General features: G+C 46.2%; 1 protein-coding gene and 1 non-coding gene across 2 annotated transcripts; both read left to right on the top strand.

The window, feature by feature from the left end:
* The first annotated feature begins 29407 nt into the window (after positions 1 to 29407).
* On the top strand, positions 29408 to 364587 carry AP1B1 (adaptor related protein complex 1 subunit beta 1). The gene is made up of 21 exons (XM_069214578.1): positions 29408 to 29531; positions 34193 to 34257; positions 65459 to 65564; positions 66896 to 67277; positions 73907 to 74097; positions 76166 to 76387; positions 77902 to 78022; positions 78844 to 78939; positions 84819 to 84934; positions 113276 to 113441; positions 133284 to 133382; positions 154028 to 154287; positions 169645 to 169846; positions 196605 to 196634; positions 197050 to 197184; positions 222460 to 222605; positions 274695 to 274824; positions 294016 to 294100; positions 321529 to 321615; positions 323279 to 323433; positions 363748 to 364587. The coding sequence occupies exons 2-21, from the start codon at positions 34221 to 34223 to the stop codon at positions 363820 to 363822; spliced, it is 2841 nt and encodes a 946-aa protein (XP_069070679.1). The 5' UTR covers positions 29408 to 29531; positions 34193 to 34220; the 3' UTR covers positions 363823 to 364587.
* Positions 229714 to 229810, top strand: LOC138266781 (small nucleolar RNA SNORD125). The gene has a single exon (XR_011199701.1). It is a non-coding gene; the product is annotated as a small nucleolar RNA SNORD125 (small nucleolar RNA).
* Positions 364588 to 474680: the final 110093 nt, after the last annotated feature.

Below are 474680 nucleotides of genomic sequence, written 5' to 3'. Positions count from 1 at the left end.
TAGAAAATAGTGAGAGTTAGAAAAATAACCCTCCCCAAGACCCTGAAAAGTGAGTGCAAAGTGCACTAAAGTTCCCCTAAGGACAAAGAAGTCGTGTTAGAGGAATAATGCAGGAAAGACACAAACCAACAATGCAACAACTGTGGATTTCCAATCTAGGGTACCTGTGGAACAAGGGGACCAAGTCCAAAAGTCACAAGCAAGTCGGAGATGGGCAAATGCCCAGGAAATGCCAGCTGCGGGTGCAAAGAAGCTTCTACTGGACATAAGAAGCTGAGGTTTCTGCAGGAACGAAAAGGGCTAGAGACTTCCCCTTTGGTGGACGGATCCCTCTCGCCGTGGAGAGTCGTGCAGAAGTGTTTTCCCGCCGAAAGAACGCCAACAAGCCTTGCTAGCTGCAAATCGTGCGGTTAGCGTTTTTGGACGCTGCTGTGGCCCTGGAGGGACCAGGTGGTCGCAAATTAGACCAGGAGAGAGAGGGGACGTCGAGCAAGACAAGGAGCCCTCTCAGCAGCAGGTAGCACCCGGAGAAGTCCCCGAAACAGGCACTACGAGGATGCGTGAAACGGTGCTCACCCGAAGTCGCACAAAGGAGTCCCACGTCGCCGGAGACCAACTTAGAAAGTCGTGCAATGCAGGTTAGAGTGCCGTGGACCCAGGCTGGACTGTGCACAAAGGATTTCCGTCAGAAGTGCACAGGGGCCGGAGTAGCTGCAAAAGTCACGGTTCCCAGCAATGCAGCCCAGCGAGGTGAGGCAAGGACTTACCTCCACCAAACTTGGACTGAAGAGTCACTGGACTGTGGGGGTCACTTGGACAGAGTCGCTGGATTCGAGGGACCTCGCTCGTCGTGCTGAGAGGAGACCCAAGGGACCGGTAATGCAGCTTTTTGGTGCCTGCGGTTGCAGGGGGAAGATTCCGTCGACCCACGGGAGATTTCTTCGGAGCTTCTGGTGCAGAGGGGAGGCAGACTACCCCCACAGCATGCACAAGCAGGAAAACAGTCGAGAAGGCGGCAGAATCAGCGTTACAGAGTTGCAGTAGTCGTCTTTGCTACTATGTTGCAGGTTTGCAGGCTTCCAGCGCGGTCAGCAGTCGATTCCTTGGCAGAAGGTGAAAAGAGAGATGCAGAGGAACTCGGATGAGCTCTTGCATTCGTTATCTAAAGTTTCCCCAGAGACAGAGACCCTAAATAGCCAGAAAAGAGGGTTTGGCTACCCAGGAGAGAGGATAGGCTAGCAACACCTGAAGGAGCCTATCACAAGGAGTCTCTGACGTCACCTGGTGGCACTGGCCACTCAGAGCAGTCCAGTGTGCCAGCAGCACCTCTGTTTCCAAGATGGCAGAGGTCTGGAGCACACTGGAGGAGCTCTGGACACCTCCCAGGGGAGGTGCAGGTCAGGGGAGTGGTCACTCCCCTTTCCTTTGTCCAGTTTCGCGCCAGAGCAGGGGCTAAGGGGTCCCTGAACCGGTGTAGACTGGCTTATGCAGAATTGGGCACATCTGTGCCCAAGAAAGCATTTCCAGAGGCTGGGGGAGGCTACTCCTCCCCTGCCTTCACACCATTTTCCAAAGGGAGAGGGTGTAACACCCTCTCTCAGAGGAAGTCCTTTGTTCTGCCATCCTGGGCCAGGCCTGGCTGGACCCCAGGAGGGCAGATGCCTGTCTGAGGGGTTGGTAGCAGCAGCAGCTGCAGTGAAACCCCAGGAAGGGCAGTTTGGCAGTACCAGGGTCTGTGCTACACACCACTGGGATCATGGGATTGTGCCAACTATGCCAGGATGGCATAGAGGGGGCAATTCCCTGATCATAGACATGTTACATGGCCATATTCGGAGTTACCATTGTGAAGCTACATATAGGTAGTGACCTATATGTAGTGCACGCGTGTAATGGTGTCCCCGCACTCACAAAGTTCAGGGAATTGGCTCTGAACAATGTGGGGGCACCTTGGCTAGTGCCAGGGTGCCCTCACACTAAGTAACTTTGCACCTAACCTTTACCAGGTAAAGGTTAGACATATAGGTGACTTATAAGTTACTTAAGTGCAGTGTAAAATGGCTGTGAAATAACGTGGACGTTATTTCACTCAGGCTGCAGTGGCATGCCTGTGTAAGAATTGTCAGAGCTCCCTATGGGTGGCAAAAGAAATGCTGCAGCCCATAGGGATCTCCTGGAACCCCAATACCCTGGGTACCTCAGTACCATATACTAGGGAATTATAAGGGTGTTCCAGTAAGCCAATGTAAATTGGTAAAAATGGTCACTAGCCTGTTAGTGACAATTTGGAAAGAAATGAGAGAGCATAACCACTGAGGTTCTGATTAGCAGAGCCTCAGTGAGACAGTTAGTCACTACACAGGTAACACATTCAGGCACACTTATGAGCACTGGGGCCCTGGGTTACCAGGGTCCCAGTGACACATACAACTAAAACAACATATATACAGTGAAAAATGGGGGTAACATGCCAGGCAAGATGGTACTTTCCTACAATGTGTGGGGTGGTGTATGTGTTGATGACTGTGGTGATGTGTGGGGTGTGTTGTGTGAGGTGCGTGGAAGTTCTGTGGGTGATGGTGTTGTGTGCCTCTGTGTGGTGGGGTTGTCTATTGCTGTAGTCTCTATCTGGCATTCTTTCAGATTTTTTGGTCGTAGGGGTTTGTGGGTGATGTGGGTGTGTGTTTTATATTGTAATGGGTGTGTGGGAGTGTTGTTTGTATGTGTATCAGGTGTGTGTATTTCAAATTGTCCAATGTGGCTGTGTTTTGGAGATATACTGCGGTTGAAAGACCGCCGCGTGGATTCGTGGGTCGTGATAGCATGGGCGTGTTTCTGTTGGCGTGACGGTGGAGGAATTGTTTTCGCCAGTTTATCACTGACCTTTGGTGTGGCGGAGTTGTGTGGGTGTCTGAATTTCGGCGAATTCCGTGCTGTGGGTCATAATAGCTGTGGTGGAATTCCGCGGCCGCGGCGGTGTATTGGCGGTCTTCTGCACGGCGGTAAGCGGCTTTTACCGCCAATGTTGTAATGACCCCCCAAATCTCCAAATCACAACCAAAAATGAAACGTGCCTCATGTGCATCATCTGTATCTATAAATCAATCAAGAACTAATACCTACGTTCGGACCCTGATTTATAAAACATTCCATAATACAACGCCTATATTAAAAAACTCCCCCTCTCTCATCACATAGAAATTAGTGAGAGGGAAGAAAGAGTGTCAATATAGGTATAATAAATCACAACTTATTCATTGAAGAACTAGCCAATATGCACAAATTACAATGTAAATGGGAATCATAAACTTCCAAAAAATTATAAAACCCAATCATCACCAAACACATCCTAAGTGGGTCTACTTGTCAAAAGGGTGTTTATTCACTTAAACGTCATAACTCAACCATTGGATAAACTAGCTGTTTGTCTTGCTATCTCCTCAGATTCATTCAGACACTGAAGAACAGAATCCAAAAGATGAATCCCTTTACATTCCCGTAAATTGAGGCTATCTGATATATTGCCCCCTCATCGACTGACATTGATTTTTTCAATCACAGACCATCTCAGTGAGACCACTGAATGATTCAATGTGGTAAAGTGATCAACCAAAGGTGCACCTTGATTTTTACATCTAATCCGACTACAATGTTGCATAACCCACACCTTCACTTTTTGCTTTGTCTGCTCAACATATATTAAATCACAGGGACATTTAATCACATAGATTACATTATTACAGTTGCAATTAGTATGTTCCTTCAATGTCACCCACACATGTTTATGTTTAAAGATTTTAGTTTCCAAGCATTGTGCACAAACCTTACATGACCCACATTTGAAATGCCCAACAATCTTTGGTAAATTCAACATCATTAGCAGAGAGGGTCTCGGCGGTTCCGCCAACAAAGAACTAACCACCCAATCTTTAATGTTCTTACCCATCTTAAATGCATGCATTGGAAAATCATTAACTTCAAGTTCATCTGAAATCAAGGTCCAATGTTGGTTAATAATCTTTCTAATTTCTGTACTTCTAGTACAATATGTCGTAATACAGATCATCCTGTTGTTATCTATATCTGTAAGGACCTTAGGTTCAAGTAAGAACCCACAATGCCAAAACCAAGCTCTTTTGCAAGCTTTCCTCACAAACCCCTTTGGGTAACCTCGCATTAGCAAACGGTTCATCAACTCTTCATATTCTACAAAATAATCATGTTTCCGGGAACAGTTTGTCAGAGACAAAGGAATTGACCATACGGCAAATTATCCCTAAAATTCCGAGGATGATGACTTGTATACTGAAGAGAGAATTTCTCTCACTTTCCTTCCTATATAGAGTAGTATACAATTGATCATCTTGTACTCTTAATAGTTAAATCTAAAAAATTGATCTCAAAGGATCTATACTGTATAGTAAATTGTATATCCTATGTTCTCCTATTCAACCATTTGTGGAAATCCAACAAATCACAATGTGTGCCTGTCCAGATCATTAGCACATCATCTATATAGCATTTCCATAAGGTTATATGTGCCAAATATGGTAATGTTTGATCAAAGATAAATTGCGTCTCAAAATTATCCATATATAGAATTGCTACATCTGGTGCAAAAGTTGCACCCATCGCTACTCCTTTCGTCTGTACATAATATTGCTATCTCCAATAAATTAGCAATGAAATCAGTAGGCACTTGCATCGGCGGTACTCTTCCCTCAAATATTTCTCTAATCACCTGTAAAGTATGTCCCTGAGGGATATTAGTATACAATGAAACAATATCCATTGTTACCAAAATGTGTTTCTCACAGTCAAAATGTACATCATACATCAATCTAATAGTGTCCATTGTATCTCTCAAATAGGCCTCCATCATTGGTACTAAAGGTTTTAAAAATAAATCAACATACTTACAAACTGTTCAAGAATTGAGCCACACCCTGATATAATCGGGCGACCTGGAGGTTTCACAGGATTCTTGTGTATTTTGGGGAGTGTGTAAATAGTTGGAATACGGGGATTATTCTTATTCAAAAATTCATATTCCAAATCCGTAAGAAAACCCATCAACACACCCTCATTAGTCACTCTTTTGATCAAATCCCCCACTTCACTTGTTGGGTCCCGTTCCAATCTCCTATAGCTTCCTTGATCTGCCAATTGCATTAAGATCTCATTCTTATAATCACTAGTGTTCTGTACTACTATAGCTCCTCTCTTGTCAGCCGTTTTGATCACTATTTCCTTATTCAATCTCAAGACAGATAAAGCCTCCCTTTCGGCTTTCGTAATGCTATATTTCACATACCTTCCCTTGGAAATTGAATTCATCGTATCTCTCATCACCACCTCAAATGCCAAGATTTTATGTGACATTAAGGCCCTCATTACACCCCTGGAGGTCGGTGTTAAAGCAGCGGTAATACCGCCAACAGGCTGGCGATAACAAAAATGGAATCATGACCACGGCGGAAACCACCAACAGATACAGCCACTTTAACACTCTGACCGCCAGAGCGGTAGCAACAAACACCACGGCAGTCACCGCCAACAGCCAGACGGAAGACAATGTACCGCCCACCCTATTACAACCCGCCCATCTGCCAGCTTTTCCGGGGCGGTACCAACGCCATCAAAAGCATGGCAGAAACAGTACTTTGAAGGGAAACCACTCACCTCTCGACACTCAAGGAAAAACCAGGACGCCATGGAGCCCGAGCTGCAGGTCTTCCCCATGCTGGTGTTTCTGGTCATATACCAGGAGTACCAATGGCGGCGTCGCGACGACCACGGTGAGTACTGCATCTAGCACATAGGGGAGGGGGTAGGAAAAAGAGAGTGACACACACATGCAACACCCCCACCCTCACCCCCAACACCATACACACAAACACATGCAACAACATTACATATACACCCCGTAACCCTCAGGAATAACACAAGGACAAAAGGAATTGAGTCAAATGAGTGTTATATTAGAAATAGTTAGAAATACGTTAATAATTCAGAAACAGTATTTACAAAATATACAATATGTACAAAAGGCGGGACAATGTCCACTCAAAATGTCCGTGGCCCACTGGGCCAAAACACATAGGCCAAGCCCACACTTGACTCCTTCCTCAATACGGAGAGAACACTGCAGGGGCATCAGGTTAAAAACACGCAGGCACCTCGGGTGACGGGAAAGGGGGGGGGGCACCTCAGCCGGAAGATGGTACAACACCACTGCTCATGGAGGGGGCTCCATGCCCACAGGGATGTCCTGGGGAGTGCAAAGCCACAGTCTCTCAAGTGGGTGCTTTTCCCACTGCTTGGTCCTGGGGAGTGCAAAGCCACAGTCTCTCAAGTGGGTGCTTTGCCCACTGCTTGGTCCTGGGGAGATCAAAGCCACAGTCTCTCAAGTGGGTGCTTTGCCCACTGCTTGGCCCTGGGGAGTGCAAGGCTGCAGTCTCTCAAGTGGGTGGTTTGCCCGCTGCTTAGTCCTGGGGAGTGCAAGGCCACATTCTCTCTAGTGGGTGCCGGTTTTCCACTGGTTCGGGGGGGGGCTTGGTGCCCAGTGTGCTTCATCCTGCCAAGGATAGGGTAAGTGGATGCCTTATTCCACTGGTTCTGGAGGGGGCTTGGTGCCCAGTGTGCTTCATCCTGCCGAGGGTAGGGTGAGTGGATGCCTTCTTCCACTGGTTCTGGAGGGGGCTTGGTGCCCAGTGTGCTTCATCCTGCCAAGGGTAGGGTGAGTGGATGCCTTCTTCCACTGGTTCTGGAGGGGGCTAGGTGCCCAGTGTGCTTCATCCTGCCAAGGATAGAGTGAGTGGATGCCTTCTTCCACTGGTTCTGGAGGGGGCTTGGTGCCCAGTGATGCAGCACATGGGGTGTGCAAGGTCACAGTCACTCACCTGGGTGTCAGATCCTCACGATTTTGTGTGGGCAGGATGCATGACACACCATGGATGCATGACTACAGTCCATCCACTGACGGGCACGGCTGTACAGTGGTTGCAGTTCCGGTGCAGGTGGCGGTGCTGCCAGTGGTGGGGGGAGGCTCCAGCCCTTCCCCAGCAGCCTCGGACGGCTGGCCATTGGGGCTGCTGCTGCTGGTGGCGGTGCTGCTGTCTGCGGTGCGGGTGGCGGTGCTGGCCACGGGGCAGCTGGTGGTGGTGTCCGCGGTGCAGGTGGTGGTGGTGGCCGTGGTGCAGCTGGTGGTTCTGCCAGTGGAGGGGGAAGGCTGCTGCCCTTCCCCTGCAGCCTCGGACAGCTGCCCACTGGGGCTGCTGCTGCTGGTGGCGGTGCTGCTGTCCGCAGTGCAGGTGGCGGTGCTGCCAGTGGAGGGGGGAGGCTCCAGCCCTTCCCCTACAGCCTTGGACGGCTGAAGTGCCCTGCCTGGTGTTCTGTGCCCCTTCCTGCCCTTGGCAGATGGTGGTACCTCCTTGCTTCTGCCAGCTGGAGTCTTTGCCTTGGCCTTGCTGGCTGGTTGTGCCTCCTTCTCCTCGCTGGATGCTTTCCCCTTTTTGCCCTATCCTGGTGGTGGAACCTTCTTGTCCTTGGCAGGTGTTGGTGGCACACTGGCGGGGCTGACGGGTGCCTCCTTAGAGCCTCTCTGAGCTCCATAAACCACAGAGGATGTGGACTTGGTGGCTGAGGTGCTGGGCTGGGTTCTGGCCACCCTAGCCCAAGGTGAAGGATGTGGGGGGGAGGGGGGGAGGGTGAGGGAATAGGTCAAGGGTGGCGAGGAAAAGCTTGTTAAGGACACTGAGGCAGGAAGAGGGTGAATTTTTGGGAGTGGAGGAAGAGGGAGTGGTTGTAGGAGGTGTCAGTCTGCTGTGTTTGGGCGCAGGTGCATGGGTTGGATGCTGTTGTGAGGTGGATGGTTGTTGGGTGGGTGTGTGTTTGCGTTTGTGTACTTTGGGAGGAGGGGTTACAGACACAGTGGAAGAGGACACAGGGGACGTGTGCATGGATGTGGGGTGGTGACTGCCAGTGAGGGGCGTGTAGTGAGTGCATGCAGGTGTGAGTGGAGACGCTACTGGGAGGGAGGTGGACGAAGTGGAGGAGGGGGATACAGTGGAGGCAGCCTCCAGGCCCATGTGAGATGCAGCTCCCTCCTTCGCCGGTGCCTCTGCTCCTCCACCAGATGATGCTAATGCACACAAAGACAGGGTGACAAAACAAAAAGGGGGGGGAGACAGAGGATACACTTGGTCAATACCAGCAACACCACTACAGTTGGGGTACACAACACACAGGGAGCTGCCCTATGCACTAGGCCATGCACTTCCAGTTACACAGCTAGTCACCAGCCCTTGGGGTACAATGCCTAATGCCATGAGCTGCACACCTGAAACCCACAGGACCTTGCCCAGTAGTAGATGCCCACTAACACTATTGGGGTTGGAGTGCTTCAGAGCCTGCCCAAAAAGGGACCTACCCTGCCAGTTCGTCCTGGCCTAGGGGCACCCACAGCCCACATCCCCCACCAGGTAAAACCTTAACGCGCGCAAAGTCAAGAATATAAATCTGTACTCACCCCCTTGTGGCTGCTGTGATGCCTTCAAGCGCCCATCCAATTCTGGATAGGCCACCACCAGGATGCGTAACATCAGGGGGGTCAGGGTACGACGGGCACCCCTTCCTCGTTGGGAGGCCAGCCCCAGCTGGGCCTCCACCATCTTCCATGCCCAGCGGCACAGGTCCTCCCACCATTTGCGGCAGAGGGTGCTCCGCCCGTCGAAGACCCCCAGGGTCCGCACCTCCTTGCCGATGGCACGCCAAATACCCTTTTTCTGATGGGCGCTGACCTACAGGGAAATAAGCATAGAAAAAAGTGATTAGTAATACCGTCCGGACTGTTACACTCAAGTTGCACAATATCCCTCCCATCCCCTCACCCACAGACATTGACCACCAGACATGCAGCACTCTACCCAGGACCCCTCAGCACCCCCCCCCCACACGAGGCATACACACACAGCACTCCATACATTCATGGCCCACGCATCATGCTCACAGTGTACTCACCTGTTTGTCTAGAGGACCATAGAGTGAAGTATACTGGGGTAGGACCCCATCCACCAGTCTCTCCATCTCCTCTGAAGTGAAGGTGGGGGCCCTTTCCCCTGACACTCGCTCCATTGTCGCTTACAGACATAGGTCACAGCAGCACTTGCAATATAGGTCCTCTCCTGTTGAAGGTCAGGTAGCAAGTGATTGAACAGTTAGAAAATGGCAGTCATGTCCGTGGCGGTGCATACCGTCACTGCAGGTGTACATCACCATTGGCTCCTGGAACCCATAGGGCTCAATGATAACCAATGCCAAGTTGTGCGGCGGTCAACGACCGCCGACCGCAACGGCGCACAACGCCAGCGGAATTACCTAATTTCCACTTGTCTCTCCTCAGAGGTTTGGCAGCCCCCCCTTTCATGGGGGCACAGGACATGGTACCTAACTGTGTCACAGCAGACATTGGCACATCAACTGATTTTCAAATTCACATACTGTTTCCGTAAAGGAAGAAATGAATTTTTATTGCAACATATGTGTGAATATGACCCTCTGCTCACCGTTTTCCACCCTAGAGTTCAACCGCTGTGGATGAATAGGAGATGGAGACATCCCCCGTGTACAGACCCCTTGTGGACCTGCCGACTATGGAGGACAGGCACATAATACTTACCTACAGACTTGATCGGGCCACAATCCAAGAACTGGGTGCCCAATTGGAGCCAGACCTGATTTCAGCAGTCCGCCACCCCACAGGTATCCCCCCTCTAGTGCAGGTCCTGTCAGTGCTCCATTTCCTGGCAAGTGGTCCCTTCCAAACAACAGTAGCCTTGGCATCAGAGATGTCTCAGCCAATGTTCTCCACTGTGTTGACCAGAGTGTTGTCTGCCCTGCTGAAACACATGCGCAGCTACATCATATTCCCCCAGATGGAGGATTTGGCCACAGTGAAAGCTGACTTTTAAGCCCTGGGACATATCCCCAACATCATTGGTGCCATTGATGGTACACATGTAGCATTTGTGCCCCCCCCCCCCCCCAACGGGAGAAAAGCTATCACTCTCTGAATGTGCAGATGGTGTGTTTGGCGGACCAGTACAGCTCCAATGTGAATGCCAAGTATCCTGGCTCTGTGCATGATGCGTTTATCTTGAGGAATAACAGCATCCCATATGTGATGGCTCAACTCCAGAGGCACCGGGTGTGGCTAATAGGTGAGCCCAAGGTACCCCCCAGTATATGTTGGTGTATGGGTATGGGGTTGTCCCTAAGGGTGAGTGTGTGACTAACAGGTATCCCTCAATATTTGCAGGTGACTCTGGTTACCCCAACCTCTCATGGCTACTGACCCCAGTGAGGAATGCCAGGACAAGGGCAGAGGAACGTTACAATGAGGCACATGGGTGAACAAGGAGGATAATTGAGATACCCTTCGGCCTCCTGAAGGCCAGGTTCAGGTGCCTCCATCTGACTGGTGGATCCCTGTACTACTCACCCAAGAAGGGGTGCCAGATCATTGTTGCATGTTGCATGTTGCACAACCTGGCCTTGAGACGCCAGGTGCCTTTTCTGAAGGAGGATGAGCCTGGAGATGGTCTTGCGGCAGCGGTGGAGCCTGTGGACAGAGGATGAAGATGTGGACAACAGAAGTTCTCTCATGCAGCAGTACTTCCAATGAAACACAGGTAAGACACTGTAACTTCACTTTACATTGCAGTTTTCTGTTGGACACTGGACATGGCAGCATGATTTCCCTATGTCTATGGCCACTTACTGTACCCTTTGGCATCTCTATTTTCAGATCTCTGTGCCCCACTCTGGCTCCTGGTGTGTTTACTGCTGCCCACTACAGGTCATACCAAAGTATATATAACTGTACATATGAATTGCAATGTTTACAGATTGTTGAACTAATACATATTTCAATCAATTGACAGACTCCAGAGTTGTATTTGTTTCAAGGGTGTTTATTTAAGTGCGAAGAGGTTGAGGGTGATGTGCAATGGGCTGGGGTGATGGTGGAGTAATGTCCAGTTAGAGTCCATTCTCTTTGTATCACAGGTGCATTGTCCAATGGGGCATAGGAAGGGGAGCAATGGCTTATTTCCTGGCGGGGTCTTGGCAATGGCTTCTGCCTGGATCGCAGGGACCGTTTGCAGGGTGGTTCTTCTGCCGGGGTTGGGGTGCTGGTGGCCTGTTGTTCCGGGGCGGGGCCTCCTGTCTACTAGCGCCGGCAGAGGTGGAGGGCTGTTTATCGGTGTGGCTAGTGTCAGGGGCCCGTTGGTGTGCCACTGCCTCCCTCATGGTGTTGGCCATGTCAGCCAGCACCCCTGCAATGGTGACCAGGATGGTGTGGATGTGTTTGAGGTCCTCCCTGATCCCCAGGTACTGTCCCTCCTGCAGCCGCTGGGTCTCCTGCAACTTGGCCAGTATCTGGCCCAAGGTCTCCTGGGAATGGTGGTATGCTCCCAGGATCCCTGCAAGTGCCTTGTGGAGAGTGGGTTCCCTGGGCCTGTCCTCCCCCTGTCGCTCAGCAGTTCTCCCAGCTTCCCTGTAGTCCTGTGTCTCTGTCCCCTGAACCATGTACCCACTGCCACTGACCGCAGGTCCCTGATTGTCTTGGGTTTGTGAGGTTTCATGGGGTCCCTGTAGTGGTGGACACACTGCTCATTGACGTGTCCTGGGGACAGAGGTATGGGCCTGCTGGGTGGGTGCTGTGCTGGTGTTTCCTGAGGGGGGAGGGTCTGTGGTGGTATGGGACTGTGGCAGGGTAACCGACTGTCCAGAGGTCCCTGATGGGCCAGGGTGGTCATCGTGATCCAGGCGTACAGAGCTGCTGTCATCACTGTGGGCCTCTTCTGTGGGGGGACTGGATGTTGGTAGCACCTCCTCTCTTGTGACGTTGAGTGTGGGTCCTGTGGGGTTGTAAATGCAGTGTTATTGTATCTGCGTGTGCCATCTTGTGCACAGCTGTGTTTCCCTGTATGGTTGTGATTGCCCTGTCAGCTTTGCCTTGTGTGCGTGGGGATTTTGTGGGCTAGGTGATTCTCTCTAATGCGCTTGCTTCAGTGATGGGTGTCCATGCAGGTCTGTGATGGGTGTCCATGCATTGGTGATGCATTCAGGGCTTGGTATTGGGATGGGTGGGTTGTGATAGTGGGGTATATGTGAGGTGATGGAGTGATGGGGGTGAGGGTAGGGGTAGGAGTTTGTGATGGCATGCAGGTAGGGTGGGGGATATAGTAGTAAAGATTTGATTTACCAGAGTCCAGTCCTCCTGCTACTCCTGCGAGGCCCTCAGGATGCATGATCACTAAGTCTTGCTCCCCCCATGGTGTTAGTTGTGGGGGAGGAGGTGGGGGTCCACTGCCAGTCCTCTATACAGCTACCTGATGTCTTGCAACCACGGAACGCACCTTTCCCCGTTGGTCGTTCCACCTCGTCCTGATGTCATCCCTTGTTCTGGGGTGCTGTTCCACGGCGTTGACCCTGCCCACGGCTCTCCGCTATAGCTCCATCTTTCTTGCAATGGACGTCTGCTGCACCTGTGATCCGAATAGCTATGGCTCTACCCGGATGATTTCCTCCACCATGACCCTTAGCTCTTCCTCTGAAAACCTGGGGTGTCTTTGGGGTGCCATGGATGTGGTGTGAGTGGTATGTTTGAGGATGTGTGGGGTGATGTGTTGTGATGTGTTGTGGTGTGTGCCGTGAGGTGCATGGATAGTGTATAGGTGATGGTGGCTCAGATTGAGTGGGTGCTCCTGGCTTGTCTCTCTCTCTCTGTTAGCAATCTTTTTTTTTCATTGAAAGGGTTGTGCGTAATGTGTGTGTGTATTTTATAGTGGTGTGGGTGTGGTATGTGTATGTGTGTCAGGTGTGTGTAGTTTGAATTGTCCAATGTGGTGTAGTTTTGTAAGTGTGTGTGTATTTTGAGAGCGGCGGTGTGTACCGCCAATGGTTTACCGTGGTTGAAAGACCGCTGCGGTGATTCGTGGGTCCTGATACTGTGGGCGTATTCCTGTTGGTGTAACGGTGTGGGTTTTGGTACCGCCAGTTTATCACTGACCTTTGGGCTGGCGGACATGTGTGGGTGTCTGTATAGTGTCGGATTTCTCTGTGTGGGTCATAATACCCGTAGCGTATTACAGTGGTCACAGTATGTTAGCGGTCGTCAGCACAGCGGTAGGCAGCATTTACCGCCAATGTTGTAATGAGGGCCTAAATGTGCGGGGGGAGTAAAGACCGAAGGTGCTCTGAGGTCCGTAACTGAAAATGGTGTCCTGGACATTAAGGGGGTTATTACAACTTTGGAGGAGGTGTTAATCCGTCCCAAAAGTGACGGTAAAGTGACGGATATACCACCAGCCGTATTACGAGTCCATTATATCCTATGGAACTTGTAATACGGCTGGTGGTATATCCGTCACATTTGGGACGGATTAACACCTCCTCCAAAGTTGTAATAACCCCCTAAATGTTTAAAATAATATCCCAATCTAACTTTCCGAAAAAAGTGATGTAATTCCATTTTCAAATTAAAGGAATTAGGTAAATTGGTGGGAAGAAAGGATAAACCTTTTGATAGAACCTGTTCTTCAGATGGTGATAGTTGATAGGTTGATAAATTAATCACCAGATTAGATTGATTCACCACCTGTAAAGCTGTCTCCGTGTTTGTATTTCCACATGTTCCTCCTGTTGGAAACACACCTGTCTCCTGCCTCTGTATCTGCCTCTCCCCCATCCTCGCTCTCTGGGGAGACCCCTGTTCCATGGGTGACCCCCTCCTCTGTGCTGAGTCCATTATGTTGGTCCTAAAAAAGGACCAGATGCCAAATCTGTTGAATGAAAATAAGATTCACAGGATGCTGTACTAGTGCTCGGCTGTTCATTATCACTTTCACTTCCACTTCCACCTGAGGATTCAGAAAAGGTAGTATAATATCTAGGTCCTCCTCGACTTCTAGTGGAATATCTCCCTCTAGAGTCTTGCTTATAAAAATCATCTGTCAAATAAGGATAAATCACTCTCTTATCATATAAATTATTATCTCTGGCCAGTTTGTCAAGTTTGTAAGCGTGTGTCTTGGTATCAAACTCTTTCATAGAATAACCAACAGGCTGTTTTATAATACTTTTAAAGTGTATTTCTTGATTTGTTTAATGGGAAATCTATTGTCTTCTATTTCTTTATGAATCACAAGCACTTAATCTGATTGCACTTTGCTCTGTCCTTTTTCTTTTTTGTTTTGGTGATACGATGGGGGACTGTATAATTTGAATATATATATATATGAAGAAAGAACATATGTTGTATTTGTAATAAAGGATGTTCTCCGTAATTAATGAATGGAAATGCTGTATGGTTGGGTATGAGGGGTGAGGTGATTGTGTTTACAATCAGTTCCAAGGGGTTTCATGTTGTTTTGTTATAGGCTCAATGGGCAGCTTTAAGAGTGGCTTAGCAGATGAGGGCAGCCTGGGAAGTGGGTTATTTAAGAGTTTTTGTATTGGCCAAACCTGTGGCATGACTCATTCTCCTTTCGGGGACCTACAATTAGTTTGTAAGGCTCCATAGTATTGAAGTTTTTGTCCTTGAAAATTTATATTTTGAGTAGCCTTACCATCAGATAGAAGAATTGTGGAACTGGGAGCCTTGTTCTATAAACCATCTTTTTTTAGCCTGCTAAAAGATAGTAATATGTTAAGTCCAGATCTTGAGTTCTCACTTAAAATTCATTGGTTTGTAGGTATCAGAAATTATTTTGCTATATATGCTTCTTTCATCTTCTTCACACGATTCTTTTCTTCATCACTTATATGTTAACAGAGCAGTGTTAATCTATCTGGATTGTACTAAGCCCTTTTGAAAGTCTAGTTAGTTACTTTTGGTGGCTCAAGACAAGGTAACGAAGCATCTAAGATTACTTTGCGCGGATGGATAAGAGAAACCATTCCAATATCATATGCTTTAGCTAAAATTTCTACTCCAGAGAAGATTATTGATAAATCTAAAAGGGGTATGGTGGCTTCCTGAGTTTCAGGTTGCTTCATTGACAGAAATTTGCAACAAGGGCTTTTCCCACACTTTTGTTGACCACTACAGAATCCAGTAAATAGGAGTCGATAAAGGGAACTTTGGACAAAATGTTTTAAAGTCTATAATGTATTAGATATGACTATTTATTTCTGTATCACTATTAAGGCCCTCATTATAAACACGGCGGTTGAAACCGCTGTGTTCATGCTGGCAGTCAAACTACTGACCACCAGCGCCCCGGATCCCTGCCGGCCATATTAGGAACATTCCTCTGGGCCACCAGAGGAAACATTGTTTCCGCCTGCCGGCCCAGAGGAATGCCTGGCCGGGACATTGAAGGCGGCTCCACAAGGAACCGCCACCAATGCCTCTGTGCGGCGGGTGCAGCTGCACCCGTCGCGCAGATCACTGCCCGAAAATCGGGCAGTGACCTGCGAGATGGGGCACTGCACAGGGGGCCCCTGCCCATGCCAAGGGCATGGGCAGCGCAGGGGTCCTCAGGGGTGCCCTGGGGCACCCCCTCTGCCAGCCTTTCCCTGGCGCGTTTCCCCGCCAGGGAAAGGCTGGAGGATTATGGATCATTATCCGAGGGGCAGCACCGCTGCCCTGTCGGATAATGATTCTGACCACCGCCAGGCTGTCTGACGGAGGCAGCCTGGCGGTGAGTGAGGGCTGCCGATGGCGGCCCTCATGGTGTTGTTTATATGGCGGTGTGGCCCGCCATGCCGGCTGGCGGGTTTTCCCGCCACCGCCGGCATGGCGGGCCACAAGTTCTTAATGACCACCTAAGACTATATGATGCATTGCTAGTGATGTTTACTTGTCATAGGTTTCATGAGTGGCCAGGAGAAGTAAGGCATACCTCATAAGTAATGACTGGGAATGGATGTAAGGATTCATTATGCTTAGTTCTAATCACCCTTGTCACTACCATTAGGCCCTGCCTTCCCTCCTTTGGATTGCTGCACTTTGGTAGTTCACGAAAAATTATAGTTAAGCTATGCCTTATAGTACCCTGAGGATGGGCGCACTTAAAGGATTCTTACACCTATTTCCTATTTTTTTCATGTCTACAAGTGGCCTCCACCTAATAAGCAGTGACCATGACAAGGACGATGGATAATGAAGATTACTGTTATGTAACTAGAGCATTATATTTTATGTGCGCTCACCTAGAGGTGAAGGTTAATCTGAATACTTACAGAATATTTTATTCTTTTTAGCTACCAGCCAAGCCTTCTTATGGCTTCTGCTTGCCACCGACGCTGTAACCATATGCACCAAGAATTAAAAATAAAACAGTGACCTTTGATGTAAAACAGGAGTGGAAGTGAGAGATGTTCATCTAGTGGGTGAATTGCACAGTCTGAAACCAGATAACCTGAGCTCAATCCCGGCTTCCCTGCTTGTCCAAGTTGTGTGATACTAGGTAAATAATGTATTTTATCAAGCCTTCTCTTTCTTCATTATTACATATGAAAGCGCCTTCATATACATGAGTTCACGATGTACGCTGTCCTGTGTGACATGCCCGGGTGTTCGGTGTATGTATGACTGACAGTGTAGTGGCAAATGTGTGACGCTTCACAAGACACTTTCTTGTGAGTAAAAGCAAGCACCCAGGAAGCAGGTTAGCTAACTTATAAAATAGGAATGTTAAGCAGATATTCATTGATAATCTGATCAGTCCTGTTGCATACACTTAACAAAAGCCTTGCTCCTATATGGTTGTTCAAACTAAAATGTTGCCCTAAATATAACAATCTTATTACTTTTATACTGCAACACCACAAAATTAATTTTGTCTTGCTCATTACAGTTTCTGTTGATGCATTAATTAATGTCAGATTTAATGTGATTGCCTTAACATAAGATAAGCGTATATTATCTTGCTGCTGACCTGTGTCAACTACGTTAGTATTGAATTTGTCCTGCCTGACCTAGCCTGAGTTTCTGCATTCTGCCAGTGCTGCTCTTTTTTTTCGGCAGGACATTGACTGCTTTGTCACAGACCCAGTCACGGTAGCAGGCTAGGGCACTGACTGAGACCTGGCCTCCTCCTGACCGGATGCAGGGCAACGGTGCACTCAGCAGCAGCACTATGGGCCAGAATATGAACACAGGCAGCTTAATGAATCAATAAGTGCATGCCATCAGGAGACAGGGTAGGCTGGGCTAGAGGCAGCTAACAAGCTGATAACATAACAGTTTATAAATATTTACTTAATGACCACAGCACTCAAAATAATTTGTATGTAAACAGGTATCGTATGTTATTGGAAAATCTGATCATTGTATTTTATCTCTGAATAAATATATTATTCAACGAAGATTCTGAGAACCATCACCACTTTGACTGAATCAGCTGCAGTGCCCTGTCTTGTATAGGAGCTAGCTTGGTTATAATGTGCGACCTAGCATTTTAGCGTAGTGTTATGGACACCAATACTAATCTGCCTTATTATAACCCATGGTGCATGGTACTTGCCTGGGCTATGCTATGCTATGCCTCTTCTATTTGATTAACTAGACTATATTGTTGAGGAATTGCTCATGTATTATAAGAATGTTTGCCACATGTAGGGTACAGATGACAATTGACTTCTCTGTTAGTTCATTAATGGCACTGTTGCTTGGTGGGGGTGAGGTGGGCACCTCAGGAATGTTTATGTTTGTGGTTAAAACCATCGCCTTAACAAATATCTCTCAATTAGGTGATATATGTTATGTTGTTGGTGTTTTATAGTGTGTTAATTACCTGTGCTGTTGTCCAGGCACACTGTAGCAGGTGTGTGAGGCCAATCCTCAAGGACTTCCTTGAAAAGCCAAGTCTTCAACTTCTTCCAAAAGTCAAGATGAGAGAAGGAGGCTGTGATCTTTAAGGGAGGTCATTCCAGGCTTTAGGAGCCACCAGAGACGTTTAAAGGCATGGGCAAAGTGGGCTCTAGTCCAGTTCCCTCACTTTTCTAGGGGCCCCATCATTAAGCTTCCAGGAGAGTCCGTGATAGTAGCAAAACGCAAAAATTATGGGCCCACCTGCACAATATGAAAAGGGGCTCCCAAGTGTCCAATATCTCATAAATATTAAAAAGCTTTGCACTTAAATGTTTTATCAGCATCCATTGTGACCAGATGTAATGTGTATTCCCCTTGCTACCTATATCAAGCAGGTGATTGGCCTTTTTGGTGTTGTCACTAGTTTAGCGTTCCAAGATGAAACCTGACTTGTCGGGATTGACCAATTCCCCATCATATCTTGTAATTGGAACATAGCAATCTTAGTAAAGGTTTTTATGTCATGTTGAGAAAGATCAGTTTGTAAGAACTGCATTCATCAGATTTACTGCTTGGTTTGAGGATAAGAGATATTGTGGAGAAGTCACCCGTCCTTCTTGGATCATTTCCTGGTAGACATTGTATAGTAGGCATACCAAGTTACAATTTCTCTTGTCCTATCAAAACTGAATGATGCTAATGGTCTGTATCACGGCTCACCAAAGCTGCCACTAGAATGCTCCCACATATAAAGCCACAGGTACACATTTCCCCTGCCTTGAGGGCCCTACCTTGGCCATCAGTTACCAGAAGATGCACATCCAAGCTGCTTTGTATCATGCACAAAGCAATACATGCAAATGACAACTATTCATCAGGAAGAAATTCAACGAATACATACAAAAAAGGAACCTAAGTTCAGGAATGGCTCCCCACCTCAGTGTTCCTCCATTTCAAAGAGCAGAGCAGCCTGAGAAGATTTATGGCCCCAATAAAAAAGAGATAAGCAATGCCCTGTGTGCAATGTCCTGGGTGCTGGCAGGGAGGTGCCTTGGAGAGAGAGACTCGAGATACAATGCAAGGCTAAGAAAGTTTCACATCATTGCTTCTAGGATTAGCTACATTCTACCAGAAAGGGCATATTGTGGCTTTCGTGAGCAGTGAGCTAAACAACTGGTTGCTTTTATTGTAAAATAAACTTATTTTAGGAGCCAGAGGTAAATCAGGACAGCACTGGAATAAAGCCAAAACAAATGTCAGCAACATAGGAGGAGATGGGAGGAACGGAATGCTGCAATAAAACGCAGGCAGCTACCAACCTAAAACACCCACAGTGAAAGGGGAGCACCAACGAAATGACAAAAGTAGTCCATCACAGCAACAGATAAAGAAACCAAAGTGGAATAATACAGTAGTTGGTCACTACTCTAAAAGAGAAAAAGGAAGGAGAAAAAGGCAGAACTGACCACTGCAACCAACAAATGAAATCGCTTTAAGCCATAAGAAGTATACTAAAGGTATATACGAGGTTGAACGCTTACACTTGATCTACAAATATGGGTGGAACATCTTTCTCAGTTCAAGAAGACAAACTATGGAATTCGCTTCCCACACAAAAAAGATCCACTAACAACCATCCTAGCTTCAGAAGATTACTCAAAAGCTGTCTCTTCCCCATATGGCAACTATATCAACTATATAACAGTATACTCAGACATGACCAACTATACTTCTCATGGTATAGAGATTAAGGGGGTCATTCTGACCCCGGCGGTCTAAGACCGCCGGGGCCAGGGTCGGCGGGAGCACCGCCGACAGGCCGGCGGTGCTCCCAAGGGCATTCCGACCGCGGCGGTAAAGCCGCGGTCGGACCGGCAACACTGGCGGTCTCCCGCCAGTGTACCGCCGCCCTTTGGAATCCTCCAAGGCGGCGCAGCTAGCTGCGCCGCCGAGGGGATTCCGACCCCCCCTACCGCCATCCAGTTCCCGGCGGTCCGCCCGCCGGGAACCAGATGGCGGTAGGGGGGGTCGCGGGGCCCCTGGGGGCCCCTGCAGTGCCCATGCCACTGGCATGGGCACTGCAGGGGCCCCCGTAAGAGGGCCCCTACAAGTATTTCACTGTCTGCTTGGCAGACAGTGAAATACGCGACGGGTGCAACAGCACCCGTCGCACCTTCCCACTCCGCCGGCTCGATTACGAGCCGGCATCCTCGTGGGAAGGGAGTTTTTATCTGGGCTGGCGGGCGGTCTTTTGGCGACCGCCCGCCAGCCCAGGGAAAAACTTAGAATACCCTCCGCGGTCTACTGACCGCGGTGCGGTATTTCGGAGGGGGGAACTCTGGCGGGCGGCCTCCACCGCCCGCCAGAGTTAGAATGACCCCCTAAGTTGTTGTTATACATGTGTCATTGTACATTGAACTATGCATCCTGTTACAAAGAGATGAATTCATATAAAGAGAAAATTTATATTAAACCACAAGATACGTGTATATCAGACAATGTTATAATTGCTGCTTTTATGTACATATTAGATGCATATATAGAAGAGTTTATGCCTACTACTAAAACTTTAAAAAATATTAGGAAACAATGTGCATACTTCACCCCAGATAAATGAGCACATCAGACCATGTGAATATTACTGCTTCTGTGTACAACCAGGTACTGTTAATGATCCTCCGGAAGCCAAATCGATTTTAGACTCAGAGGGTAATCCTATGTTTGATCCGAGGCTAATTCACCATCCTAATTCCACAAAATGGTTTCCTTTACAACACGTGGGAGATTATATTTTGGCCAAATTAAGTTTTCCCCTGGATAAACAGACAAGAGCAAAATTGAAGGCCGAATGTCCAAGACCCTCCTTACCATTGCATATTACCTCTGCTCCTTCCATTGACCCTTCCATGCTGACTTTCTTTACGAAACTTAGCAAAGATCCACGGAGAGGGGTTGACAGAGCGTGGACTATGTGGCAGGATAAAATGCTGGATATAGTGGGTCCTTTGGCTCGAATTTTTGACATAGCAGAAACTGCCAGACTTGACAATCTTGCTATTGATTCAGAAGAATTGTCTTTATGGGTTCAAAGGGCCTTCTGTCTTTTGGGCAACAACAATTCAGCTATGACACATGAGAGGCGCAAAGGTTTGCTCCTCAAACTCAATCCTAAATTGGAAAATCTGGCATTGATGGACCCTGGCATCAAAGCCAATGGTTTGTTGTTTGGAGAATCCTTTATTAAGGAATTGAGAAAATATGTTACAACTTTTGCTTCCTTGGTTAAAGCCCAACAATCTTTAAAGAAAGTTTTTTCTAATCCTGTTTTTGCCTGGGCCGGTAGAGGAAGGAGTCGCTTTACCGACTGCAACCCGAGATCTCAGGGTTTCAGAGGCTCGTATAATTCATCCTCACAAGAAATTCGTCCCCAATTCTATCCCCAAAGGTCAAGAGGCTTCAGAGGTAGGAATCAAAGATTCCACAGGTCCTCACAACCAGCAAGTAAGTGTACCTTCTGGCCATCTTTCGGTGGGGGTTGTCTAAAATTTTTCCTACACAGGTGGGAGTCCATAAGTTCAGATCCATGGGTTCTAAGTATGTGTCAGGGTTATTCTATTGAGTTTCACGACACTCATTTTCAAACATGTCTTCCTCATCCAAAAACATTTTCTGCAGAAATGACTTTGCTTGTATCTCAGGACGTTCAATCCCTTCTTCAAAAACATGCGTTTCAATGCACTTCCCCTCATCCTCGAGGCTTTTTAAGTTCCATCTTTTTGGTTCACAAGAGAAACAAAAAGTTGAGACCAGTCATAAATCTCAGGGATTTCAGACAATTTGTGGTATATCGTCATTTCAAAATGGAGACCATCTTACATCTCAGAGATGCTGTCCAACAAAATGACTGGATGGTTCATTTGGACTTACAGGATGCCTACCTCACTATTCCTATTCATCCAGATGACAGGAATTTTCTTCAATTTCAGTGGCAAGGAGAAACGTATCAGTTCTCCTCCCTACCTTTCGGTCTCTCTTCAGCTCCATGATGTTTCACCAAATAAATGAAACCTGTGATGGCCCATCTCAGGACACAAGGTATCCATCTGATCATTTATTTGGACGATATTCTTTTAATGGGTCAGAATCTTCAATCTCTTCTTTCACAGATGCACCACACATGTTCTTTCCTGGCGGACCTGGGCTTCCTTATAAACAAGGAGAAATCAATTTTCATCCCATCTCAGAGATTGGAGTTTTTGGGATTTCTTATAAATTCGGTAGAATCGACTCTTCAGCTTCCCGAGACAAAGGTAAAAGCTATAAAGTCAGGGATAACTCACTCTTTACACCTTCCTTCTATCTTCTTCTTGCAAGAATTGTAGGTCTGCTTTCCTTGTCAATTCAAATTATTTTTCCTGGTCCTCTCCTTTACCGCGCTCTTCAGAGATTGAAAATTTGTCATCTTCGCAAGGGTCATGCTTATTCAGATTCTATGCCCCTAGACCACGAGTCCGGTATAGAACTTCAGTGGTGGCTAGATCATTTTGAAGCTTGGAATGGCAGGACTATCTTTGCATCAGCCTCAGATCTTGTGTTAGAATCAGATGCAAGCCTGACCGGATGGGGGCGCAAGGTGTGGTCAAATATCGACTGGAGGTACATGGTCTCCACAGTAACCTTCATTGCACATCAACTGTTTAGAGATGCTTGCAGGCTCCTTTGCGATCAAAAGCTTTGTAAAAAACAAAGTCCAATGATGTTCCATTCTGCTTCGAATGGACAACCTGTCGGCGGTCAGATATATCAATCATCTGGGAGGTACCAAGTCCAAACCTTTGGCAGAGCTAGCGAAAATCTTGTGGGAATTTTGTCTACAACAAAAGTTATCTGTCCGGGCGGAATATCTGCCAGGGAAACTCAATCGGTTAGCGGATTGGAATTCCCGATTCCTGCCCGATTCCAGCGATTGGAAACTTCATCATTCTGTTTTCAAAACCCTATTTCACAAATGGGACCCTCTACACATAGACCTCTTTGCGTCACTATTAAATGCTCAACTGCCTCAATTCTTCAGTTGGAGACCAGATCCTCTAGCATTAGCAACAGATGCTTTTCAACAAGACTGGTCTCAGTCAATCAACTGTGCATTCCCCCCTTTTCTAATGATCAACAGGGTCCTCTGAAAGTACGTTGTCAAGAGGCCAGTCTAATATTGGTGGTTCCCCTCTGGCAATCCCAGGTATGGTATCCTCCTCTTTTGGAACTGGCAATAGATTTTCCGGTCATTCTTCCTGTTTTCCCAGAGCTCCTTCTCAACTCGGACGGGATACCCACACAATCTGATTCTCAACAAGTCTCTGATCCTTTCTGCTTGGAAAGTAACAGGACTTCCCAAGCTTGTTCAGGAATTTCAAAGGAAGCTTCGGAATATATCTCCAAATCTTAGGCTCCTGGAACCACAAAAGCTTATAAATCGGCCTGGTCTTTATGGCATGGCTGGTGTGTGGGAAAATCTTGTGATCCCTTTTCAGCAGATATTTCCTTAATCGCTAATTTTTTAGCACCTCAAGCAAGTTCAGGTAAATCTAATAGAACAATCAATCTTTATCGTTCTGCGATATCCCTCAGTCATGCCCACATCAATGGAAAACCAGTTGGAGAACACCAACTTATCTGCCGTCTTTTAAAGGGAGTAAAGTTTTCCAATCCACCTACTCCTAAATATAGTGAGTTATGGGACGTTAATGTGGTTTTGCAACTGTTGCTTTCATGGGCTGAGAATTCATCTCTATCTCTCAAAATGCTTTCTGCTAAATTGCCAATGCTATTATGTTTAGTTTCCATAAAACGTTTGTCAGATGTCAAAAGCTTTAGATATCTCTGGTCGCCATTTTACTCCCACAGGTATCCAATTTAAAATTAATAGACAAACCAAAACAAATATATCCACGTTTTTTAATCCTTATTTCCCGAACCAACCAAAGCTGTGTGTAAGAAATTTTTAAAAATTTACAAGCAAAAGACAGTCCATCTCAGAACGTCCTCTGTTTCCCAACTCCTCATTTCTTTCAAGAAACCCCATAAACCGATTTCCTCTCCCTCACTAGCCCGTTGGGTTAAATGGGTAATGTCCCTGGCGGGGATTGATACTTCCAAATTTGGTGCTCACTCTTCCACGGGGGCTATGGCCTTAAAAGCTTTTTGGGCTGGCTCTCGTATAGAGGACATTCTGAGATCGGCTGACTGGTCTAATTATATCATTTTCCGTACTTTTTATTGTAAACCAGTTAATACAGCTTCTTCTGTGGTGACAGATACGCTTTGAAGAAGCATAATAGGAGCCTCCGGTCTTGACATAAAATGTAAATTCTATATCAGGACCGGAGGCGAGGATTTTGCAGTCCATTCTTCACTTTATTACAATTAGCAAATTCAAAGTTCAACCGTAACAAAAAACATTAAACTTCAAGTCCCATGATGCTAACACATAACCATGGCAACCAGTAAACCAATCCACTGTCCATAATAGAGTCTATATAAGTAGCTGATGGGTGCAGCCCTTCCTCTTTCTTCACTGCTGCCCGTCAGTTAAATCCTTGCTCCTTCTCGTTTTTACACTGGGGTTTCAGGGAATACCTTGCGGCGCGAGCGCTGGTTGCCTTTGTTGCCTGTGTTGATTTTGCTAATGTGTATTTGCTTTTCTTGTCCTCAATACGCTGGTGGCATTCTTGGCATTCTTGGCATTTAGCCTGTTGTGCACGTGGTAGGCTGTGGCCTGAGCCCGTGGCGCGGCGACGCCGGTTCACCACTAGAGGTGCTCTTGCGCTTCATTCTGCGATCTGTCAATTTAGCGCTTCGCGAGCTGCGATTGACAATTGCGTAAGGGCTTATCAGGACCCGGCCCTCTGGGTTTCTGATTTCTGTGGCCCCCAACCCTCGCCGACACCGCGCTGTGGTACGTGCAGGTTAATCCTGCTTGTTATTCTCCTTTAGGGGAACCTTCAGGGTTTTTTCTTGGGCATATCTCATATCTTATTATCAGAGCACGGCGAGGGGGCTGCCCTAGTTACCTTAGGTTGGGCGTTTATTTGTGCTCACACCCCTGTGTAATTGACACCCCTCTGGGGGTACATTTGACATCTTATTTCTGGGTTGGCCTGGGGGTCCTGCTCCACCCTACATTATCGTACTGTGGTTTTTTCTCATATATATATATATATATATATATATATATATATATATATACATATATATATACATATATATATATATATATATATATATATATATACATATATATATATATATTAATATTATTCTGGTGTTATGCCTTCGACTACAACTTCTATGGATTCTTTTGTGGATCATGCCTACGCTCCCTCATTGGGGACGGAGGAAGTCTGGCCTCCCCAACGCCATCTTCCAGAAGGCATGGATAGAATCCTTTTGCAGGTGGTGGCGAAAACTTTAGCACCCCTGCAAGATAGGGTGGATAGGTTAATGGACCAGGTGTCCATTTCTCCTGGTATGTTTGGGGACCCAGATTCATGGGCTGGTACCTCCAGGGCATCTTCTTCCTCTAGGAAGCGTGATGTGGGGCACCTGAAAGGTTTCGCTAGATTGAGCGAAACTTTTCGCAAGAGTGCGTGGACGCTTGCACCTGTACCCTGCCGGGAGGATGTTGTACCCAGTGAGCATGACAGCACTGCTGCCCTTGCCCTGGATCCCTTTGTGGGATTGCCCCGTTTTGGGGGGGGGGGTGACTCCGATGATGAGGGCGCATCAGACGAGGGTCGTGTTATGGGTAGACCTTGGCGCCCATCCACGAACACCTCAAGTGTAGAGGAAGAAGGTTGGGATGACTTTGATATGTTCGATCCGGAGGTCATTTATCATCCTCGATCGTCTGAATGGGTCCCTATTCCCAAAGTTGCGACTTACGTCGCCAAGGCCGTTTGCCACCCCTTGGAAAAGGAGGTTCGGGCCTGCCTTCGGGCCGATTGTCCTAGGCTGGCGCTTGAGGAAAAGGTGGTGGCTACGCCTCCTTTGGATCCGAAACAATGTACTTTTTTCTCAAAATATATGCGTGATCCCAAGAAAGGGATCGATCGTTCCTGGCGTGATTGTCAGGATAAGCTCTTGGATATCCTGGGACCCTTGATCAAGATTATTGAGTTGGCTGAGTCGGCCAGGGTATCAGGAGAATCTTTGCAGACGGATTTGGTTGCTGGGTGGACGCAAAGAGCGGTTTGTCTGTTGGGTAATGCCAATTGTGACATATCTACGGAGAGGCGTCGGTCCCTCTTAATCAAGATTGACCCCAAATTGGGGGAATTGGCTACCTCAGAGGCAGGCACAGTCGCTTAAGGCAATCTCTTCGGGGACCCCTTTGTGAAAGAGTTGTGGAGGTCTCTGATGGATCGCTGGGATCCATGTAGGGTGGATCTATTTGCCTCTCAGTTGAATGCTCAACTCCCAGTTTACTTTAGCTGGAGACCAGACCCGGGAACTACCGCAGTGGACGCTTTTCTGCAGGATTGGTCTAAGAACCAAATTACGCTTTCTCTCCGTTTCTGTTGATTCCCAGAGTGGTGGCACAGGTCCGACGTCAACAGGGGTCCTTGATTCTGATCACTTCGATCTGGAGAACTCAAGCGTGGTTCTCCACTGTTCTGGAGTTGTCGTGGATGGCTCCTCTCAAACTTCCATTTTCCATGGGAATCCTTCGGGATCCGTTGGGTCACCCCCATCCATTGGTGGGTCAGGGACACCTCAACCTCATGGCTTGGAGGATTTTAGGGGACGTTGGGAGAACGTCTGCCTTTCACGAGATGCTACAGCTCTTTTCAGACAGCCGTGGGCTCAAGGTACGATCACGCAATACAGATCGGCCTAGAACAGATGGGTTTGTTGGTGTCTGGAAAGGGAAGTTGATCCTGTGGGGGCCCCAATTGTGTTTGTAGTCAATTTCCTGGCAGAGCTATATACTTTGGGTTTGGCATATGGTACCATCAATTCCTTTCGTTCTGCTGTTTCTGCAGGACACGGTCTGATTAATAATGTACCGGTCAGGGAACTCTCTTGGGTAAGTAAACTGCAAAGGTGTATGTTTGTCTAGCCCTCCTGAATCAAGATACTCTGGGTTATGGGATGTTATTAAGGTTCTCAACTTTATTTCTTCCTGGCCAGAGAATCAGTTTTTGTCCAGGAAACAGATCGCCCCTAAGTGGGCGATGCTCTTATGTCTCATTGCCTGTAAGAGAGTTTCAGATGTGCGCGCTTTGGATGTTTCAGCTCAGGTTTTCACCCCCATTCGAGAAGGAATAAAATGAGTACCAGGTTGGTTTCTTAGCCTAGTTTTGAGTTTCATCCCAATCTGTGTGAGGTCAGATGTCTTAAGACCTATGAGGCAGTCACGGAGGAAGATAGACCTCTGGGTGAGAGACAACTTTTGATTACTATCAAGGAACCATTTAAGGTGGTGACTTCTCCTACTATAGTCAGGTGGGTACGGTGGCTCATGTCTGAAGCTGGAATTGATGTTAGATGGTTTGGGGCTCATTCTACCAGGGGAGCAATGGCTTCCAAGGCCATTCAGGTAGGTGGTAGATTAGAGGACATTATGAATGCAGAAGATTGGTCCTCTGAATTGGTTTTCAAGAGGTTTTATTTCAAACCTGTTCACGAAGCGACATCATTAGTGGTGAGTAAGCTTTGAACTTGCATAATCCTTTCCCCCGGTCCTGATATAGAATGAAAATTTCCTAGCTTTCATGAAGGAAAGTTTCAATTCTATTAAGGACACGGAGGCGAGGAATATCCCTCCCTCCTACTGGGACAGTATTACCCGCCCAATGATGATTTATTTTAGCTAGTGTTCTTTGGGTGGATTATTCCTCTTACAGGTCAGTAGTATTTTTTCCTCTCTGTTTGAAGTTTTTTAACTATTATGTAATGTTTGTTTGTGACTGATTTGTTCTGATCTTGGTATTGATTAGGTTATCACATTGATTTTCTTTTGCTTACAAACTGATGATGTATTCTTGTGGGATTGTTTTTTCTTGCATGAATCTGTTTTTGGTGTTTCTGATCACTTCTTTATTTCGTAGGAGGTGATTCCAAAGGGGATTGAGATCGCAAGTTCCTTAACTTCCTTCAGTGAATAAGAGGAAGGACTGCGCCCGTCAGCTACTTATATACACTCTATTATGGACAGTGGATTGGTTTACTGGTTGCCATTGTTATGTATTAGCATCATGGGACTTGAAGTTTAATGTTTTTTGTTACGGTTGAACTTTGAACTTGCTGATTGTAATAAAGTGAAGAAAGGATTGCATAATCCTCACCTCTGTGTCCTTAATAGAATTGAAACTTTCCTTCACAAAAGCTAGGAATGTTTTTAATTTTCCTAGTAATTTATGAAGGAAAGTCTAAATTTTATTAAAGATACGGAGGCGAGTATTATCCCACCGCAATATCATATTAATCATATTTCTTTCCCACCCCAACAGTTTCATTTTCCGCTGCTTCTGCAAGCAATGCATAAGGAACAGGTCCTACGAGTCGCCACCACAGGGATTCCTCAAGCCAGAATTTCTCCTCCAAAAGACTTTTCAACAAGACGGCTTCTATTCGCTGCTTCTGGATTTCGTTGGATAGACTTTTTTCCAAGACTGTTTTTCGTTGATATTGGCCATTTTGTTAATTGGTTGCATTTTTCCAGTGTTTACTTCGTATCCTTAGACTTATCACTCAAGAAAAGAGGACACTTGCGGTCTAGATGGATATATATTATCTGTGTCATGTACTGATTGGTTCATTCTGTTTATTGGGTTGTTCCCATTGGCCGAGGGCTTCCCTGGCCTCTTGGGATTGGTGATCTTTTCTCTTAGCTGTGGCTGCTGTTTAATAGAGCAAGAAAAGTAAGCATAATACTCGCCTCCGTGTCTTTCATAAAATTAAGACTTGCCTTCATAATTTAAAAGGAAAACCTACATTTCAATTACAAACCTATTGGCTTTGACAGGGCTTGTTTTATATTGAGTTTGTCGAGAAGGTTTTTGGGATGTGCCATTATTGTCGTCCTTCTTCTATGTCTCTTGGTGTTGGCATTGCACTCTTTTTTCAATGGCGGCCAACGCTTTGTCCTACGTCTATTTCTAGTTCTATGGTCAACCTGTTTTTTCCATGTTGAAAACTTCGACGCTCCACACAGAAACAGAATGAGAAGTCATATTTCAAGATGGCATTAGGCATTAATAGCGATAAGATATATAACCTACAGAATATGTATTCAAGTCCTTCGTGTATTCTTTTAATTTAGTGAAACTGATTAACAAAAGAAGTCGCCCATAATTATTACGCTTTTCGCAAATTTCTTGCAATTATAATTTTAGGCACATCAGTAATTTCAGGCAACATTCGGTTAATCACTCACGTTCAAGATGGCCGCAATTTTATCTTCCCTTTATGTCTGTCTTCCCTTTCGACAGTTCACACTCTGAACTTGGTGAGAGACCTTTTCGGTATCTGGTATCCATGGTGCTATACATCTGACATCGGAAGTCCTCTTTCCTTGCCACAGTCACTTCCGGCACACAGGTGACAGCTGTTGGTCGACATCTTGTGCAGGGAGGGGTGGAGGAACTTTTGCGGAATTCGTGATCATCCGCGTGAGGAACGAGCCTCCCACCCAAGGACAGGACAGGTGAGCCTCACAGAGATTGCAAGCACCGGGCGAACAGAAGTAGAATAAATGTAGGCGGTGTGGGGTTGACAGTAAATGAGGCTTGTCAGCGAACTAGGATTGGGGTAAATGTCACGTTGAGGGGCGGAGTACGGGGTGGTGGAGGGAGCAAATAGACTGTCAAGTAGTGTAGGTAATAGGCAGTGAAGGTAACGATTATAAGAAGGATACAGGGTGAAACGGATTTGGGAGCAGTGCTAGGGTGCGCATATTCGGGCTCTCTACTTTGTTTACTGTAATTTTCGTTTTTGCATCAGTGTGTATCAAAGAGGCACATTGGCTGCCAGGAGAACATTGAAACTTACTAGCAGCTGCGTCTTTGAGTAGCCTTTGGATATACGGAAAACATATGCACCTTTGCATGCGACTTTGTGGAAAACAGATTGTTCAGGTCGCGCTCGCCCTTCACTTGTGACTTTTAAGGGTCCACAGTGTGACTTGACTCACCAGACTAACAACGAGCTTCATAGCCCGCCGCGCTTGTTATTGGTGGTGTGGTTTGTATTATTCAATCGTTTATGTGTAATGGAATCGTAAAGGTGGGGTCGAGGGTGCTTGGTCGCTTTATATATTCGGCCAAAGGAAATTATTTATAACAAGAGGAAATTTGCATGTAATAGTATGGACCATCACTTTACCAGATACTGTCAAGAGTATCAAAAACATTGGTTCAGCGGTTGTTCAGTAGATGATTTTTCAGAGCGTGTCTCCTCGTTAGGGTGGCCAACATACAACATCATGACGGTCACAGTTTTTAACCTACAGATCGTTGCTTTCTGGTGTAGTAATCCAATTAGTTCAGTGGAATCAACCCTAGATAACAATACATAGAATGCAATAAATTGTCACCTGAAAGTTCAGTACTGCAAACCGTTTCTGTGATAACTTCGAGGCTTGGATTCATGAAACTGCATTTTGCAAGGAACCTTATCGTTTGCACATCTGTGTGGCCAGGTGTTTGAATTGCATTGGGCCAGTGAGTATCTATTCTTGAGGAAGGAGCCTTACGTACCTAAAGTGTTAACGACACATGCCGGATTCCAAAGAATTCTCCTAGTTACGATGGTGTCCCTGTTCATGTATTATCCTGAATCGCAGTGCATAAGAGTTAACCCGAAGTCTGCAACCCTTGTTTTGACTGCCTTTTTTGTAGACATGTGCTTCTGTGGCATTTCCACACTTAAGTGTTTTTAAAACGACCCAGTTTGCCGCAATTCACCCATTCCCACTGCAATGCTTGTGCCTCTTTGTTACATTTGAATTACATTGAATTAAGTATGGTGGTCCCTTCCTCCCACTCTTCGAGTCTAGACACCCGATTGCACCCTTTAAAACAAGTGAATTGTGTTTTCTGCTACGATTGATGTTTATTTCTGTTGACTGCTATTGATTTTTTTCTGTTATTGCTTTGTAATAATGAAATTAGTTTTTTTGATTCCTGCATCCTTTAATGTCCCCTTACTTGCTTGGCGCACAAGCTTTCATCTCCTGCCTGCGTTTACTCTCTACTGGTGCACCCCTGTATCGTCAGCTTTGGCTTTTTTTCAGTGACAATTTTTTGCAAACGCACTCCGTTGCTCTAGCATCTCCAGATCTACAAGGACAAAGGTGTAGACCTAGAGTTAGGAGCAATAGTGTAGTCCTATTGCTTCTAAACTCAACTTGAAGCTTTTGACTTCCAGAAGGGTTTTGGGACTGATATTGAAATTCCAACACCCCCTTTTTACAATTATATTTTGCATTGGTGGAAAGAGCGTCTTAATAGACCAACATTTAAGTCTAACTTTGTGGGGTACCAATGTGCCTTTGTTTGTTTAACAGAGGTATACTCATCGGCTGTGGCTTATGTGAGGACGTGTGACAGTAATCTTACAGTCTCTTTCCTTTCCAAAACTTCGGAAATATACGGGAGAGCAAGAATGCCTCTGCCTCTCGATGTGTGCAGCAGGAGTCCCAACAGATGGCTCCATCAGCGTTTACATACTTACGGGTCTTTTGATTAATCCCATGGTTTTTTCCAAATTAACATGGGGTGAATCACCTTCTAATCCAACTCCATTTGATCTCTGGGTCCAATAACAAATTGGATATTAAACTTGACCTTCCCTATTTTCTACGGCAATGCCTAGGCAGAGAGGCCAGTGCATAAACTTAGTGACCTGGGGTTTTGATTTGTTACAGAAACAATTGTACTATACATAATTGGGACCTCTGATTTTGATTAACGCTACAGTATCAATGCTTTAATTTCGTGCTGGTTCTCATTTTGAAGAATTATAATATTTTAGTTGGGATGGTATATGATTGTGACTGGAGCATTGCATTGGTTAGAGTAAAGTATGCAGTATTACTGCAAGACAGCTGGGTTCAGTTCTGGCACACGTGTAGGTGTACAATATGAAGTAATAGAAATGTATCTTCCAAGGGCAGTGCTCAAGAAGGAAATATGCAAACAAACACAAATGATGGACGGAATGCAGAACCAATGAAACATTCACCCCCAGTTACAGATCTGGGTTTAATCCATAAATTCTTTTGCTCACCATGCCACCCCAATGTGGACTCAGCCATATGCAAACCAGTCTTGACCCTGTTCCTCATAGGATTCAAGCTAGCCTGGCTGATGAATGGTGATACCCTGAAACCGGTCCCAGTATGCTTGTTTCTGGTCCAGGGAGGACCTGGCCTGGCAGTTCAGGCTGGACTGTTCACATGGGGGACAGGGTCAAGCCTGACTTGCATATGGTTGGGTCCAAACTGGAATGGCATGGCAGGCAAAAAAGCTGATGGCTTAAACCCAGATCTGTGACTGGGGGTGACAAGAAGGAAATATGGCCACCATAACAGCCTTGAAGAAACCAAAAATTCACACTGGATAAAGCCTCTGAGCACACAGTCCCATCAAATCAATCGGCAACAAAGCATATATGTCAAATCTTGTATCCTTTAATTTTAATGTTCATCAAATTCCTCTACCCAACTCGTGTCTTGTCATAGGGCCATTTGTGCCTTCTACTTCTTCCGGGGTCAGTAGGACAATTCCGTAACCTAATTTTTTAAAATTAAATACACCAAATACAGTCCAACTAGATGTATATCCACAAAATGTTATATGGGGGAAGTGTGCTCCATCAGACCTCACGTAGGAGAGTACTTCATTGCAAACTCGTTTTTTTTGTAGCTTTTGTTGATTGATTTGCTGGGGCTGTGTGCTCGAGGGCGTTATCGGTTGTGAAACTTTATTTTGTATAGAACACAGTAATGTTTAATCAGCAGTTGGAAGCCATCGTTCATTTGTGATGGTAGAATGGTGTTAAACCTTTTGAGTCTGGAGAAATGACAATAGATTTGAATGCTAGTCGGTTTTAGGTGTCTATCTGGCTAATTAATGGCACAACAGCCAGTGTACTTTTTTGGTGTTTTCTTGCACATGTTAAAAGTACAGCAGATAGTGTGCACATTTTATGGCGACTTCTGATTAGGGTTAATGGTGACGGAAATAAAACATTGTCTTCATGGTGAACTGTATGTAGTTCAGATAAAGGGTTCACTAGTTCACTGTTCTTATGGTGACCTGTGGTCTGGTAGACTGGTAAAAGATCCGGTGCCTTAGCTTTATTACAACCGTCTGTTAGATTAAAGCTATAGGAGCTGCAACAATATCTCCACGACACCATGTAGTTCTGTCCTATTTGTGAGACATTATGGCACTTCAGCTATTGCCTCCATTTGAGCAAAATGGAAATCCATTAGGAGATAAGCCAGTGCGCCAACCGCTGGCTGGCTTCGGATTCTACTATGTTGCCTGTCCATGACCACTATGACTGTCAGATTCAGATCATGGAGAATTCATAAATTAAAACTAGACAGCTGTAGATTACTAAACCCATGCTGACCCCCAGATACGAGTCCTTGGGCTCCATCTGCATAGGCATGCTTCTGTGTTTACCATCCAGTTCGTATGCGTGGAAGTGCGCTGGATACTAATCCCATAGTTATACACCGATTTAAGCATCATGCAAAGCACGGTATTTTTAGCAGAAAACAAACTAGCACTATAATGGTGTTGTGAATCAATTCGAATATATGTGTATGCCCCAGCACAAATCCCGTTACTGGCTATTTCCGAACCTCAGACAGAATAGTGTAGGCAATGTCCCACCACCTCGCTCATCAACGCATTTGTGCATACTATGTCCATGGGATTAGTGAATGGGTGCTGCCCTTTATCGTATACAAGCCACATCTTGCTGACTGCTTGAATCGCCCTTGTATGTTTCTTTTTTTTTGTCAGCTATAGCTCGAGTCTTCAGGACTGCTCCCGAGCCTTTGTGCACCGCCCCTTCTATCAGTAGCAGCCTGCTTTGCTGGCTATTCGAGTCAGCTTACATCTTTCCTTATCGGTAGTGGCGTGGTTCTTGCTGACTACACGGCCCGTGTGTTTCCTTCCCCTAGAAGCAGGCGCCTTTGCCTTGTTCGTCTCCTACCCTATTTTCCTGTTACAGACAAAAGGATGTTGCTTGTTTTCATCCTCCTTACCCGTTCCTGCTGCTTCAGCAAGAAAGTCTTTAACATCCTTCCATCTAAAACTCCCTCTCGTTTCTCTTCTTTTTTTTTTCTAGGGGTACAGAGTGTGAACACAGAGCAAAAATGACAGACTCCAAGTATTTCACCACCACAAAGAAAGGTAAAAGATGACCTGGAGCGGTAATGCGATTATCCCTACTTAGTGAGATAGTTGCGCTAAGGTGGGGTTGCTATTTTAAACGAGCATTGACAGTGTCAGTAGCTTTATGTTTGTGTAGTAAAGCATTTTAAGTGCTGTACGAGCAATGCCTCGGTTTTGGCCATCCAAGGCCAGAGGCATTGGCCCTTAATCTGTAAAAATGTATAGAGTTTCGTGATGATGAAAGTCTGGGACATCCCAACTGTTCCAACATTTTGTAATATAATGGATCTTAAATAAAGGTAACTTAAGAGCTATGATCAAGTACATGTCAGTAGTGCCTGGTTTCATCTGACGTAAGTCTATTATACACTGGCACAAAGGTTTGAGGGACAACACGTGTCTGTGGCCATTGATGCCTACTCACCTACCCCCCTTTCCTTTGAGTCCTAACTAGCGTCACAAACAACCCTACAAAAGCTGGGGCCTAGGCAGAGGAGACATCAAAATGCCCCTCCCCGCCCCAAACAGGTTATTAAAATTTTTGAAGAGTCAGGAAAAAGCATGGATGAGTAGAGTGGGGAGCAGGAAGAATGGAGTAAGAGAGAGAGTAACGAGAAAGACTGAGGAAACAAGTGAATTGAAAATAATGGGCTGGAGAGGGTATTGGTAATATTACAGTAACAAAAGAGGGAGGGAGCGAGGAGGAGTGGAAAGGATAGTGATGTAGAAAGGAGAGTTGGGAAGAGCACGAAAAAGTAACCATTGGCTCAGTGGGTACCACCTTACAGTGAGGCCAAAAACTGACGGGTAATTAAGTTAAAACATCTTTATCTGTACCCAGAGCAGTTTTGATGTACTCAGGAGGGATTTGTGAGCACTGTCTTGAGTGACTATTGGGAGGAGTTGACTTTGACCAGCAGGCAAATAAACTGGCAGTGGATACTGCTGTCACTGAGGAGAGTGTGGGAAGCTGTTTTTTTTTGTCTTGAAAGTTACATTCATCTATAGGGAATATTGTGAAAGCAATATGCACGAAGTCCTTCCTGTTGGGGATTGATTCAGTATTACTTCACAGGAATGTCAGAATGTATTTGTTGCTCCAGTTTATAGTAAGGGCTTGTATTGTGTTGATTAATCAATTCTATTTTTTTTTTGTGAGCAATATGTGGTGCAAAGGGACACATCACATACAAGCTATTGATAACAGGACTCCCGACTGCACGTTAAAAATAAACTATTTTTGATGTGACCACATCCTCCATGCAGGATATATATCTGCATACTTGGAAAAATACTGGTATCCCACTGTAAGGTTATCTTTGCGTGTCCCGATGAGGTCTATAATTGTGAACAGGCTGAAATGCTTCGGCGCATTTCTGGTGGAAAAGAGAGAGATAAAGTTCAAACACATTTAACGTGATAAAGAAATGTGATTGTTTCAGCACCTTGTTATAAAAAAACAAAATCCTCCGTGGCCAATTAAACCACACTGGAGAATAGGTATGTTTGATAAGTGAAAGAAAATTAGGGACTCCTGAGTTGTAAATTAAAATATTTTTTTTTAACCATGTTTGGTGTACATGTACAAATGAAATAAAAAGCATGACAATTCAGCAAATCTGTGTACAAGTAGATTCTCAAGTGTAGTCAACAAATGTCAAGATGCGGTAATAAAAAATGATACCAATGCAATACTAAAACATAATAAGATCATGTTGAAACCTGGCATTGAGGGCTAGTGTGGATACTTAGTGGTGATGGACACTGAGAAGCAGACACCGGTGCTGGCACCGTGAAGGGTTGACAATGGTGTTCATGTTAATGAGTTTCACTTGTGATCGTAACAATGAGCACATACCGGTCAGTGGAAAGAGCTCGAAGTATTGGGAAATATGCCATGTACATATCTGCAATTAACTATATGTGTATTCATCTAGAGAGGGCTCGAACAAGACAGCCAGTCAGACCGCAAGAACATTTCAATGAGACTGGCAGGAATTTGGAGGTCGTTTTTTTCAAGGAAAACATCACAAAATGTGAACAAATGTTGAACACATTCATTCTTCCTATTGAGAGGCGACTTGAGGGGGAGGGTTGAAGGGAACGCATAGAAGGGAGCAGGCCTGTCTAGATTTTATGAGAAGTAGTAAGCCACATGTAAGGATACACGTGCCCTTGGTTCAGACAACTAAAACACTTTGTCATATTCATACTTTCAGGAGGGAGGCTTGGCACAAATGAGTTTCCATATACCTTGTGAGCTGAACCTGTGTGAGGATATAGCTTTACTTGAATATATGAATGGATAGAACATTTTAACCTGTCCGCGACTCGTTATGACATATCTGTACACATACAGCATATTAGGAAAGGCTGTCGAATGCTAAGATGTTAGCCGTTGCACACTGACTAAAAAAAACTTTATAGTTTTGAAGCCTGCAATATTCAGAGTCATGAGTTGCTTCCTGCAAGACGTTGCTGTACTGTGCAGCTCACAGTACAGGTAACTGCTTTGTTGAGAGGTGCTGCTTCCCTGATGTATTCGATATTAGCAACCCCCCCCCCCCCCCCCCCACCAGCCTGCATGTCCATCATCCTGCCTAATGAGTGTGGGAAACATTTCGGGAGCATTACGAGAGTTTCTTTGGGCGTGCCCAGCTATGATATTTCTCCTCAAACTTCTTAATTGTTCTACCCTTGCAAGGGTTGCTCTGCTTTGTGCCTAGTTCACTGTCATTTGGTTCCCTGCACCTCTCAGGGTTTCTTTATTCTCTCTACCACCTCTGAATGAGTGTTAGGCTTTGCAATTTAGCACATCCACCCTTTCTGAACATGCTCATTTGGTTTGTTGTGTACATTTTCCTGGTGAAACCATTTTTGTCAGCACCACACTACTTGTAGTTGAGGTTTGTGTTGCTCATTCCCAAGACATCTGAAATGGTAACTCAGTTTGTTTACAGTGCTCTCTATGTGCACTGTTTCTGGCATTAGGTTACTTGAGCAGTTCTTTACATAGGGTCATTTTTATGTCCTGGTGTAAACATCTTTTCTCAATAGGACATGGTATAAAGTTTGCTTAAGTGAAGCCATTTCGTAGCGGAGATCAAAGTGTGGGTTTGTGGTCCTCCCTAAGAGCTAGTAGGTACTGAGGGTTCCCTATCTACATTACTATGAAATTAAACCTCCCCAGTTACTGCCTTCATTACAGGACCTTTGGATGTTACTTTATATATCAAAGTGAGGCAGAGTGGTGGAGATATGGTCTGCTTATCTATTTAAGTAGTGAAACCCACCTAGCTGTGCAGAGGCTGCCCCCCCATTTCCTCATATGGCAGAAATTGTTGACAAACTTGGCTCTTTATGACAAGCTTTCGCTCCCAGAGCAGTTCCTTAAGATACATTTTTTAAACTTATAAAATAATTGTTTAACCAAATCGTGCATTTAGTTGGCTCAGTGTTTTGTTTTACATATTAATACTACCATCAGTAAACAAACCAATTGTTTGGTAAAGTAACCTAATAGTGTGGCCTCCTGTGGTAATGTATGTAGTCACAGAAAAAAACGTGTATGAGGATATGGAGTGCATGTGTGTGTTTCCCCCCCCCCCCTTTCTTTTCTGAACAGGCTGTGTTTGAGGATGTGGGCTTCATTTTCTCTGTTGCTCCCCTCGTTTCTTATTTTCTTTCTTTCATCCACTCTTTCCTCTCCTCTCCCTTTCTCGTTTCTCTCCCATCTCTTTCTTCCGTTCACTCTGTCGCACAAACTTTATATTGGAAAGTGTAATCCAGAATTAATCTCTCTCCCTCTCCTGGACAGGCTGCGTGGAGATATATATATATATATATATATATATATATATATGTGTGTGTGTGTGTGTGTGTGTGTATGTGTATATATATATATATATATATATATATATATCAAACCTGTGATCTCAGCCATTCACCTTACTCTTTCCTGAACGAGATGTGAGAAAATGGACTTCCCCGTTCAGTTCTTTCTCTCTGTCTCAGACACACTCTTCATCTTGCTCGTTTTATCATTTTTTCTCTTTAATTCAATGACGCTTTGTTTGTATGACGTATTGGTTTACACCATTTGACAACGATTTAGATGCTTGAAATAATAATTGTACATTTCAGTTTTTAAGCCTTTGACAACATTGAGGTTGTCAGGTATAGTTATGCAGTCTTAGCTATTGATGACTGGACGAATTTTACATACCTCAATTTAATTCTTGTAAAATCGAAGTAGGTCATTGTCTTTGATAAGCTTGTGAAGGCCTAGTCTTAAAGCTGGTGACTTGTTGAGCTGAGAGAGGAGCCTTTAATAATCATGTGTATAATGATTTTTATCTTCAAAGTGAGATTCTTACATTTTTGAGACCTCATTTATGTTAAACCTACGTTAAGGTATTTTTTTTAAATCAAGAACTCACTATTGCAACTCCTAGTTTTTGGGACTTTCCCACATTCCTAGCCTCTCAAGAGCGGGGCAGGGAGACAAAAGTCTGCTCCCACCCAGCAGGAGCATTGTTAATGCTCCTGCCGAGTGGAAGCACAAATGCTTTCCCTGCCTCTGTTCATGTGAGCAGGGAAGGCATGTCTGCTCCTACTTGGCAGGCGCTTTGACAATGCACCTGTCAAGTGGGATCAGACAAATATTTCCTTACCCTTGCTCTTGGGTAAATGAGCTGGCCCCAAGGGATGGGGTCCCTGTGGCCTTTACTGGCGTGCAACCCCTTCCTCTCTGGCAGAATTCCAATAATAAAGGGGGCAGGGCCATTCCACTTTTTTAGTGGTGTTGGCCCTGGGGGCTGTGGTCTCAGAGGCTCATGGAGGGTAGTGGAGAGGGCCGCACAACCCCTCCCCGTTTTATTGGAATTCAGTTGCAGTGGGGTCTTTTGAGGCTCGGGCAGTGAGGCAAACACTTACCCCCCCGTAAATTTAACATTGGCCCCACGGATTGTGTCCCCATGGCCTATTGAGGCTTGGGGAGGGAGTGGGGAGCACACACTCTCTCATGTTTGCCTATGAGGATGGGGTCAACAGGGCCTCTTAGAGAGGCTCTGGAAGGAGTCCACCTTCCCCCTTTTTTTGTTTTTTTTTGTTGTAGCGTGGAACTCTGTGCTTTTCCTTTTTTTTTTTTTCTTTCAGCAGATTCGCAGATCCTCCAAGAATTTGCAGCAAAATAAAAAAAAAAAAAAAAAAAAGGCCCATGCAGAATCCCCTGCCACCCTGCCCCTGTTGATATTTTTATTTTTTTATTTTTTACCATCTTTGTAGGTCTCTGGACTGATTCCAGAGTCCTAAAATGGCTGCTGCCACACCCTTGTTTGTGGTGCCAGCCAATTAGATCTCAGGGCCCGCAGTGTGATAGATCAATTTTTTTAGACTTAGTTAGACAAAAACTAATGTATGGATTCACACCAAATCACAAAAAAACACCCTTTCTGGACATAGATCTGTCGTTTGTGCAGTAGCTGTGTCTAAAGTTCCTATGGAAAAATAAATGGGGAAAACGCATTTTGGAACTCCCTCTGCATTGTTTTGGCACCAGATGTTCCCTTCCAGGCAACGCTCCCTTCCTTGTTTCATTATCCATTGCCCAAGTTACACTGGAAAGTCTTTGGGTCATTAACTTGAAAGGTCTACAAATGTAAATCCCTTCAAATATCTTGCATGAGCACATAAAAACCAAGGGGACATGCGCATATGGTACTGTAGGAAAAGGATTGTTATCTGGAAAACGTCTTCTTAGTTTGTGATGTAAACAAACAGGTTTTTGGGTTGTTCGAAGAGGAGCCTTTTTTTCCTCACAAATCTGAGTATTTGCAGAGTGAGAGGAAGGCTTAACCAGTGGGGCAAAGAGCAAAATGATTAGGGCAAAGTGGTGAATGCCGGTGAAGGCACAGGGTCTCTAATAGCACTATGCTAACAATTTCACCTGCATATACTTGAATACATTTTTAACAGGCAGGCGACACATGGTGCTGTGAGTCTGCACCAATCGCAGTGCTGTGTCACTTTGTATTGTTTCTGGCAGTGATTCTTAAACTCTGGTCTGCAAGCAGTTATTGAGGAAGTTAGCAACTGTTTAGAAAATCAAATAATAGCATATTAATAAACTATACATAAAAAAAAATTTTTTTTTAAAATTTTTAAACAATGTGAAGGAATTTCAAAATTGGAAGCTGTTAATTAAGTTGGTATTCTTCTCTTGCTTGTTTTGTGGGACAGCTTGTGTGCAGCAAAAGGAATCTTTTGTAGACAATTGGTAGTCTGATAAGTGCTGACAGAAAAATATCATGCATTTGGGGCAAAAAACAAAATGATATGGTAAGGTCCAGCATGTTGCTTCGTCTTTTAGAAATAAAATAACATTTTTAAATGCTCCAACCTTCTGATTACAATTTTGGTTTTGGCTTGTGTCTCTTTATGAAGTAAATACAGTATTTCATATTTAGTGTATTTGTATGGTGTACACTTGTTTCTGTATTGTTTTGAGATTTTAATCATATAAATGGCTTAGGTGTGGGTTCCTGTCTTCCAGTAGTGATTCAGTGGGGGTCCACAGAAGACAAGAGTAAGAATCACTAGTTTTGGGCGTAGCTTATTCATAATGGAAAATTTGTAAGGTCCTACATATCACTATGACCAGAAAACACCTACTTTCTGCATCATGCCCAGGGCTATGAAAAAACGGATGGGCCAAATAAGTCTTGTTAAATAGTCTCTAATACTTGTGCTGTTATTCAAAAAGGTAAAAAAAATATCAATTCAAGGCAAATGTATTTTCATTGTAGTTAATGAAATACTTGCACTTTTGTAGTTATTGATGAGATAACTTACTAGGTTTTTTCATTTTTTAGTACTTTTATGAATAGAAAAATACAAAACAATGTCCCAACATACAGAAGGATAATACAGTAGCCTTGCACAATGTTAATTAGTAGAGAGACCGGTATACACATATACACATATGCAAAGTAATCAGTGCTACATACAATATAGGTAGAGCAGAGAGAAATATCAATAATTGGTGTATTGTGGATCCCACAGTGAGTGAGGTGATAAGATCAATGTAATCGTGAGTATTCAGCCCACCCACCACTGTCACACAAGCGGCATGGGGCCAGGCGCCTCCTCTCCAGGCTCGCATCTACCTGTAGAGTCAAGTAAGTGATAAGAGGAACCCAGATGTTTTGTGGCAGAGACCTTACAGCATCAATTCCCAGTATGCATCAAGTTACTTTCGACAGTATTCATCGTTCTACACTCAGTCTTTCATTTGAGGGGAGGGACGCCGGCCCCAATGTATGGCCACTCTTTTTGGCCAGAAGTGGCATAGGCGACTAACTGCTAACATTAGGTCGAACATCTTTTATATACCCAGTAAAGCAACCAAGGGGGATCATTGTGGACAATGATCATTGATTAGTTCAGTGGCGGGGAAGACTCTAGTCCAGAACTGGGCCACCCTGTGGCGCTCCCATGCTAAATTGATGATGGTGGCTTCCCTGGCAGTGCATCTAAGGCAATATGCATCTTCTGAGAACCCCATCCTATATAATTGAGCAGGTGTACCATATATTCTATGGAAAAACTTTATATGCCAGGAGTATCTTTCTGAAATTTGGAGAGAGCGCACCAGCCTGAGTGCAACAGGAACACCACTGTTCCACCGCCAAGAAATCAAATTGTCCAGCTAAGCAAACCATGCTTTCTGGGTGCATGCAGGTGCCTTCTCTTGCATTGATGCATATAGATGAGTGATTAGGTAATGAGAGAAGTTTGCTTTCAGTATGTCGAATGCATGAAGTGACATGTATCAATCTGAATATGGCTCTGAGCCTATGATTAAAAAACATCAGGGTGGTGTGCTCAAGGTCATCAGAGACTTGGTGAGATTTAGGGATTGCTCTACCGATTTAAAGGATGCCTAATGTCCGAAACCGTAGACATTGCAACTGAATGCAGTACCCTGATTGTTATTTGTTAGAAGCATGGGGTTTCTGGTCAAAACTATGCCAGGCAAGAGGAGGCAGTCCACCCGGGCCCATAGATTCAGCCAATCCAAGCCCAACACTGTGAAGGCCGCAGTGTCAGTGTCTGTCCGCAGCTGTTTGACAGACAAAGGGAAATATTTAGGGGGCAATGGGACACACAATCTGCCTCAACAGCAGTATGTGGCTAGAACAATAAAGGATGTAGCCAAAAGTGTGCACACTGTGCCTGGGTAAAGAAGTAGTACAGTTCCAGATCAGGTACACAAAGTCCACCCTGTGCAATGGGTAATGTAAGTGTTTTCCATGCAACTCTGGGCTGTTTACCAGCCAAAGCCAATGTTGTGAGGGTGGCCCAGAGGCCTATAAAAATTACTTGGTAAGAGGGATAAGAAGGGTAATAGGAACTTAAGGAGAACCTCCATCTTAGCAGTGGCGACCTGTCGGGGAAAGCGGCAGGTAGGGCCACACTTAGATCTGCTCCTCCAGCCACTGCATAAGCCTACTATAGTTCGCCTTCCAGAGATCGTCGATGTTCCTACTGACCCAAACTTCAAGATATTTGCTAGACCCTGTTGCCCACTGCAGGTGAAATTCTGTTTCCAAAGGATCCATAGCAAAGGTGAGAGCAAAGATGACTGATTTGGACCCAGTTAATAGCTAGTCAGGTGCCTCCGCCAAATTAGAAAAATTTGAGCATTATAGGTTTTATGTTTATTTGGAGGTCCCAAACGTACTGTGTGACATCATCACCCTACATATACACCAAAGACCAATCTGGTAGTATAGGAAAAACCTCCATGGAAATGGTGTTGCCGCAACCCAGCCGCCAGGGTTTCCATCCCGATAACAAACAGAATAGACGACAGACTGCATCTCTGTCTGGTGGCCCTGGTTTTAGAAAAAGTGGGAGGTGACAACACCATTTATGTGCAGCTGGGGTGCATGTGGAGCAATTCAATCCATTGGAGGGAGCGAGAACTGAAAACAAGACACGCTGGAATCTAACACTTTTGTGGAATCCAGGAGTATTGCAGTAGCATAGAGTTGAGGGTCTGTGGAATGGTGGAGCACAAACATAGTGCGCAGGCTATGGGCAGCGGAGCGACTTGTAATAAATTGCTCAGGTCATGCAATACCAGGCAGAAGTGGGTTCATGATCAGTTTAGTAAGAACTTTATTGTATTCTTTAATCATCAAGAGTGGTCTATACGGATCACATTGATTTGGTGGCTTTCCAGGTTTCAGTAACAATGAGTGCTTTCCCTAAGGGAGGGACCTCGGATTGCAGTTTGTGGCACCTCCTCATAGAGCACCAGCAAACGGGGTGAGAGTGTGTGAGCATATCCTTTATAGAAGTAGGTGGTAAGCCTGTCCAAGCCAGACGCTTTATCCCCAGGCATGCTCTTGATGATCTTTAAAAGAGCACATCAAGGTACTGCCTGTGCATATTCTTACAAGAGGATCTGTATTCAGTCAAAAACATTGCCTAGGGTATAGGGTCAGGATCCACAGCCGACCTGGATAAGGCAGTGTAAAAGTGGTTCATAGTATGTATGATGTCAGCAGTGCTGTGCCACTTTTTTTGATCATCCACCAATTCCATGACATAGTCACTAGCTAAGGGTTTACAGAGCATTCTAGTGAGTGTCCTGCTGGCCCTGGCCGCCTCTCCCACACTCCCCACATTTTCTGGACATGGCCTCCCTGCTCAGGTAGTAGGTCTCTCTGGCATCCGCCTCCTTGTATTTCACAAATTTACCCTTAAGACTGGTGAGTATGCTCATGACACCAGACCTGTAGTAGTTGAGTTCAGGTGTATGAATATCTTCTCTAAAGCAGTAAGCTACGCTCAGTGTTGCCCAAACATGCAAGTTCCATGAATGGTGGCTTTGACGTCTTCTACTTCTACTGTCTGGGAGACGGCTAAAGATTGCACGTACTCGAGGATGGCCGATTTGACTTTGTCTCAGAAGACAAAGTCTCTGAGTGCATTTGTAGGGAGTCTCCATAAAAAAATCTCTGCTACGGGCAGTGCGGTTGGTGGGTGTACGGGGGGATGGTGGCAGGGGGGCCTAGTGAAGACTTCTCTAGTGATAAGCCAGAAATCTGTCATTCATAAATGCTATGTGTGTATGTGATATATGGGCCCTGTGTGATCTCCGTTTCCATATGTCCAAGAGATGTCCTGCATAATGGTGTGTATCTGAGCAGCTGACTTAGTTAGGGTGCAGATGTCTAGTGTGACTGCATCTATCCGCTGTCTGATCAAGGATCACATTGAAATCCCAACCCCAGAGCTCAGTGCCAAGACCAAATCCCCAGATCTAATGCCAGACTTCTACAGAGAAGTCATGGCTGTCCACATTGGACACATATAAGGAAGCTAGGTTGACCTACTGGCCATGCAGAATGCCATGCAGGATTACAAATCTGCCCTCTTTGCCACATTTAGCCCTGCAGATAATCACTCTAACTCCCCAGTCATAGTTGGACTAGATGGCAGCATGTGTTTCTGCAATCCAACTAGTGTGCAGTCAGGATTTTGTCGTGCCTTTTTAGATGCAGCTTGTGGAGAAAGCTGATATAAATCTTTTTAGTTCAGATAGGCAAACGCCGGTCAAGCCTTGTGCTGCTCATGTAAACCATAGATATTTCACATCAAACATACAGTGGTGGTCATTTAATATCAGGTAACTTGTATTTGTCAATATTTATGAATAGAGATTTTTTGTACTGCATAAGATCTATGCAGTATTCCTGCTGAATTGCAACACATGTCCCTTGCTGTGGATGGTTAAAAATGTAGAACAACACAGAACCCTGCCCACTCCAACACTCCCACATGGTTAGAAAACAACATTCCCGCCACAACCCCAACTCAACAACCCAACATGATAGTCATGTAGTGATTCTTCCTATGGGCAACCAGAGAGCCAAGCGGTCAACCTGGCTCAGGGAGAAGTGCATGGCAGAGGGTGGTAAACTACAAATGCCCATAAGTAGGGATCAGCAAAAGGCAAATTAAGAAGGAAAACATAATGTGAAGCTTATGATAGTGCAATCTGTGGCCCCACCACCAGCTGCAGGAATATAGAGTTGCAATCTCAGTGCCAGGACCCGACAGGAAGCCATTTCCCAGCACATGGGATGAACCAACAGCCAGTGCTGTACTTGATGTATTTTAGGGCTCAGATCTTTCAATCAAATTAGTCATTGCCACTGAGCTGCCCTCCAGAGTCGCCCCAAGGTGAGTCTGGGCCCTTGGTCAGAAGACCAGCTATCTTCCAGGAAAACCTTACGGGGGCATTGGGTTTGGTAAAGTAATGGACTTTACTATTGAAATAAACACGCAGTGTGGCCGGATATATAAGCGAGTAAGAAGCACCTGAATTCAGAAGGAGACATTTGCTGGGCAGAAACTCATGATTTGTTGCCTGAACCAGAAGAGTATAGTCTGGATACTAGGCAACAGCATTGCCCTCATATTGGATTTACTTCTGTTCAGCAAACAGCTAACGATCGGACACGACGGTGCACCGGGGGGTGGCTGTGGGCCCAAACAGTGGTGCGCTGACTCCTCTGTGAACATGATCGATAGTGTGTTGCCGAATAAGGAGCGAAGCATCGTCTCGGCATAGTTCTCCATTTTATCCAGGTGGACTCTTGAATGCCTAATATGTGAATATTGTTGCTCCTTGATCTGACCTCGAGATTCTTGCTCTTGAGTTTTATCACTTCCAGGACTCTTTATACATAGCAAGTGTTCATCAGTGGTCATGTGGTTGTGTTGTACGTCAGATACGCAACTGACAAGGTGGTCAAAGCGGTCATGGAGCTTGTCAGGTTTCTCCCTTATGAGGTTGAGCCTATTAGTGAGTCTGTCAATTGGAATCAAATATACGGACGCTTTCCTTCACCTCTGTAAGCAGGCCTTCAATGTCTTGGTCTAGGGTGGTATCACCAGGCATGGTTGCTGGCTTGGGACCTCCCTGCAGGTCTGAATCTGCAGGTCTAGTGGAGCGTTGTTGTCAAATGTCATTTTGGGCTGTTTATGGTCATGCTTGCTCATGTTGAAAATGAAAGCCATGAAAGGGGGAGGGTGGGTGGCGGCCGATATCACTGATGCAGAAGCTAAGCAGTGGAATGGGCACAAAAGATGTTGGTCTTATGCACTGGGTTCCCACACACGTCAGGCCACCGGCCCGGCACACTCTACCTGCCACTTGAGCAATAGCCTTGCACTGAAGAAAAGGCCTTGCCTGGAGCTGAACCCTGGACTCCAGGGACCAGTTCACCTAGTGCATCCCCGTACTCTAATGCTGAAAGGACATTCAGGCAATCTAGCATGGAAGCAAGAATGGTGGTCCAGGCGATTTATCACAGGACGGGGCAGGTCCTTAACATCGGACAGCCACCCTGAAAAGGCCTGTAAGCCCCATGCAACCGGGGTGGCAGCAAAGCTACAGCTGAGGCTCCCCAGCAGCTCCCAGGCAGAGGAAGAACCCTGGCCTTGGCAGTCCTCGCACTGACGCAATAAACACAAGTCTTGAGGCTCCAGACCCCGAGTGTATCTTTTGGCACACAATCACAGGGTTTTACAGCCAGCCAGGCCATCCCGCTGCCCAAATCTTTATCACCTCCTTGACCCCGTTGTCTCCGGGGGGGGGCACACAGATTCATGGCTAGCTGCGCTCTCCTAGAGCTTAGCCGTACCAATCACTTGCAGTGAGCTGGTCTTTGTCTCCACACTGGAGCAGGATCCCCATCTTTTCACGAGGAGGCTGGATTTCACCGGGCTCGCACCACTAGGCTGCAGAACAGGGACGGCAGCTTTCAAGACATATCTTTGCAATCTTCCCTACTGCAGTGGAGCCAGTGTTACCTTTAGCGGGAGACGGCATCTGTAAGGGGTGGAGTGTTTATAGATAGGATTAAGCCCTGAACATGGGGATAACTGAAAGATTGTTTCGGTGTCTGAGCCTTACCAAAGAGCAGCCGTGTTGCAGCCCATCTCTCTAGTGCACCTCCAAATGTATTCTATTTCCAGTGTAGTGTTTTTTTTTTGTTTTTTTTGGTGTGTGTGGTAATTTTTTATTAGAGAATTATAACCGTACAGGAATATAGGACACACTGTACCTCCACATTTTACAAAGAAAGAAGAAATAAACATAGGCAAAGGTGATCATCATCTAATGGTCTTGAAAATAGGAAAGAAAGAAGGAGAGGGAAGCAAGACGTTTGGAGGGGTACTCCAGGGGAATGGGTGGGGTATCTGAAAAAATCAGTGATGCACTGGAGAGAGGGTGTTATGGCATATGGTAGTGGCAAGAAACTATTTGCATGTATTCTCTGCTCTCTGAGGAAGTCCTACAGTCAACGGCTGAAGGGGGGGGGGGGGGGGTGTGACGGACTGATTTGCCTCCTGTTAGGCCGAGCCTCATGATGGTCACAATGTATCCTGGGGTGGAAGAGGGTAGAATGGGCTAATGAGAGGTGGTGGTAAGTAGGTTGGGTAAAATAGAATAAGATGCAGCAGAGTAGAATATAGTCAGCATGAGAGGGAAGGGGGGGGTGATGGAGGGGATGGACCGTGGGGAAGGAATGAGCCATAACATTAACAGCAACAGTCCAGACTAGAATGGGTGCGTGGGGGCACTCTGTGGATCTCCAGGAGGAAGGGCGCCCATATCTGTGGGAACAGGATTGTCTGATCTTGTAAATGATAGATGACACGTTCATGGGCAGCAGTCTGGATCATCGCCACCATCCACTCCTCTGGGGTGGGTGGGATAGGGGATCTCCAGTGGCAGAGGATGCATATCTTGGCTGTCACAAGAGTAGTGTGCAGTAGGTGGCGTTGCGGCCGGAACAGGTCTCCCATGTCATGGAGAAGGATAAACGAGGGGGAGAGTGGTTTCCCGAGAGCCATAGAATTTCAGAGAGTAGATCCCACTGCCTCCCATCGAGGTTTAATCAAGGGACAGTCGCAGAGGATGTGGGTCAGATCACACGTGTTTCCGCGCAACGGCAGCATTTTGCATGAGGCAGGGGACCCATTCTGCACAATTTCGCTTGGGTCCAGTACCAGCCGGGAACTGTTTTAAAAAGGCAGAACTTCAAACTGTCTTCCCGGGTTTCCCTTTTCAGGGTGGTCATGATGTCTGTCCAGTCTCTTCCTCCTTTCTTTCTTTCTTTCTTTCTTTCTTTCTTTCTTTCTTTCTTTCTTTCTTTCTTTCTTTCTTTCTTTCTTTCTTTCTTTCTTTCTTTCTCCCATCATGCCCTTAAAGCGGCCTCACCTCACAAGATAAGACAGGAGGGGGAGGCTTGGAGGGCCCAGGGATGGGCTCCCATGGTGCGTCGGAGACAGTGTTAATAGTTGCAGGTACCGCAATGCCAGGCATGGCTTGAGACCATATTCCTCTTGCAGTGTCGCAAATGATTTAATTTCACCATTCTCGGTGAGCTGATCCAAGTGTTCAATACCGGCTGCACACCATTGTGCCCAGTGGAAGGTATCCCCTCCAATGCGTAGGCAGTCATTTCCCCATATAGGGCCCCTCTTGTGGGGATAGGGGTGTACGCCAAGAAGGCATTGTGCCAGGCTGCATGCGTCGCTCCATCACTGGATTATCAGGGCTGGGCTGGGGAGGGAGCTGGCTCTGTACAAGGAGCTGAGGCCGTCCCGGTTGGAGAGCAGCAGGCGCTCAGTGATGATCCATTGTGGCAGGTCCGGCGCTTCAGTTAACATGTACGCCAGTTGAGACAGATGGAGGGCTAGGGCATATTGTTCCACTGATGGAAGTCCCATACCTCAACAAGAGCGGCGGGCCATGAGCTCAGCAGGCGACAGGTGGGAGCGAGAGGAGCCCCTCACAAAAGCTTGGATTGCCATATTGCTCCATCTAAGAGTCTATAGGGGTGTTTGTATGGGTAATACTCCCAGTACAAAGGTGTAGCGCTGTAAAGTAACCATCCGTGCCGCCTGGACTCTACCCCACATGAGTCCACTTTTGATGTGGGTCATGAGTGGGGCCAAATTATCCGCCACTATCCGATCCAGTCCCCGGTTAACAAGGATCCCTAGGTTTTTATGGCAAGATGGCGTTTAACAGAATGGTGAAACCATTGATCGCTGCTCTCGTGGTGTTAGTTTAAAGGGGTAGCGCTTCGCTTTTGTCACTATTCACCCGGTATCCAGATAGGAGCACAAAGCCATCAATGATCTCTAATAAGGATGGGATGGAGCAGTCTAAGTCTGTCAGGGTGTGTAAGATATCATCTGCATATAGGTAGAGCTTGTACTCCTTCCCCTGTACGGATATTCTGGTAAAGAGAGGAGATTGACGAATGGTGGGTCCTAGCGGTTCCATTGCTAGAAGGAACAAGAGAGGCAAGAGCGGACAACCCTGCCTCGTCCCTCTGTGAATTGGTCAGATATGAGGCTGCCACAGTTAATCTGCACCGTGGGACAATCATTGAGTAAACGTACTTGGACTATAAATGTATCACTCGGGACCAATTTCTGTAGCGTCACGAAAGATAGTCCCATTCGATACTGTCAAACGCTTTTTTAGCGTCGAAGGACAAGGCTAGGGGCTCTTCTGGTAGGTTCTTGGCTTCCCATGGGGCATGTGAGAGGAAGCGGAGATGGTTCCTAGAGGTGCGTCCCGGGACAAATCCCACTTGTGTAGGATTTATTAAGGCTGAGGGGACCTTCCGTAGGCAGGACGCCAATACACTGGAGAGGATTTTGACATCGCCGTTAAGAAGGGATATGGGGCGATAGCTGCTACAAAGGAGGGGATCCCGTCCGGGTTTAGGAAGAACTGCTATTAATGCCCTATTGGAGATGGAGCCCAGTGACCCCTCACGGCTGGCCTCTCAGAAGGCTTCCTATAGAAGGTCAGCTGACTCTTTGCTGGCACATTTGTAAAATTCTGAGGGAAAGCCGTCCTCCCCTGGTGATTTGTGGTATGGGAGATTAGATATGGCATGTGCGGTTTCGATTTTACTGATCTCCCCATCTAGTAGGGCGCATCCCTCGCCGACAAGAGGGGGAATTCCAGAAAGGACTCCAGTTGGGTAGGGCTAGTTGCCGTTTCTGGTGTGTATAAGCCTTGGTAGTATTTTGCGAACTCTTGAACTATATCTTGAGGGCAAGTAAGGAGCTCACTAGGTGAGAAAGAGATCGCAGGAATGCCCTGTGCAGCTTCCCGCTATCGAAAATGAGCTGCTAAGAGTCTGGCCGTCTTTTTCCCCCTGTTCATAATGACGTCCCTGTAGGCGTTGCAGCGCATATTCGGCCTTGGAGGTATACAGTTAGATGAGGACCATCATAGCACTCTACAGATGCGGTGCACTGACAGCGAGGGTTGGGCAGTATACAACTGGGTGAGAGATGCAATGTTGCTTTTCAATTCAGTTTGGTGAGCTATCTTTTGTCTATTGGCTATCGCTGCATTGTGCATCATTTGCCCCCAAAGAGTTGCCTTTGCGGCCGCCCCTACAGTAACCTCTGGGAGTGGACTGAGCCCCGATTTATCCTGCAGGTAGGTGGAGCGAGTAGTTCCCGATCTTCAGTTTAGCGAACACATATCTCCCTTCAGGGTCAGACCACGTGCTAGCAATGGTAACGGGTAGGGTTTTACGCAGCAGGATCGCCACCCCACACTTCCTAGTTGTCCCACACCCCGCCATTGGCGGTGCCCGACAGCGGCTAAAAATCATTTTCCCATCCCAATCCCGGCGCAGTTTGGTAGATTCCACGTCATCAAGACGTGTCTCCTGTAGAAGAGCCACATCTGCCTTTTTGGATTGATGATAGGAGAGTACCTTTTTCCATTGTGGGTCATGCCATTGACATTCCAGGAGATAACATGGAATGGACGGGAGGGGGTAGTAACCCTACCTACCATATCACCAGTATGGATATGTAGCGAATGAGAGGTGGCAAAGAGGGATCCGAAAGGGAGGGGGGGTGCTGTGAGTGAGGTGGGAGGGATTCCAGGCCAGTGGGGAGGGGGATGGGGAACACCAGGACGGGGCTATTGTCTCTTTCTCACCCTCAGTCAGGGGATAGGCATCAAGGTTCGCCATCTAGTGGTTGCCGGGACAGGGGGGATGACAGTACCTCTGCTGGCCCAAGGACCCCGGCCCCCTAGTGGGGTCCCCTCCAATTTGCCCCACCACTATCCTTCCACCTCACAATTCATCATAGGTCCCAGTCCAATCTTTGATCTGTTGCGGTTGGTCCAGTGGGGGGGGGGGGTAGGGGAACAAAGGGAGCTGATGTGAGGATGATCAAGCGGCCGTCTCCTGGTGTGCTTCAATGTCTGATCCCTGCGCCACCTCCAAGAAACTGAGTCCAAGTCGACCCCAGCAAGGCACTAATGAGGACAGGTGGCTACATAGCCACAGACTTCGCGGGTGGGGGGGGGTTCTCCTGGGCGCATGTGGTACACAGTGGGTGCCCCGGTCTCCATTATTAGACAGCCAGCAGCAGTGAAGAGTAGAGAAGGGGGGGGGGGGACCCACCTCTAGGACGAAGATGAGTTCCGGCAGAGGTGTGATGAAGCGCTGTTGGTCCCAAGGGCAGTGATCTTTGAAAGTCTCCCCCAAACAAGGGGGATAGGGGGAGGTCATGCCCCTACCTCCAGGCGGGGCTGGCGGTGTTGAGTTGTACCCCGAGGGCTTCAGGTCCATGCTCCTCCTTGCCCCGTCTAGTGGGGCTCCCTAGATGTCAGGGTCCCTCTTCATCTTCTGTCTCCCCTAGAACATTGCAAAAGGAGAAAGGGGAGGCGGGACGGGGAGGGAGTGCTTGCATGATGAGGCTCCCCGGATGTCCATTGCTCTGGTGCTGGCAGGGGGGCTAGGAGGGCAACTGACTCCAGTGCGTGCCCCCGCAGTGCAGGGCCGAAGAGACACAGCAAGATGCACCGCACTAGGCCTTGTGGCTGTGACTGCTGTGCACTGCTAGGACCGGCGGCCAGTGTTCTTTCTCAGCCTGCCGGCCAGGGCACACCACCAGTGCCCTCCCCCAGGCTGATGGTAATGGCCTCTGCTGCTCCCAGGGTGCTCCCACCCCCATCCAGGGCCTGCTGATGTGCAGAGCTCCTCGCTCAGGCGGCCATCATCTTCCGTGGCCAGACCACACCCCCTCCAGTGTAGTTTGAGATATGTTTTCTTCAATCATTTGATGACTTGAGCAACGTATTGTTTTTGGTGCAGGTATATCTTAAGGGGAGAAAAATCTATTCAGATATTGTTGCTCAATGATGATGCATTTTGCTTTGGCCTGAAGTATTTCCTGAACTGATAGTCGTTGCTGATTGGTCAATTTGGAGTACTGCTATAATTCAGCATCCCATTGCTTGATTTGGTTTTCGGTGTTTATTTATTTATTTTTTTGCTCACTTTGTCGTTGGAATATTCTGGGTTTTGAAAGGCTCTAATTGTACTCCAGTGGTTGTCTAGCTTGGCTTGTCTGGTATGAGTTGTTCCTTTGGATTCTCTGTGTAGAAGTATTGTTTCCACACATTTCCACCTACAATAACTAGTTATTTTCCTCCTGCTTCGTCTTACTCTTCTTTTACTCCAGAAGATGTTTGATGAGACCATCCGCAATTTCATGTAGTTGTCATGAATCATGGTGGTTCCTGTTTTTTAAAAATCTTGTTAGTGTCTTGAATCTAACAGGTGCTCTGATATTTCCACTCTAGGGCCGGTTCCTTGGTTCTGTGGCTTTGTTTAGGCAATTTTCATGCTTCATTGTGGAGTGCTTTACATTGAAAGTCGAACCACGTTTTGTGTGGCTTCTTCAGCTTTTCGTTGTGGTTGTGTTACAGGCTGACAACCTCTTTCAAGATGTTTGTGATGTCCTTAGAGACCTGTATTCTCTTTGTAAACCAGGTGTGTGACCTCATTCTACCTTCCCTTTCCCCATCTCCCTTCCACTCTCTCCCCTCATCTCCCACTCATTCCCCTTCTCTTCCCTCGCCTCTCCACGCCCTAATGAATCTTTGTCACTTCTTCGTCTCTCGCTCACTCTTTACTCCCTTCAGTTTGCCACCCCAACGGGTTACACCTCATGTTTTGCTGAGTCTTTACAGATTTACATTTATTGTAGTACTGTGCATTGGAATTTTAGAATCCTTGATGGTGTCCTCATGAGAATTATTACGCAACCTTTTTTTGCAAACCAGTGGCTTTCACCTAATTTTGAAGCCTGATAAAGTAAATTCCTGTAATAGTTCATTGTTGTATCCATGCACCAGGGGACCATGTGAGCAAATTGTTACTAGATCGGCCTTTATTTTCATTCCTGGTATGTGATGTATGTACTGATTTATAGCCAGTGACCACTCACTCTGTAATGGGGTATAATCTGTGTTCCCCAATCTTCACTGTAAGCAACATTCAGCAAGGCATACTTCCTGTGTTGTGGCATTTAACATCATGTTTTGCATATTGTCTATATCTGGGGTTCTCGGTTGCATGTTTGCCTTCTTTCTTAGTAGTTTCAGGTAGTCTGTTTCTGTGGGAAGGCTGCAGCTTTCTACTGTGTTAGAAATTTTCTTCTGATATCTGGGGCATTTGGATGCACGTTTACTTATTTTGTAGATTTGGAAAAATGTATCACTTCGGTCATGGATTATCCAGATGTTTGCACTCTATCTTTCTAAAAGTGTAGTGTATATGTCTGTAGTTGTTGATTGGCATTGCTGAGGACATTTGTCTGGTGTTCCGGGGCATGTTTCATGTAAACAAGTTGTATTTTATTTAGACACGTTTTCTTATTAGGCCAGATAGTCATGCCAGTGATCAGAGTCATTAACCAAAAACCACAGCCCTCTTTTGTTGTTGTTGTTGTTGTTCTCAGAAATCCATATTTGAACACTTGAAAGACAGCTAAAAAGCTTATTCAGAGAGGCTGGACCCTCCTTGGCCTGACCAAACATGCATTAAACCAAGTATCTCTCTTATAACAGTGCAGAGCAGTCAAAAAATCTTAGATGCTGGTCGGGGCAAGCTACATGGTAAAACATGTAGGTAACAGCAACAAACCCTGAGGTACACTGAATTTCACCGTAAAGGTTTGTGACCGACAAGGAGGAACTTTTTAAGCAGTAGTATAGCAATTCATGTTGGTCTGGTACCAATTCAGTAGTTAAAAAGTTTAACAAGCACTTTAAGCCAGGGCAAAATCTCTGTAATGAGTGATTGAAATGTATTTAAAGGATAAATGTAATCTGGAGAATCTGGGTTAATGCAATTTAGGATCTTACTGACCATTCCTTGTGAAGTTTTTACAATTAGCAGACAAGTGAAATGAACAACTAAAAGTTTGATACGCAGCTGAAACTAACACCTTCTGGACCCAACATTCATTAGCCACAGTTTATTCAGTGTTTGGTTTGAGTCTTAGATTGTTAATAATATTTTGCATATCACCTGTGTTATATTGTGGGGCTGTGCTAGAGTACTGTTGACTTCTGAGGTGTATTTTACTAGTGGCAAATACAATCTCAGTCAATTGGGCAGTGGTGCCAAGCAAGTTTGCTGCAATATGTCAATAATATTGTTCCCTGGGTGCAGCATTGGACAAGTGTGTAACTTGAAGCCCCAGGTGCCTAGTTCCATCAAAGTATCTGAAAAAGACCTTCACCCAAAAAAGCCAGGGGTCTGTGTCCAATCAGGGAAGAATTCTTCTCAACAGTAGTTAAGGAACCAACTGGTCTTCTAGATGTGAAGGGAGAATTAGTAGTGGGTGGTCAGGCAGTATAACACCCCTCTGGGATACCCAACTTTAAGGTGTCTGTGTCATGAAAACAGAGGCTGTAGTCAATACTTTCTGGTGGTGTGTGCTCCATGAGTCTTCAGGCACTGATTTAGCAGTTCCCTTGGGGTCATGGATCAACAACTGTTGGAAAACCCATTGAAATGATGATGGATCTTTGTCTGTGTCCTCCTTGGTCTAGGCCAGCTGTGCAACTGAGATTCCATAACCACTGGACCACTGGTCCGTGTCTTTGTCTGGTGACATGATTGTGGTTTGGTCTTCCCCAATATTTGGGTCTTGGCAGCAGCCTATTGCAGACAGAATTGTATACAAATGGCAGTAACATACCATGCTTTTCTCTCCCTGAATTAGTTGTTGGTTGTATCCTCTACACCATGTTCAGTAAATAATAGTTGGTAGCTAGAAAATTAACTTTGTTCGGGTGTTTCCCTGTTGAGAGCAAGACCAAGCCATCAAGGAAAGTAATTATCTGATTCAACATGGTTGTTTTGAAGAGTAATGGAACTGGTGACATAATGCCTCCCCATAGATTCACAAGCTGCACTCAAGTTAACACACAAGCCACTTCTGTTAAAGCTTAGAAAAAATAGTTTGGTCCCTTTTAATTTAGATCTGTACTTCTCTGAGATTGCTGTCTTGAAGGGCATACCTTTTTCAACAATTGCCTTCTCTTGGAACTACCTAGTAATTATTCAGTCTTGCTTTCATTTTTCAATCCAGTAGTGTTGAGGAATTTGAATGGACGTCTTTATGGGTCTATGACAAAGGCAATGAATTCTTAATGTGGATCTGAATATTGTTTGTCAGCGTTGGCAACATTTCAGTTTAAGTCCAAGGCTTTGTGTGACCTGAAGTGTCTGATTTGTGCTCCGGCCTTCTAAGTACTCATTACCTCTGAACGCCAAACTCTGTAGTCTTCAGGAAGTGCTACCTGTTTCTGAGATGCCTCATGTCAGTCCTTTCCGAGATCTAGTTATGTTTATGCATAAATCATAAGAAACCTCTTGCCACCTTCTTTCCCTAGGCCCATTCCTTGGACATTTGGCAATCACAACTACATGGTACATCACTGCCATTTCTAAGCACTTGGTGAGACTAAAAACTAAACAGGTGTTTCAGGAATTATTTGTAGCCATTTTTTCCTTCAGTTGGTTTACAATTACCTTGAGGGTTTTTTAGAAAGTTCTTGTGACCAGTGACCTTAATGGTGGGGATGGCTAAAGTTAAAACTGCCATCTACTTATCCGTCTCACTGTCCTTGATGTATTGGAAGACAGGTTGATATGTGCCAAGACTGCATCAGTGACATATAAGAGTTATGCTCTTTTTAATAGCACAGTAGTTACTCTCAAGTTTACTGTCTTTTCCAAAGATGCTAAACTAACTACGCATTTCAAACCAGTGCGTCAAAACTAATGCTGAGCCTGTCGGAAAACATTGTTCAGATAATTGAGAATGTGTACTTATCTGTTTGTCTGACCTTTAAATCACTTCTTGGAAGAGTTCAACCAATAAATGCAGTTAACATACGGTTAAAATAAGTGGTGGACGATTTAAACAAGTACGTTCCAATAAAAATTATTTTATAAAGATATATGTAGTACCTGTAATTGAAGGAAAGATGCATAGAACGTGGGGTGGAAATCAAAACACGTAAGGCAGAACTGGAAAGAGTGAAATGTTCTCCAGGAAAATGCCTTTGTTTGGCAACCGCTGTGTCCTTCAAGTTAAGCTGGCGCTTGGGACAGAAAGTTTCTCATCATGTTTGAACTTAAAGAAAAAAAACAAAAAGCATTGTCAAAGCCAGTAGGTCATACCTTTCTACTGTGGTTGTTGAGCTGTTAGCACTGCCAATGTTTATCTATCATGTATTGTTTGGAAAAAAGCAAAAGAAAAAAATACAAATACTGGTGGAAAAGGAATCATACATCCTATGGTATCTCAAAATGTTACATTGAATTTGGTGTTTCCGTCTTTATAATTGCCATGTCTTATTTTTCAAATAAACTTGGGGAAACTGAACAGAATTTTAAAACAATAAAGAAGCATTACAATGCAAAGAGGAAAATCTTGTCAAGGCTTACTTTACTTCACGCTGGATTCAGCCATTCGGTTCTCCTGTAGAGGAAATAGTAGGATACTTCTTCTGGAGGCTCATTAATCTAAGTACACCACCTGTCTCAGACATCTGGTAAGTGAGTCAAGCAAATGGCCCTTCCCACAGCGCCATAAAAGCCTTTGTGTGCTGTAGATCGTGTTTCTTGCGGAATGTGCAGTGCAGGAGACTGAACAAAAACAATCCTTAACAATGTCATACCTCGGCAATTGTATCTCTGTTGCTGTGCTTTTACAGATGAGCTAGACGGATTGAGGAGAAACACTGAAGCAGGCATGGGGGTGAAGCAGTATATGAAGAAGAGAGCTAGAAAACTCATGCACTCTCATGGAGTGGTGGATGAAAAAGAAAAAAAAATAGTTCCCTAAATGTGAGCAGTGGAAGGTTACGAGTCACCCACTTAAAAGGATTGTTAAGAGGTAGTACACCAGGGAAGGTGCAGATACAAGAAGCCTAAGGGCCTGATTTAGATGTTGGCAGATGGATTACTCGGCCATAACAGTGACGGATGTCCCGTCCGTCGAAAATCTAAATACCATTGGAAATAATGGGATTTGCAGGGGTGTGGAATTTAATAATATATATACTTGTCCATGGGTCAGGTTGCTTCTTAATTCTACTTGTCCTGTAAAAAAAATCTACTTGTCCCTTTGGGTGCCATGTAGTGCGGCAACAAATTATGGCAGCAATCTCATTATGAAAGAGCTCTGAAAATAGCCTCTCTGATTATGCCAGGGCTAGTACCATTCTAGGGATTGAATACTAGCAATTTCAAGCCCTACTTAAGCAATTTCCGTATTTTGCCACCTTTCCGCAGAGCTACATACTGGGGCTTGTGGAAGCAGTAAGCAATAGTTCCGCTGTTGGATTGCCTTTGAGTCTGTGAAAACCTACTAACTTGCATGTTTTAAGGATTTTCACCAGCTCTTCTCTAATCTTTTCCCATACTGAGAAATGTTGGAAATTTACTCCTGAAAAGGGAAGAGGTAGAAATTCTGCCAGGGTTGGGGAAAAAAGTGGTTGGAGGGAAAGTGAACTTGTAAACGCTCAATAGATTTTCGCATGAGCAAATCTACACATATATATTTTTGCTTGTGCTAAAATACAGTTCATAAGTATTTTCTAGCAGTCCGATTTCCTGGAGTACTTCTGTAAATTCTTGTTTCATGAGAGCCACTTACTCAAAGACATATATCATGGGTGCACTTTTGTGAGTTTCTTTAAGAATTGGGCCCCTAGTTAGGTCTGGCATCAACAAAGACATTTTGTTTTTAATTAAAATTTTATTTCCCTCTCCATCTATCGGCTAGCTTTACTGTGAGTGATAGCTTTCTGCTCTTCTGCAAGGAGCATATTGGCACACAAAGTAGTTTTGTTTAGTGCCAGGAACTACTGTGGCCTTTTTGAGACCAAAAACGTTTTTTGCCAATCTTTATTACAATGGTCAGGGCCTGGCAGCTCCCATAACAATAAAATGTTACGAAAGCAATGCTAAAACAAGACCCACTTTGACAAAACCAAAGGACTGGCAACCAATGTTGGATCAGTTGGCTTTGCCAGTGCTTGTTTACTTTCATGCTTCCCATAATCGTATTGAAAATGGTTATACTGATTTTCTACTATGAATATTTTTTGGAAATGGTAGCATTCATCAACACATTTTACTGAATGATGCGCCAATGAAATAGTACCTAAAATTTCACAGTAATTTAGCAAAAGTTTTTTTCCCTACTTGCAGTTTTTTTTCTGAACATTTTATTTTGATAGCAAAGAATCCTCAATCTCGTTTACAAACTTCGGCAAACATTTGCATCTAATCAGAGAACATTCTGGGAGCATTATGCGCAGTCTCATGTTGTTAAACTTTTCAAATGTGTGTACACCTTTTTTACTGGAACCACTGTCAGTAGTGGAGTGTGATCTTACAATGTTTATTTAGAGTGCTCACCCTAATAATAAAGGTTTTGCATTAATTAACCAAAAATACAAGTTCGGACAGCATTAACATAACATGCAAATGTTACCTTGACTGCAGGCAGTTCCTCCCTATAAACTGGCAGCCAAAGGGTTTGGGCTGCACAGGGTTGGGCCTACTTGTCCCAAAGACAAAATAAACATGAAAATGTGTTGTCCTTGACCGCAAACAATATGTCCTGGGTGTCTAGCTATAGGAATTCCACACCCCTGGATTTAGATTTCAGCAGACGGGATATCTGTCACCGTGGTGACAGAGTAATCCATCCGCCAATATCTAAATCAGGCCCTAAGAAGCCATCAATTAAAAAGTAAGGAAATAAAAGTGGCAATAATTCCAACCATTTATAAGCAGTGGGTTAGCTGAAAGCACACTGTAAGATTGCAATAGGTCTTTCGCACAACACAGTTTGCACGCCTGGTAGGTTCGACCTAACAATGAAACATTACCACAAATCAGTACCTTCCCACAATGCATGAAACACTTGTAACATAAAATGAAATTACTGGGAAGGTCTTTTCTAACAAAAGTGTACCAGTTGCTTTTAAATATGTTGCTGTGGTGTAAGGCAGGTTGACAAACCTATCTCTGTGAGAAGCAGAACATGTAAACTAAAGATGATCAGCTGAAGAAAATGGTTTACAAAAACAAAAATCGCAGGCTACTAGCAAATGAAACCGATGTAGAGAAATGTAAATGTAATTTTCCAGTTGATTTAATGTGGGTACGACTGTGCCCACACCATAGTATCTGTGAACAGTACAAAAGTTAGGATAGGAAGTATCAAATAGTGCTGAGGTTGAGGAGAGCACTGCAGAACAACATATCTAACAGAAATGTCAATAGTAAGGTTAGTCTTTGTTTGACATATTATGGAGGCAGCTCATGCTACTTTAGGCTCTGCAGTATACTCTTATGATCTACAGTATCAAATTCATTGGAGAAGTCTAGTGTCAGAAATTAGATTGTCATTTGGGGTGGATGGTAGTCCTTTGCAGGTAACAATTGCACTTTTTTCTGTCTGGTCCAGTAAAGGTTTCAATAATTTAAACCTGAGCTCAACCCCTAGTTGTTATGGCCCAGAGCAGACAGACTTAATCTAAGAAAATGTGTAAAGCATTTACAAGTAACAAAACAGTTTAAAAAGTCAAAAACACAAAACAAAATTCCCACTTCATTTTATAGAAACGGAGAAAGCTATAACAAAAACAATGACCGCAAAAACAACTAAAATCCAGGAAGGCGATTTGGAGATATGTTTTTTTAAAACTTTGAAGAAGAATAGCACAAAAAAAAGCAAAAAAGCAAAAACAAAGTAAAAAAAAAAAAAAGAGTATAGCTCCAACCGCGGGCAACTAGTCACACTAGACAGAGATATGGGTAAGGTTTAAAGCCAAATGCGGTGGCACGCACATCGAATGCAGAGACCAGGCTTGTTCTGGTCTGAAGTTTTACCTTTAGACTTGGGCCCTCATTACGAGGCTGGCGATCTTAAGACTGCCAGTCTTGCAGTGACGGTCGGACTACAGCGGCATTACGAGTTTGGTGGGCAGACCAGCCTAAAAACTGCCGTCCTCGCCAGGATCAAAGATCCTGACGGGCTGATGGTGTTCCTGGTTGTAATCAGCCAGGGTGACGCGGAATTCGGCTCTGCCCTGCTGATTACAAACTTGTTCTCTGCTAGTCTTTTCATGGTGGACGCTGAATTCGGCTCTGCCCTGCTGATTACAAACTTGTTCTCTGCTAGCCTTTTCATGGTGGTTTGCCCACCATGAAAAGGCTGGTGAAGAACAAGCGTCGGGCCCCCTTCCCAGCACCATCGGCATGCGTGCTGTCTGCTTAGCAGACAGTGTGCATTATGAGGGTGCACTTCGGCCCCCTCTGGGCCTCCCTTAAAGGAGCCGAGTACTATCTCGTAGCACTGTTCTGCTGTTCAGACCGGGGGTGAACGCACTATTTCAAGGTGTCAGTCAGGTCAGGCCGGGGGAAACCTTGTAATAGGACGCCACCACAATGTCAGTGGCGTCCTCCCTGTGAGTTTGGCGGTCCCGCAGTTGGGACCATCATACTCTTAATGAGCTCCTTAGTCTCTGAAATGGAAGTAAAAAATTCCTCAGTCGTGCAAAGTAGCAGGCTGTGGGGGAGATGGGTTCCACCACACAGATAGCTGTTGGATGAAGTCCCAGAGAAGCTGTTGACTTTTGGCTGGAAAGCTCTGATCAGGGGAAGTTGAAAATGCGCTCACTAGTAAGGTACCTTGATGTCTGGATACTTTTGGCACCATTGCCAGCTGAAGATTTCTACTTTCTGATGAAGTCACTTTAATAGAGCTCAGATTCCTCCAGAGGTGCAAGGCTGCAAGCTGTGGATGAACAGGGCTTCATAAGGCTGGGTACCTTCTCCACGATGTCCCATTGAAACAGATTTGCCGCTGCGTGAAAGCTCCAAGCAGAAGTAACCTGAATCTTTGGCCCAGCGGCAACCCACCTTGATCAGATTGACTTGGCAGGTTTGTCGAGGGGTTCTTTTGGTTCTCTAGACAAAAAGCTTTTACACAGTTTATAAGTCTATGTTCTAGGCAGGATGAGTAAACTCTAACATGAGCTGAGGGCTCCAGGTCCTCAGGAAAAGCGCTTGTGGAGGGGTCAGGACTCACTCCAGCAGAAGACACTAGCATGGTCCAGGACAGGTCAAGTAGAAGCTGGTCAGCTGGGTGTTTCAGGAGAGTTGGCTTTTTGCAGCTTTTGTGTCCCAATAGCGTAACAGGAGGTCAGTCAACTGACCCATGGTGTCTACTACTTAGTCCTGGTACATGTGGGAGCAGGTCCAGTCATTTGAGTTCTTCACTCAGGTCACACAATAGTAGCTGCATTGCGTTTTCTGTCTTCCACGCTCTCAGGTGTGTTTTGAGAAGGGTGCTCATGGATGCCACATTTATGCCTGGCACTAACCTGTGGGTGGGGTTGACTCCTGCCCCATCTCTACCTGCATTTGCAGCAATACCTGTGTGTCCTACTACAAACAATCCCACAGTGCACATCTCTACCAGAAGCAATTTGGCAGTGGTGTGGCCAGAGAAATGGAAAACTAGTTGTGAGGGCAGCTTGTTTCCCTCTGGGGTTGGTGCCAGGCTTGCTAGGAGGAGAATGGAGGGAGCAGGCCCAGGTATGCGCTACATGCCTGTGACTGGGCAAGCCCCTTTAAAGAAAATTAAGTTCCTGGGCCCTGCCCAGATGGTCATCTTGTCAGAGGAATAGGCCACCTCCCCATTACAAAGTCCTTTGTCTCAGCACTTGCAGGCAATTCACACCTCATCCAGAGCAGACAGTAGGAAGCTCGTGCAAATGGGCTTCTAGGGGCTCTAGGCAAATTAACGTTGACCTTTTAAAAGAAACTTAGATCACATGTTTGTTACAAATTCAACTACACCAATGAATTAGAGTTGGATAAATATTTTAAAATGTCAAAGAATTAACTTTTTATCTGGTTCTTAGGTGGGAAAACCATTATTAACGTTCATAATGTATTCAGTGCTTTCCTATGGAAAAACTAACCCTGCTACAGTGGAAATAGCATTGACAGTTTAGGAGCATGTTTAACATTACATTTTTGTCCTACGTTTAAATATCATGCACCCTGCCCTTTGAGCATTTAAGGTTTACTTAGGGGCCTGCAGTCATATAATGCAGTGCCACTTTAATGGTGGCACAATATGTGCTGCAGGCCACTAGTGACATTTACCTTATAGGTTTTGGGTACACTTTTCTACCATATACTAGGACAGTGGTTTTTAGAACCTTGGCCCACTTTTTAGAACAACTAACTTTTGTGGCCCACCTACCTTTATTGGACCTGACTCAGGGCAATTTTTCTTTTAATGTAACTAAAGCATTGTGAGGAAGCACATTGTCATTTGCAGGCAGCACATTTTCCATTGAAACATGCACTAACTTTGCACAGCCATACAGTTTTACTGATTAAAGCTATATAGCATACAAATGGTAACTTGTAAATCAGGTTGTGAACAGTTAGCATTTGATCATCACCAAGTAAAGTTTATTGATTTGTTTTGAATTGCAAAAACATGTGCTTCATTTTTGCTTTCTTAAGTGCTGAATGCATACAATTCATTTACAGGTATTTAGATATTGTTGTGTTTAAAAAAAATAGTGACATCCTGCAACCTTTCCTTTCACTTTACATGCACTCCAGTGAGATTATCACATAATTCACTTTAAAACTCCTTTAACTTTGCAAACAGAGAGAAAAGTAAACACCAGTCCCATGTTGGTAGAACAAGCAGCAGTTTGTCAGAAGATATAGCCTGACATTCGACTTTTGTCTTTGAAGCACGGGGCAAATGTGACAAATTAAATACGGAATTTAAAGGTGTCTTTATTTATTGCTTGGACTTTCCTGACCCACCAAAAATCTGCATGCGACCGACACACAGTTTGGGAAACACTTTATTAGGGACTTGTAGTAAGTTAAATATGCCAATTAGGTGTATACCAAATCAGCATGGTTTTAGGAATCAAAGCACATGCACTGATTACTGGGCAGCAGTATCCCAGTGTGCTGAGCCGAAAAATCAGCAATACAATCTAACACAAAGTGTGATAACGCAAAAACGGGCATTTTCTTTCCTACATCTAACATCACCAGCAATTAATCACCTTCTCATTCATTGCTTGCAAGGCTTCACACCAAGCCGCTATATGGGTGGTCTCTGCCTCATGTTCCAAATTACATAGGAGAGAGATGGTGATAAGTCCAAGCAGTCTGGGAGTGGGCTTTTCTATTCTTTCCCAGTATTTGTGCCGAAATCTGTAAGCTGATGAGATGACATGGAAGCATTGTCCAAGAGAAGAGATTTTTTTAAACTCTGCCGAATTTCTTTTTTCAGGGACTTTGAAACCTTTCGGACCCTCAAAGATAAATAGTTTATGCAGAAATTCAAAATTACCCATAGGGCACTAGAAATTTAATTTTAATCTACAGAAAAGGGCCCATTCCCCCAACCTTTGGCCGATTTTAGGATGCAAACCAGGCTATATGTATTCTGCTCAAAAGTAAAATCTACAGCTCTCTTCAGGACATTTGACGACCTCCAGTCATTAAGGGCATAGTCTTTCTACCTTGCAACTCTCAATTTGTAACCATCTTCCTCTCTCAGTTTTCATCTTTTTCTTGGCTGTCTTCATGTTATCCTTGGGGTTCAGTTTCAGGCACTCGGCAGATGCCATCAGAATATTTTGGAGATTAAAACAATGAGTTCCCACAGCCTTTTTGTAGATTCTTCAACAGGTTATTTTATGATTTCTGCAGATCATTGGCCCACAAGAAAATGAACCAGTTGCATAGAGGAAACTTGAGACTCTTCCTCAATTAGTAAATAAGTGTTATGTGCAAATGTCAGTATTGTTGTGCAGTGTCCTCAAACTACATAGTCAAGGGTGAATGCCGAGAGAGATCTGAATTTGCATGAGGGTTTCTGATTCGCAGGTTGAATTTTGTTCATACTGGTGCTGAGGAGACAGGATATATTCATGTAGGTTTGCACCTTCTTTAGGATTAGCAAAATTTGTAGTCCCAATAGCTGGCTGAACCCAGGGAGAGTGCTGTCACGGATTCCTTCATCAGTGCAGGATAGGGTCAAGTTCTCTCAATACATGTATGTTTATTTTTCTTTTTAGTTTGTTCTCCTTAGCTTTCAAATTTACTCTTTTGTGTGCAGTGAAGGAATCATTGTTGATGATGTTTAAAACACTTTAGATAATAAAAATGATATACTCTGACAGGGTTAATGTCCATCGAGGGACTGAGAAAGAGACAACTCACTAGGTGTGTGCTTGATATTTTTAAGAGGATTCTCCAGGTTTCGGGATAGGATAGGCCAAATACTTGCACTCAGTCCTCATGCTTAGGAAGCAGGTGTACTCCTAGAAGGGAACATTTTATGACACTAGTTTGCCTGTCTCCTAGAAAACAAAGGGAAACGAGGTAGATGTCATTATTAGCTCCACTTTTCTGCGAAGACACGCCATGTTGGTTGCATAGCTAACTTTAATTTAGTAAAGTTGAACATTTCTCTCTTGTTTCTTGGGACAACTATATAAGGGGAAATGTTCTGCTGTTATCTTTCCTCTGTGAAAAGCTGCGTTAGAAGTTAACTGATCGTAATTCCGTCTCTCACTGGATGAACATTTGCTTGAAGCTTTTGGTAGGAATGCCAACTCTCTTGGTCTTTGTGTGCATGTGTATGAATGTGGCACATTTGTAGGCAACAATGTCACCTGCTCTTTGCCTTTTGTTTCCAGGTGAGATATTTGAGCTCAAAGCTGAGCTGAACAGTGACAAAAAGGAGAAGAAGAAGGAGGCAGTCAAGAAGGTTATTGCCTCTATGACAGTTGGGAAGGATGTCAGGTACGCATTGGGGTCACTCAGGCAGATTTGGAGAGTATGTCTGTGCTGAAAGCACTTGTCTGCTTGTACATAATGATGATATTATAGGCAAATATATAACCACTTGTGTGTATCCTCATTACCTTGAATGTATGTTTTTCCCTGCTTGTATATGAATCTACTTGAAAGGGTATGTGTGCACTTGTTTTATATCAGAGCGTACATTGTTCACACCTACTTGTAAATACTGCATTGTTTTGCACATATTTATCTACAGTAGGCATGTGTTCCTTGTTTGTCTGAGCGGACCCTGGGCTTTTTTTTAATCCAGAGATGCAAGGTGGCCTGTTCTTGTTTGTACTTTTGAGCAATGGTGTGCACCTGACTGTTTGGATCAGCCCTGATTGTGTGTCCATGGTGATATTTCTTTATCGCCTGCATGCAGAGATTCTCAGCCAGTGTGTCTATTTGCCTGCATACATGTGGGTGAGCGTGCAGCAACTTGTGTGTGGGCATGCAGCTTTTTATTTGTGTGTATGTCTGTCCACAAGGTGTTTGTTCAGGTGTGCCCCTTTTGAAAGGAGAGTATGTTTACGACTAAGAAGTGCCTTTCTTGGTGGCAAGCAAATTAATTCTGGTGTGACTGTGCATTTCTTCCATATAGTTTTAGTGGGGTATTGGTCACTTTATGGGTTGCTTTGATAATCCTGGAGCAATACCTTATGTGGCAGCTATCTGCTTCCATGTGCCCTGTTTTCGAGGTCATTTTCCATTTGACTAGAGGAGGTAGAGTGTTATTCATGAGCTCAGTCTTCAAGAGGATGAGAGAGGTTCAACTTGACCTATTTGTTGGGGGTGGTGTGGGAATAGCCTTGGTTTCTGTGTGAATATGTATGCTGTTGAGTTTCCTTCATCAGGGGTTTTTGCTTGGGAGCATACAATGACCACTTTTGCTTTAATTTGGACTATAAGTGTGCAGTTCCTAAGTGCTGTTCTTAGGGATACTGAAGTGAGATATAGTGACTGATAGGTTTACATTTTTATTTTACATTTTTTAGTATACCCTCCTTGGCATGTCTATGAATTCTAATGCATTTTACCTAGCTGGTTTCCTATGTGAGGAGCACTTCTTGGATGTTTTTCTGTTTGTAAGTGTTTCGTATTCTAGGCAATGTTTTGTCTTGGAGTGAGAGTCTCTGTTTGGCAGGATTCCATATCTCGAATGCAGCTATGCTTCTCTGGATTGATTTCTATGTTTTTGAAGAGCACTTCTTGGATGGTTTATTATTTGGAAATTATTACCTGTCACTTGAGTTGGCCCATTCTTTGTGACATTGTGCTCCTTGTTGCAGTGCTCTCTTTCCTGATGTAGTGAACTGCATGCAGACGGACAACTTGGAATTGAAGAAACTGGTGTACCTGTATTTGATGAACTATGCCAAGAGCCAGCCCGATATGGCCATCATGGCTGTCAACACTTTCGTGAAGGACTGTGAGGATCCCAACCCCCTAATTCGTGCTCTGGCAGTTCGCACAATGGGCTGTATCCGGGTAGATAAAATCACTGAATACCTTTGTGAACCACTGCGCAAATGCCTAAAGGATGAGGACCCTTATGTGCGTAAGACAGCAGCCGTGTGCGTGGCTAAGCTACACGATATCAACGCTCAGCTGGTGGAAGACCAGGGCTTCCTGGATACACTAAAGGACCTCATTTCTGACTCCAACCCCATGGTAACTAATCAATTCTTGATACAGTTTCTCTCATCCCTCTTGATTCTTCGTTGCTGTGCAAATCGTTCCTTCCTGTTCGCTCTGCAGCTTCTAATCCCAGTCAAAAACTAAGAAAAAAAGTTCCTGTGACAGAAGGTATAAAACTTGACTTTAGTCTAAAGGATAAAGATGGAAGGATCACGAAACACTTTGGAAAACTTGTTTTACCCATTTTAACATCAGTGGAAGCAGACATTTTGTCCGGTCCTCTGTTAGATGGAGCAGTTCATCAAATTAAAGTCCCACGTTGCCTTTTTAGTTTAATTTTCAGACATGTGGAACATAAGGCACCTCGCTAAAGGGTAGTAATGGGGGTTGCTTGCTCATCTTAAGATACAAATGCTTGGAATACTTTGGGTATGCAATTATTTATTCTTTCCTTCTTGGACTCTGGATAGATTTGCGTTCGTAAAGCAGAAAATTAAGCAATAAACCTCAAAAGGTTGAAGTTTCGGAGGAAGCCCGTCTTTACTAGAAAAGGTTAGAGATCAATTTGAAGATGTTCCCTAAACCTGGTTAGCAATGTACACAAATGCTGTGATTTTCAAGTAGCCTCATACTTAATTCTGGAAGAGGAGAAATTCAAAAGAGTAACAAATTTATAATACTGCACCTTTTATAAACCCGTCATAAGTGGCAGAATTGGAAACTAGAAAATATCCACTTGCAAATACCTTGCTTTAAAATTATCTACCACTTATTGTCAAGTCTCTTAGAATTATTTGGTCGTATAACAATAATGTACTGAAGCCTATAGCACCAAGGGTATGCAAACATTATTAGGAGATGTGGGATTGGCTAAAAAAACATAGGACAAATTTCGATTGATATTAAAATAATCAACTTTCTGCTAACTACTGTATTGTATGAAAAACAGTACATGGCTTGGTAATGGGCAGTACCCACATTCTACTTTTATTTTATTGAAGTAATTGCAGATATACATATGATGAAAAGACAGCCCTATAAACCGATCTTTAATAATGATAGACTTCCAAGTCTTAGTAGGATATCTAAGTTAAGGGGGTTTTCTATTGAAACATTAAAGGAAGCCCACATAAACTATAAAATATTAGCTTTATTTCTGATGCCTCCAAGGGGGTTATGTTGAATTATTATTTAGATACATCTCCCCACATAACTGTTAAAGGATCATGAGCATTAGAAATGCAGTGAATTCAAATTAGATTCTATGAACATTCACTGTAAAACCTAGTTTCTCTTCTTACAAGGTCTAATTTAGAGCATCACCAATACAAGATTTGTTTAGGATCTCCTTAACTGGGTATTCTAAAAACCTTTAAATCACTTTACAGATGTGTGCTTCATTTGGATGGTTCTCTGTAGGATTAAAGTGGCAATAGAAAACTGTTGAGAGTGTTACTTTGGGGACCAAGTCTACGTGCTGAGATTAATACCCAATTCCTGGATGAGAATTAATGTATGTCTTTAAAGTTGTTCCGCGCTGTGCTGTATCTTCTTCCACTTACATTTTGTCTTCCAGCTCTAAATATCTTGGTAACCAAAACTTTTGTTTGCAATTTTATAGGAATTTTGGCATGGAAATATGGCCGATGTCTCAAGATGATATTCATGCAGTACATACATTTGTCATGCCTCGTTGCATCTAACGTTTTTCTTGTATATTCAAGAAAAACTTGTAAGGGATTGACTAAATTGTTTTAGTAAAAAATAAGATATAATTATGCTTTAACACAATGACACAGTACAGAAATGTAAAAGGTTATATTGTGCCTCAACAATCTGGGTTCTCCTACATGTTGGCTCTAGTATTGTAAGACTGTGGGATAATGTTTGCCAAAAAGTCATAACAAGTGTTTCATTATCTTCCTTCTGGCTGTTGATATGTTGATAACCTATGATGCCTTGCTGTCCGTCTTTGTTGTTTTACTCTCTTCTGTCTATTTGTAACAACGGTTTTTCCAGACCCTTTGCATGAGTTCCTTTTTTTTTTTTTTGCACCCCCCCCAATAGCATACTCACTCTATTATTTACCCTACTGATGTATTTTCCCTTTCGCTGTCCATTACTCTTGCCCTCTTCTCTCTAGCTCACTCTTTTCCTCTATCCCTCACACATCTCTCTCTATATTTTTCTCCCTCTTCCCCTTTTCCCATTCCCCTTAATACCTCTTACTTCTGTCCATCTTTTTCTTTCATACTTCCTATCCTGTCCCTCACTGCGTTCCCCTTCATCTGTTTCCAACAAAACTAATTGTAGTTTGTCAGCTCTTCCTGCTTATCCGTTTCTCCTGATTTTACCTCTTCTTGTGGATCTATCTCTTCATTACACCTTTCACTGCTCATCTGACCTCTTCTGTATCGTTCCATCTCTGCTTTTTCCTCATTGTTTCCTCTCTTTTATGCTAATTTCAGCTCTTCTCTCTGACCAGTTTGCTAATTTCACATCTTCCATTTTTGATCCATCGCTCTTTTCATTCCTACTCTGACCCATATCTCCTTAATTCATCACTTTAGTGATCAACCTTTGTTCACTTCATCCTGCTTTGCTCATCTATTTTCCTATACTGCTGATCTTCTATTCATGAGTCATTTCTGCTTGGTGTGCATATTATCTCTTACATTCTTTGTTCATTGCACATTTTCACTATGGTCAATCTCTTGTCATGTAACATCTTCACTTTGACCCATTTCTGCTACTTTCACACTTTCTCACATCTGTGCTTTTTTTTCTCTTCCATATCTATCTCTGTTCACTTCAGATTGTCACTTTCTAACCCATCTGTGCTCATTTCACAACTACTCACTCAGATTTATCTCGGAGCACTTCACCTCTCTTCTCTCTCGTCTGTCCCTGGTCATTTCACACTTTCTTTTTGTGATCCATCCCTCCTCACTTCAACTTTCTTTTCTCTGATCTTTCCCTTATCATTTGGTTTATTCTCTTTTGAGACACCGTTACTTATTTTTCTCTTCCCTCTCTCATTTAGCCTCTCCCGTATTTGAACTATATTTAATCAGTTAATGTCTTCCCTCTCCATCTTTTCCCCCTTTCATGGATAATCTGTGTGAGTCATCCCTGCCAATTTTGCACTTTAGAATATGACAAACTAAAGACTTCACGTGACTGGTGCCCAGCTATGTGCAATGAACAAAAGTATACTAACATTATTACCTGGGAATGTTAGTTTGTGTTGTCTGATGTTTGTGAAATATGTAATACATCTTTGAGGCAATAGCCCTAAAGTATCGTAAGAGGCACTGTTTGAGCCAGCACTCGGCTATCCCTCCAGCTGCTGGGCGCGACTGAAATTTAAGTTATAAATATTGATGCCAGTGCAGTGTGGGTGGTTGTCATTGTGCCTTCATTACTTAGTCTGCAGAGTCTAAGAGTTTATTATGCCTACAGCATCACTGAAGTTTTAATGATGCTGCAGCGTGGGTGGATGAACAACACTTACTGACATTATTTCAAAGACCTTATTTCGTGTTTGGGTGGATAATCATATCCTTTGGGAGGGAGGATTCATTGAACACCCTGTCTGTGTTGTTTGTGAACTGTTTTTAGATGGTGTGGGCAAGAATCAGTCACAGAAAGTGTGAAAAAGGGATGAGGGGATATTTTCAGTTTAAGAGTTCTGTATTCTGAAAGTGTGCCTTTTAGTGCTATGCATAGCGCGCCTTGGCATCTCAGTACATCTCTGGAGTTTCACACTAGCAGATGCTTGATACTCCCAAAACATCCATTGTACCCTTAACGAGGGCTGGGCATCCCTTTTTCTTTTCACAGTATGACCGGCAGGACACCCCCAGATTCTCACTGTGGCACTCCAAAAGCTCTGAAATACTCACCCAAGCCAGGTGCCCTAGTATCTTTAACAGTCAGGACATCCTAACACCTCTCACAGTCTGAGCCTAGCTCAACATGAATAATCCAGAACCGTAGTCTTACTCTTGCACAAACTGGACTTTCCAGAACGTCATTCAGCCTGGTTTAACATGCACATCTCAGAAGCTCTCGTAGTTTCACACTAGCACAGGCTGATCATTCCAGTACCTCTAAGACTGACTGTGACACCCACTATATGCCCCAGGATGTTTTCTAGGCTTCTCCAAGCACAGACCTGACAACCCAGCACCACTTAAATTACAACTTTGTACTAGCTACAACTTTGTACCAGCCATTTCCAGCTTGAATTTAGCAGAGACTGGCTATCCAAGAACCTCTTACATTCATATCCTTGCACAGTCTGGACAGTGCAATATCACTCACAGTCTCCGTTTTGCACCAGCTAGACATTCCAGAGGCTCTTACAGGCTCACCTGAGCATATTCTCTACATCTGAGTACCCCTTACTGTCGGACCATAGCATGTAGTGGACAATCCCAGTGACAATGTGACCTTGGTCTACAAAGGCGATACTTATACCTTTCAGTGTAATCTCAGCACAAACTGGACATTCAAGATCAGTCTGAACCTAACACAGCTTAGCCAAGTGAGTACATCTCACTGATTGACCTGTGCACTTAAGTTGTATCTCGGAGCCTCTTGCAACCTTATTCTCCAGCAGATTACCCCCAGTGCCTCTCTGTGTCTTACCATATCTCTGCCTTATTCACCCTGCTCCTATATTTGTTCCTCAGCTTTCTTCTTAGCTCACCTTTCCTTCCTTGCTCTGCCATAGTCTCACTGAAAATTCTTTAGTTTCTTTCCTCCACCTCCTCCCTTACTTCTGCCGTATTCTACTTGTCCCTGTCTCTTCCTTAGCTCTTGTTTCCCTACTCTCCTTATCTGTTTTATCTCTTGCCCTGGCTGTTTCTTAACTCGCTTCCATTTGCCCTTATTTCTTGAATACTCTGCCTGTCCCATCTTTTCCTTAGCATTTTTCTTCCTCTCTTCTCTGCTAATAGCCTCCCTGCTGCTGTCCCTTAGCTCTCCTTTAACTTTCTTATCTCTAGCAGTTTGTTACAGCTGTCAACTCTTCCTTCTCCTTCCTTTGCCTTCCTTATCATAACTCTTTTGTCTCAGCCCTGAACTCTTCTTTAGTGCTTTCCTTCCCTCCCTCCTTAACTCTTTTCCTTAACTCTCCTTTCTGTTACTACGTCTGTGGTACGCTGCCTGTTCCAATCTCCTTAGCCTTTCCTACCTCATATCTGACTTACTCTCCCATACAAATCTCTTCCTTGACTTTCCTTTTACTTTTCGTTAGATCTCCTTCTTCCCTCATCTCGGCAGTATTGCCTTTCTCCCCTTTGTAAGCTCTCCTTCCTCCTTGATATCCACCATCCTTTCCCTACCACTATCCCTTCTGTAGGTGGTCTTCTTTCCCTTTCTCCCATATCTCTGCTATACTTCCCCCTGCTGTCTTCTTTAACTCTTTATCCTCTGTTGTTTTGTCCCTACTCCCAATTCTTCTGTAACACAACCTGTCCTTTCCCTTATCTATGTGGTATTCTCACTGGCTAAACCTTATCTTTCTGTTCTCACTTACCTCTCTCATACCCCTACCCCTGACAACTGTCTTTTCCTTAGCTTTCCTTGCCTCCTTTTTTATGCTATATGCCGTCCCCCATCCTGACTGTTCTTTAGCTCTCCTTTCCATGTATCTTTCGTCTTTGTTCATTTGTGCATGCCTGCTTTGGCTCCGTTCTCCTTTCTCTTCATCCGTTTTTTTTGCCAGAATTTCCTTGCCCCTGACTCTTCCTTAGTTCTCCTGTCCCTTCCTTATCTCTGCCGTTTTGTACCTGCCACTGTTTTAGCTTTTGTTTCCATACCTCCTTCACCTCTAACTTCTTCTTGCCTTGCCTTTTTTCAGCTGGTGCCATTGGGTATTCTAGGATAAGAATACACTTTATTTCATTCACTTTATACCAAGCCATGCCTAGGGAAAATCTCTGACTGACATTATTTCTAAATAAAGAATGGGTAGGTGTCCGCTTATTGTCTGTGCCATCACACATACTCCAATTCACCTCCTACTACAGGGAGGTACAAAAGTGACCGAGTAAGAATGGGTCATGAATTTAGTAACATGCTGAGCCTATTGTGCTGTGAGCTTAGCGCATGCTGTGCTGTGATTTGTGTCAGTTGCAGGAGTTCTGGGTCTGTCACAAATTAAGGGAACACTTCAGGAATGCTTGACCATGTATCAACCGTATAAAATATATTCTGTCTAGGGCATTCGCATCTCTCACACCCTGTGCATTCATGGTTGAGTTTGACAACTGCAATGAGCACAGGGGATTACAATCTCCCCAAGTGATACCTTGGGAAATGTAGATAATGTCCCTAGGTGTTGTCATGAGCAGAATCTTCCAATCCTGTTTCAAAGTCACATGTATCTAAACACTCATTGTTTCCATATAAGAGGGACTAACAGGAAAAAAGTATATACAAAGGCAGACGTGCCAGTGTCCTGCTCGAAGGAGACGAGCTGTAAGTTCTAATTTCTCTTCCATGCTATCCCTGATTGCAGCTTTCCTTCCTGCTTCCCTTTTACACTCATTCTTTGCATTTGCTACTTGCTCTGCTCTCCGTTCTTGATCTGTATCAAGATTTGCTGTCCTCTCCTCTTTTGACTATTGATTAAAGACAGTCTCTGATTGCAGGTGGTGGCGAACGCTGTTGCTGCTCTTTCAGAGATTGCAGAGTCACACCCAAGCAGTAACTTGCTCGATCTGAACCCTCAATCAATCAATAAACTGCTGACGGCCCTGAACGAGTGCACTGAATGGGGCCAGATCTTCATCCTAGATTGCCTGGCCAACTACACCCCCAAGGATGATCGTGAGGCACAGAGGTGAGGTCCCTTCTATGGAGGACAGTTGTCTGGCAGTTTTAGGGTGTTGGAGTATATCATCATCCTGATGCACCCTAAGTAGGAAAGGGCCCAGAATTACAGACTAATGTGCACTTTGGGGGGATGAAGTGTTGCATCCAGGGCTAGAAACATCTATAATAACAGGAAGCTTAGTGAGCTGTGCCAAGGCACATTTGCTGTTAGAGTTCCACCTCCAAAAATATACAAACAAGCGGAGACATGCTTATTAATAGTATCTTAACCGATTTAGAACCAATATATGAGCATGTTATTTGCATATCATGTTAGCAGATTTTCCATTTGATCCAGGAATAGTGAACAATTCTTGAAAGAAAAATGTCTCTAATACGGTCAGTTAAAGTTTTCATAAGTATTGTGGTGTTACCTCCTTGGAAAGTTCACTAGTACTGCTGAATAATTATGGAATTTTTCCAAGACTGGTCCAGTTGACGCTTTGCATAAGACAATATCATGCTTCAGTAATCATTGCTGTATTTGTAACATTTACAGACCAGTGAAATGGGATAAACCATATGTTCAGTTGTGTTGTTTATCTGCCATTGACAATTCGCTGCTGCTATTTAGTGCATAGCCTTTCTTCAGCAAGGCAGCAAGTAATCAACCAAGATAAAATGTGAGCAATCCCTCTTCAAAGAAGCAATATTTACTAAACCCCTTGGTAAGCCTGGCTCAGGTTTCATTGTGTGAAACAGTTTCAAACAGCTTATTCCCACGTACAGCACACCTATCATTCTCTCAATCCAGCTCCACTTATGAGACTCCCAAAGCTTGGTAAAGCCTTTGATTATTTAACTATTGCCTTTCCCATGCAAGAGTCTCTGTTCCTTCGTTAGTACCTGTAACATGACTCAATATGTTTGCTATCTAAACTTTGTTGAGCCTTAGTTTCTTTGGGGCAGGGTACAGCTAGTTTAGCCACAGTGCAAAATAAAACTGTAATTGCATAGGATTTAAATTAATTACCCAGCCTAATGTGATGGAGAAAAAATATAATGGTGTCCATCACAAGAGCCACCACAATCTTCCAACGATTGTCAGTAATTTGCAGTTCTTGGATCCATCATGTGGCACCATAGACCACAGTTAGTGAAATTGTGCCTACACATGCCTTAAGGATTGTGTCCAATGCGCAAATCCCATTTAAGTTGGATACTGAGTAGACACAGTGGGACCTGTGGCGGTGGTTTTGCTTAAAATGCAGTCCATATAAAAGTCAGGCAAGGCACAATTCTTTAATCAGTGAATGTGCTTTTCTCCCCAAGAATCAAGTCACTTGATTCTCTCCAAAACATTTTTTTAGGTTTCATAGATAGTTTCCTTGTCCTTGATCTGGATAAAAACTAATGTGATGTCCGTTTCTAGCACAATATATGGGAAAGGTTCCAAAGGGTGGCTGTGTTGGCTTATGTCGGTGCACTATTGTGAGTACAGTGATCCTTTTGGAGGGTTGCGAATGCTCCTTTCCTGGTCAAAGCTACACAGAAGTTTTGCCAAGTGCAACTTCAAAAGTAAAGTATCCAGTACACATCTGTGCTTCCACTTACTTGATGTTTGGAATTTTCTACATTGACTCACACCTTTGGTCAAGTCTCGCATTGGCCTGTATTTCAGAGTAAAATGTCCCATTAAGACAAAGTAAACATTTGTCAATACTCTAGCCCTTCAGGCCGTTCAGTTTGTGACACTTTTCTCAAATGACGTGTATAGCTCCAGGGATAATTATGAAGTCTGGAACCTCTCATCGTCTGTGTTAAGTCTGAATTTTTTATGTCAACTTTAGAGGGGTGTGTATTAATTTCACACCCATTTGTATAAGACCTGTGAACTTGTGTGTATGCCCTGTTCATTACTTCCCGTCGGAGTGTTGCTTGCAGAGAATTGGTAGTCAGTTGTGGGCAGAGCAATGGTAAAATTGCTGTGCTGCTGGCACTTTTCTACTGCTCCCCGAAGCATGTTTCGTGACTGAAATAACCTAGTACACTCTAGTGATCCAATTAGTTATCCCTGTGCTTCATATCATTTTCAGCATCTGTGAGCGGGTGACACCGAGACTCTCTCATGCCAATTCTGCTGTGGTGCTCTCAGCAGTGAAAGTCTTGATGAAGTTCATGGAAATGCTCCCTAAGGACCTGGATTACTATGGGACACTGCTGAAGAAACTTGCACCACCGCTGGTCACTCTTCTGTCTGCTGAGCCCGAACTGCAGTATGTGGCCCTCCGCAATATTAACCTGATTGTGCAAAAAAGGTGAGCATTTGAACATCCAAAGGCTGAGGTCCGGATTGGCTGTCTAAAAAAGGGAGGAGGCAGCAGGGTATGCCTTGACACTTTGGGGTTTGCAGTTGGTATTGGTGTGGGATTATGGCATCCATCCCATTAGCAATGCTTATCAGCTTCACTAGAATTGTTTACTCGGTCAATGACATCGCATCGCATGGTATGGTATGATAAGGAAGTGGCATGTATAAAGAGATGACTTGGCAGTCAGAAGTGAGTTCTGTTTGTAGAACTCAGCAGTAAACTTACGTATGCTTGTGTTTTTCTGTGACTTTTAAAAATAACTATAATTCATGGATTGGGGATGTCTTCTAACCATTTGAAATTCATCTACCGTCTTAATGAAGTACAAAATGTTCTCTGTGAAATATTTTTCATTTTTTTAACATTGTTCACAGAATTCGACTCAGTGGAACATTTACATGTTATCATTGAACGACAAGATGTTTGCATTACCTTTTGAGAGTTTAAAACCAATCGAATTACATTAAATGCAGTTTTGGATTTTTCTTCTGGCGCAGATATTGATATATCCTTGAATTTTTATTGTACTTTTATGGTGTCTGTCTGTTGCCTCTGGAAGAATCTGCCATTTTGCCTTTTTGTTCCTGTACAGTAAACTGTGATTCTTCCCATTTGCTTTATCTCAAAATGCTAGGATTCTAAAGATTTTTTTGTTAGTAACAAAGGTATTTACTTTTTTGTTGAGCAATTGCAGGTGAAGTTCATGCAAATAGTTTCCATTTTGTGTAGCAGGTGAATGGCCATTTCTCAGATCACATAGATAAGGACAAAAGGTCTTGCGCTTATTGGATCTAAGTATGATCATTTGCACATGTATCTGTTCCTCCAGTGATTGCCTAGATGTCTGAAATGCATCTATTAGGCACCATTCCTGGCTTAAATTTTCATTTTCCAGAGAAAAACTCTGAATAAGAGGTACATATCACACCCAGTAAATACTGGACCACATTTACGGCTCTACTAGGGAACAGGGCCTTTGAATTTGGGTGCACAGGTAGTGTTCTCTGTGCACAGCATTTCCATTTGTGTCGGCAAGGCTTAAAGAGGAGGCACAGCCAGTTGCTTGAATGTTAGTATTCAGGGGTAAGTGTGCTTGGCTACAGTTGCTGCTACAGAAGGGATGCAAGCACTTCACCACTTTTATACTTCTGAGGCAGCTGGAAAAGAGACCAATTTCTACCAAAACACTCTTACGGGTTGGCTAGTTCCAAATGGAAGAATCTGCCCATAGCCTGTATCTGCTCTGCATTATACAACGGCATAACATTTTTAGAAGGGTGACTCCAGAGATGTGGTTAGCAGGGGTTTAACCTGTGGCTGCTCTAGGCTGTCTTCCTTGATTGTGCTTACATTTTGATCTTCTGTAAGTGCACAGATGGACGGGAGCTTGTTGTACTGTGTACATTGGTTGGATGCTGTACAGGAGGTGTATTCTCATAAGTGTCCATTCTGCCCTACAGGCCTGAAATACTGAAGCATGAGATGAAGGTTTTTTTTGTCAAGTACAATGACCCGATTTATGTGAAACTGGAGAAGCTGGACATCATGATTCGCCTCGCATCGCAGGCCAACATTGCTCAGGTCTCTTATCACACTTGTTTCCTCTCTGCAACCACTGTGTATTATTTCCCTCTCTGGCATCCCAAGGTTAAATGTCATAGAAATGTTCCCTTTCCTTGATTTTAACCCCCCCCTTCCTCCCTCCCCAAGCCCCTGAAAACAGGGAACATTATGTCTTGGCTAATGTCCCAAGTTGTGACCTTATAAGGTACTTCTCTATGTCTGCCCCTCCATCTTACCCATGTTACTCGCTCACACACAGTTGATAGAAGAGTCCACCTTAGAGTCCTGTCAAAACCTTCACAGGCCACTTTGTCTGGCCTCCTACAACCCTTCTCCTCTGTATAGCTTTTGGCACCGGGACTTTACATTTGTCTTTTGCCAAAATCATGCTTAGCAGTCCTCCTCTTGTTTCCCGCTGCCTAGTAGTTCCCAATTAAGGGTCTGGGTTAGTTTATCACTGTGTTATAGTCTGATCTGGCAAATAATTGTTAGTTTTCCTTACCTTGCTTCCCAACAATACATTCCACTCTCGCCAGTCTATATATTCATTACAATTTAGCAGTGATTATCATTTGCATTTGGCAATTTTCCCTTATCTTTTCCATCACCATAATAGTGATGTTATTGTTCAGTTCATTTTATCCAACATCCTTTAATTCATACCTCTTTCACGTTTTTTAGGATGCTCAGCTGCTTGTTACTTTTGATGTCAAAAGTCAGTTGTAATCATGGATTATTCCTTTGTGTAATCCAAATTTTCACATCCTTTTCTCTTGCCCCGATTCTGTGTTTCTGTATTGTAGCATGTATCTTAACTCTCCCTCTTTGATTTCCTGCAGGTTCTTGCTGAGCTGAAAGAGTATGCCACTGAAGTTGATGTTGATTTTGTCCGGAAAGCTGTCCGAGCAATTGGTCGTTGTGCCATCAAAGTGGAGGTAGAATGCAAATTGATTTGTATCTCCAAAATGAGAAACATGAAGGAATGTTGGTTGTATGAGAGTCACATTGGAAGCAGAGAGGTCTGGTAGCCACGATGTAGGTCAGACAGGAAGTAAGCAATCTTGTAAACAGGCAGTAAATGGATGTGCAACCAGAAGGCTGGGATTGGCTGAGAACAGTTTTAGGAGCTGTAGCATGGTAGTGCTGTTGAGATCTTTTCGTATGGAAACATCCCCTGTATGTGCTGCAAAGACCCTCTACTATGAATAGACATGTCGTGATATTATAATACTCCTGTGTGGTAGCTTCTTGCCGTGGCAGCTCTGTTGGTGCAGATGTGATACTTCAACATAGAAATACCCTGGGTTCACATGTAGTGTCCAATATGCCAGTTCAGAAGGTGTAACTCAAATCCTTTCTACTGAGATGCTGTAGGCAGAATGTATTGCCCAGGCCAGAACTAGCAAGGATTTTTAATCGGATTTGTTTTCAATTCAGAAGAAATTATGATTGACAAGCTACATTATAAAAGGAAATTCACATTGGATTTCTATCTTGTTGTTTGGTTACTCCACATGAATATATGTCCCAATGGATAGTTACTCTTGCAAATTCCCAACCTTTTGAATATCCCCAGGCACCGGACTGGATTTGGAAATTTTGCAATGGTGCTTGTGCACCGGTAGATGGTGCTATACCATATTTGCTTCAGTTGCAGTGCAGATATGACTTCACTGGATCCATATAGTGGCACACTGGCTTCACTTTATTCTGTTCACTTCAACATGAATCTGTAGCTTCTTTCTGAATTAGTTTTTGTTTACAAAACATCTTGATCTTTTTGGAGTGCTTAAGAATGTAATCACCTAAAAATAATCAGTCTTTAGGTCGTGCTGCTTCTGTCATAGACCGATTTTAATTTCAGACCCCCCACGTGGTCTGTCTGTGTTGTTTAGGGCTGAGGCATTGGCTCCAACTCGGGCGACCAGTGAGGTCTAATGCACACTAAAGCATTTAAGGAAGGTTGGGGCAAAACCCTTTGTGCTGGTAATGCACAGTGAGTGCTGGGCTCGGTGCCACGTGAAATTCAAGTCAGAGTCACGCTTGTCTCCTTCCTTGAATTCTTTGATGGAGAAGAGAGAGAAAAAAACTCGAGATGTCACTCCAGCTCAAGTAGTAAGACACCTTGCCTTTCTCCGCCTCTAGGGGAGTTACCTGTTTGAGCTAGTGGATGTCAATACACTGGAAAAGCCTCTGTGAACTCGAGCCTCTGGCCCAGCACTAACTTCCGTATCCATCCCCGGCGCCATTGCTAACTCAGATGCCTGCACCCTTCCTGGCTTACTTGGAATTCCCTGTTCTGATCCTGTGCAGTTCCTTCACTCTCAGTGGCACTGTTTAGGAACTATGCTTTTCCCCTGCTGCACTGGCAGCCTCCATAGCACTGTTTGGGTCCGAATTCGAATTCCTCTGGAGGGACTTCCACTGGCACCAGTTGGCCCCAGTACCATGCACAAAGGCACCCCTCTGGCACTGGATAGAGCCGCCCAAGCACTCTGCCGTTAGCCCCTCTCCAGTGCCATTTCTGATGGCGTCACTGGCTTATGCCCCTCCTCCAGGCCCTTGTCCGCAAAGGAAAGCTATAATTGTGTGGTCCAGAAGGGAATTGCAACAGCTAGGAAAAGGCCAGGTACAGGGAAGTCACACCAATGAAAGAATACTGGCAGATGGCGGAGGACCTTTTTATATCAGATTCGGATCCATTTCAAATGCCCTGGTGATCACACATGAAGAGGGTGATTATGATAGCAGTGAAACAGCCAACGTGCTCCCTCCTGCAGACTCTGACACTGCAGAATGTTTGGCACTTTTGAATGCCAGTGTGCTTTGTACCTCACCAGAGATAGAAATGGAGTGTCCTTTGAGGCAGGCACCCCCAAAGTTGGCCTTGTTTTCGGAGTTTTTGAGGAAGGCAGCAGAGGTACTAGAGTTACCACTTCTAACATGCCCAACTCAGATATCTTGACCTGCTTCGGAGGCCTCCGGTCCACTTCTCCTGTTTAATGATGCTCTGGTAAAGCCTGTCAAAACCGGTATCGGACAATCCGACATCTGCCTGTAAGTCAGTAGTCTTAAGGCACAGCTTAATAGCCCAACACCAGGAACTCCTGCCTTTCTCTCCACCTTTCCTTTGTCAGAGAGCTTGGTAGTGTAAGCCTCGTCCTGTTCAAAGCACAATCCAGGAGCATTTTTCCCTGCACCGCTGGACCGACTTAATAAGTTTGAGGCTGTGGGCAAAAAGGTGTTTTCAGCCAGGAGTCTGATGCTGAGGTTGATGAACATCACATGCCTTTGTGCTAGATACACCCAGGTACTCTGAGAAATGGAGGGTATTGTGATGACAAGTCTGCCTGACTACCTAAAAGATGAAGATGGTCAGATTTGGTTAGGGTGCCTCCAGACAGATGCTTAAAGCAGGCCTTGATTCCCGTGGAATCTTTGACCACATCTTTGGGGTCCTCCTTTGATCTAAAAAGTCTTGCCTGGCTTCGATCCATAGGCTTCTCAGGTGATGTTCAAGCCAGCCTGATGAATATGCGCTTTGATGGCTTTAATCTATTTGGCAACCAAGTGGATTCAGACCTGGAACGGTTTAAGATTTGAAGAGTAATTTCCTTATCTTTGGACCTGCTGTCTCCACCTTATGATTTTCATAAGAAGAACAGGAAATTTCGATGGCTCTCCAAAGCATCTCCTTTCCAACATCAACAGACCTCCTGGTCCATTCAAGCCCAGAGGCAGATAGGCCCAGCAACCTTTCTCCTCTTCCTTGAGTTCCCCCGCCCCACCTGGAAAGCTGCTTTAGTTTCCCCTTATGGGAACCTATGACATCAGTTGGAAGGAGGGTCTCGTCCTGTTTGCTGGCCTGGAGGCCATTACAGTGGATTAGTGGGTCCTATTGATTATAGAATGTGTATATGCTCTTGCCTTCTTATAGGCCTTCCCCTAAATTTCCCAGTTCCGCTCCCTTTTATGCAGGCAACCACATCCAGATTCTCCAACAGGAGTTGCGGCTCTTTTGCAGAAAGGAGCAGTGGCGTTGGTTCCAGAGCAGGATAATTGGGAGGGTTGCTATCCATGTTATTTCCTGATTCCCAGGATTGATGGCAGCCTGTGTCCGATCCTGCCTCTCAGGGTCTTGAACTATTACCTGTGCAAGGAAAAGTTCCAGATGTTGTCTCTGGATTAGATGATTCAGGCACTGGAAGCAGAATACTTGGTGTCCCTCAATTTACAAGGTGCATGCTTTCTCATACCGATCCTGCAGTCGCACATGAGGTACCTTCGGTTCATGGTAGGCTCAAACCACTCCCAGTTTGGAGTCATTCTGTTTGAACTAACATCTCCACCCAGGGTCTTTACCAACGTGGTGGTGGTGATTGTGGCACATCTACACAGTTTGTGAGGGGTCTCATTTTCCCTGTACCTGCACAATGGCGTGCTTAAGATGAGCTCATTGGAGGTGATGCCAGACCGTCTAAAAGCCAGGGCATTCCTGCTGTTCAGTTTGGAATTTTCCATCTACCTTGAGCCCTCTCTCCGCCCTTTGTCATAACGGTTGGATGGAGCACAACATCTTTGTGCTTTCCTTCCTCCCCAGAGGATCTGGGATATTCAGGACATGATTTAGATATTTCGGGAGGGAGCTCGAGCTCCACTCCCAGTGGTTCTTCACCTGCTGGCTTTTTTTCTCAGGCATGCTGGCACTTGAAGGCCTTGTCTGCAGTGGGTTCAACACTGAGAGGTCTGACTGAAATCCTTATACTTCCCTTCGACCCTCTGTTGATTCTGCTCTGATAGTCAATAGAGGAAAACCTTACATAAGGAAATCTCTTGTGCCCACTGCCAGCAGTGTCCACAGTAGTGATGATTGTTTCTACCTTAGAGTGGAGTACTCATCTGGACGACCTGCATATCAGAATCCTGTGTTCTCCAGGTGAGCAAAAGTTGCAAAGGAAACTCGGCCTTGAAGGCTCCCCCCCCTCCCTATCAGGTAGTTTAGATGTTGACAGACTACACAACTGCAATGTAATACGTAAACAAGCAGGAGGCGTGAGGTCTTCCTGCTGAGTAGCACTGAGACTTTTGGCCTGGGTGAAGGTGCATCGATTCTAGCTGGTTGCCGGCCACCCGGCACACACCCTGAAGATCAGAGTTGGCAGCTTCATATTGCTGACCACTAGTAGTGTCCCCATCAAGGGCTAGGTCAGGACATCTTCTGCCTCTGGTACATGTCTCAGGTGGCCATTTTGGCCACTCACAAGAACTCACACTGCCCGTAGTTTTAGTTCTGTGCCCTCTAGTTTCTGTTGCAGGGAGCCAAGGGGGATGTGTTTTATTTGACATGGAATTGCACAATTCATCATGCATTTTCACCGTACTTTTCATTCCTCAAGTGTTGAGGAAATTGCACCAGGACTGGGCCCAAGTTATTCTGATTGTTCCATACTGGCCAATGAGGTTGTGGTATGCAGACCTCCTGATACCCTGTGACCCCTGCTACAGTTACCTCTCAGAGTGAACCTCTTTTTCCAGTCGAATAGTCTGGTTCTGCACCCCAACGTCTGAGCTTTCACCTTCATGCCTGGACATTGAGCTGGGACAACTGAGTTCCTTTCAGCTGCCACTGATGGTGGTTGATGTTATCCTGTCCATTTTGCTTCTTGGTGTGCAAGTGAGAGGATGGATCCTTTAAAAGCGCAGCTTTCTGTGTTTTACGTTCTCTTTCATTAGCCCAGCAAAGTTTATGTGGTGGGCACAGTTAAAGGTTAAATTGCAGATTTATCGGTGTTCATTTGTCTTCTAGATCAATATTCTCTGTTCAGAGCATTATTGCGTGCCCACGTTCTCCTTTTATGCTCCAATGGGACCTTAATTTGGTCCTGATACATTTATAAGGTATTATTGCTTAAATAAGTGGAAAGAGATAGGCATTTAGCTTTTTCTTAGCTGCATCAGTTTCTGGTATGACGACTTCTTCATACCCACCACCTCGGAGGTGGTATTGCTTTATTATCTGCTCAGAAGGTGAGAAATCTGCAGGTGGAAGTGTCCCTCAGAATAAAAGTTATTTACCTTCGGGATCTTTCTGGTGGATACTCTGCTTAACTCCATATTCCTCACCAACCCCACCCACCTCCCTAAACTGAAGGATGGTCATACGCATCTAATGCTTAACAAGGTGCCAATTTAATACTGGTGGACTGCATACTCGTGTTCGACCTAAGCTGTCCTCGAAAGGAAACAAAGACAAAGAATGGATATCAGGGTGCGTTATGTCACATTCACTGCCAATTATGCAGAGATTAAGCCCGTAGCTACTGCACTGGAGAGCTATTGAAAAATTCCAGACCCAGTCTGGTGCCTGGAAATGTGCAGAAGGTGACAAATCTGCCAGTAGATAGAGAACCAGAAAGATTGTTACTGAAGGTGCATACCTTTTTTGTTTGGCCTGTAACTCCATAAAGATGTCTGTTTTTTGTGTTTATTGCTTTAAGCTGGTATGCATAACTAAAATGTTTTGGTTTACTTTCCCCCCCCTGAATATTAGCCCTAGGCATAATTAGTGGTACTATATTGCTTCCTGTTCCTTGGGTTTATAATCCCAGATTGAAGTCCCGTCCTTCAACCCCTAATATTTTAATCTCATTGACTGACCCTTTTGGCTTCCTATTCCATGGCTCACACCCACTGCAAACTGAGACTTGTCTACAGATTTTCTGTAATGTATGTCCTTTCGGTTTCTTACCATATATAGATATTTTTCTCCCGAGTCTATGGAGCCTTACCTTCATTTTGTTCTGCTTCCTGACAGCAATCAGCCGAACGTTGTGTCAGCACCTTACTGGATCTCATCTCAACCAAAGTCAACTATGTGGTGCAGGAAGCCATTGTTGTGATTAAGGACATTTTCCGCAAGTATCCAAACAAGTACGTTCCCTCAAGTTGCGACATCCCTACTAGAAGCTGGTCTCTCTCCTGCCTACTGTTTGTCCTCCTAAGTCATCTCACACTTTCATTCTCTTCCCATCAAACAATCTCTCTGTCCTATCCGTATGCTCTTCTTCTGGCCCCCAATAGGTTTATCTCTTTGTGTATTCATCACATGCTTTTTGTGCCTATTGCTTAAATCGTTACCCCCATTGGATCGTTGATATTCATTGAATCTGAATGTCTCAGTCCATGTGGTGGGTCCTGAAATACTTGACAGAGAAGATTTAAATTTGTTCAGTTACGAAAGGAATGCGCTGTTAAGACAAGTGCCGGCTCGCCTATTGGGGTAGCTAGGGCGCTGACCCACTGAAACATCATGCCTCAATCGGCAACTAATTTCTCTGTAAATTACAGCTCTCACCGATCATTTGTTTACATGTAATAGCTGTAATATCACCGTGGGCAGCGGAAGAGGGCTCTACTGGCAGTATTGCACAACTGTCTAATGGTGGCCTTTACAGCCCAACTTCACACAGGCATAATACGTATCTGACATGATGCACTAACTTCAGGCAGTGCAGCATGTTATGAAATGGGTTCTTGGAGCTTCTGAGTCTTGCCCCCTTATGCCCCATCAGAAGCAAGGATAAAGAAAAAAAGGGCAGCCTCCCATCCTATCTGAGCTTCTGACTGCAAAAGCTTGTGTTCTGGTGTGTCCCTTTGGAATTGTGGGCTTCTGAGGTGCCCAACAAAGTACATGGTGCCAGTGACTACCCCAGGTAAGTTTTATTAGCAGCAAATTCCAACCTTGTGTATCAGTGAGTACCTATTTATGTGTCTGCCTTCATGCGTTCAGCGTATGTATATGTATGAGACTTGTGAGGTTGTTCAGAATTTTAAATGTTTTTAGCAGCCAGTAGAAGTAGAGAGTATCATTCATGGTTGTTGATTTAGAAATATGTAGTTGCCTATTCACTTGTGCCCCAAATACCTGTGCACCAGCTACCGATTCCAAAACCAGAATAGGCTGCCTTGGTACAGACTATAACTTGGGCGTCAATGAAGTGTAGACGTGTACCAGTCAAACAAATAGCATGCATAGTGATGTTTGTGCCAGACTTAGTACTTCTGTTTTTTGTGTAAAAGCAATCATTGAAGGTTTCAAATCAAGGACATCATTGAATGTGCAGCAAAGCAAAATATTATCTATGTGTTGCATTCATAGTTGGTGTGCTACTATCAGCAGGGGCGTAACCACTGATAGTGCAGCATGTCCATTCCTGTGATGGGTTCTTGGATCCCAGTTGTGGCTGTCTTTTTCTGCCCACATGGTTAATTACGGGCCGTTTTCCTATCTTGCATTAGGGCCTGTGGAACCCGTGCTACTCCACAGTGCAAAAACCGTGTTCTACCGCGGACTGTCTGAAAACCATATCAGGGCACTCTCTGTGCACTGCTTTGTACAGGGGTCAGCTTTTCTGTTTGAGAGAATCTGTGGCATGAGTTGGATGTTGTTGTTATGAAAGTGCATGCTGGGAAGTGAAAAATAATAGTGATTGGGTGAGGAAGGGGAAAACAGCAGTGGTGTTGATTAGCAAGTGATATTTCTATCAGCAGAGATCCTGTTTTCTTTCCTTTACACTGGGTGTGCACTTGGCTGTCTGTTCACAGAAGCCAGGGTACATCATATCCTGTAAATCAGGCTTGGCATCTTGAAAGGGATGTTCATGCCCTTTGCTGGAAGTTGCGTTCCATGTGTATGAGGGAGTGCATGTTTTTGTGTCTGCCTAACTGCGTGCATGCATAGGTCTATTTGCTTTTATGCGTAATTTTGAGTGCTGCCTGAGGGATATAGACAGATTTCTAACAGACCCCTTCTACCCCAGGAAGACTACCTATCGAAAACTTTGTTTTGCTTTAGAAGCCTATTCCTTGGCACACCTGTCAGATATCTTACCTATCTCTAGCTGGTACTCTTAGAACTTACTAAATGTGTAAAGGCTTTAAGTTTTCTTGGGACTACAAACAACATGCCATGTTTTACAAGGTAGGAGAGAGAGGGTGCTATAGTTGCTGTTCTATGGTAGCCAAGGCTAACATCTGTCAGTTGAGTTATTGATATCTATTTATTGCAAATAACAATCAAATAAATATTACTGTCAGTGTACTTTTCTTAAGCATACCACAATTAGATTATTTCCCTGAAAAAAAGTACGCTTGTCAATGGGTTTGAAGAAAAGGTGTTCGTTGGCCCACTTAATTGTGCCTGTGTATTTTAGTTGGGACAAGATTAATTAGTATTGTCCATTGTTTTCTCTGGGAGACTAGCCTTTTTGGTTCCGTTATGAAGGTTAGAGGGTCTGACCCAGAATGTATATTGGTGGGAAGGACACTACCAAGTCTAGATTCTTGACCTGATTGTGATGACAATAGATGTTTTAGTTTTGGTATGGCATTGCAATGCATTCTGGAAACATTTCATCTCCTGACTTGAAGCAGAATTCCTGTATGTGCATAGTGTATGTGACAGTGAGAGAAAGAAAGATATTTTCCCTGTGTGATTAAAATATGTAAGTGCCTAGAGGAAATCTCAAGTGGAAGTTTAGAGATAAAATCTGTTTACTAAAATGAAAATCTGGTAATTAGGAACAATTCTTTTTTCATGGAAATGATGGCAAGCGTTTGGGTGTAATAAACATATCTAAAATGAAAATGCTGCCTTTCTTCATAGTGAAATGTCTGTAATTTGAGAAGCTAATGTTGGCAACAAAAGGAATTAATTTCTGAAATATATCGAAAGCTGCTATTTTGGGTAGAATTCATGCTGCATTTGGGACACTTTTTCTGATTTTGCTTCCCCTGGACACTTACTTCCATGGTTGTTATTTCACGGCTTGCATGTGGCATTTCATCATCTATTCTATTGGATTGATAAAGCTTTTGCTGTATTGTCACTTCTGCTGACTGAACGAGGGTTTGATGTTACCTATCAACCCTCTGATCCTGTGATACCTATGTAACTTGCTGTAACATTGATCAATGATCTTCTGAGACCAACACTGTTGTCTGTGTGGTGTGACTGTGAGTATTGTGTAATTTTTTATTTTTTCACCCTACCATGTAGCTTCACAGTGATAATACATAACTGGACTTCTGTGTGGAAGGGGTAGAATCGGAAAACATAAGTGATGAAAGGAGCTGTTTACATTTTAAAATATGATGTGACCTTGCATAGCTGCTTTGGAGGGACAGATATTTAGCAAGTATAATGGATATCATTGTGAAAATAAGTTGTTTTGCCACTACATTTTCTAGTGAAGAGTAAATCCCAATCCGTTGACTGGAAGCCCACAAAAGTACTGAAATATTTAACTACATCCCCTTCAATACGTCTAGATTTTTTAATCCGTACTATATGTGAAAATTGTGATGTAAAATGCCCCATGCAGATTATCTTGGGCAAAGAAAACCCCACCCGCAAGGTGTCCAAGTAAGATGTAGCAACAATGAAATGGCTTAACAATGCGGGTTTCCATCCCAGGAGGGTTACTGCATTGAGATGGACATAGGGGCAGCAGTCTTGCCATTTAGATTGAACTTCAGATGGTTTCTGTGGTGGATGTGCATCCACATCAGAAGGCCACTCATCAGCTCTTGGAATCAAAGCTGGATCAGAGGGGTATGCAGCGTTCACCATGGAATGGCTCTGCAGATGATGTGCTGATGTTGTGGTGTCAAGATCCTTGTTCTAGCCGATTTTTCTCTTCTCTACACTACCTTGGACTGAGGTGATGTTCCTTTCTCCAGAGGTAATATACAGGTCTTGTGTATATATGCATCATGGCAGTAAAATAAATGTTCTCCATGTTGTTATTTAGACCAACTGTACTAAATAAACCTTTATTACTACAGTACATAAGCCACATTCAAATTTATTGCCACAGAACAGCAAAATTAACATGAGAAAATCGCTTTTTACTCACAATTTGCATTTAACATTTATTTTACACACTAAAACAACTTTCATAATACACTTGTTTCTCTGTGTGTTTGTACCTTGCTCATATATGACAGCAAACCAGATTTAGGTGGGAGACACCTGTATTCTGAAGCCAAAAATGGCTTTATTGTAGGTATCTCCTGCCTGAAATTGCCTCTGTTTTAATAGAATTCAATGGGGAAACAACATTCCTCTGATGTTTCTTTCACATTATCTCCCACTTTCCTATTAAAAAATGTTGGCAGGTATGCTTGCTGCACAGATGTATCCCTTTGCATCTTGGTTTTGGTGAAATTCATTATGTTAAAGTAAATACACATGAAAACGGTTCATGCCATAAACCATATGTGCAAGTGCAGAGAGTATTACGTGCCATTTATTACCATCATTGAGAGAAGCATCGTACCTCACTCGCGGTTGCGCCTCTTGTGAGTAATGGTCCCGCCCCACACTCCTCAGTGGTAATATTACTCATCTTTGCCAGATATGTAGAAAGACCGGTAAATACAAAGGCATGCTTTGTTTTTTAACTCTGTGTTGAGGTCACTGCAGCCTCCCCCCTTTCGTCTTGGAAACTGCCCAGTAGATTGCTGTTTTTCTAATGATGTGGTTAACTTCAAGTTACTTTTTTTGAATTAATTAAGTTTGACTATACATGATAAATATGGCTCATATATATTTGGTTCCATTGGGATAGGCAGTACATTATCCTTGGCACGCAGGGAATGGTCAAAGCAGCCACTTCGGTTTAATAGAGTTAACGGAAACATAGGTTCATTTTTAGGCTCATTTTATATATATATATATTTGACTATTCTGCACAAATACAGACTACATGGGGTTATTTCCTTTAGGTTGTCAGATCATTTGCCTATCCTTGATTATTTTATATTTATATTGCCTGTGTGCTGATACGTTTGACCATTGCATTTATGAATCCGTACCTGGTGGTAGTTGACTCATTTATGGAGTACCATGGGACTTGCAGGCCATGGCAGGGCTGTCTAACCAATTGCTCATTAATGTCCTCCCTTCTTTTTTTATATATTCTGTAACTTTATTTTTTAACACCGCTTTCCCTCCTCCCTCTTTCCTGTGTTTTTTGTTTTTGTTTTTTTATACATGATCAGCATTGCTTACTGACACATGGGAGGTACGTTCATGGATTAAGGATGTTTTTGGACTTGTAAAATAGTGCTAACTTGCAATGGTTTAATTTTAAATGGCCAGCGTTTCAAAATTGAAGTTAGGAATCTGCATAGTAATTTTGATAGTTGTACTCGGGGAGGCATGGAATACGTTCATGGATTAAGGATGTTTTTGGACTTGTAAAAGAGTGCTAACTTGCAATGGTTTAATTTTAAATGGCCAGCGTTTCAAAATTGAAGTTAGGAATCTGCATAGTAATTTTGATAGTTGTACTCGGGGAGGCATGGAATACGTTCATGGATTAAGGATGTTTTTGGACTTGTAAAATAGTGCTAACTTGCAATGGTTTAATTTTAAATGGCCAGCGTTTTAAAATTGAAGTTGGGAATCTGCATAGTAATTTTGATAGTTGTACTCAGGGAGGCATGGGAGTTTGTTGTCATTGTTCATGAAACTTTGTTTTTCTTTCAAGAGATGATGGAGAAATGTTATCTCAGCAAAGGCTTGGCTAAAGCTTGACGTAAGCTAGCAATAAAAAGTTGTTTCCTGATCTTAAAGGAAAAACGTCTTGCAGGAAATGTTTCAATGTGTTCCACAACCTGTTGCTGGCACCAGTACCATTAGGTGAATGAGATTGCAATAATTGTTGAAAGGGAATCTGTGATAAATATATACAAGACCTACGGTTTGTAGGAACTTTATGTCATCAAATGAAGAAACTTGCATTGTGGCTGTTTATCACATGACGGGTCCTTGCCTTCGTGTTGTTTTGATATATATTTACATCTCTCTAGCTGATAGGATTGCAAGTATTGCGGAGAATGGCATCCATTGGGCACGTTCCTTCCACTCCATGCTTTTGACAAATCTTTGAGAAACTGCTATGATTTTATGAGCACAAACATGTTTTCTGCTTTTTTACCTTGTTTTCAAGACTGCTTGCAAGACAGGCCTTATTGGATTATTTTGAGGATCACTTTTTATTCAGGTGGCTCAGTGGAGATATCCAGGAACCTCCACGCAAACAGGGTTAGGCTTCAAAGGCTGTTGGTTGTTTTCATTCCTCTACCTCAGTGTTGCAGCCTCTTTCATGCCTAAAGAGAACAGATAATGGTGTTGAGTAAATTTATGTTCGATGGCATATGTTGCTGCAGATACACATGTTTGGCACAGTCCGCTGCCTGGTGTTGGGCTCGGAGTATTACAAGTTGTTTTTCTTCGAAGAAGTCTTTTTTGGTCACGGGACCGAAGGACTCCTCCCTCTTCGGCTCCATTGCGCATGGGCGTCGACTCCATCTTAGATTGTTTTTTTCCGCTGTCGGGTTCGGACGTATTCCTTTTCGCTCCGTGTTTCGGTTCGGAAAGTTAGTCAGAATCTCGGAAGAAAGCGTCGGTATTGTTCCGTTCGGTATCGGGATAATTAGGTACATCGACACCGATCATCGGAAGACTTTGGGGTAGCTTCGATTCCCCCATCGGGGCCTGGTCGGCCCGACCGCGTGCGACATCGAAGCCGATGGAACGGACCCCGTTCCGTTTCTGCCCAAAATGTCACAGTAAGTATCCTTATACAGATCAGCACTTGGTCTGTAACTTGTGCTTGTCCCCCGAGCACAAGGAGGATACCTGTGAGGCCTGTCGAGCCTTCCGGTCCAGAAAAACACTCCGGGACCGAAGAGCCAGGCGTCTACAAATGGCGTCCACGCCGACAAAACAACGTTTCGACGACGAAGAGGAAACATTCTCGGTTCCGGACTCAGAATCCGGAGACTCCGACGTCGAACAACAGCAACAAACTGTGAGTAAGACGTCGAAAAGTAAAACCATCGACAAAACGAAAGCCCAGGGGACCACACTGCCAACAGGCCATGGCTCGACCCATAAAACAGGCGACCCGTCGAAGGTGCCGAAAAAGGGCACGCCCATAGCGAAGACACCCGACTCCGGTCGAGGGACCGCCATGGAGCAACCTCGGAGCCGAGATAGCGGCTCCGAGAGACAAAAACAAGATACCGGCACCGAAAAACATCGGCACCGAGAATCCATGCCGAAAGGAACAAAAATTCTGTCGGTGCCGAAACCGAAAAAAGATTCTCACTCGGCGCCGAAAAATACCACACCTTTATCCTACACAGAGGAACAAGGAATGAGTGACCAGATGCACAGATTTGGACAACAGCTCCAAAGTGTAGAATCAGACTACACACAAAAGAGACTGTACATCCAGCAAGACACAGGGAAGATATCAACCCTTCCCCCAATAATGAGGAAAAGAAGGATCAGTCTCCTCAAGGATGACGCACAACCACAAGCCAAAGTGGTTAAAAAAGTCACGCCTCCGCCCTCTCCACCACAACAGGCATCGCCGGCACAAACACCGCCACAAATGCACTCACCAGCGCAAACTACCATAAGTCAAGATAATCAGGATCAAGACGCTTGGGACCTATACGACACCCCAGTGCCGGACAATGATCCAGATTCATACCCCACAAAGCCGTCACCGCCAGAGGACAGTACCTCATACTCACAACTGGTGGCTAGGGCTGCAGAATTCCACAATGTCCAACTGCATTCCGATCCTATAGAGGATGATTTTTTATTTAACACCCTCTCGGCTACACATAGCCAATATCAATGTCTCCCAATGCTACCAGGGATGTTACGGCACGCAAAACAAATTTTTGAAGAGCCCGTAAAATCAAGAGCCATCACCCCAAGGGTGGATAAAAAATACAAACCACCACCCACAGATCCAGTGTTTATTACTTTGCAGTTACCACCTGACTCCGTAGTAGTAGGGGCAGCTCGCAAAAGAGCAAATTGCCATACATCTGGCGACGCCCCACCTCCGGACAAAGAAAGCAGAAAATTTGATGCGGCAGGAAAAAGAGTAGCATCACAGGCAGCCAACCAGTGGCGCATCGCAAATTCTCAAGCGCTGCTGGCCAGATATGACCGCGCTCACTGGGATGAGATGCAACTTCTCGTAGACCATCTTCCCCAAGAATACCAAAAAAGGGCGCAGCAAATAGTGGAAGAGGGACAAACAATCTCAAATAATCAAATCCGCTCTTCACTGGACGCAGCCGATACTGCAGCGAGAACAGTCAACACTGCTGTCACCATAAGGAGACACGCTTGGCTCCGCACTTCAGGCTTCAAACCTGAAATCCAGCAGGCTGTCCTTAATATGCCCTTCAACGAAAAACAACTTTTTGGCCCTGAAGTGGACACAGCCATTGAAAAACTTAAAAAGGACACAGACACGGCCAAGGCCATGGGCGCACTCTACTCCCTGCAGAGCAGAGGCTCTTTTAGAAAAACTCCATTTAGAGGGGGGTTTCGTGGCCAACCCACAGACACCACCAGCCAACAAACAAGAACCACACCATATCAGGGTTCCTTCCAAAGGGGAGGTTTCAGGGGATATAGAGGGGGTCAATTCCCAAGGAGTAGGGGAAGATTCCAGACTCCAAAAACACCTCCACCTAAACAGTGACTTTCAAGTCACGCAACCCCTTCACTCAACACCAGTGGGGGGAAGACTAAGCCAATTCTACCAATCTTGGCAACAGATTACAACAGACAATTGGGTATTAGCAATAATCCAACATGGCTATTGCATAGAATTCCACAAATTCCCACCAAACATCCCTCCCAAAACACGCAAAATGTCACCACAACATTTAGAACTTTTAGGACTAGAAGTTCAAGCACTACTGCAAAAGGATGCAATAGAGTTAGTACCAATGCAACAAAAAAACACAGGAGTTTACTCCCTGTACTTTCTAATTCCAAAAAAAGACAAAACATTAAGACCAATATTAGATCTCAGGACACTAAATACCTACATCATATCGGACCATTTTCACATGGTCACACTACAAGACATCATTCCACTGCTCAAACAGTAAGATTACATGACCACATTAGACCTAAAGGATGCGTACTTTCATATACCAATACACCCTTCTCACAGAAAGTACCTACGGTTCGTATTCAAAGGAATACATTACCAATTCAAAGTGTTGCCATTCGGAATAACAACTGCACCAAGAGTGTTCACAAAATGTCTAGCAGTAGTAGCAGCACACATCAGGAGACAACAGATACATGTGTTCCCTTACCTAGACGATTGGCTAATCAAGACCAACACAGTAAAAAAATGCGCAAACGACACCACATGTGTTATACAAACCCTTCACAAACTGGGGTTTTCCATCAACTATACAAAATCACACCTAGAACCGTGTCAGACACAACAATATCTAGGAGCAACCATCAACACATCAAAGGGAATTGCCACTCCAAGTCCACAAAGAGTGCAGGCATTCCACAAAGTAATAAGTGCTATGTTTCCAAACCAAAAGATACAAGCAAAATTTGTGCTAAAACTTCTAGGCATGATGTCATCATGCATAGCCATTGTCCCAAACGCAAGACTACACATGCAACCCTTACAACAGTGCCTAGCATCACAATGGTCACAGGCACAGGGTCAACTTCAAGATCTGGTGTTGGTAGACCGCCAAACATACCTCTCGCTTCTATGGTGGAACAGCAAAAATTTAAACAAAGGGCGGACATTTCAGGACCCAGTGCCTCAATACGTTATAACAACAGATGCTTCCATGACAGGGTGGGGAGCACACCTCAATCACCACAGCATTCAAGGACAATGGGATATACACCAAACAAAATTTCATATCAATTACCTAGAACTGTTAGCAGTATTTCTAGCGTTAAAAGCCTTTCAACCCATAATAACACACAAATACATTCTTGTCAAAACAGACAACATGACAACAATGTATTATTTAAACAAACAAGGAGGAACACACTCAACACAATTGTGCCTCCTAACACAAAAAATATGGCAGTGGGCGATTCACAACAACATTCGCCTAATAGCACAATTTATTCCAGGAATACAAAACCAACTAGCAGACAACCTTTCGCGAGACCACCAACAAGTCCACGAATGGGAAATTCACCCCCAAGTTCTGAACAAGTACTTTCAAATTTGGGGAACACCCCAGATAGATTTGTTCGCAACAAAAGAAAACTCAAAATGCCAAAACTTCGCATCCAGGTACCCACACCGCGAATCACAAGGCAATGCTCTATGGATGAGTTGGTCAGGGATATTTGCATACGCTTTTCCCCCTCTCCCTCTCCTTCCATATCTAGTAAACAAGTTGAGTCAAAACCAACTCAAACTCATACTGATAGCACCCACATGGGCAAGACAACCTTGGTATACAACTCTACTAGACCTTTCACTAGTACCGCATGTCAAACTACCCAACAGACCAGATCTGTTAACACAACACAAACAACAGATCAGGCATCCAAACCCAGCATCATTGAATCTGGCAATTTGGCTCCTGAAATCCTAGAATTCTGACACTTAGACCTCACACAAGAATGCATGGAGGTCATAAAACAAGCTAGAAAATCTTCCACTAGACACTGCTATGCATCTAAGTGGAAAAGATTTGTTTACTACTGCCATACCAATCAAATACAACCATTACATGCCTCTACAAAAGACATAGTAGGATACTTACTACATTTGCAAAAAGCAAATCTCGCTTTTTCATCTATAAAAATACACCTCGCAGCAATATCTGCTTACCTACAAACTACTCATTCATCGTCTCTATTTAGAATACCAGTTATTAAAGCATTCATGGAAGGGCTAAAAAGAATTATACCACCAAGAACACCACCAGTTCCTTCATGGAATCTTAACATCGTCTTAACAAGACTCATGGGTCCACCTTTCGAACCCATGCATTCCTGTGAAATGCAATATCTAACCTGGAAAGTCGCATTTCTCATTGCAATCACATCCCTCAGAAGAGTAAGTGAAATACAGGCATTTACCATACAAGAACCATTTATTCAAATACACAACAATAAAATAGTTCTAAGAACAAATCCAAAAGTAATCTCACCATTCCATTTAAATCAAACAGTAGAATTGCCAGTGTTCTTCCCACAACCAAATTCCGTGGCTGAAAGGGCACTACATACATTAGACATCAAAAGAGCACTAATGTACTACATTGACAGAACAAAGCTAATCAGGAAAACAAAACAACTGTTCATAGCTTTTCAAAAACCACACATAGGAAATCCAATCTCTAAACAAGGCATTGCTAGATGGATAGTCAGATGTATTCAAACTTGCTATCTTAAAGCCAAAAGAGAATTGCCTATTACACCAAAGGCACACTCAACCAGAAAGAAAGGTGCTACAATGGCCTTTCTAGGAAACATTCCTATGAGCGAAATATGTAAGGCTGCAACCTGGTCTACGCCTCATACGTTTACTAAACACTACTGTGTAGACGTACTAAATGCACAACAAGCTACAGTGGGCCAAGCTGTACTAAGAACATTATTCCAAACTACTTCAACTCCTACAGGCTAAACCACCGCTTTTAGGGGAGGTAACTGCTTTATAGTCTATGCCAAACATGTGTATCTGCAGCAACATATGCCATCGAACTGAAAATGTCACTTACCCAGTGTACATCTGTTCGTGGCATTAGTCGCTGCAGATTCACATGTACCCTCCCACCTCCCCGGTAAGCCTGTAGCCGTTTAGAAGTAGATCATAAATCTTAAACATTTGTACATTTGTAAATAATTATTATAAACTCTTAACGTACATACATATTCACTCCATTGCATGGGCACTATTTATAGCAAACAACTCCATCCTCACCCTCTGCGGGGAAAACAATCTAAGATGGAGTCGACGCCCATGCGCAATGGAGCCGAAGAGGGAGGAGTCCTTCGGTCCCGTGACCAAAAAAGACTTCTTCGAAGAAAAACAACTTGTAATACTCCGAGCCCAACACCAGGCAGCGGACTGTGCCAAACATGTGAATCTGCAGCGACTAATGCCACGAACAGATGTACACTGGGTAAGTGACATTTTCAATCTCTAGTTAGGTTGATACAGATTGTACATTTTTGGGATTTTTTTGTGGTCCCGTGTTTTAATGTTGAGCATCATTTCAAAAGGCCACATATGGGAAATTTTCCTGATTGTGGCCTCTTCGTGACACAAATCTTTGGGCTTTGCCTTCAGAACCCTTTCTGAGAAATTAGTGGTGCACTGGAAAGGTTCAACACCCTATGGTGTGTGGTTGGAAGACTACCTTTGCAGTTATGTTTTCTTGCTGATGGATTCTTCTGACCATAGATTCCAGAAGAGACTGAGTGGAACTGCTTATAAGCACCATTCCTTTGTGCCAACATTGATTCCTTTCTTCCCATGCCTTCAAGCTTGGATACGGTGCTTTGCTTCTATTTTCGCCAGCCTTCTGATGACTCCCAAACTAGGGTGCAAGGGGAGGGCTGATGCCCCTTCAAAAACTACAGGCTTCAAACTGTGCTACAGCTGCATAAAATGGACCTGCAGGAGGTGTGTCCTTGGTGTTTGGTCTCAGGCCACCGCTCAAGTGCGTCCTCGTGCACCTGAATGTGATCTGGGACCAGGAAACAAAGCTCATTGAATACAAGAAGAAGACTTGGGCTTCGTATATGTCCCACTCTAAGTCAAAGGCACAGAACCTTTGTCACTCCAGAGGACATTCCCACAAGAAGTCATCTTCATGGTTGAAGTCCTCTGATAAATCAAAGTCCAAATGAAAGCACAAGAAGGCAAAGCCGGTGGATCATCCTCAGCACAGCTTGATCCCTTGGAGGTAATCCTAATACGGGCTTTGCACTGACACAGTGTAGATTTCCACCACACTCCATGTTCTGCGTCGGTCCTTCCTTCATTGATGCTGGCACAGGAGGAAACTCTGGTACTGTCTCCGATGTCTGACCCCCAAACCTGTTTCAACACAACTCTTACCAATGTCATGACCTGAATCCACTATAGCGCAAGCGGTCAACCATATAATCAAAGTGTGATTCTGTGCTTCCCTTACTGCAGAGGCATTCTCAGAGGATTTATTGGCAGTCATTCTGACCGCGGTGGGCGGCGGTAGCCGCCCGCCATGCGGTCACCGCCATTTGGCCCTCCGCGGTCAAAAGACCGCGGAGGCCATTCTGGGTTTCCCGCTGGGCCGGCGGGCGCCCGCCAAAGGAGCGCCCGCCGGCCCAGCGTGAAAGGCCCTGCAACACAGAGGCCGGCTCCGAATGGAGCCGGCGGTGTTGCAGGGGTGCGACGGGTGCAGTTGCCAGAAACAGGATGGCGGGAAGGGGGTCGGAATCCCCATGGCGGCGCTGCTTGCAGCGCCGCCATGGAGGTTCAGCCCTGCCAGGGGTATTCCGTTGGGAAACCGCCGGATCCCCTTTTCTGACCGCGGCTTTACCGCTGCGGTCAGAATGGGCACTGAAGCACCGCCAGCCTGTTGGCGGTGCTTCCGTTGCCCGCGGCCCTGGCGGTTTAGGACCGCCAGGGTCAGAATGAGGCCCATTGTCTTTTTGGCTTCCACTCTGACCAGTGATTGCTACCACTTAGAGTTGAAGATGTTGGGGGTTGGGATGATTTATCCCCTCATTGTGATGATCACTATTTTTCCATGGACTTAAAGTAGGACAGTGGGCTTCTCCTGAAAGAGGGTAGAATTTGCCTTATGGACTCGAAATGGAAAAGAGCGCTTCCTTTCCTGTGGTAATTCAATGAGCAACTGAGGTCCTGAACCTAAAACTACCTTCTGTTGAAGTCAAGACAAATGTCCTTAAACACGTTTTACAACCTGGCCAGCCTCATTAGAGCGCTAGCTTTCGTACAATGTGAATCCCTTACTGACAACTTGATGGGTACCTTGTCAAAACCCTATTATTGCCTGTTGGTGACTAGGCAGGTGACCAAATGCCCCAGACTGACGCTTGATGATCCCAGTTTACTTTAAAAAAAAACTCCTCCAAGAGTCTGTTGGTCCAATCTTCAACAGCAAGGTGAACTCCAATTCATTCCCTACAACCCTCCACCAGACAAGGAGTCAAAGGATTGAAACATTTGGAACATGAATGTCTCTTCGGCTAGGGTGGCATCGAGGGTAGTCAATGCTGTATGTCTATTTTAGCCGATATACGCATGCTGTCTGGAACATTTCAGTGAGATTTTGCCAATGGCCCCAGAAGAACTTGGTTCCTCCTTGGTTCAAACCATTCTAGATAAGGGCAGAACCAAATACGTACTTCGTACTGGCTTTGAAACTACTACTTAAGGTCTGGGACGGGCAGTTGGCAGCAGTGTGGTGCTCCATTGCCATGTGCTCCACAGGTTTTGTCACGAGACGTACAGGCCTCCTTTATGGATCTGCCTTTTGATGGCTCACACCTATTCTGTGAGAAGGCTGATTCTTCCTTGAAATGCCTTAAGCAGAGTAGAGCCCTGGGCCTTTTGGCCCTTGCTTAAACAGTTTCCTCACCCGTTTTGGAAATTCTGAGCTTATTCCAGGTTGCTGGCATACAAGCAATGCTAGTCTTCCCAGTCCCTACTGGAGTCACTGCAGTCTTTTCGAGGCCACAGATGCGGATGTGGCAGGCAAAAAGCACAGGTCATCCTGGGCATCAGTCCTACAACCCCCACCATTTGGCTACACCCTCCAGGCCACTTTAGTATGCCATCAGCGATGAGCAATTACCCTGTGGGACACAGAACCCAGTACTTTCTTCCGGTGGTAATCCATTAAAACTGAAAAATGGGTCTTCCATATCTTTCAACATGGCTATGGCCTACCATTTATTTCTGTCCCACGCACCTTCCTTCCAAACCAGAACAGCTCTCAGAGGAGCACCTGTCAATTCTGATGTAGGTTGTGTGAGCTTTAAACTCCAAAGAAGTCATCAAGAGTGTTCCAGAAATGGGGAAGGGTTGTTACTCTATTTCCTCGTGCTGGAGATGGATTGAGGGCATCAGCCCTCTGAATGCCCTTCTATGGAAGGATACATTCAGAATGCTCACAAGGCCCCGGGTTTGATGTGCCATGTATTTCAGTGATTGGATGGTAACCTTGTGCCTCCAGTACGTGTATTTTCATATAGCCTTCCTGTAGTTCAAGGTTGGCAAAAAGCATTTTCAGTTTGCTGTGCTCCCCTTTGGCCTCACCAGTTCCCCTCAGGTGTTCACAAAAGTGATGGTGGCTGTCACTGTTCATCTCCGGAGGTTGGGGATACCAGTTTTCCCCTACCTTGACGTCTTGCTATCGAAGGTGGACTCGCCACAGTCACCAGTGGACCACCACCATACAACCGCGAGCCTCCTAATGTTGTTGAGGTTCTCAGATCAAAGAGCTGACATTGCATCTGACTCTATTGTAAAGGCCTCCTTTCATAGAAGCAATTTTGGGCATTGTGCAGCTTAGAGCCTTCCCTCCTGTTGCAACAAGTCCATGACATTTGGACTATGATCCTGATGTTTCAGACTCCATCCTGGATCTCTGTGAAAGAAATTCTGAGGCTTTTGGGCCTTTTATCTTCCTCCACCCTTCTTTCAACTATGCTAGATGGCATATATGGGCTGTCTATGGGATCTCAAGTTCCACTGGACCCAGTTCCAGTGAAATCTATCAGTTGTCATTCAGATTTTGGAGGTGATTTCACGTGATCTGCAGTGGTGGCTGATCAACCACCGTTGGACTCGCAGCAGCCCCATCTCTATTTCCCACCCAGATTAGACAGTGGTCACAGAATCATCACTGCTGGATTGTGGTGGTGGCCACCTGGAGAGAGGAGATGACTTTGGTCATTGCAGAAACCCAGCTTCATAACAATCTTTTAGGAGTTGCGGGCCAGTTGTCTGCCATGAAGGTATTTCTGCCATCTAACAAAGGGTAGTTGATGCAGGTTCTCAGTGATAACACCTCCATGTGGTACTGCTACATGCAGGGCAGAATGGGGCCCAGGGTCCTCTGCCAAAAGGCCCTGAGCCTCTGTTGTTGGCTGGAGCATCAGGGCATTTCCCTGATTATGAACCATCTGGCAAACTGTTTGAATGCTAGGGCAGATGACTTAAGCTGCCAGCTTCTGGCAAATCATGAATGGAGTATGGATCCTAAAGGGTTGCAGAAGGAGAAACCTTAGGGGATCTTTTCGTGACCATCGAATGTGCAGTCTCAGTAGCTTTGAATGTTGGAGTTTCTGCAAAGAGGCTCACTCGGAGATGCCTTCCAACTGGAATGGAACATTGGACTTTGCCTTCCAATCCCTGCCTCTTCTGCTCTCAGTTCCGAAAAAGATCAGGAACGACCTGGCTCAAGTCATCCTAGAGGCTCCAGATTGGGCCAGATGAGTGATGTACCTAGAGCTTCTGGGAATGAGCATCTGCCCTCTGATCAAGCTATCACTGTTGGAGGATCTTCTGTTGCAACAGCAGGGCAGGTACTTCATCCAAATCTATGCAATCTACACCTCCATGTGAAGAGATTGAACAGCATCAATTAACTGAGTTTGGTCTGCCATTCAAAGTGGTGTATGTTATCCTTGCTGCCATGTGTCCTTCCACAATATCCTTTACCCAGGGTGCTCAGACGAATTTGTGGCCTGGTGATTAGTCCTTAAGATAGACCCTTTACAAGCCAAAGTGACCGTTATGTTTGTTTGTCTTTGGCCAGCAATTTATTACTATGGGCACTAGTAAAGGTTGCTTGTCATCCTATTCGGACTTTTTGCCTTTACTTGGCTACTGACAGTCCATGTTTAAGTTCTTCATATTGATGCACATCTGCTTGTTGTGTCTTCTGACTCGGGAGACTGTCTTCTTCAATATGATAATTTACGCTTGTCACATTAGTGAACGCCAGACACTGTAAGTGCAACCACCCTACCCCATCTTTGTCCCAGACAAATTGGTGTGGACTCTGGCAGCATTCTTGCCAAAAGTTGTGATGCCTTTCTATGGTGATCAAGACCATAAAGTGGACGATCAGCTTTTTGTGGGGTTCTCTGGGGGCAAAGAAGGGTAAGGCTGTGCAGAAAAGCACTTTGTCATGATGGATAGTCCATTGCATTAAGGTCTGCTATGCACTGGCTATGAACCAGTCTCTAGCAGACGGAGAGCCTATTCTATCAGGGCTAAGGCTACTACCACTGTGTTGGCACATGCAGTGCCTGCATCTATGAGGCGGTGACGTTCACGGAGCCCTACTAGTGTGATAACCCAGTCCGATGGAAAGGCCATTTTGATTGCTCGGTCATGCAAGATGCTTTGGTCTAAGTCTACTCCACAGGCCCTTTGGAAGGTACTACTTTGGTATCTTTTCTAAAGGTCAGGAATCTGGGGTTAGAAGTATCCATCAAAAACAAACTTAAGGTAATTAACTTTCTGGTGGATACTTTATCTAATCCACAGATTCCTCACTAACATCCTGCCTCCCTGTTCTGTGGAGTTGCCTCTTTTTACCTTCTAAACGGTTTGAACTTGAAGACAGTTTTTAATGCTCCATATCAGATTGTCCATAAAGTGTCAAGCAAGAAATTGATGTCCTTGCTTGAGTGATCCTTAAATGCAGCACCAGTCCGTCAAATTCTGGGTAGTATGGAGTCAGTGCAGAGCCAAATGGCGCCAAGTAGTACGTTTGCTAAGAACATATCTGGATCTATTCTGGTGCCTAGGGAATATCGTAAAGTTGAGGAATCTGAGGTTAGATAGTAACTTGTTTGTCATACAATACTAGCCTCTCACAAATGAAGCAACATGTGAGAGTAATATTACCGTCCATTCTTTTAGAATGGCTCAGTTTTGAAATGTAATCTTGCTTTTTATTGTGCAGAAGAAGATCTGTGATAGGACTTCAAAACAAATGCTTCTTTATATTAAAGAAATGAATAAAGCTTGCATTTTCTTTAGCAGTATGGTACTGTGGTGGTCAGTATATTCATGTGTGTCTGTATTTGGACAAGCAGCTTGTCAAAACCCGATTTTTTTTTTCCCCCCAAAGCACCATAATCCTTAGAAAGATAGCTAACTGTTCTACAGAAGTTGTCATAGTACGAACATTGGTCTGCTAATGAGGCTTGTTAATCATTTGCTTCTTTTGCAAGCCAGATGCAAGCAAAGGACAAGGTTTCCGTGCCTGGTGTCTTTCCTTTACACAAATTCATGAGTATATACCATATGGATTAACGTAAACAAAGCTAAGGTATGTGTTTTGCATCATTTTTGCACGTGGATAGGTAGATTTATGCCCATTCACATCAGCCTGACTGCTGAAACTGTACTGTTACAAAAATATCTTCACATTTTTCAGTCGTCCTAAAGATTTATGCAAAACTAAGTCCTAGAATGACAACACCTGTGAGTGACTTATCAAGTCATTTCCTAACAGAGTGACATATTGCCCACATAAATGAATGGTATTTCCCAGATGTCTTGTTGCCTGTTCTGAAAACCTGATTGAAATGTGGGCCTAGAACCTATATCACATTTGGTTTCAAAATGAGTTCTTTTTCTTTTGTTCACGATGCTTCTGGAATGTCACAATTGATGGACCACCGCAGATGTTTGTAGCCTCAGGTGTAACTAAATTGATATGCTCAGTTACAGGGATGAAAGTTCACAGCTGTCGCTACCAGCTCTCCCAACATGCCTTATTCAGTTTTTTCTCCTGCATGTTCCCCCTGTGTGGCCTATCCAGTGTCCCAAACCCTAGCTATTGCCTCAACACTGACTCACAGGTGGAACCATCTGTTGGTGGTAGGAGAAGATTTCCATGAAACAGTTCTTACTGATTAATGTAAGCCCACCTCTACGCTGTTAGGAGGACAGTGCTGGTCGGTGGTAGTTATGTATTGATGTTTTTAGGGGGTGGTGAGTTGTGTTACCCACCCTTGTAAAACCTGGTGACACTCCCACCTCAGTAATTGGTACCATGCAGCCTTTCATGGCTTGGCTCAAATGTTTTAAACATGATTGTGCCCCCGTGGAATGGGTCAACATCAGGTGGATGTGGCTATGTCAGCACAATGAGCCTGGTTGTCTTAATCTGCTGTCGTTCTAGGTTGTGCATTTGGCCTTCTGAGAGGGACCACAAACCTTTTTTGCTAAGTGTGGTAGGAAGCCAGTGAAGGTGCCTTGTTCCTGAGATGATGGAACTCAATACAAAGGTTTGTTTTTATTTAGTTTCTAGTGTTATGCCTATGGAGTGGACCACTGAATTTGCTCTTTTCATGAACCAATGGATGCCCAAAGATTTGTACAATGTAAAGAATGTGATTGGAATTGCACTGCTGCTGAGCTGCTCTGAAAACCGAATATATACTTCACCCTTGAGCTAGTAACTTGAAAAGGTTCACTGACCTGACTGCTAGGTGCGTCTTGGGCATTGAGGCAAGCATTTTGGTGAGGCTGTGTCTAAATCTGTCAGTGGCAATACACCTCTGTCTGCTTACCTCTAGGACTGCCTTTCCAAAGTCCTGCTCTGGCAAAAGGTGACCCCCAAGATAGAATTAAAGCCCCCCACAACCATCTCTTTAGAGATAGACGAGGCAGAAATCCAAATTAGCCGACTCTTGGATGATTGAGTAAGCTTGGTGAGCATACTCCTTTCAGCACTGTTTGCCGTTTTGTCTGCTGTGACATGTTGAGAAAGAGCTTCCTCACCGACTTGAGCCTGAGTAGTGGAACAAGTGTCCATAAGTCACAATCTGGGTCATTTTCCTGGCAGATGGACTGAGGTTCAGCACTGCATGACCACTGTGCTCCATGATTGGGACAGTATGATGCACTTTGGACTTTCAACCTGTTCCTATTCTGATTGACCAATTTAACCATTTGGGGATAGAAATTCACTCCTTAACAAAATACAAATTTATATTAGATGTTTTTATTTTCTATGAAACCTTTTAAGCTCAGTTGTTAGTGTCATGTGAACTAGTTCTTACATACAAGACGTGCCACAGTGTCACCAGTAAAAGAGAAGCATCAGTCACGACACGATATGCCAAAAGTATTTGTTTTCTTAGAAAAAAAAATAAAACCCAAAACAAAAGCATAAAAAATACAAATGTGTATATATATTTTTCCAACATTCATTCAAATAGTTTTGCGCAGTAGGAATGTTTTCTTGCCGATCTAGTAATAGGCAGTTGCTTTCTTTTGTAACATACCGTCATTTGGCATGCTTTTTGCATTTTTGTGATGGGTGTATGCTCAGTGATTAACTTTCAAGACTCTGTATTCTGTAGAATATAATTTATTCTGGTTTAGTAATGTGTACAAAACAAGTAAATGTGAGTTGATTTTTTTTTTTTTTTTTTTTTTTAACTCTGTCCTGGTTAAGTTCAAAATAAAGTACCAAAGTAGCTTTGTGCACCATTAAATTAGGATGGAAGTCATTATTCATAGCTAGTGAGTTCAAGAGAAGCACAGAAACACTAAGAAGAACTCTGTTGTCAGGTGGCTTGAAAAATTCCTTGTGATAAATTAAGCCAGTTTCTTGAGAAAGGCACACTTTCAATTTCATTATGTACTGTTAGTGTGACAAATCTGGAGTTAGTTTAATACATTTAGACTTTATCTGGTTGTGCTGTAGAAAGCCATGCTACAGAATAGTTGAGTAAGTCAAACCACAATCCATATTACAAATTAATGCTAATGTCAATGGAACTAAAAAAACTGCTTTATTTAAAAAGCAGTCACAGACATGGTGGTTTGCTGACCCCAGCAGGCCACCATCCCTGTGAGTGAGGCCATTCCCAAATAGATCGCAAATTGCGACCTGCCTCATGAATATTAATGAGGCATGTCCCTTGCGACCCATTTGGGAAATTGCGTTTCCCCCAAAATCGTAAATTGATAGTCACAAAAAAATTGTCATACATCTTGCCCTAAGTTCTGGGATACAGATGCATAAAGAGCTTATGCATGAATGTTTGCTACATATAGTTTAATAATTGAGAGAAAATCTTTTTTTCCCAGACTTGAAACATTGAAATAATCAGTGCCACACTGAAATAAGCTTTGCTGATTGGTGCTGACCACAGAGAGTTCCTGATAAATTATTGATCAGTGGTACTTCAAAATACTGGTAGCTTTTAACTGCCCACTGTGGTTTATTGTTCCTTAACTATTGTCATGAAGAAAATAATCCTCAAAAGCCTAAAATAATTATTTTAGTTTTACTATTGTGTACTGCTAAGCTGTGAGTTGTCTTTAAGAGAACTATGTTTTTCCCCAAGAGGGTTTTTCTGGCATGTCACTCTTAAACTCTCCTCAGTTATCTTCTTGTGTAGGTTTCGTAAAAGGCACATAGATCTCGGGTATTTTGTGGGCCAAATCTGCCTGTGTTTTATTTTGCCTTGAAGTTGTCCTTGCTGATATAATTGTAGGGTCTCCTTGACTGTGCTTTGACATTTGGCATGAACACAAGTTTGAGTGTGTACCTGCTCTATGCTTTGGTCTTCTAACATGTAGACAGCATCCCAGGGCAGCCAGGGTTTCAGTGTGGTCCTTATTTGGGTTTTAGTTTGGTTGGTCTACTGAAGGTTTCTATTTACCTGATTTTCTGGATTATATATTATCGATTAAAGGTAGATCAACAACTGCGTTCACAAAGCTAAGGTCGTTATGTCACTGCTATGATAAATTAATTGTTCAGGTTTACTCACCAGCATAGTGCTGCAGATTGAGGTCAATGTACATCTTGTATTTCCTTGCAGGTGCATTTTTTGAAGCATACTAGTTGAAATCCTCCCCCTTCATGTCACTATTTTTGTGTACTGTTTTAAAGTCAGGTAGTATCAACTTGTAAAGGGTTGTAAATGGTCTGTCTCTGAAGCAAGGTTACACGTGACATTCATTTATAGCTATCAAATCTTGTAAATTGAGGCTATGTTTATGGGGGGAAGTGTTTTGTTGAGTTGCTTTTTAGTAAGGGATAGATTCACTTATGTTGAAATGCACCGAGGCAGAGATTTGTTTGGGGATGAATCCCTTGTGTCTGAGTGATAATGAAGAGATTACCTGGGAGCCATCAGATGGGTCTCAAATCTTGTCGGAGAGGGATCCATTAGAGGGCCCATTGCATTGGTGCCTTTGGTAGAGTTGTCATTGTGAATTGTGCTACAGCACTGATATGTCTTGAATGAGCTTTTCAGCCTTGGTTTGACAGTTACTTCTGACACACTGTCAGTAGTTTGTAGAGACCAGACAGTTGATTTGAATGTCTTTTCAGATAGCGTTTAATTTTTTTGAAATGCAGGCCTTATAGGTTCATCAATATACTATTTGTATATTGAAAAGGAGGCCTTTTTTTATAGACCATGTCTTTCTTATGATGTGAAACATCCACAAAGGGTCTCTTGCTATCTCTTCAGTGTGGCATTCTTCGATCTTTGCTTTTCAGATGGGTGTTTAGTATGGACAGGGTCAGAGGTTCATATAATTCCTATGGCAGGTTGGTAAGTGGATGACAGCCTGGTGTTCCAGAATGGAGTGTGGGAACAATGGCAGGTGTTGTCAAAGATGGATCAATAGGCTGGCCCTTTGCAGCGGTTGTTCCGTTAGGGTTGGCATTGCTGTGAGTTGTGCTTAGGCACCGATATGTTTCAGATTAGTGAGCTCTGTCACTTTGATATGTGGGTTACTCTTGCACTCTTGGGTCACAAGACATTGGGGGTGGGTGTCTTATGAGTCAGTGTTAATCCATTTTAGAATTTCAATATGGAGCAGAGCATCTGAGTTTAAGGAGGAAATTAGATGGGAGCTATGAGGAAGGACAACTTCCTCTTGCAGAACCCACCCAGCATCAGAACCTACGACGACCCAGCTCCCCAGAACCCACCCAAACCATCCACAGCTGGTCCACGCTCACCACAGAAGAGAAAGAAATCATCATAAACAGCATTCACTCCGGACCTCCAACAGACCCCTGTCCTCACCACATCTACAGCAGAGCCAGTACATTCATCACCCCCGAACGCTGCAAGACGCTAAACTGCTCCAACACAACAGACACCTTCCCCGAAGATTGGAAACACACCGAAGTCCGCCCCCTCCTGAAGAAACCCACACCTGATCCATCAGAGCTCAAGAACTTCCGACCCACCCTGCTGCTACCCTACCGAGCCATAGTCCTGGAAAAAGCCGTAAACTCGCAGCTGTGACAATTCCTTGAGGACAACAACTTTCTGGATACCTCTGTCTGAATTCCGCAGCAATCATAGCACCGAGACAGCGCTTCTTGCAGCCACCGATAACATCTGCACACTCCTAGACCGCGGACACACCACAGCACTCATACTCCTCGACTTCTCAGTAGCCTTCGACATGGTCTCCCACAGCACCTTATGCACCAGACTCCGCGACGCAGGAATCTGCAGAAAAGTGGATCCAAAATGGAGTACCAATATGATAAGATGTCAATTCAGTTCATGAGAAAGTTATAGGATAAGGATGACCGATTCCCCTATGTGGACAAATTGCCAAACCCTATGCTTAGACGTGCTTCTGAAGTTTAGAGTGGGTCTGATACACTTTCTCGTAAATAAGGCTGCTAAATTGGCAGTCATGGATGAGAAGGGGATTGGACATGCAGGTTAAAAACAAAGTGCAATAATCTTCATGTTTTTTTGAGCTGCCTAAGGTTTATTTCTTTACATAAAAAGTTTCTGAAGCCTGGTTTTGTTAAATATGGATTTTTGAATCGTGAAGCAGCACTGGATTTGCTAAATGTATGAGTTCTAAAAATGTTATAAAGTTAAATAATCAGTTTCAGAGATTGCTGCTCTTTGCTCACTCAGTGTGTCTGAATCTTTTCGTCAACAGATGAAAGACGCTCCAGCTAACCATAAAACTTTAAACTTCGAAGGCCTGCATATAAACAGGAATTGAGGGCAATGGATTTTAAGGGGATAGGAAAAACATATTTAAGAAAATGGTATTTCTGTACTTTAAACTTGGAGAATGTCCATCTGGAAGAATCAGTGTTTCTCAGCAGTCCCTCCCTTCTTTTTTGGATATGACTTGTGCAATTGGAAAGTTTGTAATTGCAGTCAAAGGCATTTTAAGAGGATATTTTTCTAGTAAATGTTCTTAGGCGTCCTGGTTTTATTCTTAAGATGTATTGAATACCTTTATGGCAAAGAAAGTCTACTATTTTATTGTATGAGAATAACTTGTGTATTGTATGTTTATGGCATGGTGTCTTTTTTTAAATCTATAGTTTCTTTGTACTTGTTTTAAAGACCAGTGATCTGAATGGGCATACATTTTTTTAATTGAATTGAATCCATTTTATATACTGAAGATCTTCTTGAGGGTCATACGTGTGTCATTAGGATGGATCAACACAGTACCATTATATTATAATACCTGGCCTAGTTTTCCAGGATGAAGAGTGATAGCTATGGGACTGAAGGGAGCACGAATGGTGGGTTGGTGATGGTGTGTTGCTGGGGAACCAAGGATATATGAAATATTGAGGTGTCAGAGTTTGCAGTGTGTGGGCAAAATTAGGGCATGTCAGGTGAGGATTCTATTGTCTGGGGATATGTGCTGAAAGGCTTTGCTGTCTAGATCGACCACATTCCTAGGTGGTTGCTTTCCAGTGAATAGATTATATCTCTGGTAAATTTGAAAAGAGTGCTTTTCCCCCTTTCTGTGACGTTAGTACTTTCAGAGTACTAGAAAACTGAGGCGCATAGTTCTTTCTCTCACTTACAGTAGCTAGGATCGAGAAGACTGCCTTTCTGACTGCTCACAAAGCTTAAGTAACAATTAATTGATTTTATCACATGGTCACTAGATTCATTGTTGATGACTTTTAGTGGCTTGAACAGTCTTCTTGCAACTCCAGAAGTTCCAGCAGTGACATCTATCTACTGTATTTTTCTTCGGGAGCCCTAGCCTTGTGGGAGTCTTCATGCGTGTAAATCCTGTTTTAAACTTTAGGGAAGCAAGATGGGGATTATGTGCTTTTCAGTATTTAGAATTGTCAGCCCATAATAATCCTCATTTGGTTGTACCAGTGTGTTGTTGTAGAGCACACATTGATTGTTTGGTCAGGTCTAGACAAGGCCTGGGGTTCTACAGAATCGAGAGATTTGTTGGGAAAAAACAGTGCTGTGTTGCAAGCTATAGACCCAGGCAAAGTTTATATATGTTATCAGAGAGTGTACTTGACATTAGTCTTTTTCCATAAATTGATGTAATGTGTGTATATGACGTAGGTGGTGGTAGATTTAGAGTGTGGGTGGCTAATTGTGTAAAGTATAAGTGGTCTGTGTCTAAAAAGGTGCAGACAGAGTTTAGGTTGTAACATTCAAACTTCTTAGTGAAGCCTAATGTTCCTTTAAAAAATGGATCCATGCACCAATATGCATAGTGAGAAGCTGTACCGCAATAGCTGCACTTATTTGCAGAGGCTTTAAATGGGACACATGTTTTACGTATGTGAATCAAACTTTGCTCCTATAATAGCAGTATATTTCGATTCCAGTAACACTTAAGTGCCAATATGCCAAAACTGTAATGAATGGACAGATAAAGTAAGCAAAAGGGAAGGGGGCAGGATTAAGAGATGTTGAAAAGAAGGGAGGGGTTGCTGGGAAACACGGATTCTTTCAGAGGGACATTTCCAATATCGCAGTACAAAACATACCATTTTATTAAATATGTTTTTCCTATCCCCTTAAAATCCATTGTCCTCCGTGCCTGTTTATAGGCAAGCCTTCAACCTTTAAAGTTTTATGGTTAGCTGGAGAGTCTGCCTCTGTCTTTCAGCTGTTGAAGAACAGATTCAGGCACACTGAGTGAGCAAAGAACAGCAGTCAAGTTTCAAGTTTATGTTACGGAACTCCTCTGGAGGTCCACATAAAATTATATATATTTATGAAACAACATAGGAAAAAATAAAATAATTAAACATTCCTAGACAATTGGTTAAATTAATACAATGTTAAAAAAACACTTAAAATAATTAAAACTCTAACACAAAACCTTTCATTTGGTGGAATGAGTAGGGCATGTAATAACTCAGAGGCAGTACTAAAGGAAAAAGTGAAACAAATAGGGCGCAGCCACCCGCGGCGATAAAGCGATAAGGCCAGACAAATTAATACAACATGGTTCAAATCTTGGACGCTGTTATGGCAGAAATTACAAATAGAAGAGGAACCAAACCATCTAGCCTGTAATATATTGATGGGCAGCATCCCTGTCGCAGCATGAGCCAGAATCTTCTCACCCCGTGGGGCATGTTCCAGATGAGGTAGGGCTGTGTAACCCTCGACCTTAAGGTATCGGATATTATGTGAAAACTCTGCCTGTGTATGCAAGCCTGGCTGTCCTGGTGGAAACTCGCCGCCCAAGTTGCGTTCCTGAGTGTGGATTTGAGCAATGCTGGAGAGAGAGTGAAAATTACAGAAGAGTCTAATTACAGAGGATCAATGGTTATAGAAAATTCCTGCAGATGGTATATTGTGCTCTATGGCCAGCTAATATTTATTTTTTTCAGCAGTGACCTCAAAGAGACATCACTGCACGCCATCAGGTTAACCATCCAGCAAATTACCGTAGCCAGACCTTGAATGAAAGAACTGCGCAAGCCCAACTCAAGTCTTAATGTTTGGGCCGAGAAGGCAGAGTTTACAGACAAGAGATTCCTCAAGACACGTCCCTCAAGTTTGAGAAAGACCCATTTGGAAATCACAATGTGCTCCATTCCGTAGAGTAGAGACGAGGGTATCTTTGCCCGATGAACCTCGAGGAGATGTTTAAAGTGTCTTCTGCCCGTTGGCCTATGTAGGGCGTTCAGACCATTAGCTTGGGATTGAGCCTTCCTTTGGTTGTGCTCGAAATGCTCTCTATCTTTAAGGTTCCCGCAGATGATTTTACCCAAAAAGACGTATAAGGTTACTCTTTCGAGGTGTTGGGCTCCCAAGGTCCAGCAGCAGTCTCTGAAACTGGTTATTTAACTTTATAATTTTTTTTTACATTCATTCTTCCATACTCATGTTGTATAGCCATTTTAGTTATAGCTCCATGCACGTTAGTTTAATACACTAGGCCGCTGTGCACCTTGACCTAGATATATTTTATTCAGCTTTGCATTGTTATATTTACAATAACCAGTTTTACGATCTTGTTTTAATTTCTTCTATCTAACTGTTTTGCTTAGCCCAGCACTGTGTTCTCAAACAACACATTCTTGATCACTCTGTGCTTCGGTCAAGGCTACAGTTTGGTACATTGCCGGTGAAAGTGGTAGAAGTTTAGTCTCCAACATTCGTAGAAAATACACATCCTTACGTAGGGACATTTTCTTAGAACATTAGCTGTGTTATTATAAACACACCTCCTAGTCCCATTACACGTTAAGAGGGAGATTCCAGCCAGGGAACAACAACTGTATGCTGAATGCTTCGCTGCAGATGCTAACGCAGACTACAGGCCTTTGCTCAGGTATGAGGGTTGATGTCTTCCCGGGGGAACCTAAAAGGCAGGATTAGAGCTTAACATGCCGTGCTCAAATTATGATTCAGATAGAAAATAGTCCATCGACTTTAGTGGCAATATGAAGCATTATTCTTATACTTCACTCTCATTGTCAACATTTTAATATTAATGTTGTGTCGTTCTGTTTATTGCAACTCACGCTATGCTATCTAAAATGCAGTTGTTTTATTAAACCAGTCTTTAAAACTTATACTGCTTTCATTGTCATTTATATATGAGACCGAATTGTGAATGATAGAACTGGATGTGACCTGAGTGACCACGACTTCCCTGAGACGTATGAGATGTCATGCGCTCGGCTGCCCAATCATCTCTACCTTTCAGGAGAGATGAGCCACTGCTAGTTAGCCGGAGCAAAACCCGAATTTGGAGCGACAGGTGTCACCCACCGTGGGTCAGACTCAGTCTCCCACAATGTGGACGATCTTGCTGCTCAAAATCCAGTAGTCTCATTAGAATAATGAGTCTATGTGACACTCATACTTCCAAATGTCAGGCCACAACTCATCGGAATCATAATTTAACGGCTGAAAAGCTTGAAAAGAAGTGTTTCCACAATCGGAGTGTGTTTATGGCACATTCTGCACCCTTGATTTGTTTCCTGTGATGGACATGCATGTTATGCCAGGCTGTTTCATATACTTCGTATACTCTGTTCGACCTTCCTACCTTCTCCCTGTGTTTGCTATTTGTGCATCGCTCATCCCTCGCCTGTCCCTACACTGTGTTCACCTCTGGTGTACTCCTTTCATAGGTATGAAAGTGTGATTGCTACACTCTGTGAGAACCTGGACTCGCTGGACGAGCCTGAAGCCCGAGCAGCCATGATATGGATTGTTGGGGAATATGCAGAGCGGATTGACAATGCAGACGAGCTCCTGGAGAGCTTCCTGGAAGGCTTCCATGATGAGAGTACACAGGTGACTTGGAGGGGTGAATGGGGCAACTGCCAAGTATAAGCTGAGAACAAAGAAGCTTTGATACAGATTTATTGACCATAGAGAATCATGCATACTTTTTCTGCTATCCATGCTGCTTCTCTCACAACTCTATGCCCTGTTTCTTTTCAAGGTTAATATATGTTCAAATCCTGCACACTGCATGAAAATCTAGTTTCTTGAGTGAGTGTGTCTTATTGCTTATCCATCTTCTTCAAGCTCCATTATTAGGAGGCCATTATCTTGAAGTTCCCCTATTGTGAATTGTTTATATTTAATGGAAATCCTTGGATTACAGTACTCCAGTGCCCCCTTAGTCTGATTCAGATGACTGGATGAGATTAAACTCTAAGAACTAGACAGTACATACCACTCATAAATGTATGATATTTCAGAGTCAATAATTTGAATTAAGCTAGAGAAAAATGTTAGGTTCCTATGGCCGTTTTGCACATCCACAGTCTCTCTGTGAACCATAATGTTTTTGGTGGATTTCTTCCATGTCTGGCTGCACATGGGCAGGGATGAGTGTGTAGGCTTAAATTTATAGAGCCCAATGCCGTCCCTATCAGTTGTGGACTGCGGTAGAAGATAGTGGCAGTTAATTTAGCATGGAAAAGGTTCAGGTGTATTGCATCAGTCGTAATTGTAGTTCTTAGTTTAGGTAGCCATTAGACATTCAAATGCGAACAGAACATTTACACTGTAGGTAACATAACCAGGACATTCTTATCAAAAGATGTACACTGTTGATCTTGTACTTCATAGATAATGTTATGTTCGATGGCATCTGTCGCTGTAGATACGCATGTTCTGCAATAGCTCGCCATCTGGTGTTGGGCCGGAGTGTTACAAGTTGTTTTTCTTCGAAGAAGTCTTTCGAGTCACGGGACCGAGTGACTCCTCCTTTTGTCTCCATTGCGCATGGGCGTCGACTCCATCTTCGATTGTTTTTTTTCCGCCATCGGGTTCGGACGTGTTCCTGTCGCTCCGAGTTTCGGAACGGAAAATTTGCTAATTTCGGAAGATTTTCGTCGGTATTGTTGCGTTCGGGATCGGCGTACTTAGATTCCACACCGCATCGAAGATCGAAGAGCTCCGGTGCCCTTTGGGGTAGTTTTTCGATCCTCCGTCGGGGCCTGGTCGGCCCGACCGCGTGCTGAAGAACGCCGATGGAACGGACCCCGTTCCGTTTCTGCCCCAAATGCCACAATAAATACCCCTACACAGACCAACACTTGGTCTGCAACCTGTGCCTGTCACCTGAGCACAGCGAAGACACCTGCGAGGCCTGTCGTGCGTTCCGGTCCCGAAAAACACTCCGAGACCGTCGAGCCAGAAGACTTCAGATGGCGTCCGCACCGACAGCCCAACGGGAGTTCGAGGAACAGGAAGAGGAAGGTACCTTCTCGATCCAAGACTCAGACTCCGAAGGATTCGACGATACACAAACCGTGAGTAAGACGTCGAAATCCACTCAGAAGAACATTTACAAGGCCCAGGGGACGCCACTGCCACCAGGCCATGGCTCGACCCATAAATTCGGTGACCGACCGTCGGCACCGAAAAAGGCCCAAACAGTGCCGAGATCGTCCGACTCCGGTCGAGACACCGGCACGCAGCCTTCTCGGGACCGAGAAAGTGCTGGAGACAAGCCTCGACACCGAGATGCCGGTGTGGACACAGCTCGACGCCGAGACAGCGGCACCGAAACAGATCGACGCCGAGAGGTTTCGGCCCCGAAAAAGAAAAAAGTCACCTCGGAGCCGAAAAAACACGCAGACAGGGTTTCGATGCCGAAACAAACTGCAAGCGACCCAGCTTCAGGCTCTTATACAGAAGAGCACTCGCTAACCTCCCAAATGCAGAAGCATAGGTTTGAGGAAGAGCTACAAGCAACTGATGTGGACCATACGCAAAAGCGTATCTTCATACAGCAGGGGACAGGAAAAATAAGCACCCTTCCCCCCATTAGGAGAAAGAGAAGGTTGGAGTTCCAGACGGAACAGACACCACAACCAAAAGTGGTGAAAAGAGTTACCCCACCACCCTCTCCTCCGCCCGTGATTAACGTCTCACCAGCACAAACTCCATCACACTCCCCAGCTCACACCACCATGAGCCAGGGTGACCAAGATCAGGACGCATGGGACCTATACGACGCCCCAGTGTCAGATAACAGTCCGGAGGCATACCCTACAAAGCCATCTCCACCAGAAGACAGCACCGCGTATTCTCAAGTGGTGGCTAGAGCAGCACAATTTCACAACGTAAGCCTCCACTCAGAACAGGTCGAGGATGATTTCTTATTCAACACACTCTCCTCCACCCACAGCTCATACCAAAGCCTGCCTATGCTCCCTGGTATGCTCCGGCACGCAAAAGACATCTTTAAGGAGCCGGTCAAAAGTAGGGCAATCACACCAAGGGTGGAAAAAAAGTATAAGGCGCCTCCTACAGACCCGGCTTTCATCACTACACAGCTGCCACCAGACTCTGTCGTTGTAGGAGCAGCTAGGAAAAGGGCCAACTCTCACACATCTGGAGATGCACCACCCCCAGATAAAGAAAGCCGCAAGTTCGATGCAGCTGGTAAAAGAGTCGCAGCACAAGCTGCAAACCAGTGGCGCATCGCGAACTCCCAGGCACTACTTGCGCGCTATGACAGAGCCCACTGGGACGAGATGCAACATCTCATTGAACATCTGCCCAAGGACTTACAAAATAGGGCAAAACAAGTGGTTGAGGAGGGACAGACCATCTCCAACAACCAGATACGCTCCTCCATGGACGCTGCAGATACAGCTGCACGGACAATTAATACATCTGTAACTATCAGAAGGCATGCATGGCTCCGAACGTCTGGATTTAAACCAGAGATTCAACAAGCAGTTCTCAATATGCCTTTTAATGAAAAAGAACTGTTCGGTCCAGAAGTGGACACAGCGATTGAGAAACTCAAAAAAGATACGGACACTGCCAAAGCCATGGGCGCACTCTACTCCCCGCAGAGCAGAGGGAATTACAGCACATTCCGTAAAACGCCCTTTCGAGGGGGGGTTTCGGGGTCAAAGCACACAAGCCAGCACCTCACAAGCCACACCGTCCAGTTACCAGGGACAGTATAGAGGAGGTTTTCGGGGACAATATAGAGGAGGGCAATTCCCTAGAAATAGAGGAAGATTTCAAAGCCCCAAAGCCCCTACTACTAAACAGTGACTCACAGGTCACTCACCCCCTCCACACAACACCAGTGGGGGGGAGAATAGGTCATTATTACAAAGCATGGGAGGAAATCACTACAGACACTTGGGTTCTAGCAATTATCCAACATGGTTATTGCATAGAATTTCTACAATTCCCTCCAAACATACCACCAAAAGCACAAAATTTAACAACACACCATTCCAATCTCCTGGAGATAGAAGTGCAGGCACTATTGCAAAAGAATGCAATCGAATTAGTGCCAAACACACAAATAAACACAGGAGTTTACTCACTGTACTTTCTGATACCAAAGAAGGACAAAACACTGAGACCAATCCTAGACCTCAGAGTAGTGAACACTTTCATCAAATCAGACCACTTCCACATGGTCACACTACAAGAAGTATTGCCATTGCTAAAACTACACGACTACATGGCAACTTTAGACCTCAAGGATGCTTATTTCCATATACCAATACACCCATCGCACAGGAAATACCTAAGGTTTGTATTCAAAGGAATACATTACCAATTCAAGGTACTGCCTTTCGGATTAACAACCGCACCAAGAGTCTTTACCAAATGTCTAGCGGTAGTCGCTGCACACATAAGAAGGCAGCAAATACATGTGTTCCCATATTTGGACGACTGGCTAATCAAGGCCCATTCGTTCATACAGTGCTCAAATCACACAAATCAGATCATACAAACCCTCTTCAAACTCGGGTTCACCGTCAACTTTACAAAATCCAACATTCTGCCGCGCAAGGTACAACAATACCTAGGAGCCATAATAGACACATCAAAAGGAGTAGCCACTCCAAGTCCACAAAGAATTCTAAATTTCAACACCATCATACAACGCATGTATCCAACACAAAAGATACAGGCAAAGATGGTATTACAACTCCTAGGCATGATGTCATCATGCATAGCCATTGTCCCAAACGCAAGACTGCACATGAGGCCCTTACAACAATGCCTAGCATCACAGTGGTCTCAAGCACAGGGTCACCTTCTAGATCTGGTGTTAATAGACCGCCAAACTTACCTCTCGCTTCTGTGGTGGAACAACATAAATTTAAACAAGGGGCGGCCTTTCCAAGACCCAGTGCCACAATACGTAATAACAACAGATGCTTCCATGACAGGGTGGGGAGCACACCTCGATCAACACAGCATACAAGGACAATGGAACGTACATCAAACAAAACTGCATATCAATCACCTAGAACTTCTAGCAGTTTTTCAAGCACTAAAAGCTTTCCAACCAATAATAGTTCACAAATACATTCTCGTCAAAACAGACAACATGACAACAATGTATTATCTAAACAAGCAGGGGGGGACGCACTCCACGCAGTTAAGCCTGCTAGCACAAAAAATTTGGCATTGGGCAATTCACAACCAAATTCGCCTAATTGCACAGTTTATACCAGGGATCCAAAATCAACTCGCAGACAATCTCTCTCGAGATCACCAACAGGTCCACGAATGGGAAATTCACCCCCAAATTCTGAACACTTATTTCAAACTCTGGGGAACACCTCAGATAGACTTGTTTGCGACAAGGGAGAACGCAAAATGCCAAAACTTCGCATCCAGATACCCACACAAACAATCCCAAGGCAATGCCCTATGGATGAACTGGTCAGGGATATTTGCTTACGCTTTTCCTCCTCTCCCTCTCCTTCCTTACCTGGTAAACAAACTCAGTCAAAGCAAACTCAAACTCATATTAATAGCACCAACTTGGGCAAGGCAACCCTGGTACACAACGCTGCTAGACCTATCAGTGGTACCCTGCATCAAATTGCCCAACAGGCCAGATCTGTTAACACAGCACAACCAAAAAATCAGACACCCAGATCCAGCATCGCTGAATCTAGCGATCTGGCTCCTGAAATCCTAGAATTCGGGCACTTACAACTTACCCAAGAATGTATGGAAGTCATAAAACAAGCCAGAAGGCCATCCACCAGGCACTGCTATGCAAGTAAATGGAAGAGGTTTGTTTGCTACTGCCATATTAATCAAATACAACCATTACACACAACTCCAGAACATGTAGTGGGTTACTTGCTTCACTTACAAAAATCTAACCTAGCTTTCTCTTCCATTAAAATTCACCTTGCAGCAATATCTGCATACCTGCAGACTACCTATTCAACTTCCCTATATAAGATACCAGTCATTAAAGCATTCATGGAGGGCCTTAGGAGAATTATACCACCAAGAACACTACCTGTTCCTTCATGGAACCTAAATGTTGTCCTAACTAGACTTATGGGTCCACCTTTTGAACCCATGCACTCCTGCGACATACAGTTCCTAACCTGGAAGGTGGCATTTCTCATCGCCATTACTTCCCTAAGAAGAGTAAGCGAGATTCAGGCGTTTACAATACAAGAACCTTTTATACAACTACACAAAAATAAAGTCGTCCTAAGGACCAATCCTAAATTTTTGCCAAAGGTTATTTCACCGTTCCATCTAAATCAAACAGTGGAACTTCCAGTGTTCTTTCCACAGCCAGATACCGTAGCTGAAAGGGCACTACATACATTAGATGTCAAAAGAGCATTGATGTATTACATTGACAGAACAAAAAACATCAGAAAGACTAAACAACTCTTTATTGCATTTCAAAAACCTCATGCAGGAAACCCAATTTCAAAACAAGGTATAGCCAGATGGATAGTTAAATGCATCCAAATCTGCTACCTTAAAGCTAAACGACAGCTGCCCATTACACCAAGGGCACACTCAACCAGAAAGAAAGGTGCTACCATGGCCTTTCTAGGAAACATCCCAATGCAAGAAATATGTAAGGCAGCCACATGGTCTACGCCTCACACATTCACCAAGCATTACTGTGTAGACGTGTTATCCGCACAACAAGCCACAGTAGGTCAAGCCGTATTAAGGACATTATTTCAGACTACTTCCACTCCTACAGGCTGATCCACCGCTTTTGGGGAAATAACTGCTTACTAGTCTATGCAGAACATGCGTATCTACAGCGACAGATGCCATCGAACTGAAAATGTCACTTACCCAGTGTACATCTGTTCGTGGCATCAGTCGCAGTAGATTCGCATGTGCCCACCCGCCTCCCCGGGAGCCTGTAGCAGTTTGGAAGTTACCTTCAATTATTTATATATGTATCATCTCAACCTTAAATAAATGCATACTTAGTCACTCCATTGCATGGGCACTATTACTACAATTCAACTCCTACCTCACCCTCTGCGGGGAAAAACAATCGAAGATGGAGTCGACGCCCATGCGCAATGGAGACAAAAGGAGGAGTCACTCGGTCCCGTGACTCGAAAGACTTCTTCGAAGAAAAACAACTTGTAACACTCCGGCCCAACACCAGATGGCGAGCTATTGCAGAACATGCGAATCTACTGCGACTGATGCCACGAACAGATGTACACTGGGTAAGTGACATTTTCATTATGCACTAGCTCTCACGTAGGTGCATTGTCACTCATGTTTCTTTATCATGACCATTTACTCTTTGCCTCATTGCTGTGAATGACCACCTGCCCAGTGGTTGGTGACCAGTGCTGCATGCTCCCAGTAGGTCCTCAGTTTAATTCGTCCTTGATAAGGAGATGACGGCACTCCTCCACACCATTGACCATTACTCTGTAGCACAGATAGGCTCTCACTTTTCCCATTTAACCACTGAGTGGACTCTACTGAAAATTATAGCTGTTTTGGTACAAACTAGATGTACAAGCCCTAGTTGAGTCTGGTTGCTTCTCAGTGACCCCTAGGTGCCATCTCTGGTTCTAGATTCAGCCGTCTGGAATAGAAGCTCCCTGTGTTATTGTGGTTGGGGCTGCTTGCAGCAGATTACAAGTCCATCGGCTCATGGCTTTTACTTGCAACAGTGGTGGGATGATGTTGACTGTCCTCCTTGCTTAAGTGTGGGTCTAGGTCATCTAACTGAGGTCCTTTGCCTTCAGTGTGTATGTATGGGGTGCACAAAATAGAGGAGTTAATTTAGGATGCTAGCTTTGTCCATGATAGACAGGCCAGCCTGCACACGCTCATTCCTGAGACCCTCCCCCCGAACAATACTCCTTGAATTATTTTCTACTTATTGAGTGGGGAGCAATGTTTCCAATCCATTTCAGTTTCAGACTAGGTTTTCCACTGATCAAGTGAAACCCACTCATCCCCACTTCTGCTGTGTGTTGCTGATCTCAGAAACAGTAGGAAGAGGTGCAGGGCTCTTTCTGACCTGGAAGACAGAAAACCTTTGTGATTAGACCTGTGTACTCACACCTGAGAAGCCTGACTTCCAAGGCCAAGAAATTGTGAACAACAACAGAAAGATGCACTTCTCCATGACAGAGGACTGCTTGAACACTTGAAAAAAGACAGAAATCTGATTTGCTCAATTTTCCTGCCCTAGCCTCCAGAAAAGCGTAAACTCCATGCTCTCCCTAGAGCCAGCATTCTGATGATCATCAAAACACTAAAGAGGTCTGCAAACTACTATTGGGCAAACATATTACCAGGAGCCTAACCTCTACCATGGTACTGATCTCCTTCCAGATGGGGGCCAAGGTTTGGGACTCCTTCTCGTCAATTTTATTTTTTCTTAAATGCCGATGTGGCTCATTGAAGTCAATGTGATACCAGGCAGTTGGAGACTGATAGGCGGCACTGACCCACTATTGCCAGATAATATATTCAGCTCAAGTAGGCTGTGAGTTACACCCATCTTTCTCCACTGTCTGACTTTACCCACAGTAATACCAGTACAGTTGCTGTGACCCAACGCTGGACATGATATTTGACATCCACTGTGCCCCCACCCTGTTCTTTCCCCTCTACCTCTTTTAAGCAGCAGGGTTCGCATGCATAAAACAGGCTGTGACTACAACCCTGCTGTATACCATCATCTGACATATGGCTCGCTGCGGACTGCAGCACAAGCCCTGACCTTGGGGCCACCACCTTTAAATTGTTGCCACTTACTGTGGGGCAGAAGCCGGCGGCTATAACCAAAGGCAGCAGTAGTTTGTAGCTAGGGTGGTAGTAATATGTGTAAATAATGGTGACAGGGAGAGGTTGTTGCTACTGGCAACTAAGAAAAAGCATTTGCAATAGAAAGGGTCTTGCATTTGCTCGAGTTAGAGCTATTAGCGCTGTAGATTCCTAACTGGAATTTATTGCCAGATAAATTGAAAATGAAAAGTAAAACCGTTGATATAAGCAAGCCGATTCAAAGCGCCATGAGCAGGAGTGCGAAGGAGAGAAAGAAAAAGTATAGTATCTGTAATCGTGCAATTATCCATGTAACGGGGGGCAGTCTGCAAGGCGGTAACAAAACCGCCCCAAGAAAGGGCAATCGTAAAGTATTTACCAAGGATGATAAAGGATGTGTGAAAGGCAAGCCCACAAACGAGTGAAAGTGATGAGCATGTGGTGGGCATGGTTAAAAGCCGACAATACTTACAACATGTCAAAGCAATTGCATGCTCGACCTAAAAGTGGCCATCCCAACAGATCTCTCCACTTCTCTCTCTGTCCAGCCAGGTCAGCTCAGGACCACAACTATACACAAAATCTCAGATTGTCCAACACAGTGCAGGACCAAGCTAAGCAGACTAAGTCATAAGAAATACCACAAAGGGACCTGCAGAGCTGTTCAAATCTACCAGCATACTGCAAACAATAAAACTGTGCATCTCTTTCTCACAATTCATCATCCAACATACTGCTATGCGCTGCGTCCCTTAGCATGAAAATTTCACCTGGGTGGTAATCACACACGAAATGGAATCACTTCACGCACTGGATCAAAATAAGACAACATTCTTCCAATCACACTTCCAATCACACACCCTGCATGGTGTAGAGAGATACTCATATAGGGCAGGGGTAGCGTGCTACTCAGGTCATCATATAGCGGTAATAATCACTATATAAATGTGGTAATACAATACAATCAACATTCCATTACATCATCCACTTGCATCAGTCCAGAAACCAGCTTACTCATGCATGAAATGGGACTACACAGGATAGTATAACCGCACGTCCTCCTCTGCCACTTCAGATGATAGAGTTAAATGGTATGCCTGGATGAGCCCCATTCAATTACTGGTAAGTCCTGGCAGAGGCAAACCAACTATAGCTGTTAAGCAGATAGACGTCGTAAAATGGAAATGTTCTTGTATGAATTTCTCACATTTTTCTTTAATTTTGTCAGCCTACAATGTCCCTCGCCACGATGCAAGTCATTAGACGAATATAATTTTCCTCCTTGGTTACGTCAAAATATTACTCTCAGAAGTACTCTCTGACATAAATATTGTGTCCTGATTATTGTAACAAAAGTATTGTCCCATTAGGAACAGATTTTCTATTATCAACTCCAACTGGATGATATTTGTAAACAATATTTTTATGTCAGGTGATATTCTAACAGCTACATTTTGGTACCAAACCCTGCGCGCCTCTGGCACAGTTTCCCACTCTTTTCTTCCCCAAAAGTTTGCTAACACAAGAAGTGCTGCCAAGACATTAGTCACCCCTGACACTTTAAGTAATTATGTATGTTAAACAACCAGCACTTTGCCTTTTGGTACTTATAGTTTTAACTTCCCTGTGTAAGTATGAAAATCCAAGCGTGTAAAGTGCTGTTATCTAAAAATGCTCCACTGCAGAGGGAGCTTATAAATGAGGCCACACAGTTACTTCATAAAGCTACATAACAATTTTAGTCATCTGCTATCGTTTTAAAATTCGTTGTTTTCCGATGAGTTCTGCTGAGCCATGAACCACGTGAAGACTCTATCTCCCAAAAATCATTGGTTTGTTAAATGAAAGCTGTCAACAGCAACATAATGTGTCAGTAGCATGAAATAATTGATAACTCTATTAAACAAGTTAATTGTTATCTTTTGACAACAGCGCCTACGAGCAAAAACAAAAGAAAACATGAGAAGAAACTGAGAAAAGATGACTTGGTGAATTTAAGTTAGCTTAAAAAAATTAAACTTTGCAGTTTTGTGCCTGCTGGGCACGTTTTTGCCAGTCACAAGCCTTCTGTTTGTGGGGCCCTCGAATTTGAAAGAAATATAGGTCTGATTTTTTTTTTTTTTTTTTTTTTTTTAAATGTATAATATTTTTTTCAATGTGTCCCTCCTCTCTGCCTCTACTGCACTTTGTATCTTAATTAGAAATGTTGAACCTTTTAATCTTTCTAGTTTACCTTGTATCGCTTTTAATCTTCCCTATTTTCAGAGGTACATTGGGGCATCCCACTCCTGCCCATAGAGGTTCAGTGCCTCCCTTCTCTGGCCCATCTCATTTCCCTCTTTACGCCCCTACCAACATCCCCTCACCCCCAATATTTTTTCCAGAGAACCCGCTGCCCTTACACCACACCATATGCTGCTCCTACTTCCACTGGAGCACCTCCAAATTTGGAGGTCTTTTTAATGCTACAAATCTCAAGATCTCTCTGTTGCTTCCTGTGCTTAATTGCATCCATATAGTGCGTATTCCATGAATGTGTCTTGCCACTGCACATTTCTTCAACTGCATCTTTTTGTTGATGTAGTACTAATTGTGTCACATTGCATATGCATATTCATTACATTGTATTGCTTTTCCCTTTTAAATGTATAATTTTGGTAGCTATATTGTTCTGTACTCAGAAACAGCCACTCCCAAACCAGGAGAAATCAATCAGTGAAATAAGCAGCACGTGTACACATTCTGCTGCTACTAGGATATTGCTGATTTCCACTTAATGCTACTGTTTGTTATTTATCATTGTCCCCATCTGAATGCTAAGAGGGTTGAAGCACATTCTCAAACATGTTTATCTGGCAAAAGACTATGGCCCTCATTCCGACCCTGGCGGTTTCAAACCGCCAGGGTGGAGGGCAGAGGAAGCACCGCCAACAGGCTGGCGGTGCTTCCCGGGCCATTCTGACCGCGGCGGTAAAGCCGCGGTCAGAAAAGGGGAACCGGCGGTTTCCCGCCGGTTTTCCCCTGGCCCAGGGAATCCTCCATGGCGGCGCTGCTTGCAGCGCCGCCATGGGGATTCCGACCCCCTTCCCGCCAGCCTGTTCCTGGCGGGAACGGGTGTCGTGGGGCCCCTGCACTGCCCATGCCACTGGCATGGGCAGTGCAGGGGCCCCCTAACAGGGCCCCGCAAAGATTTTCACTGTCTGCTTAGCAGACAGTGAAAATCGCGACGGGTGCCACTGCACCCGTCGCACCCCTGCAAATCCGCCGGCTCCATTCGGAGCCGGCTTCCTCTTTGCAGGGGCTTTCCCGCTGGGCCGGCGGGAGATCTTTTGGAGATCGCCCGCCGGCCCAGCGGGAAAGTTGAAATGACCCCCGCGGCGCGGTCTTTGGGCGGTTTCCGCCCGGCGGGCGGCGCCTGCCGGGGTCGGAATGACCCCCTATGTTCCTGGCGTTTAGATAACTTTATACCCCTGACCAAAATGACCACTTCTGATGAAGACTTCTAGCTTTAGATTCCTCACCTTTTGAATATTCTTAAGCGTCAGACTGGTTATAAAAACGTTTCAGTACCTATACATGCTGGAAAGTAGCATCTTGCGACTCCTCACTGTTGCAGTTCTGCATTGGACATGACGTGCGGGGCCTATATAGGTGCTAATCCTGCATGTTTACCACAATATTTCAGCTAAATTTCTACAGTGTGCAAGGCATGCCATCGCCTAAAATAACAGGTTTCAAGGGTCTGGAGGGACTGTCGCAAACAAATATCTGACAGATTCCTATCAGGAGTGCTTATGGTGCCTGGGGTTGAGTTATGACTACAAGGCCTGTGGAGACTGCGTGTCGAGGAATGCCGTCAGGGCACAGGAGGCAAAACTCTACATCGCCAAGCATCAGAAGGCTCTGCGATGAGACCATTCCAAGTCCATCGCTGCATCTGCAGTTCACTCAGTCCCATTGCTGGAATTGACAGAGCTGCTCCAGAGCTCCGTCTTTGTCTCACTTCAAGTCCTTACGTAACCTCCTTTGCCGCACTTGCGTTCACCTGAACAGGCATGGGGGCAGCAGCCCCCTTCTCGATCTCGCTCCTGAAGTCGGCCGACTTCGATGCAGATTCTGCAGCGGATTCCAGCACAACCTGAGTTTCCAGTGCCTACAGCTATGCTGCTTCAGATCATAGAGTTCTGCCCAGCCATGCCCTGGCTCTTTGGGTTGCTGCCGACTGCCTCTGGCGTGCCTTCATGTCCCAGGGAGCTGAGAGGCTTTCTACCTGGGTTTGCCCTTGACATCAGCTGAACCCTCCAAACTCACCTTGCCTTCAGCTCTATCCTTGGGCAACTTTTACTGAAGTGCACTAGATTCCTGCTAACCAGGTCCCCAGTGCCGGTGTTCCTTCTGATAAAACAAGACCCCTGGTCACTTGATCCCCAAGTGACCAGGCCTGTAGCACCCTTTGCAAGTCCCTAGTAAATGGTACCCCTAGTACCTAGGGCACAAGGACTGCAGATAGTCCCGGAGAGCTGCAGCACAGCTTGTGCCACTCTAAGGGTTCCAGCACCAACCTCATGCAGTCTGCCATTTCAGGCTGTGTGACAAGGTGCTCCCAAAAGTGAAAACACTACATGGCACACAGTCTGTGTGCCATGTCCCCTAAACACTGCATGTAATGTTTGCAAGTCTTACCTACAGCAGGCCTTACAGCTCTAAGGCAGGGTGCATTATATTATATGTCTTTATGCTATGTCTGCTATGTCTTTGTTGATTCTTGGACGTAGTAAGTGTCCGGGGTAGCCATTTTAAATATGTGTGCTGGACACTGGTCAATACAAGTTCCCGGCCACATAATGGCTTCACTGAAATTAGGGATGTTTGATATCAAACATCTCATATTAATAAACCCTCATTGATTCCAGTGATGGATTTATTAATACATGCCCCTTAGAGGTGCCCTCAGAAAACCTTCCAACTTCTGGTGGGCTCACTGACTAGTTCTAGCCAAACTGCTACCAACAGATGAGATTCTGACCCCCAAGGGGGAGAACCTTTGCTCTCTGGAGATCAGAAACAAAGCCTGCTAAGGCAGGGGTGTTACACACTCCTCCCAACAGGAGAACCTGCAAATCTGCATTCCAATGCAGGAGGCTTCAAAAAAGCCCACTGCCTTTGGTATGCAGATCTGGCCTGCCTAAGAGGAAGATACTGAACCTCCCTGCCCCAGGGCCCATCTCACACCTGGACAGGCGAGAAAATTAGCTATGCAGGAGGCGTGTTGCATTTCTAGGCTGGGCACACCCCTGGGGTGACCAGCCTGAAATGAACACAGCCTTAGGAATTCCGCCATCTTGTGTGTGTGGTTCAATGATGAATTCTGGGACAGGATGATGCCCGCTCCCCAAAGGAAGTAGTCATCTAGAGGGTGTAGTGGCCCCCAAGGGTAAGTAGCCCTTTGACTACTCCCCTTCACTCCCATTAACACTCCCTAAATTGAGTATTTAGGGGAACCCCTGATATTAGGAAACAAGCTGGACACAAAAGGAGTGGACAAGAAGCCTGCTGGCCAGAGAACCAAGGAGCACAACAGACTTGGCACCAACCCTGCCTGCTGCACCCGAACCTTGTGAAGCTACTGACCTGTCATGCGGCTGCAGCACCCAAGAAGCTGGGAGAGATGCCAGTGCTTCGCAAATCGCCATGAAGAACTCCCTTAGAGCAGAGGAGCTGCTTCCCTGCATCTGCAGGCACCCAAAGAAAGAACTGTGAGGACTGAAACCGCCAAAAACCCGACACTAGACAGCACCATTGCACCCAAACCGCCTAGCCCGACCTGAAATAGGCCAACTGTGCCAGCGTGGTTCCCAGGCCCTCCAGAGACTAAGGCCACCCTGAGCTTGCCCTCTGTGGACTTCTCAACGGCGTTTGTAGCCTGTTTCTGCAGACTCCCCCATTCACTGCAACCACCTCCGGTGACGAAGACCCGACAGTCCACTGCACCTTTGCACCCTGATGCCCCGGGCCAAAGAGAAACGGAGCACTGGTCTCCCTACGTCGCCAAGGCTCGTGAGACCCGAGCGCACTTGTTGGTTCAGCCGGACTGCAGCCTGTTTCTGTGGGGCCTCTCCACCGTGACCGGTGACGGTAAACCTGATGGTCCAAACCACCTATGCAACTGGATGCTCCAGACCGAGGAGAACAGGACCACTGGTGCCCCTTCGTCCCCAAGCTTCACAAGAACTGAACCCTCTTGGTGGTTCTTCTGGACTGGACTCTCAGTCCACCCTTGCAGCATCTTTGTGGCCGGACCGATCCCCATTGACTTGCATGGGGCACCAGACACTGAACTGCACCACTGCATCTGGCCCCCCAGTGCTGCCTGAGGTGACCAGTTCATGTGGCCTAGGACCCTGCCCTGTACTCACCTTAAGCCCAGAAGATTGGTCCCTGTAAGTTGCTGTGAAGTACCTGTTGGCCGTGTATGTTTTCCCTCCCATAGAGTAATATTGCAGTTCGAAAAAAATCCACTTAGTGTCGACTTTGAAAACTCTTAAAATTCCTATCTCGAAAAGTACTCACCTGATTCCAGTGATCTTGGTTTCTAAATTGATATAAAAGTATGTTATTTTTATGAATCAGTGTCTGATTTCTTTGAGTGTGTGTCTCACTTCCTATGTGTGTGCTTTACATGCTTAGCACTACCCTTTGATATGCCTAACTGCTTGACCACACTACCTCAAAAGAGAGCATATGGGTTGTCATTTGTGCCTCTGTGATACCTCTGGGGTTTGCTTGGACTCTTTGCACAGTATACCTCATTTTGGTCCACTATATAAAGAGCATGTCAACTCCAATGCTCACTTCATTGCCTGAAGAACCTGCTTTGATTGTCCTTTTTGATACTGATCTGACCAAGGCATACATTTTCTGAGCCCCTTGTCCCCTTTAACGCGGCACTAACGTGGCATTAACGCATACATTGTTTGGTGCTTGAACCAAACCTTGTTCTTGCTTCCCAGTTAATATACAATTTGCCAGGCACCTACGTCCTGCCCCGGGCAAACTAGTGTTCCTTTCACAGCACCCCTCACCAGAAAACCTAGCAGTACAGGCTTCTACCAGTCATTTTAATCCCAACACATTTCCTGTCACTCCCCCTCCCCGATAGGCAATCCAAGCGAGTGGTAACATTTGGGCAAAAACCAACTTGGCACTCGATTTGTAAATGCCTGCTGTTTGTTGGGCTGTTTCTTGAAGGGCCTTTGGAATTCAGAGGTACTAGTGCTCACCAGTATGCCCGAAGACCTTCTCCCTGAGCTTCCTAAGGCAATTCAAGATCGTTGTTCTAGGAAAGTCCCTCTTTTTGGCATGGTTACCCCTACTTTCTGCCTGTTGTCAGTGTACTTAAACTGTTTTTACAGGGATCCTGCCAACCAGAACCCCAGTGATTGTGCTCTCTCCTCTAAATTTGGTTGTCTTGGTACTTTTTGCACCCGACAATTGCCATACTGGTGTACCCCTGTAAGTCCCTAGTATTTGGTACTTAGGTACACAGGGCATTGGTACACCATGGGTACCCCACGGCCTGCAGCATGTATTATGCCACCCATGGGAGCCCAGGCAAACTGTGTTTTCAGGCCTGCGATTTGCATGCACCCTTTCAGTGCTGGTCACTACACCTGGTCACTGTAAGTCACCCTTATGGCAGGCCCTTCCAGCCCTAAAGGGGGGGAGGGATGGGGGTAGGAGGAGAGAAAGAGAGAGAGAGAGAGGGGGGGGGGGGGAGGAGGAGGAGGAGGAGGAGGAGGAGGAGGAGGAGGAGAGAGAAAGACAGAGACTTTGTAAGTTGGGTGAAGCCATTTTAGCTATGTACTGGCCATAGGTCACTACCTTTTAGTCCCGCTACATATTGGTAACTCCAAACCTAGGCATGTTTGGTATCAAACATGTTGGAATCATACCCCAATACTGATGCCAGTATTGGTAACATGATTCCATGCACTCTTGGGGCTCCCTAGAAGACACTCCAGTATTGCTCCTACCAGTCTTCCAGGGTATGCCAGCAGCCCATGCTGCTGCAACCCTCACACAGGATTCTGCCCTCCTGCTGCTTGACCACCTCAAGCCGGGGAAGGCAGAACAAAGGACCCCCCAGTCCCTGCTCTGGTGCGAAACTGCTCAAAGAAAAGTATAGTGACCACTCCCCTGTCCATCTCCTCCCAAGGGGTGGTACCCAGAGCTCCTCCAGGTGGCCACTTGATTCTGCTATCTTGAAGTCAAGATGGGCAGAGGCCTCTGGGGAGCATCTGACTGGTCAGGTTAGACAGATGATGTTAGTGGCTCCCCCTGATAGGTGGTCACTCTGCAAAGTGACCAAGCCCCTTCTTGGGCTATTGAGGGGACTCACTTGTGGGTGGGTCCCCAGATTAGTCATCCAAGATTCCACCAGGACACCTCTGCAAAGACCTCTTCTGCTCCTGGCCACGGAACCGCTGCTGTACTCCACAGGAACAGAACAAGACTGCAACCTGGAGACGACCTCTCCTTGCAACATTGTTTCTGCAGCTCTTGTCAGCAACCTGCAACATTTCCACGGCTGTGTATCCTCTGGGGTCAGAAAGACTTCAGCTGCACCAAAGAAGCAAGAAGAAAGCTCCCTTGGAGTGAATGATTCACTCCCCCACATCCGCAGGCACCTAAGGCAATGATGTCTGGCTGCTGAGATCTGCTGTCCTCTGGACCTGTGAGGATTCTCCAACACAGGTGGTGGTTTTGATCGGTCCTCTGGGACCTCTCTGCCTTCTGTCCAACTTGGGAAACGGTGAGTCCTTGCCTCTCCCTCCAGGACAGAATCCCTGTGCACCGCGGCTGTTGCAGCAGCCAAGGCTTGTTGACTCCTGCTCCTAGGGATCTTCAGGCTCCAAGTAGCTTCAGCGCTCCACCTCTGCAAGGACAGTCTCCTCTCTGCTGCTCCAGTGACGTGGGACTCATCTTCAGGTGTGCTGCCTGGGCCTCACTGCGACTTACTGTGCCTGCTGCCAGAGGGTTGCTCGTGGGGTCTTCGACTGCTTCTGCTGGCTCTCCTGTCTTCTGAGGGTCAGACTGTACTCCCTGCCAAGGGTGTGGTCCCCAGACCCTGCAGGTCCTCTTGAGCTCTGCAGATCTCCAATAGCTCCAGTTGCATTTGCTTGTGCTTGTTGGTGGTCCTCCTGACCACTGACCCATCTGCAATCCGGCGACTGGCATGGGAGAGCTCCTAGGAAACGTCGGGGACCTCCTCTGCAACTCTTGGACTTCATCCACCACTGTCGACTCGTATCTTCACCCACGGAGCGGTGGGCATTGCCTCCTGCCCCACCTGGACACTCCTGCGTGGACTGGACTCTGTCCCCCTCTTTTACAGGTCTTCTTCATCCAGAATCCACAGTTGGGTTCCACCGGCATGGTCCTGTACTTGCGTTGTTCCATTTCCAAGTCTACATGTTAGCCTATGGGTTCACCAGGTTATTTATCTCTGCTCTCCTGGTCGCTGGGGGTTTTCTACATACTTCGTGGCGTTCCATACTCTCCCAGCCCTTTGCTAACTACTCCATACCCTCTTGTGAGGGACCCATTCTCGCATTTCACAATTTTAGTATTTGGTTTGGCCCCCCTACAGGGCCCTTGCTATTTCTTGCTATTTCTAATGCTTTTATGCTAATTCCTAGTACTTATCTGTGTATATTTTGTGTACTTGTCTCCAAAAAGGGGGGATTGCCTATAGTAATCCAGTTCAGTGTTACTGTAAGAAAGTGCCTTTATTTTTGCAAAACTGTGCGCTTCCTTTCAGGTGTGTTAAGTTATTGTGTGACTACTGTGGTATTGCAAGTGCTTCACACTCCTCCTAGATAAGTCTTTGGTTGCCTGGACCTGGTATAAGGTGCCAACACCATAAGTTTCCACCACACACCAGGCCAGCCTCCTACATTGGTGGTGCAGCATTGGAATAAGACACTTGCAATTGCCTTACCACTTTGTCACCAGTGACCTTCCATAGAAAATGTCACTACTTGTCTTTAGGACATACTACACTTGGTAGTAGGGATTTCTAGACTTCTAGTTTAGATAAGTTGGGAGTCTACCATAGCCCTTTCTCTAAACTTTTATAAATTCTAGCACCCTGGAGTAGGTAGGTGCACCCACACTACTCTAGGGAACATGTCTACAGCAGGAGACACAGCTCAGGCCTCAGAATCACAGTATGAGGCTTACACCTTTCAGGAATTGAGAGAGGTGTGCTTCTAGGGATCGGAAGACAGGGAAAAATCCCAGCAAGTCTCTACTCCTGGGATTGCTCCTCAAGGCTGATAGCCAGAGCACAGCAGGTCAGGAAGAGCAGGAGGTAGAGACTGACCCTCCAGTGTTAGGGTAGACCCTATCTGGACCCCAGATCTTGACATTTGCTAGTCGGCTACATGGATGTCCCTCCATAGGTTCACAATGCATTATTGCCTGGACAGTCAGGTTTTCCAAGAGGGGCCATTTACCTGCTCGGTCTAGCAGAGCTGCCTGCTTTGAGTCCATTCACAGACCCCCTCCTAATAGGTATTGCTTTGGTATCTAGACAAAAGGTGAGGATTCTGCAGCTGAAAGTCTCTTTCAGAAGAACAAGTTACTTACCTTCAGTAACGCTTCTTCTGGTAGGGACTCTATCTAGCCGCAGGTTCCTCACCGACTGCCCCGTCCTCCCTGTTCTGCAGTTGACGCAAGCAGAATGGCTTCAGTGCAAAGCCGCAAGTGGCCACCTTCCAGTGCACAGAGGTACTCCTGAAAAGTTGCATGATCCAGTATGATGCCTGGGAAATATTCAAAAGGCGAGAAACCTGCAGCTAGATAGCCTATACCAGAAAGAGCATTACCAAAGGTAAGTAAGTTGTTCTTCTGAACGTTTTGCTAACCTCCATATAGTTGAGATTTGTGAAACAGCTTTGTTAAATATGTGCACAGTTTCCAATTAGGATTACTACAGCAATCCAAACTCTGAGTGTTTCAAAAGGGTAGATGGAAAACGCCCCCCAAAATATGCTCTAGTAAAGGTTATTTCATCAGTACACCCCGCCCCCAGTCATGGCATATCATAGTATGGACTTGAAATCGAAATTGGATCTGGTTGCAAAGGATTGTCATAAACTTGAGAAGTTAACAAAGACCAAGTTACTAAAGTCCTAATTTATGGTGGGCTAACCCTGGTAACAGAGATGGAAGACTACTAGAGTGTTGTGTGATGTAACCCACCCCAGGAGGATAGGCCTTGTTCAATGAATATCTACTTTAATAAAATGGACATACTGCAGGCATTTCTTGCTGATGAAAGGCTACACTTAGGTGTAACAATGTTTTTTCCCAGTTTGGTTAAGTTCTCTAGATTAATGTATGAGCTAACTAACCTCACATTTGGAATAAATGTCCTGTCTTGTTTCCAAAGAATGTTCAGAAATTCTGCTGTGAATTTAACTCATAGAGGTTGTGCTGGAAATCTACTGTTACAATTAAAACATGTTTATTAAATGTGTTTGTCACTGTTGAAGTGCTTAAATCGTAATTAGTAGACACGTGTATCCCACTTTTGTTCTTTAGGTCCAGTTGCAACTGTTAACAGCTATCGTGAAGCTGTTCTTGAAGAAGCCCACAGAGACCCAGGAACTGGTGCAGCAGGTACTGAGCCTTGCCACACAGGTATGTACCTTTATGTGAATTTTTTCTACTAGATGGGACCTCTCTTCTTGTACTTCATGCCCAGCAAAATTGTGGAGTCTCACCATGCCTCAGCGCATGTGCACAGGTAGACATTTGATGTACCAGCAAGGCTGATTGCAGAATGTATATACAGAGTTAGGAATGGGGTCTACAGGCAGAGTGAACGACTATTCACTTCCTCAATCAACCAGGAGGCACGCAATCTTTGAGTTACATAATGGCGGTGCTCCTTCGAAAGGTACTTTTCTGCTCCTTTCTGAAGTGATGATGTGGTGAAGAGACCCTGAATTGTGGATGGATGTTGTTCCATATTCTATATTTGTACCTGGAGTAGACTGGTCTTCTGGTCCTTTCCTTTTTCTTTATTTCAGGTCTGGCAAAGATAACTTTAGGCATTACGTTGGCTTCCCAGGATGTCTGTACATGGTTGCAAAGTATTTTGGATTGAACTGCCTTTTAAATGGGTGCATCATGTTTTAAAAGTGATGCTTGCCTTCATGGATATCCAGTGATGTTCTCTCAGGGTAGTGGTTATTAAGTTAAGGTGGCTTTTACCATCAATTCTGTGCCTGCAAAATCCCCACTTCTTTCAATCTGCCAAGACCATGGTTAACAATTTAGTTATCCTAAAGCTAGGCTTCTGTTATCAGGATTTCATTGGCCTAATCCACGTCTTTTAAAGTCAATCAAATAGTGGTACACCTCTTCACTCTCTGTATAATCAGTATGGTCAAAGTTCAGAGATAAGTCTCTCTTCACAGTCCTCAGGTAGAATAACCCACTGTGTACCACAAGTCCTTTTCATGACCTAATACACTACTGCGTTATATTGGGTGGAAAGGAATGCCTTTTTTAATTGCCCAGTCATCTCCTTCACTTACAAGGCCAAAGGTGCCTTGTTACCTCTAAATCTGCCAATGTCACTTCGAGGTTCAGAATAATTTCTATTCTGGCTCTTCCCCTCACAGAGACAACTTCCACCTTCTCAAGCACCCTCAAACTATCCCTAACCTGCGTGAACGCAGTGTCTTCATTCCCAGCCACTCTTAGGGCCATATGTACAAACACTTTTTCCCATAGACACAGAATGGGTAAAAACCTTTGCTACATCTGGCCCCTGGTTCATATTTCTTGCACATAGAGCATGAGCATGCCTCGTAATGATCTATGTTTAAATACAACTGATGCAATCATTTTGAATGTTGTTACTTACCGCATAATCTGGCATCTATTGCCTTTCTCTTACTACCCATACCTGCACTGTCTTTATGTACTGTTTTATGTAGTCTCAGTACAGTATTTCTGTACGCTTTGGCCACCTAAAAAGTTAATAGAAATAATAATGTGCATTGGCAAAGATACTAGGTCTCGCCTTTCAATGATGTTGCCCATCCTTTCGGCTTTAGCATTGTTTTTAGCAATGCATTCCACATTGGCAAAACAATTGCTTGTTTGCTGTTTCAGAATAGTATTGGCAAAAAAAAAAAATCAAAAACAATAACCACTGTAATGATGTATGCACATGCATGTGTCACTATGTTGCGTCCATTTGTTTAACTTTTAATTTACCTTACCAAGAACAGGGGGATGCCTGTACTGGAGTGGTAAATTAATATGTAGGAAAGCACACACAGACAAGCCCTCCAAAAAAAAATATATATATATATATATATTTTTGATGAAAGAAGGCTGCAGGAGGGGGTGCAAGTCAATGTTATGACCAAATACCATGGAGCAGATTAATTATAGAATAGTTTGGGACAGGTGGGTTTGAGAAAAAATATATGACTATGACCTACTAGGAGGGAAGAGTTTGGAGGATGTGAGGTGAAACCTGCACATGGAGGAGAGAACAGGAAAAGACATGCACTCTCCTGGAGTGCTGAAACAAAAGAAACAAACATTGGCAAAGCTCATGGATCTTGGCTTTTCGACTATTGACTTTGTCAATGATTTTTGCCGATGGTCTCCAGTATCTGTAAAAATAAATGTTTTCATAAGAAAACCCACAAAAGGCGAAATGATGTGAACCTGTGCATGCTGAAATATGTGCTAAGACACTGCTCCCAACTGTTCCAATATCTATGTACTTATATGTGTAATGACATGGCACACACATGTATTGCCACGCATGTGCATACGGAAATTGTGGCCTTCTTTTTATTTACCATTCCAACATGGCCGGCACCACTTGGAGCAGTAAGTAAAAAGTTAATTTTGACATATGCAAAAGCCCTTTTTGAAATCTGAGCAACCCAGAGGCAAATGGCAGCTGCTGGGCCAACAGAAAAAATTCAAACAAGTTGTGTTGGGAGGTGTAGGAAGTTGGCTCTGTATGTACTATTTCAAACTAAGAAATAGCATGCACAGAGTCCAAGGGTTCCCCTTAGAGGTAAGATAGTGGCAAAAAGAGATAATTCTAATGCTCTATTTTGTGGTAGTGTGGTCGAGCAGTAAGCTTATCAGAGGAGTAGTGTTAAGCATTTGTTGTACACACACAGGCAATAAATGAGGAACATACACTCAGAGACAATTCCAGGCCAATAGGTTTTTGTGTTGAAAAATATATTTTCTTAGTTTATTTTAAGAACCACAGGTTCAAGATTTACAAGTAATACTTCAAATGAAAGGTATTTCAGGTAGGTACTTTAGGAACTTTGAATTAGCAAAATAGCATATACAGTTTTCACATAAATGACATACAGCTATTTTAAAACTAGACACTTAGTGCAATTTTCAACAGTTCCTGGGGGAGGTAAATGTTTGTTAGTTTTTGCAGGTAAGTAAACCACCTACGGGGTTCAGGTTTGGGTCCAAGGTAGCCCACCGTTGGGGGTTCAGAGCAACCCCAAAGTTACCACACCATCAGCTCAGGGCCGGTCAGGTGCAGAGGTCAAAGTGGTGCCCAAAACGCATAGGCTTCAATGGAGAAGGGGGTGCCCCGGTTCCAGTCTGCCAGCAGGTAAGTACCCACGTCTTCGGAGGGCAGACCAGGGGGGTTTTGTAGGGCACCGGGGGGGACACAAGTTAGCACAAAAAGTACACCCTCAGCGGCACGGGGGCGGCCGGGTGCAGTGCACAAACAAGCGTCGAGTTCGCAATAGAAATCAATGGGAGACCAAGGGGTCTCTTCAGCGATGCAGGCAGGAAAGGGGGGGAGCTCCTCGGGGTAGCCACCACCTGGGCAAGGGAGAGGGCCACCTGGGGGTCGCTCCTGCACTGGAGGTCGGATCCTTCAGGTCCTGGGGGCTGCGGGTGCAGTGTCTTTACTAGGCGTCGGGTCTTTGAAGCAGGCAGTCGCGGTCCGGGGGACCCTCGGTATTCCCTCTGCAGGCGTCGCTGTGGGAGCTCAGGGGGTCAACTCTGGCTACTCACGGTCTCGTAGTCGCCGGGGAGTCCTCCCTGTGGTGTTTGTTCTCCACAAGTCGAGCCGGGGGCGTCTGGTGCAGAGTGCAAAGTCTCACGCTTCTGGCGGGAAACGTGTGTTGTTTCAAAGTTGCTTCTTGGTTGCAAAGTTGCAGTCTTTGGTGAACAGAGCCGCTGTCCTCGGGAGTTCTTGGTCCTTCTAGATGCAGGGTAGTCCTCTGAGGCTTCAGAGGTTGCTGGACCCTGGGAACACGTCGCTGGAGCAGTGTCTTTAGAAGGGGGGAGACAGGCCGGTAGAGCTGGGGCCAAAGCAGTTGGTGTCTCCGTCTTCTCTGCAGGTTTTTCAGTTCAGCAGTCCTCTTCTTCTTAGGTTGCAGGAATCTGAGTTCCTAGGTTCTGGGGAGCCCCTAAATACTGAATTTAGGGGTGTGTTTAGGTCTGGGGGTTAGTAGCCAATGGCTACTAGCCCTGAGGGTGGCTACACCCTCTTTGTGCCTCCTACCTGAGGGAAGGGGGGCACATCCCTAATCCTATTGGGGAATCCTCCATCTGCAAGATGGAGGATTTCTAAAAGTTAGTCACCTCAGCTCAGGACACCTTAGGGGCTGTCCTGACTGGCCAGCGACTCCTCCTTGTTTTTCTTATTATCTCCTCCGGCCTTGCCGCCAAAAGTGGGGCCTTGGCCGGAGGGGGCGGGCAACTCCACTAGCTGGAGTGCCCTGGGGTGCTGTAACAAAGGGGGTGAGCCTTTGAGGCTCACCGCCAGGTGTTACAGTTCCTGCAGGGGGAGGTGTGAAGCACCTCCACCCAGTACAGGCTTTGTTACTAGCCACAGAGTGACAAAGGCACTCTCCCCATGTGGCCAGCAACATGTCTGGTGTGTGGCAGGCTGCTAAAACCAGTCAGCCTACACGGGTAGTCAGTTAAGGTTTCAGGGGGCACCTCTAAGGTGCCATCTGGGGTGTATGTTACAATAAAATGTACACTGGTATCAGTGTGCATTTATTGTGCTGAGAAGTTTGATACCAAACTTCCCAGTTTTCAGTGTAGCCATTATGGTGCTGTGGAGTTCGTACATGACAGACTCCCAGACCATATACTCTTATGGCTACCCTGCACTTACAATGTCTAAGGTTTTGCTTAGACACTGTAGGGGCATAGTGCTCATGCACTTATGCCCTCACCTATGGTATAGTGCACCCTGCCTTAGGGCTGTAAGGCCTGCTAGAGGGGTGACTTATCTATACCTGTAGGCAGTGTGAGGTTGGCATGGCACCCTGAGGGGAGTGCCATGTTGACTTAGTCGTTTTGTCCTCACTAGCACACACAAGCTGGCAAGCAGTGTGTCTGTGCTGAGTGAGGGGTCCCCAGGGTGGCATAAGACATGCTGCAGCCCTTAGAGACCTTCCCTGGCATAGTGGCCCTTGGTACCAGGGGTACCAGTTACAAGGGACTTGCCTGGATGCCAGGGTGTGACAATTGTGGAAACAAAAGTACAGGTTAGGGAAAGAACACTGGTGCTGGGGCCTGGTTAGCAGGCCTCAGCACACTTTCAAATCAAAACTTAGCATCAGCAAAGGCAAAAAGTCAGGGGGTAACCATGCCAAGGAGGCATTTCCTTACACAACCCCCCCCCCCCCTGACCTCCCCCCCCCCCCAACGAAAGAGGATGAGACTAACCTTTCCCAAGAGAGTCTTCATTTTCTAAGTGGAAGAACCTGGAAAGGCCATCTGCATTGGCATGGGCAGTCCCAGGTCTGTGTTCCACTATAAAGTCCATTCCCTGTAGGGAGATGGACCACCTCAACAGTTTTGGATTTTCACCTTTCATTTGCATCAGCCATCTGAGAGGTCTGTGGTCAGTTTGAACTACAAAGTGAGTACCAAAGAGGTATGGTCTCAGCTTCTTCAGGGACCAAACCACAGCAAAGGCCTCCCTCTCAATGGCACTCCAACACTGCTCCCTGGGGAGTAACCTCCTGCTAATGAAAGCAACAGGCTGGTCAAGGCCATCATCATTTGTTTGGGACAAAACTGCCCCTATCCCAGGTTCAGAGGCATCTGTCTGCACAATGAACTGCTTGGAGTAATCTGGAGCTTTTAGAACTGGTGCTGTGCACATTGCTTGTTTCAGGGTGTCAAAGGCCTGTTGGCATTCTACAGTCCAGTTTACTTTCTTGGGCATTTTCTTGGAGGTAAGTTCTGTGAGGGCTGTCACTATGGATCCATATCCCTTCACAAACCTCCTGTAGTACCCAGTCAAGCCAAGGAATGCCCTGACTTGAGTCTGGGTTTTTGGAGCTACCCAGTCCAGAATAGTCTGGATCTTAGGCTGGAGTGGCTGAACTTGGCCTCCACCTACAAGGTGTCCCAAGTAAACCACAGTTCCCTGCCCTATCTGGCATTTGGATGCCTTGATAGAGAGGCCTGCAGATTGCAGAGCCTTCAAAACCTTCTTCAGGTGGACCAGGTGATCCTGCCAGCTGGAGCTAAAGACCGCAATATCGTCAAGATAAGCTGCACTAAAGGACTCCAAGCCAGCAAGGACTTGATTCACCAACATTTGGAAGGTGGCAGGGGCATTCTTTAAACCAAAGGGCATAACAGTAAACTGATAATGCCCATCAGGTGTGGAGAATGCTGTCTTTTCTTTTGCTCCTGGTGCCATTTTGATTTGCCAATACCCTGCTGTTAAATCAAAGGTACTTAAGAATTTGGCAGCACCTAGGTTGTCAATGAGTTCATCTGCTCTTGGAATGGGATGGGCATCTGTCTTGGTGACAGAATTAAGTCCTCTGTAGTCCACACAAAACCTCATCTCTTTCTTTCCATCTTTGGTGTGAGGTTTGGGGACTAAGACCACTGGGCTAGCCCAGGGGCTGTCAGAGTGCTCAATGACTCCCAATTCCAGCATCTTGTGGACTTCCACTTTGATGCTTTCCTTAACTTGGTCAGACTGTCTGAAAATGTTGTTTTTGACAGGCATGCTGTCTCCTGTGTCCACATCATGGGTACACAGGTGTGTCTGACCAGGGGTTAGGGAAAAGAGTTCAGCAAACTGTTGCAGGACCTTCCTACAGTCAGATTGCTTTTGGCCAGAGAGGGTGTCTGAATAGATCACTCCGTCTATTGAACCATCTTTAGGGTCTGTGGAGAGGAGATCAGGGAGAGGTTCACTCTCAGCTTCCTGGTCCTCATCTGTTACCATCAACAGATTCACATCTGCCCTGTCATGGAAGAATTTGAGGCGGTTCACATGGATCACCCTTTTGGGGGTCCTGCTAGTGCCTAGGTCTACCAGGTAGGTGACCTGACTCTTCTTTTCTAGCACTGGGTAAGGGCCACTCCATTTGTCCTGAAGTGCCCTGGGAGCCACAGGCTCCAAAACCCAGACTTTCTGCCCTGGCTGAAATTCAACCATAGCAGCCTTTTGGTCATACCAAAACTTCTGGAGCTGTTGGCTGGCCTCAAGGTTTTTGCTTGCCTTTTCCATATACTCTGCCATCCTTGAACGTAGGTCTAGTACATAGTCCACTATATCTTGCTTAGGCTCATGAAGAGGTCTCTCCCAGCCTTCTTTCACAAGAGCTAGTGGTCCCCTTACAGGATGGCCAAACAGAAGTTCAAAGGGGGAAAACCCTACTCCCTTCTGAGGTACCTCTCTGTAAGCGAAAAGCAGACATGGCAAGAGGACATCCCATCTCCTTTTGAGTTTTTCAGGGAGCCCCATGATCATGCCTTTCAATGTCTTGTTAAAACTTTCAACAAGACCATTGGTTTGTGGATGGTATGGTGTGGTGAATTTGTAAGTCACCCCACACTCATTCCACATGTGTTTCAGGTATGCGGACATAAAGTTGGTACCTCTGTCAGACACCACCTCCTTAGGAAAACCCACTCTCGTAAAAATACCAATGAGTGCTTTGGCTACTGCAGGGGCAGTAGTCGACCTAAGGGGAATTGCTTCAGGGTATCTAGTAGCATGATCCACTACTACTAGTATGTATTGGTTCCCTGAGGCTGTGGGAGGGTCAAGTGGACCCACTATGTCCACACCCACTCTTTCAAAGGGGACCCCCACCACTGGAAGTGGAATGAGGGGGGCCTTCGGATGTCCACCTGTCTTACCACTGGCTTGACAGGTGGCACAGGAGACACAAAACTCCTTGGCCTTCTGGGACATGTTGGGCCAATAGAAGTGGTTGACTAGTTTCTCCCACATCTTGGTCTGTCCCAAATGCCCAGCAAGAGGAATATCATGAGCTAAGGTCAGAATGAACTCCCTAAACTCCTGAGGCACTACCACTCTCCTAGTGGCACCAGGTTTGGGATCTCTTGCCTCAGTGTAAAGGAGTCCATCTTCCCAATAGACTCTGTGTTCCTGTTATTTTTCCATTGGACTCTTCAGCAGCTTGCTGCCTAAGGCCTTCAAGAGAGGGACAGGTTTCTTGCCCCATACACAACTGCTTCCTGAGGGTCCCCCTGGGCCTAGGAGCTCAACCTGATAAGGTTCTAACTCCAGAGGCTCAGTTCCCTCAGAGGGCAGAACTTCTTCCTGAGAAGAGAGGTTCTCTTTTTCTTGTTGTGTCGAAGCTGGTTCCCCAGTCTTCTTTCCTTTTCTGTTGGTGGGTTGGGCCCTTTTTTCCAGGCTCCAACACCACTTTTTCACCCTGAGACTTGCACCGTGCCCTTGTCTTGACACACACCAGTTCAGGGATACCCAGCATGGCTGCATGGGTTTTCAGTTCTACCTCAGCCCATGCTGAGGACTCCAGGTCATTTCCAAGCAAACAGTCTACAGGGATATTTGAGGAGACCACCATCTGTTTCAGGCAATTGACCCCTCCCCACTCTAAAGTTACCATAGCCATGGGATGTACTTTAGTCTGATTGTCAGCGTTGGTGACTGGATACGTTTGTCCAGCCAGGTATTGACCGGGGGAAACCAGTTTCTCTGTCACCATGGTGACACTGGCACCTGTATCCCTCAGGCCTTCTACACTTGTCCCATTAATTAAGAGCTGCTGCCTGTATTTTTGCATGTTAGGGGGCCAGGAAGCCAGTGTGGCTAAATCCACCCCACCCTCAGAGACTAATGTAGCTTCAGTGTGACACCTGATTTGCTCTGGGCACACTGTTGATCCCACTTGGAGACTGGCCATTCCAGTGTTAGCTGGAGTAGAGTTTGAAGTGGAACCTTTCTTGGGACAGGCCTTGTCTCCAGTTTGGTGTCCAGGCTGATTACAGCTACAACTGGCCTTTTTGGGATCAAAGTTTTTACCCTTGTACCCAAAATTGGATTGTGAAGAGGCTCTGGGCCCACCCTCCTGTGCAGGTTTTTGGGGCCCTGTAGAAGACTCTTTACTATTTTTCCCTTTGGATGTCTCAACACTCTTCCCCTGGGGAGGCTTTTGTGACCCCTTTCTTTTAGTCACCCCCTGTGGAAGTCTTGGTAACCCTAGTCTTGACCCAATAGTCCGTCTTCTTTCCTAATTCTTGGGGAGAAATTGGTCCTAGGTCTACCAGATGCTGATGCAGTTTATCATTTGAACAATTACTTAACAGGTGTTCTTTCACAAATAAATTGTACAGCCCATCATAATCATTTACACCACTGCCTTGAATCCAACCATCCAGTGTTTTTACTGAGTAGTCAACAAAATCAACCCAGGTCTGGCTCGAGGATTTTTGAGCCCCCCCGAACCTAATTCTATACTCCTCAGTGGAGAATCCAAAGCCCTCAATCAGGGTAGCCTTCATGAGGTCATAGGATTCTGCATCTTTTCCAGAGAGTGTGAGGAGTCTATCCCTACACTTTTCAATGAACATTTCCCAAAGGAGAGCACCACAGTGAGATCTGTTTACTTTTCTGGTTGCACAAGCCCTCTCAAAAGCTGTGAACCATTTGGTGATGTCATCACCCTCTTCATATTTAGTTACAATCCCTTTAGGGATTTTCAACATGTCAGGAGAATCTCTGACCCTATTTATGTTGCTGCCACCATGGATGGGACCAAAACCCATTTCTTGTCTCTCTTTTTCTATGGCTAGGAGCTGTCTCTCTAAAGCCAATCTTTTGACCATCCTGGCTAACAGTAGGTCATCTTAACTGAGGCTATCCTCAGTGATTCCAGAGGTGCTGGACCCTCCTGTGAGAGAAACAGCATCTCTGACTATCACAGTTGGAGTCAGGGCTTAAGGAGCCCTGTTCTCCCTAACTAGGACTGGAGGGGGGAATTCTCCTCCACATCACTAGCTTCCCCCTCTGGGAGGTCATCCTCAGAGGGGTTGTTTTTGGCAAACTCTGCCAAGAGCTCCTGGAGCTGTATTTTGGTATGGTTTAGACCAACCTTAATATTTTTTAATTTGCAGAGAGACCTTAACTCTCTCATCCTAAGATGGAGGTAAGGGGTGATGTTGAGTTCCATCACATTCTCTTCTGTATTAGACATTATGTTTCTAAAAGTTGGAATACTTTTTGAGAATCTAAAACTATCTCTAGAACTTAATTCAAACTTTTACAAAACTTTTAAACTCTAAAAGAAATGCTAACAGGGACTAACAGAAGGCCCTAGCAGGACTTTTAAAAATTTAGAAAAATAGCTCAAATTTCAAAAATCAGTTTCTAATGACAATTTTTGGAATTTAGTCGTGTGATCAGGTATTGGCTGAGTAGTCCAGCAAATGCAAAGTCTTGTACCCCACCGCTGATCCACCAATGTAGGAAGTTGGCTCTGTATGTACTATTTCAAAGTAAGAAATAGCATGCACAGAGTCCAAGGGTTCCCCTTAGAGGTAAGATAGTGGCAAAAAGAGATAATTCTAATGCTCTATTTTGTGGTAGTGTGGTCGAGCAGTAGGCTTATCAGAGGAGTAGTGTTAAGCATTTGTTGTACACACACAGGCAATAAATGAGGAACACACACTCGGAGACAATTCCAGGCCAATAGGTTTTTGTATAGAAAAATATATTTTCTTAGTTTATTTTAAGAACCCCAGGTTCAAGATTTACAAGTAGTACTTCAAATGAAAGGTATTTCAGGTAGGTACTTTAGGAACTTTGAATTAGCAAAATAGCATATACAGTTTTCACATGAATGACATATAGCTATTTTAAAACTAGACAGTGCAATTTTCAACAGTTCTTGGGGGAGGTAAGTGTTTGTTAGTTTTTGCAGGTAAGTAAACCACCTGCGGGGTTCAGGTTTGGGTCCAAGGTAGCCCACCGTTGGGGGTTCAGAGCAACCCCAAAGTTACCACACCAGCAGCTCAGGGCCGGTCAGGTGCAGAGGTCAAAGTGGTGCCCAAAATGCATAGGCTTCAATGGAGAAGGGGGTGCCCTGGTTCCAGTCTGCCAGCAGGTAAGTGCCCGCGTCTTCGGAGGGCAGACCAGGGGGGGTTTGTAGGGCACCGGGGGGGACACAAGTTAGCACAAAAAGTACACCCTCAGTGGCACGGGGGCGGCCGGGTGCAGTGCACAAACAAGCATCTGGTTCGCAATCGAAATCAATGGGAGACCAAGGGGTCTCTTCAGCGATGCAAGCAGGCAAGGGGGGGGGGGGGGCTCCTAGGGGTAGCCACCACCTGGGCAAGGGAGAGGGCAACCGGGGGGTCGCTCCTGCACTGGAGGTCGGATCCTTCAGGTCCTGGGGGTTGCGGGTGCAGTGTCTTTACCAGGCGTCGGGTCTTTGAAGCAGGCAGTCGCGGTCAGAGGGAGCCTTGGGATTCCCTCTGCAGGCGTCGCTGTGGGGGCTCAGGGGGGGGTCAACTCTGGCTACTCACGGTCTCGTAGTCGCCGGGGAGTCCTCCCTGTGGTGTTTGTTCTCCACAAGTCGAGCCGGGGGTGTCGGGTGCAGAGTGCAAAGTCTCACGCTTCCGGCGGGAAACATGTGTTGTTTCAAAGTTGCTTCTTTGTTGCAAAGTTGCAGTCTTTGGTGAACAGAGCCGCTGTCCTCAGGAGTTCTTGGTCGTTCTAGATGCAGGGTAGTCCTCTGAGGCTTCAGAGGTTGCTGGACCCTGGGAGCGCGTCGCTGGAGCAGTGTCTTTAGAAGGGGGGAGACAGGCCGGTAGAGCTGGGGCCAAAGCAGTTGGTGTCTCCGTCTTCTCTGCAGGTTTTTCAGTTCAGCAGTCCTCTTCTTCTTAGGTTGCAGGAATCTGAGTTCCTAGGTTCTGGGGAGCCCCTAAATACTGAATTTAGGGGTGTGTTTAGGTCTGGGGGGTTAGTAGCCAATGGCTACTAGCCCTGAGGGTGGCACATCCCTAATCCTATTGGGGGAATCCTCCATCTGCAAGATGGAGGATTTCTAAAAGTTAGTCACCTCAGCTCAGGACACCTTAGGGGCTGTCCTGACTGACCAGTGACTCCTCCTTGTTTTTCTCATTATCTCCTCCGGCCTTGCCGCCAAAAGTGGGGCCGTGGCCGGAGGGGGCGGGCAACTCCACTAGCTGGAGTGCCCTGGGGTGCTGTAACAAAGGGGGTGAGCCTTTGAGGCTCACCGCCAGGTGTTACAGTTCCTGCAGGGGGAGGTGTGAAGCACCTCCACCCAGTACAGGCTTTGTTACTAGCCACAGAGTGACAAAGGCACTCTCCCCATGTGGCCAGCAACATGTCTGGTGTGTGGCAGGCTGCTAAAACCAGTCAGCCTACACGGGTAGTCGGTTAAGGTTTCAGGGGGCACCTCTAAGGTGCCCTCTTATGTTACAATAAAATGTACACTGGTATCAGTGTGCATTTATTGTGCTGAGAAGTTTGATACCAAACTTCCCAGTTTTCAGTGTAGCCATTATGGTGCTGTGGAGTTTGTGCATGACAGACTCCCAGACCATATACTCTTATGGCTACCCTGCACTTACAATGTCTAAGGTTTTGCTTAGACACTGTAGGGGCATAGTGCTCATGCGCCTATGCCCTCACCTGTGGTATAGTGCACCCTGCCTTAGGGCTGTAAGGCCTGCTAGAGGGGTGACTTATCTATACCTGTAGGCAGTGTGAGGTTGGCATGGCACCCTGAGGGGAGTGCCATGTTGACTTACTCGTTTTGTCCTCACTAGCACACACAAGCTGGCAAGCAGTGTGTCTGTGCTGAGTGAGGGGTCCCCAGGGTGGCATAAGACATGCTGCAGCCCTTAGAGACCTTCCCTGGCATAGTGGCCCTTGGTACCAGTTACAAGGGACTTACCTGGATGCCAGGGTGTGGCAATTGTGGAAACAAAAGTACAGGTTAGGGAAAGAACACTGGTGCTGGGGCCTGGTTAGCAGGCCTCAGCACACTTTCAAATCAAAACTTAGCATCAGCAAAGGCAAAAAGTCTGGGGGTAACCATGCCAAGGAGGCATTTCCTTACACAACCCCCCAACCCCCCCCCCCCCCCCCCCCCCCCAAACGAAAGAGGATGAGACTAACCTTTCCCAAGAGAGTCTTCATTTTCTAAGTGGAAGAACCTGGAAAGGCCATCTGCATTGGCATGGGCAGTCCCAGGTCTGTGTTCCACTATAAAGTCCATTCCCTGTAGGGAGATGGACCACCTCAACAGTTTTGGATTTTCACCTTTCATTTGCATCAGCCATCTGAGAGGTCTGTGGTCAGTTTGAACTACAAAGTGAGTACCAAAGAGGTATGGTCTCGGCTTCTTCAGGGACCAAACCACAGCAAAGGCCTCCGTCTCAATGGCACTCCAACGCTACTCCCTGGGGACTAACCTCCTGCTAATGAAAGCAACAGGCTGGTCAAGGCCATCATCATTTGTTTGGGACAAAACTGCCCCTATCCCATGTTCAGAGGCATCTGTCGTTTTGTCCTCACTAGCACACACAAGCTGGCAAGCAGTGTGTCTGTGCTGAGCGAGGGGTCCCCAGGTTGGCATAAGACATGCTGCAGCACTTAGAGACCTTCCCTGGCATAGTGGCCCTTGGTACCAGGGGTTCCAGTTACAAGGGACTTACCTGGATGCCAGGGTGTGCCAATTGTGGAAACAAAAGTACAGGTTAGGGTAAGAACACTGGTGCTGGGGCCTGATTAGCAGGCCTCAGCACATTTTCAAATCAAAACATAGCATCAGCAAATACAGCCACTAGCTTTAGGTGTCAGATGAATACTCTATTGGGCTGACCAAAGGCTTAATTGACAAAAGTTGCAAGCCAATGGGTGAAGGAGTTTGGTTGAAAAAAAACAACAACAAAAAACAACTACCTCAAAAGGTAGACTCAAAACACACACTGCATGTTATAAGCAATAGGTCTATTTGATAGTTGCGCTATCCAAACCCAGACTTTATAATAAGCTAAAAAATACATCTATGCTTATTCTTGCATTTGTGCTTTACTATAAATAATCCATTCAATTGTTTTGCTTAGGAAAGTCCATATTGTGCGTCCGGCATTAACACTCTGTGGCTACAAGGCCCTTCGTGCCCCCCTTAATTTTGTTTCTGCTCCCTCTGCTGAGCTTTTGTCCACTTCAGCGCTCCTGAAATACCACCTCTCCACGGACACCTCCAGACTTGCACCACGACAGCGCTATTTCACAGTTGTCACCTGCTGCCCTTCCACCCCGAGGTTGGGTGCTTTCAGTCACTTATCTCAAGCGCCTAAAGATTTCAGCCCCACACCTTAACCACCCCACACCCCCAACCCAGTTATGACCACCGCCAAAACCAGGAAAGACGAATCTGTGCGGGAGATGTTTGCCCATTCCACTCTGACTCCCGCCAAAGGCACAACCTCTTCCTCACAGTTCCTCACGCAGCCTTACCCAGAAGGGACCTCTAAGTCCAGCCAGGCCTTGGTGACCTGGACATTCCTAGCCTCCCTTTTTGAATCACTAACAACTGATTACGACCTCAAAAATGTCTCCCAGGACATGCAAGATCTAAGGCTAGACCTGTCCTCTGTCGGAGAACGGGTCTCCACCCTTGAGGATAATGAGATCGCAAGAGGAGAGGAAGTGGAGATGCCAAGAAATCATCGCTTTCATGCCCAACACAACGATAATTGACTTAACCATATTATAGTTCTGTTCATGTTCTATGTTTGGTACTGTGTTTGTTGATTTTAATTCCTTCACTCATGACATTGAGGGGTATACCGAAATAGTCAACACATCACTAGGCTACTGTCACGCTGTATGCCTCCCTCAACCACTCCACCATGCACCACTGCCTTGATCAACCTTTCACCACAAGCGCCCTTGCACCCATTCTCCACTCGCCAGACGCTGCTATACTGGTTGGTGGTGACATGAATCTGGAGATGGACAATGATCAGCACTGGTCTGGCCAGTGCTCTGACCAGACTGGGGCCCTTTCGGACAAGGGACTTCATTGGTTAGATGATTTTGTGGGGTAAAAGATGTCTGCCACCAGTTTCACTCCCCACATGAGATTACACCTTCTGTTTTGTTGCTCGCAAAACCTATGCTCATATCAACCACTTCTTAACAACATCAGCCCTACAAACCCTTGTCTGTTACATCTTCATCACCCCCAGATCTGTCTCAGACCATGCCCCCTGACACTAGTGGCACGCGTCAACTCTGATCAGCATAGGACATCACACTGGCACCTCATGCAGCGTTTACACTAGTCCCAGCCCATGAGTTTATTCCCCACAAGGTGATTGTAGATTACCTCCACAGTAATGACAACGAAGAGACCTCTTCAGCCTCCTTCTGGGAGACATTGAAATTAGTGGTACGGGGCAACTCACAGCGATATCAATGTTTGACAATCGATGATGACAGGAGAAGCGACAGAGCCTGGATCAGAAATTCTTAGAACTGCAGGCCCCAAGGGTGTGTAGGGAATTGGAAAAATCACAAATACACCTAAAGTGCCTAGATCTGGATAGGGCTGAATGTGCAATGGACTGTCTCAAACATAAATTTTGCCTAGGGAGCAACTGCTTTGGCCATATGCTTGCACATCGCATCAGGACACAGATCCATTCAGGCTTGGTCCAAGCGATCCATTCAGTCCATCTGATGAAGCACGCACAGATGCACAAATTGTGTCAGCGTTTCAACAGCTCTATACCACTCTGTATGTCGCCTCAGACAGCATTTCCAATGAGTTCTTGGGCTATCTACAAGGTAGCTTTCTCACCCACCCCCACCATACCCCATCTGACTCTGAGGTGCTAGAGAAGCCATTCGAATAGAAGAGGTCATCTCGACCATTGCCTGCCTGAAGCCTAAGAAGTCCCCTGGTCCCTATGGCTTTTCTTCACAATTTTATAAAGTGATCTGGCTCCACTACTCTCTACAACTTCTTTGCTGACATCATCTCCCTTACTGACTCATTTAGATGCCTCTTTATGAGTTATTCTAAAGCCTGGCAAGGACCTGGCTCTTTGTGGGTCTTGTAGACCAATTTCACTCCTGAATATTGACGCTAAACTTTTTACTAGCATACTGGCTTACCGCCTCAACCCTCTAATGCCTGGCTTGATTGACTAGCACACAGCAGTATTTATTCCCACCCGACAATGCGGAGATAACACCAAATGCATTTACCACTTACAGATACACAGGTTACAGAAAGAAGCTTTCTTCCTATCTTTTGATGCCAAAAAGGTGTTTGATAATCAGTTGGCCCTATCTGTTCGTGACCCTGGGACACTTCAGCTTTGGCGACAGAGTCCGTAGATGGCTCCGTTTTGTATACAGTGCTCTATTACCCAACACAGGAAGGAGGACTGGTTGTAACCCTTCTGCTGCGTTAGTACCAGGCCATTCAACTCCACTTTTTAGTAGAATGGAGCCACCACTTTCAGAGAAACACTGGTGCTTTATGGGCCAGTCTGTGGAAGGTTCCCAAATATGGAATAAACCCTGGCTCCCCACAAACACTAGGCATGGAGACTCTACTCTTCCCCAGTAACCAGCTCAGACTTCTGAGTGTTGGACGCTGTAACAATCAAAGCTGGTTTAACCTCCTTCTTGTCCCCTGTGACCCCAATCTTATCTAACCCTGACTGCATCCCAGGGATGCAACAAGGCCAGTTACTGCACTGGCAAGAGGCTTGGTGCAAACGCGTTGGGTGTCTGTTTGATCTTCAGGGGGTTATCCTGTTTGAGCAGCTGAAATCGGACTATGGGCTGGTAAAGCAAAGTTTAGCATTAATTCTTTGGACATCAGCAAATCTTTTGAAATATATCACAGTCCAGTTTTGGTGTGCGACTCTCCTCCTCCTTCAAACTGTAATTGGTAGAGGGATGGCAATTATTTTATGGATCAGTTCTATTTATTAAAGCCTTAGCAATTCACAAACAAAATGTCTAACTTGTTCGATGGAGTGCAAAAAGAAAAAAATTGTTCTCTAAAATTAAGCAGTGGAAGGATATGAGTCAACCAATCAAAATGATTATAAAAAGGCAATGCCCAGGGAGGGCCAAACATAAGAAGGGAAGGCAAGGACTTGAATAAGAAGCAAACAAATGTGAGCCAACCATCAGTGAGCAGTAGGTGGACTGCAATCGGTCCTGTGCAACCAGACAGCTTGCATTGCCTGGCAGGATCAATACTAATGGTAAGCAGTTGGTAGACCCATAACCTACTGTAAGTACTGGTATTGTCCACAATAGGTGTTTGACTTTTGGCAAGACCTAAAAAGTGTGCAGGTGTTTGTTGGAAACTGGCTCTGTATATACTATACCAAAATGAGGTGCGCTACAGAACAATACGATGCAGTGATGCAATGGTGGCTACACAGGGGTGGAGGATGGAACAGCAGGTTGTAGACTGGCGTGCAGTAAAGGCAATAAAGGGTGGTAAGAAGGGGTAAAACCGGGCAGGACGCTGGAGCTCTATGTGCCCCTTGCGGAACCTAACCTGGGTGCAAACTGCACCAGCCACTAGTCTGCCCGCTTCCGCCCCTAGCGTTGGGACTTCTGTGCCTAATGCACTACAGGTCAGGTCTCGAAAAATCATGAAAATGTTACTAGACCTGCAGGTCTAGTAACTTGAATTCTCTAATCGCCCTGACTTTTATGTACTTGACCCATAACCTGGTCTCAAATTGTGTGATCCTAGGCAAATATTTAGTTTTATGGGGTGACCTTTTTAATGATCACATACGAGAGCACCTTCAAATATGAGAGTTCATCATTTCTGCTGCCCAATTTTTTTCATTTTTTAATCTTACTTACTAATTGTTTGATACATGTATAATAAGAATTGAGACCATATATAGGGTACCCAGGACCCCTGACTTGCCCCTTAGTTAATTTATAGCATTGTCATCAGGGCAAGAATATTTCCCAGTTCATGCATAAAAACTCACTTTTAATAAATATATTACTGAAGCATGATGTTTTAGTGCACTCTCATTTACAGACAGCACATTTTCCATTGAAATTGCCACAAACTTTCCCACTAACGTGCAGTTTTACTGATAAAACGACCCCAAAAGTGCACCACCAGCAGCACAGGGCCAGCCAGGGTGCAGAGGTCAAATAAATCCATTGAGGACTGTGGGCCCTTGCAAGAAAACACATTGCAGGTAAGTACCTGCAGTTTCAGGACACAGGCCTGGGGGGGGGGGGGGGGATATAGGTCAACACCGGGCGGCCGCAGGTCAGCACCAAACACACCCTCAGCGGCAAAGGGGAGCTGGGTGCAGGGTGCAGGCACAAAGTTGGGCACTCAGTACTTTTCAGTTGGGGAACCCTGGGGGAGCACAAAGGTGCTGCATTCTGGTTCCACGGGGTCGGTTCCAGGAAACCAAGATCAGTAGGAGAGGGAAACCAAGATCAGTAGGAGAGGCGCCTACCGGACCGTCGGTCGGATTCCCCAAGGCCAGGGGACTGAGGGTGCAGTGGTAACTTAGGGTGTTGAGAATCTTCGTCTGATCCGGTCGCGGTCAAGGGGGTCCTCTGGATTTAGGCTGCAGTTATCGTCATGTTGGCCAGAAGGGGTCAACTCAGGGCAGACTAGAGGTCGTAATCGTCTGGGTACCTTCTCTGGACCAGTGGGTCACCTGGACTCGGGTTGTGGGTGTCGGGTACATTGTGAACAGGGCTTGCCGATCCGGGGTGGTTGTGGAGTTCTTTTGGAGGGTTTCTTCTGGACAGGGTTGCTGTCCTCCGGAGTTCTTGGCCCTCAACTGGACAGGCAGTCCTCTGGGAGTTTAGAGAGATCACTAGTCTTGCAGGATGCATCCCCTTTTTGTTGTAAGAGTCTTGAAGCTGCAGACAGGCTAGTAGGCCTAGGGCCAAGTCAGTTGTCATCTGGAGTTTTCACTGCTGGGGTTCGGCTATTCAGTCCTCCTTTCTTCTTTATTGAGTTCGCCAGGAATCTGAAGAGCAAGGTTCAGGAGTATCCCTAAATACTAGATTTAGGGGCATTACAGGGGTCAGAGGGCAGTAGCCAATGGCTGCTGTCCCCGAGGGTGCCCCCCCCCCCCCCCCCCTACTGTGCGCACTCCCTCTGGGGAGGGGGGGCACATTCCTATCCCTATTGGTCCTTCACCTCCAAAAAGAGATAACGGATTCTACAAGGAGGGGGCCACTTCAACTCTGGACACCTTAGGGGTGGTCCTAGCTGCAGTGGTCACTCCTCCTTGTTTACCTCATTGTCCCGCCGGACCTGCCGCCAAAAGTGGGGCTTGGTCTAGGGAGCTTACAGGAGTGCCTTGGAGGACTGTAACAGGAGGCTTGAGCCTTTGAGGCTCACCGCCAAGTGTTGCAGTTCCTTCTGGGGGGAGGTGTGAAGCACCTTTATCCTGTGTAGGCTTGTTCCTGACCCCAGAGAGCACAAAGGCTCTCACCCCATGGGGGTCAGAAACTTGTCTGTTAGTGGCAGGCTGGCACAGACCAGGCAACCCTACACTAGAGGGTTGGGTAAAATACATGGGGCATCTCTAACATGCCCTCAGTGTGCATTTTACAATAAATCCAACACTGACATAAGTGTGGGTTTATTGTGCTGAGAAGTTTGATACCAAACCTCCCAGTCCTCAGTGAGGCCATCATGGAGCTGTGGAGTTAGTAATGACAAACTCCCAGCCCATGTATTTAATATGGTCACACTGCACTTAAAATGTCTAAGAATGGACCTAGACATTGTAGGGGCATATTGCTATTCAGCTATACCCTCACCTGTGGTATAGTGCTGTAAGGCCTGCTAGAGGGGTGACTTACCTATGCCACAGACAGTGGTTTGGGGGCACGACACCCTGGGAGGGAAGCCAAGTCAACTTTACCTTTTTCTCCACACCAGCACACACAATCTGCAATGGCAGTTGTATGTTTTTGGTGAGGGGTCCCTTAGGGTGGCACAATACATGCTGCAGCCCTTAGGGTCCCTCTCTGGTCAACAGAGCCCTTGGTACCACTGGTACTTGAAACAAGGGACTTAGCTGTGTGCAAGGGGTGTGCAGTTGTGGAAACAATGGTACAGTTTAGGGAAAGAACACTGGTGCTGGGACCTAGTTAGCAGGATCCCAGCACACACTTAGTCAAATTAACATCAATATGAGCAAAGGGTGGGTGTGTTGGGGGGGGGGGGGGAGGAGAGCTAACCATGCAAAAAGGGGTACTGTCCTACAGTGTTCATCAGAGAGGATAACGTTTTGTTCCTATTTTTGAACATTGACCGGAATAGTCTCCTACTTAAGTCTCATATGGAATTGGTGCTTACGTTAAATGAAGTAATCTGAGAACCTGTGTCTCATGACTAAGAAATACTAACGAGCCAAAGAGCCCTTGTTAAAGACACGTATTGTTTTCTTCCTTGTTTATATGTTGGTGAAAGTTTACAGGTTCTTTACTTTTCAGTAAAGGGCAGTATCTGAATCCTTCTCAATTAACATCTTGTGGCACAGCTTTACAACTTATTTTTAAAACTAAATTAATGGGTGTAATATAATAATCACTATTTCGATTCATGAGCTCCGATTATCAGTCTGAAATAGAGAACAGCAAATCTTCTTATAGTGCTTTTGTAGTTTTTATACTATTTGCTCTGATAAAATGGTTACTGGCGAGAACTTGTAAATAGCATTAACGTGCTATTTACATTATTGTTTTGAATGTCAGAAGTGTAGTATGACGTGGTATATCACACATTTCATTAGTAGTATCTTTGTTATTGATATTGTTTTAATATTATAGTTGGTTTTATTGTTATTAAGATTGTTACCCACATAATAAATGAGGATGCACTTCAGATTTTCTCCTCTTTCAATGATGACTGAGGGAAATTGGCAGCTCTGTTTGCTACAACCTGTGATCGATGTTTTATCTATTCCTGTGTATTCTCCAGGACTCTGATAATCCAGACCTGAGGGATCGTGGCTACATCTACTGGCGCTTGCTGTCCACAGATCCTGTAGCAGCCAAAGAGGTCGTGCTGGCAGAGAAACCACTTATCTCTGAGGAGACTGATCTTATAGAGCCCACTCTGCTGGAAGAGTTGATCTGTTACATTGGCACTTTAGCCTCTGTCTACCACAAGCCTCCCACTGCGTTCGTTGAAGGCAGCAGGGGTGTCCTGCATAAACGACCACCTCCTCGCTCTGGCTCGTGAGTGTATCAAATGAAGGTCTGGGAAAAAGTGGATGTGGATAGGATTAAAAGGGTTTACACAAAGTATAGCAAGACAAATATTGCTTAGTGTGTTCTCAATACAATTGCCACATGCATAGGATTTAAACATTGTCTCCTTTCCTACACCAACACTTTATTAATTGGGAGCATGGGGTAATTGGTATTTTATAATAATATGTTTGAATTGATTATTCAACACTGATACATATGTTTGTGAACAATGCCATTGGTTTCAGCATATCATTTAACACAGTTCCTACAGCAGAAGAGGGTTGGTCATCCCCAGCGTTTTTTAACTTGATGCTGTCATATAATATACCCAACCATGGTATTCCCCATTAGTTGATTTGAGTGCCTTATACCTCACCTACCCCTGCTTGTGGGGGTATCATTCTCTAATCTCCCAGTCCTCTTCTGTATTGTCTTCCTTGATGTAATGCTTGGATTTGATAATTTCAAGGTGGCATTCTACATAATTCCCCTTTCCGATGGATACTTCTGACTGCATATTCCTCACCTGTAAAATATCCCCAGGCACCAGACTGTTTCCGGATTTTTTTTTTGTTTTTTTAGTCTAATCCCTGCGAATTTATAGGTGGGCTTGTGTGGTTATGGTTGATACCACTCCTCGCTGGAATTGACAGCTGCAATCTTATTTAAGTGCCACTCAAGTTCGCTTATGCCTTTGTTTGCAGATCTGGAGCTAGCTCCTACACTTTTCTCATTGGATGTGGGGACTGGTGCAAACAAATGTCTGTGAACGAGATCCTGATGTGGTGTCTCTCTCGTGCTTGGGTTCAGGCCACAGCTCCAAGTCATGTGATGAATGTGTCCTGATACACCTGAAGGCAATCCGGGAAGGCGAAGCTAAGCTGTATGTTGACAAACACATCAGGAGCTCATGTAAGGACTCATTTGAGGACTCCAGCCCTCCGGTCCATTTCTATGACAAGTTGTCATCGCAAACCAAGTCTTCACGTAAATACAAGCCCAAAAAGGAGCACAAGAAATCCAAGCAGGCCACATCCACTTGCCACACCACTGTCATTCTGAGTAATTACAGAACGTCAACATGTCCTATGGTCTTACTCATGGTCCCTCATCATTGTGCTAATTCCTCGGCTGATCCCGATGCACCCTGAGTTTTCGAGGCTGTTGGTGATGCAACAACAGTTTGAGACATGCTTTGAATCTTTGGCCCCCTGCTGGCTTCTTCTGGTGTGCCTTCAGGCCCTTCGGACCCCTCAAAGGCATCCAGTCGGGAGATCACCAGCTGTGCCTCCTGAATCCACTTCTGACACCACAATCCATGCTGGTTCCTGCCACATCAAGGGCGACCCCCATCTGTCACCGTGCCATTTTGGTCACAGACTTCCATCTCGTTTGCCTCTGGTGCAACTCCAAGTCGTGCTCTGACTGTGAGGCCATGGTGCCGAAGGCTTTGAGGGTGCAGTCCCCAAAGCTGTTCTGGCGCTGTGCCATACTTTCCCAAGCAGTAAAAGAAGGGCAGGGTGCAGCTAAGTTCACCATTCGGTGTGGCTTAAATACAACTGATTTGTTAGGCAGATCGGTTGCATCATCAGTGGCCTTAAGGCAACTTGCCTGGCTGAGGACATGTGTGTTTTCGGAGGATGTCCAGGCAAACCTCATGGACATGCCCTTTGATGGCACTCACTTGTTTGGCGAGAAGGCAGACTTGGAGCTGGAATGCTTTAAGGAATCTCTGGCTTCGGCCAAGTCCTTGGGCCTCTCAGTGACCCCTCCTCCACTGTTTGCCCTCCGCCCCTTTCATGGCTACGAAAGGGATGTGGTACGGCACCAGCCTTATCCCATCCACTGTCCCATGCAACCAACCCAGGCTATGCGAGGACATGGGCGCTGTTCCTTCAGACTTTAACGGTCTGCAGGCCAGAAGTCATCTGCCACCCAGTTCCCAGCAGCTGCGGCCTCAAAGCTCTCCTAATTTGGATATGTAGGACCATGCTGGTCCAGTGGAGGGAAAGTACACCGTTATCTCCTCCACTGGCAGTCCATAACATCGGACTCTTGGGTACTGCAGATAATCAGGAGGTCTAAGCCCTGCATTTCCAATCCTTTCCTCCCCCTATACCGCAGTCACTTGAACAGCTGACAGAGGATCATTTGTCATTGATCTGTGAGGAAGTTACTGCTCTTTGCCAAGAGAGCCATAGCAAGGGTCCCAGTGTCAGAAGTAGGCAATGGTTGTTATTCCCACTACTTTCTGATACCCAAAATGAGCAAGGATGTTCGCCCTATTCGAGATCTACAGACCATAAATCTCTTCCTCAAGAAATTCAAGTTGCTCACGTTGGCTCAGGTTTTGTCTGCCCTAGACCTAGAAGAGTGGTTGGTAGTGCTGGACTTACTGGATGTGTATTTTAATATTCTCATCCTGCCTGCCCACAGGTGTTTCCTATGGTTCAAGGTAGGCCACAAACCCTTTCAGTTCACTGTGCTGCCATTTGGCCTTACCAGCGCCCCATGGGTGTTCACCAAGGTGATGGCGGTGGTTGCAGCTCATCTGTGCCAGTAAGGGGTTTGTCTTCCCCTACCTCGCCGACTGGCTGTTGAAGGCAGGCTACCCCCAGAATGTTGTCTCCCACCTCCAGACTGCGGCAGACCTCCTGCATTCGCTGGGGTTCACTATAAACGTGCCAAAGTCACACCTGACTCCCTCTCAGACGTTCTTTCATAGGAGCTGTTCTGGACATAGTGCAGTTTCGGGCTTATCCTCCCGAGCAACGAGTCCAGGGTATTAAGGCTATGATACCGACGTTTTGGCCTCTATCCTTGGTTTGAGGAGACTGACTATGAGGCTGCTGGGACTCATGGCCTCCTGCATCCTGTTTGGTGACACATGCCTCCTGGATATGCAGGCTCTGAAGTGAGACCTGAAGTTTCCAGTTGGCGCAGCATCAGGGAAATCTCTCCAACATGGTCCAGATATTGGAGGGAACTGCGACAGACCTGCAGTGGTGGATTACGAACCGCGATTGGGTCAGAGGCAGACTACTCTCCCTTCCCCCAACCAGACCTTACAGTAGTGACAGATGCGTCTCTTCTGGGATTGGGGGGGGGGGGCATCTGGGAGAGGTGGAGATTAGAGGACTTTGGTCTCCAGCAGAATCTATGCTCCACTCCAACATATTGGAGCTCTGGGCAATCGGACTAGCATTGAAGGAGTTTCTTTCCCCTTTCAAAGGGAAGTTGGTGCAGGTGTTCACGGACACCACCACCGCCACCATGGGGTACTGCAACAAGCAGGGCAGGATGGGGTCGTGGTCCCTTTGTAAAGAGGCCCTGCGTCTCTCGACATGGCTGGAACAGCAGGGCATAACCCTGGTGGTTCAACATGTAGCAGGTTCTCTGAACGACAGGGCAGACAAACTCCGCTGTCGATGCCTAGCAGTTCGTGAGTGGCGTCTCCATTCTGAGGGAGTGCAAGGTCTAGCCTCTAGTAGGGAGAGCCTTGTTTAGATCTATTTGCCTCCAAAGAGAACCTGCAATATCAGCAGTATTGCACTTTGGAGTTTACAGGGTGGCAATTGCTCAGCAACGCTTTTTGTTGCAAGTGAAGCTCGGGGCTCCTGTATGCCTTTCCACACATACCATTCCTGTCTAGAGTTCTCAAGAAGATCAAGAATGACCGGGCCCAAGTAAACCTTGTGGCCGGACTGGGCATGGAGAGTCTGACATTCCAAGCTTCTGAAAATGAGCATTGATCCTCCGATCAGGCTACCCCTTCTGGAGGATCTTCTGTCGCAGCAGCAGCAGGGGAGGCTCCTCCACCCAAACCTGTCAACTCTGCACCTCCATGCATGGAGACTGTGCAGCAACAGTTGACGGCTTTGGACCTTCCTCCAGAAGTCTGTAACATTATCTTGGCAACCAGGTGTCCCTCCACAAAAATGGTATACACCTGCCTTTGGCAAAGATTTGTAAAATATTGTACAGAGAAGTCTATAGATTCTCTCTCTGCTACTCTGTCTGATATTCTTCTTTTCATTTTTTCTGTTGCCCTGCAGGCTTCCGCCATGGGTACTCAGAAAGGCTGTCTCTCTGCTTTGTCCGCAATTCTGCAGCTGCATGATCAACCCTCTCAGTTTAAGTCCCCTATTGAAAATAGATTTCTAAAAGGACTCAACATATGTTTCCCCCATGCCTTTTATCATGCCTCAGTGAGATCTTAACCTAGTTCTTATGTGTGCTTCCTTCGAGCCACTGCACAATTCTCTCCTCCGGCTGCTTATCAAGACAGCCTACTTAGTGACAATAACATCTGCCCAGAGGGTGAGTGAGATACGGACCTCATCATCTAACCCCCATATCGCATGATATTTCCAGGTAAGGTAGTGTTGCGCACCCGTGCCTCTTTCCTTCCTAAGTTGGTGACCCCTGGTCAAACTGTCACCCTACCCACCTTCTTTGTTCTCCACATCGCTATAAGGAAGAGGAGTAACTCCACCAACTGGACCCAAAAAAGAGCATTGTCGTTCTGCCTTGACTGCACAAAAGAGTTCCGGATGGACGACCAACTCTTTGTGGGGTATGTGGGAGCAAAAAAGGGTTGGGCAGTACAGAAGTGGAACATTTCACCCTGGGTCGTTCTCTGTATTAAGATCTGCTACTGGCCCATTCTACCTGGGGAAAACCTGTGACAACGGCGTTAGCTTGTGAAGTCCCAGTCCTGGACATCTGCCAGGTAGCAACGTGGGCATCCCTACACACGTTTGCCAGACATTACTGCCTGGACAGTCAGGTCCGCAGGGACAGGCGGTTCGCCTGTTCAGTCCTGCAGGACTTTCTGATCTAAAACATGTGTCCACAGCCCACCGTCAGGAGGATATGGCTTGTGTATCCAGTCAAAGGTAAGGAATTTGCAGCTAGAAGTCTCTATCAGATGAACAAGTTATTTTCCTTTGGTAACACATTGTCTGGTAGAGAATCTATCTAGCTGCAGATTCATTACACCCATCCATGCCTCCCTGCTCTGTGGACTAGGGTTATGGTGATCCCTTTTTCAGGGCCCTAGTTTGGACACACACATATGCACCAGTTCCCATTTATGGCTCTGCGCTTCTGGCATTAAGAGTTGTGATTAAAGTAACTGATTCCTGTGATCCTGGGTGACACTTACATAGGTGACCGCAACTTCACTTCCGGCGCCGAAGACTCAAGCAGAGCCGAATAGAGTCACCTGACGGCACGTGCAGGGGTATTGCTCGAGCAAAAGTTTCCGGATCCAGTCTGACACCTTTGAAAGTCTCAAAGGTAAGGAATCTGCAGCTAGATAGTCTCTACCAGATAATGCGTTACCGAAGGTAAGTAACTTGTTCACTAGCAGGGTTAATCCCTGTTCTTTCCCCTACGGGCCCCACAGACAGCTAGTCGGAAAAAATTGAGGCATTTAGTAAAAGGATTTTTTCCTCAGCTAGTATCACCCCGAGGTCAGTCAATGATAGCTGTTTGCTGGATAAATACTCCCACCCATTATGGAACATTGTCACAGTGGTCTTACCAGCAGTCCGATAGGAATTCTGTGCAGACCATTTAGGATGGCTGGGATGCGGCAATGTCTGTCACACTGTGAAGCCTGAACACGAACTACTGCCTAGGCAGAGCAGTCAAGGCTATTATTGTGTTCCAGTGCCACGCATGAATGAGATCCACAGGCTTTTCGGGTGAGGACAGGCATCATTGGTCTCGCCATTTTGTCACAAAGGCTGACTCTGCTCTTGAATGCTTCAAAGAAAGTAGACCTCCCTTGATCTCTCCACACCCACACTGCATTATTTCCAACAATTACACCTCCTAGGGTTTTTCCAATAAGCAGCATCAAGGCCCACCGCTTCAACAAAAGGCACCCCAGTCGTTTTTGGGGTCAGAGTAGAGGATCCAGCAGACAATGTTCAGGCTTACAGGGACAGCAAAACTCCCAGTCCCTCTAGTAGCAACCTGCAGGCTGCTTTATTCTGCCATTAACAGCGCACACAACCACCCTGTGGTAGGCAGAATCAGTCATTTTGTCTGTGGGTGGCAGGCCATAACATCTGACAGGTGGGTCCTGCAGATAATCCAATGGGGCTCTGTCCTGCTTTTCCTTTGTATCCCACCACTTCTTCCGCCTACATTATAACGGCTTTTGGAGGACCATTGGTCCATTATGCTCCAGGAAGTCAAAGCTATTTAGGAGAAAGGATCCATAGAAAAAGTGCCAGCATCTGAGATTGGAACTGGGTGTTACTCCTGTTATTTCCTGGTTCTGAAAAAGGGCAGAGGCATTTGTCATATTTTAGATCTCGGACCACTCAATTTCATCCTGTGGAAGGACAAGTTCAAGATGCTCACTCTGGCCCAGGTTCGATTTGACCTGGATGCAGCAGACTGAATAGTAGTGTTGGACCTACAGGATGTCCATATCCATGAACTGTCCTGTGGTTGAAGGTGGACCACAAGCATTTTCAGTTTGCTATCCTGCCTTTCAGCCTCACCCCTGCCCCTTTGGCTTTTCACGAAGAGGATGGTTGTGGTCTCAGCATTCTTTTGGAGGTCAGGCGTACCTGTCTGACCCCTACCTCGACTACTAGCTGTTGACTGTGGGCTTGCCACATTCAGTCCTGGTCCACCCCCAAACAACGCCATACCTCTCTACGTCTCTGGGGTTCACGATCAATATGCTGACGTACAGGGGCTAACATTCATCGGAGTCATCCAGGCTTTGGTGCATTTTTGGTGCCCATCTCCGAATCAACAAGTCCAGGAATATTCAGAATCTAATCCTGATGTTTCAGCTTGGTCCTTGGTCTCAGCGAGGGTGACTCTGAGGCTTTTTAGCTTCTTGGTCTCCTGTATCCTGCTTTTCCACCCTGCCAGATGGGACATGCAGGCTCTCCAGTGAGAGTTTAAATCTCAGTTGCCACAGTACAAAGGGAAACTGTCTGATTCTTTCCAGGTTTTGCAGGAGACTGCAAAAGATCTCCAGTGGTGGCTGCTCAACTATAATTGAACTAGTGGCAGATCCCTCTCCTGACCCTACTCAGAGATGACAATGAAAACAAATTCATTGCTGCTGGGTTGGGGGCATCATCTGGGAGAGGTGGAGATCAGAGTACTCTGAATTCTGGCAGAGACCCGACTCCACATCAACCTGTTAGAGTTGCATGTCATTTGCTTTGCTTTGAAAGCCTTCCTGCTGTCCATCAAGGGGAGGCTGGTCCTCATTGACAACACCACCGCCATGTGGTATTGCAACAAACAGGGTGAAGGTGGCTCCCTGAATCGTCAGGGCATTTTACTGATTGTGCACTACCTGGAGGGAATCTTTAAATGCCAGAGGGAATTAACTTTGCTGGCAACGCCTAGCTGATCACAAATGACAGTTACACCCAGACATGGTGCAAGGCAACTTTCCTACAGTAAGGGAAACCCTGGCTTGATCTGTTTTCCACAGCTGAGCATGTGCAAAGTCAGCACTTTAGTTAGTTTGAGTTTCCTAGGATGGGCTATCCTGGAGAATCTTTCCTTCTAGCGTGGAACACACAACAGCCTTCCCACTGCTCCTAGTTCTGAAGAAGATCAGGAAAAACCAGGCCCAAATCATCTTAGTGGCTCCAGATTGGACTAAGAAAGTGTGGTACCTGGAACTTTGGGGCATGAGCATTTGTCCTCCGATCAGGCTTCTGGTTCGGATGTTCTTCTGCAGTAGCAGAGCAGGGTTCTGCACCTGGCCCTGCACAATCTACACCTCTGTGCGTGGGGAGTGATAAGTGGCACTTTACTACTTTGAGTTTCCCACAGTAGTGAAAATCATCCATGCAATGGTCAGGCATCCTACAAAGTCTGTTTACGCTGGATGCAGGGTCAAATTTGTGTCCTGGCATTGCACCCACAATCAAACACACTATAGGCCAAACTTTCAGATATCTTGTTTTATGCATTGTCTTAGGCCCAGCATACATATGCACTGAGCATGGTTAAATGTTATCTGTCAGCATTTCTGCCTTTTTACATTTACCAGACCAACTATCCTTGTTCAAATCATCTGTTGTGATACAATTTCTCAGAGGTTTGAGCCACCTTTTCTCCTACACTTTTGTGATGCGAAAGTGGACCTTAATTTGGCCCTCACCTTCCTTATGTGTACTCCTTTTAAGCTGTTGTACAGCTGTTCTCTGTTTCCTGACCCAGATCACAACTTTTTTCATTGCAATAACCACAGCTCATTGCACGAATGAGGTTCAGGCTTTATCAGTCCAGGTGCCTTTCACCAAATTCTTTCCAGACAAGCTGGTGCTGAGGACTAGAGCAACGTTTCTATCAAAGGTTGCGACACCCTTTCACATCAAACAGTCCAACACTTTTCTGACAATATTTGCCCCATCTCACCTTTCAAAAGCAGAGGAAAGACTCCATGAACACTAAATGAGCCCTGAGCTTATACACTGATCATACCAGCAGTTGGAAGATAAGCTCTTTTTCAAAGCAAAGAAAGGCAGGGTGAAAATGATTTTGTCTAGGTGAATAGTCATCCATATTAAGATCTGCTATGCAGTGGTGAATAAGCAACCACCAGAAAGATTGAGAGCCTTTTTCAGTAGGGCCAAGGCTGCTATCACTGCATTGGCACACGGAGAGCCTGTGCTGAACCTTTGTCCAGCTTCAATGTTGACATCAGTGCACACGTTCACAGAACACTACTGCCCTTGACAGCCATGCCTGATGGGAAGGGCATTTTGGCCGTTAGGTCCTTAGGGACATTTTACTCTTAATCCTTCCAGAGACCCACCACCAGGGAGCTGCTGCTTCTCTACAGTTCAGTCTGTGGTTAGAAGTACCCTAACTTGCCTTCCGTAATGCTCTGTTTGATGACGTGTGGCTGTAGATAAACATGCTCTGCATGCTCCTTCCATCTTGGGTTGGGTTTGGAGTGTTGCAAGCTGTTTTTCTTCAAAGCAGCATTTTGGACTCATGGGATCGAGTGACTTTTCCTTCTCTGTAATACTGCGCATGGACATTTACTCCTTTGTTGGATTGTTTTCTCTCCGCCGTTGGGTTTAGATGTGTCTCTTCGCTCTGTTTTTCCCCTCCCTCTCGGTTTCGAAACCTTCTTTTTCCGTCTTTACTCCATCGATGGTATTGCTCTCAATCTTGTTTTCTCACATTCTCACGCTTGTCTTACTTCGTCGATCCGGGAACAGACCGAACGTCCTTTGGGCCTACCTCAATGCTTGGCACAGACCCATAGGCTGGGCTGATGAAACGGATCCCGTTTCGCTTTTGTCCTCGGTGGCACTCTAAATTCCCGCACACGACACACAGCTGGTGTGCAACCTGCACCTCTCTGCCGACAATCAAGAAGCACCTGCAACGCCTGCAGATCCTTCCACTCGAAAAAGACCCTTCAAGACCAAACCACTCGTCGACTGGAGATGTCGCACAAGACTCCCGAACACACGCCTCACATCTCTGGGGAGGAGCCAGAACAGAAGGAGGCCTTTTCCATCCAGGACTGTGAAATCCAGTTGGATAATGAAAGCCACAAGATGACATTGGTACAGCCTGTGAATACCAGTGCCCCTCTGGGCCCCTCTTAGCCTATCAAAAGGCTCTTTACCTAGGTCGACCGGACCGCCACTGCCCCCAGACCATGGCTGGCTCCGAAAAACAGGCTTTGATACCCCTCTCTTCAGCTCGGCACTAAAAATTGCCAAAGCCAGGACATTGTCTTCGGCATGGACCTCTACATCTTCGATCTGAGACCTTGTGGTAATTTCCATTCGACCCCCAGCACGACCACTTTGGCACCAAGCTGACCAAGCTCCACATCCACTTTGGTACAGTTGAAAGGGCACCAACCGTGAAGTTCGGTCCCGAAAACAAGGGAATCCATTTCTTCTGAGCCAAAAGACTCTAGCCAATCTTCAGCCACAGAATCTCCTGTTGAACCTATTTTGGAGAACATGGATGCTCTTCAGCACTGACTCCACATCTAGGAGAGTACAGGGCGTATCATTGCCTCCCTCCCTTTACATTCAAGCGGAAACTATCTTTTAAGGAGGCTCTGGACTCATGATCATCTTCAAAGAAGACCAAGGACAAGGCCACCACTATTCACAAGCCTTTTCCTCTTCCTCCTCCACCACCTCCATCACCTACCGCTCCTCCACCCTCCTCCCCTCCTTATCCACCTGCCCCACCTACTGCAGGAGATTGAACACCACAGGGTTCCCCCCATTGTTTACTGGGGAGGTTTTAGGTGGGATACAGCAGGAGACAGATCCATGGGCTACATATGAGCCTGATCCCATGATCGCCACAGATCCAGACTTATACCTCGCATGACCCTCACCGCCAGAGGATGCTACATCCTACCAGCAAGTGATTGCTTGGGCAGCCGCCTTTCCCAATGTAGAGCTTCACAGGGACCCCATTGAACAGGACTTTCTTTTTGATACCCTATTGTCCACACATAGGGATATCCAGTTCCTCCCCATGCTCCCAGGCATGCTGTCATGCAGACGACATTTTTAAGGAAGCGGTCCGCTCTAGGTATATCACCCTTAGAGTTAACAAAAAATACAAAGCTGCTACCACCATACAAAAGATCACAGGTCCCCTCCGAGTCTATTGTGGCTACTACCACACGAAAACGGGCCAATAGTCAGGCCATAGGGGACTCTCTTCCCCCAGATAAGGAGAGCAAAATGATTGATGCCGCAGGTAAAGCGGATGGCTGCCCAAGCAGCTAATCACCGGTGGATCGCAAACTGACAATCCTTACTTGGTAGATATGATCAGGCTCACTGGGATGAGATGGAGGAACTCCTTCAATATCTTGAATGAGCACTGCAAAAGGGGACAACAAATTGTCACAGAAGGGCAGACCATCAGTAATAACTCCATAAGATGTGCCATGGATGCCGCGGGCATTGCTGCACGTGGTATCAATACTAGCATCCTAGTAAGGAGACATGCTTGGCTTAGATGCTTAGGATTTAGACCTGAGGTGCAACAAGCGGTACTAAACATGCCCTTCGAAAAGGAGCATCTTTTCGATCCTGAAGTGGACTCCACCCTTAACTAAAAAAAGACACCAATACAGCAAAGGTAAGGTTGCTTTACACTCCCCCTCCCAAAGAGTTGCTTTTCGTCACCCCACATTCAGAGGTGGTTACAAACCAATGACCTCATAGATCTCCACATCTCAGGTCAGACAGCCTTCCAGTTCCTTCTCACAAGGCTTCTATAGAGGTAACAACACAAGAGGTAAGAGTGCCACCACCCGTACCTCTACATCAACATCTAAACAGTGAATCCCTATTTCTTCCCACCACACACTCCACACTTGTCGGGGGACGCCGTCAAAATTTTCATACACAATGTGTGACATCACTTCAGTGGGCCCTCTCCCCCTTATCCAGCATGGTTACTGTCTGGAGCTCATTACCACTCCTACAAACATTCCCCCTCGCTCTCACAGGCCTTCTCAAGAACACTTTCTCAAACAAGAGGTATAATACCTTCTTCTCAAAGGAACACTTGCACCAGTTCTGCTACAATACCAAGGAACCAGAGTATACTTTCTATACTTCCTCATTCCCCCAAAAGATGGTACTCTCAGGCCCAATCTGGACCTAAGGCCTTTAAACCACTACATTCTTTTAGAACAATTTCACATGGTCATTCTTCAAGACGTTATCCCCCTTTTTTAACAGGGCAACTTCAAGACTGCCCTAGATCTCAAGGACACCTACTTACATATCCCCATCCACCCTGCACACCGCAAATAAATCAGATTTATGATTGCAGTAGAACACTACCAATTAGAAGTTCTTCCTTTTGGAGTCACCACAGCTCCCAGGGTATTCACAAAGTGCTTACCAGTAGTAGCATCACATCTCAGGAGACAAAACATACACCTATTACCGTACCTAGGTGACTGGCTCGTCAAAGCCAGCACATAGTCACAATGCCTACACCACACTCAGATGACAGTGGACCTCCTTCACAAGTCCGGTTTCACACTCAACTTTCTCAAATCCCACCTTTAACCTCTCCAGCTACAGCCCTATCTAGGAGCTATACTCAGTGCACAATTGGGGATTGCATACTCCAATCCGGCTCGTGTTCACAACTTTCAGTCTCTCCTCCCTCAGTTTTAAGAGAACTCATCATACACAGTCAGGACGTGATGTGCCTGTTAGGGTTGATGGCCTCCTGCATTGCCATCGTTCCCCATTCCAGACTCCACAGGCATCTCCTACAGCAGTGTTTGTCTCATCAGTGGGCCCAATCACAGGGTCACTGGGGACATCTAGTGCTGGACTGCCATACTCACCACTCTCTGCAGTATTAGAACACAACCAACCTATTGAAAGGCTGGTCTTTTCTAGACCCTCTTTCTGACAACAGACACCGCGCACACAGGCCGGGGCGCTCACCTTCAAGACCTCACATTACAGGGGCGTTGGGATCCTCTTCATCATCAATCCCTACACATAAACTTCTAGATCTTCAGACAGTATTTCTAGCCCTGAAAGCATCTGTCACAAAATTGCCCTAGTCCGCACAGACAATATGAAGTCGATGTACTACCTTCAGAAACAACGGGGGGGGACACGGTCGCTCTAATTGTCACAACTCTCAGAAAATATGGAAATGGGCTCTCCACTGTCACATTCACCTAGTGGCAGAGTATCTCCCAGGAACGGACAATGACTTTGCAGACCTCCTCAGCAGAATGCAGCAACAAGTCCATGAATAGGAACTCCACCCGCAAGTCCTTCAAAAATACTTCCGGAAGCAGGGCACACCTCAGATAGATCTTTTTGCCACAGCAGAAAATGCAAAATGCCAAAACTTCGCCTCCACGTACCCACATTCTCTATCCAAGGGCTACGCTCTATGGATGAACAGGTCAGGGATATTTGCCTATGCTTTTCCACCTCTCCCTCTCATTCCAGTTCTAGTTCGACGGATCAGACAAACATCTCTCAGCATGATCCTGTAGCTCACTTGGGCAGGCCAGCCCTGGTTCACCACAGTACTGGACCTCTCAGTAGTCCCCCACGAAAATCTTCCCAACAGTCCAGACCTTCTCATTTGAAACCAAGGTCAGGTCAGGCACCCAGACCCCAAATCTCTCAACCTTGCGATATGGCTCCTGAGGTCATAGAGTTTGGTTATTTAGACTTGCCTGCAGAATGCATGGACATCCTCAGAGAAGCTCATAAACCCACTACCAGAGCATGTTATGCTGCAAAGTGGAAATGCTTTTTTTGCTACTGTCAACCCGAACACATTAATCCCATTAGAGGTACTGTCCAAGACCTTGTCTGCTACTTGCTTTAATAACAAAAATCTAATTTAGCTTACACCTCCATTGGCTTAGATCCTGCAGCCATAGTTGCATACTAACAAAACAGACAAAATACATCTCTCATTAGGATTCATCAATCAAAGCATTCATGGAAGGCCTTAAATGGGCCATTCCACCATGAGTGCCCTCTGCACCATCATGGAACCTCAATATTGTCCTTACCAGGTTCATGGGTCCTCCTTTTGAAGTGCTTCACTCATGTCCTCTTAAGTACCTCTCATGGAAAGTGGCTTTTTAGTTGCTATCACATCTCTCAGATGTGATAGTGAGTTCCAAGCTTTAACATTGAAAGGGCTATTCTTTCAAATTAATAAGGACAAGGTGGTTCTTCGTACTAATCTGAAGTTTCTCCCTAAAGTGGTGTCTCAATTCCATATTAATCAATTCATTTAGTTACCAGCCTTCATTCCGCAACCTGACTCAGTTGCTGAAAGAGACCTTCACACTTTAGACAAGCATTAATGTTCTACATGAACAGAACTAAAGACTTTGGGAAGACTAAACAGCTCTTTGTAGCCTTTTCACTACTTCATAAAGTGAAAACAATATCCATGAATGGCATAGCTAGGTGGATAGTAAAATGTATTCAAACTTGTTATGCTAAAGCAAAAAGACAACTTCCTGTTACTCCCAGAGCACACTCTACCAGAAAGAAGGGAGCCACTATGGCTTTCTTTGAAAATATACCCATAGCTGACATTGGTAAGGCAGCTACATGGTCTACACCACATACATTTACAAAACAGTATTGTATAGATGTACTTGCATGCCAGCAAGCTAATGTAGCCCAAGCAGTACTAAGAACACTTTTCCAGTCAGCTGCAACTCCCAAAGGCTAGCCACCTCTTTCATGGAGGGACTGTTTTACTGTCTTTGTAGAGCATGTGTATCTACAGCCACACATGCCATTGAATGGAATATGTTACTTACCCATTAAACATCGGTGTGTATGTGGTGCTGTAGATTCACACGCGCCCTCCTTCCTCTCTGGGACGCTTGTGGCAGTTTCAATTACCTTATACTTATATATAGTTGTACATATATAGTTGCATTTGCATGGACATCTTTCTCCATACTTCCTCTACACTCTTTTTCTCACCCGCCTGTGGGAAAACAATCTGACAAAGTAGTCAATGCCCATGCTCAGTACCACCGAAAAGGAGGAGTCACTTGATCCCGTGACTCGAAAATGTGTCTGCGAAGAAAAACAACTTGCAACACTCCGAACCCAACACTAGATGGCAAGGGCATGTGAATCTACAGCACTGCATTCCACGGCTAGAAATCAACTGGATAAGTAACATTTTCCTTCTCCTCACACCGTCCTGCCTGCATGTGTTCTGGAAAGGACTCTTTTCCATTTAAAAAGGTCCCAAATTGGAGATCTGCACACTGGCACATACAACTGTTCTTTTGGGATCTGTGTCTGTGGGCACCGACAGTTTCTAGAAATAAGCATACCAGGGTGGAACCTATATGCAGCTCTAGCTGTCCCTTCCGTGGTGGAGCGTAGTCGATGGGAAGCTGCATGACACCACCTACTGTCTACACGATCTGAACTCTTCTCACCAACCTTCCCATCCGCTTCCTTGGGATTGAGGGTCCAGGTAGGCTGATTATACAGGTCTGTATTAGCTTCCAAACCCTCATTCCCTTCCTCTTCTTCAGAACTAAATATCATTGTCATGCAGATAGCAGTCTGAATGAGCTGCTCACTGCCATTTTCTTCCTCCAGAATGAAGCGGATGCTGATTCAAAATAAGTCCATTATTTGTTCACATTTGCTGTCCTCCATTTTCACCCTCAAGAACCAAGGTCCATCTTTGGGGATGATAGCACAGGCACTCTGTTTTCTGCTGGCCTTCCTTCTTTTTTTCTGCACTTCTTTAGGAATAAAGCCGTCAACTTTCTCTTTCATCTCATATTCTTCCTAGAAATGAAAGTGCGGAGAGTCCAGAGGCGGCTCCATCTGGAACCCAAACCACAGAACAACCTGCAGTTATCCCATCCCAGGGCGACCTATTGGGTGACCTCCTGAATCTTGACCTAGGACCACCTGTGGTAGTCCCGCCTGTGGCATCGTCCTCTTTGCAGCTTGGAGCTGTGGACCTCCTTGGAGGCGGCCTTGATAGTCTGGTATGTATAAAACAGATTAAATATTTCTTGAGCATGTGTGATTTAGATGCATGTCCCTCTTTCTCTGTGCACAACTGTTTACTTGTTCAGGTGTCTGTAATTCTTTCCCTGAATCTGTACATGGTCTTACGTGTTTATAAATGTCAGTGTGCTAATTGGTTTTATCACATTTTACCTGAGCCTGGATTTTTGTGCTAATCCTAGATCTCTCAATGTCAGTCTCCCCATCACTATTTGTTCCAGCCCTTTTCTGGTTATTCAATTATGTATTGGAAGCATGCATAGTAATGGCTCTCTCGCAGTCTTCCTATTTTGGACAAAAGCTGTCTGCCCTCCTGATTTGGCTTTATTTATTCAAAAAACAAATTTGGGGAGAGAGAAGAGCAAGTTTGTCCGTCTTCCCTACATTCATAACTTCCAAACATGTAGGACGAACATCATCTCTTAATCAAAGGAGGAACCCCAGAGTTGCTGTAAAAGAACCCTCACTCATCAACCTGGTTGTGGTGACCTTGAATAAGATTTAAAACGTGGGGGATATTTCGTAGGGACTTCTATGGCCATTTACATCCCTTTTTGTGAGGTAAACATGTTTCAGCCATCTTCCCTGTGCCCATCGTGGTCAACGTGGTTTTCGTCAGGACCATATTATGTAATGTGCATGCACCCTAAGGCGCACGCCATAAGTGTATTTTTCACCTATTTCCTTGTGTCAAAGGAGCGCCTATTGAGTCTATACCTGCTGGAGAGAAAAAGATTTGAACACACAGTAATAGAGACCGTGTTAATCATGTTGGTACCTTCTTATGGAATATTAGTGTAATACCCAAGGGGGACAATAACAGTTCTATGCATGCTGGAACTTCCAGCAAGTCTTTTTTTAGTAAGCCACCTCATTCTTTTTCCATTCAAGACTACATTAAATACCGCATTCTCCAGGGTGATGGCGATGGTATATAATTGTTGTATTATACTTGTTTCTGAATCAAGGATTTTGGTATTGCTTAACTTAAAATGAGCATAGAGGATTTCTGAGTTGAGCCTGAAAAATTTTGTGACCCACCTCCTGTGCCATCTTTTCTGTAATCATGGTGGCTCCGAGGGGGGTGAACCCTATTATCAAACACAAGCAATATAAAAATAAGTAGATAATGTCAACAGAGCAGGGTTGAGCGTAAAGAACACCATTTACTTCTCATTGGTAAGGTCAGAAATCACATCCCTTTCTGTTCCCACTTACTTCATCAAGGTGTCTCACCCTCTCGTAAACCTATGGTGTCTCCTTGGACCCAAATCTGAATGCGATTATGTGGAGTGCCGTATTAAGTACACCCTTTCCCTCTTATGGTGGCCAATCAGTGGACAGCTGGACTACGCTCTTATTAGCTTACTTCACTGAGGCCGCCTTATCTTCCTTATTACCCATTTGTCCCTCAGGATACTCAGAGCCAAGTGCTTTTGGCTGGTCCGGGGCCCTGCTATGAGCGATACTTATTGGTTATCATGTCTGTACCCGAAAGTCAAAATATTGAACATGATAAAGCATGTCACCAATCTGGTTGGTGAGTGAGGGTTCTCTTACAGCAACCCTCGGGTTCCTCCTTTGATTAAGAGACTCTAGATATTTCTAGTGTTAAGTTGGTAATGATGTTCGTCCTACATGTTTGGAATTTATTTATTTATGATCACCTCCCATTTTCTTGCATGCCGTTATATGATGCAGCAAGAGAAGCATACAGATCAGAGGTTTATTCTCCGTAACTGACACTCGCAACATTTCTGCATCCTGTTTGGGACGGCACTGGATGGGTTCTTTAAGAAATCTTTAAACTTTGTGGCTCTTTGTGACAAGTTGTTGATAACTGAAAATATATTATGCTACCTTGGAAGAGTGCACATGCCCGTGAACACTACAGAAAAAGCTTGGAACACTCTTGGTTGATCATGGTCCATGAGCCAAATCTACAGGAAGGTCCATTGTCTTTGTGTTCTGTTTCGTGCCATCTCTTCTTCACATGCAGGGTATGCACTTATGTCTTCATCTTCAAGACAGGTCAATGAAAGTACAATCTCTAGGGGGTCGAACAAAAACCTCCAGTTAGTTTGCTGTTGTCTCCACTAGTTTTTCTGAAAATTAGCCATGCAAGCAAGCTGGTTTAGAACATCTTGGCTTAACTATCACTTTTGGCTTCGCACCCTCCCCAAAAGCAGAGTAGCTGTATTTGAATAAGGAGGTTTTGGACATGTTTGTTCTTCGCTGAGCAGTACCTGTGGATTATCTATTGACTCCATTAAAAACCACACATGGTTGTTATAGGGAGTTTGCTCTGTGTGTGTCTCTATTTGATGCATTCCTGATCAAGTGGAATTTTCACTGTCATAATGCATAACTGCTAGTTTTTATTTTTTTTTAATTCCATTTAGCACGTCCTTGCCTTTGTAAGGAGGTGAAAGCACAATATACGACAAGGAGGTGAAAAAGAGAATGGACAGTGCATGGACTGAAACTTCAGTTAAGCGCACAATCAAAAACCTCTTGGTTATCAAATAATTCTTTTTGCCAATTCTCTGCCTATTTAATTAGTAGGGAAAAAGAAAATAGGTAGGGGCGTTCATATGTGTCAAGCTAGTGTCAGATTTAAAATAGCGTACTGCTACTCTCCTGTTAACTTTAGGCTTGTCTCGAGAGCTGAAAAGATACAATTACTTTTTATTTTGAGTTTCTTGATGACATTTGATCGAGGATCCTTTGCAATTAGAAAGTAAATTAAATACATTTCAAGGTGGGCACTAAATCAGGAAGAAAAGGAGAGTCTAACAAGATTTTGAGGTAAATCTTGGTTTGGCAGATTGGTAAACGGGGGTACTATAAACCATATTTCCAAGAAGGGGAAATACCAAGGCGTCTGTAGGAGCTAGTAACTGGACAGAATGGGCAAAAACCGGGATAGCCGACAGAGGAAAAAAACAGTGCACGATAATGTCTGAGCTAATCACCCATAGGGTCTCAAGGCGCTGTATGTGGTGTGCTGCTCATTCGAAGAGCCAGGTCTTGAGGTCCTTCCTGAACTGCTTCAGAGATGCAGTCTGCCTGAGCTTGAGAGGTAGAGTGTTCCATGTCCGGGCTGCTAAGTAGAAGACGGATCTTCCTTCTGCTGTACTTTCCTGGATTTTGGGGACAACTGCAAGGGCGAGCTGGGAGGAACGAAGGGGGTTGGGTATGTAGAAGGCAAGGTGGTGGTTGAGGTATGCTGGTCCCTTGTTGTGCAGTGCCTTGTAGGTGTGGACCAGGGGTTTGTATGTGATACCCTTGTTGACTGGGAGTCAGTGTAGGTCTCTGAGGTGGGAGGAGATGCGGCTGTGTTGTGGGATGTCCAGGATGAGTCTGGCTGCTTCATTCTGGATTCTTTGTGGTCTTCATTGAAGTTTCTTTGGTGATGCTAGAATAGAGTGCGTTACCGTAGTCCAGTTTGCTAGTAATGAGTGCGTGGGTAACTGTCTTCCTCGTTTCAGGGGTAATCCACTTGAAAATCTTCTGCTGGAGTCGGAGGGTGTGAAAGCATGTTGAAGAGATGGCGTTGACTTGGTGGGTGATCGATGGAGAGTAGTTCAGGATGATGCCCAGGTTGTGCACATGGTCTGTGGGGTAATTACCGGGGGCGTTACCCAGAGCGGTGGGCCACCAGGAGTCGTTCCAGGCAGAAGGGGTGGAGCCAATCGCGAGGATCTCTGTCTTGTCCCAGTTGAGCTTGAGGCTGCTGGCCTCCATCCAGGCGGCGACTGATCTCATCCCATTGTGGAAATTCCTTTTGACTTGAGCACAGTCATCAGACAGGGAGAGGATCAGTTGGGTGTCATCGGCGTAGGAGATTATGTTTAGCCCTGTTGTGTGGTGATCTTGGCAAGCGGGGCCATGTCGATGTAGAAAAGCGTTGGGCTGAGTGAAGATCCATGGGGCACTCCGCAGCACGTATCTTTAGGTTCTGACGTGAATAGCGGTAGTGTGACACTCTGTGTCCTTCCAATGAGGAAGAACCTGATCAGATCCAGGGCTTTGTCTCGGATGCCGGCGTTGTGCAGTCTGTCGCAGAGGGTGGAGTGCGTGATGGTGTCAAATGCGGCTGAGAGGTTGAGGAGGATGAGTGCGGCCGTGCCTCCATGGTCCAGTATGATGCGTATGTTGTCGGTGGCTGCTAAGAGTGTGGTTTCAGTGCTGTGGTTGCTTCTGAATCCGTACAGGGATGAGTTTAGGATACAGTGTGTCTCGAGGAATTTGGTGATTTGCTGGTTGACGGCCTTCTCCGTTAATTTGGCTGGGAAAGGGAGCAGAGAGATGGGTCTGTAGTTCTTCAGCTCCCTAGGCTCGGCGGTGGGATTCTTGAGAATCTGCTCAGAAGGTGAAAAAATATGTGTAATTGAATGAAGGGAGCATCTCTGGCAGCAGAAATCTAACTAATTTTACTGGAACGCTTCTCAAACCAGGTCATTGTGTTCTGTGGAACTATGGGTGACAGGATTTGGAGCAGAATGAGGTGGCTGAGCGTGCCTACAATGACCCACATTGCTGTTCTTCCAAGCTTTCTTCCAACCATTGACAAGCAATTTTTAACCATCTTCTTAACTTCTTTATCGGCATTTCCAGAGCGCTTTTATCCAGAATGACTTAAAAAAACATTAATGCAATGGCACAATAAAATTTCTGTAATAGTTACGAGGTAAAAACAAACACAAAGAGACAATAAATAAAAGATAAACATGATTACTATAACCATGATGTTGTATAAATAAATTTCTGAAATGACTCAAAACCAAAGTTCAGTGTCTCAGAAACGTTTGTCAAAGTGTTGTCAGATATAACACCCAGTGAAGTCACCAAGAGGCATGTAAATTGCTCTCACAAGCATGTTGGATCCAGCTTCTCATTTTTAGTGTTTCTTGCGAATTCCAGGGCCCTGGATTAAGACAGAGGATAAGACATGCTAGGCGGGGGTTGCAAACAGGGGAACACCCTGCGCTTTCCTCATCCCTCCATGTGGCTAATCTGCACCATTTTCTCACCTTTTGAGCAGTGTCTTTGCCCAGTCTGTCTCAACTACATAACTGAGGTTGCTGCAAGGTAACGGAGCAGGGCTAGTTGACTGCCTTCAGTGAAAATGGTTTCAAGTGCCTTCAGGTGCTTTGCAAACATAATACAAAAACAAAACAGTTGATAAATATTGCCCTGAAGTGAAACATCTGGCTGAAACTTGGCAAGCGGCATAAGCAGGCATGCCACAAGACCAAGAGTTATTTGAAGCAGATAGTGGTATAACAGGGTAGGACAACGGGGTTGCTGCTATAAAGAGAGTTTTATTTCATGTACCAGGTGCTTCCTGAGGTCTGCACCCACCCAAAATGTAGGTCACCATATCTCCCTAGAGGCAGGACACCACAAATCCGCAAATAGGCTGTATTAGGATCAACAGATTTTTTTTAAATACATTTCTGTTGTCATTTTCACATTTGGATACATTCTCAATCTGTTGTTGACTGTCTTACATTTTTTGTATCATGCATTGAACATATAGCAGTGTTTTGGTATAATAATCAACTATGACCTTGCCCCCATTAATCTTCTCCCACCAGGGATTCTGTCCTCCTATATATAGCAACTTAATGGGTGTCAGACGAATTAGTGCTAGTTAGCGTGGGCTCAGTATAGTTTCCCAGAGCGGAGTTGATAGTGTAGGGTTCTGACTGTCCACTGCACTTTTGTTCTGTAAAGTTTGTGTGTATCTTGCCCAATGGCTCCTATGGGGGAAGTGCCTGCGGTGGGAGGAGACCTTTACTCTTTTGCCTTTACTTTTCTTAAACTTAAACTAGGAACTGAACTACACATCTCTGGGAGTAGTATACTCAGCATTTTAATATGGCCAGGAGGAGGGCACTTATTTTTTGTTTGTGCCTGTGGAACTTGTTATTGTGACTGTGAGGGTTTATAGACTGGGCGTTGATGTGGACCCTCTCCTGTCCCTTCTCAGTGCACTGTCCTGAAGCACAGGCGAAGGGGTATGGTCATGTGCAAGGCTTCCGTCAATTGTTCCCAGTCTCTGCCCCTAGTTCATTCTGTCAGGTTGCAAAATTAAATCTCTTCCAGAGTGTACCCACCGCCCGCACCCTCATGGTCCGTTGTGGTTGGTTCACTATTACCAGTAGCTTAATTGGGGTGTCCCAGTGATTCAAGCCATAGCTCTGCCAACAGTTGTTTCTGGAGGCCTTCCGCGTCCTCCCTTTCGAGGGCTCTTTCCCAGCCCTAGTCCAGGCGTAATCGTCACTCACTGAGCCCTCGGCTGCCAGCACAGACTGGGAATTCCTACCCATTTCAATCTTGCGTTTGGCCAGAGTAAGGGCCAAATCTATGAACCTTGTGCCCACCTTGCACTTCACAGGTCTGGGAAAGCACCTCAACAGGCACGCCTCCAACGTTTGTGGTGGTGCCCTTCCAGTCGTCTCCTCAAGACATTTCGAGAATATGTCCCAGAAGCGTTGGATTGGGGGGCTATTCCAAACCATGTGTTTGAAGTCAGCGTCTGGTGTTTGGCATTTCGGTCAACATTTAGCATCAACTCCATAGATCACCTGGAGTCTATGTGGGGTGAGGTACGTCATATGTAGGTAATGGAACTGTATATATTTTAAACTTGTGTTACGGGACACCTGGGGATATGCAAGCATGTTTTCCCAATCTGCCTCTACTATTTCGTGTCCCAATAATCTCTCCCACCACTCTTTAAGTGCGTCCAAGGATAATTGTCCCATTTCAGTCAGATCTTTATATATCCAGGTCACCTGTCGTCTCACTGTGCCAAATGTAAACAGTGAATGCAATAATAAGTGCTGCAGGAGATCCTCCCTCCCCACAGGTCCCTAAAAGTTCGCACCAGTGCCTTGTGTAGCAGAAATTGGCCTCTGAGTAACTGAAATCTGTCAATGAGGTCCCTAACTCGAAGTAGTCTCCTGCTGCCTTTACTCCCACCATCGTCCAGACCCTTAGTGGAGTCTCAGTGAAGCAGCTACCATGAGGCAAGCCCACCAGCAGTAATGATGGTGTATATAACGAAGCCCTCTGTGTTCTCACCACAATTTGGCGCCACGCATATAGAGCCACCTGTAGTAGTACACTCATTTGGTGGAGTGGAGTGTCGGGGGATAATAATGCAGCAAGGAAAACACTCTGATGTGACGTCAATCCCAAACGATCCAGGACACGCCCGCTGGTATCACCCAGCCAGCTGGCCTCCCACTGCAATTGGGCAGAAATGCAAAAAAATTCAAAATAGGGCCCCCCAAGGCCGCCCCTTGTCACTGAGACATTCTGTGCCTGTCCCCATTCCAAATTAGATCCCCGAGCAGAACATCAACCTGTTTGAACCACGTTGTGGGGAGTTACACTGGGGTATTAGCAAAATAATATAACCGCTGGGGCAACATCACCATCTTTGTAAGTGCCACACGGGCCATGAAAGGGAAGCGCAGGAGTCTCCAAAAGGCAACACTAGCACATAGGGAGTGTAATACTCTAAGTTCCCCTCCGTAATATCCGCAAGTTGGTGATAGATTTGAATTCCCAGATATTTAAAGTATACTGGTACCCACTGAAGTCCCTCAGGGAGATCTGGTGGTCACGTGGTATCTTTCTTGCATGAGAACATGTACGTTTCAGATTTGTTGACCCGTAGGCCAGAAATGTCTCAGAATTCATCAAGACGTCAAACCACTGTCAATGCCCCTGTCATGCCGCATGGTAAGTATATAAGGATATCATCTGTGTAAAGGGAAATGTACTCTGGGCCATCCACTGTGATACCCTCCCCCTTCCCTGGTTGTCTAAGCAGATCTGCCAGGGGCTCTATGGCTAGGGCAATCAGGAGGAGCAACAACAGGCAGCCTTGTCTCGTGCATCCATAGATATTGTACTCATTGTGCTGCTTTACTCTTCAGAATATCAAAACTATGCACTTCAGGATATTTTAAGGCACAATGTAAAGCAATCACTCTCAAACACCTTCGTAAGTAGAATAATCAAGTTTATTTAAGGGGCAAGTTCTCAGCTAGCAAAACTAAACCACACTAATATATATATATATACATCAGGAGAATAACGTGAGAATAATGATAAAGATATAAGCACTCTGTGAATAATTGCAAGAGTAAGTGCATATAATACAAGCACACACAATATACCTCAATGCTCAATAGCATGAAAATGACTGCAAGAATAAGTGCATATTACGCGCGCACACACAATATACTTCAATGCTCAATAGCATGAAAATGACTGCAAGAATAAGTACACATTACGCGCGCACACACAATACACTTAATAAATTGAAAAGCTTCACCGAAAAGAGCGTCTGCATCCCTCCGCCGTACACAAAGCTGGGGAACCCAAATCAGCTAGCACAGGGAGCCTCTGTTCGGGACAATCAGTCCTCCTGGCGTTGCGTCCAACCCAGAAGAGAGTTCCTAAACCAGCCCATCCAGGCCCCCAACTTTTATAGTATTTACTAACGCCCAGGAGTCTTTTCTAGAAAAAGACCCCCTCCTTTACAAATTGTGCAATCGGCGGTACCTTGTTCACCCTTCGAGATGTCTCCTCAGAACGGGCCAAGTTCCCAGGAGAGGACTCCAAGGTGAAGCTTGCATTCCTCCTTGTGTACAGGCGCATCCCCCTGTTGTTCTAACTGATAGCTCGTGGAATGTAAATAGCGCCCTTCGTACCAGGCAGATGGAGCGAAGTTGAGCATAAAAACACCCCACCCTTCAGCTTGCCGAAGCTTGTGGAAAAACACAGAACAGTGCCTTACGCACCGAACCAGACTCGACAAAATGGAGTCGTGAACCAAAATGGAAGCGAAGGCCAATGAAAGCAGAGGCCAATGGTCCACACTCTGCACCACTGTTTACCTTGCACGTAGTGCTGCCGCATGCACGTAGTGTATGTAGCAATACATTTCCACCCTTGGACCATTTGGCCAACTTACAACTAAGTATATCCTATAAGCTGAAATGGCAATGCTCTTGGGCGACACTGAGATAGAAGGTTAGGCACACACTGAATACAACAACATAATGAAATTAAAATAACAGTTATGATAATGATTACACCAAAGATATAACGCAGTTGGCCTAAATTAGGCAGCCATCCAAAAGCCCAATCCCACCACCCCTTGTCAACATCCTGCTGCACCCCCTTCACCAACTTATGCAGGGCCTCTATGTGGGAGTTGATTGATATGGACTGGTCGGATAAATTGAAGCAACATAATCCTTCAAAATCACTGCAGCCATGGTTGTGTTTAAGCAGTAAATAATCAATAGCAGCGCGATTCTGCAAAGCAGCTCTTCTAATTCCCTGTACATCTAATAACAGCTCAGCTAAGGCAGCTGATGTATAGTTAATATTCTTGACTACTAAACATGCAAGTTTATTAATAACTCTGGTATTATATACTGCAAGTCCTGGCACCCCTACGATAGAACCAGCTAAACTAACATATTCTGTTTTGGACAGCAATGAAATTTCAGAATCACAGTCCGTAGGTAATTGAATAGTGTCTCTGGTATAGCGAGGGTGTAGAGCAGTATCCATAGGAAACATGAGAAAGCCTAAGCGTGACCAGGCACAAGGCCCTCCGGTTAGATTGGCTGGAATATAAGTAAAAGAAAGATTACCACAAGAAAAGAGCCAACCTTTAGGCAACTTAACATTTTGAATGTGGCTGGCAGCAGGCACCACATGTTGGCAAAACATCGAATTATTTACATTCAAACAGGTTAGGTCAGTCCGTGAGTGGCACAACGTCCGTTGTGCAGCAGTTAAGTTTTTGTCTCTTTTCTCCAATTTGAGCTGAGCACATTTACCTATTTTCATAGGATCACAGGTCAATGAATAGCACACATCCCCATTTGAGATGTTAAACGTGAGTATAGATGTCATGTTCCTCCACAACCGCCTGCCCACCTCCGGGCAATGACGGCAGTACTCATAGAGTGACAGATGGGAGCGAACGTCACTCACATCCACCATTCCATCCTGGTTTGTATTGTTAAAGATGTGTAATAATACAGCAGCAGGAGTGGGCACTGCCACTAGACAAGTGGTAATCAAATCTTGAACGCTTTGCATGTTACTCATACAGAAGTGAGATATATTCAGCACTTCCTGCGCTAGATGAATCCAAACATTGTTCGGTTGATGCAGCAGCGTTGGCATCTGCGGCTGACGGTTGAATTTTTGGGCTATGAGCCCCTCCCGCTCCCCGGTGGAGTCTACCGAACGGGCTCCATACACCACACTCATGGCACAGGCACTCCACAGGATGATCTGAAAAGAACAAAGGACAAAACACGTATTATCATTCTCGCAGATAGCATTTGTCAGCGGGAACATGTTCCCATTTGTCTTGACCAGGTCGCATAACTACCAGGACATTGTCTGGTCCAGTGGCGATGACATCAGCGGGTTGAGGAGGGTTATTTGGGGATTCAATCCACACTTTGGCCCCTGGGTTCTTGTCAGTAGATCCAAACCCTCCTTTGCCTCTCACAGTGAGAAGAGCTGGGGCGCTCCCCTTCTTAACAACACCTCCATAAACCGGCATGATGACAATTTGGGCAACGCGATCACCAGGTTGCACCACTAGGTCTGTGTCACCACTGTTCAAAAGAATGACTTTCAACTCGCCCTGGTAGTCTGCATCTATCACGCCTCCTAAAACTTGGATGCCCCTCAAGGCAAGCCCAGATCGAGGGGCGATCAGACCGTAATGCTCAGGGGGAATCTGAATTCCCACCCCAGTTTCAATCAGAGTGATGTCTCTAGGTTTCAATCGATGCATGTGTAAAGCATGTAAGTCAAGTCCTGCAGATTCTGGTGTAGCTCGATATGGGGCCAAAGCTCCTGGAGCTGTTTCCCAATACACAATGGTATTGCTCGTTGTAAACGGATTAATCTGTAAAGCAGGTGTCAGCATTCTCATGAGAGGTGTCTCGGCATTTGTTAGGGGTCGGTTGTTCAAAATTTGCAAAGCATCATACAAATTATCCCTCCACCCCTTCAGTGTTCCATCATTCAGTTTACGCAATTGTTCTTTCAGCAACCCATTCATTCTCTCAATCAGTCCCGCTGCTTGTGGGTAGTAAGGTATGTGAAAAATCCACTCAATATTGCGTTGTGCACAATAGTCCTGCACTAGTCTGCCCTTGAAGTGGCTGGCGTTATCACTTTGAATCTGGAGTGGCACTCCATAGTACAGAATCAACAGATCTAGTGTTTTCAGGGTGCTCTGCTGAGTTGCGCGCTTGCAGGGAAAGGCTATGAGATAACCAGAGTAAGTGTCTACCACAGTGCAGGCATACTGACACCCTCTGCTCACTGGCATTGGTCCAATGTAGTCAATCTGCCAAATCTGTCCTGGCAATTTACCTCTACCTAGCTGGCCTCTCACCACCTGTGGGACCGGTCTGTGCTGTGCATGCTGACAAATGGGACATTCAATGATCGCTGTTTTAATCAAATCTAGGGGAAGATGCATCCCTCTAATCTCAGCCCACCTGTGAGTAGCCTTTTCTCCAAGATGTCCGCATTTCTGGTGTGCCCATTTAGCCATTCCCACCAAATCAGAACTCTGCGCCTCCACTTCAGCCTCTTGAATCTTGGCTCGATCGTCTGCAAGACAATTGAACCATCGGTCTAATGAATCAGTTGGACAGTGAGCGTCCACATGATAGACAGTCACGGTGCTTTGAGGTAACATTTCCCAGATCTCCTGCCATAACTCCTTCCCCCATACCTCTTTGTTATGGATTTTGTACTGATGTGCATGCCACGTGGGAAGCCAAGTAGCTAACCCATTGGCGGTTGACCAGGAATCTGTATAAATGTGACATTTTCCGGGTAGCTCCTGTTTTAAAGCCTGATACACGGCATAAAGCTCTGCATACTGGCTACTTTTTCCCTGTCCTGTAGTTGTCAAAAGCTTCTTGGTAACAGGATTATAGGACACTGCCTTCCAGTGCCTTTTCGCTCCAACATATTTTGCTGAACCATCTGTGAACCACACATGTTTTTTGTCATCTGCAGACAAGTCTGCGAACGGCTGGCCCCACCCTACTGGGGATTCACACACTGAAGGTACATCATGCAACATTTCGGAATTCTCCACTGGAGCCTGCGCTACCTGCTCATGCAAAACGGCGGTCCCTTTTGGACCCGCTCGTGCCCTGTCCTGGACATACCATTTCCATTTTATAATGCTGGCTTCTTGCGCATGTCCAATTCTATGAGTTTTAGGGGAACTCATCACCCACTGCATGATGGGAATTTCAGGCCTTAAAATCACATTGTGTCCCAGTGTAATTTGCTCAGTATCAACCAGGGCCCAATAGCAGGCCAGCAGCTGCTTCTCAAAGGGAGTATACCGCTCTCCTGCCTCAGGTAACTTCTTTGTCCAAAATCCCAGGGGCACCCTCTTTCTTCCTTGTTTTTGCCATAAACTCCAATTGGCATACTGCCCCTGGACTGTCACATTCAATTCAATGTCTCCCTCTCGAATCGGCCACAAATCCAAAGCATGCTGAATGGCGTCTTTCGCCAATTCAAACGCGCGCTGCTCCTGCTCTCCCCATTCAAACGCATTTTTCTTTCGTGTAACTTTGTACAATGGGGCCAAAATCCGAGACAAATGGGGTATATGTTGTCTCCAATACCCGAATAGTCCAATAAAACTCTGGGCTTCCTTCCGATTTCGCGGTACTGCGAATTCCTTAATCTTTTGTTTCACTTTTGGCAACACTTCTCTGTGTCCCTGATTCCACTGAATGCCCAAAAATTTCACGCTCTGAGACGGTCCCTGCACTTTCTCTGGGTTAATCTCCCACCCTTGATTCTGCAAATGTTCCACCACCCTGTCTAGCTGAATTTGCACCTGTTCTTGCGTCTCTCCCTGCATCATCACGTCATCTATATAGTGAGAAATTTGCACTCCAGGAACCACTGGTACTTCATCCAAATGCTCTGCCACCAGCCGGTGGCAGATAGTGGGGCTATGTAAATACCCCATGGGTAATCTACAGAAGGTGTACTGACGCCCCGCCCACTGGAATGCCAGCTGAGGCTGGCTCTCAGTAGCTATTGGTATCGTAAAGAAGGCATTGGCAATGTCAATGGTTGCATACCAAGTCCCACTGTGTTTCTGTATGTTCTCAATCAAGGTAATGGTGTCTGGGACTGCTGCAGTCAGAGGAGGTGTATGTTTATTCAATTGGCGATAATCAATGCAAATCCTCCAACTGTTATCACTTTTACGAACAGGCCAGAGGGCATTATTCCACGCAGTGGTGATGGGAACTATTACCCCGGCCTCTAGTAAATCATGTATAGTCTGGCTAATCTCCTCATGTCCTCCCGGTATTCTGTACTGTTTCATTTGAATCACCTTAGTAGCTTGGGGAAGTGTTACCGGAAGAATCTTCAACAGCCCCACCCTTGCGGCGGCTATTGATATAAATCTTTTGGAACCAAATTGATAACATCCATCTTCCAAATGTAGGGTCATCCCTTTCAAAATGTCAATTCCAATAATGTATTCGGGAATGGGCACAATCAGGACAGTGTATTCTCTCTTTGGAAGTGCCCCTATTTTCATGGGAACCACTATCTGCACTGCCGGGGTTTCTTTTCCGCCCAATCCCGTAATGGTGAAGTACTGTCCCCTGAATTTTCTTGGATTGCCATGAATCAAAGTGGCCTCCGCTCCGGTGTCAACGAGGGCTCGAACTTTTTGAACATTTCCACGTTTCCAATAAATTTCTACTTTGACATGAGGTCTGTTATCTTTGCGAGCCCATCCCTGCACCGGAGTTTGGCCTGTTTCCTAATCTATTTTCACTCTGCGCACATCAGAGTCTGCCCAAGTCAAATCTGGATACAGTTTGCGGTAATTCTCAGGGAACTCCTCCTCCCTGTCTCTGCTTCGCAACCTCTCTGAGCTTACCAGCTCCCTCTCCCACTCTCTTCCTCGAGTTTTCCCAGAACCTGTCAGTTCCCGGTCTCTCTCCCTGCTCCGGGTTCCCTCTGCGCTTCGGTGCTCTTCCTCCCAATTTCCGTCCTCTGGGGATCTCTCTCTACTGTGGGGTTCTCTCCCTCTCTCTCCCTTTTCACCCTCACGCTCCTCCCCTCCTGCCTTTCTCTGGTCCACCACTTTGTTATCCTTCTTGTTCCCTTTCCTGCTCCCCTCCTTTTTATCCAAACCGCGTTTGCGGTACATTTCCCACATGTCCTTGGTGCTTATCCCATCAATTTCATTCCTGGTCACCCCATCTCGCAGCAAGGCCTGAAACATATCTCGCCTTGTCACCCTGTTGTTATCAGTACGATTCTCCGACCGTGAATTCCTCTCTGGCTTAGCCCATTCTCCTAAATCACTTAACTCACGCACCGCTTCTACCACCTGAGACAATGGGTTACCCGTCTGATTAATTAACAAAGTCATGATGACATGCTTATATGCAGGAGGAGCGGCCCTAATCAGCCGGTTTCGCACAGACACACTTAAAATTCCATTCATCAAATCATGGGCATTACCCATAAAGATAGCTGTTTTCATCCCTTCTTCCTTCAATCTCTGTACTGCATCTCTCAAAGTATACCAAGGTTTATCATTAGGCGGCCAGTCTGACTCTGTCGGATACTTCAGAGCACACCCTTGCGCAGCTAGCTCTAACAAATTGGTCATGGGACCATTCCCTGGATAGGTTCTAAACTCATTTTGAATAACCGGGTCTGTACTTAACATACAAAGCCTCGGGGCGTCGCCGTGATCCAATTGGACCCCCTGGCCCCCCATATCGTGCACCCGCACCAACCACGTAAGCAATGTTTCCCCAGACCTCTGTCGAAATCTGTCTATCACATCACTTAGTTCTTGCTGTGTATAATCCTCCAGAGCATCCAACATCACCCCTCCAGGATTAGCTGGGCTATGCTGTAACTTTCGCCGATATATGGGCTGCGCACGGACAACATTCCTGCGCTCTGTCTTCTCCTGTCTAACATCTTGGCAGTCATCGCCCCCGGACCCATCTGAAAAATCAGATGTATCCCAGATGTTTCCATCCCAAAATTCAGGGTCAAAGGCTAATCCTGCCTGAGAGATAGCTAAATGCACCTTCTTTTTATTAACTTTCCCTCTTCGTTTCTTGTGTTTATATTTAGCTACGCTAACGGCCGTTCTCTCTGCAACCAGTTGGTACATTTCCAACTTATCCCTTAATAATTTATTTTGACAAGCTAGCATGGTAGAGGAATTTCGGGCTTCTACTAACTCCTTCCCCAGCTGCTCGTGGTCTTTTTGTAACTGTAAACATTTTTCATACAACTTTCGGTACGCAGAAAGCAAGATCCAGCCTCGCCTCCCCAACGCACAAATTTCCCTTCCCTTGTCAATTGAAACTTTCTGTAAGCATATAAGAAGATCTTCAGGTTCCACATTCAACATACACGCATTCCAATTTTCACACAAACCAGCACAACGTGACCATTCCTGAGCTAAAAGTTTATACGGGGCAGTTTCCCACCCCGGTATTTCTATGTCTGGATTTGCTACATGAGAACCTGCTTTTGAGCTAGCTTTGATCTTATTAAGCATTTTCCCTTTTTCTTTTTTTCGAATCCTGCCGACTACGCCAATTTGTGCTGCTTTACTCTTCAGAATATCAAAACTATGCACTTCAGGATATTTTAAGGCACAATGTAAAGCAATCACTCTCAAACACCTTCGTAAGTAGAATAATCAAGTTTATTTAAGGGGCAAGTTCTCAGCTAGCAAAACTAAACCACACTAATATATATATATATACATCAGGAGAATAACGTGAGAATAATGATAAAGATATAAGCACTCTGTGAATAATTGCAAGAGTAAGTGCATATAATACAAGCACACACAATATACCTCAATGCTCAATAGCATGAAAATGACTGCAAGAATAAGTGCATATTACGCGCGCACACACAATATACTTCAATGCTCAATAGCATGAAAATGACTGCAAGAATAAGTACACATTACGCGCGCACACACAATACACTTAATAAATTGAAAAGCTTCACCGAAAAGAGCGTCTGCATCCCTCCGCCGTACACAAAGCTGGGGAACCCAAATCAGCTAGCACAGGGAGCCTCTGTTCGGGACAATCAGTCCTCCTGGCGTTGCGTCCAACCCAGAAGAGAGTTCCTAAACCAGCCCATCCAGGCCCCCAACTTTTATAGTATTTACTAACGCCCAGGAGTCTTTTCTGGAAAAAGACCCCCTCCTTTACAAATTGTGCAATCGGCGGTACCTTGTTCACCCTTCGAGACGTCTCCTCAGAACGGGCCAAGTTCCCAGGAGAGGACTCCAAGGTGAAGCTTGCATTCCTCCTTGTGTACAGGCAGCTTGCATTCCTCGTTGTGTACAGGCGCATCCCCCTGTTGTTCTAACTGATAGCTCGTGGAATGTAAATAGCGCCCTTCGTACCAGGCAGATGGAGCGAAGTTGAGCAGAAAAACACCCCACCCTTCAGCTTGCCGAAGCTTGTGGAAAAACACAGAACAGTGCCTTACGCACCGAACCAGACTCGACTAAATGGAGTCGTGAACCAAAATGGAAGCGAAGGCCAATGAAAGCAGAGGCCAATGGTCCACACTCTGCACCACTGTTTACCTTGCACGTAGTGCTGCCGCATGCACGTAGTGTATGTAGCAATACACTCATCAGACATGGTAGTTCCGGTTTTAACCCTTGCAGTTGGTTTCTCATACAATAAGGTGACCCATTTAATCCAGCCCTCCCCTAGTGCCATCTTGCACATCACCTCCATCGGGTAATCCCACTGTACAGAGTCAGATGCCTTCTCAAGGTCTACAGACATAATGTACGCTTCTGGCTGCTCCCAGGTTTCTGGATGATATAGTACCTGAGATTGACTGAGTTGTTCTGCTGTGGGATAAAACCATTTTGGTCTTTGTGAATGAGGGACTGCATGAGGGGGAGCAGTCTGGTCGCCAGGATTTTGCTTATAATTTTAAAATCTATATTGAGCATTGTTAAAGGGCAAAATGCAGCGACGGGGGCCCCCAGGTGTTACTGTTTGGCGAGGGGCCCAACAGTGGCTCTGCGGGTTGTATCAGGGATGCAGCCACATCTTAAGTATTCAGCCTAAGTGTTTCCAGTTTCGGCGCTTATAGTTATCCCATGTCAGTCCCAGTTGTCCCATGTCCGTCAGTTCTTTACATATCCAGGCCACTTGTCTTCTCGCTGTGCCAAGTGTAAACCGTGAATGCAGTACTAAGTGCTGCGGGGTTCCTCTCTCCCTGCTCCTCACAGGTCCCTAAAGTACTAAAATAACATATGTTGTATAGAACTCCACCGGGAGTCCTTCTGGGCCTAGGTTTTACCCCTTGCCATTGCCTTAATAACCTTCCTAATTTCTAGAGCCATTCTCATGCCACCCAGGTCTGTCCTCACTTTGTGTGCTAAAGTTGGAAGATGGAGTCCATCGAGAAAGTTGTGCAATGTGTGGCCCAAAGGAGTATTTGGTTTGCTGTACACGACTTCGTAATATTTCTGGAATTCTCGATTCATCTCTCCTGGTAGGTAAACCTATGTTCCCACCTCTGTCTTCAGGTGTGTGATGGGGGAACCCCAGGATTCAGGGCGAATCAGCCACACTAACAGCTTCCCTGATTTACCTTCCTCTGATCATGGCACCTGAACTTTTCCAGTAGGACCCCATATTGTTCTTTCATGTCAAGTAATCTTCGGTGGGTAGCTGCATCTGCGCTGAAGGAGGTCTCCAATGGATGAAGTGTGTTATCTAATGTACGGAGCTCTGCATTGAGTTTCCTACCAATGCCCACTGATTGTCCCATACAGTGACCCCTGACTACTATCTTGAAAGCCTCCCATTCTAATAAGGGGGAAGACGCGGTTCTCTGGTTCTTGTTAAAGTATTCAATGATGGCTGTGTGTAGTGTCTCTCTAAGTCCGGTCTTCCTGTGCTCTGGTTGAAGGCCCCATGTTGGGATTACTGTCTTATGCTCTATTAGTCAGTCCCTGGAGAATAGGGCTGTGATCAGACATTGTGTGCCCCAGGTACTCAGTAAAGGTTATGCACTGGCTCAGATGTTCAGAACAAAGGAAGCTATCCATCGTGTGTGAAATGCGTAAATAGGGGAGTAATAGGAGTAATCTCTTGTCTGGATGGTCTCTGTCTTGCTGGACCCTCCAGGTGTCCCCTAACCACCATCTTCAAAGCCAATCCCCAAAGCCTTTGGCCATCTTTATGAGCAGGTGTTCCCAGCAAGGGGGTGTGTGGAACTATCCAGAGTTACATCAGTTACACAATTATAGTCACCTCCCATTACTAAAGTATTACTCGCTAAGTACCCTAAGGGGGTGGACAGGGACTGGAAGAAGGAGAGCTGGTCATAGTTAGATGCACATAGACTACCCAGTGTTTTTTCTATGCCCATAAGCCTGCCTGATACCAGGACACATCATCCTTCTTTCTCAAGGAATGTGTGGGTACCCGCTCGTATCCATTACAACAGTCCTTCGGCATAGGTTGAATAAGTAGTGGTGAACAGCTTCCCCGCCATCTACGGCACAGATGTTCTATCTCCACACCTGCGAAGTGGGTTTCTTGTAACATGGCTATGTGTGCCCCTCTATGCTTCAGATAGCGGTGAACACTATAACGCTTGGGGATAGCCGCATTCCCCGTACGTCCCAGGATATGCATGTCAATACATTGTTTTTGGAGCCATGTAGTGTCACCCACACATCTCGCCAACCTTCCTGCCCCACATATTGCAGTGTGTGCCCTTCATGCCAATGTTCTAAGCACTGTTTCCCAAAGATAATTAAACAAAACCAAACCCAACTCATAACTCCCCTATCCCAGGACCGCCCAGCAACAGCCGGCCGCCCAAACCTACGAAGGATAGGAACCACGTTCATCAGGTCTGTTTCACTCAACTCCTATAGTGGGTTGAGCATGGGGGGGTGTTAAAGACGATGCCATGTGCCCCTCCGGCCAACCCAGGGGCTAGTGCCATTGGTGATTCTGAGACAAACGGGGCCCGATACAGTCCTCCGTTGCTTCCTAGTCTTTGCAGTGCATGAGTGTCCTGGTGATGATGTCAGGGCCCTGGCCATTCCTTATATGATAGCTCATAAATCCCTCACGTGGGGCAATATGGCTGATAGTCTTCCCTGGTGGCAGTCTATGTGTGTGTTGGACTGAGTTAGATGAAGTCTTCTACTGATTGCGGTGTCACTCCATGCAAAACCCCTCGCATCATGGTTGATCCGTCGGATTCCGAGTCCACTGAAAGTAGGATCAACAGAGATAGCCCTGAAAGCATTGAGATAGGGGCAGTAATCTTGGGTGAAGTTGGTTACAGGACCAACTAACCATTAGTTGTCTAACCGGTGGGAAATGTCTCATCTCTGGGACACCACTTGCCCTATACCTCTTACTTCTGCATGCCCAAATCAACCTCCGTTGCTCCCCCTCCATACCTCAAGTCTTCATTGCTGCTAAATTTGTCTGGCAGAGCACCTCAGACAAAGGCCTAGGCTGGGACAGGAAACACAGGTATCTAGACAAGCTCTTGATCATCCGGCTCATCACACCCTATATTGAAGCAGCCATTAAACTCCTAGCTGTCCTACATGTCAATTTATCCACTGTTACTGGGCACTGAGTTGGTGTTTACATGTGGCTCCATTGTGTTATACACACACACATCCACACCTCCCCTTCCATGACCTCGGATGCCAAAGGAGCATGGGCTTTGGAAGTCTATGTGCTGGTGTCCAACCTTTACTGGACTTCAGGAGCTGTTCTGGGCTCCAACAGTTCACCTCAGATTTAGTGAGGACACAGTACCCTGATCGTCTGGATGTCAGTGTGTAATCCAATCAGTCCTCCCTAGAAATTGCACCTTTTCCCATAGCAGGAAAATTAGTGTGTCATCCCAGCATTGACATATTGTGCCGTCAGGCTGGGCGGCTGATACTTTCCTTCAATAGCTGTGCTCTCTGTAATGAAGTTAATGTTCTTCTGCTGCAAAAGGGGAAGATTTGTTTCCAAGCAAACTTTCCCCAGTGCTATTGTTTTGCATCAATCAGTACTATGGATTCAGCCTGGGTGAGGCATAGCGATGACGACACCTGTTCTGAGAGTGATTGCAAGTATGAGCATTCTCCAAGCAACTGTTTGGGGCATCAGTACAGGAATGCTCTGATCCACCAGTTTAGTTGTAATAGTTCTCTGAGTTGCTTCACACAGCCATTAATAGCTAGTGGCAAGACATTTTGAACAGTTCAGTGATAATTCACAGATTGGTTTCAGATTCTAGATGCGGGTAATGAAACATTTTGTTTGAAGAAAAAAAAAAAGAGGTTAATGAAAAGGGAGATATTCTGAATTTAAACACTGGAAACGTTGCACCCAAAGGGATCAAATATATGGATTTTACATGCTTTCTGTAAGGCAAATTATTCAAGAGACATAAAATAATAAATGCACCATGGTCACAAACTAGAGTAAGTGACTTTAAAGTAAGAGGAAGAGATGAAATGGACATGATATACAGACTCTGTGAGAGAATTGGAATGTCAGTTGAAGATACCTATGAGAGAACTTGTGCTGGACTGATTCTGGTATGGAATAAATGTAGTTCTGATAGAGAATTCTTACTGTAGATTTCTCACCTTGTAAATACCCCCAAGCATCAGACTGGATCTGGAGAATTTTTGATAGCAATTCCCTTGTGTATCAATAGGTGGTGGGGTCTGAGTCGGACCTGTCCCACCTTGTATCTCATGTCTGGTCACTATATTTGCATTATCTCTGCACGCTGATATCCCCCCCGCCTCTGCCCCGAAGAAGGCCCGGTTCCAATCGAAGTTGAGGTCTCAGATCCCCGCTTTATACAGAGACCAGTCCCACAATCAATCATTGTTGAAATTGAGGTTGTCGGGTAAGTCAAAGAAGTCCACATAACACATAAAATTCAAACGTAGCTCTCCCTTATCCTGCCACTTTCTGTCTCCTGGCCGCAGAGTGGTTCCCCAGTATCTGAACAAGTTCCAATTCTGCTACCAATGTGCCCTGGGCCATTGGTGAAATAACAGCAGATCCCTCCTGCATGCCGATTGTGCCACTTTACATCAATTTGAGCAGGTTCCCTCTTCCATTTTGACTCCACTGACTCCATCGCAATGACCGATGCCACCTCCACTGCTGCGACTGACGCTGCCAGTCTAAGTCTTGATGCTGTCACCAATTCCAGAAGCAGAGCCAATTGTTTTATCGGACTCCAAGACTTATCCACACCCCTAGGGGAGCATACAGCACACCAGAATCCACATTTGGATCCTGAGTCATTCCTTCCATTATGATGATGATAATCCAGATGATGAGAGCCAACCATACCACAATGAGAATCTATTCCTCGATTTAGAAGATGCCAGTGGCCTGGACTAATCTCCAGACATTGGCTTTTTGTCTTCTAATCCTGCCAATGCAACTGAGGAGTATGCTTCCTTCGCCACTGTAATCGGGAGCGTAGCAGAAGTCTTGGAACTAACTCTGCCAATGATGGAGGTCAAAACTAATGTATTAGCTGAGATCCTGCACCTAGGAAAGACAAATCAAGAACTGCTCTTTCACTTCAGTGCAGCTCTTATGGATGTATTAATGGGCATCTATGCGAATCCGGGGCCTTGCCCCAAGGTCAGTAAGCAGCATAGGCCTTCCCTCCCCAAGGGATTTGAATTTCCTCCTGCAACATCAGACTCTGGAACTCTTTGTGGTACAGAAGTCTACATGCAGACTCACACCCTGCGAGACTGAGAGACAAAACACATTGAAACATTTGCCAAGCACATGTTTTCATCTGCCAGCCTTGCCTTTAGGTCACTTAATACCAACTGCATCCTTAGGAGATATTTGCATGTGTTGTGGCGCACACAGTGGCAGACATCTTGCGAGCTGTCCCAAATGACATTAGGCCAAGCCTATAACGTTTCATCCAAGATGGCCAGGACACAGTAAAATACTCCATACTGTCAGGCCTAGACACTATGACTGCCTGGGTAAGGCAGTTGGCACCAGCCCGGTGCTTTGACACCATGCGAGTATTCGCTTTACTGGTTTTTTTTGTTTTTTGTGGTGTTTAGTAATCTTTCATTTACTTGCCCTTTGATGGCTCTAGATCTTTTGGAGCAAAGGCAGACTCGACCCTCGCATGATTGAAGGAAAGCAAGGCCAGTGTACGCTCTTTGCTAGCTCCACCTGTCGGCAGCTCTCCCAACAATTTCGCCGCCTTTGAGGCTTGAGGGGGTATACCAACAGAGGCAATGATAGAGCATAACCCGGCAACAGAAGACCTCTGTTCTTTCAAAGTAGAGGCAAGGGAGCTAGATGCCAGCGTCAAGGCCACCAAGGATAACCATCTACCCACACCCTCCACTTGCAGCTGCCGCAAAACTGATTTGTCACCCCTTGCAACACAAGATCACTCAGTGGTAGACCACATCACCTTCTAATTTCTTGGGGTGGAGGAGCGTCACATCTAGCCAGTGGGTGCTTCAACTTGCATAATACGGTTACTCCCTTCCCTTCCTGTCTTAGGCCCTCCCTGCTCCCCTGGATATGCCACCCACACCAGAACACCTTCTGGAGGACCCACCAGTCCATACTCTGAGGAGAAGTTAAGGCTCTCCTGTACAAGGGAGCCCTAGAGAAGGGATTTGCATCAGAGATCAGACTGGTTTTTAATCCTATTACTTTCTGGTGCCGAAGAAGAACAGAGGCCTTACTCCCATCCTCAGTCTCCGCCCTCTGAACTTCTTCCTCTAGAAGAACATGTTCAGGATGCTCACCCAGACCCAGGTTGTGTGTGCCTTGGACCTAGGAGACTGGATGGTGGTGTTGGAATAGCAAGATGCCTATTTTTGCATCTCTGCCCTTCTGTCCCAGACACTACCTGTGGTTTCAGGTAGGCCAGGAGCACTTTCAGTTTTTCATGTTCCCCTTTGGCCATACCAGTGCATCTCCAATGTTCATGAAAGTGATGGTGGTGGTCGCAGCACATCTATAGAGGTTGAGAATACCAGTCTTGTTATACCTTTACAACTGGTTACTAAAGACAGGCTTGCCTCAAATGGTCATAAACTAACTCTAGATCTCTTGCATGCTGCTTATGGTCCACGGCAGGTGCGGGCTCTACAGTGGGATCTGATGTCTAAGTGGGCATCACCAAGAGAATCTAATTCATACAGGTGTCGGAGGAGACTGCAAAAGACCTATTGTGGTGGTTGCTTGACTGCAGTTAGACTGGTGGCAGACCTCCACCCTAGAGCTAATGGTTGTGATGGATGCATCGTTGTTGGGATTGGGAGGTAATCTGGGAGAAGTGGAGATTACAGGACTCTGGTCTTCGAAAGAGACTCGCCTTCACATACACTTGCTGGAGTTGTAAGATGTGTGGTTGTCATTGAAGGCATTCCTCATCTTTCAGAGTACAGGTTCTCACAGACAACCGCTTTTTGGTACTGGAACTAACAGTGAGGCATGAAGAAGTTGGGAGTCCTGTGCCAGGATGCTCTATGCTCTTTAAGTGGATGAACACTTGAGGAATTTACCTGATCACTCAGCACCTGAGAGGATCGTTAAACAATAGGACAGACAATCTCACCCGACGTTGCCTATGGATCACAAATGACAGTTGCACTTAAAAAATGGCACAAGGCATCTTCCAACAATGGGGAGAACCCTTTCTCGATCTATTTGCCACTTCATAGAACGAGCAGTGTCCAGACTTTTACCCACTGGAGTTTCCAAAGCAGTTTTCACTTGGAGGTGTCTTTCACCTGTATTAGGGCTCAGGACTCCTGTATGCCTTCCTGCCTCTGCAATCTTCTGCCCAGGGTGCTGGAAAAGATTAGAATAGACTGGGGCCTTGCAGTTCTAGTGGCGTCCGACTGGGCAAGGAGAATGTGGTACCCGGAACTTCTGGCCATGAGCATATGTCCTCTGATCTGGCTGCCCTTTCTGGAGGACCTCCTGTTGCAACAGCTGTGCCGGGTCTTGCATGCAAGCATTCTCAAACTACACCTCCATGTGTGGAGATTGAACTGCAACAATTAGTTCTTGGCATCCTCCTGGAAGCCAGGCTTCCATCCACAAAAACTGTATTTGCAGGACACTGGGAGAAGTTTGTTGTCTGGTGCTACTCCTGTGACATTTGACCTCTGACATCCTATTGTTTTGTCTATTATTAGCCCAGCATGGCCTTGTTGTGGTAACAGATAAGGATTATCTTTCGGGCCTTTTGACTGTTTTATGTTTCGTTGCACCCTTTCATATCACCTGTTGTGATGTATTTCTTAGAGGGACTGTTCATTATGTTTCTACCAACACCCTTTGTGATGCCAGAGTGGGACCTTAATTTGGGTCTCACCTACTTCGTGCACACCCTTTAAACAGATGCAGAGCTGCTCCCTACCTCTGTCGACAATAAAAAAACAGTGTTTCTCGTCGCCATTACCTCTGCCCGGCAAGTGAGCGAACTCCTGGTCTTGTCTGCGCAACAGCCATATACATCATTCTTTCTGGACAAGCTGGTCCTACAGGCAAAAGTGTCATTTTTGCCACAGGGTGTCGGAATTACCCTTCCACATAGGGTAATACATCACCTTGCCGGCTTTCTATGCCCCAGCTCACCCATCCAAGAAGGAGGAACAACTACATCAGCTTGACCCTAAAAGGGCACTCCATTTTTACATTGATCAGACCAGAAACCATTGATTCGATGATAAACATTTTGTGGGCTTCTCTAGAGCAAAAAGGGGAACCTGTGCAAAAAAGAAGCATCTCCTATATGTTTGTTTTTTTCATTAATATCTGATATGGGCTAGCTGAAAAGCAGTTCCCAGAAGGGTTGCTCAATATTTCCTTGAGAGTAAAGGCCGCTACTGCTGTGTTAGCGGGCGATGTGCCAGTCTCCGACATCTGCCAAGCTTCTACATGGGTGTCCTTCCACATGTTGATCAAACACTGCTGTCTGGATAGCAAGGGTCAGTGGGGTGGGCACTTCACCCAGTCTGTCCTGCAGGATTTCCTGATCTGAGCCATTCCACAGACCCACCACCTGTGGAGGTACTGCTCTAGTATCTATTCATAAGGTGAGGACTCGACTATTAGAAGTCTATCAGAAGAACAAATTACTCACCTTTCTCTGGTTAGAGTCTGTCTAATTGCAGATCCCCCACTGACCCACCCTTTTCCCCGTTCTATAGATTGGATTTATACTGTCCTTTAAAAATATCCCAATCTAGAGATCTGCACACTGGCATATTCTGATGTCTATGGGTTCCGCATCTAACAACGTGGACCGAGATCAGTAAGAAACTGATATCAGCACATGCAGGTGGCACAGATATAGTGGCCCAGACGTCCTACCTGGGTGGGATGGATCTGCAGTGGAGCCACACAATGCCACTTACAGACGCATAAGGGAATTTCTATCAAAAATTCTCCAGGTCCAGTCTGACTCCTTTGGGTATTCACAAGGTGAGCAATCTGTGGTTAGAGTCTCTGACAGAAAAGGGGATACTGAAGTAACTGGTTCTACATGGTGAGGATATAGTAACAACCACAATGTAGGTTAGGTTTAATGTTTGTGTGTTAACTGTAATTGGGTGACCTCCTGTTCAAGGGTCGAGGTCTCTGAAATGTACAGAGGACATTGCCGATAACATATGAAAAATTAAAAAGGCTTACTAGAGGATTAAAAATAATTTGTTGGAAGGTTAATAAACATGAATGATTGTAATACACACATTGAAGTGGCGGTTTCCCAGGCTTTCCTCCTAGAGTGGTTACTGCCACGAGTCTTTCAAGAGCTGGAGAGTTTGTAGAAACATATGCATTAGAATAACAAGGTACTGACTTTCAGGAAATCGCCTTTCCTCCTCACCTTTCTAAGATCGGCATCATTTTTCTGATGGCATTTCTCTGGTGTTTAGCTCTGTCTCCTAGCTTCTTTGAGTGGGAAAATTGAGTAACACTGAAACCGTTGGCATTTTATGGACTTCCAGTGCTACATTGGGTGAAGCCCTGCAGCTTTGTAATTGGGGTAGTAGCGATACCCCTTAGTGCCCTCTGCTTAAATGATTATGTTCCTGGATCCTGTCAGGTTCCTCCTATATTTCAAGAGATGATCTTTCTATGGGAAAATAAAGTATCTAACAAGTCACTTGTTTTTCAGATTAGAATGTGATGGCACATGATACTGTCAGACTTTTTTGTTCTACATATTTTACAGCCTATTCTTAACAGACAGGCAGTGTGTGGCCTGCAGGTTTCACTAGTCAGTCACTTTAATCAATTTGTTTTTGCAAGGTAAATGTTAAATGAGCGTCCTAGAGCTCAATTATCCCTAAAAGTTACATGTGTTCTCAGTTAACAATCCATGACTCTAAAAAGCTTCTCTGTATATAGATCATTGGTTAAGAGTGTGGTGACTATTCTGTTTTTGACTATGAAAACTGATATGTGGTGGGTTGGAGGGTGCAGGTGAGGTGCTTGATTGCACGTGTAGTATCTGCATGGGTGATGTCCTAATGTTTTCTAACTGTTTTGTTTAATTATGGTGCAGCTTGGAGGGGATGTAGGCGGAAGTCCTGCGGTGAGTATGATTCATTGAGCTTCAGGCTCCTCTAGTATCATATTTCCATTCCTGTCCCCACTTCTTCATATCCATTTTCTACTGTTCCCTCTTCCTCTTGTCTCATCCTTCCTTTGCTTCACCCTCTTCTCTGTTCCCCTTCTCATCCTACCCGACCACAATTGTTACCCTTTCTGCTTTGTCCTCTTCCCCTCCACTTTAACCATTTTCACCTTTCTATCATGCTCCTTTGATCTTCTACATTCTCCCCCTTCTGTTGATTTGTTCTATCACATAACCTGTTGCAGTTATTTTCCACAGTCCGTACTGCATTGGTCCCATTTTTCCTTCACTGTCATGTTTTAACTGTCATTCAGATCATCTTTTTTATAATTTTTATCTCTTCCTTCAGTAACTATATCTATTTTCTTCCTAGATGGGCACTGGTTTTGCAGCCCCTGCAGTTATGCCTGTAAATCTTGGTGCACCACTTAGCAGTGGACTGGGCGATCTTTTTGAACTGACTGGTGGTGTGGGACCTGTGTCTGGAGCCCAGGTTGCACCAAAATCGGTGAGCAATTTTCAGTCATGTTGAGGAGGTTTTTGCATTATATGGAAAGCAGTCTGATCTACATTGCTCTTACCCCCACTCTACACTTCCTTCATCTCCTAAAGTCACAGTCACACCTACTAAACCGTCCTCTGAGTGTGAAGAGGCTACTATGTGTCTTTCAACATTTTGCTCTTTCTATCATTTTGTTAATTCACCTCAGGATAGTGAAATGGGAAGTGTTCTGCTTGAATGTTCATATGTCCTTCTGTTTTCTGGTCAGAAGATGTATAATGTTCTGACATCACCTTGTTCAATCTTGTTACTACTGTCAACAAACAGAATTCTTCCATGAATTGTTTAACGTTAAGTGGAACCTGAGCAAATTAACTGTTAATTCATTTTCCTCTTGTGCCAGATGTCTGGTTTCTGATTCCTCTTTTAAGGTTTCCTTCTAGGGTACTCAATTTATGTTACAATAGAACAGATTTATTCAAGTGGTGTATTGAAACAAGCCCTTTTCAATATTTTGCTGCAAAGTAAACTCCCAAAATGCAATCCACCTTCCTCATTTGCTGTTCACTTTTTAAGCCTCCTATTTGGTAAGGCAGGTTCTTTGTAGTAGCAGGTGAACATAATTCTATTTCCATCATTCCAGGGAATTGGCCCTAGTTTGTTTTGATAAGTTCTAACACGTTGCTGTTGATGCTGACTTTTACCATTTCGTTATTAATGTACTGCTGCATTTTTGCTATATTTCCATTCTCCATTTTTTGAATCACTGCTGTCTACTGATAACGTATTTTTGACTGGGCAGTCACATTCAAGTTGATGAAGCTACGTGAATGAGTGGGTCTTATCTTTTCAACGTTATCAGTAAATGTATGGGTTTAGCTGCACACAGCAGTTTATTCAACTGAATACCCTTCTAATCTTCACATCTTGACAACTGGACTAAAGCACACATTAGGCTGGCTAGTTACTGACCCCCTGGGGACTGTCGTCTTGACTAACATTACAAGCTGCACTTTTGTAGTAACTTACACTTTGGTAGTAATTCCCTACCTCCATTATTTTGTAGGGAAGCGTGTTGCAGTAACAGTGGGTTGCCATGTGTAGTGCTGGACCTACTACAAAAGTGTACTTTCTATGAGTATCAGGCCCATAATCATAAAGAGGCCTTCCTGAGTCTTCTGTCTGCTGTCCCAAGAACCCTTCTGTGTGACAAGTCCATAAGTGGGTCAAAATGGTGGGAAATGTTTGCCTCCCTTTCAGCCCTTTGCCACTTCAGTTCCTCCTCCCTTCTTGCTGGAATATAACCATTTGGACTGGGTGAGATTGTCAGAGCACAATTATCAGTGGGTCAGGAGGCTGAACAGAACAGGACACTGGTCACTGCCAGTAGAAAAGAGGGAACAGGCAACCCAAACAGAACAGTACGGTGGAGTGTTAAGTTTCATCCTTTACAGCACTGACTAGCTGGTGATGGAATTATCAGGTCAGTCTTTTTTAAATTATGCTACAAATATGAGCAAACTGCTGTCAAAGTGTTTGTTACCAAGCTATAATAACTTGCAGCCAGTAAAGGTGAAAATGGTAAATTGCCACCTCTCTATAAAGGGCCTAAAGTGATACAGAAGATGTCTAGGCCACCTATTTGGAGTTGAAAAATCAAGAGTCTTTGAAGATGACAGTGGACCAATTGTTTGAATTTCTCTTCCCACTAGGCAGCCCTGTAACGCTGATCTTGTCACTTTTTGAAGTCAGTTCTGAAAAGGCTACTTGAATGTCTCAAAGAAAGTGGGCTGCCTCCTCAGTGTTTTGAGCATTCGCCAGCCTCTACCTGCTCTGCTATTGGATCAAATGGTTCCATTTTAGTCACACTGACAACAAGCTGACTTGCAGGCAGTGCCTTCCAAAGAATATTATTGAGGGCACCAGCACATTAGTAACAATCTCTACAGACCATTGTAAAAGATGCATCTCCCAGACTTCGGGGGTGAAGAAGGGGCATTTTTCATGTTCAAGGCACATTGTTTCAGAAAGAATAAAAAAAACATGTCAGTCTACTCAAGCTGAGGGCTGTACACGTGGCCCTAAAGTTGTTTTATACCTTAAATGATATCAAAGTTAACTGTATTTCAGACAGACCAAGCCACCACGGTGTGCTGTCTATAAACAAAAATGGGGACCAAGGTCAAGAGTCTTGTCCCTACAAGTGCAGACCATCAAGATCAAAGCTGGACACCTTCCAGATTATGAATCGGTGTTGTTTGTAAACCATACTGCTACCATACTAGGATTTTCTGGCACTAGGAGGATTGGTTGGAGTCAGTAGAAGGAGGATCTGGTGGAGCAGATATAAGAAACTTAGAAAAGTTCTAAGTATTGACAAACTTGCAGAAGGTAAAATAGCTGGATTTGCACTGCAAATTAAGATATAGTGAGTTGGATGCTTGCAGGCCAAGTTAGAAGAGAGCAGCCGCAAATGTCTACTTTTGTCACAAAAGCTACATGTGGTAGATTGGCTGTAGTAGAATGACGTGTTCTGGATGGAATGAATGGGCTAATCTGCTCTTGAATGAAGAGCAGGCCCTTCCAGTGGAAGACGCGAAGACATATGCACAGTTCTATCAAAATGGAACATTTCTCAGTTGGAAGCCAGCATGGCAATACCAGATACAGAAAATTAAAAAATCAGTTGGTAGACCATTGATGAGCGCTTTGAATCGGTTTTTGTCTCTAAATGAGGTTAGACTGTACCTTACGATAAACAGAATTGCCATAATCAAGGCAAAATGGTATGATAGCCTGGACCATGGTATTACCCCAGCTAGGAGAAAAGAGAAGGATGACTTTATAAATCACGCTCATAAAGAAAACAATTATGGAAAAAAGATAGTTGTTGTGATTAACAAATTGTAAAATAATAATAATAAAGTGAACACACTCCATCATCATCAATAATCTTTATTCGGTATGAAGTAATCAACCATACAAATGAATAAATAACACATATACAAATACATAGATAACACCCAGAAACCATCCATCAATATTTAAATACCATAAAAATTTCATTAACAGGTAATTAAAAATGTCAGAATTAAAAATTATAAAAACATAAATTGAAATACTCGAACCTATTCCGCCAGTAGATAGCACCTTTCAAAAAGGAACCCAGCCCACTCCACACCAATGCATCCGAGGCCATACTTAGCCACATAAAAGCTGGTTGATATTTCACAAATCCCTTCGACCTCAGCAGGGGGAGTAAAAACCGATGCCTAAAAGGTGCATAAAAGTCACAAAACAAGGTAAAATGAACTAGAGTCTGGGCAGACACACCATCACAGGGACAGAGGACAATAGATTTTTCATCATACTGACCCAGTGGAAAACATAAAGTTCGATGGCATATGTTGCTGCAGATACACATGTTTGGCACAGTCCGCTGTCTGGTGTTGGGCTCGGAGTATTACAAGTTGTTTTTCTTCGAAGAAGTCTTTTTGGTCACGGGACCGAAGGACTCCTCCCTCCTCGGCTCCATTGCGCATGGGCGTCGACTCCATCTTAGATTGTTTTTTTCCGCTGTCGGGTTCGGACGTATTCCTTTTCGCTCCGTGTTTCGGTTCGGAAAGTTAGTCAGAATCTCGGAAGAAAGCGTCGGTATTGTTCCGTTCGGTATCGGGATAGTTAGGTACATCGACACCGATCATCGGAAGACTTTGGGGTAGTTTCGATCCCCCATCGGGGCCTGGTCGGCCCGACCGCGTGCGACATCGAAGCCGATGGAACGGACCCCGTTTCGTTTCTGCCCAAAATGTCACAGTAAGTATCCTTATACAGATCAGCACTTGGTCTGTAACTTGTGCTTGTCCCCCGAGCACAAGGAGGATACCTGTGAAGCCTGTCGAGCCTTCCGGTCCAGAAAAACACTCCGGGACCGAAGAGCCAGGCGTCAACAAATGGCATCCACGTCGACAAAACAACGTTTCGACGAGGAAGAGGAAACATTCTCGGTTCCGGAATCAGAATCCGGAGACTCCGACGTCGAACAACAGCAACAAACTGTGAGTAAGACGTCGAAAAGTAAATCCATCGACAAACCGAAAGCCCAGGGGACGCCACTGCCAACAGGCCATGGCTCGACCCATAAAACAGGCGACCCGTCGAAGGCGCCGAAAAAGGGCACGCCCATAGCGAAAACACCCGACTCCGGTCGAGGGACCGCCATGGAGCAACCTCGGAGCCGAGAAAGCAGCTCCGAGAGACAAAAACAAGATACCGGCACCGAAAAACATCGGCACCGAGAATCCATGCCGAAAGGAACAAAAATTCTGTCGGTGCCGAAACCGAAAAAAGATTCTCTCTCGGCGCCGAAAAATACCACACCTTCATCCTACTCAGAGGAACAAGGAATAAGTGGCCAAATGCACAGATTTGGACAAGAGCTCCAAAGTGTAGAATCGGACTACACACAAAAGAGACTGTACATCCAGCACGACACAGGGAAGATATCAACCCTTCCCCCAATCATGAGGAAAAGAAGGATCGGACTTCCAAAGGATGACGCACAACCACAAGCCAAAGTGGTTAAAAAAGTCACGCCTCCGCCCTCTCCACGACAGGCATCGCCGGCACAAACACCGCCACAAATGCACTCACCAGCGCAAACTACCATAAGTCATGACGATCAGGATCACGACGCTTGGGACCTGTATGACACCCCAGTGCCGGACAATGATCCCGAGTCATACCCCACAAAGCCGTCACCGCCAGAGGACAGTACCTCATACTCGCAACTGGTGGATAGGGCAGCAGAATTCCACAATGTCCAACTGCATTCCGATCCTATAGAGGATGATTTTTTATTTAACACCCTCTCGGCTACACACAGCCAATATCAATGTCTCCCAATGCTACCAGGGATGTTACGGCACGCAAAACAAATTTTTGAAGAGCCCGTAAAATCAAGAGCCATCACCCCAAGGGTGGATAAGAAATACAAACCACCACCCACAGACCCAGTGTTTATTACTTCGCAGTTACCACCTGACTCCGTGGTAGTAGGGGCAGCTCGCAAGAGAGCAAATTCACATACATCTGGCGACGCCCCACCTCCGGACAAAGAAAGCCGAAAATTTGATGCGGCAGGGAAAAGAGTAGCATCACAGGCAGCCAACCAGTGGCGCATCGCAAATTCACAAGCGCTGCTGGCCAGATATGACCGCGCACACTGGGACGAGATGCAACTTCTCGTAGACCATCTTCCCCAGGAATACCAAAAAAGGGCGCAGCAAATAGTGGAAGAGGGACAAACGATCTCAAACAATCAAATCCGCTCTTCACTAGACGCAGCCGATACTGCAGCAAGAACAGTCAACACTGCTGTCACCATAAGGAGACACGCTTGGCTACGCACTTCAGGCTTCAAACCTGAAATCCAGCAGGCTGTCCTTAATATGCCCTTCAACGAGAAACAACTTTTTGGCTCTGAAGTGGATACAGCCATTGAAAAACTTAAAAAGGACACAGACACGGCCAAGGCCATGGGCGCACTCTACTCCCCGCAGAGCAGAGGCTCTTTCAGAAAAACTCCATTTAGAGGGGGGTTTCGTGGCCAACCCACAGACACCACCAGCCAACAAACAAGAACCACACCATATCAGGGTTCCTTCCAAAGGGGAGGTTTCAGGGGATATCGGGGGGGTCAATTCCCAAGGAGTAGGGGAAGATTCCAGACTCCAAAAACACCTCCACCTAAACAGTGACTTTCAAGTCACGCAACCCCTTCACTCAACACCAGTGGGGGGAAGACTAAGCCAATTCTACCAATCTTGGCAACAGATTACAACAGACAATTGGGTATTAGCAATAATCCAACATGGCTATTGCATAGAATTCCACAACTTCCCACCAAACATCCCCCCCAAAACACGCAAAATGTCACCACAACATTTAGAACTTTTAGGACTAGAAGTTCAAGCACTACTGCAAAAGGATGCAATAGAGTTAGTACCAGTACAACAAAAAAACACAGGAGTTTACTCCCTGTACTTTCTAATTCCAAAAAAAGACAAAACATTAAGACCAATATTAGATCTCAGGACACTAAATACCTACATCATATCGGACCATTTTCACATGGTCACACTACAAGACATCATTCCACTGCTCAAACAGCAAGATTACATGACCACATTAGACCTAAAGGATGCGTACTTTCATATACCAATACACCCTTCTCACAGAAAGTACCTACGGTTCGTATTCAAAGGAATACATTACCAATTCAAGGTGTTGCCATTCGGAATAACAACTGCACCAAGAGTGTTCACAAAATGTCTAGCAGTAGTAGCAGCACACATCAGGAGACAACAGATACATGTGTTCCCTTACCTAGACGATTGGCTAATCAAGACCAACACAGTAAAAAAATGCGCAAACGACACCACATTTGTCACACAAACCCTTCACAAACTGGGGTTTTCCATCAACTATACAAAATCACACCTAGAACCGTGTCAAACACAACAATATCTAGGAGCAACCATCAACACATCAAAAGGAATTGCCACTCCAAGTCCACAAAGAGTGCAGGCATTCCACAAGGTAATAAGTGCTATGTTTCCAAACCAAAAGATACAAGCAAAATTTGTGCTAAAACTTCTAGGCATGATGTCATCATGCATAGCCATTGTCCCAAACGCAAGACTACACATGCGACCCTTACAACAGTGTCTAGCATCACAATGGGCACAGGGTCAACTTCAAAATCTGGTGTTGGTAGACCGCCAAACATACCTCTCGCTTCTATGGTGGAACAGCAAAAATTTAAACAAAGGGCGGACATTTCAGGACCCAGTGCCTCAATACGTTATAACAACAGATGCTTCCATGACAGGGTGGGGAGCACACCTCAATCACCACAGCATTCAAGGACAATGGGATATACACGAAACAAAATTTCATATCAATTACCTAGAACTGTTAGCAGTATTTCTAGCGTTAAAAGCCTTCCAACCCATAATAACACACAAATACATTCTTGTCAAAACAGACAACATGACAACAATGTATTATTTAAACAAACAAGGAGGAACACACTCAACACAATTGTGCCTCCTAACACAAAAAATTTGGCAGTGGGCGATTCACAACAACATTCGCCTAATAGCACAATTTATTCCAGGAATACAAAACCAACTAGCAGACAACCTTTCGCGAGACCACCAACAAGTCCACGAATGGGAAATTCACCCCCAAGTTCTGAACAAGTACTTTCAAATTTGGGGAACACCCCAGATAGATTTGTTCGCAACAAAAGAAAACTCAAAATGCCAAAACTTCGCATCCAGGTACCCACACCGCGAATCACAAGGCAATGCTCTATGGATGAGTTGGTCAGGGATATTTGCGTACGCTTTTCCCCCTCTCCCTCTCCTTCCATATCTAGTAAACAAGTTGAGTCAAAACCAACTCAAACTCATACTGATAGCACCCACATGGGCAAGACAACCTTGGTATACAACTCTACTAGACCTTTCACTAGTACCGCATGTCAAACTACCCAACAGGCCAGATCTGTTAACACAACACAAACAACAGATCAGGCATCCAAACCCAGCATCATTGAATCTGGCAATTTGGCTCCTGAAATCCTAGAATTCGGACACTTAGACCTCACACAAGAATGCATGGAGGTCATAAAACAAGCTAGAAAACCTTCCACTAGACACTGCTATGCATCTAAGTGGAAAAGATGTGTTTACTACTGCCATGCCAATCAAATACAACCATTACATGCCTCTACTAAAGACATAGTAGGATACTTACTACATTTGCAAAAAGCAAATCTCGCTTTTTCATCTATAAAAATACACCTCGCAGCAATATCTGCTTACCTACAAACTACTCATTCATCGTCTCTATTTAGAATACCAGTTATTAAAGCATTCATGGAAGGGCTAAAAAGAATTATACCACCAAGAACACCACCAGTTCCTTCATGGAATCTTAACATCGTCTTAACAAGACTCATGGGTCCACCTTTCGAACCCATGCATTCCTGTGAAATGCAATATCTAACCTGGAAGGTCGCATTTCTCATTGCAATCACATCCCTCAGAAGAGTAAGTGAAATACAGGCATTTACCATACAAGAACCATTTATTCAAATACACAACAATAAAATAGTTCTAAGAACAAATCCAAAATTTCTGCCAAAAGTAATCTCACCATTCCATTTAAATCAAACAGTAGAATTGCCAGTGTTCTTCCCACAACCAAATTCTGTGGCTGAAAGGGCACTACATACATTAGACATCAAAAGAGCACTAATGTATTACATTGACAGAACAAAGCTAATCAGGAAAACAAAACAACTGTTCATAGCTTTTCAAAAACCACACATAGGAAATCCAATCTCTAAACAAGGCATTGCTAGATGGATAGTCAGATGCATTCAAACATGCTATCTTAAAGCCAAAAGAGAATTGCCTATTACACCAAAGGCACACTCAACCAGAAAGAAAGGTGCTACAATGGCCTTTCTAGGAAACATTCCTATGAGCGAAATATGTAAGGCTGCAACCTGGTCTACGCCTCATACGTTTACTAAACACTACTGTGTAGACGTACTAAATGCACAACAAGCTACAGTGGGCCAAGCTGTACTAAGAACATTATTCCAAACTACTTCAACTCCTACAGGCTAAACCACCGCTTTTAGGGGAGGTAACTGCTTTATAGTCTATGCCAAATATGTGTATCTGCAGCAACATATGCCATCGAACTGAAAATTTCACTTACCCAGTGTACATCTGTTCGTGGCATTAGTCGCTGCAGATTCACATGTACCCTCCCACCTCCCCGGGAAGCCTGTAGCCGTTTAGAAGTAGATCATAAACCTTAAACATCTGAACATTTGTAAATAATTATTAGAAACTCTTATCATACATACATATTCACTCCATTGCATGGGCACTATTTATACCAAACAACTCCATCCTCACCCTCTGCGGGGAAAACAATCTAAGATGGAGTCGACGCCCATGCGCAATGGAGCCAAAGAGGGAGGAGTCCTTCGGTCCCGTGACCAAAAAGACTTCTTCGAAGAAAAACAACTTGTAATACTCCGAGCCCAACACCAGGCAGCGGACTGTGCCAAACATGTGAATCTGCAGCGACTAATGCCACGAACAGATGTACACTGGGTAAGTGACATTTTCATTACTCCTCACAATCCCCAGACGGAATCGCGTAATCAAGTACCTTTCCCTCACGTTCCTTCTCTAACAGATAGGGCTCAGGGCCCACCCCCATCTTTATCATGACAAACTCCCTTACCAATTTTTTCCTTAGGGCTTCCTCCTCTCTTTTAGCCCCCAGAATTTTCAGAAAGTTCGCCTTGACCCAATGTTTATCACGGCTGGTCAGACCCTCAGGAGCCTCAAACATATCCGGACGCCCCAGGAGATAAGCTACCTTTCTTATGTACATCAGCCACGGGATATCCTTCACCCTATCACAGGCCAGGAAATCCCGCACAATCTCTCTGTTAAATGCAGCACATTCATTAGACCAAATAGAGATCCATAGCAGAAGTGGGGCAAGCTGAATGGAGTCTTGGATAAACTCCAAAGCTAGTTCAGTGTGTAAACAAAACCCAGAAATATTCTGTCCGAGTCCCAGTAACCTACAAAAACGATTTTCCTCAATTGCGGGGGCCCTGATGTCCACATACCCCCAGAGAGCAGCACCATACAGGAGAACTGGGAGGCACCTAAACCTATAAACTTCAAGGAGGGATTTGATGGGGTTGTATCCCACCCTTGCAGCAAAGTTAAACGTGGCACCTACGGAGGCATTAAAAAGAGCTCCTCTTCTCGAGATGCCTGGTTTCGAAGAGCCTTTATCATCAAAAACAACCCCTAAATAGGGGAAATCCAGCACCTTACTGATTACTTGTCCTTTCACCGTCAGCATCCCCACCCTGCTGAGAGGCTTCACAAGGACCATAAAATGCGATTTTTTTTTTTATTTTTTTTTTTACAGTTAATCTCTAAATCAAGTTAAGACATAAAAGAATCATAGGCTCTGACTGCATCACGTAGGCCATTCAAGGTGCAGGCCATAAGCACTGCATCATCTGCATAAATTAGGGGAGGGACACTTTTGCCATTCACTTTAGGGGCATCCCTACAATGATCCACCAAAAAGTTGAACAATCCATTAGTATACAACAGGAAAATAGTGGGGGCCAGGACACAGCCCTGGCGCACCCCCCGTTTAGCTTAAAAGTATCTGAACAGTCCCCATTGCTACCTACCCTGACATTAGCATTAGTACCTGAATGAAGGTACCGTAACAGCTCAACAATGTGGGGATCCATGCCTAACTGATTTAGCCTCTCCCAGAGCCTGGCCCGATTTACCTTGTCAAAGGCACAACTAAGGTCCATGAAGGCAAGATATAAAGTCCCTTTCCTGGCTAAGGTGTATTTTCCGATCAACATAAACAGGTTTAGGCACTGTTCCTGTGTGCCAAGCCCTGCCCTAAAACCATACTGTGCTCGGCACAAAATTTCATTTTCTGTCACCCAGGCCTCAATGCGCTTAAGGATAAAGTGGCCCAAAATGTTTGCAGAAAAGTCCAGGAGGGAGATTGGACGATAGGATTTAGGATCATTTCGGTCCCCCTTTTTAAAAACAGGAATAATACAGGCTGATCTCCAAGTGGCAGGAATTCCCACAGTGACAGCTGCATTAAGAACATTTAACAGGATAGGCACCCATAACTGGGGACAGGATTTAAAAAGGTCCATAGGGATTGGGTCTGGACCCGGAGCTTTATTACTGGCACTACCACAAAGCACCTCCTCAACCTCAGGGAGTGTAAACCTAATGGCAAGATTGGGAGGAACATCAGAATGGCCATCCCTACTATGTCTTAAGGGATTCCCCATAAAAATTGTGCAGAAATGAATCAGCCACTCATCAGAAGCTATATTACAACCTAGGCCCTCTGAAGTTTCTGTTTCCCGGAGACCCCTATTTGCCACCTTCCAGAACATACCGGGGCTCTTCAGCTCAGCTGCGCGCTCCAATTTACTCCAGGCAATTTCCTTGAGCTTTCTTACCCGCAGTACATTTTTATACTTAGCCCTCGCCTCTCTAATAACAACCATGTCTCTGGGGTGGATTTTAAGAGCCCTCCTCAGATTTTTCTTCGCGTCAAAGCAGTCTTTGGTTAACCAGCCACCAACATGCCTGCCAGGGGCTCTGCAACAGAGGATAGGCAAACCTTGATAGCTACATTTATTTTCATTATTGCATCCATTATTTCCTTTGGGCCAGCAGTCTCTACTAGGAGTGTATCCGTAAACAGGTTCAGATTTTCACCCACCACCCTATCAACAACTTGCTGGACATTTACTTGTTTCCACCCCACTCTCCTGCCCTGGTCTTTTATCTTCACCCACACGGGCCCACCCCTTTTTAGATTAGATAGGGAGTCTGTAAAATTAATGTGAACTTCAAGGGGGTTATGATCACTGAAATGGCTCTCCAGCACTTCTCCTCCTATCACCACATCTTTCAGAGAAGGAGACACGAAAATATAATCAGTAGTGGAACCAGCTCCTCTACCCACAAAGGTAGGAGGTTGCTCGGTACCCACCATATCAAGATCACAAACATTCATAAGGCCCATATTTCTTAGACCCTTGATCAAGACCATGCCCCTGGCATCCAAAACCCCCTCAGCTAGATAGTCTTCGCACTCAGGCTCAAAAGGATAGAGCACTGTGCTGACACATCCTATCTTAGCATTAAAATCTCCTGCCACCACAGCACAAAATTTCATCCCCACCTCCTCCAGTCTGCCCTTCAATATCTGGAGAACAGAGAAAAGGACCTTAATTTGGCAACCCACATCCCAAACCGCATTGTAAAAGTTAACCAAAATAACATTTGACTTGTCTGGGAATAAAACCCAGACAATCAAAATGCCCTGATGGTTACAATGTATTTTAAAAACTTTCACTATTTTGGAAAATCTAATCAGGGTAACCAATCCGCCTTTGGGGCGGCCTCCACTGGACCGGACGGCCGGGACCGCAAACCCCTGGTAGCCGTCCCAGACTGCCTGCCCATCCGACCACGTTTCTTGAAGCATAACAAAGTCATAATAAACCAGACACCTGACCCAATCCCGATCTAAAAGCCTTTGAGCTATAGCCTGCAATATTCCATGAGATGAGACAGCACTTAGTGTCTACCCTACCCTGGATCTCCCTAGTCATGCCACCATTGAAGGGAACCACAGTGCTCACTATAGGACACCTTCCGTGGCGTCAATCCACCCTTTCCAAATCAGGGGTTCTGATGGAATACAAGCTTCTAATAGCTGACTGTCGGGCACTCTGGCCTACCTGGAGATCCCAGCCCAGCCCGGATAGAGACTCTACACCCTGCCGCAAAGCCTTATAGAAGTAACATAGGGGAACCATACCAATCTTCCCCTCTCTCCAGGGGACCATACTTTGTGAGGAAAGAAGGCACTGTGCCAAGCCGGAATATCGGCAGTTAACAATAATGCAGTCCCCAGCACCCTCTTTTTCTTGAGGACCCACCCAGTCAACTCTTCTGACAAACAGAATGTCCCTGAGCCCCTTACAAGCAAAGTCACAGTTCTTAAATAACCAATGTCCAGTCTTATTTTTCAATTGGTCTGTGGTTTCACTAAGACCAGGGGCAAGAACAGGGACGTTAGTCAATTCCACCACATAAGGGGCACAAGCCGGATGAAGCTCCACACGTACCGGAGGGGAAATTTTCTTCATCGCATATTGGTTTTGGTCTTTGCTCAGTTGTTGTAAATCCCCACTGTTCTCCTCTTGATCACACACCAGTTGCCTTCCACCCCTAGGGCTATTTACCGCCCACACCTCTGTTGATGGAACAGGTAGAGGGGCCAACTCGAACTCTACACAAGAGCCCAGGCCCCCTACATTTACACTTTTAGCTAATTGGTGAGTTGTTTTCTCCAATGCCCCAAGAGCGCCTCCATGAGCATTTAACTGGTGGTTAGCTTTTAACTGCTGCTCAGATAGCCGAAGAACTGCTTTCTCGAGGGCCTGTAACTTCTCCAGAACCGGGGCCAAACTAATCTCAATCATCTCCTTGAATTGTAATAGAAGATTGCTTACTCCAGACATAACCGGGGCATTGTTTGAGTCCATGGGACTTTCAGGTAAGGGCAAAATCACTTTTGACCCAGCTTTTTTTCAGGGGTTTTCTCTTCCTAGAGGGTTGGGTACAACTCACGAGGCGCAAACTGGAGGGGAGACCAGCAAGCGCCTCTTACTTTTCCTCCGAACTCCGGGCCCTCCATCAGCTCCCAGATCACCAGGAGGGGAATTTTCAATGATGGCACTTGTCCCCCCATCGGGACCACCTCAGTTTCAAGTGCCCCCAGAGCGTCATTTACTACAGATGCTTGGCGCCAGTCATCCATCGCCAAGGAAAGTCTCCTTTCTGCCAGTCCAATCTCCTTTGTCACAACCCCCACAGCTCTGGCCAGAAAGGAATCTAGTGTGGTATTAGAACTTCCCTGGCTTCTTCCATTACTTAAGGATCCTGATTGCTGACCTCTTTTCCTACCCATCCTCACAGGGCACAGATGAGACAAGATGATTGTCACAAAGTTCACTCAAAAGGATTTAAAGATTAAAGATGAAATAGTCTCCAGGGAAAACCAAAAGGAACCCAATAGGGCTTTAAGCCAGCCCTGAGCAGTATTTCCCAGACTCATCCTCTGTGCGAAGATCAAGGGGGGTGGCCCAGCCCAGCCTCTTACAGTCGATGACGGGCGGAGGACGGGCCTGCCCGGGCGCGGCACGCACGCATCCCGCGCAGCGGTTGAATGTTCAGCACTTTGAGCGCTCGCCAGTGGGTTAGCTCCTCCCCCTTGCCTCTGCTCCTCCTGGGTCACAGAGTCCCTTCCCAAAAGCCGGTAATTAGCGCGCAATAATAAAGTGAACACACTCAAAAAACTACTAGTAGGTCTCCGCTGAAATAGTTCTGTATGCTGACTATTGCAGATGAAAATTCGCAGGTACAGATAGCAAAAATGGCCAGATTTCATCTAAACCCAGGGATGATGAGTGCAACTCTGTTTTGATTTGCTGGTCAGGGAACATCTTTCCATGCTTTTCCATATTGTCCATGTATCTAGTAAGTGTGGATCAGATGGAGACCTTCCAGTGGTGGGATGATTAATTTTGCACCAACATTGCTTGGACAGAGCTCATGGATCCCGCCCGATGTCCAAAAGACCGAACAAGAAGCTGCCGATCAGACCAAAAATACTCTTTTGCCTCCAGACCCTAATACTCTATCCCAGTCTTCCATCCTTGAGCTTGGTAGGCCGCTTCTTAAACGTAGACAGTTTGCCCATTTTAGTCTGCCACATAATTGCAGGGACATTCTGGACAAGGCAAACTTTTCTTGACCAGACCGTTCTATACCTCCAAACAGAAAAGATTTTGCACTTGGTTTGTGCAAATCCAATTACATGCCAAGCCCATATCTTCTTTACTTGGCTAAACTGGGTCTTCAATTCCCTTCCGTTAAAGTACATACTGGTGCAGTTAATGCTTACAGGAAGGTTTCTTCCTATGTTTCCTTTTCACTTTTCTAGCAGTTGGCAATTTATTTGAGATCGTAATTCATGCTTGTACTTTAACACATTTAACTTCATGTGAGCAATTAGTGCATTGTGTTCTCTATAGCTTCTGTACATATTAAAAAAAAAAAAAAAAAAAAGATTCTTTCCCTGGGAAGCCAGGGCACATTCCACAAGCAACAAAGTTGCCACAGCATCTTTTTTAAGAAACTACCACATAGCTCAAATTTTAGAGACTGCAAATTGGAGGTTCATAGTAAGTCTTGTTTCTACCTTCCCTTTTTCAGATCTCCCATTGTAAAGGTTTTTTCATTGTATAGTCTACATCCCAAAAATTTCCTACTGTAGATATTTTCATGACTAGTAGTCCTTGGTCAGAAGACTTTCTGACTAATTCATGGATGGTTTTCATCATGCAGCTTTATCATTGTAGTGGTGATTTCATAGACAGGTTTCATTCTAGCTCATTTTGCACAGATTCCCCACAATAGATACATTTCCATGGGTAGTTTCCATTATTAAAGGTTTACCATAGTAGACATTTTCATGGCTACTCTTCATCATGGGGACTTCTTAATGCAGCTGTAGTTTCATAGATGTACTTGTTTTCAGTTAATTTTGCAAATATTTTCCTCTGTAGATGCTTTGCTATGGATAGTAGTTGTCAAAATTTGCTAGTGTAAACATGTTTGTGGATAGCCTTGATTATACAGTGTAGCTGTGTTTTCGTGGTTAATGTTTGTTCCAGCTCGCATTATGCAGATTCTGCAGTGTATGTGTTATTCCATGGATAGTCATCACTGTGTGGATTTCTCAGTGTAAATTGTTTGTAATGGGTAACATTCAATATGTAGATTCTCAGTGTAGATGTGTTATCATGGCTACTCTGCACTGTGTAGGTTCTCAGTGTAGACGTATTTCTATGCATATCCTTCACTGTGTAGAATCTCAGTGAAGATGTGTTTCAATGGATAGTATTCATCATAGTAATTTCCCAGTGTGGGCAACTTTTCATGGGTAGTCCCCTTTGTACAACTATCTCAGTGTACATTATTTGCCACAGGTAGTGTTCATTGTGCAAATTTCCCAATTGAGCTGTTTTTTCATGAACATTCTTTCTTCCAGCTTAATTCATACAGATTCCCCAGGGTGAAAATGCTTACATGTATACGCTTAATTGACTCAGTTTTCCAGCTTTGACTTTGTTTCATGGACTGCCCTGATTGTGGGTGTTTCAAGATGTAAATGTGTGTTCGATGGCATATGTTGCTGCAGATACACATGTTTGGCACAGTCCGCTGCCTGGTGTTGGGCTCGGAGTATTACAAGTTGTTTTTCTTCGAAGAAGTCTTTTTGGTCACGGGACCGAAGGACTCCTCCCTCCTCGGCTCCATTGTGCATGGGCGTCGACTCCATCTTAGATTGTTTTTTTCCGCTGTCGGGTTCGGACGTATTCCTTTTCGCTCCGTGTTTCGGTTCGGAAAGTTAGTCAGAATCTCGGAAGAAAGCGTCGGTATTGTTCCGTTCGGTATCGGGATAATTAGGTACATCGACACCGATCATCGGAAGACTTTGGGGTAGTTTCGATCCCCCATCGGGGCCTGGTCGGCCCGACCGCGTGCGACATCGAAGCCGATGGAACGGACCCCGTTTCGTTTCTGCCCAAAATGTCACAGTAAGTATCCTTATACAGATCAGCACTTGGTCTGTAACTTGTGCTTGTCCCCCGAGCACAAGGAGGATACCTGTGAAGCCTGTCGAGCCTTCCGGTCCAGAAAAACACTCCGGGACCGAAGAGCCAGGCGTCAACAAATGGCGTCCACGTCGACAAAACAACGTTTCGACGAGGAAGAGGAAACATTCTCGGTTCCGGAATCAGAATCCGGAGACTCCGACGTCGAACAACAGCAACAAACTGTGAGTAAGACGTCCAAAAGTAAATCCATCGACAAACCGAAAGCCCAGGGGACGCCACTGCCAACAGGCCATGGCTCGACCCATAAAACAGGCGACCCGTCGAAGGCGCCGAAAAAGGGCACGCCCATAGCGATGACACCCGACTCCGGTCGAGGGACCGCCATGGAGCAACCTCGGAGCCGAGAAAGCGGCTCCGAGAGACAAAAACAAGATACCGGCACCGAAAAACATCGGCACCGAGAATCCATGCCGAAAGGAACAAAAATTCTGTCGGTGCCGAAACCGAAAAAAGATTCTCTCTCGGCGCCGAAAAATACCACACCTTCATCCTACACAGAGGAACAAGGAATAAGTGGCCAAATGCACAAATTTGGACAAGAGCTCCAAAGTGTAGAATCGGACTAAACACAAAAGAGACTGTACATCCAGCACGACACAGGGAAGATATCAACCCTTCCCCCAATCATGAGGAAAAGAAGGATCGGACTTCCAAAGGATGACGCACAACCACAAGCCAAAGTGGTTAAAAAAGTCACGCCTCCGCCCTCTCCACCACAGGCATCGCCGGCACAAACACCGCCACAAATGCACTCACCAGCGCAAACTACCATAAGTCATGACGATCAGGATCAAGACGCTTGGGACCTGTATGACACCCCAGTGCCGGACAATGATCCCGAGTCATACCCCACAAAGCCGTCACCGCCAGAGGACAGTACCTCATACTCGCAACTGGTGGCTAGGGCAGCAGAATTCCACAATGTCCAACTGCATTCCGATCCTATAGAGGATGATTTTTTATTTAACACCCTCTCGGCAACACACAGCCAATATCAATGTCTCCCAATGCTACCAGGGATGTTACGGCACGCAAAACAAATTTTTGAAGAGCCCGTAAAATCAAGAGCCATCACCCCAAGGGTGGATAAGAAATACAAACCACCACCCACAGACCCAGTGTTTATCACTTCGCAGTTACCACCTGACTCCGTGGTAGTAGGGGCAGCTCGCAAGAGAGCAAATTCACATACATCTGGCGACGCCCCACCTCCGGACAAAGAAAGCCGAAAATTTGATGCGGCAGGGAAAAGAGTAGCATCACAGGCAGCCAACCAGTGGCGCATCGCAAATTCACAAGCGCTGCTGGCCAGATATGACCGCGCACACTGGGACGAGATGCAACTTCTCGTAGACCATCTTCCCCAGGAATACCAAAAAAGGGCGCAGCAAATAGTGGAAGAGGGAGAAACGATCTCAAACAATCAAATCCGCTCTTCACTAGACGCAGCCGATACTGCAGCAAGAACAGTCAACACTGCTGTCACCATAAGGAGACACGCTTGGCTACGCACTTCAGGCTTCAAACCTGAAATCCAGCAGGCTGTCCTTAATATGCCCTTCAACGAGAAACAACTTTTTGGCTCTGAAGTAGATACAGCCATTGAAAAACTTAAAAAGGACACAGACACGGCCAAGGCCATGGGCGCACTCTACTCCCCGCAGAGCAGAGGCTCTTTCAGAAAAACTCCATTTAGAGGGGGGTTTCGTGGCCAACCCACAGACACCACCAGCCAACAAACAAGAACCACACCATATCAGGGTTCCTTCCAAAGGGGAGGTTTCAGGGGATATCGGGGGGGGTCAATTCCCAAGGAGTAGGGGAAGATTCCAGACTCCAAAAACACCTCCACCTAAACAGTGACTTTCAAGTCACGCAACCCCTTCACTCAACACCAGTGGGGGGAAGACTAAGCCAATTCTACCAATCTTGGCAACAGATTACAACAGACAATTGGGTATTAGCAATAATCCAACATGGCTATTGCATAGAATTCCACAACTTCCCACCAAACATCCCCCCCAAAACACGCAAAATGTCACCACAACATTTAGAACTTTTAGGACTAGAAGTTCAAGCACTACTGCAAAAGGATGCAATAGAGTTAGTACCAGTACAACAAAAAAACACAGGAGTTTACTCCCTGTACTTTCTAATTCCAAAAAAAGACAAAACATTAAGACCAATATTAGATCTCAGGACACTAAATACCTACATCATATCGGACCATTTTCACATGGTCACACTACAAGACATCATTCCACTGCTCAAACAGCAAGATTACATGACCACATTAGACCTAAAGGATGCGTACTTTCATATACCAATACACCCTTCTCACAGAAAGTACCTACGGTTCGTATTCAAAGGAATACATTACCAATTCAAGGTGTTGCCATTCGGAATAACAACTGCACCAGGAGTGTTCACAAAATGTCTAGCAGTAGTAGCAGCACACATCAGGAGACAACAGATACATGTGTTCCCTTACCTAGACGATTGGCTAATCAAGACCAACACAGTAAAAAAATGCGCAAACGACACCACGTTTGTCATACAAACCCTTCACAAACTGGGGTTTTCCATCAACTATACAAAATCACACCTAGAACTGTGTCAAACACAACAATATCTAGGAGCAACCATCAACACATCAAAAGGAATTGCCACTCCAAGTCCACAACGAGTGCAGGCATTCCACAAGGTAATAAGTGCTATGTTTCCAAACCAAAAGATACAAGCAAAATTTGTGCTAAAACTTCTAGGCATGATGTCATCATGCATAGCCATTGTCCCAAACGCAAGACTACACATGCGACCCTTACAACAGTGTCTAGCATCACAATGGTCACAAGCACAGGGTCAACTTCAAAATCTGGTGTTGGTAGACCGCCAAACATACCTCTCGCTTCTATGGTGGAACAGCAAAAATTTAAACAAAGGGCGGACATTTCAGGACCCAGTGCCTCAATACGTTATAACAACAGATGCTTCCATGACAGGGTGGGGAGCACACCTCAATCACCACAGCATTCAAGGACAATGGGATATACACGAAACAAAATTTCATATCAATTACCTAGAACTGCTAGCAGTATTTCTAGCGTTAAAAGCCTTCCAACCCATAATAACACACAAATACATTCTTGTCAAAACAGACAACATGACAACAATGTATTATTTAAACAAACAAGGAGGAACACACTCAACACAATTGTGCCTCCTAACACAAAAAATTTGGCAGTGGGCGATTCACAACAACATTCGCCTAATAGCACAATTTATTCCAGGAATACAAAACCAACTAGCAGACAACCTTTCGCGAGACCACCAACAAGTCCACGAATGGGAAATTCACCCCCAAGTTCTGAACAAGTACTTTCAAATTTGGGGAACACCCCAGATAGATTTGTTCGCAACAAAAGAAAACTCAAAATGCCAAAACTTCGCATCCAGGTACCCACACCGCGAATCACAAGGCAATGCTCTATGGATGAGTTGGTCAGGGATATTTGCGTACGCTTTTCCCCCTCTCCCTCTCCTTCCATATCTAGTAAACAAGTTGAGTCAAAACCAACTCAAACTCATACTGATAGCACCCACATGGGCAAGACAACCTTGGTATACAACTCTACTAGACCTTTCACTAGTACCGCATGTCAAACTACCCAACAGGCCAGATCTGTTAACACAACACAAACAACAGATCAGGCATCCAAAACCAGCATCATTGAATCTGGCAATTTGGCTCCTGAAATCCTAGAATTCGGACACTTAAACCTCACACAAGAATGCATGGAGGTCATAAAACAAGCTAGAAAACCTTCCACTAGACACTGCTATGCATCTAAGTGGAAAAGATTTGTTTACTACTGCCATGCCAATCAAATACAACCATTACATGCCTCTACTAAAGACATAGTAGGATACTTACTACATTTGCAAAAAGCAAATCTCGCTTTTTCATCTATAAAAATACACCTCGCAGCAATATCTGCTTACCTACAAACTACTCATTCATCGTCTCTATTTAGAATACCAGTTATTAAAGCATTCATGGAAGGGCTAAAAAGAATTATACCACCAAGAACACCACCAGTTCCTTCATGGAATCTTAACATCGTCTTAACAAGACTCATGGGTCCACCTTTCGAACCCATGCATTCCTGTGAAATGCAATATCTAACCTGGAAGGTCGCATTTCTCATTGCAATCACATCCCTCAGAAGAGTAAGTGAAATACAGGCATTTACCATACAAGAACCATTTATTCAAATACACAACAATAAAATAGTTCTAAGAACAAATCCAAAATTTCTGCCAAAAGTAATCTCACCATTCCATTTAAATCAAACAGTAGAATTGCCAGTGTTCTTCCCACAACCAAATTCTGTGGCTGAAAGGGCACTACATACATTAGACATCAAAAGGGCACTAATGTATTACATTGACAGAACAAAGCTAATCAGGAAAACAAAACAACTGTTCATAGCTTTTCAAAAACCACACATAGGAAATCCAATCTCTAAACAAGGCATTGCTAGATGGATAGTCAGATGCATTCAAACATGCTATCTTAAAGCCAAAAGAGAATTGCCTATTACACCAAAGGCACACTCAACCAGAAAAAAAGGTGCTACAATGGCCTTTCTAGGTAACATTCCTATGAGCGAAATATGTAAGGCTGCAACCTGGTCTACGCCTCATACGTTTACTAAACACTACTGTGTAGACGTACTCAATGCACAACAAGCTACAGTGGGCCAAGCTGTACTAAGAACATTATTCCAAACTACTTCAACTCCTACAGGCTAAACCACCGCTTTTAGGGGAGGTAACTGCTTTATAGTCTATGCCAAACATGTGTATCTGCAGCAACATATGCCATCGAACTGAAAATGTCACTTACCCAGTGTACATCTGTTCGTGGCATTAGTCGCTGCAGATTCACATGTACCCTCCCACCTCCCCGGGAAGCCTGTAGCCATTTAGAAGTAGATCATAAATCTTAAACATCTGAACATTTGTAAATAATTATTAGAAACTCTTATCATACATACATATTCACTCCATTGCATGGGCACTATTTATACCAAACAACTCCATCCTCACCCTCTGCGGGGAAAACAATCTAAGATGGAGTCGACGCCCATGCGCAATGGAGCCAAAGAGGGAGGAGTCCTTCGGTCCCGTGACCAAAAAGACTTCTTCGAAGAAAAACAACTTGTAATACTCCGAGCCCAACACCAGACAGCGGACTGTGCCAAACATGTGAATCTGCAGCGACTAATGCCACGAACAGATGTACACTGGGTAAGTGACATTTTCATTCTAGGGTTAGTTTTCATCGTTTATATTTCCCTGTGTCACTGTGCGCCCATAAATGATGTATACTTCTGGTGATCAGTATATATGGTTCTGAACTCCTGAAGTCATGCGGCATGCCTCTTGCTGCCCCAAATCTGTATTTGTTTTTAATAAAAGCCTTGGTCTGTGCATTGTGCTACGGACTCAGACTTGAACCACTTGATATTTAAATTAATTAGTTATTTACTTCTAATATATGGTAAAATGGTCATGTATTTAGCTATGCTTGAATATTATTTGATTACTTTATAGAGCTAATTCTGTTTGATGCTTTGGTATTTTTGGCTCTTGAAGAACTGCAATTGCCTCTAATTTGAGAGACACGTCTTTCAATTGAGGGCTTCGGTTACTCATACCAGTGACTTATCATTGTGCCTTTTGTTCTCGGACTGGTACTGTACCAGTGAGAAGCAACTCTGGTTTCTTGTTCAAATGAAACCTCATATGCTGGCAAATTAACATTCTTCTGGCAATTTTAGATCTCCATAGCAACGTCCTTTGGTATTTCTCCTGTACCTATTTTCTTCTATTTACTTCTTTTCCTAATTTGCTTTTACATCCTTTTATGCTTAGCACACTTCTCTCGTCTAAGATGCCCCGCATTCTTGCATTATTAACCCAAATTTCCAGTCAAGATTTTTATGCCCTGCTGACTGAATGATTTAGTTCAGGGGTCTCCAACATTTTCTGTAGTGACATCTACTTCTGATCAGTGAAAATCATTGTGAGCTAATGAAGGCTAAGGGACTCGTGCAGTGTTGCCAGACACCCCCATTCCCAGCTCACTGACTTTAAGCCTAATGTCCATACAGCCAAAAACTATGGTTGAACAAAATTCTTTTTCACTAGCGGTGCTACAACAGGGTTGCCATGTGTGCCAGTGCCGGAGCATGGTTTTGTGTGTGTGTATGAATGGGATATATGTGTATGGGTAAAAGAGACCCTGTGTCATATGCTCTTGTGGCACAGGGCATACCTTTCCCATATGTGTAACCGTTACATGTATAACACAGATAAAGCCATTTTTTGAAATGGCAGAAATTTGAAGGGCATAATAATGTTCTGCAAAAATATGGATAATATGGAACATTTTTCCCTACTTTAAATTCCTCCCACATAACAAAATGGTTGTATTTTTCAGTTATAAATATGAGACTGTCTTCCACCCACTGAGAGCAGGATGCCTGCTGTGTGTAAATGCAAAACTTTCAAATGGGAGACGTTGAAACTGAAGAGCTAACTTCATAGTTATATGGATTCCATAAAACTAATTTTTTACATTTAATTTAACATTTCAGGGTGTTGCATATAGAAACAGCAGGCATCTTGCACATAGTGTCCTGTAGACATTTAAATGGGAGTAATTTAGATTGAGGAAGCATGCTTCACAACATATTAAGACTAACTTGACTCTCTGTTTCATATAAATATTTTTCTTCACTTTAAATTTCTCCCATTTAAAAAATGACTATTTTTCACCTATAAATATGTCACAGTGTCTACTGGCCCCTGGGAGCAAGAGGCCTGCTGTTTGTAAATGTGACACTATTAAATGGGAGAAAATTAAAATGACCAGTTAACTTAATCATTAACACTTCATTAAAAGTTTCCCCCATGTAAAAGCATTCTAAACATCATTTTATTTTTACAATAGAAAACAAGGACTTTTATTTAAGATTTATATAACTCAGTGCTCCAGTTCTTCACCTTTGTGCTCTCTGTCATAAATCTGATTCCAGCACTGCTCATTATCAGGACCTGCTATCTGTCGCCTGAAGATAATATTGTAAAATAAACACAGCCTTTCCTTAACTTTAAAAGAAAAATTTTACCCTGTGCTTTTAAAAAAATTAACTCAAGGCTGTGAACTACTCTGAAGGTGTCTTCGGGCTACTATATCTCCCATTTTGATTACCTCCCTCACAGATGGTTTGTTTCCATCTTTTAGCAAACTGGGGAAAGTTATCTCCCTTGCCAGAAATGGCCCAGTAATCCTCTCCAATGATAGACCAGTTTCCAGCCTAAATTGCCATAGACTATTCAGAACGGCATTTACCTGTAATTTGAGAGACATGTCTTTCTGCTGAGGGCTTGAGTTACTCGTAGCAGTGACTTATTGTGCCTTTTGTTCCAGGACTGGTACTGTGCCAATGAGGGGCAACTTTGGTTTCTTGTTCAAATGAAACCTCATGTGCTGGCAAATCAACATTATTCTGCCAAAAACCATCCACTATAGTGTGAATAATCTGATTTATGCCATAGTTCCAGTTCAGAACTATATGGTTGTGCTAGGTGAACATCTTCAAGTCAGAAGCCCTTCAAATTGTTTTAGATCCAGTTGCAGCATTAGTGAAAGTGGATTACTCCACTCTGCTTCAGAGATGCAACCAGCATATCAGGATGTTGGGCAAGTACTGACTTCAACAGAATAGTTTCTTTCAGAACACGCACAGTGCATTCAAATGGGTTCGTGTAAATCAGTCACCAAGAAGATGAAGAGAATGTTCCCCCAAGACTCATTCATTTTCCCATTATCTGTAAAAGTCAAATAGCCACTGTACAATAGGTGGGGTCAAAAAACATAATGTCATTGCAATTTATCAGATTTATTTTTATCTTTTTCAAAGTTATTTTTCTGATAGTAAAAAAATGTTATACACCAATATTTGTGTGTTTCAAATAACTATAGATTCAGTGTACAATAAACTGACCACAAGGTGATCCTTAACAATTTCTTCTGTGTCAGATTTTAGCCACTATATTAATAACACAATACAGCCACAATAAAGGGATCACAAGTGTGACACTTCATAATTTTTCGTGTCCTATAAATTTATCCACTACATTGACACAATGCAGCCAACACTTGTTTTGCAACTCCCAAAATTGCAGCTTCTTCAGAGTTTAATGGTTGATGTAGAAAGAAACAGAAATTCACAATTAGAACTCAAAACAGAACAAAACAAACATTCCAAAATAAACATGTACCATGTGACCTGAAACATATGATATAGAAAAAAAAACTTCCTAAAAATTATTAAATCTTATAACAGACTGATATACATGATCACACTCGATAAGCAGGGAATATTGGGATTCAAAAGGTTACCGACATGAATACATTCCCAGAAAATCCATAGCAAAAATTAGTAGAATGAATTAAAGACGTGTATATATTACATATATTGTGAGGATGATTTGAAGAGTTCTCCGCCAATCATCTAAATTGTCTGTTCTTAATCCCGGGTTATTGCACATAAAGAGGACTTGTTATATTCTGATGCTATACACTTTGAGACAACTTGAGGATTTCCTAGTTGTTTGTTGTGCTTTTCCCTGACCCTTAGATCGGTTGCTATATTTTTCTTTTCTTCCATTAATCCTCCCTTAGCTATATTGCGAGTGGGCTGAAGCTGCAGTTGTGCTGTTTAGTGTTATACAAATGAAATAAATATTTGTGTTCTTATCTCAATGTTCATTAGGTGTGGCTGCCAGCCATGAAGGCAAAGGGGCTGGAGATCTCTGGTACATTTGCTCGCCGCATGGGAATTATACAGATGGACCTGCTGTTGACAAACAAGGCTTTGCAAGTCATGAGCGATTTTGCCATACAGTTTAATCGGAACAGGTATAGTGCTGCAGCTTGATGTGAGTGAGTGAGAGGTGTGTGAGCTAAAACCGAGCAATTGGTGAGGTGTTCACAGCATGATCTACAAGGATTGTCTTGCTACTGGAGCCTCTGTGCTCTTCTGCTGTAAATGTATGCAATTGTATTGTACTTTTTCTTTTTTTTTTTTATTCACCTTGCAAGTTTTTATTGTCTCCTCTTCCTCCAGTCAACATTCATCTTGATCACTGATACCCTTGAGCGTGCTTTTGATTTAAACAATACAACATTTTAGGTTGCTTTAATTCTATCTTTATTATAGAAGCAATGTGGATTTCAGAATTCAATTAACAAAAAGCTTAGACATAAACTATACTTATACATATTCTGTAGCTTACTGACTATCAAACCGTAAGTAACAGCTTCCTCTTATAAATAACTGATAATGAAATTACTCAGTGTTCATCTATCTCTGTTTCCATGTCTTGCTTCTATGTCCCAGGTGTACATATTCACTTCTCAAAATGCCCACATATAGCCTACATCCGAATGCCCTGTGATAATCACGATTATACTGTTTTCCTATCTGAACTGCGTTGAAATGTATTTTACATCTTTACTGTGAGCAGGTCCTCAGTTGTTTGATTATTTGTTTATTTTAGAAAGCCACACTGTGTTGCATGCAACTGATTATCTGCTTCTCAATTAATGGATGGTATTTAATATTCATAAATACAGAGTTATCTGCTCAAAAGGAAGCCTGGGGGACTTTTATATTGCATGCTGAGTTCAGCAGGGTCTGTGCTTGGGTGGAAACAGAAGAGAGAAAGTAACAGAAGATTTCAAAGGGCTTAAACAAGTTTGGAGAGGCCATATAGTAGTGGTAGCTCAGAAGCATATATGATCATTGAAGAGGCCACTCAGACTCTGGGAGAGCCTATAAGGTAGGTTATATAAATATATGTTCGATGGCATGTGTAGCTGCAGATACACATGCTGTGCACATCCCGCCATCTGGTGTTGGGCTCAGAGCGTTACAAGTTGTTTTTCTTCGAAGAAGTCTTTTCGAGTCACGAGACCGAGGGACTCCTCCCATTTCGACTCCATTGCGCATGGGCGTCGACTCCATCTTAGATTGTTTTTTTTCCGCCATCGGGTTCGGACGTGTTCCTTTTCGCTCCGTGTTTCGGGTCGGAAAGTTAGTTAAAATCTCGGAAAAAACGTCGGTATTGTTTGCGTTCGGTATCGGGTTAGTTACAATAGATCGACACCGAATTTAGAAGAGTTCCGGTGGCCCTTCGGGGTTTTTTCGATCCCCCGTCGGGCCTGGTCGGCCCGGCCACGTGTGAATTCAAGGCTGATGGAACGGACCCCATTCCGCTTCTGCCCAAAATGCCAAAACAAGTATCCGTATACGGATCAGCATCTGGTCTGTAACTTGTGCTTGTCCCCAGAGCACAAGGAAGATACTTGTGAGGCCTGTCGAGCGTTTCGGTCCAGAAAGACGTTAAGAGACCGAAGAGCCAGAAGACTGCAGATGGCGTCGACGCCGACAGAACAAGAGCGTTTCGAGGAAGAAGAGGAAGCTTTCTCTATCCACGAATCAGACTCTGAAGAGCTCGAGGCCGAAGAAACGCTGAAAACCGTGAGTAAGACGTCGAAACATAAGACTCACGAGAAGTCATCAAGAGCCCAGGGGATGCCACCGCCAACAGGCCATGGCTTAACCCAAAAAAGCGGTGACCGAGCCAAGGCACCGAAAAAGGGCACGCTGGTGTCGAAGTCATCCGACTCCGGTCGAGATACCGCCACACAGCAATCTCGGACCCAAGACATCGGCTCTGAGAAATTTCGGCACCGTGACAGCGGCACCGAACAAATTCGGCACCGAGACACCACCACGCCGAAAATTACAAAGGTTTCTTCAGAGCCTAAAAAGACCTCCGAAAAAGTTTCGGTTCCGAAACATCCAGCCTCTGAGCCGAGAACAGGTTCCTATACAGAGGAACAAGGATTAGCCTCACAAATGTAAAAACATAGATTTGGAGAGGAACTTCAAGCTGTAGAGCCAGACTATACTCAAAGGAGGCTCCACATTCATCAAGACACAGGGATGATAACCACCCTTCCTCCAATTAAAACAAAAAGAAAACTTGCCTTTCACGAAAAGGACAAGGAGCCACAGGCAAAGGTGGCAAAGAAAACAACTCCACCACCTTCTCCACCACCATCAGTGCACACATCACCAGTAGCAACTCCTCCACTGATGCACTCCCCGACTCATACTGCCATGAGTCAAGATGATCCCGATGCATGGGACCTTTACGATGCTCCAGTATCGGACAACAGCCCAGACTCGTACCCTACCAGGCCGTCCCCTCCTGAGGACAGTACATCTTACACACAGGTGATCGCAAGGGCAGCTGCTTTCCAGAACGTCACCTTGCGTTCAGAACCAATTGAGGATGACTTCTTGTTTAACACGCTAACCTCCACTCATAGCCATTACCAAAGACTACCTATGCTCCCAGGAATGCTAAAACATTCAAAACAAATCTTTCAGGATCCTGTTAAAGGCCGAGCCATAACTCCAAGGGTGGAGAAAAAGTACAAGCCACCGCCAGCAGATCCTGTTTATATTACAACGCAGTTAACTCCAGACTCAGTAGTTGTCGGGGCAGCTCGTAAGAGAGCAAACTCTCATACCTCGGGACACGCACCACCTCCAGACAAAGAGAGTCGCAAATTTGATGCTGCGGGCAAAAGGGTTGCAGCACAAGCAGCAAACCAATGGCGCATTGCCAATTCACAAGCGCTTTTGGCAAGATATGACAGAGCTCACTGGGATGAGATGCAACATTTGATAGAACACTTACCCAAGGAGTTCCAAAAAAGAGCACAACAAGTGGTGGAAGAAGGACAAAGTATCTCTAATAATCAGATACGGTCTTCAATGGATGCAGCAGATACGGCTGCAAGGACAGTAAATACTGCAATAACAATAAGAAGGCACGCATGGCTCCGCACGTCGGGTTTCAAGCCGGAAATTCAACAAGCCGTGCTAAATATGCCATTTAATGAACAGCAGTTGTTTGGGCCGGAAGTCGACACTGCTATTGAGAAACTCAAGAAAGACACTGATACGGCAAAAGCCATGGGCGCACTCTACTCTCCGCAGAGCAGAGGCACCTTTCGCAAAACACCTTTTAGGGGAGGGTTTCGAGGACAACCTACAGAAACCACAACATCACAAACAAGGCCCACTTACCAAAGCCAATATCAGCGGGGAAGTTTTCGGGGGCAATATAGAGGGGGACAATTCCAAAGAAGTAGAGGAAAATTCCAAAGCCCCAAAAGTCCTCAAAATAAGCAGTGACTCACAAGTCACACATCCCCATCACATAACACCTGTGGGGGGAAGATTAAGCCAATTTTACAAACATTGGGAGGAGATAACAACAGATACTTGGGTACTAGCAATTATCCAGCATGGTTATTGCATAGAATTTCGCGAATTCCCTCCAACAGTCCCACCGAAAACACACAGTATGTCGAAACAACATATAAATCTTCTAGGATTAGAAGTTCAAGCATTGCTCCAAAAAGAAGCAATAGAATTAGTACCAAAACAAGAACTAAACGAAGGAGTTTACTCACTGTACTTTCTGATACCCAAAAAAGACAAAACTCTAAGACCTATACTAGATCTCAGAATATTAAATACATACATCAAATCAGACCATTTTCACATGGTTACATTACAAGAAGTAATCCCACTGCTCAAACAACAAGACTACATGACAGCACTGGATCTAAAGGATGCATATTTCCATATACCAATACATCCTTCACACAGGAAGTACCTAAGGTTTGTATTCCAAGGGATACATTACCAATTCAAAGTGTTGCCATTCGGAATAACAACTGCGCCAAGAGTTTTTACAAAATGTCTAGCAGTAGTAGCTGCACATATCAGAAGGCAGCAAATACATGTGTTCCCGTACCTAGACTATTGGTTAATCAAAACCAACACGCAAAAACAGTGTTCACAACACACAAATTACGTCATAGAAACCCTACACAAACTAGGTTTCTCAATCAATTACTCAAAGTCACACCTTCTGCCATGTCAAACACAGCAATACTTAGGAGCAACAATCAACACAGTAAAAGGAATTGCCACTCCAAGTCCACAAAGAGTCCAAACATTCCAAAAGATACAGGTCAAATTAGTAATGAAACTCCTAGGCATGATGTCCTGATGCATAGCCATCGTCCCAAACGCAAGGTTGCACATGCAGCCCTTACAACAGTGCCTAGCATCACAGTGGTCACAGGCACAGGGTCAACTTCTAGATCTGGTGTTGATAGACCGCCAAACATACATCTCGCTTCAATGGTGGAACAGTATAAATTTAAACCAAGGGCAGCCTTTTCAAGACCCAGTGCCACAATACGTAATAACGACAGATGCATCCATGACAGGGTGGGGAGCACACCTCAATCAGCACAGCATCCAAGGACAATGGGACATTCAGCAAAAACAGTTTCATATAAACCACTTAGAACTGTTAGCGGTATTTCTAGCTCTGAAAGCATTTCAACCCATAATAACCCACAAATACACTCTTGTCAAAACAGACAACATGACAACAATGTATTACCTAAACAAACAGGGAGGAACACACTCGACACAGTTGTGTCTCCTAACACAAAAAATATGGCATTGGGCGATTCACAACCACATTCGCCTAATAGCACAATTTATTCCAGGGATTCAGAATCAGTTAGCAGACAATCTCTCTCGGGATCACCAACAGATCCACGAATGGGAAATTCACCCCCAAATACTGAACACTTACTTCAGAATGTGGGGAACGCCACAAATAGATCTATTTGCAACAAAAGAAAACTCAAAATGCCAAAACTTCGCATCCAGGTACCCACAACATCAGTCTCAGGGCAATGCACTATGGATGAACTGGTCAGGGATATTTGCGTACGCTTTTCCCCCTCTCCCACTTCTTCCATATCTAGTAAACAAGTTGAGTCAAAACAAACTCAAACTCATACTAATAGCACCAACATGGGCAAGGCAACCTTGGTACACAACACTACTAGACCTTTCAGTAGTACCTCATATCAAACTGCCAAACAGACCAGATCTGTTAACACAACACAAACAACAGATCAGACATCCAAATCCAGCATCGCTGAATCTAGCAATTTAGCTCCTGAAATCCTAGAATTCGGGCACTTAGACCTCACACAAGAATGTATGGAGGTCATAAAACAAGCTAGAAAACCTACCACTAGACACTGCTATGCATATAAGTGGAAAAGATTTGTTTATTACTGCCATAATAATCAAATTCAACCTTTCCACGCATCTGCAAAAGAAATAGTAGGATACTTACTACAATTGCAAAAATCGAAACTAGCTTTCTCTTCCATTAAAATACATTTTACGGCAATTTCAGCTTACCTGCAAATTACGCACTCAACTTCATTATTTAGGATACCAGTTATAAAAGCGTTTATGGAAGGCCTAAAGAGAATTATACCACCAAGAACACCACCGGTTCCTTCATGGAACCTCAACATTGTCTTAACACGACTCATGGGTCCACCTTTTGAGCCCATGCACTCTTGTGAAATGCAATACTTAACGTGGAAAGTTGCATTTTTAATTGCCATCACATCTCTAAGAAGAGTGAGTGAAATTCAAGCATTTACCATTCAAGAACCATTTATTCAAATACACAAAAATAAAGTTGTTCTACGGACCAATCCTAAATTTTTACCAAAAGTAATCTCACCGTTCCACTTGAATCAAACGGTAGAATTACCAGTGTTCTTCCCACAGCCAGATTCTGTAGCTGAAAGAGCACTACATACATTAGACATCAAAAGAACACTAATGTACTACATTGACAGAACAAAACTAATTCGAAAGACAAAACAACTATTTATCGCCTTTCAAAAACCTCATACAGGAAATCCAATTTCAAAAGAAGGCATTGCTAGATGGATAGTTAAGTGCATTCAAACATGCTATCTTAAAGCTAAAAGAGAACTGCCTGTTACACCAAAGGCACACTCAACCAGAAAGAAAGGTGCTACCATGGCCTTTCTAGGAAATATTCCAATGAACGAAATATGTAAGGCAGCAACATGGTCTACGCCTCATACATTTACCAAGCACTACTGTGTAGATGTGTTAACTGCACAACAAGCAACAGTAGGTCAAGCTGTACTAAGAACATTATTTCAAACTACTTCAACTCCTACAGGCTGAACCACCGCTTTTGGGGAGATAACTGCTTATTAGTCTATGCACAGCATGTGTATCTGCAGCTACACATGCCATAGAACGGAAAATGTCACTTACCCAGTGTACATCTGTTCGTGGCATTAGTCACTGCAGATTCACATGCGCCCACCCGCCTCCCCGGGAGCCTGTAGCCGTTCAGAAGTAGATCTTAAACATTTGTAAATATATTACTTTAAACTTCATTATGTACAGACGCATTCACTCCATTGCATGGGCACTATTACTAGCATACACAACTCCTACCTCACCCTCTGCGGGGAAAACAATCTAAGATGGAGTCGACGCCCATGCGCAATGGAGTCGAAATGGGAGGAGTCCCTCGGTCTCGTGACTCGAAAAGACTTCTTCGAAGAAAAACAACTTGTAACACTCCGAGCCCAACACCAGATGGCGGGATGTGCACAGCATGTGAATCTGCAGCGACTAATGCCACGAACAGATGTACACTGGGTAAGTGACATTTTCCATATATATATATATATATATATATATATATAAGAGCCGGGCTATGCGCCCAAGTCACTAGGAAAGTGGAAATCTACATTTTGAGTGCGAAATGGCCCAACTTGAGTGCTTGGAAGGATTCATGTGGGTCCAGAAACTTCCTAGAGAGTTACAGGCCACTAGTAAGTCTTTGGCTACAGGGCTTATTTGGGTGATTGTTGAGACCTGGAGAGGAAGCCAATGGAAGACAGAGAAGACGACACTGGAAATCAAAAGAATGTATTTAGGAAGTTGCAGTGTCAGACGGTTTTCATAGAGATTGAGATGTGGATATAATCAAACAACTTACAAAATGGAAGCAGTTTCACATGATGAGTCTTCTCCCTGAGGTACTCTTGTGATGATCAACCTGAGTCTCTAAGAAGTTGACTGATGAGACTACTTCCTGAGTTGTATGGTATTCTCCTTAAACATTAAGATTCTCAATCTGTTTCAGTTTTAAAGGTTGTTGTATGAACAAGGTTTAACCTGGGATTAACGTTTATTTCCTTTTTCAGACTTGATATTGAAGATCAAGTGGTTTGGGTGTTTCCTGGTATGAACGAAAGTTTTTTACATTTTTTAGTGCAAAAGGTATTGGTTTTTAGCTTACTGCTTCTCTGCCGCAGGCTGGTGGAAATACCTGCCCTGCATGAGGGACCAGAATTGGCTTCTCAAAAGATATGGCATGTTAACTTTTTTGCTCATTGAGCTGTTTATGCATACCTTCTCTTGTGCACTATACCCAACACCCTACCCTTGCGTTACCAACCCTCAAAGCCTATCACCTATCACTTATCAATAGTATGAAAGAAAGAGCTTTTAGCACTCCCCCTTTTTTGTCATTGACTCCTATTCTGGTGTCTCCCTTCCTTGTAGGGGCATTTTACTGTCGGTCCTTGATTCTTCACTGTCTTTTTTTTTTTTTATAAAACTACACGTCTCCTTTCACGTATGCTGCTGAAGACCAACTTCATGTAAAGTAGTCAGTGCTGTGGTTTCTTCTTAGAAGCTTGTGTATTGTGTTAATGGAATTTCCATTCAGTAAGGTCAGATCCTTTCTTTGTGGGAATCCAGTAAATATCTCCTGTTCATTTCAAAGATAGGGCCAGTGTGCAGGAGACTATAAACTTCCTCAATGTACACTGCCAGGCACATTTGAGTTATTCAAGACTGAATGCAAGCCTGGGGTACTGCTGTAAATGTGGTCATCGACCTTTCTGGGGACCCTCAATCACCCTTTCAGGTTGTAAAACCTCTAGGCACAATATTTTACGTGTACCTCTTGGGGATCAATTGCTCTGATGTACATCAGCCTTCTAGAACCGTATCCACTGAGGAGGTTGATAGCCCCTAGTCTAAAGCCCTGTGACTGGAGTATGAGCCTCATATGGGGCCCTTTAGCATCAGTGTTGTCATGGTGCTATGCAGCTGTATTGAAAGACCTGAAAAAATCCAAACTTTGTGTTGGGGCATTCAAATTGCACCATAAAATCAAACATGAAATCCGTTAAGTTTCATTAATACTGCTTGGGTGCATCACAAGAAACACAAAAACCAGATCAAAGAGAAAGGCAAAAAGAAAAGCTCGGCTCTTTGCTAATGCTGGTGTTTCTTATATTTCGCGCTCATTAGTATTGGAAGGTGAATCTCACCACCAAATTGGCTTTAGGGAGCATCAGAGGAGGTAACACAGATTCACTGCTGGAGTTTGCCTAGCACTGGGCTGAATCTGGCATTATCTCCACTAAGACTTGCTCTGATGATGGCATTCAGGCCAGAACCAGGGAACAAATCTGCTCTCTGGAATACCTTCCTTTCATGAGAAAGGGGCGCCTGAAGCCATTTTGTTCCTTGGGTTTCATCCTGGATTTGTCCTTGTAAGAATCAGCCTGCTTCAAACATTTGCTGGTCGAAGGCGAGCTGAAGTGGGAACTATTGCAGGATCTGAATCTGGATCAGCGATGGCCGCAACTTTCATCTCGGTCTCACGCAATAAGAGCTGTACCCCACCCAACTCCTCCATAACCTTAGCATGCATGAGTCTGCCCTTCTTGCTTGACCAGAAGTCATGTTTGAGGCGCAAGCATTGTGCGGGACTGAGGGCTACATAAGCCCATGACAGAATCAGCATAGTTTAAATACTGAATTTTTCATGAGGAGTATCCTGCGGAGAATATTGAAACAGCTAACATTTTTGTAGGAAATGTTTTGAGGCAAACAATTCCAGGTCTGTTTCAAACACATGGAAAGTGACCGTAATCGGTTCACAGTGTATAGTTGCCTGAATAATAGATCTTCTAAGGTCTATATAAAGAGCGGAAAGAAATTTATGCAACACTTTCAAATTGGCAAAACAAATAGCTGTAGTTTTAATGTCCTGAAGTTTTAAATTTAAACTTTGATAAAAAATAAAAAAGGAACCAATTATTATTATTTTTTTTTAACCATTTCCATTGAAATTGAGGAGGACCCATATTGTCAAGTCACAAAGAATTAGATCAGATATCGATTTTCCTCTTTCTACTAGAACATCAGTTTTACTAGCATTCAGCGATACTACTTAGGCAGGGTCTAAATTGCTTGTCACTTGTCTCAAGTTTGCCTTCCAAAAAACTATCAATTTTGCATTGTCACTGTAGCTGTACAAATCAAGCTCAAACAGATGAATATGCCTAAAGGTTGACTGTAGGCATTAAAGTAGGGCTTCAGAAGGAGCTCTGTGGGACACTGAATGTGATCTCATTGATAGAATATTCAAAAGTTCCCAGTGAAACCAATTGAGATTTGTCGAGCAGAAAGAAATGAAACCAGTCTAGAACACTGCCTTCCAATTCCACCTTCCTCAAGCTACAAAGGTGGGATGGGTAAAAGACAGTGTCAGTCTGCTGAAAGGTGAGGATGTACCAGAAAAGCTGTCTAACCTTTATCTAAGGCCATTGAGAGGTCATCCAGTCCAAATAATTACATAGTTGACTATCGATGTCTGCGATCTGAAAAGCTTGTGCTCTAAATGTCACAATCCAAAAAATGACCCTTTGCAGAGATAGGTAAGCTTGTGGCTCAGTCAGTTGTGGTCTCAGATTTTTTTTTTTTTTAAAGAAAGGTAGAGTTACAACTCCCCCTCCGTCCTCAGTTTTGGACTGGGAAGCACAGGACTGAGAAAATCAATTATATATATAAAAAAAAAAACGACTTAAATGTTTCCATTGCCCTTGGACAGATCAAGTTCTTGATGGTATTGCTTTGTGACAATTCACTAAATTGAATAACATTGATGTCTGATATTCCTCCTTCTGGAAATTACTGAGGGCTTGGTGTTCTGGAGTTCTTAAAGCATGCAGCAACTTTGAATTAATAAAGAAATGGGGACTACAGCAAGAAGTTTGCTAAGTTCAGCTTTTTTGTGCAGTAATGCCTCATTTTTGGCCTCATATCCGTTCTGACACACAGGACAAAATATTTAACCCACCCTTTCATAACAATTTTATTGTCACCTACAACTCTATGGAAAATGTAAAACATGATAGTTACAACCACGTCCCTTAGCTTGTTTACTATAGCATATCTACTTAGGTACTTAGAAACCCTTTCAAGTCATTAAAGCTTTCACAGCTGGACATATTAAAACTGAAACAGGCTTCTGATTTTAACACAGCTTCAAAAAGGCAAGACTTTGACACAAGCAAGATGTTGCAGGTCCATCCACCATCCTGCTTAGGCAGCCAGAAAAATATATCTATGAATACTTTCTGTCAATGAAGGATCATTCGTACTTAGTAGACGGTCATCCTTCCCATTCTCATAACCAGTGGGTTTCCATCTCACAGGATCAATGGGTTGAAAACTAATCCTGGATCTGTTCCCTGAACCTGCCTGCAGATCAAGTCTTCCCATTCTGCTCCTCCAAAATATAAATAGATCTTCTCCAAAGTTGAGTTGCTTACGGAGATTTACAATCTTGTTTCAGGAACATTTGCATTGATTCTACAAGGTTCTGGGCTCTGATATTAGATGTTTCTTGTCTCCAAAAATTAGAGGGCAAGACGTAGATTCTGCACATACTTGAAGCAAAGAGCGTTCCCATGGTGGACACACTCCTCAGGGAAACATTAACTTAGTACTAGAGCAATTGTGCTGGGAAAAAGGCTAGCAGTTTTAGACCTGCAGGATGCCTTTCACAAAATGGCATCAACAAGAAATCATGGTCAACCCTTGTCAGAAACTCAAGTTCATTTGTAAACTGTTTGGTCTTTTATGAAAAATGGCTTATCAATAGAAAGTTGAATTTCTACAACAAAGGTCTCTGACTTCACTAAGCTAACAGAGATGTTTAAATGATGATTTCAGAGTGGGCCTTAAGGTTGATCTTCTCTCCAGAAAATGAGCCATACAATACCATCTGGGTAGACATTGGAAGCCGCTTGGAGTAATACAGTAGAAGAAGATCATCATTTTAGAACAAAAAGCATGAGAACCCCGTTTTTGTGGTGACTTAAGGACCAGAATCTGCTAAAGGCTAAACATTTCTAGTCGGCAGTAACACCAGATAGCAATGGCAACCAACTCGCTGCAACCTCTGAACATCCATGTGCTGTTGTTAGCTCAATAACCAGATTCAAACTATCTTATCTGGAGATGAAAGCTATTTTCTTATGATAACAATCATTTTTCTTGTTCTGTGATGAAAAGTGGTCCAAGTGCTTGTCAAACGTCATAGCAGCCATATTCTCTGTGTACATACAACGCAGAACAAAACTATATTCTTTGCACTTAGAAGTGAAAAGGAACGTTTGAGAAGAGTTGACCAAGCGCCTCACAAATTGAAGTTAAATCAAGTAATTATTCAGACAGTTTTCCACAAATTGGTGTTTCCTAAGATTTGACTGTTCACATCGTGGATAATCATCAGTGTCCCCGTTTGCCTTTTATCTGGGGATCAATAAAAAATTATTGGGAGCTGGCTGCTCTTCTGCTGGATTGGTAGGAAACAGCGCATCTTATAGAGACTTCTAGTTGCAGATTCCTTACCTTAGAATTCCCCCCAGGCTTCAAACTGGATCCGGAGATTTTTGTTTGAGCAGTACTCTTGTGTGCCATCAGGTGACTTGGATCAACTCTGCGTACGTCGTTGGCATTGTGATTGCCGTGATGACATTGCGGTCATATATAGGCACCTCCCGGCGTTCTGATGTCAGTTCCTTTCTTTCTGCGCCACCTTATGCGCATATCTGGAGAAGAGCTACCGTCAGTCGCTTTTTGACTGAATTTTCGACCCTTTTGACGAAGATTTTTGACTAATTGGTGCGTTGAGATGTCTTCCAGTCAGATCGGTTTCAGGCTGTGTGACTCCTGCATGATGTCATTGTCAAATCTGCACCTCCTGTGCTTGTGGTGTCTGGAGCACGACCACGACCCAGAGTTGTACTCCGAGTTCCGGGCCATGAACCCGAAGCCTTTGAGGGAGCAGTCCCTAAAGCTCATAGTGGCCCGGCGCTCAGCCATCACCACTCGTCCTCATCCAACTCCAAGTCCTTGGAACATTCTGGTCAAAAGAAGTCGTCTTCGAAGAAGAACACGTGTTCTTTTACTTCGCCCCGTTGCTTGGACAATACGACACAGGAGGAACATTGTCCTTTTAGGCCTTAGTACTTGGAACCTGCTTCTGGGTTGGCTACGTGCCTCCCTGAGTTTCCAGGGAGTTTGAGGCCATGCACCTCATATTTGGTCAGACCCACCCTCTTGCGATGCCCTCAGTCCCAGTAGGGTCGGGGGGCCCCCTCTGGTTCCACACCAGCGGCTTTGGCCTCTACTCTAGAGGGCACCTGAGGATCTGTCACCAGGTCAGAGTCAACACCATTTGTGCAATTGCGACCTTCCCCGGTGCCAGTACAGAAGTCGACTGTAAGGAAATGCCTCCTTGGCATGGTTGCCCCCTGACTTTTTGCCTTTGCTGATGCTATGTTTACAATTGAAAGTGTGCTGAGGCCTGCTAACCAGGCCCCAGCACCAGTGTTCTTTCCCTAACCTGTACTTTTGTATCCACAATTGGCAGACCCTGGCAGCCAGATAAGTCCCTTGTAACTGGTACTTCTAGTACCAAGGGCCCTGATGCCAAGGAAGGTCTCTAAGGGCTGCAGCATGTCTTATGCCACCTTGGAGACCTCTCACTCAGCACAGACACACTGCTTGCCAGCTTGTGTGTGCTAGTGAGGACAAAAACGAGTAAGTCGACATGGCACTCCCCTCAGGGTGCCATGCCAGCCTCTCACTGCCTATGCAGTATAGGTAAGACACCCCTCTAGCAGGCCTTACAGCCCTAAGGCAGGGTGCACTATACCATAGGTGAGGGTACCAGTGCATGAGCATGGTACCCCTACAGTGTCTAAACAAAACCTTAGACATTGTAAGTGCAGGGTAGCCATAAGAGTATATGGTCTGGGAGTTTGTCAAACACGAACTCCACAGCACCATAATGGCTACACTGAAAACTGGGAAGTTTGGTATCAAACTTCTCAGCACAATAAATGCACACTGATGCCAGTGTACATTTTATTGTAAAATACACCACAGAGGGCACCTTAGAGGTGCCCCCTGAAACTTAACCAACTAGCTGTGTAGGCTGACTGGTTCCAGCAGCCTGCCACACTAGAGACATGTTGCTGGCCCCATGGGGAGAGTGCCTTTGTCACTCTGAGGCCAGTAACAAAGCCTGCACTGGGTGGAGATGCTAACACCTCCCCCAGGCAGGAGCTGTGACACCTGGCGGTGAGCCTCAAAGGCTCACCCCTTTGTCACAGCCCAGCAGGGCACTCCAGCTTAGTGGAGTTGCCCGCCCCCTCCGGCCACGGCCCCCACTTTTGGCGGCAAGGCTGGAGGGAACAAAGAAAGCAACAAGGAGGAGTCACTGGCCAGTCAGGACAGCCCCTAAGGTGTCCTGAGCTGAGGTGACTCTGACTTTTAGAAATCCTCCATCTTGCAGATGGAGGATTCCCCCAATAGGGTTAGGATTGTGACCCCCTCCCCTTGGGAGGAGGCACAAAGAGGGTGTACCCACCCTCAGGGCTAGTAGCCATTGGCTACTAACCCCCCAGACCTAAACACGCCCTTAAATTTAGTATTTAAGGGCTACCCTGAACCCTAGAAAATCAGATTCCTGCAACTACAAGAAGAAGGACTGCCCAGCTGAAAACCCCTGCAGCGGAAGACCAGAAGACGACAACTGCCTTGGCTCCAGAAACTCACCGGCCTGTCTCCTGCCTTCCAAAGATCCTGCTCCAGCGACGCCTTCCAAAGGGACCAGCGACCTCGACATCCTCTGAGGACTGCCCCTGCTTCGAAAAGACAAGAAACTCCCGAGGACAGCGGACCTGCTCCAAGAAAAGCTGCAACTTTGTTTCCAGCAGCTTTAAAGAACCCTGCAAGCTCCCCGCAAGAAGCGTGAGACTTGCAACACTGCACCCGGCGACCCCGACTCGGCTGGTGGAGATCCGACACCTCAGGAGGGACCCCAGGACTACTCTGATACTGTGAGTACCAAAACCTGTCCCCCCTGAGCCCCCAAAGCGCCGCCTGCAGAGGGAATCCCGAGGCTTCCCCTGACCGCGACTCTTTGAACCTAAAGTCCCGACGCCTGGGAGAGACCCTGCACCCGCAGCCCCCAGGACCTGAAGGACCGGACTTTCACTGGAGAAGTGACCCCCAGGAGTCCCTCTCCCTTGCCCAAGTGGAGGTTTCCCCGAGGAATCCCCCCCTTGCCTGCCTGCAGCGCTGAAGAGATCCCGAGATCTCTCATAGACTAACATTGCGAACCCGACGCCTGTTCCTACACTGCACCCGGCCGCCCCCGCGCTGCTGAGGGTGAAATTTCTGTGTGGACTTGTGTCCCCCCCGGTGCCCTACAAAGCCCCCCTGGTCTGCCCTCCGAAGACGCGGGTACTTACCTGCAAGCAGACCGGAACCGGGGCACCCCCTTCTCTCCATTCTAGCCTATGTGTTTTGGGCACCACTTTGAACTCTGCACCTGACCGGCCCTGAGCTGCTGGTGTGGTGACTTTGGGGTTGCTCTGAACCCCCAACGGTGGGCTACCTTGGACCAAGAACTGAACCCTGTAAGTGTCGTACTTACCTGGTAAAACTAACAAAAACTTACCTCCCCCAGGAACTGTGAAAATTGCACTAAGTGTCCACTTTTAAAACAGCTATTTGTCAATAACTTGTAAAGTATACATGCAATTTTTATGATTTGAAGTTCCTAAAGTACTTACCTGCAATACCTTTCGAATGAGATATTACATGTAGAATTTGAACCTGTGGTTCTTAAAATAAACTAAGAAAAGATATTTTTCTATACAAAAACCTATTGGCTGGATTTGTCTCTGAGTGTGTGTACCTCATTTATTGTCTATGTGTATGTACAACAAATGCTTAACACTACTCCTTGGATAAGCCTACTGCTCGACCACACTACCACAAAATAGAGCATTAGTATTATCTATTTTTACCACTATTTTACCTCTAAGGGGAACCCTTGGACTCTGTGCATGCTATTCCTTACTTTGAAATAGCACATACAGAGCCAACTTCCTACATTGGTGGATCAGCGGTGGGGTACAAGACTTTGCATTTGCTGGACTACTCAGCCAATACCTGATCACACGACAAATTCCAAAATTGTCATTAGAAATTGATTTTTGCAATTTGAAAAGTTTTCTAAATTCTTAAAAGACCTGCTAGGGCCTTGTGTTAGATCCTGTTTAGCATTTCTTTTAGAGTTTAAAAGTTTGTGAAAGTTTGAATTAGAACCTAGAACTAGTTGTAGATTCTTAAAAAGTATTCCAACTTTTAGAAGCAAAATGTCTAGCACAGATGTGACTGTGGTGGAACTCGACACCACACCTTACCTCCATCTTAAGATGAGGGAGCTAAGGTCACTCTGTAAAATAAAGAAAATAACAATGGGCCCCAAACCTACCAAAATACAGCTCCAGGAGCTTTTGGCAGAGTTTGAAAAGGCCAACCCCTCTGAGGGTGGCAACTCAGAGGAAGAGGATAGTGACTTGGAGGACAATTCCCCCCTACCAGTCCTATCTAGGGAGAACAGGGTCCCTCAAACCCTGACTCCAAAAATAATAGTCAGAGATGCTGGTTCCCTCACAGGAGAGACCAACACCTCTGAAATCACTGAGGATAGCCCCAGTGAAGAGGACATCCAGTTAGCCAGGATGGCCAAAAGATTGGCTTTGGAAAGACAGATCCTAGCCATAGAAAGGGAAAGACAAGAGATGGGCCTAGGACCCATCAATGGTGGCAGCAATATAAATAGGGTCAGAGATTCTCCTGACATGTTAAAAATCCCCAAAGGGATTGTGACAAAATTTGAAGATGGTGATGACATCACCAAGTGGTTCACAGCTTTTGAGAGGGCTTGTGTAACCAGAAAAGTGAACAGATCTCACTGGGGTGCTCTCCTTTGGGAAATGTTCACTGGAAAGTGTAGGGATAGACTCCTCACACTCTCTGGAAAAGATGCAGAATCTTATGACCTCATGAAGGGTACCCTGATTGAGGGCTTTGGATTCTCCACTGAGGAGTATAGGATTAGATTCAGGGGGGCTCAAAAATCCTCGAGCCAGACCTGGGTTGACTTTGTTGACTACTCAGTGAAAACACTAGATGGTTGGATTCAAGGCAGTGGTGTAAGTAATTATGATGGGCTGTACAATTTATTTGTGAAAGAACACCTGTTAAGTAATTGTTTCAATGATAAACTGCATCAGCATCTGGTAGACCTAGGACCAATTTCTCCCCAAGAATTGGGAAAGAAGGCGGACCATTGGGTCAAGACAAGGGTGTCCAAGACTTCAACAGGGGGTGACCAAAAGAAAGGGGTCACAAAGACTCCCCAGGGGAAGGGTGATGAGACAACCAAAACTAAAAATAGTAAAGAGTCTTCTACAGGCCCCCAAAAACCTGCACAGGAGGGTGGGCCCAGAGCCTCTTCACAAAACAATGGGTACAAGGGTAAAAACTTTGATCCCAAAAAGGCCTGGTGTCATAGCTGTAAACAGCATGGACACCAAACTGGAGACAAGGCCTGTCCCAAGAAAGGTTCCACTCCAAACTCCCATCCAGGTAACACTGGTATGGCTAGTCTCCAAGTGGGATCAACAGTGTGCCCAGAGCAAATCAGGGTCCACACTGAAGCTACTCTAGTTTCTGAGGGTGGGGTGGAATTAGCCACACTAGCTGTCTGGCCGCCTAACATGCAAAAATACAGACAGCAACTCTTAATTAATGGGACTAGAATAGAGGGCCTGAGGGATACAGGTGCCAGTGTCACCATGGTGACAGAGAAACTGGTTTCCCCTGGCCAATACCTGACTGGAAAAACTTACACAGTCACCAACGCTGACAATCAGAGAAAAGTACATCCCATGGCAATGGTTACTTTAGAATGGGGAGGGGTCAATGGCCTGAAACAGGTGGTGGTCTCCTCAAATATCCCAGTGGACTGTCTGCTTGGAAATGACCTGGAGTCCTCAGCATGGGCTGAGGTAGAACTAAAAACCCATGCAGCAATGCTGGGTATCCCTGAACTGGTGTGTGTGAAAACAAGAGCACAGTGCAAGGCACAGGGTGAACAAGTAGAGCTGGAGTCTGGAAGAATGGCCCAGCCTACCAAGAGGAAAGGAAAGTCAGTTGGGAAACCAACTGCAACACAGCAAAAGAAAGGGAACCTCTCTTCTCAGGAAGAAGATCTGCCCTCTGAGGGAACTGAGCCTTTGGAGCTTGAACCTTATCAGGTTGAGCTCTTAGGCCCAGGGGGACCCTCAAGGGAGGAGCTGTGTAAGGGACAAGAAACCTGTCCCTCTCTTGAAGGCCTTAGGCAGCAAGCTGCTGAAGAGTCCAAAGGCAAGAAAAATGGAACGCATAGGGTCTATTGGGAAGATGGACTCCTGTACACTGAGGCCAGAGACCCCAAACCTGGTGCCACTAGGAGAGTGGTAGTGCCTCAGCTGTTCAGGAAGTTCATCCTAACATTGGCCCATGACATTCCCCTTGCTGGACATTTGGGACAAACCAAGACGTGGGAGAGGTTAGTCAACCACTTCTACTGGCCCAATATGTCCAACATGGTTAAGGAGTTTTGCCTCTCCTGCCCCACCTGTCAAGCCAGTGGTAAGACAGGTGGGCATCCAAAGGCCCCCCTCATTCCACTTCCAGTGGTGGGGGTGCCCTTTGAAAGAGTGGGTGTGGACATAGTTGGTCCACTAGAACCTCCCACAGCCTCAGGAAATATGTATATCCTGGTAGTAGTGGATCATGCTACCAGGTATCCTGAAGCTATTCCCCTTAGGTCGACTACTGCCCCTGCAGTAGCCAAGGCCCTCATTGGTATCTTTACCAGAGTGGGTTTCCCTAAGGAGGTGGTGTCTGACAGAGGTACCAACTTCATGTCAGCATACCTAAAGCACATGTGGAATGAGTGTGGGGTGACTTATAAATTCACTACACCATACCATCCACAAACTAATGGCTTAGTTGAGAGATTCAACAAGACATTAAAGGGCATGATCATGGGGCTCCCAGAAAAACTCAAAAGGAGATGGGATGTCCTCTTGCCATGTCTGCTTTTCGCTTACAGAGAGGTGCCACAGAAGGGAGTAGGATTCTCACCCTTTGAACTTCTGTTTGGTCATCCTGTAAGGGGACCACTTGCTCTTGTTAAAGAAGGCTGGGAGAGACCTCTCCATGAGCCTAAACAAGACATAGTGGACTATGTACTTGGCCTTCGCTCTAGAATGGCAGAGTACATGGAAAAGGCAACCAAAAACCTTGAGGCCAGCCAACAGCTCCAGAAGTTTTGGTATGACCAAAAGGCTGCACTGGTTGAGTTCCAACCTGGGCAGAAAGTCTGGGTTCTGGAGCCTGTGGCTCCCAGGGCACTCCAGGACAAATGGAGTGGCCCTTACCCAGTGCTAGAAAGGAAGAGTCAGGTCACCTACCTGGTGGACCTGGGCACAAGCAGGAGCCCCAAGAGGGTGATCCATGTGAACCGCCTTAAGCTCTTCCATGACAGGGCTGATGTGAATCTGTTGATGGTAACAGATGAGGATCAGGAGGCAGAGAGTGAACCTCTCCCTGATCTTCTGTCATCAGACCCAAAAGATGGCACAGTAGATGGAGTGATCTACTCAGACACCCTCTCTGGCCAACAGCAAGCTGATTGTAGGAGAGTCCTACAACAGTTTCCTGAACTCTTCTCCTTAACCCCTGGTCAGACACACCTGTGTACCCATGATGTGGACACAGGAGACAGCATGCCTGTCAAGAACAAAATCTTTAGACAGTCTGACCATGTTAAGGAAAGCATCAAGGTGGAAGTCCACAAGATGCTGGAATTGGGAGTGATTGAGCGCTCTGACAGCCCCTGGGCTAGCCCAGTGGTCTTAGTCCCCAAACCTCACACCAAAGATGGAAAGAAAGAGATGAGGTTTTGTGTGGACTACAGAGGGCTCAATTCTGTCACCAAGACAGATGCTCATCCAATTCCAAGAGCTGATGAGCTCATAGACAAATTAGGTGCTGCCAAATTCCTAAGTACCTTTGACTTGACAGCAGGGTACTGGCAAATAAAAATGGCACCTGGAGCAAAAGAGAAAACAGCATTCTCCACACCTGATGGGCATTATCAGTTTACTGTTATGCCCTTTGGTTTAAAGAATGCCCCTGCCACCTTCCAAAGGTTGGTGAATCAAGTCCTTGCTGGCTTGGAGTCCTTTAGCACAGCTTATCTTGATGATATTGCTGTCTTTAGCTCCACCTGGCAGGATCACCTGGTCCACCTGAGGAAGGTTTTGAAGGCTCTGCAATCTGCAGGCCTCTCTATCAAGGCATCCAAATGCCAGATAGGGCAGGGAACTGTGGTTTACTTGGGACACCTTGTAGGTGGAGGCCAAGTTCAGCCACTCCAACCCAAGATCCAGACTATTCTGGACTGGGTAGCTCCAAAAACCCAGACTCAAGTCAGGGCATTCCTTGGCTTGACTGGGTATTACAGGAGGTTTGTGAAGGGATATGGATCCATTGTGACAGCCCTCACTGAACTCACCTCCAAGAAAATGCCCAAGAAAGTGAACTGGACTGTGGAATGCCAACAGGCCTTTGACACCCTGAAACAGGCAATGTGCTCAGCACCAGTTCTAAAAGCTCCAGATTATTCTAAGCAGTTCATTGTGCAGACTGATGCCTCTGAACATGGGATAGGGGCAGTTTTGTCCCAAACAAATGATGATGGCCTTGACCAGCCTGTTGCTTTCATTAGCAGGAGGTTACTCCCCAGGGAGCAGCGTTGGAGTGCCATTGAGAGGGAGGCCTTTGCTGTGGTTTGGTCCCTGAAGAAGCTGAGACCATACCTCTTTGGGACTCACTTCCTAGTTCAAACTGACCACAGACCTCTCAAATGGCTGATGCAAATGAAAGGTGAAAATCCTAAACTGTTGAGGTGGTCCATCTCCCTACAGGGAATGGACTTTATAGTGGAACACAGACCTGGGACTGCCCATGCCAATGCAGATGGCCTTTCCAGGTTCTTCCACTTAGAAAATGAAGACTCTCTTGGGAAAGGTTAGTCTCATCCTCTTTCGTTTGGGGGGGGGGTTGTGTAAGGAAATGCCTCCTTGGCATGGTTGCCCCCTGACTTTTTGCCTTTGCTGATGCTATGTTTACAATTGAAAGTGTGCTGAGGCCTGCTAACCAGGCCCCAGCACCAGTGTTCTTTCCCTAACCTGTACTTTTGTATCCACAATTGGCAGACCCTGGCAGCCAGATAAGTCCCTTGTAACTGGTACTTCTAGTACCAAGGGCCCTGATGCCAAGGAAGGTCTCTAAGGGCTGCAGCATGTCTTATGCCACCCTGGAGACCTCTCACTCAGCACAGACACACTGCTTGCCAGCTTGTGTGTGCTAGTGAGGACAAAAACGAGTAAGTCGACATGGCACTCCCCTCAGGGTGCCATGCCAGCCTCTCACTGCCTATGCAGTATAGGTAAGACACCCCTCTAGCAGGCCTTACAGCCCTAAGGCAGGGTGCACTATACCATAGGTGAGGGTACCAGTGCATGAGCATGGTACCCCTACAGTGTCTAAACAAAACCTTAGACATTGTAAGTGCAGGGTAGCCATAAGAGTATATGGTCTGGGAGTTTGTCAAACACGAACTCCACAGCACCATAATGGCTACACTGAAAACTGGGAAGTTTGGTATCAAACTTCTCAGCACAATAAATGCACACTGATGCCAGTGTACATTTTATTGTAAAATACACCACAGAGGGCACCTTAGAGGTGCCCCCTGAAACTTAACCAACTAGCTGTGTAGGCTGACTGGTTCCAGCAGCCTGCCACTCTAGAGACATGTTGCTGGCCCCATGGGGAGAGTGCCTTTGTCACTCTGAGGCCAGTAACAAAGCCTGCACTGGGTGGAGATGCTAACACCTCCCCCAGGCAGGAGCTGTGACACCTGGCGGTGAGCCTCAAAGGCTCACCCCTTTGTCACAGCCCAGCAGGGCACTCCAGCTTAGTGGAGTTGCCCGCCCCCTCCGGCCACGGCCCCCACTTTTGGCGGCAAGGCTGGAGGGAACAAAGAAAGCAACAAGGAGGAGTCACTGGCCAGTCAGGACAGCCCCTAAGGTGTCCTGAGCTGAGGTGACTCTGACTTTTAGAAATCCTCCATCTTGCAGATGGAGGATTCCCCCAATAGGGTTAGGATTGTGACCCCCTCCCCTTGGGAGGAGGCACAAAGAGGGTGTACCCACCCTCAGGGCTAGTAGCCATTGGCTACTAACCCCCCAGACCTAAACACGCCCTTAAATTTAGTATTTAAGGGCTACCCTGAACCCTAGAAAATCAGATTCCTGCAACTACAAGAAGAAGGACTGCCCAGCTGAAAACCCCTGCAGCGGAAGACCAGAAGACGACAACTGCCTTGGCTCCAGAAACTCACCGGCCTGTCTCCTGCCTTCCAAAGATCCTGCTCCAGCGACGCCTTCCAAAGGGACCAGCGACCTCGACATCCTCTGAGGACTGCCCCTGCTTCGAAAAGACAAGAAACTCCCGAGGACAGCGGACCTGCTCCAAGAAAAGCTGCAACTTTGTTTCCAGCAGCTTTAAAGAACCCTGCAAGCTCCCCGCAAGAAGCGTGAGACTTGCAACACTGCACCCGGCGACCCCGACTCGGCTGGTGGAGATCCGACACCTCAGGAGGGACCCCAGGACTACTCTGATACTGTGAGTACCAAAACCTGTCCCCCCTGAGCCCCCACAGCGCCGCCTGCAGAGGGAATCCCGAGGCTTCCCCTGACCGCGACTCTTTGAACCTAAAGTCCCGACGCCTGGGAGAGACCCTGCACCCGCAGCCCCCAGGACCTGAAGGACCGGACTTTCACTGGAGAAGTGACCCCCAGGAGTCCCTCTCCCTTGCCCAAGTGGAGGTTTCCCCGAGGAATCCCCCCCTTGCCTGCCTGCAGCGCTGAAGAGATCCCGAGATCTCTCATAGACTAACATTGCGAACCCGACGCCTGTTCCTACACTGCACCCGGCCGCCCCCGCGCTGCTGAGGGTGAAATTTCTGTGTGGACTTGTGTCCCCCCCGGTGCCCTACAAAGCCCCCCTGGTCTGCCCTCCGAAGACGCGGGTACTTACCTGCAAGCAGACCGGAACCGGGGCACCCCCTTCTCTCCATTCTAGCCTATGTGTTTTGGGCACCACTTTGAACTCTGCACCTGACCGGCCCTGAGCTGCTGGTGTGGTGACTTTGGGGTTGCTCTGAACCCCCAACGGTGGGCTACCTTGGACCAAGAACTGAACCCTGTAAGTGTCGTACTTACCTGGTAAAACTAACAAAAACTTACCTCCCCCAGGAACTGTGAAAATTGCACTAAGTGTCCACTTTTAAAACAGCTATTTGTCAATAACTTGTAAAGTATACATGCAATTTTTATGATTTGAAGTTCCTAAAGTACTTACCTGCAATACCTTTCGAATGAGATATTACATGTAGAATTTGAACCTGTGGTTCTTAAAATAAACTAAGAAAAGATATTTTTCTATACAAAAACCTATTGGCTGGATTTGTCTCTGAGTGTGTGTACCTCATTTATTGTCTATGTGTATGTACAACAAATGCTTAACACTACTCCTTGGATAAGCCTACTGCTCGACCACACTACCACAAAATAGAGCATTAGTATTATCTATTTTTACCACTATTTTACCTCTAAGGGGAACCCTTGGACTCTGTGCATGCTATTCCTTACTTTGAAATAGCACATACAGAGCCAACTTCCTACATCGACGCTCCGGACGTTGGTTCGGGCCCATAATCAACGACAACCCATACTCATTCCTGCCTCCAAACCAGAGCTGGAACAACATCGCCCAGTGCAGATTCCGACTTCAACAGGAACCTCCTTCCCCACATTGGATCCTGACCCGTATGGGTATGGTGAGAGTATGGAGGGTTCGCTGGACCGGCTGGAATACCAGCATGAAGACCCTTATATGGACTGGGCTGAGGAATTTGGTGATGCAAGTGGTTTGAACACCTCCCCTGACTCTGGCATGCTTTTACCCCCTACCGTGGCAACGTGGGAGAGAGCTTCGTTCTTGATCGGTGATGCAAAGAGCGGCTGAGGTCCTGGACCTAGAGTTGCCTTCAGTGGCGGACGGGACTAACCGCCTTACTGAGGTGCTTTAGCCCGGTGCTTCTACATCTGAACCCCTGTTGCCCTTTAATGAAGCCTTCATTGATGTCCTGCTGGGGACGTGGTCTAAACCCAGCACAGCTGCTCCTGTCAACAGGACCTAGCCAAGTTCACTATTTCATGTGGACTGGACACCACTGACTCACTGGACAGATCGATTGCGTCAACAGTGGCCCTTCAGCCCCATGCTTGGTTGTGGATGTCTGGCTTTATAGGAGATGTCCAACCATCGCTTATAGACATGCCCTTCGATGACACCTGTCTCTTCGGAGACGAAACGGACTCTGCGCTCGAGCACTTTAAGAAGTCCCAGTGTATGGCTCGGTTCCTTGGCCTCACAGCTGCTCCTCGCCCCTCAGTTTGCTTTCCCCCCCTTTCATGGCTACAGAAGGGGCACCCAACTGTGTCCAGCCACTGTACTGTGCATGCTGCCCTACCTCTGCGTGGCCAAGGTCATGGGATCCAACATCCTCGTGGATCAGGGAGCCAGTGGTCATCCCGGTCCAACCCCCGCTCAAACTCCCAGCTCCCCCCTTCTGCTGCAGCTTCCAAACCTTCCTAGTCCGGAACATTTGGAGGCAGGATTCAATATCACCTGCCCCACTGAGAATCCATCACTATGGACAGGTGGGTTTTGCAAATTGTTCGAAGGGGCTACTCCCTTCCGTTTGAGACTACCCTCCTGCCATGGCACCATCCTACCATCGGATGATAGAGGATCTATTGACAGTTCTCCGAGAGGACTGAGGTTGGCCAAGGGAGCCATAGAGGGGTTTTCTGTGCCAGAAGTAGGTTGTGGTTGTTATTCCTAATACTTTCTGGTGCCCAAAAATAACAAGGGCCATCGTCCTGTCTTAGATCTCCGGTCCTTCAATCTCTTCCTCAGGAAGGCGGAGTTCAAAATGGTCGCTCTTGCTCAGGTCCTTTCTGCCCTGGAGACTGGATGGTAGCGTTGGACTTGCAGGACACCTATTTTCATTTTCCCGTCCTGCCTGCTCAGACGTTACTTGCGGTTCGTGGTATGGTATGAGCACTTTCACTTCACCGTGCTCCCCTTCGGCCTTACCAGCGCTTCTTAGTTGATCACAAAAGTGATGGCGGTGGTTGCAGCTCATTTGCAGTTTCGACCCTAGCCTCCCGATCGGTGAGTCCAGGATATTCAGGCTATGATACCTATGTTTCAGCATCTGTCCTGGGTTTCGGTGAGAATGACTCTGAGGCTGCTGGGCCTCATGGCCTCCTGCATCCTGCTGGTCACACATGCCAGATGGCATATGCGGGCTCTACAGTGGGACCTGAAGTTCCAGTAGGCGCAGCATCAGGGGAATATCTCCAATATGGTCCAGATGTCGGAGGGAACTGCGCAAGATCTGCAGTGTTGGCTAATGAATGGAGATTGGGTCAGAGGCAGATCCCTCTCTCTCCCCCAACCAGATCAGGCAGTGGGGCAGATGTGTCACTCTTGGGATGAGGCGGCCACATGGAAGAGGCAGAGATCAGAGGCATCTGGTCTCTGGCGGAGTCTGAGCCCCACATCAACCTTCAGGAGCTCATGCGATCAGGCATGCATTGAAAGCATTCCTTCCCTCTCTACAAGGGAAAGTGGTGCAGGTGTTCAGACAACACCACCGCCATGTGGTACTGCAACAAGCAGGGCGGGGTGGGGGTCATGGACCCTTTGTCAAGAGGCCCTGCGTCTCTGGACGTTGCTGAAATGTCAGGGCATATCCTTGGTGGTTCAACATCTGGCGGGCTCTCTGAACGCCAGAGCAGACGACCTCAGCTGTCAATGCATGGTTGATCTCTAATGCCATCTCCATCCAGAGGTGATGCAAGATCTCTTCAGCAGTAGGGAGCGCCTTGGTTAGGTCTGTTCACCTCTGCAGAGAACGTGTAATATCCGCTGTTTTGCGTATTGGAGTTTCCAAGGCAGCACTCGCTTGGTGACGCTTTTCGTCTTGAGTGGAACTCAGGACTCCTGTATGCCTTTCCGGCAATACCACTTCTGCCCAGAGTTCTCAAGAATATCAAGAACGACCCCGCCCAAATGATTCTTGTGACTTTGGACTGGGCACGGAGTGTATGGTATCCTGAGCTTCTGAGCATGGCCATCGGTCCTCCACTCAAACTGCCTCTTCGGGAGGATCTTCTGTCGTAGCAGCATGGGCGGGTTCTCCACCCAAACATGTCCTGTGTCCGCCTTCTTGCGTGGAGATTCAGCGGCAGCAGTTGACCGCTAACGACCTTCCACCCGAAGTCTGTGATGTTATCTTGGCAGCCAGGCATCCTTCCACCAAAACGGTATACGCCTGTCGTCATGAATTTGTGGTTTGGTGTACCAACACAACTGTTTATGCACCTCTGTTTGAGGTTCTTTTGTTTATTCTCTCTTGCCAAGCAGGGCTGTGCGTTGGGTCCCCTTAAGGATTATCTGTCTGCCATCTCTGCCTTCCTTACTCTTCCTGATCAACCTTCCTTATGTAAATCTCCCTTTGTTGCAAGATTCCTCAAAGGTCTTACCCACATGTTTCCACCTACCCCGTTCATAATGCCCCAGTGGGATTTTAACCTGGCACTTACTTTCCTCATGTGTGCTCCTTTTGAGTCTCTTCATAATTGCCCTCTTTGGCTCCTCACCTTAAAAACAGCCTTGCTTGTGGCCATCACCTCTGCCCAGAGAGTGAGTGAGCTACAAGTTCTTTCTTCGAAGCCACCCTCCATCTCTGTCCATCCTGAGAAAGTGGTGCTCCGTACTAGGGCATCTTGCCTACCTAAAGTGGTCACACCCTTTCATGTGGTCCAATCCATCATCTTGCCTACTTTTTACGCACCCCCACATCCTTCTCATGAGTAGGAGAGACTCCACTGTCTAGATCCAAAAAGAGCGTTGATGTTATACCTCAGTCGTACCAAAGACTTCTGGGTGAACGATCAACTCTTTGTTGGTTATGTGGGTGCGAAGAAAGGATTGGTAGTATAGAAGAGAACCATCTCTAGTTGGGTAGTTCCCTGCATCAAAATATGCTATGCTTTTGCTCACTTAACCAGAGCAACAGCTGCAACCTCTGCTTTAACATGTGAAGTTCCAGTCCTGGGCGTTCCTGCACACATTCACCAAACACTACTGCCTGGACTGTCAGGTCTGCAGGGACAGTTATTTTGGCCATTTTGGCCTGCAGGACTTCCTTGGATGATCTTTGTTCGTAGACCCACCTCCAGGGATGGTATTGCTCAGGTATCTATTCTAATGTGAGAAATCTGCGACTCGAAGTCTCTATCAGATGAACAAGTTACTTACCTTTGGTAACAAATTATCTGGTAGGGTTATATACTCCGGATCCAGTCTGATACCTGGGGGAAATTCTAAGGGTAAGGAATCTGCAACTAGAATGTCTCTACCAGATAATTAGCTACCGAAGGTAAGTAACTTGTTCTTTATGCCTTCCCTCTTTCCCTTTTGAGTCACTGGACATGTTATAAAATTGAATGTACCAGCAGTCCAAAGGTGATTCTCATGATGGCAGAGGGAGATTTATTTGTCCTGGTCTGAATTTGCTCTCACAGCTTTTTCAGATCCCAGATGTGAAGTTCAGGAGAAGAGGTGATTGATCGTTAGAGTTTAGTTCCTTGACAAAAAGTTTGTGTGTGTGTTGTCTGGAAAGGACACTCTACCTGTTTTACCAGAGCAAAGGCAGGAACAGTCGCTTTTTAAAGACATGTACTTACTGCTGAGATTTCCAAAGCAATGTATTTGTTTATTCTGCACGCTTTTTTGCAAGCGCTGCTCATTGGATGCCTCATAGACTTTGGTCTTTCTGCAACCTTTCGGCTTGATGTGTTGTCAGACATACACTGTCTCTTTTGCCCCAACATATTGAGGCTGTAGAATTAAATTCTCAACCAGTTGAAAAGATCTAGAAATACAAGAAAGAATAAAATACTTAAAATGGTGATTCCAATATTCTTAGTGGAAGGTAATAATGAATGAATACAACATTTCTAAAGTGTGCAGTTGCTGTGAGTCGTTCTTGCTCTGTTAAGTTCCTAATTCCAGTTTACCTCCTTCACACCAACTGTCCTGGCATTTCCTCATTTTCCGTAAAACCTGCTATGGTCTTACAATGCAGAAAGAACATTTAAAACGGATACTCTTGCTGAACCTGTTTGTATGTCGTTAAATTTGCCCTGGTAATTCTGTTTTGTTATATCTGTTGTTACTTGCCATTTGTGTTGTGCATCAACTGTCGTTAATATAATCTGTATTAGCGGAATTTTCACTCTTGCCTCTGTGTGTGCTGTATCTTCTCTGTGTAAGCAAGGGAAGTATCCACTGTATTTTTTGAGCAAAGGGAATTTACACTGCTGCTGCTAGAGTTCTTGCATTTGTGTGTGTGTGTGTGTGTGATTCCTCCATTGATGCTAACTGTGCTTAATTTGTTCTGTGAGAGATTGTAGAGTACATTGCTGCTGGCTTTGCTATACTGGCTTTGTACGTGTGAAGCCTGCTTGTGCTGCACCAGTTTTGCACTTATACCAAGGTTTAACTTGTTTTATTTAAATCACATTCCTATTTACTGACTTTTTACAGTGAAATGGATAGCTATAATTGAGTATATTTCAGGTTGCTCATATGCTGCACCGTTAAGGTGCAGAGGTATCAAGCTAGTTTATGCCCTATATTATTACAAGAAGAAATTAAAATATGATTAATACTGTCCCTCAAATGTAAATGTCACTTTAGGCTCCGTTGTCACCTTGTTGGTTGAGAATGTAGTACATTTTCAGACATTTTGAGTGGCATTAAAAAAAAAAGATCACAAAATGAAACAATGGACCGAGTGTTGACACTTTTCAAACACTTACCCCCAGTCACAGATCTGGGTTTAATCCATCATTAATTAGCTCAAGTCCTCACCCCAGTTTGGACACACGCATATGCAACTCAGTCTTGACCCTGCCCCCTATGGGAACAGTCCAGCCCAAACTGCCAAGTCAGTGGCTTGGGAGTTGTACCTGCAGGTACTGAAGACGTTAAAATAGGACAATTCCTTTGTATTCCCCATTTTAGTTGGTGGATTATTTGTGTTTTTGATGAAGCCCTGTTCAGCCTATGGTAAAGCCTCCATGCATGTACTGTCAGACATCTGCCCCTTCATAGTATTTGTAATGCCAGAAGTCATCAATACGGAGAAGAGGTGTGTCTCAGGGTCTCAATTTCTGACATCCTTCTTGTTTTCCCCCAGTGGTCTCAAAAGTCTGCAAGTCCAATGATGATGATTTATGTTTTTATGATATCCAATCAGAGATTAAGGTTCTGCTGGCTAAGAGTTTTGAATAGATTACACTCCTCTTTGTGGTAGGTGACTACTGACCCTTAAACGTAGGCTAAGGAGAGACTGAGTTGGCCACTGATGTCCTGCTTAGGAGCACACAACCTTTTATATGTACTTCTGGAAGAGGAGTCTACTCATTCTGTATGTTTAAAATTGTTCGGTACTGTATAAATATGATAATTCCTTTGGCCTTCCCCATATGTAGTGTGTTATATGTTTGGCTTTTCATGTGTGCATGGTGATTGTGGTGGGGTTGTCTGCAAGAACATATTACATGCTTCGTTGAAAGGTGATTATCTGCAAGGTAAGGCATTTACACATCCCTGTCCTTGAACATATTGTTGTTCTTTGTCCCCAAAATCCATTAAAGGCCTAGTTTTGGGCTGCATTATGCATTTAGCCAGGGTACTGTTTGAGTCCTAACTTTGCTTAAACCAGCTTTACCACTGACTGATCTTTTTAGAAATGGCTTACCCCTGCTTGATGTGCCTTTATTTTGTGTGGCTCAGTCCATATCTTGTGGCTGTTTGTAGCATCTCCTTGTGTGCTCTGTTAAGAAATATCTCGTAATTGCAGACTCTCTGTTTAGGAAGTAAGTCTTCATTGTAGCCTGGGAATACACATTCTCTGTACCAATTGTTGCTTACCCCTCCTTTGTGAAAGACAGGAGGAAGAACAGTGTAGATGCTCTCTACTCTAGGTGACTGAGGTTATGACAAACTGGGTACCCAACTTTATTAGGCCTGGCTTGCCACCAACTCCCAACTTTAGATAAAGACTGGTACTCTTGAGCCCGTAGATCACATTAATCTGCAGAAGCCCTGAATCACCAGCAGATGGGGACATGTGACCCAGACCATGACCAAAATTCAGTAAGTTGAGGTTTTTCTCAACTGTGGGGCCATGCCTATGTCTCTTGTGGAAACTCAGTTGTTATGTCCTGCTGTTAAAAAAGAAAAAGCTGTGCTGCTCCGCAAGGTAATGTTTAAGAGGAGACGTAGCAGGGCCAGCAGACTGAAGCATGTGTTGAGGTAGTCTGAGGAAGTGAGCTGACCCTAGCTGAACAGCACTGAGGAAGTCTACCCTGTGGGAGAGTTGAGGGATGGCAGAAGACATATCAATAGAGCAATTGTTAGTGCTGACATCTCCCCTGACTCGCCCCATTTTCATCCAGGTTATTTTTCGTTATACTGTGTAGGCCATACAGTAACATTGGCTAAGGCGGTGTGTCTTGATTGTGGAACCATTAAAAAAATCTCCCTACCGCTTTTTATTTCAGAGGTATCATGATTTAAAGATAAAACTGCTTCCTACCCCTAAATCCAGTTTTCCTGTTGAGTAGAGTAAATCTAATGGATTCTCTGGGTCGTTTGGGTACCACAACTGCATGAAAGTTTCTTCCAAGGCCAGATATCCTAGATGTAAGTGCCCCTAACAATTGGTACCCTATTTTGACCAACTGTGGGTGCTAGTTCTTTTCTAGCACCAGTAATCCTTATGTTCGATGGTGTGTGTGGCTGTAGATACACATGATTTGCATACTCCTGTTGTCTACTGTTGGGCCCGATGTGTGCAAGTTGTTTTTCTTCGAAGAAGTTTCTCAAGTCACGTGGTAAAGTGACTCCTCCTCTCGATGATGATGCGCATGGGAATTAACTCCATTGTTAGATTGTTTTCTTTCCACCATAGGGTTCAGATATGTTCAGTGATCCAGTTAACAGCCTTTTTTTTGTGCTCCCTGCTTTCCATTGTCAACCTCTATGCCGGTCAGTATTGTTTTCGGTCCTCACAAGTTTGGGTCGCCATTCTGATCTCATCGGATTCTAACAACGATGCACTGCTAATGAAGCAGACTCCATTTCGGTTCTGTCCTAGCTGCCATGTGAAATACCCCCACATGGACCTCCATCAGGTTTGCAACCTGTGTCTGTCTCCCACCACAACAAGGAAAACTGTGAGGCCTGTTGAACTTTTCGGTCAAAGAAAACATTGCGGGATCGCATAGCTTGTCAGAAGAAAATGCAGCACATCAACCTCGAAGACACCCCGACATCTTCGGTCTCCACAGTGTCAAGCAGGAGGAGGAACTGCATGACAGCAGAAGAGGCCCCCTCCATCCCAGACGCCGAATCAGAGTTTGGCATGCAGATTCAAGATCTTCCATTTGGGACAGCATGCAGTGAGTACTCATGCCCCTGTCCAGCCTACTAAGAGTCAGTTGGTTCCAACTGAAATTACGGCTCCTGGGCCACCACTGCCAACAGGCCGTGATATGCACTGAACATCTGCTAACGATACCTGCACTCTGGCCCAGCACCGAAAGCCAAGCCGAAACATCCCCCTACTGACTGTACCGAGCCGACCAGTCTCGGCGCCGAGACGATCATCTACCTCATCAACTCTGAGTGCTTTGATTTCCACCCCTTGGCTCGGAAATACAGACCAACTTCGTCCCAAAACCTTTAATCTCTCGCCTGAACCAAACCTAGAGACTATGGCAGAGAGGATCAACCCGAAGCAAAAGAAAATTCACATTCAACCCTCTACTGGTCGGATTCTGGAAAAGGCTGTGAAGATGAGGCCGAAAAGGAAGAAGGACATTGCTACCAGTACTTTACAGCCACCTTTGCCTGCTTCTCCTCCACCTCTATCATCTCCTCTACCTCCCTCACAACCACCTCCTTCCCCACATGACTCACTTAGTGATATAGATGATGTTACTCCACAGGGCTCCCTGCAATCTTACACTGGGCATCGGGGAGGAGATGATGTAGATCCGCCACCCAAAGATCCATGGGACACCAAAGGTCCAGTGCGCGCCCATATTATTGCAGCATGGGTGGAAAAATATATAAAGCTGCACCCTCAGAACCTCCTTACATAAAAGGCCAAACCCCTCCAAACTGGTAGTATCTAATGCCTGTAAGAAGGCTAATTCTCAAACAACAGCAGATGCCCCTCCACCTAATAAGGAGTCTAAACTTATTGAGGCATCAGGTAAAAGGGTGGCAGTACTGGCAGCGAACCATTGGTGAATTGCCAACACTCAAGGGCTGTTGGCAAGGTACGGCAGAGCCCACTGTGATGAAATGGAGTAACTCCTTCAGCATCTCCCTGAGGAATACAGGAAAAAAGACCACCAAATTGTTCAAGGGGGTAAATTGGTCTCGAACAACTCAATCGGATGTGCTCTTGATGCAGCAGACACAGCTGCCAGGGGTATAAATACAAGGGTACTATTGCGTAGACAAACCTGGCTAGTCATATTTGGCTTTAAGCCAGAAGTGCAGCAGACACTTTTGAATGCCCTCCATTGACTAGCAACATCTATTTGGTTCCCAGGTGGATTAAACTTTAGAAAAAATAATAAAAAAGACACAGAATTTGCCAAATCCATGGGAACCCTTCAAACCCCCGCTCCTCGTGGGTCCTTTTGGCATCCCACATACAAACAGGGCACCAAACCAACATCTTCAGATGCAGCTACCACATCCAATAGGCAACAGCATCAAACCTCCTCTTCATGGGGATATTACTGAAGCTCATATAGGGGAAACAACTCAAAAGGTTGTGGAAAGGGTGCCTCCACGCACGCCGCCTCCAAACAGTGATTCTCTTCTCATTCCCTCCGACCATCTGACCCTATCGGAGTACGTCTACAGCATATCTTCCCCTCTTGGAAAACCAAAACCGACCAGTGGTGTTTGATGTTTTCCAACATGGTTATTCTCTGGACCTCATTGAAATACTTCCAAACATCCCACCTCTGCAATACAAACTCGCCATAGAACATTTAAATTTGGTAAAACAAGAAGTACAGGCTCTCCTTCACAAAGGGGCCATAAGAGTCATTCCCTCTTCATCAGCAAGGTACGGGAGTATACACCCTGTACTTTCTAATTCCCCAAAAAGAAGGATCACTTCACCCTGTTTTAGACCTCAGACCGTTAAATCGTTATATTCTATCGGAACTCTTTCATATGGTAACTCTCCAGGATGTGATCCCTCTGTTACAACAGGGCGACTTTGTCTGCACTAGACTTAAGGGATGCTTACTTTCACATACCAATTCATCTAGCTCACCGCAAATACCTCAGGGTTGTTTTACAGGGAAAACATGACTAGTTCAATGTGCTCAAATGCGGAGTCACTAATGCACCTCGCATGTTTACCATATGTTTGGAAGTAGTTGCAGCACATTTTCTCACAGAGCATTCATGTCTTCCCATATCTTGATGACTGGCTCATCAAAGCCAGTACACTTCCACTGTGCCTGCAACACACCCAGACCCCTCTACACCTTCTTCATTAACTGGGGTTTACCATCAACATACAGAAATCACACCTGCAATCTTCACACATTCAGCCATACCTAAGGGCTATCCTCATCACACAGACAGAAGTAGCATACCTCAATGCAGTCAGGACTCAAAACATCACTATCTTACTGCAACAGATTTACACCAATCGACGTATGATGTTCATAACAGTTCAGTGCCTTTTAGGCATGATGGCATCTTGCATTGCAATAGTACCACATGCAAGACTACACATGCGCCCACTGCAGGAATGTCTGGTGAGTCAGTGGTCTAAGTCACAGGGTCAACTACATAATCTAGTGTTGGTAGACAGCCACACTCGTCACTCTGTGCAGTGGTGGAACATGTAAAACCTATCAAAAGGGACCGGCCATTCCTCGACCCTATTCCCCAGATCATTCTTACAGCGGACGTGTCCCTTACAGTTTGAAGTGCTCATCTACAGCACCTCACAAAGCAGGAACTCTGTGACTCCAAGCTCCAGGTTCGACACATAAACTACCTAGAGCTTCAAGCCATTCATCTAGCACTGAAAGCATCTCTAGTTCATCTAACAGATAAAGTTGTTTTGATCCAGATGGACAACACAACAGTTATGTTTTACCCTACAGGAACGGGGTGGATCACACATTCTACAGTTATCACACCTATATCAGACAATTTGGCGTTGGGAAATACGTCACCACATTCACTGTGTACTGTTAGTGGAACACCTCCCAGGAACGGACAACAACTTTGTTGTCCTCCTCAGCAGGATACGGCATCAAGTCCATGTCCACCCTCAAGTTCTCCTCCCATAATTCCAAAGATGGGGGCCTCCACACATAGACCTGTTCGCAACCTCAGACAATGCAAAATGCCCACGCTTTGCCTCCAGGCTCCCACACCCTCTAACCAAGGGCAATGCTCTATGGATGAACTGGCCAGGGATATTTGCCTACGCTTTTCCACCTCTCCCTCTTCTTCCATTTGTGGTTCAGAAACTCAGGCAGATGTCTCACCCTCACTATAGTGGCTCCAACTTGGGCACGACAACCATGGTTCACCACACTACTCAAGCTCTCGGTAGTGCCCCACGAGAAGCTTCCCCTCAAACTGGATCTTCTCATTCAGAATCATGGAGACTTGAATCTCCCTCCAGAATGCACGGACATTCTCAAGGAGGCATGTAAGCCCACAACCAGAGCAGGTTATGCTGCTATGTCGAAGATATTTATTTTCTGCTGTAATGACAAACACATTGACCCCTTCAGTGCAACTGTTCAAAATATTATCTGCTATTTACTTAATTTGCAGACCTGTGGCCTAACGTATTCATCAATATGTCTGCATCTAGCCACAGTAGCTGCCTGCAAAACAGACATTTTTCATTGTTTGAAGTACCAGTTATTAAGGCATTCATAGAAGGCCTTAAAATAGTAATTCCACCCAGATTCCCCCTACACCTGCTTGGAATCTCAGCATTGTACTTACCAGACTTATAGGTCCACCATGTGAACCTTTGCATAACTGCCCTCTTCAATTCCTATCATGGAAGATAGCATTCTTAATAGCAGTCACTTCACGAAGACGTGTCGGTGAGCTCCAGGCACTAACCTTGAAAGAACATTTCATCCAGGTGCACAGAGACAGGGTAGTGCTTCGACCTAACCCAAAATTCATTCCAAGGGTAGTTTCTGTTTGAATCAGTCAGTTGAATTACCGGTTTTCTTTATGCAACCTGATTCAATTGCAGAGAAAGGGCCCTTCACACACTAGTTGTAAAAAGTTTTGATGTACTATAGTGACAGAACTAATGAGATTCGTAAGACCAAGCAACTTTGTTGCCTTTTCGCCCCCTCACTCAGAGAAGCCCATATCTAAATCAGGCATTTCACGATAGATAATTAAATGTATTCAAACTTGTTACGCCAAAACTAAAAGAACTCTGCCCACACCTCCTAGAGCTCACACTACCTGTAAGATAGGAGCATCTGTGGTTTTCCTGGGCAATATACCAATAGCTGAAATTTATAAAGCAGCTACATGGACAACTCCACACACTTTCACTAAACATTACTGTGTGGATCTGCTGGCAAGCCAACAAGCAAATGTAGGAGAGGCAGTGCTAAGTACCATTTTTCAAACAACTGCAACACGAATTGGTTAAGCCACTGTTTGCTGTAGGGCATTGCTTTACAGTCTATGCAGAGCATGTGTATCTTCAGTTACAAATGCCATTGAACGTATTGTGTTACTTACTGTGTAAGCATCTGTTCGTGGCATGTAGTGCTATAGATTCACATGTGCCCTCCCACCTCCCCAGACACCTGTGGCCGTTGTAGTATCTCCTTATACTTTCACATGCATGGACATCTCATTAGAACACTCACACTCCATTCTCACCCGACTGCAGGAAAACAATCTAACAATGGAGTTGATGCCCATGTGCAAAATCACGAGGAGGAGGAATCACTTTACCTCATGACTCAAGAAGTTTCTCTGAAGAAAAACAGCCTGCACACATCCGGACCCAAAACTAGAAGCAGGAGCATGCAGAACATTTGAATCTACAGCACTACATGCCACAAACAGATGCTTGCAGGGTAAATAACAATCCTTTTAATGTTTTCATGGGAAATCAGGTGGAACTTTAACTGGTCTCCTCTGCAACTGTATTAAGTGTTGTCCTCATCAGTTACTCAAATGCAGTGCACCCAATAAGTGGACGCTAGAACAGATCACTTGGCAACTTAAATATGCCATTTTGCTTTGGATTGGAATTCAAGTTCACGTTTGAGTAGGCTTTTTTTCTTCTGGGGTGTTTAAAACCTTTTTGCTCTTCGTGAAAAGTTAGTGAGTTGCCTCACTCTCTTCTCAAAGGACCTGAGAAATCAGGGCACAGACAGATTAATTAAGCATTCTTAATGCATTTGAGCAAAACGTCTGGCAGCTCTACCCTATTCATTTGGACTATAAACATGCTTTTGTTGTTTGAATTGTAGGGCCTTACTGTAGGTAGGGTCTCTAACCACAGAGCCTTGATGTGAAATGTTAACATGTGGAGTATATCCAGTGGACCCATAGACTGTCAAAATCACTGTAGAAAAAACAAGGGAATACCCAGAAGAAAAATATCAAGGGAGGAACAAATGAGTGTTCAGTCGAGTTCAGGTGTATGGGACCAAAAAGGTTAAGAAGAACAAGTGGGCTCTCAGTGCACTCCTGGACAGCAACTATTCAGATCTGAGCCAAAGTTGTAGCAGTATTGCATTATAGAAAACGGCACATTCTAAATAAGTGAATCTAGCAATTGGTATTAAGATTTAATAATTGTGAATTACCAATACGGTTGGTGAACGCTTTGTGGGTAGTTGTACAGAGTCATAAAGAGAATCAGGCTAAATAGATTTGAGCATTCCAGGTTTACGAAGCATAGGTGGTTTGTCTCTGTCTACCCTTAAATTATCCAAGATTCAGCCCTGCAATGACACATGAATGTCGGTCTACCAAAATGTTACTCGCGCATTGTAGTGTTAGGAACTTCATTTAAAACAACAGATGTAAAAGACACCCAAACTTGCTAAAACTCAGTACTTTTTCGAAATGTATTCAGGTACATTCATAAGAATAGCAACATAATTGCAAAACTCACTCTTCAAGCAAATTTTGCTAGGCCACTAATCCCAGTTCACTGGTCCAAATTGAAATACACCACTGTGCTCTCATTTTCAGTATGGCTTTTAACAAATTTAAGTTAAATTAAGTTAAGTTAAATTTAATAACTAGAAAGTATTGTATGTAAACTCCCCTGATAGGTCGGTTCCAATTCTGATGAGTATACTTCAAGAGTTCGGTAAAGTTTCAGGGCTAAAAGTCAGTCTCAGAAAGACTCTGTTGGTCCCACTAGGCATTCTTGTTGGAAGTCCACCAGATTTCCTACCCATACTTGATATCTGATGGGCATTGAGGGATTCAAATACTCAGGAATGGAGGTCACACATACGTAGGGATTGCATACACGTCTCAATGTTGACGGGGTGCTGAATGGTCTGATGGGTTTGATCCGGTTCTGGAATACACTCCCCCTATCTGTCATAGGCCGGGCAGCAGTAGCCAACATGTTTTTTCTTCCCCCCTGTCTTTATCTCCTTCAAAATACTGTGTTCCCACTGGAACCCCTTTTCCTTGTAGCCTATTGACATTGTTGATATGGGCTGGAAAGTGCAGTATGGTAGCGTTGTCAATGCTTAAGCAGGACATGGAGAGTGGGGGCCTGGCCATTCCAGATATGCGTTATTACTACGTTTCACATTGACAACACGTGGTGCGCTGGCTGACTGATCACGATAACTGGGAGAAGCGATTATACATAGATATGCTGCAGGATGTCAGTCTGGAGTTACTATGGATGATGGGACACATTGGACCGTTCCATTCCTTATTTAGTTAAGCAGACGGCAGCGATATGGGATGGAGTGGTGGGGAAGGTAGTACACAGGGCCCCCTTTGATAGAGAGCTTAAGCTCTGGACTTTGGCCCCATTTCAATTATTGGAGGGTGGGACAATGTCAGGTGGCAGAGGACCTATATGCTGGAGAAACATTTATTATATTCCAGGAAGCACAGGAAACCTTCAGAGTGGGGCCGGGCCAGTTCCTCTAGTATGGTGGATTGGAAAGGGTTGCTAAAGAGATATGAGTGGGGTTCCCTGCTGCACAGGGCCCTCTGTAGTCCTGGGGGAAGAGGAGGAGGGGGGGGGGGGCTGATCCAGTGGGGAAAGGGGAGGTGGGGGATGATCCAGTGGGTAGAGGGGAAGCACTTGATCTCCTTATTTTACAAGGTGCTGCGCGAGAATATGATAAATACGCCTCTCGTGGCACATAGGAATTGGGAAAGGGACCTGGGTGTGCCCATTGCAGATGCTGATTGGGCACTGGCCTATAAGCTGGTAAGAACAGTCTCCTGCAATCAGCGCTTTAAATTGCTTCACTTTAATTTCCTACATCATACTTATGTCACCCCTGGCCTCTTGAACAGAATTGACCCCGCCAAAGAAGCCAAATGTGCCCGTTGTGGGGAACTGGGGGCCACATTTCTGCATCTAGCCTGGGGTTGTGCGGGGATCCGTGAATATTGGAAAGGTGTGATCCCTAAGATTACACTCGCTACCAATATAGCGATATCTCTAACACCATTGGTATGCTTATGGGGGGTGATAAAACAGCCTAAAGGACAGAAACTCCCGTACAGGTTTGCCCAGCTTGCTCTCCTATTAGCTTAACAAAGGGTAGCCACTGTTTGGCTGAGTTTGAAATCACCTGTGCTGTCTGTAGGAAGCTGGTCTGGTGTGTGAGAAGCACCTATGGTGTTATTACCTTATAGCAGGCTCTAAACAAAGAAAAATACTTATATCTCTCCTATTCGATTAGAAATATCAGTCATTGTTTTTTTCAATATGTGTAGCAGTGATCATTGTTTTAATCCAAACATCATCATCTTTAACTATACAATTTTTAAATACCAAAAGATCACAGCGTCAATTCTCTACATAGTAATGCAAACAAAACAAAATATATTCAGAACTTACAAAAATACAATCATGCAACGCAATGGACAACCACTAAACTCACATACAAAAACAAAATGACATAAACCACAAAATCATACACAAACAGATATCACAAAGCAAATACTACATAAATATATGAAAACAGAACTCATGAAATATCACAAATTCTCGCAAGTATTAGCTCATAGAAAATCACACTAATCATAAATATACATTGCATATACCACTGTCAGCCTTATAAACTAAGAATTCATAGTATTACTGAAGGATCTATCGAATACAGATCAGTGAATGTCCAAAGTCAGTATCCATAGTAGGCGTTGTAAATTATTACGTGAGCCACTTAATAATCAAAGATTCGAAGTTCAGGATAAATCCACTTAGTATATTTGCGTCCAAGCTAGGTAGTTGCCTTACCTTTCACTGTTACCATCCAAAAGGAGTGCCTTAAATTAGCTCTTTTTCTTGCCACACTGAACTTCTTGCCGACAAGCGTTTTGGTGAACATGCAACATTAGTATATCACCTTGATTCCTTGCACCACCTTCATCAGGGCAGAATATCAAAACGGGTGCTCAGCCCTCTTGTTGACAAGCTAAACAACAATCCAGAGAGGAATACAATTAGGAATAACATATACGACAAGTAAGGAATCATGGAGTATGCTGTAAATAATAATAATAATACTATGGAAGTGGATGTGAATATTTATCAACCAAATCAATAAAGTGAAAAGATGTCTAGAATCAAAAAAGTGATGAAAAACCAAGAAAGCCTTCGTGCTTCCCAAGCATAGCGCTAAAGATCTCAACGTGCAATACAAGTCAGGAGACCACATAAACCTTAAAAAATAAAAACGTAAGAAAACAACTGAGGAGAGAAAACAACAGCAAGGCAGTAGGATGTACCGCCTCGTACCTGAAATAATTGAGTAATTGGAACGGCTCTCCAAAGGGATCCAGTTCGTCCAATGTTTGCAATCTAAGATATTAACAAATAAAAACTCATGTAGTTGTATAATGCATTCTGCCCAATCTCTACCTAAATCAAAAGTACTAGGCATAGCTTCATGTAACTTCATGTAAAGCACGCAGGGCACTAGAGAGGGTCATTTGTAATGCGAGCAAAACTGTCTTCCATATAGTGAACCGAACAAAAAACTGTCTAAATGCTTACTCATAAGATGATGGAATACGGTAAATCCTTCCACTCCTGCTGATCGTAATGATGAGAGATACATCCCGCCAGTGAATGCGCTGAACGTCAGCGACCTAAAAATATGCGACCAGAGCAGTGTCAATAGATACGAAGGGGAACAAAAATTTCGGCGGACATCTTGTAATGGCCTAAATCATCATGAGGAAAAAATAAAATTCCTATCAAGTGTAAAATCAACAGGGCGTAGGATTCTTGTTTATAAGCTAAAATACTTACCGTTCGCCAAAAATCATACTAGCTACCAACTACTCAACAAAGGGGGAATAACCCTGTAGATGAAAGACACATGGAAAAAATGCACAAAATTGGGTAGCCATCTTAAGATGGTGAGCACAGAACCAAACCACAAACATTCAATTTACAGCAACTATGTACTTGGGGTCCTATCATCTACAACAAGAGATTACTCCAGTGTCTTAAAATAAAGACATGTTACAAGGTATTTTGCCAAGATATTTCCTCATTTAGACCTTTGTCATATGTGTCTAAATAAAAAGAAATCCCCAAAACTTCTTTTTTCTAACTGATTCGGAGCTCAAAATGCCCTTAGGGACGATCTTCTCCAACAATGTCCATCTGATGTCTTCTTCCTTATGTTTATGTGAACTCCAATGTGTAACCAATGGGGCATTGGATTTTTGGGTTTTAACAGCAGACTTGTGTTCATAGAATCTTTCTCTGAACTCCCTGGATGCCTCTCCTACATAGCCCAGATTGCACAGACACACAATCCAATAGATCACGTTCTTAGATCTACAGTTTGTCATAGTTGACAAATTGACTGACTTGCCGTTCCATGTTAGGTTATCAGGTACTATTGCACCCGGGCGTGCCTGACAGCTCCCACATTTATAATTACTTTTGATGGGTTCCAACCCAGTAAGTGATCTTTGTGTGAGTTCTTCGGTTGTGTTGATCGCAGATTTAACTAAAATATTGCGCAGGGTAGATGCACATAAATTTTAAAATGGGGATTTTGTTTAATTCCGCCAATATTGGTTGCGTCTGGTTTATAAAAAAAAGTGGGGGTGCATCTAGATTGGAGGGTCTGTTCCCTCGACTTTGCCGAAATCTGGATCTGAAATTGCTCCTTCTTTTTCCTAAAAAATGTGGGTCAGTATAAAACTGGTCCGATTGATTGCGCTTATTTCTAAAGGTGTCGAATTCGTGAGAACTACCCACATCTTCAGAGTCTGACTTACCCGAGAAAGTAACCACTTTTTTGGACGTCCAATCCTGTTTGTCGCAAGTAAGATAGGTGGATTTTCCGATAAATATGGACATGTTTTTTCTAAAGTAAAACAAATGTCCTTTCTGAGTTTATCAGTTTTTCTCTTTATGAGGTATTGATTAAACGACTCAATTTCTGAATTTACCTCTTCAAGTTTCTTTTTAGCATCCTCTAACCTGGTGGTCTGTTTAAGTTTCTCTTCTAGTTCTTCAATGTCTTAAATAAGAAGGGAGAAAATGTCCCCTGCAGTTTCTATAATTAACAACATCTAATCTCTAGAACACTGGTTTTAAATCAAAGACCACTTCTCTAAAAAGTTGTTGATTTCAACAAAAAGACCCGGTACATTCCTGACTCTAAGACCATTGGGAATAACTCCAGCTTTCAAATATTCCAAAAGGAACTCTGCATGTGCCTCTGTTCTGCGTTTTATTTTCTTCAAGTTCATTAGTTTAAACCAATCATCTTTTAAATTGTTGGAGAAAATAGATTCAGATCTTTTTGTATTTAAAAATTGTATAATTAAAGATGTTGATGTTTGGAGTAAAACAATGATAGTTTTATTCAATATGTGTAGCAGTGATCAATGACTGATATTTCTAATTGAATAGGAGAGATATAAGTATTTTTCTATGTTTAGAGTTCAGTTCCCTGGGATTCTCTCCTTATTGTGCCAGGGCCTCTTCTTTGCTTTCTTGTATTACCTTATACCATGTCCAGGTATCCTCTATTAGTGCAGTGTAGGCAGTGTCTAGGAAGCCAGGGCTCTCTAGAGGTAGTTGTGGATGAGCAGCCAAGACTTATCCAGTATACCACTATAGTCACACAGCACTCTCACGCATAAAAAGAGCCACACATTGTTACAAAAATAAAGGTGCTTTATTATAGTAACACACATACTAGGATACTGAATAGACAATTCCCTAACTTGGAGGTAAGTAAACACACTATTATATACACATTAGCAATCAGTAAATAGCATAGAAAGCAATTGACATTGGTGAAAGTAATAGAAAATAGTGAAGACCTTAAGGGAGGGCCAAACTATGTACTAAAAAAGTGGAATGTGAAAGGCAGTTTCCCAACCAAAAAAGTGGAATCAGTAGAAGGGAGCTGGAGGAACTGAGAACCCCAAGTGATGAGTACCAGAGTGACCCCCCAGCGACCAGGAGAGCAGAGGTAAGTACCTGCTTTTCCCAAAAACCAACAGGAGAGCTTTGTAATAGGATTATGCAAGACCCAACCAAGGCTGGAAGAACCCAAAGGTTGATCCTGACAAAAGAGGACCTGCAAAGGAAGGGAACCAAGTCCAGTTCGTGATGTAGTGTTCGGTTGTGGCAGGAGCCACTAATCACCCTTCTGTGGATGCAGGACCAGGTCGACGGCGGACGAAGAACATCAGCAGTGCAGCACGGGAGATGGAGAGTACCCAGAAGTGATGCAAATGATGTCCCATGCCGGTATTTGAGATGCAGTCAGTTAGTGGTGCTGGAAAACCACCAACAAGCTGTGGCAAATGCAAGAGACGGAGAATAAGGTTTGCAAGGCTCAAGAGGACCAGCAAGGTCCAGGGACTTGGCCCAAGGAGGGGTTGTCCAGGGTGACCCTCAGCAGCTAGGAGAGTCACAAGAAGAGGAGGCAGCACCCCCAGCACTGGCAGCAGGAACAGGGGTCGCAGTGTGGCCCACTCAGCACACCTGAAGAGGAGTCCCACGTCGCTGAAGCAGCAGGGAGGAGACTGTGCTTTGCAGGAAAGAGTGCTGGAGGCCAGGGCTACACAGAGCCTAAAGGTCCCTTAGAGGAGGAACAAACAACCTTGGTAGCTGCTAGAGTCGCGGTACACAGGCGTACTGCCCTACAAGGAGAGGCAAGGGCTTTCTGTCTCCCATGTTGGACAGCTGGTAGAGAAGACCAAGGAGACCACTCCAGGCCACCACCTGTGATGCAAGATCCACGCAGCTGTGGAGGAGCGAAGATCCACGCACCCGGTTGTCATTGCAGTTGGTGCCTGCGGATGCAGGGGAGTGACTCCTTCACTCCAAGGGAGATTCCTTCTTGCTTCTTGTGCAAGCCTAAGACTCGTCGCCCTCAAAAGATGCACAGCTGGAGAAATGTTGCAGTTGCTGGAAGGAGCCGGAGAAACAATGTTGCAGGGCGGAGTCGTCGCTGGAGTTACAGATTGCAACTGGACCCTCCAGGAACCGACAGTCCCGGTGGCCAGAAGATGAAGTAAATGATGCAGAGGAGTCCAGCTGGAATTTTCCACATGAAATCCGAAGACCCACCCGGGAGGAAGACCCTAAATAGCCCTGAAGGGGAATTGGTCTCCTAGCAGGGCGACCTCTTATCAGAAAGGGGGTGTGACGTCACTTGCCTGACCTGGCCACTCAGATGCTCCCAGGGGCCTCTGCCCACCTTGAATTCAAGATGACAGAATCAAGTGGCCACCTGGAGTAGCTCTGGGCACTACCCCTCGGGTGGTGATGGACAGGGGGGTGGTCACTCCCCTTTCCGTTGTCCAGTTTTGCGCCAGAGCAGGGGCCAAGAGTCCCTGGACTGGTGCAAACCGTTTTATGCAAGGAAGGTATCAAATGTGCCCTTCAAAGCATACCAGTGGCTTGGGAAGGTCACCCCCCCCCCCCCCTCAGCCATGTGATATCTATTTCCAAGGGTAGAGGGTGTTACCTCCCTCTTCCACAGGAAATCCTTTGTTCTGCCTTCCCCTGCTTGAGCTTGTCAAGCAGCAGGAGGGCAGAAACCTGTCTGGAGAGTGGCAGCAGCGTGGGCTGCTCGCAAAAACCCTGGAAACTGATGGGAGCAATACTGGGGGGTCCTCTAAGGAGCCCCCAGAGTGCATGGAATCATACAACCAATACTGGCAATAGTACTGGAATATGATTCCAACAAGTTTGATATCAAAGATGTCCAGGTTTGGAGTGACCTGTGTCCAGTACACAAGTAAAATGGTTCCCCGCACTTCCAAAGTCCAGAGAAATGGAGCTGGAGTTCATAGGGGCACCTCTGCTCATGCAGGGGTGCCCTCACACACATGTACCTGCACCCTGCACCCAGGAGGGCCTACAATAGGGGTGACCTACAGTGACCTCGTGCAGTGACATGTAGTGAAAAAGTACATGCACTTTTTCATGCAGACTGCATTGGCAAACTTGCAGACACATTTTGCATGGGCTCCTATGGGTGGCACAATACATGCTGCAGCCCATGGGGAATCCCTGGTGCCCCAATGCGCTGGGTACCCAAGTACCATATACTAGGGACTTATATGGGGGCACTCCTCCTAGATAAGTTTTGGCTGCTCACCACAGCTACCACTAAAGAGCCCTGGCTATCTGGACATTGTGACACTATCTAATAAGGGTTGCCTGGACCCAGTATAAGGTGTAACACCATAGGTGTCCACCACACACTGGGTCAGCCTCCTACATAATTCCTTCAAAAAACGATGTCAGTACTTTCAATTCATCTTTGCAACCCTGCAACATGAACTAGAAAAACAGGTCGTCCAAAAGAATCACTTTTTCTCATTCAGTTCTTCTTATGTTAAACCGGTTGAAAAGCTTTTCTGTAGTTATGAAATATGTCCCCAGAACCATGCACTAGCAACATTAATAAATCCTCCCTTTATCAGGTAGGGTATTGTGCTCCATAACACTGTGCTTCGAATCTTTAGCAGGAAAAAGATAATCGGTCTGTCAGAGATACTTTTCAACAGATTTACCTTCTCATAGTTGAAACCTCTTGTTTGCCTTGTAATCCTTTGACTTGCTCATCGGGCCGCTGTAATCCCAGAAAGTAAAGACCTCCATTTTGTTTTATTTCACAATAATGGGTGGAAGATTTTGCATCTCTTTTAAGTTTATGTAGAAGTACATCACAGAATCCCATCCTCTGAGAGAATTTCTTAACAATTATATTTTTGACATGTCTGCTCCTTACTTAGGTGTTCTGTTTCTAAAATATACACCTGTAAAACTCAAAACATGAAGTTAGAAACCATTAATTGCTTGCATTCTCTGATTATCTTGGTAGAACCTTCTAAAACAAATCCTCCCTCCAACAAACAATCCAAAAATAAACCTAAAAGATATGAATTAACCTGGTAATTCATTTTTCCCATCTAGGTTATATTTACCAAATTGAAATAGGGATTTTTATGTTTCTAGCCATTCGGGCCAGGGCACCCTGGGAAGAAGTCTAGAAAATTACCTCTTTGGTGAATTCAGGAACATTCTTTATCCTTCTCTTTCTTTCCTGTCATGTCACATCTCCCCAGCTTTCTTCACTCCCCTGCTCTCTTGCCTGACTGACATCCTGCACAAACTCATCCAAACTGACCCTGTCTCCTGTGTTGCTACTTCAAGATCTCTACTAAATTCACACAATCTAAAGTTCCTGTGTACAGCAAATAATGTAATGGATTTAATTTTCTAAAACAGTAAGGACTTGGGTCTTACAATTCTTTAGCTGAGAAAGGGATGAATGTCATACCTCACTTTTCCTAAATACACCATTATCCCATAGGCAAGATCTCACCAGCTCAACTTTAGTTCCTGTAGGTGGGGAATCTAAACAATTTGCACTTTGTGGAAATGGGGCCAGAATTTTCTTCTGTCTCTAGTTTATTTTGTAATACTGAAATGCATCTTAAAAAGTACATTTTAGACTGGTAATGCTCTAATTCTAAATATCTGATACATACTTCTAGCTGCAGATTCCTTACCTTTAGAATTTCCAGACGTCAACTTGGAATCTGGAACTTTTGCTGAGCAGTACCCCTGCGCACGCCTTTGGGTGGCGTTGTTCGGATCGGCGTGGTGTTGTTGGAGTAGTCTGTGACATCACGGTCACCTATAAAGGCACCACCTAGGTGTGTGTACGTCCGTTCTTTTCCTACCGGGCCAGTTGAGTGCAGATCTAGAATCCTTTTTTGACAGACCTTTTTTGACCGCTTTGTTGAGTATTTTGTGTCTGTGCAAAGAAAGACTTTGAGGAAGATGGGATTTAAGCTGTGTGGCACCTTCCATTGCGCAATGTCAGTGACGGATCCCCATTAGGTATGCCTTTGGTGTCCCGAGCACGACCACAACTCGAAGTCATGCTCAGACTGCCAAACCATGGCTCCGAAAGCTTTGAGGGAGCGGTCCTTCAAGCTAATGGCGGCCTGGCAGTTGACATCGGCGGGCGTGACTCCTCAAAGGTCCCGGTCCCGGTCAAGGAGAAGGTCACGGTACCGTTCCCAGAGCCCCATGTCCTCTTCATCCCACTCGATGTCCTCCGGGCACTCTGCGAAAAGCACAAGAAGAAGTCCAAGTGAACTTCATTTTGCCCATCAGCCGACGAGGCGACTCTGGAATGTCGACGTTCCAGGCGCGATTTTGCAGAATCGTGCTAGGGCAGTCTCTCTGCTCCTTCCTCCCTTTCCAGAAGCCGGAGTGACCCCGCTCAATTAAAGGAATTTTACGAGGTCATGCGTCGTGTATGTGAGTGGGCCAGCCCTGCCGGAGTGCCTTTGGGCTCTGGGGAGTCGGTGGGAGAGGCCCTGTCAAGTTCCGTGCCGGCGGCTTCGATGGGGTCTCGTGGATCTGATACCGGATCCAGAATGGCGCCAGCTTCACACAGTTGACTTTCTCTAGCACCGCTTCCAACATCTATGCTTCCAATGCCACCGGCACACACTGGTGGTGCGAGCCCCATTCTTGTTACAGATGAGACGCATCGGCGTTGCACGATGCTGATTTTGGCACCAACGGCACCCACAGGTGCCAGATCATCGTCTGAGCATTTGTTCAATCAGCCATGCACTAGTGAGGAATGGTAGGGGTCTTTGGACCCTCTAGACACCCATATGGAACCTTTGGACTGGTATGAGGAACTAGGAGAGGCCAGTGGACTGGACACCTCTCCAGATACTGGCATGCTCTCCCCCTCCTACTGTGGCTACAGAGGAGGGTGAATCATATGCAGTGGTGGTGCTTAGGGCAGCGGAGGTCCTTGACCTCAAACTGCCCTCGGTGCAGGTCAGGACTAACTTCCTCACAGAGGTGCTCCAGCCAGGGGCTTCCACATCAGAACTGATGTTGTCCTTTAATAAAGCCCTCACTGATGTCCTGCTGGGGATGTGGTCCAAACCCAGCATAGGGGCTCCTGTAAATAGGACAATCGCCTGCCACCATCATGCAGCTCTGGGCGACCCTAGTTAGTTTCCTCACCCAACACCCCACCCCTGATAGCTTGGTAGTCCAAGCCTCCACTTCCCAAGGCACCTTCACCTTCCCTTTCACACATAGGGCTGGACCAGCTTGGGAAGAAAATGTTTTCTTCCAACAGCCTGGCATTGAGGTCGGTAAACACCTGATGTTTATTGGGCCGTTATTCCCACACTTTGTGGGATATGATGGTGCAGTGCTGCCTCAGGTCCCGGAGGATGCGCGTGCAGGCCATTCTCTCTCTAGCAGTTAAGGACAGGAGGGATGCAGCGAAGTTTACCATTATGTGGGGTTTGGACACAACTGACTCGCTGGGTAAGGCGAGTTCATCGACGGTGGCCCTTCGATGCCATGTTTGGCTTTTCTGGGGATGTCCAGGCACACCTTATGAACATGCCCTTCGATGGGTCCTGCCTATTTTGCAAAAAGCGATAGTTGGCGTTGGAGTGCTTTAAGGTCTCTCGGGCTACGGCCAAGTCCTTAGGTCTCTCAGCAGCTCATTGCTCACAGTCTGCCTTTCGTCCCCACATGGCTACGGGAGGGGCATGATGCCACAACACTCACACCTTGTGTGTGGATGTGGTCGTGATGCTTTCAGACCCCAAGTGTCTGGCCAGAAGTTGTCCTTCACCCACCCCCTGCCTCCACAGCATCCAAGCCCTCCAAGTCTGATTCTTCAAGACCATGTTGTCCAGTTGGAGGGAGGATTCAATATGATCTACCTCACTGGCGGTCCATAACATCGGATAAATGGGTCTTGCAGATCATACAGAAGGAATATTCCCCTCCCCTTCCAGTCTTTCCCTGCCTCAGTGCCTCCCTCAAAAAGAATGGCTGATGGAGAACTGCTTGGTTTTGCTCCAGAGGAAGTTGAGGTTCTCTTGGCCTAGGGAGCCATATAAAGGACCCCAGTATCAGAAGCAGGCAGAGGTTGTTACTCCCGCTACTTTCTGATACCCAAAAAGAACAAGGGCCTTCACCCTATTCTGGATTTAGGGGACGTCAATCTCTTCCTCAAAAAGGAGAAATTCAAAATGCTTACTCTAACTCAGGTCTTGTGTGCCCTAGGCCAGGGTGACTGGATGGTAGTGTTGGACTTGCAGGATGCGTATTTCCATATCCCCGTCCTGCCTGCCCACAGGCATTACCTGGGGTACAGGATAGACCACAAGCACTTTCAGTTTACTGTGCTCCCCTTTGGCCTTACCAGTGCCCCTCGGGTGTTCACCAACGTGATGGTGGTTGCAGCTCATCTGTGCAGGTCAGGGGTTTGTCTTCCCCTACCTCGACGAATGGCTGTTTAATGTGGTTCACCCCAGGCTGTGGTCTCCCACCTCCAGACTACAGTGGACCTCCTGCATTCGCTGGGGTTTACTATAAACGTGCCGAAGTCGCACCTGACTCCCTTTTAGACGCTCCATTTCGTCAGAGCTGTTCTAGACAGAGTGCAGTTTCGGGTCTATCCTCCCGCGCAGCAAGTCTAGGATATTCAGCTTATGATTCCGATATTTCGGCCTCTATCCTGGATTTCAGTGAGACAGACTTTAAGGCTGCTGGGCCTCATGGCCTCCTGACTCCTGTTAGTAAAACATGCTAGATGGCATATGAGGGCTCTGCAGTGGGACCTGAAGTTTCAGTGGGCGCAGCATCAGGGAAATCACTCTGACACCGTTCGGATCTCAGAGGGAACTGCAAAAGACCTGCAGTGGTGGTTGAAGAACCATGATTGGGTCAGAGGCAAACTACTCTCCCTTCCCTCACCAGATTTCACTGGAGTGACAGATGCAACACTTCTCAGATGGGGTGGCCACCTGGGAGAGGTGCAGATCAGAGGTTTCTGATCTCCGGCGGAATCCATATCAATTTTCTGGAGCTCCAGGCAATCCACCTGGCATTGATGGCATTTCTTCCTGTTGTCAAAGGGAAGATAGTGCAGGTGTTTCCGGACAACACCACTGCAATGTGGAACTACGGCAAGCAAGGCAGTGTGGGGTCGTGGATCCTTTGTCAAGAGACCTTGCGACTCTGGACATGGTTGGAACAGTAGGGCATAACCCTAGTGGTTCGACACCTGCCAGGTTTTCTGAACACCAGAGCGGACTAACTCAGCTGTCTATGCCTAGCGGATCACGAGTGGCATCTCCTTCCCTAGGTGGCACAAGGACTCTTTCAGCAGTGAGGAGAGCCTTGGTTAGATCTGTTCACCTCCGTAGAGAATGTGCAGTGTCAGCAGTACTGCGTGTTGGAGTTTCCAAAGCAGCACTTGCTCAGCAAAGCTTTTCATCACAAGTGGAGCTCAGGCCTCCTGTATGTCTTTCTGCCCATACCACTTCTGCCCAGAGTTCTCACAAAGATCAGGAACGACTGGGCCCAAGTCCTGGTGGGTCAGGACTGGGCACGGAGAGTCTGGTATCCAAAGCTTCTGAAAACGAGCATTGATCCTCCAATTGGGCTGCCCCTTCGGAAAGGCCGTCTATCACAGCAGCAGGGGAAGGTTCTCCACCCGCACCTATCAACTCTGTGCCTTCATGCATGGGGATTGAGTGGTGGCATTTGACAGCCTTCGACCTTCCGCCCTAAAGTTATTTTGGCAGCCAGGCGTCCCTCCAATAACACTTCATACGCCTGCTGTTGGAAGCGCTTTGTATATGATTGTACAGAAAGATCTATTGATCCTCTTTCTGCTACTGTCTCGGATTTACTTCTCTTTTTGTCCCTTGCCCAGCAGGGCTCTGCATTGGACACACTCGAGGGATATATTTCTGCCTCATTGGCTTTTCTCCAGCTACCCGATCAGCCTTCTTCATTCAAATCTCCTATTATAAATAGATTCCTTTAAGGGCTTGCACATTTGTTTCCTCCTACGCCCTTTGTCATGTCTCAGTGGGACTTAAATCTGGTTCTCCCTTTTCTCATGTGTGCTCCCTTTTAGCCTTTGCTCAATTGTCCTCTACAGCTGCTCGACATCAAGACAGCCTTCTTAGTGGCAATAACATCTGCCAGGAGGATGAGTGAAATGCAGGCTCTAGTTGAAACCTCTGTATTGCACCATGTTTTCTGACAAAGTAGTGCTTCGCACTCGTGCCTCTTTTCTCCCTTTAGTGGTGACCCCATTTCACCTGGGTCAGAACCGCACTCTGCCCACCTTCTCTGCTCCCCTGTATCCCTCCAAGGAAGAGGAGCGACTCCATTGACTGGACCCAAAAAGAGCAGTGTCATTCTACCTTGACCGCAAAAGAGTTCCAGGTGGATGACCAACTCTTTGTGGCGTACGTGGGAGCGAACAAAGGTCAGGCAGTGCAGAAAAGAAACATTTTGCGCTGGGTCGTTCCCTGCATACAAATCTGCTACACTCTGGCCAGAATGCAGCCTACTGAGGGCCTGAGAGCTCATTCCACCAGGGCCAGGGGCAAAGCTGCGTTCATTGCATTAGCAAGATGTGTACCAGTCCTGAATATCTGTCAGGCTGCAATGTGGGCGTCTCTGCACACGTTTGCTTAACACTACTGCCTGGACATTCAGGTCCGCATGGACGGGAACTTTGCCCTTTTGGCCCTGCAGGACTTTTTAGTTTGAGGTGAATTTGTCTGCAGCCCAACGCCAGGAGGTGTTATGACTTGGTTATCTATTCTAAAGATAAGCAATCTGCAGCTTACTTACCTTCAGTAATGCATTATCTGGTACAGACTCTATCTAACTGCAGATTCCTTAGACTTTCTTACACCCACCCATGCATCACCGCTCTGCGGAATCATTTACTAGGGATAAGGAGTGTCCCTTTCAGGGCCCTGTTATTTTTGGCACAGACAAAACTGTTGGTTCCTTCCATAGATCTGTGCTATGGAAAGAGCGAAGTTTGTGGAAAAGTACTGATGTACAAGTGCCTAGGTAGTGCCTTTATATGAAACTCTGATGCCGCAGATGGCTCCAACGTCACCAGGCGGATCCAAGCGAAGCCAGCTGACGATACACCTAGGGGTATTGCTCAGCAAAAGTTCTGGATTCCAAGCGGACGCCTGGAAATTTTAAAGGTAAGGAATCGGATAGTCTCTACCAGATAATGCATTACTGAAGGTAAGTAACTTGTTCATTAGTGTTATGATGTGCAGCCAAATCTTTTTCTCTACAAAACTAACTTGCCTATAGTGCACTTTCTCTGCACTTGTATAACCACAACATGATCATTGAACTTATAAAGAAAAACAGGTCAGTCACACTTCTCTTACACCTTCTAATTTAGATAAAGGTTAAACTATTGTTCATTTCAACGTCACATAAGTCATACAACCTTTAAAGCTTGTTATGTTATGGACTTGCGTCTGTGTGTTTGGCGGTGAAGTAATGTTTCTAAATGTGTCTGGCTTTTCCAAATGTTAAGGTACTAGCACTTGTGTTTAAGGCTGAAAGAAGTTATTCATGTTTATGACCGAGCTGATTACAGGTTGCCCATAAGGATTTTTCAGAAAGACAGTTATGCCATAATGTGTGCAAGAATGTTTGTATGTATGTGAGCGAGATTCTCATGGGTTCAGGTTTACTTGCCATTTAACAATCAAGTTCCTATAAGTTTCTGCTGCTGTGATTTTCATAACGCCTTTGATTTGCTGGTGCAATAATTCTCACTGTTTTCCGCTCTCTATTTTGTCAGCTTTGGATTAGCTCCTGCAGCTCCTCTTCAGATACATGCCCCCCTCTCACCTAACCAGACAGTGGAGGTGTCTTTGCCACTCAACACTGTGGGCTCTGTCATGAAGATGGAGCCACTCAACAACCTCCAGGTGAGTGGCAGATGCACTGCTAGATAACCTACTTCTCTAAGTCAGGCTCTTGCTGTTTGACTGTAATTGAGTGTCATATCAAAGTTATAGAATTGACAGAGACGATTTTGCTACAAGGACAGCCTTGGGATGCTTATAAGTTTTGACTTCCAAACAGTGCTTGGCCTCCTAGTCTGCTAGAAGAACCTGATATTTCTTTTCTACAAGTGACATTGCTGGCACAAGCAACAAAGGAGCTCTCTGGGAGTTTGAGCAGTAGTAGACTATTTTCTTTGGTGCTTGCGACAGAAAACCATATTGCTTATGAAACATGACTTGGTCGAGGGGGAAGGTGTAAGACAACCTTCTAGTGACTTGAAGCCTGGCAAACTCCACTTCCACATTTTAAGACCTCAAATGAATTGCTCAAGTGCTTTAGAATAGTTGGATTGCTGTGCTTATTGAGAGTTTAAAAAGACCAGCGCAGTTGATGTTTGCTCAGCAAATAGATAAAGGTCACAGAAACCTTCCCTTTACTTCTTCTAACACAACAGAGCCGTTCAGCTCATCAAATGATGGTTGAAGTCTTCCGTATGTAGGTGCTGGCACCAGTCAGCTCAGACATATTACAGTTGTGTGTATATATGTGCTGATAGCACTTTAATTGAGGGAAGGCCTTTGTGCTTTGTGTGAAGTGTTTGCACCTGCCTTGCAGGTGCATTGAATTTCTATCTCTGCATTCTGCTTCAAGACATCCATGGTCATCACCCAGGTAAGACCCTATTTCTCTGGTGATGTCATACCCTGTTGCCCAATTTGTCTATTTATACACTCGGACTCCTCACTACCTTCTCTTCACTTTCACCTCTGGCCGCCATCCGCTCAGCAATTACAGCTTTATACAAGTGCAATCAAACTAGATGCTTTAACCACACAAACATAGTGACAGCACAGGGTAAGATGACAGGCAACATCAAGAATAGTAAGTGGCCAAACAAACCTGCAGACAAAGCAACAAACACCAACCACGTACCGAACAATGCTATGGGCACCCGCAGCCATGGAGCTGTCTTACCAGAATCGACCCAAGACTTCTGGCGATGTTCCCCCACACTCTATTGTCCATCTTAGTGTTTGTGGATTAGTGTGAATGAACGTTCCCAATGTGTACCACGGTGCACCTAACTGAAAGACATGGTAAAATATGCTGGTGTTGAAGCGTACGAGGGTTAAAAGCTATAAGAGGTCCATGTGCGTGAAACAGATTGAAATTTAAACACCATTATTGCTAACTTTCATATATAAAACCATAAGCCACAGCATAAATGCAGCAAGAGGGCAAACCAGCACTCGAGGTGTTATTTTTATTGTGTACTTAAAGGTGGAAGAATGTTTCAGTTTACAACATGTTGTAGAACTGCTATAGTGGGGTTGAATGAGCAGTTGTAACTTTATATTAATTAGAGATATTCCCACCAGTCTTCTGATTTGGCTAGCTCCATGCACAGATGTTCCAAGAGTGAAACATTCTTAGGACCACGCACTACTGTGTAAGGAAACGCCCTAAAAAACTCTCAAGATACATCTGTTGTGACCAGTCACATACCGCCATGTCAGTACTGATACATATGCAGGTGTCTTACGAGGACGCTCTATTTTAACTTTCACCGTGCATTAGTTGTCTAGCAATAAAACATCCACTAAGCTCTTTTATTTTATTTCTTTATTCGTGGATATCTTAGTGTTTATAGATTCACATGGATCTCACAAGTGACCATGGTAGAGGGACCTTCCAAGATATAGAGGCAAGAATTAGCAAATCATGTGGCAAAAAAAGGCACAGTTTGAGTTTTTAGGCTGCATTTTTGTGGCACTTTATATTGTTCACATTCATTAGCTGTCCCAAACATGGATGTCCTTACACCCCTACTCAAACCTGTCTCATATCTTATTTATCTGATAGAGACTTCTAGTTGCAGACTCCTTAACTTAGAATTTCCACACCGGTTGTAAGGAAATGCCTCCTTGGCATGGTTACCCCCTGACTTTTTGCCTTTGCTGATGCTATGTTTTGAATTGAAAGTGTGCTGAGGCCTGCTAACCAGGCCCAGCACCAGTGTTCTTTGCCTAACCTGTACTTTTGTTTTACACACAATTGGCACACCCTGGCATCCAGGTAAGTCCCTTGTAACTGGTACCTCTGGTACCAAGGGCCCTGATGCCAGGGAAGGTCTCTAAGGGCTGCAGCATGTCTTATGCCACCCTGGAGACCCCTCACTCAGCACAGACACACTGCTTGCCAGCTTGTGTGTGCTGGTGAGAACAAAACGAGTAAGTCGACATGGCACTCCCCTCAGGGTGCCATGCCAACCTCACACTGCCTATGCAGTATAGATAAGTCACCCCTCTAGCAGGCCTTACAGCCCTAAGGCAGGGTGCACTATACCATAGGTGAGGGCACCAGTGCATGAGCACTGTGCCCCTACAGTGTCTAAGCAAAACCTTAGACATTGTAAGTGCAGGGTAGCCATAAGAGTATATGGTCTGGGAGTCTGTTTTACACGAACTCCACAGCACCATAATGGCTACACTGAAAACTGGGAAGTTTGGTATCAAACTTCTCAGCACAATAAATGCACACTGATGCCAGTGTACATTTTATTGTAAACTACACCCCAGAGGGCACCTTAGAGGTGCCCCCTGAAACCTTAACCAACTACCTGTGTAGGCTGACTGGTTCTAGCAGCCTGCCACACTCGAGACATGTTGCTGGCCCCATGGGGAGAGTGCCTTTGTCACTCTGAGGCCAGTAACAAAGCCTGCACTGGGTGGAGATGCTAACACCTCCGGCCACGGCCCCACTTTTGGCGGTAAGGCCGGGGGAAATAATGAGAATAACAAGGAGGAGTCACTGGCCAGTCAGGACAGCCCCTAAGGTGTCCTGAGCTGAAGTGACTCTAACTTTTAGAAATCCTCCATCTTGCAGATGGAGGATTCCCCCAATAGGGATAGGATTGCGACCCCCTCCCCTTGGGAGGAGGCACAAAGAGGGTGTACCCACCCTCAGGGCTAGTAGCCATTGGCTACTAACCCCCCAGACCTAAACACGCCCTTAAATTTAGTATTTAAGGGCTCCCCTGAACCTAAGAATTTAGATTCCTGAAACTACAAGAAGAAGAGGACTGCTGAGCTGAAAGACCCCTGCAGAAGAAGAAAAGAAGACACCAACTGCTTTGGCCCCAGACCTACCGGCCTGTCTCCTGCCTTCTAAAGAAACCTGCTCCAGCGACGCTTTCCCCAGGACCAGCGACCTCTGAATCCTCAGAGGACTGCCCTGCTTCAAGAAAGACAAGAAACTCCCGAGGACAGCGGCCCTGCTCCAAAAAAGACTGCAACTTTGTTACAGAGGAGCAGATTTAAAGACCCCTGCAAATCCCCGCAAGAAGCGTGAGACTTGCAACACTGCACCCGGCGACCCCGACTCGACTGGTGGAGAACCAACACCTCAGGGAGGACCCTCCGGCGACTCCGAGACTGTGAGTAACCAAAGTTGTCCCCCCTGAGCCCCCACAGCGACGCCTGCAGAGGGAATCCCGAGGCTCCCCCTGACCGCGACTGCCTGACTCTAAAATCCCGACGGCTGGAAAAGACCCTGCACCCGCAGCCCCCAGCACCTGAAGGATCGGAACTCCAGTGCAGGAGTGACCCCCAGGAGGCCCTCTCCCTTGCCCAGGTGGTGGCTACCCCGAGGAGCCCCCCCCTTGCCTCCGCTGAAGAGACCCGTTGGTCTCTCATTGAAAACCATTGAAAACCCGACACGTGTTTGCACACTGCACCCGGCCGCCCCCGCGCTGCTGAGGGTGTACTTTTTGTGCTGACTTGTGTCCCCCCGGTGCCCTACACAACCCCCCTGGTCTGCCCTCCGAAGACGCAGGTACTTAACTGCTGGCAGACCGGAACCGGGGCACCCCCTTCTCTCCATTGAAGCCTATGTGTTTTGGGCACCTCTTTGACCTCTGCACCTGACCGGCCCTGAGCTGCTGGTGTGGTAACTTTGGGGTTGCTCTGAACCCCCAACGGTGGGCTACCTTGGACCCAAAACTGAACCCTGTAGGTGGGTTACTTACCTGCAAAAACTAACAATACTTTACCTCCCCCAGGAACTGTGAAAATTGCAGTGTCCACTTTTAAAACAGCTATTTGTGTTTTATGTGAAAAATATATATGCTACTGTAATTATTCAAAGTTCCTAAAGTACTTACCTGCAATACCTTTCAAATGAGATATTACATGTAGAATTTGAACCTGTGGTTCTTAAAATAAACTAAAAAGATATTTTTCTATAACAAAACCTATTGGCTGGATTTGTCTCTGAGTGTGTGTTCCTCATTTATTGCCTGTGTGTATGTACAACAAATGCTTAACACTACTCCTTTGATAAGCCTACTGCTCGACCACACTACCACAAAATAGAGCATTAGTATTATCTCTTTTTGCCACTATCTTACCTCTAAGGGGAACCCTTGGACTCTGTGCATACTATTCCTTACTTTGAAATAGTGCATACAGAGCCAACTTCCTACACCGGTCTTCTAACTAATTTATACATTACAGAATCCCCAAAATCTGGCATAGTGCCCTAACCACAAGCAGCACAACCCCGTACCTGGTGTCTTGCCATTGACCCCATACCACAGCTTCATACCTGGCATCATGACATACACTGCCTACCACTACTGTCCAATTCCTGGCTGCCTTTCATAGTACCCCTACAACACCACACCTTTGTACCTGGTTACCCCACAATTACTGGACTCTTCAGCTGAATGTTCTGCTGAAAGACTGGTCTATGTCAAGAATGTTTTCTTTTCTTTTGCCATTTTCAGGTGTAATTTACTTTTCATACAGTGCATTTTAACAGTTCTGCCTCCTCTAAGCGCTGTAAATCTCAGATTTTTATCCACCTTTTGAGAATGGAATGCTGAGTTGACGTAATTGGTAGCTGAACTTGTGAACTTCTGGTTAGACATATTTGGGCTGCCGGAGATACATGACCTTCAGAGTGTTTGGCTAGCAAGGGCCACATAGGATAAGTCTGATGTGTTTTGGCAGAGTTGCCATCAGTCACACAGGAAGCTGATTGGGAGGAAGACTGAGGACTCCAAGCCTAATGTAACAATATATTCTGAAGGCAAATCTGTGTCACCTAGAGTCACTGGGCATAATTTAGCTTTTCAATCTAAGTTGGAGAGAAAACCCCTTGAGCACCTAATTAAGCATTTTAGAACGACCAAAGCATACGATTCTTGCACCCATTATTGACCCTCCATACACTTCATCACATGTCAAGGTTAAAGCTGGTGAAAACTTGACTTAGGGCAACTGAGCAGTAGACACTGCTTGGCAGCCACCCCCATTCCCTGCCGTGAGCACCGTTCCCCTTCCACTCCCCACCACAAAGATCCTGAGGCCACAAGGACCCTGCCTCTCTGGTATTGTGTTTTGCACTACCCTAAAGTGCACTTGCTCTCACATCAGTCATCTTACTGCCTTCCACCTGAACAAAGCCCCTGAGATGCTACCTCCCCAGTGCTCCCCCCCACACATGCACTGTTTGCTCCTATCCCCCCCACAGCCCTTTTGAAGGCATTGCATGTCACGCCATACTGCTAGCCCACCTGAGGTCCACCATACTCCTCATGCCATCCTTTGCCACATGATGCCCCCATCCCTTCATTATCCTTTGCGGGCCTCACCAGTACCTGTGGCACATCTTACTTGGGTGAAGCAGTAAGAAATACAGGCTGTGATGATTGCTTGCTCCAGGGTATCTCACCACTGGATATCTGGTAACAACAGGTCCTCATAATAAAGGTAGCTGAAGTTTCCTCTAAACTTTTAAGCTGACGCGTCAAGAATTTTCAGTTCTGTTAAGGACTTTGGAGGTGAGGATTTTCATGTATAGTCATAAGCACTGAATAGTCCTGTCCACGTGCGGGGACCCAAGAGCAGTTCTTTGATAAATCTTCTTAAATGGAGATTTTCGCTTTTCTTCGGGAAGGCCTATAAAGACACTTAAACAGATAATACAGCCTATATATCTAGGCTACAATGGCCCAGTTCTTCATTATGAAGTCAAAAAAGGACCAATACGTTAAAAATGAGTATAATTTAAGATGTTTTGCAAACAGTATAAATCTCCTTCACAAACCCCTTTTTATGATAGAAATGAGGGGAAGTAGGGCAGAGTAGCTTCATAGGCTGCCATTATATAGCTTAAATAGAGGCTGTGCCTTTGAGATCCTAAGGACTACCAGTATCCCATCATGCCCAGCTGATGACAGTTGCTTCAGTTTGTTTTGATGGCGATACAGGAAATATAAAGACTGCAATGATACCTCTGTCTATTCCACTGGGGAGTTGGGAGTGTTGCTTATGACTTATCATGGAAATTCCCCTCCAATAGAACAGGAGTTACAGGTAAAAAACTATTCCTTCTCTCCTAGGGGATTTCCATGTATAGTCATAAGCACTGAATAGAGTAGCAAGCCCATCCCCACATATTGCGGTGGAAAAGACACAGGGTCACTTAGACAGTTTAAGCAAACTCTTGGCTAAATCTGGCTTGCTATTCTCTTCCATAAAGGTTTTTCTGGTAGCCCTTACGGCCTACAGGAAATATCTGTCACAAACCTCTTTTTTTTTTTTTCCCAAATCTCTATCATAAAGGATTTCTTAGAGGTGTTTAAGAAGATTTTCCCTCCTTATTTACGTGGTGTAGCACCAAGGGGCCAGAGGACGGAAAGGAAGGGCAGCAGATTTGTACTAAGCTCCGTCCCACTAAAACTGGAGGAAATGCCTGTGGGTGTAGGGGAAATCAAGATCGTCCAGTATGCATCCTTCATATTGAGCCAGTCCATCCAATCCCTCTCCTGTAAGAGATTTCTCAGAAGAAGATGGATACCCCCCATCTTGAAGTGGTGATAAACCACCTAGGCATTCAAGTGTCTGAGTTTGAGGACTAACTGAAAACCTCCACCCTTCTTCTGCATCAGAATCATCGTGCTGACAAAACCCCTGGGATTAGGGACAGAAGGATCAATTGCCTTCCTTGCTTAAAAACGCTTGAATCTCTGACTCTATGAAAAGACTTTCTGTTAGGGGAAAATGGAGGGGGGGGGTAACATTTCTGTCTGAAGATATCAGAGAGTTCCAGTTTAGTAGCCATGAACTTTTCCAGCACCCATGCATTCTTAGTGATCCTTTTCCAGTTGTGGAGGAAATGTCTGATCCTGCCCCTCAAAATAATTTCGGAACTTGAAACAATTGTTACCTGTAAAGTTAGTCGGAGGGGTTGGATCCTCCACAATAGAAGTTCTTCTGGCAGCGACCACACCCTCCTCTGGCTCTAGAGGGGTAGAAGGTGGTTGTCCAGCATTTGCCCATGCACATCTGCCCTTGGGGAGGAAACCTTGGTTGGAGGTTTGATGGACGCCCACAGCCTGGTGCTCGACCTGCACTAGGCTGGCTTTTGCAAAAAGGTCACTTTCTGTAGAGATTTCTGGGCTTTATCCAAAGCCTCAAATGCCACTACATATTTTCCTAGGTCTTTTACGAATCTGTCTCCATACAGAAGTCCATTAGCCGGGTGGACTGCTTCATACGTGGCTGGTTCCACCAATTTGGAGTTAATACAAATTAGTAATGATTTGCTACTTTCAGTGTAAATGGTGCAATTGGCATAGTCGGGGAGGCAAACCTCAACGTCTGGGACCACTGGAATAGGGTATCTGAATCAATGGGAGCATTTGTTTCTTTGGCCTTTACCAGCAGCTCGATGATTTTGGTTATCGGGTCCGGAAGATCCAGAAGGTTCTCTTGGCAGACGCACTAAGCACGGTCAATACCTTTCTTAGGATCTCTGGAGCATTTCTTCAGGAAAGCTGTCAGGTTAGGATCTAGGTCGGGGGGTGTCTGTGACTTTACCTCCCAAGCAGTGGTTTAGGGTATGCCGAGCAAAGCTTTGAACAAATCTCTATTTAAAAAAAAATTACGCAGGTGGGATTGTACATAGTGTGCTACTCCCAGACTAGGGGTCCATTCGGTGGAGCGCGAGTGTGCAGCATTGTCTATCTCAAAATCTAGTAGCCTGTGAACCAGAGAACTCCTCCACCTTGAGGTGGGATTTCCTTTTACGTTCCAAAGCCGTATGTTGCGGCTGTTCTTGGGAGTAGTATTATGTGGAGGGGTGTGAGAGAGACTCGTCGAGGGACGGGATCGTCCCCGAGAGAGGACTCTTAAGCTCCCGGCAGCATACCGTGATCCAGTTGGGCGGAGTACATTTTTGAAGAGACTCCGCGTTGGCCAATAGGAAGTCTCAAGCTGAGAAGTGGGGAGGGATCCGCCAATTTTACCTCCAGAAAGGCAGAAACCGCTGGGGATTCAGTACCCCAGTCTTTTTTGGCATAGCGCTTCATTGGTTTAGTGGCTGGGCGCAGCGTAAGTACCAGCGCTCAGTTTACCGAGTTCTGCACCGAGTTACCCAGTGTGCCACCACTCTTTCTTCAACCTGGGTGCCCTATGGTGCATCGCCATACTAAACATAATTACCATAATCATCAGGAAGTTAGTGAGCCATTCTGCATGGCTCTAGGTCAGAACCTTAAATTAAAGGTAGTCAATGGGTGGGGTAAGCCCAAGCAGGGCAGAGTTATGTCCTAAAATGTAGGATTGGCACTTGATAGGGAGCGACCTGTTACCCTTAGGGCTAAACCTTCTGGTCGTGTTGGCAGCCCTGCCGGGCAGAGGCGCACCGGTTGTCTTCTGTGCGGCGGAGAAACTGAGCTCCTTCCCGATGTGTGCATAATCCTAAACCTCCGGTCCTGACATGGAATTGAACAACGTACTTCACAAAGGTCGAATTTTCCTGATTTCACATAACGATATCTTCACACATCCCTCACGTAAACAATGCATTCCGCGAGGCAGTGTTCTTCAGAAAAATGTGCTCAGAAGAGTTATGTCTATAATTCTGGTCATGTCCAGTCTGCCACACAAACTGGGCGGTTTGGTTTGTTCATCCTTTTGACCCACCAATTAAAAGATTGCAGTCAGGGAGATTAACCTTGTGACCAAGCCAGAGATTTTAGCAACGTGAGACCCGAGTCTGAATCTCGGCTTCCCTACTTACCCACATTTTTGATCCTGGGCAAATTCCTTTTTCTCTATTAGTGGGAGTGCCTTGATAAGATTAGTTGTGCATTGTGTGTATAAATAGAAAATTAATGCAGTGAGACAACTGCTAGCGGGGCCACAGCAACAAGAGTTGTAGCAAGATGGACACCAGAACGACGAGTTAGTGATTGTTTTGAAATAATCTTATTGCTTTACTTGTTTTCTTTTCCCCGGTATAACAGGAGTATTTTTGTTTCCATTTCATATTAGTGTAAAAAAGAGATTTTGGTATGTCACAGTTATCGTACATTTATGTTTTTTGGTCTTTGCGAGGAAGCATATTTTGTTCTTGCGTGTGACTGGCTACTGCTGTCGCTGACACTCCCTTTGTCGCGGAGTCCTGGGCCTCATTTGTTTTTACGAAACTTAAAATCTTTAGAATATGAGAGATGGAGATGCTGCTGACGGTTTTCAGCGGTCTCCAGTGCCCCTTGGCAGTAAGCCAACATGTTAAATAAAGGTTTGTTGTGTTTCTCTGGAAGCCAGGCATCCTGCTTCTCAGCTGATTTTTGTAGCCGTTTAGCAGTTATACATTGGAGACTGTACCCAGTGACCTGAACGTTGTGCTTAATTAATTCCCAACAGTTAAACATTCTGAAGGCTCTTGTGATTTAACTCTGCAGAAATCTGCGCCGTTCACTTAAACGCCAGTACTGACCTCTCTATTGGCAGGGACCTCGTAGTGCTCCTTTATAGTAACTGGTACTCAGAACTACTTTGCCACTACTGAGACATTCTGAATTCTCAGAGTGCTCCTTTTTTTTCTTTTTTACTCCCATTGCCCGTTCGTGATACATTTGCAGAATTTCCAGAGTGCGCACACATTCAAATCTGCAACATGGACAGCTGCCCCACCTCTGAAAAGTCGAGAATGTACACAAAGCACCTCCTTTCTGACCTGTACCATGCACTCGTTCCATAGCATGAGCCGGAGCTAGGGTGACCTACACGTCCCGGATTTCCCCGGACAGTCCCGGTTTTTAGAGGACTGTCCCGGTGTCCCGACGCTTTTGTTAATTTTAAATAAATATCCCGGTTTTTGGGGCAGAGGTCAGGTCAACCTGTGAACCTTTTGTTAATTTTAAATAAATATCGCAGTTTTTGGGACAAAGGTCAGGTCAACCTGCGAGTCAGAAGTGAAAGGTATAAGTAATTTATTGGTTTCTGCCCGTTTGCTGCAGCCTAGGCGCGTGCACATTTACAGGAAAGGCCAGATATAAAAGTGAGACTAAAGGCTTTTATACTACTGTTATGTCTGACCTCTCCCGGTTTTCCCTTTTCAAAATCTGGCCACTCTAGGACCAGAGCTGGACTTTTCCCTGGGCGGATGCACCAGTACTGAGGCGTTAAGAGTTTAGTGATTATTAACCGATGAACAGGCTGACGTAAAGAAACATTAGTGAACTCAACAGCTTCCGAATGTTGTCTAGAACACCCAGCATGTCCCTGTTGAATTCTTAGCTCTGACTGGACAAACATTTTTTGTACAACTGTACCATGTTGTGTAAGAGTTTCTAATCACTACTAGAGTAATCCTTGGCTGTTCGACTACATTACCCATCGCGAATCAAGTATCCAAAGCGAGTTGTCTAGTTGAGGTACTAGTACTTGTGGCCCTCTGTCCCTCGGATGCTATTGGCAGTGACTCCCAGGACCAAAACAGTGCATCACATGTGGAAGCCTATGACACTATTAGCAGTGTAAAACACTGATGATGTGTATTGACTTTTCAGGGCTGAATGAAAAGTGAAGTCTCCTTCAACCCCATGAAATAGTGCTATTTTAATTCCATCAATGACAATGTTCGGGACAAAATGAAAGAGGCCTATGCCGATGAGACATATGCTACTGCAAGTGGAAATTGTAGCAGGCACAGAAGGGTAACCATAGTGCCCATCGAGAAAGAGATCACTTTTCTCACAAGGTCACCTTCAGGTGTAATTGAGTTTTTCAGGAATTGGATTCAAGGTTTCAGAGCAGCATAATTTCTCTTGTCTAGGTTTAAGGAGCTAAATATTTTGTTTGTTTTTATGTATCTGTACCTGAATGAGTCTTTGCTTTACTCACTGCTTACAATAAAATCATTTCTAGCATTCGCTGTAAGAATTTTTCAATTCTATTAAGGACACGGAGGCGAGGATTATGCTTTTCTTTCTATGCTCCTTATTTAACAGCAGCCTATCAAAAAAGATCAAAACAAAAAACTACATTTCCCAATGTCTCGGAGGAAGTCTGTAAAGTGTTGCCTCACACCGAACAACTCCTCTTTCTTTGCCAAAAAATCGCAACAGATCTAACAGTTCCAGTCTTAAACATGAATCCTGAAAATTCCTTAGCATGGAAAACATGGAGTAACAGAAGAAGTCCCATCTATCCGAGAAACTTGAAAAACGACAGAACGACCTGAGAATTACTTCTCTTAATTTCCTAGAAAAGGGAAAAAATCAGACCATAAAAACTGAACATCATGAAATGATCCTTATACATACTACCAAAGAGGGTGGGAAAAGCACTGAAATGCAATAATCATGTCCATAACAAATCTCATATTATCATAATGCACAATAATAATAACATATTAACAGTGCTGTGGGATAATCCTCGCCTCCGTGTCCTTAATAGAATTGAAAAATTCTTAACACGAATGCTAGAATTTTTTTAATTCTATGTCAGGACTAGAGGCTCAAATTATGCTTGTTCAAAGCTGATTCACCACCCCCAATGCAATATCAACAATAGGTTTACAGTAAAATGCTTTACATGTAGATGGGGAAGACAAATCTGCCGCCCTTAGAATGTCTTCTAAACGTGAACCCAAATCAAAAGACTTCGATGCAATAGCACCTCTGGAGGAGTGAGCACCAAATTTAGATATATCAATGCCTGCTTCATTCAATAACCATCACATCCATCTAGCCAGAGTGGCTGATGAAACAGGGTGATAAGGTTCACCAAAGAAATGAGTAATTGACCTCCCATATCAGAACAAAACTCTTCTGTACCCACCCCCCCATAAGCTCTGAGACACTGCACCACACACAGTTTGGGATTGGCCACAAAACTGGGATAAGATACTGATTTCAGATTACATTCATTTCTTTGAGAAATGGAAAAAGTTACTCCTTCGGGAGAAAACACCCTCCCTGCTTAGTCCAGAGCTCTAACATCCGAGACTCTCTTACAAGAAATTAAACATAACAAAATCTTAAGTTTGGCCGAAAGTTGCTTTCTAGATAGAAATCTTTTGGACGGCCATGATTTAAAAAAACGTAGAACAATGTTCAAATCCCACAGAGAAGAGTAGCGTGGACGAGGAGGATTAGCCAATCTGATACCTTTCATCAATTTACAAACAATGGGAAGCTCCCCAGTAGGTGTGCCCTCATTAGGTAAATGCCCAGCCGATATAGCAGATCAATAATTATTAATTGATCGATAAGCTAGGCCTGACGCAGCTAGAGAAGATAAAAAATTTAGGACCAGACTGCAATCTGCTGAAGAAGGATTTGCACCCCGAGCGGGAAACATCCTTTTCAACAAAGTCTTTTTAACAAAGTTGTGGTTAACGAAAGCGCAACAACGCTTTTTTTAACCACGACTCCGTTATTTTGTGCCTTAACTACGTATGTTCTGAACTAGGAACATGCGTGGTTAAGGTACAAAGAAGGGAGTTGGCGAAGGAGGAGGACGCAGGTGACAAGGGGTCGACTAAGGTAAGTGGGGGTTTTTTGGTTTTGGGGAGGGGGTGAGGGGTCAGGGGGTTTTAGGTTTTGGGGTGGGGTTGGGGCGTTTTTGGTTTTGGGGAGGGGGTGGAGGTCAGGGGGTTTTAGGTTTTGGGGTGGGGTTGGGGGGTGGGGCGTTTTTGTTTTTGGGGAGGGGGTGGGGGGGTCAGGGGGTTTTAGGTTTTGGGGTGGGGTTGGGGGGTGGGGAGTTTTTGGTTTTGGGGAGGGGGTGGGGGGGGTCAGGGTTTTTTTTGGTTTTGGGTAGGGGGGTGGGGGGGTCAGGGGTTTTATCAGGAATGCCTTTACAACAAAAATCGTTGTTAAGGCATTCGTGGTAAAATCATTAGTAGTAGCAACGAGGTCGGTGTTCCGACCTCGTTGTTAAGGCACTAGTTGTTGGGGAAATCGGTGTTCTGTCGTACAACCCCGAGCACTACACCAAGCACTCCAGCGTTTCCAAGCAGAAGCGTATCGCTTGTGTGTACTGGAGGACCAGGAACCTGCAATGAAATTGGAAGATTCCTGCGAAAGTCCTGGGATACTCCATCTGTCCCTGATAGACGCCACGCCACCAGGGATAACTGACCTGACAGAACCAAGGGATGTGGAAGGCACAAAGGGTCCTGGAGTAGGTTCTTCCTGAAAGGAAGTAAAATTGGATGATCGCAACTCGACTCCATAGCTAGCGGAAACCAGGCCTGAGACCGCCACAGAGGAGACACCAGAACCAGATCTTCTTGTTGACGCCTGATCTGCGCCAACACTCTGGGGATCATCAAGAAGGGTGGAAAAGCATACCCCTGCTCCTGAGACCAGTTCTGAAGAAAAGCATCCGTGGCCGATGCTTCCAGGTTCAGCCTCCAACTGACAAAGTTTGATCTGCCCATTGAGGCGGGATGCAAATAAATCTATTGAAAATGGTCCCCACTGGGCAAAAAGTGCCCGGAATACCCTGGGATGAAGTATCCAATCGCTGTAATCTCTCAGATGCCTCGAATGCCAGTCCGCAACGAGGTTGCTGGTCCCTGGCAGATATTCTGCAATAACCAAGATCCTGTGTTGTAGGCAGAAGTGCCAAAATTCCTTGGCAATCTCCGCTAAAATGTGGGAACGGGTTCCCCCCCAATTTGTTGACATACCTCACCGCCGAGATATTGTCCATGCGCAGAAGGATACAACAGTTTGCCTTGAGGGGGGAGAGACTCTCGATTGCAAACAAGCCCGCTAAGAGCTCCAAACAATTGATGTGGAGATTCAGTTCCGTGCTGGACTAACGGCCTCCCGTGGAGACTGATCCGCAACGGGCTCCCAAGCCCCAGCGACTGGCATCGGACTCTATCACGACATCCGGGGAAGAGCTGAAGATACCTCTGCCGTTCCATGTCTCCATGTGCTCCAACCACCAAGTCACCTCTGAACGAGCCTCCTCTGAGAGGAGAACTTGGTCCGCATAACTGAGGCCCTTCTGAAGATGGGAGATTTTCAACCATTGAAGGGCTCTGTAATGGAGAGAGCCCATAAATATCGCTTGGATCGATGAAGAAAGCGGGCCCACCATGCAGGCAACCGCCCTCAATGATACAGTCTGTCTGGATAATAGAGATCTCAACTCCCTCTTGATTGAATGAATTTTCCCCGGGGGAAGTACTAATTGAGACCGGATGGAGTCTATCTGAAAACCCAGAAAATCCATCTGTTGAGATAGGATCAGAATAGATTTCTGGGCATTGATTATAAAACCCAAGCTCTGAAGCAGAGACACAGTCCACACCAGATGGGAATGAAGGAGGTCCTGGTTCTGGGCCATGATTAAAATGTTGTCTAGATATATTATTAGACAGACCCCCCGAGAACCCAGGGACTCTACCACTGGTCGCATCACCTTCGTGAAGCACCATGGGGCAGATGACAGGCCAAATGGAAGGACCTTGTATTCGTAATAAGTGTCTTCCCAAAGGAATTGAAGAAATCTCAGGTGAGGAGGAAAAATAGGAATGGTCAGATAAGCATGTTTCAAGTCTAAACGGACCATCCAGTCTCCCTCTTGGAGAATGTCTCTCAACAAGTGAATGCCCTCCATCTTGAAATGACGGTACATTAAGAAACCGTTGAATTCTTTTAAGTTCAGAACCAGATGTGAACTACCCCCTTTTTTGTCTACCAGAAACACTGTACTGAGAAACCCGGAAGGGTGTTTTGATACCTTGACAGTGGCGCCCTTTGTTATCAGAGCAGAAACCTCTGCGGAGATGAAACTGCGTTCTTGAAGGGAAAAATATGTTGGACGAGGAGGGCACTGTTGAAACGGGGAAGCGCAAAACTCTAGTTTTAACCCCTGCACGGTCTCCAAGACCCAAGCATCTGAAGTAATTTGACCCCATGCCTGCAGAAACTATGTGTTCTGCCCCCCAACATTACATCTGAACTTGCAATCAATCTCACCTGTGGATCCTGACTCCTGGGAGAAAGATTGGTGGCCTTTGGATCTCCCTCTGCGGAACCTGGAGCGACCCGCTCTCAGTCGTGATGGGTAGAAGGTTGAAAAGGAGGAGTCAGACTCCTGAAAGCAGCCTCTTCCTTGGTGGTAATACCCACGTTGAGGGCCTTGCTTGTTGAATTGGCCAAAGGCATGCCCTCTGTAGCGTCCGGCCCCTCAAAGGTGGATGCAGCACCCGTCTGATCGAACCTTGGGCTTTGTCCAAACTTGCATAGGTCACTACGAATTTTGAAAGTTCCTTGATAAAGGGAGAACCAAACATTAAGCCCTGAGCGACAGGGCCTGACTCTGACGTAGCCAGATCTGCCAACTTGGGGTCTAACTTCATCAAAATGGAACGACGACGCTCCGAAGATATGGCACAATTTGCATTGCCCAGGAAGCAAAGCGCTCTCTGAGCCCAACCCGCCAAAATGTCAGGGTTAGTTGCTTCTCCTGACTCCTTGGCTTGAAAAGCCAGCTCTACAATCTTTGTCAGTGGGCCAGAAACGTCTAACAGTTTGTCCTGACACCCACGCCAGGCGCAATCTATGCCTTTCTTTGGATCCTTGGCGGATATTTTAAGAAAAGTGACTAAGGTAGGATCCATTTCGGGGGTCTCTGTCACCTTGGAAGGGAAATCCGGCCTGGGGCATTCAGACCGCAGTCTGGAGCGAACCTGCTTATCAAAACTATGCCTGATGTGGGATTCCACATAATCCGCTACCTCAGGACGTGGCAACCACAGCGAAGACCGGGGATGGACAATGTCTTCCGGCTCAAAGGTCAAGACTCTAGGAGCAGGAGCTTCCTGATGATGAGTCTTCTTTTTGCGTTTACGAGGGGGGGTCATCCCCCTGTTCAGATGAATGATCAGAAGAAGAAGAAGCCGGGTCACTCGCAGCTTTCTTTTGTGTCGCTTTATTGTAATCATGCTCCCTGGCCAGATTGCTGATAAGGCTCTGAAAGTCCGCTGAATGCGGGTTATGACTCTGCTTAGTGGCTTGGGTACTAGCAGATAGCGAGAGTTCCATAATAGACTGCACGCCTGAAGGGGCCACCCAGCCCTGTTCTGCAAAACCCAGAAGGTGATGCTTAATGGGTTTGATAGCCTGTGCTAAGGCTTGGTTAACTGTATGACGCACCCAGCGTCCAGGGCATATACTGAGTCCTGTTCAAAAGAACCAGCAGGTTCATCTAAATAATATACATCATCAGCCTGGTCTTCATAACCAGCCATGCTGTAACACAGCAGAGGGACTCCATGGGAGCAGAAATAAATATATATGCAGGGCAGAACAATAATTACTTTTTAAGGTGTGGAGGGAGCTGCCCTTGAATCAGAAAGACGATATAATCACAGGCCCAGCCTGAATACCAATTTATTGCAACCCCAGTGTACAAGCACCGGGGTGTAAATGGGGAGAGAAAAAGCACCTAATCCGGCAAAAGAGACGAAATAACACAAGTCTCCACTCGTAAAAACAAAGCGCTATGATTTACGAGCGTGTTAAATTTAGAACTCCACGAGTTCAGAAGGCAGCCACACGCGATCGCAGATGGAAATCAATAAAGACGCTCGGCAACGCGAGCGCTAAAAATAGAAAACTAAACTGAAGCCAGATATGCAAAAGAGGACTGCGTGGAGACGCACGCGTCCTCACTCCCCTGCTCCCACTCCACTTAACACAGTAAGCGAGCCGATCGGTCGCCCCAGGGAGGGAAAACCACTCCGAATATGTAAAACACACACAGTGAAAAACGCTGCACAGCAAAACGATTAATCTAAATAGAATGCACTTAACTGGCTGCGAAGCAGCAAAGAAAGAGGAGTTGTTCGGTGTGAGGCAACACTTTATAGACGTCCTCCTCTATGGTTGTCACTTGATAAATAGAGACATTGAGAAATTTAGTTTTTTGTTTTGATCATTTTTGATTGGCTGCTGTTAAATAAAGAGCATAGAAAGAGAAGCATAATCTGAGCCTCCGGTCCTGACATAGAATTTGCAATACCTGCTGATGTTTCTGAACCTACTTTCCATTAGTGCTGTGAATTTAATCATACATTTTGAACTCATACACATTTTTTCATCTGTCGTCAGCGTATTCAGATACATTATTTCTGCTAAAACATTGCCACCTGTCCGCTTTTCACCGGGAAATGGAGTTCCAACATTTTACAAAAACTTTGTATACATGTTTGTACATCTTGGTCTCCAAATGTCTTATTTCAAACATGTTGCCTAGAAGTGATGAAGATGTCTAAAGTGATGGAAAAATGGCAGCATAAGGAACTTCCAAATATGATGAAAAATTATGGGTTCATGCCAAATGTGTTCAGATTTTGCTGATAAATGCATTTTCCTGATAAGTTGCTTTTCTGAAATTTCTTTTTACTTTTTTCTTGTGATGCAGTGGGTACTGCAAAATATGTTTTCTATAAGTTACATAGGATACATGTGTCACGCTTGAGCACTGACTCCTGATTCAATTTATTTTTATCCCTGTCTGATGAGTTTGGGTGTTATTCTGGATTTTATACCTGTTTGAAGTGGTCAGTCGATATGTGGTTGGTGGCCTGGTGTAGGGAAAGGAGGAACGGTCCATTCAAAAGTCCTCTCAGTGGATTCTTTCAAGAAAGTGAGAACTAATTTGACAGCTAATACAACTGATATATTTAAATAACTGTGTTTATGCGAGACGTACATAGCCACGGGGCAGAAAAGTTCTTCCCAACAAAAAATAAAGAAATGCCAATTAACAGAGTGAAAATATTCTAACAACATTGATGAGTGATAGCGTAGTAAAGTAGGAAGCAGAAGCTGTCAGCGCAGAGTTGAGTTTTCAAAACTTTTACACCTTCTGATCTCTCTTGGTATTGAAACAAGATCCATTTGCAAATCACAAGTTGTAAATAAGGTGGCTTGAATATCTAAGGCAGAGACCTTATATGTTATTTGATTCCGGGTCACCTGAGACAGCCAGCAGTGTTCTTTGAGTATTTCTATCATCTGATCGGATTGTAACGCATCAGAGACAAGCTAATCTGCAGCATTGACAGTGATCGGTATGGAACCGGATTGTATAAGGAATGGTTTGTCCAGACTTCAAGGTTTTCCAGAACCCAAATGTGCTTCTGCCAGAAGTCTTTCTTGTGAAGTTGGGCACTGAACATATACTGGTGTGTTGCAGTGTCATGTGAAGCTAGCTTGAAACCCTGATGTCTCCATATGTTGGTTGAAAATCAGGAGAGATAAAACTGTTCTCTGTAAGAGAAAATAAAATATTGGTAGGTATTTTGTTTCTTTTCATGGCATTTTAGCAGTTTGCCAAGTTTAAGGTGGTTTTATTTTGGTTGGTTGCTACCCTGCTGAATTTCCACTTTCTATGAATTCTCTTCATTTGTTAGTTTCTCCTTTTGGTTGACACTCATTTACCTGGGTACTTTACTTCTCATTACTTTATCTCTGTATTTGTCATGCTTCTTGATCACCTACATCTTTTATGTTGTTTTGCCTACTCCCATTGCTTGTTTATCCTTTCTGTTTGTGGTTGCTTGACCTTTCCCTTTACTTTTTTTTTTGGAGGTACACCGTTCTTTTTTTTTTTTTTTTTTTCCTGCCCAATGTCTTCTAAAAACGTTACGTCTCCTACCCCTTTAACTCTCCTTTTTCCTTCTCTTATCAATCGGTGTCTTTTCTTAACTTTCCATATTTCTGATTGTCTCCTTCCCACCCCAATCCTTGACTGTTTTCCCACCCACTCCCTTTCATTAAACAGGTGGCAGTGAAGAATAACATTGATGTCTTCTACTTCAGTACACCATACCCGCTTAACATCCTGTTTGTGGAAGATGGAAAGATGGGTAAGTTGTGTGATGAGCATTGTTTGCAGGATGCGTTGTCGATCACATTCTGTGTAATCGCTTCACATCTATCATTGGGTTTGAATTATTCCAAATTGTTTTTCTGTGAGATTCAAGTTTCAATTTTGTGTATGTGATACATGACACATGATCACATCTCTTGAAAACTACAATGCCCAGGACTCCACCTGAGAATTTTTTGTCCACCATCATGTTTGGATCTGTTTGTTAGCAGATCAAGGCAGAAGATTGGCAATATAGGCTTCAAAAGGAAATATTTATGGCATCAAGGAGACTGGAGAGCATATTGACGCCACATGCAAACTTTTCAACCAGTTCGATCAGGTCGTAGAGGGATGACTAGGAGTGGAGGGTCAAACATGCATATCTGATAGAGACTCCTAGTTGCAGATTCCTTATCTTAGAATGCCCCCCAGGCGTCAGACTGGATCCAGCGATTTTTCTTCGGGCAGTACCCTTACACGCCCTCAGGTGGAGTTGGCGACTTCTTGTGAGTTGTTGGAGTTGTGTTTGCCAAGATGATATCGCAGTTTTATATAGGCTCCACCCCAGCGTGCTGACATCAGTTCTTTCCTTTCTGCGCCTGCCTGTGCACAGATCAGGGTAGAGCTACCCTCAGTTGTTTTTTGGCTGACTTTGACCGCTTTGTCGAGTTCTTTGACACTTTTTGGTGGTTCGAGGATTTCATGTAAGACCGGTTTCAAGCCTTGGGACTCCTGTCACTGCATGATGTTGGTGATGGATCCACACCTTACATGTTTGTGGTGCCTGGATCGTGACCATGACCCAAAGTGGTTCTCCTAGTGCCAAGCCATGAACCTGAAAGCTTTGAGGGAGTGGGCCCTAAAGCTCATGGCGACCCGGCACTCAACTCTGCGTTGCTTCCATTGTGAATCGAGAGAAAAGTCACAAGACCACTCGCAGGGCCACCACCACTCTTCTTCGTCCCAGTCGAAGTCCTAAGAACATTCAGGTCACAAGAAGAAAAAGAAGTTGAAGAAAAACGTTCTTCGACTTCACCCTGTCTCTCAGACGATGTGACGCTGTAAGAGCATTGCCACTCTAGGCCTCCGTCTGCGGAATCTGTTTCTGGATTGACTCCGCACCTCCTGAGTTTCCGGGAGCCGGAGCAACCAGTGTCCAACCCAAAGAATTCTATTAGGCCATGCACCTCATTTTTGGGCAGACCGAACACCCTGTGAAGCTTTTGGGCTCAGTGTAGTCAGAGGGGGGGCCCCCTTGGGTTCCACGCTGGTGGCTTTGGCCCTGGCTCTGGAGGGCCACTTGGGATCCGTTGTTGGATCCATGCCGATGCCTGTTGTTCCAATGTGACTTTCCTTGGTGCTGGCAAAGACGTTGACGCTTCTGACATCTTTTGGGCCCACATCGACATCGAACCTATATTTCTACTCGACTCTGACCCAGAGGTGGACCAACGTTGCTTGACGCCAGTTCCGTCTTCAACAGGGCAGACATTCCCCAGTTTAGACCCTGCACTTATTCTTATGGGTATGGGTACAGGGAAAATGTGGACGGGTCACTGGACCCTTTGGAATTCCAGCAGGAAGAGCCTGAAATGGACGGGGCACAGGAATTGGGCAAAGCTAGTGGTCTGTAAAACTCTCCTATGATGGCATGCTTTGTCCCCCTACCGTGGCTATGGAGAAGGGAATGTCATGTTCTGTGGTGGTGAGAAGAGTGGCTGAGGTCTTCGGCCTTGAGCTACCTTCTGTGGCAGTCAGGGCTAACGTCCTGACTGAGGTGCCTCTGCCTGGGGCTTCCACCTTGGAACCACTTTTACCTTTTAATGAACCCCTGTAAGGAAATGCCTCCTTGGCATTGTTACCCCCTGACTTTTTGCCTTTGCTGATGTTAAGTTATGATTTGAAAGTGTGCTGGGACCCTGCTAACCAGGCCCCAGCACCAGTGTTCTTTCCCTAAAACTGTACTTTTGTCTCCACAATTGGCACAACCCTGGCACCCAGGTAAGTCCCTTGTAACTGGTACCCCTGGTACCAAGGGCCCTGATGCCAGGGAAGGTCTCTTAGGGCTGCAGCATGTCTTATGCCACCCTAGGGACCGCTGACTCAGCACATGCACACTGCCTCTCAGCTTGTGTGTGCTGGTGGGGAGAAAATGACTAAGTCGATATGGCACTCCCCTCAGGGTGCCATGCCAACCTCACACTGCCTGTGGCATAGGTAAGTCACCCCTCTAGCAGGCCTTACAGCCCTAAGGCAGGGTGCACTATACCACAGGTGAGGGCATATGTGCATGAGCACTATGCCCCTACAGTGTCTAAGCAAAACCTTAGACATTGTAAGTGCAGGGTAGCCATAAGAGTATATGTTCTGGGATTTTGTCAAACACGAACTCCACAGTTCCATAATGGCTACACTGAAAACTGGGAAGTTTGGTATCAAACTTCTCAGCACAATAAATGCACACTGATGCCAGTGTACAATTTATTGTAAAATACACCCAGAGGGCATCTTAGAGATGCCCCCTGAAAACATACCCGACTTCCAGTGTAGGCTGACCAGTTTCTGCCAGCCTGCCGCACACCAGACATGTTGCTGGCCACATGGGGAGAGTGCCTTTGTCACTCTGTGGCCAGGAACAAAGCTTGTACTGGGTGGAGGTGCTGCTCACCTCCCCCTGCAGGAACTGTAACACCTGGCTGTGATCCTCAAAAGCTCACCCCTTTTGTTACTGCGCCCCAGGGCATCCCAGCTAGTGGAGATGCCCACCCCTCCGGCCACTGCCCCCACTTTTGGCGGCAAGGCTGGAGGAGATAATGAGAAAAACCAGTGAGGACAGCCTCTAAGGTGTCCTGAGCTGAGGTGACCCCTGCCTTGAGAAATCCTCCATCTTGAGTTTGGAGGATTCCTCCAATAGGATTAGGGATGTGCCCCCCCCTCCCCACAGGGAGGAGGCACAAAGAGGGTGTAGCCACCCTCAAGGACAGTAGCCATTGGCTTCTGCCCTCCCAGACCTAAACACACCCCTAAATTCAGTATTTAGGGGCACCCCAGAACCTAGGAAACTAGATTCCTGCAACCTTAACAAGAAGGACTGCTGACCTGAAGCCCTGCAGAGAAGACGGAGACGACAACTGCTTTGGCCCCAGCCCTACCGGCCTGTCTCCCAACTTCAAAGAAAACTGCAACAGCGACGCATCCAACAGGGACCAGCGACCTCTGAAGCCTCAGAGGACTGACCTGCACCCAAGGACCAAGAAACTCCTGTGAACAGCGGCTCTGTTCAAAATCCTGCAACTTCTTTGCAACAAAGAAGCCACTTTAAAGACTTCACGTTTCCCGCCGGAAAGCGTGAGACTTTCCACTCTGCACCCTGATGCCCCCGGCTCAACCTGCAGAAAACAAACACCTCCGGGAGGACTCCCCGGCAACTGCGAGCCCGTGAGTAACCAGAGACAACCCCCCCTGAGCCCCCACAGCGACGCCTGCAGAGAGAATCCAGAGGCTCCCCCTGGCCGCGACTGCCTGTAACAAGGGACCCGACGCCTGGAACCAACACTGCACCTGCAGCCCCCAGGACCTGAAGGAACCGAACCCCACTGCAGGAGTGACCCCCAGGTGACCCTCTACCTAGCCCAGGTGGTGGCTACACCGAGGAGCCCCCCCTGTGACTGCCTGCATCATTGAAGTGACCCCCGGGTCCCTCTATTACTTTCTATCTAAAACCCGATGCCTGTTTGCACACTGCACCCGGCTGCCCCAGTGCCGTTGAGGGTGTACTTTCTGTGCCTTCTTGTGTTCTCCCCCCCCCCCCCCCCCCCCCCCCCCCCCTGGTCTGCCCCCTGAGGACGCGGATACTTACCTGCTGGCAGACTGGAACCGGGGCACCCCCATTCTCCATTGAAGCCTATGTGTTTTGGGCACCTCTTTGACCTCTGCACCTGACCGGCCCGGAGCTGCTGGTGTGGTAACTTTGGGGTTGCCTTGAACCCCCAACGGTGGGCTACCCTGGCCCCAACTTTGAGACTTGTAAGTGTCTTACTTACCTGCAAACCTAACCTTTACTTACCTCCCCAGGAACTGTTGATTTTTCCACTGTGTCCACTTTGAAAATAGCTTATTGCCATTTTTACAAAGACTGTATATGATATTTATTTTATTCAAAGTTCCTAAAGTATCTAAGTGAAGTACCTTACATTTAAAGTATTACTTGTAAATCTTGAACCTGTGGTTCTTAAAATAAAGTAAGAAAATATATTTTTCAGTATAAAAACCTATTGGCCTGGAGTAAGTCTGAGTGTGTGTTCCTCATTTATTGCCTGTGTGTGTACAACAAATGCTTAACACTACCCTCTGATAAGCCTACTGCTCGACCACACTACCACAAAATAGAGCATTAGAATTATCTTTTTTTGCCACTTTCTTACCTCTAAGGGGAACCCTTGGACTCTGTGCACACTATTTCTTACTTTGAAATAGTATATACAGAGCCAACTTCCTACAACCCTTCACTGATGTCCCACTGAGTACCTGGTCCAGACCCAGCTCAGGGGCTCTTGTGAACAGAATAATTGCCCGCCACCATCGGCCTGCGCCAAACGACCCTAAATTCCTAACCCAACACCCTACGCTTGAGAGTCTTGTCATCCAGGCTTCTTCTTCATCGGGCGCATGTCCATCCACACCCCTGGATAGGGAACCAAAGAGACTGGATCAACTTGGGAAGAACATATTCTCTTCCTCCATTCTGGCATTGCGGTCTGTGAACACTGCATGCTTTTTGGGCCACTATTCCCATACCATATGGGATACGGTTGGGCAGGTGCTTCTGCAGGTCCCAGAGGAGGCCCGAACTGTTCTCTCCCAAGCTGTTGCTGACTGGAGTGATGCAGCCAGGTTCGCCATACGTTGTGGGTTGGACACGACCGACGCACTGGGCAGATCGGTTGTGTCGATGGTGGCCTTACTGCACCACGCCTAGTTGAGGACGTCTGACTTTTTGGGGGAAGTCCAACAATCACTTAAGGACATACCCTTTGATGGCACCCGTCTCTTCGGAAACAAAGCGGATGCAGCACTCAAGTGCTTTAAGGATTTCCAGGCTACATCTCGGTCCCTTGGCCTTGCAGCTGCTCCTCGCCTCCCGACAGTCTGCTTTTCATCCCTTTTGTGGCTACGGAAGGGACACCCAGTCGCATCCATTCCCCTCCAATCACCGAGCCGCACATGGTTCACAGCGTCTGCGTGGCAGCGGGATCCCACGTGCTCGTGGATCAAAGGACCAGTGGTCCATCTAATCCACCACCGCCCGCGCTGCAGCCTCCAAACATTCCTAGTCCGTTGCTCCATCCTGGATCAGTTGGAGGCAGGATCCGCCATTACCTGCCCGACTGGAAAGCCATCACACCAGACAGACGGGTTTTCCAAATAGTCTAAAGGGGCTACTCCCACCCTTTTAGGACTACCCTTCCGGCCATGCCACCGTCTTACGATTGTCTACTGGAGGATCACTTGGCACTTTTCCCTGAGTAAGTTGCGGCTCTCGTGTCCAAGAGAGCCATAGAGAGGGTCCCTGTGCCAGAAGTAGCTAGTGGTTGCTGTTCCCACTACTTCCTGGTGCCCAAAAAGGACAAGGGTCTTCGCCCTATCTGACACCTCCGGGCCCTCAATCTCTTTCTCAAAAAGAAGTTCAGAATGCTCGCTCTAGCTCAGGTCCTATCTGCCTGAACCCTGTAGACGGAATGGTAGAGCTGGACTTTCAGGGCACCTATTTCTGCATTCCCGTTCTGCCTACCCACTGACGTTACTTGGGATTTGTGGTAGGTCACAAGCACTTTCTGTTTACCTTGCTCCCCTTCAGCCTTTCCAGCGCTGTAGGAATCTGGCTCTGTATATACTATACCAAAGTAAGGTATAGTGTGCACAGAGTCCAGTGGATCCCCAGATGCTAACGTAGATAATACTAATGCTCTCTTTTGTGGTAGTGTGGTCGAGCAGTTAGGCTTATCAGAGGGCAGTGCTAGGCATTTGTTGTATACGCATTGTCAAGAAATTAGGCAAACATTCAATGACTAACACTAGGCCAATGTTTAATGTGCCAAAAAATATACCTTTTTACTTTATTTCTAGAACCAAAAGGATCTTTCTTGCAGGTAAGTACAGTTTCAAGAATGTATCACTTTCAAATATCTAATTCACTTTGTTTAGAATTCACAGATAAACCAGTTTACAGGTAAGTAATACTTTTCAGTTTCAAAAGTGGACACTGCAGTTTCTCATAGAAAGCAGGGCAATCCTAAGGAAGGAAAAGTAACATCACAATTTACAGGTGAGTACTCGACTTACAATCCTAGTCTTCGGGGGTTAAGGTGTCCACAGGGAAAAGTTTAGAAAGACACAAAGGATGCACCACCAGCAACATGGGGCGGGCCGGATGCAAAGGTCAGAGTTGGTGTTGGGTGCCCAATAGAACCTATGGAGACGTGGGGCGCTCAGAAAGAAAAAGTTTGCAGGTAAATACCTGTGACTTCAGGGCACAAACCTCGGGGGTTTAGATCAGCACCGGGGGGGGTCCACAGATAAGTACCAAATACAAAACCTCAGCTGCACAGGGGTAACCGGGTGCAGTGTGCAAACACAGTATCGGGCACCCAATACTTTTCAGTGAGGGATCCTCAGGGGGTCACAAAGATGCTGCAGGCGTTGTCCAGGAAGTCAACTGAAGAAAAACAACTGCTGGAGCGGTAAGTGTGGAGCCCAGTGGACGTTGCTGGACTGTCGGTTGGGCTCCCCAAGGCCAGGAGGCTGCGGGTGCAGGGGTACCTCTCTGCGTCAGGAAATCGTCACTGGAGCTGGTCGCGGTCATGGGGGTCCTCTGGATTTCGGCTGCAGACGTTGTCGTGTTGGTCAGGAGAGGTCAACCCAGCGTGGACTCTCAGAATCGCCTCAGGCTCAGGACCTTTTCTGGACCAGTGGGCCATCTGGACACTGGCCATGGGCGTAGGGTGCAGAGTGGGCAGGACACGCGGATCCGGGGCGCTCTGAAGTCCTTCATGGTGGTTTCTTTGTGGACAGGGACGCTGTCCGCTGGAGATCTTAGTCCCTGGATAGGCAGGTAGGTCTCTGGGGATTTGCAGAGGATGCTGGTCCTGCAGGATAAGTCATCTTGTAGCAGAAGTCTTGAAGCTGCAGATAGGCTGGTTGGGCTGGGGACAAGTCAGTTGTCGTCTGAAGGCATCACTGCTGGTGCGGCTCTTCAGTCTTTCTTCTTGTTAGGTCGCCAGGAATCTGAAGAGCAAGGTGTAGGGGTGTCCCTAAATAATAGATTTAAGGGCGTTACAGGGGTCCGAGGGCAGTAGCCAATGGCGACTGCCCTTGAGAGTGGCTACACCCTTCCTGTGCCCATTCTCTTTGTGGAGGGGGGTACATTCCTAACCTTATTGGCTAATATCCTCCAAAGCAAGATGGAGGATTCAGCCAGGAGGTGTTCACCTCAGCTCGGGGCACCCTACGGGTGGTCCTAGCTGGGGTGGACACACCTTCTGGTGTTTCCTAATTTTCCCACCGGACCTGCCACCAAAAGTGGGGCTTGGTCTAGGGGGGAGGGCGAGCATCGTCCACTAGCTGGATTACCCTGGGGCAGTGTAACACAAGGCAGGAGCCTTTGAGGCTCACCGCCAAGTGTTTCAGTTCCTGCAGGGGTGAGGTGTGAACCACCTCCACCCAAAGCATGCTTTTTTCCTGACCCCAGAGAGCACAGAGGGTCTCACCCCATGGGGTCAGAAACTTGTCTGTTATTGTCAAGCTGGCACAGACCGGTCATCCTTACACTAAAGGGTTGGGTGAAATACAGGGGACATTTCTAAGATGTCCTCTGTGTGCATTTTTCAATAAATCCAACACTGCATTAGTGTTGGTTTATTGAGCAGATAAGTTTGATACCAAGCTTCCCAGTCTTCAGTGAAGCCATCATGGAGCTGTGGAGTTCGTAATGACAAACTCCCAGCCCATGTACTTAATATGGCCACACTGCACTTGTAATGTCTAAGAATGAACTTAGACACTGTAGGGGCATATTGCTCATGCAGCTGTGCCCTCACCTGTGGTATAGTGCACCCTGCCTTAGGGCTGTACATTCTGCTAGAGGGGTGACTTATCTGTGCCACAGTCAGTGTTCTGTGGACATGGCACTCTGAGAGGGATGCCGTGTCGACTTTACCTTTTCTTCTCCCACTAACACACACAAGCTGCAATGGCAGTGTACATGTTTTTGGTGAGGAGTCCCTTAGGGTGGCATAATACATGCTGCAGCCCTTAGGGACCCTCCCTGGCCACAGGGCCCTTGGTACCACTGGTACCTTTTACAAGGGACTTAGCTGTGTACTGGGGGTGCCAATTGTGAAAGCAATAGTACAGTTTAGTGAAAGAACACTGGTGCTGGGGCCTGGTTAGCAGGATCCCATCACACACACAGTAAAGTTAGCATCAGATATCAGGCAAAAAGTGGGGGTAACCATGCAAAAAGGGACACTTTCCTACACGCGCCCCTCGGATGTTCATGAAAGTGATGGCCGTGGTCACAGCTTATCTGCGTAGGCTAGAGGTTTTAGTCTTCCCCACCTCGAATACAGGCTGTTGAAGGCAAGCTCACCCCAGGCTGTTGTCTCCTATCTCCAGACTACGGCAAATCTCCTGCATTTGCTGGGGTTCACTTTAAACATGCTGACGTCACACCTGACTCCCTCTCAGATGCTCTTTTTTTATCAGAGCTGTTCTGGACACAGTGCAGTGTCGGGCCTATCCTCCCGAAAAACGAGTCCTGGATAGGCTATGATACCTATGTTTCGGCCTCTATCCTGGGTTTTGGTGAGAATGACTCTTGAGACTGCTGGGCCTCATGGCTTCCTGCTGGTGACACATGCCAGGTGGTACATGCGGGCTCTGCCATAGGACCTGAAGTTCCAGTGGGCACAGCATCAAGGGAATCTCTCTGATGTGGTCCAGATATTGGAGTGAATGCGCAAGATCTGCAGTGGTGGCTTTCGAATTGAGATTGGGTCAGAGGCAGATCCCTCTCCCATCCCCAACCAGATCCCGCAGCAGTGACAGATGTCACTCCTGGGATGGTGCGACCACATGGGGGAGACTGAGATCAGAGGTGTCTGGTCTCTGGCAGAGTCCGGGCTCCACATCAACGTTCTGGAGCTCAGGGCCATCAGGCTTGCATTGAAAGCATTCCTTCCCTCTCTGCAAGGGAAAGTAGTGCAGGTGTTCACGGACAACACCATAGCCATGTGGTACTGCAACAAGCAGGGCTGAGCGGGGTCATGAACCCTTTGTCAAGAGACTCTGCGCCTCTCGACATGGCTTTAACGTCATGGCATATTACTGGTGGTTAACATCTGGCGGGCTCGCTAAATGCCAGAGCAGACGAACTCAGCCAGCGATGCATGGTTGATCAAGAATAGCGTCACCATCCAGAGGTGGCGCAAGGTCTCTTTTAGCACTGGAGAGAGCCTTGGTTAGATCTGTTTGCTTCTGCAGAGAACGCGCAGTCAGCTGTTTTGCGCATTGGAGTTTCCAAGGCGGCACTCACTAGGCAACGCTTTTTGTCTCGATTGGAACTCCGGCCTCCTTTACGCCTTCCAGCCAATACAACTTCTGCCCATAGTTATGAAGAAGATCAAGAATGACCAGGCCCAAGTAATCCCAGTTGCTCCGGACTGGGCACAAAGGGGATAGTATCCTGAGCATCTGAGAATGTCCATCAATCTTCCTATCAGCCTGTCCCTTCGAGAGGATCTTCTGTCGTGGAAGCAGGGGACAGTTTTCCACCCGAACCTGTCCAAACTCCACCTCCTTGCGTGGAGATTGAGCGGTAGCAGTTGACAGCTTTCGACCTTCCACCCGAAGTCTGCAATGTTACCTTCGCAGCCACGCATCCTTTCACCAAAACGGTATATGCCTGTTGTTGGAACAAATTTGTGGCATGGTGCACCAACAAATCTGTTGATCCCCTTTCTGCACCTCGTCTGTGGTGCTTACTATTCATCATCTCTCTTGCCTAGCAAGGGCTCTGCTTTGGGCACCCTTAAAGGCTACCTGTCTGCCACCTCGGACTGCCAGATCAACCATCATTGTTCAAATCTTCCATCATTGGGAGGTTTCTTAAGGGACTCACTCACATGTTCCCTCCTACCCCTTTCATGAGGCCGCTGTGGGATTTGAACCTGGTGCTTGGATACCTTATGTGTGCTCCTTTTAAGCCACTACATAATTGTCCCTTACGACTCCTCCCACTGAAAACTGCTTTCCTTATTTCCATCACCTCTGCTCGCAGAATGAGTGAGCTCCAAGCCCTTTCTTCGAAGCTACTATTTCTATCTGTCCATACTGACAAAGTGGTGCTTCATACCAGGGCTTCTTTCCTCCCCAAGTGGTCACACCCTTTCATGTAGGCCAATCTGTCACTTGGTCACCTTTTTTCACACCCCCTACATTCTTCTCATGAAGAGGAGAGACTCCACCATATGGATCTAAAAAGAGTGTTGGCGCTCCCTACCTCAACTGTACAAAATATTTCTGGGTGGACGATGAGTTCTTTGTAGGTTATGTGGGTGCGAAGAAAGGACAGGCAGTGCAAAAGTGGACCATCTCTTAATGGGTTGTCCCAATGGGTGCATCAAGATGTGCTACGCATTGGCAAAGAAGCAACTCCCTGAGGGTTTGCGTGCTCATTCCATCAGAACAACTGCTGCAACCACAGCTATGGCACATGGAGTTCTGGTCCTGGACATCTGCCAGGCAGCAACGTGGGCGTCTGCGCACATTCACAAAGCATTACTTCCTGGACATTCAGGTCTGCAGAGACTGCTGCCTCGGCCATTCGGTCCTGCAGGACCTTTTAATCTGATCTTGGTTCACAGACCACTGCAGAGGATGGTAATGTTTGGGTATCTATTCTTAAGTAAGGAATTTGCAACTAGAAGTCTCTATCAGATGAACAAGTTACTTACCTTCGCTAACAAAATATCTGGTAGAGACATATTCTACTTACAGATTCCTTACCGACCCACCCATTCTCTCTGCTTTGCAAACTGATTTCTAGGTACAGGGACTCTTTTTAGGACCCTAGTACAGATGCACCAATATTAGTGTTTTTCATGACTATGTGCTACTGGCGTGGAAAGTCATGTAGAGAAACTGATTTCAGCACGCCGGGGTGGCCCCTGAATACTACTGCAACATCATCAAGGTGAACACGACGTCAACAACGCACACGGAGTCGACCAATGCCACCTAACGGCACACAATTATGTAATGTAATTAACATGGATTAGTAGAGCTTGAAAATAGTCACCTGTGTGGGTATCCAGGCGCTGATTAGGTGCAGGTTCTGCAAGTAAGATCAGTTGAAGAGGAATGTTTTCAGTTTCTCCCAGTAATCCATAAGTGACACAGCTGTCCTGATGTGCTGGGGAAGGTTGTTTCAGGATTTGAGTGCCAGGTAAGAGTCTCAGGCTGATCCTCATTCAGTCTGCATTGTCTGCCTGCCAGAGTCCCACTGTCCTAACATCTTTCCTCACTGCCAGAAACTGTCCAGGTGTATCCTCAAGGACAGGGAGAAGTTCAGGCTTTATGGACTCCAGGAGAGAGGATCATCCACAATAGGCTTTGGGGAACACATTTTCCTCCAAGGAGTCCTCCTCTCATCCAAAAGAACCTCACAGACTAAGATCTCGAAAACACCCAAAAATGAGAACCTGGTTGTAGGAAAGGGCTCTCTTTCTTGGCATGGTTACCCCCATTTTCTGCGTGTTGTCAGTATGTTTGACTGTGTGTACTGGGTTCCTGCTAACCAAGACCCCAGTAATAGTTTTGCTTTCTCCTCTAATTTTTACCTTTGTCTTCCCGCAATTGGCATACTGGTCCCTCCATGTAAAACACTAGTATATGGTACCTAAATACCCAGGGCATTCGGCTCCAGGGGATCCCTATGGGCTGCAGCAGTTATTCTGCCACCCGCAGGGAGCCCATGCAAAGGGTTCAGCAGGCCTGCCATTGCAGTCTGCGTGAACCGGGTACACTCACCCGGCTTCAACACAGGTCGCTGCACCAGGTCACTAAGTCACCCATATGGTAGGCCCTTTCAGCCCGTAGGGCAGGATGCAAGTACCTGTGTGTGAGGGCACCCTTGCACTAGCAGAGGTGCCCCTACAAACTCCAGCACCATTGTACTGGACTTCGTGAGTGCAGGGATGCCATTTTATAAATGTACTGGACATGGGTCACTACCTATGTCCAGCTACATAATGGTAACTCCAAACCTGGGCATATTTGGTATCAAACATGTCGGAATCATACCCCAATACTGTTGCAAGTATTGGAAGTAGGATTACATGCACTCTGTGGGCTCCTTAGAGGACCTCCAGCATTGCTCCCACCAGTTTTACAGGGTTTCTCATGCAGCCCAGCTGCTACATCCCCTCAGACAGGTTTCTGCCCTCCTTCCGCTTGATCTGATCAAGCCCAGAGAGGCAGAACAAAGGTTTTCCTTAGGGAGAGGAAGGCAACACCCTCTCCCTTTGGAAATAGGTGTGATTGACTTGGGAGGGGTAGCCTCCCCAAGCCACTGGTTTGCTTTGAAGGGCACATTTGGTGCCCTCCGTGCATAAACCAGTCCACACCGGTTCAGGGACGCCCAGTCCCTGCTCTGGCACGATACTGGACAATCGAAAGGGAGTGACCACTCCCCTGTCCATCACCACTCCAGGGGTGGTGCTCAGCTCCTCCAGAGGGCCCCTGGGTTCTGCCATCTTAATTCCAAGGTTGGCAGGGAACTCTGGGAGCATCTAAGTGGCCAGGCAGGTGACGTCAGAGCCCCCTCCTAATAGGTGCTTACCTGGTTAGGTGACCTGTCTCCCTTTCAGGGCTATTTAGGGTCTCTTTCTTGGGTGGGGGTCCTCAGATTCGGCTTGGAAGATTAAAGATTCCAGGAGGACTCCTGTGCAACCTTTACTTCTACTTCTGTCTCCGAAACTGCAACTGGACCCTCCAGGAACCTACAGGCTGAAGATCCATGAGGAAGACTCTTCTGCAACATTATATCCAGAGTTCCTGCCAGATTTGCAACAGTTTCTTCGCCGTGCATCCTCAGAAGACTGCAACTCTTCATTCTGCACAAGAAGAAGAATGTACCTACCTTGGAGTGAAGTAGTGACTTACCTGCCACAGCAGACACCTACAACAAGCGACGACCGGCTGCGTGGATCCCCACTCCTGCTGAGCTGCGTGGATCCTGCATCACGGGTGGTGGTTCGAAGTAGTCCACTTGGTCCTCTCTGCCAGCTATCCAATTTTGGTGGAGGTAAGCCCTTGCCTTCCCACGCAGGACTTGGAGGCAATCCATGGCGCTGAGACAACCTTCGCCGTCAAAGTTGGTGTTGACAGCCAGGTGGTATTCATTGGCCTGTAAGACACAGAACAGAGTATTGAGACCACAGTCACTATCAAGACTGTCTGCAGAACATTCATCGACGTTGAAGCCATCGATGTCGAGGCATGTCGAAAAACCCTGCACAATGTCGAAGGAAAAGCATGTGCCGATGTCGACTCAAAACAAAATGTTACAGAAAGGCCTCTGTTGACATCTGTAAAGAAATGGCTCCCTGTTGCAGTTACCCCCCACTTTTTGCCTGATACTGATGCTGACTTGACTAAGAAGAGTGCTGGGACCCTGCTAACCAGGCCCCAGCACCAGTGTTCCTGCACCTAAAATGTACCATTGTATCCACAATTGGCACACCCTGGCATTCAGATAAGTCCCTTGTAACTGGTACTTCTAGTACCAAGGGCCCTGATGCCAAGGAAGGTCTCTAAGGGCTGCAGCATGTCTTATGCCACCCTAGAGACCCCTCACTCAGCACAGACACACTGCTTACAAGCCTGTGTGTGCTAGTGAGAACAAAATGAGTAAGTCGACATGGCACTCCCCTCAGGGTGCCATGCCAGCCTCTCACTGCCTATGCAGTATAGGTAAGACACCCCTCTAGCAGGCCTTACAGCCCTAAGGCAGGGTGCACTATACCATAGGTGAGGGTACCAGTGCATGAGCATGGTACCCCTACAGTGTCTAAATAAAACCTTAGACATTGTAAGTGCAGGGTAGCCATAAGAGTATATGGTCTGGGAGTCTGTCAAACACGAACTCCACAGCACCATAATGGCTACACTGAAAACTGGGAAGTTTGGTATCAAACTTCTCAGCACAATAAATGCACACTGATGCCAGTGTACATTTTATTGTAAAATACACCACAGAGGGCACCTTGGAGGTGCCCCCTGAGACTTAACCGACTATCTGTGTAGGCTGACTAGTTTTAGCAGCCTGCCACAAACCGAGACATGTTGCTGGCCCCATGGGGAGAGTGCCTTTGTCACTCTGAGGCCAGTAACAAAGCCTGCACTGGGTGGAGATGCTAACACCTCTCCCAGGCAGGAATTGTCACACCTGGCGGTGAGCCTCAAAGGCTCACCTCCTTTGTGCCAACCCAGCAGGACACTCCAGCTAGTGGAGTTGCCCGCCCCCTCCGGCCAGGCCCCACTTTTGGCGGCAAGGCCGGAGAAAATAATGAGAATAACAAGGAGGAGTCACTGGCCAGTCAGGACAGCCCCTAAGGTGTCCTGAGCTGAGGTGACTCTAACTTTTAGAAATCCTCCATCTTGCAGATGGAGGATTCCCCCAATAGGGTTAGGATTGTGACCCCCTCCCCTTGGGAGGAGGCGCAAAGAGGGTGTACCCACCCTCAGGGCTAGTAGCCATTGGCTACTAACCCCCCAGACCTAAACACGCCCTTAAATTTAGTATTTAAGGGCTACCCTGAACCCTAGAAAATTAGATTCCTGCAACTACAAGAAGAAGGACTGCCTAGCTGAAAACCCCTGCAGAGGAAGACCAGAAGACGACAACTGCCTTGGCTCCAGAAACTCACCGGCCTGTCTCCTGCCTTCCAAAGATCCTGCTCCAGCGACGCCTTCCAAAGGGACCAGCGACCTCGACATCCTCTGAGGACTGCCCCTGCTTCGAAAAGACAAGAAACTCCCGAGGACAGCGGACCTGCTCCAAGAAAAGCTGCAACTTTGTTTCCAGCGGCTTTAAAGAACCCTGCAAGCTCCCCGCAAAAGGCGTGAGACTTGCAACACTGCACCCGGCGACCCCGACTCGGCTGGTGGCGATCCAACACCTCAGGAGGGACCCCAGGACTACTCTAAGACTGTGAGTACAAAAACCTGTCCCCCCTGAGCCCCCACAGCGCCGCCTGCAGAGGGAATCCCGAGGCTTCCCCTGACCGCGACTCTTTGAACCTAAAGTCCCGACACCTGGGAGAGACCCTGCACCCGCAGCCCCCAGGACCTGAAGGACCGGACTTTCACTGGAGGAGTGACCCCCAGGAGTCCCTCTCCCTTGCCCAAGTGGAGGTTTCCCCGAGGAACCCCCCCCCTTGCCTGCCTGCAGCGCTGAAGAGATCCCTAGATCTCCCATTGACTTCCATTACAAACCCGACGCTTGTTTCGACACTGCACCCGGCCGCCCCCGCGCTGCTGAGGGTGAAATTTCTGTGTGGACTTGTGTCCCCCCCGGTGCCCTACAAAACCCCCCTGGTCTGCCCTCCGAAGACGCGGGTACTTACCTGCAAGCAGACCGGAACCGGGGCACCCCCTTCTCTCCATTCTAGCCTATGTGTTTTGGGCACCACTTTGAACTCTGCACCTGACCGGCCCTGAGCTGCTGGTGTGGTGACTTTGGGGTTGCTCTGAACCCCCAACGGTGGGCTACCTTGGACCAAGAACTGAACCCTGTAAGTGTCTTACTTACCTGGTAAAACTAACAAATACTTACCTCCCCTAGGAACTGTGAAAATTGCACTAAGTGTCCACTTTTAAAACAGCTATTTGTGAATAACTTGAAAAGTATACATGCAATTTTGATGATTTGAAGTTCCTAAAGTACTTACCTGCAATACCTTTCGAATGAGCTATTACATGTAGAATTTGAACCTGTGGTTCTTAAAATAAACTAAGAAAAGATATTTTTCTATACAAAAACCTATTGGCTGGATTTGTCTCTGAGTGTGTGTACCTCATTTATTGTCTATGTGTATGTACAACAAATGCTTAACACTACTCCTTGGATAAGCCTACTGCTCGACCACACTACCACAAAATAGAGCATTAGTATTATCTATTTTTACCACTATTTTACCTCTAAGGGGAACCCTTGGACTCTGTGCATGCTATTCCTTACTTTGAAATAGCACATACAGAGCCAACTTCCTACATTGGTGGATCAGCGGTGGGGTACAAGACTTTGCATTTGCTGGACTACTCAGCCAATACCTGATCACACGACAAATTCCAAAATTGTCATTAGAAATTGATTTTTGCAATTTGAAAAGTTTTCTAAATTCTAAAAGTCCTGCTAGGGCCTTGTGTTAGTCCCTGTTAGCATTCCTTTTTAGAGTTTAAAAGTTTGTTAAAAGTTTGAATTAGATTCTAGAACCAGTTGTAGATTCTTAAAAAGTATTCCAACTTTTAGAAGCAAAATGTCTAGCACAGATGTGACTGTGGTGGAACTCGACACCACACCTTACCTCCATCTTAAGATGAGGGAGCTAAGGTCACTCTGTAAAATAAAGAAAATAACAATGGGCCCCAAACCTACCAAAATACAGCTCCAGGAGCGTTTGGCAGAGTTTGAAAAGGCCAACCCCTCTGAGGGTGGCAACTCAGAGGAAGAGGATAGTGACTTGGAGGGAAATTCCCCCCTACCAGTCCTATCTAGGGAGAACAGGGTCCCTCAAACCCTGACTCCAAAAATAATAGTCAGAGATGCTGGTTCCCTCACAGGAGAGACCAACACCTCTGAAATCACTGAGGATAACTCCAGTGAAGATGACCCCCTGTTAGCCAGGATGGTCAAAAGATTGGCTTTGGAAAAGCAGCTCCTAGCCATAGAAAGGGAAAGAAAAGAGATGGGCCTAGGTCCCATCGATGGTGGCAGCAACTTAAATAGGGTCAGAGATTCTCCTGACATCCTAAAAATCCCCAAAGGGATTGTAACAAAATATGAAGATGGTGATGACATCACCAAATGGTTCACAGCTTTTGAGAGGGCTTGTGTAACCAGAAAAGTAAACAGATCTCACTGGGGTGCTCTCCTTTGGGAAATGTTCACTGGAAAGTGTAGGGATAGACTCCTCACACTCTCTGGAAAAGATGCAGAATCCTATGACCTCATGAAGGGTACCCTGATTGAGGGCTTTGGATTCTCCACTGAGGAGTATAGAATTAGATTCAGGGGGGCTCAAAAATCCTCGAGCCAGACCTGGGTTGATTTTGTAGACTACTCAGTAAAAACACTAGATGGTTGGTTAACTGGAAATGAAGTGTGTGACTATGTTGGGCTTTATAATTTGTTTATGAAAGAACACATTTTAAGTAACTGCTTCAATGAAAAGTTGCATCAGTATCTGGTAGACCTAGGTCCAATTTCTCCCCAAGAATTGGGAAAGAAGGCAGACCACTGGGTCAAGACTAGGGTAACCAAAACTTCCACTGGGGGTGACCAAAAGAAAGGGGTTACAAAAACTCCCCAGGAGAAAGTGGGTGACACTAGAAACAAAGAAAAAGAGTCCTCTGTAGGCCCCCAAAAACCAGAACAGGTGGGTGGGCCCCAAGACACAACCCAAAACAAAGGTGGGTACCAGGGTAAGAACTGGGATGCCACTAAGGCATGGTGCCACAACTGTAAACAGTCTGGGCACCACACCAAGGACACTTCTTGTCCCAAAAACAAACCCCAGAACAAAATTCCAGGGGTAACCAGTGTAGCCATGGGAGATGACTCCTCAGATGAGGAGGTCTTCTTAGCCTTCAACTGGAAACAGGGCCCAACAGGTGAGTTGGAGATTCCAGAGGGAAGTAGACACTTCCACCACCTACTGGTGAATGGAATCCCAACCACTGCCCTGAGAGACACTTGTGCCAGTCACACTATTGTGCATGACAGGCTGGTGCTCTCAAACCAGTACATCCCAGGTGAGACTGCCAGGGTAAGAGTTAGCCTAGACAGGGTCACTAAGAGGCCTGTGGCTTTAGTGCCCATAGAAGTGGGTGGCACTCTTAGCTGGAGAAGGGTAGTAGTCAGTACAGACCTCCCCCTTGATTGTCTCCTTGGAAATGACTACCCAGAGGTTAGTCAGAGCCCAAGAGAGAAACTGGTCCCGTGCCAGTCCTCTCCCAAGGATTCTGGAAGTCCTGCCTCTGCAGTAAATGCAAGCAGGCCCCAGAAGAAGACGAAAAGAAAACAGAGTAGGAAGGGTGGACAACCTTTAGCCAAGGTTACAGCAAGCCAAGGAGATTTTGCTCCAGTAGGGGAGAACTCCAAAAATGGCCCTGATAAAGTCCAACCTGACCCACAAGAAGTCCTGGCTAGTCAGGCAACTGTTAAACCTGAGTGGGTGGCTCCTCAGCTAACAGAAGAAAGAGTGGAAGAAGGGTGTTTACTACAAGATGTGGTAACCCCCCACTCTAATACAGCAGACAGGCAACCTGAACCCAAAGAAGCCTGTAACTTAGCCCCTTCCCTTTTAGGTGAAGAGCTAAAGGTGTGGTTCTGGGCACTGACAGCTGTCAGTGGCCTCTGCTGGGTGTTAGCCTTTATGGCTGCGCTATCCTTAGCATGGTGGTCTGACCCCATGCCAAATAGCAAGTTAGGCCCCCTGACCCTATTGGTCATGGTGGGGTTACTCCAGCTCTGGGTAACCTCTCTGGGTAAGCTAGGGGTAACCCTGGCCAAGATAAGGTTAGCAGAGGTGGATACCTCTAAGACCAAAATAGAAAGAATGGGTGGAGACATTGAAGAGGCAGACAAGAGGCAATTCAGACTAGGTCCTATCACTGTGGAAGTAGGTCAGTTCCCCAAAGGGAATGACCTGAACAGAAGGATGTAAGGCAGAGTAGGCCCTGCAACTAACCAGCCTATTTCTCCTACTCTTCCTCGCCTGACAGACTAGGAAGACTCTCCCAGCTTGGGCTGAGTCTCCTGGCCTGTGGGCTGGGGGGGGCTTGTGTAAAGAAATGGCTCCCTGTTGCAGTTACCCCCCACTTTTTGCCTGATACTGATGCTGACTTGACTAAGAAGAGTGCTGGGACCCTGCTAACCAGGCCCCAGCACCAGTGTTCCTGCACCTAAAATGTACCATTGTATCCACAATTGGCACACCCTGGCATTCAGATAAGTCCCTTGTAACTGGTACTTCTAGTACCAAGGGCCCTGATGCCAAGGAAGGTCTCTAAGGGCTGCAGCATGTCTTATGCCACCCTAGAGACCCCTCACTCAGCACAGACACACTGCTTACAAGCCTGTGTGTGCTAGTGAGAACAAAATGAGTAAGTCGACATGGCACTCCCCTCAGGGTGCCATGCCAGCCTCTCACTGCCTATGCAGTATAGGTAAGACACCCCTCTAGCAGGCCTTACAGCCCTAAGGCAGGGTGCACTATACCATAGGTGAGGGTACCAGTGCATGAGCATGGTACCCCTACAGTGTCTAAATAAAACCTTAGACATTGTAAGTGCAGGGTAGCCATAAGAGTATATGGTCTGGGAGTCTGTCAAACACGAACTCCACAGCACCATAATGGCTACACTGAAAACTGGGAAGTTTGGTATCAAACTTCTCAGCACAATAAATGCACACTGATGCCAGTGTACATTTTATTGTAAAATACACCACAGAGGGCACCTTGGAGGTGCCCCCTGAGACTTAACCGACTATCTGTGTAGGCTGACTAGTTTTAGCAGCCTGCCACAAACCGAGACATGTTGCTGGCCCCATGGGGAGAGTGCCTTTGTCACTCTGAGGCCAGTAACAAAGCCTGCACTGGGTGGAGATGCTAACACCTCTCCCAGGCAGGAATTGTCACACCTGGCGGTGAGCCTCAAAGGCTCACCTCCTTTGTGCCAACCCAGCAGGACACTCCAGCTAGTGGAGTTGCCCGCCCCCTCCGGCCAGGCCCCACTTTTGGCGGCAAGGCCGGAGAAAATAATGAGAATAACAAGGAGGAGTCACTGGCCAGTCAGGACAGCCCCTAAGGTGTCCTGAGCTGAGGTGACTCTAACTTTTAGAAATCCTCCATCTTGCAGATGGAGGATTCCCCCAATAGGGTTAGGATTGTGACCCCCTCCCCTTGGGAGGAGGCGCAAAGAGGGTGTACCCACCCTCAGGGCTAGTAGCCATTGGCTACTAACCCCCCAGACCTAAACACGCCCTTAAATTTAGTATTTAAGGGCTACCCTGAACCCTAGAAAATTAGATTCCTGCAACTACAAGAAGAAGGACTGCCTAGCTGAAAACCCCTGCAGAGGAAGACCAGAAGACGACAACTGCCTTGGCTCCAGAAACTCACCGGCCTGTCTCCTGCCTTCCAAAGATCCTGCTCCAGCGACGCCTTCCAAAGGGACCAGCGACCTCGACATCCTCTGAGGACTGCCCCTGCTTCGAAAAGACAAGAAACTCCCGAGGACAGCGGACCTGCTCCAAGAAAAGCTGCAACTTTGTTTCCAGCGGCTTTAAAGAACCCTGCAAGCTCCCCGCAAAAGGCGTGAGACTTGCAACACTGCACCCGGCGACCCCGACTCGGCTGGTGGCGATCCAACACCTCAGGAGGGACCCCAGGACTACTCTAAGACTGTGAGTACAAAAACCTGTCCCCCCTGAGCCCCCACAGCGCCGCCTGCAGAGGGAATCCCGAGGCTTCCCCTGACCGCGACTCTTTGAACCTAAAGTCCCGACACCTGGGAGAGACCCTGCACCCGCAGCCCCCAGGACCTGAAGGACCGGACTTTCACTGGAGGAGTGACCCCCAGGAGTCCCTCTCCCTTGCCCAAGTGGAGGTTTCCCCGAGGAACCCCCCCCTTGCCTGCCTGCAGCGCTGAAGAGATCCCTAGATCTCCCATTGACTTCCATTACAAACCCGACGCTTGTTTCGACACTGCACCCGGCCGCCCCCGCGCTGCTGAGGGTGAAATTTCTGTGTGGACTTGTGTCCCCCCCGGTGCCCTACAAAACCCCCCTGGTCTGCCCTCCGAAGACGCGGGTACTTACCTGCAAGCAGACCGGAACCGGGGCACCCCTTCTCTCCATTCTAGCCTATGTGTTTTGGGCACCACTTTGAACTCTGCACCTGACCGGCCCTGAGCTGCTGGTGTGGTGACTTTGGGGTTGCTCTGAACCCCCAACGGTGGGCTACCTTGGACCAAGAACTGAACCCTGTAAGTGTCTTACTTACCTGGTAAAACTAACAAATACTTACCTCCCCTAGGAACTGTGAAAATTGCACTAAGTGTCCACTTTTAAAACAGCTATTTGTGAATAACTTGAAAAGTATACATGCAATTTTGATGATTTGAAGTTCCTAAAGTACTTACCTGCAATACCTTTCGAATGAGCTATTACATGTAGAATTTGAACCTGTGGTTCTTAAAATAAACTAAGAAAAGATATTTTTCTATACAAAAACCTATTGGCTGGATTTGTCTCTGAGTGTGTGTACCTCATTTATTGTCTATGTGTATGTACAACAAATGCTTAACACTACTCCTTGGATAAGCCTACTGCTCGACCACACTACCACAAAATAGAGCATTAGTATTATCTATTTTTACCACTATTTTACCTCTAAGGGGAACCCTTGGACTCTGTGCATGCTATTCCTTACTTTGAAATAGCACATACAGAGCCAACTTCCTACAACATCCCCATAGGTCCCAATTGTATCAGTAAACCTGGTGCAATCTAGACATCGATTTAAGCCGAGACCTTCTAAGTTCAGGTCACAGTCACCTGTCAATATCTCTCCAAGGTGGTTGGAAAGTTTAAAAACAAATAGACCAGTACCTGCAACATCGGACTCTGAGTATTCTCAAGCATACTCTCCCTCTAGGCCTCATACAGTCTCTCCTAAGAGAACAGCATCTCCAATGTTCTCTCCTGGTACACCATCTGTACCTTTTGTGGTTCCAAGAACCTCATTGCATAGGAGCACACAACCATCGCCTCTGAGATCAAGGAGTCCTATTGACCGCCATTCTAATTCACAAACAACATCTAGAACCAGGTCAAGGTCCAGATCTTAAACTGTTTCATCCAGGCACAGGAGAAAACCCTCTTGGTCCACAAAATCCTGGTCCTCAGTGTGAGACTATTCTTCTACGCTCTTTGATAGACCCCTGACAAGAGTGTCATCGCTGTTTGATCTCTTGACGTTCAACAATGTCTTGATTAGAGGTGTGACAAAACTGAATATAGACATTCCAACAACGACTTCCTCCTCTGATCTTTGAAACCCTTCATCACAGAATGGCATCACAACCACTATTGCCACTGGTTTCTGGACGCCTAGACCCTGCTATGCAGCTGTTTTTAACTCCATTATCTCTGAGATCTGCCCCATTTAGGATCCTGACGAAATACAAGGCTCCTGATCAGGACCCACTGTTCCTCAGAGCTGATCCTCCTCCGAAGTCAGTCATAGTGGCAGCCACCCGGAAATCACATTCTGCAGCTTCTTCCTCCTCTTTGGTTCCACCAGACAGAGAGAGCAAGCAGATGGATTCCCTGGAGAAAAAGATGTGTGCAACATTGGCATCTTACATAAAAGTAGCTAGTTCCTCAGCTCTGCTTGGAATATATGATAGATCCCTCTGGGATTCATTGGCCAGATTCCCTGAAAAACTGCCTAAAGAGGATAGGGAGGATTCCAATGAGATACTCAGTGAGGGTGACCTGGTTTCCAAGCAAATCATCAGTGCAGTGGATGCATCAGATCTAGCGGCGTATGGTTATTCACACGGCATCTGAGCAAGGAGGTCGTCATGGCTGCACTTTATGGGGTTGAAGTCTGAGGAACAACATCGCATAATGAACCTGCCATTCTCGGGTAACACCCTTTTTAGTGCCCATGTGGATGAGATGTCCAACATAAAGACTGAACTTGGCACTCTACAGGGCTGAAGGCTTCGAAAAGACAAAGGAATTCCACAGACAATACTGCCATACGACAGGAGGTATTTCCAGCAGAGGGTTCAGACCCCTCACTGGCAGCAACATCTGCAGCAGGCAAAGTCACACTTCACTCCTTGAAGACCATCCAGAGGAAGAGATACACAGGACCAGCAGCTGCAGGAAAACCTGCTGCAAAGCGACGAGTCATTACTTCCCCCTTCACTGTTCCCTACTCCAGTGGGGGGGAAGTATTGTCAATCACTGGGAAGAGTGGCAATTACAAAAGACAGATAGGTCTTAAATATTGTCCTGAATGGTTACTCTCTTTGCTTCAAGTCCCGTTCTCCAACTGTTCTGCCGGAAAAAACATCCAGTACCAGCTAGACCTCTCGCAATGAGAAGTCAATACTTGAATGTAAAAAGAAGCAATAGAGCAGAGCCTGTGTCATCAAAGAGAATCAGGAATTTATTCCTGCTACTTTCTAGTAAAAAAGGAGCGAAGCAAGAATTCGTCCCATCTTAGACCTCAGAGCACTCAACAAGTACATACGCCACCTGGCATTCAGAATGCTGGTTCTGCACCAAATCTACCCACAGTTGCATCAAGGGGATTGCACATGTTCGATATACCTTCTAAGAGGCATATTTCCATATCTGAATGTTGTGAAACATTGGAAATTTCTCTGTTTCAAAGTGGGATCTCAGCAGGGTCAGTACAAAGTCTTCCCATTCGGCATCAAATCAGAACCACAAAGATTTTCTAAATGGATGGCTGTGGTTGCAGCTTTCTTAAGAAGGCAGAAAATCTTTGTGTATCCTTTACGTGGATGATTGGCTGATAAAGAGCTCCTCCCTACTAAAGACAATGGAGTATTTTTGCTTCTGTGTCGAATTGCTCCCCAGTCTGGGCCTTCAGATCAATTTCCAAAAATATGGTTTACCCAGTACAAAAACTGCACTACGTGGGGACCACATTGCATACACAGTCTGCAAGAGTGTAGCCTTTGGAAGAGAGAGTATCAACCATCACTCTGAAATGTTGCAGTCTTCTGCAGGTTCATCATCCATCTTCAAGACAGATAGCATCTCTACTGGGGTCAATAGCTTCCTATGTTTTTGTAGTCCCTAGTGTGAGGTTACACAGACCCCCGCAGCAATGAGTGGAAGACAAGTGGAATCAGCTCTTCCACTGATGGGAGGACAAGCTGCATCAACACAAGCTGCCAGGCAGTCTCTCCCTCAACAGAACAATCTAATGGTGGGGTAACATTTCATCAGGACCCACCCTCACAGACACCTTCCTCCAGGGTTGGGGAGCTCACATCGGTTCCCTTCAAATGAAGGGTGTTTGGTCGGACAAAGAAAAGGCTTAACACATCAGCATGCTGCATCTGAGAGCAGTCCACTGCTCCGAAGGTTATCTTTCCAGCAACTACAACCAATTCCATCCTTGTCCAGTCCATCAACTATGCATTACCTGAACAAGTAGGGAAGGACTCCAGACCGTTTGGAAATGGCTTCTAATCCGAAACCTCATGATGACAGCCATTCATCTGCCAAGTATTCAAAACATGCAAGCAGACTCTCAGTCGAAACGGCCAAGAAAATCACGACTGGATTTTCAACAATGAGGTGTCGCAAGGTATTTTTCCCTAATGGGGTTATCCCCACGACCTTTTCGCAGCCTTAAACAACAGAAAATGCTAAGACTATGTGTGCAGATTTGCACCACCAGGGTGAAAGGGGAATGAACTTTTGATAAGTTGGTCAGGGAAATTTCTCTACGGATTTTCACCAACTCTTTCATTCCAACAGTAGTTCTAAAGTTATACCGATCTCAAGCCAGATTCTCCTAGCCCCAGAGTGGCCTCGCCAGTGGTGGTTCATGGACATTCTACATCTGTTAGAGAGGCCCCACAAGAGGCTGCATTGCTGACAGTATCCCCTGTTCAAGTCTGGGGGACAGATACTGCATCCCAACCTCTCACCCCTGAACGTGACAGCATGGCTGCCGGATTCCTCCTGTATGGACAATATGGACATCTAGGCTTTCCAAGGAGTGTAGGGCATTCTCAAGGAGGCTAAGAGACCTTCCAATACTCAGTATAAGCCTTATTTACCTGGATTTGCCACTCACTATGATCTTGGAGGTCCTGAACTTGTAGGTATGATACAAGCAAGCCTTGTCTTCTCTCTTAATATTTCCATCTGAGCCTGGTGTGCCTGCCCAGTTTACGTGCTGCTAATTACTCTGGACTTCTCGCTCAATATTCCTTAGGCAGGCCACACATTCTGCTGCACACAAAGCAAGCATTTTAAGTGTGATTGAAGCAAACCAGAATATCTACTCATTATCAGCCAGCAAGCCCTAATGAATGGGACCTAGCAGCGCAAGACTTCAGCGCAAGATTTTAGCGAGTACTGATTTCAAACTGTCTGACACAGGTTGAACCATCTTTTTATTTACCTACCAGAAGACCACAGACTTCCGAGGAGAGCGGCCCTGTCCACAAGAAACTCCAATAAGGGCTCCAGAACCACCGGATCCACGAGTCCTGCCCACTCTGCACCTGATGCCCACAGCCCGTGTCCAGGTGGCCCACCAGTCCAGAGAAAGTCACAAGGCGATTCTGACCTTGTTTCCACCCTGGGTTGACCCCTCCTGGCCAACACGACGACGCCTGCAGCCTAAACCTGGATGACCCCCTGACCGCGGGAACCAGACGAAGATACCCGACGCCCAAAGGTGCCCCTGCACCTGCAGCCACCTGGCCTTGGGGAATCCAACCACCAGTCCAGCAACGTTCAGCAGGCGGCTGTCCTCTTTTTCCAGCCTATGGTTTCCCGTAACCGACCCCCCTGGACTCTGCCTGCAGCATCTTTGTGACCCTGTGGTCCCCCTGTTGAAAAGCATTGCGAGCCCGATGCTGTGTTTGGACCCCGCACCCAGCCGCCCCTGTGCCGTTGAGGGCATGCGTTTGGTGCTGTAAGTCAAGTACTTACCGCAAACCTACACTAACACTCCCCTCACCCTGCCGCTCCAGGACTGTGTTGAAAATTGCACTGTCAACTTTTGAAATAGATAATTGCTACTTGTAAACAGTTTTATTTGCCCAATCTAAACAAAGTGTCATTTATAACTATGCTTGATATGCACTTGCAACTGTACTTACCTGCAACAAGATCCTTTTTGTTCTAGAAATAAAATAACAAAATATATTGGTCTGGAGTTAGGCATTGAGTGTGTGCCTCATTTTTATTGCCTGTGTGTGTACATCAAATGCTTTGCACTACCCTCTGATAAGCCTAACTGCTGGACCACACTACCACAAAAGAGAGCATTATTACTATCCACTTTAGCCTCTGTTAAGCCTCTGGGGAACCCCTGGACTCTTTACACACTATGGGCCTCATTACGACCCTGGCGGACGGCAGTAGGCTGGCGGTAAGGGGGACTTGGGGTGCCCCTGGGGGCCCCTGTACTGCCCATGCACTTGGCATGGGCAGTGCAGATGCCCCCAGGCATAGGCCTATTGCCCATTTCACTGCCTGAATTTCGGGCAGTGAAATGCGCGACGGGTGCTACTGCACCCGCTGCACATCAGCATTGCCGCCAGCTCTATTACGAGCCGGCAGCAATGTTGATGTGACTTTTCCGCTGGGCCAACGGACGGTAACACTGTTACCGTCCGCTGTCCCAGCGGTAAAGTCGAAATAGGGAGCCAGGAATACCGCGGTATTCTGGCGCCCGCTGCCTCAGCTGTCTTCTCAGAAGACCGCAGAGGTTGTAATGAGGGCCTATATCTCATTTTGATATAGTTTATAGAGAGCCAGCTACCTACACCAAAGCAAGAGATGGTGACTTTCACTGAACCATATATTGTGTTCGAGGCATTTAGGAACTGAATGCAAACACCCCTCAGTGTTGTGTACTGACCATTTTAAATCCAGTTGCTTGATAGGTGGAGTTTGCATACTTCCACCAGTTCTGGAAATTGACATTTAGCGACCTTGATTCCGTGCATGCCGCCAAAAACATTCTATTATAGAAAACATTTACAGAAAACTTTCCGTGTCCATCAGATTACAATGAATGAGACTCAACAGATATTCTCTATAATATCCAGTTGAGAAACAAAGCTGTGCTTATCTATTTTCACCACACTGTTTTCAAACTTTCTGAGTGTATCTGTTAGTCCACATTCAAAGTGGGCATTATTTTGGACGTGCTAGATCTTATTTATTGACTTGTCTATTAACTGTAGCACTTCTCAGATGGAGACCCTTGTGGAAGGCTGCTTGTGTCTGAATGGCCTTTACCCTCCACTCTCTGACTCATTCACATTATCTTTTTTCCTCAGAGCGGCAGATGTTCCTGGCCACCTGGAAAGACATTCCTAATGAAAATGAAGCCCAGTTTCAGATCAAAGACTGCTTGCTTACCACAGGTAAGTTGTTAAGAAATGATTGCTCCATCGGCATAATGCATGTAATCCAGGGGGGCGAGTGACTCCTCACAGTCCCGCCAGTCTGAGCCTGAGGATGTTTATTTGGGTGTGTCTCCTATTTAAAGCACAGAGAGACGCTTCTTTAGAAGTGATTCCTTAAGTGAAACTGAGTCCTCTCAGCATGTGGTAGGTTGAGCTAAGAGTATCCCCTTGCAAATAGAAGACTACTGCCTACATTTACCCTCACAATCATATAGGATACTGAAGAGGAAAGTGCACCATTCAGCACAGAACATTCAAATGGAGAGTTTCCTTTATAGAAGACGAGGGGGGAGACAAGGACATTGCCCTCTGCTTCTGAGATTCACATTCTGAAACAATGCCTTCTTCATTCAGCTAATCCTAAAGTGAAGACTGCTCCCTCTTGCACAGGGATTTTTAATGCTGTGATTATCTCCCCTTCAACATATAACAGTCCAATCCAAGATTGCCTACTCCTGGCATCTTACCTCATGGAATTTCAAAGCTAAGACTGACCTCTCTCAGCACAGTTAAATTGATTAATTGTGCATTTGCATAGACTGAGTCATAGGTGAGATCACTTTTTTGACAGATGAAACTCCTAATCCTATATTGTGGCCCCATTTGCTCACCCTGAGCACAGACATGGTCAAAGCAAAGGTTGCTCTTTTTTGCCATAGATAATTAAGGCTTCTCATTGCATTACTGAGCATTCCAAAGCAGAGACTGTTCATGTATGATAACTGCCTCAGTAGTAAGATTTAATACTCCTAGTGCACCTGCTAGTCTTGAACTGTGAACACTTGCATAGCTCTGCCTGTGCCCCTTAATCTTCCCCATCCTAGTTGAGTCCAGAGCTAGTTTATCACTGATAGCCCGCCTATAGGTGTTCTTCTTCTACAACCCTCAGTATTGTTGATGTGCTGACTGTGTTGTGTTCACTACTTTATAGACGTTCCTCGTCTGTTGCCCTCCCTGCTATTCCAGAGCAGATGCATCACCCTCATATACTGCTCTGAACGCATGCCTGCCCTAAAACACTTGCTGCTATTCCAATTCTCACTCACTCTCCCAACACAGTTGCTTAGATTGGTCCATTACCCACTAGTCATACAGTGGTAGGACCCAGTACAGCTGGGTAGTGGATCTTAATCCTGATTTGGATCACCTAATGCTGTTTAATGCTGACATTGCTTTCAACGAACAGTGTTTCTAATGTACTGGATCCCTAATCTGCACCAGCCAATCCTCTTCAGATTTGTAGATCTCACACACCTGTCTTCCAGAGTACATCAGTTCTCAACGTTTGTGCTTGCTAATAGTAAAATAATGGGATGGGATGCAACTGTGTACCTTTGCATTGGTCTGCAGTACTTACTGTTGACATTTTACTGATATCTCAACATCTGTACCTTATTTTTGACTGACCGCTTCCCACTGCAGTTTTTGCTTCTGCCAGCACAATGCATACCGATCTGCTAATATGAGCCCAAAGGACCAAATGCTCTTTCACAACTGAATAAGTACTTGTAGACATGCCAAAGCATCTCAGTCCCACCCTGCAGTAATTCTGTCATTTATTTTTATTTGTAAACTTTATGCTATTGCTAACTGCTAATTGCCTTCCTCTCCATCTCTCCAGACAATGTTAGCAATAGGCTGCAGGCCAACAACATCTTCACCATTGCCAAGCGGACCGTGGAAGGCCAGGACATGCTCTACTTGTCTCTGAAGCTCACCAATGGCATCTGGGTCCTAGCAGAAATGCGCATTCAGCCAGGGAACCCCAACTACACGGTAAGGAAGCACATCATATTTGTAGCAGTGCTATAAATTAAGACAACATAAGTGAGACTACAGTGTGTTCACTTGACAGCCATTCCGTGCCCTATGAATGTTTAACTTCACCGTGGAAAAGTCGGGAACTTTTATCCACTTTCACTAAGGAGAACCTTTGCCTTATCCTTGGGGTGGAAAATCTCCCTCAGCAGCATAGAAAAAGTGAGAAGCAAATCCACTTAGTACTTGTTTGGAGCAAAATCAAGCTCAGCATATACTGTTTAGGAGATAGTAGTTCCAATACGCTGATTGATTTACAGGCATGCCACAAACCTCCCAATCCATAGTCGGTTGGAACATCACACACTGAAAAGTTTGTGCTACCTGAATGTTAGAAGTCTATACAATTCCTTTAGAAAAGTTAGCGTTTCGTGATTGGTGACCGTGGTTATGAGCATTGGTCATTCCACTGCAGCTATGTAAAGGTACCAAATCCATCTTTCTAAAGCAGGCTCTTTGGAAAATCTCTGCTGGGTTTGACTGTTGACCACCACATCTTGGCTTCGCTTTGTCCAAGTTACAGTAGTGTTTCAACTGCCAGTGGTTTTCCTGGGCAATGATTATTTAAGTCATCTTCTTATTCTCCTATAATCATTGAACCAATTACATCATACTTGCCTAGCACATACAAGTCTCCACTACAATTATTTATTTTACTCCTTGGATACAGTGAGCCAATTAATATTATGTGGAGAGCTATGAAAACATAAACATTTTACCATTCATGCCTTTTTTGAAGATCTTGCCCTTCTCGCCCAGCAAATTACTTCTGATCCTAGCAGTTTACAAACATTCTTTGCCTCCTGATGTGCTGCACACCAACTAAACATTTAGACGAGGTAGGCATGGCTGTCTTCTGTATATATGATGTAGAAAAGAGGTGGAGACCGTGGTGCTGGACAACAATGCACACTACAGCTGGCCCCAGGAAATATAGCACTGCCTTTGTATATTTAAGATTTCCAGGTGTTTAGTTTTTTTAGATAGTGGTAAATACTGGTAAGGTAGGACAAATATCTGTGTTGCACTCCACATATTGCTCAGTGTTTGTTACATTCAGTGTATTGAATAAGTCTGTGCAACACACCATTTATTGTACAGGTATATGCTGTACACAGTTTATTGCAGAGGTAAGATTTCATGTGTAATTGGCAGGTTGAAGAGATGTCTGTGTAACAGTTGATGTTATACAGGAAAGTTATTTGCATAATACTGGTTGTGAAGAGGGATTCTCTTAAACAGATAATCTATTATACGAGATATGTCAGTGCTGCATGAAAATGTTGATGTATTGGAAAGAGTTCTGTACAACTCATATGGGCCATCATACAAGAAGGTGTTTGCACACAGCATGTTTAAAAGGACCTGTCAAATGTTTTTTTTATGCAGTGGTAGGTATTCCAAGTTGTATAGTACCTGGAGTGGCTCCAAATACAAATGTACCTTCTACATAGAACAAAGTTTTATTGCATTGGGAGGAAAATGTGTTATACGTTTTATTGTATAGGAAGCTTGCTCTCTTCTTGTTTATTGACCTGTCTCCATGTGTTTTTTCACGTCCCGTCTCGCCAACGCTGATCTGCTTTTCCTGAACTGGCAGAATTTAGAGGTTAGCCTTATTTTGCATTTATTTTGTGTTTTGTTATTTTGTGCTTTGTTATTTTGTGCCTCATTTATTTGTGCCTCTCCCTCAATTTCCTACTTTCTGGCTTTCTCTTCCTTTTCATAGCTGTCTTCTTTTCATTTCTTTAATTTCCTTATATTCTTCTCTTAATTTGCACCTCTTTTCTCCCCTCAACTTAGGCATTTTGCCATTGCTTTTGCTATCTATTGTTTTTCTAAACTTACATTTCCCACTTGCTTTTCATGCAGTCGCTGGTCTTCTCTGTCTTTCTCTTTCACTAATACTTTCGTCTGGACTTCCACTTGGCTTCTCATCCTGCTCTTCCTGAGGTCCTTGAATTAAAGTGGGCTTCCTTCCATCCCCATCTCTTCATACCCCTTTTCTTTCTTCTGCTGCTGTTTATTCATTCAGTGGGCTCCTCCGTGTTCTGCTCTCTGTTTTAGCCGTGTGGCTTCTCACACTTTTTTCTCTCCTTTTCCTCACTGACTAAACTAAACTTTCCCTAAACTCTTCCCGCTGCATCATGATTTTGCTCCTTCTCTGTCACACTCAACTCATCCCACTGATTTTCTTAACGACTGTTTCATTGCTTATGTTCCATCCATGCGCTCACATCCTGTTTCCTCTCTTCCAGTCCAATGATTTCTTACCTGGCCACTCCATTGTGTGCTCATGTTGCTTTTCTGTTTTCACCACTGGCCCTTTTGATTAATCTTCCTACTCCTCCCTAAATGTTGAGCTTGTTGGTAGTCCCTTGGAAGCAGTCATTGGAACCAGCCTTCATCACCTTGCTTCTCCTTACTGGATTCATGCTCTTATCGCCCTTCCTACTGCTTTTTGATCACTGTCCTCAACATTTCTCCATCTCCCCCCTAAATACTTACCCTCCTTACTCACTATTACGTTCATCTTGGTCTTATCCGACATTTATATGTTCCTGCAAAGTCCAGCATATTCTCTCTGTGTGGCTTTATTCCTTTCTCACACTGTCTTGTTCACCCCACCACCCCTCCACAACCCCATCTTTCTCTTCCTTTCCTTCCTCCTCCCTGCTTATTGTAATCCATCATTCCCCTTCCTGGTACCTCATTGCTGTTCCTCTTGCGATGGTTCTTAATCTTTTCCTCCTATTTAGATTTCCCATACTCCATTTTCCATCCCCTTACAGATCCTTACTTTTTGATTATTTCCTCTTGTGTCCAGAGGTTCATACTGAAAATACTAAAAATCTCTATCCCAGAAACAGTTTTTCCATGTTGTTTTGGAAAATTTGAATTTTGTCACCATTGGTGCAGACCTATTCAGAGAATATAGGCTTTGGCTAATTTTTTTTTTTTTTTTTAACTTTAAATACTGAGAGATCACCGTGCTGCTACAATTGTGAAGTCTTTTTTTGCACTTTGGTTTATCCGTCTTCAGAAACCTTTTTTCACACATGATGCTCAGTGGTGTGAACTGGTTCAGTAGATGCGGCAGTACACCTTCAATAACTAGGTCCTGGCCTAGAGTTGCTCTAGGCGTCTGAACGCCAGCTTCCTAACATGTTCCTCTAAGGTTTATCCATTCGGTGTGGATTTGTGATTCCATTTGCCTCCAGTTGTCACAATGCAGTAGTAATTGTTGAGGCCAGCAAACTTAGTTGGCTACCTTTCCTGCTCTCACGCCCATTGTCATTTGTGCACTTTACCACCACAGTTCTTTCTTTTCTCTCTTGTGAGAATGTGCATTCCATTTTTCCTGGCTGCCTCATGTGATGGTTAGCTACATGCCCTCTCTCCTCTCACTTAAGGATTGTAGGAGTAATCTATCTTTCAGTTCTGAGTGCAGGAAATTCACCTTGATTTCTGATGGGGCTGGTGTTTTCCCTCATACCTGGGTGTTAAGGTAAATTTCATTACGAGATCGGAGGCTACCATTATGCATTATTCCTTTAACGCTACGCCACACAGCACTTTAAAGAAGTTAACATAATAAAGCAAACATTCCGGAATAGAACATTCAATACATATACAAGTCTGTGCATCCAGCAATCTGCTTCTTTTAACTGCCTCTTTTAAATGCTGCTTCATGCACAGATAAGTACTTCTTGACATATTTGATCTTTTGTGGTTGAATTTGTTTGCGTTCGTTTACCTTCCAATTTCCAATTTATGGAAATTCTTGTTTTTCCTATTTACCCTTTTCCTTTGATAGACCGGCGTACTTATTTGAGGCCCTCAAGTCAATAAATGCATTCGATTTGAACTTCACTTACCTAAGGGTTGCCAGCAATCTTGTTCACAACAAACTCATGCGGGCAGCCCCTTTGCCGTAAGATCCAGGCCAGCTGGCAGTTTCAGGCTATGGCGCATTTACGTAAACTCCAGACCGGCCAGCGACTCCTCACTATGGCTCTTTGCCAGTAAGCCTTACTTTTGGTGACTCCCTCTGTGACAAGGGCAGCTTTCTGGGACAGGGCTCGCCCGTGTTGAGCGGGCCCATCTTGGAGAGGGAATTACAAAGCCGCACTGCGCCTGCTCATAAAATAAAAAACTAGCGCAACCAAATTAGAAGAACGTGTTGGGCAACGGTGCTCTGTCCCAACGCAAGTTTTTAACCACCTTTTTTCTTCAGGTTCTGGCCTATTATTGCATACTTACTTTACGCGGCCATACGGGGGCATTTTAACATGTCAACACTGACAGTTGACTGTTACAGTTTCCCCATAATAAGTTGACCGCCACGACAAGGACTTTACTTGTGTATCCAAATTTTAAAGGTTAATTTAAAGAGCTTAGTTCCAAAATACACTAAGTAAACCCCTTTAATTTATATACATTTCTTTTTTTTTTTAAATTGAACTTGAACCGCCTGCATTTAGTTGATATCCATGATTAATTGATCCCCATAATTAATTGATCTCCATAGATTAACCTCTCTTTTATTATTAAAAAACAAAACAAAAAAAACCTCATTATGTCTGATCAAGAAGAAGACCCTACGATTTCTCAGGGAAAAATGAACAAAGAGCTCATCAGAAAATTAATCCAACATGAGATGCGCTCTTGCGTCAGAGAAACTCTAGATCAGGTCATCTTTATGAGGGGTTTAGAAAACAAAGGCGATTATTATCCCATTTTAACAGAAAAGCCCGCTCAGAACAACAGTGGGGGTCAGAGGCAAGAAAAAAAAGCATGTTGATAATATTGAGAAGAGAGCCTGTAGCCTATTTAAAAAAAAAAAAAGAATAGTAGGTCTAAGCACCTCAAGGAAACTGGAAGGTCTAAGCACCTCAAAGAGAATTGGAGGTCCAAGCACATTGCAGAGTATGGGTACCCTACGCAGCACAAAATTGAAAGGTGTCCCTTAAGAAAGGAAATTTTTTCTCCAGACAGTATCAAGCACCCTAGAAGTGCAGAATGGTGCCCGCAGGAATACATAGCTAAATTCATTAAACAATGGATTCGCAACACACTTGAGAAGAGTCAGTAACATTTTAAAGGCGGAATGTTCTAGGTCTGTCATACATGATAAGATATGCCTTACTCCTAACCTAGCTCCAGAGATCATCACTTTCCTTTTCAAACTGGGTAGAGACCTAATGAAAGGGCTCAAAAGATCCCTTAAGTCATGCCCGGACCGCCTCCTTGAGGTTGGGACCCTGGCAAGAATTATTGATGTGGTTGTGGAGGCTCACATCAGTGAAGTTCCATTGGATCTAAATTTAATGAGGGGGTGGAGACAAAGGGTTGTGGTCCTTCTCAGGAATGCAAATGCCAGACTCAGTGCTGAGAGGCATGGAGTGAAATTAAGGAAAATAAGTCCCAGGCTTGGGGATCTTGTACAGCGGGGAACCTTCTGAAAATCCCAAAGGCCTTCTCTTCAAAGAGGATATGATAAAAACGCTACGCAAGTACGTTGCAATATTTACTGCCCTCAACAAGGTGCAGTTTAATATGCGCAAAGTCTTCAGCACAAGTGTTTTTGGATGGGCCCGGCAGGAGGGGCTATTTTGCCGACCATGGCTCACAAAGGTCCCCCTTCATGAATTACAGACAACCGGGAGGCTGCAGTAGAGGATGTCAAGTCAAAAAGTTTGTTCCCCTCAGACGATGAGCCTATTGTGGTAGAGGCAACAGGGCACATGGACATGCCTCGTCGGAATATCAGGGTGAATACTACAATTTTACCTTCTTTTCTGGGAAGAATGGGAGAATGACTCTGACTTTACCCATACCTGGCAAACAATTACACAAGACCCATGGGTTTTAGAAACCATCCAGGGCTTCAAAATAGACTTCTGGAAAGAACCTTTCCAATCGGTTTCCCCAAGAGAGTTGATCCTTATTACTATGCAACTACTATTGTAGAGGAAGAGGTAAAAACTACGTTGCAAAAAGGAGCCATCCTACAGGTGCTTTTAGAGGACAGGTTGTTCGTAAGTACACTGGTCCTAGTGGAGAAAAAAGACCAGAGGTGGAGACCTGTGATAAATTTAAGAGAGCTGAACACATTTCTAGTTTACAGGCACTTCAAGATGGAAGAGATCCATCTTCTAAGAGATTTCTGGCTAAAGAAGGATTAGCTTGTGAAACTAGATCGGAAAGATGCTTACTTTATGATCCCAATGACCATGGAGTATCAACCTTATCTCCAATTCACCTGACAGGATTGTCTTTATCAATTCTGCTCACTCCTCTTTGGCCCGTCGTCGGCACCTTGGTGTTTCACCAAGGCATTGAGAGCTGTAGCATCCTACCTCCGGGGCAGAGGTATATGGATGATCATTTATTTGTACGATATCCTCATGTCCCAATGCTGAGTGCAGATTTTGCAGGACTTTGATATGGTCATATTTCTTCTGAAAAACGTGGGCTTTATTATAAGCAAAGAAATAAAACGTCCTAACCCCTTCCAGGTCTCTAGAGTTTTTGGGCTCCATAATAGATACGATGAACGTGGTTCTTCTGTTGCCCTTGAAGAAGATTGCCAAAGTTCAGTGTTAGAAATAGCGTCTCTAGTTGTCAGTCGGTTTGAACCCTGTCCAAGTAGGGACCCTCACTCTAGTCAGAATAAGGGAGATACCCGCTCAGATAACCCTTGCTCACCCCCTTGGTAGCTTGGCACGAGCAGTCAGGCTTATCTCAGAAGCAATGTGTAAAGCATTTGCACATAACACAGAGTAATACGTGAAAACACTACAAAAGGACACCACAACAGTTTTAGAAAAATAGCCAATATTTAGCTGTATAAAACAAGATTAAAACAATAAAAATCCAACATACAGTGCTAAAGATATGACTTTTGAAAGATTTAGTTTAAGAATACAATTCCTTGAAGTCGATAGCTCCACCTGAGGCTATCACAGCTTCGTGAGCAACAAAACCAACAGTTCAGGCTGTCAGCGGCGTTGCGGGTCAGCTACGGTGTTTGGAAGACCCGTAAACAGTACCTTGGATTTGTAGGGTGTTGTGATCCTCGCAGTGAGCTGCGGGGAGCAGCTTCGCTGGCATCGTGGTGTCGGTCCCGGAGTCGGTGTGGGAGTCATCGGGCCCTTGAAGTCACATGCGTGTGGATCGAACTCTGGGCAGATGAAGTCAGGAGCGCTGGCGTGGATGACGGGGCTGTGGTGTGAAGCAGGACGATGCGACGTGTGATGCCCACATGTCACGTGCAGGCAGCGGCTCGGTGATGGCGTCGGTGAGACCAGGGCTGCGGTGTGAAGCGGCGGTGCGACATGCGGTGTCACCAGGTCACGATGCAGGCAGCTGCATCGTCGTTGCTGAATCACTGTCCTCGGTAGGCCCAAGCCAGTGGTAAGGGGTGGGACAGTGCTTTGTGACCCTCACGAGCGGTATCCACAGGCCACAGTTCAGGGAGGATGCCTGGTGACGACACTGGAGTTGATGATGCTGGCCTCGGTGGACCTGGGCTGCGGTGGAGGATGGGACAGTGCTTAGTGTACCTCATGAGCGATGTTCACAGGCCACGGTGCAGGCAGCGGCGCCGGTGTCAGCAGGAGCAGCGGCGTCTGGGATGTCCAGGCTGCGGTGTGAGCAGGCAATGCCGGAGTGCAGGGCCCACAGGTCGCGGTGCGAGTAGCGGCTCAATGAAGTCGTCCAGTGACTGCGTCGGTGAGACCAGGGACGCGGTGCGCAGTGGGGCAATGCAACTCCATGCAGTGTTGGCAGATCACGGTGCAGGCCAGCGGCGTCACAGTGGTTTCTCCTCTTGAGCAGCACAAAACACACAGTTGCCAGTGCTGCAGGTCGAGGAAACTGAAGTCCTTGGCAGAGGTTCCTCTTGATTCCAGAAAGATTCAAAAGTCTGGGTTTTGGGTCGTCTTCTTATACCCCTTTCTGCCTTTGAAGTTTGCAAACCTCAAAGCAAAGTCTCAAGTGTTTGCAAGATCCTTCCTTGTCCAGGCCAGGCCCCAGACGCACACAAGGGGGTTGGAGACTGCATTGTGTGTGGGCAGGCACAGTCCTTTCAGGTGTAAGCGACCACTCCTCCCTCCACTCTAACTCAGGTGGCTCATCAAGATATGCAGGCTACACCCCAGCTCCCTTTGTGTCACTGTCTAGAGGAGTGGTTTGAACAGCCCAACTGTCAAACTTACCCAGACGGGAATCCACAAACAGGCAGAGTCACAGAATGGTTTAAGCAAGAACATGCCTACTTTCTAAAAGTGGCATTTTCAAACCCACAATCTAAAAACCAACTTCATTAAAAGGTGTATTTTTAAATTGTGAGTTCAGAGACCCCAAACTCCATATTTCTATCTGCCATCAGAGGAAATCTGCGCTTTAAAGTTATATAAAGGCAGCCCCCATGTTAACCTAAGAGGGTGATAGGCCTTGCAACAGTAAAACCTGAATTTGCCAGTATTTCACTGTTGGGACATGTAAAACACACCAGTGCATGTCCTACCTTTTATATACACTGCACCCTGCCATGGGGCTACCTAGGGCCTACCTTAGGGGTGCCTAACATTTACCAAAAGGGAAGGTTTGGGCCTAGCAAGTGGGTATGGTTGCCAGGTCAAATTGGCAGTTTAAAACTGCACACACAGACACTGCAGTGGCAGGTCTGAGCCATGTTTACAGGGCTTCTAATGTGGGTGGCACAACCAGTGCTGCAGGCCCAGTAGTAGCATTTGATTTACAGGCCCTAGGTACCTCTAGTGCACTTTACTAGAGACTTACTAGTAAATCACATATGCCAATAAGGAATAAACCAATCAACAATATAATTTTCACAGAGATCATATGCACTTTAGCACTGATTAGCAGTGGTAAAGTGCCCAGAGTCCTAAAGCTAACAAAAACTGGTCAGAAAAATTAGGAGGAAGGAGGCAAAAAGATTAGGGATGACCCTGAAAAAAGGGCTAGGTGCAACATTCAAAAAGAGATAAGATTTGTTCTCAGACAGGACTCTGTAACACTGAGAGAACTAGCCAGGCTTCTAGGTCTTTTATCTTCATCTCTCGATCTTTCCAATCCTTTTACACTATCTGGCTTTGCAGAGGATCAAATCGAAAGCCCTTGGTGGTTGGAAAATTTGGACGCATGGAATGGCTGCCGAGTTTTGGATGATCTTCAGACTTCATTTTGGAGTGAGATGCAAGTTCAGTTGGGTGGGGTGCACACCTGGGTACTCAGGGTTCTGGTGGCCTGTGGTCAAACATAGAGAGATTGCATCATATACATTATTTAGAGTAGACAGCAGGTCTTTATGCCCTTATGAGTTTCAAAAAATATTTGCATGACAGAGCAGTACTGCTAACAAATAGACAATGTTCCTGCAGTAACGTATGTAAATCGGCTAGATGGAACAAGATCTTCAGACCTGTTAGAATTAGTAAAGAAGCTTTGGTTATTTTGTTTAGAAAACAAAATCACCCTAAAGGCAGAATATTTACTTGGGAAGGGGAATGTCGCTGCAGATCGGAATTCAAGGTTCTTACGAGATTTCAGCAACTGGAAGTTGAACAAAGATTGCATTTAAAAGATTGCTTCAGATTTGGGGTCCACTGGAGTTAGATCTTTGTGCGAGCAGACTGACACTTGAACTGGGGAGCTATTTCAGTTAGATGTCAGATCTATGTGCCCTAGCAGTGAACGCATTCCTTCAGATGTTTAAAGGAACCAACACCTATGGATTCCCTCCTTTCGCTATGATTCTGAGAGTTCTTTAGAAGGTCAGATAGAAGAGATGCTCACTTGTTCTAATAACTCTGTTTTTGGTCTCACGGGCATGGTTTCCAGTGTCTCTGGAGCAAGCTTTCAACACTCCCTTTTTAATTCCTGCAGTGCACAGCCTATTATTAAACGCAGATAACACCCTCTGGTTCTGAATGGAACTTTGAAACTTCTTGCCTGGAGTATCAGGAGATCTAGAGAAATGTCAGGCCTTTCGAGAGAGTTTAGAACTCCTGGGGGAATCCTGGGCCCTAGGTACCCACCACAGATATAGAGGGATCTGGAAGTCATGAGTACATTGTTGCTTTGAAAGTGACTTAGATCCCGTGGAGGAGCCTATAGTAGAGGTAGTTAACTTTATTGTCTAACAGTTTGACAGGGGCCTTAGTTATAGGACAATAAAATACTATAAGTTTGCAATTTCTGCAGGACATAGTCTGATTAATAACAAGTCTATTGGAAAGTATGTTTTGGTTTTCAGAGTGCTTAAAAGCAACAGGTTAAGAAGACTTCTTAGATCTAAGTGTGATTCGAAATGGGATGTTAATTTAGTCCTCTCTGTTTTCCTCTTGGCCTGCTAATAGGTACTTGGACTTAAAGTCTTTCTATGAAGTTGGTCTCATTACTTTGTTTAATTTTGTGTTGTACAGTGTCAGACGTTAAGGCTTTGGAGGGTAAGTAACAGGGTGTTCGATGGCATGTGTAGCTGCAGATACACATGTTGTGCATAGTCCGCCGTCTGGTGTTGGGTCGGAGTGTTACAAGTTGTTTTTCTTCGAAGAAGTCTTTTCGAGTCACGAGACCGAGGGACTCCTCCTCCTTTGTTCCATTGCGCATGGGCGTCGACTCCATGTTAGATTGTTTTTTTTCCGCCATCGGGTTCGAACGTGTTCCTTTTCGCTCCGGGTTTCGGGACGGAAAGATAGTCAAAACTTCGGAAAACTACGTTGGTATTGTTTCGTTCGGTATCGGGTTAGAATAGAATCGACACCGAATCGTGAAGAGCTCCGGTAGCCCTTTGGGGTAATTTCGATCCCCCGTCGGGGCCTGGTCGGCCCGACCGCGTGTAAGATCGACACTGATGAAACGGACCCCGTTCCGATTCTGTCCTAAATGCCACAATAAATATCCATATACAGACCAACATTTGGTCTGTAACTTGTGCCTGTCGCCCGAGCACAAGGAAGAAACGTGTGAGGCCTGTCGTGCGTTTCGGTCCCGAAAAACGCTCCGTGACCGGCGAGCCAGAAGATTGCAGATGGCGTCCACGCCGACAGGACACCGAGAGTTCGAGGGACAAGGAGAAGAAGAGGAAGCCTTCTCCATCCATGAATCGGACTCGGAGGAATTCGACGTCGAAGAAACCGTGAGTAAGACGTCGAAGCAAGCACCACACAAGAAAACAGACAAGGCCCAGGGGACGCCACTGCCAACAGGCCATGGCTCAACCCATAAAGTAGGTGACCGTCCATCGGCACCGAAAAAGGCCGAACTGGTGCTGAGATCGTCCGACTCGGGTCGAGACACAGGCACGCAGCAATCTCGGGACCGAGAAAGTGCTGCTGAAAAAGGTCGACGCCGAGACAGCGGAACCGAAGCTGCTCGGCGCAGAGACAGCGGCACCGAGGAAGATCGACGCCAAGAAAGCTCGACGCCGAAAAAGAAAAAATTCGCCTCGGAGCCGAAAACAAGCAGAGACACAGTTTCGGTGCCAAAACGACCAGCAACCGAACCAACTGCCAGCTCATATACAGAGGAACAATCACTGTCCTCTCAAATGCGCAAACACAGATTTGAAGAAGAGTTACAGACCACTGATGTAGACCACACACAAAAGCGGATCTTCATACAAAGTGGGACAGGGAAAATCAGCACTCTTCCCCCAATCAGGAGAAAAAGGAGACTTGAGTTCCAAACTCAAGAACAAACACCATAAAAAATGGTGAAGAAGGTAACTCCGCCACCCTCTCCTCCACCTGTAACTCACACATCACCGGCACAGACTCCGTCACATTCACCGGCTCATACCACCATGAGCCAAGATGACCAAGACGCTTGGGACCTATACGACGCCCCAGTATCAGACAATAGTCCTGAGTCGTACCCTACCAAGCCCTCGCCACCTGAGGACAGCACAGCGTATGCACAGGTGGTAGCTAGGGCAGCAGAGTTCCATAACGTGTCGTTACACGCAGAACCTGTCGAGGATGACTTCCTTTTCAACACCCTCTCCTCCACCCATAGCACCTACCAAAGCCTGCCTATGCTTCCAGGAATGCTAAGGCACGCAAAGCAGATCTTCAAAGAACCTGTCAAGAGTAGAGGGATAACTGCAAGGGTGGGGAAAAAATATAAAGCACCCCCCACGGACCCTGCTTTTATCACCTCACAACTGCCACCAGATTCAGTCGTGGTAGGGGCAGCTCGCAAGAGAGCCAACTCGCACACATCAGGCGACGCCCCACCTCCGGACAAAGAGAGCCGCAAGTTTGACGCAGCTGGGAAAAGGGTCGCAGTACAAGCTGCAAACCAGTGGCGCATCGCGAACTCTCAGGCGCTCCTAGCGCGATATGATAGAGCCCATTGGGACGAGATGCAGCATCTCATCGAGCATCTGCCCAAAGAATTTCATAAACGGGCAAAACAAGTGGTTGAGGAGGGACAAAACATCTCCAATAACCAAATACGCTCCTCTATGGACGCAGCGGACACAGCTGCAAGAACAATAAATACCGCAGTAACCATAAGAAGGCACGCATGGTTGCGCACATCCGGCTTTAAACCTGAGATACAACAGGCGGTGCTCAATATGCCGTTCAATGAACAACAATTGTTTGGACCCGAAGTGGACACGGCAATTGAGAAATTGAAAAAGGACACTGACACAGCCAAGGCCATGGGCGCACTCTATTCCCCGCAGGGCAGAGGCACTTTCGGCACCTTCCGCAAAACAACTTTCAGAGGGGGGTTTCGGGGTCAAGCCACACAAGCCAGCACCTCACAATCAACACCATCTACCTACCAGGGTCAGTACCAAAGGGGAGGCTTTTGGGGCCAGTACAGAGGAGGACAATTCCCTAGAAACCGGGGAAAATTTCAAAGTCCAAAAACCCCTACAACCAAACAGTGACTCACAAGTCACTCAACCCCTTCACACAACACCAGTGGGGGGAAGACTAAGTCAGTTTTACAAATCCTGGGAGGAGATAACAACAGACACTTGGGTCTTAGCAATTATCCGACATGGTTATTGCATAGAATTTCTCCAACTCCCTCCAAATGTCCCACCAAAAACACAGAATATGTCAAAACAACATTTAGACCTTCTAGAACTAGAAGTTCAAGCATTACTACAAAAGGACGCAATAGAATTGGTACCATGTACACAAGTAAACACAGGAGTTTACTCACTGTACTTTCTAATACCAAAAAAGGACAAAACACTGAGACCAATCCTAGATCTCAGAACACTAAACACCTACATCAAATCAGAACACTTTCACATGGTCACGCTACAAGACGTGTTACCACTGCTAAAGCAACAAGACTACATGACAACCTTAGATCTAAAGGACGCGTATTTCCACATACCGATACATCCCTCGCACAGGAAATACCTAAGGTTCGTATTCCAGGGAATACATTACCAATTCAAAGTGTTGCCGTTCGGTATAACAACCGCACCAAGAGTATTCACAAAATGCCTAGCAGTAGTAGCTGCACACATCAGAAGGCAGCAAATACACGTATTCCCGTACCTAGACGATTGGCTAATCAAGACCAACTCCCTAACAAAGTGTTCACAACACACAGATTATGTCATACAAACCCTCTACAAACTCGGTTTCTCATCAACTACACAAAATTTCACATTCTGCCGTGCAAAACACAGCAATACTTGGGAGCGACAATCAGCACAACAAAGGGAATAGCCACTCCAACTCCACAAAGGGTTCAAAATTTTCACAAGGTTATACAAGCCATGTATCCAACACAAAAGATACAGGCAAAGACGGTATTAAAACTCCTAGGCATGATGTCCTCATGCATAGCCATTGTCCCAAACGCAAGACTGCACATGAGGCCCTTACAACAGTGCCTAGCATCACAGTGGTCACATGCACAGGGTCACCTTCAAGATCTGGTGTTGATAGACCGCCAAACATACATCTCGCTTCTATGGTGGAACAGTATAAATTTAAACAAAGGGTGGCCTTTTTCCAGACCCAGTGCCACAATACGTGATAACAACTGATGCTTCCATGACAGGGTGGGGAGCACACCTCAATCAACACAGCATCCAAGGACAATGGGACGTACATCAAACAAAACTGCATATAAATCACCTCGAATTGTTAGCAGTATTCCTAGCGTTGAAAGCATTTCAACCCATCATAACCCACAAATACATTCTTGTCAAAACAGACAACATGACAACAATGTATTATCTAAACAAACAGGGGGGAACACACTCGACACAGTTGTGCCTCCTGGCACAAAAGATATGGCAATGGGCAATTCACAACCACATTCGCCTAATAGCACAATTTATTCCAGGGATCCAAAATCAACTAGCAGACAATCTCTCTCGAGATCACCAACAGGTCCACGAATGGGAGATTCACCCCCAAATTCTAAGCACTTAGGTCTATTTGAGGTGTCCCCCAAATTTTGAAGTATTTGCAACAAAGGAGAACGCAAAATGCCAAAACTTCGCATCCAGGTACCCACACAGGCAGTCTCAAGGCAATGCTCTATGGATGAATTGGTCAGGGATAGTTGCGTAGGCTTTTCCCCCTCTCCCTCTCCTTCCATATCTAGTAAACAAATTGAGTCAAAACAAACTCAAACTCATACTAATAGCACCAACATGGGCAAGACAACCTTGGTACACTACACTACTAGACCTGTCAGTAGTACCCCATGTCAGGTTGCCCAACAAACCAGATCTGTTAACACAACACAAACAACAGATCAGGCATCCAAACCCAGCATCGCTGAATCTAGCAATCTGGCTCCTGAGATCCTAGAATTCGGACATTTAAACCTCACCCAAGAATGTATGGAAGTCATAAAACAAGCTAGAAGACCATCCACTAGACACTGCTATGCTAGCAAATGGAAAAGATTTGTTTGCTACTGCCATAATGATCAAGTTCAACCATTACATGCATCTCCAAAGGATGTAGTGGGATACTTACTACATTTACAGAAATCAAATCTAGCCTTCTCTTCCATAAAGATACACCTCGCAGCAATATCTGCATACCTGCAGATTACCCATTCAACTTCACTATTTCGGATACCTGTCATTAAAGCGTTTATGGAAGGCCTAAAAAGAATTATACCACCAAGAACACCACCTGTTCCTTCATGGAACCTCAACATCGTCTTAACAAGACTCATGGGCCCACCTTTTGAACCCATGCACTCATGCGAAATGCAATTCTTAACGTGGAAGGTTGCATTTCTCATTGCCATCACATCTCTAAGAAGAGTAAGTGAAATACAGGCGTTTACTATACAAGAACCTTTTATTCAAATACACAAAAATAAAGTAGTCCTAAGAACCAATCCAACATTTTTACCAAAAGTTATTTCGCCGTTCCACTTAAATCAAACGGTAGAACTACCAGTGTTCTTCCCACAGCCAGACTCAGTAGCTGAAAGGGCACTACATACATTAGACATCAGAAGAGCACTAATGTACTACATTGACAGAACAAAAGAAATTAGGAAAACAAAACAACTGTTTATTGCATTTCAAAAACCTCATACAGGAAACCCAATATCAAAACAGGGTATAGCCAGATGGATAGTTAAGTGCATCCAAACCTGCTACCTCAAAGCAAAGAGAGAGCTGCCCATTACACCAAGGGCACATTCAACCAGAAAGAAAGGCGCTACCATGGCCTTCCTAGGAAACATTCCAATGAACGAGATATGTAAGGCAGCCACATGGTCTACGCCTCACACATTTACTAAGCACTACTGTGTAGACGTGCTATCCGCACAACAAGCCACAGTAGGTCAAGCCGTACTAAGAACTTTATTTCAGACTACTTCCACTCCTACAGGCTGAGCCACCGCTTTTGGGGAGATAACTGCTTTCTAGTCTATGCACAACATGTGTATCTGCAGCTACACATGCCATCGAACTGAAAATGTCACTTACCCAGTGTACATCTGTTCGTGGCATTAGTCGCTGCAGATTCACATGTGCCCACCCGCCTCCCCGGGAGCCTGTAGCCGTTTGGAAGTTATCTTCAACATTTGTACATTTGTAAATATATTACCTAAACCTTATTTGGTACATACTTATTCAATCCATTGCATGGGCACTATTACTAACATACACAACTCCTACCTCACCCTCTGCGGGGAAAACAATCTAACATGGAGTCGACGCCCATGCGCAATGGAACAAAGGAGGAGGAGTCCCTCGGTCTCGTGACTCAAAGACTTCTTTGAAGAAAAACAACTTGTAACACTCCGACCCAACACCAGACGGCGGACTATGCACAACATGTGAATCTGCAGCGACTAATGCCACGAACAGATGTACACTGGGTAAGTGACATTTTCAATACTATGCCTTTGGGGTTACCTTTGAGATTTCTAGAACAAAAACAGTGTCTGACACAATATTTGATCCTATATTCGATTCTTGCAAAAAGCTTTGCATGGTAAATTGCATGAAATAATATGACTCCAGAATGAGCAAATTTCGCCCTGATGGTACTGACCAACTTTTGATTTCCTTCGTTAAGCCTTTCAGAGTGGTTACTATGGCTACAATTGCTAGATGGGTAAAATGTAGTATGCAATCAGCTGGCATTGACTTACAGAAATTTCAAACTCATTCTATGATAGATGCTACGAGTAGCCAATCCTTTTTCAAAGGTAATAGACTAGAGGATATTTTGAGAGCAGCTAGTTGGTCTAGCTCCTCTACCTTTGTGAAACATTATTGTAAACCAACTGAGCACATCTGATGTGGTGCTCAGTGACTACCAACATGCATAATGGTAGCCTCTGGTCTTGTAATGAAATAGCAATTCTCCAAATTAAATGCCAAGAGAATCTGAATTTCATTAAAGACACGGAAGCTGATATTACCCCATCCTCTCAACCCAGTGTTTTGAGGAAAAACGGAGAAAGAAGTGGAGGAACTGTTGATTACATTTTTTTTGCTATAGTTTGCATTCTTCTGTTCGAACCCCTTTATTTGATGAATCCGTTTAATGTTGAATTCTTGTCTTTGACGTCACCTTGTCAGGGATTTCAATATTCCTTCTTTGTCACAGAGTTCCCTATAGTGGAACTACTATTAGCAGACTTCTTGCACTGACATTCTGCATTTCAACTGGCTTCATCCAAGAGACTTACCTATGTTCATCTTTAATGGATGCAGCATCTTCAGCATTTAAGAGGCAGATTGCTGGCTGCACAGACTTGTTATATGTATTGAATGTTTTGTTCTGGAATGTTTGCTTTCTGGTAACTTCTTTAAAGTGCTGCGTGGAGTAGCATTAAATGAATAATACATAATGTTAGCCTTTGTCTTTAATGAAATTCAGATTCTCTTAGCATTTAATTTGGATAATCGCTATTCCCACCATGTAGACAGGGTGTGATCACTGACGTACTCCTGCCCCAACTCAAGATGGCCTACTTGTGCAACCCAAGCACTACTGGCACATCATTACCAGGTCCCAGTTGTGCCTTAAACCCCAGGAAGTGTATCCTGAGAAAAGTAATTCTTTCTGCCAGAGCTTTGCCTAGGTCTTACACCAGCCAATTTTATGGCAAAACTCAACATGTGAGATACCATGAAAGTTTGTATATTTTGACATTTCAAAAAGCTAAAGTTTATCGGCACTTAGTGAGGGTCGTTATCAAAAGCTCTTACCTTATATGGGCATGATCTCTAGGGCTGCATAACTGATTTCCATATACTTCCTTCACCAACCACAGTTTTGTAAACGGGCAGTATTGGAAAGTTGTCCCATATTTTATTGTATGCACTTCTGTGGTATTCAAATTGTGCTGTGTGTACTGTTTGGGACTGAAGGTCTTTTGAAAATTTAAGAATGCGCAATCCTGTTCCCCCCTCTTTCCAACTTTGCCTTTCAGATATGGTACGTGTTTAAGTCATTAGTCATCAGTCATCGCAAACTAACCCCTATTTTACTTCCCATGTAATTTGAACAATAACTCCATCATAACAAATTGACAAATTAATTTATAATTATTAATTATTGAAACCGCAAATCATTTATAATGTTTAAAAGGTGACTTGATCATGAGTTTTGTGAGCTTTTCTCATGACTGCAAATGTATTACATTTTAGTCTTTTTTTTAATAAGGAATCTTACGGTGTTTTTTATTTTTTTTTTATTTTATTTACTAAACCGTGCCAACCTTCTGACCACACCGGAGCTGTTTTTTTTTTTCCTTCTTCAACATAGGTGATATTTTGCAAGCATTTTGACGTTGCTTTAGTGGGGAAGTGTACCTGTGTTGTATTACTACTCATTCTGACCACCAAATGATTGAGAGGCAAAGCTTCACAGACAGTGATATGACCTCTCACCAAAGCATTCCCAAGATACTGTTTAACCATGCAAGTTTAAGTTGATTTTATTAATATTGTGCTTTTCAATACAGATATCGGATATTTCACAATACCAACTGTAGATTGATGCATGTTTAAGGCTGAACGTGTTAATTATGCCACCTTTCCAATAATTTGTGTGTGTGCATTTGTGCGTGGGTGTGCATGTGTGTGTTTTAACCTTGCTGAGAAGTGAAATGACCCTATACTAAAGAACTTCCATAGTTCTTTTTTAAACTAAATAATTAGCCTTTTGAGGTCACTTAAATAAGCAAAGTCTAGGCCAGTGACCTCACCGAGGCTATTATTGTTTTAGTCCCAGTGTTTTTAAAAGCACACTATACTGCCTTCATGAGGTACTTTGCTCTAGCCTCTGCATTGGCTGTCATGCTGGGGTAGCCTGCTATATTCTTATACTAACCTTAACACGTCTGTGTCTCTTGAAAGAAAACTACAAAACCACTGGCTGTAATCCTGCACATACCATTAGTTCTTATAAACTCAGTTCACTAAAAATATTTTTCTACGCCTCAGTCTTTACAAAGAATGAACCCAAAAACTGAGTGATCCACACATGGCATGAAGTTACATGAATTCAAATCACCTGCATAGTCGTCTTCTCCTTGGTTGCTGTAAGGAAAACACTCAAGCACTGGAACTGAATTTGTACGTACTGTGCAATCATATAGATATAAATCACCTTAGGAGCATGGCACCCTTTAGTCTCTTTAGAATGTACCCAGTTACTGGGAGTGATCCTGCACATACCATAGAGTTACAGTAACCTAAATCACCTAAACAGCATTTTGCCTCTCAAGCTTTGAAAGGAAGCTACTCAGTTATTTCAGTCACCTAAACAAAAATAGTCTAAATAGCCCAGTCAAAATAAACATTTCCCTTGAGAGAATCCTCTGGTGTAGTTGGGAGGTGAGGAAGGAAAACCCACAATTAAGTTTCTAGAGTACATGGCATGTGAGGAAGATATGGAGATGCTAGATGACATGTTTCCTATGTGGATGAGGTTTGCTGATTTTCAGAGAAGATGGGCATCCTTCCATTCAGTTTTGTTTTTCTCTGACTCCTTAAATTGTGGCATACTCCTTTTGCATGAAGAACTTGAATTTCAGGATGAACTACAAAATAGTGTATGTTTAAGTACTGTGAAATGCTGTGTATGAATGAATACAATTGGTCATCTCTATGTCACCTGAAGGACAGCGTGACCATTGGCTTCAAGGAAGGGCAAAAGTCCTTGACACCTTCAATTCATACAAGAGAAGGTGTTTGAAAACCTATACAATTCATCACTTTACACTAGATGTTGCAAGGTATTCTTCATTCAGTCAGAGTTTAATATAGACAGTCGGATTCAGCATGATTTAGGGCTGCCATGACAAGATCTTGTAAAGAATCTACTGGATAATGCCAGTAGGCTCTTGCTTCAACATGTGATCCTGTGATATTTTTGCTGGGTCTTAAATCTGAAATAGTGTAAGCTGACAGACAAGCCATTTAATTATGGTATTTATTTCTCCTTGTAGTTTAAATACAACTTCACAGGTCTAAACTTATTGGGATCATCAGACATTGTGCTTTGTGCTTTAGAGCGTGGCCTACTTTTGTTGAGACTTCAAGTTCTTCCTGTGCTTCTCAGAGGGATAGCAACCTTGTACCTTTAATTCTTGGAGGTTCCTACTCTTTGGCAGAACAAGCAGTCTTTGGCATTTAGTGGTCATTTCATTTGTTTTTTTTACAATGCAAGAAGTTAAATTGCTACCTCTAAATGATGCATAAAAACTGCATGTTTTCCTAAAAGGCATCTGTTTTGAAAAGCCTCTCATCGTAATCTGCTAAAACATAGTGAGTAGACTTTAGTTTGCAGCTACTAATGCCCAGCGGATCTCAAGTGCCAGTTACACTTAGAAGTGGTGCACGGCTTCTTCCAGCAATGAGGAGAACTTTAGCTTGATCTCTTTGCCACTGCCAAGAACACGTAGTGTCAACACTTTTGCTCATTGGAGTTCCAAGAATGTTCTTCTTTGGAAATGTTTTACACGTGCAGTGGTGCACGGGTCTCCTGTATGCGTTCCCGCCACTGCTTCTTCTATTCTGATCAGGAAGAACCTGGCCCAAGTCATCCTAGTGACTCCGGATTGGGCCAGGAGCGGGTGTTACCTGGAACTTCTGATCCTAAGCATGTCCTGTAATCAGGCTTCTGCTTCAGGATGGTCTTCTGTCGCAGCACCAGGGTGCAGGGTCTTTGCCCAAGCCTGTACAATTTACACTTGCATGCATGGAGATTAGAGGCGGCAGTTGATCTCCTTCGACCCTGTGATCCTGCCTGCCAGGCATCCATCCATGAAATAAGTGTATGCTGGACACTGGGACAAGTTAGTGATATGGCACCTGCCAGATGGACCCATTGCAAACCAAACTGCCAGATGTATTGCTGTTTTTTTTTACTTTGGCGCAGCACTGGTGGGCACTGTTAAAGCCTTTTTGGCTTTTTCACTTTTCCAGACTAGCTGTCCATGTTCAGATCACCTGTTGTAATGTGTCTCCTAAAAAGTTTGCAACATGTGTGTCTGCCAAATCCCTTTGTGATGTCACATTGACCCTTGAATTTGGTCCTCACTTTCCTCATGTGTACTCCTTTCGAGCCAATGCACAGTTGCCTATTGCACCTCCTCACATTTAAAAATTCTAGTTGTGATAACATTAGCTCAACGTGTGAGTGAGCTTCAAGCTCTCTTGATCCAGCTTCCTTGTACCACAATTTTTCCTGACGAACTGATGTTGCGGACTCGAGCAGCATTCCTACTGGCGGTGGTGATGCCTTTTCTCGTCACAAGCCATCACTCTTCCGACCTTCTTTGTGCCACCTCATCCTTTAAAAGAGGAAAGGTGAGTCCAATGCTTGGACACTAGGAGAACACTGAGCTTATACGATGATATCACCGAAGAATATCGGGTTAACAGTCAGCTCTTTGTGGGGTTTTACTAGTGTAAAGAAGGGCAAGACGGTGCAGATGCAGACCATCTTCTGGTGAATAATTCTTTGTATTAAAATTGGCTTCACATTAGTTGGGAAGCAGATTCCAGAATGCCTGAAGTCTGTTTCCCATAAAGGTATAAGGTTGCTACCACTGCATTGGTACATGGAATACTTGTCCTGGATATCTGTCAGGCATCAGTGTACAAATTCCACAAGCACTGCTGCTTTGGCAGCCAGGTCCAATGGGGTGGACATTTTGCCTGTTTGGTCTAGTAGGACATTTTGATCTGACCCACTTCACATACCCACCACCTTTGGTTGTATTGCGTTGATATCCATTCAAAAGCGGCGGAATCTGTGGTTAGAGGTATCCATCACAAGAACAAATTACTTACCTTTGATAAAACTCTTGCTGGTGGATACTCTAACTTCAAATTCTTCACCACCCTTCCACCGTGGTCTCCTTTTCCATTTAAAAAGGTCTCATCTTGGGAATCTGCACACTGGTTGTTCCAGTCTGCTGTTGAGCTCCACATCTAACGATGTGTACAGGGTTATGAAAGAAACGTATATCAGTGTGCATGACTGACACTTTTATGCTACTCTGTTCATAACCTCTGGAGTGGAACAGAGTTGCCGCTGAGCTACACTCTATCATCTACAAGTGCATAGGAGCACTGTCTTTGGAGTTTCTGGATCCAGTATACTGGGAATATTTACGGGGTAAGGACTGTCAGGTTAGGTAGAGTATTCACCGGAAAGAATGTTACAGAAGGTAAGTAACTTGTTCATCTCCACCTTCAATGAGGTTTTGGTGCGAGGGGCCAAGTTGAATATATCAGTTCTGATGGGCCAACCTTTGTTTTCAATCCTCTTTGCGATATTACATCCCCAATCTTCTGCTCGCCCTTTGCTGCCTATTTCTAGGACTTTTTGAACCTGAAATGGAACGTTTCTTCATTCCAGCTTCAGCCAGATTTACCCCTTAATGATTGCAAAAAACAAGTCTTGTGAACTGTATTCTCTCTTCCTGCATGCAGATGCTCTTCCTGACTCTTTATAGTGGCAGCTGCAAGAAAACACCATCCCATGTCTAAGACGTTAGATTCAGTGGGTAGGAAATCTCTGTTTCATCAGTTGGATTTTAGGGTAAATCAGTGTATAACAACTGCAGTACATTCATCCATTACCTGAGAGTACACTTAAATGGAATAACAACTGGAGTGTATCCTTCAGAGGAGAGACTGTGTTCTATCCATCTTAAGTGTCTAAAAGCGAAGCGCTCCTGGGCTCACTGGCTTCTGCATCTTTCTAATTCCATGTACTTGTCTGTAGATGGAGCTGCTGCAGCGATGCCTGTATGGCCAGTGGTGTCAACTCTCAGGCAGCTCAGAGGATAGATCGCTGTTCACTTCCGCCCATGGTACTGCTGCCTCAGACGATCATGACAGAATCTTCCCTTGATGGATGGATGGGTGGGGGTAAGGGCCATCTGGATAGTCTTTAGGTCCAAGGATTGTGGTCCTTGAAAGAAAAAACCTGTCTCATCAATCTCCTGGAGTTGAGGCCTGTCCATCTGGCTCTGAAGTAATTTCTGCACAGCTTCACAACCTGTTCCCTGCTTTTTCAGACAGGCAACAAAACAGCAAATATATCATCTCCACAAACAGGGAGGTAAGAGATCCAGGGCTCTCTAAAAGCCTAAACAAATTGAAGATAGTTAATTGCAAGGAACCTGCACATCACAGCAGTTCACGCACCTGGAGCCCACAGCCTGCATGTTGATTCTCTAAGCAGGCAAATCCAAGAGAATTATGATTTGGTGTTAAATGTCACACAAGATATCTTTAGCAAATGGGGTGTCCAGACGTTGACTTATTTGCAAACGCAGACAAACGCATCCAGGCCTTACCAAGCAGGAATCCTGGAGAATGCTCTTTTGATCAGTTGACCAAAGAGCTTTGCTTACTTATTTCTGCCAGTGTCATTGATCTTATCGGTGATCATCAAACTAGTGACGGGCATATAAAGAATAATTCTTGCAGCTCTAGATTGGTGACGTAGTGGTGGTACACCGATCTTTTACACCTGTCAGGTTCTAGGACCAGATCTTACATTGCAATCTTCCATCACTGAATTTGGCTCCTAAACTCTTGCAATATGAACATTTAAACCTGCCAGAAGAATTTATGAAGAACTTGAAAGGGTAGTTGTCCTTCCACTTGAACGCCATGTTCATTCAAACAGAAGAGGCTTTACATTTGGAGCCTACAAAAGAATATTGATTGTACTAAATGCAAAGAAAATCTATACTCTCTTACCTTCTTGTTTTATTGTAGTCAGGTCTGCAGCATTCTTCTATATAGGCGCATCTTACTGCCATAACAGCTTACAGGAAGAACCCTTCACAAATCTCTTTTTCAAAATCCCAGTTGTCAAGGCTTTTCTGGCAGGGATTAAGAAGGTTTACCTTTCAATAAGGATGCCTTTGCTTCCCTTGCAGTTGAATGTGGTCTGATCCAAATGAATAGGGCCCTTTTTAGCCTGTTTGAAAGGCGTCTCTCAAACATATCTCCTGGAAGACAGTTTTTCTGGTTGCAATTACTCCCCTCCCTCCCTTGATTTAGTGTAATTCAGACTCTGTGTTTTAAGGAGACTTTCACTGTATTAAAAAACGACAAATTGTTATGAGAACCCACACTAGTTTTCGTCCTAAAGCTGTCTCTGATTTTCATGTAAATAAACCAGTCTCTTTTCTGACCTTCTTTCAAGATTATTCCACTCTCCAGCTCTATATTGTTCTGACATTAGACAATCTGACCATCTATTTGTTAATTTTGGCCCTGTACAAATTGGTTTGGCTACTTCTAAAGAGTCAATTTTCGTTGGATTCTGTCTTGGATTTACTGTGTTACAGTATTGTGTACAAGACTTAGGCTGCTAGTTCCAAAGTTCATTCTGCAAATGTAAGGCCACCACTGCGGCTCTATTAAGAAACATTTCCATTGCAGATATTTGTAAAGCGGCCACTTGGAATTCCGCACATACTTTCACAAGGTTCTATTGCCTGTAAACCGATTCCAGAGCAGATGCCGATGTACAACAAGCCTTTCTCTGTAATCCGTTTGGTTAAGGTAATACATCTTTCTCCTTTTCCTCTTCTTCACTGTTATAGGGATGTGCTTGCTATTCTATTCAGTACTTTCAGCTTGTAATGAAGATCCCCTGGAGGAAAAGGAACAGTTCCCTACCTGAAATCCTAGATCCTGGTGAATCTTCATTAAAATCAGAAGCAACCCTCCCTACTCCCTGGAGAAGAGGCATCAGTCAATCAAGTTGTATTTATATAGCACAGTTTATCACCTGTGATGGTATCCAGGCACTTTGCTGCGGGTCTCATTGGAAGAGCCAGGTCTTTAACCCCTTTATGAAGTTGGTCGGCGAGGTGTGGAGGGGGAGGGTTTTCCAGGCTTTGGCGGTGAGATGGGAGAAGGAGCGTCCTCCGGAGCGGCAGTGGCATACATGGGGGATCTGTGCAAGGGCAAGTTGAGAGCAGAGGTTCCTAGAGGGATGGTGGGAGCGTAGCCGGTGGTTCAGGTAGGCGGATCCCTGGTCATGGAGGGCTTTGTAAGCATGGGTCAGGAGTTTGAATTGGCATTTCGTCTGGACTGGGAGCCATTGGAGGTATTTGGGGTGCTTGGTGCTCTCTTGGGTAGGTTGAGGATCAGTCTGGCGGCTGCGTTCTGGATCAACTGGACTCTGCATGAGATCGGTGGAGATGCCTGCGCCTACATAGAGTGCGTTGCCGTAGTCCAGTCAACTGGTGATGAGGGCATGCGTCACTGTCTTCCTGGTGTCGAGAGAGAGCCACTTGAAGATTTTGCAGAGCGTGTGGAAGCAGAGAGAAGAGACAGCGTTGATCTCTCATTTCTTGGAGAGCTTGCTGTCTAGGATGATGCCAAGGTTGCAGCTGTGGTCTTTCAGTGTGGCCCTGGGTCTGAGTTCAGAGGGTTGTGTGTTTGCTGAAGATGAGGACTTCCGTTTTGTCGGTGTTGAGTTTTAGGCAGTTGTACCTCATCCATGGCGAGACGTCCTTCATGCAGTTGTGGAAGTTAACCTTCGTTGCAGAGAGCCATAGGACTAGCTCTGTCGTCGGCATAGGAAATTATGTTCATAAGTAAGGCATAAGTATTTTGCTCTCAGTTTTCCAGTTGAACTGACCCATCTGCCACCTACAGTGCATTAAGGGTTAGTGGAGGTGCTATGTGCCTTAAAGGAGCAGTTGAGTTTTCTCTTAGCTTTTCAGGCTTCAGCCTCTAGGACTACAGTGTTCTTGTTTTTCTCACCTATCCTTTAAAAATGTGTTTTTCACATCACTACGTTTGTTAGAACCTTTCTTATTTTAGAAATAGTTACCTTTTTTTAAAGTAAATATTTGAAACTTTCTCGATATAGCCAGTATAGGCTGTTATAAAACTTTTATTCTTCACAGAAAGCTTTTTTGTCTAAAATGAAAATATAGTTTTATTTAATGTATGCTTTACTATAATGAACTTACCCATGGAGGAGAACGAGGACTTCATTGTTCTTGTGGTGTTGTCAATCAGTGTACAATATGTTTTTCTTGACAGAAGACTGTCAGGAAGCTGACACCAGTGAAACTGGACTTTCGTTATTTATTACATGATCTTCCTTGATTCCTTTTACCTATATTTGGTTGATGTACTAAATTCAAATATTTTTTGCCTATGTGCTGTTTTATTTTCTCTTTTAATATGGTTCGCATACATTGTCCACAGGCACTGGTTCATGAGCACTATGTTAACTGTGTTCTATTCACTGCACTTATTTTTGCTAAATGTTGATGCTGCTACATATTCTTCAGTATATTGAATTGTCAATGTAAATGCAGTAACCACCTGGAAGCTTTCCCTTTGTGCTCCTGTTCATTATGTGTCCTTATAATGCGGGTGGGAATTCATAGTATAGGTTTATAGTGCTTACTGACAATGTGTGGTGCTTAACTGGTTTATTCATTATAGGCAAAATCTGCACTAAAGTAACGTTTTTCACTACTGAAGCCTACAGGTTCCAGCGAGGTATCAATCTAGGGGTAAACCTGCATCCCCATTGTTGATTATATTCCTGGACATCATAACTAATCTCCTTATGGCACATTAAGATATTCATATTTCCCTGGCTCACTTCATAATCGGATTGTAGGCATCCCACATCACCCATCTCCCCCTCACCCAAACAAAAAACTTGGTGAGTTAATTACTCTTCTGTCCAGCAAGAGGATCAATCAATCAGGGTTCTTGTAGAGCGTGACTAATCACCTGTTCGGGTCTCAAGGTGTTTGGGGGGGGGGGAGGTTCTGCAGCTTAGTCGAAGAGCTGGATAGCCTGTTCAGTCAAAGAGTCAGGTCTTGAGGTCTTCCTGAATTCAGGCAGAGAGGGGAAGATTGACCGAGATGAAGAGGAAGAGGGTTCCAGGTTTTAGTGGCGAGGTAGGAGAAGGATCCTCAGCTGGCTGGGGGCTTGCGGATCCAAGGCCAGGTGAGTGAAGCGGAGTTGTCTGGTGGGAGTGTGGAAGGCGAGGCGGTGGTTGAGGTATGCAGGCTGGATGTTGTGGAGGGACTTGCAGGCGTGCATTAGGAGATTGAAAGTGATTCTTTTGTTGATCGGAAGTCAGTGTAGGTCTCTCAGGTGCTTGGAGGTGTGGCTGTGGGGAGGGATGTCTAGGATAAGTCTAGCAGCGACATTCTGGATTCTTTGCATCTTCTTTTGGAGTTTCTCAGTGGTGCCTGTGTAGTCTGTCGCCGTAGTCGAGCTTGCTGCTGGCGAGCGCCTGGGTGACTGTTCTCCTGGATTTGATGGGGATCCACTTGAAGATCTTTCGAAGCTAGCAGAGTGTGAGGAAGCAGGAGAACAAGATGGTGTTGACTTGGCGGTTCATAGAGAGCGAGGAGTAGAGGATGATGCCAAGGTTAGATGCGTGGTCGATCGGTGTGGGAGTGGGCTCAGAGTGCTGCGGCCACCAGAAGGCATCCTAGGCAGAGGGGGTGTTGCCCAAGATGAGGACTTCTGTCTTGTCGCAGTTGAGCTTGAGGCAGCTGTTTTCATCCAGGAGGCGACTGCCTTCATCCCATTGTGAAAGTTGTTCTTCGCAATTGTAGGTTTGTCGGTGAGGGAGAGGATCGGCTGTGGGTCATCAGCATAGGAGACTATGTTGAGTCCATGGTTTTTGACGATGTCTGCTAGCGGGGCCATATAGATGTTGAAGAGTGTGGGGCTCAGGGAGGAGTCTTGGGGGAATACCGCAGCTAATCTTTGTAGGTTCGGATGTGAATGGTGGGAGCCTGACTCTCTGGGTTCGGCCGGTGAGGAAGGAGAGTATCCATTCCAGGGCTTTGCCGCGGATGCCGGCGTCGTAGAGTCCTGTGCAGAGTGTGTGGTAGGAGACAGGGTTGAAGGTGATTGAAAGGTCCAGGAGGATGAGGGCTGCGGTTTCACCTCGATCCAGGAGATTGCGGATGTCATCTGTTGCAGCGAGGAGAGCAGTCTCAGTGCTGTGGTTGCTTTCTGAGCCTAATTAGAACGGTCCAGGATGTGATTGGTCTCAATGCATTAGTTTAGTTGGGCTTTGATGGCTTTCTCGATGATGTTGGCTGGGATGAGGAGCAGAGAGATGGGTCTGTAGTTCTTGAGGTCCATCTGGTCTACAGAGGGTTTCTTCAGCAGGGTGTTGATCTCTGCATGTTTCCAGTCTTCAGGAAAGGTTGCGCTCTCGGTGGAGCAGTTGATGGTGTGGCAGAGCCCGAGGGCGATGGTGTCATTCGCTCAGTTGAAGATGTGGTGGGGGCAGGGGTCTGAAGGGGCTCCGGAGTGGGCAGTCTTCATGATCCGTATGGTGTTGTCGGAGGTGAGGGTGGTCCAGTTGGTCACGTTTGGCTGGGATCCAGAACCTTTGGGTACGGCAGGTGCGGGTGTTGCTGGTGGGTCCTGTGTTGTGAAGCTGTTGTAGATGTTGGACGAAGGTCCTTTGTACAGGTCTTGGCCAGCTCCTGAGCAGTCCATAAGTGAGGGCAACCCGGCATCTCTGCTCTGCTACCTCGCAACCGTCCCACTCGTCCGTAGAACTACAATCAGCAGCAGTTCATTCTCGCACCTCACCGCCAAGACGTAAATGACCAAAAACCTCCTTACCTTCAGAAAACTCCTCAAGACCTGGCTGTTCAAGCAGTAGCAGCCCCCCCCCCACCTTGAGACTCTCATGGGTGAGTAGTGTGCTTTACAAATTTCTGATTGATTGTTCCAGCTTTGGTGCGTGTGGTGGAGGGCATGGTGGTGATGGGTGAGTTTGGTGAAGGAGATTTCGTTGCAGTGGTGGTTGGTCCACAGGAGTTTGGAGGTGTGGCTGACGGAGATGTTACAGCTGGAGGAGAAGATGGGGTTGCGCACGTGTCCTGCTGAGTGCATTGGGGAGGTGGCCGGTTATTTGAATCTCATGCTGGTGAAGTTCCCTAGTAGGGATGAGCTGTTGGGGTCACTGAGGTTGTCCAGGTGGAAATTGAAGTTGCCAAGGGGGATGTAGTCTGTAGAGGCGAGGGTGTGGTGTGCAATGACGTCAGCTATCGATTCGCTGAAGGGGGGCGGGGTCTGGGGCATCTCTAGACGAGGGTACTGCGTTGGGTGGTGTTCAGGTCCGTCTTGATCTGGAAATGGAGCTGCTCAATTTCGGGTGCGTGGTCATGGGTGCTGGTTGTGAGGCAGGGGGTGTTTTTGTGTACGATGGGGATGCCTCCTCCCAAATGGTTGACGCAGTCCTTGTGGATGATCTTATAGTTGTTATGGTGAGGTCTGGTGCAGAGGTGGGGTTTAGCAAGTTCTCTGTGAGTAATGTGACATCGGGGTGGTGGAGTCAAGCAGGTCCTAGATATCCACATTTTGTTTCTTGAGAAAGCGTGTGTTGAGCAGGATGCAGCTTAAGTGGTCTTGACTGGTTCTCGGGGATGTGTGGTTGGTGGGGCTGGTGTGCAGCGGCAGAGAAGACGCAGTTGCGCCAGGCGAAGGGTCCTTGGGTGTCTCTGGGTGGTGTGTGGTGGCAGGTGGTGTTTTGTCAAGGTTGAGGGTGTGGCGGAAGTTGGCATCATAGCAGGAGAGGTGCGGGGATAGGGTCCCTGTTGCTGGGCGTGGTCGAGGCACAGACGGGCTTGCCTTTAGTGTGACTTCAGCGTGCCAGCAGCAAGCCCGCTGCGCAGCCGCCATTAACTAGTTGGTAGGGAGGTGGGAGGTGCTGGTCAGCTGGGAGGCGAGAGGCACAGAAAGAGAATACAGTGAAAAGTTGAACACAGGACAAAAACAGAAAGACAGGAAAAATGGAGACCGAGACAGGCAATACTCACCACTGGACAACCATGGGTGAGGCGCAGGCAGGAGCCTGTGTGTGGAGGAGGGCTTCCAGCACTGCAACTAAAGGGAAACACACAGCGCAGGGTGGGAGCAGACGCACACTGACAAGGTTAGTGGGGTCGGTCCTTCACTGTGCACTAGCCGCCATTATGTAATTGTAGGGAGATGCTGGAAAAGCCAAAAAGCAGCGCTGGGAGGGGTTGGGGCCACAGGGGCAGGGAAGGAAGCACAACGGGACGCAAGAGGCACAGTGAAAGATAAGAGGAATACAAGAGAAAAATAGCACAGGAAGCGAGTACAGTGAAAAAAAGATAAACACAGGACGAAAATAGAAAGACAGAAAATACAGAGACCGATAATACTCACCACTGGACCACCAGGGATAAGGTGCAGGTAGGAGCCCGCAGGTGGTGGAGGGTCTCGAACACTGCAACTAAAGCACATGGGGTCACATAGCTACCCAGTTGAGCTGCGCAGTGGGGAGCAGACGCACGCTGATGAGGTTTGTGGGGTCGCCCAACATAGTAGAGCGATTAACAGTGCTTGGCCCACTTCCTGGGACAGGAAGGGGTGGGGATGAATTTTGAATCTGTTAAATAACTTGTCCATTGCACCTAGAGCGGTGCACAGAAATGAAGGAGGATGACCGATCTCTGGAGCCCAACACAAGAGGCGGCTCACCTTTGATGTTTTGGTGGAAGAGATTAGGCTTCTGTCTCAGCTAGGGGTGTTGCTGAGGCTGTTAGGGAGGCAGACTCCACAGACTTCTTGAAGTCACCATGATGGAATGTCTCAGAATTCTGCGCAGGAGGGTTGCGACGGGTTGTACCCAAGGATATTTCAAGGTTGCCTGGCTTCTAGAACTTTCCACCCAACTTAAAAACCTCAACATTAGGGAGAGATAGTGAGAAGATACTTGACCTCGGAGCAACACTGGCGAAAGAATGTCCATATGGAAGGAGAAGCCACATGATGTCATTGCAAGGATGGACTGAAGGATTTTAACTCCCGCTTCCCCCTCGCCCCCCAGGGCAAGGATAGGTCTCTCCAGGGCTAGTGGCGCTGACCACGTTATGACCCCTGAGGAACAGCTGGGGGAATAGACCTGCTGCGGGACTCAAGGTTCCCCTGAAACTTATTTTGGCTGGTCCTGAAACTGGGTGACTCCACATCAGGAAGATTATCGCGAATTCTGTTCACACAAAGGTGCCCTGCAAGAGAAGGCCAAAGCCATGGGGCTGTGATTGTGCTACAGAGAGGGTCTTCAGCTTGTTTGCTCCAGGGGGCTGCACAAGACATCCCCACAAATGGGAAAGAGCATCAGGAGCCAGGCGCAGGACACATCTGGTGCAGGGAGACATTAAAATATGCTCTTCACAAAACTGCAGTTTTAGAGGCTAGAAGGCTGACGAAAAATACCCATGGTAGGTACGGCTTCCAACAAGGAGCAAAATTGAGTCCAAGGACAGTAAAATCGACCCTACAGCGCCTGAGATAAATCTGGGCCCCCCAGTGGGACCGGGAGGAGTATAAAGTGCGTGGTCCTTCGTGGAAGAGTTCCTGAAATTTGCCTTAGGAGGACCAAGCCTCCAATGGCTGGCGCAATCCCATTTTATATGCTTAAATGGGAAGGGATGTGTGGGGTCCACTCCCCCAGATCCCCTGTCTGCCTCCAGGAACTCCATTCCTGGGAGCTGACTCAATTCACAGAGTCTCAGGAGACCCCCATCTACTGGGATAGAAGCAGAAGCTAATGTCGGGTGTGTTGAATGTCTGTGTCTGGAGGGGCTGGGGCATGCGAGACACTGCCTCAGCTAGGGGCAGAAGGCAAAGCTGCTGCTGCCTCAGAGTACGAGTCAAAGACAAAGGTTTGCTCCCACCTGAGGCAGGGGGAATTGTTGTTGAGTCCCACGCCAGCCTAGGAAGGCTTGCACTGGAGCATTGGGCCCCCTCACAACCCTCAATGAACAAAAATGCCTTTTGGGAATCCTGGGTGGGACCGGGACACCCAGAATTCAAAAAGTGAAAAGTGGCACAAGGCTGCCTTAAAAAGGTAAGAGTAGAGAAGCTGCTTATTCTGTATTCACCCTCTGAGCGAAGGAGTGCCCCATAAGTCCCTGCAAGGGCTTTCGTAATTTGCATATCTGCTTCTGTAGTGCCCCAACATGGGCAGGCATATCACTAGCATTTGTAGAGCATGTTTGTGGTGCTACAGGGAGTTCTGCAGCCCCCCTAACCTTCCCCCACTATCTCCCCAATAATGTTTTATGAAAAGTCACCCTACATCTCCTGGCGGTGTAAGTCCCTGAACCTGGGAGGGACTTCCTGAAATTTTAAGCACTTCTGGAGTTTATACTTTTGTACAGAGGACCCTTGTTGGTTGACCGTAAAGTTGCTGTAATACCATAATAGACATGAAGGAAGGGCTTTGGGACACGTTATCAAATTCAGTGCTTTATTAATGTGGCTGCTTGACGAAGCAAGGTTTTACAGTATAATTAATGTTATTGCATGTTGGTACTACCCCATTGACTTCAGTGGTGGATTATAACATGTATACCTTATTGGTATTGTCCCCATTGATTTCAGTGGTGTTTCATTTGTAAAATGAAGAATGTTCCCTGCTTTTACTAATGTGATGAGGCCCTGACAAAGCCAGTAGATCTGCCATATTGGTATTGGAACTGCATTATATTGTGATATTATTGCCTCTAGTATAGGTGATGGAGTATACTGGCTACAGAGTTCAGTACTCACTAGGTGGGGGTAACTTGTCATGATGCGGTCTAAAATGGTGTTTACTTCTACCTAACTATTTGCATCAGTATTTGTAATTTAATGTGTAGTGTTTAGTTTGTGTGTAATAAAAGTACTTTTGCTTTTAAAATAAAAAAGTGCTGGTTGGACATTAATTTGAGTAGTACTCTTTTGTACCAGCGACCTGAGTATATTAGCCCACCCACCTTCCCCGGAGCAGGTGGTGCATGCTTTGCTTCGCTACCCTGAGAAATTAAAGTGTTACAGTGGGGTACTTGGTTCCCAGTAAAAAGACAAATGTGGGCTTATTACTTGTGAAGGGTTCACATTGTTTGCAACCAATAACCCAATTTCTTACAAGCACTTTATTTAACCTTGTAAAAGTTGTTGACCTGTATTGTGAAAGGGAATTACAGCCAGTGCTACCAACTTTGGAGCTGGTGAACCAGGTTCTAGTTCACTCATCTGCTTAACTTTCTGTGCAAAATACTTAATCTCCTCGTACCTAAAATAACATTAATCTGACCTTCTGTGATGTAATCTGGTGCTCATGTAAGTGCTCCAACACGCTTAGGCTAAGTTTACACTATATGCTCAAAACAAAATGATGGTAAAAAAAAAAAAAGGCAAACATGCTTTTCTACGTGGGGCCAATGCAAGACCAGCTGCTGTAACTTTTTATATCTGATAAAGACTTCTTGCCTTAGATCAGTGGTCCCTAACCTTTTGACTTCTGTGGACCCCCACTTTTTCATTACTGGAACCTCGGGACCCCCACTGAATCATTATTGGAATCCGGGGACCCCCACACTGAGTAATTACTGAAAGATGGGGACCATACATATCAGTATTATTTAATGTTCTAAGCAGTCGTGGACCCCCTGGGGAGGCTTCTCAGACCCCCAGGGTTCCCCGGACCACAGGTTGGAAACCACTGCCTTTTAATATTCCCTAGGCTCCAGACTGGATCTGAAAACTCTTTCTGAGCAGTCCCGTTGTGTGCTGGTAGATATTGTTCGGCTCTGCATGGCTTTGTCTGCACTGGAAGTGAAATGCGCAGTGACCATATAGGTGCCACCCGAGCGCATTGATTTCAGCTCCTACTTTTCAGCGTCATCAATGCCGATCCAGATCAAGCTCCTCTCAGTCACTTTTTAACTGACTTTTTTTAACCTTTTTGTTGACTTCGATGACCAGTGTGGCTTTTTTCGCAAGTTCGTTCAGACCCCTCTCTCAGGTCATCCCTTTTGAGCTCACGCTTCAGCCTGGTTCCACTCTGTGCTTCCCCAGGTGTCCTGGAGTGACCCCGGCAACCTTTAAGAATTTTATGAGGCCATGTGCCTCATTTTTGGGCGGTTGGACCTTTCTGAAGGGTCTCTGAGTCCCATGGATTCAGGAGGTTACTCAGACTGGGTTTCCGCAGGCAGATTCACCCTCATCGCTATTCTGACCCCTGGGATCTGTTGGTGGATCCAGATTGGCCACGGCTTCGCAGCATCCTCTGGGGACTCTTCCAGTGGGGCCATTCCTGATGCTGCCAACTCCCATCAGCAATGCTAAGCCCATTGTGATTTCTGACTAGAATACAGAGCCTGACTGGCTTTCCACGACATCAGTTCCAGCACCCAACCAGGTCCACATGGCCTGAATTGGGACTGAAGCCTTACTTTCCTGAAGGGCTCGCTGAAGAATATGAACGGAGGGATCGGAGGATCCCAATGACTACCCCGCCTCCCCCCTCCCCTGGAAAAGTCCATGGCTGATGACAACTGGTGCGAGGATCTGGCTGAAGTCAGTGGTCTAGATACATCTCGTGGTCTTTTCTCTCCTCCCACAGTGGCTACAGAGGAAGAGGCATCTTTCACAATGGTGGTCTGGAGGGCAGGTGAGATTCTGGACCTGATGCTGCTCATGACAGTGGTCAAGAACAATACCTTGACTGATGTGCTTCAACCTGGGATGTCCCCCTCAGATCCCTACTCCCCTTCAATGGAGTCCTTACTTATGGACTGCTCAGGGGCTGGCCAAGACCTGTACAAAGGACCTTCGCCCACCCTCATTTCTGCACTCTTGGGGGCCCAGCCTTCCTCTCCCAGCATCCGACCTTTGAGAGCCTGGTGGTCCAATCCTCAACCTCAAGAATTAATCCTGACATGTTCTCCACCAGATATGTGCACATATGTTCAGGCATCCCTTATGGACATGCACTTTGACGGCATTCACATTTTTGTCAACTAGGCGGATTCGAAGCTTGAACGTTTTAAAGATAGTAGGCCACCACTAGGTCATTGGGGCTCACCACGGCCCTGGGAAAGTTGCGTTCTTCCACATCTTTTCCCCACTAGCCACCATGGCCAGCAGGCACCTCAGTCATTTTGTGGCTTTAGTTCTCAAAATAATCGTGGAAACCAAGGTTAGAGGTCTACCCAATCTGTTCCTCCCTGGAAGCCACATGACTCAAAGGCCCTTTATATGCCTGCACCCCATCATATGCAACTAGTTGGTGGCAGGATTCTGCATCATCCGTCCCAGTGGCAAGAGCTAACATCAGACAAATGGATGCCTCAGATTATCCAGCAGGTTACATCCTACCTTTCCAACATACCCTGCCACAGTCCCCAGATCGGCTGACTGATCCTTTCGGTCTTGTCACAGGAATTGCTAGCTCTTCTGGCCAAAGGAGCCATTGAGAGGGTAATGATATCCGAAGTTGGTTGTGGTTCCTATTCCTGCTACTTTCTAGTGCCGTAAAAGGACAGAGGCCTCTGCCCTTTACTAGACACACGCCCTCTCAATTACTTCCTGAAAAGGGAAAGTTCAGGATGCTCAGTGTAGCTCAGGTTCTGTCTGCCCTCGACCCTGAAGTCTGAATGGTAGCATTGGACTTGCAGGACTCTTACTTCCATATTACAGTCATGCCTGCCCACAGGCATTACCTGCAGTTCACCAAGGGCCACAAGCATCATCAGATTGTTGTGTTCCCCTTTGGCCTTAAAGCGCACCTTGGGTGTTCACCAACGTGATGGTGGAGATTTCAGCACATCTGCGGAGGTCGGGTGTTCCAGTCTTTCCCTTCCTCGATGACTGGCTGTAGAATGCGGGCTTCCCCCAGGCAGTCGTCTCACGCCTCCAGACTATGGCAGACCCCCTGCTTTCACTGAGGTTCATTGTAAACGTGCCAAAGTCATGCCTCACTCTCTCTGACGCTCCCTTTTATCAGAACTATTCTGGGTCCAGTGCGGTTTTGGACTTATACTCCACACATCAAGACCAGGATATTCAAGCTAGAATTCTGATGTTTCTGCTTCTTTTCTGCATTTCGGTGAGACTGACTCTGAGACTGATGGGTCTTGTGGCTTCCTGCATCCTGCTGGCAAAACATACTCGTTGGCATATGCGGGCTCTGCAGTGGGTCTCCAAGTCCCAGTGGGTGCAGCATCAGGAGAATCTCTCCAGCCTGTGCCAGATATTAGAGGGAACTTCAAAAGATCTGCAGAGGTGACTGACAAACCGTGATTGGGTCAGCGGCAGACCCCTCTCCCTTCCCCACCCATAGCTCACATTAGTGACAGATGCACCCATTCTGGGTTGGAGTGCTCACCTAGGAGAGGTGAGATCAGAGGGCTGGGCTCTTTGTCTAAATCTCAGCTTCACATAAACCTGTGGGAACTGAGAATGATTTGCCTGGAAAGGGAAGGCGGGTTCAGGTGTTCACAGACACAACCACCACAGCCATGTGGTATTGCAACAAGCAGGGCGAGCTGGGGTTGTGAACTCTGTGTCAAGAGGCCCTGCATCTCTGGACATGGCTGGAACGTCGGGGCATATCCCTGGTATTTCAACATCTGGTGGGCTCTCTGAACGCCAGAGGAGACTAACTCAGCTGTCGGTGCTTCGCAGATCACAAATGGCATCTCCATCCAGAGGTCGTGCAGAGTCTCTTCAGAAATTGGGGAGAACCTTGGTTAGAGCTGTTCGTCACCCCTGAGAACGTGCAATGTCAGCACTTCTGTGCTCTACAGTTTTCCAGGCAACTCTCACTTGCAGACTCATTTTGTCTTGAGTGGAGCTCAAGGACCCAAGCCATCTTGGTGGCACCGGATTGAGCACAAAGTATGCTGTTCCTAACTGCTGAGTATGAGCATCTGTCTTGCGATCAGCCTGCCCCTTCGGGAGGATCTCCTGTTGTAGAAGCACGATAGGGCCCTGCACCCGAACACATTCATCTACATGCGTGGAAATTGAGTGGCAACAGTTGAAAGTCTTTGACCTCTCTCTGGAAGTGTGTTTTGTCATTCTGGTACCCAGGCATCCCACAATTAAAAAGGTCAATGCCTGACAATGGGACCGATTTGTGGGTTGGTATGCTACCAAGTCCATTGATTCTTTGTCTGCCTTTCAAGGTAGTGTTTGAGTGTTTCTGTACACACCTACTACTCAGGAGCTGTTGAATGGGAACGCAAGGCCTTGCTTCAAGGCCTCTGTCGTTTTCCACTGCTTTGAAAGATGACTTTGAGTGGGAGTCTGCAGAACCATATTGTGACTAGGAATAACAAGGTTTTAGCTTTTAAAAATGAAGCTCCAAACGTTCTAGTGGATGAAGGACAAGACTCTGCCCTCAGTTGGAGTGTAAATTGCCTGCCTATTCCTCGTGTGATTCTAAACCAGACAGAAAGCCATTTGTACCACAGATGTGCACTCTGGTGGGTGACTTGAAATGGCATGTTGTAGAATGTAGCAACGGACATTGCTAACCCTTGTGGCTCGTATTTAACTTTTATTTCTTTTCCCAATGTAGGATACATGCTTCCCTACTTAGGGCCAACTAGTACCTCTTAACAGAATTAAAGCCACAGAGGGTAGCATAAACTAGGACCTCATTTATGTCATATCTCTTTAAGAGCTTACATTAGCTAAATATTCACAATAGTTGATGAATACCTTTCTCACCCACTGACACCAAACGGCTATTTCCAAACACTACAACCATCTCTCCACCTAGCCTTTATAGACCTGTCCAGTGCATTTGATATGGTGAATAGAGTAAAATTGTGGGAAATAATGGACACAATGGGGGTTGAGCAAGATTTGCTGGATCTGATCAAACGTTTATATTCTAACCTTACTATTACAATTCAGTTTGGACAACATGGTGAAAGATCCCATCCCCTTGCATCTAAATGGGGCGTCAGACAGGGCTGCACTTTGGCACCTTTCTTATTTCTGTTGTACATAAATGGCTTGTACAACTACTTAGCTCAAAATGGTAAGGATTTTCCAAGGATGGGTTTTAGACAATTGCCGATTTTATTGTATGCTGACGACGCCGTTTTAATTGCCCGCACAGCCAACGGCCTACAGACCCTCTTGGACCTTTTTTTAATGCACACACAAGACCTTGATCTGAAAGTTAATTTTAAAAAGTCGCATGTTATGATTTACGGTCCTAAAAAGACACGCACTAAAAGTTGTACAATGGGGGGGGGGGACACCTTAAGAAAGGTAAAAGACTTCTGCTACTTAGGGGTGTATCTAAGTTCCTCTCTGTCATGGAAATTCCATTTGAATTTTAAGCTTCAACAAATGGAAAGAAATGTTGAAGCAATCTTTCGCTTTGCCCGTAGATTGGGGCATAGACCGGTTCATCAGATCATCACGCTTTATAAATCCAAATGTGTCTCGGCGGATATTTATGGGGGTGGCCTCTGGGGATATACTAGTTCAAGTATATTACAACGGGCAGAGAATAAATTTCTTCACCGGCTACTTATGGTACCCAAGAATATAGCGAATATTATATGCCATGAGGAGTTGGGGATCGGCTACATTACAGATTTGATAGATATTGCCCCTCTTCTGTTATGGATAAAAGTATGGTCAAATCCGGTGGCTACCTTAACACATGACTGTGTAAAAGATTGTATTTCATTAGCAAACCATAACAAAATTCCATGGTTAAATTTTGTTCATAACTGCTTTCGAAACTTGGACTTGGAGTCTATGTATTTTAAACCAGAGCTCTTGCCCGCCAATGCGAAGGAAATTGTTAAATCACGATACAAAGAGTATGCTACGAATCTTAGATACCAAGTGGCAGAGAAATTGAGTTCTTTTGATTCATATGTACAAATTCCATCATCAAATTTGTTAGAACCTTATTTTGTTTGGTTTCCGATCCCCTCCGTATACTCTTTACTTGTACTTTTTAGACTCAATATGATACATATTAGAGTGTCGTTTCCAACAAAATGTGTGTGGGGAAAAAACATTACCGTCATGCCCTTGTGACAATTTTTCGAAACAAAGTACTTGTCACTTTATTTTATTTTGTACACTCTATTCAGCTCCTAGGGAAACCTTTTTATTACCTATTTTGCGTAATTTGCACACTTTTTCTTATAAAGAAGGATTGATTGGCATTCAAAGCCTCTCGTCTAAACAAATATGCAGCTCCATTTTAAGTTTGATCAAATCTGCTATTACCATTAGTAATCGATATGAATTAGTAATGTGATTATTTATTAATGGGATCTAAATACTGTTTTATTGTTGTATATGATTTTATAAGTATTTATTATCTTATATTAGTAGGTTTAAGTGGTACGTTTAGATTCCATAGACCCGCAGATTGAAGAGTCTTGCTTTTTGAAATATGCAATAAGCATTGTATTTTATGATGATTTATATGTATGCATGTGTACTTTTATGGCAACACGCCGAATAAAGTTATTTTGACTGACTGACTGACTGACGGACGGACTGACAGACTGACTGACTGACACTACAAACCATCTTTCTTTGGAGTAAATTGGTGTTTGCACCTTTGTTGCTCTTAGTACAATTTCTTCTGGATTTGCCTTAATATCCCTGCTGGCCTCTTCTTATTCCTGGTTTGAGCAAACCCTAAGCACACAAGTCTGTGCATAACATGCAACATTCAGAATATTGTGATAACTAAGGTGCCTCTTGTATGAATAAAACAAAATGGTTTTCATTTTGTTAATCTTGAGAAGTGTTAGGGTACTCTTTGAATAAGGGTGTGGAAAGCTGCAAATACTTTTTCCCTGCAAACTTGGTATTTCTTGCAAAAACAACTAAAAAGGTGGTAAAGTTATCCATAAGTTGGGGTTTTACATGAAAATATGGATTTTTGCAGTTCTTTGATATTGTATACTCTCCATTTTCAACATTTTCTACTCAGTTGCAATGTGAGTGGTACAGTTCCCTTTTCTATAAAGAAAAGTTACTTTATTAATGCAGTTTTATATAAAAAGCTCACAAGTTAGTGGCGCACAACACAGTTTCACAGTATCCACAAGGAAAATGCACATCTCGTTTCACAGTTGGCTAACATTTGCATGAGAGAAACTTGCTCAGGCTTAGTTGAAGATAGCGGGGAAACATTCCATGAACTTTTGAAAACATTGCTTGAGTAATAAAAACGTATCACACCCCTGCTCTGAAAGGCCTTGCTTTCCTATATAGACTGTGGGATGTTGATTCTGGCTCTACGTAGTAGATCCAATGAAGTCCTGAAGTCGTCCTGGGACTTAGAATGTAATTCATAGTTTCAAGATGTTTGATTGACCCTCTCTTTAATCTGCGGTCTGCCACAAATGTTGCTTATTTTTTAATAACGTTTTCTACAACTGTTTGCTAATATTGTTCTCTGCTTTACACTGCAGTTGTCTCTAAAGTGCAGAGCACCTGAGGTTTCCGTATACGTGTCACAAGCCTATGAAACCATACTGAAGAACTGAAGAGCAATTTGGGAATTTCCAGTTTTCACAGCTCTAGCACTCCTTTTCACACAGGAATGGTGAATCTGTGATCCGACAGTTGGGTGCAGTTTATGTGTGCATGTCTGTGTGTGTTTTCTAGTCCTAACCCAGGACCAAATGTTGTCAGATAATGACCACCCAGCCAGACACGTTTTTTAAATAGAAGGGTCAAATACTGATTGGAAAACAATCTGCTTTTAAATACTGTTGTGTTCCTCTCCTTGTTTATGCTCTTGTCGCTTAGCCTCCCTCACAGGCTCTATTTTTAAGTTCCCTACCTCTTGTTCCTTCTCCTCCTTCTCCCTCCCCAATCTGTTTATACAGTTGTCTTACTCAAGCAGTGATATATGAAAACTTGTTGCTGCCACACGTCTTTTAGCCATATTGGAACGGGTGAAAAGAAATGTGAGTGTGAGATGTTTTCAGTTGTGGCGAAGTGAACTTGAAAGAATACTGGAAGTGACGTTTCTCTGAACTGAAACCTGGAGATGATTTTCCTACTGCGGTCATTAGGTTTTCACCTTCCACATGCAGGAACACTAATATTGTTCATTTCTGGAGGCCACTTTATTGAACCTCCCCTACATTGGTGTTTGTGTGCTTCAGCCCTACCCCATTACCTGAGGGTTAAAAGAACAACGATATATACAAATATATATATATATAGTTCAATTTCTTTTGTGTTAAAAAAATAAAATATTGAAATGATTGAATAAAGATGACCAATAATGATTGTGACATTTATCTCTTACCCTTTTGTGACTTTTTTTCTGAGTTGCCATAGGGAATGGGCTAATGGAGAATGCGTATTTCCCCCCTCACCTGCATCACTGTAGAGATCTTCAGATGCTTGTGAGTGTTCATGTAACTGATCCATCTAGACAGTGGACGATGACTGAATCAGCAACAAAGACTGAGCATCTCTTAGTTTGTGCATTTTCCTCCTCTCCATTCCTCACTTCATATTAATCTCCAGAAGTATGTCATCCTTAGCATCTAAACCATTGACAAAGGATCATTCAGCAAGAAGACTATACCTCTCTGAGCATCCCACTCCCCTTCCTCCACTGCACAGACATCTAATTATTAAGTTAATAGTCATTTTAATTTTCTCCTATTTCAAAGCATTCAAAAACCCTTGAATATTGAGTTTACTCTCACCCTTCCGTATTGAGGTTACATGGACTTTTATTTAAGAGTTAAATACCTCAGTGCTTCAGTTCTTCACCTCTGCACCTGACCCTGGGTCATAAAGCTGAGTTGAGCACTGCTTATGGTCAGGCCCTGCTATCTGCAGCGTGATGATAATATTGTAAAATAAACAGAGCCTTCCCTTAACTTTAAAAGGAAAACAGTGCTTATTTTTATAATTAACTCAATGCTGCCTGCTACTCTGAAAACATCTGAGAGCTACTGGTAACTTGCAATTGACTGGTTGGAGACACCTTGTTAGAAATTGGGTCTCTAGTTGGTAGAGATATGCACTCTGTCCAAGTAGGGACAACAATCCTAGTCGGGGCAAGTTATCTGTTCTCACTCTTTGGTAGCTTGAAACAGAGAAGGCAGGCGTAACTTAGGAGGCAGTGTGTAAAGTATTTGTGCAACACTGAGAACAGTAAAACTGCGGAAATGCCACAAAAAAAGATACCACACCTGGTTAGTAAAATAGTGCTTAATTTAATGAACAGAACAGGACCAAAACAACAGAAAATCCAACAAATAGATGGATTTTAAAGTATATCTGCAAAAATAATGCTTAAAAGCGTAAATCGTGGGGGCGTGGCCAAGATGTCGGCCAAGGTGTAAGTTTAGAAAACAGCTCCGCCTCAGGCCTGTGAAAAATCCTGCCAGATATCGCCAATCCACCAGCCAAATACAATTAAATAGTGGCGGAAATGGAGCAGAGGTGGTCCGGAGCATCCGTGGGTAGATACTAGACACCAGAAACGCTGAATTGGGCAAATGGCAAGTGCAGCCTACGCCAAGGAGAGAGGAACAAGGCCTGGGACTGGGCAGACAGCGGGCACAAGTTCGGACCGGCACTGGTCTGACTCTTGGCCGAGCTGCGCCCTGCTCGTGGCGGAACGAGAACGAAGCCTGGGCTGGTGGCAACAACCAGGTCTCCACTGCTCTCTTGTAGGGCCTCGTGAGCCCCATGTCCGGGAGTCCCGTCGGTCGGCATGCATCAAGGCAGCGAGGAAGGACCCACCCCGCAGACTGGCGCTAATACATCGGAAATGCACGGTGGAAGTGTAAAGGGGCACGCAAAATAATAACCCTCGATTGTGACCGTGAGGGAATGTGAACTAAACGCAATGGTACAAATTTGATTTCGGACCTGCTTTTCAAACAGCATTGTTGTCCTCCACATAGCGACGCTGTGGTACAGTATGGGAAGACCTACTGAGAGGAAACCTTGGGAAACACACTCACCAGTAGTGCAGTGACTAGTGTAGGTGGAAAAAGCCTGAAGGCGCAGCTGCCGGATGTGTACTGGAGCTGTGTAAGAGGACTGGAGTGGACGTATGGCTGGGGAGAGGCGCCTGGGTTCTGGAGGGTGCCCCTCACTGCTCCTACTTAGGTGCCTTTGTTAAGGGGCCCTACTGATCGGTGTGCGCCATAGGACTAGATCCCATTACAGTGGCTGGCACAGAAGAACCAGGCCCAGGAAAGGAGCTTGAGAAGACTCGAACATAGCAATAGCTTCCGGATCGCGCCAGTAAGAAAATTTGGGCCATTTGAAGGGGTACAGTCTGATCCGGGTGCCTCTCCCCTCACCAGGAGCCCGTCTTTCACACAGCATCGCATCAGGACAGCATGAAAAGTACTGTCAGGAAGGAAAAATAAGTGTCATGCTTACCAAAGGTACAGCGATCCAGGAGATTGACCGTACCCACATGTGAGGCTGGAGTACTTCAAGAAAACGCAGAACCTGATGTGGACAATTGAGTGGTAAGAGGAACCATTTCCACAACATAATTGCTGTGAAGGCCGGACTCCTGGGTGAAGACTGGCTGTACAAACGCTGGGAGTGGGAACCGTGCAAAAGAAATGATGGGTAAAACCGAAGCCGCCAGATCATCATTGCGGTGTGAGCATGAAGACCCTCCTGAAATGTCGCTGAGAACATTGGCCCCAATGACCTTGCAGAACTTGGAAGCCACCCTACAAACACATTCGGGAGAATTTGAGAAGATATTGCAGGCTATCATGGACACCAAGCTGTCTCTGGAGAACAGAATAGATGCCGTTTCCCAAGATGTTAACCTGCTCAGGGCTGACCACCGTACCCTGGCGGATAGAGTAACAGCGACGGAATCAAACTTACAATCCATGGATCTTACTGTTTCGGAACTGCGGAATCAAGTGAAGCGGCTAGATTTGGAAGTGAAAACTTTACAACACAGAGCAGAAGACGCTGAAGGGAGATTACGTCGTAACAATGTAAGATTCATAGGATTTCTGGAAAAAGTGGAAGTGCAAAATACAGAATTATTTCTAGAGCAATGGATCACGAACATGGTGCTGAAAGGGACAATACCAAAAATAAATTCTCTAAAGAAGGGTCTCATAGGATCCCAGGAAGACCACCAGCTCCAGGATTGCCTCCCCGCCCGCGTTATAGAGATCGAGACAGGATACTGGAACATTTTCTGAACAATGGTCCTGAGCGTTGCGAAGGGCCTCCATAGCGGCTTATCCAAACTTTACGGCGGAGGTGCAACGCCAGTGTTATCCCTACGTGAAAATCAAACAACGTCTTCGGGACCACAACATCAAATATGCTCTGGTGTTTCCTGCCAAACTCAGAGTAACTAAGGACGATCGCATTCATATCTTCCCTACACCAGCAGATGCCTGGACATGGATGCATGCTAAAGGCATCGCCCAACCTTCAACTGAGGGCGAAGATCGAGAGGAATGGCTAACTCCAGTTGCCCGTCAGCTGCCCCGGAAGAGATCACAGGCAAAACCCACGAAAATGCAAGCAGCTGCAGAACGTGTGAAAGCATTGTGGGATTACGGCAATCCACACTGAAAATTCTTTTGCCCCATTACAAAATAGCTCACAGATCCACTCAGACGTGATAAGGGCTAGCTGCGCACGGGCTATGATACATGGGAAACACTAGAGACAAAATTAGAGGCCAAAAATGATCATCCACAGTGATTAAACAAATGCTAAGCAGGAATACCGTACTACATATAAACATCCCCCACAAGATAGTCTAGCTATAATCAACCTAATTTTGGGTTTGTACTAAGACATGGTGAAATCTCATAGTGTCCTATATTTAATGGATCGCTCTGTGTGGATCTGAAATACAACGTGGAACCGACAGGACTAGCTACCCAAAATGTGTTAAGAGGGAATAATGCAGGAGAGATACTCCATTTGACTATCCGAGCACTATATTGGGTTGTAAGGTCGAACGTCGATGAATATAATAAAATTGTTAACAGAAGGGTTATCCAGAAATTAGGAGTGGCGAATATGGTATGTAACACATGTAATACACATAATGTAATTTGGGGTACTGTAACATATAGTAATATGTGCAAATTCTGTTTAGCATCATATGTCAGGCTCAATGGACAATGATATTGGAATGTAATGCATAGCAACCCGTTTCTGTAACTGCTGCAGGCAATATGTTTTGAAATTAATAAAAACAGATTTCAAAAAAATAAAGCATGAAGCGCCAAACAGGGCTATCGGAGAACTCTAGATTGGGTGAAATCTGAAAAGTCAGGCTGACCACGATGGAGCACGGATCAGATACAGGGACCAACTTTCTCCTGCTGGAAGAGTACCTTGTGCTGTTGACTGGCCCGATGCGTGGATCAAGGGAGGTGATGCGTCTGGTCAGGCAGGATGTAGGCCATGTGTCAGTTCTGAGCCGCACAATCCAAGATGTTTCAGCAGCGGTTTCTTAGCGATGTAGGTAATCGGCTGTCGTCAAGCCGCACATCAAGCAATGTTCTGTTCTTGTCCTCAGCAGCGCTGCGTCGCAGTCGAGGTCAGATGTGTCAGTTCCAACCGTGCATGGATTTTACAGTTGCAGCACTTTATCCCCACTTCCAGGTGCTTAGCACAGGATTGGCACTACTTGGCAGGGCAAGATTTGGAGCAAGCAGAGTCCAAGTGATGTTGCAGGATGAAGTGAAGTCTTTGATGTCCCTGAGACTTCAGACCAGGAGGCAAGCCAACAAGCCCTTGGAGTCATTTTTGGTTCGGGGGATGTAGAGATGCAGGTCCAGTCCTGACTCCCAGGCAAGGAGGGCAGCAGGCACAGCAGAGCAGGAGTCCAGCAAAGTGACAGTCCCTTCAGCAGCACAACAGTCCTTTCTTGCAGAATCTCCCAAAGTCCAGAAGTGTACTCATTTGGTGGGGGTCAGAAGTCCAGTTCTTATACCCAGTGGTGCTTTTGAAGTTGGGGAGACTTCAAAGAGATGCCTTTGAAGTGCACAGCATCCCTGCCCCAACTCCAGACTCGCAACAGGAGGTAATGCAGCCTGTTGTGTGGGATCAGGACACAGCCTATTCAGGTGTGTCAGCTCCTCCCTGCCATCCTACTCAGGATGATCCATCAACATGCCAATGGCCACCCAGTCACACCTAAGCTCCCTTTCTGTGCGGTTGTCTGGAGGGAATGTACAAGAGCCCAGCTGTCACCCTCCCAGACGGTATTCAGAAACAGAGAGAAGGCAGCAGATGATTTAAGGTAAGAAAATGCCAACTTTCTAAAAGTGGTTGTAGGAAAGTGCCCCTTTTTTTTTACATGGTCACCCCCCACTTTTTGCCTAACACCTGATGCAGGTTTGACTGAAATGCACTGAGTTCCTGCTAACCAGATCCCCAGTGCCTGATCTCTTTCCCTAAAACTGTACAATTGTTCCCCAGTTGGCAAAGACCTTCATCACACTTATAAGTGCCCAGTAAATGGTACCGCCGGTATCTAGGACATAGGTACTAAAGAAGGTCCCTAAGGGCTGCAGCATGTATTGTGCCACCATAGGGGACCCCTCCCCACACTCATGCAGACTGCCATTTAAACTGCATGAAATGTTGCAGACAAAAGTGAAAACATGACATGGCACACCCCCTTTGTGTCATGCCTGTTGATATATGTAAGTCACCCCTACAGCAGACCTTGCAGCCCTAAGGCAGGGTGCAGTATATGTGGACATATCTGCATGAGCAGATTAGCCTCTGTGATGTCAAAGATGATTCTTGGACATTGTATGTGAACAGGGAAGCTATCTTAAGTATATGTACTGGGCACTGGTGATTAAGAGTTCCTCAGCTACATGATGGCTTCACTGAAACTAAAGGTGTTTGGTATCAAACACCTCATATTAATAAACACACACTGATTCCAGTGATTGCTATATTAATACATGCACCCAGAGGGTACCTTAGAAGTACCTTCTGAAACCTAACAACCTTTAGTGTGCTGGCTGACTGGTGTAGTACAGCCTGCCACCACAGATCAGTTTCTGACAAAGAAGAGCCAACGACGTAAGAACTGAGGAGCAGCAACTGACTTGGTGCCAACCCTGCCTGCTTCCCCTGACAATTGCATGGACCCAGCTCATCCAGAAAGGACTGTGACCTCACAAAACTGAGGAAGAGTGACCCACGACTTCAACTGGCTAGCAGCATCTCCCTTGGAACAGTGCAGCTGCTTCCCTGCACTTTTGCAGGCATCAAGAAGACCGACACAAGAGCCTCTGCAGTGCCTGCACCGGATAAAGCTGCACTGCACACAAGTCCCCCAGCCCGAGTTGTGGTGACCTGATGGTGCCCCTGAGGCTCAGAGACCCTCACAAGCTGAGCCCCACCATGGGTTTAACTGATGCCTAAAAGCACCACTGCACCTGAACCCCACAGCCCGATAAGTGGACCAACGGTGCCATGACTGGAACCCTCCCGTTTGGGTTTAGCTAGACTGTTGCCCTAGTCCCCACCTGGCGCATTGTTCTGTAGGACACAGAAACCGTGAGACCCTCCCACAGCGAGACCGACCCGACAAAGTACCACTGCACATAAGCCCCCCTCCTCCCCCAGCCCAAATTACCTTGGACCAACAGTGTATCTGTGTGCCCAAGACCAGAGTCCCCGTGGGTTCTAGTGGACTGCCCTCCCAGTCCATACTTGCAGCCTCTTTTCATCAGGACCGTTTCCCATTTAAATCAATGGGGCACCCGATACGGAGCCAACCGAGGTGACCTGTTGGTGCTGCCTCTGATCTTGCATCATACCTTAAATCCAGAACAACAGTCTTGTAAGTTGTTGCCAAATACCCAGTATGTTTCTTTCACATCGGATAACATTACCTCTTTAAAGATACAAGTGCAAGTGTATTTCTGTATACTTCAGAAGTGTTAACTTGAAAATTACTTACCCAATTACGAAGTTCTTGGTGTTCAAAAAAAATATATTAAAGTAAGTTATATTTTTCTAAATTGGTGTGGATCTCCAACAAATGTTTAACACTCCCCTCTGATAAGCCAAAGGCTGCTTGACCACACTACCACAAAGAGAGTACCGTGGGATTGTTAAAGCAAGCCCTGTCCACTTATAAGGGGTACTTGGACACAGCATACCTCCTTTTGGTATACTATATAAGGAGACCGCTTCCTACTATGGCATTTTCAGAATTACATTTTAAAACCCGACTTCATCATCATTGTGATTTTAAATTGTATCTCCAGAAACACCAAACTTGGGGTCCTATCTCTTCCCAGTTGGACATAACACTTGTAGAAAGTAATAAGGCGACCCCAATGTTAATTTATGGGAGTGATAGACCTTGCAGTAGTAAAAAAAAAAGTAGTTTGAGAGTTTTTCACTGCCTGAACATGTAGAACTAAACAGTACATGTCCAACTTTGTAAAATACACTGCACCCTGCCCTTGGGGCTGTCTTGGGCCTACCTTAGGGGTGACATATGTATTAAAAAGGAAGTCTTTGGCATGGCAATAGGGTTAACTTGCCAGGTCAACATGGCAGTTTAAAACTGCACACAGGCTCTGCAATGGGTAAGGAAGTGGTTGGCACAATCAGTGCTGCTGGCCCACCAGTAGCATTCAATTTACAGGACCTGGACACAGTGTACTCTGCTAGGGACGTTAAAGTAAATTAATTATGCCAGTTGTTGGTCAGACAAAGTGACCATGTTTTATGCGGAGAGCACATGCACTCTAGCACTGGTTAGTAGTGGTTAAGTGCTCAGAGTCCTAAAGCCAACAAAAATGAAATAAGCAAACATGAGGTCAGAAGGCAAAGTCATGGGAGATGACGCTAAGGATGGCAGGTCTAGCGCACCTGATTTAGAGAGCTGATGAGATTGAATTGCAAAGAAACTAAACATCTTTTGGTTTGTTAAAAGGGACTAAAGGTTCAGTGGTGAGTTAAATGGAAACCTGCTACTTAAGGATAACCAATCCAGTGAGACAATGCAATAAATAAATGTTGCTGTTCATTTTAGAGATTAATTCACCAGACCGAAACCAGAGGTCACTCCACTATGTAAATCTAAAGCAAACTTTAATGATGTTCCCTTGTTAGAGCACCTCCTTAAGACTCAAGAAATTTGCCGAAGTGGAGATCTTCGTCTCCGACTGAAGTGTCCTTGCAATGCTAAAGAAAGATTATGGTCTTACAGAGAATGATGATTCAGAGGCAGATACCCTCCTTTCAAACTATAATACTGGCTTATATTTGGACAAAATATGGGACTTAACCAGAAGAAGAAATCCCTTATCCTTTTAACCCACCTTCAGACGAAATGTTCCTATTATGGCTAAAGCCTTTTAATTGTCCTTGCCATCTGCGGAGGTAAAGTCCACCTCATTCAAAGGCTTTGTCCTGACTACAGGGGAGAAACCCTTTTCTGTCCTGGTGTTCAGACTGATACCAGATGCTATATATTCTGGTTAATCCCCACTGCTTGTCGTCCCATCCATCATCGAAAAGACTAGTTGTCCAAACATCGTCCTTGAAGCTGAACTCATTTGCCTTCCCTATGGTCCATCCCAGTAGGGTGTTGAAGAAGCTTGACTGTATGGGCTGAAAATTCTTGCATCTGTCAGTCTAGCCTTACTCACTCCTAATATGTGTCTGTGTCTAATATGTTCATGCCGTGTGGGAATTGGCAAAACCTACAGTGATCATCTTGCTGCATGACATGAAAAATGCAGTTTTAAGTCTGTTTAATTATGGCTTGGATGAATCCAAACAGATTTTGAAGTAAGACCTGGATTGTAAAGATACCATTGCACTATTCACAGGCATGGCTGTCACTCTCCACATGGTTTCTCTGTCCTTTGATAGCAAATTGAGGGGGGAGGAGTCCTGGGGGGGGATGGGCAGTCTTGTCATGACATTCAGGCTGAAAACTGCACCTTATGTTTTCACAAAAGTACTACTAGTTGTGTTGGCCTCACTGAAATATTTCTGGAGTCCATATATACATATACTAGGATGTTTGTCTTGTGAAGACAGAATCCCAGGCGCTGGTCGAGGAACATCTTCAGCACACAATGATTCTTCTCTGCAACTCAGTCCAGTGCAGACCTTCGTAAGTGCCATGCGAGACACAAGCCAAGGCCCCAAAGGATAGTGGCTATCAGGAGATGAACCTGAGATTTCTGACTCAAACACATCTGCTCGAAAAAAAGTCCTGCTCGCCATTAAACATCTTGTTGGTCTGTACAGAAGATAGCAGAAGAGGGCCCTTCAGTGGTTCCTGTGATTACAGTGACTCCAAAACCAAGGGAGTTTATTGGCTTAGTAGTTTACATAGATCTGTCCTCATGGACGTACCCCTCCAACCTCGAAGATGGGTTGTTCATTCAGTTTTCCACAAGCACAGGCTACTGTGGTCACAGATGCCTCCCCAAGCGGACAGAGATTTACCTCTCTGCCACCCCCGGCACAATAGGGGGTTCTTATTTTTTTTCTCATACACTTCCAACCAAATGTTTCCCAGGGGCCTGCTGTACCAATGTCAATACCACTTCTGCCAAGAGTCATATTAAATAAGCATACTGATCACCACCAAGTAGGCAAGGAGGATCTGGTACTGCAGTGGGTTGATATTCAATTTTTGGCTGTCCCACACTGCAGACCTGCTGTCAGCAGGATTGTCAGGTCCTCCACTCCAGTCCCCAAATGTTGCATGAGTAGAGATCGAGCAGTACGAACTAGTGTGCTTTTGCCTGACTGATGAAGTTGCAGACATCAGTCAGGGTCCCAGAAAACACACTACGAAATCTATTTATTAGGATCACTGTAACAAATTTGTGCAGGAGTGTGGGTCAGAAAGCCAAGATCCCTTTAAGTAACTTATACTATCCTCTGTTCCACACTGTCACTTGCACAGCACAGGCTAGTGGTGACTACTGTCATTTGTTACCTGGCTGCCCTGTTATTTTTCATGTGTCTCACTAGTCAGCCTTTGTTGTTTAAGTCACCTTATTGGCACAGTTTCTGAAAGGTTTCCTCTGAATGTTTCCTCATATTCTGGAATGTGAAGCTTGTGTTGACTTTATTGATTACATCTGTTTTTGAGCCAATGCACAGTTGTCCGACTTCAGTTATTAGTTTGAAGACAGTATTTTTAGTTGTAAAAACATCTGCACATAGGATCAGACAACTATAAGCCCTCTCAGTTTGTCCACCTGTTTACCAGGACATGTTGGTCCTACTACCCACTGAGTCTTCTTGCCGAAGGTGGTTTCCTCCTGTCATATGGCTTAGTCTCTTCTAACTTTCGTTCCTCACCTCATTCAACCAAGGACGAGGAGAGACTGCATAGTCCATGCATGTAGTCTCTTACTAAACCAACCATAATAGACATGACAAAGTGGATAATCGGCTCTTTGTGGGCTTTGCCAAAGACAGAAAAGGCAGAGTGGTGACAAAAAGCTGCAGTGTTTTGTCAACTTATGAATGGATATCTGCTTCACCTTGCCCGAGATGGCCATTTGTGCCCTCTCCACTTAGGCATCCACCCAAAAGTATTGCTTTGGGAGTCATTCTTAAGGTGGAAACCTGCAGACATATGTATCCACCAGAAGAAAAAGCTACCTTTAGTAACTATGAGGAAGCGGGGTGTATTAAATGGTGTGGTTATGCGACCTTGAACTCAAATAGCAATGCACTATTCAAATATTTAAACAATCTACTATAAATGTCCGGTCATTCAGTTCATCCTTTTATTCAATTCGTCACATGATAGTAGTCCTTTGATCCTTATTTTCAACAAGTGCAGCATTAGAAAAAATCTAGCCAACGTGTTTAACCTGCAGCAATAGACGTCTTCAGGGCTGTAATATCAACAAACACTCATAACTACAATACAAAATACTTAAACATATAATGTTGACATGTTGCTATGTTCTAAAATTATTATGAATGACAAAACATAGCCAACAGTCAGACCCTACATTAAAAAACAATCCCTACACAAAAAAGAGATTGGGGAAAGTTATGCACACTGTGGTGGTGATGTAATATAGTGTATTCCATATTGTATAACAATTTTGTGATTGACAAATTCTAACATCAAAAACAATGAAAACAACTATAGTCAAAAAGAAAACAAAAGGGATCTAAAGATAATATGTATAAAACGAAATTACCACCCATTGACGGTAATCCATAACAAATCCAGCGGCATCATTCATGGCATACATATTATGAACCATACATATCTGATAGAGACTTCTAGCTGCAGCTTCCTTACCTTAGAATTCTCTGCCGTCCGCTTCGAATCCAGAATTTGTTCTGAGTAGTATCCTGCGCGCGCCGTCAGGCGGCATCGTTCAGATCCGCATGTGTCATCAGCGTCATTAAATCGGTCTATGACGTCACAGTTGTCTATATAGACGCCATCTCGCGCGCATCCGTCAGTTCTTTTCCTTCCGCGCCGGTTACATCGCAGTTCCAGAAAGAGCTACCCTTCTTCGACGGTTTGTCGAGGCTTTTTTTGACTGTTTGAAGTCATGTCTTCGAGAAAGACAGGGTTCAAGCCGTGTGGTGTGTGTCATCGCACCATGTCGGTGACGGACCAGCACTGTGTTTCTTTGGTGCCTGGAGAAGGACCACGATTCTACCTCGTGTTCCGACTGTCGGGCCGAAGGCCTTGAGGGAGAGATCCCTCAAGCTTCTTGCTGCCCGGCATTCGTCCTCGGTCGGTGTGACTCCGCGGAGGTCACGGTCCCACAGTAGGAGGAGGTCGCGGCACTGCTCCCGGAGCCCCAAGTCCTCCTCGCATTCGAGGTCATCTGAAGGTAAGAGGCACAAGAAGAAGAGGAAGTCCAAGCGGACTTCGTCTTCGCCACGGCCGTTTGCCGACGAGGCGTCTGTGGAACGTCGACGTTCCGAGCGCGGTTCCTCAGAGCCGTCGCCAGGGCCGAATCCGCATCTTCCCCCCCTTTCCGGGGACCGGATCGGCCTCCGCTCAGATAAAAGAATTTTACGAGGCCATGCGTCTCGATTTTGACGGGGCTGCATCTGTGGAGGGGTCTTCGGGCCCCACGGGGTCAGCAGGGGCCACTTTGGATCGACGCCAGCGGCTTTAGCCTCGTCGCCGTTGGGGACCCCAGGATCTGATATCGGATCTGGACCAGCGCCGGTCTCACACAGTCGACCTCCTTCGGCGCCGGTTCTGACGTCGACGATTCCGTCACGGGCACCCACCGGTGGTAGCCCCATCCTTATTACAGATGATCTGGAGCTGAAGCGACGTCGTACGACGTCGACTTCGACTGAGCCAGTTCGGCCCAGATCATTGTCTGAGAATTATTTAGATCAGCCAGACGCAGGAGAGGAATGGGAGGGGTCTGAGGACCCTTTAGAATGTGGCTTACAACAGGACTGGTATGAGGATCTAGGGGAGGCCAGTGGACTGGACACTTCTCCAGATACTGGTATGCTATCTCCTCCTAATATGGCTACGGAGGAGGGTGCTTCATTTGCTATGGTGGTGCGTAGGGCAGCTGAGGTTTTGGACCTAGATTTGCCTACGGTGCCAGTCAGGATGAATATCCTGACAGAAGTGCTTCATCAAAGCAGATGTTGCCCTTCAATGAGGCTCTTACAGACGTCCTTCTGGGTACATGGTCCAAACCCAGCACAGGGGCTCCTGTGAATAGGAAGGTCGGCCGCAGCCATAGACCTGCTCCGAGCGACCCTACTTTCCTCACTCAACACCCCACTCCGTAGAGCTTGGTTGTCCAAGCCTCTACTTCCTGTGGTGCCTTCCTTTACGCTCTCCCGGATAGGGAATCCAAGAGGCTGGACCAGCTTGGGAAGAAGATGTTTTCTTCCACCAGCCTGGCATTGAGGTCCGTAAACACCTCTTGCCTATTGGGCTGTTATTCCCATACTTTATGGGATACGGTGGCACAGGTGCTGCCCCAGGTCCCGGAGGGCGTACGGGACACACTCACCCAAGCTGTCAAGGATGGGAGAGATACAGCCAAGTTTACGATCAGGTGTGGTTTGGACACGACGACTCGCTGGGCAGAGCGATTTCATCGTCAGTGGCCCTACGTCGCCACGCCTGGCTGCATTCAACTGGTTTCTCGGGATATCCAGTCCAGCTTGATGGACATGCCCTTTGATGGCTCCCGCCTTTTTGGAGAAAAGTCTGACTCCGCGCTTCAGAGGTTCAAGGATTCTCGAGCTACAGCCAGATCCTTGGGCCTTTCAGCGCCAGTACAACAGAAGTCTGTCTTTCGCCCCTTTCAAGGCTTGGGAAGGGGCGTGGTACCACGCCAGCCACAGTTTAGCCATCGTCCTCAAGCTTCACAACATCCCAGAAGAGGACGTGGTCGTGGTACCATCAGACCCAGAGGGTCTGGCCAGAGGTCGGCCACCACACAGCCCCCCTCCACTGCGCCCAAGCCCTCCTAGTGTGCTTCTGCAGGATCACGTCTGTCCAGTTGGAGGAAGGATTCATTTTCATCTCCCTCACTGGCTTTCCAACACAACGGACAAGTGGGTCCTGCAGATCATACGGAAGGGCTACTCCCTTCCCTTCCAGTCTTTCCCTCCCTCTATCCCTCCGGCAGAGGAATGGCTGATGGGGGACCATCTTGTTTTGCTCCGCGAGGAAGTTAAGGCTCTCTTGGCCAAGGGAGCCATAGAAAGAGTCCTGATATCAGAAGTAGGCAGTGGTTGTTATTCCCGCTACTTCCTGATTCCCAAAAAGAACAAAGGCCTTCGCCCTATCTTGGATTTAAGGGACGTCAATCTCTTCCTCAAGAAGGAGAAGTTCAAGGGTAGTGTTAAGTAATAATTTAGTAATTTGTTGACCACGATCTGTTACAATGTAATGCAACCAGCCTACTAAATATATTATTGAAATTTGCCTTACAAGAGATTACATTGTTGATGTGTAAAATGACCAATTGAAAATCTTAATAAAATCTGGTTTAAAAAAAAAAAAAAAAAAAAAGGAGAAATTCAAGATGCTCACTCTTGCTCAGGTTTTGTCTGCCCTAGACCAAGGAGACTGGATGGTAGCGTTGGATTTGCAGGATGCGTATTTCCACATTCCTATCCTGCCAGCCCACAGGCATTACCTGCGGTTCAAGGTGGGCCACGAGCACTTTCAGTTTACAGTGCTTCCTTTCGGTCTCACCAGTGCCCCTCGGGTGTTTACAAAGGTGATGGCGGTGGTCGCAGGTCAGGGATTTCAGTCTTCCCCTACCTAGACGATTGGCTACTGAAGGCTTCTACGCCCCAGGCTCTCGTCACCCACTTCCAGACGACGGCGGGCCTCCTGCATTCGCTGGGGTTCACTATAAATGTGCCGAAGTCACACCTGACTCCCCCTCAGGAGCTCACTTTCATCGGAGCTGTTCTGGACACAGTGCAGTATTGGGCTTATCCTCCTGAACAGTGGGTCCAGGATATTCAGGTTATGATACCGATGTTTAGGCCCTATCCTGGATTTCGGTGAGACAGACTCTGAGGCTGCTGGGACTCATGGCTTCCTGCATCCTGTTGGTCAAGTATGCCAGATGGCACATGAGGGCTCTGCAGTGGGACCTGAAGTTCCAATGGGCACAGCATCAGGGAAATCTTAGCGACGTGGTTCAGATCGCTGAGGGGACTGCAAAGGATCTGCAGTGGTGGTTAGAGAACTGCGATTGGATCAAAGGCAGACTCCTCTCCCTTTCCCCAACCAGATCTCACAGTAGTGACAGATGCGTCACTTCTGGGATGGGGCGGCCATCTGGGAGATGTGGAGGTCAGAGATCACTGGTCTCCGGTGGAATCTGGGCTCCACATCAACTTGCTGGAGCTCCAGGCGATCCGACTAGCATTAAAAGCATTTTTTCCTGTTGTGAAAGGGAAGGTGGTGTAGGTGTTCACAGACAATATTACCGCAATGTGGTACTGCAACAAGCAGGGCGGTGTGGGGTTGTGGACCCTTTGTCAAGAGGCTTTACGTCTCTGGACATGGCTGGAACATCAGGGCATGACCCTGGTGGTTCAACACCTGGCAGGTTCTCTGAACACCAGGACGGACGAGCTCAGCCGAAAATGCTTAGAGGATCACAACTGGTGTCTCCATCCGGAGGTGGCGCAAGGACTCCTTCAGCAGTGGGGAGAGCCTTGGTTAGATCTGTTCACCTCCGTAGAGAACGCGCAATGTCAGCAGTTTTGCGTGTTGGAGTTTCCAAGGGGGCTATCGCTAGGCGACGCTTTTCGTAGCAAGTGGAGTTCAGGCCTCCTGTACGCCTTTCCGCCTATACTACTTCTGCCCAGAGTTCTCAAGAAAATCCAGAACGACCAAGCCCAGGTAATTCTAGTGGCTCTGGATTGGGCACGGAGAGTTTGGTATCCAGAGCTTCTCAAAATGAGCATCGGTCCTCCAATCAGGCTGCCTCTTCGGGAGGATCTTCTGTCGCAGCAACAGGGGAACTGGTCAGTGCCATGAATCTAAATTTTTGTATTAGCTGCATGATGTTCCAGGAAATGAGATGTCATAGTGTGTTGCATGCCTCTATTCTTAAATGCCAGCACACGTTCCTGGGTGTGATGCTTGAGCAATCTTATCGTACTCCCGACATAAATCAAATTGCACTCGCATCCAATTACATATGTAACATATTTGGTATTACAACTTATGAAATGTCTGATTTCATAATTTCATTTGGTATTGTAAGAGAACTGTTTTGTTTTTCCTAAATTGATACATGTTGCAATCATTGCATGTAAAAAATAAACATTAGAGGTAGATGAGAACAATGTTGAGACACTCCTGTTTCCTGTCATATAACTGGGACGTTATTGATCCCTAATTGTCCTGTCTCTACGGTAAATAACCATGGGTCTGGTAGCATTATCATGTTTAATCCCTAGGATTTCTACAAGTAAATGCCAGTGTTTACGTAATATTCTAATAATGTCCCCACTGTGCATGATGTACCTGGTGATGAAAGCCAAAGCACTCTGTTAACTTTTCTGTCCTGTTCTCTTGGTCAAAGTGATGGCCCTGTCTGCACCCTGTATCCTTTCCTCATCCTTTTGCAGGGTCACCCCATCATACCCACTAGCTAGGAAGCATTGCTTAGCTGCTTCTATGTGGCACGTGAAAGTCCTCTTAACACTACAATATAAACCTATACGTACTAATTTGCCATATGGTGTGTTGTTGATAACAGATCTTGGATGTACACTGAAAGCATGTAAAATGCTATTGCAGGCAGTGAACATGGTACTCAGAATCATACCACCTTCAATATAAAATTGCAAATGTAAAAAATTGATTTTATGTTTGCTATAATTTATTGTGAGCTTGACATTAAACGGATTGTCATTTAGAAATGCATGGCAGTCCTGCAGTTGTCCAACCGTACCTTTCCATAAAACAATAAGATCATCTATATACCTTCCCCAAAAAACTAAGGGGGTCATTCTGACCCTGGCGGCCGGTGACCGCCAGGGTCACCGACCACGGGAGCACCGCCAACAGGCTGGCGGTGCTCCCGAGGGCATTCTGACCACGGCGGTTCAGCCGCGGCCAGAAAGGGTAAACCGGCGGTCTCCTGCCGGTTTACCACTGCCCTTGTGAATCCTCCATGGCTGCGGAGCGCGCTCCGCAGCCATGGGGATTCTGACACCCCCTACCGCCATCCTGTTCCTGGCGGGTCTCCCGCCAGGAACAGGATGGCGGTAGGGGGTGCCGCGGGGCCCCTGGGGGCCCCTGCAGTGCCCATGCCCATGGCATGGGCACTGCAGGGGCCCCCGTAAGAGGGCCCGCAAAGTATTTCAGTGTCTGCTAAGCAGACACTGAAATAGGCGACGGGTGCAACTGCACCCGTCGCAACCCTGCAACTACGCCGGCTCAATTCTGAGCCGGCGTCCTCGTTGCAGGGGCATTTCCTCTGGGCCGGCGGGCGCTCTTTTGGAGAGCGCCCGCCGGCCCAGAGGAAATGTCTGAATGGCCGCCGGGGTCTTTTGACCGCGGTGCGGTCATTCAGCGGCGGTACCTTGGCGGACGGCCTCCGCCGTCCGCCAAGGTCAAAATGACCCCCTAAGTATTCAGGCCAGAGGGAGGCATAACTGCCCCAGGCATACTCCCTCGTACCAGCCCATAAATCATTGGTACTTGGTGAATCCTTAGCCGTTACATAAATTGTGTCGTCAAAACATGCCCCATCCATACCCACAGGTGGGACCATTAACTTTTCTTGGATGGTGTCTGCATTCCAGGACCATCCAACTATTTGTTTTGCTACTTTCCCCACCCCCACCTCCTTCTGGTTTTAGTTCTTTTCTTTGTTGTTTTTTTTGCCAAGCCTTAGTCTCTTCATTTAAACTAAAAGACTAGGTGGATGCTGTGGTGTGGATGTACCAGGATCCTCATTATGTACTGCCACGCTACCATGGAGGTAAAATAACTACTACTGATTGATATATTAGCATTGTGTCATCCTGTCCTCTTTTCTTGTTGTCTCCTAATATATTGACATTATCATATTTTTTTTGAAAAAATATATATTCTACCTTCTTTATAGTCCATATCATCCCTCTAGGTCTTTTTCAGTTTTTTTCACATAACTATATTGGATGATCCTCAGTAACCTTATTCAGAATATCATAATTTTTTTCTACTGTATCTGTTGGACCCATCTTTTTTTTCTCCAACCTTACAATGTCTGCCTGTAATTGTGTTACTTTCTTGTCTGCATGTTTAATCAAAGTATGCATCAGTGTGAATGATGTATTCTGTAAATTTCCCTCCCACTCAAAATCCTCAAATGTGGGAAAAATCAAAATCCAGCGTCCCCTCGGAATCTTGGTGTTATCCAAATACTTCTGTAACTTCACCCCATCCCACCATCTCATTAACTCTTGTTTCTAGAGCTGTTTCAGTTGTTGGAATTTAGCTTTTAAACCTTCCTTTGTCTGGCCTTCCTTGTCATTTCTACTGGAAGGTATACTGGTGGAAAATAAATCCTGTGCCAATTCCTCCTTCCTGTCCTTAAGTTTAGAAATATTTCATACAGTATCAATCATAATTTACTTGGGGGGATGGTGTGCAATGAGGCCCCTAAAATAGGCAATTAGAAAGAAAATAGGGTAGCAAGCGTACGGTAGAACCCCCACCCTGTCCCAATAAATGTTCAAAGAATCAGCTCCCGATGTGCAAACACAATGTACACCCACTGCCCAAGAGTGTCATATAATAAATCTAAGAACTCAAATAGCGATGCACCATCTAAGCATTTAAAAAATGAACTAAGAATGTCCAATCATGCAGTTCATCATTTTATTCAATTTTTCACATGTGTCCTGTGATCCTTATAACAAGTGCAGCATTAAAACAGGCAGCCAATGTGTTTTTTTCTACAGCAGTAGACTTCTTCAGGGCTGTAACGACAACAAACACTCATAAATTTAATGCAAAATACTTAAAGTGACCTAACCATGTAATACACTCACCAACCCCTTTGAGACCAGTAGGTTTTGTTTGTCAAGTCTGGGTAGGTAGCTTTGGCTCTGAGAAGCAAGGCTTACACAAAGGAACACGTGTAAAGCATTTCAAAGCACCAAAATGATTGAATGAGAAATTAACCCGAAACCAAGGAAATACAACACCAATTCATAAAAACAGAATGTATTGTTATGTATTTTAGACACCATAATGAAAAATATACACCGGAGGGTTCCTAAGATATATATTTTACAAGACATAGTAAATCCAAGGATTACATTCAACTGCAAACAAGAACTGGCAAATTCAATGACAATTAGAAACGTTTTCACTAAAAAGTTGATCTAGTTGTATTGCGGTCACATAGTGACTTTAACTGACCAACTCCAGTAGGGAGCCAGTCATAGGGACCAGAAAGGCCCTCAGAAGCAGTGACCTCAAAGGTAGAAGTGATCCGCAGTCAGTTCCAGGCACTACTGTTAGTTGCGGTCATTCCCTATTGAAGTGTTTCTGGTGCATGGGATGAAGGATGCTGACGATGTTCTGGGATGCTGTAGATGCAATACAGGCAAAGGGGGTCTTCCTGTGATTACTCCCCAATCCACAAAGGGGGTGAAGCAGTCCTAGTCACAGGGTCGGTCTCTCAAAGCCCTCTCAATGCTAGTAGAAGTCCATTACCACTGGGGTACTAGGCGCCTGGTATCTTGGTCACAGCCAAATCCTTCCATGGGCGATAACTCGTCTTCTGGGTGACCAAGCTGCACTTCAATTACTCTCCCGGGCTCAACAACCCTGGGTGCATCTTTAAGTATCGGGTCCTGGTCTCTGGTGCTGCACAGAGGCAGTTGACGGTGATCTGAAGATTCTGGGCTACCAACTTGCCTCAGCATGCTTCTAAGTTGTGGGCCTGTGCTGTGAACAAGAAATCAGCCAATTGACCGTCCAAGTCTCTTGACTTTGGCTGGACTCTAGAGACAACTTCTCCATGAGAAGAACACAGCAGGCACAACCCCTCTCCTTTGCTAGCACCATGTTTTGCAGATACAGTCTGTGCCCAGGCAGCCTCTATGTTAGTTCCATAGTGCAGCACGGCAGTCCTTTTTCGGTCCAGAAGAGGTCTGAGTTTGGGTGTGAGGTTCAGATAGTACTCTCTGGGTAGGCGGGGTCAGTAGCCAAAGGGCTACTGGGTTCCATCTCTTCTGATGACCACTCAAGTGTGGCATGTGGCTACCCCATGAGCACCATTCTGCCCCTCCCAATAGGTCAGAATCCCTCTCTCGACATCCTTGGCTTATTAACGTTAGTCACACCATTCTAGAGTTAGCACAGCTGGGGGTCTGTGTGTAACCCTGCAATCGCCAATGGGGTGACCAAGTCTTTCCACAGTAAAAACTAACATTTTACATTTTTGCTGTTGGAACACAAACAATACATGTTCTGCCAATAATATGTTCTGGACCCTGCCTTAGGGCTCTGTAAGCTTGCCATAGAGGTGACTTACATATATTTCAGGAAGACATTTGACTATGTTGGCTTTAAATGGCAAAATCGTGCTAGCAAAACTGCTCTTCCAGTCCTTGACTGTGGGTCACCAGGTACTGTTGGTCTGCCAGGAGGAACCACCATTGTTTTCCCTGATGTGCTGGACTGACTGCAGCTTGGTACCACCCAGTGTTCTCCTGGGACTGGTCTACCTAGAATTGGCCAAGGGACTCTGGGGGTGATTCCGAGACTGGCGGGCGGCGGAGGCCGCCCGCCAGTCTACCCCCGACAAAATACCGCTCGGTATTTTGAGATTTGCCCTGGGCTGGCGGGCGGCCGCCCGCCAGCCCAGGGCAAATCTACCTTCCCACGAGGACGCCGGCTCCGAATGGAGACGGCGTAGTGGGAAGGTACGACGGGTGCTGTTGCACCCGTCGCGTATTTCAGTGTCTGCTTTGCAGACACTGAAATACTTTGTGGGGCCCCGCGGCACCCCCTACCGCCATCCTGTTCCTGGCGGGAGACCCGGCAGGAACAGGATGGCGGTAGGGGGTGTCGGAATCCCCATGGCTGCGGAACGCGCTCCGCAGCCATGGAGGATTCTCCCGAGCAGCGGAAAGTCGGCGGGAGACCGCTGACTTTCCGTTTCTGACCGCGGCTGAACCGCCGCGGTCAGAATGCTCGACGGGGCACCGCCAGCCTGTTGGCGGTGCTCCCGTGGTCGGTGACCCTGGCTGTCACCGACCGCCAGGGTCAGAATGACCCCCTCTATGTCTGGTCAGCCGAATAATATTTTTTTAATTATTATTCCCTCAGCACGGGGTGTGTGCTATGTTGCTGCTCCCTAGCCTATAGTGAGCCACGTGTGCCTCAACAATGATTCTCCAGAGAGGACAACATGTGTCCCACCCTCAGTTTTATCATGTCATCAGTGCCCTTTCCCACCAGAAAGTTCGCCACCAAAGGATGTTTGACCTATACACTTTCTTGAACCCAGGAACCCGGGGGCCCACAGACTTTGTACAACAGTAGAGCAAGTGCTCCACTTTGCAACATTCAATCAGATGCTGTTGTGACCCTTAAAGAAACCTACGGCAATCTCTACATTGACCCAATTGTAATCATCGCCTCTGGGGCAGGCTCACCACAGCACTGAGGGAAGCCTCCCTGTGTGGGCCCCAGCGTTGCCTGGGATGTCCTCCCTGGAGTGGCACCAATCGAAGTTGTGCTTTAGGGGTGTGGGGCCTGCTGGGATCAAGGCTGCCACATCAGAGAGCCTGGGATGTCGGATAGACTGCTGAGTCTACTGTGTCCTCTGCCTAGATAGCCTTACGTGGTGCAGAGTGTCTGTAAAAGGGGGACCACTGCCTCACGGGGCCAGACATTGGTGTTTCACCTCAGTCCGGAGACCTACCGCAGGCATGGTGACTAAGCTCGTAGTCAGGTTGGGTAGGATCTTTGAGTTTCCTACCTCGTGCCTTCCAGTATTTTTTTGAGCAGTAGTTTTCCCTTTACTTAGGCAAAGGGTCACTCCGACCCATCCTGGGGGCTCTGTTTTCTTTCCACTCTGGACATGAGGCTGTGCCTGGGCCACTTCCCAAAAAACAAACCTGAAACCTCACGGAATTACCATAGAAAACCTTATAGGAGCACAGTCGGTCCTGTGCCTCATGTTTAAGTAGCGCTGAGCACACTCCTGATGGTGGGGCCTTATTACTTAAAACGTGCATAACTTGAAAAGCCCAGCCTTATATTGGGATGCAATTGTTGGAACATTGCTACTGAAGTTACCTTATAAAGTGTAATAGGAGCTGAGGTGCTCTATCTCCTAGGTCCTCACTGCAAGTTATGTGATCTTCCCCAAACTAGCGTAAATCCGCTGCACTAATGGTATGATGTATTTCGTTTTTGCCTCACCCTGGTCAAGATAAAGAGTACAACTTCAGTATTTATGTAATCTGCACAATATTTAGGATTTGGTAATGACCTATGGTAATTCACATGCTTTTTGATAGCCTGAATGGCATTTGATGCAAAGGATTTATGATTTCTGTCATTTTGGTCTAAGGAGATATACAATCAAGAAGAAACACATTTTTATATGTAATCCTGTGTGGAGTCTCTTTTGTGATATTTATATTGTGTCACTGGTGTAAGTGTGTTGTGCAGACGCTGTACACATTTCCTCTAGGTATAAGCCTAACTGCTCTGCCCCAAGCTACCAGTGGTTAAGCACAGGTTATCTTTGGTGTGTAACTTATTCGCCCTGACAAAAGTGGTGGATTCTGCCTGGCTTAGGTGCAAGCCCTAGGCAACCGGAAACCCCATTTCTAACAATTTCTTTAACCCTTAGTTTCTTGTCAAATATTCAGCCTTCCTTATTGCTTTCTCTAAAGAAATGGCTCCCTGTTGCAGTTACCCCCCACTTTTTGCCTGATACTGAGGCTGACTTGACTGAGAAGTGTGCTGGGACCCTGCTAACCAGGCCCCAGCACCAGTGTTCTTTCACCTAAAATGTACCATTGTCTCCACAAATGGCACAACCCTGGCACCCAGGTAAGTCCCTTGTAACTGGTACCCCTAGTACCCAGGACCCTGATGCCAGGGAAGGTCTCTAAGGGCTGCAGCATGTCTTATGCCACCCTAGGGACCCCTCACTCAGCACAGACACACTGCTTGCCAGCTTGTGTGTGATGGTGGGGAGAAAATGACTAAGTCGACATGGCACTTCCCTCAGGGTGCCATGCCAACCTCACACTGCCTGTGGCATAGGTAAGTCACCCCTCTAGCAGGCCTTACAGCCCTAAGGCAGGGTGCACTATACCACAGGTGAGGGCATAGGTGCATGAGCACTATGCCCCTACAGTGTCTAAGCAAAACCTTAGACATTGTAAGTGCAGGGTAGCCATAAGAGTATATGGTCTGGGAGTGTCAAAAACGAACTCCACAGCTCCATAATGGCTACACTGAATACTGGGAAGTTTGGTACCAAACTTCTCAGAATAATAAACCCACACTGATGCCAGTGTTGGATTTATTAAAAAATGCACACAGAGGGCATCTTAGAGATGCCCCCTGTATTTTACCCAATTGTTCAGTGCAGGACTGACTGGTCTGTGCCAGCCTGCTGCTGAGAGATGCGTTTCTGACCCCATGTGGTGAGAGCCTTTCTGCTCTCTGAGGGCAGAAACAAAGCCTGCTCTGGGTGGAGGTGCTTCACACCTCCCCCCTGCAGGAACTGTAACACCTAGCAGTGAGCCTCAAAGGCTCAGGCTTCTTGTTACAATGCCCCAGGGCACTCCAGCTAGTGGAGATGCCCGCCCCCTGGACACAGCCCCCACTTTTGGCGGCAAGTCCAGGAGAGATAATGAGAAAAACAAGGAGGAGTCACTGGCCAGTCAGGACAACCCCTAAGGTGTCCTGAGCTGAGGTGACTCTGACTTTTAGAAATCCTCCATCTTGCAGATGGAGGATTCCCCCAATAGGATTAGGGATGTGCCCCCTCCCCTCAGGGAAGAGGCACAAAGAGGGTGTAGCCACCCTCAAGGACAGTAGCCATTGGCTACTGCCCTCCCAGACCTAAACACACCCCTAAATTCAGTATTTAGGGGCTCCCCAGAACCTAGGAAACTAGATTCCTGAAACCTAAGAAGAAGAGGACTGCTAAGCTGAAAAACCCTGCAGAGAAGACGGAGACACCAACTGCTTTGGCCCCAGCTCTACCGGCCTGTCTCCCCCCTTCTAAAGACACTGCTCCAGCGATGCTTTCCACAGGGACCAGCGACCGCTGAAGCCTCAGAGGGCTGCCCTGCATCTAGAAGGACCAAGAACTCCCGAGGACAGCGGCTCTGTTCACCAAAGACTGCAACTTTGCAACAAAGAAGCAACTTTTAAACAACACGCGTTTCCCGCCGGAAGCGTGAGACTTGGCACTATGCACCAGACGCCCCCGGCTCGACTTGTGGAGAACAATCATTTCAGGAAGGACTCCCCGGCGACTGCGAGACCGTGAGTAGCCAGAGTTGACCCCCCTGAGCCCCTACAGCGACACCTGCAGAGGGAATCCCGAGGCTCCCCCTGACCGCGACTGCCTGCTTCAAAGACCCGACACCTGGTAAAGGCACTGCATCCGCAGCCCCCAGGACTTGAAGGATCCGACCTCCAGTGCAGGAGCGACCCCCAGGTGGCCCTCTCCCTTACCCAGGTGGTGGCTACGCTAAGGAGCCCGCCCCCCTTGCCTGCCTGCATCGCTGAAGAGGCCCCTTGGTCTCCCATTGCTTTCTATTGAAAACCCAACGCTTGTTTGCACACTGCACCCGGCCGCCCCCGTGCCGCTGAGGGTGTACTTTCTGTGTGGACTTGTGTCCCCCCAGTGCCCTACAAAACCCCCCTGGTCTGCCCTCCGAAGACGCGGGTACTTATCTGCTGGCAGACTGGAACCGGGGCACCCCCTTCTCCATTGCAGCCTATGCGTTTTGGGCACCACTTTGACCTCTGCACCTGACCGGCCCTGAGCTGCTGGTGTGATAACTTTGGGGTTGCTCTGAACCCCCAACGGTGGGCTACCTTGGACCCAAACTTGAACCCCGTAGGTGGTTTACCTACCTGCAAAAACTAACAAACTTTTACTCCCCCCTGGAACTGTTGAAAATTGCACTGTCTAGTTTTAAAATAGCTATATGTCATTTATGTGAAAACTGTATATGCTATTTTGCTAATTCAAAGTTCCTAAAGTACCTACTTGAAATACTTTTCATTTGAAGTATTACATGTAAATCTTGAACCTGTGGTTCTTAAAATAAACTAAGAAAATATATTTTTCTATACAAAAACCTATTGGCCTGGAATTGTCTCTGAGTGTGTGTTCCTCATTTATTGCCTGTGTGTGTACAACAAATGCTTAACACTACTACTTTAATAAGCCTACTGCTCGACCACACTACCACAAAATAGAGCATTAGAATTATCTCTTTTTGCCACTATCTTACCTCTAAGGGGAACTCTTGGACTCTGTGCATACTATTCCTTACTTTGAAATAGTGCATACACAGCCAACTTCCTACATTGGTGGATCAGCGGTGGGGTACAAGACTTTGAATTTGCTGGACTACTCAGCCAATACCTGATCACACGACTAAATTCCAAAAATTATCATTAAAAACTGATTTTTGAAATTTGAGCTATTTTTCTAAATTTTTAAAAGTCCTGCTAGGGCCTTGTGTTAGTCCCTGTTAGCATATCTTTTAGAGTTTAAAGGTTTTGTGAAAGTTTGAATTAAGTTCTAGAGATAGTTTGATTCTTAAAAAGTATTCCAACTTTTAGAAACATAATGTCTAATGCAGAAGAGAATGTGATGGAACTCGACATCACCCCTTACCTCCATCTTAGGATGAGAGAGTTAAGGTCTCTCTGCAAATTAAAAAATATTAAAGCTGGTTTAAACCCTACCAAATGACAGCTCCAGGAGCTTTTGGCAGAGTTTGCTAAAGACAACCCCTCTGAGTATGACCTCCTAGAGGAAGAAACTAGTGATGTGGAGGAAGTCCCACCTCCAGTCCTAGTTAGGGAAATCAGGGCTCCTCAAACCCTGATTCCAAATGTGATAGTCAGAGATGCTGCTTCTCTCACAGGAGAGTCCAACAGCTCTGGAAACATTGAGGACAGCCTCAATGAAGAGGACCTCCTGCTAGCCAGGATGGCCAAAAGATTGGCTTTGGAGGGACAGCTCCTAGCCATAGAAAGGGAAAGACAAGAGATGGGTTTTGGTCCCATCCATGGTGGCAGCAACATGAATAGGGTCAGAGATTCTCCTGACATGTTGAAAATCCCAAAAGGGATTGTAACTAAATATGAAGATGGTGATGACATCACCAAATGGTTCACAGCTTTTGAGAGGGCTTGTGCAACCAGAAAAGTAAACAGATCTCACTGGGGTGCTCTCCTTTGGGAAATGTTCACTGGAAAGTGTAGGGATAGACTCCTCACACTCTCTGGAAAAGATGCAGAATCCTATGACCTCATGAAGGCTACCCTGATTGAGGGCTTTGGATTCTCCACTGAGGAGTATAGAATTAGGTTCAGGGGGGCTCAAAAATCCTCGAGCCAGACCTGGGTTGATTTTGTAGACTACTCAGTGAAAACACTGGATGGTTGGGTAACTGGAAATGAAGTGCATGACTATGTTGGGCTTTATAACTTTTTTATGAAAGAACACATTTTAAGTAACTGCTTCAATGAAAAGTTGCATCAGTATCTGGTAGACCTAGGTCCAATTTCTCCCCAAGAATTGGGAAAGAAGGCAGACCACTGGGTCAAGACTAGGGTAACCAAAACTTCCACTGGGGGTGACCAAAAGAAAGGGGTTACAAAGCCTCCCCAGGAGAAAGTGGGTGACACTAGAAATAAAGAAAAAGAGTCCTCTGTAGGCCCCCAAAAACAAGACCAGGTGGGTGGGCCCCGAGACACAACCCAAAACAAAGGTGGGTACCAGGGTAAGAACTGGGATGTCACTAAGGCATAGTGCCAAAATTGTAGACAGACAGGGCACCACACCAAGGACACTTCTTGTCACAGAAACAAACCCCCTAGCAAAATCCCAGGGGTGACCAGTGTAGCCATTGGGGATGACTCCTCAGATGAGGAGGTCTTCATAGCCTTCAACTGGAAAAAGGGCCCAACAGGTGAGTTGGAGATTCCAAAGGGAAGTAGACACTTCCACCACCTACTGGTGAATGGAATCCCAGCCACTGCCCTGAGAGACACTTGTGCCAGTCACACTATTGTGCATGACAGGCTGGTGTTCTCAAACCAGTACATCCCAGGTGAGACTGCCTGAGTAAGAGTTAGCCCAGACAGGGTCACTGATAGGTCTGTGGCTTTTATGCCCATAGAAGTGGGTGGGACTTTTAGCTGGAGAAGGGTGGTAGTCAGTACAGACCTCCCCCTTGATTGTCTCCTTGGAAATGACTACCCAGAGGTTAGTCAGAGCCCAAGAGAGGAACTGGTCCAGTGCCAGTCCTCTCCCAAGGATTCTGGAGGTCCTGCCCCTGCAGTAACTGCAAGCAGGCCCCAGAAGAAAAAGAAAAGAAAACAGAGTAGGAAAGGTGGACAACCTTTAGCCAAGGTTCCAGCAAGCCAAGGAGATTCTGCTCCAGTAGGGGAGAACTCCAAAACTGGCACTGGTAAAGTCCAACCTGACCCACAAGAAGTCCTGGCTAGTCAGGCAACTGTTAAACCTGAGTGGGTGGCTCCTCAGTTAACAGAAGAAAGAGTGGAAGAAGGGTGTTTACTACAAGATGTAGTAATCCCCCACTCTTACATGGCAGACAGGCACCCTGAACCCAAAGAAGCCTGTAACTTAGTTCCTTCCCTTGCAGGTGAAGAGCTAAAGGTGTGGTTCTGGGCACTGACAGCTGTCAGTGGCCTCTGCTGGGTGTTAGCCTTTATGGCTGCACTATCCTTGGCATGGTGTTCTGACCCCATTCCAAATAGCAAGTTAGGCCCCCTGACACTGTTGGTCATGGTGGGGTTACTCCAGCTCTGGGCAACCTCTTTGGGTAAGCTAGGGGTGACCCTAGCTAAGATAAGATTAGCAGAGGTGGATACCTCTAACCCCAAAATAGAGAGAATGGGTGAAGACATTCAAAGCACAGACAAGAGGCAATTCAGACTAGGTCCTATCACTGTGGAAGTGGGTCAGTTCCCCAGAGGGAATGACCTGAACAGGAGGATGTAAGGCAGAGTAGGCCCTGCAACAAACCAGCCTATTTCCTCTACTCTTCCTCGCCTGACAGACTAGGAAGACTCTCCCAGCTATGGCTGAGTCTCCTGGCCTGTGGCCTGTGGGCTGGGGGGGGGGGGGGGGGGGGGGGCTTGTGTAAAGAAATGGCTCCCTGTTGCAGTTACCCCCCACTTTTTGCCTGATACTGAGGCTGACTTGACTGAGAAGTGTGCTGGGACCCTGCTAACCAGGCCCCAGCACCAGTGTTCTTTCACCTAAAATGTACCATTGTCTCCACAATTGGCACAACCCTGGCACCCAGGTAAGTCCCTTCTAACTGGTACCCCTAGTACCAAGGGCCCGATGCCAGGGAAGGTCTCTAAGGGCTGCAGCATGTCTTATGCCACCCTAGGGATCCCACACTCAGCACAGACACACTGCTTGCCAGCTTGTGTGTGCTGGTGGGGAGAAAATGACTAAGTCGACATGGCACTCCCCTCAGGGTGCCATGCCAACCTCACACTGCCTGTGGCATAGGTAAGTCACCCCTCTAGCAGGCCTTACAGCCCTAAGGCAGGGTGCACTATACCACAGGTGAGGGCATAGGCGCATGAGCACTATGACCCTACAGTGTCTAAGCAAAACCTTAGACATTGTAAGTGCAGGGTAGCCATAAGAGTATATGGTCTGGGAGTGTCAAAAACAAACTCCACAGCTCCATAATGGCTACACTGAATACTGGGAAGTTTGGTACCAAACTTCTCAGAATAATAAACCCACACTGATGCCAGTGTTGGATTTATTAGAAAACGCACACAGAGGGCATCTTAGAGATGCCCCCTGTATTTTACCCAATTGTTCAGTGCAGGACTGACTGGTCTGTGCCAGCCTGTAGCTGAGAGACGCGTTTCTGACCCCATGTGGTGAGAGCCTTTGTGCTCTCTGAGGACAGGAACAAAGCCTGCTCTGGGTGGAGGTGCTTCACACCTCCCCCCTGTAGGAACTGTAACACCTAGCAGTGAGCCTCAAAGGCTCAGGCTTCTTGTTACAATGCCCCAGGGCACTCCAGCTAGTGGAGATGCCCGCCCCCTGGACACAGCCCCCACTTTTGGTGGCAAGTCCAGGAGAGATAATGAGAAAAACAAGGAGGAGTCACTGGCCAGTCAGGACAACCCCTAAGGTGTCCTGAGCTGAGGTGACTCTGACTTTTAGAAATCCTCCATCTTGCAGATGGAGGATTCCCCCAATAGGATTAGGGATGTGCCCCCTCCCCTCAGGGAAGAGGCACAAAGAGGGTGTAGCCACCCTCAAGGACAGTAGCCATTGGCTACTGCCCTCCCAGACCTAAACACACCCCTAAATTCAGTATTTAGGGGCTCCCCAGAACCTAGGAAACTAGATTCCTGAAACCTAAGAAGAAGAGGACTGCTAAGCTGAAAAACCCTGCAGAGAAGACGGAGACAACAACTGCTTTGGCCCCAGCTCTACCAGCCTGTCTCCCCCCTTCTAAAGACACTGCTCCAGCGATGCTTTCCACAGGGACCAGCGACCTCTGAAGCCTCAGAGGGCTGCCCTGCATCTAGAAGGACCAAGAACTCCAGAGGACAGCGGCTCTGTTCACCAAAGACTGCAACTTTGCAACAAAGAAGCAACTTTGAAACAAAACGCGTTTCCCGCCGGAAGCGTGAGACTTGGCACTATGCACCAGACGCCCCCGGCTCGACTTGTGGAGAACAATCATTTCAGGAAGGACTCCCCGGCGACTGCGAGACCGTGAGTAGCCAGAGTTGACCCCCCTGAGCCCCTACAGCGACGCCTGCAGAGGGAATCCCGAGGCTCCCCCTGACCGCGACTGCCTGCTTCAAAGACCCGACACCTGGTAAAGGCACTGCATCCGCAGCCCCCAGGACTTGAAGGATCCGACCTCCATTGCAGGAGCGACCCCCAGGTGGCCCTCTCCCTTACCCAGGTGGTGGCTACGCTGAGGAGCCCGCCCCCCCTTGCCTGCCTGCATCGCTGAAGAGACCCCTTGGTCTCCCATTGCTTTCTATTGAAAAACCTACACTTGTTTGCACACTGCACCCGGCCGCCCCCGTGCCGCTGAGGGTGTACTTTCTGTGTGGACTTGTGTCCCCCCGGTGCCCTACAAAACCCCCCTGGTCTGCCCTCCGAAGACGCGGGTACTTACCTGCTGGCAGACTGGAACCGGGGCACCCCCTTCTCCATTGCAGCCTATGCGTTTTGGGCACCACTTTGACCTCTGCACCTGACCGGCCCTGAGCTGCTGGTGTGATAACTTTGGGGTTGCTCTGAACCCCCAACGGTGGGCTACCTTGGACCCAAACTTGAACCCCGTAGGTGGTTTACTTACCTGCAAAAACTAACAAACTTTTACTCCCCCCTGAAACTGTTGAAAATTGCACTGTCTAGTTTTAAAATAGCTATATGTCATTTATGTGAAAACTGTATATGCTATTTTGCTAATTCAAAGTTCCTAAAGTACCTACTTGAAATACCTTTCATTTGAAGTATTACATGTAAATCTTGAACCTGTGGTTCTTAAAATAAACTAAGAAAATATATTTTTCTATACAAAAACCTATTGGCCTGGAATTGTCTCTGAGTGTGTGTTCCTCATTTATTGCCTGTGTGTGTACAACAAATGCTTAACACTACTACTTCAATAAGCCTACTGCTCGACCACACTACCACAAAATAGAGCATTAGAATGATCTCTTTTTGCCACTATCTTACCTCTAAGGGGAACCCTTGGACTCTGTGCATACTATTCCTTACTTTGAAATAGTGCATACACAGCCAACTTCCTACATTGGTGGATCAGCGGTGGGGTACAAGACTTTGAATTTGCTGGACTACTCAGCCAATACCTGATCACACGACAAAATTCCAAAAATTATCATTAGAAACTGATTTTTGAAATTTGAGCTATTTTTCTAAATTTTTAAAAGTCCTGCTAGGGCCTTGTGTTAGTCCCTGTTAGCATATCTTTTAGAGTTTAAAGGTTTTGTGAAAGTTTGAATTAAGTTCTAGAGATAGTTTGATTCTTAAAAAGTATTTCAACTTTTAGAAACACAGGGGGTTATTACAACTTTGGAGGAGGTGTTAATCCGTCCCAAAAGTGACGGTAAAGTGACGGATATACCACCAGCTGTATTACGAGTCCATTATATCCTATGGAACTCGTAATACGGCTGGTGGTATATCCGTCACTTTACCATCACTTTTGGGACGGATTAACACCTCCTCCAAAGTTGTAATAACCCCCATAATGTCTAATGCAGAAGAGAATGTGATGGAACTCGACATCACCCCTTACCTCCATCTTAGGATGAGAGAGTTAAGGTCTCTCTGCAAGTTAAAAAATATTAAAGCTGGTTTAAACCCTACCAAATGACAGCTCCAGGAGCTTTTGGAAGAGTTTGCTAAAGACAACCCCTCTGAGTATGACCTCCTAGAGGAAGAAACTAGTGATGTGGAGGAAGTCCCACCTCCAGTCCTAGTTAGGGAAATCAGGGCTCCTCAAACCCTGATTCCAAATGTGATAGTCAGAGATGCTGCTTCTCTCACAGGAGAGTCCAGCAGCTCTGGAAACATTGAGGACAGCCTCAATGAAGAGGACCTCCTGCTAGCCAGGATGGCCAAAAGATTGGCTTTGGAGGGACAGCTCCTAGCCATAGAAAGGGAAAGACAAGAGATGGGTTTTGGTCCCATCCATGGTGGCAGCAACATGAATAGGGTCAGAGATTCTCCTGACATGTTGAAAATCCCAAAAGGGATTGTAACTAAATATGAAGATGGTGATGACATCACCAAATGGTTCACAGCTTTTGAGAGGGCTTGTGCAACCAGAAAAGTAAACAGATCTCACTGGGGTGCTTTCCTTTGGGAAATGTTCACTGGAAAGTGTAGGGATAGACTCCTCACACTCTCTGGAAAAGATGCAGAATCCTATGACCTCATGAAGGCTACCCTGATTGAGGGCTTTGGATTCTCCACTGAGGAGTATAGAATTAGGTTCAGGGGGGCTCAAAAATCCTCGAGCCAGACCTGGGTTGATTTTGTAGACTACTCAGTGAAAACACTGGATGGTTGGGTAACTGGAAATGAAGTGCATGACTATGTTGGGCTTTATAATTTTTTTATGAAAGAACACATTTTAAGTAACTGCTTCAATGAAAAGTTGCATCAGTATCTGGTAGACCTAGGTCCAATTTCTCCCCAAGAATTGGGAAAGAAGGCAGACCACTGGGTCAAGACTAGGGTAACCAAAACTTCCACTGGGGGTGACCAAAAGAAAGGGGTTACAAAGCCTCCCCAGGAGAAAGTGGGTGACACTAGAAATAAAGAAAAAGAGTCCTCTTTAGGCCCCCAAAAACCAGACCAGGTGGGTGGGTCCCGAGACACAACCCAAAACAAAGGTGGGTACCAGGGTAAGAACTGGGATGTCACTAAGGCATGGTGCCAAAACTGTAGACAGACAGGGCACCACACCAAGGACACTTCTTGTCACAAAAACAAACCCCCTAGCAAAATCCCAGGGGTGACCAGTGTAGCCATTGGGGATGACTCCTCAGATGAGAAGGTCTTCATAGCCTTCAACTGGAAAAAGGGCCCAACAGGTGAGTTGGAGATTCCAAAGGGAATTAGACACTTCCACCACCTACTGGTGAATGGAATCCCAGCCACTGCCCTGAGAGACACTTGTGCCAGTCACACTATTGTGCATGACAGGCTGGTGTTCTCAAACCAGTACATCCCAGGTGAGACTGCCTGAGTAAGAGTTAGCCCAGACAGGGTCACTGATAGGCCTGTGGCTTTTATGCCCACAGAAGTGGGTGGGACTTTTAGCTGGAGAAGGGTGGTAGTCAGTACAGATCTCCCCCTTGATTGTCTCCTTGGAAATGACTACCCAGAGGTTAGTCAGAGCCCAAGAGAGGAACTGGTCCAGTGCCAGTCCTCTCCCAAGGATTCTGGAGGTCCTGCCCCTGCAGTAACTGCAAGCAGGCCCCAGAAGAAAAAGAAAAGAAAACAGAGTAGGAAAGGTGGACAACCTTTAGCCAAGGTTCCAGCAAGCCAAGGAGATTCTGCTCCAGTAGGTGAGAACTCCAAAACTGGCACTGGTAAAGTCCAACCTGACCCACAAGAAGTCCTGGCTAGTCAGGCAACTGTTAAACCTGAGTGGGTGGCTCCTCAGTTAACAGAAGAAAGAGTGGAAGAAGGGTGTTTACTACAAGATGTAGTAATCCCCCACTCTTACATAGCAGACAGGCACCCTGAACCCAAAGAAGCCTGTAACTTAGCTCCTTCCCTTGCAGGTGAAGAGCTAAAGGTGTGGTTCTGGGCACTGACAGCTGTCAGTGGCCTCTGCTGGGTGTTCGCCTTTATGGCTGCACTATCCTTGGCATGGTGGTCTGACCCCATGCCAAATAGCAAGTTAGGCCCCCTGACCCTGTTGGTCATGGTGGGGTTACTCCAGCTCTGGGTAACCTCTTTGGGTAAGCTAGGGGTGACCCTAGCTAAGATAAGATTAGCAGAGGTGGATACCTCTAACCCCAAAATAGAGAGAATGGGTGAAGACATTCAAAGCACAGACAAGAGGCAATTCAGACTAGGTCCTATCACTGTGGAAGTGGGTCAGTTCCCCAGAGGGAATGACCTGAACAGGAGGATGTAAGGCAGAGTAGGCCCTGCAACAAACCAGCCTATTTCCTCTACTCTTCCTCGCCTGACAGACTAGGAAGACTCTCCCAGCTTTGGCTGAGTCTCCTGGCCTGTGGGCTGGGGGGGGGGGGGGGCTTGTGTAAAGAAATGGCTCCCTGTTGCAGTTACCCCCCACTTTTTGCCTGATACTGACTTGACTGAGAAGTGTGCTGGGACCCTGCTAACCAGGCCCCAGCACCAGTGTTCTTTCACCTAAAATGTACCATTGTCTCCACAATTGGCACAACCCTGGCACCCAGGTAAGTCCCTTGTAACTGGTACCCCTAGTACCAAGGGCCCGATGCCTGGGAAGGTCTCTAAGGGCTGCAGCATGTCTTATGCCACCCTAGGGATCCCACACTCAGCACAGACACACTGCTTGCCAGCTTGTGTGTGCTGGTGGGGAGAAAATGACTAAGTCGACATGGCACTCCCCTCAGGGTGCCATGCCAACCTCACACTGCCTGTGGCATAGGTAAGTCACCCCTCTAGCAGGCCTTACAGCCCTAAGGCAGGGTGCACTATACCACAGGTGAGGGCATAGGCGCATGAGCACTATGCCCCTACAGTGTCTAAGCAAAACCTTAGACATTGTAAGTGCAGGGTAGCCATAAGAGTATATGGTCTGGGAGTGTCAAAAACAAACTCCACAGCTCCATAATGGCTACACTGAATACTGGGCATTTTGGTACCAAACTTCTCAGAATAATAAACCCACATTGATACCAGTGTTGGATTTATTAGAAAATGCACACAGAGGGCATCTTAGAGATGCCCCCTGTATTTTACCCAATTGTTCAGTGCAGGACTGACTGGTCTGTGCCAGCCTGCTGCTGAGAGACACGTTTCTGACCCCATGTGGTGAGAGCCTTTGTGCTCTCTGAGGACAGGAACAAAGCCTGCTCTGGGTGGAGGTGCTTCACACCTCCCCCCTGCAGGAACTGTAACACCTAGCAGTGAGCCTCAAAGGCTCAGGCTTCTTGTTACAATGCCCCAGGGCACTCCAGTTAGTGAAGATGCCCGCCCCCAGGACACAGCCCCCACTTTTGGCGGCAAGTCCAGGAGAGATAATGAGAAAAACAAGGAGGAGTCACTGGCCAGTCAGGACAACCCCTAAGGTGTCCTGAGCTGAGGTGACTCTGACTTTTAGAAATCCTCCATCTTGCAGATGGAGGATTCCCCCAATAGGATTAGGGATGTGCCCCCTCCCCTCAGGGAAGAGGCACAAAGAGGGTGTAGCCACCCTCAAGGACAGTAGCCATTGGCTACTGCCCTCGCAGACCTAAACACACCCCTAAATTCAGTATTTAGGGGCTCCCCAGAACCTAGGAAACTAGATTCCTGCAACCTAAGAAGAAGAGGACTGCTAAGCTGAAAAACCCTGCAGAGAAGACGGGGACACCAACTGCTTTGGCCCCAGCTCTACCGGCCTGTCTTCCCCCCTTCTAAAGACACTGCTCCAGCGACGCTTTCCACAGGGACCAGCGACCTCTGAAGCCTCAGAGGACTGCCCTGCATCTAGAAGGACCAAGAACTCCAGAGGACAGCGGCTCTGTTCACCAAAGACTGCAACTTTGCAACAAAGAAGCAACTTTGAAACAACACGCGTTTCCCGCCGGAAGCGTGAGACTTGGCACTCTGCACCAGACGCCCCCGGCTTGACTTGTGGAGAACAATCACTTCAGGGAGGACTCCCCGGCGACTGCAAGACCGTGAGTAGCCAGAGTTGACCCCCCTGAGCCCCCACAGCGACGCCTGCAGAGGGAATCCCGAGGCTCCCCCTGACCACGACTGCCTGCTTCAAAGACCCGACACCTGGTAAAGGCACTGCATCCGCAGCCCCCAGGACCTGAAGGATCCGACCTCCAGTGCAGGAGCGACCCCCAGGTGGCCCTCTCCCTTGCCCAGGTGGTGGCTACCCCGAGGAGCCCCCCCCCCCCCCCCTTGCCTGCCTGCATCGCTGAAGAGGCCCCTTGGTCTCCCATTGCTTTCTATTGAAAACCCAACGCTTGTTTGCACACTGCACCCGGCCGCCCCCGTGCCGCTGAGGGTGTACTTTCTGTGTGGACTTGTGTCCCCCCCCCCCGGTGCCCTACAAAAACCCCCTGGTCTGCCCTCCGAAGACGCGGGTACTTACGTGCTGGCAGACTGGAACCGGGGCACCCCCTTCTCTATTGCAGCCTATGCGTTTTGGGCACCACTTTGACCTCTGCACCTGACCGGCCCTGAGCTGCTGGTGTGATAACTTTGGGGTTGCTCTGAACCCCCAACGGTGGGCTACCTTGGACCCAAACTTGAACCCTGTAGGGGTGGCAAACTCTTACTCCTCCCAGGAACTGTTGAAAATTGCACTAAGTGTCTAGTTTTAAAATAGCTATATGTCGTTTATGTGAAAACTGTATATGCTATTTTGCTAATTCAAAGTTCCTAAAGTACCTACTTGAAATACCTTTCATTTGAAGTATTACATGTAAATCTTGAACCTGTAGTTCTTAAAATAAACTAAGAAAATATATTTTTCTATACAAAAACCTATTGGCCTGGAATTGTCTCTGAGTGTGTGTTCCTCATTTATTGCCTGTGTGTGTACAACAAATGCTTAACACTACTCCTTTGATAAGCCTACTGCTCGACCACACTACCACAAAATAGAGCATTAGAATTATCTCTTTTTGCCACTATCTTACCTCTAAGGGGAACCCTTGGACTCTGTGCATACTATTCCTTACTTTGAAATAGTGCATACACAGCCAACTTCCTACACTTTCCATTTAGAGCCACAAGAGAGGGACAAACTCAACCTCTAATGCGAACAACTGGGCAAAGGACCTGTTTCCAGGAGCAGTTTCAGGATGCTCCAAACCTATTCTTTGGATTTTTGCAGCCAGAGTGTCCCCATGTGGTACCGTTCACACCAGGATAGGCATAACTAGGTTGCCAATCGTCACAGGACTCCAAATCTTAAAACTCCAGGCCTCATTTACAAGAAGCTGACACACTGGCCCTGATGAGTCAGATTTCTTGTGCTGCCCTGTGATCCCCTAACCACGCCATGGATGCGCTGTATTTACAGTACAGAGTTCCTTGGTGCAAGTTTTCACAGAGGTGTCAGAAATGATGAGGGATCTGTGGTGCTCAACTGATGCATTGCTGGACTAGCATAAAAAAATGACACTACTCATGCAGTGCAAGCAAGACTCCCATAGGAAAAAGCCCTGCATCATTTTAACGCCTGCTCTGAGCAGCTGTTACATTTTTGTCGCAGAATGACGCAGTGAAATGTAGTAAATTTCACTTTGCTAGTATTGCATGGCTTTTTACCTGGGAACGCCTACCTTTCATACATTATACCTGGTGCAGGTATAATGTGGCGCAAGGCTTTACAAACTGGCACAATTGTCCCATTGCGCCAGTTTGTAAATGTGACTTAATGTAGGGGACTGCTTGTGCGATGCAGCGTAAAGAAAGAAAAGTGCAGCTACTGCGGCACAAGGGGCTTGTGAATAAGCCCCTAGGACCCTTCCTTCCCCAGGAGTGGTACTTGCAAGTGCTTGCATTCGGAAGTTTGCTCCTTAAACTAGCAAAAAGACCAGGTAGGAATAGGGAAGGCAACTTACTCACTGGTGTTATATGCATTGCCACTTCTGTAACTAACCTAAGTAAGGAATCCCTCCTACCTAGAAAACTTTCAGACACTGTAATTAACCTGAGTAACAGAGCCCTCTTACTACCACACACCGCCCCTTCTTGGACACTGACTGATGACGATTCCGTAACATTTGATTCCAGTTCTAGAAACAAGAATGCACTGTGTGCCAGTACCCTAGAGTTGAGATTCAAGCCTTTTGATGACCAGCTGTCAAGAACATCCGGCTACATGCAGTGCATTACCTGAAACCTGTCCTAAATAGCAGTCGTGGCACTCTATCGCAGCCCCATCAAAACCAACTCAGCAATCAAAAGCACGCCATATGGGAAGGAGAGACAGCAAAATGATAATACAGCCTCCCTTTACAATGGGAAACACTGGAGAAGCCAGATAGGTGGAAGAAGTAGGAATCGGGTGTGACAGCTGGCGACTTAACAGAGTTACTGCTCACAGGAGTCTGCTTGTACGTGTCAGGATCCATGTTTTTTTTTTTTAATGAGCTTTGTTTTTTAGAGAAGCTTTTTTGGGAAGGCACTTCTTGAGCTGTGTTTAAGACAGGGTAGGAGGACGACAGTATGACTGGCTTCTATTGAGTTCACAAAAATATTTTGAAATGACTATACATAATGCCTTCCACACTGTGCCACAAAATTGTGGCTCCATCACATTTTAAGACAGTTCCAGTGGAAGAAAAGCTTATTAGCCACCTCCTGCCGTCTGCTAACCATGAAAGTATCCTGGCAGAAGTATTTGTTCAGCTCTTTGTACTCAGACTCTCTAGAAAAGCAATATATTGCTCCCTAGAAGTCCTGCAAAAGTAAGCCCCTGCAGATGTATTAGTTTGTGTGGGTGGAGGCTGTACATTTCCAGATGGATCAAGAAGCTGTAGGTCCACAAAGTTCCAGCTGCTGGGTTACTCTGTGCAGCCCTTTAGTACAGCTAATGTTAAATTGGAAAGCTGCAGAGATGATCATCTTCTGCAAGGAGGGACTGTTTGTATAGCTATGGTATCCTGTTCCAGCTATATCCTTGATTCTTGGCAACAAAGCATTAAGTTAATTATTGCTGGAAATAATCAGGACAGCAAACAGATACCTCTTATGCGCAAACCGGCTTTTGAAAGGCTATCTGGATGTAGAACTTTGCCTTGGATGTAATAATATACTTGTGAAGTTTAACGTGAGAATCCTTTTCTACTTTTTTATTACCTTTAAAGATCTCAAGATAGTGTTCAGTATTGACCACACCCAATCGTATGTGCCCCTTTGGAAAGGCATGCATCCTGGCATGATATATATTGTGTAGAGGTTGCCCACACATTATCAAGCACAAGTAGTGTTTGGGTACTAGGAAGAAATTAACAGATCTTTTCTAGTCTGAAGGAGTGTCAGGAAGGTCTCTTGGTAATACCATCCTAACTGAGGTTGACGATTCTGAGAAACCCAGGGCGTTCAAATCCAAACCAGAATCTGAGAGTCTAGCCTCAGTACTAATATCTTTGTCATTAGCATCTCTTCCTCAATGAGATAATCATGTTTGTGGCATGTGTAGCTATAGGTACACATGCATTGCATACTCATGCCATTTAGTGTTTGGCTTGGACATGTGTAGCTTGTTTTTCATGAGATATAGGTGGTCATTCTAACCCTGGCGGTAAAAACCGCCAGGGCGAATGACCGCGGTAGCACCGCCAACAGGCTGGCGGTACACCGCTGGGCATTCTGACCGCGGCGGTTCAGCCGCGGACAGAAACGGAAAGTTGGCGTGTACCGTCGACTTCCCGCTGCCCTTGAGAATCCTCCATGGCGGCGGAGCGCGCTCCGCCGCCATGGGGATTCTGACACCCCCTACCGCCATCCTGTTCCTGGCGGGTCTCCCGCCAGGAACAGGATGGCGGTAGGGGGTGCCGCGGGGCCCCTGGGAGCCCCTGCAGTGCCCATGCCAATGGCATGGCACTGCAGGGGCCCCCGTAAGAGGGCCCCAAAAAGAATTTCAGTGTCTGCCTAGCAGACACTGAAATTCGCGACGGGTGCTACTGCACCCGTCGCACTCCAGCAACTCCGCCGGCTCCATTCGGAGCCGGCTTCATCGTTGCTGGGTCTTTCCCGCTGTGCGGGCGGGCGGCCTTTTGGCGGTCGCCCGCCAGCACAGCGGGAAAGCCAGAATGGCCGCCGCGGTCTTGTGACCGCGGTGCGGTCATTTGGCGGTAACCGCATGGCGGGCGGCGACTGCCGCCCGCCGCGGTTAGAATCACCGCCATAATGTCCCTTCCTATGATTGATAATACACATGGCTATTTGCCCAATTATTAGATTGTATTATTTTTCCTGCTGTTAGGTTTGGATGTGTTACCGATCGAGCTCCTGCTCATCTGGCAAGTTCGGACTCTCCACTCCCGCTCACAAACAAAAATACGTTCTTTGTTCGGGCTCTTCCAGTCGCCACATGGACTAGGATCCATGGCTGGGTTTCTCTCTACGCCCATCCTTGGAGCCCTGCCCGTTGCAGGGCCTTGCATCATTTCTTTGGTTCTTCTCTTCGATGATGATCCAACGGAGATGTAAAAAGATTCCTTTCAAATATTGCCCCCACTTTCACTCAGATTAACCTTGGACTGACCACAACCAAATCTACAACTTTTGCCTGAATACAACCACGCTGCATGTTCAGCCCACCTTGCCTTCTGCTCCAAGAAGACCCTGCAGTATCGTGGGGATCAACACCACACTCCACACAGAAAGAAACGCACTAAAGGAGGTGACACCCCCAACATCTTCAGGGAACAGAATTTTAAGGGGAGCCGGAGGCAGTCCTGAGTACCACCTTCCAAACGTTGGTCGCACACAGTCACCATGCAGAGGGTGAGCACAGCCAGAGTGGGAGTTGGGCATTGAGCCCACAGGCAAAGCAACAGGGCTCTGGTCCCCCACTGCCTGCTGGCAATAGATGGCACTGCCAAAATGCCTCAGAGCCTGTACTACTCTCCCCACCGGTGCTGTAAATGCCTTACAAGCCTCGGTTGGCTTTGGCGGTGGCACTAAAATCAGACTGAAAGCCACTTTGGGTCCAAAACATCAACTGGCCCTGAAACCCGGCTCAGCACCAGTTATCCAGAAGGCTACTTCAACATCGAGTGGATCGGCGCTGCGAGCCCCACCAACTGCATGGCCTGAGGATCTGGAGCAGCCAATACTACAGAGTCTCCAGAAGGAGCTTGACACACATCAAAAATAGACTATTTACCCACAGACTGGGATGATCTCAATGAGCCTCCACCCAATATGCAAGGAAGAGGAAACTTCCTTTCGAGGAGTAGCTTGCCTCGGAACCTGTACCTCCCCTTGAGCACAGGAAGCATCAGGACAGGGGCACTAGCCCTCTCCCCACGTGTTGTCCTGCACCTCACCCTCCTTCTCTTGTTCCTCCTCCTGCCCCTCCTCCACCTCCACCTCCAGTGCCACCACCATATGGGCCACCTCCACCACCTCCTCCAGAGGGTTCACCACATTCTTCTTACAGAGGTGACAGTTCCACATATCCTGGAGATCCCTATGAGAGCCCCTATGGCCCTGTACAAAGGGATAGCCTGTGGGATGATTACAAACTTGATCCCCTTGGGACACGTATCTTGATCGCTACCCAGCCAAACCCTTCCCTCCAGATGACACTACCTCCCAGTGTGAGGTGATATATAAGGCAGCCACCTTCCATAATGTTGACTTGCATATACCATCCAGGAAGAAGAAGACTTTGACGGCAAGACGCTGTCCACACAGTGCACCCTGTAGTTTTTGCCCATGCTAACCTTCAGTGAGCCTGTCAAGGTCAGGGTCAGCACTGCAAGAGTTGACAGAAATATAAACCTTCATCTACATATCCTCTGTACATCTACGGCCAGCAACAGTCAGGCTCCCTGGTAGTTCACCATGCAGCAAACGCCCAGGGGGGCAGGTGGCACCCCACTACTAATAAAGAGTGAGAAAATTGACGCAGCAGGCAAGAGAGTCACTGCCCCATCGGCCACTCACTGGAGGATGGCAAATTCAGTTGTCTCGCTCTCTTGCTATGATAGAGCCTACTGGGACCAGATGAAGGAACTTCTCAAGCACCTTCAGACCAAAATGGGCCCACAAACTAATATCTGATTGCAAAATAATATCATACCACCATCCAGTGGGCCATTGCCCTTGGATGGTGGCAAGTGGCAGCTAATACTGCAGGTAGGGGGAGTAATTCTAGTGTTCTCTTTAGGTACCATGCTTGGCTTTGCGTCCCTGGCTTCAGACCAGAGGTCCAGCATTTTCTAAATTTGCAAACTATGGCAAACATCTCTTCGGGCCTCATGGGGATCAGCTACTGGAGAAGAATAAAAAGGACACCAACATGATCAAGGCTCTGGGTGCTCTCCAGACACCCTCTCCCTGAGGCTCATTTCATAGGCCTAAGTGTAGGGGATGGAGCTATGCCCAACTCCAGTGACAAGCCCATCACTTAGCAGCAGCAGTCCAGGCAGTGTTACGCTAGGGAAGATTTTCAGAGGAAGCAACATGAGGGGTAGGAGCAAAGGAGGTGTGACCAAATGGACCACCCCCACAAAGTTGTGACTCCCTCTTCCCCCACATCCCAAGATCACACTTAACCTGTTGGGGATGATTACTTGGGTTTGTCCTGCAATGAGTAGAAATCACCCCAGTCTACTGGGTCCTCTTCATCATACACCAGGTTACTGCTTAGAGCTCACCAAACTTCTCACCCCACAAACACATCCTTTTCACAGAAGATCAGTACTTCCTTCAAGAGGAGTTACAGATGCGCATTGTCAAAGGGGCCATAGAAACTGTGCCACTACATCACTGTGGAATCTACTTCCTAATATCCAAGAAGGACGGGTCCCTCAAGCCAATACTCAACCTCTGGCCGCTAAATGAGTACATCCTGTCAGAGCACACACTAAAAAATATCATCCATCTTGCTAAACAAGGTAACTTCATGACTGGTCAATCTGAAAGATGACTACTTCCACATAGCCATCAGCCTTGCTCACCGCCACTACCAGTGGTTTGTGATAAGTGGTCAGCATTTTCAGTTATGCTGCCCTTTAGGGTCACTACTGCCCCCGCGTATTTACAAACTCCCTTCCTGTGGTAGCTCAGGAGAAGTAGCATCCATGTGTTTCTTGTCTGATCAAGATTGCAACCAGGCAATAGTGCCTTTCCTACACTCAGGCCACCATAGACCTTCTACACAATTTAGTTCCAACATCAATGAAGTTAGGCCACCTTCAATCCCTGCGTGTCCAGCCACTCCTGGGGACACAGTCACTGGGAAAGAGTACCCCAGCCAAGTGTGAGTGCAAGCTTTCCAGCTGTAACTGTATCTTTTTTAGCTAGCTCACCACTTAACTGTAAGAATGGCATGATTACCTCTTGCATTGCCATATACCCCCATGCAAGATTATACTTGCATCCTCTACAAGAGTGCCTAACGGCTCAGTGGTCACAGGCTGTGGGTCAATGGGAGGATCTGCTATTGATTTGGGGCACCACCCATTGCTGTCTGCAGTGGTGGAACAGCAACAATTTGTTGCAGGGCCGGCCCATTCTAGACCATTTCCACAGGAGACCATCACTATGGACACTTCCCTTATGGAGTGGGATGGCACGGGGCGTGGCTAAGATGGCTGCCGGAGCAGACGCTTGAACACAGAGCTCCGCTCACGGCCCACCGAAAATCTGCCAAAATCCTGACCCCCGCGATGACTGCAACACCAGTAACACGCAGAGGCCCCGACACACGTAGGGGCTCTCTAATCCATCGGCGTGTAAGCAGGGGCGAGCTGGATTGATTTGCTTGTGATCGGCGCTGGATGGGCCCAGGCTGCGGACCCTGAGGAGGAGGTGAGCGCGGGCTGCCTGCTGGGCGCGGGCCTCCCGGCTCTCTGATTTGCCCTGTCCCCGTGGGGAAAAGGAGACGGGCCGTCGGCCTGTGTGCGCCCTGCCCGGGGTTCCAGTGACCGGGCGCGGCGGCCGCTTGGAATCGTGTGGGCCGGGCGGGCCCGAGCTGTGCGGGCCGGGCGGGCCGCAGACGCGCTCCGAAGATATACGGAGGCCCCCGTACCTGTAGGGGGCTCTCCAACCCATTGATGGGGGAGCAGGATCGTGAGGAGCCGACCCGGTCTTAGCCGGCGCTGGAGTGCCCAGTGCTGCGGACCCAGAAGTTGAGCACGAGCTGCCTGCTAGACGCGGGCCCCCCGTGTCCCCGGCAGGCCCTGTCCCCGTAGGTGGGGGGAGGCAGGCAGCGCCGTCAACCCGAGTGTGTCCTGCCTGGGATTTCCGGGGCCGCGTCTGCCTGCCGCGGGAGCCCTGGCCTGGGCTCCCAGAGGAGATCGACATACGGACCGCAGCTCCGGCAGCGCTGACAGGACGGAGCTTGCCCCCGCATTTCAAATGTGCTCAGCTGGCGGGGTGTCCCAGAGCAGCGGAGGGGCGAAGCTGGTTGGGCAGAAGCCCTGAGGAAGACCACCCCGGGAGCACCCATTAATGAACAATAAAGAGCAACCCAGGAGGTGAAAGGGAAGTGAAAATATATATTTAAAAAAAAAAAAAAAAAAAAAAACGAAGGCTGGAATCCACAAACAAACCAATTGATGGTAACACCAATAATGACAACGTGCTGCAAGTAGGAAAAAGATATCCACCCCTCCAATACCTCCAGGGCTCCACATATGGAAGGCGCAGAGGCACAAAGAGACCACATGAGTTAACTGGACGGGCTGCAGTCGCTCGCCCCTCGTCGGGGTGCGTCACAGGGGCCCTAAGGCTAGCGTCTGACACCCCAAACACCTGTGGAAGGAGTAAGCAGTGGGGTGAATGAACACAAAGCTGGCTAAAAGACGTGAAGCACAATAAGATATCGCAATAACCCTCTGGAGTGAAACTGAGTAAGTCACTAGTTCAACAGACATAATAATTAATCGACGTATGTTGTAGGGTTGGCCCTTTAGCACCTCGTCCATAACGGCTGAGCACTCTCTGACCATTTCCCACCGACGAACAGCATACACTGCAGCGAATCAAGAATCTCGCCCAAAATTTCGCTAAATCGAACCAAACTTACCGGAGCTCTTAAAGGAAGCACATCAAAGGGGCTCACACAGTCCTCCAGGCAGCCTACACCTACGTAATCACTCAAACGCAAGCGACTCCTAAATCACCAGCGTGCTTCACTCCCCTCTGGAAATCCCAATCAAATCAGCATTGAAACATAGATCAACAGTGCCGACTGTCGCAGGACATAATGGTTAAACCGAAACAGCCTAAACCAGGGAACCACACGGATGGGGGTATTCCCCCTGCCACCAGTGAATCCGACATGCAGACCACAACACTTTGTCAGGTGAATGAAACACTACGCACCCACTCCCTGCAATTCGATAAACTCTTACAAGCAATAATGGACACCAAGTCCTCACTTGAAGGTAAAATTGACACGGCGGTCATGGAGGTCACCCTACTCCGTGCCGATCATCGCAAACTAACGGACAGGGTCCACAATACTGAATTAACACTAAAAACTGCCCAACCGGAGATCGCAAACATGAAAACTAAAATTCAACAAATGGAAACGGAAATGACCCAGCTACAACGCAGGGCTGAAGAAGCAGAGGGCCGCTCCAGACGCAATAACATCAGATTTCTTGGAATACCAGAACGCTCAGAAACGCTCAACACTGAGGAATTTCTGGAGAATTGGTTTAAAAAAATAATGAAAATGCAAGCCCCTGCAAGGGCACCAGTGGTGGAAAGAGCACACAGAATTGCTGGTAGACCTCCGCGACCGGGCGCACCACCTCACCCCCTAATAGCGCGATTCTTAAACTACAGAGATAGAGACTTAGTCCTTCAACATTTCAGAACCTCAGGCACAGTCGGCCTGGAGAACAGCACAGTCACTGCTTATCCAGACTACACAATGGAAGTACAGCGTAAAAGAGCAGCATATGTCAAAATTAAACAACTACTACGTGAACACAATATCACTTACTCACTCATGTTCCCGGCGCGTCTTCGGATAACAGTGGACGACAAAACTCTGATGTTCCCTACTCCCGAAAATGCGTGGACATGGATACACGCCAAGGGCCAAGCTGAACCACCCAATGACGACACAACAAAAGAGCGTTGGATCACCCCTGGCTCAAAGAAAAAGAAAAATGCCACAGCGCGCCCAACAAAATCGCAGGTGGCAGCCGCCCAGGCAAAAATAGTAAGAGACACCAGTACATTCGCGCGACCTCTATCAGACACTAAAAGTGAAGTAGACATAAACAACAGCGGCTCACTGCACAGTGGCTCCAGCTCCTCCCTCCCCCAACTAACGGGTGGCCCCGACCTCACCCCACGCCTGGCAGACCAGATTTAGGGAATCGCAAACATAACTTTGGTTGGGCTTGATGCCCCAGGATCATAAGAACAGCACTCCCCCCCCCCCCCTCCCCACCCTTCCCCCCCCATCCTGCATACGCTGAAAGGACCACACACGGGCACCCCACAACGAGACCAGACCCGTCACAAGCACCATAGATGGCGAAAATCTAAGGCCAGACAAAGCGGTTGCACTCGGCCATCGTAATGGGGTAGGAAAAAAGGAAAGGAAAAAAAAAAACATAGCGGTGGTGGGCCAACAAGGTGTCTGGCCTTCGTGATCCACGTCCTCCACCACCTGAACCGTACCCGAATGGAACTGAACTGTATAGACTCGAGTTTAGGCACCAGTTGTGCCACTCCGTTTAAAGTCGGGCATTGCCCTGTATATCCTTTTTCGTTGATGCTTTCACCTTTATTTTCTTATATCGGGGTCTTTCCCACTTCTCTAAGGTCGACATCACATTGCGCGGGGATCGGGGAGTGGAGGGACAGAGATGGGAACAAATGCTTTGGGGAGGGCCACGGTGGGGGCGGGAGGATTGGTTCACTGGCCTTTCAGGCACATCCGATAGGAAGAGATAACACCACAAAACACAATGTATAAAGAGCCAATATATAACATATTAACCTGGAATGTAAAGGGAATGGCGGGAACGTCCAAACGCAATAGAGTATTCGCACACCTGAAACGCCACCACATTCACTTCACCATACTACAAGAAACACATATTACACCTGAAGATATTAAACAAATGGAGAAGAAATGGGCAGGACAAATATACAGGTCAGGGACGTCGTCTTTTGCTAGAGGAGTACTGATCTGGATAGCCCCAGGGGTTCCATACACAGTAGAACGCCGCACAACAGACAAAGACGGCAGGTTCATACAATTAAAAGGCTCACTGGATGGTGAAACACTGATAATTAATGGGTTATACGTCCCAAATGTCAAGCAGGGCGAATTCCTACGCAACACGATCTCACAATTATCAAACGACATAACTACACCCAGTATTTGGGAGGGGGACATGAGCTGTGTTCTACAAATAGAGATGGATAGATCACACCCCCCATTAGTGGCCGCCCCAGTGAGGAAAAACTCAGAGGTACTACAGTCTTGGATAGCAGACCGACACCTAATAGACGTATGGAGACACCTACACCCGCTAGAGAGAGAATACTCGTACCACTCCCCCGTACATTTACTACACACACGAATAGATTTAATACTTAGTTCACAGGACCTGACACACAGATTTACGAGTGCAGAATATACTGCAAAGGTAATCTCCGATCACTGCCCACTCATTGCGCACATCACATGGGGCAGGACACTAGCTTGCATCCCAACCTGGCGGCTCCAACCACGATTACTGCAGGATCCTCCTTTTAGGAAAGAAACAGCTACACACATCGCCTCATATTTTGCCCAAGTAAGGGGACCACTAGCTCCAGAGCAAATGAATGGGACACACATAAGGTGGTTATAAGGGGCACATGTATCTCGCTGGCGGTGGGAATAAGACAGACCCTGATGCGGGAGCTCTGCCAGTTAGAGCAAGATGTCCGCACCGCAGAATACAAACAAGCAGAGGGCATAATCGAAGAGACAGAAATAACTAGACTATGCACAGAATGGAACCAGGCAGATTGGCGCCTGAGACAATACGACTACCGTCATTATTTAGCTCGAACACACTCAGAAGGCGACAGATCAGGTAAACTTCTAGCATGGCTACTGGGGGGGGGAACGATGGAACTCCCCCATTGGAGCCATCCGCCTCGACACGGGATTAATAGTAAATTCCCAGGCAGAAACAAATAGCGCCTTCAAAGAGTATTACAGCACATTATACAGTGCTCTGCCACCCCCCCCAACAGAACAGCTAAACGAGTTCTTCAATGGGATAGAGCTAAACAGCTTAACTCCCACACAGGTGGCAGACCTTGACAAACTGATCGACCTAGCAGAGATACAGCAAGCTCTGCAAAAACTAACACACGGTAAAGCCCCAGGCAGCGATGGCATCCCCATAGAGTACTACAGTACATTCTCGGCACAAACATTATCCCTGTATATAGAAATGCTTACCGAAGCATTAAAAAATGGTCAATTACCAGACACTCTAAGAGAGGCGCTGATAGCGGTGCTACCCAAACCTGGTCGAGATCCATTGGACGTTCGCTCATACAAACCACTATCGTTGCTGAACACAGACTGTAAGCTGCTGGGCAAAATCCTTGCAAACCGCCTGCTTCCATGGCTGCCAGACCTGGTTCATCAAGACCAATCCGGATTCATCCCCGGTCGCAACACTTTCACTAACATACAGAATTTAATACGATTAATGGCAAACTCCCCAGAGGGCGAGTATAATCAAGTAGCAGTATCACTAGATATTGAAAAAGCGTTTGATACGCTGGAGTGGCCCTTTCTGATAGAAACGCTAAGCCGTATGGGATTTGGTAGCACATATATCAGTTTGGTCAGGGTCTTATACTCTAACCCTACAGCTAGAGTCAAGACAGGCGACATGATATCTGAGAAATTCAACATTGAGAGAGGCACCCGACAGGGTTGCCTGCTATCCCCACTACTATTTGCTCTAGCTATCGAACCTTTAGCTGCCCGGCTACGAACACTTGCCCCGGCGTGGGGCATCAGGGATGGACACAAACACCGCATAGTGTCACTGTACGCCGACGACGCACTAATATTCTTACAAAATCACTTAACATCCTTAACGGGCCTATTGGAATTACTACACCAATTTGGATCGGTGTCCGGATTAAAAGTGAATTGGTCAAAATCCTGCCTTTTTCCAATGCGTCCGGTTCCGGACATACACCGTTTGACCTCCAGCCCGAGAGGCCTGAAGTGGTGTTATACAACCTTTAGATACCTGGGAAATAATGTGTATCACGATCCACAGGACCTCAAAGATGGAAACCTGGGACAAGTAATCCGGTCCGTCAGAGGCTCATTATCCTTCTGGTGCTCGCTCCCACTCTCTCCTATGGGCAGAGTGGCCATAGCAAAGATGATAATTCTACTGCGCCTGCCATATTTCTTCACGGCGCTCCCACTAGTACTTCCCACTTCCTATTTAAACCATTAAACAGTATACTAACTGACTTAATATGGGGCATAGGCCGCCGGCGCGTGGCGCTGACGAAAATACAACAACCACTCACATCAGGAGGGTTAGGGGCACCAAGATTCGAACTATACTATGCTTCCGCCCAGCTGCAATGGGTGTTTAAATGGCTTGGAAATCCTATGATTGAAGAGACACAGACAGTACTCAGAGACCTAAGGCACACAAGCATACTAAATTATTTGATGAACCGAACTGATGCAATGCACGCACAAAACATTTTACTGAATGTGGCTTATTGGGTTTGGGGACGCTTCGCACTAGATGGGGTTAAGAAACCTCAATATTCCCCCAAGATTCCACTATTGGCCATTCCAAAAATTGGAAACATAGCAGAAGAGGTTGGCTTGAGTATATGGCCAGGAAAGGGCATACAAACAGTAGGTGATATCTACAAAGAAGGACGCCTTCTAACATATGAGACACTAGCTAATGCTCACGGTCTGGGACAAGGAAGTTTCATAGCATTCTGCGCATTACGATACCTAGTGAACTCATGCTGGAACTGTGGGCAACATGAACCAAAAACATTCCCTATACTACATGACTTACTGGATAGCGTAGCAACTCCAGTAAATGTATCGAAGATATATAAAATCCTAGCAACTGAACACGGGCAGGAACAAGCAAAGAATAGATGGGATCAAGTCCTTCCAGAACCGGTCCCCGCGCGGGCATGGAGCCGGGCTATGAAAATGATATATGAAGTGTCGCGTAATCCCCGATTTCGCTATACCCAGTTCAATTATGTGCACCAGGCATATTTGTCACCACACCGATTGGCGCACATGTTCCCACAAACACCACAAAGATGCCCCAGATGTGGCACCTCAGAAGCCACCTTCTTTCACATGACGTGGGAGTGCCCACCAATTATGCGCACATGGACTGACATAATAAATTTGTTAACTGAATGGACTGACACTCCAATGTCTCCCAGCCCGGAGCCATGCTTGCTGGGATAGGGATAAGTCCTAAAAAACGTAAGCAGACGCACAGATGCATAGCATTAGCACTGGTGATGTATAGACGCCTAATAGCTATGCATTGGAAAGCGCCAAGTGCGCCAAGCACTCACCAGTGGCAAACCGAGCTCGTGCGATGGGCAAACGCGGAAGCGCAAACACTGCAAGCACTGCAGGATAAAGGGGTACAGGTCAAGGGCGTAGAAACCTGGAAATCCTTTGTGATAACTCTAGAAAATAAAGACGACAAACTTCCCCCGTGAATAAATGACAATGTTTGGCATTGTTGAATAATCCATAGAATGTGCCCATGGGGAGTACACACTCAATACAACAGCAAATGCAGTATGGTGCCACTCAGTGAGCAGCAAACATAACAACAGGAACTTTAGAAATACAAGATAAGGATTATGATGGTACGCAGATGCACTCAGATAAATAAGTCAACTGAACGAGAGCAGGGCATAAACGCCCCAGCCACCTCGGACATCCCTACCCCGTGGATCTCAACTCACGCATGCGCTCCCACGCTGTGGCCCCTTCCCCCTGAGAGCACATGATTTTGGGTTCGCCCCGCTCACCCAGATCTGAAGACACGCTGAGCAAATATATCATCCCACCTCAGGTGTCGTCGGAGGGTCTGCTGGCACGGGACAGGAGCTGCGCCCCGTTTTCCCCATGGCCCCCTTCAGCCCCCTCTTCCCCCCGGTTGATTAACCAGACCTATCTTAACTTCATTCTTTTCTCTTCTCTCTCTAATATCAGCTCTCCTTTAATATGTTTATGTCATGTGACACATTGTGTTTCCTGAGTGCACAACGTTTCCAAATCGCCTCGCCCAAATAAAAGATTGATAATCGCAGCCTTAAAAAACGCAAATACAGGTGGGATTGAAATCGTAACATGAAGACAAATGTGCAATCATGTAAACTTGAAACACAATTGTAATTTTTCTTGGTTCTCTCTTCTTTCTATTGTTTCTCCTATATTATTTGAAAATTGCAATAAAACACATTAAAAAAAAAAAAAATGGAGTGGGATGGCACATCTCCAGCTTAGGGCTGTTCAGGGAATGTGGGCCCCCCACAACAGGGCTTCCACATCCGTTACGTAGAGCCGTTGACCATCTAGCTTGCATTTGAGGCCTTATTCCATCAGTTCCAACACAAGGTGGTCCTCATCAAGACCGACAACATAACATCCATGTGTTACCTTCAGAAAACAGGGAGGCACACGCTCTGCTGCTCTCAGCAGTGGTGCAAAATATTTGACGTTGGACCCTTCTTCACAGCTACACAGCTTGTGGAGTACCTACAGGGAGTAGACAACAACTTTGCTGACCTGCTAAACAGGATGTGGCAACAAGTACACAAGTGGGAACTCCACCCTTAATCCCTACTCTTGTTTTCCCATCGTTGAGGGATTCCTGACATAGATCTCTTAGCAACTACCAAAAATGCAAATACCAAACTTTTTCCTGCAGGTTTGACACCCACAGTCCATGGGCAGTGCACTGTGGATAAACTGGTTAGAGATATTTGAGTACACTTTTTCACCTCTCCCACTCCTTACATACGTGGTTCAGAAGATTCAGCAAATCACCCTCTTCCTGTTGGCTCCCACATGGTCCAGACATCCCTGGTTCATGACCAGTCTAGGCTTGTTAGTGGCTCTCCGCAAGAAACTGACAAACCAGCCAGACTTTCTCACGTAGAAAGGCGGCACCATCAAACATGCGAACCCCAGACAGCTCAGTCTCGTGATCTTGCTCATGAGGTCTTAGAATTTGGTTACCTTATTCTGCCTGCAGAATGTATGTCTATCCTTAAAGAGGCCTGTAAACCCACTGTAGGAAGTTGGCTCTGTATGTGCTATTTCAAAGTAAGGAATAGCATGCACAGAGTCCAAGGGTTCCCCTTAGAGGTAAGATAGTGGCAAAAAAGAGATAATACTAATGCTCTATTTTGTGGTAGTGTGGTCGAGCAGTAGGCTTATCCAAGGAGTAGTGTTAAGCACTTGTTGTACATACACATAGACAATAAATGAGGTACACACACTCAGAGACAAATCCAGCCAATAGGTTTTTATATAGAAAAATATCTTTTCTTAGTTTATTTTAAGAACCACAGGTTCAAATTCTACATGTAATATCTCATTCGAAAGGTATTGCAGGTAAGTACTTTAGGAACTTCAAATCATCAAAATTGCATGTATACTTTTCAAGTTATTCACAAATAGCTGTTTTAAAAGTGGACACTTAGTGCAATTTTCACAGTTCCTAGGGGAGGTAAGTATTTGTTAGGTTAACCAGGTAAGTAAGACACTTACAGGGCTTAGTTCTTGGTCCAAGGTAGCCCACCGTTGGGGGTTCAGAGCAACCCCAAAGTCACCACACCAGCAGCTCAGGGCCGGTCAGGTGCAGAGTTCAAAGTGGTGCCCAAAACACATAGGCTAGAATGGAGAGAAGGGGGTGCCCCGGTTCCGGTCTGCTTGCAGGTAAGTACCCGCGTCTTCGGAGGGCAGACCAGGGGGGTTTTGTAGGGCACCGGGGGGGACACAAGCCCACACAGAAATTTCACCCTCAGCAGCGCGGGGGCGGCCGGGTGCAGTGTAGAGATAGGTGTCGGGTTCGCAATGTTAGTCTATGAGAGATCTCGGGATCTCTTCAGCGCTGCAGGCAGGCAAGGGGGGGGTTCCTCGGGGAAACCTCCACTTGGGCAAGGGAGAGGGACTCCTGGGGGTCACTTCTCCAGTGAAAGTCCGGTCCTTCAGGTCCTGGGGGCTGCGGGTGCAGGGTCTCTCCCAGGCGTCGGGACTTTAGGTTCAAAGAGTCGCGGTCAGGGGAAGCCTCGGGATTCCCTCTGCAGGCGGCGCTGTGGGGGCTCAGGGGGGACAGGTTTTGGTACTCACAGTATCAGAGTAGTCCTGGGGTCCCTCCTGAGGGGTTGGATCGCCACCAGCCGAGTCGGGGTCGCCGGGTGCAGTGTTGCAAGTCTCACGCTTCTTGCGGGGAGCTTGCAGGGTTCTTTAAAGCTGCTGGAACCAAAGTTGCAGCTTTTCTTGGAGCAGGTCCGCTGTCCTCGGGAGTTTCTTGTCTTTTCGAAGCAGGGGCAGTCCTCAGAGGATGTCGAGGTCGCTGGTCCCTTTGGAAGGCGTCGCTGGAGCAGGATCTTTGGAAGGCAGGAGACAGGCCGGTGAGTTTCTGGAGCCAAGGCAGTTGTCGTCTTCTGGTCTTCCGCTGCAGGGGTTTTCAGCTGGGCAGTCCTTCTTCTTGTAGTTGCAGGAATCTAATTTTCTAGGGTTCAGGGTAGCCCTTAAATACTAAATTTAAGGGCGTGTTTAGGTCTGGGGGGTTAGTAGCCAATGGCTACTAGCCCTGAGGGTGGGTACACCCTCTTTGTGCCTCCTCCCAAGGGGAGGGGGTCACAATCCTAACCCTATTGGGGGAATCCTCCATCTGCAAGATGGAGGATTTCTAAAAGTTAGAGTCACTTCAGCTCAGGACACCTTAGGGGCTGTCCTGACTGGCCAGTGACTCCTCCTTGTTTTTCTCATTATTTTCTCCGGCCTTGCCGCCAAAAGTGGGGCCTGGCCGGAGGGGGCGGGCAACTCCACTAGCTGGAGTGTCCTGCTGGGTTGGCACAAAGGAGGTGAGCCTTTGAGGCTCACCGCCAGGTGTGACAATTCCTGCCTGGGGGAGGTGTTAGCATCTCCACCCAGTGCAGGCTTTGTTACTGGCCTCAGAGTGACAAAGGCACTCTCCCCATGGGGCCAGCAACATGTCTCGGTTTCTGGCAGGCTGCTAAAACTAGTCAGCCTACACAGATAGTCGGTTAAGTTTCAGGGGGCACCTCTAAGGTGCCCTCTGGGGTGTATTTTACAATAAAATGTACACTGGCATCAGTGGGCATTTATTGTGCTGAGAAGTTTGATACCAAACTTCCCAGTTTTCAGTGTAGCCATTATGGTGCTGTGGAGTTCGTGTTTGACAAACTCCCAGACCATATACTCTTATGGCTACCCTGCACTTACAATGTCTAAGGTTTTGTTTAGACACTGCAGGGGTACCATGCTCATGCACTGGTACCCTCACCTATGGTATAGTGCACCCTGCCTTAGGGCTGTAAGGCCTGCTAGAGGGGTGTCTTACCTATACTGCATAGGCAGTGAGAGGCTGGCATGGCACCCTGAGGGGAGTGCCATGTCGACTTACTCGTTTTGTCCTCACTAGCACACACAAGCTGGCAAGCAGGGTGTCTGTGCTGAGTGAGGGGTCTCCAGGGTGGCATAAGACATGCTGCAGCCCTTAGAGACCTTCCTTGGCATCAGGGCCCTTGGTACTAGAAGTACCAGTTACAAGGGACTTATCTGGATGCCAGGGTCTGCCAATTGTGGATACAAAAGTACAGGTTAGGGAAAGAACACTGGTGCTGGGGCCTGGTTAGCAGGCCTCAGCACACTTTCAATTGTAAACATAGCATCAGCAAAGGCAAAAAGTCAGGGGGCAACCATGCCAAGGAGGCATTTCCTTACACCCACCACATGGGCCTGCTATGCAGCTAAGTGGAAAAGGTTTGCCTACTGCTACCTTCTAAAACACATAGATCCGCTCATACCAGTGGTCCAACACATAGTCTGCTATCGTCTTCATCTTCTGACTTTGGGACTCGCTTACCCTTATAAACTTCTTCATTGGGCTGTGGTCATACTTACAAAATAGAGACCACTTCCTTAATCAGAGCCTCCACCATCAAAGCCTTCATGGAATGGCTCAAAAGGGTTATTCCGCCAGGGTACTTTCAACCCCTATCTGAAACCTCCATGCAGTACTTACTCATCTCATGGATCCTCCTTTTGAACACCTCAGCTCGTGCCTCTGCAGTGCCTGTCTTGTAAGGTTGCCTTACATGTTGCTATCATGTCTTTAAAGGGTGTTAGTGAGCTCCAAGCTCTTATTCTGGAGGAGCCTTTCTTGCTGGTTCATAATGACAGAGTATTTGGCCAAGGTGATATCTCTCTTCCATCTTAATCAAACCATAGACCTATCAGTCCTTTTTCCACAGCCATACTGTGAGGCAGAGAGGGTCCTCCATACTCTTGGTGTTAATCATGCCCTCTTATCATTTATTCACAGAATTAAGTCATTTTGTAAAATGTAGCAATGCTGTCACTTTCACCAAACCACATAGAGGCCTCGTCCTGTCCCAAGGGGGTATAGCTAGATGGCTTGGAAAGTGTATTTTAAAAAAATATATATTTTATTGAACAGTTAGTAGTGACATGATAGAACAATCCCACAGTTGTATAGGTTCAAGCAGTCAGTGCAATACAAACAAAAACTGTTGCATGAAATCTCACAAAAGTATTTTGAGCTCTCAACCTGACTATTCCAAACCCTCAGATGTCCTGGACATTTGTCCCCATATCAAGAATCGATCCCAAGTGGGCCCCAAAAAAATGCTACGGTATCGTTCACCAGTGGGGAGTAGTAGTCCAATCAGCATCAGGGGATCAATCAGTGCATCTTAAAGTATCTGGAGGATGAGCAAGCAAGTGTGTCTCCAGTGGTTCCCAGATGTCTCTTGGTCTAGAACGGAGTGGCAGCAACTCAGCATATACTGCAAGTTGATCCTTACAATATATTAAGTCTTGCAGCCATTCTTTAAATTTAGTTGCGCCTCCCCTGCCCCATCTGCAAGGTATTCTTCTCTTTGCAAGTGGGAGGCTGAGAGCTACATATCTACAATATCTCGCCTCTATGTCTGCAGCGTATCCCAGTATCCCCATCATGGGGGAAAGAGTAACAAGCGTCAAAATCATTTGAGACAGAGCCGCCTCCAAGTCCCTCCAGTAACTTAAGACCCAGGGGCACGCCCAGGCAGCTGTAGGAGATCCTCCCCTCCCAATCCGCACCTCATACAATCATCACCTGAGCGTAAGCCAAATTTGTGAGGGCTCACGGGTGTGTAATATAGTCTATGAAGGAACTTGTAGTGAATAATGCTCAACTTGCTGCTCGAAGCTATGCGGCTTGTTTGTTGGCAGCAGTAGATCTATTACCTGTCACTGAGCGGAGCAGGCAGCTCCCCGTCCCAGCCCTCCTGAGCCCTAGGGCTTGGTCCTGTCTGTTCCTGCTGAGCCACATGGTATAATATGGACACTAAATGACCATGACCTTCTGAGGAGATCAATGTATGTAGGGCGTTAACCGTGGGGGGTTCTTTAGGAAAGTCAGGTGTAACGGCTTTACGTCCTGTTTTAAGCAGATAAATAGGAAAGCATCTAGTGGTGTCTGGGGTGTATCAGCCAAAGGCACATCATGGTCTGCAAATTAACCTTCCCTGTAAAGTGTGTGCGCACTCCAGCTTTTGTCAGCATATTTCGACCTGCCTGTTCGCAGGTGGTTGGGAAGAAGGCGGCTTGGTGATGAAGTGGCATAGCAGGTGAATATACTAATGGCTTCCCCGCCCGTTTGGCCAGCCTGCACCAGGCTGCTTGTGTATATGCTACGATAGACGCAGGGGATGCTGCTCATCGGATCCTGGGGCCTAGGTGCACAGAAAACAGGGTTGGCCCATCTAACCCTGTTCAACAGCTAAATGTAGCATAAGGGGGGAGGATGGTACCATTATTTTGCAAAGTGGGCTTCAGCACAGGCTTGATGCAATTCCGTATAAGGGGCATCAAAACCTCCTCGGTCAAAGGATTGGGTGAGTATTTCCCATTTCAGCCGCAGCTGTTTACCTGCCCAGGCCGGTCGGATCAACTGTGTCTTGAGCATGTTAAAGAATGTTGTCCCAGTGAGTATGGGATGTTAAGAAACAGATATAATCATTTCAGCAGAATGACCGTTTTCATGAGGGAGATTCGACCTGCCACGATAGGGGCAATGAAATCTAGCGAGTAATCTTGCCTGTGATGTTTGCTAGTGCAGTGCCATCGTCTGTGCGCAGTAGCTCCTCCGTGTCCTGTGTCACCTCTGTGCCCAAGTATCGCAAGCTTGAGTTGCACCATCGCAAGGGATAGACTATTTGGAATCTGTGTGGTTTTTGTGGTGAGCGGGAAAATCTGAGACTTCTCCAAATGTATCTGTATGCCTGAAAGACCACCAAATCTGACAAATTCCCTCAGTCCCATTATACCTTAGGACCACCTCTGCGGGGTCCTAAGGTATAATGTAACATCATCTGCGTACAGTGATGTTAGGATGTGCCTGCCTGGCATTCTGATCGCATAGCAACAGCAACACGGCCGCACAGATTGAGATGAGCGAGTGACTGTGCTCTAATTTGCATTTGTAATTTAAGGAATTTAAGTATTAATTCTGAATCCATGTTTTATCTTTTTTATAAGGGCTGTTAGGCACTGATTTACTTTTAAAGGTTTTATAACGAGCGCTCTTACGTTTTTATCGGCGCTCTCTCTTGGGGGGCTGTTGTGGGCTGCTTTTCTTCTTTTGACCGGGGGTCTTCTTTATTTTTCGGACCTTTCAGGAAGCTTGGGCCTGTTAGAGCCCACTTCCTGTTTCCGGCAGGGACTGCTTCCTCCTGGTTAGCGGTCTAGTGCGTCACAAGTAGATAAAATGGCAGCAGCAACACGGCCGCGCGCAGCGGGCGCGCTGCAGGCACGCCAAATGCACGCCAAAGGCAAGCCCGTCTGCGCCCATCCACGCCAGAACGGGCCAGAGGGCCAGGGATTTTACATCCTTATTTAAAAGAGGCTTGTTTGCCCCTTCAGATCTCTGTAGCTTGGCCGGCACTTCTTGCCCCCACACGCTTGTGCCTGGTATTTCTGTCTTCTGGAAATGCACGCAATGCAATTGGACTCCGCCTTTGCCCCTAACAGTTGAAGAGCATAGAGTTTTGGATGAAGGTAGAAACAAGATGGATCACGCCAATTGTGGGGGCATAAGGGACATTAGGAAAATGGGATCCTTTGCCCTTATCAATGCCAGATCCCTTCCCAAGCACAAATCTGAAATTAGTGAAGTTATCTCTACTTTCAACATAGACTGCCTTTTTATAACTGAAACCTGGGCTAGGCTGGACTCGGACCCGGATTTCATTGAGGCCTCTCCCGGAGGCTACTCCTTCTACAGGCTTGATAGGACTATGGGTAGAGGTGGTGGACTGGCTATTATTTGTAGGTCAGACCTCACCTGTACTTTGAATTGCACGAGTTGTACCTCAGATGTATGTGAAACTATGTTTTTTAAACTTTCATTCAGTCACTTTTTAGTTTCAGAAGGTCTTTTAATCTACCGTCCTCCTGGTCCCCTTCCCAAGTTCCTTTTGAAATGGACTGACTTGTTGGAACCTCTTATTATGGCCCCTAAAGCCATTATATTAGGGGATTTCAATATCCATTTTGATGATATGAGTAATCTGCTGGTCACCGAATTCCTCAATCTTATGGCCTCTTTGGATTGGGTCTTAAAGGGGGGGTCTGGCTACGCATATAGCTGGCCACATCCTCAACGGGATTTTTACCCGTCCTGAAGAGGAATTAAAGCTCACGACTACCCCGTTAGATTGGACTGGCCACTCGCTCTTGCCTTTTAAATTCACCGAAAGACAGCCTTTTCTCATACCTAAACTTCCGAATAAACTGATAAGACAATGGAAAAGCACTAAAGCAGAATCCCTGAGAACGGCATTAGAACACGGTTGGAAGGATCCAAATGTGTCTGCTTTGCCGTCGCTTGCTCATTTTAATCAGGGAATCACCTTGGCTATTGACTCATTAGCCCCTCTGAAGGCCTTTGTACCACGTACTGGGAAAAAACCCAGTCAACCATGGTTCTCCAAGGACCTTAAATTACTTCAGAGGAAATATCGACAGCAGGAGCGCCGCTGGAGACTTAGTCCCAGTGCTAGCGAGAAAGTCAATTTAAAATCTGCTTTAAATAACTACAAAGAGGCTTGTTTTAAGGCTAAATCAGAATACTACACTTTAAGAATTAGAGAGGCGCCAACTCCTCTAGAGAGTTGTTTAGAGTTATTAACGTCCTTACCACTCCCCTTGGTACGCCTGAGTTGGAGAACTCTCAAGACTTCTGTAACAAAATAGCTAAATTCTTTGAAAGCAAAATTTTAACCCTTCACTCTAGTTTTATTTCGGACAAGGCTCAGGGGAACTCTTTCCCTATGGTTGCTACGTCGATGTTCCCCTCTTTCTCACTCACTGCCACCCTCGATAATCCTCGACCACTTTCAAAGTTCAAAACTCCATCTCAGGATGCAATTTGTAAGTTGTTCCACAAATGTAAATCAGGCTCCCCGTTAGATCCCTGCCCCCCTGCTATTCTTCAATTGTTCCCTGACTTGGTGGCATCTGGGTTGGTCTCCATCTTTCAGGAGCTCCTCACCACCAGTGTATATCCAACTGCATGGAAAGAGACTATCATTATCCCCCTAAAAAAGAAGGAAACTGGAAAGATTGATGACCTAACTAATTTACGCCCAATAGCTCTGCTTCCTTTTCTGGCCAAAATGTTTGGAAAATATTTTAATAAAGAACTGGTCAATTTCTTGCTAGATTCAGGGGACTTAGATGTCTCTCAACATGGATTCCGGAAATCCCACAGTACTGAATCTGCTCTTGTTTCTTCATCAGATACTATTCGCAGACTGGTAGATGAGGGCCAGGGTGTCTTTTTGGTTTTGCTGGACCTGTCAGCAGCATTTGATACCATTGCACCCCATATTTTGTTAGAACGACTACATCATATAGGTGTCAGGGATCAAGCCCTTAAGCTAATCAAATCCTTTCTAACTGATAGGCGCTCTACGGTAAGCAGTGGAGATTTCAGATCCCCTGCTTATCTTTTGCCATGTGGGGTTCCGCAGGGCTCGTCGCTCAGCCCTACTTTATTTAATGTTTATGTGGCCCCTTTGGCAGAATTAATACGCTCGTGTGGCTTCATTCCGACCTCTTACGCAGATGATACACAACTTATCATTTCTATCAATAAAGACGTGCAGGAAGTTGCGGCTCGTTTTAACGCCTGTATGCTAGCTGTCAATAGTTGGATGAAGGCCAACTGGCTAAAATTTAATTGTGGAAAAACTGAGATTCTCTGCTTTGGGATAAGCAGGGAACAGTGGTCCTCTAGCTGGTGGCCTAAAGAGTGTGGCACCCCTCCTCCTCCGGGTTCCACCTCAAGGAATCTAGGACTACTTTTTGACGACCATTTATCTTTCAAACACCAGGTCAATCAGACCGTTAAAACCTGCATGTGGATTTTGAAGAAACTGAAGAATTTTTTTCCCTATATTCTAAAACAATGGAGAATTACAGCTACTCTGGCCCTTGTCCTGTCCAGATTGGATTACGGTAACACCCTTTTGCTCAATCTGGACAAAGGTTCTCTTAATAAACTGCAGCTGATGCAGAACACAGCTGCTAGAATTTTATTGAACCTTCCACGGTCGGCTTCTGCTAAGGAGAGCCTTATATGTTTACATGGGCTTCCGGTAGCCCAACGGATTTCTTTTAAAACCCTTTGCATTACCCATAAAGCCGCCCACGGGATCGGACCTAAGTACTTGACGGCCAAATTACAGTGGTACAGACCTAAAAGACTGTTGCGTTCTGCTAGTACCCGTCAAATTCATGTTTCCTGCACCAAGAAGGTGAAGTGGGGTGACAAAGCCTTCACTATCGCGGCTGCAAAGATGTGGAACTCACTCCCATTGGAACTTAGGAGAAAGCACAACTACCTTACTTTTAGGAAACAAGCTAAGACCTGGCTTTTCCCACGATAAATCTGGACCCTGATGCTTCTTTTCTTGCAGAGATTGCACAGCCTCACCTCAGTCAGCGCTTCGATGCCCTCTGGCCGGAATGCGCTTTACAAATATACTATACATCCATAGCACCTGTGATGCTGATGCAGTTTGGCAGCTATTGGCTCCTTTGCAAGTGCAAACAGCAAGGGTGATAGGGGACACCCATGCCGTATTTCACGGGTGATGCAAAAAGGTGCTGATCATGCACCATTCACCTGAACATGCGCCGTAGGGTTGGTATTGAGTAGTGCAATCCAGGACATAATCGCTTGTGGGAAGCCCATCTGCAATAATATAGCCCTCAGATAATCCCACTCTAACAAATTAAAAGTCTTAGTGGCATCTAAGGAAACTGCTGCTGATGAGAGGGTTGGATCAATACTCTGCAGGAGTGTGAAAAGCATACACAAGTTATGTGAAGTAGTCCTCCTTGGGATAAACCCTGATTGGTCCGGCTGCACCAGGAAGGTCATCAATAGGCTGAGGCGGTTGGCCAATGTTTTCCCTAGTATTTTGACATTGCATTTAATGAGGGACAGCAGTCTGTAGGAATCACAGCTATAAGCAAGTTTGTTTGGTTTGAGTAGTGTGATAACCGGGGCCTCTTTCATAGATAGTGGGAGGATGCCATCCCTCTTTGCTTCAGAATAAATTGCCCCTAGCAGCGGTACAATGATGCCTTTGTATGACGTACAAAAGTCAGCCGATAGGCCGTCTGGGCCAGGTGCTTTCCCTGATAGCAACTGCATATTGGCCTCATGTATATCGTCGCTTTAGATATCCGCTGCTGAAAACTCTCGCTGCACATCACTAAGCCAGCCTAAGGCAACATCTTCCAAATAAAAATCTACATACACTGACTGTTGCCTTGTGGAGGTGTAGAGATGCCTATAATATGTCTCAAACATCCTGAGTATATCAGAAGACTCCTGTGTGAGCAGGCTGTTGTTATCTTTTATCTCAAGAACAATGTTGGCAGAGTGAGGTGCTCTTATCATTGCTAAGGCGGGCCCCGGGTGCTCTCCCTCCCTACAGGCCCAAGCCTGCGCGTATTTACAAAGGTATAAAACTTCTTGTTCAGTAGTCTCATGACATTCAGACAGAGCTGAGCAGAGCTGCTGAGCAACCCCAGGATTTTTGAATGTTACTAGAGCACCTTCTAACAAGAGGATTGTGGCTTCTTCCTTTTTTAGCGTGACACGTATGTCACATAGAATACCACCACTTTTGGCCAGATTTAGGCCGCGGATCATGACTTTGAAAGCCTCCCATACCGTACAGACTCTGGGCACTGTATCACTCTTATCTGCAAAAAACTCTGATGGCTTGTTGTAATTCATCTTGAAAGGTTGGATCTAGGAGAATGTGTGAGAGACAGCTGCCACCCAACAAGTGGTGATGTGCAAGTCGGCAGTATTAGTAGCAGGAGCACGGGGGAGTGGTCTGAGTAGGTGCACGCCAAATGTGTAACCGCTCACACCCACAGAGTGAGGCCATGAGATATGAGCCAGTAATCCAGTCTAGACCAACTAGCGTGGGCACCTGAATAGTGGGTTCCCTCACGGCCATCCAGTGGTCATGATCAGGCATTATAGCATGAAGGTGACTGACCGAGGTCCCATGCAAACTAGTTGTGGTGTTCATCCTACCTAGCATGACGCTGAGTGCAAGATTGAAATCTCCCCCCTAAATTGTGTAAGTGGACCCAGTATCTGCTATGCATCCCCCCATAGGCCATCGAAAAAGGAGGGAACATCCTTATTAGGACTGTAACAATTTATGATGGTGATAGATAGCTGTGCCAGTTTACCTCATATAATGGTATATCTTCCCTGAGGATCATTCAGAGTCCCCTGAGGCACATACAGTGTGCCTTTGGGAACCAGTATGGCTGTGCACAGTGAATATGAGAAGTAAGTGGCGTATTGACAATAGGAGGCCCAGCGCTTAGCAAATGTGTGGTATGAGTTAGAATTAAAATGTGTCTCTTGCAATAGCACAAGGTGAATGTTATGTCTATCTAAGTAGGCCAGGATATGTCTTCTCTTTTGAGTATGCCCTAAGCCTGTACATTCCATGTGAGACAGTTGATCCCAAGACCAGGGCTTCTGTTTTGTGGATGAGACATGTATGTCGCAAGGGGTAAGTATTTGTGGTGTCGCAGTTAAGAGGACGAGGTAAGGAGTTAGGGGCATCCCGCTCCACCGGTGAGAGAGAGGCCATAAAAGATAGTACATGCAGGAGTTCAACCAAAGCAAACCCTTACCAACCCCTGCCCACACTGACAGCTCTGACCCGTCATGTATGGCCCTTTCCCCATAAACCTATTCCAAACTACATAACAAAAATTTAAATGCATATAGTTGTTGCAGTGTCAGCCATATCGGTAAGAACATGATTTTACACAACTCAGTAAAACCTATGAACATAGGGGTATCTTCTTGGGAGGTTAGCCAGAGAGCTCTGTGGTGAACCCCCGTTGAGACGAGGGGGCCTGTGGAGCTCTGGTTTTGTCCCCATGTATGTGGTAAGGTATAGACTCCAATCAGAACTGAAATGGTAAATCATAAGGTGGAGAACATTAATGTCTGTAACCATAAGTGTCTACGTATTCTCGACTTTGAATAAGTCTGTGTACGACCGGGTGTCCTGGTTCAAAGTGAAATAACAAGAGTAGTAGCCCACTATGGGCAACTGGGTGATTTGTCATCTATGCATCAACCCTGGTCCGACATGGGTGAAGCAGATCGGGAATGTGTGGTATCTCGATTCACCAGCGACGATCAAGATGAATATCACTTCAGGAATTCTCCAGCTTGGTGTGGGGGAAGTGAAGATGTGGTCTACAAGGGCCACAGCAGGAGAGCGATACAGACACCTCAGTCTCAACCACCGCACTTTTGCGCAATTCCCCAGCTCTGTAGTTGGTATGTCCTGGTTTATCTTTTGGTGGGTGCATGGCGCAGGTATGGGTTTGACAAGCGTGGGAGCACCACCAAGATCTCTCAATGCCTATGTAACGCTTACAGGTAGAGCACTCTTACGGGACAGTTGCATGACATGGTGAAGTTCACGCATGGTCACCAAGTGCCATTGTGATTAATACTTTGAGTGTCCGCATCAGATGTTTAAGGGCGTAGCACTGCCTGACTGCAAGGTGCGTGTGGATTCAGCAGCATTGCGGCATGTGTGCCCCGGCCTAGGCTCATGCTGCAGTCCCAAACGCCGCCAGGGGACTCCATGCCCGTGCCCACCCGATCCGGGGCTGCGTGCTGCAGACCCCAGCAGGGTGAGCCAGGCCCACGGCCGCCGCACACTCACCAGACGAGCGTCCAGGTACAGATAGGGCACACCACCCCGGCACCGCAACCCAAACTTCAGCCAGCGCCAGCTGCCGGCCCCCAGCCCCGGTCCACCTGAGCCTGGCCCGCACCAGCTTTGTCGGCCTCCCGCCCGGCCTCTCCTCTTGGCCCTTGCGCACCTCGGTCTCAGTGGCACTCAAAGCTGTGCCCACCCCGCCTATCGGCCTGCATGGACCTTGCCTCTCATGGGCTTGACAGGGCTTTGCAAGCAGCACAGAGCTGCCGTCTCTTCCACAGGCAGGCCAGGCAGCCAGTCGCTCATCTGTGCGGTCGCCATTTTGGGCCCAGTTCCATCGCACATCCCGGCTGGGTGCCTGCTTCAGGAGGCTCTAGAAGGGTGTTTTTTTCACATCGAATTTCATGGGCAAATTGTCTCCACAGTGTAATAAAGTGTTGGAGACTGGATCAGGGTTTCATGGCCAGCTTCTGGGGAGGACTATTTTGGATAGTTTTCTGGGGCCGCAGGAGTCTCACAGCTATGCTGCCATCTTGGTCGCTGGGTCTCTGGCACCCCTTGTCAAGTGTATTTAACATTGCTACACTAAGGCAAAGAAGGCAACTGCCTGCCCTGCCCGGCCCAGATCACACTCCATTTACAAAAAGCGTTTCTTTATGCCTTCCTTGGCAGTATCTCCATAGCTGACGTTATGTAAAACAGATGCTTGGCCCACCTCACACTCAATCACCAAACACTGGGGTGTGCGGATCTTAGCACGTGAACAAGTAAAGGTTGGCCAAGCTGTGCTATGAACTCTTTTTTCAGTCCTCTGCAACATCCTATGGCTAATAACCGTTGTAGAGGAGTACTGCTTTAAAGTTCATGCAGAGCATATGTAGCTACAGCTACACATGGCACAAACAGAATATGTTACTTTATAAACATCTGTTTGTGGCATGTAATACTGTAGTTTCACATATACCCACACTCCTCCCCAGAAGCTTCTGGCTGCAGATGTTTTTCTCCTTTTGCCTGGTCATCTACTTTTTCTTTCTATGCTCCATCTTCATCCTCACCCACCATGTGGACTATTTAACAAGATAGCCAGTGCCCATTACCAGTCATGGAGGCACGACACCATGTGTCTCAAAATACTTCTGTGAAGAAAAACAAGTTGCAACACTAGCTGACATGAGGATTCAGAGCATGTGAATCTACACACTACATGCCGTGAACAAGCTTACAAGGTGAGTAACGTATTTCCTTCTTTCTCCGTCCATCAGTAGTGTTAGGTCAAACATAGGTATAGGTGAACCATGAAAATAGGGCCCAGCCCGATGTCACTACTCCCCCGGCACTGAAACCATTGTAGACTTCTTTGATAGTGGCATTCAATCCTAGCAACAATGAGAAAATGATGGGAAGGCTGGGTTTGCCCCTGGCCAGAGCTGAAGATGGTGAACATCGCCAAGGTAACTGTGACGAATCCAAAGGGAGCATCAAAACAGTAGTTCTTTGTCAGATGGAACTGCTCAATCATGGTTTTTTGTACATTCTTACAGATAATTCTACAAGCAGATTTTTCACCCTTTTGAATATACCCTGCCACCAGACTTGATCAGGGAAAATGTGCTAGGTGGCGTTTGTCTGTTTTCGCATTGAGCACCACTCCGGATATAAAAATCACTGGAGCTGTGGGCACCTCCCGGGAATCCTGACATCATTTCCTTATTTTCTGTGACCTTCAGCACGGATCCCCTGCAGCTCCCCGTGGAACATTTTGTACAAAAAAGATAGCTTTTGCAGTACTGGGCAGGATGTCTCCACCCAAAAACTCAGGCTTCAAACTCAGTTGGTCCTGCCATGAACAGATGTCAATATGTCAATTAGGACTCTCATGAGATCTGTCTGTAGCCGCATCACCAATGTGGATGGTGGCTTCAAAGCCCATCCCAAAAACAATAACTATTCTCAAGTGCTTAAGGAGGCAGGTGCAGAGATTGGTAGTGAGGCCTTGTGCAGAGATGCATACTAGTCTAGGCCCTTACCTAGGAATTAATATTTTAGTGCATGGATGATATTTTTGGCACAGACTTGAACTATATACAAATGCTGCATACATTGATCATGGTGCTGATTACAACAGTGAGGTGGCCAACTTTCTATCTCCCACCAACACATACATAGCAGCCTATCTGTCCCAACAAAATGCAAGTGTTCTATACTTCGCTCCGTAGGTTGAGTGTCCTTCAAGAAGATCCTCTGTAGAAGTGGTGTCCTTTATTGTAGTCCTTAAACAAGTCGTTGAGGTCCTAGAATTGCATCTACAGATAGAAAAAAAAAAATAATGCCAACCTCCTGGAGAAAATCCTTCAACTGACTGCTTCATAGTTGAAGGCCATGCTCCTGTTCAACAAAGCTCTGATGAAGCCTGTTAGAGCAACCTGGGCAAATCTTTCTACCACCTTGGTGATGTGTAGACAAATTGCCCAACACCATCGACCAGCCACAGGGCATCTAAACCTCCTGTCAATCCACCTATGACTGGAAAGCCTTTTGCTATGGAGCCCTCCTCTATGAAGCAAAACCCAGCATGTTTCCACAAAACACCTTCTGACCAGGAGTCCAAAAATATAGAGCCAGTGAGGAAGATGTTTTTCTCCTCAGGGAGTTGGGTTGTCAGATCCACAAATGGCACCTGCCTTTTAGGGAGGTACACCACACCCTGTTGGAAATGGCACAGGTGGTTGTGCCTGGCCTCCCTCATCACCTTAGGGACAACTTTGCTGAAGTGGTCCACGATGGGCAAGGAGCATGGAAGCAGATTCTGAGGGCAGTCCTTGATACTTTAGCAAGGTCCGTTGGTTCTTCAGTGGCAATCAGATGCTAAACCTGGCTCCGCTCCACAGGTTTTTCAGGGAAACAATGGACATTCCCTTTGATGGGTCTTGCCTCTTTGGCAAAAAAAATACAGGCTCCGCCCTCAAGAGGTTGAAACAAGGACCAGCCATGGCCCATTCCTTAAGCCTGGCTTCACCTGCCCATCGGTTTCACTGGCAATACTCCTTATTTTTGTAGGTGCACGAGAGGTATGCCTTTCTAAAAGAAGTCATCCTGCAGCCAGTCTGGCAGCCTAAGCAGTTCCTAGAGGACCAAGGAGTATACAAGAGACAAGAGGCTCAGGAGCCCTTTACATCTGCTCTCCTGCCCCACTTTGTAAACTGCTTTAGTTTCTTCTCAGTAGAAGACGTGGCCTAAGGGGGAGGTTTATATACCATTTAAAGCCCAGGCAGGCCATCTTGACAGACTAGGGAGTCCAACAGGTCAAAGAAATGGATTATGTGTTTTTCTTTGCAAAATTTCCCCTTACATTCATAAAATTTGAAAGGCTCAACAGGAGCACCATATATCCAGAACAGTACCGCTGAGCTCCCCACATCTCCAATAGCATTCAAGAGCCTCAGAAGTATGAACTGCAGCATCCGGAGGGGTAAGACACCACTGAATCATAATCTTATAATGACTTTCTCTGAACTAGAGGCACTTATATTCCCTAATGTACAGAGATCTGATTAATCATCCTGTGGGGCTTCTCTACCCTAACCCTGTTCCTAGTACTATTGACAGTGGAATATAGCAATTTATAATTGTGAGTAATCCCTGTAGCCTCTGCTTGTGAAGTGAAGTCTTGCAGATTAAAGACTTTCTTGTATTATACAAAAGATTTTACCTTTAGTAAATGAAATAGAGCTATATGTCCCCCAGAACTCCTTCTCAAAACGCACACCCCTCTGGGCTCAGGGTAAGTTGTAATATTAGTTTGTTCCTTGTATCAAGTTTTGCTGTTCTGGTGTTACACTGGTATAGAGTGCTTTGTCTTTCTTTGATATTGCCTACCTCCTTGTAATATTCACCCTCTAAGTCTCCAGTTCCCTCTTAGACTACTCCGCTAAAATGGGAGGTGTAGCACTTGGCACTAATGGACTCTGTCAGAACATCCTAGCCCCAGTCGCTAAGATGGGCCAAGAGCAACCTAGAGACCCATGGCTTCCCTTCCTCTCTCCTCCAGACATGCTTCATAAGTTTGGACTGGAGCTCTTCAACCTAGGAACTGCCAAGGTGTGAAACAGGTATAGATGAGGTGGAACATGCTTCTTAGTGAGGTAATTCCTGCCATACCAGGAGGCAATCTCCACCATCTACTTCCGAAGGTCTCATAGTATTTCCTCTTGAAGCCAGGCCAGTTCGCCCCAAGCTATATCTACATGGATTTAATCAGGTGAATCCCTTGATATTTGATTTGTTTAGTTGTCTACTTAAAGGGACATATAATATACTATTGCAGGTTAATTATTTTGTATAAACTGTATTTTCTAATTTAGGATTGAGCACGTAAATGCTTCTACAGAAACAAAATGTTAACTATTTTATTTGGCTCTGAGGGTAGTCAATGGTTTATTCTAGGTTTTATGATGATGTATATTAACAACTGCTGGGCATATGCTCACTATATGGCAGGTGGTCATCCATACATTGCTGTGACCGTACCCCTTGATCTCTGTTTTCTGAATACTAATTTTTTAAAAATGGGTTCTTCTATTGTATGTGTCCATGAGAAGCTATCCAATTGAATTTATAACATATTGCTCTAATTAGTAAAAGGAAAGTTGTTTTGTTCTATCTGCTACATTGCCATTTTCAATAACACAGATTTTCTTCAGATACATAAATCAGTTTTTTTTTAAATATAGTGAACTTCATACAGTTCCTTAGATTGTTTTATACACATTTCTTGAAACAACCATTGGCAAAGCCAGCAGGTCTGACCTTGGTAGGCCTATGAGTTTGCATTTTTGTATATTTTGATATTTGAAAAAATGCCATGAAAACAAAAGGAAGGACAGAAAAAAGAATGTGTTCACGTAAACGTGGTACAAAACAAGAGGACCCATGCAACAACAGTTTTCTGGCTGGCAGTCCCAGGGTAAAATTAATTGTAAGAATACACAAAAGCTTTCCAACCTTGTAATTAACATTGGTGTAGGAAAGTGTCCCTTTTGGCATGGTTACCCCCCACTTTTGCCTGATATTGATGCTGACTTGACTGAGAGTGTGCTGGGATCCTGCTAACCAGGCCCCAGCACCAGCGTTCTTTCCCTAAAACTGTACCATTGTTACCACCGTTGGCACACCCCTAGCACACAGCTAAGTCCCTTGTAAAAAGTACCAGTGGTACCAAGGGCTTTGTGACCATGGCGGGTCCCTAAGGGCTGCAGCATGTATTATGCCACCCTAAGGTGCAGTGCCATTGCAGCTTGTGTGTGCTGGTGGGAAGAAAAAAGTAAAGTCAACATGGCATCCCTCTCATGATGTCATGTCCACCAACCATTGCCTGTGGCATAGGTAAGTCACCCCTCTAGCAGGCCTTACAGCCCTAAGGCAGGGTGCACTATACCACAGGTGAGGGCATAGCTGCCTGAGCAATATGCCCATACTGTGTCTAAGTCCATTCTTAGACAGTGCAGTGTGGCTATATAAAGTAGATGGGCTGGGAATTTATCATTATGAACTCCAGAGCTCCATGATGGCTTCACTGAAGAGTGGGAAGTTTGGTATCAAACTTCTCAGCACAATAAACCCACACTGATGCCAGTGTTGGATTTATTCTAAAAAGCACACAGAGGGCATCTTAGAGCTGCCCCTCTACTTTAACCAACCCTTTAGTGTAAGGGTGACCAGTCTGTGCCTACCTGCCACTAAAAGACAGGGGTCTGACCTCGGGGTGGAAGCCTTAGTGTTCTCTGAGGCCAGAAACAAAGCATGCTCTGGCTGGATGTGCTTCACACTGTCGCATAGGCTCTCATTATTCTAATGAGACTACTGGATTTTGAGCTGCAGAATCGCCCGCGGTGTGGGAGACTAAGTCTAACCCACTGCGGGTGACACCTGTCACTCCGATCCCGGTTTTGCTCCGGCCAACTAGCAGTGCCTAATCTCTACCTAAGAATAGTGATGACTGGGCAGCTGAGCGCATGACATACTTGGCTTCTCAGGGAAGTCGTGGTCACTCAAGTCTCATCCGGTTCTCTCATTTACAATTTGGTCTCATATATAAATGACATACAGAGGTAGTATATGTTTCAATAATGGGTTTAATAAAATGACTGCATCTTAGATAGCAAAGCGTGAGCTGCAATAACCAGGACGACACAACATGACAGTATTACAATTGTGACGAGAAGAGTGAAGCATAAAAAAACGCTATCATATTGTCACTAAAATCGATGGACTAATCCCTACCTAGATTATGATCGAGCACAGCATGTTAAGCTCTAAATCTACCCTTCAGGTTCCCCTGGGAAGACATCAACCCCCATACCTGAGCAAAGGCCTGTGGTCTGCGTTAGCATCTGTAGCGAAGCATTCAGCAATCAGCATACAGTCGTGGTTCCCTGGCTGGAATCTCCCTCTAACGTGTAAGGGACAAGGAAGTATTTTTATAACACAACTGATGATCTGAGAAAATGTCCCTACGTAAGGATGTGTATTTTCTACGAATGTTGGAGACTAAACTTCTTACCATGTTCACCGGCAATGTACCGTGCTGTAGCCCTGGAAGGAGCACAGAGTGATCAAGAATGTCTTGTTTGAGAACAGAGTGCTGGCCTAGGCAAAAACAGTTAGATAAACGGAAAATAAAACAAGACCGTAAAAATGGTTATTGTAACGATAATAAGACGAAGCCGAATAAAATATATCTGGTTAAAGTGCACAGCGGCCTGGTGTGTTAAAATAACGTGCATGGAGCTATAACTAAGAGGGCTACACAACACCCTCCCCTTGTCGGTTGAAAGTGAAAGAAGAATCAAGGAGCAGTTGTGGTCCGTAGCCTCAGCTAAAGCGGCATTCCGTGGTGTGCCCACTGATGAGTCGTGAGCTACATTCTCCAAGAAGGGTAACTCATGAGTAGCTTCTCGTAACAAACGCAACCTCAATGCGCATGTCTGGTAATGAACCCTCAGCGAGAACATCAACAGATCAGCGTCCAATGTAGGCAAGCGCTGCGTCGAAAGACAAACTTCCAGTGCATGTTCGAAAGAGCACCAGAGGCACTGAAACACGGGCTGCACACAATGCAAGACCGGTCTGAATGACAAAGACCAGCCATACTCCAATTGCTCCAGGAGTGTTGCTCCAAAATACTGCATCATGTGTTCACGACACAGCTGCGCTGATGGGAGTGCTTTCCTCCTTGTTGCGGCGGGACAGCCATTGCGCATAAAAAATAGCAGCAGCAAAACGCCAGCTTATAAAGCCAAAGTTATCGGAAATCCCCTGAAAATACTAGAAAAGATTGAGTGGATTGCTGATGGTATCAAACCGAATACGGAAGAGAAGGCGTGAATGAAACCAGAACCAACAGCTTTGAAAAAATGTGCAATTCCAGTTGTACTGGACGCATTAAATATTCATCCCACGAGTTCACCAAAGTGTCTCTGAAAGTTTGTCTTTAAAAGGGACTGTATTTCTGCTGATGACCTTGCCACCTAAAGTGCGTAGGTCTCGCGTGCAAATGTAAGGGCCACATGCTTCTGAAACAATAAAGCCTTGAGTCTGCTCAACTTGTCAAAATTCCCATTTGAAGTAGCAATGCGAGGCCAAATGTCAGCTACCTCTCTAACTTCAGTGAGGGGAAAGAGTACATTCCAGCAGCATCGAACGACCTTAGAGTCCAAAACAACGTAAACTATTCCAGCTTGCATACCACAACAGTCTTCACCATTGAGGAGGACGTAGCTGCTGTTTGAAAGCACCTGGAACGTAGGTCTAATCAAGGGGACTGGAACTTCAGATAAGCTAAGTTCACTGCAGAAGCGCTACACGCCCCATGCAAGGACAGCTGTTTACAAACCATCGAATGGCTGACTGAAGTCTTGCATTCACTACCGCTAAGAAAGACTTCTTTCATGCCACCGAGACATTTGTACGAGAAGGGAAGCTCCCACACCTCGTGGATGTAGCTATCTCCCAGCCTTTCATATCTGCCTACCGGAATGTGTTTTAAGCAGGAGGTGAATTGAAGGGTAGAAATAGGCAGATTAATAACCCTGTGTATTAGCCACTCAGCAGATGGCATTTCAGCCACAGTAAAAAGCAACTTTTCTAATTTCTCAATATTAAGCATGACATAAGTTGCTTCCTTCTTAGCCATTAGTTGTTGTTGTCGCATTAAATTGAAGGAAGAAAATATCTCCCTCACACTGACATGCTGCCAGGGAGCGCAACCCGCCTTCAATGTTTGAAGTGTCCAACCCAACTGCATAATGGACCTTAGCTGACTCTGTCCATGGTGTAAAGAAGACATATCTGTTTGTATAATGTCTATAGCAGAGGAGACGATGTTATTTAAAGTGTATATCCGGTCGGGCAAGGTATTAATCCCATTATCCACAACAGTTAATGCCTTTTTCAAATTTTCCTGGTCTATTTGCCTTAACCGGGCTGCTGCTTCTTGTCGGGAAAACTTCCAAATTTCATTATATACTTCAGATAAGGAAACGCTTCCTACTGTGTTTTCTGGGTCCTAACAGGAAGTCCTGTAAGTCAGTGTTATTGGACAGGAGACTGAGGTGTTCTCTAACCGCATCTAGTGAGGAAGTTCTTAACCATTGCTGACATAGTTTCCCTACACTAAATGTCGTGACTATACCAGCATGTTCGGATGATATATAGCGAGGGTCCGGCCTACTAGTTCTAAAACTGCCCGAGGAGTTGATAAAACGCTGGTGACACCCATCAGTGTCTACTGGCCACAATAACCACCCGCCAGGACGTGTCAGTGAAACATTAAATGCACCATTCTGGACCCATTCGTCGAGCTGATCTTCAGTTGCATTTGTACATTTTTGCCATTTATAGAACTTTGCAGGGGCAGGTATACTGGGCATGTTTAATTCCTTAATTTTAGCTAAGCCTAAACAACTTGTTTGTTGTACTGTTTAATTTAAGAATATCATTTGTACAGGTATAAGGCATGCTCTAAATAAAGCTTCCTTTCCACTAATTTGCCAATGTCTAGTTTCCCAAACACTCTTCAGATCAATCGAGTTCAACCAATATTCATGTCCTTCAATAAACAACCGAGAAACAAAGGATTTCGAATATATAAATGTAGTATTCGTCAATAGCATATGTATATCTTTAGTAGGTGGTACTTTAAAATAGTAAGACTCAGCATTTTTCACATTGTGCCCAGAAAAATATGTAAACTTTTCAGAATATGTTTTAGAACTCCCTAATGGTGGAGTAGGACAATGTTCCCATTGTGTATAATTAAAAACAGTTTTGGGGCTGCTCGCTCTATGTATGTAATGGTGCCCATAATAATTATAGCAAAACATATCACCATAATTCTCTGTAGATTGACAACCGTCTTCGTTTTCAAACACAGTGTAATGCTGCAATTCAGTCATCATAGAATCAACTGTTTTCACATCCCAATCATCAGAAATAATGCCTGGTATTGTAATATCATTCATTGATAGTTTAAACACGTGTGGTATTTGAATAACTTCCGTGGGACTGTATATATCAAATATTACTTTGTCCCAAACAATCCCATCAGGAATTGGTACTGCGGAAATGTTCACAAATGATAAGTCTCTTCGGACCTTATGTGATGAAAAATTTGGTTTTAAGACCTCCTCCACCAATTCAACTGTCGATTTTTCAGGAAGAAAATTATCATGTATTAACAAGAAAAAAGTAATAACAAAACCAATCCAAAGTAGGAACGCTAGAACAGTCAAAGAAAACCATAGATAGTTCCATGGAAAAATAAAATATGTTTCTTTAAGCCAGTTCGTTAGCTTATGTGCTTTTGACAAGTCAGGTGTCAAAGTGGCGAATGAGTCTGAGGTGTCATCATTGAAGTCGGCAAAATATCCAGAAGCAGTACGTGCAAATGCTGGAGACGTGGTCATTGGTGGAGTTGGTGTTTCCCGCGATGGCACACAATAGATACCACCATCTGTTTGTGATGGAGTTGAGTCAACTTGGTGAACTATTTCTGTATTGTTCAATGTCAGTGGAACCAATGCAAGCTCATCTTTCCCCCTCCCCAAGCTCGGAGAGGTGTCAGTGTTGGTATAAACGACTTGTAGAGGAACTTCCTGACCAGTAGTGAGAGGGATTCGGGAACTACTGGATGTTCCTCTTGGTCGGCTGTGCAGGATCAGCCACATGGTGTAATTTGACATTGTCGATAGAAACAAAATGATTTTCTTTGGCACCTGCCAACGGTGGTAGAATTACAGTTCTGGTACCGTATATTCCCAATACTGGGACTGGTGCTCGATAGGAAGGGCCAAATTCCTTTTTCACAGGGGCTTTTTCACATACAAGATCCCCAACTCTGGGAATCCAGCCGGTAGGTGTTACAGGCACATCCTTAATTCCTGTGGAGGCAGCACTGATAGAAGAATTATCATCACGGGACAGTTGCAATTTCTGTAAAACAGTGACACGTTAATTTATGTCAAAAGGTGTTTCTACTGCTTCCACGCCAGGACCATCAAGATCAGGAACATACATTCGACTTCTGAACAGGCACTCCTATGAAGTACGACCCCCCCAGGGACCTTCTAGGCAGATTATTAAGTGGTCTCTGAACTCCATATAGGTGGTTAAGCCAACTACGGCCCATACCTAAGACTCTGGCTGTTAAGGATTGCTTTAAATCACGGTTTAATCGCTCCACAACACTATTTCCCTCGGGATGAAATGGAGACGAGTACTGGAGTTGGACCCCCAATGAAGCCATGGCGTCCCTGAATACCCTTGAGGCAAAAGCAGGGCCCCGGTCCGAGTGGAAAGCCGCAACCGCATATGTACCGATAAAGACTCGCAAATCTTTAATAACAGTCCGAGCGTCAGCTGAGCGTTGTGGCCACACCCATAAAAATCTGGAGCATGAATCAACAGTGACTAATATATACTTGTATGCACTATCCGGTATTAGGGGACCGCAATGGTCCAAGTACACACATTGTAATGGTTTGTTTGAAATCAAAAGGGGTGTCTGCGGCGGGCGTTTAGCAGTGGAAACTTTAATTTGTTGGCAGATGTCACAACAAAGGACATACTGCTTGGTCTTTTTGTAGAGGCCTGGCCACCAATAACGTGCTTGCAAGATCGAAATTGTAGCCGCAACATCAGCATAGGCAGATGCCACCCCTTCATGCGCTGCTTTAATCAACCCTGGTCTTATGTCTTTCTTGGGAATATCTCTAACGCCTACACCTGGTATTCTAACTTCAGCGTTCAGGCGATCTCCCATTCTGTAGGAATATTTAGCCGGAAATGTTTTAGGATAGGGCGTACCATCAGCCGTAGCTTTCACGGCAGCCCATATGTCTGCGTCCGGTTTTGTATTTGAACGTGTTACTGCAGCTCCAGCGGCCACAGCCACTGCTGACTTTGCGGCTTCATCAGCCAATGTGTTTCCAGCAACGTGTGTCCCAACACGCTGGTGTCCAAGTGTATGTACAACATGGACATTTGGTAGCGTCTCTTTCAGATCTGCTACTTTCCCCCACAGAAGTCTGTGTTTAATGGTGTTGCCTTTGGAGTCTCTGAACCTATTCTGGTGCCAGTAATGCAGATAATCATTAAAGGACTAGACACAATAATATGAATCACAAACAATCAGCGTAGGCTGTGCAGGATCCGTGTATTCCAGTGCCATCCCCAGAGCCTTTAGCTCTGCTAACTGTGCTGTGCAATCCCCTAAGTTTTGCGTAAATGTATGTAGGGGACACAATTTATCGCACTCCATGTAGCCGCTTACGACAGCGCAAACAGCAGAATATTGGTGTTTTGTGCCAATTGCAGGTTGTGCTGAGCCATCGGTGTACATGACTCTATGATATTGTTCAATAGGCAATGTATTTTCTGGAACCGGGTATTCTATTTCATACTGCAAAAATTCTTGAGTTTGTAACTTTGGGTTAAAAATGTAGTCTACACAGTGGCTGTCAAAGACATAGCCCATTGTATCCAACGTGGAAGTAATGCTTTTGCGTTTGGAACGCTGGCTTTTGTAACAGCCTCTAGGGCTGGGATCGCAGAAACTACAATAATGCGTTTTCCTTGGGCAAGAGGTCTTTCTTTAATGACACCCATCTGTACAGCAGATGAGTATTTTCTCCTTGGGAGCAAAGCTGAATATAAGTGTGATTTGTATGCAATCGGGACTGTCTCACCTTCATTAAATGTCACATAGGTGAAACCGATGGCACCAGCTATTACTCTGATGACCAAATGTGTTTTATTGTCCCTCATGTGTAAGTGTTGTGCTGCGAGCATGTCTGTTTGCAAATTTAGAAGAATGCGTGTATGTTAAATTGTCAAAAATTTACTTGAAAAATCAGGACGTATCAGATCATATAAAGGTTTTTGCGTGTATTATAATCTGGAATGTAAGTTCTACCAAAATTTAGGAAACCCTATAGAGATTGGAGTTTTTTAATCGTATTTGGTGGTTGTAACTGTGCGCATTTCTCTAAGAATTGTGGCGCTATGCTCTTTCCTTAACTTGATAGCTCATATCCCAAAAACAGGACGCTGAGGAAGGCAATTTTTGTTTTTTTTAAATTGAATTTGTAGCCAAATTCAGCAAGTCCTGCAACAATGCAGGCTACCGATCTTAAATGTTGCAGCAATTCATCATCCGTAAGATAGATATCATCTAAATAGGGCAATGCTTCAGGATCAATCTCGTGCAAAATTGCTGTCACACGAGCTGCGAACAGCCCTGGACTGTTCTTATACCCCTGAGGTAAACAACAGAATTATTTCTGGGAGCCTGGTGCGCTGAAACTTGTTATGTCTCTACTCTCAGGCGCTATATTCTGGCAGAAAAACCCATTGGAAATGTCCAGTGTTGTTTTGTATTTTTTATGCACTATATTGTTCATTAGTGCTGTGCTATGTGAGTTTTGTATATCATGAGTGCGTGTATGACTGTTTATGTGTCTGTAGTCTAAAACTATTCTATATGAGTGGTCTGGTTTGGCTACTGGGAATAATGGATTATTCATTGGGGAGACACAGGGTTCAATTACGCCCTGGTACTCTAATTGTGTGAGTATCTCTCTCACAGGTGCTTTTGCTTCACGTTTTATTGGATACTGCGGTTGAGATTGAGGTTCATTTTTAATTTGAATTACATGGTAGGGGGATTCTCTATCCCATCCTACATGATTTCGGTATAATGCAGGTGCCTGTGCCAAAGGTCATTCAATGGCATAGGATTCAGCGAGTTCCTCTGAAACAAGGGGCGAGAGGGAAGGCTTAATCACGTCTTCCCCATATGGGCAGGTACAGACAAATTCAGGTGGCCAATCTTGTTCGGCCAACAAAACATCATATATGTTTACTACGCGATCCCAAAAGATTGCGTCTATTATGCGCTCAATGTCTCCTTCTAATTGTAGCGTTACTTTATACACCGTATCAGGCGTGGAGACACACATGTCCGCAGTTGCTACTTGTAGAAAGTCATCAGTTGCTTTCACCTCCAGATGCTCTAGAAGACTCCGGCGAACTATTGTGACCTCTGCCGCGCTGTCTAGCAGCGCTAGTGCCCACTTCCTGTTCTTCAATAGGACCCTCTTCCTGAGTGGCATGTCGGACTGCAACTGCTGCCACTTTTTTCTTTTTGAATTGGGGTTTTTGTTGGGTGGGTTTCTCTTCCTTTTTAACAGAAACCTCCAAAGAGCGTTGTGATTCCTGTCTCGGTTTCACGTACTTTGTTCTTCGCTCTGATCGCCCACCTCTCTCATTTCATTTTTCCGATGAGTCCTGAAAGGAACGAGATTGGCGTGTATCAGTTTATTGATATCTATGAGGCGTTTTTATATTATCTCGATTTCTGAGATTATATCTGTTCTGCGGGGTCTACGTACGCGGAGATTCTCCCCTCTCTTTTTTAGGAGTTTTTTTTTTTTTTTATCCCAGCGTTTCTTATTACCCTCAGGAGCTTGCTTGGGAAAATCTTTATTCAATTTGCCCTGAAATTGTGGTTTAGATGTTCTGGCCCCTAAACTGTCTCGACCAATGCTAGAAAAAGTCTCTGCAATTATCTTAGGCAGCTCGCGTTCCTGATCCTGTTGCGGAACTTCACGGAGCCAGTGCGACCGCTTCCCCTTTAAGGTTACTTAAAATGATTGAAGATACTGTGGCAAAATTACCCATCAATTGCATCCCCAAATCTAGGGCCGGGGCAGCTCCATATTCATCTTGAATTTGCTTCAACACCTCCGGTAAATTGGCAAGTGTCGGTGTACCGTGTGCGGTTGTATAGAGCGCGGCAAATACCGTGCCCCAGGTATTACAGTTATCCACTGTAGGGATCATCCCAAAAGGCAGGCACATCGTCAATATTCTATGTTTATCCTGAGGTCCTGTATGGGGAAATACTGCCTCCAGCGCATTAATTTTTTGTGCTAACCAAAACGGAGTTTCCTCCCGTTTGGCGGGTACTTTACCCATGATCGAATGTACAGTTGCAGGGTTTATACCATGTGGATGTGCTGGAGCAGCACGTGCTGGGTTTGTATTTAATGTTTGCATTACGAATTGTACTAATCGTCTATATATTGCTGTTAATTCTCTATATAAACGATGAACCTCAGCCACCGCTAAATTTGCAACTGCAGGATGTGGTGTATAGGTGGCCAATAAAGGCCAGGTAGGACCATTGTTATTTAAATGACCTAACCTTAATGGTAAAATTGTGTGGGGTAGGGCGCCATCAAGCCAATTATTATGTTCTTGATAAGATAAAGGTATTTCTAAATATGCGTATGCTCTGTATAGTCCAGGCGCATTTTCAAGTGTATTATGATGAAATGTATTTGTGTTCCCATCAACTGCTGGAAATGTGACCCAAGACTAAAAAAGTTCTGTTCTATAAGGTGCATCGGCATCCACCACGAATGTGACTGGACCCCCCTGGGGCGTTAGGCCATTTGTTAATAAATGTGCAGTCAGAGGTTGTCTCATATTAACTGCTATTTGTACCTGCTGTGGATTCACCATCATAGACGTACTATATGTTCAAAGTAGGCACACCAAATAGGGTTTTCCTTTCAAAGTTCAAGCTTGAACAACCTCCAGCTACAAATAGGATAACCTACGTAGCTGGGGTGGAAATCCTCAGTACCACGGACATCTCTGTATACGGTATTGCGGCGTCATTATATATAGTGAGACAGCGATACTCCGGAGGACCCAAAAATTAGAGCCTGACCAAACGTTGGCGGCGCCATGTCACGTAGGCTCTCATTATTCTAATGAGACTACTGGATTTTGAGCGGCAGAATCACCTGCGGTGTGGGAGACTAAGTCTAACCCACTGTGGGTGACACCTGTCGCTCCAATCCGGGTTTTGCTTCGGCTAACTAGAAGTGTCTCATCTCTACCAAAGGATAGTAATGACTGGGCAGCCAAGTGCATGACATACTTGGCTTCTCAGGGAAGTCGTGGTCACTCAGGTCTCATCCGGTTCTCTCATTTACAATTCAGTCTCATATATAAATGACATACAGAGGCAGTATATGTTTCAATAATGGGTTTAATAAAACAACTGCATCTTAGATAGCAAAGCGTGAGCTGGAATAACTAGGACAACACAACATGACAGTATTACAATTGTGACGATAAGAATATGAAGCATAAAAACAACGCTATCATATTGTCACTATAATCGATGGACTAATCCCTACCTAGGTTATGATCAAGCACAGCATGTTAAGCTCTAAATCTGCCCTTCAGGTTCCTCTGGGAAGACATCAACCCCCATACCTGAGCGAAGTCCTACGGTTTGCGTTAGCATCCGTAGCAAAGCATTCAGCAATCAGCATACAGTCGTGGTTCCCTGGCTGGAATCTCCCTCTTACGTGTAAGGGACAAGGAAGTGTTTTTATAACAACACAACTGATGTTCTGAGAAAATGTCCCTCCGTAAGGATGTGTATTTTCTACGAATGTTGGAGACTAAACTTCTTACCACGTTCACCGGCAATGTACCATGCTGTAGCCTTGAAAGGAGCACAGAGTGATCAAGAATGTCTTGTTTGAGAACATAGTGCTGGCCTAGGCAAAAACAGTTAGATAAATGGAAAATAAAACAAGACCGTAAAAATGGTTATTTTAACTATAAGACGAAGCTGAATAAAATATATCTAGGTTAAAGTGCACAGCGGCCTAGTGTGTTAAAATAACGTGCATGGAGCTATAACTAAAATGGCTACACAACAACACCTCCCCCCTGCAGGAACTGTAACATTTAGCGGTGAGCCTCAAAGGCTCAGGCCTCCTGTTACAGTGCCCCAGGCCACTTTTGGTGGCAAATCCAGCTGGAAAATTAGGAAAAGTGGGGAGCAGTGACTACCCCTAAGGTGTCCGTAGCTGAAGTGACCCCCCTCCCTGCAGAATTCTCCATCTTGGTTTGGAGGACGGGGATCAATAGTTAAGTCTGTGTCCCTCTCCCCAAACGGAGAGGACACCGGAAGGGTGTAGTCAATCTTAGGGACAGCAGCCATTGGATACTGCCCTCTGACCCATGTAACACCCCTAAATCCAGGATTTAAGGGCTCCTCTGAACCTAGCTCGTCAGATTTTCTGACGACCTTAAGAAGATGACAGGAAGAAAGAAGGAGGACTGCTAAGCTGACCCCAGCAGAGAAGACTAAAGACACCAACTGATTTGGCCCCAGTCCTACAGGCTTGTCTCTAGCTTCTGAAGCTCTGCTACAAGAAGGCGACGCATCCTGCAGGACCAGTGACCTCTTAAAAGCCTCAGAAGACTGCCTGTACACCAGAGGACCAAGATCTCCCGTGGACGGCGGCCCTTTCCAGAAAGAAACTCCAACAAAGGACTCCAAAACCACCTTGGACCCGCGAGTCCTGCCCACTCTGCACCCAATGCCCATGGCCCGTGTTCAGGTGGCCCAACGGACTAGAGCTGGTCCCCAGGCAATTCTGACCTAGTGTCCAACCTGGGTTCACCCCTCCTGTCCCCCACAACGCCTGCAGACTAAATCCAGAGGACCCCCCTGCCTGTGAATGATCCGGACGAACATACCTGACGACAAAAGGTACCCTGCACTTGCAGCCCCCTGGCCTTGGGGAACCCGACATCCAGTGCAGCAACCTGCAGCAGGTGGCCCTCCTCACTGTTCAGCCTGTGGTTTCTCCGAACCGACCCACTGGACCCAGCCTGCAGCCTACTTGTGACCCCTGAGGTCCCCCTATTGGAAAGCATTGGAAGCCCGATAATACGTTTGCACCCTGCACCTGGGTGCCCCTGTGCAGCTGAGGGTGTATGTTTGGTGCTAACCTGTGAACTCCCCCCACCCCACTGTGCTCTCCTAAACCCCCCAGGTCTGCCCTCCGAAGACACAGGCCTGATTCAGAGTACCCGTAGTCACCATAGGAATCTGTTTTAAATCTTGCTTCATATTTGACCTCTGCACTCGGCCGGCCCTGTGTTGCTGGTGGTGGGTGTTTGGGGTTAACTTGAACCTCCACCTGTGGACATCCTAGCCCCCGGAGACTGGAACTGTAAGTCTAGTACTTATCTCAGAACTGTACTAACTTTTCTTTTCTCCTAGAACTGTCTCTGAAAATTGCACAGTAAAACTTTTAAAACAGATATTTGCTGTTTTCCTGAAAAACGTTTACCTTGCCAAATTGAAACAAAGTGGGTGTTGATACATGTTGGACCTGGCCCTTTTACGGGGTAATTCCCCAAACTTTTTACCTTTTCCTCCTTATTTTTCTGGCTGATGTTATGACTCTGAGCACTTTACCACTGCTAATCAGTGCTAAAGTGCATGTGCTCTCCCTTGTAAACTTGGTATGATTGGCTGATACCTAATTGGCATATTTAATTTAACTATAAGTCCCTTGTAAAGTGGTATCCCTATACCCAGGGCCTGTAAATTAAATTCTACTAGTGGGCCTGCAGCGCTGCTTGCGCCACCCACTGAAGTAGCCTTTCAAACCTGTCTCAGGCCTGCTAGCGTAGGGCCTGTGTGTGAAATTTTCTGCCACAGGGACCTGGCATTGAAATTTACTTGACGGTCCCAGAACTCCCCTTTTATTACATGTAAGTCACCTCTAAGGTGGGCCCTAAGTAGGCCTATGGACAGGGTGCTACGTATGTAGAGGGCAGGACATGTGCCTAGTAATGGGGCCTGTCCTGGTAGTGACAAACAGCCTATTTGGTTTCTCACAGCTGTGAGTGCTGCCTTCTCCTAGGATTGCATTGGAAATGCCCTGCCTTATGTGTAGGGGGTATTGTCTGATTTATGAGGGGTAGCGTATGCATATTTGGTATGGTTGTAATGGTGATGAGAAATGCTGCTTACTGGTGTAAGTGGATTGTTTATTACTATTACAGAAATGCCACTTCTAGAAAGTGAGCATTTCTCTGTGCTTATGACTCTGGTGTTTTGCAGCTTGACTCCAATCCACGTCTGGGCAGAGTGATAGTTGGGCTTTTGTGCATACTTTTCAGGTAGCCTATACACAGGGAGGGTGGAGGTATCACAGAGATGCATCTACATACTGAATAGTCTTCCTGGGCTGAGAGAAGGGAGAGGCAAGGCACACCTGCATTTGTAAAGGTTGTGCTCTGGCCTCACACAATAGGGTCATTTACCCCCCACTGATGTTTGGAGCCTGTCCTGGAGGAGAGAGGGGGCACTCCCAGAACTAGTTGGAACTGGTTGGAACCTCCTTGTCCCTCTCTTTGTGAAACACACTGTAAACAGAGTATACGTACAGGGGATTTTTTCCCGCAATTTAGACATGAAGACATGAAGAGACTTACTTGGAACTGGACACAGGACGCTGTTGAATAGGACTCACCAGGACCCACCTTGGACTGCTGCTGCTGTACTGACCTGTGACCTGCCAGGTCACTAGGAGGACCTGCCACCATCTGCATCCCTTGTGCTGGCCTGTTAGCCCTGTGATTTCTCCCCTCTTCTGGCTCCAGGGGCAGGGTGCCATGGCCCGTGACTCCCCGGCGACTCACCAGGCCAAGGAGTGCTGCTGTTCCCCATATACAGCGCCTAGAGAGTGATTTGCTGTGCCTCCCTGCACTCAAAGTGCTTGGCCATATCGGAGATTCACTACCGCAACCTGGGGCTTATTGAAGTGTCCCCCGCGCTTGAAATAGCACGTTGCTGATGCCTGGACTCACTGCTACGACCGGGGGTCTTAATTGCCCCTCGTGCCTTAGCAAGCGCATTGCTGAGGAAAACTCACTGCCACAACCCGTGCTCCCTAGAGATCCGAGAGCGTTGGAGACGTGCTGTACCTAGTGCCCCCAGGGTCCGCAGAAACAACGACCGGAGCTGGTGAGCTCCTCAACGTGCCCCTGGGGTGAAGCGCGCCGCCAGAGGTGCCTGCACACTATTGCGGCCCGGGAAAGGGCTGAGAGAGGGCTTGCGCACCACATCGGGTGCGGCCACATTGGAGAGGGGAAGGAGGCCTCAACGGAGGCTCCTCGTCCACTGGGCCCCCTTTTTTAACCACTGAGATCGCAGGTGGGAGGAATCCTCATCGGAGGCCCACGCACCATCAGGTATCTCTCCCTCGTGCCCCATGGTGGGGTTTTCGTTCGTTTTGTCGTCCCCCCGTGGAAGGGCCCGAAGTGGCCCATAGGGGGAACCTAAGGGATCGTGGGCCTACAAACCCCAAGGGGGTGTGTGCCACCCCTCTCCCTGATATAAACAGCCCCCATTTTGCGCATAGGAGCGCCGGGGGCCCCACATATCGATCTTTTTCGGACCCGAGAAATGCCTTTCACCATAATTCAGGTACTTTGTGGACATATTCATTCCTATGATTCTTAGATGGACATTGTGGGGGTTATATGTTAACCTACTTACTTCACGGTGTAATACATATATGTGTTGATGTTCCCTTTATGGGCATGACATGCCAATATGTGTTTTATGACTTGCCATAGGTTCTCTAATGTCCCTTTATGGATAGTTATGATGGGTTTATGACAAGGGCATTTCTTATATAATGTGATTCCTGACTACTGCTTATGTTGCAGGATCCTGAGTACTTACGTGTTCTAATATGACTACTGCTTATTCTTGCAGAGTGTTAGTAACATGTGTAACGTTCTGACAACTGCTAAGGTAGCAGGGTATTACTGACATGTAATGTTTGGTCTAATTATGTTTTGTGCAATACAGTTTATTTTTACATAGCTCAGTGTTGTGTTTACTTTGAGGTGTACATATTGCGTCACGTGTGTTGTGTGTGTTGTGCAAACGCTTTATACATTGCCTCTGGGTTTGGCCTGACTGCTCGTGCCAAGCTACCAAGGGGGTGATCAGGGGTTATCTTGGACGTGTAACTCCCTTGACCTAACTAGGGTGGGTGAGTTCTGCCTGGCTTGGGTGCATACCCTAGCCAACCAGAAACCCCATTTCTAACATTACATAAGTTTGATGCTTACTTGCAAATGTACATACTTGCAAACTGAATCTTGTGGTTCTAGAAATAAAGTAACAAAATATATTTTTGCTGTATAAAAACCATTGGCCTGGAGTTAGTCATTGAGCGTGTGCTTCCTTTATTGCCTGTGTGTGCACAACAAATGCTTTGGTCTACCCTCCGATAAGCCTATCTGCCCGACCACATTACCACAAAAGAGCGCATTAGAATTATATACTTTAGCCTCTGTTAAGCCTCTGGGGAACCTCTGGACTCTGTGCACACTATATCTCATTTTGATATACTATATACAGAGCCAGCTTCCTACGATTGGTGAAAATCATCCAGAGAAAATATACATATTAATATTTTGAGATACAAAGTCATGAAAAAGATTTACTGAGTCAATCACTTTGGTGCTGTTTATTAGCAATCGTACATATATCTTGTTATCTATCATAGCATAATCAAAACAATTATTGATCAATTTAATTCAACAAAGGATGTGTCAGATTCTGAGGTGTGTAGATGGTGTTGTTCTAAGGATTTTTAGGGCCCGGGGCAAGCAAGACATCTTTTTGGGCCTCCTCTTTCTAATTTTCTGCAAAGTTAAGCCCGCATGATATCAAACAAACTTTCAGGAATGGGGTCCACGCATAAACTGGAAATATTTTTTTACAGGGCCCCCAACAATCCTTAAGGAGCCACTTGGGAAAGCAGGAGCTATCCAGAGGTAGAGGCAGAGAGGAGAGGGACTGAGGTATGGAAATAGACAGATCTATATGAAGAGAAAGTTTACTTTCCCAGGGGGGCTCTTAGAAGGTGGAGGGGGCATGGCAATTGCTCACTTTGCCTATGCTGTGTGTATACCTTCGGAAAGCCTCTGCCCTCCCTGAATCCCTATGCCCGTAGCCAAGCGAGCTTCCTACCTGCATTAGGAATCTATGGAAAACAGGGAAAGGGAGTGAGCAGGAGGCATAGAATCACCAGGCTAGACAAGAGATCCCTCTGTGACACCACGGCGTCTCTCTCGAGCAAAGACACAACATGGCGTGGCCTAGAGCGCACTTAAGTCTACACTCAAGTGTGCATAATGAAGTAGATGTCCCAGTTCTTTTCTGAAAACCGGGACCGTTTTAATTTGAGCGATAGAAACTCGTGGCCCAAGTAATTGTATTGAAACTCTCGAACAAGTGCACTTGTTCTGCTAGACGGCAATGACAGGCTTGTACGTCCCACCTGGGACAGGTATACTTCCGTAATCTGGCAGTACACGGTACATGTCTTCTGCACGCGTTCTGTGCTTAACAGATAAGACTTCTATCCCCAATCAGGTCACATCTCTCTGTAAACGTGGAGGGGAGGTGTCTATGCGCGCCAGGGTGCGAGCAGCAGGCAGCTTCACACTGAATTAAGCAAATGCAATTAGCTGAGACAAGATGCATACTTCATTGTGCGCCCTTGCGTACAGCAGTAAGGGCCAGATGTAGAAAGATTCCAAATTGCGATTTGCAATTTGCGAGTCCCTGCGATTTGCAAATTGCAAGTCGCAATTTGGAATGCAGAAAGGTGTCTCAGACACCTTCTGCAACTCGCTATGGGGTCGCAAAGACCCACCTCATAAATATTTATGAGGTGGGTCGCAGTTTGCCACCCCATAGCGAGTCTAGGCTATGGGGAGACCACCATCTCCGTGACTGCTTTTAAATAAAGCAGTTTTTTTTTTTCTCTTTGCAGCCCGTTTTCCTTAAAGGAAAACGAGCTGCAAATAGAAAAAAATACCGAAACCTTTTGTTTCGTTTTTTTTTCAGATTAGGCAGTGGTCCATAGGACCACTGCCTGCTCTGAAAAAATAATTTTGTGAGCATTCACAAAGGGGAAGGGGTCCCGTGGGGACCCCTTCCCCTTTGCGAATGAGTTACCATCCACTTCAAGTGGATGGTAACTGCGAGTTGATTTGCGACCGCTTTCGCGGTCACAAATCAACTTAAATCGCGGTGCGAATCGCAAATAAGAAGGGAACACCCCTTCCTATTTGCGAGTCGGTTCCGACTCGCAAAATGTGTTTCTGCATCGCTTGAGGGCTTTTGCACCTCGCAAACGGCGTTTTTCGCCGTTTGCGAGGTGCAAAAGCCTACCTACATCTGGCCCTAAGTGCGGTCTTCTGTTGCACTCTAGGCCCGCCTCTCAACTGTCTGCACTCAAGGAACCTTCAACCAGCACGCATCTGCCCCGCACATCTGCCGTCACACACTCGCGAGGAAAGCTCCCATAGCCAGTACACCAAAAGCATTCTTTTCTAAAGAAGGATTGATGATGCTACTGGGATTGAATATCAGCTCTTCAGCCAGCCTTTTAGGTTCTGCTAGAAGCATGGCAGATGTGGGCATGAGGATGTGGGCTGGACAATGAAATATGCAGCTTGCCCCATCTAATTGCATTTGCCTAATCCATCGCAAAGCTGCCTATCTCTCTTAGAGCAGAGGTCTGTATGGTGATGAATGTCCTGTAAGGAACAGGGCAGGTGAAGCGTCCATTGCCAGGTTGCAGATTCAAATCTGTCCTAGGGTTGAACTGAAGGCCTGACCGAAAAACCTAAGCCTTGCCTTCTTGCACTATTTAGAATGCCACTTCTTTGAGTATCCCCATTGTCTGAAACACTGCTGTGCTCATCTAGGCTGCAAAGTTCTCCAGATAAATTCTACAATTACAGAGTAAATAACATTAAGTATTTTAACTGCAATCCAGACAAAGTCCTAAACAGTTTTAAAAAATGTATGGTCATTTTAATACTGACACTGCCCATTGTTCCATAATAGGTGCCGAAGACTCCTCCTGTGCAGGATACTTAGCTGAAGAGCAAGGGAGAGCAGTGGAGTTGGAATCCAGATGGGGGACTCTACAGATCAGAGTCCCTCACTACAGGCCATATCCTGCCAAACACCGGTAAGAGGCGTCAAGGACTACAGCTGCGAAGGGCGCTCATCCAGAGAGCAGGAGAGGGCAGTGGAAGTGGAATACAGACAGGGAACTCCAGATACCCGCTTCAAGCCTAATCCTGCTGACTGCCATCATGCCATAAGCGACATAGAGAACTTCTGCTGTACAGAATGCTGAACTGGGCAGCAGAAATGAGCAGTGGAAGTAGAATTTCGCCAGGGGACTGCAGAGGCTTCCCCCACTACAGGTCATGTCCCACCCATCAAGCCATAACAGGTGCCAAGAATTCCCTTTGCATGGCATGCTTTATTGAATAGCACAGCACAATAGTGTAAATGTAGATATGGATGGGGACTTCAGAGACTATAGTCCTTTACTACAGGCCAAATCCTACTCATCACACCTTAAGAGACGCTGAGGACTCCTGCTGTGTGGGGCCGTCAGTTGAACCACAGGGGACACAAATAGAGGTGAAATACAGATGGGGTCTCTGTAGAAAGCTGGCTCTTTATATAGTGAACCACAAAGAGGTACACCGTTTAAAGAGTCCACGCAAACCCCAGAGGAACTACAGAGGCACAAATGACACCCCAAATGCTCTCATTTGTGCTAGTATGGATGAGCAGATAGGCATATCAAAGGGTAGTGCTAAACATATATTGCGCACACACAAAGGAAGTAAGCGAGACACACACTCATTGAAGAAATCAACACCAATTAAAAAAAATAACACATACTTTTATATCAATTTAGATACCAAGATCATCTGAATCAGGTGAGTAGAGTTTTTACAGTTTTCAAAAGTTGACTGCAATTTCTGGAGAGGTGATGTTATCTTATGGAGGAAAAACATGTACCTCTTTAGGGAACTTAACAGTGACTACCGGTACTGTTCTCCGGGACATAAGGTGAGTATGGGACAAGGTCAAAGGCCACACCAACGGGTCACCTCGGGGTGCACAGGTGTGTTATGTCGTCAGGTGTCCCATTCACTTCAATGAGGAACGGTCCGGTCGGGAGGTTTGCTGCAAGCTGGGACTTGGGGGCCAGTCCAGGAGAACCCACAGAGGGCTCGACCCTTGAGGTCTTCTGGCACGTAGGGACACTATTGGTCCATTTCTCCTCGGGCTGTGGAGCTCGGTGCAGTGGTCTTTTGGTGTCGGATCTGGTGCTGGAGTTACTCGCCGTTGAAGGGTGCCTGTAGAAAGAGGCTGGAGGCGGTGACTGGAAGTCCAGTCTGGCCAAACGCAAGGATGGGCTCCGCTCCAGAGGGTCTTAGGACCCCATAGGCACTGTTGACTCCCTTGGGCTTGGGTGCACATGTACTTTGAGGCATCGGGTTGCAGTGGTCAGGGACTTGCTCTGGGTCTTGGTGACCTGGTGAAGATGGAAAACAGGGCAGTGGGGCCACTCTCCTGAATGCCCTTGTAGATCCTGATGTCCCTTGACAGTAGGTCTGCTTTGGTGCTGTTGGAGTCAGCATCTTGGGACTTCAGTGAAGTGGTAGGGCTGACCTCTTGGGCTCCAAACAGTCTTCCCCTGGCTTGTTGATCCCCCGGATGGCCCGATGGCATACAGGGCAGAGTACCGGACTTTACAAGAGGTGCCTGCAGATGCAGGGAAGCAGCTGCTCTGCTCCATGGGAGATCCTCTGGTGACTGGCGATTCACTGTCAGCTCTCCAAGTTTCTTGAAGTCTGCACTGTGGGAGGGTGAGTCTGGTTCTCCTCGAGAGTTGGGTGCAGCGGTCAGGCTGGCAGGGTTGGCGCCAAGTCAGTCGTGCTCCTCAGTTCTCGGGTCAGCAGTGTATTCTGTCAACTCTTTCTTTTGTGTCTGTCGAAATCGGAAGCCCTGGTATTAGGGTCTCCCCTAAATACTCAATTTAGGGGCGTTAAAGGGAGTGAGAGGTAGTAGCCAATGGGCTAATTATTCCTGGGGTGGGCATCACCCTATCCCAGAATTCCTAATTCCACCACACACAAGATGGTGGAATTCCTAATTTTGTGGTCACTTCAGGCTGGTCACCCTAGAGGTGTGTCCAGCCTGGCAGTGCAACACACCTCCTGCATAGCTAATTTTGCCCCTGTCCAGGTTCCAAATGGACCCTGGTCAGGGGTGGTTGGCATCTCCTCACCTCGGACGGAAACCAAAAGTGCATACCAAGTGTCCTACTTCTTCAGGTCAGCAGGATCTGATTTACTGGTGCCAGGGCTCCCCTAAATACTGAATTTAGGGGCATTTCGGGGAGTGTAAGGAAGTAGCCAATGGGGTACTTACCCTTGGGGTCACTCCACCCCCATATGACCACTTCCTCTGGGAAGTGGGCATAACCCTGTCCCAGATTTCCTAGTTCTGCAATCACCAAGATGGAAGACTTTGAAATTTCATGTCCACATCAGGCAGCTGACCTTCGGAGTGCAACTGACCTGAGAGTGGACACGCCTTCCTGACTATTAATTTTCCCGCCTGTTCAGATGCCAATGGGCCCTGGGGCAAGGGGATCGGCATCTCCCTTCTGAGGATAGCCAGATCTGCATACCAACTGCGTGGGCTTATATAAAGCCGCCTGCCTTGGAATACACATTTGCAAGTCATCCTGTTGGGAGAGGTATGTTAACACCCCTGCCAGAGCAGGTTTTGTTTTCCTGACTGCCCAGGAGCAGAGGCTCTCACCCTTGGGGGTCAGCAACTTGTAGTTGGCAGGCTGGTGGAAACCAGTCAATCAGCACACCAATAGTTAATCTGTTTTCAGTGGGGACCTCTAAGGTGCCCTCTGGGTGCATGTATTAAGCACTCCATCACAGGAATTAGTGAGGGTTTATTAATACGGGATGTTTGATACCAAACACCATAGGTTTCAGTGAAGCCATTATGTAGTTGGGGAACTAGTTTTGACCAGTACATACCTTAAGATGGCTTCCCTGTTCACTTGTACTGTCAATAATTGAACTGGCCCACACAGGGGCATATCTGCTCACGCAGGTATGTCCTTACATGTAATATTATGCACCCACCTTAGGGCTGTAAGGCCTGCTGTAGGGGTGACTTACAAATATTACATTCAGAATCATGCAGGCTGCAGTGGCATTATGAATGAGCTTGGTGCTTGGGTCTCTTAGAGTGGCACAAGCTATGCTGCAGCTCTTAAGGGACCCTCTTTAGTACCTATGCCCTATGCACCAGAGTTACCACTTACTAGGGACTTACAGAGGTGCTAAAGGCCTGGTCACCTGGGGATCAAGTGGCCAGTTGCCTTCTTTTGGGGAAAAAAAAAAAACTGGCACCAGGGACCTGATTAGAAGGAAACAAGTGCACTTCAGTCAAAGTTGCATCAAAAACCAGGCAACAAATGGGGGGACTACTGCAACCAGAACCCAGTTTCTACAATCTCCAGAGACCAGACCCGAGTCCCCTGCTGAGGGCCACATCTATCCCTCCACCCATTGCACCATGAGAGGTGCCAAAAACATTTATTGTGTGGGAGCAGTAGAGGTGCAATAAGGACAGGAGACTTTGTAGACCAGAGACCACCACTTCAGGCCAGATCCTGCCCACCACACCATAAGAGCCCCAGAGGACTCATGCTGCATAGAGCACACATGAACAAACCCCCCAACCAAGGCCGAGTCAGTCTGTGGCCCATAAGATGCTCACCCAAAGAACCCCCCCAGATCCAGGTTTCTTGGATTTGAAATAACTTCATCCACACGACCACCACTTTGGTAGTCATTCTATACATGAGAAAACAGAAAGCTTTGGGCCTTATAACCAAAGTCATGTTTGGCAAGAGACATCTTTCCTCGCACTCAGTTGAAAGATTTTTTTTTTTTTTTTAGAACAAGCAGTTGTTGTCATGGATGCAGTTACTCATTCAGAACACTGGACTACTGTACTCAATATTTTGACCTATAACATCAGATAAGGGCCTCAGAAAGGAGTTCCATCCTATATCACAACCTGCAAAAGGAACTCACCTCTGTTGTCACGTCACCAGTGTTGCAAATGAAAACAAAGACTCCAGCAAGTAAAATATGGTGAGTTTATTGTGCATCACCAATTCCAGTCAGCTGTCTCAAAACAACATTCTAAGGATGACAGTTGACGGATCAGAACGTTCCAAAATACATATGAGGCAGGGGAGGCAGAGCATCGAAAGGTAAAATGGAATGCAGGAAGAGATGGGACAAGAGATATCCATGATGAAAAATGCTATCATAATTTACTAGAAGTAAAGGGAAAAGATTACAACACATCTTCCCCTTTTAGGGTGTTCAACAGGACCAACAAAAGTAACAGCGTTTAATAAAATATGTGAAAAGAAACCAACCCCATAGTAATGGGAGAAGGAGGAAAGAGCAATGGGGAAAAACTATGTAGAATAAAGTGTATTACGCAAGGAGAGAAAGGAAAAAGTATATTCAATCCATGACAAAATCTTTGTGCCAAATAGGAGGGGCTTTCCTTCTTCTTTGGAACTCCTTCTTGGACAGACCATGCTTGTAAAAGCTACCTCATGGATCATTACTTATGTCTTGGTATGTTGGTTTGTGTTTGGATACTTTCTCAGCATTTCAAGTTTGTCCATTGCTCAGTTTTACCACATTGCGGCCTATTTGAATGATTTTATAGGGACGTGAGAACTTACTACTCCCTTCAGTGCGGGTTTTTGGTAACTTTATTTTCACCCAATCACCTGTGGTTAAAGAAGATTCCATTTTTACACTGTTCAATCTATCATAACGTTCCTTGTACCCCTCTTGGTGTGACTGGATTATTTTCCTGATCCGTCTATTTTTACATCATTCTCCTTTCTGATCCAGGTGGTAGTGACGGATGTTTTAGGTAGCCTCCCATTTAAGGATCAGAAAGGTAAAATACCACTAACACTATTAGGGGTTGTGCGGTACGCCCAAATAGTTGATTGTAAGGCTACTTTGGCTGGGGTATTCATGACTTCTGCCCTCTGAAGACAATCATTGACCATACTATTGCGTCTTTGTACCATCCCATTGGCACATGGGCACTATAAAGCTGTTTTGAGATGGCAAATAGCAGATTGCATAAGAAAAACTTGCATGGGTTCAGAGGTAAATTGTACCCCATTGTAAGTGATGAGTACTTCTGGAGTAACTTCCTCAAAGAAAACATCTTGTACATTTTTTTATCAGAACTGAATACAGGATATGTGTAATACCTGGTACCCTAAGTGAAAACTTCCCTTACAAATAGGAAACCAGAATAGAGCATGTTGGTCAATTCGAAGCCCAGAAGGGATATATAAATCTGGAAAAGTTGCTCAATAAAGCTGAGATGTTTTGTTTCGTGTTTAAAGAGTTAATGGGTAGGTTGAGTGTCCTTGAAGACCTTTTAACAAAAGGTCCCTCTTCTTCTAAGTAGGAGATCCAAGAGATCCTAATCACTGTGTATATATTTGGAGGGGATTATATGGGATTGATTATCACTATCCACCTACAAGTGATCCCAGCGAGGCAAACACTATTAAAGTGTAAGGGCAACATAACTTGATTTTTAATGAGCCCTCACCTGTACCATCTTCTAGCAGGAACTCCAACTCCGAGGCAAAATCTGACGATCTTCTGGTCCACCATTTTCCTCTGGAGGCTACCATCTTTGTGATGATGTTATTAGATATTCCTCTAAGGACACACAACGCGAAAGCAGTAATCATCTTTGAAATAAAGCAGGGTAGTGAGTAAAGGCGCAAGTAAAGGAGGGGTAGGCAAAAAAGTGTGCCTGGAAGACCCCGGCACCATGGATAAGGTAGAAAGAGTCTAAATGAATTATTATAAATGTGGAACATCGTTTCACATATCTGCAACCATGAATTGTCAGCTATTGGGAATGAGTGCAGGAGATTTCTTAAAACAGGCATTTCAGTACAGTTTCCAAGGGGGTAAAAGAATGGAGGTTATATGTTTGGGAGTAGGAAAATGAATGTACGAGAGCTGGGACGATCTATGGAATATCTGGTGTTAATGGGGACAGGTGGCTAGGAAGGGGTAGAAGGCAAAAAGTGTATTGAAAAAAGTATGCATGGTTAACCTTAAATGACATGAATTTTAAATGATCAATGGTTCTATGAGCCTAGATCACAATAAATATGGATGTCCCATTGAGGAGGTTTGCGATAGAAAGGAATTCATACAACCGGACATAATACTAATGCAATGCATGGGAAGGTAGCAAAAATGAGCTAATTGTATTATGAGTAAGTTCAGTTTTAATGGCAAGAACATAAAGAGCAAGGTATGTAACTCAAAGAAGGGATTCAGAATTGTACGTTTGAGATATCAGGCCATATTCAAGATAGTTGTAACACCGTGAAAGGGAGAACAAGTGTCATCCATGGAGGAGAGTGCAAACAAGTGGACCAAAGTGCAATATAGTGTATTTATTTAAAATTCGGAAAATTTAAAGGATTTGTGCGAAGAACCAAGCATAGGTACCTTCTTTAATGCTAATGATATTAAAACAATAATTGATGATGGGCTTTCTATTTAGAATCATGGGTTTGCGTATTTGTTAAAACCAGCGAGGGCAGAGGAAATCGTAGAAGAAGGAAAAAACGCACTGTGGTTATTTTGATTTGTGTTACAAAAACGAGAGGAGATGTTTTATGTACAACCTCAACAATGCTATTGGGATGAAGTCATCCTCTTCTGTGGATTGAATAATTAATTGGGGAAGTGGCAAGCGTTCACTAACTTGGATTTAAGGGCTACGTACCATTTGGCAGTACTTGACAAATGGTCTGGTCACCAAATGCCTCATGTAAATTCCAGTTTTTGCTGAATGCCTTTTGGTTTGGATTTGGTTGAAACTGTTTTTCCTAGGATAGCAGCAAAGCTTTTTAGGGAGGTTAAAATGTAATTATGTTTCAATAAGAACATTTAGGATGTAGAGGAAAAGAAGAGTAACTTAATCAGAAGGTATGGAAGGTGTTTGAAATCTTAGGGGAGGTTTGGATGATTTGAGGCAGGAGAAGTACATTGAACCGAGAACAATTTGTACCTTTTCTTGAGCAAAGCAAGTTTTACACACACTGTTAAGGAACCTTGGCAAAAAGATTAAATACAACATGCCTCTTTTGAAGATTAAATGGGCACTTGTTGCGTCACAGTAAGATCAGTAAAGCATTAAAATAATATAGGAGATTGCATTAGCACCTATTTTGCCATTTGTTGCAGGATGAAATATGTGTGTGTGACTGTTGACAATACTGCAGACTCGCATAGTTTTCCAATGGAATCTGGCTGACCAAAGAAGCTGAAATCTCAGGGTAAAAGTGTAGCTGTGAAAGGGGAACAATCAGGTGAATTAGATGGGGTAAACCTTATTTTCCAGGATATTCTCCTTTGCATAGTGGATCGGGGTCCAACTCATAATGGTGTGGTTTTCCTAGCCTCTAGAGTTACCGTACTAGCCCTTAATGGTAACCCTGGTGGCTGGAATTAAGTTATGTGGACTTCATACTGAGGCTCAGAAGGGAGAGTCCAATATTGAAAAGGAGATGTTGAGTTGTCTTTCATGAATAAACAGCTTTATGGCATATGCCTGTGGCAAGCAGTCTATGTTAAGAACTGATAATAGGTAGTTGATAGATACCTTGAGAGGCACCAATCAATCCACAGTGAGATAATCAAACTTTTCTAAGCGCATTTGTAAGACAAGCGCACAAAGGGCATTTAGGGATAACATTCATTAAAAGAAGGGTCAGAGAAGAGAATTGATTGTGAAGTTGAAGAATTGATAAAGTGGTGTGGTGTATGCAGCACAAGTAACAAGCATTTAATTTCATATAGGCCTCTATTGTGACTTGTGAAGTGCCCTGAGAGGGCATGGGAAAAGGTGAGTGTGGATTCCAGGGGGGCTTCAGTGTTATTTCTAGCTGTATGAGAAAAATTGTTGAAAGCATTGAATATTTGACAAGGTGGGTTGAGGTTAAAATTGTAGGAAAGCTCATCACTCAACTTGTTCTATTCTTTTGTTGAGCAGGTTTTGCCAGAGATGGGTATTCACGAAGAATAGTGACTGACGAACGACAAACATGTGCAGTTTGTTCCTCATGAATTGGAGGGTTTCATGAAACATTTTACATAATAGAATACCACTTTATTACCCACAAGCCACCAGGTTTGTGGAGAGATTTAAAAGTTATTTTTGAATGTATAAGAATCACCAGTGAGGTTTCCAGTTATGTTTCAGTGCTTAACATCATCTCAGTGTTCATCATAATGTAGAGGTGAGGCTGAATAAGAAAGGAAAAGAAAGCATTTGTCCTTGAAACTTCACAACTGTGGTTAACAACTGTTGTGACGTCACCGTGGTGAATAACCAGGTTTCAATCCAGTTGTTCAGGATAAAGGCTTTCCATGGAAGCCATGTGCAACAAAGAGTTTCATCTCTCATATGATGACTTGTACCTAACAAAGTGTTTTTTATTGTGTCAAGTTGTATCCGAATCTATACCCTCCTACACCTCCTAGAATAAATCTCTTAACCTCACCAACCTGAGCGTGCTAAGTGCCCAAAGGCACTAACTTGGCTTTCCAGTTGAAGCACAAAAGCATGGTGACCCTTAGAAACCAATGATTCACAACAACAAAAACAATCAACAGTGATCAGTGACCACTGGCTACCAAAATACCTCAAGATAAGGCCTCACACCTTTCTCATAGTGACGTAATCCTCAAAGAGTTATTTAGAACAGTGGTTCTTAACTTGTGGACTGCTGGGGTCTGCGAGGCCTACTCATGGGGTCTACGACTGTTTCCCAAAATCAAATAATATTAAGTGAAACAATTAAAATAATAATGTATATACAAATAAGTAAGCAACATTGACATTTTAAAACCTTTTATGTATTTGATAATTACACAAACTATTAAAATATTTGAGCATTTGTTTTGTGTATACTTGTTTTTGTATTTTTGTGTATTCTTTTGAAGTCCAAATCAGTGAAATTTCTTAGGCCTCAGTTCCTGGCCTCCAATAATAGCTCAGTGGGAGCCCCAGGATCTCAGTGATGGTTCAGTGGGGGTCCACGAAAGTCAAGTTGTTAAAAATGCTTATTCAGACTGCAATTTCCCATCAGACTTTCCAAGATCACCATATCTGTTTCCACTATGTCACCAGCCATATTCTGTGGACCTGCTGAGTAAGTAATACACCAAGACTTCACCATGAAACTAAAGAAGATTCCCAAGTCCCTCAACCCCCCACAAGGTGTACTGTGAAAGCTCACAACTTCTGGATACAGTGGAGGGGCAAACAACTCCTGGGCTTTCAAAACTGGTCTTCTATACTAGGAATAAATAGATTTAAGAATCAACTGGGGAAGTCAGGATTCCAGTTATGTTCCAGTGTTTAACATCATCTCAATGTTCTTTATATGTTACGCACAAAACTCTCACGCCAATGGATGTGAAAAAGAATCAGGAGCAATTAAAGTAGTGTTACATCTTGGCAGGCCTACTTTTTGTCTATGGGATTTCCATCCCAGATTCTACGGCTAGACTGCAGAACCTCCAGTCTACACTACAGAACTGTGCTGTTTTGTTTAAAACCTGCTTAAAATTCTTTAGACATTGCGCATGATAAGCTCACACCCGTGGATGTTAAAAGAGCCAATGGCAATTAAAGTAGTGTTAAATGCTGGAAGCCCCAATTCAGGTCTCCTGGATTTCCATCCCAGGCCCTAAGTCTACACTAAAAGCACAGGTTTCACAATGAGTCATCAACTACTGGTTGACAATAGAAGGCTCAGTCAGGCAAAAGAGAGAGCTAACATCTGTTTAATTTAAGTTGGGAAGGGGTTTCTTGGAATATGTTGAGTTTTTTCCATAAGGCACAGTTAGTTGTATGTGACAATTTCGAACTCCCTTAACATTGACCTAACTCTATTTTCCCTCCATTAAAATCAACCATAAAAAAACCACCCTCGAAAAAAACACTTTCTTCCAGGAAATATCAGACTACACATTTATTTATAAGCTGTGAGATAGTTTGTTGATCGATGAAGGACATCAGTCTCCAGTCTCCTCCTGTGACTGAAAACAGGCTCCGTATTTATACAAATCTCCAGGGCCAACGGTCATCTGGTTCCCTGTAAGATGAAGCATGTACTAATATAGGTGGTCATTACAACCCTGCCGGTCGGTGTTAAAGCGGCGGTAAGACCGCCAACAGGCCGGCGGTAAAAAAAAATGGAATTACGATGTGGCGGAAACTGCCAACATAGACAGCCACTTTAACACTCCGACCGCCACGGCGGTACAAACAAACACAGCGGTGGTCACCGCCAACAGACAGGTGGAGGACAATGTACTGCCCACAGGATTACAACCTACCAATCCGCCACCTTTTCCGGGGCGGATTCACTGCGAACAAAAACACGGCGGAAACAGGACTTCGAAGGGAAAACGCTCACCTCTGCACACCCCACGAGGAACCAGGACGCCATGGAACCAGAGCTCCACATTTTACCAGCCGTTAACTTCTTGCTCCTATACCAAGAGCACGAACACCGGCGCAGAAGCCCACACAAGATACCTGAACAAGACGGAGAGAACACAGCAGGGGCTTCTGATAGCAATATAACAGGCACCTCAGGGGGAAGGGAAAGGGTGGGCACTTCAGCCACTTGAGTCCACGACGCCAAATCCACGAGGGGGCCCCATGCCCACTGTTCAATCCTGGGGAGTGCAAAGCCACAGTCTCTCAAGTCTCTACAGTGGGTGGGTTGCCCACTGTTCAATCCTGGGGAGTGCAAAGCCACAGTCTCTCAAGTCTCCCAAGTGGGTGGGTCGCCCACTGTTCAATCCTGGGGAGTGCAAAGCCACAGTCTCTCAAGTCTCCCAAGTGGGTGGGTTGCCCACTGTTCAATCCTGGGGATTGCAAAGCCACAGTCTCTCAAGTCTTCCAAGTGGGTGGGTTGCCCACTGTTCAATCCTGGGGAGTGCAAAGCCACAGTCTCTCAAGTGGATGTCTCTCTCCACTGGTTCTGGAGGGGGTCTTGTGCCCAGAGTGCTTCATCCTGCCAAGGACAGAGGTAGTGGATGTCTTTCTCCACTGGTTCTGGAGGGGGTCTTGTGCCCAGAGTGCTTCATCCTGCTTGTGGTGGCCTCAGTAGCGTCAGAGCTTTTGGCGCTCATGGGCCTGCGGTGCTTGTGGCGGCGGTGTCTTTGCCAGCGGTTCAGCTGGTGGCGGTCCTGTCTTGGGCAGCGGTTCACCTGCTGGCTGTCCTGTCTGGGGCAGCGGGGCTGCTGCTGGCGGTCCTTTCTTGTGCAGTGGGGCTGCTGGCGGTCCTGTCTGGGGCAGCGGGGCTGCTGCTGGCGGTCCTTTCTTGTGCAGTGGGGCTGCTGGCGGTCCTGTCTGGGGCAGCGGGGCTGCTGCTGGCGGTCCTTTCTTGGGCAGTGGGGCTGCTGGCGGTCCTGTCTGGGGCAGCGGGGCTGCTGCTGGCGGTCCTGTCTTGGGCAGTGTGGCTGCTAGCGGTCGCCTCCTGGGCAGCGGGGCTGCTGCTGGCAGTCCTTTCTTGGGCAGTGGGGCTGCTGGCGGTCCTGTCTGTGGCAGCGGGGCTGCTGCTGGTGGTCCTGTCTTGGGCAGTGTGGCTGCTGGCGGTCGCCTCCTGGGCAGCGGGGCTGCTGCTGGCGGTCCTTTCTTGGGCAGTGGGGCTGCTGCCGGTCCTGTCTGGGGCAGCGGGGCTGCTGCTGGCGGTCCTTTCTTGGGCAGTATGGCTGCTGGCGGTCCTGTCTGGGGCTGCTGCTGGCGGTCCTGTCTTGGGCAGTGTGGCTGCTGGCGGTCGCCTCCTGGGCAGCGGGGCTGCTGCTGGCAGTCCTGTCTTGGGCAGTGGGGCTGCTGGCGGTCCTGTCTGGGGCAGCGGGGCTTCTGCTGGCGGTCCTTTCTTGGGCAGTGGGGCTGCTGGAGGTCCTATCTGGGGCAGGGGGGCTGCTGCTGGCGATCCTGTCTTGGGCAGTGTGGCTGCTGGCGGTCCTGTCTGGGGCAGCGGGCCTGCTGCTGGCGGTCCTGTCTTGGGCAGTGTGGCTGCTGGCGGTCGCCTCCTGGGCAGCGGGGCTGCTGCTGGTGGTCCTGTCTTGGGCAGCGGGGCTGCTGCTGGCGGTCCTTTCTTGGGCAGTGGGGCTGCTGGCGGTCCTGTCTGGGGCAGCGGGGCTGCTGCTGGCGGTCCTTTCTTAGGCAGTGTGTCTGCTGGCGGTCCTGTCTGGGGCAGCGAGGGTGCTGCTGGCGGTCCTGTCTTGGGCAGTGTGGCTGCTGGCGGTCGCCTCCTGGGCAGCGGGGCTGCTGCTGGCGGTCCTGTCTTGGGCAGTGGGGCTGCTAGCGGTCCTGTCTGGGACAGCGGGGCTGCTGCTGGCGGTCCTTTCTTGGGCAGTGGGGCTGCTGGTGGTCCTGTCTGGGACAGCGGGGCTGCTGCTGGCGGTCCTGTCTTGGGCAGTGTGGCTGCTGGCGGTCGCCTCCTGGGCAGCGGGGCTGCTGCTGGCGGTCCTGTCTGGGGCAGCGGGGCTGATGGCGGTCTTCTCCGCCGTGCTGATCTTCCCAGACTTGCCGGTTTTCTTGTGCCCCTTCCCCACCTTGGAAGGTGTCGCAGCTGACTCCACACTCCCAGCTGTACCCCTGGGAGCGGCTTTGGTGGCCGGTGTCTTCCCCCTCTCCCGCCAGGCACTGGCCAACTTTTGATGCTTGACAGGTGGGGGACTGTCCATGCTGTGGCTCCTTGCCACAGTGGCTGCCCTGCTGCCTGGTGCACTCCATAATCCGGTGACTATTGGCACCACTGGTCCCGCCGATGTTGTGGCTGAGGTGCTAGGTTGAGACCTGGAGAGTCGGGCCCTAGGAGACTGACGGGGTGGGGGAGGTGAGGGAAAGAGGTCAAGGGTGGCCAGGAAAAGTTTCTTAGGAACACTGGGACGGGTAGATGGAGGGAATTTGGGAGTGGAGGAAGAGGTAGTGGTCGTAGGAGGTGTCCGTTTGCTGAGTTTGGGTGAAGGTGCATGGGCTGGAGGCTATTGTGAGGTGGATGGCTGTTGGGTGGGTGGGTGGCTGCGTTTGTGTACCTTGGGAGGTGGCCTCACAGACACACTGGGAGAGGACACGGGATGTGTGAATGGTAGTGGGGGTGGTGACTGCACGTGAGCGGGGTGTGGTGGTGGGTGTGCTGGTGATGGACGTAGTGGCTGAAGATGTACTGCATGCAGGTGTGAGTGGAGACGAGACTGGGAGGGATGAGGGAGACGAGGAGGAGGGGGACACAGTGGAGGCAGTGGATGTTGTTATGTCTGCATGTGTGTGATGCTTGCGTGAGTGCCTGTGGGATGTGTGGTGCTTATGTTTGCCTGAGCTTCCTTTGTGTGTTGAGGTGTGTGCATGCTGGTCGGATGGTGTGCTTGGGATAGGCTGAGGTACAGGGGTGTGGGTCTGGGTGGAGGAAGTTGGAGGGGGGAGGCTAGAGACAGGGACAATGGCTGCCATTAGTGCTGAGGCCAGAGTCGGAAATGCTCGCTGAAGGGCTGCCTGACCAGAATGAATGCCCTCCAGGAATGCATTGGTTTGTTGCAACTGCCTCTCTACACCCTGGATGGCATTCAAAATGGTAGACTGCCCAACAGTGAGGGACCTGAGGAGGTCAATGGCCTCCTCACTGAGGGCAGCAGGGGTGACTGGGGCAGGGCCTGAGGTGCCTGGGGCGAAGGTGATGCCCACCCTCCTGGGTGAGCGGGCACGGGGCAAAGGCTGAGGGGGTGCTGGGGGGGGGTGGTGGCTGTACCTGTAGGTGCGGGGGGCACAGATGGGCCCGCCACCGCAAGGGAGCTCCCATCAGAGGACGAGTCCGTATCACTGGTTTCAGCTCCTGTCTCCGGCGTGGAGCTCCCCTTGCCCTCCGTCCCACTGGTGAAATCAGACTCTGTAGTGTCAGCCTACAGGGCCATGTGGGATGCAGCTCCCACCTGCTCTGGTGCCACTGCTTCTCCGCCTGATGATCCTAATGCACACAAGTACAGGGAGACCACAAAAGGGGGGGGGGGGGGGAGGCAGAAGAAAGACATGTTGAGTGCATGCATTACTGCTACCGTTGGCGGACACTACAGACACAGAAGCCCCCTGCACTACGCCGCTCACTTGGGGTCCACTATTCAGTCCCTGGGACATTGCCTACAAGGCTATGGCTGATATCTGCACACATGGATGTCACAGGAGCCTGACTAGGTGTAGTTGGCACTGTACCCAGGTGGGGTGGGGTGCCACAGGGTCTGCCTGAAAAAGGGTACTTAACTAGCAAACTCGCCCTGGCCTAGGGAAACCCACAGCCCACCTCTCCCACCCAGACACCTCCACTGCGCGCTGCTGAATCAGCAGAATGAGAGTGTAGTCACCCCCTTGTTGCTGCTGTGATGCCCTCAAGCGCCCATCCAACTCCGGATACGGCACCGCCAGGATCCTGAACATCAGGGGGGTCATGGTGCGACGGGCACCCCTCCCACGTTGGGAGGCCATCCCCAGCTGGGCCTCCGCCGTCTTCTTGCTCCATCGGTGAATGTCCTCCCATCTTTTCCGGCAGTGGGTGCTCCATCTGTGGTAGACCCCCAGGGTCCGGACGTCCTTGGCGATGGCACGCCAAATATCCTTCTTCTGGTGGGCGCTGACCTACAGGAATTGTACAGGGGAAAAAGAGAAGTTTTACCAACTGCACCGTCACAGTCATTGGCCCGCATCCCTACCATTGCCATGTGGCACATGCACTCACCGTCGTTTCATGCACGCCTCATTCTCCCCCCCTATCTTCTATCTTTCATCCACACCACTCCACACAGGCATTGCCCATACAGCATGCTCCCAGTGTACCTACCTGTTTGTCTGGAGGACCGTAGAGTAGCGTGTACTGGGGGAGGACCCCATCCACGAGTTTCTCCCAACTCCTCCGTGGTGAAGGCAGGGGCCCTTTCCCCAGACGCACAAGCCATTGTCTCTTCCAGACTGAGGTCGCAGCAGCACTTGCAGTGTAGGTCCTCTCCTGTCGAAGATCAGGTATCGAGTGATTGAACAGATAGAAAATGGTGGTCACGTCCGCGGTGGTGCGTACCGTCACCGCCGGCGTACATCGTCATTGGCTCCTGGGACCCATAGGGTCCAATGTTAACCAATGCAGAATTGCGCTGCGGTCTTCGACCGCCTACCTCAACGGTGTACAACGACAGCGCAGTTACCTCACATCCCATTGTCCCACCTTACAGGTCAGGCAACCGCCATTTCAGGGGCCCATATGGCTTTATTTTTAACTGCGTCACACATACCTAGGCCTTTGCTCAACACTCATACAGGCAAATTTCGGTTTATGAATTGTTTTCTGAGTAAGCGGTGTTTACGTACCTCTGAGTTGGTTCACTCTGTGCTCGCTGTTGTCCTCCATAGGCACCGTCCGCTGGGACATGTGAGGAGATGGCGGCATCCTCCGGTGTACAGACCACTGGTGGACCTGTCGACAATGGAGGAAAGACATGTAATCATCACCTACAGGCTTGATCGTGCCACAATCCTGGAACTGTGTGCCCAGTTGTAGCCAGACCTGATGTCAGCTATCCGCCATCCCACAGGAATCCCCACTCAAGTGCAGGTGCTGTCAGTACTCCGTTTCCTTGCAAGTGGGTCTCTTCTTCTGTGTGCTCCTCAGCCTCTCCTGTCGCCTCTCTTCTTCCTCATCTTGCTCTGTGGTCTTCTGCCTTCTGCTCTTCGTCTTCTGTATCTTCTTTGTTGATCTTCTGTTCGTCTGCTCTTCTGCTTCTTCGTCCCCTGCATCTTCCTCTGTGTTCTTCTGTTCTTCTGTGTTCTTCTGTTCTTCTGTGTTCTTCTCTTCTGTTCTTCTGTGTTCTGCGGTTCTTCTGTGTTCTTCCGGTCCTCTGTGTTCTTCTCTTCTGTTCTTCTGTGTTCTTCCGGTCTTCTGTGTTCTTCGCTTCTGTTCTTCTGTGTTCTTCTGTTCTTCTGTGTTCTTCCGGTCTTCTGTGTTCTTCTTTCTTCTGTTCTTCGGTCCTCTCCAACTCCAGTCTCTTCCCGCCCCTGTCTCTGCCCTCCTGCTCCTGCCTCACCCCCCTCTATCTCTCCACCTATCTCTCACTATCACCCACATCTACCCTTTCGCTACCTGCCTCCCTCACTCCTCTACCTATCTCTCCACCTAACTCCCTCATTCACCCCTCCTCCTATCTACCTATTTTTCTATCTCTCCACCTATCTCTCCATCTATCTATTTCCCTATCTCTCCCCCCGTCCCGACACCCCCTCTGTTACCTATCTCCCTATCCTCTCACTCTACCTCTCACCCTCACCCACCTCTACCACCCCCCTCCCCTATCTTTTCAACCCTACTCCTATCTATCTCCCTATTCTCCTAAAACTTTAACACTCACCCCCCTCCACCCTTAAATCCCCCTCCCCCAGATCTTCTCACTCTACCTGTCCCACCCCTCCCTCGCGCTTTTCCGCCGCGACCTCCTGCACGCCCCCCCCCCAGCTCCCATTCGCCCCCAGCTGACCCCTCCCCCCCTCCTCCCTCTTATGGCGGCCGCTGGCTCGCGCCCAGCGCCACGACCCCTGGTCCCCAGCCCTCCCCTACCCCGCTGACCCGCTACGACCCCACCACCCTTCACGCCCTCAACCCCGGGCGCTCCAACACCTGCTTCCAAGCCCACCCCAAGCGCACCCATGGACCCTTCGCCTGTAACTCCTGCAAACGCATCTTCCACCACGCAACTACCACAACCACCAGCCCACGCGCCATCAACCACCTCAAGTGCATCCTGGTCAACGCTCGCTCTGTCCACAAGCACGCCGTTGAACTCTGGGACCTCCTGGACTCCACAGCTCCGGACGTCGCCTTCCTCACGGAAACCTGGATGAACGCCTCATCAGCTCCAGACACTGCCATCCCCGAAGGCTACAAGATCTACAGAAAAGACCGCACCAACCAAGTAGGAGGAGGCATCGCCATCGTCTTCAAAGACTCCATCAGCGTCACCACCACCACCGAAGACACCCCTCTTGCCACTGAACATCTGCATTTTCAAATTTGCACCGACCCCAGGACCACCCTCAGAGGATCCCTCGTCTACCGTCCCCCCGGACCGCACGCCCCTTTCAGCGACGCCATCGCCGACTTCATCTCCCCGCACGCCCTCGCCTCGCCGGACTACATCCTCCTAGGAGACCTCAACTTCCATCTGGAACAGAACAACGACCCCAACACCACCGCCCTGCTCGCCAACCTCGCCAACCTCGGCCTCAAGCAACTGGTGAACACCGCCACCCACATCGCCGGACACACGCTCGACCCTATCTTCTCCGCCAGCAAACACATCTTCTTCAGCCACACCTCCGCTCTACACTGGACCGACCACAGCTGTGTCCACTTCACATTCCGACGCGAGACCCGCCACCTCCGCATTCAACCCATCCCTCGTCGACAGTGGAACAAGATCCCCGAAGAGCAACTCCTCTCCGCACTCGCCGCCAACCAACCCACCCTCACCACCGACCCCAACGACGCAGCCCTCAGCCTCACAAACTGGATCTCCAACTGCGCAGACAACCTTGCTCCCCTCAAACGCACGGATCGACAGACCAACACCAAAAAACCTCTCTGGTTCTCTGACACCCTCAAAGAATCAAAGAAAACTTGTCGCACCCTCGAGAAGGCCTGGCGCAAGGACCACACCGCTGACAACATGACCGCCCTCAAGAACGCTACCCGCGAACACCACCACCTGATCCGCGCTGCCAAAAGGAACTTTTTCACCGACAGACTGGACAAAAACAGCCACAACAGCAGAGAACTTTTCAGCATCGTCAAGGAGTTCTCCAACCCCAACGCCAACGCAAACGCTGTCACGCCCTCACAGGATTTGTGCGAATCCCTCGCCACCTTCTTCCACCGCAAGATCAGCGACCTCCACAACAGCTTCGGACACCAGACCCAACCTAACATCACCGAACCCGCACCCCCGGCCTTCACCCTCAACAACTGGACCCACATCAACACTGAAGAAACCAAATCCATCATGAACTCTATCCACTCCGGCGCCCCTTCGGACCCCTGCCCTCACTTCATCTTTAATAAAGCCGACGACATCATCGCCCGCACCTCCAGGCCGTCATCAACTCTTCTTTTTCTTCTGCCACCATCCCCGAATGCTGGAAACACGCCGAAGTCAACGCCCTCCTAAAGAAACCTTCGGCTGACCCGAGCGACCTGAAAAACTTCTGCCCCATCTCTCTCCTGCCTTTCCCAGCCAAGGTAATAGAGAAGACCGTCAACAAACAGCTGACCACCTTCCTGGAAAACAACAACCTGCTCGACCCTTCACAAACCGGATTCCGAACCAACCACAGCACGGAAACCGCCCTCATCTCAGTCACAGACGACATCAGAACCCTGATGGGCAACGGTGAAACAGTCGCCCTCATCCTCCTCGACCTCTCGGCGGCCTTCGACACCGTCTGTCACCGCACCCTAATTACCCGCCTCCGCTCCACCGGGATCCAAGGCCAGGCCCTGGACTGGATAGCCTCCTTCCTCTCAAACCGTTCCCAAAGAGTTTACCTCCCACCGTTTCGCTCAGACCCCACCGAGATCATCTGCGGCGTACCTCAAGGCTCATCACTCAGCCCGACACTCTTCAATGTCTACATGAGCCCCCTCGCCGACATCGTACGCAAGCACGACATCATCATCACCTCCTACGCCGACGACACCCAACTTATACTCTCCCTCACCAAGGACCCCGCCAGCGCCAAGACCAACCTACAAGAGGGTATGAAGGACGCCGCAGATTGGATGAGGCTCAGCCGCCTAAAGCTGAACTCTGACAAAACGGAAGTCCTCATCCTCTGCAACACCCCGTCTGCCTGGGACGACTCCTGGTGGCCCACGGCCCTCGGCACCGCACCGACCCCCACAGACCACGCCCGCAACCTCGGCTTCATCTTGGACCCCCTTCTGACCATGACCAAGCAAGTCAACGCCGTGTCCTCCGCCTGCTTCCTCACCCTCCGCATGCTCCGCAAGATCTTCCGCTGGATCCCCGCCGACACTAGAAAAACCGTGACCCACGCCCTCGTCACGAGCCGCCTGGACTACGGCAACACCCTCTACCCTGGGACACCACCAAACTCCAAAATCGCCTGCAACGTATTCAAAACGCCTCAGCCCGCCTCATCCTCGACGTACCCCGCAACAGCCACATCTCCGCACATCTGAGACACCTGCATTGGCTCCCAGTCAGCAAAAGGATCACCTTTCGACTTCTAACCCACGCACACAAAGCCCTCCACAACAAGGGACCGGAATACCTCAACCGACGCCTCAGCTTCTACGTCCCCACCCACCTCCTCCGTTCCTCTGGCCTTGCGCTCGCTGCCGTCCCTCGCATCCGCCGCTCCACGGTGGGTGGGAGGTCTTTATCCTTCCTGGCAGCCAAGACCTGGAACTCCCTCCACACCAGCCTCAGGACCACCCAGGACCACTCCGCATTCCGGAGACTCCTAAAAACCTGGCTTTTCGAGCAGCAGTAACCCCCCCCTTTCCCCTAGCGCCTTGAGTCCCGCACGGGTGAGTAGCGCGCTTTATAAATGTTAATGATTTGATTTGATTTCAAACTACAGTGGCCATAGCATCAGGGATGTCCCAGCCTATGTTTTCCAACGTGTTGTCTGCCCTGCTGAAACACATGCGGAGCTACATCGTTTTCCCTCAGGTGGAGGATTTGCCAACAGTGAAAGGTGACTTCTATGCCCTGGGACATATCCCCAACATCATAGGTGCCATTGATGGGACACATGTGGCCTTGGTCCCCCCCGCAGGAGTGAACAAGTGTACAGAAACCGGAAGAGTTACCATTCGATGAATGTGCAGATGGTGTGTTTGGCAGACCAGTACATCTCCCATGTTAATGCCAAATTCCCTGGCTCAGTGCATGACGCTTACATCCTGCGGAACAGCAGCATCCCTTATGTGATGGGGCAACTCCAGAGGCACCGTGTGTGGCTACTAGGTGAGCACCTGGAACCAAATCAATGGGAATAGTTGTCTGGGTCTGGGGATATCCCTAAGAGTTAGTGTGTGTCTAACAGTTATCCCTCGCCATTTGCAGGTGACTCTGGTTACCCCAACCTGTCATGGCTACTGACCCCAGTGAGGAATCCCAGGACAAGGGCAGAGGAACGCTACAATGAGGCCCATGGGCGAACTAGGAGGATCATAGAGCGGACCTTCGGCCTCCTGAAGGCCAGGTTCCGGTGCCTCCATATGACAGGTGGTTCCCTCTCCTACTCACCAAAGAAGGTGTGCCAGATCATCGTGGCCTGCTGTATGCTTCACAACTTGGCTTTGCGACGACAGGTGCCTTTTCTGCAGGAGGATGGTCCAGATGGAGGTGTTGTGGCAGCTGTGGAGCCTGTGGACAGTGAAGACGAGGAAGCAGAAGAAGAGGACATCGACAACAGGAACTCTGTGATCCTGCAATACTTCCAGTGAGACTTAGGTAAGAAGACAAACCTGCCTACTACATGTACTTTGACACTACTACCTCTCTACTGTCTGTCCTTTTCACCCAGTGTATGGTCAGTGAGTTGTCACTTGTCCTTACAATTTCAGAGATGTGGGTCCCACTGTGTGACATCTGCTTTGTTTCCTCAAGGACTAGAGCTGTGTGACATAGGTATGTTGACATTACAATTGAAAGAGCATTTTGTCACTGTAATTGCTAATACACTAATTCGAAATCACAGACAGACTCCAGATTGTTTTGTGCTTTAAGGGTGTTTATTTAAGTGCTCAATATTGGAGGGTGTGGGGTGATGGTTGAGGAATGTCCATGGCAGAGTCCAGTCTATTAGTCTCACAGGTGCATTGCCCAAAGGGGCATAGGAAGTGGAGCTGGGGCAGTTTCAGGGTGGACAGGGTGACAAGGTGGGACAAAAGGATGACATTCAGGGTGGTCTCATTTCTTGGCAGGGGTCTTGGCATTGTTCTCTGTCTTTGTCCTGGATCTCAGGGACCGTTTGCAGGGTGGTTCTCCATCTGCAGGGGGTGGGGTGCTGGTGTGGTGGTCCTGTGGTGGTGCCTCCTGTCCACTAGCGCCGGCGGAGGTGGTGGGCAGTTCATCGTCCAGGCTAGTGTCAGGGGCCCCTTGTTGTGCCACAGTGTCCCTCCTGGTGTTGAGGACTTCCTTCAGCACCCCTACGATGGTGCCCAGGGTGGAATTGATGGATCTGAGTTCCTCCCTGAAGCCCAAATACTGTTCCTCCTGCAGCCGCTGGGTCTCCTGAAACTTGGCCAGTACCGTTGCCATCGCCTCCTGGGAATGGTGGTAGGCTCCCATGATGTTGGAGAGGGCCTCGTGGAGAGTGGGTTCCCTGGGCCTGTCCTCCCCCTGTCGCACAGCAGCCCTCCCAGTTCTCCTGTTTCCCTGGGCCTCTGTCCCCTGAACGGTGTGCCCACTGCCCCCAGGTCCCTGTTGTTGTTGGGGTGGTGGGTTAGCCTGGGTTCCCTGTAGTGGTGGACACACTGCTGATTGACGTGTCCTGGGGACAGAGGTATGGGCCCGCTGGGTGGGTGCTGTGCTGGTGTTTCCAGAGGGGGGAAGCTCTGTGGTGGCCTGGGACTGTGTGAGGGGAACCCACTGTCCTGAGGTCCCAGATGGGCCGGGCTGGTCATCTAGATCTAGTTGGACAGAGCTGCTGTCATCACTGTGGGCCTCTTCTGTTGGTGGTGTGGACAGCCTACTGCATACTACGTCTTGACAGCCCATCTGATTCTGACACCTTGCCCTTATCACATGGTAGGGCCCAGACATTACATAATTTATTTGGGACTGATTCTGAAAACTACAACTATGATGGGGGGATGACTATATATACACAATATGATGAGGACAACTAGTATGAAGAGATTCAGAATGCTAGTGGGCTTGACACTTCACCTGTTACTGGCCTTGTGTCTCCTTGGGTCCTGCTACAGAGGAAAGTTCCTTTTTTGCTGTTGTGAAGCGAAGGGCAGCTGAAGTTTTAGACCTCCAATTGCCAGCCAAGGAAGTGAAAACAAATGTACTGACCAATGTTTTGCAAACTGGGCAGGCTCCTATGGTGCCATTGTTACCCTTTATTGAAGCACACACTGACACTCTCTTTGGTACCTGAGCTAAGCCCTCTTCAAGGCTGCCTGTTAATAGACAGGTTGCTCGTTACCATTGCCCAGCATTTGGCATTCCTGCTTACCTAATACAGCATCCAACTCTGGAAAGTCTGGTGGTACAGGTGTCTACCAGCAGGGTTAATCCAAATGCCTTTCCTACCACTTCTCCTGATCATAAGTACAAACAAATAGAGCCATTTGGAAGGAACATTTTCTCCACTACGAGCCTTGCTCTGACAACAATAAATGCCAGCTGCCTGCTCAGCCATTAATCCTGTGCCTGTTGGGACACGGTGGCTCAAGTGTTATCAGCTGTTTGTGGTACACTCAGGCCTGGACTAGACTGATTGTCTGAGACACGCCATGGGTATGACGCCATGCCTAGATGAGGTCTACAGGCTTCTCTGGGAACATCTAGGCATCTTTAATGGATATGTCCTTCAATGGTTCTCACATTTTTGGGGACAAAGTGGGCTTGGCTTTGGATTGTTTAGAAGAGAGCAGAGCATGTTATTTAGGGCCATATGTATGAACACATGTTCCCATAGACACAGAATGGGTAAAACCGTTTGATACATCTGGCCCCTAGTCCTTTCTGCCCCATTAGGCAATTTGACCACTTATTTTGCACTCTCCATGGCTACAACAGAAGTTTCCACATTCGTCAACACCAGACTCATCCATCCCAAAAGGCTTTTCGGCCATTTTATCACAAAGGCCGCAGCTCCCAGAGACGAGGACAGCAGGGCCAATGCATAGCTCAGTCCCCACCTCTCCAGTGGCTGCTAATGCAAAACCACTTTATGTGACTCTGCTGGCATGCAGCCACCCTGTCAAAGGCAGGATCTGATATTTCCTCTAAGAGTGGCACGACTTCACAACAAATGAGTCTTCCAAATTGTCCATGTGGACTATGCCCACGATTCCTTTCTACCCTTGTGACTTCCGCCACCTTCAAGCTGGCTGATGGAGGACCAT

Source organism: Pleurodeles waltl, chromosome 11 (assembly GCF_031143425.1).
Source record: "Pleurodeles waltl isolate 20211129_DDA chromosome 11, aPleWal1.hap1.20221129, whole genome shotgun sequence".
In the NCBI taxonomy this organism is placed as follows: domain Eukaryota; kingdom Metazoa; phylum Chordata; class Amphibia; order Caudata; family Salamandridae; genus Pleurodeles; species Pleurodeles waltl.
Note: the sequence above shows the minus strand (reverse complement) of the source record. Positions and strands in the feature narration are given on the sequence as shown.

What these genes read in the sequence shown, in the direction of transcription:
- AP1B1 (XM_069214578.1), top strand. Translation starts at nt 34,221, where the DNA reads ATGACAGACTCCAAGTATTTCACCACCACAAAGAAAG. An exon ending in GATGATCGTGAGGCACAGAG is followed by an intron (nt 74,098 to 76,165) that starts GTGAGGTCCCTT and finishes TATCATTTTCAG; the next exon opens with CATCTGTGAGCGGGTGACAC. An exon ending in TACTGAGCCTTGCCACACAG is followed by an intron (nt 133,383 to 154,027) that starts GTATGTACCTTT and finishes TGTATTCTCCAG; the next exon opens with GACTCTGATAATCCAGACCT.